The 541,819-nt window shown below is 42.7% G+C and overlaps 86 protein-coding genes, 5 long non-coding RNA genes and 3 pseudogenes across 154 annotated transcripts in view; 54 read left to right on the top strand and 40 right to left on the bottom strand.

The window, feature by feature from the left end:
- LOC135625206 (protein PEROXIN-4) overlaps positions 1-2,835 on the bottom strand; it is a 6,121-nt gene extending 3,286 nt beyond the window's left edge. The window contains exons 1-3 of one of the 2 annotated variants that reach the window (XM_065129643.1): positions 2,748-2,835; positions 1,806-1,872; positions 25-144 (exon numbers count right to left, since the gene is read on the bottom strand). In XM_065129643.1, coding sequence (XP_064985715.1) covers positions 25-144; positions 1,806-1,811 — 126 coding nt within the window. In that variant the 5' untranslated portion in view covers positions 1,812-1,872; positions 2,748-2,835. Of the gene's footprint in view, positions 1-24; positions 145-1,805; positions 1,873-2,418; positions 2,685-2,747 lie in introns of those variants that run through there. The other variant, XM_065129642.1, reaches the window with a different exon arrangement.
- Positions 2,836-5,934: 3,099 nt separating this feature from the next.
- LOC103968923 (proteinaceous RNase P 1, chloroplastic/mitochondrial-like) lies at positions 5,935-10,760 on the top strand. The gene is made up of 7 exons (XM_009382285.3): positions 5,935-7,573; positions 7,733-7,822; positions 7,921-8,102; positions 8,313-8,433; positions 8,769-8,837; positions 9,368-9,491; positions 10,166-10,760. Exons 1-7 carry the CDS (start codon positions 6,014-6,016, stop codon positions 10,372-10,374), a joined length of 2,355 nt encoding a protein of 784 aa, XP_009380560.2. The 5' UTR covers positions 5,935-6,013; the 3' UTR covers positions 10,375-10,760.
- Positions 8,430-12,189, bottom strand: LOC103968924 (uncharacterized). Of its 2 annotated transcripts, XR_670520.3 has the most exons (3): positions 11,619-12,189; positions 11,309-11,529; positions 8,430-8,851 (listed from the first exon to the last, which is right to left on the bottom strand). XR_670520.3 is itself a non-coding variant. In XM_009382286.3 (2 exons), exons 1-2 carry the CDS (start codon positions 11,754-11,756, stop codon positions 11,386-11,388), a joined length of 282 nt encoding a protein of 93 aa, XP_009380561.1. In that variant the 5' UTR covers positions 11,757-12,182; the 3' UTR covers positions 11,109-11,385. The 2 variants fall into 2 exon arrangements, 1 of the variants encoding a protein (XP_009380561.1); XM_009382286.3 differs by lacking the exon at positions 8,430-8,851 and having other exon boundaries at positions 11,109-11,529; positions 11,619-12,182.
- A 952-nt stretch (positions 12,190-13,141) lies between these two features.
- Positions 13,142-19,060, top strand: LOC108951485 (uncharacterized). 2 transcript variants are annotated; one of them, XR_010492225.1, is made up of 6 exons: positions 13,142-13,675; positions 17,426-17,545; positions 17,628-17,786; positions 17,871-18,111; positions 18,280-18,341; positions 18,502-19,060. It is a non-coding gene; the product is annotated as an uncharacterized LOC108951485 (long non-coding RNA). The 2 variants fall into 2 exon arrangements; XR_001975903.2 differs by having other exon boundaries at positions 17,628-18,111.
- Positions 14,193-17,714, bottom strand: LOC103968922 (uncharacterized). Its single transcript, XM_009382284.3, has 5 exons — positions 17,583-17,714; positions 16,239-16,504; positions 15,706-15,883; positions 15,529-15,610; positions 14,193-14,543 (listed from the first exon to the last, which is right to left on the bottom strand). Exons 2-5 carry the CDS (start codon positions 16,471-16,473, stop codon positions 14,208-14,210), a joined length of 831 nt encoding a protein of 276 aa, XP_009380559.2. The 5' UTR covers positions 16,474-16,504; positions 17,583-17,714; the 3' UTR covers positions 14,193-14,207.
- A 771-nt stretch (positions 19,061-19,831) lies between the features above and the next one.
- On the top strand, positions 19,832-23,325 carry LOC103968920 (uncharacterized). 4 transcript variants are annotated; one of them, XM_009382282.3, is made up of 4 exons: positions 19,832-20,039; positions 20,301-20,810; positions 21,667-21,852; positions 22,793-23,325. In XM_009382282.3, the coding sequence occupies exons 2-4, from the start codon at positions 20,343-20,345 to the stop codon at positions 23,069-23,071; spliced, it is 933 nt and encodes a 310-aa protein (XP_009380557.2). In that variant the 5' UTR covers positions 19,832-20,039; positions 20,301-20,342; the 3' UTR covers positions 23,072-23,325. The 4 variants fall into 4 exon arrangements, with proteins under 4 accessions (XP_009380557.2, XP_009380553.2, XP_009380554.2 ...); XM_009382278.3 differs by having other exon boundaries at positions 19,883-20,039; positions 20,128-20,810; XM_009382279.3 differs by having other exon boundaries at positions 19,906-20,039; positions 20,107-20,810.
- Positions 23,326-24,618: 1,293 nt separating this feature from the next.
- LOC103968919 (proline-rich receptor-like protein kinase PERK1) lies at positions 24,619-28,489 on the bottom strand. The gene is made up of 8 exons (XM_009382277.3): positions 27,853-28,489; positions 26,990-27,550; positions 26,728-26,814; positions 26,576-26,646; positions 26,254-26,330; positions 25,816-25,963; positions 25,551-25,712; positions 24,619-25,061 (listed from the first exon to the last, which is right to left on the bottom strand). The coding sequence occupies exons 1-8, from the start codon at positions 28,373-28,375 to the stop codon at positions 24,759-24,761; spliced, it is 1,932 nt and encodes a 643-aa protein (XP_009380552.2). The 5' UTR covers positions 28,376-28,489; the 3' UTR covers positions 24,619-24,758.
- A 4,445-nt stretch (positions 28,490-32,934) lies between these two features.
- On the bottom strand, positions 32,935-35,172 carry LOC103969851 (indole-3-pyruvate monooxygenase YUCCA2). The gene is made up of 4 exons (XM_009383492.3): positions 34,185-35,172; positions 33,535-33,783; positions 33,324-33,446; positions 32,935-33,239 (listed from the first exon to the last, which is right to left on the bottom strand). Exons 1-4 carry the CDS (start codon positions 34,923-34,925, stop codon positions 33,054-33,056), a joined length of 1,299 nt encoding a protein of 432 aa, XP_009381767.2. The 5' UTR covers positions 34,926-35,172; the 3' UTR covers positions 32,935-33,053.
- Positions 35,173-44,586: 9,414 nt separating this feature from the next.
- LOC135625205 (mitochondrial import inner membrane translocase subunit TIM17-2-like) lies at positions 44,587-45,713 on the bottom strand. Its single transcript, XM_065129639.1, has one exon. It carries the CDS (start codon positions 45,505-45,507, stop codon positions 44,791-44,793), a length of 717 nt encoding a protein of 238 aa, XP_064985711.1. The 5' UTR covers positions 45,508-45,713; the 3' UTR covers positions 44,587-44,790.
- A 737-nt stretch (positions 45,714-46,450) lies between these two features.
- On the bottom strand, positions 46,451-53,055 carry LOC103968917 (uncharacterized). The gene is made up of 9 exons (XM_018819353.2): positions 52,501-53,055; positions 52,188-52,412; positions 51,837-52,093; positions 49,865-50,082; positions 48,814-48,939; positions 47,953-48,138; positions 47,533-47,670; positions 46,905-47,251; positions 46,451-46,783 (listed from the first exon to the last, which is right to left on the bottom strand). The coding sequence occupies exons 1-8, from the start codon at positions 52,896-52,898 to the stop codon at positions 46,937-46,939; spliced, it is 1,863 nt and encodes a 620-aa protein (XP_018674898.2). The 5' UTR covers positions 52,899-53,055; the 3' UTR covers positions 46,451-46,783; positions 46,905-46,936.
- Positions 53,056-53,227: 172 nt separating this feature from the next.
- Positions 53,228-60,046, top strand: LOC103968916 (uncharacterized). Of its 5 annotated transcripts, XR_670519.3 has the most exons (11): positions 53,228-53,833; positions 54,706-54,800; positions 54,913-54,992; positions 56,824-56,865; positions 56,942-57,069; positions 57,483-57,663; positions 57,794-57,972; positions 58,922-59,176; positions 59,256-59,520; positions 59,607-59,675; positions 59,774-60,046. XR_670519.3 is itself a non-coding variant. In XM_018819354.2 (10 exons), exons 1-9 carry the CDS (start codon positions 53,370-53,372, stop codon positions 59,494-59,496), a joined length of 1,665 nt encoding a protein of 554 aa, XP_018674899.2. In that variant the 5' UTR covers positions 53,228-53,369; the 3' UTR covers positions 59,497-59,520; positions 59,676-60,046. The 5 variants fall into 5 exon arrangements, 3 of the variants coding, with proteins under 3 accessions (XP_018674899.2, XP_064985710.1, XP_009380547.2); XR_670518.3 differs by having other exon boundaries at positions 59,256-59,675; XM_018819354.2 differs by lacking the exon at positions 59,607-59,675 and having other exon boundaries at positions 59,676-60,046.
- A 1,057-nt stretch (positions 60,047-61,103) lies between these two features.
- LOC103969850 (probable WRKY transcription factor 27) lies at positions 61,104-62,665 on the top strand. Its single transcript, XM_009383491.3, has 3 exons — positions 61,104-61,591; positions 61,671-61,784; positions 61,866-62,665. The coding sequence occupies exons 1-3, from the start codon at positions 61,263-61,265 to the stop codon at positions 62,329-62,331; spliced, it is 909 nt and encodes a 302-aa protein (XP_009381766.2). The 5' UTR covers positions 61,104-61,262; the 3' UTR covers positions 62,332-62,665.
- A 3,801-nt stretch (positions 62,666-66,466) lies between these two features.
- On the bottom strand, positions 66,467-68,628 carry LOC135625868 (probable membrane-associated kinase regulator 2). Its single transcript, XM_065130982.1, has 2 exons — positions 67,092-68,628; positions 66,467-67,002 (listed from the first exon to the last, which is right to left on the bottom strand). The coding sequence occupies exons 1-2, from the start codon at positions 68,506-68,508 to the stop codon at positions 66,926-66,928; spliced, it is 1,494 nt and encodes a 497-aa protein (XP_064987054.1). The 5' UTR covers positions 68,509-68,628; the 3' UTR covers positions 66,467-66,925.
- Positions 68,629-70,692: 2,064 nt separating this feature from the next.
- On the top strand, positions 70,693-72,778 carry LOC135625204 (reticulon-like protein B2). Its single transcript, XM_065129636.1, has 5 exons — positions 70,693-70,941; positions 71,641-71,821; positions 71,895-72,036; positions 72,113-72,182; positions 72,276-72,778. The coding sequence occupies exons 1-5, from the start codon at positions 70,740-70,742 to the stop codon at positions 72,440-72,442; spliced, it is 762 nt and encodes a 253-aa protein (XP_064985708.1). The 5' UTR covers positions 70,693-70,739; the 3' UTR covers positions 72,443-72,778.
- A 2,004-nt stretch (positions 72,779-74,782) lies between these two features.
- LOC135625203 (uncharacterized) lies at positions 74,783-77,332 on the top strand. Of its 2 annotated transcripts, XM_065129634.1 has the most exons (3): positions 74,783-74,875; positions 74,967-75,312; positions 76,656-77,332. In XM_065129634.1, exons 1-3 carry the CDS (start codon positions 74,791-74,793, stop codon positions 77,143-77,145), a joined length of 921 nt encoding a protein of 306 aa, XP_064985706.1. In that variant the 5' UTR covers positions 74,783-74,790; the 3' UTR covers positions 77,146-77,332. The 2 variants fall into 2 exon arrangements, with proteins under 2 accessions (XP_064985706.1, XP_064985707.1); XM_065129635.1 differs by lacking the exon at positions 74,783-74,875 and having other exon boundaries at positions 74,882-75,312.
- A 2,196-nt stretch (positions 77,333-79,528) lies between these two features.
- Positions 79,529-85,635, top strand: LOC135625202 (uncharacterized protein At5g41620-like). Its single transcript, XM_065129633.1, has 3 exons — positions 79,529-80,208; positions 82,798-82,923; positions 83,609-85,635. The coding sequence occupies exons 1-3, from the start codon at positions 79,858-79,860 to the stop codon at positions 85,229-85,231; spliced, it is 2,100 nt and encodes a 699-aa protein (XP_064985705.1). The 5' UTR covers positions 79,529-79,857; the 3' UTR covers positions 85,232-85,635.
- A 3,687-nt stretch (positions 85,636-89,322) lies between these two features.
- LOC103968909 (BTB/POZ domain-containing protein POB1) lies at positions 89,323-96,332 on the top strand. 2 transcript variants are annotated; one of them, XM_009382264.3, is made up of 6 exons: positions 89,323-89,770; positions 91,127-91,264; positions 94,243-94,358; positions 94,446-94,509; positions 95,029-95,308; positions 95,391-96,332. In XM_009382264.3, exons 1-6 carry the CDS (start codon positions 89,482-89,484, stop codon positions 96,217-96,219), a joined length of 1,716 nt encoding a protein of 571 aa, XP_009380539.2. In that variant the 5' UTR covers positions 89,323-89,481; the 3' UTR covers positions 96,220-96,332. The 2 variants fall into 2 exon arrangements, with proteins under 2 accessions (XP_009380539.2, XP_009380541.2); XM_009382266.3 differs by having other exon boundaries at positions 89,325-89,719.
- A 3,160-nt stretch (positions 96,333-99,492) lies between these two features.
- LOC103968908 (probable inactive receptor kinase At4g23740) lies at positions 99,493-103,156 on the top strand. The gene is made up of 3 exons (XM_009382262.3): positions 99,493-99,650; positions 99,801-101,430; positions 102,287-103,156. Exons 2-3 carry the CDS (start codon positions 100,173-100,175, stop codon positions 102,946-102,948), a joined length of 1,920 nt encoding a protein of 639 aa, XP_009380537.2. The 5' UTR covers positions 99,493-99,650; positions 99,801-100,172; the 3' UTR covers positions 102,949-103,156.
- Positions 103,157-110,549: 7,393 nt separating this feature from the next.
- On the top strand, positions 110,550-112,616 carry LOC135625952 (pathogenesis-related genes transcriptional activator PTI6-like). 2 transcript variants are annotated; one of them, XM_065131109.1, is made up of 3 exons: positions 110,550-110,898; positions 111,027-111,092; positions 111,245-112,616. In XM_065131109.1, the coding sequence occupies exon 3, from the start codon at positions 111,285-111,287 to the stop codon at positions 112,341-112,343; it is 1,059 nt and encodes a 352-aa protein (XP_064987181.1). In that variant the 5' UTR covers positions 110,550-110,898; positions 111,027-111,092; positions 111,245-111,284; the 3' UTR covers positions 112,344-112,616. The 2 variants fall into 2 exon arrangements, with proteins under 2 accessions (XP_064987181.1, XP_064987180.1); XM_065131108.1 differs by lacking the exon at positions 111,027-111,092.
- A 7,956-nt stretch (positions 112,617-120,572) lies between these two features.
- Positions 120,573-123,723, bottom strand: LOC103968906 (plastid division protein PDV1). Of its 2 annotated transcripts, XR_010491932.1 has the most exons (3): positions 123,288-123,723; positions 121,207-121,789; positions 120,573-121,041 (listed from the first exon to the last, which is right to left on the bottom strand). XR_010491932.1 is itself a non-coding variant. In XM_009382257.3 (2 exons), the coding sequence occupies exons 1-2, from the start codon at positions 123,612-123,614 to the stop codon at positions 121,265-121,267; spliced, it is 852 nt and encodes a 283-aa protein (XP_009380532.2). In that variant the 5' UTR covers positions 123,615-123,723; the 3' UTR covers positions 121,056-121,264. The 2 variants fall into 2 exon arrangements, 1 of the variants encoding a protein (XP_009380532.2); XM_009382257.3 differs by lacking the exon at positions 120,573-121,041 and having other exon boundaries at positions 121,056-121,789.
- Positions 123,724-124,393: 670 nt separating this feature from the next.
- On the top strand, positions 124,394-131,657 carry LOC103968905 (mitochondrial carrier protein MTM1). 2 transcript variants are annotated; one of them, XM_009382255.3, is made up of 10 exons: positions 124,394-124,779; positions 125,557-125,610; positions 126,444-126,572; positions 126,711-126,770; positions 127,942-128,112; positions 130,206-130,305; positions 130,559-130,650; positions 130,757-130,906; positions 131,058-131,116; positions 131,284-131,657. In XM_009382255.3, the coding sequence occupies exons 1-10, from the start codon at positions 124,609-124,611 to the stop codon at positions 131,399-131,401; spliced, it is 1,104 nt and encodes a 367-aa protein (XP_009380530.2). In that variant the 5' UTR covers positions 124,394-124,608; the 3' UTR covers positions 131,402-131,657. The 2 variants fall into 2 exon arrangements, with proteins under 2 accessions (XP_009380530.2, XP_018675556.2); XM_018820011.2 differs by lacking the exon at positions 127,942-128,112 and having other exon boundaries at positions 124,407-124,779.
- A 4,588-nt stretch (positions 131,658-136,245) lies between these two features.
- LOC135625200 (uncharacterized) lies at positions 136,246-143,052 on the top strand. Of its 2 annotated transcripts, XR_010491931.1 has the most exons (6): positions 136,246-137,698; positions 137,899-140,005; positions 140,789-140,849; positions 140,950-141,173; positions 142,214-142,414; positions 142,758-143,052. XR_010491931.1 is itself a non-coding variant. In XM_065129631.1 (5 exons), exons 1-5 carry the CDS (start codon positions 137,575-137,577, stop codon positions 142,266-142,268), a joined length of 2,571 nt encoding a protein of 856 aa, XP_064985703.1. In that variant the 5' UTR covers positions 136,246-137,574; the 3' UTR covers positions 142,269-142,558. The 2 variants fall into 2 exon arrangements, 1 of the variants encoding a protein (XP_064985703.1); XM_065129631.1 differs by lacking the exon at positions 142,758-143,052 and having other exon boundaries at positions 142,214-142,558.
- A 2,191-nt stretch (positions 143,053-145,243) lies between these two features.
- On the top strand, positions 145,244-148,728 carry LOC135625199 (protein trichome birefringence-like 25). The gene is made up of 4 exons (XM_065129629.1): positions 145,244-145,654; positions 146,599-146,670; positions 147,311-147,606; positions 147,684-148,728. Exons 1-4 carry the CDS (start codon positions 145,432-145,434, stop codon positions 148,458-148,460), a joined length of 1,368 nt encoding a protein of 455 aa, XP_064985701.1. The 5' UTR covers positions 145,244-145,431; the 3' UTR covers positions 148,461-148,728.
- A 529-nt stretch (positions 148,729-149,257) lies between these two features.
- LOC135584740 (uncharacterized) lies at positions 149,258-151,734 on the bottom strand. The gene is made up of 2 exons (XM_065129630.1): positions 151,355-151,734; positions 149,258-149,583 (listed from the first exon to the last, which is right to left on the bottom strand). Exons 1-2 carry the CDS (start codon positions 151,684-151,686, stop codon positions 149,580-149,582), a joined length of 336 nt encoding a protein of 111 aa, XP_064985702.1. The 5' UTR covers positions 151,687-151,734; the 3' UTR covers positions 149,258-149,579.
- Positions 151,735-152,164: 430 nt separating this feature from the next.
- On the bottom strand, positions 152,165-153,319 carry LOC135625778 (transcription factor WRKY19-like). The gene is made up of 3 exons (XM_065130868.1): positions 153,006-153,319; positions 152,799-152,924; positions 152,165-152,678 (listed from the first exon to the last, which is right to left on the bottom strand). Exons 1-3 carry the CDS (start codon positions 153,317-153,319, stop codon positions 152,165-152,167), a joined length of 954 nt encoding a protein of 317 aa, XP_064986940.1.
- A 1,959-nt stretch (positions 153,320-155,278) lies between these two features.
- Positions 155,279-155,782, top strand: LOC135625957 (uncharacterized). The gene is made up of 3 exons (XM_065131117.1): positions 155,279-155,361; positions 155,466-155,607; positions 155,720-155,782. Exons 1-3 carry the CDS (start codon positions 155,279-155,281, stop codon positions 155,780-155,782), a joined length of 288 nt encoding a protein of 95 aa, XP_064987189.1.
- Positions 155,783-155,843: 61 nt separating this feature from the next.
- LOC103968899 (probable polygalacturonase) lies at positions 155,844-158,647 on the bottom strand. Its single transcript, XM_009382250.3, has 5 exons — positions 157,962-158,647; positions 157,715-157,835; positions 157,138-157,312; positions 156,763-156,833; positions 155,844-156,665 (listed from the first exon to the last, which is right to left on the bottom strand). Exons 1-5 carry the CDS (start codon positions 158,292-158,294, stop codon positions 156,025-156,027), a joined length of 1,341 nt encoding a protein of 446 aa, XP_009380525.1. The 5' UTR covers positions 158,295-158,647; the 3' UTR covers positions 155,844-156,024.
- Positions 158,648-160,308: 1,661 nt separating this feature from the next.
- On the bottom strand, positions 160,309-162,955 carry LOC103968898 (abscisic acid receptor PYL3). Its single transcript, XM_009382249.3, has 3 exons — positions 162,579-162,955; positions 161,878-162,093; positions 160,309-161,003 (listed from the first exon to the last, which is right to left on the bottom strand). Exons 1-3 carry the CDS (start codon positions 162,759-162,761, stop codon positions 160,788-160,790), a joined length of 615 nt encoding a protein of 204 aa, XP_009380524.1. The 5' UTR covers positions 162,762-162,955; the 3' UTR covers positions 160,309-160,787.
- A 5,680-nt stretch (positions 162,956-168,635) lies between these two features.
- Positions 168,636-170,292, bottom strand: LOC135625198 (F-box/kelch-repeat protein At1g15670-like). The gene has a single exon (XM_065129627.1). It carries the CDS (start codon positions 169,968-169,970, stop codon positions 168,873-168,875), a length of 1,098 nt encoding a protein of 365 aa, XP_064985699.1. The 5' UTR covers positions 169,971-170,292; the 3' UTR covers positions 168,636-168,872.
- A 2,727-nt stretch (positions 170,293-173,019) lies between these two features.
- Positions 173,020-179,084, top strand: LOC135625197 (uncharacterized). 7 transcript variants are annotated; one of them, XM_065129620.1, is made up of 9 exons: positions 173,020-173,188; positions 174,434-174,560; positions 175,666-175,848; positions 175,986-176,091; positions 176,378-176,560; positions 177,086-177,248; positions 177,895-178,187; positions 178,480-178,569; positions 178,751-179,084. In XM_065129620.1, the coding sequence occupies exons 2-9, from the start codon at positions 174,546-174,548 to the stop codon at positions 178,816-178,818; spliced, it is 1,101 nt and encodes a 366-aa protein (XP_064985692.1). In that variant the 5' UTR covers positions 173,020-173,188; positions 174,434-174,545; the 3' UTR covers positions 178,819-179,084. The 7 variants fall into 7 exon arrangements, with proteins under 7 accessions (XP_064985692.1, XP_064985694.1, XP_064985693.1 ...); XM_065129622.1 differs by having other exon boundaries at positions 174,355-174,560; XM_065129621.1 differs by having other exon boundaries at positions 174,289-174,560.
- Positions 179,085-181,755: 2,671 nt separating this feature from the next.
- Positions 181,756-186,228, bottom strand: LOC103968894 (uncharacterized). The gene is made up of 6 exons (XM_009382241.3): positions 186,021-186,228; positions 185,874-185,927; positions 184,421-184,494; positions 184,192-184,309; positions 184,023-184,081; positions 181,756-182,186 (listed from the first exon to the last, which is right to left on the bottom strand). Exons 1-6 carry the CDS (start codon positions 186,129-186,131, stop codon positions 182,108-182,110), a joined length of 495 nt encoding a protein of 164 aa, XP_009380516.2. The 5' UTR covers positions 186,132-186,228; the 3' UTR covers positions 181,756-182,107.
- Positions 186,229-186,532: 304 nt separating this feature from the next.
- LOC135625196 (histone-lysine N-methyltransferase ATX4-like) lies at positions 186,533-199,275 on the bottom strand. Of its 2 annotated transcripts, none has more exons than XM_065129616.1 (24): positions 198,006-199,275; positions 197,840-197,895; positions 197,521-197,731; positions 196,146-196,259; positions 195,952-196,020; positions 195,801-195,866; positions 195,590-195,681; positions 195,409-195,501; positions 194,332-194,467; positions 193,918-194,005; positions 193,708-193,807; positions 193,425-193,549; positions 192,994-193,142; positions 192,758-192,862; positions 192,120-192,184; positions 191,665-191,866; positions 191,309-191,395; positions 191,147-191,203; positions 190,978-191,067; positions 190,057-190,143; positions 188,737-188,811; positions 188,534-188,634; positions 187,689-187,779; positions 186,533-187,042 (listed from the first exon to the last, which is right to left on the bottom strand). In XM_065129616.1, the coding sequence occupies exons 1-23, from the start codon at positions 198,954-198,956 to the stop codon at positions 187,689-187,691; spliced, it is 3,210 nt and encodes a 1,069-aa protein (XP_064985688.1). In that variant the 5' UTR covers positions 198,957-199,275; the 3' UTR covers positions 186,533-187,042. The 2 variants fall into 2 exon arrangements, with proteins under 2 accessions (XP_064985688.1, XP_064985691.1); XM_065129619.1 differs by having other exon boundaries at positions 186,533-187,038.
- An 883-nt stretch (positions 199,276-200,158) lies between these two features.
- On the top strand, positions 200,159-204,161 carry LOC135625192 (uncharacterized). The gene is made up of 2 exons (XM_065129612.1): positions 200,159-201,047; positions 203,958-204,161. Exon 1 carries the CDS (start codon positions 200,261-200,263, stop codon positions 201,038-201,040), a length of 780 nt encoding a protein of 259 aa, XP_064985684.1. The 5' UTR covers positions 200,159-200,260; the 3' UTR covers positions 201,041-201,047; positions 203,958-204,161.
- A 273-nt stretch (positions 204,162-204,434) lies between these two features.
- LOC135625193 (protein VERNALIZATION 3-like) lies at positions 204,435-205,668 on the bottom strand. Its single transcript, XM_065129613.1, has 4 exons — positions 205,279-205,668; positions 205,094-205,155; positions 204,902-204,942; positions 204,435-204,797 (listed from the first exon to the last, which is right to left on the bottom strand). Exons 1-4 carry the CDS (start codon positions 205,468-205,470, stop codon positions 204,568-204,570), a joined length of 525 nt encoding a protein of 174 aa, XP_064985685.1. The 5' UTR covers positions 205,471-205,668; the 3' UTR covers positions 204,435-204,567.
- A 1,630-nt stretch (positions 205,669-207,298) lies between these two features.
- Positions 207,299-208,339, bottom strand: LOC135624159 (protein VERNALIZATION 3-like). Its single transcript, XM_065127565.1, has 4 exons — positions 208,078-208,339; positions 207,934-207,995; positions 207,816-207,856; positions 207,299-207,718 (listed from the first exon to the last, which is right to left on the bottom strand). Exons 1-4 carry the CDS (start codon positions 208,273-208,275, stop codon positions 207,486-207,488), a joined length of 534 nt encoding a protein of 177 aa, XP_064983637.1. The 5' UTR covers positions 208,276-208,339; the 3' UTR covers positions 207,299-207,485.
- Positions 208,340-209,160: 821 nt separating this feature from the next.
- On the bottom strand, positions 209,161-210,984 carry LOC135624250 (NAC domain-containing protein 76-like). 2 transcript variants are annotated; one of them, XM_065127674.1, is made up of 4 exons: positions 210,777-210,984; positions 210,503-210,682; positions 210,118-210,389; positions 209,161-209,908 (listed from the first exon to the last, which is right to left on the bottom strand). In XM_065127674.1, exons 2-4 carry the CDS (start codon positions 210,669-210,671, stop codon positions 209,528-209,530), a joined length of 822 nt encoding a protein of 273 aa, XP_064983746.1. In that variant the 5' UTR covers positions 210,672-210,682; positions 210,777-210,984; the 3' UTR covers positions 209,161-209,527. The 2 variants fall into 2 exon arrangements, with proteins under 2 accessions (XP_064983746.1, XP_064983745.1); XM_065127673.1 differs by having other exon boundaries at positions 210,503-210,983.
- A 2,859-nt stretch (positions 210,985-213,843) lies between these two features.
- Positions 213,844-216,400, top strand: LOC135625191 (glucan endo-1,3-beta-glucosidase 11-like). Of its 5 annotated transcripts, XR_010491930.1 has the most exons (5): positions 213,844-214,090; positions 214,303-215,339; positions 215,552-215,580; positions 215,697-215,796; positions 216,033-216,167. XR_010491930.1 is itself a non-coding variant. In XM_065129611.1 (4 exons), the coding sequence occupies exons 1-4, from the start codon at positions 214,021-214,023 to the stop codon at positions 215,713-215,715; spliced, it is 1,155 nt and encodes a 384-aa protein (XP_064985683.1). In that variant the 5' UTR covers positions 213,844-214,020; the 3' UTR covers positions 215,716-215,797. The 5 variants fall into 5 exon arrangements, 3 of the variants coding, with proteins under 3 accessions (XP_064985683.1, XP_064985681.1, XP_064985682.1); XM_065129611.1 differs by lacking the exon at positions 216,033-216,167 and having other exon boundaries at positions 215,697-215,797; XM_065129609.1 differs by lacking the exon at positions 215,552-215,580 and having other exon boundaries at positions 213,875-214,090; positions 216,033-216,400.
- A 131-nt stretch (positions 216,401-216,531) lies between these two features.
- Positions 216,532-221,047, bottom strand: LOC103968886 (inactive TPR repeat-containing thioredoxin TTL3-like). The gene is made up of 7 exons (XM_009382232.3): positions 219,723-221,047; positions 218,932-219,127; positions 218,662-218,846; positions 218,247-218,580; positions 217,949-218,153; positions 217,288-217,394; positions 216,532-217,185 (listed from the first exon to the last, which is right to left on the bottom strand). Exons 1-7 carry the CDS (start codon positions 220,652-220,654, stop codon positions 217,033-217,035), a joined length of 2,112 nt encoding a protein of 703 aa, XP_009380507.2. The 5' UTR covers positions 220,655-221,047; the 3' UTR covers positions 216,532-217,032.
- A 3,939-nt stretch (positions 221,048-224,986) lies between these two features.
- On the top strand, positions 224,987-228,907 carry LOC103968885 (probable beta-1,3-galactosyltransferase 13). 3 transcript variants are annotated; one of them, XR_010491601.1, is made up of 8 exons: positions 224,987-225,530; positions 225,751-225,903; positions 225,988-226,070; positions 226,147-226,246; positions 227,381-227,494; positions 227,722-227,864; positions 228,431-228,613; positions 228,747-228,907. XR_010491601.1 is itself a non-coding variant. In XM_065127561.1 (7 exons), the coding sequence occupies exons 1-7, from the start codon at positions 225,193-225,195 to the stop codon at positions 228,511-228,513; spliced, it is 1,014 nt and encodes a 337-aa protein (XP_064983633.1). In that variant the 5' UTR covers positions 224,987-225,192; the 3' UTR covers positions 228,514-228,907. The 3 variants fall into 3 exon arrangements, 1 of the variants encoding a protein (XP_064983633.1); XR_010491600.1 differs by having other exon boundaries at positions 228,706-228,907; XM_065127561.1 differs by having other exon boundaries at positions 228,431-228,907.
- Positions 228,908-229,157: 250 nt separating this feature from the next.
- Positions 229,158-231,582, top strand: LOC135625846 (embryonic protein DC-8-like). The gene is made up of 3 exons (XM_065130947.1): positions 229,158-230,721; positions 230,795-230,929; positions 231,059-231,582. Exons 1-3 carry the CDS (start codon positions 229,555-229,557, stop codon positions 231,275-231,277), a joined length of 1,521 nt encoding a protein of 506 aa, XP_064987019.1. The 5' UTR covers positions 229,158-229,554; the 3' UTR covers positions 231,278-231,582.
- LOC135625845 (protein INCREASED PETAL GROWTH ANISOTROPY 1-like) lies at positions 230,994-235,191 on the bottom strand. 2 transcript variants are annotated; one of them, XM_065130945.1, is made up of 7 exons: positions 233,681-235,191; positions 233,275-233,406; positions 233,009-233,190; positions 232,809-232,920; positions 231,678-231,812; positions 231,436-231,548; positions 230,994-231,230 (listed from the first exon to the last, which is right to left on the bottom strand). In XM_065130945.1, exons 1-7 carry the CDS (start codon positions 234,953-234,955, stop codon positions 231,182-231,184), a joined length of 1,998 nt encoding a protein of 665 aa, XP_064987017.1. In that variant the 5' UTR covers positions 234,956-235,191; the 3' UTR covers positions 230,994-231,181. The 2 variants fall into 2 exon arrangements, with proteins under 2 accessions (XP_064987017.1, XP_064987018.1); XM_065130946.1 differs by having other exon boundaries at positions 230,994-231,224.
- Positions 235,192-237,225: 2,034 nt separating this feature from the next.
- On the bottom strand, positions 237,226-240,232 carry LOC135625189 (GDSL esterase/lipase At1g28600-like). The gene is made up of 5 exons (XM_065129607.1): positions 239,880-240,232; positions 239,574-239,789; positions 239,347-239,495; positions 238,979-239,255; positions 237,226-237,692 (listed from the first exon to the last, which is right to left on the bottom strand). Exons 1-5 carry the CDS (start codon positions 240,082-240,084, stop codon positions 237,460-237,462), a joined length of 1,080 nt encoding a protein of 359 aa, XP_064985679.1. The 5' UTR covers positions 240,085-240,232; the 3' UTR covers positions 237,226-237,459.
- Positions 240,189-243,977, bottom strand: LOC135625188 (uncharacterized). 3 transcript variants are annotated; one of them, XR_010491928.1, is made up of 8 exons: positions 243,523-243,977; positions 243,204-243,445; positions 242,084-242,180; positions 241,704-241,887; positions 241,506-241,587; positions 241,381-241,426; positions 241,154-241,210; positions 240,189-240,269 (listed from the first exon to the last, which is right to left on the bottom strand). XR_010491928.1 is itself a non-coding variant. In XM_065129605.1 (7 exons), the coding sequence occupies exons 1-7, from the start codon at positions 243,949-243,951 to the stop codon at positions 241,239-241,241; spliced, it is 1,143 nt and encodes a 380-aa protein (XP_064985677.1). In that variant the 5' UTR covers positions 243,952-243,977; the 3' UTR covers positions 240,853-241,238. The 3 variants fall into 3 exon arrangements, 2 of the variants coding, with proteins under 2 accessions (XP_064985677.1, XP_064985678.1); XM_065129605.1 differs by lacking the exon at positions 240,189-240,269 and having other exon boundaries at positions 240,853-241,301; XM_065129606.1 differs by lacking the exon at positions 240,189-240,269 and having other exon boundaries at positions 240,853-241,210.
- Positions 243,978-244,271: 294 nt separating this feature from the next.
- On the bottom strand, positions 244,272-245,753 carry LOC135625190 (PLASMODESMATA CALLOSE-BINDING PROTEIN 5-like). Its single transcript, XM_065129608.1, has 3 exons — positions 245,152-245,753; positions 245,019-245,046; positions 244,272-244,749 (listed from the first exon to the last, which is right to left on the bottom strand). The coding sequence occupies exons 1-3, from the start codon at positions 245,489-245,491 to the stop codon at positions 244,584-244,586; spliced, it is 534 nt and encodes a 177-aa protein (XP_064985680.1). The 5' UTR covers positions 245,492-245,753; the 3' UTR covers positions 244,272-244,583.
- A 641-nt stretch (positions 245,754-246,394) lies between these two features.
- Positions 246,395-254,207, top strand: LOC135625187 (sodium/calcium exchanger NCL1-like). Of its 2 annotated transcripts, XM_065129604.1 has the most exons (7): positions 246,395-246,871; positions 250,406-250,594; positions 251,875-252,056; positions 252,925-253,070; positions 253,152-253,416; positions 253,488-253,790; positions 253,866-254,207. In XM_065129604.1, the coding sequence occupies exons 1-7, from the start codon at positions 246,436-246,438 to the stop codon at positions 254,112-254,114; spliced, it is 1,770 nt and encodes a 589-aa protein (XP_064985676.1). In that variant the 5' UTR covers positions 246,395-246,435; the 3' UTR covers positions 254,115-254,207. The 2 variants fall into 2 exon arrangements, with proteins under 2 accessions (XP_064985676.1, XP_064985675.1); XM_065129603.1 differs by having other exon boundaries at positions 252,925-253,416.
- Positions 254,208-259,319: 5,112 nt separating this feature from the next.
- On the top strand, positions 259,320-260,031 carry LOC135625185 (uncharacterized). Its single transcript, XM_065129601.1, has one exon. It carries the CDS (start codon positions 259,374-259,376, stop codon positions 259,833-259,835), a length of 462 nt encoding a protein of 153 aa, XP_064985673.1. The 5' UTR covers positions 259,320-259,373; the 3' UTR covers positions 259,836-260,031.
- Positions 260,032-260,434: 403 nt separating this feature from the next.
- On the bottom strand, positions 260,435-262,221 carry LOC103969844 (pentatricopeptide repeat-containing protein DOT4, chloroplastic-like; annotated as a pseudogene).
- Positions 262,222-264,211: 1,990 nt separating this feature from the next.
- LOC103968878 (gibberellin 2-beta-dioxygenase 1) lies at positions 264,212-266,488 on the top strand. Of its 2 annotated transcripts, none has more exons than XM_065129600.1 (3): positions 264,212-264,889; positions 264,963-265,338; positions 265,947-266,488. In XM_065129600.1, exons 1-3 carry the CDS (start codon positions 264,486-264,488, stop codon positions 266,184-266,186), a joined length of 1,020 nt encoding a protein of 339 aa, XP_064985672.1. In that variant the 5' UTR covers positions 264,212-264,485; the 3' UTR covers positions 266,187-266,488. The 2 variants fall into 2 exon arrangements, with proteins under 2 accessions (XP_064985672.1, XP_009380496.2); XM_009382221.3 differs by having other exon boundaries at positions 264,219-264,889; positions 264,993-265,338.
- A 3,027-nt stretch (positions 266,489-269,515) lies between these two features.
- On the top strand, positions 269,516-272,695 carry LOC103968876 (uncharacterized). The gene is made up of 11 exons (XM_009382220.3): positions 269,516-269,670; positions 269,771-269,911; positions 269,986-270,035; positions 270,395-270,460; positions 270,547-270,654; positions 270,916-270,982; positions 271,262-271,346; positions 271,505-271,665; positions 271,771-271,872; positions 272,028-272,268; positions 272,360-272,695. The coding sequence occupies exons 1-11, from the start codon at positions 269,599-269,601 to the stop codon at positions 272,491-272,493; spliced, it is 1,227 nt and encodes a 408-aa protein (XP_009380495.3). The 5' UTR covers positions 269,516-269,598; the 3' UTR covers positions 272,494-272,695.
- A 251-nt stretch (positions 272,696-272,946) lies between these two features.
- On the bottom strand, positions 272,947-278,072 carry LOC135625184 (E3 ubiquitin-protein ligase GW2-like). The gene is made up of 9 exons (XM_065129599.1): positions 277,874-278,072; positions 277,065-277,576; positions 276,859-276,910; positions 276,709-276,754; positions 276,551-276,632; positions 276,281-276,440; positions 276,077-276,179; positions 275,290-275,356; positions 272,947-273,596 (listed from the first exon to the last, which is right to left on the bottom strand). Exons 2-9 carry the CDS (start codon positions 277,254-277,256, stop codon positions 273,126-273,128), a joined length of 1,173 nt encoding a protein of 390 aa, XP_064985671.1. The 5' UTR covers positions 277,257-277,576; positions 277,874-278,072; the 3' UTR covers positions 272,947-273,125.
- Positions 278,073-280,143: 2,071 nt separating this feature from the next.
- LOC135625183 (polyadenylate-binding protein-interacting protein 9-like) lies at positions 280,144-284,347 on the top strand. The gene is made up of 10 exons (XM_065129598.1): positions 280,144-280,761; positions 281,071-281,181; positions 281,314-281,358; positions 282,265-282,337; positions 282,422-282,534; positions 282,678-282,737; positions 282,905-282,952; positions 283,059-283,127; positions 283,821-283,875; positions 283,954-284,347. Exons 1-10 carry the CDS (start codon positions 280,420-280,422, stop codon positions 284,016-284,018), a joined length of 981 nt encoding a protein of 326 aa, XP_064985670.1. The 5' UTR covers positions 280,144-280,419; the 3' UTR covers positions 284,019-284,347.
- A 319-nt stretch (positions 284,348-284,666) lies between these two features.
- On the bottom strand, positions 284,667-289,070 carry LOC103968873 (lipid droplet phospholipase 1). 8 transcript variants are annotated; one of them, XM_018819669.2, is made up of 12 exons: positions 288,784-289,070; positions 288,588-288,700; positions 287,875-288,019; positions 287,476-287,543; positions 287,320-287,390; positions 286,971-287,231; positions 286,134-286,297; positions 285,991-286,046; positions 285,810-285,862; positions 285,309-285,480; positions 285,124-285,221; positions 284,667-285,036 (listed from the first exon to the last, which is right to left on the bottom strand). In XM_018819669.2, exons 3-12 carry the CDS (start codon positions 287,973-287,975, stop codon positions 284,929-284,931), a joined length of 1,152 nt encoding a protein of 383 aa, XP_018675214.2. In that variant the 5' UTR covers positions 287,976-288,019; positions 288,588-288,700; positions 288,784-289,070; the 3' UTR covers positions 284,667-284,928. The 8 variants fall into 8 exon arrangements, with proteins under 8 accessions (XP_018675214.2, XP_009380489.2, XP_064985667.1 ...); XM_009382214.3 differs by lacking the exons at positions 288,588-288,700; positions 288,784-289,070 and adding exons at positions 288,152-288,261; positions 288,357-288,581; XM_065129595.1 differs by lacking the exons at positions 288,588-288,700; positions 288,784-289,070 and adding exons at positions 288,185-288,261; positions 288,357-288,581.
- A 2,202-nt stretch (positions 289,071-291,272) lies between these two features.
- On the bottom strand, positions 291,273-295,555 carry LOC135625181 (tubby-like F-box protein 1). The gene is made up of 4 exons (XM_065129593.1): positions 295,161-295,555; positions 294,855-294,942; positions 293,285-293,414; positions 291,273-292,024 (listed from the first exon to the last, which is right to left on the bottom strand). Exons 1-4 carry the CDS (start codon positions 295,518-295,520, stop codon positions 291,484-291,486), a joined length of 1,119 nt encoding a protein of 372 aa, XP_064985665.1. The 5' UTR covers positions 295,521-295,555; the 3' UTR covers positions 291,273-291,483.
- A 1,689-nt stretch (positions 295,556-297,244) lies between these two features.
- Positions 297,245-298,871, top strand: LOC103969843 (CBL-interacting protein kinase 5-like). The gene has a single exon (XM_009383483.3). It carries the CDS (start codon positions 297,379-297,381, stop codon positions 298,735-298,737), a length of 1,359 nt encoding a protein of 452 aa, XP_009381758.2. The 5' UTR covers positions 297,245-297,378; the 3' UTR covers positions 298,738-298,871.
- Positions 298,872-302,715: 3,844 nt separating this feature from the next.
- LOC135584688 (shaggy-related protein kinase eta-like) lies at positions 302,716-307,552 on the top strand. Of its 3 annotated transcripts, none has more exons than XM_065129589.1 (12): positions 302,716-302,908; positions 303,717-303,806; positions 303,897-303,956; positions 304,045-304,317; positions 304,397-304,471; positions 304,554-304,610; positions 304,989-305,129; positions 305,242-305,292; positions 305,367-305,462; positions 305,944-306,027; positions 306,654-306,758; positions 307,196-307,552. In XM_065129589.1, exons 1-12 carry the CDS (start codon positions 302,816-302,818, stop codon positions 307,289-307,291), a joined length of 1,221 nt encoding a protein of 406 aa, XP_064985661.1. In that variant the 5' UTR covers positions 302,716-302,815; the 3' UTR covers positions 307,292-307,552. The 3 variants fall into 3 exon arrangements, with proteins under 3 accessions (XP_064985661.1, XP_064985663.1, XP_064985664.1); XM_065129592.1 differs by having other exon boundaries at positions 302,769-302,908; positions 303,693-303,792; positions 307,196-307,435; XM_065129591.1 differs by lacking the exon at positions 303,717-303,806 and having other exon boundaries at positions 307,196-307,435.
- An 81-nt stretch (positions 307,553-307,633) lies between these two features.
- Positions 307,634-309,895, top strand: LOC135625777 (pentatricopeptide repeat-containing protein At5g16860-like). The gene has a single exon (XM_065130867.1). The coding sequence runs from the start codon at positions 307,634-307,636 to the stop codon at positions 309,893-309,895; it is 2,262 nt and encodes a 753-aa protein (XP_064986939.1).
- A 118-nt stretch (positions 309,896-310,013) lies between these two features.
- On the bottom strand, positions 310,014-311,635 carry LOC135625180 (putative pentatricopeptide repeat-containing protein At1g53330). Its single transcript, XM_065129588.1, has one exon. The coding sequence runs from the start codon at positions 311,618-311,620 to the stop codon at positions 310,172-310,174; it is 1,449 nt and encodes a 482-aa protein (XP_064985660.1). The 5' UTR covers positions 311,621-311,635; the 3' UTR covers positions 310,014-310,171.
- A 2,425-nt stretch (positions 311,636-314,060) lies between these two features.
- LOC135625179 (protein GRAVITROPIC IN THE LIGHT 1-like) lies at positions 314,061-317,560 on the top strand. Of its 2 annotated transcripts, none has more exons than XM_065129586.1 (2): positions 314,061-314,269; positions 315,881-317,560. In XM_065129586.1, exon 2 carries the CDS (start codon positions 315,889-315,891, stop codon positions 317,329-317,331), a length of 1,443 nt encoding a protein of 480 aa, XP_064985658.1. In that variant the 5' UTR covers positions 314,061-314,269; positions 315,881-315,888; the 3' UTR covers positions 317,332-317,560. The 2 variants fall into 2 exon arrangements, with proteins under 2 accessions (XP_064985658.1, XP_064985659.1); XM_065129587.1 differs by lacking the exon at positions 314,061-314,269 and adding an exon at positions 315,364-315,475.
- A 2,233-nt stretch (positions 317,561-319,793) lies between these two features.
- LOC103968867 (uncharacterized) lies at positions 319,794-329,014 on the top strand. The gene is made up of 4 exons (XM_065129584.1): positions 319,794-319,948; positions 320,029-320,659; positions 324,234-327,350; positions 328,489-329,014. Exons 1-3 carry the CDS (start codon positions 319,917-319,919, stop codon positions 327,246-327,248), a joined length of 3,678 nt encoding a protein of 1,225 aa, XP_064985656.1. The 5' UTR covers positions 319,794-319,916; the 3' UTR covers positions 327,249-327,350; positions 328,489-329,014.
- A 3,745-nt stretch (positions 329,015-332,759) lies between these two features.
- On the top strand, positions 332,760-341,703 carry LOC135625633 (MADS-box transcription factor 3-like). 2 transcript variants are annotated; one of them, XM_065130687.1, is made up of 9 exons: positions 332,762-333,162; positions 333,226-333,445; positions 336,426-336,507; positions 340,590-340,651; positions 340,731-340,830; positions 340,910-340,951; positions 341,052-341,093; positions 341,164-341,330; positions 341,444-341,703. In XM_065130687.1, exons 2-9 carry the CDS (start codon positions 333,264-333,266, stop codon positions 341,445-341,447), a joined length of 681 nt encoding a protein of 226 aa, XP_064986759.1. In that variant the 5' UTR covers positions 332,762-333,162; positions 333,226-333,263; the 3' UTR covers positions 341,448-341,703. The 2 variants fall into 2 exon arrangements, with proteins under 2 accessions (XP_064986758.1, XP_064986759.1); XM_065130686.1 differs by having other exon boundaries at positions 332,760-333,162; positions 341,164-341,703.
- Positions 341,704-342,235: 532 nt separating this feature from the next.
- LOC135625177 (uncharacterized) lies at positions 342,236-348,948 on the bottom strand. Its single transcript, XR_010491927.1, has 3 exons — positions 348,716-348,948; positions 344,900-348,559; positions 342,236-342,710 (listed from the first exon to the last, which is right to left on the bottom strand). It is a non-coding gene; the product is annotated as an uncharacterized LOC135625177 (long non-coding RNA).
- LOC103968865 (VQ motif-containing protein 4) lies at positions 343,640-344,683 on the top strand. The gene has a single exon (XM_009382201.3). It carries the CDS (start codon positions 343,750-343,752, stop codon positions 344,497-344,499), a length of 750 nt encoding a protein of 249 aa, XP_009380476.2. The 5' UTR covers positions 343,640-343,749; the 3' UTR covers positions 344,500-344,683.
- Positions 348,949-350,864: 1,916 nt separating the features above from the next.
- LOC135625972 (ethylene-responsive transcription factor TINY-like) lies at positions 350,865-352,670 on the top strand. Of its 2 annotated transcripts, none has more exons than XM_065131143.1 (2): positions 350,865-352,352; positions 352,419-352,670. In XM_065131143.1, exon 1 carries the CDS (start codon positions 351,616-351,618, stop codon positions 352,330-352,332), a length of 717 nt encoding a protein of 238 aa, XP_064987215.1. In that variant the 5' UTR covers positions 350,865-351,615; the 3' UTR covers positions 352,333-352,352; positions 352,419-352,670. The 2 variants fall into 2 exon arrangements, with proteins under 2 accessions (XP_064987215.1, XP_064987214.1); XM_065131142.1 differs by having other exon boundaries at positions 350,872-351,192; positions 351,264-352,670.
- Positions 352,671-358,031: 5,361 nt separating this feature from the next.
- Positions 358,032-359,206, bottom strand: LOC135624288 (uncharacterized). Its single transcript, XM_065127740.1, has one exon. It carries the CDS (start codon positions 359,063-359,065, stop codon positions 358,355-358,357), a length of 711 nt encoding a protein of 236 aa, XP_064983812.1. The 5' UTR covers positions 359,066-359,206; the 3' UTR covers positions 358,032-358,354.
- A 452-nt stretch (positions 359,207-359,658) lies between these two features.
- LOC135584673 (uncharacterized) lies at positions 359,659-369,261 on the top strand. 5 transcript variants are annotated; one of them, XM_065129582.1, is made up of 13 exons: positions 359,660-359,745; positions 359,934-359,996; positions 360,093-360,321; positions 360,481-360,771; positions 360,922-360,966; positions 362,046-362,102; positions 362,325-362,394; positions 364,181-364,222; positions 365,693-365,766; positions 367,074-367,144; positions 367,496-367,581; positions 367,905-368,002; positions 368,634-369,261. In XM_065129582.1, the coding sequence occupies exons 4-13, from the start codon at positions 360,589-360,591 to the stop codon at positions 368,640-368,642; spliced, it is 735 nt and encodes a 244-aa protein (XP_064985654.1). In that variant the 5' UTR covers positions 359,660-359,745; positions 359,934-359,996; positions 360,093-360,321; positions 360,481-360,588; the 3' UTR covers positions 368,643-369,261. The 5 variants fall into 5 exon arrangements, with proteins under 5 accessions (XP_064985653.1, XP_064985655.1, XP_064985654.1 ...); XM_065129579.1 differs by lacking the exon at positions 368,634-369,261 and adding an exon at positions 368,320-368,557 and having other exon boundaries at positions 359,661-359,745; XM_065129581.1 differs by lacking the exons at positions 360,922-360,966; positions 368,634-369,261 and adding an exon at positions 368,320-368,557 and having other exon boundaries at positions 359,659-359,745.
- A 1,109-nt stretch (positions 369,262-370,370) lies between these two features.
- On the top strand, positions 370,371-373,987 carry LOC135625176 (uncharacterized). The gene is made up of 7 exons (XM_065129578.1): positions 370,371-370,870; positions 371,786-371,824; positions 372,116-372,186; positions 372,749-372,813; positions 372,915-373,004; positions 373,100-373,192; positions 373,375-373,987. Exons 1-7 carry the CDS (start codon positions 370,449-370,451, stop codon positions 373,789-373,791), a joined length of 1,197 nt encoding a protein of 398 aa, XP_064985650.1. The 5' UTR covers positions 370,371-370,448; the 3' UTR covers positions 373,792-373,987.
- Positions 373,988-374,248: 261 nt separating this feature from the next.
- On the bottom strand, positions 374,249-377,920 carry LOC103968859 (uncharacterized). The gene is made up of 2 exons (XM_009382193.3): positions 377,650-377,920; positions 374,249-376,221 (listed from the first exon to the last, which is right to left on the bottom strand). The coding sequence occupies exon 2, from the start codon at positions 376,199-376,201 to the stop codon at positions 374,522-374,524; it is 1,680 nt and encodes a 559-aa protein (XP_009380468.2). The 5' UTR covers positions 376,202-376,221; positions 377,650-377,920; the 3' UTR covers positions 374,249-374,521.
- A 3,167-nt stretch (positions 377,921-381,087) lies between these two features.
- On the top strand, positions 381,088-382,275 carry LOC135625175 (uncharacterized). The gene has a single exon (XM_065129577.1). It carries the CDS (start codon positions 381,314-381,316, stop codon positions 381,977-381,979), a length of 666 nt encoding a protein of 221 aa, XP_064985649.1. The 5' UTR covers positions 381,088-381,313; the 3' UTR covers positions 381,980-382,275.
- Positions 382,276-382,489: 214 nt separating this feature from the next.
- Positions 382,490-388,516, bottom strand: LOC103968857 (NADP-dependent malic enzyme). Of its 3 annotated transcripts, XM_018819517.2 has the most exons (21): positions 388,264-388,516; positions 388,088-388,184; positions 387,455-387,666; positions 387,004-387,124; positions 386,842-386,916; positions 386,554-386,705; positions 386,373-386,478; positions 386,222-386,287; positions 385,953-386,048; positions 385,791-385,862; positions 385,603-385,686; positions 385,380-385,478; positions 384,897-384,944; positions 384,740-384,793; positions 384,530-384,628; positions 383,972-384,061; positions 383,794-383,871; positions 383,635-383,709; positions 383,423-383,513; positions 382,887-383,015; positions 382,490-382,805 (listed from the first exon to the last, which is right to left on the bottom strand). In XM_018819517.2, exons 1-21 carry the CDS (start codon positions 388,287-388,289, stop codon positions 382,717-382,719), a joined length of 1,959 nt encoding a protein of 652 aa, XP_018675062.2. In that variant the 5' UTR covers positions 388,290-388,516; the 3' UTR covers positions 382,490-382,716. The 3 variants fall into 3 exon arrangements, with proteins under 3 accessions (XP_018675062.2, XP_064985647.1, XP_064985648.1); XM_065129575.1 differs by lacking the exons at positions 387,004-387,124; positions 387,455-387,666 and having other exon boundaries at positions 388,264-388,503; XM_065129576.1 differs by lacking the exon at positions 387,455-387,666 and having other exon boundaries at positions 388,088-388,476.
- A 281-nt stretch (positions 388,517-388,797) lies between these two features.
- On the top strand, positions 388,798-390,473 carry LOC135625776 (auxin-responsive protein IAA6-like; annotated as a pseudogene).
- A 441-nt stretch (positions 390,474-390,914) lies between these two features.
- Positions 390,915-396,418, top strand: LOC135625174 (elongation factor 2-like). Its single transcript, XM_065129574.1, has 3 exons — positions 390,915-391,046; positions 392,694-392,829; positions 393,743-396,418. The coding sequence occupies exons 2-3, from the start codon at positions 392,739-392,741 to the stop codon at positions 396,181-396,183; spliced, it is 2,532 nt and encodes an 843-aa protein (XP_064985646.1). The 5' UTR covers positions 390,915-391,046; positions 392,694-392,738; the 3' UTR covers positions 396,184-396,418.
- Positions 396,419-399,965: 3,547 nt separating this feature from the next.
- Positions 399,966-402,089, top strand: LOC135586666 (protein IQ-domain 26-like; annotated as a pseudogene). Its single transcript, XR_010491962.1, has 3 exons — positions 399,966-400,627; positions 400,970-401,179; positions 401,261-402,089. The product of XR_010491962.1 is annotated as a protein IQ-domain 26-like (transcript).
- Positions 402,090-404,323: 2,234 nt separating this feature from the next.
- LOC135626049 (protein OXIDATIVE STRESS 3-like) lies at positions 404,324-405,548 on the top strand. The gene is made up of 2 exons (XM_065131237.1): positions 404,324-404,829; positions 405,110-405,548. The coding sequence occupies exons 1-2, from the start codon at positions 404,555-404,557 to the stop codon at positions 405,390-405,392; spliced, it is 558 nt and encodes a 185-aa protein (XP_064987309.1). The 5' UTR covers positions 404,324-404,554; the 3' UTR covers positions 405,393-405,548.
- Positions 405,549-407,995: 2,447 nt separating this feature from the next.
- LOC103968852 (nudix hydrolase 8) lies at positions 407,996-410,379 on the top strand. The gene is made up of 9 exons (XM_009382186.3): positions 407,996-408,124; positions 408,325-408,584; positions 408,672-408,737; positions 409,003-409,140; positions 409,290-409,367; positions 409,446-409,496; positions 409,600-409,634; positions 409,810-409,918; positions 410,007-410,379. Exons 1-9 carry the CDS (start codon positions 408,019-408,021, stop codon positions 410,211-410,213), a joined length of 1,050 nt encoding a protein of 349 aa, XP_009380461.3. The 5' UTR covers positions 407,996-408,018; the 3' UTR covers positions 410,214-410,379.
- Positions 410,380-412,041: 1,662 nt separating this feature from the next.
- On the bottom strand, positions 412,042-413,620 carry LOC135625173 (zinc finger CCCH domain-containing protein 2-like). The gene has a single exon (XM_065129573.1). The coding sequence runs from the start codon at positions 413,562-413,564 to the stop codon at positions 412,452-412,454; it is 1,113 nt and encodes a 370-aa protein (XP_064985645.1). The 5' UTR covers positions 413,565-413,620; the 3' UTR covers positions 412,042-412,451.
- A 995-nt stretch (positions 413,621-414,615) lies between these two features.
- Positions 414,616-420,588, bottom strand: LOC135625171 (serine hydroxymethyltransferase 3, chloroplastic-like). The gene is made up of 12 exons (XM_065129571.1): positions 420,431-420,588; positions 419,454-419,696; positions 418,669-418,864; positions 418,400-418,574; positions 418,178-418,295; positions 417,965-418,077; positions 417,748-417,870; positions 416,805-416,909; positions 416,528-416,614; positions 416,259-416,366; positions 415,177-415,249; positions 414,616-415,088 (listed from the first exon to the last, which is right to left on the bottom strand). The coding sequence occupies exons 2-12, from the start codon at positions 419,665-419,667 to the stop codon at positions 414,814-414,816; spliced, it is 1,587 nt and encodes a 528-aa protein (XP_064985643.1). The 5' UTR covers positions 419,668-419,696; positions 420,431-420,588; the 3' UTR covers positions 414,616-414,813.
- A 466-nt stretch (positions 420,589-421,054) lies between these two features.
- On the bottom strand, positions 421,055-425,069 carry LOC135625172 (uncharacterized). The gene is made up of 3 exons (XM_065129572.1): positions 424,733-425,069; positions 422,687-422,848; positions 421,055-421,525 (listed from the first exon to the last, which is right to left on the bottom strand). Exons 1-3 carry the CDS (start codon positions 425,012-425,014, stop codon positions 421,166-421,168), a joined length of 804 nt encoding a protein of 267 aa, XP_064985644.1. The 5' UTR covers positions 425,015-425,069; the 3' UTR covers positions 421,055-421,165.
- A 7,457-nt stretch (positions 425,070-432,526) lies between these two features.
- LOC135625169 (diacylglycerol O-acyltransferase 1-2-like) lies at positions 432,527-444,045 on the top strand. The gene is made up of 16 exons (XM_065129569.1): positions 432,527-433,124; positions 434,408-434,488; positions 434,682-434,755; positions 434,832-434,907; positions 435,058-435,125; positions 435,634-435,757; positions 437,115-437,213; positions 438,565-438,666; positions 438,752-438,888; positions 439,199-439,280; positions 439,406-439,426; positions 440,204-440,266; positions 440,850-440,897; positions 442,255-442,317; positions 443,484-443,537; positions 443,721-444,045. Exons 1-16 carry the CDS (start codon positions 432,699-432,701, stop codon positions 443,820-443,822), a joined length of 1,620 nt encoding a protein of 539 aa, XP_064985641.1. The 5' UTR covers positions 432,527-432,698; the 3' UTR covers positions 443,823-444,045.
- Positions 444,046-444,412: 367 nt separating this feature from the next.
- On the top strand, positions 444,413-446,863 carry LOC135625170 (cytochrome P450 711A1-like). Its single transcript, XM_065129570.1, has 5 exons — positions 444,413-444,899; positions 445,064-445,216; positions 445,295-446,060; positions 446,207-446,302; positions 446,442-446,863. Exons 1-5 carry the CDS (start codon positions 444,676-444,678, stop codon positions 446,790-446,792), a joined length of 1,590 nt encoding a protein of 529 aa, XP_064985642.1. The 5' UTR covers positions 444,413-444,675; the 3' UTR covers positions 446,793-446,863.
- Positions 446,864-448,483: 1,620 nt separating this feature from the next.
- On the top strand, positions 448,484-449,199 carry LOC135624184 (monothiol glutaredoxin-S2-like). Its single transcript, XM_065127589.1, has one exon. It carries the CDS (start codon positions 448,552-448,554, stop codon positions 448,927-448,929), a length of 378 nt encoding a protein of 125 aa, XP_064983661.1. The 5' UTR covers positions 448,484-448,551; the 3' UTR covers positions 448,930-449,199.
- Positions 449,200-452,392: 3,193 nt separating this feature from the next.
- Positions 452,393-458,291, top strand: LOC103968844 (probable phospholipid-transporting ATPase 4). 2 transcript variants are annotated; one of them, XM_009382176.3, is made up of 11 exons: positions 452,393-452,630; positions 452,775-455,115; positions 455,219-455,329; positions 455,531-455,807; positions 455,881-455,969; positions 456,069-456,156; positions 456,263-456,472; positions 456,574-456,699; positions 456,831-456,929; positions 457,005-457,196; positions 457,433-458,291. In XM_009382176.3, the coding sequence occupies exons 2-11, from the start codon at positions 453,299-453,301 to the stop codon at positions 458,093-458,095; spliced, it is 3,672 nt and encodes a 1,223-aa protein (XP_009380451.2). In that variant the 5' UTR covers positions 452,393-452,630; positions 452,775-453,298; the 3' UTR covers positions 458,096-458,291. The 2 variants fall into 2 exon arrangements, with proteins under 2 accessions (XP_009380451.2, XP_009380450.2); XM_009382175.3 differs by having other exon boundaries at positions 452,393-452,948; positions 453,130-455,115.
- Positions 458,292-459,761: 1,470 nt separating this feature from the next.
- Positions 459,762-462,970, top strand: LOC135625168 (protein indeterminate-domain 7-like). 3 transcript variants are annotated; one of them, XM_065129567.1, is made up of 4 exons: positions 459,762-460,302; positions 460,400-460,903; positions 461,022-461,418; positions 461,746-462,970. In XM_065129567.1, exons 2-4 carry the CDS (start codon positions 460,708-460,710, stop codon positions 462,785-462,787), a joined length of 1,635 nt encoding a protein of 544 aa, XP_064985639.1. In that variant the 5' UTR covers positions 459,762-460,302; positions 460,400-460,707; the 3' UTR covers positions 462,788-462,970. The 3 variants fall into 3 exon arrangements, with proteins under 3 accessions (XP_064985639.1, XP_064985638.1, XP_064985640.1); XM_065129566.1 differs by having other exon boundaries at positions 459,762-460,903; XM_065129568.1 differs by having other exon boundaries at positions 459,771-460,861.
- A 3,850-nt stretch (positions 462,971-466,820) lies between these two features.
- On the top strand, positions 466,821-471,636 carry LOC135625167 (uncharacterized). Of its 2 annotated transcripts, XR_010491926.1 has the most exons (8): positions 466,821-467,018; positions 467,105-467,410; positions 467,607-467,647; positions 469,916-470,079; positions 470,184-470,286; positions 470,358-470,527; positions 470,864-471,389; positions 471,500-471,636. XR_010491926.1 is itself a non-coding variant. In XM_065129565.1 (7 exons), exons 2-7 carry the CDS (start codon positions 467,136-467,138, stop codon positions 471,233-471,235), a joined length of 1,125 nt encoding a protein of 374 aa, XP_064985637.1. In that variant the 5' UTR covers positions 466,822-467,018; positions 467,105-467,135; the 3' UTR covers positions 471,236-471,412. The 2 variants fall into 2 exon arrangements, 1 of the variants encoding a protein (XP_064985637.1); XM_065129565.1 differs by lacking the exon at positions 471,500-471,636 and having other exon boundaries at positions 466,822-467,018; positions 470,864-471,412.
- Positions 471,637-476,370: 4,734 nt separating this feature from the next.
- LOC135625634 (pathogen-associated molecular patterns-induced protein A70-like) lies at positions 476,371-477,399 on the top strand. The gene has a single exon (XM_065130688.1). It carries the CDS (start codon positions 476,471-476,473, stop codon positions 477,119-477,121), a length of 651 nt encoding a protein of 216 aa, XP_064986760.1. The 5' UTR covers positions 476,371-476,470; the 3' UTR covers positions 477,122-477,399.
- A 1,201-nt stretch (positions 477,400-478,600) lies between these two features.
- Positions 478,601-481,746, top strand: LOC135625891 (uncharacterized). The gene is made up of 3 exons (XR_010492194.1): positions 478,601-478,655; positions 478,724-478,860; positions 481,492-481,746. It is a non-coding gene; the product is annotated as an uncharacterized LOC135625891 (long non-coding RNA).
- Positions 481,747-483,160: 1,414 nt separating this feature from the next.
- Positions 483,161-486,699, bottom strand: LOC135625620 (uncharacterized). Its single transcript, XR_010492138.1, has 2 exons — positions 486,540-486,699; positions 483,161-486,465 (listed from the first exon to the last, which is right to left on the bottom strand). It is a non-coding gene; the product is annotated as an uncharacterized LOC135625620 (long non-coding RNA).
- Positions 486,700-488,088: 1,389 nt separating this feature from the next.
- Positions 488,089-491,880, top strand: LOC103969839 (putative transcription factor bHLH041). Of its 3 annotated transcripts, none has more exons than XM_065131059.1 (8): positions 488,089-488,509; positions 488,582-488,707; positions 488,811-488,916; positions 489,018-489,032; positions 489,124-489,186; positions 489,292-490,002; positions 490,401-490,772; positions 491,597-491,880. In XM_065131059.1, the coding sequence occupies exons 1-8, from the start codon at positions 488,376-488,378 to the stop codon at positions 491,711-491,713; spliced, it is 1,644 nt and encodes a 547-aa protein (XP_064987131.1). In that variant the 5' UTR covers positions 488,089-488,375; the 3' UTR covers positions 491,714-491,880. The 3 variants fall into 3 exon arrangements, with proteins under 3 accessions (XP_064987131.1, XP_064987130.1, XP_064987129.1); XM_065131058.1 differs by having other exon boundaries at positions 489,124-489,424; positions 489,509-490,002; XM_065131057.1 differs by having other exon boundaries at positions 489,124-490,002.
- Positions 491,881-492,293: 413 nt separating this feature from the next.
- Positions 492,294-496,326, top strand: LOC135625916 (uncharacterized). Its single transcript, XR_010492204.1, has 6 exons — positions 492,294-492,865; positions 492,956-493,082; positions 493,191-493,403; positions 494,267-494,420; positions 495,448-495,679; positions 496,029-496,326. It is a non-coding gene; the product is annotated as an uncharacterized LOC135625916 (long non-coding RNA).
- A 1,213-nt stretch (positions 496,327-497,539) lies between these two features.
- On the top strand, positions 497,540-499,335 carry LOC135625165 (uncharacterized). The gene has a single exon (XM_065129563.1). The coding sequence runs from the start codon at positions 497,734-497,736 to the stop codon at positions 499,231-499,233; it is 1,500 nt and encodes a 499-aa protein (XP_064985635.1). The 5' UTR covers positions 497,540-497,733; the 3' UTR covers positions 499,234-499,335.
- Positions 499,336-500,056: 721 nt separating this feature from the next.
- On the bottom strand, positions 500,057-506,136 carry LOC135625166 (DEAD-box ATP-dependent RNA helicase 20-like). The gene is made up of 10 exons (XM_065129564.1): positions 505,878-506,136; positions 505,522-505,775; positions 503,139-503,318; positions 502,876-503,037; positions 502,235-502,389; positions 501,635-501,727; positions 501,451-501,536; positions 501,146-501,372; positions 500,772-501,002; positions 500,057-500,362 (listed from the first exon to the last, which is right to left on the bottom strand). The coding sequence occupies exons 1-10, from the start codon at positions 505,931-505,933 to the stop codon at positions 500,313-500,315; spliced, it is 1,494 nt and encodes a 497-aa protein (XP_064985636.1). The 5' UTR covers positions 505,934-506,136; the 3' UTR covers positions 500,057-500,312.
- A 2,336-nt stretch (positions 506,137-508,472) lies between these two features.
- On the bottom strand, positions 508,473-509,906 carry LOC103968837 (tetraspanin-2). Its single transcript, XM_009382167.3, has 2 exons — positions 509,227-509,906; positions 508,473-508,935 (listed from the first exon to the last, which is right to left on the bottom strand). Exons 1-2 carry the CDS (start codon positions 509,722-509,724, stop codon positions 508,624-508,626), a joined length of 810 nt encoding a protein of 269 aa, XP_009380442.2. The 5' UTR covers positions 509,725-509,906; the 3' UTR covers positions 508,473-508,623.
- Positions 509,907-519,094: 9,188 nt separating this feature from the next.
- On the top strand, positions 519,095-521,904 carry LOC103968835 (mitogen-activated protein kinase kinase SIPKK). Of its 3 annotated transcripts, XM_009382166.3 has the most exons (8): positions 519,096-519,505; positions 519,640-519,724; positions 520,251-520,385; positions 520,607-520,831; positions 520,903-521,085; positions 521,226-521,431; positions 521,519-521,564; positions 521,658-521,904. In XM_009382166.3, exons 1-8 carry the CDS (start codon positions 519,228-519,230, stop codon positions 521,754-521,756), a joined length of 1,257 nt encoding a protein of 418 aa, XP_009380441.2. In that variant the 5' UTR covers positions 519,096-519,227; the 3' UTR covers positions 521,757-521,904. The 3 variants fall into 3 exon arrangements, with proteins under 3 accessions (XP_064985634.1, XP_009380441.2, XP_018674556.2); XM_065129562.1 differs by having other exon boundaries at positions 519,095-519,505; positions 521,519-521,904; XM_018819011.2 differs by lacking the exon at positions 521,519-521,564 and having other exon boundaries at positions 521,612-521,743.
- A 7,648-nt stretch (positions 521,905-529,552) lies between these two features.
- LOC103968834 (DEAD-box ATP-dependent RNA helicase 42) lies at positions 529,553-534,856 on the bottom strand. 2 transcript variants are annotated; one of them, XM_018819643.2, is made up of 3 exons: positions 531,347-534,856; positions 529,954-530,049; positions 529,553-529,854 (listed from the first exon to the last, which is right to left on the bottom strand). In XM_018819643.2, the coding sequence occupies exons 1-3, from the start codon at positions 534,714-534,716 to the stop codon at positions 529,799-529,801; spliced, it is 3,522 nt and encodes a 1,173-aa protein (XP_018675188.2). In that variant the 5' UTR covers positions 534,717-534,856; the 3' UTR covers positions 529,553-529,798. The 2 variants fall into 2 exon arrangements, with proteins under 2 accessions (XP_018675188.2, XP_018675189.2); XM_018819644.2 differs by lacking the exon at positions 529,954-530,049 and having other exon boundaries at positions 531,347-534,853.
- Positions 534,857-535,405: 549 nt separating this feature from the next.
- Positions 535,406-536,213, top strand: LOC103968833 (17.0 kDa class II heat shock protein). Its single transcript, XM_009382164.3, has one exon. The coding sequence runs from the start codon at positions 535,473-535,475 to the stop codon at positions 535,956-535,958; it is 486 nt and encodes a 161-aa protein (XP_009380439.2). The 5' UTR covers positions 535,406-535,472; the 3' UTR covers positions 535,959-536,213.
- The last annotated feature ends 5,606 nt before the right edge of the window (positions 536,214-541,819 follow it).

Genomic DNA, 541,819 nt, shown 5'->3' with positions numbered 1-541,819 from the left:
GAATTTATGCTGTTACATGCTTACCTTAATAAGAGCAGTCCACTTGTATATGTTAGAATCATCACAGACCAATTGAATATCTGGGTCCACTGCTTTCTCCCTCTGTACCTCTTTGTACTCCTTGAAAAGCCTAGCCCTTGATGCCTGTGGCCAACAAAAAAATCAGCCACATAAACTATAAAGAAAAAGCATCGTAGATCCAGATGATGACATGAAGAACAATAACTAACAAATCTAGATGAAAGATGAAGCTCGATGATTATAGATCTCTTAAGACTTTATGCCATAGGACACTGGCAAAGTTACAAATCAGCCATATTTGCTAGCTGTCCAGAAGGATGTCAGACAAGACTTAAATACAAAAATGGACTGAAGCTTTAGATTTGGGTCACTGGATTCTTTATCACCTATATCTCAATATTAGACATTACCATCGGCAAACTTGGTAGTTATCATAACTGGGGAGCACACTTCTTATTTCAAGAGTTCCATAATGAACACGACTTCCATATCACAGAAAAAATTAGCTAAAGTCTTTAGGTTTAGGGCCTCAATAATGCCAACAGTTGAGTTAATGATGGCAATTAAAGCAAGTTGTCATGATGTTCATGCCATTTGTAAACTATAAACTATACAAACCCAGAAAAGACAAACAGAAGGATGAAGTAGATGAACATTCAATTAGTTGAATGAGAAGCCAAAGAGATTGATTAACTGGAAGAGCCAGAATCAAATAAAACAGCAACAGACCAAAGACTGTTAAAAGGGGGAAGAACCAATTTCAGAATACCTAAAGATTGACAAGCCTGATAAAAACTAAAGGGAGAAACTAATGCTTAAAGAGACATCAGTAGGACATCAAATGGATCCAACTGCAGGAAAAAAGATGTAGTCTCTGATGGTTTTGTTCAAAGCAATTTATGGCTTTGTTTCTTCATGTTATTTCCAGGCACATTGATGTCAGTTTAAATATGCTTCAGAGCAATTTAAAGTACATCAAAAGAGAGCCCTTTCTGATTGTGAATAAAAATATTTTCTAATGGAAGAAAGTAATTCTTCGCAGAGGACATTAAACTAAAAATCTCAATTACTTGGATATGATAAACACTATATTTCCAATATCCAAAATGGTAAGAGATTGGGGTAGCACAGCAGGGCAACCATCGCAAAGATACAATTGGCATAGATGAAGCAACGGATGAATTCTGTATGGTCATTTGGCTGGATTGGGCCAAATGGAGCTTAAGTTTTATACAAATAAGTTTAAGCTGAGATTTGTTCAATTCAGTTCTTTTGTGGATTTTGTTTGAACAAAAAGAAACATGCAAATAACAAAGTGTTTTGCAATGTCTCAACAACACTTGTATCAGAAAGTCTAAACTAGCCAGTGCCATAGGCCTGACTAATAGTTCTAGTTAAACTAGGCTACAATAAGAAGCGAGTGACTAACTTGTTCCTAAGGGAAAAAAACATAGATAATTATTCATGTGGAGCCACATAGAATTTCATTTTTCTTCCTTTCCTATACTATTCTTCTGTGCTGCTTTTATCTATCACTTCTCAAATTTAACATATGCTTTTACAATTTATGTTCTGCAAAAGTAAACTTCTTTTTGCTGCTTACAAATTGGAATATGTCCCTTTCTGTCATTAGGTCCCAATAATTTGGCATAATATCCAGAAACTACAACCAACAACCTTCTTAAAATCAAAAGCTTATGATCTTAATATCAGTCATGATTTAAAATGATTAGTAAGATAACAAGATGGCACAGCAACACGGCAATAAGAGAATAACCACTAACCTGCATGATCTTTGAAGAGGAGGCACCTGAAAACTCAAAGTGCACAGAGACCAAAACAGGCTTGCAACTGCATAAAAATATTGTTAGGAGATTTGGTAAACCAATAAAGACTTCTAATAAATAAATTTCATGAAAAAATCATGCAATAAAAAAAATGATCTGAAATGCAACAAAAGAGCCATGAAATTATTTATAAATTGTTACAACATTTACAACAATTCCATGCTAACTAGACCGCAATCAAGACAACTGACACCACAAATGACTCACATTTCAAAATATAACTATCGCTCAATTGTTCAAACACAAGAATTCCTGACCTTTTTTGTTAAGCATTCATCCTGAAGAACATAAAACTGACATCTCCAAATCATAGAAAGGTGACAATCAGTGTAGTCATATGGCTAGGGGTTAAAAGGCGCCGCCAAAACGCTGGATACGCTCCCAGATATTAAAATTTAAAAATAAATAAATCGTTAATTATAAATTAATAGGTTATATAAACAAAATAATCAACATAGGAGTAGGAGGAGGAGGCGGGAGGCATAGAGGGGGGCTGTCGGGGTATGGGGAGGGGGTTTTCTGTCGGCAAGGCCAGGGGGAGGAGAGCTACCGGGGCAGTGGGGGGCGCCGGGGGAGGAGGAGGAGGAGGCTGTGGCGATCCGGAGAAGCTTGGCGCGGGAAACGGCATAAAAGCAGACCGGAGGGAGACGCTGCCGCCGTTCGTCGATGGAGAGGAAGATGCCGCCGCCGTTCGCCGATGGAGAGGAAGACGCGGTCGCCGATGATTAGGTTTCCAAGGGGCAGGGTCTCGTTAAAGAAAAGGGCATGAAATAAAGAAGATTCCAACATCGAGAAATTCGATCAAACAACCAACCATTCGAAAAATTCAATCATCGGAAAGATGATCGGCAAGTAAAAGAGAGGAAGTTTCGCCGTTACCTGCTGATCGGAAACCTCCGGCTTCGGTTTGGTCGATGGAAATATTATTCCATCCGCATTTTAAATAGCCGGAGAAACAGTGAGAGTACGGCACATCGAAGACTCGTATAGGAACGCCTTCCGGAACATCTAATTCGTCCATTACGATCGAGATCATAGATTCGACGGGTACGATTCTACCTTGAATTCTACTGTAAACCCACAGTAATCAAATTATGTAACGCTAGAGTATTATTATTATCAAAACAATAACGAACTCAACCATCACGTAATTTTTGTTTTTTATGGTTTTGCTTTATTTTATTAAAAAATGAATTAAGATGCTTCGAAAATCAAATAAAATATTTTTTACTTTATTAAACAATGTATTATTCTTGATTTGATATTATATATATATATATATATATATAAATGAATACTATCAATATCGATTACCAGTTCAGATAAAAAAGATAGTATCACGTTACGTTACGTTTTTGACAATCAATATAAAACTATGTCATATTTCATGAATATAAATATTAATCAATTTCAGTATAAAACTATATTGTCACTAAGAAATGACATAAAACAATTCATAATATTTAAATAATTTCATACAATGGATTAGAACTGATACAGACTATGGATTAAAATTCATGCAATAGGTTAGCATTTATTTGCTTACAAGAAACTTAATAGGTAGGACAAAATTAAAGAAATTGATAGTACTAGATTTAAAATTTTGGTATATTTGAAAAGTTAAACATAGAAATAATATAGAAATTATTGTTGATAAGAATTAAAAAAAATATTATAAATATAAAAAGATTTGGAGGTAGAATTATAGTTTTAAAATTTATTAAATGATAGTATGCTTTATATATCATTAATACTCATGCCCTTCAAGTTAAATTAGATGATCAAACTAAAAAATAATTTTAATAAAGCTTAGATGATATCATTTAAGAAATGTCTATAATAAAAAAATTTTAATTAGAAAATATTTTAATGATATATAGGGAAATCATATGATAAATATAAGGGGTGCATCGGGACTTTGGTTATAAGGAGAGGAATAGTATGAATTAACTTCGTATGATCTTATAATTATAAATATTTATTTTAAGAATATAGTTAGATTTTTTTATTACTTATAAGAATGGTCACAACTATAGTTAAATAATTTTTTTTTACTAGAAAGGTAAATAAAGTTATTTGTAAGAAATGTAAAGGTTATACCTAGCAAAAGTTTGACAAATCAATATAAATTGATGATCATAGATATTTATTATAAAAAAATAAAAAAAATAAAAGAAAAATATAATAGAAAAAAAATACTCGGACAACATGGTAAAATTTTAAAGATGATAATGTAAATAATTTTAAAAATAAGATAGAAAGGAAGATCACTTAAAACTTATATGTAATCATGGATGATCTTTCTCTCTTAACATAAATTAAATTATCATAAATAATGTGTTACTTTATTTAAATTATTAATTTTTTTATTTATGTAATATGATTAAGAAAATGATTAAAATAATTTTTAAATCATATGGATTAGTTAAAAATTATATTAATTAAAAAGTATTAATTGATTTATTTTTTAATGAATGATATGATTTTTAGATCAAATTTCATTTTTGCATGCGTGTGAAAGTAAATAAAAATAAATTTAAAACGTGACTATATTAAGTGATCAATATTAGGAGCTAGGACCCATTAGCCACCTAGTTTAACAAGTTTTACATCAAATATGATTCTTCATAATATCTTATTATATTATTATTTTTTATTATTGATTATGTATCCGAAGGTAAGTAAGATAATTCCCTTCGAAAAATTATATGATCCATCCATTTATTATTAGGAGGAATATGTCATAACTTAGGTAGGTAAGCGATACCACTTTATCGACTATTAGGAGTATAATATGAGTTTTCTCTATTTGCTATTGGGAGAAATATATTCGGTAGATGCGATAGATATCTTTGTTATTAGGAGAGTGTGTCATTAGATGCGATAGATATCTTTGTTATTTGATTATTATATATGTCATCGAGATATATTATATATGACTAATACATGATTTTATTTACTACATAAGAATTAGCATTATTTTTCTGATACACAAGTTCTATAATAAATTAAAATATTATCATTTTATATTAAATTATTAATATTAGTATATGTTTCACGAGTATTAAAATTTATTTTTATGGTTATTGATGTATTTTTATTCTATATTTATTTTTAGAGTAACATATTGCTTGGCAATAAATTCAAGAGTTGTCCACTAGTCTTTATTATATGTGTTTTTCATGGACTCTATGTTTTAAAAAAAAATTTGAGTAAAGAGAATCAATTTTTTTAACGAGGGGGAAGTCATAACTTCCTCGACCCCTAGGCTATCCAAGGATGAAGCATCGATCTCTTTAGCCATTTAGTAATCATAAAATCGGAAAGAGCTTGTGCGAGAGAGGAAAGACACATCTACTTACAAAGGTGGATAAATAAGATGCTGAAAGAATGAAGTGTTAAAGAGCTCAGATGCATAGAGGGCGAGATGCCTAGGAACCGACCTACCTTCAATAAGAGGACCGATGACTTACTCATCTTATAGGGGAGAATTGAAGTTAAGAAAAGAAAGCTCTTGATGGAGCTGTAGTGGTTCAAATTAAAGAATGAAACTCACCCCATGGTTAACGAGGGTTTATAGGGAGGGGATCAATCTCTCGATATGTGAGGACGATCTCGAAAAGTACAAAAATAATCGATGTCTGAAGATTACCTTCAAAAGCATAATAGTGAGATGAAAACTATCTGGGAGAGCTCAAAAGTGAGTCATATACAAAAATCACATCAGAAAACTTAAAAATGATAAATGTACAAAGATTATCTCGAAAAGCAAGGGTTATTAACTTAGGTATCAGATGAATCAAGCTGAAAATTTTTTCACTACCTTGGTCTTCGTACGAGGCATTTTAGAGGTTTGATGTTTTCACCTTACGAGTTTGGACAATCTAACGCACATACGTTTAGACCATATCGGATTGATCAGACGCCAATATTTTTTTTTTATAATAGATACTAAAAGATCCGTATTGCTGATTTCAAATAATTAAGTTTTATAATTATTGTTATTGAATATATTTTCAAAAATAAGCTTTCAATGCTATTTGTGTGAAGAAATCTTATCCTCTCGGCCTCTCGGCCTATCCATTACCTCCTCTTGGACTCTCTTTACCCGCCATGGAAGTCTCTTCATCGCTGGCCATCCCTGCATGGCTTCCGTCCTCTCCATACCCTTCCCAAGAGAACTCCTTGCTTCCTTCACCTCTCGCCCGAAGTACCAGTCTCCTTTTGCCCTCAAATCTCACTCCTTTAGTCACTTCCTCACGCTCTCACCCCTCGGTCGCACGATCGTCGATGATTTCTCCAAGATCTCCGCGGCCAGGACCCCCGCGACCAACGTCGATGAGAGAATTGCCCTCGGAGAACAGACCCATGACAGGCGAGCCAAGCATCAGAGAACCCAGGGAGACGAAAGGGTTGGCAGAAATGGTGGGCGAGATGAGGGTGGAACAGCGAGTGAGGTAAAGAATGTTGAGCTTGGCGTCGCCAAACAGAGGCCGGCTTTCCTGAGGTCCAGAGGCGAAGGCACGGCTCGGAAGTCAAAAAAGATGACACCTTGGGTGAGAAGAGACGAGGAAAAGGAGGAAGAGAGAAGGATGAAGAAGAAGAGTAAGAAACCCAAGCTTCGCGAAGATGAAATCGATCTTAGAGTGAAGCTGGATATGTGCTCGAAGACGGGGGATGTGATGGGCGCCATTGCCCTATATGACTCCGCCGTGAAAGAAGGCATCAAGCTGAAGCAGTACCACTACAACGTGCTGCTCTATTTGTGTTCTGCTGCGGCCATCGGGGTCATTCACCCAGCAAAAAGTGGTTCTTCTGGTTCCAATCCACATTACTCGAGCGACGAGTCTTCGTCGAAGCACTCGGCCGAAGCAGGTGAAGAAGATGGGGAATTGGTACACGAGGAGACCGCCCAACATACTTCCGAGTCGAATGGAGCCCTAATTAAAGATGCAAGCCAAGGAGCCCGGAAAGATGGAGTTCCAATTCAAGTCAGCGAAGACATCAGAAACTACGCTCGAACCAGGGGACTGGAGATATACGAAAAGATGTGCTTGGAGAAGATTCCCATGAGCGAGGCAGCTCTAACATCGGTGGCCCGAGTAGCAATGTCAATGGGCAACGGCGATATGGCCTTTGAGATTGTAAAGCAACTGAAGCCTCTGGGCGTGACTCCAAAGTTGCGCTCCTATGGTCCTGCATTGCTGACCTTCTGCAACGATGGCGACGTCGACAAAGCTTTCGAGGTCGAAGCACACATGTCGCAGAACGGCGTCCACCCCGAAGAGCCTGAGCTGGAGGCGCTCATGAGAGCTAGCGTTGCAGCTCGTAGAGGAGAAAAGGTTTACTATCTACTGCACAAGCTTAGAACCAATGTTAGGCAGGTGTCTCCATCTACAGCAGCAGTACTCGAGGCTTGGTTTAGGAGCGCAGCTGCATCTAGGCTGGGGAAAAGGAAATGGGATGTGCAGGCGGTGGCAGAAGCCATTGAGAATGGTGGAGGGGGATGGCATGGGCAGGGATGGCTGGGCAAAGGAAAGTGGAATGTGTCACATACTGGTGTTAGCACAGACGGCGTTTGCATGGCTTGTGGTGACAAATTGGTGACCATAGACCTTGATCCAATCGAGACAGAAAACTTTGCCAACTCTGTAGCATCACTGGCCAACAAAAGAGAAAGGAACTCAAATTTTCACAAGTTTCAAGTATGAGATCCCCCAGTTCTTAAGCTACTTATTCTATCAGCTTGCACCTACTCATCTGTGGTTTCATGCTTGTGATCCCTGCATGCAAATCTTCTGCTTTCGTGTTTTCTTTCAAACAAAGTTATGCAGGGCATCGATGATGAATGGTTTTTCTTGCAGAAATGGTTAGATTATTATGGTCCATTTGAAGCTGTCGTTGATGCTGCAAATATTGGTCTTTTTAGTCAGCGGCGGTTCTCCATTAATAAGGCGTGTATCAAGAAACTGAGATGGAACTTATGTACTAAGATTTGATTTGACTATTTATTGGAGTTCCTGTTGACTTAATCTTCCTTTTGAACGTATAGGTCAATGCAGTTGTTAATGCCATACGGCAGAAGCTTCCCATGAAGAGATGGCCACTGATCATTGTACATAACAAACGCCTCACCGGAGGCAAGATGAATGCGCCTCTCAACATGAAGCTTTTAGAGAAATGGAAATATGCAGATGCTATTTATGAGACCCCTACCGGATCTAATGATGATTGGTGAGGCTTTTTGTGCTCTTCTTGTGTTTTATTGGCTTAACTAACCTCATGGTAACAGTGTTTCAACATATGTCATGCCTTGGTGATAAGAGACTATGATTTGGAAGAAGTATTTGGCTTCTCAGTTTTTCTTTCATGTTTATTTTTGAGATGTTACTGATCTTTTGTTCTTCTGAAACAAATCATCATAGGTAATAACATATCGTTCAGGTACTGGTTATATGCAGCTATAAAATGTAAGTGCTTAATCGTGACGAATGATGAGATGAGAGACCATATATTCCAGGTTTTAGGGAATGATTTCTTCCCCAGATGGAAAGAAAGGCATCAGGTAAGCAAAGAGCTTTCCAACATTTGGAGCTTTGCATTTCTTAGATAAGCCTCATTGTATCTGTTAATCTGTGATAGAGACAAATAGCAAAGACCACATTGAATGCCAAATACATGAGTTGCATGTGATGCCAAGTTATAGACTCACAATTAACACTGCATGGTTGGTGGATGTCTGATCTTAAAATTCCTGCAGTTTGCATGTACACATCTTATTAGCTTCTCTCCACCAGTTCTAGCCATGGAGGACTGGAACATCCCTTGTTTTGATAGCTTGTTGATGTGGTGAGACTCTGGTGATCGATCTAACGACATGATCACTTTACCCTGTGATAGGTACATTTCAGTTTTCACGAAGGAAGCTTTGAGTTTGATATGCCACCTCCGTGTTCCATTGTTATTCAGGTTTGATCCCCTAACTGAATGAAGGGATAAAAAAGAGAATTAAGAGAAATAAACAGTCAAATGTGCTACATCTGTTAAAATGCAAGTTGTAGGAGCTCAAATTTTTTTTGTTAGCATTCAACTTAGCACAAGGATCTTTTCTAGTCTTATAGATCGTCTTCTGCTTATTTGGTAACTATATTTACATGATACTGGAAGAGGAATGTAACCCTAATATTGCAAGCCTCAAACGTATTTAACAGTTCAGATATGATTCTAAAGATGCATTCTCCAATTAATGAAATAAAGTATTGTCTAGAGTTGCGGTACATTTTTACTTGGAAAAAATTGGCAGACGTAAAAGAGGCCATCAAAAAACATTTCCTTGTTACTTGAATGCAAATCTGTATGACGACTCAAAATTACAAATGGAATTAGTTAAGAGTAATGATCAAGATTTTACTTGAATGCAAATCCATACGATGACTCAAAATTACAGATGGAACGAGTTACGAGTACTGATCAAGATTTTTTTTTTCTGAAACAATCAGGAAAATGAGAGAGGCCATTGGCATATTCCCATCTCAACCGTCCAAGAGCAGGAGAGGGAACGAACCTGGTTGTGTGTAACACGTGCCCACAAGGCGATAGAAGAATCAACAAATCCTCCTAGAGGTAATAAGCATTTTGTTTCTTCCTTGGTTTCATGGATACTTTGGTACTATCATGCCAAGTTCTGCAGTGATTCTATATCTGCATTTTGCCTAAAACAGTATTCTATATCTAGAGTATGATAAGTATGTCTTAATATAGTGAGTTCTAGGAGTACTAGTCATAAGACAATTCCAAACGAAGAATATGAAAAAATGCTCAAAGACCGTGAAGCAAGGGTCAGGCCTCAAAGTATGATCGGATTAAAAAAGGATGACACGGAAAAGAATTGTTGTTGCTTTTGGTTTAGAGGTTCAAGCAATCCCAGGAAATGGAGTACAGGAACTATTACACTGAAGGGTCATAACCTAGGAGACATTGTTGTTAGAATGTGATTGAACAGCTTAGGTGAACTGGTAATTTGTATGCAAGAAAGATTAGGTGAATAGGGAAAATGATACTGAAGTTCCACCTAAGACTTCGTTTTTTTTGCATGGAAGTTTCTGCCCGTAGTCTGGATTTTCCCTGTAGTGAAAGATTTCAGTTAAACTTAAGCTTCACCACCATGTAACCTGTTGTTTTCCAAATAAATATCCAATCTACTATTGGAAAGTAGCAGATATAGCAAATCTATCAAACAATGAGCATAACCAGAGAAGCTATCATCTATTGACATAAGAAGATATTTTCTTAAACAGAATCATGTGTTCCGAACATAAGTAGCAATCCTGCTGCTTCATATGTTGAAGCAAAGAATTGTGTCGCATCCAAAGAACACTCGAAGAAGACATCTAGAAGTTCCCTCAGATGTAAAGCTGACTGCAAAGCTAACGAATTGCATACAGTCATCTCTGACATCGAAGCTGCGGAGAAGCTACATAACTGTGTAATTGATTTCCAAATTTAAGGAGAAGCAAGAGATCCTAACCTCCACACTACTTAAAGGTTTTCAGTACCATATGCCAGCGGCAATTTGCTGCTTCAGCCAAGTGCTAATTAGTGATTCTTGTTTGTATGTTGATGCCAATTTTGTCCTCTAAAGATGTCTATGTGCCGGGTCCATAATATTCATATGTTACCAGTGATCTTTTCTTCCCTCTTTTCTTACCTTCAATAGAAGCCCATGCTGGTCGGTAAAGTTTCCCTCATTTTATCTGAATTTTTCTCTGTTATCTTATGTGTTTGGCTGCATGCCCTTACTTTGATCAGACTTGTTGTGGCAGTTTTTGCTCTAGTAAGCCCTGAAACTGTAAATATTTTCTGGAAGCAAATCATTTGTTCAAGTTTCTTATAGTTCTAGTTGTGCACTTTTACCGATTGTCTTGTGAGCCTACGAATTGTCGGAGGCTGTCTTCCATTTTGCCTGTTTTATGCGATAGGTTGGTGGGATGTCTGATGGCTTAGATGAACATTTTCATACTCTTGCTACTCTTTCTTTAAGATATGAATGGGATCAGCACAGACAATACAAAATATGAATAGATTGATCTGATTTTGGTTAAACAGAGTTTATCTTAGTCATTCAGAGATCGAAAGAACTCGATCGATGACTCGGGCATGAAACTTGGTATTGACTGTGATCTCATGTCTTCAACAAATGTATGAAAAATTAGTGCCCGAGACTGGGCAACCCACAAGATAGAAAAGAGGATCTGGATTGTCTTAACATTAAGACTAAAGTGCAAATTTGTTGGAGAATACAGAACATCACTGATACCAAATTGGAGTAAGCTGGTTCTGAACTGGATAAGAACTTTACTGATCATAACCCTGATTACATGTTTGGATGACCTAAGTCATGAAATCCTAAACTGGGATGTGAGGTACAGTAAGAAGAGTACCTCCAGTATGGAATAGGATTCAAGGCTTCCAAAAGCTCCTCTGGATTCCAAAGTAGTGATGTACATGGTTAGATAGCTCAAGCAGCAGCACCTTTGAAGATGAGGAAATAGAGTGTCTCCAAGCAGAAGTAAATGAAGGTGCCCTTTTTGTGAGTGAAGAAGCACCCAAAGTTGGAACCCACCACACACTGCCATCCAGGGCCATACCTAAGATCAAACTCCTACCACATGAACAACCAAAACAGTTGATGCTGGAGGAACAAGAGAGAGGCAGAGATGATGATGGTGGACTGCACAAAGAGACAGATACCTTTTTGATGTAGGCAGCCATGCTCTTGCAGTCGAGGACATCAAAGAGGTCAAGGGCTTCTGAGGCACAGGACATGGCTTGGAGCTGCATCTTCACAGGCATGTCTGTCTCCTGAATCATTGCCTTGCCTTCCAACATCTTGGCTTCCCTTCTTCCTCCGAGTGAAGATGAAGTGATGGCTTTCCAGGCTTGACACAAAACTCCAACTCACCTTCCAAAAGATGCAAGCACAAAGCAGGACAACCTGTGAGGTCCCACCGCCACCAGATTCCACACTGCAACATGATTTTGTGGAGATTCCTTAGAGCAGAAGATAATGTTTTGTTTCCACCTGTGCAGGAACAGATGTTATTCCACAAGAGCTTTTGTTTAATGGTATTTATGTGACAGAGAACATGTCTCCACCTGTATGCATGACATAAAAGTAGCTCCGAAGTGTGCTTTTGTGGCACTGACAGTGTATGTTGGGACAACAACATGCAACCTCGAAGCATTAAATTTTTTTGTTGACACATTTGGATGCAGAGATTCTACACTTAAGCGGAGAACATTGATGATAAGGATTACTACTATTTTGATCGAAAAATTTATTGGATCTCTAATGACCTATGAAATGACGTGTAATGCACTTAAAAAACTTGAGAATCACTTTCAAAAAACAGGAAAGGTTTCAGACATCGAACAAAAAAAAAGACCATTCGAACGTTAACGTGATAGTGAACTTGAACTTATTATTATAAAATTTAAAAAATTCATAAAATAAAAATAAAAAAAATAAAAAGAACGTAACTATTTGCTTTACTATGAACATAAGAAGAGGGAATAACTTTGGGATGAATTAAACTCCTCCCCTTCAATCTTCTCCTTCTTCCTCCATTATTCCATCGATTATCCTCTCGAATAAATTGGTGATCCCTCTTGAAACACTAAATGGTGGTAAAGTGGTTGTCACATTTTCCGTTTGATACTAATCAAAATTGAATTGATCAATAGTTTGATAGTTCTAAATCAAAGTCACACTTAGATAGTTTAGTTCAGGTTCAATTCTGAATCAACTAAAAAGAAACATAGACTATCAAATGCCTTTTCAAATAATGAATATATCCATTTCAATGACTTCATAAATAAGTAGGGACATTTTATGAAAATTAAAATCGAAAAATAAACTAGCCAAAAAAAAGCATCCCCATTGCTTTGATGGAACCAATGCAATTGCCTTTTAGCATGAAATCAAGCAACAAAACTTGCATTATAAAAGGAACTTGCTTTTATTATTCGTTGACTATCGTTGACTACTCCGGAATTGCTGCGCGTCTTACAATAGAAGCCCAAAAATAACCATCAACGCATACCGCTGGATGAACTTTAAATATTAAGGAATATAAGGGGGTTACATGAAACATTCCCAGTACTTCGCTCTACCAAATGTCATCTATTATGAGCTGTAGGGGGTTATATGTTAAATTCCCAATTTCTTTGCCTAATCAAATCTCTCTCTCTCTCTTTCTCTCATCTCCCAAAAACCCCATGAGATCTCCCGCCTATCCGCGGGCCGTTCTCCGCTTCCAACCTCCGAAATCCCTGCTCATCCAATCCCTCGCTTCCGCTGGTCGCCCGAAGGACGGAATCCGATTGCTGGTTCTCTGCCGATCGGTTCACCCGGATTGCTTCATCGCCGTTCTCGAACACTGCGCCGCCACGGAGACCCTAATCACCGCGCGGCGGCTCCACGCCCGAATGATCGTCGCCACGTGCTCTGATCAGGATTCCTTCACCTGCAACCATCTTATCGATGTATATGGTTAATGCTTCTTATTGGACGAGGCGCATAGGGTTTGTAGGAGGTCGGGGAAGAAGAAGCTTCATCTCTGGAACATCCTAGTTACGGAATACTGCGAGTCTGGATTTTTAAACGAGGGGAGACCTTTGTTCGATGAAATGCCTAGGCGGTATGCATTTTCGTGGGGTACTATGATCATTGGGGTATGACGAATTGTCAAGTGGACAATCCTGCTCTTTAGAGTGGATCTTACATGAACTTCCTAAGCTCTTAGGATGTAAGTTTCCCTTATACATGGTCTTCTTTCTCGATCAGTTTCTTTTGCAGCAACAAATGCTAGAGTAGTATCTGTTTAGTTGAATTACATTATATACTTTGATAGAATGTGCTAAAAGGTGTCACACTGGTTCGTATCGTCTTCTGAACTGACAGAACAAACTTGGAGATTGTCTTAGGCTTGTAAGCATAAACAATTAACTGTCATATGTTTCTTTCTATTCTTAAATTAAAGGAGACACTAATTCTAAATATTTAACTGCTTCAAATCAAATCCTAACATGGTATATATGAGGTATAGTCCATTGACAGTAGTACACTCATCAGATCTTTGTAAGCCAATCTTATTCTTGTCCACTTCCGATGCAGGACTAATGGAGATATTACATTTGACATATGAAGTTAAACCAGTTTTTTTGGTAAAACTTGGTTTGTTCTGTTTGTTGCATAGACATTCTCTACTTTCTCTAGCATATTTGAAGTTCCGCATTGGTTCAAGTTGCTAATTTGCATAATATAGATAGTGTACATATTTACACCAAGATAGATGAGCTGTTCAATCTGCTCAAGTCAAATTTCATATAAAGAGTGAAGGAAGATTCACAAGCTAATTGCCTTTCGATTGTACAGATGAAGTGCCCTAGGCATGTGCAGTTTCTACTCAATTGCTGATATTTCAGAAGCAGAAGCATGTATGAGGAACTTTCCCTGTGGATCGCATCTTTTTTTGCCTTCTCCATTGTTGTTGATTCACCATTTCTTTTCCTTTCTTCTGCAAGGGCTCTTGCTCCATCAGCCATTTTGTCAATCCTTGATACCTCAATTCGATGCTCTCGTAATGCTCTTTCGTGTCTGAGTTCCAGATCCCTCTGCACTTTTCACATTAAACAGTCAGCTACTTTTTTTCTCACTTAAGGCATCATAAATCCTTCCTGTTTATAGTTCTTTTACGTATCAACAATTAGCTTATCACATGCACAGTTCATTGACGTCAGAAACTTGCCATAATGATCTTCTAGGAAAGATTAAAAAACTGGGAGGGTCTTCTCAGAGAAGAGATGCATGCGAAACATATTGGAGCTTGGTTCAAGAATGTCCTCATGGCCAATTTTTTTTTTTTTTTGCAACAAGATTTCCTTAAAAGTATAAAATAAGCTTAGATAGTAGGATTCCATGTTGCAGTGGCATATCATTGTCTACATGTCTATGTTGGGATGTAAGACTGACATTTGCCTTTTTTAGTGAAAAGAAATATTTAGTAAATTGCCTGGGTAAGATTTTTTTACAAATTTGATTTCAAATATAAGTTGTGACAGGGTAATTGCAATTAACAAATCCTTTGATGGAAAAGCAGTTCTTAGCTTTCAAATAAAGTAATGAGCTAACTTTTCGAGGATATGAAGTGCTGAATTTTTTCTGTTGCCTTTTGCTGTATATAAAATGCAACAGGATGCTAGTTGATTGATTATAAGAGATGTCAAGAGAGTTGTGCTTATTTGAATGTGTAATTAGTTAGTCGGGAGCATACTGCCAATGCTGCTTTAGAAGCTGGTGATGTGCAAACTGGAGCTTTGCCTACCTGATATAGGGGCTGAATTACTCAAGTGTTTCAGAATCTTCTGATCTAAGTTTCCAATTGACTTGTAAGAGTTGCTTGTTTTGGATTGAGGAACTGCATTTGATGGCAGTTTCTATTGCTTCTTGCAGTTCAGAGGCCTTAGCAAGATTATGTTTCCAACAGAGAGGTTGGTTTTAAGTTGGGGTGGCCAAGGCTCTAAATAGGACAAAATAAAAAAAAAGGAGAAAATTGAAACTAGTGCATCATCATGTCTACGAGAGTCGGTTATTGTACACCTCTTTTTGTTCCATTCGGCGTTTGGCTTTTAGCTTCTTCTCATTCTGCCATTCCAGAATAATGGACTTCATCTTGTCATATCTGAAAAATGTTTCAGTTTGGTAGAAGTAGATTAAGCAGAAAAACTTGCTGCTGCGGAAACCTTTTGATACATCAGATGGCTAAGCTATAATTACCTTTTTCTTATTTTATCCATCTTTGCTCTTTCCCATGCATCCACTTTTGTTTCCATCCTAGTGGAGTCAGTTGTTCTCTTGCCTCCGTTTTCCTTTTTGGAAAACGATGCTGTAGGTTTGGTTGTGGATGGGTTTTGTCGGCCTGTCTGCCTTTGTCCACGTTCAAATCTACTACTACCTGCATCATTTGATACTTATCAGAGAAAGTTGTTGATTTTAATGGGAAGATTGATGACCTTTGCATTTCGTGATTGTCTGTCATCAGGACCAGATTCTTCCAGCATCTTCTGTTTGATTATTACTGCCATTTTGATTTAAGTATCATCTACAACTAAGTGTGTTCTTATTTCCTTTATAAACTCTTTTGGGTGTTGGATCTGATGCTTGAAGGTGTTCCTGTATCGTTGATCATACGAAAAGTGATGCAAAAGCATATTAAACTTTCTTATCTATCTGTAATTGATGATGACCTCAATGATTCGGCTTTTTTTGGTAATTTAGGAACTACAGAAGGGAATATAACAGAAATGTACCTGATTGTCTTCCAGCTTTTGCCTCAAACCATCTGGATAATCTGCTGGAATCAGTTGGCTTGTTCATGCTATGTTCTCTTTCGCTTTTAACTTTGGCTGTCGGGTGCATCAATTGATCAATTGTCTTGTTTTGGTTCAATAAATCTTCTTCTTCCTCCTGTAAAGTAACAGCATGTGCAGCTGCTCCAACTGCAGTCACAAACTCAATATTGCTGGCATCTTTGATATCACTCATTTAGCTCTGGAACCAGTTAGCTTTTTCCTTTCTACAACAGAAAGCTGGTTATTATCTTCTTCAATAAATTGTTTCAAATGAAACACAAGTTGCAGTAACCAACTAGCTGAAAATCCAATATGTTTTTAGAAAATGCTTCTTAACTTCTTGATATAATGCTTATTGGGAATTTAAATAAACTTTCCACGTTTCAAGAACAAGGATTAGCATGCTATGCTGTGGGTCTTGCTTATAGCCCCTTAAGCTCTATACTACAACTAGCCTCAGATTAGAACAAAATGATGGATTAGTTTGGTATATGAGAATAGATGGACCTGCTACTACTAACCTAGGCCAATATATTGACCGTATCAGTTCATGACATTGGCATGGCATATGCTGAGCCATATCACATTGTCATAAGCCATAACTTGGTGTAATAATCTTAAACCGGAATATCTCACCCCATGAATGAGATTGAAGGAATTCAACTGCAACCATTTAAACAAAATTTGCGAATATGAAGCTGTTCTTATTGAATTGTTACATAAATTTAGAAGCAGTTGCATGTCATTATTGAAATCTTTGTTTTTATTCTTTGATCATACCAACAGACAACAGCGACAATATTTTGAAACCATGTCTAGGTTATGAATACAAGTATTTTATTCAAACAAATGCTTGTGTCATTAATTCAGTCAACTCATCTTTTTTGGTTTACTTTTTTTCCCTACCATAGTGCAGGCAGTTAGCATATACTGCTTTTTTCTTAAAAAAAATTGTAAAAAGTTAATTTTATACTTGAATGTGCAATCAGATCTATGCTTTCTGTCAATTAGCTTTTCGTGTTGAGTTTTTTAGGTTACAAGAGATGTCCAGTACATTGTTATCCTTGATAAAGCACAAAGTTGCAATGACATTGGTGAGACCATTTCGAAAAACTACTAATTATTGTCATTTACTGCTCATGCAGATGAAAATTTTACTCAGAAGAGGCTAAAAGAGAGGAGCAGTTTAGTTGGATATTGTCTAAAAAATATCCAATCTTTGATAGAGAAGAAGCAGCTCAAGGAGGGAACTAATTTTATAGAAAGTGGGATAGATGTATATCATGATATGAAAGAGTATACCTTATTTGTTTGAACAGATTGTTAATCATGGACCTTCTGGTGCAGATGTTGGTGTTTCTCTGGAACTTGAAATTGTTGTAAGCAGAAGGAAGATATCCATAATGACTTTTATCAGAAACCAAGTTTGGAAACAAAGCCAGGCTGGGTAATTTACTTGAGAATAACCAGACTGACGAGCCAGAGTCCAGGAACAAGAAAAATAAGGTATTGATTTGGCATGGAAGTTCTGATTAGTATCTGCAAATTTGGTTGAAGAAGAAAGGGATCACTTGTCTCCATTCTTCCCAGGTTCCAGCTTCTACCTGTACTCTTTCTGACCTTTTTGCCTGCAAAAGATCAAAACATGGCTTTCAGGCCGAAGGAATGCTCTTTGCTCATCGTTAGGGCTCATAATGTGCCTGGGCTGCCCATCAAACAAATATATATGCCAGCCAGGCAAGGGACTATTATGGGCTTCCTTTGGATAATGGGCCTTAACCCCTAAGACTGGTTTGTGCTACCCTCAGTCAGACACAGAAGAAATTCTATGGTGAGTGAAACATTTACTCAGGATTGTAGGTTTGCAAAGACTATATGTTGTTTCCAGTACCAGGAAATTTGCTGCACTTGCTGTCATATATTTGTATAAGGCCTGTTTATTGTGGTGGTGACTATTGTTTGCATATCATGCATTTAAATGAGCCTACAATTCTTACAGGTATATGCATCTCAGGTGGTCCCGAGTAAAATCCGGGTACAATTCCTCGTATTTCATGGAAGGTAGTGTGTCATGGTCAGTGCCTGCTATAAGCCTTCATCATTTGAAGGCAGTAGTTGACATGTCCTCTTTGAACACCCTGTTCCTTGTCTCCAGCTTACTGATCTCCCAGTGGTCCACGTAAAAATATTGACATCTGTTTCCTTCCTTCTTGTTTCTCAGGTCAAGTGCACATGGGCAGGAACTGCATCATCTGTGAACTCCCCCAAATTGATCTGGCAAACTATCCATGTAGCAATGTTATTGCCATCTAAGAATGCTGGTTCTCGATACGCCAAGTAATAAGGACTTCTTCACCGAGTGGTTGCGGTGTCCTTTTCATCTCAGCTACCACTTTTGGCTTGATAATTCATGGTAATTCTTCTGCTCTCTCAGTTGGCATGATATTGAAAATATTGGTGAATCTATTCTGCTTTGGTTCCTGATTTCACTCTAATCCTTATCAGAATGATATTTGAAACAATAAGAAACCTATTGTCTTAAGTAAACTCTTGCCGTCGGAGGTAACAATCATGTTAGGCATTTACATCTTTAATCTTAATTTCTTCCAAGGTTTTGCTTGTGTCCTTGTACCTGTGAGAAAAATGAACTGAGTCGGTTAAACATAGACCATTGCTGACATTTCTGTACCATTGGCATAATGGATATAAAATCCATAGCAGATACTTGTAATCTTCTTCTTCTGATTAATTGAGCAGATATGGGCTCATATTTCTTGCCACGCAAAGATCACGATGCCATCTAGAAATTTAACCTCAGTTGTCAATGCCGTCTGCAGCAGTTGGCACATTGCAAGGTACTAATGAGAAGAACTTTTCAGCTTTACAAAACCATTGGAGGCCTTCACCACCAGCATAGCTAACTAACCTCATTAAACGTTTTAGGTCCACCAAAAGAGTCTGGTGGATGGTTCCATAACAGTGTCAAGCAGAGCAAACTTGATCAACTTCAACTTTCAGCTGCTTACAGTAGTAACCTGCACAGTAACATCTTCATTAGCAAATCATAATTTTCAATTATTTAAGATCAGCTACATCAACTTTTTCTTGTTATCAACCATTAACTTTATTCAAATCTCTTGATTGGCACATCCATAGCATAAATGTTAACCGTAGAGATTAATTTCATTATGTAAATTGATAATTAGTTAAGCATTTTAGATTCATATTCTATATTAAATTACATCCACAGCGCTTAAATGAACATATTATTACACCGTTCACGATGTCCCAATGATCACCTACTTTCCACCAAATCCACACATGCATCTATTTGGACTCATCATTGAAGCTGCCTGGTCCATTAAATTATCATATTTGGTAGAAGAAGCCAATGAAGGGGCAGCAGAAGGAAACACAAGCAAAGAGAGTATTCTGCCGACACTTGTTATTCTCAACCACTGCCTGCTTCAAGAATCAGCTATCTCACATTAACAGCAAATCACGTTATAATCTGATGTGTCATGATGTCGATGGATGGCTTTGGGTCCCATCTGTAACATTGTCCGCTAGATTGTTCTGCGTGTGGTCGAGGGCAAACTCCGGATCTTTCGGCAGCTAAGCCTCTGCCTTCACTCGTCGGTTGCTCTCTTTTAGTAGCAGTAGTAGCGAGAGAGCCCTTTACTTTGGTCGCTTGCAGCTTTCCCTTCTCAACCCTCGTTTCTCGTACGTTCGCGTCCTCGAGCGGATTTCCCAAATTGCGTAAGAAATCAGCGTTTTCCTTATCATTTTCTCCTTCCTTTTCCGGTTTGTTCTCACGAAAGTTCAGAAAAATGTGATTTTTCTGTAGGTTTTTTTAGTCAACCAGAAGTGCTAGATGATTTATCTGCTGCTCTGACGAATTTATCAGCAGTTCTTGAGTGTTTCTCATTTTCGAGTCAACACTTTGTGGAGACTGTGTTTGATTGTACTGTTAATATTTCCTCGGCTCATCAATTCATCAGTTCTTGCGATTTCGATCAGAATATTGGCTAGTTTCGCCGGATTCAGTAATTCTTGATCAAGATGATGCACGCCAAGTCCGAATCAGATGTTACCAGCTTGGCCCCATCGTCGCCGCCTCGATCGCCAAAGAGGGCGACCTACTACGTGCAGAGCCCCTCCCGGGACTCTCACGATGGCGACAAGTCATCGTCGATGCAGGCAACCCCCGTGTACAACAGCCCCATGGAGTCCCCTTCTCACCCTTCCTTGGGGCGCCACTCGCGGACCTCGTCGGCGAGCCGGTTCTCCGGGCCCTTCCGGTCCTCGTCGGGCCGAAAGGGGTATAGGAAGAGAGTGAACGAGAAGGGTTGGCCCGAGTGCGATGTGATACAGGAAGAAGGGTCGTATGATGACCTCGATGACGACAAGGGACTGTCACGCCGTTGCCAGATCATCCTTGCGCTCCTCAGCTTCATCCTGCTGTTCACTGTCTTTTCTCTCATCATTTGGGGAGCTGCACGGCCCTACAAACCAGACGTCATCGTGAAGGTATACTTCATTGACTTCTCTCAACTGACAATTCGTTTGTTGCTTCACTTTTTACTGCAATTTGAACCCATTTCATCACACACAGAAATGACTTCCAAAGAGTTTGTTGGTTTTGTCGGGGATATGTTGAAGCTATTGTGTTACTCAGTGAATTGGAAACATACTGCAACTTGACGTTTCTTAATTTTGTGTTAAATTTTGACTCATAGTTGACATTAGCTAGGGAATCGAGGTCGCCACAGAAGTTATTGTTATGCTATAATACAAGAATCTAAGGATTTATGATTTTGTATGAGTTGGTACTGTTAGGGAATGAAGCTTATTTGGAAATTAAATGTACAAAGGTTGTCGCTAATGATCAATGGGTCGGAATGGATCTGTGACTGGATGCTCTCCAGAAAGGATTAGCTCTTGAAGAAACTAACTATGATTTCGAGCTTAATGCTTTGATAACTTAGTTCCGCAAGGATAAGTAATGTTTATTGTGAAACCATTTATATGAGAATTCTGTTATCCAGTTAAGGCTTTAATTATTGTATTGTATATGAGGCTAAGGATATTTGTTGTGGAGGTACAAATTATTTGATTGGTGTTGTTATATGTGATTTTACTTGGAAATATATGGCTTTTACGTGTTCAGCAACAAAATCTCATTCATGGTTATTTATTTGTTTCCAATGACAACATATTCTTCTTCCTTTGAATGTATTAATTCTTTTTAAGAAATATTATTGCATGTTATGATGCTCATATCGATAACTTTCAAATGCCATGTTATAAATATTATCTAAGAAGTAGCCACTTTGAGCCTGCTGCACGATGAAATGTTCGCTTTTAATTACTCTCTTGATACCAGAGCTTGTCGATGGATGACTTTTATGCTGGAGAGGGTACCGATACCACTGGTGTCCCAACTAAGATGGTCACAGTGAACTGTTCATTGAAGATAAGTGTGTACAATACTGCTACAATGTTTGGCATTCATGTAACGTCAAGCCCCATCCAGCTCATGTTCTCAGAAATCACAATTGCTACCGGTGAGGTAAGTCTGTTCCTGTATTGTGTTTGTTAATGGTAAACTAAGGAGAAATTAATCTACGAGTGTGCCTGATGCCTTGGATCCTATTGTGTGATGCTTTAGTTGTTCCCCTAGCTGCTAGTGCCATTATTAAAGCCACCAGCCGGAGGGACATAACCACTTAAAGTTGATGCATGTATCGTCTAAGTCGGATTATCAAGTTCATATTGCTTTGTTTAACCTATCGCATCACAAAAAGCAGACCAGTGCACTAAAGCCAAGTATTTGCGTACTTGGAAAAAAAAAGAATCATTTTTTTGGCTGGTCATTTTGTCATTTGAAATGTCTGAATTTTGTAAAACAACCTTAAGCAAAATCTCTTTCAATAATGTCCTTTTGTTGCATGTTAGTTCCTCAAATCATTTTCTTTTTTGTGGGTGATTCACATGAATCAATCCATCAATCGTTTATGCTTTATCAATTTTGTTGCTTAAATCTGTTAAACCTAAATCGCTAAACTTGTTCGAAGCGATGAATCTTTTATGGTCATGCTAAAACCATGAGTTGCCATAGGTTGGTTTTTTGTTCTAAAAGCCAAATTCAATGGTGCTTACCATTGTGACTTGCCTAGCCTCATCCTTGTTGCTAGCATATAATGGTAGGCTTTGTTATAACTTGTGCAATGAACTGTTTATGGTCAACTAGCAACAAAGGATGTAGTGAAACTTTCCTTCATGTCCTGCCTAGCCTCGTTGTTTTCCATAGCTGATCCGCATCCGCTGCAATGTATATATCATGACTGGTTTCTGGCTATGCATATATGTTTTGTGACACTTTTCCAAAGAACAAATCCATGTACAATGCTGTGAACCAATACATACATCATGGAAGGGACAGAAACTTGATTCTAACAAGTGTAATACTTGGAGAAACTTATTGTCACTTTTTTTGTATCTAATTGCAGGTGCAGAAATATTACCAGCCTAGAAAGAGCCGTAGAACAGTATCAGCCGTCTTGCATGGAGAAAAGGTGCCATTATACGGCGCCGGGGCAGGCATGGCTTTATCCAGCACTGGTGGACAGGTCCCTTTAACTCTGGATTTTGAGATCATATCACGGGGAGATGTGATCGGAAAGCTGGTGCGGGTGAAGCATCGAAAGCATGTCTCATGTCAGCTCGTGGTGGATTCCAGCAAGAACAAGCCTATAAAGTTTGCCCGTAATTCATGCACCTACGTGTGAGGAATGTTCCTGTTTCTTATGGTATGGGAAGCAGCAGAAATATCTATGTTTGCGGTCATAGAAAATGAAAAGAAGTGTTTTCTGGTGATTATATTTGTAAGTACAAGATAATAATATTTGATTGCTTGGAGTTGTGCCTGGTGCTATGATGTATTTGACATTTTGTTTCCTTTAGGCTGTATACACTTCTTATATTTGGACAACAACAAGGGAAATAATATCAGAGAACCTCATGCACTGTTCTATTTTTTTTATTTTAATTGATTTGTGTATTTGTATTTCATTATTATAAAAATAATTATGGAAAAGGATGTTTTCATTATTTTAATTGATTTATGTATTTTTATAATTATTATAAAAATAATTATAATTGATTTATGTATTTGTATTTCATTCTTATATTATCCTTCTTCTGCCTTCTTGTCATGAACAGGAAGATTTGTCACGTGCCTTACCGACGTTTGAACTCTATATGTCACATTGGATGATGATGATGATGATGATGATAACGCTACAAGTCATTTGATCGTTTACGGGCTTTGCAAAGTCATCCAAACCAATCGTTATTATTCGATCACGGCCGGTCCGCTACAAGCCTCGAGCATCAATCAATAAAGCGCAACCACGCCGAAGCCCTCCTACCGGCAGCCGCTGCGTGGGAGGGAATCGACCATCTCCGAGCGGCGGCAGCTTCCCCTCTCGCCGAAAGGTGGCTCTTTTCGGCCCCGGACGGGGCCCTTCCTGTTGCAGAACGAAAACATCAGGTCTGATTCGATCATATCTCTGCTGCTACGAAGGTCATTCATGAAGCGTCGCATCAGTTTGTTTGCTGGGGTTCGGAAGGTACGCGTCTGTCTTTCATGGTCCGTTTTGGTTCTATTCGATCACGTTTGCTTTCCTGTTGTTTCTATACCCATACCGCATCTCTATGTTCTTGTTCTTTGACCCACATTCTGCTTAGTTCTTTCTCTCTCTCTCATATATATTTTACTGCGAAATTAGATGTGTTTGCAGATGATATGATAAGATAGATAGATATCCTCAATTTGGTTCAATAGTTCATGGCAATACATTGGAAAGCAGCTTCTACATTGAATCCTTTCTTCAGCTAACGTCTCAAAATAGGGAATGTTGTGTTCCCCTTTGATAGCACACCATGACTAGTTTTTAGAACTGCAGGAAAGAAGCCTCATTAACCTTTTTTAGTTTGACTTGATTGCAACATATCTGAAATCATTTGAGAGAGCCTTCTTTGTATCTTTAGGATGCTATAGAAGTGGATGTTGGGCAGGCCATTCATCCATGAGAAAGCCTCAATTCAACACACAATGTCAATAGATATTAGCTTATTTGGCAGACTTAGTGCAGAATTAGAGCACAAAAACTCACCTGGGAACCATCAGCATTGTCTTCATTGCCAGCTGAGGGTTCCCAGACTTGCATTCTTAGTATGCTTATGAACCTTGTTATAGAGAGATTAATTGGCAACATTAGATAAGAAAAAAATATAAATATATGTATACAAGAAACAATAGGAAATTACACCATACAAAGAATCGGTTAGCTGTTCACCATTCATTATTAGAACAAAAAAGACAGACAAACTATAGTTGAACCATGAATATAGTCTCAGGAAGAGGTATGGAACATGAAATTTAGGCTTTACAAAACAGACTGCAAAATATTCTCACAAACTGCTGCCGTATTCGTAGCTGTCTTTCTTCTTCCCCATCTCTACCTCCTGCGTCTGTGCACCTTCGCTGCTCGATGCAGATGGATTCCGACCATACTCGCTCGTCGGTGCACTGTACTCGCTGCTGGCATACTCTTGAGTGGTCAGTGCCATTTTTCTAAACTTCTTCATGTCCTCATTATATTGGCCGGAATCGTAATCTGAGCTGCCATATGAGCTGTAGAACCTGCTATGACCGGGTCTGATGCCTTCATGTAAATCTTCAAGAGATACATCTCCTTCTAATGCTCGAAGAATCTGCTTGTTGGTTTCACTCGTTAGGGTTAGTAAAAGCTGGATGTATTAGATAGATAGTAAGCTATTAGAGGCTGACAAAAGAAGAAAAAATCAGAGTCTCATCAAAACCACCTGAAACTTAAGTGTGATATGAGTTCGAAAGTTTACAGACTTCTGGAAAACAAGATGCAGATTTGTGCATAGAAAACACTTCAAAGAACAAATGACAATGCAAGACGATAAAACCAGTTTAACAATTGAAGGAGAAAAAGGGTGTACAAGGCTTATGAGCATATAGTTAATAGCGTACGCAATCTTATCCCACAAGTAGAGATGTTATTTATATGATTCAAATCCTAATCATCCAACTTGTAAACGAGCAGTCTTACCTGCCATACATTGTATCAAGACTCACTCATACTTGTGCAAAAAAAATCACTTAAAATTCATTCAAAATAACACAAACACTGATGAAAGACACTTGGAGAAAACATGGAAAGGAAAGAGTACCTGACTCATCCTTGGCCGTCGCCTTGACGAGTGACGCACACATGCTGCAGCACAGGCAATCATGCGAGCCATCTCATTAGGGTTATAGTTCATTCCCAACTTTGGATCAACAAGGGCATCGTAATTGCCATCCTCGAGAGCTCGAGTAAGCAATGGCCTTGCCTGAAGTCACAAGAAAATTGAAGAATTAAATGTGGGAAGGTAAAATCAGAAGCAACACATCAAGATGATACACACACAAAAAAAAGTTAGGAAAAATACTAACCCAGTCGACTAAGCTATCATCCATGAAAGTTTGGGACGAATCAACAGGGCGTCGTCCGGTGATTAGCTCCAGAAGCATGATACCAAATGAAAAGACATCTGATTTGTCAGTGAGTTTGCCTGAAGATGCATACTCAGGTGCCAGATAACTGCAAGAATGCAGGGGCTACAGATTAGAAAAAACTGACCAAGAAATCAAGAGAATGACAACCTCACACCAACATCTTTGTAGCCAAATTGCAACGAGGAAATTGTCGATAGTAGATCCGTTTCCAGATGCAGAAGATATAGCAGAAAATGCATCAAAGTGCAAAGACTAATAATAAAGAAACTTACTCCCAAGAAGTAGGTCTTTAGAAGGAGGAATAATTTATTAATCTTGTTCAATAATGATGAGTCCAAACCAAAGCAAAGTGTAAATCTTAGAAATGAAGCATACCCGAATGTTCCCATAACTCTCGTAGAAACATGGGTGTTATTATCAGAAGCAAACTTCGCTAGCCCGAAATCTGCAACCTGCAAACAGAACACACAGGTTGAATTAATCAAAGCTACACTGATAATAAAAGTAAAAAATGGTGATTGATTCAGAAGATTTTATGGCACACAATTGTTCTTAAAGATCTATGCTGTTTGGTCTACTCTACCAAGAAGCCAAAGCTGAAATGTTCATTGCAGATTCAAGCTTGGCTGAGAACATATGGTAGATGGTCTGGTGTGTAACATAAAATGTGATATACCTACAGGATATGTGTCCTTACCTTTGCCACAAACTTATAATCTAGAAGAATGTTGGCTGCCTTGATGTCGCGGTGAATAATCTTAGGATGACCTGGAAATTGAAAATACTAGTGGTTAGGACCGAAACAGGAATCGACGACAATAAGCCTTCAAAAAAGAAGAGATAACTCACAGTCCTCATGAAGATATGCCAATCCTTTTGCAGAACCCAACGCAATTCTTAGTCGTGTAGGCCATTCCATAGTTGGTCGACCTCTTCCTGGAACACAAAAACTACCTTAGATGAAAGGATCCATTGGAATTAGAACACATCATCTATCCGTCTAATATATGTGCATCACTTTTTCATGTGCAAGTCCTCCGGAATTGCACTGTCATAATCCAAAGAAACGCATACATCAAACATGTATATTGAAACAAGCTTAAATTCTTACCGTGCAAATGGAACTCCAATGTGTTATTAGGAACATATTCGTAAACGAGCAGCCTCTTGCCTCCAGAAATGCAATACCCAACCAACGAAACGAGGTGCTTGTGATGAACTCGACTGATGGTCTCAACCTCTGCCTGGAACTCACGCTCGCCCTGTCCGCTCCCTGTTTTCAGCTGCTTGACGGCGACTTCCTTGCCGTTTGGAAGCACTCCTCTGTGCACGTAACCGAAGCCACCTTGTCCGAGGAGATTAGCATCAGAGAAGCCATCGGTTGCCATGGCGAGTTCTTCGTAAGTGAAGGTGCTTTTTGAGAAGCCAAAGGCGACACCAGGAGAAGGTGGAGGCGGTGGGAACTCTGAGCCGGAGTAGTTGGATCCAGAACCACCGCTGCTGTGTATCATAGGTGGAGGTGGCGGTGGAGGCAAATCGCCTGCAGACTGTGGAGGACGCGAAGCAAATGGTGGCGGTGGAAGTGGCGGAGGAGGAGGTCCTGAAGGCAGTTTGACAACATGATCTGCTGCGGGTGGAGCACTCTGTTGCCAGTATTCACCGTATCTGTCAGCTGAAAACACGTTCTACATTAGTTGGATATGAGATTTATTGTCGATTTGGAAGTCCAAAAAATCTAATTGAAAAGACAAGCAAAATGCAATTATAATAAATTTATTTTTTCTTTGACATGAAATATATATATATATTTCTTTCTCACTGTACAAACATTCTGAGCAGTAAGCCACAGAATGAGATGTCTTCGTCTCTCTGTGTCCGATAACCAAACTCGTCTTTGAGAAAAGACACCGAAGAAGAACGAAAGATACATAAATATATTTCCAGAAATAGTTACGAAAGGAGGGTAGATCTAACCTTTCGTTCCCGGTGGGGGCGGCGGGGGAGCTCCGAAGTAATATGGCGGCGGCGATGGCAGCCGGCGCTTCTTTTTCCAACAACAGACGCATATAAAGCTTAGCAGCAACAAGATCACCACCCCGCCAACCGCTACCCCGACCACAAGCGAAGTCGAGATCGAGCTCGACGAAGATGGTGAGGACGAAGAGGGCGGCGACCGCGTAGACGGGGTCTTGGGTGGCGTAGGAGAAGGCGGTGAGGGTGGCGATCGACCCGATGGTGGCGGCGGCGGCGGCGACGAGGACGAACCGGAAGGGGTCACTGGTGGGGGAGGGGAGGAGCCGGACGGGCTGGAGGGAGGCGGCGAGGCTGAGGGCGGAGACGGGGAGGGGTTGGCGGGGGAGGGAGGGGGCGAGGTCGGCGGTGGGGCGGACGGGGTGGCCGGCGGCGGAGGAGAGGTCGAAGGAGGCGTGGCGGGGGTGGCAGGGGGAGGGGCACTGGCGGGGGCCGGAGGCGGGGACGTCGGCGACGGGGTCGACATTGTCGCCAAGCACCGGGGTTGTCTTGTTGCTTGCTTTCCTCTCCAGTCTTATTGAGATCGACCAAAAAGATGTCTCTGTTCTTGCTGTTGCGTTAGGTTTGGGTTGGGGAGTGACCGAAGGAAAAGGTGGCAGTGCGGGTAATAAATGTTCGGCAGCACGCCGCTGTGGGTCCCGCCCCTCTCTCTCTCTCTCTCTCTCTCTTTGGGGGAACAAGGAGGGAGAGACGCAAAAGAATGTATTTTATTGTTTTCACATATTTATCAGTAAAAAATTCAAAATTATCATGTTTGATATCATATCCATTGATATATATATATATATATATATATAAGAAATGTATATTTGATCACATGTATCATCATTCTCTAAAGTTTCATCCACTTAAAAAAATTTATGATTAATTCACCTAAAACACTTATCTAACATACCAAAAAAAAATACTTATCTAACTTCCATTTTTATTTTTCCATATGTCTTCCTTATAAAATTATGATAAAAAAATATTATCTTTTACTCATGGTAAAAATTATGAACATAAGATGTGAGTGAAAATAATAATCAAAAGCAGTACAGACAGAGACAGACGGTCAGATACTCCAAAATAAATGTATTGAGTAGGCACCTAAAAGAAGTACTCAGAAAAAAAAATAATACACAAGTACTGTTACTTGAATGAGATTGACCAAACTCCATGTGATGTGACTTCAGGAAGGGATCAAAACAGCTTGGCAGAGTCCCCCCATCTTCCATCGACACTTGACTTTGACCTTCATACTGTTTTGAACTGTAGTTGGGTGTTTTTTCCAGATGGACTTCTGGAAGAGTTTCTTTCCCAGAAGCTGCATCATGAATATGAAGAAGAATATAAAAAGAAGGTTAGGATTTGCCCAACCTTTTTCTTCCTTGCTGACAGATGAAAAGAACTCGAAGCCATGTCAAAAAGTTACTGAAACTGATTACAAAACTCATCTACTTCAATCCCTCCAACCATGATTCTCAATAAATAGTGGGACAGACACAATAGACCATTCAACAGCCAGTGTAGTGTTTGATAATGCAAATGACACCAACCAGTAGATAAGATGGAGTATTAATATCAATGATTGCCAGTATTAAGCAGATAATATCTTGAACCAAGTGTGCAGCCAATGAACCAAGTATTAATAATATCCAGCACACTCGAGCTTTAGAATCTCCCATGGCAAAACCTCACTGATGAGATGAGGTGCAAGAAAGATCCAACAAGCTTACAAGTTCAACCAAAGGTTGGGAGGAATCGAATGATGAGAGAGAGAGAGAGAGGTGAGACGTGTGTGAGAATTAAAAGTCTGACAGCAATGATTGCTAGGCAATGGTTGGAGACACACAAATATATTCTGTGAGATGGGTTGGTGAGCGCGGTGGTTCCGGTCGTAGGTGTAAGAGCAGGCCGACGCGCGATGAGATGAAGCTACAAAGAACAGACGAAAGGTTGAGGTCAAATCATCGAACACTTACACGGCATGGCATGTGATGTTTGCTTCGATTCCGCGAATCGCTCCGACGAACAAGCACGCATGTGACTGCCCAACTCATATGCTTGTCCGCGTATCAACGACTTCTTGTCCATCAAAGCTGCATTTAAATGTCTAAAATACCTCTAATGTTATTATAATTCTAATAAGTTTTTAAATGATATAATATCATGTAACTATCAAATGGTCGGTAGTCAATAAAGATTACTTATCATGACACATAAATATATATATATATAATAAATCAAAAAAAGAAAATCGCGGAAAATTATTTATGTAGAGGGATAATATGTACATGTAATTATGGCAGGTAAGTCTCTTATGGGTCTTTTGCCTCAGCCAGTTATGGATCGGAAAGCCCAACATTGTACGTATTGGACTTGAGAGCCGGTGTGGAGCAGCTCAAATTGGGCTTTAATTGGGCCCAATGTCGAGAACTCTCCTGTCAAGGAAACACAGTCGACAAGGCGCAGAGGAGGAGCGAGGGCAGTGATTCCAGCAGTTTGCTGACGGAGCGCATCGTTTACTTCAGTTGATCCGTGGGGCGTCACGATCCAACTGTGTTTCTTTCTGTCACTGCAGTGATTAGGTGATTCACCATGATGAGATTGAATCCTTTGGCGGGGGGGAGAGAGAGAGAGAGAGAGAGTTGGGAATGGCGACATCCTCAGCTATGAAAAGCTCCCTTCCACCTCCTAAAAGCTCACAGGAAGAGGATCGGCATGTCCGAGCACCAAGAACCGTCGTCAATCATCGCCCATGGGGTCATTCACAGAGGACAATCTCAACGCCCTGCCCACATGGGAAGGAATTAGACTATTTCTCGTGGTATATCTCGGGGATCCCCAGACATGGCCAGTGGAGCTCCCGAGGGCAGCGAAGATTCCGTCGCCACTAGCACTAGCAGATGTGGTAGGACTCCATGCTGGGGGTGGCTGCAGGAGATGGAAGCGCAGTGAAGCTGGGGGAGGCTCTGTCTCCGCTGGGCTGCACTGCACATGTGGGCAGAGACAAGGCTACAGTCCATGGCAACTCGGAACGGATGTGCTCCCACCTTCTCCAACAATGATGAACTCCAGTGGACTTGGCAATACTCATGTAACTCAAGGACAGATGTTTACCTAGGGTTTGCAGTACTACCCAAAGGATCAAACCAGCTGTGTAAAGATCAGGCTTGTTCGATTGCCATACAGGAAATCCTGCGATGCATATTCCCACAGAACACAGCGATTTTTCTTCGTTTACTTGTCATGTTGATCCAAGAGAATGCGAGCAACTTGGAACTAATCAAGCCTCGAATTGGAACGAGCAAATCTCGATCTCTCACACGTTCCAGGAAATATGAACTGCTTGATTCGGAGTTGATGTGCGAAGAAATGAAAGAGTGGTGCAAGATATTTCCGATCCTCCAATGTTCAAACACGCATGCACATGAGACTTCTTGACCTGCTGCCGATCATGTCGCACTAAACTTGGTTGACGCTTGACAGTACCGCACGCAGATGCATCGAAATGCACGCTGCAACGAGTTCTCAGTTGCCTGAAAGGAAGTTTCAGAATCCTCGACCACTATGAAGTCGTGACAACACAGATCTGCGAATCGAGTAGGCATTGGAATCGAATGGGTTCGTGTTCTGACATTAGACAGTGATTGATCGAGCTAAAGGAGAGGAGGAAGTTGATTCACCGTCGGAAACAGATCCCTGATTCCTGAGAGAATCTATCTCCAATTCCTGAGGGTGGCGACAGATCCAGTGAAACGGTCAACGGCAGAAGTTGCTTAATGCATGCCTTCCCTTGCTCTTTCCACATAGCCATCTAAGTATCTCCTCTCTCTCTCTCTCTCTCTGTACTTGTATTACTGTGGAAGCCCCCAAGCATGGGCGAGCTATTACTTCTGAGACAAATTCTTTGATACCACGTAGCAACATGAATCCTTGGCGAGTATTAATCTCGTGTGATCATAAATATGCATGCAAGCATGGGTTGACTTCCAGCTTGCAGAGGAACACACACACAACAGTGATGGAGACCATCACAAGGCACTGCCTTCCCTGGTTGTTTATGTATATATAGACCATCACTCCTTTGGTCACATGCGCCATCATCCATCCCGCCACCCACCCATTCTAATGGGGTGCTTCGTCGGAGCTCCATCAGGCACCCCATCCTGCGGAGAATTTACTTGTGGTGTGCGTCGGGTTGTGTAGTGTACTTGGGACCGCCACTGACAACTTGCCCATGCATGCCTTGTTTGCTCAATCATTCAGCCTCTGATTCCCACATGGTACCGAGATTCCACAGTGGATGCAGCAGGTCAAGATCCTGTTCTCTTCTCTCTCTCGCTCGCTCACTCACTCTCGGTGCAAACTTGCCTGATGAGATGATGAGAATAGTTGAAAGTTGTTTAGGAGGCTTCTCACTGTCTCTTTCTATCACATCCTTACCTAGCTTGCTCCCATGCTACAACTGCTGTTTTCTTGAATTTTGAGTGTGTTTGGTGGGCAGCCAAAATATGACCCAGGAATAGTGAGCGATCTGAAGCTATCTTTTGGTCTTTCAGTAGGTCATAGGATCTGTTTATCTTGGCCTTCTCCGTCAATGAAGTATGGTGATGTGGGAAGGAGAAAACGCTTGTAGACCATTAATTACTACACCCTGTAAAAAGAAAACGCTTCCCTGAATTGTGGGCAACAGATCCTTGAATCATCATCAAGTAGTATTTGTGGCCCTACTTACTACTTGTCTAGGATCTAAGAATAACATCATGGTTGATCTGCTACCTGTCCTTGTGGTGCAACGTCTCTCATGTACCACTGCTCATTGGTTTAGCTATCAACAAGCAAATGCATGAATATTGATTTCACTTAAAACTGTAACAATCCTTGTCATTTAACACAGAAATCAAACTAGTGTATGCCTATCCAAACCAAGTTAATACATGGAAACTAGGAAAAGAAAAGATGGTAGGCATCTCTCTCTCTCTCTCTCTCTCTCTCTCTAAAGAAATATGAGTCAGTCAGCAAGGAAAAGAAAAAGAAAAGCATATACATATAAACATATTGCCAGTGAAACCATGAAAACCCCTTCCTTTTCGATCTCTTACCTTCTTGTTCATCGATCCAAACACCACTGTATCATGTTGGTAGGCGAGAGGAGGCCATTAGCGACAGTTCTCGTCGGTCTTGCAGCATAGCTCGACATCTTGAGCAATCCTCAATGCATCCAGTGATGCTCCAAGCAAGCCTCGTTTGGTGAAGCCGACCGCGTAGAGTCCGTTCCGCCCTTTCCATCCGTTTGGGAATGGCCTCCTCGGCAACCCATCCTTCTCCGAGAAGAACTCCCTCTCCTAAAACAATGGCAGGAAACCCTCCGTGTCAGAGATATATAATGCACCATGGGTACGGAGTAGATGGAACAAGACGATGAGTACTTGTAGCCAACGAGGTACGTTGCTCTGGTAGCCGGTTGCCAAGATTACCATGTCGAATTCTTCCACCGTGCCATCGGCGAATTCTGCTCCATGTTCCATGATCCGCCTTACGGCAGGGCGCACCTGAATTCCATGGAATAAGATGCAATGATAAGAGGCATGGAAGCACTTTGTCGATCGAGCGAGGTGGAGTATGTCCTACTCGACGAACCTTAATGTCCCCAGACTTGATCTTTGCTAGGGTGCCGACGTCGAGGACCGGGGTCTTGCCGGAGTGGGATTTCAACTCGAGGGGGCCGAGCTGGGGCCGGCGGAGGCCAAATTTTGATGTGTCACCGAGCACGAGGCGTGCGACGAGCAGCAGGAATCGATCCACCGTCTTCACGGAGAGCCACTTGAGGAGCCACATGGACAGCCCGAACGTGGAGCGGCCGAGCATCTCCCGGGGCAGGATGTGCACCTGTACGACGTAAAGTAACCCCACAAAGCGATCAGAAGGCGAGCGTAGATGAGCTGTTTCCTATAATCTTTGGCCATCATATGGTTTATCGTGGCCGAAATAGGAACAGATATGCATATGATGATCGCCTGATGTTTAGCGTTGGAATTGAAAGATCGAGGAGGTTGGTTTGGCGGCGGCGATTGGGATTCATGCATTTGTTGATGATGATACTTTGGTTATGGTAGCAGCCAGAATGAAGGAAAAGCTCAAAAAGGAGATGAACGGATGGAGAATCCATCAGTCTTGGCATGCCAAGAACTCGATTCTGTAGTGATATGATTCCTCGAAAGTGGAAAACGCACGTGAATTGGGTTTTGATGACACAACGATGATAAGGAGCAAAGCCATGGATGACTCACCGAGTCTCTTACGACCATGGAAGGGTGCGCATTGTGGTTGCAGAGATCCAAGGAGACCTCCATCCCCGAGTTGCCGCAGCCGACGACGAGCACTCTCTTGTTGCGGTACACGTCGCCCCTCCTGTACAAGCTTGTGTGCACGACGGGCCCCTTGAATTCTTCCAACCCGGCGATCTCCGGCACTACGGCCTCGGCGTTCTCGCCAGTAGCCACCACCACCCACCGGCACACGTACTCGGTCCTCTCCTTCTCGCTTCCTCCTCCCGACGACACCGTCCTCACCCTCCAGAAGCCGGCGGCGGCGTCGTACTCGGCAGCCACCACCGAGGCGTTGAACACGGGCTGGATGTCGAATTGCCGCACGTAGGCCTCGAGGTAGGCGACGAACTGCTGCTTGGTGGGGTACGTCGGGAACCACGAGGGGAACGGCAACAGGGGGAGCTCGCAGAACCGCTTCGGGAGGTGGAGGCGGAGGCGGTCGTACGTCCGGAGTTGCCACAGCGATGCGATGCAGTTGGATCGTTCGAAGATCAAGCTGGGAATGCCTCTGTCCTTGAGGCAGGCGGCGACCGCCAACCCCGACGGCCCAGCCCCGACGACGATAGGCCCCGGGAAAAGCACGCGCCGCTCCGCCTTGGCGCCGATCATCGCAGGCTTCATCGACATGAAATGGCGGCTGAAGTTGCCTCGTTGGTGATGACAGTAGAACGGATCGTGGACACTCTTGCATTCAGCCTCCATCCGACAGTCATCCACAGAGGCCCACTCCCGATCAGCTTTCGGCACGAGGACTAACCAGTCTCTAGCAGTCCTGGAGGTTACCGCGAGCACCTTGGCGTCGGACTCCAGGAGGAGAAGGGAAGGCAAGGGAAGGTGAATGAAGAAGGAGGAGAGAGACGAGATTTGGCGAGCATGGGATATTCTTCCTGAGCTGTTGGTAGTTAATGGATCAGAGGGATTCTATCGCTCTTATCCAAACACAGATTAGAGTGAGAGAAAAATGGGGGACTTCGTATCCAGCCTTATCCGTTCGTGGAGCTCCGGCGGAGGAAGCGGAAGGGTGCGAGCCGAGCCCAAGCGAAGCAAAAGGGAGGAGGAGGAGGAGAGAGAGAGAGAGTAGTGGTGCGGTAAGTGTTGCAGTCGGGCTATTTATGCTTGCCACGGGGGAAACTTGGACATGTAGACGTGACACATGGGTAACTTGGCATAACCATTATTACTGGGGCATAATAATAGATGCAGTGCATATGAGCGAACTATTGCTTTTGGGGGGATGCAGTGGAAGCGCGAGGGCTAAGATCTCCTTCTGGCCCTCATTGACTTATATCTTTATATGATCTGTGAGGAAATGGTGTCCTCAGGTTACAAGAGCACATGCAGCAAGGCTTGTGCGCCCTGAGGCTACGACAAATTTATGCTGCTCCCCTCATCTTTGGAAATTAGTATGGTTATGCAGTCACATCCCCACTATTTATCTGATCCCATGAAAGAAAAATTAGAAGACTTATTATCAGTGTGATATGACATAATATCTGCATCAACCAACAGTGTGCACTGCAGTCCCAGTTAAGAAGCGTACGAGACAGCTTTGAGAGAGAGAGAGAGAGAGAGAGAGAGAGACGTGGCCAGGGAAACCACAAAGTTCCAAAGCTGAGAGACTGAAATCTAGGATGAGCGACCCATCACAAAAAAAGCTGTCACCCCAAGCACGAGCAGATTCAATTCAAGTACTCGTCATGATGAATGAACTAACCGGATGCATGTGTCTTCTTCCCAACGATCGTCTTCTCCATCCTTGTTACCTTCATCACCCAACGCAAGACAAGCACAAGTCCAAGGGAATAAGGCTCAGACCTAGCTAAGGCCCTGTGAGGCTCCCCCACCCTACGTTGCCGTGCGGAGGAGTGGCTTGCATGCGGTGCTAAAGACCAAGCATTACAATCCACTCGAGGCATCCCTTTTCTCTCCCGCTGTCACAGCACGACAGTTGAGATCTGTCCTCAGCTGATGAGGAATCAAAGAGATCGATCTCTCTCTCTTTGCGGACTGATTCAGGTTTCTGAAGCTCTATTCTGAGTTATACCAGCAGATACTGTGAAGGAGGAATTCCTACGAGCTGCATTCTTCCAAGGCTCAAAAGAGACTTGCAGGTGGACCACTGGTAAATGGTGACCGGAGGAAGACGAAGATAAGAGGGACAGCATGTTATTCCACATGATAGGTGTCTAGATCAAGCAAACAGTAAGGCAAAGGCAACATACTGTTCCTGTAACCCACTTCATCTTTGCAGAATCAAAGTAAAATTGGCATAATGCAACAAAGACATCATTCTACCCAACTATTAAATTCCATACTTCACCATTAAATTCTCCATCTCCCACACTGTCAGATTAGCAAAATCCCTAGAGGTCCATAGTCTTTACCAAATGTAGAACGCTCACAGATACAGAAATAGGCTTGCGCCGCCATTTCTTATACCATGGAATGGCTCTCAATCAAATGCTGAGGTCCAGTACTGATTTAAGTAGTCTTGCTGGATCAAACTGTGGCCCCACCACCTCACAAAAGCTCACTGTGTGCTGCAGTTTTGTGTTCTTTCCTCTGGTTGGTCAAGGACTCTCTCTCTCTCTCTCTCTCTCTCTCTCTCTCTCTCTCTCTGTGGGAGTCCTTGCGGAACTAATCCGCTAGTCTCCTCCTTGTCCAACCTTAAAAGTAAAATAAGCTCTCTCATCATTTCAATGATTGCGACTGCTTTTTCCACAAGCTATATGCTCGATGTCGTCTGGGTCTCTGCGAAACCCTCTAGACCGACAAGATCAGCTTCGGAATCATCGTGTTGGAAAATCCATCGATTCATCGAAAGCTTGGCAGTAGAAGAAAAAATGAGTGGCTCAATCCACCACCATGTGGAACGGGAAGAGATCCCAGGTTTGATAATGATGATACTAAAGAAAGACTCCCCGATTCCCACCATTCCAATAAGATAGCAATCCGCTGCCTTTGTCGGATCGAAGAACTTCCGCTATACCGATAGGATCATTACACCACCCACAAGATCAAAGTACCATCTCAAAGATATCAGTCGCCGCTCAACATTGTAACCGAAGAGGTTAAGAGATGAATATGGTTTTATGAAGAGTCCGTAACCCAATTCCATATTGAAAAAGCCAACACTAACCAAAACGCTTTGGTTTTAGGAACTCGAAGATTAAAACCCCCAATAGATCATCAATTCGTCCACTCCACCGTGAGCTTTTTACAGCGAGGGAGGTGAGGAATATACCCCATACGCTTTGAGTAGTGATTAGACAATGGGGTTTGCATCTCACGAGTGCGTCCGCTTTGCGGTAGTAGCACATTTCATGATGCAGGATCCTGGAAAGTTGTGGCATCACAAACATTTTGTACTTCCACCTTGAAAGAGAGAGAGAGAGAGAGAGACAGAGAGCAATTCCACTGGTCATAGGATGACAGGAGAGAACCTATCAGAGTTGGGCAGGTCAGTATGAAGACTGGTGTTGTTAGGTAGATGGGAGTCTGCTGACTTTTAGAGACAAAGAGGAGAGCAAAGTTGATGTTGGTGGGAGATTTTAGCATCGGAGTCGGCTTCACTCGAAGAATAATGTTGCAAAAAGGGATGGTTTGGATTGGTACGCACAGCTTCGGTGTGAAGGGAATGAGTCAGTGAACATTTGTGGGCTATTAGAGAACTCCTAATGAGGAAGAGAAAGAGGCACTAAAAGTTATGCTGCTGCTGCTGCAAGAGTCAAGATGTCTGAGACACAAAAGCAACGAATTGATTCCGGCATATCCTTTAGCTTCCAAGTGTAGATTAATGCCAAACATGATACTAGTGAGCATTACCAATCCAAATGGACTGTCACTAGGCAGAAGATTTTGAGAATGCTTGGTGATTATGGAGGTGATCTAGACAAATACTTAATGCTATCCATCTCCTCTTCATTCAAATGCATTTTTATAATCTGACGTATACAAAGAGTGTTCTACCTCACTTTGACGAACAACCAAAATTTATTTTTATCTATTATATCAGACGAAATTAATGAAGAATAAATTCAGGACGAAAGAAGGGTCATGATTTACCTACCACCCACCCAATCTTCTCTAACTTGAGAGAACGGCTGAATGATTACCACTAGTGCCTGTCAGCCTAAGCAGAGTTACTATCAATAACAAGATAACCCTCATTTGTTATGGAATATCAATATCGTCTATATCTCATATTTCATTGTTATGCATAACAAGTTATCCATAATATCAAACAACCATGGAGCAAATCTTCGTTTTCCTTCAATATGTACTTTCAAGATCTCCAATCAAAAAAGTTGATTCAAATCTATTATCATATCAGTTTAAACACCCTGATGATAACTATAAGATCTAGTGTCTCTCATGAACAGAAAGATTAATATTCTAGGAGTATTGTTGTCGCAAGTGGGGTACCTACCTACCTACTTACCTACCAACCCCATGGTGACCAGGGTTAAGGAAGAAAGAAAAGGCCTACAAGGCACCCTTACACCAACTTGTATGTTGAGGACTACTGTTTCAAGATCTTTGAAATCACAAAAGCCATTTCTTCATATCCCCTCCATTCTGTCGACATAATATTTGACACTACAAAAGCAATTCTATGATTTGCTTTTGTCAGCCAGAACACCAAATAACTTTGCAGTAGAAATCATATAGGAAGGCTCAAGGGTAGAGAGTATCAACTCAGCTGGATAGCATCATGGTACTGCAGAGTGATGTGTCGATCCCTCGTCACACCAGGAGCTCCTCAAGTACAGCAGTGAACAATCACCACCATGACCTTGATAAGAAAGGCATCATGAAAAGAAAAGACTAGGGAGGATAATCTGAGATTCCACATCCAGTGAGATACCCCTCGTCATATGTCACCATCAAAGATCTGGTTTTGGTCCTCCCTGAAAGCTATCATATCGGTTATACTGGGATCCCACCACCTCTGTACATCCCAAATTTTAGACCTTACAACCTGCTGACAAAAACAACCACTCCATCCCTGCGTGGTCTTCATGTACCAAACAGGCCCTGATCCACCTGCTTCGTGCAGGAAACTTTTAAAAGTGAAGACAGATCATCCAGCAACCAATCACAGGATTAATTTTCCTAATTCATACCTCAGCCCTTCAACTTGATACTCTTAAGTAGGAAATTTAAGCCTATAGATACAAAGATGAAACTTGAAGTTCCAGTTGTGCCATCAGTGTTTCCTTAGCAGCAACATAACATAATACTAGTGTAGATAAAACTTGCAGGAACCTTAAAAGCAACATACTTGTCAAAAACCAAAAACTACCAACGGATACAGATCTAATATTAGCACTTCCATATCTTAATCCATGAATAGCAAACTAAACATAGACATATATATAAGTGGTTCACTTGTTAAGTCAAATAATATTGGATGAAGCTTGTAAGAACCTTAAACATGTCAAAAACCAAAAACTACCGAGGGATACAAATCTAATATTAGTACTTCCACATCCTAATCGATGAATAGAAAACTGGACATGGACATATATACAAGTGGTTCACTTGTTAAGCCAAATAATATATACACACACACAAATAGAAGAAGACAAGAAGGATTGATTTGCTTTCTCCAAGAAAGATATATGATAAAGTTCTAAAGTAGTATGGTATATAACTAGTTCTGCTCGTATAGGATGGACCAATGACAAATATTGTTTATGTATTTGATTGTATTAATTGATTAGAGTAGAGCATAAATTGCACTGTATACTGGAGCTATCAACACAATAAAACCATGAGTTCTATAAGATGCATCTTTAGTAAGACAAAAAAGAGCGTTTAAGGCATAATTCAAAAAAAAAAAAAAAAAAAGGACTCAAAAGCTTTAGACATTTTAAATCTCTTACTAAGAGAGAGGAGAAGAGAGAGAGAGATCTCGAAACAATATTTGCTTGGAAATAAAAGCAGGTTGCTTATGGTGAAAAGTTTCAGGTGCACCTTAAATTAAGAGAACAAATTTATAACACATTCTCAGGTGAGTCCGTGCTCTTTCGGTGGAAGTTAGTGTTATAGAGATCAAACTGCTTAGATGGATAAAAAGTTGTTAAACGAAATCAACTAATAAATGTTTTCAATAGTTAAAAATTAGGGACAGTACCAACCGATGAATTAAGGATAGCACCACCTACCCAATCAATGACAAAACAAGAAATACTAGTTTAAGGTGATTTTGATGTCTAAAAGAGCTACAAATACAAAACATTTGAAAAACAAGACAACAACCATAAAAAAGCCTGCTAGCAGTGTTACAAGAAAGGGAAGACCAAAGAACCTAAAATATAAAAATAAAAAATGGTGATCCTGAATTTATTTCTTTAATTTCAACTGGATTAGTTTGGTTTCTTATATCAACCAGCTACACTGAGTTTTGTGTTTTGATATTTTTTTGCTGAAAATCAAGTACACCAATCCTTGAATAATTAATAGGCATTACAGTTGTTGTAATGGTTACCTAACATTACAGATAGTCTTTTTAAATTTTTATATTTGAAAATGATAACTAGTATACTACAGTGACCTATTATTACTAGACAGTGGACATTACATAATGACAATGATGACTACAAGTATCAGCGTCAAGCAAAATGTAAGTTTATGAACAAGATTTAGACAGATCTGAAATTAATTCTTTTGTTAGTTGCAAAGATCACTTGGTCAATAACAGCCATAATTCATTATTACAATCAGTTATAGCAAACAATTAAGTGGTGTATATTGTAATTCAGTCAAACATTAACTGAGGATAGCAGCTAAAATACATTATAACAAGTTTGAACGGTATCCTCAAGTCCCTATCAACATGTTATTGCTGAAACTTAAAATTGATATAGAATGTTAATTATGTAGCATCAGACTGGATAAGATGACACCACTTTTATACTTTACTATTAGCCATGATACTAGAACACCCTGCTAGCTGCACAATTCTTCACATCTCAGTTTAACTTGGTTTGGCTTGAATTCGGCCTCTACAGCAAGCTAATTGATCGCACCTCCCTGACCTGAAACTGATGGCGTATTCCACTGAGATTGGTCATGGTCATACCAGCTTGATCCAATTCAGTTGGTAATAAGTAAGAAAAGGGGGGAGGGGAGAGGACTAGGTGATCCCCAACTAAGAGATTTACCTAGCACAATATTTTGAGCATGGTGTCACAAGTATTCAAACTTTGAATCATTTCAAGTCAAACAGAGCAAGTAGACTGATTTTGAACACACTGGAACCATTGAAATTGATTTTTTAGGAATGGTACTCAGATCTACCAATAATGAACTGCCGGTGCAGAGTTCAAGTAAAAGAATAACAAGAAACAGAACATTATAGTAACTAAAAAGTGGCTTCTTGCAGAGGAAATAGCAACTAGCAAAAAAATTGGTTATACGCAAACTAGAGAGGAAGTAGACGGAATAGAGAAGAGGATAAAGATAAGGTAGAAGCAAGAAACAGAGGCCTGGAGAAAAAAGAGGAGAAAGACAAAAGAATAGTGAACATAAGAGCCTACCAAACTGATAAAGTATACAAAAAAAATTGATACCACAAATTTAAAATCCTGCTGCACCATTTTCTTATCAGTCAATATTCAAGGACCTACACAAACCTTAATACAACTTCTTCATAACAAACATATGGTTTATCTTCAATCCAATCATCTGCAACTATATATAAACATCCTATTCTCCTATATATTATCATTACAAAAGCATAACTTGATTAAAAAAGCCTAAATTGGTTAAAGAAAGTGACGATCAAGATGTAAAATAGAAGATGATTACACAAGCTAACATTGCAAAAGCCCTAGTTTTACTCTAGCATGATTAACTTGTTAGTATACTGAAATCTGAACAGCAAAAGGGGACAAAGAAATTAGCCAAAGACTCAAAGCTGACACAAAAGTAAAACAAGAGGAACCCAACTAGGACTTGCCTTGGAATTAGATTTTAGACTCATGTTAAGTAAAACTAACTGGGCCTTTATGAATTCTGCTTAACTCAACTACTATATCATGCAAATTACTGGATTTTTTTTTTGGAACTAGAATATAAACAGATCCAAAGGTCATAGATTAATCTCCATCTCATCAAGATGATGAAGAGTAATTGTTGTACAAAGTTCAAACCATCATGTTCCTCTTTTCTATAACACACTCGTGGTCATTTTAAAACTAATGTTGTCATTCACGACATAAAACCCTAAAAGTGAATCCTAATAGCTACGAATAAATAATAAATTGATCAGGAAAATCAGATAGCCTTCTCATAATCATTGAGATATGCAAGTCTATAGAACTTCTCATTAAGTTATAAAATCATATTTATCTTTGTGACCATCTACATAAAACACCATTTTTTCATGTAGTCTTGTTCTATGCATTTTGAGAAATATGCTTTATCATGCACGTGACCAGTGATTTAAAAAGCGCTAGGCGCCAAGGTCCAAAAACGCCCGAGGCGCTAGGCGCTCGCCCGAGCGAAGCGAGACGCTAAAATATAAAAATATATAATATAATTAATAAATATAATTATTTAAAATTTTAAATAAAAATATGCTATTAGATTAAAAAAATCTAAGATACAAAATCACAAAATTAATAACATTAAAATCAAAATAATATATTATTAATCTATTAATGAAAATTAATCATTTCAAAATTCAAATAAACTTAATATTAAGATTTAAGAGTATACTGAGCAGTCTGAGCTTGACGGAGAAAGGAAGCAGCGTCGGCAGCGGCGAGCGGCGGGGGGAAAAGGAAAGGGAGCGGGAGGCGCGAGTAGCGGGAGGGCTCGCGGGAGTCGCGAGCAGAGGGAGGGCTCGCGGCAGCTGGGAGGGCTCGCGGGAGGCGCGAGCAGAGGGAAGGCTCGTGGGAGGGCTCGAGGGAGGCGCGAGCAGCGGGAAGGCTCGCGAGAGGGCTCGCAGGAGACGCGAGCAGCGAGAGGGCTCGCGGGAGGGCTCACAGGAGGCGCGAGCAACGAGAGGGCTTGCAGGAGGCGCGAGCAGCGGGAAGGCTCGCGGGAGGCGCGAGCAACGTCAGCGGGAGCAGCGGCAGCGAGCGACGAGATCGCGATCGCGATCGAGAGCGGCAGCGGCAGCAGGTTAGTGTTGGGTTAGGGTTAGGGTTGGGGTTATATCGGTTTAGTTGGTTCGATTGAACCAACTAACAACCGAACCAGCACCGAACCAGACCTAAGATTCTGGTTCGGTCGCCTTGGTTTACCCAGGTGCTCGCCCGAAGCGCCCAGCGCCTGGGCTCGGGCGAGCGCCCAGGCGGCACCTGTTTAAAGCGCGCCGCCTGGGACATTAGCGAGGCGCTCGGGCCTCGCCTCGCCTCGCCCGAGTGCCTGGGCGAGCGCCCGAGCGCCTTTTGCAATCACTGCACGTGACAATCTCTAAAACAAAATTCATTTTCTACTCTATATTTTTCTTGTTCTGTACTTCACTGATCTTCGCTTGAATAAGGAGACTGTCCTTCAACACCAACTGATATAGAAAGTTTATCAAAGTGGAAGAGTTTGTTTTTCTTTTTGTTTCTTTACTTGATCTTTTAAGTTTATCAATTCCTTGCATATTCACTATACTCACTGGGTTAGAATTTTGTACATCAATATTGATCCACGGACTACACCATGAATGCTCAAATCCTTGGTTTCAAAATCGCATAAGCTGAAATTTTATTAAATAAGAGAAGCTTGCTTCCTAGGCTATAAAATCCATAAGCATGTCGAATTATATAGCATAAACAGATCATTCCCCCTTGGTGTGGCCAGAAATGCCAAGATTCACACAAAGGACAGGATTGTTGTCCTTCATTCTTTTGGCACCATTTTTGTCTGTTTTCCAATATAAAAGCCTAAAAACTGAGAAAGCAACGAACAAGAAACACAATTTTAGCCCCAGTTTAGCGCCAATGTGAAGGATAACAGTAACTGACACATGTGCTAGGGCATAATTTCATAAACATTCAATCACTGTCACCAATCAAACACCATTGGCAAAACTTATACTCTGGGAGAACCTACACAGCACAATGACAAACTAGCATAAAACAGCTAATATCAATGCAATAGGGAAGTTGTGAACTAACTTGAATATTAAATATTCTATTCTCTTCAACTAGCTATATGAAAATCTAAATGTTTCCCTTCTTTGATGGATATTTAGGACACACAGGGACTCGTACACAGGAATGCAAGAACCATATTGAGATTTTACCAACAATCAAAGATCTGACGAATCTAGAAAACCAAAAAAATCTAAGGCAATTATCAATTACAGGTATAAACCATCTTTAAAAATTAAAAAAAACTTCTTCCAGAGGGCAAATGAAGCAGAAAATAAATCAACTGGATAAACAATGGTAAGTAGAGACATAGCAAACCATTGATGGAAAGCTCCAAAATGATTACATTATCTTGTATCAATTGTCAAAGGCAATGAGTCCAACTGCAACCAAAAGCACAGTGACAAAATTATTTGCACAAAGCTTCCAAACATACCTCGTACCTAAAGAAAATTCCTTATCATTGGTTACTTGTACTCAAAGCTTGGAATTGGTGTACTGGGCGTATCGAAACTCTCCAACGCCTCAGTCTTGCTGCCACCACCCTGCAAATCATCACCTTGCTTCTTCCCACCTCCAAAGAAACCTCCAAACCAGGAGGAAGAAGATGACGAGGAGGTGGCACCGACAGACTCATTTGGTTGATACCCCACCTGTGAAAACCCCCCAGTCGCGGCTGACGAGGTTCCGGCCGCCCCAGTCATCGCTGCAATGTTGGGCGGCAACCCGGCCGGGATGGGATCTTCCATCGGTGGGAGGTTCTGGGGGGCGCTGAGGACGCGGTTAAGCATGATGCCGGCACCCTCTATAAGAGCGAGAAGGATGCCGCCAAAGAGAGCGGAACGGGCGGCGGGGCCAGCGCCCTGGCGCATCTGGAGGAAGCCGCCAGTGGCGGCGCCGGCGACGATGGAGTTCCAGGGGTCCTCCTTCTGGCGGAGGTAGACCATGGAGCAATCGAAGGCAGAGAAGAGACCGCCCCAGACGGCGAAGCTGCCGCCGACGCGGGGAGCGTTCATGCGGACGGCCTGCACTCCGCCCGCCAGACGCTCCCCGTTGGGAGAGTTGTAGAGGCCCTTGATGAAGTGGAAGGCGGATCCACCCACGGCGCCCATGCCGAAGGCCCCGCCAACGTCGTCCAGGATGCGATCCGGGCACGGCTCCCGCGAGGTCTCCGGCGTCCCCATCGCTGCTCGCCGCTGCTATTCCTCTCCGATCGATCGCCAAGAAGACGAATGCGAACGCGAGCGAGCGAGCGACCGACCGACCGACCGAGAGAGAGAAGGAAGCCCTAACCCTAATACAAGACGAAGCGAGACAACAGAGTTGGGCGGCGGCGGTGTTGGCGAGTCAAAAGAATCCGAGTTTTGCTGGTCGCGATCGCGGTTCGACAACGGATCCAACGGTGCGTGATGCATTAGTGGTTCGGATGTATTATAAGCCCATTCCAAGCTCTCCAAATGGGAAGAAATTGAACTAATATTATTTTACATATTTACCCTTGCGTAGCTTGAAAACCTCACATTTGTCCTCTAAATATTAGTAAACAGATACATACATCAACTTCTCCTGTTAATATCCATACAAAACTTAGTTTAATCTTTATTATCCATAATCACCAGTAGCTAATTTATACATTGAAATTAAAATTATGAACATCTTAAATTTCCTTTACCACCATTTAAATGTATATACTGAATATATATATATATATATATATATATAGAGAGAGAGAGAGAGAGAGAGAGAGAGGTAAATGTAAAATAAATAACCAATTAGCAGCAGTATAATTGCAGATTTCATTTGCATTCAGGACAATTTCCTTAAAGAATTCTCTTATTTATGTTTTTTTTTCTCACAGAGCATCCTTCATTTCTGTTTTTTTGGCATAATTTTCTTTTTTCTGTTAAGTGATCAAAAACACTTTTGCGAAGATACTTTGTATTTCATTAATAAAAATCACAAAACTTATAGCCATCAGTATAAACCAAACTGAATCTTTGCAACATCATTCATATAGATTAAAATCTCCATAAACAGCAAAACAGTAAAATCTTGGGCATCCTTTCTGACATCAGAAAGGATATTATAAAAACTCACAAAGATTACAGACATCCATATAAACCAAACTGAATCTTTGCAACATCAGCTATATAGATTAAAATCTCCATAAACAGCAAGACAGTAAAATTTTGGGCATCCTTTCTGATATCAGAAAGTATACTACTTTCATCTGTGTGCATAGAATAACATCCAAAGAAGGCTCCACAGAATGCAAGTGCCTATGCACCACCAGTCTAAGAATGATGGTATTACCTAAATACTTATGATTCAGGTTTACCTGAATTCCTAGAAACACTTGAAGTCAGTCCATATACCTTGTTGTGACATTAAGAATCAGTTCGTCTTGGACTTCAAAAGCATCCGGCCCTTTCTTAGAGCTTGAAGATCCTGGAAGGAAGCCTAGGCAACGCAACACCAGATGGTCAGTCATCTATGGATTCTTTTGATCACAAAAATGCTAGACAAAGCACTGATATTATCTCTCTTGCTAAGAATCACACGTTGTCCATGAGTGGCAGACCTGTTCCATTTGGTGACTTTGAAGAAAGCCCATCAAGAAGAAACAAGTTCTGTCGAAGCAACTCTTTTTTCTGATAAAATTCTCGCATTCATCCTTGTGGATGGCTTCTTGCTCTTCTTGCTGAGTTCTGCTTTTCTGGGGACTGAATGTTGTGTGATGCGTATTGGAATCCCACCAAGATCAAAATCCTCCTTCAGAGACTTGGTCAAAAATCTAATATCTGTGTCTGCGAGGTGTGTTTTCCCACTCAAAAATGCAACAAATGTTGGTGGGCGAGCCTTGACCTGAGTGAAGTACTTGATCTTAGGTTGGGTTGCTTGATCTTTCCAGGAGTGCCGACTCATCACCTATACATGTAAATAACACATCTTAGACCAGAAACACAAAAATAAAACTAGAAATTAACATCTTTCCTTCTTAACTACCAGTAAATAATTTTTTAATGTGCATGATCGGAAAATAAATGTGCTTGGGGATTAACATGGAGACTTGCAGAACAAATTTCAAGGTGATTACTGAATACAGTTACAGTTATAATAGTGAAATACCAACCAAGAGTATTTCAAAAACCAGACGATGGAGATCTTAGTTCCACAACTATATCATACAGGAGGTGACACTGTTTTACCTTACGCAACCAGCGATTAAGGCGTGCTGTGGGTAATCTTAAACACCACTTTTGATATGTGTCCACTACCTGATGCATGACAGCCACCCTTCCCCTTCCCTCCAGTGCTGAAACAAAGACCACTGGTATTCCCGTAACCTGTGACATAACAAAGAAGAATTATTGGTTACATAGGTTGCTTAAGCGTTCTTTTTCTTTACGGTTTTTCTTAACACAACAGAAATAGGTATACAAACAAAAAAGCCGAAGGCATTAGGAACCAGGTTAAGGTAAAAAGTTGAGATACATATGGTTTAAGATAAATAAAGTTAGAAGTAAGCTAGCTGCACTGTTCCAACTGCAAGAATCAGAACTGAGGCAAATAAACTGCCATCTCTTATAGTCACCTCCATACATAATTGAAACATATGATAGGCAAACCTGTGGTAGGACTGTCTGGATTTCTTGTGGAACAGCCTTTATGACTTTCTCACGCAATATTGAGTTGTGTTTCCCCCTAAGCAAGTCCATCTTGTTAACAATCACAACCAGAGCACGGCCTTCTTCTACTGCTTGGCGGGCAATAACAACTTCAGAATGTTTCATGCTGGTCTTAGCTTTTGCAATCTGCATATTAACAGATAAAAAAGTAAAAAAACAAGCTACCAGATAAACTATTTACAGAAATTACCAGATGAGTTTAGATTATGGAACTGAAGCAAATATATTAGGTATCTAAAAAAGTCATGGACTACTTTAATTTTTCTTTTTCTTGAGACCACACGTTTTCAAACCCACAGGAATTGCAATTGGGTTTCTTGGTCACAAATTCTCAACTTACCAACTACATACGACTCCAGCATCTGCTAACAAGTCTTATTTTGGCATATTTTCTTTACCTCTTTTCCATATATATGACTACAGCTGAGCAGAATTGGTCCAAAATGAATGTTCCTTGGTATTGCCATTACAGACATTATCTAATTCAGAGAGATGGCAGCTTTTATCTTCCAATGAAGAACTAAAATTTCAACATATCAGCATGCCTACAGACATTTTTTCACCCAGATAAATGAAACACTTGCTTATCCGCACAACGAAAAAATTAAACTTCAGGTTTTTTCTTCAATAATATATTTTTTTATATTGCATTATCAGGATATTACAGAAAATAACTTTCAACTGATACAGATAATGATCTAGAAGTTACAGGTAGAAGACTCACTCACTGTACAACTCCAGCACATTAGTAAATTATAGATCTCTAGGCATCTGAAGTTGTAAACCTTAAATGTGGCATACCTCCTCTGCATCTAGTACTACAGCTATTACATGAGCCCTCATAAGATTTTTTCTTGTTTGCATAACGCTCAAGGAGGCAGGTCCCTTTTCTTTCCCTGATCTCTGTAACCAACCAGCAGTGTCAACCTGAAAAACAAACCACAATGGTTATGTAGCCTATAAAGCATGTGCCACATACATGGATTAATCCCGAATGATGATATGAATCAATAATGATGAATGGTAATAAGACGCACATGGCCATAATAATATAAATGCAATATTGCAGTTCCAAAACAAGCAGGGGGTGTACAACACCTTATGAATATTCCTATAACTGTCTTTCTTATCTGTGGTTAAGAATCAAAATGGAGAAACACCATCATCAACAATGATGCCATATTCACAATAATTTGTGGATGACAATATGGATTCTTTCATGCCATTCAGCTCTAGTTAATGTCATTTCATTGGATAATCCATGTGATAGGATGTCCCATTTTATTGTTTGTTCTATTTAGCCAGTGTTTCATGTCTTCTTCTACCTCCTCCAACACATAATTTATATGCATCCACCTCATCTTGCGGGTGCATTTAAAGGTCCTTTTTGGACACTCTCAAACGACCTTAAATGACTTTTCACTTGTTTTATCTTTGATTTGCACTATATCAAAGTCTTCAAACATAGAATTATTTGCATTTTCCATCTTTTATAGTGGCATAGGCATTTGTCTCAAAACATAGACATTTCTCAACTCAGTTATGCAACTACTGGATTTATTGTTTTCTAACATGGAATCCTTAAAGCACAGATGACATTGTGCATGCCCTATAAAACTTTCCATAATCAATGAAATGGCATTCATAGGATATTGTATTATCAAAGCAAAGTTAGGCAACGATTATGTTGATAACCACTTATTATAATTAGAATCAAATATCCAATTTCAACTAAACAAACAAATCACAAAAATGACTTGTCGCGAGAAATGGTCAAAAAGCGAACTACAACAGGAAATAAACTGTTAGAACGAAGATGCTACAGAAGTAAATAGGAAACCTGTTAATTTACCAAAAATACAGTTCGCTCTTCAAATCTGAAATGAGCTCTGATTGAATCCCTTGTCAAACCAGCCTCTGGTCCAACCAAAACTCTCTCTTCTTGTAACAATGCATTTAGCAGGGTAGACTTTCCAACATTGGGCCGTCCAACAATTGCAAGTTGCAAAGGTGACTTGCAGTCCCCGTTATCCTCTGCGTCTGATGAAATAACATCTCGGGCATGATTATCTGAAGCCACAACTTATTAGTGGAGCTGACAATGGTGGAAACCCAAGCCATCAAAAAGAGGATTTGAATCAAAGCATTAATCACATCCAAATAGTAAACTAAAACCAAAATTACTGCAGGTTTTGCCTAAACAATACAACCAATAATTCTTATACAAAACAAGCCTGGATTAACAAAAGATAAACACAACACGGCCATCATAAGAGCCCTGAAAAGTCAAACTAAATAGACGAATGTTAACTGCATCAAAAAGGAGACAAATATATAGAATCTGGGTTTACTCCAAACAACATGAATCTCAGTGAAAGGTATGAGTTCAAATTTATGCACCTGAAGTGGCACCTTAGTATATAAATTCAAATAGATAATTGCATCGTTTCTTCATGAATTATTGACGACATAAATTATTAAAAATACAGAAACATAATTAAACAATGGGAACATAAAGGACCATAAATAAGGGAAATGTTAGCTGATGCATATGAATCACCTAGCTTCACACCTTCTCAATTTATCTTCGACAAGAGAATTCAACATATATCACTAATTTTTTCTCAATTTAAACTGTTGCTGCTGAAAATTTTGGATGTTAGAGCTCATAACATCATCCAAGCATTTATTTTTACAAGGTTTTTAGCTGATGCACAACTCAAGAAAAGAAGACTTTAAAGAAAGTAGGGAAAAAAACTATAACTATATAATTGTGCACAAACTGTTGTCAATCCTCTGAAGTAGTAGGCAAATGCCAAACCATGGCAACTTTAGAAAAGAGATGGATTTGAATAAAATCCTAAACTGCTAGCCTACAAGCACAAATGCTTGTTAGTCACATTTTAAGCTCATGCTACCACAAAGCAACAGTTACTCCTTTTTAAAGTTTGCCTTAACTGAAATTTTCTAAGAGAGTATAGCATAAAACAGTAACCTATGAGGCTATGACTTGCCAAATTTATAGATCCATCTGCAAAATGTCTGATATATCTCATGCAGTCTTGTCATGCACAGATTCACTTGATAATGACCATCAATTAGGTAAACAAAATAGAGTATAGATGAACTTCAAAGTCTCAACTTTATTTGCTTGTTATTATCCATTAATTGAAAAAGCAACATAGAGCATAGACAACCTTTAAAGGTCTCAATTATGTAAAATACGTTAGCTGTGTCTGATTCCAAGGTGCTGGTGAAAGACATGCAAAAAAGTTGCTTTTTTTGTCCTATTGCAACTTCATATGATTATCCTACTGCTAATCTGGAATCTGCTAGGTGATATGAGAAAGAATTGTCAAGCTGCACTAATAAACAACAAATTTTCTCCATTTCCCACAAAACACAATCCATGGAGGATCTTTGAAAGATTTCAAACAAGTTATATTTGTCACCGATAGTTTTTCATCCAAAGCTATGACTACTAAATATTAGCAATTCAAATTTTGCAACCAACCTAAATATAATGGCATGATAACGTTTAAACATCTAAATTATCATAGTTCAACATAATATTATCACATATTAGCACAATTAGCTAGAGATGAATAAATTCATATTACTAAAGGAATGTGAATAAAGTACAGATGATGTGTCCTTGTTTTTTGTATTCTTTTATGACTACTGGCAGATCCGAGGAATAATCATGTAAAGCTTAAGCTTGCAAACTAACAAAGAACACTAATGGGCAATTTGAGCATTTGTACATGCACCAAGGAAACAAAATATATTTGTTGACACCAAAAGCTAAATCAGAATCAACACACCGCTGGGAAGTTGAAGCATATAATCCTCCAACAATGGACAGAGAGTTTCATATAGCTCAGCCATCCCGAAACCTGTCTCCGCAGATATGGCAATTGGATCACCAAAGCCTAAAGTGTATGCTTGACCGGCCTCTGCAGTAAGCAATCCTTGGTCATCAAGTGACTCGGATTTATTCATGGCCACAATGGTATGAATACCATGCCCATGCTTCCGCAACCACTTTCCTACTTCCATATCAAGCGGCTGCAATCCATCCCTGAAAAGCAACAGTTCCACTAAGTAAATTCGTCCGCTAAGAGCTACTGGAGATAGACAGAACTGAGGAATCAAAACAAATTCAAGACACTAACCTCACATCTATCAAAAAGATTGCGATTTTTGTCCTCGCGAGTACGTTCCCAGTCATCTCAGTCGTCCTATGAAGAATACTACCTGAAGTCGCTGCCGTCTCCAACCCAGCCGAATCCAACACACGGAATCTCAAATCCCCCAACTTGGCTATGCCCTCTCTTATGTCTCGGGTGACATGATCATCGGGAGTGTTGTAAACAAGGGCCTCCCTCCTCCGAATCAAGCTACAAGAGCGACGAAGCAGAGCAAAACCAATTCAAAAAACCCCAGGTCACCATATGAACCCGAATCCATGACAAAGATCCCGCTCACCGGTTGAAGAGGGCGGACTTGCCGACGTTGGGCCGGCCGACGAGCATCACAGTTGGGAGCAGCGTCGGATCGACCTTGGTGAAATCCACCCTGGATTTCTTCTTCGCGCTCTTGCCCTTTTTCTTCGGCGGGTCACCCGGGGGCACCAAGGGAGCGACTTTGAGGTCATCGTTAGAGCGCGGTATTCCACATAGACCACGGTGCGGGCAGCGAAGACACGGCGCCGGAGGTCGGAGGAATCCGCAGAAGGGGGCAAAGGCAGGTCCTGAATAGTTCTTCGGGGTCAGCGCGATGGGAGAAGCCGGGGGAAAAGGTCGAGGATTCGAGAGGTGGAAACTGAGAGAAAGAATAGATCTGCGGCTTCTTCTCGAGATGGTTCGGACGAAGGCGACCGCCATGCGTAGGAAGAAACGAGGAGGTATCTTTTCCTCCTCCTTAGGGCCGCGATGGGGATGCGTCCGCGTCCGCGTCCATGGGAGGGACACCAGCTCGAGCGGCGACGAGGAGGGTTTAGGAATCACATAGAACCAGGGAATGGTGACCTCGACTCACGGATCTCAACGCATCAAGCGCCACATCGTAGCCGTTCAAACAACGTGCGGACTCCATGTACTTCCAAAGGAGCTCATCATACGGTCCATAAGGCTCACAATGTATTCATCAATGTGGACTCTAAAAGAGGACATCACACCGCCCATAACGCCCACTATTACAAAGACCATAGCCCAATTAATCCGAGTAGAGTAAGACTTGAGGTCGCGTCAAAGAATCTCATCCACGCACCGCCCCTTCCCTCCCCTCCCCCCGCTGTGCCACGCGACGACGGCACGAGCTCATCGCCGCCTCTCTCGCCGCTGTTGACGGCAGTGATGGCCCCATCCTCCGCCTCGGAGAGACCACGCCGCGGCGACGGACTCCCCTTCTTGTGCTCCGCCGGCCGCTCCATGCAGTCTCTCACCACCAACATCCTCTCCCACCTCCCCTTCTCTCCCTTCAACCCTAGCCGCACCACCCCCACTACCAAATCTCCCATGGCCACTCCACCGGGCGGATCTGCCTCCGTTACCTTGCCCCTTCTCCTTCCCCCTTCATCCCTCTCCTCCTCCGCCGGTTCCTCCTCTCACCCTGGCATGAGCCAGGGCGCGGCGTCGCCGTCGCCGTCGTCGGCTATCAAGAGCTTTACCTCGGGGGTGAGGATAGAGGGGCTCGTCTCGAGCTCCAAGGCCGGAGGTGGCCCTGCTTTCGTCGGGCAGGTCTTCAGCATGCTTGATCCCTCCGGCAATGGGCTCATGACTGTCACCACCCGATTCGACATCCCTTTCCTCTCAAAGAGGTTGAACCATTCCTTTTTCTATGAATTGGATAAGGTTATCAATTTCAGTCTTGTTCAAATCTCATGGGATATTGATGAGATGAAACAAGACCTATCTAATTTCGTTTTATTAGTATGATTTTGTGTCAGTGTGACTCGTATAACAGGACGTCAGATGACCAGGAACTGCTAATATATTGTCAAGATCCTGATAGTCTAGATTTCATTATGGTCTGTGTTTCCTATTCTTTAACATTAGCAATCTGTGTGATCCCCATTAGGTTTCCAATAATGGGGTGTTCATAGAGCTGTTATACAGCATGGGTTTCAGGATCTGTAGCATAGATTTTTGTATATTGAGGTTATACAAGTTGCCCTCTTGTAGTGTCGCAACACTCAGATTCATCTTTTGAATGACTGATAAAATTTTAGCTTTCGTATAATTAACAAATTATATAATTGTTTCTAAGTTGTTCTCTACAATTTTTTCTGATGTTTGATCAAGTGTAGTAGTGTGAATAGGTTTTCTTTGCTCTTCTTATTCCAATTGGAAGATCCTGTTATATGATCATGCTGCTTAAGCAACTTGTTAAAGTCACACTTAGGTAAGGAGATTGTTTATTTCATTTGGCATAGGTTGGTGTGGTAATAGGCTTAGGTATTTTAATTTTTATGTGTGCTGTAAAGATTATCTAGAGTTGCATATCTTTGTGGTTTCATTTTCTGGCATTTAGCATCTTTGTTCCTATCATCCATACTTCCTTGCTGATATCCTGCGATGACATCCACAGAACAACCGCTTTTGCTCAGTAACATGAAGGAAAAATATCATATCGTATGAATGTGTTTTCTAGTCATCGTATTGAGTCTAAAGACTATACTTTTTCATATAGGGCACCAGTGTGGATCAAGAAAATACTTGCAACAGTTTCAAACAACGAACAGAAAGGCCCTGTTTTTCGATTTTTCATGGATTTAGGTGATGCAGGTAAATTTTACAATTTTTGGCAAGTTTCTTTCAGACCCCATTTCCTACAAACACTTTTTTTAGTTTAATTTCAAGGAAGCATTATCTGACCTTGGTTCTTCTTTTCTTCCAGTTTCATATGTTAAACGCCTTAATATTCCAACTGGTATGGTGGGTGCTTGCCGCCTTGATGTAGCATATGAACATTTCAAGGTATGGTTAAGTTGATCTGCAACCTGTTCTTTTTTTTTTTTTGAACTTTTCTACTTTTAATTTCATCGCAAAAGATCATGTGATACTTGCATGCCATTCGTTGCATGCATTATCGTTATTGCTCTAGTGATAGTTCTGAGTTGGTAAATTGATACTGTTATAAGTGCTATTACATAGCTAAGGACAAGCTAGTCCTTTTAGTTGTAGCAGATATTAAAAAATTGAACTTGTAGTCTAATAAAAAGAAGCATAAATTTGGAAAATGGACTGTATTTTAGTATTTTAGGTTTGATATTTTGGAATTATCTTTTCTAGGTCAATATGGAGCCCTAAATGCTCAGATCAACACCAAAATCAGCCTAAGGCTTATGGTTACAGTTTTTTAAGTTTTTCACTCCACCTCATAGATTTCTGTCTTTTTCTAGCTAGCCAATGATGGTATGCAGTCTAAACTAGTGTAAATTAAATAATGGGTTACTTTTTTGTTTTTCTTTGGCAGTCAATGTTCTTTTACTAATATCCAAATTTGAATTTATCTGGATTTTTTAAATCAGATTTGAATTTTAACCATCATTTGAATCTGTCTGTCTGAGTACCTGGGAAAAACCTATGAATTCAATCAAATCCAATATGGAATGTCTGAACAATAATCTGTCTTTATTTGGATTTGAATCTGGTTATGATTAGATATTATCTGATCCAATTTTTACCCTTTGCTATGCATGTATTTTGTCCAAATTTAGGTTTGTTTGATGTAGTTTCACAGCAACTACTTTTGAGGAGTTGAATTGAAATCCCATCGAGAGGGTTGAGGCCTCCATCTTAACATCTCAAAATCAGACATGGATGCTCCAACTTGAAGATTACATATGTTGAACATGATCTATAACACACAAAATATTTGTAAAGCAAAATTTCTATGATTTAAAAATATTTTGGATGTTTATTGAATTAACAAAAATCGAACAGTCTAAGAAGTATTGATGCATCAAAATATGATGTAGAGTATTTCAACTGAAGATCCAAGCAATTTATCATGATTTAAATATTGTTGGATGAATGATGAATCCATCATAGAATTCTTAACTTATTTTGGTATTTTATTTTTAGTCAAATTTAGAAAAAGTTCCATTTGATGCTTAAATTATTTTGTTATATGTTTTATGGCCATTAAAATAACAAAAAATGAACAATCTAAAGAAAGTATTGATGCATGGTTGTATGATCTAGGTTATTTAAAATAATGGTACAAACAATTGATCATGATCTAAGTACTGTTAGATCAATGCATATAAGAGTTTAACTTATTTAATCTGATTCCATTGATTAAATTAGATATTTTAGTGTTGTTAAAAGTTAAAACTACCTGTTTTTTATTTCTCTCTATGCATATGCTAGAATATTTTAAAAAACATGAATATTCAGTTTTAGGGTTTTTTAGATGTAAACCATATTCAATGGAGTTTACCTTCCAATTGGAGCCCTGTTGATTGATTTTGAGGTGATAGAATGATGACAATCCATCAACAGATCTTAATCTCAACTCAGTTATGAGATTCTTTAGTCTCATGTTAACTTGTAAGAAGGTATATAAATTTTTTTGAGAGGTTCAATCACAAATAACTACTTTTAAGTTTCGAACTAACTTTAATGTAAATTAGCATTTGGTTGTATGTATCAACCACACTGTGCCTATATTTTCAGCTATTTGGGCATATCTTCATTTCTTGGTATATCTGGAGTTATTTTCTGTCTTATACCATCTGAGATGTTATTTTGAAAAACCTTGCTTTTATTTGCATTTAAAATTCTGCTACTCTTTTTTTTGCAGGAAAAGCCCCATATGTTCCAATTTGTTCCAAATAAAAAACAGGTAAACTGAAAATATCTTCTTATATTCTTTACTATTATGATTACACATTTCAATGACATATTTGCTGTTTATACAGGTAAAGGCAGCCAATAAGCTTCTTAAGCAAATCCCTATGAAACATGGGAAAAGAAGGGTTGATGGTGTTCCTGTCTTTACAGCCCAGAATTTGAATATTGCTATAGCAACAAGTGATGGACTAAAGTGGTAAGAACTAAGAAGTATATAGAGTTCATCTAATATCACCGTCATGGTATTTTGGAACAATAATGATTGTTTTATCTCAACAGAACCTTCTATTTCTCTTATTTTTGCTGGTCAATTTGTAATTAGATTGTATGCCTGCTTCGGTATAATCTTCATTTTTTCAATTAAAAAAGAGAATGTTGATTTATTTCAAATGCTACCTGGGATCCATGGTGGCCACCATGACAGTGGGTATCTGTAATCACTTTGAACACCTTGAGTCACTATGTTCTGGTCCAAGTGCCTTGTACAACATTTTTTTTCTTCTCAATGTTTCCGTTAATTGGGAAATCATTTTACTTTTTCTTCATGTTGATATCTGTGCTGAGACAAATCTGACATCCAATGATCCTCTGTATACTCATAATTTTCAGGTATACACCATACTTTTTTGATAAAAGATTGCTGGACAATATTCTCGATACATCAATCGATCAACACTTTCACACTTTGATGCAAAACCGACACATACAACGACGGCGGGATGTTATCGATGATAATTTAACAGCAGATGTAGTTGAGGAATACAGTGACAGCTTGTTTGAGCCTCCAGAGGTTCTTCTGCTTCTACACATCATATCTGATCTTTACTTGGAAATATTCTTTATCCTTCTTTGACTATGCTTGCAATATATAATTGAACATACAGCATACCAACATCAACCTTGCTGTTTCTGAAGTACAGGTTCAAGAAATGATGGATGAAATGGGACAATATGGAATACCACTTAGCGTCATATCAAAGGCTGCAGAGATTCAGCTCCTTGATGTTGTTGACAAAGTACTTCTCGGGAACAAGTGGTTGAGAAGAGCCACTGGTATTCAACCCAAGTTCCCTTATCTGGTTGACTCATTTGAAGAACGGTATGTAAGTTGCTTTCTAATAGGCTCTATAAGTTCAGCTTGCAAATTAGTTGGTTGCATATTAACTGATGCCGTTCCTCAATTGATATAGTTGAAATATTTCTCATGTTCTTGGGTAACTAGCATATTGGTTCACATATTTGTTTCTGAAGGACAAGAAATTGTTCCAAGTTCTAGCGCTCTTTACAGCCTATTCGAATGTAAGAGGTCAGTCATAAATGCTTGCTTCTGAAATGTAAGGGTAAAGCAAGGGGTTGATATTTGGTGATTTTTATTATAATATATTATATACTCATGGTTTATACTGGACTAATATATTGTAAAGAAACAATAACCAACTAAACATTCTTTCATAATTTACTTTTGAATCTAATTCCCATTCCTTGTTGATCTACCATGGATCAAGATTTTGCAAGTGGTATTGCATGGAAGCCTGTTGGTCATCATGGTCTTAGTTACGTTGACATACAACAGAGTTAAGTGAGGAATCTTGCTGGAGATGCTTTGCTTAGGTATCATGATGGCAATTGACTTTTTAGGGTTAAAAGGGACATCTAGCTGGAGCTGCAGAGCTAGATTAATTCAATGTCTTGCTTAGGTATTATGACAACAATTGATATTTTAGGATCTGGTTTGTAATTTGCTAGGGTGCTTGGAGAAGATGCACTTTAGGATTGTAAAGTCTTGTATTAGATCTATGAAAAAAACCCTCTCTTGTTGCCTTTCCTGCTGCTACATGTCAAATATAAATCCTATACCTCTACAATGACTCTGAGATGCTCCATCTGATTCCATCATGTTGTATGCAAGAAAGCCTTGTTTGATTATTGATCTATTATCATTTATTTTGTCCTGGTCATGACACTCTCCCGACTGCATGTTAAGATAGTTTTTGGTTTGGCTTCATTATGGTATGTGGTTATTATCATCTCCTTGGTGCTCTTTTCAGGAGTGCCACTTCATCGCTGAGGTCTTCTTTATTGGCCACCACAGCTCCTAATACAGAAGGCTCTGATAGCGAGCAACCTGATGTGCAATTTGATGCTTCAAGGTGCGGTTCAGACGATAACCTACAAGGATGCCAGGCTCAGTCATCACGTCAAACTGGTTTTCAATTTCCATTTTCAAACTTGTTTCAAAATCCCTGGTCAAGACAACAACAAAAACAGCAAAATTTCGACAACCAGATGAAGTTAAATGCTAGGTTTTGCATTGTTCTTGCTTTTGATTCTTAATTTTGTCTTAGTTTGTGCATTTCATTATTAGTTTGACTGTGTGCCTAGGTCTGAAAGTGGTGCTATGAATGAATTATTGCTGAATCCCCTTCTTCCAAAGATCACGATGGTTGGCATCTCAATGGGCGACGGCCAGATGAACAAAGCAAACTTGAAGAAAACAATGGAAGACTTGACAAAGGAGTTAGAGCAAGCAAGTCACAGGTCCAAACTGATCGAAGACATGGATCCCCTTTTCATAGCAAACGTGGGTGATTACTCTGGCGTCACAAGGCTGAGTTCTTCGTGATGCAGAAACCACGATCAAACTATGGTGATCATTATCCATTTTTGTTTCATGCTTTATGAGTATACTCAGAAAAGGGTTTCACTCAGGAGGCTAAGCAATAGATCTTGCAGAAGTAGGGGCCAGCTCGGATTGATTACTGATCCAACTCAACTCCTTGATATCTGGATGTGTCCTAACAGGTGCGAGCTAACCATGAGCACACATGCGGTGGATATCGATTGTTCTCAGTCAATTTTGGATTGGCACCTATCGTTTCCATTGGTTTACTGTGTTGTAGCTTGGCAATATCCGTTGCGATGTACAGTCCCTGGAAGATCACACTGGAGGTTTGATGTTAGAACGCATGCCTGATGGAATCAACACCAAAATCATCTACAGGATAGTTGAGTAGCCCATACTGAAGTGTGTCCTGTGCCATCCCAGAATCCATTTCTGCAGAAGAACCTCCTTCTATGTTGTAATAATTGGAGCCAAATGTTGGCAACAGTTGTTTGCACTACTCAAATGCTCTTACCTGTAATGCAAAATAATGGAACAACTCTTTTTTTTTTTTTTGCATCATTTGATTACACCAGCTGGAATTCTCTTTTGGGTAGAACTATTGGCAGGAATTGATGGACAACAAATAATAATTAGATTCGGAGAGGCTCTGGTTCTACATTGCCACTGATTTTGTGAGCACAAAAGGCTCATCAAAGTTATGGAGACACTGTTGGATGCTTTGCTCATAGATAGATACTATTGCTGGTGTGCAGGGCATATCCTTCTTTCTCTGGTCATTGGAATGCCGCATCTCCAGCAGAAAGTGGTGTGAACTTTTGATGGACGAACGAGTATTGACCTTCGCATTGGGAGGAAAAGGATCGTTTGTGGTTGTGAATTGATGGCAGAGTGAAGCATTTTGGGTTTTTATTGGAAGTTTAATTTCCTTGCCGCAGGTTTTTTATCCTAGTCAGATAAACCGATATCTTCTTTATGATTGGTGAGATGTGGATTACTTTTAAATCTATTGTGTATTTACTTCCAAATCTAAATACGCTCCTTTAAATTGTTTGAATTTACTTTAAATGGGGGAAACTCAAGAATGGAATTCTAAATCATTAATTTTCTCTTCCAATAATCATATGTATATGTATAATAGTACAATAATATTGATGTATAGGAGACAGCGAGGACGCTTGCAATTGGAGCTAACCGTGGGCCCCAATATCTCCTCCAATCACGGCCAGCCGAGTCTGAAATGACAAAAATAATATGGAATTAGCACGACACCAAAACACGTCCCGTGTCGCTGTGCGTCATCGCATTTATGTTACTCACGACTTCTTCTTCTTGTCACCATCCTGACTCACTGAGTGCCTTTGGATTCTCCTTCCATCCCCTTCTTTTCTCTCGCTCTCTCTCTACCTCTTTCTGCTTTATCCTCACCCCTTTGACTTGGGCTCGACGGTCAAGCGCAGGAAAAGTGAAGCCGGTTTCTCAAAACCACTCTGGTTTTGTGCAGACCTGCAGGGAGATGTGTCTCCCAACAAAACGCCTACCTTCTCCTTTTGCCACATCTCGACCCTTTATATATATATCTGTGTGTGTATATATATATATATATATATACGTTCCCATGTTTCCTCGGCACTCTCGGCTCCTCTTCCTCAAGCAAAAGTCAGCGCAGCTAGCATCTCTCTGCCTCCTTGGTCAACGCCGCCGTCTCGCTTTGCGGTGGGGGTAGGTAGGCGGTTTGCGGAGGTCAGTGGTCGGCGTGGACGCGAATGGCCGATGACGACTGGGACCTGGGCGCTGTAGTGAGGAGCTGCAGGATGGCGGCGGCGCCGAGACAGCCTTTGTCTTCGTCTCCTCTGCACACGGCGCCGGTTGAGGCGGAAGCCGAGGGAGGGAAAGGCGGCTCCTTTTTGGGGTTTCCTGATCTGTTCCGTGGCCGGGATGGTGTCTGGGAGTTGGAGGAGCTCTGCAAGCCCTTCTTCCCCAAAGTCCGGCAGCAGCTGCCGCGGGCTGCTGTCGCTGTGGCGGGGCCGCATCAACCGCCTCCGTCGAGGCAATCTCACCGGCCTGTCTCTCAAATCCCCCGTTCCAAACGAAAGTAAGGAGATATGTCATCATCCTTGTCGATCTTTTGTGGGTCAGATTGAAAGATTGGTCCTTTGGTTGAGCGATTCCAGGAAGAACCAGCAGAAGAAGGTGGTGTGCCACGTCCCGGCCGCTGGGCTCTCCTCCGACGTGTGGGCGTGGCGGAAGTACGGCCAGAAACCCATCAAGGGCTCTCCTTATCCGCGGTAAGCCAAGCTTGTCTACCTCCTTCCGCCCTCTGTGGCCTCATAGAAGCGAGAAAGGAGCTAAATTTGGCTGGGAAACAGGGGATACTACAGGTGTAGCAGCTCGAAGGGGTGCCTTGCCCGTAAGCAGGTGGAGCGCAGCCGGGCGGACCCGGCCATCTTCATCATCACCTACACCGCCGAGCACAACCACCCTGCGCCGACGCACCGCAACTCCCTCGCCGGCAGCACCCGCCACAAGTTACCCTCCCTTGAAGGAGACCACCCGCCCCCGGGCAACCCGTCCTCCAGTCCCCCGTCGTCGTCTACTGCCACCGGACTCTCCCCCACCACCCCGCTCACGAACTCCATGGAGGACGAGCTCCTCCGTCGTCGGCCAATGGAGGCGAAGGACGAGGACGTGGACGTGGACGTGGACGAAGAGGAGGGAATGATATTGGCGGACGACATGGAGGTCATGGGCGAGGACGACTTGCTCTTGGTGGGCGGCGTGGAGGAAGGTGCTAGCCCTGCAGCCAGCGGCGGCGGAGGCGTTCCTCGGCGATGACAGTGAATTGTGAGACTGCCTTTTCTCTCCGTCGCCATGCGCCATGGCTGTCTACAAGTAACCACGCGCCTGCCGCTGCTGATGCCTCCTCTTCTGTTCGTTCTTTTGCCGGCAGAGAGCAGAGAGAAACAAGAGACAGAGACAGAGGAGAGATAGAAAGGACTACCTATCACTGTTGAGGAAAAAGATTAACCTCTCTCTCTCTGTCGATTGCTAGCGGTTGAAAAGATAGAAAGTCTTCAACTCTATACACAATTTTGCTTCTTTTTAGTGTTTCCTTGTATTATATGAGGTATTTTTCCTGATGTGATCTTTGCAAACCTGCTTCTTTGCATCTTTGTCTCATCATCTCCTCAGTATACAGTCTTGGACTACCCGTGTCATCTAATCTCCTCCTCGACATCTTGGACAAGCTTTCATATGGGGAGAAAGGATAAGATTGGAGAAGCAGTCTTACTCTTCTAATATGATGTATTGTTTTCTTTTGATTAGACTTAAGTTACTGTAGTTAATGATCGCAGCATGGGATTGGCGAGTCCTAAATGAAGAGTTGTTCTTCCAATATCTTGGCAACATGAAGCATTATCTTTGTCATTAATAACTCAAACAAAAATGCTGGATTCCAAATGTCGACACTGATAAGATCCTTTGAGCAATCGATAGATAAACTAGAAGTATGTGATTCTATATGCCGAGAGACATGGCCGTGGGCTATAGGATAAAAGGTCCATAGCACACCCAGACAAAGATGAAGTGTCTTTGGATTGAGCATGCCACCAGGGTTTGCTGACGTCAAGTCATCAATGGCAATTTGCATATGGGTGTGTTCTTCAATCACAATTTATTTGGCTCTTCATAATTTGATGCATTTGGGTGTATTCACAACCTCTTCTTTCTAGCTTTGTTGTTTCTCCCAATGGTGTCATGTTTAGGTTGTCTTCTTCTGATGCAAGAGACAGAATCATACCTGAAAACTTAGGCTGTTTTAGTTGACTCAATAAATTTAGATGTCTTGCTTCTTCTTCTTCTTCGTCTTCGTCTTCTTCTAAAACTATCTCACTGACCATTAAAACATCATCAAGATGTTGTTAAAGGATCGAGAATACAGCATCCACAACTTGAAGCATTTGGATCTTAAATTCATGGCAATCTGTAGTCGAATAAGTGAAAACTAGCTTGCAAAGCTCCTTTCAGTTTTCGAGGTAATCTATCATGATAGAGAGAGCCTCTCACCACCTCATAAGAAGGCATCCAAGCTTGCGTGTGTGTGTAGGTTGTCTTCTTCTATTTAAGGATGATGGGTGTGCATGAAAGCTGCAAGTTCATATCCCCATCAAGTTGAGGTCTTTCACAAACTTCTCCAGACTCTAAATGCCCATCTCATCTCTGGTCCTGCATGCCCATATCAGTCCACATCAAAAGATTAGTCTTGCTAATGCACATGATCAGATTAGTTTTTCCTCTGTTCTCCAGTCACAGCTGCTGTATTGTGCATGTTGTTCTTGATCTTTGCAGAAAAATAAATGCTCTGAATATTATGGTTCATCCTCTCAGAAGAATCCATTGTCCATCTCTGAGACATGTCATCAGGGGATTATGAATGTGAGGACAATCTGCCAAGGGATTATGAATATGAAGGGAACACCTTAAGGGGTAATGGATACTTTTTGATATCATCTCCTTGCATCCAAAGAATGGACTCAATACACCAAGAGAACCATGCTTCTATTTCAATGACAAGTCAAGTTATTGCCTCAAAACAAGTTCAGAAACATTTGAAGCATCAGTTTTCTGGGCAAAAGTAAGTTTTTTTTTCTTATGTTACTTTAAATTTCAGATTTGATCATTAGTTTGACCTAACAAAAATGATTCGATTCATTTTTTTAGTACTATTCTATTCAAAAGAAGAGATTCGTTGAGTATTGAGAATACGAAAAAAAAAAAAATTATACTTGCGTCTTATATCTGACTTATACACATATTACTTTTTTTTTTTTTGACAAAAAGTAATGCTCAAGATTTATTTGGTAAAACTTTGAAAATAATATAATTGATTTTAAAGGAAAATATACTTTAGAAAATTACTATATTTATATAGTATTATATTTATAATAATCAATTTCATAGAAGAATATACCATTTAGAAAATAAATATAGATAGGGCGATTAATCTATCCAGTAAAGAGTTTGTTCTTGAAACTCTTTTAAACTTGAAGCACAAGTGTAGGTACACAAATTGACATGACATAAAAAGGACTGCAGAGCGGCATCTCCATGCATTGGATTTAGGTTTATGTTGGTGTCAACGAAGGCCCCCCCACGAAGAACACATCCATTTTGACCTGTCCCTCAAGTCAGCAACACGCCATGAGTCCTCCGGGTCACCTCATGCTTGGGATTTGAGGCACAGAGGCGCTGCCCAGGCACCTTGCCTCGCGACTGGGCGCACGACTTGGGTCGCGACCCGTAGGCGTCTCCTGTCATCGCCCCCACCTGCTGCGAATGAGACAGTATGCGTTCATGGCGTTGATGGAGGCGGTGGACGAACGATGACAGTGCGAGTTGTTGAGCCATCAATTCAACTTCTTTGGGGTGGATCGGTTGAATGTGAAGTGACAATGCAGCGAGATTTTGTTCTTCCAAGTTGCTGTTCTCAGGTTCGCGATCATTCTTTGTTTAGATTTTTCCTGTTATTTTATGATGTATAGATGAAATATCATCTTCTCATTTTGTATCCAAGAAATAAGAAATCAAGAAATATTTGTACTAATAAAACAAAAAGATTTTAACCTCTCAAATGGTACAAGGATCTGTCAAAATGAATCGAGAGTAACCAAGAACACTCCCCACCGCTTTCTACTCTGAGTCATCTCCAGTTTCCTGAGACTGATTTGGTGGTTTCCTCAGCGACGGAAGGGGAAGGTGGCAGTGGCATGTGCGCTCATTCAAAGCTCTTCACATGCCCCGACCGCGCTCCCCGCCTCCGTAGCGCCACCACCAGCCTACGTGACAAGCTCTCTGCAGCCGATATCATGCCCATCGTCTTCCCCGCTGCTCTTCGATGAATGGTTCTGGTGATCCCACCCCGGGACACGACCAGTTCTCCCTGGCCATGTCCATCGTCTCCCCCACTGTTCTGTAGCCTAAGGTTTTGGTGCCACAGCCCCACACTCAATAATGCTGGCATTAATAACACAGCATTCACAGTCCATCCTGTGTGCTCTGTTCTTAATGGAAACTGCAGATGTTTGACACGGCTTAACTCTTAGCTTCATAGCATAATAATCATTGGTGACCCACATGAACAGTGCTTCCATGGTGTGTGGTGTGGTGCTGATGGCGTCGTCCATTCCCAACGGCAGGACAAGAAACACACATCTGCATCATGCAAATCTGGTCCACCATTTACTGTACTGTATTAATAATCTCCCGTAAAGACAAGCTCATATGCTTCTTTGATTCAAGAATCATGGTCACCGTCATCCCATTCCTTGGAGGTGCCCATGGTCGAAGTTGAGTTCATTGCGATCTTTACTGCTGCACGCTCACCAACTCCCCACCCGAAACGCCACGGTGCTCGAGAGTGCCACCAAGCTCAGCTCCAAGACGGACGCACTGCGCATTAGTTGAGGGTAGGAGGAGCGAGGAAGGTGGCGGTGTAACTTTGGAGCATTGGATTCGCTTAGGGTTAACTACGGATGAGATCAGAAGGCTGACACCTTGGTCGAGATTCCGGGCTTCAGCTACAATGTTAGGTCTTAATGCAGAGGCCGTGCAGTCCCATGCAAGCATGGAAGCAGACAAACTGCATCCCTAACGTGTCAAACTTGCAGCATCGAGAGCGTAAAGAAAGGCAGCAGCAGCAAAGTGTTTCGCGAGGAACGAGGTGTCATTTCGGCATGGAGAAGCCCTGCCATCAACCTAGCCTAAACCTAGAAGCAAGAAAAAGAGGGAGGGGAAGGAGAGCTCGCGCTTTCACCCCCCCTTCCTTTCCCACCTTCTTCTGCGGGACTCAGGCGCTTTGCTTTTTCTCTTCCAAGAACATAAAAAGCAGCGGGCTTTCAGGTAGCTGTGACCACCCACGCCAGGAAAGTAGTGAATGGGAAAGAGAGCAGAAAGCTAAAGAGACGGCAAAGATACAAGGCGTAGTACATTGATTGGTACAGAAGCAGTTGCACTGCGTGGCAGAGCCTATCAGTGCTCAATATATTACAATGAGATTGGGGAAAGATGATGGCAGCTTTCCCGATGCCATGGGAGAGATTTTTCACATCTCTGTCTCTTTTGTTCTCCTCCTCACGCATGGCATGGGAATAACCGAGAGAAAGTCCCCTCTTTACCATCCCCTCTTCACCCCCATCGGCACTCTTCACACTGCATGTTCTACCACCTGAAATCTATACTGTTCGGGAGGAGGAGGCGGCGGCTTTGTTCTTCAGGGAGAACGGACATGAACTTTATGATCACGAGGCTAACTTACTAACTATTGAAAAGAGACGATGGAATATAATTGTAACGCATAGTTTTTTTTCTGCTTCTTCTACATGCGCACTCTCAGGGGATGGGGGAATTGGCTGCGGTGGAGAACCGATGCTTAGGGCGACGCGGTGGTCGTTTCTGATCTCCCGTCGCCGGGATCGCTCATCGATCTCACCAGCGGCGACTCGGAACCTGCAGAGGAAGCATATAGTAGTAAACTTGCTTGGTATAAGCGAAACAAACGATGATGGGGACAGCGTTATGTCTCGCCAGAGACATACCTTGCTCCGCGGCGGTGAAGGACCGCTTGCAGTGCGCGATGGCGCTCTGGATACCGTCCTGCTGCTGGAGGAGCGAGTCGTCTCGCCGACTCGGCGGCGGCGACGGGATAGCCTCCACGGCCGACGACGCAGACCTGCTCTTCCCCAGCCGCTTGCACGCCACTCTCAGCCCCGCCACCAGGCTCTTGCCCCCGCCCGCCGCCGCAACCGCTGCAGTTGCTGGCCGCGGCTGCGGCACTGCGACTTCTGCCTCCGCGTCCGTTTCCTCCCCTTCGCCGGTAGTCGCCTCCGCCGCCATCGCTTCGGCGGGAGGGAGCTGCCCGGCCAGCCTCAACCTTTCTGCGTACCTCCTCGAAACCCGAACATAGAGCGGCTTGATCTTGTTTAGATACTTCTGGACCACTTCCTTTACCAACTTCTTCTCCTCTGCCTCCGCAGCCGCCGCGCATGCAACGGCAGACTCCTCCGTCGGAGGCGGCGGTAGCCGCGGTTTGATCTTGTTGAGATATTTCTGGAGCACTTCCTTTAGCAACTTCTTCTCCTCTGCCTCCGTCGCCGCCACACCGGCAACGGTGGATTCATCCGCGGGAGGCAGAGGTTTCGCGGCGCTGCTGCCGCCGCCTCCGTTGCGAGAGCTGCTGTCTCGGGCGAAGAACGAAACGATCGGAGCTTCCACCACTTTGAACTTGATAAAGAACTTTTTCTGATGAGGTAGCTGCTTCTTAGGAGACGCCGCCGCCTCCGTGGCCGCGGGGGCAGGGGCTTCGGCGGGGACGGGAGCGGAAGCGGGAGCTTCAGCGTCGGCGACGACGGCGGCGGCATTGGGCTCTGCCGGCGTTGGTTTGGGTTTGCGGAGCCCAAGCAAGAAGACGCGGAACTTGGTGGCGGTTCTGAGAAAGGAGGCGGGGAACTGGGGCTTGGGATCGGCCTCGGAAGCGGCGGCTGCGGCGGCGATGACGATGGAAGAAGCGTCGAAGGGGACGAGCTTCCCCTTGAAGAAGAGATCGTCATGGGAGGGAGAAAAGGTGTCGAACCCGTGCCCATCTCCGCCGTCGCCTCCTCCGCTTCCGTCGGAGCTCACCGCAAAGTTAAACTCCCTCTCCTCCTCCTCTCCTTCCGCCTCCGCACCGTCGAGGTCAACCTCCGAGCCGTTCTTCTCGTCCTCCCCCTCGCAGCCGCCGTCGTCTGTCACGGCCGCGAACTCGAGGTCGAAGAAAGGACCTTCGTCCTGGTCGTGGTCGTCGTCGTCGTCCTCCTCAGTATCGTCGGAGGGTAAGAGTACGGAGGTGGCGATGGTGGCGCCGGCGTCGTGCGGCTCCACGGCGGCTGCCGCGTCGTCCATGGCCGGGCTAGTGGCGTTGCCACCGCTGCGCAGGTATTTGAGGAAGCCGAACGAGTCCATGGCCGGGGGACTCATACACACCGGGGGGTCTCTTTCCCACCTTTTAAATCCTTTTACGCTTCTTCCTGGAGTCGTCTCTTTCGTCGCTCCTCTTCTGCTACAGCTGCTGCTGTCAGTACGTCTCAGCGTCCCCTCCCCCGCTCTCTCTCTCTCTCTCTCTCTCTCTAACCACGAAAACCAAGTTAAATACGCGTGGGCCCGTCCGCCCGGGTCCCACAGCATCACACTAACAAACACATCGGCCCGGGAAATCGCTCCGGGGTGATTCAGTCGACCTAAGGAGCGGGCGACTTAGAACGCGACCATGACCGTCGCCCGACCACCTTTCGTAATGGGTTTTAATGAATCGAGTCAACATTTCTATTAAAAGCAAAATTTGGGTCAATACACCACATTTCAATTTCCAGATCAATACCGGCTTGCACGGGAAATATTGCCTTATGTGGAACCCGGTCCAACCTCCGCTTCCATATGTCCCAAACCATCAACCCGTACACCTTATTACCGTAGTATTTTTAGTTTATCTTAGCTTCAAAATAATATAAATATATTTTTTTTTGCAGATTTTAAACGAGGTTTTATGCGAACTGTGTAGTCACTCATTACGACGGGAGATAAAGGACCAATTCCCAGAAAATAGACACTGGCTGCTCTGTGGGTCCCAGTTAAGCGGCACAATTATTAAGGGTTCCACACCCAAAACCAGAATTGATTTTTTTTATTTTATTTTTTTTCATTTATTTAGTTGCCGAATAGGAAAATTAAGAAGTTTTCTTTTTTTTCTTTCAGTGAAGGACAAGACTGCGTCTGAGATGGAGGGACGAGAAGAACAGAGGGGGACCGTCCGGATTCTGTACACATAGTACGGAACCGGTATCCCCATCAGACGGTCCAGACCGCTTGGGGTCCACTTGCCTGGACGTGGACCCCCGTCAGTCCGCGGTCGTCGTGTGCGCGTTTCAAAATTGGAACTGAAAGGAGGGTTGCAGTGGATCCCTGCCCACTCCCTCTCGTCTTCTTCCTCTGCCTTGGTGATGATGGTGTTGATGACTGTGAACCATGCGACTGCGGCGTGATGGCGATCAACTGTTCATCTCCTCGTTGGTAGAGAGAGAGAGAGAGAGAGAGAGAGAGAGAGAGGGGGGGAGGGGAAGAGGAGGTCGAGAGCGAGGGACAGAGCGGAATATGATACGGTACGGCGAGAGGACGAGTCGGGGCGCTGACGAGCCTCATCAATGGTGGTGGTGAGCCCGTGCGCTACGTCCGATCAGCATCAGATGTTACGTGGGGAGCACTGTCGGAGTGCGAGCGAGATGCGCCTTTTCCTCCCCCTCTAAAGCTGCCCTCCCCTGCTTCGCGTCGCGTGCGCGCTCTCGATTCGGTTTGATGCTGTTGGGGGGAAGCGGCTGTGGCGGTGGCAGAGTCTTCTGCGCCGGCTTGGCTCGACGTATTGCTCACATGACTCTGTTTTCTAGTAGCCAAACAGGGCTGTGCAGTCCACCATCGTCCTGCTCAAATAATTTCCTCTTCCTGGTTGATCCCAGAGAATAAACCCTTCTCAAGATAAATTTTCTCGGGGGTTGGAACTGGTTCTGATATCACATCCACCTGCATCCATTTCCATGCAAACGCATCTCTTTCATCTTCCTTCTCTCTCTCTCTCCTCTTTCTTCCACGCTTCAGTGCTTCGGTTATCCAGCGGCAGACTGGGCTGTGGAGATCATACTGCACAATTGGATGGCCCATTTCAGCCCAATCTGGTATTGGCGCACTACGTGGCGTTCCACGTGCATCCCATCATCATTTCCCAGGACGTGACACTATGTATGGCAGGATACAACCATATGCACGTGTCGCATTTGTTGTGCCGAACACCCCTCTGCTCGCCACATATTAGATGATTTAGGATAGCGTTGTTCCTCATTAACGGAGCCAAAGCAGGCAATGGCCGACCTGTTTCTATCTGTCAGTCAATCATAGTGGACCGTGGATCAAATGTTGATTGACCCGAACCCATCGAGGACCGGATCGAAAATTGAGTCGACTCGGCTTGACTCTTTTGGAAACGCCAACGCACCTCGAGCAGCGCTCGGCTGCGTCTTACACGAGTCATCATCGGACGGCTCTGATCCCTTCTCTTCGCCATTCTCTGATTTGTGTTGCCATAAAAGGAAACGCCTCGAAGCCGATGACTCATCTCTCACGGTAGAAGATAGGAAAGGAGGAGCGGAGTCGAGGAGCGGTTCATGGCGGAGCATTCTGAGGAGTCGACCGTGACGGAGAAGATCGAGGAGGAGCCACGCAAACCTGCTGGCTCCTCCTCCTCCTCCTCCTCCGATTCCGATTCCGACGGCGAGGAGCCGGTGCAGTCTTCCTCCGTCAAAGCCAAAGTCTACCGCCTCTTCGGCAGGGAGAAGCCCGTCCACCAAGTGCTCGGTGGCGGCAAATGTAGCGATCGGACAAACTTTCTTCCTTCTTTTTCTTTTCTGTGATCTGCTTTTTTGTTTTTTGAAAATATTGGATCGGTTTTTGATCGCATCTTGGGTAAAGTTTGAATCTTTTTGTGTGGTGACTTTGTTTGGAATCGTGTAGATCGGATCAATCGTGCTTTGGTGTCTGTATTTTACTTGATTCGAAGTGTAGTAGTGCTCCCCTAGTGATATAATAACAGTTTAATTTCTTCTTCCGGAAAGTTGCTGGGATTATCGATTTTTTGGGGAAAGAGTAGGAAACAGATGTGATGCCAATTAGAGTATTGCGTAGTTCTTCTTTCCGGTTATGAACTCTAGACTGGCTTAATTATTGGTTCCTTCGAGGCAAAGTTATTTCTCATTTTCTTTGTGTAAAAAATGTTTGTATTCTACAGAAAAAAGTTTTTTTTTTCGATTTTTAGCCAAAAATACTCAATCTTTACATGACCAACTAGATCGAGAATCAACGTTTTCTTCTTCGGTTACAATTAGGGCAAAGATGTTCGTGTTGCTTTTCTTGAGGATAATCAATAAAAAAAAAGCTATTTTTTGTTGGGTTTTAATTAAAGAAATCTATCTTTGCGTGGTATGTAAAGAACGAAAGATTTTGCTTCTTGATTATGTCATCTATTTGTTATTTAATTGCTTCCTCTGCTTCTTTTTTCTTCGCTTTTAGCTGCTGATGTGATGCTGTGGAAGGACAAGAAGATCTCAGCTGGAGCTCTCAGCGCTGCTACCGCTATTTGGGTTCTGTTCGAGTTAGTCGGCTACCATCTGTTGACTTTTGTGTGCCATGGCCTCGTACTCTCTTTGGTGACCCTCTTCTTGTGGTCCAAAGCTTGCACCTTTATCAACAAGTAGGGCTTTTCTGATCTTCTAGTCTTCATCTTGAAGTGAATGAACGACTGAAAGAGCCTCTTTGCATTTCAGATCTCCGCCACGAATTCCAGAGGTGAGCATTCCTGAAGACCAAGCTGTGCAAGTTGCGCGCACGCTTAGGTATGAGATGAACAGGGCCTTTGCTGTTCTCAGGGAGGTTGCACTGGGACGGGATGTAAAGAAGTTTCTTACTGTACGTTGACTTTCTCGATGACATCCCTACAAGCCTTTCCTTTTCCTTGTTTGGTACTTGACATTTGGAGTTTTAGGTGATTGCTGGGCTCTGGTTGCTGTCGATGGTCGGAAGCTCGGTCAATTTCTTGACCTTGGTATACATATGTAAGTGAGCTTTTGTAATGTGTAACTTACTGCGAGTTGTGTTCGACATGCATCTGCTGAATTTTTCCGGTTGCTTGTTCTCCTGGAAATCAGTGTTCGTGACACTGCACACAGTGCCAGTTCTCTACGAGAAGTACGAGGATAAGGTCGATGCTGCAGCGGAAAAGGCGATGGCAGAGATCAAGAAGCAGTGTGCTGTGCTTGATGACAAGGTTCTTAGTAAGATCCCTAGGGGTCCGTTGAAGGACAAGAAGCACTAGACTGTAGAAGGTACTCCGTTATGTATTAGGTTTTGCTTGGCAGTGGATACATGTGGCTTTCTTAGTATTGTCATGGCTTATCTGTGGTTAGATCAGAACACTTATTTTCAACTTGTTTAGACAGTACTTAGCTTTATAACTTGGATGGATCTAGGTTTGTGATTTGAAGTTTTCGTCTCTAGGTCAATCTCTATTATCATCAATGTGCTCGCATCATCTTGATGCAAGTAGTTTCAATGTCTGTAGATCTAATATGCACAAACTACAATGCTCTCAAACACTGTATTAGCATTCTGATGTATGCTATGTTCAATCTGAATCTGGTTTCAGCTGTAACTTCTGTGATCAGATAGAAACTTATAATTATTGGCAGAGGAGGCGGCTTGTCAGCATTTTAGGCTTCAAGAGGAATTATACTTTTGCATGAAAAAAAAAGTACAAGGAATTATGACTTTATTATGCATTTTGGAATAGAAAGTAAAAGGTTGAGAGGGTCTTTCATGTTCTATCTTATTTGGGCATGGTTCGATTTTCTTGGATATACCATTTGTCTTTCTGGAAACATCTTGTGTGACCTGTGAAGCAGTGATTTCTAACATGACATCAAGTTCTTTCTAGGGAATTAGAAGATGTGTCTTGGTGTAATGTTTCATGAGACAATTCATGGTTTTGAGATTTTGAAGGTTATGCTCTCTAGGGTGGGAGGTCCGTGTCTCTACATTTTGTCCTATCAGTGACACTGGGTTGGTTCAATGATCTTTGTATGTACGTGAGAGAGAGCTGAGGCTTCCTGTGGTTGATTGGATTCTCACTTTGTTGTCAGTGAAGCTTGTAATGTTATAGCGAGAGCTTGTCTTATATCATTTGGTCTAAAGATCAAGCGACATGTAAAATGTAGTGCATGAAAGCCAGCACCTGGAAATGTTGTCGTCAAGTTGACCAGTGTGATTCACCTCTCCACGGGTTTATTACATATATATTTTTTTATAATTAATTAATTTTAATATTTTAATTTTTTATATTTTAAAAAATTATATTGAGATTTATATACTTATAAAAGTAAAATATTTGATCTTATTTCTTTTCAAATCATCGATTTTGTTGATAAAAATATTATAAAATTTATTACTGGTTGCATATTGATTTTGTTTTATTTTGGTTTACCATGATATTTTCATCAATAGAATCAATATAAAATTAAATATTTTTTTTATAAATATAAATATATTAATATAATTTTTAAAATATAATAATTAAGATATTAAAGATAATAATTAGTCTCCTATTCATTTTTTTTTTCATTGTTGTGTTGTTATTGTTTTTTTTTTTTTTTTTTACCTTATCCAGATCAATATTTTCTACATATTTGAGGAGTACCGCTAGAAGAATGTTCTTACCGTAGCCACTGGTTTGTGAAACTCTGCTATATCATAGCCACTGGTTTCTGATTCCGAACAACAATGCCAACCTCTTCTAAAAAACAAATATTTAGATTTCTGACCTTTGGAGCTTTAACTACTTTGGTATGCACAACCAATTACGAAAAAAATTAGGATTTAGGTTTGTTATAAGTTTATTATGCAGTCATACGTCGTGGTTGAGGAGTCAGCATGATTTGATTTGATCTTGAGACGTAATGCCATTCACGTGGAAGTTTGGAATCACCTTGTGGATCGACCCCAGGTAGGACTTGAGCTAGTGTCTCCGTTGCTTCCATGACAAGAATGATAAGAAAATGTTAAATGTTGAGAGAGAGATTCTCGACTCGATCCTTTTATAAAACGAAATGGATTTATGATGATTTTGGTCAGGGAATCGACTTTTATACATATCGTTGAGAATCGATCATATGAGATTCGTTGATGGCTATTGATTCCTTAGACGATCGACTCATGCGCTCCGTATGATATTGACCGTCTTCTAAGATTATGTATCATGTGACATTGTCTTGTAACATCATAGGCGATGTCGCTTGTACAATCTCGAGCGATGCTAGTATGGCTTTCCACAAGCTGGATGTGCCACGTCGATACATGTATTGGTCACTGTCACATAGGTGACGCTGAAATACGGTCAATCAAGATTTATTTGTATTCTTATGAAACTTAAAATTTGAATATGTGTATATATTAAAAAAAGGATTATAGTAAAGTCAGTTTCTCTTAGACGAGGACATCGGCGACGCTATGATACTTCAACACTACAAAGAAACATACCAGAGATATAAGAAATAGAATATTACTTTTATTTTTATATATCTTTTTATCACCCTGATGACGACGGTGATAACCTGATGATCTGTCATGGTCAGGACAGGACCCGCCCAGTCCCACCAACCGATCCTTTACATGTTATGTCGGACGGAATATCTCGAATCTTATTCCTATCTCTTCGCTGACAAAATCTGTCCGCCGCCCTCGATCCGACCTTCATGTAAGCCTCTCTCTCTCTTTCCCTCGATCGAAAGTTTCCATGGCTTTCCTCCTCCCTCTCACCGAGATCACCCTCACCCAAAATCGTGCAGCCAAAACCCTAAACTTCCGTCGGCCGAGCTGCAGCGGTGGCGGTGATCCCAACAAGAACCCCTCCAGGGTTTGCGCCTATGGCCGGGTCGAGGACGAGGCGCAGGAGAGGGTGATTAGGGTTTCCGATCCCTTGCGGGATGAAGGTTTGCCCCCTCTCTTTTTCGTTCCCCTCCTCAACGGCGCTTCGTCTTCTCCTCTGTCCCCTTCTGTGAGCCCGCAGCAGCAGCAGACGGATGGCGGCGACGAGAAGCAAGATTACTATGTCAACATGGGATACGCGATTCGTACCTTGAGGGAAGAGTTTCCTGATATCTTCCAGCGCGAACCCAACTATGATATATACAGGTTTGTTGTTCCTCTTTGTATGATGCCTTCACTTTTCTTAGAAAAGTTGGAATTTTTTTCCCGTTGATTAATGGTTTATTTGTTGGAATAGTTTATCTTATCGTGATTGAATATTGCAATCAAAAGTTCGTTTTTCTTGGATTTAGTAGACTTCAATGTATCAATTTACTGTCAAAGTTATATGAATCTGTAGAAATTTATTTAGAGCTTTGAAGTAGCTTGCTTGCTCTTTCTCGGCTCTGCCACCTGCAAAATCTTATCATGCAATTAGTTAGTCCAGAGATTAAACTAAGTGCAAAATATAAAAAAGGAATTTTTAGTACTGCTTTGTCCTCACTGGCAATAGTTCGATTGGCTCTACGGCTATCGACTCATCAGCCGGAATGGAACTAGGAATGAATCAAATGAGTATTGAACTCCAGTAGCTATGCTATTGAGAAAATGCAAGAAGTAGCTTTATCTTCGGTATGCATCATGTTGCTGAGGATTTTATGTTTTTGAGAATTTGGGACCAGACTTCAAAGCCAAAGTATGAAACTGGCTTATAGTTAGGAATAATTCATAGATGTCTACTGTTTCAGTTATGTGGGTTTGATGGGTGTTTTGATTCCCATTGTTGTTCCCGTATCGTGTTTGATACAATTGTTTTGAGCATTTATGACTTTTGCAAAGTAATTATTAAGTGCAACCCTGAAGTTGGGGACTTTTTCTTATTTTGAATTTCCATCTCTCTGCCAGCAGGGTAGTCCCTTATAAGCATTGTCATCGGGATTGTGGTTCTCAAGACTTGAAAATCGATTTGGTTCTTTAGAAAAAATTATGCCCGCTATGACATTATAATCCGTTACTATATCTCCTAAATTTGACATCAAGCCCCTTGAAGCTATAAACTTTTCAACATTTCTACCCACTTCATACATCATTCTAGATATTTTCAGATGCTGGTCAATCTATATATGTTAAAAATTTATTTAGTGCCTTTGAATATTTATGATCTTCACAGGCTTTCCAGTTATGAAAATACTTCCGCCCATATTTGGCTTACCCATCTTGCTTACCTGCCTTCCGATTGAGGGCGGCAATGGCGCCATACTTTCTCTCTTTTGCTTGTGCATGATAAATCTAATGAAATTTATATTTGTTTTGTGCTATATCCTTAAAAGTTATAGTTGTGAAGATATGATGTGAAGATATGTCGGCCTTCATCGTCTTGCATTGCATAATTTTACCATGTTTTACCTTCCCTTTTAAATGCATTACTTGTTTGTACACTATTTAGTATGACAATGTTATTAGAACCATATGCTTGTTATGATTAATATATTTATATTGCTATCGACCAGGGATGATATTGTCTTCAAAGACCCTCTCAACACCTTTGTTGGTATTAACAACTATAAACGGATATTCTGGGCTCTGAGACTCAATGGTCGTGTTTTCTTCAAGGCTATATGGATCAACATCGTGAGCATATGGCAGCCTGGAGAGAATGTTATTATGATTCGTTGGATTGTTCATGGCATTCCTCGGGTGCCTTGGGAGATTCATGGCCGCTTCGATGGAACCTCTGAGTACAAACTTGATAAGACCGGAAAGATATATGAACACCGTGTAGACAATGTTGCCCTTAACACACCGACCAAGTTTCGGGTATTGCTTGTGGAAGAGTTGATCCAATCACTTGGCTGCCCGTCCAATCCAAAGCCCACCTATTTTGAAACATCATTGTTAAGTGTCATTTCTTGCCTGCCATCTTTGTTGAGATTCTCATGGATCCGATGCTACATGGCATTTTACATAGTTCTTGCTTTTAGATGCAACGGAAAAGACTGACCGAAGCTTCTGCTTCAAAGTTTTGTCAACAGCAAGGTGGGAGTTACTCATGGTCGTGTATAGTGTACAGCAAGTTGTATTATCGATCTTATCGAATTCTTGTTCCCTGTAGTTCAAGAGCCATTAAATAATCATATGCTGTAAAAACCTGATATTGATCCAATTTGCTTATATACTTTTGTCTTCATCATTTTTACCAAAAGTATGATGCAAGTAATGGCTTGCATACAATCTGCATTTAAGCTGAGCTGGTAACTTCTCAGTTAGATTATGGGCACACAAATATCTGAGTTCTTGATATTGTAGTTGTGATGTTTACAGTGGGATATGATAGCTGAATCAGATATGCAAGTTTGGAGACAAATATTCCTCAGAACAGAGATTATATGAGTCAAAACTTGGGCTTTTATCTTCTTATGGATCAATAGTCAACTGTAATATCACGATCATGTGCCACACCATCCTTCATCATGCATCAGAATCACTGAATATCAAGTGCTACATCCTGGAATGCTTTTCTGGCTGGTGAAATGGCATCTTGTCAGGAGATGCTGCCCTAGTGACAACTAAAGAATGATGATGATGAACACATGGATCAACATACAGCATGATCCATCGTTAATGGTGGCCAACATGCTCTATTCTTGGTCAAACAGGATTGCAGCAAGACCAACATGCTCTATTCATCTTCTATGGGTAGCATTGGATCCAAGAGAGTCTGGAACCCTAGAGTGCCATATTCCAGAGCAGCTCACATGCCCTGGGTATGCAGAAATCGATAAACTACTTCTGGTCCAAATCCAGGAACGGCTTTGGATCTATCTTTACATCCAAGCCAGTCTTCCCATGCCTTTGAGTAGAACGAGAGCAACACGTGGGGATCATCATTGTAGGCTCAAGGTCTCCGCACTTGTGGGTTGTCCTGTCTCTGCGGAGACAAGGAACATGGGATCCCCTCACGGAAGTGATAGGATCCACTGTTTAGGTTGACATCATGGAGCTCCATTCTGGCTCAAGCATGGCCTCTGCTCCGTGTTCCCCATCTCGGGCGAGGCAGGTGAGTCTCGCCCTTTGCATCGGGGAATTCGTAGTCAAAAGTCCCATGAAACTTGTTGGCTTTTGGGAGTACGAGGGCTCCCGTAGATTTCCGTGCTGTAGCCCATGATTCCACCCTGCCGTCGTTCTTTCGAGAGCTAAAGACTACGATGCATGCAGCTCATAAGATTTGCGCTATGCTACTGCCCGTTCATTGCTTGGCCATGGCTACTGTGTGCAGCTTGTGATTCCGGGAAAGAGATCGAGGAAAGATAGCGTGGAAGACAGTTGGCAATGCATCTGCTTCAAAAAATCTGGGGCGAGGCAGAACTGTAGTCCTGCAATATTGTAAGGCCATAAGAAAAGGAAACGGTGGCGGTGAGAGGTCTTCAGGGTTTAGAGGTATAAGCTTCTTCGTCGGACAGCGAGGCGTTGGCTGCAGGACCACAGTGAATCCTTACCTTGCGATGCACGCTTCTTCGTCGGACAGCGAGTCCGATGGCAGGGAGTGAGTGTAAGTGTAGCTGATCCAAGTTGTATGAACATCCTTTCTTTCATTTCCATGGCAGCAGCAGAACTCCTGCAACCGGCGGCAGAGAGCTGCAGCTGTTCCACATCACTGGGACACCAACGAGTAAACAATGGCTTCGATCAGCGTCTGTCCCCACCTCCTACGAGTGCAAGGACTAGAAGTTTAATGGAGATTTCCATCGGTGGGAGACGAAAATGTAATGTTGTGGATGCCGTGTGGTAGGCGTAGCGTCCATCACATCCGTCAGCTCCGGTGTTGATAGAGCCAGCAGCCCGTCCATTCAAGAATGAAACTTGGAGTGAACTGTTCACGATCTTAGCAAACGATTATTGATAATAGAACAAATACAAGCTCAATTAACGATCATCTGATTATGGACTTCGTAAGTTGGTCCTTCACCTGAATTCTTAACAATATCTACTGGAGTTAATTTGATTCTAATAAATTTGTCGATTACTTTTGATGAATTATTATCATCTTGGTATTGTTTGAATTTATGGCACCGTTTTGCCATTTATTTGCTGGCAAACATATGTTCTCCCCTCTCAACAATCCTCCCATGGAACCATTAGTTGTTAGGATCATTCTCCTGATTCCAAGGGATCAGTTGCAATGATGTGAGAGAGAGAGAGAGAGAGAGAGAGAGAAATGATGTGAGAGAGAGAGCTAGAGAGAGAGAGAGAGAGAGAAGAACGAAGGTTGGTCCCAGACCACATCCTTTGACGTGTGGCCTCAAGGACTACATGGCAAGGCTACAAATCCCTCCAAAGCTGGGCCACCCACTCAATTTGCACACCAAATCATGCCAACCCTGAAAGACTTTTCCTTTATGATCCTTGGAAGCCATCCTCCCCATTGAATTTGCAGCTTGATCACTTCTCCCTAGTATTCCCATGAGAGAGAGAGGAAGAGCAGCAGCCTGTTGCCGGGGAACTCTCAGGCCCTTTTCGCTATGAAGGGTCCATTGTCACAGTACTACTAGTAGCAAACAAGCTGCTGCACCAGAAGCAGCAGATCAGTAGGAAAAGTCAGCAATATGGACGCATGAGGCAGGGGGGAATGGGCAAGGGCAAATCGTATGGCTGCTGATGGTAAAAAGATTTGATCTTTAAGGAAAAGAGAGACAGGGAGAGGTGTAAGGGACCATGGAAGGGGGGAAAGGGGTGGCAATTGATGATGAGGAGGGGAGTGCTGGTGTAAAAGAGGACGCTTTGGGCTTAAAGCTGAGGAGAGGGGTTACTGTGGGGAAAAAGGGCGGTCTTTGCACGCCGGTGCCCACCTGGAAGCTGGGGGACGCCGGTTCTGCGGACGCCGACGCGAGCGAACCCAAGAGGAGCTCGGTGTCCGCTCGAAAGCTCGGCGCGAACCTCTGGGAGATCCAGGACCTGATGCCCGTCTCCGTGATGAGCCGGAGGGGCGCCAAGATCCGACGCCATGGCGATGGGAAGGCGCTCGATGACGGTCCCGATCGCTTGGCCGTTCGTCATGAGGACCTGGTAAGGTTCTTGGTTCTTGTGGCTAGCTTTGATGTTCTTGTACTTGTTTGTCTTTTCCTGTAGTGTTCAAGTGTTTGATTAAATGTCTTACCTGACGATGTCTCTTCCTTGATTACGTGATCCCTTGTTTCATCTCACATAAAGCTCGTTGAGATAAAGATATGAATGTTTTCTGAAAAGAAAGATTCGAAATCCTGCCAAGAATTGCCTTGACTGATGAACTTGTCGCTACTGGACCTTTTTGACTTGAAAAAGAACAAAAGTGTTGAATTTGTATTAAATCGATTCCTTGTTCTCTCCATGTTGATGTAGATGTAGATGTAGATGTAGATGTTAACCACTTAATCGATATTGGGGAGTCGATGTGATTTTAGAATGGAACTAGAAGAGAAAACTGGACTTGTTGCAAGTATGTGCTTATTTATATTATTTGCACAAAGACATCCACCCATATATGCTTCTCAAGGTGTAGGCTATGTCATAATCAGAAAAGTTGAGGAAACATTTCCGTATGTGAAATAAGCATACATTTCAAATCTTCAAATTTGGTCCACTTAAGTAAGCATTACATCAAGAATTTTAGCTGTTGAAACAACTCAAAGATAACTCCAGGCCTTTACTGTTGGAGCACTTGTTCTTATTGAGTTTCTTGTTTCCTGGTAAAAGCCACTTATATATGTTCTTTGCTACATATATGATCATAATCAACCTGGTCCATCGATTTGTGGTCCTTCTCTGGCTCTTTCATCAACGCAAAAACTTGGCCTTTTCTTTCTCCAGTTGGTAATTTGAACCGGTATGGCTTATGTCATAATGATGTACTCATGGATTCATTTGGGATGACCATTTCGGGCACCATCAGAGTGAAGTTAGCGTGTGTATCCAAGAACTACAATGCAGACACCTTTTCATACCAGATAATTGCCAGCATGGTACATTTTGCATGTTGTGCTGTGCCTTTGCATGAAACCAACTTGCAAACCTTGCCACCTCTGAACTGTCATAAGTTATTTTTAGGTTATTTATGATTATGGTACTACCTTTTATAGTTTAGATTCTTTTTCTATATGTGGCAAGTTATATATGCCATCTGTGGTTGCTGATTGTTCTATAGTTTGATGGCTCCAAGAGATTAACTCCACTCTGTCTCCATCAGCCGTAGATTGATGCAGCATTAATCTAGGTTAATTTTCTGTTCTCTAGATACCATTGTAAGATCATCCTATGATTTTTATATGTTCTATGTCTATTTGTGAATTTAGATAGGACTCCCATTGATGAGATGTTTGTTGTTATTAAATTTGTTTTAGGAATCTGAATGGTTTATCGATATGGTTAGGTGGGCAGATGCTTTCTTATGGTTGAAACAAGGGCAGCTGCTTATTCTTAGCTTTCAACAGTGGTCTTATTAGAAAAGCACAGAAATCTAAAAATATTCCCTTCGTCTATTTCTTCCCTCTTATCATATTCATTTCCATCTTATATCTTCCTCACTACCTTTTTGTGAGACTGATCTTGAGTGCTTCTTCCTGTGGAATTTAATTTAACTATTATCTTTTTGCATCTTTCACTTAGTTTTCTGCTGTTCTTTTCTAATCATTTCAAAAATACAATATTTTTTCTTGTCTAGTTTAAAATCCTACGGCCCAAAGATGAATTGTCAGTCAATTATATGGAAACTGAAATGAAAATTTTAATCCACATTGTAGATACACACATAAAGCTTCAAATTTGGATGCCATGCAATCTACTTATCATAATTTTACCATGACATGAAATATTCATGTCATATGTAACAAATCCACTTTTTGTTGCAGCAAAATATATTAGGCCTGTCTGTTCTCATAATAAGTTCTGAGCCTTTCTTCATGTGTAAGTAGAATCAGGTGCGTGCAAAATTAGTATGAATTGTAAGAACATCTTAGTTATTTGCTCAAGTTTTAGCAAATTATGCATTATGTATAAATTTCATTCCTATAATCAAATCTTAAAGAATACCTCGACCACCAAAATATTGTCTCTATAGCCCTCATTCTGTGACAGACAAAAATCATGACAATTAATACGTAAAGGAAGCCAACCCGATCCTTTAATAATACATTGATACACACCATTGACTTGTTAGTGTTTGTGCAATTATCAAACAGCCCTAATTTCGTGCTTTACTTGGAAATAAGTATGATATTATTTGTGATATAAACTGAAAGATTCAATTGCCACTCAAAAAATAGTTGTAGGGAGACTCCAGGAGCAGTCATGTAACGTGGAAACTCTAAATCCCAACCCAATATGGTAACAAGATTAGAAAAATGATATACATGTGATGTAGGATGATATAAGTTGTGACTTCCTTGTCATAATTAAAGAAACAATTTCGTACACCAAAAGCTGTGTGTGCTGCATGCAACCTTGTTTACTTTCTCATAATGTTGCATGCGCATACTTCCATCTTGCAGTTTAGTCCTGAAATCTTGGTTACTAGTTTTTTGGACAATGAATTATTGAAATGAACATTAATTTGTTAGATAGAATTTACATACTGAATTATTGGGACTCTGTACTATCAATGATCTCCATTTTTTGTGACAGCCTCAAAGTGCAGGAAGTTTAAGGAGGCAAGTTGCAGCTTCATTGGTCAAGCATTACAAGTTGAATGAGAGAAATAGTCGAGCCCTACAACCTGTATCTCCTGCAAGTTATAGTAGTTCTATGGAGGTAATCATGTTGATTTCATTTTAATTACTTGGATTAGTCACTCATTATTCAGGCCTTAGCCCACTGTTACTGAAGAGGTTCTCAGCTTGGGTCCTCTTAATATTTTAACCTAGGTTAGTTTTTTGGGTGCCCCTTCTGTTATCATCGGGGAAACAAAAGAATGAATTGTCCACTTAATATATGGGTCTCTGTTTGAAGCCTTGTAACTTTCTACGTTCAACAATTGAGTTGTAATGGTTGATTTCAGGCAGATTTAGTTTTATCATGAGATATTGTGCAATAAAACTTGTAAAAGCAAATGATTTTGACTTTTTGTTCAGGCATTTGACTCTCAGTTCCTCGCATGGCACGTTTAGGTCTTGGCATTGTACATATAGTGAACTTCTCATGCATGACTGCACCAGGCATTTCATTAGTTTTAGATACTAGCATGCCATGTAATAGACACCTGTGTGCTGCAATGCTTGTGCTGTAGCATCTACAATACAAGTTTAGGTTAACCAATGGTACAAGCAATGGTCTTACATTGGCAGATTATGTCTTAATATCAAATTGCTGGAACCATATGGTCTTTGTTTTAGTGAAAACTTATTTTGCTTCTTATATGAAAAAATTAAAGAAAGGAACATGTATTTGCAGATGTATTAACATTTTTGTTGTGTGTTCATGTATCTGCACCTTGCAGATTGCTGCTATTAGTGAAGCCATCACTCCTAGCAGTTCTGTCAATCTTAAGGGAAAGCTTGGGGAGGCAGGATATAGTCTTCAAACATCGACAGAACTATTGAAAGTACTGAATCGCATTTGGAGCCTGGAAGAACAACATGCTTGCAATGTCTCATTGGTGAAAGCATTGAAGGTTGAGTTAGAACATGCGCAGGCACGCATTCAGGAGCTGATGCAAGAGCAGCATGTTTATCGGCATGAAATGGATGATCTAATGAAGCAAGTTGCCGAAGACAAACTGATTAGAAAGAACAAGGAGCAACAAAAGATCAAAGCAGCAGTGCAGTCGATACGGGATGAGCTTGAAGATGAGAGGCGTCTCCGAAGACGCTCTGAAAGTCTTCACCGGAAACTTGGGAAAGAGTTGTCCGAAGTGAATGCAGCATACATGAAGGCTGTGAAAGATCTAGAAAGAGAGAGAAAAATAAGTAGCCCTTTGGAGGACCTATGCGATGAATTTGCTAAGGCTGTTACAGATTATGAGCAGGAAGTAAGGGAGTTGAAGCAAAAATCTCAAGTAGCTTGCGACCATAAGGTAGATCGGTTAGTACTTCATATATCAGAAGCATGGCTAGATGAGCGGGTTCAGATGAACATTGCAGAAGACCAAGGGGATTTGGCTGAAAAAACAACAATTACAGACAGGCTAAGCAGTGAAATTGAATCCTTTCTTCGAGCTAGAAGGTCCAGGGCCTTTGGGAATGATCGTCTGTACCGAAAGGATGAAAAGAAAGACACTAATATGCGGCGCCAATCTCTCGAGTCCGTCCACTTAAATGGGACTACCAGTGCGCCTCATGATGCTGACGATGATGATGATGATGATGATGATTCTGTTGCGAGTGAGATGCACTGCTTCGAGCTTAACATGGCAACTCGCGGAAATGGAAGTCGTGACCAGCCGAAACAAAATACTCAAAATGGGATAGAAAAACTGGATTCCAAGAGAACATCTACTTTACCAGGAGAAAAGATAGGATGCTCTGAAAGCAAAGATGATTCGTCCGAATATGGCGAACAAATGGACAAGACAAAGTTACGTGGAAGCAAAGTGCAGCTTTTAGACAGGGTGCAGGGAGTACACTCTCCTACTGATGCGGAAAGTGACAAAGTGGCAGTGGATCATATTGAACTATCTAGAGCGAAGAAATCTGATTACCGTTGCTCTCAGGAACATGGGCACGATACAAAACTGACGTGGGCTCGCTGGCGTGGTTCGAGGCACCTGACTGCTAATTCACTAAGATATCTTTCAGAAATTTCTGAGTGCTATCCAGAGGATCATGGTAATCATCATAGAGAAAGCTCTCACAATCATTTATTGTGGAGGACTCAGCTTGGTTCAGCTGGTGGCGGAGACACTGATTCAGGAGACGTTCACCAGATCACTAGTCCAGTTCGACAATGGAAGTACCAGATCAGCTCTCCCAACCAGGTTGTTGCACCTGAATCCTCGTCGAAATCAGCACAAGGATCAAAAGAGGGCACTCTGAAGGCAAAGCTGCTTGAGGCAAGATTAGAGGGGAAGCATACTCGTCTGAAATCCTTGAGACGTTCCTCGGTGGCTAGAGCTAGACAGTGAGGAAGAACGAAGAAGTCACCTCAATCTCATCCATGGTACTTCGTGAAGTGGAAGGGGTAGCTCGGTTTTGTTCTCATCGTATGCAGCGAGTTGTTTTGCAGAGTGGATGACGATCTGTTCATGGTTTGGGTTTCCTTTATGGCATTTCCTCTAGCAAGATGACTGCAATAAGGGTCTCCTTTTGGTATTCGGATGGTGTTATGCTGCATTGCCTACTTCAGTGCTCATGCCGGTCTTCTCTGAAGCAAAGAGACATCAAAGCAAAGACTACAATAGTGACAGTGATCCTTAATGCAGTTGTAATTGCTATTATTGATATGCAGCTTAATCATCAGACATGTAATCTACTACATCTCAACCCAAGTAATGGTGAATTGGTGGTAATGAGAAGACTCTTATGAGAACTCGATAGTACAACTACCAGTGGGATAAAATCTTCTATCTACATTTTGAGATTTTGTGCTTCCTAAAATCTCCGGATTATAATAAATTTATTAAGGGTTTATCAAGGCATTCATAGCTAACATCAACATTTAGGTAGTAAAGCCTAATGTGATCAAAATAACAAAGCATTTGTTCCCACAGCGTTTGAGACAATGACTTGGATTCTCCTCTTGAGATAAAGAGAATCGTTTCTTTTAAGAGTTGGAAGCATCAAAACATGAGATATTATATTGAAGCTTTGTGGTTGATAGATCACATATGTCTCAACCAAATGCATGTTAATTAAGTACTCTGAGCTATCAACTTCAATTCCCGGTCACGAATTTTGCATTCGATTGGTTTGCCCAAACCAGTATTTCTTGCCTACCTATGCTGGCGATGCGTGTCTTCTCCTCGATGCCCGAGAACAATTCTTGTTTGGTGATTGCTTCTATGCTAAGAATGACTTTTCGTTGGCAGTCACCTCCTCACATTCCATCTTTCCATGATTCCATAAAGCAAATTATCTGTATGCTTGCCTTGGAACTCTCTGTCTGTTCTTTCATGGCGTTTACAGGTTGTGATCGGGCAAGATTAATCTTCAGCTACAGTGAAGCTTCTTCGTGAAGAGGACTGCAAGATACCGAAGAGCCACCCAACGACGACAGCGTCATCATCGTCACCGGAAGAACAGTTCTCGGCTGTAAGAAACGACATGAGTGACATCTGTCGTCAATTCAGCTATGATGGATCGGAGACATCATGCTTATCACGCAAGAAAGGTAATGTGAGATCTACTTACCGAAGCATGCATCGACATAGACATTGAGGGATCGATTCTCCCTCTCCGAAAGCTCCCACCGGTAAAAGCTCACGACACTGCCATCGTGCCGACCAAAGCTCGAACAAAGATGGTGCAGCTGCAGGAGGGAGATGCCAAAGCAATCGCTGAATGCATTGTCTCCGGTGGCGCATGAGATTCCCATAATTAGATGACAAAGACAAGCTACGGAAAGAGATCTACAGCAAAGATGCCCTCTCGCTTTCCTCCCTATATGAATCCAAATTCACGTGAACAAGCGCTCGGCGATCGAGAGAAATCTACCCTCCTCCTACAGTCAGCATTAGATCAGCGTCTGTCACCATCTTCCCAATTTGGAGCCTATTTAAGGCCATCACCACACACCTCGTTTCTTCGTGTTTCTCGTGCTACAGCTCTCGGGTATAGATAGATAGAGAAGGGGGATCTAAAGAGCTCTCTTCAGTCCAATCTACGAGGGGAAGAGAGTATCTCCCTCTGCTGGTTCATGAATACCTTTGGGGTGCAACCCCATGCAGTCGCAGGGTGCACTCCACTGGTGGGCATGCATCAGGAGACGACCTTGCTCCCCTTCTTCTCATGCTTGGATTGAAGGGAGCTCCTCTCTCTCTCTCTCTCTCTCTATGTAGATCAGTCGTAGACGGAGTTCATTTATGTTGATTTCCTTCGGCATTAATTATCTCACACACGCAGAACATCACATGTTTCATGCAGATTGTTGGGAGAGAGATCTGAAGAAACATAGAGTTTGTAGCTTGCTCGAATGACTGATGAGGTAGAAATCAAACACAGACGAACAGTGGAACGTTGTGCACTATAAATGATGCAAACATCCGTGTAGAGGTTTTAGCTGATACTTTTTGGAACCTTCAGAGATCAAAGGAGACTTTAATGCTCATTACGACTGCACTAACCATTGCGAATTTGCTGCAGTGTTTCCTGCTCGACTCATCAGAACAAATCCTGTATAGTAGACAAGATTAGCTTCACCCATTTCTTGGCCGCAGTTTCAACTGCATCAAGAACTATTCAAGACGGAGATTGATGATCTCTTTTGTGCGTCATGTAGACAATATCTATGATTCGAAGTGTATGCGTCACCAAAAGAAGATATATTTCTTATTTGTTCTCCTACAGTGATTTATATTCTCTCATGATTCGTGTCCAAAAAACTGCAGGCGCTTCTCCTTCTTCGGAGAAAAGTAAGCATGATATTGATCGAGCACAGATCGATACGACCACATTACAAGCCTCCAATGAAACAGTAACCTCCACAGACAAGAAATGGGATGAATGATTTCGAATGTATCTATCTATATGACACCCTCTCATTTGCATATGGAATACGAATTCCATATGAGCATTGATTTCCCACCTTGTTAGACCTACGACACAGTCTTGGATGCAACAACATCATGAATTCAAAGTTGGATGCCCATCAGTTGAATCCACAGTGGAATTTGCATGACCACAAGAAGCCATGAGGACATTCAAATGTGGTACGTCATCATCAAGTGGAACCGGTCATTAGCAGCCGGCAAACTCATTCCACCACATGATCTGTATATAATAATAATACCTTACAACCAATACATTTCTCATATCTCAACTCTTCCTTAAAACAAACAACTCGCAATTAATTGCATATGGACGATTGGGATGTAAAATTAGGACCAAAACAATCTCCAATTTTGACTTTTTTCGTTCAAAGATGTGTTCTAAATCTTGTTGCAAATTACAGAACCGCAATTTCCCGCGATCATTTCATAGATTTTATAGGTAAATCGCAGATTATTCGTGCAAGATAATGCATTAATTAATTAGATTTATTTCTTTGTTCATGAAGATTTATCTCGTGCGATCGCAAAAAACTCTTTCTTTTCCCAAATCAAACAATCGTGAACGACGTAACTATGTGGAGCTGCCATCGATGTTTGACACCGTCCATCGAACGAAAAGGTTTTGTTTGACTTGCATAATACAAGACGATTTTGCTTCTTCCAAGATAAAGATTGGTGGAAGATGCGATGGACTTCCATCCCATGACATGGCTTTTCATTACCAAAGCTTGATTTCGTTTGACTTGTTTTCTAATTAGCTTGACTTGACTCCTTGCGTCCGATTGCATTTTCCCTTTTTTATCCTAATCACCCACTCATGCAAATAATCTTTTTTTCCTTTATGAAAAATATAAATATTAGTTGACATCTCATCCGATCATCACTATTTTACCAATAAATTTACATGCTAATATTTATTAGATAAAGTTTTGAATTTTCAATCATAAACATTCTACATTTACATCACAATTAAATTTATTTTTTCTTTTTCTTTAGAAATTATGAATTACATGTTTGAATTCTTGATGTCTATTTGAAGTTCATCATTGTTTGCATCTGATCAAATTGGACAAGAAGACAATTTTCCTCTACGTATAAAAATTAACGAGATTAAACAAAACTAGAATGAGGAGACATGAATAATATTTTCTGTCTTCACCCTTTGCATGGATCTCATAGGGGTCAAAAAAGTAGAAACTCGAAATTGACTGCAAAAAATATACGTTTCTACTACACCGACGCAAGTCATAAGTCGAAGGCTCTTGCGGGTCCCATATCTCTCTCTGATCACGAGTTGGTAAGCTGGGTCGGGTAAACGTCGGCGGGCCAAAAAAGTAAAAGAAATACCACCTGTTATGTTATCTATAATCTATATATTCTATGTATATAATATAACATAAATGTGATAACAATACATTTGTTATATTTGAAGTACGAATTATTATTATTATATATTTTATAGTTCGTATAAATCTCTCTCGTTCTGAGACTCTTTCTCTCTCTGCTTTTTGATTTCCATCGCTTCTGTCGGCGTTGAAACCTGAAACCCTCCGCCATCTCTTTGTTCTCTCTCGTCGTCTCATCGGCTCTTTCACGGGGGAGCGCAGCAGATTAGGGTTAGGTTTAGGGCTTGGGCTTTGGGCGTCAGGGGGGGTGGAGGGGCCGGGATGAGAGATTCGAGAAACACGACGACGACGACGACGACGATGGCGGCGGCGGCGGCGATGGATCCCGGACCCTCGATCACCGGCGGCGACCAGAACTTCGAGTTCGCCTTCAACTCCAGCAACTTCTCCGACCGCGTGCTCCGGATCGAAGTCGTGGCGGAGCCGGACGAGGGCGGCGCGGATGCCGGGTGGGCCGGGTACCGTAAGCGGAGGAGGGATGACGGCGCCAAGGAGAAAGGTGAGCGAGAGCGCCTCCCCGAATCCAGGCACCCGTTCCCTGCGTCTCTTTGTTAGTTACCTTAAATGGCCGATTCCGTTTCTTGCTTGCCTTGTTTTGTTGATTCCTTTTCTTGGTTCTATTGAACAATCGACGCATGATTCTTATTCTCCCGATCTATTTCTAATTGAATCAATATGTTTAGGTAAATTCCTGGCCTTTTGATAGAGAACGAAAATGAAAGGGCTTTCAGTTTTTAGGTGTTCTTTTGCTCCCCCATTAGCGAAGTCTATGGATTGTCCGCAGAACTTAAACATGAACTACCACTAATGCAAACTTCTGTTGCAGAAAAGTCTTCTTACTATCTCACACGGGAAAATCATGATGAGAATTGAAATTTGGCCATAGTTAAACGTCGAAATGACATAAATTTATTGCTTTTATGCATGATATACTTGTTTTATCCTTTTCTTGTATGATAATCAAGGCACCAATATCTGTCGTCAACCTTGACTTGTTGGCACAGCTGAGTGGTAAGGGTAGTCCGTTTCCTTTTGTTGATTGTTGGTTTCATTTTAGTTTTAGGTTGGTCTTTCTTACCTAAACCAAATTCTGAGGTCATAGAGCACTTTCAAGTGGTTAGGTGACAGTGACATGTTGCATGGTCTAGAGCATTCTGCCCATCAGGGTACAAAATCGAGTCGATTAGATTTGTTCTAACTTAGTAAATGGTTACTGATACTAATTTTTAGATAGTTTTAGCTTTTTACATGGAGGATTCATGCCTATTTTGTATCCATAAATGCTTCTACTCATCACCTGGTTTCCTTCTCTTCAACTCATCATCAACCACTTGGTTTAAGTCAATTAAGGTCACAGGGAACTCAATTGGAGAGGATGACCGCAGAGAATCTTGGGAGGAGATAAAACAACTATATTCCTTTTCTAGCGAACGACTTGGTGATTCAAGAGATAAATGGTGTGTGACGATCTTCATAGCTAACCTCAAATAATTAGGTCAAAGATCTCATTCTTTTGGACAATCTTAAAAGTGACTAAATTTCCAGTCATACCATGAACGTAGGGTTGTGTAATATCTCATGCTTCTCTGTGTGTGCCATAACATGTTAGTCCTTGACACTCTATATGGCCTGCTCAGACCACATCTGGCATGCTGACTTTCCCATGTTAACATGGTTCATCATGATATTTTGGGTCACCTTGCCTATTCATGATTAGCACAATCTTAGAATGAAGGGTGTTAACCATTTTCTTTTCAATGGAGGAACATTAAGTTCTAACTTTTAAGTTTGTGGATTTTCTTTTGTTGGTTGAATTGTGTTGCTGACTATAATGTATTTATCATTTGATAAGAAATTTGTAGCTCCTCATGATCAACAATTATATTCTTTTTTTTTTGGCTTTTAGCATCAGAATCTGCAAAATACTCATTGGAGCTTATATCGAGTTGTGAACCTGACACTGAGGAATGTATGGAATATGAGAATCATGATGAAGAGGATGAACCAATGCTTGAAGAATTAGCACCAGGCGTGGGTCGAGCTGGTACATGTCTGATATCTCTAACTCTTTTTAATATCATCGTATTATTAGGTGTTAAGATTACTACTGCAATAATGCATCTTTGTAGCTTAAAGTTTCTCCTGTGGATTCCTGTTGATACCTAATCTGATTCCCCAGCTTCGTGATATGCTTGTTTTAGTTTTCTGATAATACTTGTCTGTGGCATTAACTTTGGTAGTTTGAAATGTATTTAGTACAGACCTAGCCCAATCCAACTGTAACTTAACTGAACCCAACTTTGGGTCGTAATTTTTAATCCCTAACTTATCTGACTTTGGAGTGGGCAAAAGTCAGGTTTGATTGTTCTTCCATGTGTCAGATTGGTCTACAGATGTAGCCGCAAAAATGGGGCAATAATTGTAATAAATGAAATGTGCTTAACATGGTCTCTGGCTATGTATGCACTCTAGATTGTAGGATGTTGAATCAAGGTGATTTCAAATTTGTTGCTGTCTAGGTTGGGTGGATTAGCTGTTTCTGGATAACATTTGTTTCAAAAGGAACCTGAACAAGCCTTGGGTCAGGTTTGAGATATTTCAACCCAAATTTTTAACATAACCCTACCAAATTGTCCCTGAACACAATTATTCAACCATATAAATCATTCTGGTTGAGTATCTGCCACAATGCTCTAAGGTTTCTTTTGTATTTATTGGTTTGACCTATTTCATTCTCGCCAGCGATTTAGTGTCTTTTAGACTTGGGAAGTTTGAAAATTAAGCAATATTTTGATATAGATCAATCTTTGATAGTTGCAGATATGATCTTGCCCCTGTAAAATCTGATTTTCTTCATTCTTTCCAACTATAAATATAATATCCTGAGCTTGCTATTAGTGCCTGGCCCAACTAAACGGTTCAAACCCATAGTTAAGTACCTGTGTTGTAAAAAATGCCTGAACAATAACCTAAACAAAAATGCATAGAGAATTTTACATGACAAAGGCAAGTACAAGCATCTTTACTAGAGAGTCGTATTCCAAGATGTTACTGTCAATATTGACTGTCAACATGTGGCTGGTGTAACTGATTTGAAAATCAAGTGCTGACCTTCTGTATACCAATTTTTTTCTTTGTCAATAATGTATTGGTTATAGAACACCAATATATCCAAAAATGGCCTTGTGGAGCATAATTATAGTATGAACAACTTTCCTATCAAATGTATAAGAACCTATCTTATTTTCCTAGTTAAGACAAATTTATGCAAAGAACTCTTTGATCATTTCACCTACAGGTTATTTCATGGGGGTGTTATCTTGGCTCAGTATCTCCTAGACTGAAAAGAGAGAGTCGATCAGAATAGTAACTCTGTCTGGGAAGTTATGTTTCTCTCTGAGATAAAGACAAATTCAAGAAATTAACAAAACATGTCCGTTGGAGACAAAATATAAAATTAAACAGCCAGATGTATGTTGTATATCTCAATTTTATTATGAATGTCTAGATGATGTCAGCAGCCCCCCTATCTCGCAGTCACAGTCAACCAAGATTTGGTTCACCTATATGATCTTGGAGAATTATTCCATGCTCTCAACGTGCTCGATATCATTCAGAAACACGACTCATTTGCCTGCTAGGTTAATATCGGCCAGATAGTTCTTAATGCCCCATTTTGATGTTACATTTGTTCTTACCTGTAATATCCTGATCTAATTAGTCTGGGCTAGGCTTTAATTAGTATATTTGTCATTACCTGAGCCAGAAACACATGGGTTATGCCTCTAAGAGAGTATTCACAGGATGGGGGGTGAGAAACGCCAGGTCAATTTGATGTGAGACTTATCAAATTGGGTATTACATTACTAACTATGGTAGTGTGATGATTCAGATTGCTCTGATTGATGAGGAAACTTGTTTGTTAAATGAATGTAGACTTGCCTATGTGCTACTTCAAATGCTAAAACTTATTCTAAAGAGATTCACTGAAAAAAAGAAGAAAAAGAAGCATAAACTGACTTGAAACTAATGGCATTGGTCAAAAAAAAATACAAACCCAAAATCATATACATCTTTAATTGTATTTATGATTAACTATTTAAGTATTGCCTAGATTTAATAAAATAAAAGTTGTAATTGTTTGGGATTCAGGATTTTACTTGATTTCAATTCAATTGATAAATTAGTCTATAGGATTTCTTAAGATAGTAAGAAGTGGATGAAAAAGGGGCACGAGGGGATTGCTCATATATCCTCTCACTGGTAACCAGTCCCAATCCACTATTAGGCCAGTTCTGGACCTAATGGGCTGAACCTCTGTGTTTTAGTTGAGACTGGGCCACAACTGTGTTTTCAGTCTGGTTTCTGTTTCGGCTTCTTCTTTCCAAGCAAATGCCTAGCTGAAGATGATCCAAAACAGATCATTTCAAGCATCGAATTATGGTTGGTGGAAAACCAAAGTTTGTATTTATGCCTTTCGGAAGATAATTTTCAGAAATGAGTAGCACGGTAAAGCATTATCTTGCCTCGACTGTGCTTGATCTCTGACACTGTAAAATTTGTTGCCCACAGATGAAATTTTGACATGATGGTACCCAGAGCTGTGGACTGAATTATAATAACTCTCAATCAATTGGCTTCATAGCTTGCAACTTCCCATTAATTTATTATATTTTATCTTGAAGTAGTAATATAACTGATTAGCTGATACCATGATTCTAGATGGTTCAAGAGATTTTAAGAAACAGTCTACTTCTTATAGGAAGTTCCACTGAAGAATTTTTTGACTGTAAACAATATAGTTGTCATTGTATACTTGACTGAAGCCTGAAGAATCATCCTTGTTTTGGATTTTTTTTTTTTTTGTTGAAAATGACAGTGGTGACCTGAATAAGTCTTATACATGCTAATGTTCGATCCAATCTTGATAAATCATTTTTTTGATAGACTTGCATCTTCCATTGTTATAGTTATGCTATTTGTTTCCATTTTTGTGATTGGATTGTCCTTATTAATCTACAGGTGCTGATACAGAAAATGATTCATCAAATGTGGGTGGTTCTCCTCATGTCCTCCGAGTTAAATCCATTTACATTAGTTCTGCTATACTGGCTGCGAAAAGCCCATTTTTCTTCAAGGTTAGAAATACCACCTACCATCTTGCTTGCTCTTTTTTTGCTGACAGTTACTAAATCCTATTTTTCTTTTTGTATTTTCATTATCAGCTTTTCTCGAATGGCATGAAAGAATCTGATCAGCGGCATGCAACCTTAAGAATCAACGAATCAGGTAATTGTGGAACAGATCATGCTAACTGCCAAGTGTTATTATGTGCAAACATATCTGCAGTTTATGACTATAGAAAAGAATATATAACTCCTCCACTTGGTCTTTTTTATCATTTAGTACTTAAGATTTTAGCATTGAAAATTTTCGTATTTCTTTCTTCAAAGTTAGTTTTTATTTTTTAAGATAAAAGTGTCTTCAGGATTTGACATAATTAACATAGTTGGGTAATATAATGTGAACTATGGTATGATTTTTCTTTAGTGAGCAATGGCTTATCGATATGATCGGTATTATTCGCATACGTCTTATGGACATGTTTGTTTTCTATATTGTTAATTGGTAAAATTTGTTTCTGCATTCCACATTGACTGTGTTTTTTAAATACATCTTTTGAGAGAGGGGTTCCGGTGCAACAACCACCCCAGGGTTGTGGAGGTATCTTCATCAACCCAGTTTGCATGCCTTGCAGGACAAGCAACTTCATATATATATATTTCCTTTTCTTTGCCCCTTTAACAGAGGAAGCTGCTCTCATGGAGCTCCTAAGTTTTATGTACAGCGGAAAGTTGTCAACTACCTCTCCATCTCTCCTTTTGGATGTGCTGATGGCTGCTGATAAGTTTGAGGTTGTTTCATGCATGCGGCACTGTAGTCAGTTGCTTAGAAGCTTGCCTATGACTACGGAATCTGCACTACTCTATCTGGATCTTCCTTGTAGTGTTTCAATGGCCTCAGCAGTCCAACCTTTGACCGATGCAGCTAAGGATTACCTTGCCAATAGCTACAGGGATATAACCAAGTGAGTCGACATTGGCAGGTGATGATCTAATACTTGTTACATATTTTTCTAACATTAGACTTTGGGAAATTTTTTGCTTCAGGTTCCAAGATGAAATGTTGGGCCTTCCTCTTTCTGGCATCGAGGCCATACTCTCCAGTGATGACCTTCAAGTGGCATCAGAAGATGCAATCTACGACTTTGTGCTCAAGTGGGCCCGTGCTCAGTACCCAGTGTTGGAGGAACGGCGTGAGATATTGAGTTCTCGTCTTATCCGCCATATCCGTTTTGCTCATATGACTTGCAGGAAACTGAGAAAAGTTCTCACATGCAATGATTTAGACCACGAGATTGCTTCCAAGTTAGTGACTGATGCGCTCTTCTTCAAGGCAGAGGCCCCACACCGGCAGCGTGCCCTTTCTGCCGACGAGTCGAGCCACAAGCGGTTTACAGAGAGGGCTTACAAATACCGTCCGCTGAAGGTGGTGGAATTTGAAAGGCCTCACCCACAATGCATCGTCTACCTGGACCTGACCAGGGACGAGTGTGCCAAGTTGTTCCCTTCTGGCCGGGTCTACTCCCAGGCATTTCACTTGGGCGGGCAGGGATTCTTCCTCTCGGCTCACTGCAACCTGGATCAACACAGTTTATTCCACTGCTTTGGCCTTTTCTTAGGGATGCAAGAGAAAGGTTCGATCAGCTTTACGGTGGAGTACGAGTTTGCTGCAAGAACCAAGCCGTCAGGAGAGTTTGTGAGCAAGTACAAAGGCTTCTACACTTTCACAGGCGGGAAGGCGGTGGGCTACCGAAACCTGTTTGGCATACCATGGACTTCATTTATAGCCGAGGATAGCCTCTTCTTCATCAATGGCACCCTTCACTTGCGGGCTGAATTGACCATCAAACAGCCGCAACCACCTTCACTGCAGTAGTATTACACTGGTTCGTCTGTGTTACCAGTCAACATTTTACATATCATGGAAGTGTCCACGTTGTAATTTTGTTGTCTTCTCACCTGCCAAAATGCTATTGGAAATTGATGATACGGTGCTGTGTGATGCTGTGCTTACAGACAGCTGCAAAAGGCTTGATGAGTGACCCATCCATGGTGATATGTACGCTCACTAATTCTGCTCCCAACTTAAGAGCATTCTGATTGGCGTCTGCCGTTATTTGTTCATAAGCTGTGATTCATAGGGTCTTTCACTTTGATTGATGTCTCAACATGACCCATTTTTCATCTTGCTGGATTCCCATCAGCCAAAGCCAACAACACACCTGCTTTGTTTCCTTATCTTGTGGACTCTGGTCTTTCCATGCGGTTATCGTTCCCCCCCCCTCCGGTGCATGGTGATGCATCGTGTAATAATACTTCATGAACAACTTGTATTATTGGCATCCAAGCATCCATCCAATGGTGCCGTCCCCTTTCTTTTGTTTTGCTCTCTGCAATATGCTGACGCATACGTAGATGAACAGATGGGAGGAAAACTCACGATCATCATATCAATGCATCTGTCTGCATTTGGCTGTGTCCACTGTCATCAGCCTCTCATTCAACAGCAATCGAGTATGGTCGTCCAATTGGGAGCTTCTCCTTATGTTAAACTAACAATCGACTTGTCCATCTCGGGCATCTCCTCGCGGTGAAAAATAAATCCTTGCCATCAAGAATGCTGTCGACTGGTCATTTTCACAGAGCTCAGGGCATCCCAGCACTAGCGGAGTCTTCTACAGAGACAGACACGTCTGCTCTTCGACCTTCTATTCCAAGCCCTTGCCTTCGGAGACTGCAGTCTGACATGGATAAAAACTGTTCACTGTACCTTCCCCTCCTGCTTGCATATATACAATGCCCAAACATGTACAACACCATTGACATGATGCAACGAGGTGTTGGATTGTGTGTGTGTTTTTGACTTCTCCTCCTTTGATGCAGTCATCATCTGCCGTGGGGGACTGTCCTACCAATGAGATGAGCCTCCAAATGGATGTGTCCGGAGCAAAGCAATAATGGAGTCAAATGGACCAATACCATCAATCACAGTGCCCACAGGTAAACTAAAATTTAACCTTGTATGTGTCATCTACATATAAGAATGAGCATGAATTGGGTTAGAATTAATAATCCTCGGTTTATGTCAGCCTGAGATATGCTTGAGGTCAGTACTCTCATCATGTCTCTATCGTCCCTTTCTTCCCACATGTTTTGGATGTCATGGTGTAAATTAATAGAACACACAGAATTAATTACTATTTATGTAGTGGCTGAAAATAATAATAATGTGAACTTCAAACCAGATTAGTAATAATAATGTGATGACCAAACAAATCGAATGGCGAGAGACGGAGAAGGAGGAGAGAAGACACAACGCAGGAATCTACTCCATGATGCGCAGCAGAAGAGAAAAAGAGAGAGAGAGTGTGTGTGTGTGGTTGTGTGTGAGTGCGTGAGGGGAAAGCCGAAGCCCCCCATTTTCCCATCCCCTCTCCGTTCGAGTCAATCTCGGCTCCATGGACAACCACACAAGCCAACCTACCGAGACTGCAACAAGGCCACCATGCCAGCTTGTCTGCATTAAGGTCTCTGTTGTCCTCGTGAGACTGGGCTCACGAGCAGAGCATGGCTTATGCGTGCGTGGAGGTGGCCCCTAAGAGACAATGGTGTTATCGGTTGTACAGTGACAGTGGGAGGCAGATGTTGGGAACGAAGACAGGAGAGAGAGGCAGGGAAACGACGCACGTTGTGGGTGTAGCGGTGTGTTCTACTGTTTTGGTTTGTGAGGCACACCGACCGATCCTCTGTTTCCGACCACCGGAGATGGAAACCGGACGTCGAAGATATCATGCAACGTTTCCGTCGAACAACCCAAATTTTCAATCTATTAATTTTGACTTATTTTATAAAAAGAATTTGGACTTTAAAATATCATGATAAATGATATCGAAGCCTATTGAGCTAAATAGGAAAATACTATGGTGGGTAAAGGTGAATGAACATCACGTCATTGAGTTATCATTGGATTACATGTAGCATATATAATACGTATTGACTGACTAGAATGTCGAAAGTCAAATATATAATAATTTAATAAAACATCGATTGATTTTTAATTTTATAAGAGAATAAAAAAATAATTACATTAAATAATATATTAATTTAAAATATAATATTTATTACTTCAACATATTGATTTTTCTAAATAAAAGAGTAAAACTTTCTTATGAGAAAATCTTGTTTGCTATCATTAACTATTGAATGTCTCAACGGTAGAAAATCTTGTTTGAAAATATTTTATGAATGATCACAAAAGCTTAAACTATTCGGAAAAGATGTAATATATTTATAATCTTTAACGAAGATGAAAGAGAATCCATAGCATCAACTCATATCATTACCGAATCGTTGGTTAACATTTATTCTCTGGATTTTACAGGATAAGATAAACCAACACTAACCTGACAGGATCACCATGAACAAACATCAAGTACTGGCAAGTGTATGTGATGATAAGGGAACAGTGTTCCTGTGTTCATTTCCTGATCTCCGCATGCTGTTTGGGGGACCATCGCTCTATCTCTCTCTCTCTGCCCTTTTCTTTTTGTTCTTCTTCTGCTTCTCTCATCTCTCTCTCTCTCTCTCTCTCTCTCTCTCTCTCTCTCTGATACATGAGAAGGAAGAAGAAAGCTCAGAAATGGGACAGCCTGCACTGCCAAAAGTCACCTCCATCCTCTCTTTTTCCTCAGCTTTTTCTTCCTCTTTTCTTTCTTTTTTTTGAACTATGTTCAAATCCCAAACACCCTAAAAGACCGCCATCTCAAGAACCCTAAGTATCATCTGATCATCAATTTACCCTCATTTTATTTCCCTTCTCTTCTCTAATTACATATATATATATATATATATATATGTATATGTATATATATATATGAAAGAACAATTTTATTCCTCTTCCTTCTTCTCATGCGATCTTGAATCATTTTGGAAATGACTATCCAAAGATTTCTATAAATATTAGCATATATATATATTAATGTTTGATTTAGTGATGTTAATCACGAAGAACGGATATTGATTTTAATTAAATGTATATAAATAAAAAGGTAATATGAATTCCGAAATAAAGCAACTTTTTTCTTGTACGCTTCTATGGTTACTCAGCGGTTTACCTGCCCTCGTGACTCCACAGAGAGATGTTAAACTGAGACGTCCCGGCAGTGGTCCGCGTTTCCTTCCGCCTTCCGTCTATTTCTTTACCGCCATAGTAACGTCGATAAAGGAACGAAGAGCCGATGGCTTCCCATTTGCTGCTGCTTCTTCTTGTGCAGGGCAATGGCGGATCTCCAGAGAAATTTCCCCGAGGTTTGCCCCACTTCCCCCTCTCTCTGCCGCGTTTCGCTCTGCTCTCACATGGCGGCGACTCGTCAAAATTTCTTCTTTGGCCCGTCTTTTATGAGAAATAATGGCATTAACGCTCGCGTCCTCCTCTCTGCCTTCGTTTCTGCCTTGCAGTTGAGTGAGGAAATGATTGCATTCGGTACCTGCCGCGGTGGGCGAGCGCTTCGGACGCCCTTCGTTTAAGCAAAATCCAGGCAGACGCACTTGGCACCTTCCGTCTCCGCCACGCCTTCTCCTCTCCTCTCGTCTCTTCCCTGTTTGTTAACGGTCGTCGCGTCCTCTCCTTTCCCTCCCCTGCCTTATTCTCAGATCTTCCACTCCGATTGAAGTTCTTCGAGTCAAACACTGTGTCGAACAGTTAAAGCTTGCTTCTTTTGTATGTTGTGCGCTTCTTTAGTGGCGAAGTTGGGTTCTTGAAGAGGAAAATGCCAAAGTTTTGAGATTCTTGTCGTGCTGTCGAGTGGATTTCTGAATCTACGGCAAGAAATGAGTCTGAATCGAGTGTTGTTGGCGATTTCTACCCTCTGGTTGGCGATTTCTTCCGCGGGAGTCGGCGCCGGCAGCCTGGCGAAGGACAAGCAAGCGTTGCTCGACTTCCTGGCCGCCGCCCCCCACGGACGCGGCCTCAATTGGAGCCGAGCCACCGCCATCTGCGGCCTCTGGACCGGCATCACCTGCAGCGCCGACGGCTCTCGCGTCGTCGCTGTTCGCCTCCCGGGTATCGGGTTCAGGGGCCCTGTCCCGCCCAACACCCTCAGCCGCCTCTCCGCTCTTCGGATCCTGAGCCTCCGCGCCAACATCCTCTCTGGCCCCTTCCCGGCTGACTTCGCCAACCTCACCGCTCTCACCGGCCTCCACCTGCAGCTCAACAGATTCTCCGGTCCGCTGCCGTCGGATTTCTCGAGGTGGAAGAACCTCACCGTCCTCGACCTCTCCTTCAATGACTTTAACGGGAGCATCCCGGCTTCCATCTCCAATCTAACTCATCTCACTGCTCTGAACCTCTCTAACAACTCCTTCTCTGGCCAAATTCCAGATCTTGATCTCCCAAATCTTCTATTTCTTAACCTCTCCGGTAACCACCTGAACGGCACAATTCCCAAATCCATCCAAGGATTTCCAAATTCGTCATTTTCGGGCAATGATTTGTCGCCAGTATACCCTCTGACTCCAGCATCACTGCCGGCACCGACGCCACTGCCTGCTCCTTCTCCTTCACCAGTTTCGAGCTCGATAACCACGAGGAAGTTGAGTGAATCAGCAATCCTTGGAATTATAGTTGGCGGATGTGCTCTGCTGTTTGTGATGCTTGCGTTATTTCTCTATCTTTGCTGCTCAAGGGGGAAAGAAGAGAATTTTGTCTCAGGAAAAGCATCAAAGGGGGACCTGTCGCCGGAGAAGTCTGTCAGTAGAAACCAGGGCATGAACAACCGGCTTGTGTTCTTCGAGGGCTGTACCTTTGATTTTGACTTGGAGGATTTGCTGAGGGCGTCTGCTGAGGTCTTGGGGAAGGGAACATTTGGGACTGCATACAAAGCCGTGTTGGAGGATGCTACCACGGTGGTGGTGAAGCGGCTGAAGGAGGCCGGTGTCGGGAAAAAAGAGTTTGAGCAGCAGATGGAGGTGGTAGGGAGGATCAAGCACGAGAATGTGGCGGAGCTGAGGGCGTATTACTACTCCAAGGATGAGAAGCTGATGGTGTATGACTATTACACCCAGGGGAGTCTCTCTTCCCTGTTACATGGTATATCTCTCTTCACCTTATATACATTACTAAGTTGCTATACCTGTTTCTTTGAATTGTCTGCTATGAGTTTATGGATCCTTAGACTTCAGAGTTTGCATCATTTCTAAGTTTACGTAGTGTTTTTAGCTTGAATGGTTGTCAGTCTTCCTTGGTTTAGTCAGATAATAGTCAACCACCTGATCTTTTATCCTTTTCGTCTTATGGTAGTCCATTGTGAAGGCTTGCCCTCGGGCACTAAGTTCTGTAATCAAATTTAAGTTGTTTTTTTATCCACTTAATTATAAATTTATTCGTTTTCTACATCGTTTTGGGTTTTATAGTAATCGTATTCTGCTTTAGTTGTTGAGGACAAGCTAGACGTGAGCATTCTGGAGGTGCTACATACACTTCGTGCACTGCTTTTTCCATGACTTAGGATAATGTTATGGTCTTCAAAGTCCAAAATGTTATGAACTGCTTTTCTAAGATGGTTTCTAAACTGATTTATTTTATTTTCAGTTTATCTCACCTATGAAGGTCCATTGTTATTTGGATCAAATTCCCAACTTAGTGTATGCATTACGTGGTTTCTATTTGGAGCGATCGTAGAAGTGGACCATTGAATCTTTTAAAACATCAACCGACAAGACTTCAACCATCGCTTTTAGTCTGAAATTTTGGTTTCTCTTAAATATTATTCTTCATTATGCAAAACTTGTGAAGGAGCTCATGTCAAATTTTTTTTCTTCATTTCAGTCAGCTTTATATTTTAATTATAATGAGCTTCAAAATATACACTTGTGTTGGTTTTTTACAACGAACGATGTCTAATCGTGGTGTTTTTATGCGATAATATCATTATTTTACATTGCAGGGAAAAGAGGGCAGGACAGGACACCTCTAGACTGGGAAACGAGGCTTAAGATAGCGCTTGGAGCTGCAAGAGGAATTGCACGCATTCACATCGAGAACAATGGGAAGCTTGTCCATGGCAACATCAAATCGTCCAATGTTTTTCTCAACAACCAGCAATATGGTTGTGTCTCTGACCTGGGTTTACCATCCATCATCAACCCAATGGTTCCACCGGTGTCTCGCTCAGCAGGTTACCGTGCACCCGAGGTGGTCGATACAAGGAAAGCATCACAAGCTTCTGATGCCTACAGTTTTGGTGTTCTACTGCTCGAGCTGCTCACAGGGAAATCCCCCATTCAGATAGTGGGAGGTGGTGATGAGGTCATCCACCTAGTCCGCTGGGTTCATTCTGTTGTCCGCGAAGAGTGGACTGCGGAGGTGTTTGACGTGGAGCTGATGAGATATCCTAATATCGAAGAGGAGATGGTGGAGATGCTTCAAATTGCAATGAGCTGTGTAGTGAGAATGCCAGACCGGAGGCCTAAGATGCCAGAGGTGGTGAGAATGATTGAAGGAATGAGGAGGTTTGATAGTGGGAACCTGCCTTCAACAGAAGGCAGATCAGAGGGATCAACATCGACACCAGTACAGGATACACAAGCCATATCAACTCCCCAGTGAAGCTAAGTTTCTTTACGCTAAGCCCGTCGTGTACTTTTTAGCTTCCCGCACGATGCTTCTTGTTAGTGTGGTTCATTGTTGTAGCATTATCCTGTTCAGATTCTTTGGGCTTGTCCACCATGTTTCACCTGTTTTAGGATAAAATTACCGCAGATGTTGTAGGTCAGAATACTGTGTGACCTGAATGAGGCAAATTAGTAGTTTGGCATGGGTGTTTGTTTCCTTGCCTATTTGGTTGCAGGAAGTACAAACACTATTGGTTGCTGGAGAAACTCGAACTATTATCAAGTCTGAATGGCCTTGAATGATCAAAATATCCATCTGTCGGTCACGATTGGCATAAAATATGTTCATAGATCAGAGAGGATGATTAAAGTAAATGCTGCTCGGCTCTGGCGTATCTCCTTAGTGAACTTCAGAATTGGTACAGGATTCTGTGGTAGTCTCTTTTCGTGAGGAAGAAATAAAACTGGTGGCAGCTGATGTTATTCGATCGAGCAATGTCTAGATTACTTAGCTTCTTTTCATTTTTCTTTCCTTCAATTCTGGTTTAAGGGGTGTAGTAGGGTTTCAGCACTTTGGAAAATGATGTTTAATCTGCAATGGCTACTGTGTAGGTGATGGATAACAAAGAAGGCCCCATGAGTTGATGTTTACCACTACATTCTGGGTTTGGTTCATCCTCACTAGAGGCACTTGAATCGGAACTTTCTCCAGGTTAATCAAGGCCTCAACTGTTGACATGATTGCATGAAGTTGTCAAGCCTATCGAGAGTGAGGATGTGAAGGTGTTTAATTACTGATACATGCAGAAGCACAGATCATCCTCAGAACATATGCATTGGGAACTCCTCCATATGTGCTCCATGGTTTTAGATATGATCTCTCTGGTGTGGGAGAAGAATTCAATTGGTCATAGTGAGAATTTCGAATCAGAATCAGTGGTTTAGGCTCATCAAGTCCTAACATTGGACATTCGGACATTTAGAACCAGTGGCTTCGGATTGATGATTCAGACTCATCAAGTTATCATTACATTTCGATGTTTATTAGTCACCGGGTTGAGCCAACTGAATAATCAACTCACTGCCAGTCGCAAGCTTTTTAGATAGGAGGGGGGATTACATTATGACTACTTGTTCATCGATTCCTACCATCATATCATCAATCACGACAAGATGATTAAATATAGAAGTTAGACCACTTGACTATAGATCAATTGATGCATATATAGGAAAGATTTGTTTTGTGCTCCATCTGATGTGGTTGGAAAGATCATGATGCAATAATTTAATCACCTATGTAGCTTTGACGAAGTAAAAAACATTATGCTGAAGTCAATCTCACAAGGAGGGAATTATCAAGAGTTTGACTTGTAATCGCTAATACTCTAATCTTTTAGCTTAGTGATCGACTAACTAATTCCCCTGATTTCTTAGAGCGAAATCGTGTCGTGGTGCTCCACAATCTGTGTGTAATGCTAGTTAATTACGATCTCCCCTGTTTCATTAGCATCAAAACATGAGGATTAAGGTTGTGTGGTGCAGTGAGTTGTAGGGTTGACTTTTAGCTCACCTGCAGATGTTCTATGCTTTGGTTCTTAATTTTTATTAGTCTTGTGTGGTCTCTTAACCCATTAAGCCAGATTGAGCTGCAAACCTATTCTTCGTTGACTCTTGTTGGCCCATGTTCTTCAGTGTCTTCAGGCTTCAATGGTTGAAGAAGCAGACCGATGCAAGCCATTGTATTATGGCTTGAGCTCGAGATTACCCCAAAGAAATCTTGATCGAGAAATGTAAGTTTGTGCATTCGTTGTGGCTGGTTCCTGCAAAGGAACGGATCATGACTCTGGGAATCATTGAGAAGAGGGAAAATTTTCTCATAAGATACTCCTTTGTGTTCTTTGGTGAAGGGCAAGAGGTGCTATTAACCTTTGGAAGCTTCATCATTCCATCTCTTGGAGTGGTGTTTCCGTTCCTCAATAGACCTGACTACACTTATTGTTTATACACAGCATGAGAGAGAGAGAGAGAGAGAGAGGCATGTGCAGAACTCCACATGTCGACCCTGCCATTTATTGAAGCTTAACCTTCGGTGTTTCAACGCCTTGGGGATAGGTTTCGGGTGCAATTATTGCACTGCTGCGAACTTATATTATGGTCAAAGGTAAACATTTGTTTCGACCATTCACTGCCACGATCTCCTTAAGAGCAAACTCACCGATAGCTCCACATACTGATGACAAGACATAATCTAACATTCTGGTGGTCAGTGAGATGACTTCAAACTAAGAGAAATAGAATGCAATGTGACATTACTCGTTCCTCATGAAAGAACAACTCTGCAAGAGAAATGGGCTATTCATTATGCATCCAATTAATGTATACTTTGCACGCATGTAGAACTTGAAGCAGCCAATAGTGCAGACAACTGATGCAAATGTCATGCACCAAAACAATCCTATGTATATATACGTGTGTGTGTTTGAAGGTCTTATACATGCTCGAAACTATCTTGTTCCCCAGGTAGATTAAGACTAAGCTTTCAACACAAGCTATAGGTAAGTTAGAATCAGTGGGAGAGGTCTCTTTAGGTGTGATACATGATATATAAAGGCCTGGCTATAATGAAGCATTTTAATATGCAACAAGGGTTGCAATTCATGAAAGGGAGGGTATGAGCACATGAGTGGACGACCTAAACCCTGGAAACCAGGTGTGGTGCAGCATGCACTTCGTGGAAGAAAGAGATCAGTTCACTTGTGGTGTTTGTCCTGAGTCGAAGACAAGAGCAGCAAAGTTGCATACATGCACCTCTCCCCCACCCAAATGATCTCAGTGAGTGGAGTCTGATTCGGCCATTGATGTGCGATGCTGCTTTCATCTTCTCGCTTTTGGGGAAGCTTTGACCTGGGAAAGAATGGAGAGGTGGTGTGCAGCACGTTGATGAGCAGTCCTCTTGGAGTTCAGAGGAGCTGCAACAATGAATACCCACCTGCAGATGTTAATAGTAAGAAAATAAATTAAATAATAATAATAACAATAATAATAAGAGAACGTGTGCATGCCTTTGCATGGGTGTTATTACAGCTCGTTCAAGATTTATTTCTCTATCTTCTCGTGTCTTGAGTCGTTGGTGGGATCGTTTACGTGGAGATTCCATCACGTGGTCATCACGGGGGAGAAGAGAGGGTGCGTGACCGGCGCCGGTCGGCCGCCGACAGTTGCCCGCCTTCTCCGTTACATGTCCATTTGTGGCCTTCACTTGGCTCTCTTGTTCTTCTGCCTTTGCTCGTTAAAGAAAGCCCAGTAGTCACGATAGAACACACGGTTGACCTATCACAATGGGACCGTTAGTTTTGACTCCGGTGGCTTCGGTCGTCTCGTCCGTCCAACACTGAAAGGCCGGAGTCCCTTTTCTCGAGCTTCATTAGCGCTACAGACTCGAGAGAACTTGCACCGGTGATCTCGTAGCATGGTACGCATCAGAAATTCTAAAATCCCAAAAATGATGAAATAAATTCGAACAATATTAGGCTAATGAAAAGAAAACTTCGGTCATATAATAAAATAGTATAAATTAAAATGTAAGCAAAGAATTAATGGAGAGAGAAGAATCAAAGCAAAACGGACGGTGCAGATCTAATTGGATGACGGCTACGTTTCACCTGTAAAATATGTTGGCGTTCACGACACACATAAATGCGAGAGAGAGAGAGACAGAGGTGTGTGCCAAAATTAAAAGACGTGAGACGAGCGTATGCCGTTGTTTTTCTAACATAAACAAACATGCGTCGGCATCAATACATGTCGGGCGGTGGGGCCGACGATCGAGGCATCACACGCTCGAGCCACGCAATGGAACTCGAATCCGTGTCGACTACCACGTGAGCCCTAATTAATCGCCCCCCCACCCCCCCTCCCTCACTTCGTCATCACCCATGCGACTTGGTGCCATTAATTTCCGGTGACTTCCACGCGTATCGTACTTCGATTCATTATACGTAACGTTGTAAATGGCTACGTACTGAATGGCTTGCGATGCATTCTGTAGGTAGTATTAATCACATCGATCATTATGCGCATAACAAAAAGACGAGTACGAACATGACTGCGTTCGTTTCTTGAGATCATCAATCAGCATTAATGGCAGCTGACTGTTTTGTTCTCAGAATCTACAACCGGGAAGACGCGACTCCCACTCGCCATTGCATGACAATTTCTATTTGAGAATTTAGAGAAAACCATGGCTATTGATAAGGAGTGATGGGTCTCTTTCTCGTTCATCGGTTTGAACTGATGTGAATGAATATTAAGTATGCGAGGTGGTCTTTATAATGCGTGGTCGGAGAGGAACTCTGTGCACCTTCCATGATGGTCGAGGATACCCTAATAATCAAATCGACGCTGGACAAGGAGACTAATGTATGATGGAGCTGTTGTTGCACCATTGACACAATGTTTTCTTTCTCGTCATGTGTTTATTTTTTAATCACAAGAGAATAATTTTACTGTCATCAAATCTAGTCCTTAGGTATTCTATTTGAATGTTTATGCTTATACATGAATGTAATGATCGTATTAAGTGAAAAAAATAGATATTTTATTTTTCTTCATGACGATACTTTGGGACTTGCACGGAGCTCAGAGTATTGTTTTCCCCCTTATATATAAGAAAAAAAAATCATATTAATAATAATAATGATAAAGGATGAATTAAGTACCCCTTCTTGTCGAACTTGGTGATCTTTCCCAAATGAATCTGTCCATTATGTTCCATTTTATGCACCCTCCATTTCCTTTCTCTTCCTTGGATTGCTCACATTGGCTTTATCTACTCCACCGGCCTCTTTCCTTGCTCCTCCTACGGTGTGATTTATCCATCTACTCTATATCTTGCCTTCCCGAGAATTGAAATCTCGAGAGAAGGTTTTACTAGTCCTTGTGACTTGGAAGTTCAGTGAACACCTTACATATTTTACTAGATTCGAGATGATATAGATCTTTTTCTTATTAATTGTTTGATTATTGAGTATCCCTAAGCATTTTTCGCAAGTCCATAATCCGTTATGAAGCTATAAATTCCAAATCCTCTTAATAAAGAATCGTTTGCCTCCTAGTATAAATTAATGTGTGGCTTATTTTATGGTAGGGGTTAGGTTGTTTTGTCATCTACCTTCTCACGAAGTAGGACACCTGATTTAGTCATCTGAGGTAGAAGATAAGAAGTAGAGGAAGAATTTTGATGACGAGAAAAGATTATCATCATTGTAGATATCGGATTGGATGGCTGTGATTGACCAACTTGATCGGCAAAAGCTACTAATAATGCCTCATTCATGCTTCCTGGCTTAATAATGTATATATTTCTTGACCTCTTGAGGGACGACTAATGGAGAAGACCTATAAAATTAAGAAGCATGATTTTTTTTGTGGTGTTTTTGTAAAATTTGGTTGTCGGATATTCATTCGGAGTCAACTAAAATTCTATTCCATCTTTGACTTGTGTTCGGAATTATCAGATCCTCTCTAATCATAAGATATAAAATTTTTACAAAATTATATCAAGAGTATGTTCGACATTGTCCCTCTAATATTCAAGTTAGTTTTGATGGTGAGATCTTGATCGAGTGTCAAGTCTTTTAGGGTCGAATGTACTTGAGAGGCCTTTTATAGTGAGATCTTAGGATCATTATGTTATAATATCATGTTATAATACATAAGTAATGTTCCGAATTCGGATAATATGCATGGTTATGGTTATGGATGTAGTTGTGATGGCTAAAGAATAACATTGATGCCGAGGAGTCCATAATATAGTAACGTGACATTAAAGTGAGGGCCATACGACATTGGGGTGAGGATCGCATCATCATCCTGATACCAGATAGAGTGGTGGATTATTAGAAGACAATGATAAGTAATGTCATTGGCATGTTTTGCACAGCAAAGGAATTGGATTGGTTAACTTAGACACGTCGCCCGTGCTTGAGATCTTTGAGGTGACATCCATCAGAACAAGCGAAGGATCTCCTTTGTACTGAACGAGAAGCCAAATCCTCCCTCGACAACCACTTTAGCGACGTTGGTTTGAGCTTGATCTCATTAGCTTTCTACTACTCCCTGTTGGCGACTCGTAGTTATCGTCAATGAAGGTTGACACTGAAGCAATTAAGAACACTTATTTTGATCGATTTAACGTTCTTTTAACTCTCATTCATCAGTTCAGGCGTGTTGCATGCGTGCGTACGTGATCTCAAGTGAGAAGACTCAAAGAAATGGAGAAAGAGAGAGCGAGCGAGCGAGAGAGAGAGAGAGAGAGAGAGAGAGAGAGAGAGGGAATGTTTGCTTTCGCCTTACTCAAAGGATGAGGGTGGGACACGAGTCCACGCCCGTGGTGGACGAAACAGGAGCAAGTCCACGGCGCACCACTGCAGCACTGCCATTCCTACTCTCTTGCGACGCATTTACCGTGTATCGCAGGACATGAACGAGGGCTGACACGAAGGCGGTGCAAGTCGCTGCTGCATGTGATCCAAACACGGCGGAGTTGTGGGTTCGCGTTCGACGAGTCCGCCCCAAGCAGAGCTCAGACGGCCGTGATCCGAGGCGAGGGGCAGAAACCTCGTATCGGACGGCGGAGATCCGCTTCCGAGACCACTCGGGGGGCGTCACCTGGACGGACGCCCAGCAGGCGGAGGGTAGCAGCTCCTCCGCATGCGGTCCAATCACCGCCGGCACGTCTTCCGGCGAGAGCCACCAACGCGTGACACGCACCCCTCCCACTTAAAAGCTTCTTTTCTCTCGCTTCCCATGTGATGTCGCCCTTTTCTTCCTCTCCTTTTAATTGCGTGTAGAAATACTCGGCGAAGTGACCCAACTACCCCTTTCCCGGCGAAGCGAGGCGGTGATGAGAGAGAGGGGAGGGAAAGAAGGGCGAGGACCAGCAGACACACACTGGGCGTGGTAAAAAAGTCGGGTGCGGAACACGACGCTGCAGTAAAACATTAAACTGTGCGGTGGTGCAGTGGAGTGCGCAGTGCAGCGTGGAGAGGTGTAAGCTTTTTTGGTTACAAAATACATGTGGTGGCTCTGCTCGTCCAACAACAGCTGTGGTAATTATTTTTAGGCTTCGCTTCACATGTTGGTGATGGTCTTCAGTGCGTCTCGCTGTAAATTTAGACGACACAAATGACGACGACGACAACATCACTGGCCACTAAACCACAAAAGAGGAAGGGTAAAAAAGAGGGAGAGGCAGTGCATGCACTTCATGAAGTCCGACGTAATTTGGGAGGGTATTTAAACTCGATTGCTGGTAATATACAGCTAACGCTGGGATTGGCCTCGGTCAAACGCCACCCGGTCGTCGCTTAACCCGAGGAGGATTTGACGGTAATTAGACTTACCCCACCGTCACCCACCCCACGTGTGGGACGGTCTGAGTCAGCAACCGAGTAGGTCTACTATTGGACCACGTGTCAGGACCCACTTTTCGTCTGACAACTTGGGGGGGGGGGGGTTTGTGGGTCTTAATTTTCAGGTTTAATAGAAATAATTATGGAGATATTTAGAGAAGAAATTAGAAATGAGAGAAGGAGGAGAAGGGGAGTCTCGACTCGGGTGCCGTGTTTCCGATTTCGGCTGTTGAGGATCCTATAAAACTGCGAGTCCCGGTGCTCTTCTTCCTCCTCCCACAGTCCAAAGCACCACCAATGCATCTCCATTCGGCTTATCTCTCTCCGTGGGTGCGACTCTTCTTCTGACTTTTCTACCTTCTTGTGCTGCTGCTCTCTTCTTTTCTGTCTCGTTTTCGCGCTGATGTTGATGGTGGTGGTCTGCTGTCGGTGTGATACGGAGGGTTGGGGTTTCCCAAAACCAGAAGCTTGTCCTAGCTCTTGTGCCTCTGGGATTTAAGTACCCTGTGCTCGCTTGGTGGAGTTTCGCCTTGGTAAGTTTGACTCTGTCCTCTGTTCTCCCTCTCGAGCTCTGTCTTTTCCTTGGAATCTCTCTTCTTTCCTCTTTTGAAGTCTCCTGGGATTCTGAATCCATGAAGATTTGGTGGTGTGTTTATCGTAGAAGGTCACAGTTTTGGTGGATGCTTCGTTCATCGGAGGAAATGACGACTTTTGCGCTCTTATATATGTATGTATACATTGGTGAGGGTGTGAATGGGAAGGGATGCGTTCTTTTGCGGTCTGCCGTTTGTGCTTTTGGTTCGGCTTTTCGTTGGAGCTTTTGAGATGGGAAAGATTATATTTTTATGGTTGGCCTCTTGTTTGTGTTGTTGGAAGCAGGGGAGGAGGAGAGCAAATGCGAGCAGATTAGAGTCGTGGAATGAATCTGATGGATACTACGTTTCTGGTGCCGATAAAGCGGACGGAGCACATCGTCGTGACGCCGAAGCCCTTCTCGCAGCAGCCGAAGCGCCGCCCGAGTGACGTCCCCGTCGCCGCGCCGCTGCCGCGCACGGTGCGCATCTTCTGCGACGACTACGACGCCACCGACTCCTCCGGCGATGAGAGCGGGTGCTGCCACTCCCGCCGCCGCGTCCGGCGGTACGTCCAGGAGGTCCGGTTCGAGGCCCGGTCTGCACGCGGCGGACCCCATGCCGTTGGGGAGGCCGGGAAGAGCAAGGCCGCGAAGGGGGGCGGCGCCGGGAAGAAGCGGAAGGCCGGCCCTGTTGTGGCAACAAGCGGCGATGGGAGCGTCCAGAGGTTCCGCGGCGTCAGGCGGCGGCCGTGGGGGAAGTACGCGGCGGAGATTCGGGACCCCTGGCGACGCGTCCGGGTGTGGCTCGGTACGTACAACACCGCCGAGGAGGCTGCCAAGGTCTACGACTCGGCCGCCATTAAGCTCCGAGGACCCGATGCCACCACCAACTTCGCTCGTCCCCCGGCGGACGCCGCGACCGTCACCCACCCCCCTCCGCCACTACAACCGCCGAAGAAGAACATCTCGGAGAACAACCTCCCCTCCGTCTCCGGCGGGTACGACTCCGCCGAGGAGTCGCACAACCTCTCCTCCCCGACATCCGTCCTCCACGGCTTCTCCTGCTCTTCCTCCTCCAAGCCCGGCGACCAGGCGGAGAAGCCGAAACAGCCAGGTACAGTTGGCGACGAGAAGGACGTGGCGGCCGGCTCTTCGGTGGAGCCCGGCGGGTTCCTGCCCTTGGAGAAGGACGAAGTGCTCTTCGACGACTTACTCGGCTTCGGGGTGTTCGACGACGACGACTCCGCCCCCATCGGCTTCCTGGCCGAGGAGTTGAGCGACGCCGTCCTTAACGGCTCGGGGCTCGACGTCGACCTCGGCCCAACGTCGACGTGGCAAGGGGTGGACGATTTTTTCGATGGCATCGGCGACCTATTCCCGATCGAACCCCTGCCCGCCATCTGAGCACGAGTCTTTAGTGACGTTTCCGTCGCCGGACGCCGATTCCTCGGCCGATTTTGCTGCTGCGGAGGGAAACAAATTCCGCTTGTTTTTCTTTTCGTTTTTTCGAAACCTCCCTCAGTGTTCGTATTTATTAGCTTTTTTTTTTTTCTCGTATGTGGCAATGACGCTCGAAAAATATCTCCGTCTATTAACGGCGACGGAACGGCTCAGGTAACTTTTTCCTCTCTCTTTTAATTAGTATATAACAATAAGAATCCGGAAGAAATTTGAGCCTATCGGTCTTGAACGCGTGGATGTGTCTCGTAGTGGATGCTGTACATTTTGGCATCTCAATGTCGAACGCGTGGCGGTGTTTGACGGGTATCGCTCATGGCCCCTTTACGCTGTGACTTCCGCCCGCTGGGCTCGGCCGCCCGGTGGACCGGTTCGGATAACACACAAGACCGACCCAACGTGGTTGGAGTCGTGGACTAAATCATGCATAATCAATCACATGATCATGGGATCTCTTCCTTCGGCTTCTAAAATCTACCCGCAGAACAGCAAAAGGTCATCATGTCTTCTGTAGGGAACAAGTTGTTGCTCCATCGTGATCTAATCGAAAGAAGAAATGCAAGAGGAAGACCAAGTGTGGAGTCTAGTCGATGCATGGAAAGGCATCGAGCTTTCTATGAGGTCCATGCATGTTTCGTGACGCGTTCCTCACGATTACGCTGTGGAATTTGACGTTGACGTGGAAGAGATGAGGAGGATAAAGTTCCCGTTCCTGAAAGAGACCAGATATGGTGGTTGGTTTCCATTGTCCACCACCTACCTGCTTCTATGACTGTGTGTGAGAGATGGAGGATGCTGGCCTTCTTCCCCTGTCAGGGACTTGATGCTTCTTTGTGCGAGTCTTTTCGTGGCAAACTGATCATGAGATTACGCCATTCCGAGGGTGAGAAGCACGGGGCATGTGACCGTCTCACTTCTTCCTACCAAGAGCAGTACATTTGTGTTGGTTCGGGATCAGGAGACAATGGTTTCTGTGGCGTAATCTCCAACTCCGAATCCTTTGTACGCATTGGGTGAAGATGAACTGTTCATTTGTTCCCAAAAGGAGTAGCCATGCTTGCTGCTGCTGAATGATACGAGCATAGTCCTCGTGGATGGAGTTGTCTGCTCCAGACAGCTCGGAATTGCTGAAAGTACTTCTAAGGCAAGTTTTGGATGCTTGTTTCAGTGATCTATTTAGTGCCACTCAATCAAAGGAGTGGCACCAAATGTTGTTCTTGATTTCTATGTGGACTGTCCTTGATCATAGATCTACCAAAAGGAATCTATCTGGGACATTAATAATGCTTGAGTTGGAGGTCACAACACAGATAAGAAGGCGAGTTTTGGATGCTTGTGTGGCCAATGGAAGAGGAAACCAAGTCGGCTGCTGTTTGTGATACGCCATCCCCGACATCTGTAGGGTTCCTTTCCTTGACTTCCTCATGGCTAACATACGGTCAAATGTCCTAATCTTTCCTTTCTTGGGTTTGTCATCACCTTCCCGTCCACCTTCCCCCTTCCCCCCCTGCATCCATTTCTTTCAACGGGTTATATATGATCAGCACTGTAGAAGGCTCTCTACTGTACAATGCAGGCCTTCCTTTCTTGCTGGTCTCTCTCTCTCTCTCTCTCTCTCTCTCTCTCTCTCTCTTTCTCAAACACACCCTGCAGAAACACACACCTCCATATTTCACAAAGTGGAGGTTGTTGTTGCTTTGTGGGTGGAAGGATTGGTGAGGAAGGAGATGAGGAGGTAGAACAAAAGGCTCTCACCTGCCCACATTGTCCCGTGAACGGAGATACGAATGCCATCCCCATCTCACGCTGAAATCTTTGGCACTATTCATGGAGGTTGTACCCTACCATCATCCCCCATGTAGTGGATTTCTTAGTCCAACTAATGTAATTCCTACATCACTCACATAAATCTCTCATCCTTGATTAGGTTTAAAGAATTTGGATCGTGATCTAACTCATACGACTTGGATTCGATTGGTTTTTGAATCGATTAGATTGACAATTAGTACAAGGAAATCACATTCGACCTGTCCTTTCTCTAATTAACAAAGACAAAATCCAAGGTTTTTCTTACCCAACGTTCAATGGCCACTTCAACCAAAAAGTCCAAGCTTACTTGAAATGGGTCTCTTTTTGTCGTCTCCACCTCCCTCTTTGAAGTCACATCCAACGCCCTATGCTTTCTCGATGCTCGTCTTTGGCTATGGCTCTATTTCATCGACGGATGAGGTTCTCTTTTTTCCTACTCCCACAAGCCATCGGACCCCGACTTCACACTATCTTTATGCAATCTAATTTATTGCATTTACGTAATTTTTTATGGGCTTAAGTTGTGAGTTTAAAATTTAATGACATTCCATGATGTATCTGCAAAGATTATAATATTATTTACAATATGAATGAAAAGGCTGTCTACCGACTTTTTACGTTAAGCAAATCAATTTTTACATTTTGGGATTTTATAACTAGAAATAAGGTATCTGATCTTAGTTTTTATGGATTTTCTTTTACTTTTACTTGGAGTAACAATCGTGTGGGTTCTTCATGCATTTGTGCTTAACTACGTGGAGAAACAGAGTTTTGATTTGATCAAAAAAAAGAAAAAAAAGAGGTCTATGACTTAACTACTTGTGACGAAATGCTTATGATTTTATAAAAGCTAAATTGTTTGAGAGAGGCTCTCTTGCATTGAAAAACAAAGGGTGGGGGTAACCTATCTGATAAGGGATAATTTGGTCGGTCGATCATTGGTGCGATCAGGTCAGTAGACTCGCAAGAAATTGTTCGGGTGATGGGCGTACCCGTATGGTTTTGTCATTTCGAAACATATGAGCTCCAAAAAATGTATCTAAGGATAAGGGAGACCTTGCAGACTTATAAACCCTTGGTTCCTATACTTCTCAATCAATGTAGAACTAAATGATTATAAATAACTCCCAACAAATCCAACTCTAATAAAGGCTGAGGTGAACAAGTCTTTATTGACAGTTGAATACAACTACTTACAAATATTGCATAACAAATTTTTGGTGATTTAAACTAAATCCAAATACTTTTATAAAATTATCCGAAAATGATCGATCTTATTTATATGATTCACAACCAGGGAGAGACACACCCTTTTAGATTGTCATGCCATTATGAATAACTTGGCTCACCACCATACTAGCCTTAAGAAAAACCAGCTCTTGACAAGAGGGTCAACTATTTTAAGATTTAGAACTATAGATCTATAGTTTTGTATAATATCCTTTATAAGATTTTAGTGAAAGTATTGGCCAATAGAATGAAACCTTTTCTTAATTCACTAATATATTAAAATCAATCAGCATTTGTTCTCGACCGTAGCATACATGATAATATTATCATTACTAGTGAGCTTACTCACAGTATGACCAAGAGTGAGGGCAAGAATCTGTAAATCCTTTCAAAACTTGATATATCTAAGGCCTACGATTATGTTATTTGATCGGCCATTAAGGAAGTTCTTATAAAAATATATTTTTCATGCTTGTTTGTGGATTAGATTATGTGTTGTATGATCTCCTCTAGATTCACATGTAAGGAAAATGTGATAGGGGCATCGTGATCCTATCTCTCCCTACTTATTTGGCATGGTTCAATAACTTTTCTTTAATCTTTTAAAATATTTTATTCAGCAGAAGCTTATCACACCTTTCAGTTTTAGATGGTCTACGGTGTCACACCTGATTTTTTTTTTCAATAATATCCTAATTGCTTTTAGAACCAATATGAAATCTCACGCTTCTATTATAGAACTTCTTGATCTATATTCATCCTTACCAACCTATGAACAGACCTAAATATGTATTATTCTTGTACAGGGTGTGTTAGTGAACAAAAATATCATGGGTGATGAGTCAGTACGGTTAGGTCGGCGGGTCGATGTCGGGAGTTTCTTGCAGAGTGAGTAGGATGATGAGGTGGTCGCACTCTCGGAAAGGAATGTTGGTCGACGCTAGTCGGGATCCGGGTCAGCTCACTGCTCTCCCTTGTGTGATGGAAGGTATTTCTTGGGTCGAGACGCTCGCCGCTCAGGGGTATCCGCCTTCCTGCGAAATGGCCTTCGTCGGGTGTTTCCTGACTTTGGCCCCTTCGACGAGCAAGTCAATAGAGTATTTTTATATCAAGTTCTTTTTTCTCCCCTGATCGGGCGTCAGCCAGGGGTTTATATACTATTGTGCGAGGATTGGTTGTGCCTCGGTTCGATGTGGCCACTAACCTTTATAGGATGGGATGACTTTTCTGACTAGCTGGCATCTTAGGGGATGCTTGAGCGGCATGACGGCACCGTCCTGAGCCCTCAGGATAGTCGTATCGTATAGTGTCTCAGTACGGAATCTGGCTTGACATGTGTCTCGGGGTTCTAATGACGTGCGGTGTCGGATTCTGACACTGGTTAGGATGTGGTGTGTGACATCGGTGATGACTCATCTGGGGACCAAAATATGCCTTATCAGGGTATATGATTTTCTAGATATTAAGAAGGATACACCATCATTGAAAATAAGATATAAGGGGCCTTGGAATTCTAAGACATTAGGATTTCAAAAGATTCCATTTGTATTAGAAGATTCACACATGAATAGAGTAGACAACCTATGGGTTAAAGTCCTAGATGCTAAGTACGGACTGCTTGAACCTAGAAACATAATTAACAAACCAAAAGCTTTATGGGATGGAAAAGAATCATTTTAGCTCTTCATAACTTGAGGGGGGGTTTTATAAGGGTCTAGGAGGACTCTTGATTTGATAACATTCCTATTTTTTTTTAGCCTACATAAGTAGACATTAGATTTCTATAGTATTTTAAAATAATTACTTATTTTATTAAAAATTCTTCATAGAAACGTAATTTACAACTAAAGTATTTTCACTTATTATTGGTATATCGTATTCTCGATATTTATATTTCTAGTTACCTTAACGAGGATTCTTGAATTTGGTCTTTCACTCCAAACGATATTATCTCTTCGAGTAGTGCATATCATCTGTTAAGGAAGGAAGATCACAAAAAGAAGTTGGTCAGGCCGAAGGATGATGTGGGATTTATACATCCAACCAAAAATTAAAGTATTTCTTAAGAAATTATTTTGACATAGCCTTCCTACTTCTTCATACTTGATACGGAAAGTAACAACACTAGTATGATACTACCAAACCCGATCAGGAACTATCATTTAGGCAATGACATGGTCAAAAGAGCATATGCCCTTCCCTTGTAGCCATCAGTAGGAGTACGATCCACTAGCCCCTGCCCAACCGAATCTCTGTTAGGGTTGCACAAGTCCACTATAGGATGCATTAATCTACGATAATAAATCTCATCCCTCTTTTCCCCTTCCTGGGATCATCTACCGTAAGTAACCTGACACACCCTACAAAACCACAATTTCAAGAAGGCCCGCATGCCTAGCAGCAAAAGACATTAATTCCAAGTGGCGTGGCCCAGTTTTCCTTCCCTCTCTTTTCGGACGCTCGACATAGGGGGCCATTCTTGCTTGTCTCAAACAGGCCCCAGCCCTAGCAAATGGTACCCCCGTTATCGTCCTTCCCTGACGCCACCCATAAGTCAGTATGCCCATTAGTCGTCGACATTAATGAATCTCAAGACGATGTAAGGGGCACTCCAGTCAGCCACCGACCTCATGCCATCGACAGCTTCGATATAAAAGGCAACCTCTAACGCTCAAAGGAGACAACGAAATTATTTTTCACATATACCTCAACGAGACTAAGACGCACCTTGAGACGACATAGAATTTGCCATAACAAACAAATAGCATCTTGAGATCGTACTAACCAGGTTCGACCCTAACAAACAAATTTCTATAACATTTTGAAATAGTTACTGATTTTATTAAAAATCCTTCTTAGAAATATAATTTACTACTAAAGTATTTTAGCCTCATTATAATTTTCACTTGGGCAAATTCTTATTCGTCCAAAGGTTTTAGCCTCATTAGTTGGTACACAATCATTGAACATAAAGAGTATAGGGGGCCTTAGAATTTATGACATTAAGATTTCAAAAAAAATTATTTATGTTAGAAGACTCACACCTCTCTTAAATAGGATAGACAACCTATGATTTAAAATTTTAAATACTGAGTACGAATTATTTGAACTTAAAAACATAATCAATAAACTGAAACTTTCTAGGGATGGAAAAGAATCACTTCAGCTCTTCACAAGTTGAGGGAGGATTTTAGGAAATTGATAGGTAAAAGATTTAGTACAAGGATTTGAGAGGACCGTAACATTCCTATTTTTTTTTAGCCTACATAAGTAAACATTGGATTTCTATAGCATTTTAAAATAATTACTGATTTTATTAAAAATTCTTCATAGAAACATAATTTACTACTAAAGTATTTTCACTTATTATTGATACATCATATTCTTGGCATTTATATTTCTAGTTACCTTAACGAGGATTCTTGAATTTGGTCTTTCACTACAAACGATATTGTCTCTTCGAGTAGTGCATATCATAGAAAATCACAAAAAGAAGTTGGTCAGGCCGAAGGATGATGTGAAATCTACACATCCAATAAAAAATTAAAGTATTTCTTAAGAAATTATTTTGACATAGCCTTCCTACTTCTTCATACTTGATACAGAAAGTAACAACACTAGCGTGAAACTATCAAACCCAGTCAGAAACTACCATCTAGGCAATGACATGGTCAAAAAGCATATGCCCTTCCCTTATAGCCATTAGTAGGAGTACGATCCACTAGCCCCTGCCCAACTGAATCTCTGTTGGGGTTGCACGAGCCCACTACAAGATGCATTAATCTACGATAATAAAGCTCATCCCTCTTTTCCCCTTCCTTGGATCATCTGTCGTAAGTAACCTGACACACCCTGCCAAACCACAATTTCAAGAAGGCTCACATGCCTAATAGCAAAAGACATTAATTCCAAGTGTCGTAAGTATCCTAGTTTCACTTTCCTCTCTTTTCGGACGCTCGACATAGGGGGCCATTCTTGCTTATCCCAAATAGGCCCTGACCCTAGCAAATGACACCCTCGTTGTCATCATTCTCTCACGCTACCCATAAGTCAATACATTCGTCAACCGTTGATATTAATGAATCCCAGGACACTTCAACCAGCCACTGGCCTCATGCCATCGACCGCTTGGGTATAAAAGCCAGCCTCCAATGTTCAAAAGAGGTAGCGAGATTATTTTTCTCTTCTTTGTTAACTTAATGATCTAAGAGATCGGGTTGGAAACATCTCCCTCCCCCCCCCCCCCCCCCCCATTAGATCGCCCTCACGTAAACCCCCACGGGGTCCTTGAACGAGTTTGCACTTTCAAGATCGAACCAAACCGTATCGATTCTCCATCGACAATATCAAAATAACATCACTACCTTTCTAATTTTCGGCATTGTCAAACTAATTCATGTCCTAGGTGTCAGCTATTGTCAGATTCGATCTCTCATGTTTTATTTGAGTACAGGGTTCAGGCTCATTTGGGGGACTCCTTTCATCTTTTTTTGCAAAACAGGCAAAATGGGGCATGGTTAGAGAAGGAAAAGACTTCATCACCTCGAACCGCTGCTCACATTAGATGCCTCTGTGCAGTTTCGCAATCGTCAGGTCAACAGTGAATCTATCTGGCGGAGGATTATTAATAAGAAGACTGAGCGGACTCCGATAAGAGTGCATGTAGTTAGAAATGTTGAAAGTTGGGAGGGGTTCTCTGTAGACAATGATGGCTCATTTTGTGGTTGTGTAGGCATAGAATTTTCCCACGAGGAAGGAATAGACATATGCGAGCTTATTGTTGATGATATGAAGTTGTGAACTGTTAAGTCTGTCTTAAGTTGAGTTCATGTGCCTTTTTGTCTTTGTGCACAACTTGGCCAATGTTGCTGCTGTGTGGGAGGCATCTACTGCTGCTTTGTGACCTTTTGTTTTGTTTGCAAACTGGTTAGCTAATTAAAGGTTTTTCTATTCATTTTTTTTTCAAAAAAAAACCCATATATGCAAATGGTTTCGACTTGAATTGCTTTGTACGATGCATAATTGCACAGCACAGTAGCATCTCTCTCTCTCTCTCTCTCTCCCCCCGTTATGTGAAGTTCTGCAGCAATCTACACACGGCAAGAATAAAGGCACCAACTATAGTGGACAGTATACTTGGGCTGATTGAGTGATCACCATGAAAAGATATGATCTCTTTTGATTTCATCATCGACAGAGGGGCAATGACGAGCACTTACATCACATCATGATGATGGGGCACATCTTGTCGTTTGCCCCAACCAAAAAGAGCCATAGGCGGCACCTTTATTCCCTCAAATCACATCACATGGGGGACCCATTGAACTAAATATATGGACTCTCCTTGGTTGGCTGCCTTCATCCTTGAGGTACCTGAACATGACTTGCGAACGAGGCAAACACCATTCCATTGCAAGATAACTCTCAGGGGGAGTGTTCTAACTTTTTCTCTCGGAATTTTAGGCAACACAAGGGCCTGCAGTAACCCCAAAAGGGAATCAAACACGAAACACGCAGAAATATCTTCTTCGTGGTTGGAGTTTAACCCCATGCATCCATAGCAGTTATAGTTCACAATACATGACTCTTAGCTCTAGTGCATGTCCTGAAGAGGGGAGGGAAAATAATCAGACTCAAGTCTGTCTTTATCTATGAACAAACAGGTTATACAACCATATACATGACTCTCCGAAAATTACCAGGGAAAAATATTTAATAAAAAAACAATAAAGCATATTATGAAGTGACAAAATTTTTTGGGAAAATTCACCTTCCTAATGACTGCAAGCAAAATGTACAGGCATTACTCTGGGATCAATGTCTCAATCTTATCCTCTAGCCCACAGAACATCAAGTCGCTTCAATTGGCCACTATGTGAAGAATTATCCATCCGAGAGAATCTATCTTCATTTCTCCTCCTGTAGAACGTCTGATCTCGTGCGGGTGCAGTTTCACCCTTAAAAGCAACTTGATTGAGATGCACAAGAGCAAGCATACTTACAGCGAACATCGCGGCATTCCCTAAAATTCCTTGGACGCCCACCAATCCGAATGACCTTTTGGCCACAGCGAAGCTTGATATGAACATTTGCATCAACATACTAGGCCCTTTGCTCTCATGGTCTTCCAGATTCTTACCTGACCGACTCCTCGTCATCTCATTCTCATAGAGGGTCTCTGGCATGACAAAATGGCCCATGTTGTGCACATCACCAACAAATGCTAAAGCTTCTTCGATGACTTTGTACTTCTTTCCCCGATGCTCAGCCAACCTAATGGCTAGAATGATACGACTTTGTTCCAACCGCGCTATAGCAGCATCTCGTTCAGCTCGCTGTTGTGATTGCACAGTCTGTAGATCAAACATGCTTGCCAAACTGTTATTTAGCACAATCATATCATAAAAGGCGACCCTTAAGATGTAAATGTAAGGTCAAGTGGAAAAGCTAACGAGATTAAATAAACTACAAATATTAGTCAATCAAAGATGTTCATGTACGATCACCGAATCCTGCAGATTGTTTTAAGGCTGACATGCTCTGCTCATGCATTGATAACAACAAGTCAACAAGCCCCTGTAGTCACTTATTAAATATGTAAAGACACCTGAAATTTAATTGTGATTGCCTATAGTAGATTCATTAGAAAAAGGAACCAACTAGGGTCTAGCAAACCAAAATTAAGTTTCTTTCCGCTGTTTTATGACATTTATTACTGCTGCTTCACATATACATATGTGTGACATCTGCTGCAAATCAAACCAAGTGGCTTAAAGAATAATCAACAGATCATTTAACCCAGATACAGAACCAAAAACAAAATTGACAAAAAGGAGAAGTATACAACCTAATTTCACAAGTAGAAATATCTCCCGTGTTCTGTTGTTCAAACTGATACAAACAAGGAGCAACCCAGACATATTCGTTAAGTCTAAAATATGGGTCAATGGAAAAGCTCTGCAGTTGTTCAAGACACAAAAAAAATCTGACCATGTACACTTAGAATAGAGCAAGCTACCACAACCTTTAGAAAAGTTCTGCACAATGCAGAAGTGGCAGCTTTTGCCGATATAAACATGACTCATCTCCAAGTGAAGCACCTCAAATCCAAGACTCTTCTGCACAATGCAATTTCTTCTAACACTGTTTAAAGTTTCTTTTCCTTTGTTGACTAACAAGTTTGAAGAGTCGTTCAGGATTTATGCTATCAGAGTTCATTTGAAGAGGAAGCTCAATGGGACACCAGAACTACCTTCTTTGATTATTGAACTTGACATCCCATTAAAACTGTGGTGACAATTGAGATGCCCCTAGACCAGTCTAGCCAATCAAAACTCTCCTTTATCCATAAAAATAGCTGATAATGTATCACCAGAAAAAAAAAAAGATGGGAAAAAAACATTAGATAGAAGTTTAAAGTGCAAAGAAGGGTTTCCCTGCAAAAACTTGAATGGTTGATACACAGAGAAGCAAAAAAAAAAAAGGAGTAATTTTTAACAAGTCAGAAACAACATGGACGGAACTGATTCGAAGAAAAAATAAACATTAAACAAAATCCTACAATCCAGAAGTATAAAAGAATAATCTTGTTTTAGTGAACATTCTTGAGGGAAAATTTGCTGCAAAAAAGCACAATTTTATCCAGCCTTCCGAAACCCAAATGAGAAAAAAATTTGAAAAAGTACAAACTTCCCGCATATATAAATCGATTAAAATCATACCATATGTTATCGATCATATTGTTTAAGGATAAATGATCTGACTTATTTGGTTTCATCGACAATATCAATTGGATCGACAAAGAAGAAAGGGGAAAAGACAGAATTCAATCGCCAAGGTAGCGGAACTCACATGGAAGAACTCGAGCTGGTCCTCGAGGTTCTCCAGCGCGGAGCGGATGTCGTTGAGGCTCCTGGCCTCCGCCATCGCCGCGCCGTCCTCCTCCACCCTGAAATCCTTCACGAAGACAAACCCACCCTTGCCCTCACCTCCTTCCCCGCCGCCTTTCGCCGGCGCCGGCGCCGCCACCGGAGGCTGTCGTCCGCTGCGGAGACCCTTGACGGAGCTGAGGAAATGGGCGCGGGAGATGGCGTGGATGGCGTCGCTGATCTTGTCATGGAGGTCCCAGATCCTCTCCAGCACCGCCTCCACCTCCTCCATCTCCATCTCCCATCTCATCGAGGAGGAGAAGACGGAGGAAGGGTTAGGGTTAGGGTTGGAATCCCCGTTTCCGTCCCCCCACCGCTTTCTCGGGGTGCTTCCGAAGGGAGCAGACTGAGAGAGAAAACGATACAAAGTAGTTAGTTAAGGTGCTAACCACAACGTGGACGACGTGATCTAGGCCGTCCTTTTCTTGGCAAATGGTTGATTCCCCGCTTGCGTGGACCATGATGCGGTGCGTCCCTTTTGACAAGAAGGACATCCCCTCTCGTTTCCGAACAGGGAACACATCTTTACAGCACAAAATTGGAGGAGAGTGGTCGGTCCCAGAGATGGGCCCTGGTCCATGTCAAGGGATCTGCGTGTTCCCCGTCTCGGCTGGGGGTAACCCGCCTTGATCGTGTGGTGAGGGAGCCCTTTACGTGCGAGGGCCAAACGACGAGACACCCGAGTGGGCCTTCCCATTGGCTTCGACGAGCGTGGGCCCCCCACGACTCCTCCCTATCTCCTGCGCCTTCGAGACGCCGGACGCCGAAGCAGACGAGATGTCGTGAGGTGAGTCGTGGCCGTAGTTCTTCATCCGAGCCAATTAAGGTAGCCAAACGCAAGGTGTCATGAACATGTTGACATGCATGCCATTTATTTTTCGTTTTTTTTTATTGATTAATGGGCCATCAGGAAAAAGGTCATTTATTACACACAAAGAAATAAAAATATTTAATTATTATTATTATTATTATTAAAAGAATTTAATTTTGAAGGGAAAATGTAACGTAGAGAGCTGTACACACCCACACGCCTCCACTTCCTTCCTCGGTCGCTTATTGTATCTGCGGTTCATTTCCAACGCGAACCGAGTCGACCCACCGCCATCTGAGTCCGTGGACGTTACGAATGGGAGGGAGGAAGAAAGGAATCACAAGATAAAGATTTAGAGAAACCCCTTGAAATTGATCGCCAATTGATCCTTTTGTTCTTCCTCTTTGTGCGTACGATCCCAGCGACCGCTATCATGTCGGCCTCCGAGAAGGCCACGTCCTCCCCTTCCCCCTCCACTTCTCCCTCTCCTCCTTTCCACCTGTCTTCCTCCGACTCCAAGATGGGCTTCGCCGAGCGAGCCATCTCCGCCGCCGGCGCCGCCCTCGTTTCCTCCATCATCGTCAATCCCCTCGACGTCGCAAAGGTGATGTGCCCACGTGTCCTCTTCGTTGTTCCGAATCTTTGGCTTGTTTTTTTCATCTTGACCAGAATTTAAGAAGTGTTTCGTTCTTGCGGTTCGTCCGAGCAATTTGGTGGCTTTCTGGGGTTTGCTTGCTTCGGCAATCGATTGTTTTAGGTCGTGGCAATATCCTGAGTTGACTCGATCGTTCGAATTAAGCATCGTTCGTGAGGGATGAAGCAGCGATGTACATCGTTGTAAACGTTTGTGACGCAACCCTCATGGTTTCTATATTATACAGGTTGAGGAAAGAAAGGGTTCTTTATTCTTGGTGTAGAACTTGTGTTAATCAGAATAAGTTGATGTCAAGAATTATATTCCTTTTTGTAGGAAATTTTCGTTGTGTAGGACAATGAAAGGCCTTCTTGCCGTAGATTTATCGTAATTCTGCTACGCTTACAGAGTTCATTGTGATGTGCATTTTCTTTATTTTGCTGTAGATTGAAGTATATTTCTTGCTATAGATTTATGGTAAGCGTAATTTATCTTCTTGAACCAACCAATTGTGGGATCAGCTTCTATTCATGCGTTATTATGTTATTCTTTTCATGCGTTATTTCTTCCGGTTGATTGGAGGTAAGCTTCTATTCTCTTTTAAGAGGCTCATTCTTTTGTGTTGTGCTTCATGCAAATATTTTCGCCATTTGATTCTTCAACTCTTCAATGTTCTGTTTTCTCTAATTTTGTGATGCACAGATACTTTGTAGACATTAATGTGTTTCTTTGCTCTGTTCTTTACAGACAAGGTTGCAAGCACAAGCAGCTGGAGTACCATATAACACTTCGCAGCATCAGGTTGCCTTATAGCACTTACAACATCAGGGTGAAAGGCTTATGGTTCTATTTTATGATATGCGGTGTGCCCGTATTGTTTCTTCTCTACTTGAATTTCCTCTGTTCGACAAAGATTCTTGAACCCTGTTCTGGGTGCCGTGCTGAATGGAAAGGACCACATAATGGTTAAGTAATATATTACTGTTCAAAGAATAAAAGCAAAGTAAATGAGACTTTCAATTGGTTGCATCGGCTGTTCTTCATGTACTGACATTTCTATCCAAATTTTCTGCCATCCACATTCTTATCGTATATGCATATTAAAATGGATTCGGATCTAACTGTATCTTGATATTTGAATATAACTCCAAGCTTTTGATTTACTACTATTAATCTAAATAGTGCTTTCTATATGAAACATACCTTTGGTCTGTCTCCTCAATCAGAGCATGGTTTTGTTCCTCATGCTCAATTAAATGGGTTGCAGTGGATTGCTCACACAAAACTCAGTTATGTTTATGCATGTCAATGCTTTTGTTTGAAAGTAGATAATATCTGAAAATAGATAATCTGTTTCTTTTTTGTCCCAGCTAATGTTTTCTGGCATTATGAATTCGGCCTTTTCCCCTTTTATAATTATCATTATTAAATGTTGTATGCTTCTGTTTCTCTTTATTTATAGCATCTTTAACCTTATTTTTATTTATCATGCAGGAAGTTTTGGAAATTTAAATAATCAAGTTGACTCCTACTTTTTTCCTTTGTATATTTCACTTGAGCAACAAAAGTGTTAGCGTCTTTGCTTTAATGTACTTTATTTGGATTCTTGAGCTTAATATATTTCTATTTCACAGATTTGCATGGATGTTAGGTGTTACCCATCATATATCTTTGGTGAAAGATACTGTGCAAGCACATGTTGTCCTTCTGATCATTCCCGGTACAAGGGAACACTGGATGTTTTCTACAAGGTGATTAAGCAGGTAATAGGCATTCCTTTAGTATTGGAACTTATTCTCTTTCTTGATGTAGTTCATGTATTTGTGTATCATTTCACTAAGTTTTTATGTTAGGAATGAGTTGTCAATTTTTTCTTGCTATGTGATGAAGAAATTTTATAGGAAGGATTTGTTAGATTGTGGAGGGGTACTAATGCGAGCTTAGTATTGGCTGTACCAACTGTAAGTTTCTCTTTCTTTAACAGAACACCAGCATTGTTTCACTTTCAAGTATTCAATCACGTCTTTCGCTATGGTTGTACTTGAGTTTATGGCTGTATCATTCCGGAAAAATTACTGGTAATGTATTTTTCTGTTGGAACTTGATAAACCACAGCCTTTGTACTGACTACCAATAACTTTTGTTGCAATTTTCACAAGGTTCTTTTTATTCCTTGTAGTAACTATGCTATGAAAGGGATTCTTGACACATTTACACAAGGAAAAGAACCAAATATTAATTATGAATTTCTGCATATAAGCCCATAAGTTGGCTTTCTTTATGAACGTTAAAACATATGGATGTTTTACATTGTCCACCACAATGATATAAATTTAACTTGCATTGAGCTAAATTATTTATAAAAAGAAAACCTAACAGGGTGAAACCCAGCTTGGATCTGCAACTTCAAATTGGCTAATTACTTCTATTGACTAATGACACACTTGGTTTATTAGGTTCTATTGTCTCCTGTCTTCCTCTTTTTGTATCTTCCTGTGTACATTTCAGCTACATCTATAAATGTTTTTTCACCTATTTACATCCCTTTGGAAGGCAAAATGATAAATGATTTGTCATGTTCAAGAGATCAAATCTTGTTGAAAAAATATTCACTGACCGTTGTCTCGAAAAGACATCTCTTTAACAAGAGTCTAGAGGTGGACTTCAAATTTCTTGATGAATAATTTTCGTCCTGTATGCTTGATAATAGTTTCCAATTTCCATGGATTTGGGGTGAATATTGCTGATAAATGTGATGCTTTCTCGTCATTTCTAGAATTAAACAATATAAAATGCATCATATTGGCTCTGTTTTTTATTGCAATCAGAGGACAACCAAGTTCCTTTCAGGTATAAGTTTCTTGTAACAACTTGCAGTGACTGTCCGCTTACCTTCACTTGCAATAGGTATTTGTCAACGTTTCTTGTGCTTATTATTACTAGTGAGATACTGACTTCTCAGTAAACCACCTCCATTGTCTTACCATTTTCCACTCAAAAGAAGGAGATAAAAGTTGGTTAGCTGTTGCAATGTTTCATAACTTCTGTGATTTCACCGTGTGGATTTTTGGTCTCTATGTTTTACTTCACAAGTTTCTTTATGGAGATCTGCTGCAAATTTTTTGCTGACAGGTGGGGATATATTTACCTTGCTATGACATGTTGCGCAATTGGATGGACGGTATCGCTGTCAATAGTTACCCTAATCTAACACCTTATGTTCCCCTACTTGCTGGTTCAGCTGCACGCACATTAGCTTGTCTAGCTTGCTCTCCTATTGAGTTGGCAAGAACACGTATGCAGGTAGCTTACATTTAATGATACAATTTTTTGGCCATCTGGAAAGTTTTGCAAGACTTTATCCCTTCAGCAAAAAATCATCATCTTTTCTTGATATCTGTGACACTTGAAAATTTTGCTATGCTTAGGTAGTCACACTGAAGTTTGAGTATTTATATAGTGAAAGAGATATACTAAAATTTTACTTGAATGTGTATACACGCATCAAACATGAGAACCATCAACTACGTGTAAGTAGGAAGATATATGTACAGTGTCATACCATTGAATATTTTTTGTTCAACAAACTCAAAATTTGATCGTGTGAATAATACATTTGTTATACTATTTTTATAACATGAAAGTTTTGTTTCGTGAATCATTTTCCATTTTTGTTTTTTTTTCTGGTATCAGTTTTTCCTGAATATCAAATGTTTGTAATAGACCACAAAGAAACCATGTTTAGTCATGTTTTCAAGTGTTCTTACCTGTTAGTAGTCTCATGCACCGTAGAGGGGCTCCATATGTGTTGAATTCATTCTCTTCCTTATTTGTATGTGTAGGTTGATGGAGTGTAATTGTCCAATAGATTGACATGGTCCTGCAAATTAAGTAGTGAGTTCTGGTATGCCTACCTCAATTTCAAGTATTGCTAAATACTTGAGTAGCTTGATGTGTGGTGATCCAGTCTATTGAGATAACTAACTCATTAGTTTGGTAGGCTTGAACCAGAGGTCCAAAACGTTCAGACTCAAGCTAATAATGCTAAATTTGTCTATCTCTATAAACTGACTTGGTTTAGTCCCTTTGTTACGACATTTCCTACTTAAATTTTTGTTAAGTTTTAACACGGCTCAGCTGGACCCAAAATCAAACCCTTGTATAGAAGACGTAATGCACAAGCAATGATGACTCTTTGTTCTGGTATGTCTTCATAAGTAGTCAGTTTCTATTTGGGTCCTAACGGTGTCCAAAATTAAGTTCGTTTTGAAACCATTTGTCGTTAACCTGATTTGTTGTGACGTGAACCATTAGTCCAATGTGCTTAAACCCAGGTTAATAATAGTTGATCCATTTAGTCATGTAAAATGACTCAATTCTCCTGTTACATCAGATCCAATGTAGGACTAAATTGTGGCGTTGCACGTTGACTAGGCACTGCCTAAATCCCTTTTGTATTTTTCCTGTTGCTTCATTATACATGTTAATTTCTATGCAGTTATTTGTGGAACATCTAGGACAGAATTATTTTTCGCACATTTAGGCCAATTTGGCTACCATAGTTGGCTTCCTTGGTCTAGTTGTGCAACCTTGATTTGCAAAATCTTGCAATGATCAAGAAGTTTTCTGACTAGCCTGACCCTGTTACTATAACAAAAAAGAAACTCATTAGTCAGGGTTGATCAACCAAGGTTTTTCCTAGTCTTAGTTGACCCTCCCAAGCAGGATTTTTGTTTTTGGCAGTCTCAACAATCATGGTAGTTTCAGTTGTTCCACTTGTTTTAGTTATGTTCATGATGGTCTGAGTCATTCTATGTTTAGTTTCAATGGTTTTGACCACTTAAGGTTCAAGTTTTTGGTGGTTGTAGTTCCAAAATTAAATAAGAGAAGGTTTATAAATATTTTTTTAACTGTGTTTTTGTCAGGTGATGTCTCAGATCCTTTTCGTCAATTCAGTTGATCCTTATCTTTTTTTTTTTTTTCACAAATCACAAAAACTTGTCGATCCTTGACCAATAAAATGTAGACACAATCAGAGGGTGTTTTTAAGCCTGACTGCTCATCGTTGGATTGATGGAGACAGTAAACGCAAGCCTTCCCATGTTCTGTTGAAGGTTAAGAGAGAGTGAAGGTTTTTATAAGTGAGTTTTGGGGTCATCACTAGGTATAAAAAATTGCTCAATCATCCCCTTTTGTCTAGAGATTGTCTATCTATGACAAACCTATGTTTTGATCCAAGTACGGAGAAAGAGAGATCTCATTAATTTTAAACGAAATGTGAGGGGTTAGTGCTGCTACAAATTGCAACAATTATATGTGCAATTTTTTTTTTTTTTTCTTCTGAACATGATCCGATGTTATTAGAGGATGTAGAAAACTGCTATACTGATCAACAGGCGTTCAAAGCATCTCGAGCTGGAGGTAAGCCACCAGGAATACGGACGACTCTACTCGGCGTTCTCTCACCAAGCAGGAGTAACAATCACCTTGAGAAAAGTATGTTCATATACCTCTACCCATTAATCACTATTCATATGTATCTTCGGAGTAGATAGTGTTGGAGGAGGAAACATAATGGTCACCATACCAAACTTCAAATTCCAGCTCTTAAATTGCACATTGCCACTAGATAGAAGGAAAATTACCTTTTGCAGCTTGTGCAGTAAAAATACATGTTTATTATATCTGTAAATTTTTTGATGGTCGGTTCCTGCTGTCGCTTTAACTTGTTAGCCTACTACTCTTACAGTTGAAGGGTACCGTGTGCTGTGGATGGGTGCAGGAGCACAGCTTGCTCGAGATGTTCCTTTTTCTGCCATTTGCTGGTCGACTCTTGAGCCAGTGAGATTCTCTCTTGGTCCACATCAAATTCATTGCCGTCACCTCATGAAGCCTGTGTTTGTGTGCTATGTTACTGACGTGTGTTTCTGACCACTGGCATCCGCAGATTAGAAGGCGCCTACTTGGGCTAGTCGGTGAGGATGGCAATGCGGCTGGTGTTCTTGGGGCGAACTTTTTAGCGGGTTATGTTGCGGGCAGTCTTGCTGCTGCCGTGACATGCCCTCTGGATGTTGCAAAAACTCGGAGACAGATAGAGGTAAAAGAGTTCTTCCTCTGGTTTTTTTTTTTTGGGGGTTTCACTTAACACTTGTGCGGTTATTCGATTTGGGAGACCTTTGTTATTGCATGCATGGCAAGTGCGACTCATGCACTGCTCTCTAACATGGAATTTGGGATGGTTGTTTCAGAAGGATCCGGAGAGAATGCTGAAAACAACCACAAGGCAAACCATCGTACAAGTTTGGAGGTACGTTGCTGCATCTACTCTCGATTGAGTACTGACCGTAATTTGGAAGTGTTGTTACATGAAAGTCAAACTCACTGTTTGGTGGTGGCATGGCATGCTCTGTGGATGGAGCGAAGATTTATTATTGTTGCATGAGGGTGAATGCGTTGTTGACAAAATGCGTGCAGGAGCGAAGGAGCGAAGGGGCTTTTCACGGGCGTTGGACCGCGCGTGGGACGTGCAGGGCCTTCCGTGGGAATCGTGGTTTCCTTTTATGAGGTCGTCAAGTATTTTCTGCATAGATAGAGGGCAGATGGCCGCCACATGAGCTCATCTGGGCCGTCAAGATTTTTTTGGTCATCCCAATGGTTCGTTTCCCTCGGGAAAGCGTGCTCGGCGATAAGACAAAAAAGAGAGAGAGAGATATCTCTAGCCTTAAAATGTGTCCAAACTAGTCCGTAGATGGGTGCTTGTTTCCCCTATCTGCTGCAGATGTCCTCAGATAATACGTTCTTTCACCTTTTCTGGTGATATTTTAAATTCTATCTTTCTCTTTTTTTAATATCATCACCGGAAGATATATCTTGCCGCAAAGTTAGTCTTAGCAACTTGGAACAGACCAAATGTCTCTAGGTGTTACGTCGTACTCATGATCAAGCTACCTCCTCTATTGACGAGCGAAAAAAGGTGCACGTAAAGAAGTTTTACTCTTTTGATCCATCCCGGTGCTTAAAGGCGAAGAAGAAGATAATGAAGCTGCCATTGCATCATCACACCTTGTTAAGCAAGCTAACCTTAGTCTGACACTTGATAGAAGATGACTATTCTCCTCCCTTTCCAGATTCCAGGGGAAGAGCATGGATGTCGATAATGACATGCATTGATTGTCGCTGCAAGATGAAGAGCAGCGGGAGAGCCCTCTACTTGACAGTGAATCGAAATCAATCCAACACTCCAAGGAAACAATCTCATCTACATGATGGTTTGTGTCAAACAACCAAATCGCTGTTTCGTCGAGGAGATTTGCTGCTCGAAAGATGATATCCTCCTCCTGTCATCCTCATCGCATGACGTTCCTCTGAATTCCCTTGGAGAGCGAGCTTATCCAATGGAGTAAGTCCATTATGAACTCGTCACTCGATAACTCAACCACATCAAGGCAGACATTGGAATTAATACTCCAAATATGTCCATTATGAACTCTGTTCTACAGGCAATAACAACATACAGCACCTCCCACATCTTACATAGCAGTTTATTCTCCATAGACAGCTAGCCTTATGTATGTATTATACATGTATTAAATATATATATATAATATCTGGTTCAGAGAGCAGGCCAGAGGAAGGCGCCCATGGCAAACCTCCTCTTATCGTCGATGTCACCGGTCACCGGGAGGCCGTACTCTCGGAGGATGCAGTTGAGCTTCCACTCGGGCATCGCCTCATAGTCGGCTTGGGTGTACGTAGGGTAGCGCACCGGCATCTGGAAGCAGCCTCGTCCATCCCTCAGTTGCTGATGCTGCTGTCCCTCCCCGTCGGCCATGAGGTTCATAGTGGCCATGCCTCGCCCAACCGAGCTCATGCTGCTGCTCCTTTCTCTGTCTCTCAAGAACAGCAGTGTAAGCCAAGGAGGCCTTTTTATAACAGATGAGGATGGTATTGTGCTTACCAGAGATGAAAGCTTTCGGTCCATGGAATCTGTTCCGGAAAAAGGATAGCTCTCTAAATTAACCTTGTTATCATTCCATCTGTAACCAGCACACATTTTGGGGCCACTAGAGTACACATGTAACTAAACGATATCTGCACAGAGCATCAACTAAACAAATACCGACTCAAACACAAGTGTCTGTCTGTGTTCTACATGATTCATCTGGACAGAGAGGATCCAGAAGGACAGGACAGAGCCATTTACCATAGAGTTTGATGAAGCATCAAATCATGACGGGAGATGATCTACAAAGATGGAAGTGACCGTCAAACGGTATCATTTGCATGAACACAGAGTCACTGCAATCGAACTAAGATCACCTGCACTATGACAAACCGCTATAGCTGATTAGTAGAAATAGCATATCGCACGACAAACCATTTATTTCCAACTAACAAGGCTTTTCTTAAGGAAGCACGGACCAGGTTGCGGTCGATGCTGGGGCAAAACAACTGAGCCGCAGCATCAGTTTCGATGGATGAAAGAAGGGCTCTTGTTTGTCTGGTAGATTGTAAACTGCTTAGTGTATCAACTAACAAGCTTACATCGGTAATCAAGCACTTATGGATCATAATTCTCCAAATCATGGGCAGAGTTCATTGGTAGGCCATAGGGATCACCGTTTGTAAGAAAATCTGCGACCATAGTGTTGATGAACGAGTGTACCGTGGTTGATGTGTCAGCACGGTTTGGTTTTGGGATCGATGTCGGGAGTACGCGATCGGTTGGGCGAGGCGTCGAGGTTGATTACATCCGCAAGTCGAGATGCCAACGCCATACGTGGGAAAGCACCTCTCGGTCGGCACACTAGCGTCGTCAGGGGGGAGGCGTTCTCTTGATCGGGGCGCTGACACCGTCTTCAGGGAGGGCGTCTCTCGGTCGGGGTAGTCGCACTTCTGGGGGTGACAGCACTCCTGCATAGAAGGCCCTCATTGGGAAGTTCCCGACTTTGGCCCCTCGATGACTAAGTTAGTGAATGATTTCTCTTTTTTTCTTCCGTCTCCCCCAGCCAGATGCCGATCATAGGCTTTTATACTATTATGCGAGGACCGGTTGTACGCGGGTTTGGCGTGACGATCGATCCCCGAGGAGCGAGGTGGTACTTTTGTGCGGCCGTCGTCCCGGAATGTGCGGAACGACACCAGGTGGCGTCGTCCCGAGCTTTCCGAGACAAGACGGGGTGTACCGAGAGGTGCCTCGGCATGGCTTCTATCTTGGCACGTGGAAGTCCCCCCTCGTGTTGATGTGGCAGGGCCGCGGGTGATGACGTGGTTGGAATCCAAAATATGCCTTGTCACGTAGATCCCCCAAAACAAGATTAGCCAATTAAGCTACAACATGAATTCTCAATTTCAACATGATTTATGATAGAATAATCCCGTATATGAAGCTTGTCAATTTGTTCACTTCTAGGATGACAAAATCAAAAACTACATCAAACAGCTCCTACTTTTTTGGACTGCTAAAAATTTTTGATCCATAAAGCATTGATGTTCTTATGACTATCTTATAAAATATTCTTATTAAACAAAGTGACACATGAGATGAACAAACAACCATTACGTGCATACAAATTAAAATATGTTTTCACTTAGAATCAAAAGTGATAATATTAGCAACAGTGAAGATGTTAGCCATCAAATACGCTGGATCGGTAAGAGCATAATATCAAGAAGATCAACTAATGCATGATCTTCCTGAATCCCTGCCCATCGATAAGAAGTGTTTCCTTCACAGATAGATGTAATCTTATCATTCTTTTTCAGATGTATACCAGCAAAGACATCATCAATATCTAACTCACTATCCACTCTTTCAGAAGAATTTTCTGAAATAGGTTCTCTTTGAGGACTATCTGATCACTTACGAAACTTTCAACCCCTCACTCTGTGAGACTGATGCCATCAACCTCTTCCCTCCCATTTACTTGATCCTTCATCATCTTCACTGTCTGGATATCCAAGCTTCCCGTATGCTGCTGCCTTGTTTCTCGAAGTCATGCTCGCCACCAAGAGTTGGTGAACTCTCACGACAACCTTCCTTTCACTGCACTACGTGATTCCCTTGAGTTTGGCAATCTGAACATTATCATCATCACCATTCTCATGGTCACTGCCAACTACTCCGCAGACAAGTCGTCGAAATTAAAGAACCCATCCATATGGCTGTTATCATCTTCCTACACCAACTTAGTACTCTTTCCAGCATATGATTCATTCTTGTAATCCAAGCTCCCTCTATTACGTCTTCCTCCTTCACGATGTGATCCTTAGCATTTGATTTGTCCTCACTTCTTCTGATCTCAATGACTCTCCCCCAATATAGAACTTCCCTTGTCCTTTGTAGGTGGATTCCCTGTTACAATGGAAGCAACTTCAACTTGCTGCACAACCCAAGCTTTAACATTTTCCTTCTCTTCCTCCCTCTTCATCTTCCTGGTTCTTATCCTCCAGTAATGAGACCGTGGCCTCCACCACGTTACACTGCCTCCTCCAGCTGCCAACATTACCCTGCTTCCTCTGCAGCTCAAGCAAAGCTGCAACCTTCTATTGAACCCTCTGTTCCCTCTCGTTCGTAGCCTTGCAAGCTTCCTTTAATCGCGATCTCCTCCTCGAGGTCGACGCCTCCTACGCTTCTCGATTTCTTTATCAGCACCAAGCTTTCCACCATCAATATCCCGAATCCTCGCCTCCAAGAAAGAGCGCGTTTCCTCCTCCTCCTCCCCCTCTTCCTCCCTCACTTTCGCCTTTCTCGACTCACTGCTCCACGTCCGTACACCTGCTTCTCGAAATCTCCAAATCCCGCTCGACGCCTCAAGTTCGATCATTTCCGCCGCCTTCACGGTCAACTGCTCCGAGAGACTCCCTCTTGATCCCAACCATCAGCAATGCCTCCCTGAAACGAGGACCGGAGGAACTCTATCAGTCGCGGGACGCTCACGGACTCCCCTCTCCAGCGGATCATCGCCGGAGGAGAAGCCCTCACCCTAGCGAGCACCGGACCATTCAGTGACCGTCGCAGTAGCTACGGGCTGGGTGATGGCGGGCCATTGCTCTGCTTTGCTTCGCTGTGGATTCGGTCGTCGTGGTTCGCACCAGACAGGCAAGAGTAAAGCACAAGCTTGTCCGAGGTCGTGCCGAAGACACCTGCCTTGCCCACTTTGGATTCTTTCTGCCGACGACCACCTCGTGACGCGCGTGACGTACCGCTCACCCTCCGCTTGAATCCCACAAATACCCCTCCCTATTGGATCAGCTCTCCCCTCACGCTATGTCTAATTCCGTCATTTCACGTGCAGTCGTACACGCATACACATCAGGAACTAAGCGGTCATAGAAGTGACACCGCTCGGTCTCGTTTCCCCTCCGCCGTACCTGACACACCTATAGCTGCCCCCTCAGTGGGCCCCTTCCTTTTTCTCTCTCCTGTGGTGGAATAAGAAGCAGAAGCGCGAACGGGTACTCCCGTAAGACAACAGATGCTGAGCTGGTTGCTTGTCGAGCTCTCTCCCTGCCTTCGTCGATCCCTCTCCATGGATCCATTTGGGGAAGGAATCGAATTCAACCTTCAAATTGACCTCGGACGAATAACAGACCTGAAGAATCATTAGATCGAGGGAGACTGACGGCCTCTGTTTTGCATAAAAGAACCATTCTGCAATGCCTCTCTACAAGCAGACAACCATCACAGATCATAAACATGTGTTTACGTCAGAAGTCTGGGATGATAGATAGGTAGATGGATGGATGAATGGAAGATATGTTCGAAGGAAGACCTTTGTTGTCGCCAATTACAGCGTGTCAGACTGTCTTCCTCGTCCCGTTTCGTGCAGGGCCACCAGCTATGGCTGTCTGCTTGTGGAGGCATGCGGACGTAGATGGTAGCAGCAGCGGCACATGGGGGGCCATGTTGAAGCTACGATGGAGGGTGGCGTACGGGGGTTTGGAAGACAGCCTTGAGGAGGAGGCAGAAGGAAACGCCTCCCCACATACAGAGACATGGGTTAGTCATTTCAACCTGTGTCCTCCTCGTCTGGATATGAACTCTTGAGGCGATGGCAGTCATGGCCGCCGGGGGGAAATCAGCGTGGTTTTGCGGCGGCGCAAGAGTCAACGACGGTCGGATCCAACAGTCTCATTACTTCAGGATTCGTGAATCACGAAATAAACGACCAGAATCTCCGTTGCTGTTTCTCTAGATCAGCCAAATTGATTCATGGATTCCATTGACTCGGAGAACGAGACTAATTCGTGGCGAAGACAAGAATTTGACACGGGACTCGGGAGACCGTATCAAACTTGAGCTCGATAAATCGCGAGTCCAGCAGCTGTAGCGGATTAAATAAAGAGGCCAATTGCCCTTCGTTCCTCCTCTCTCTGTCGCTCATGATTACTCCTGCCAAAACCCCGCCTTTCGCCTGTTCTTCTTTTGCTTTTGAATCCCTCTTTTTCTCTCACTCACATGGCGGAGGCGCGATGGGTTAAAGTGGGGAGGAAGAAGTGCCGGAATGCTTTCCCAGTTCCCGAGAAAGGAGCGATTTTGATCTCGGCCCGGTGGAGAAGTTCGCGGAAATGACGTCCAACTCCTTTTTCTGAGCTGCAATTTTTCTGGAAGCCGCCAGGGCGACGCCCTTTTTGGTCCATCGTCTTGCTTGGTGGTATAAAGGAGTGATCTTGCTCGAATATTTAAGGTGGTGGAAATAGGTCGGAGGTTGATAGGGTTTTGAAGGGTTTAAGGCGTTTCGTACCGTGTGTCTCGTGACAACGATGGCAGAAGAGGGATTTGGAGCGAAGGTTCGTGTGGTGCGGTGCCCCAAATGCGAGAAACTTCTCCCAGAGCTCGCCGACTTCTTGGTGTACCGTTGCGGTGGATGCGGCACTACCCTGCAAGGTGAGCCTCCAAGCTCCGCTTATGTCTGCTCCTCGAGTTCTTCCCTCGGTGATTAATATCGATGGTTATAGATTTTCGCAAGAAAAGAAATTGTTTCTTAGTTGACAAATCTTCTATTTTTGTCTGGTTTGTTCTTGCTAAACATTAGGATAGTCATTTACATAGGATTACAAGCCCTTTTGTCTTTGGAAATCATGCAGCCAAGAAAGCTGTTCCAGGCATGGGGATTTCGCCCGAGAAATCTGATGGGGAAAACATCAAATACCTTGAGGTGTTGGAGCATAATACAGAGAAGAAGGGGATCGCTTCAAACGCAAGCACTGAGACCGATCACGAGGTCGGTAGAGCTGAGAGCAGGATAAGGGAGTCACTACCGCATGGTAAATCCATGACTGAAGGTGAAGATAGTGGTCTGATGAATAAACTCATCACCTCAAAGTTGGACAGTATTCCCATGGAAAATGGAACCGACACCCGAAATGTGACTGCATTTGGTAAACCAGAGATAGAGAGTGGAAGAGACACCAAACTACATGTAGACGAACCTCGTTTACCTCAGCCAACACTAGCCCGGAGAGCCGAAGAGAGGGATCAAGCACCGAGAGATACCACGGTAGATGTTCAGCCTGTTCCTCTTCTTGATGAAGGCCCAACTGATCGTCATCGGAATCCAAGCCATGTTTACTGCAATGGTGAGGGTCGAAGTAGGCAGACCATGGATGATGCTAGCAAAGTAGGCTACCTTGAACAAGACAGAGCAAAGCTTCTGAGAATGCTTGATGAGCTGAGAGATCAAGTACAGCAAACTTGTGAGGCCTCAGACAAGAAGAAGGCAAGTGCTCCTGTGGATAGGATGGCAGGTTCGTCGAGTTGCTATGGCCAACATGACCATGCTACATGGTTTCCTGAGAGCTCATCATCATCATACCTGAATCAATCTCGTTGTTTCCCAATACCGCATGATCATAATACAGCCATGCTAAATTTTTATTCTAATGTGCCAATTCAGAGTGACATAGCTGGTTATGGGGATCCATTTGTTCATAAGAGAGTTCCCTTCCACCTATCCAGTGAGTATCCACAGAGACAAGTGGACAGTTTCCTTTATGGACAGTTTGAACCTGATCCTGTTATGCCTTACTATCATGATGGTTTCTGTCATCAGCCCGCGTGCTCATGTTTGCATTGCTACCAGAGACCATTTTCGCTTCCTGCAAGAGCCCCACCGACAGTCTTGGGTCATCAGAGGACTCCATATCCTGTCAATAATCATGAGTTCTATGCAGTTGATGGTCCCTCAATTTTTGGTACCAGAAGCTCTAATTTAAGGGTCGGTAATGCCCCCTTGCATAGACTAGAGCCAAGATCACACTGTAGAATCAAGTTCAGCAAGAATAATGCACGATCCTGTCGACCCATTGATGGTGCTGCCCCATTTACTATTTGTTCTAGTTGTTTTGAACTGCTGCAACTACCTGAAAAATCCTTGCCGCTGAAAAAGAATAAGTTTAAGCTGCGTTGTGGATCTTGCTTTAAGTTAATGACAATCCAGTATGATGGAAGCAGGATCGTTATATCTGCCCCCACTCCAGACTCGCATATGTCTTCTGTGAATAATAACTCCTCCCTTAATAGCCCAGTCAATGGTGCCCTGTCGACTGATGAAAAACTAGTTCTGCCTTACATTTTCACAATTAATGATCATGAGATGATTGAAAAGGGACACGGTCAACACTTGAGTGAATCAGAAAAAATGCATGGTTTCTCCTTGTCATCTAGTACATCTGGACATGCTGACAGCCCAGAAAGTGTGATTTCGCAGAAGGATGTTCCTACCTCACCTGGGGTCCCTTTAGAAGCTCAGGTGATTTCTCGAGTTTCAAGTTTGCCACTTCGTGAACATTTTGGCTACTCACTGTCTGATGAAGCAGCTGATGGATCTGGAAATGGAAGCGGGAGTAAACGTTCTGATCATGTGAGAAATCTATCATTAAGTGGAAACTTCAGGCAAAATTCAACAAAAGATGTACTAGTGGCTACTGAGAGGGGCTTGTCAGAGGATGAGGATTTACCTGCTGGTTTGTCTCAAGATTCATGGGATATGGCAAGTAAAGATGAAACTCAACCTAGGATCATCAAGGCTGGTGATTCATTCTTTGCTGGCCTTATAAAGAAGAGCTTTCGGCCTTTTAACCAATCAGTAGGTCATGGTAGATTTAAAGTTTCAATTAACAATCACCAAATCCCTGATCGTCTAGTTAAAAAGGCTGAAAAGCAAGCCGGTCCAATCTATCATGGTGATTATTGGTAAGGTTCTTCATAAATGAATTATATTTTGTAAAGTTCATTTACATGCATGTTTTAGACACAACAACAGAACAAAGTTTTCATGTTAGTGGTTGGTAAAGTGTAGGTTAATAGCCAACAACTTGGTGAGTATTTCCCAGGAAAATGCACCTCGTTAGTTTCATGTTATTCAGGAACTCCTTTCCCTGCATTGAGCTAGTAGTTCCAATATTTGGGCAATTTTTTTGTACCTAAAAGGAATTGTTTAAGTTTTCTTGACACATTTATGCTCTTTGCACGTTAAGTGATGCCTGCCCTCACACATGCACTGGTAGTGGCTGGCATGCTATAGTTATGTTGCTAGATTGCACTGCAATGATGATATTTTAAGAGTATGTATTCACTCTACTGTGTTCCAGTTGTCTAAATCCAGTTTGATGACTCTTTGTGTTGTAGATCCTAGTGTTGTACAGATTGCTAGATTGCTTGGCAAGCTGTGATTATGCCACAAGCACCCGATCACCATGTCTTCTGCCATCACAAGGCCCAGACATGCTGAGGCCTTAGTGCACAGACATTAGCTCTTGGCAATGGGAAAATACCCTACCTAGTAGTGTACAGTGATTTAACAGCCGTTCAGTTGTGCAGCTTCAGTTTGATGTACTATTTGTCTGTGCATGTTATAAATCCTGTGTACTGGGTTCTAAAATCTAGATCTTGTTCCTTGATGTTGGCTTTTGCTCACATTGGATTATATATTGTCATCAATGGATGTCATTACTAACGATTTGCTTGTTCATTCAGGTATGACTACCGTGCTGGATTTTGGGGTGTGATGGGGCATCCATGTCTTGGGATAATTCCTGTAAGTGCAAACTTGTTATACATAAATCTATAAGCAATATAATTTAGTAGTAAATCTTGTGATACAGGTCAAGAAAATGTACTAATATTTCCTTTTGCAGCCATTTATTGAAGAATTCAATTATCCTATGCCCAAGAACTGTGCCGGGGGAAATACTGGTGTTCTTGTGAATGGGAGAGAACTTCATCAGAAGGATTTGGATTTGCTCATTGGTCGAGGATTGCCAGTGACCAGAGATTGTTCCTATATAATTGAGATTTCTGGTAAAGTCTGGGATGAGTCATCTGGTGAAGAGATAGATAGTCTTGGCAAACTTGCTCCAACGTGAGCTCCTGCAAACTTCTCTTGATTCTATGAAGTTACATCTTCTGTAAAATTATTGCATAATAGGTTCACTGAAGCACGGGGATGTAGGTTTGTGTGTTTTCATGTGATGATTTGTTCATTTGAAGGTCCTTTCGTGCTCGAACTTATTTCATGATTGTCCAGCAATTTGTTCAGTTTCTCGAAGCATTCTTAGATGGCAGATGCTTTAAGTAAATTAGGATGACTTTGACAAACATTTTTTTGTTTCCTGTTAACTAAAGTATACACTCATTTGCTGTTAGAAATGCAGAATGATGACAAGCTTTCAATTTATTGTATGCAATGTTATTATATTTCTAAGATACCTAAATGGCCTATCTCGGTGCTTAATCAAGGCTTAAAAACTTGGCAATGATCACCTATCTATTAGGAAAGCCAATAGCAGCTTCCAAATTTTTAAGATGGTGGCTAGGAGGTTAGCTTACCACTTAAACACTATAGAATTATAAGTGGCTCAGAAAAGTATGAGAATGGCCATGGTAGTTACTTTAGCTATCCTTAGATTTTAGCAAACTTATCTGATAGCAGCTTCCAAATTTGTTTGTTACCGAGGCATTTCACTATGTGTTTTATATGTTATTCCTTCCCTGTGCGTATGTACTTGACATTGGCTGTGCTTGCTGCCTGTATTCATAGGGTGGGCCAGTAAAACTAATTCAAGTATCCTCCAGAGGCCCTGTTTAAGCTTGTTATTGATAATGCATACTTTCTGGTAAAATCCTGTGCGGGCAACTTTTGTAGATGAATAAATGAACATATGAACCTTGATAGATATAACTTATATTTGGGTTTCTTGGAATCTTCCAATGGTTTAATTCATTACCTGGCATACTCCAACTGTTTCTTAGTAGCTTTTCTTAAATGTATATGATGTCTCCTGGCTATCATTAATACTCTAACAGTAGGCCTATCTGCTTTGAAATTCCATGAAAGTCTTGCTGCTCCATCTTGCATCAGATTGTGTGTAACTTTTTGCTAATTTCTGATGATTTCAACAGAATTGAGAAGGTGAAGCATGGTTTTGGCATGCGTGTCCCCAAAGTGTTTGCTTAAGTGATGAGCTTAATGGTTGATGTTGATGGCACCAAAGTATCTGAAGGAGATTTCAATTCCATGGATGCAAAGGACATCATGTTTGAGAGGAACGCATATAGCTGGTGTGCTTCAGTTGTCGCCTGCACTCTCTTGTATCTTTAAAGGTTCTTTTTTACCCCTTTTTGTCATTTTTTTATTTTTTCTGTCTTAGAAGGCTTCAGCTGTGATACATTGAGATCAAAGTAGTTTGCTTGTAGAAGTATCATCTTACAAATATACTGTTGATCATTTCTATTGCCTGTTTTCAATTTGTCGAGTCGCACCCAGGTTACGCCTAATGAGATCGAAGCTATCTAATTCAGAACAAATCTTTTTTACAAGTGATGCCATTTGAGCTGTGCAATTATGCAGGATGCAACTTGATCTGTTGTTTTTAGAAGTCTTTTTTCTGACTACTTTAGAATCCTACAATGCCTCTCGGATGTGACTTGTTGGGTCCTTTCTTAGGAATACACGTAGGATCTGATATGCAGCCCAAGGCCAATGCTTACTGGTTGTAATATTGAATCAGCTCATGGATGTAAGAGCAACCTGATGATCTGGGTGGAATATTGTCCCTGTAAAATAGATTCATCGGCTATCGAGTTGGCTGCACTGAGGGATCTAAATTATCTCACTCATGTTGGTGCTATCAATGTAAGATTGTAACTCTCCTTAGATCTTGTGTGGGAATTTGAGTTTGACTAAGTCTCTAATAACATACAAGAAGTCTGTATGAGATCTGCATGCCAAATGGAACCTGAAAGATTTGATCTAGTTTAGTCAAAATGCTAATCTAATCATGAAGCACAAATAAACCATATTGAAAAATACAGAACTCTGTTTTTTAGATAATTTTACATGAAAGTTGCTTACATTTTCACAATTTCGTAGTGCAGTCACTCTCAGTTTGAAGTTTTAATTTCAATACTGGAAATGCAAAGTTCTTCCTGAGGTTGACAAGCACCTCACAAGGAAGTGTCTTGTTTTTTTGGCATCTTGAACTTTCAAATCGGTACTTGATCGATCTTTTTGGCGTTCAGTATGGCTGAAGGATAGGTCCAAGAGACCACTACTCCTTTAGACTAAGCATTAGATGTTCCCTTTCAACTGGTATGCACTGCTGTGGCACTTGGGTTTTAACTTCGTGTGGCATTACAATCAAGAAAACACTCTTGCATCATTGTTTCAGAACTGTGTCTTCTTTCTCAGCTGCTTTAGTTCCATTTGATTTATGCTGTCAGCTAGCAGGCCTCTGTTTCTGATTCAGATATGGAGTCTTGTGTATATGTTTTCATGCTCAGTAGGATGTAGCTTGATGCATTAATTTTAGCTAATTTTTCATGTTGGATCATAAACTCATGCTTATATAGGGGCTGTGTAGTGATTAAATCTGCTGCATCTGCTGTAATTTTGTGCCTTGGATACTAATTCTGATGCCAAGTTGGTGATTAGTTCTTGCTCTTGTGAAGGACTGAAGTGTTCATTGGTTTCAGCATTCAGACATTTCCTTCAGTAGAATATATGAAAACCATGTGCCACATGACTCCACCTATCTTTGCCTGTTGCAGTTTGATAGATGCCACACTGGAAAATTGTTGATGTTGACACACAACTGTTGTGTATAAAGCATCACCATCACCATCACCATGAATAGATTAGTGTCCCATCTTTTCTTAGTGACATTTCTTGGAGCAGTTCATACACAGTATCATTTCTGGATCTGCTAATATGAGGTGAAACTTTTGCCAGCCAAGTCGTGCCACAGAGATTAGATGCTGGTCACCATTTCATCAAGGAAATCGGTACGAGTATACAGTTCCCCTCAGTGATTTGATGAATGAATAGGATCGACACACTCGTTGATGTTATGAGATTTTACTTGGTGCAAGTTTTACCAACGATTATCCTGGTTCTTGTCGGGCCATTTTTTCTGTCACTGTGACACTGCCACAAGAAATACACATTCTTCTTGTTGAGTGTCACAGATCGGTGATGTGAGGCAGCTCACTGTCTGTCGCTTGTGGAAGAGGAGGATTTCTCGTCCGAGTTCTTCCCTGCTTTGTGTTCCTGAGCTTCTGTTCCTTTGGAGAAAGAGAAAAGAAGGCCATTTTGATCAACGGTGGCCAATCGAGTCAAGCTTTTTCCTGTCGGCGTGAGAGCAAATTAAGGCGCTAATCCGGTGGAGTTGCTAATTATATATATATAATAGTTTATTGGATATTTTTCTTGGCACAACATTGGGTGATCGTGATGTCAATTACAATCACGTGGATCGTCGTCTTCCCCACAGAATACGGCATGCAGCGTTGCATCCACATGACTTGCCGCTGAATCCCTCGACATTCCCTGACCTACTTAATTCAATAATTATACATTTTTGTTCGGAAATAATTCGATAATTACAAATTACCAGTCTCTGGTGAAGAAGAACATGAATCTCCAGATCAACAGACATTGGTTGGTAATCGGAAAGGTGTGTGGTTTAGTCATTGATTAGGCGCTGTAAGCAACGACGGTGGCGTCCAAGTCTTGTGTTCCGCCACGATGACGACTCCTCAAGAAGAAACCTTTTTCCTCGTCTCTCTTTGCCAAAAGCAGACAGCAGAGGAACAGGAACAACATGGAGTGACCAAGCTTCCTTCTTTGGGATCCTATACGTGATCATTGGCAGCAAAATAACAGCGGTGACAATCGTCGGTGTTCTATGAACTGCAATGCGCCGCCTCAAGAACGCTTGTCACTCGTCGGTCTTGCATGAAAGCAGAGAAGCATACTTCCAAGGAAGTCGTGTTCTTCTAATCTACTCGGTATTGTCGCAAAAGTTGTCCTTTTACTCTGTTCCTGGTAAAAAAGTCGTTCGTTTCACCAGTTGCGAAATCATTCCTACCAGCAGTAACAAGACAAAACAGGGATATGCTTTACCTTGCCCTAGCTGCTTTCCATTCTTCTTCCTTTTCTTCTTCCCCTCTTCTTTACTCTGACCTGTGGGTTGCGTTTTACCTGTGGTTCACACCGCCACCTCCCGCCCTCTTCTTTGTCTCATTACGTCCGCTGCGTCGGTTCCTTTCTCTTTATCTGTCTCTCTTGTCGTTTCTCTGCTCTTCTTTGGTTGCCGGAAGAGGTAGATGTTGTAAGGGGAATGGGGATGGATTGGGAACCGTGGCCGCCGTTGCAGCGCAAGAGCAACCACGTTTTCGTCAAGCTTCTCGTCCTCGTGCTTCTCCTCGGCCTCTCCTTCCGCCTCCTCTTCTCCCGCTCCGCCGTGTTCCTCCCCGTGTCGGAGTCACCCGCCGCCGTGGCCGAGACAGCATCCTCCACGGCGGTGGTTGTCGGCGTCGTCGGGGATGCAGAGCCGCGCGAAGGTGCGGGGTCTTTTGCTCGAAAGATTTAGTCTTTGGGGGTTGGGGTTGGACGAATTGCTTGATCCGCGGCTACGGAATTGAACAAGGAACCTAAAGAAGAGGTTTCTTTTTGGTGTCATCTATCGTGTTTTCTCTTGATAGAACGGCCAAAGAATCGATCGTGGAGGCTTTCGATGTTGGATATCTTGAAAGAAAACAAATCTGCATTTTTTGCAGTGGAAAGATCTGATCTTTAGAAAACAAGAAGCCGTGTTTTCTTCTAAATTTTGTCGCGGAGAAAACGATTTTCCAATTGTTGTGATTTAGCTTATAGAACCAAGATTTAGATCGGTTTTATTGATAAAGACATGTCTTTTCTTTTCTTTTTCATAAGCCAAGATTTAGAGTGTTTGGTTTTCTTGAGAAAGACTTGAGTTTTGTTGGTGGGGTTGAGATCTCGAGAATTAGGTTAATCGCTTGCAACTTGTCAATTAGTTTAGGAGAATCAAGGAAAGAGATCTTTGAGAAATCACTGTTGTCAAGGCCATATATTTGTTAGCCATAGGATCTTCATCTTATGAAATAGAGGTTAATTTATGTGATGATGTTTGACAGATATCGTTGTTTAGGGCTTCTGGTATAGTTCTTGTGGTTTATCTCTTGGTGGTTAGATCTGGGGATCCCATCAGGATGAGCTGCGATATCATCATCATATATCAGTGAAGTGCATACAAAAAAAGTCAAATATGTAAAATACTGAATCAAATTAAGAAAGGTCTATATCAGAAACCTTATTCTCTGTCCTGGAGAAACCAATTGTTGATTGGTTGATAAGAGAGTCATGCTTTGAATTTTTTGGAGTGGTAAAATTTAGAAAAAAATGCTTGCCATTTATTTATGAATCTTAGATTTCATGTCACTGATATTATCTATCTCATCTTGTTCCATATATTTTCCTGTTACAGGCTCACCATTAACAGACTCAGCTGCTCCAGTTACAGAAGAGGTCTTCGATGATGGAAAGGCTTCTCAACAAGGTAGTGAGACTTGGAGATTTTAACTTTAGATTCTAAGGAAATTAAAGGAATAAGAGAAATAATCGTTATTTTGGTAAGTTTAGACAACTTATTGCTGTGCCATATCAAGCAGCTGAGCTTGGTCTTCTACTTCATAGTTCATAGTTCATAGTATTCGTGCTTGTTGGATTTCAGATAAGAAATTATAATTTTTTGGTTTCGAGCCTTTGTGGTTAAATGAGTTTTTATGTGATATACATATAAAATATTATAAAATTATGGAGGCATATGAATTTGGAAGCACTAGAAATTAATTGGAGCTGAAGTAAAATTAGATATCATTCTCAATGTGATTTGCCAAAGGACAGAATGAGGCAAAACGGGAAGATTGATGTTTCTAAAGACAGTCGGTGTTGTCTGCTTCTTTTTAAACTCTCTATTTGCGATGCAGTAGATGGTCTTTGCTAGTAATGACATATTTACTGGTTTCAAGGGTTCGGGATTTTGAAATACTTGTCTACTTTCCACAGTATCCTGATTTTTAATGTAATGTGGTTCAAGTATTTTTCATGCTGACTCTCATAGAGTTCCTTCTTTTTTTTTTCCCCTTGCCATTTTCTTTGTTATATAAATTTACTATGCTATCATTTGACTGGGACAGGCACCATAAGCAATGCAGATAAATGTGATCTTTTTACTGGGGAATGGATCCCGAATCCTTCGGGACCGGCATACACCAATGCAAGCTGCAGATTTATAGAATATCCTCAGAACTGTTTGAAGAATGGGCGTCCTGATACAGGATACCTCTTCTGGAGATGGAAACCACATGGTTGTGATGTTCCTCCATTCAATGCCGAGAAATTTCTGAATGCTATGCGGAACAAGAGTTGGGGACTGATTGGTGATTCAATTCTTCGCAACCATGCACAGTCATTGATCTGTCTTCTTTCTAAGGTGAATTTTAATTATGCTATCTAGTCTAACATGTACGATCTCTCAAGCCGATAACTGATCAGACTAATTCATACCAGGCTGAAGAAGCTGTCGAGGTCTACCATGCTGATCAATACAAATCAAGAAGATGGCTCTTCCCCTCTCACAACTTCACTCTCTCACTTATCTGGACCCCTTTCCTGATTAAAGCAGAGATCTTTGAAAATGATGATGGTGAGTCAAAATCTGAAAATAGGCTCCACATCGACACCCTCGATAAAAAGTGGACAAGTCAGTATAACAACTTCGACTATGTGGTAATATCTGGTGGTCAGTGGTTTTTGAAAACCGCAATCTACATGGAGAATAACAAAGTCATCGGCTGCCACTATTGCCCTAAGCTGAACATGTCAGAAGTCAGTTTGGAGTATGCGTATAGTAAAATCCTTAATTCTGTATATAATTTCGTCACTACTTCTGGGCACAAACCCGTTGTCATTTATAGGACATGGACACCAGACCACTTTGAATATGGGGAGTGGTTTAGCGGCGGGGTCTGTAACAGGACCGTGCCATATAAGATAGGGGAGTTCAACGGCAGTAATGTCGACCATGTGATGAGAAAAATCGAGGTGGAGGAGTTCAGAAGGGCGGTGGTGGTCGAAGGTTCAGAGACGGGGGTGCGCCTGAAACTCCTGGACACTTACGAACTCTCCTGGCTACGGCCTGATGCTCATTCGGGTCCCTACAGGAAATTCCATCCATTCGACAAGGATAAGAACGCGAAGGTTCAGAATGACTGCCTGCACTGGTGCTTGCCTGGCGCAATCGATACTTGGAATGATCTAATTATGGAGCTCATACTGGGTGAGTGAAGCTTTGTTTCTTTGCATCCTCCATACGTGTCGAGATAGAATCATTCGAAAACCAACACCAGGATTCTAAGATCGAGTTCTGCAGCAGATGATTGGTATGTAGTTCTCGTCCGTACGAGTGCAATTGGATTTAGCTTGTAAATTTTGGGACTTGAGAATCCTCAGTTGGGTTGCTACAGATGTCTGGCATTCTTTTGATGGTGGAAGAGACGCTTATTCTTGTACTATGGAATGTGGCATTGTAGTCCAAAGTTTCTTTGCTGTGCAATCTCTCAGTATTCTCTCGTCTTTTGCATTCAAATGATCACAGCAAGTTTACGAGACGGTTTTATATTTCTATGGATGGACAAGTCGATCTGACTGCCACAAAATCATCTTAAGTTAGCTACCTAATTATATAGAGAATGTAGAATTGAATTAATGATTCTGATTCAATAAAATTGTTTAAATATGTTAATTACATCATTCGATCATGATAAATGATTTCATGATTTAGTAATATATATTATCCGAAAAGGACTCCAGTAGGAAATAACTTATGCGTGAATGACATATATTCATAGAACCATCATATTGCAAACCCTAAAATCTGATTGAGAGTTGTTCCACCAACAAGAAAAGATGCACCTCGAAGCTTGTCATCACAGAGCTGTCCATAATCCTACCATTCTTCTGCAGCCCCGTTGACTGCAAATTCTTGCACATCGACGAGTCTCTCTTTTTTATCAGCAAGCAGCAATAGATTAAACGGGAACCCTTTGCTGTTCTAGTCAGTAAGTGAAGATTTATGCGACAAATTCTCATGGAAATATTTCTCTCTTATTCAGAATCAGTGAAAAGGGTACAAGAAGGCAGATGACATTTCTCTCTTATTCATAATCGGCGCAAAAGGTACAAGAAGGCAGATGACGGACCATCATCCACAGACTGGAGAACTCGTAAACAAAAAACACCATAGAAACCAAACTGGAAACAGACTTGTGAGTCCAAGCAATCCTCTCAGATTGCAGCATGCGCAACTATATTACAGCATATGGCACAGTCCTATTTCTTGGACCTCCTCTGGCTCCATGTTTTCCGAGTTGCTTCACCTGCAGCTTGTGATTCTTATAGCAAAAGTCACCTGATAGAAAGAAGTGCAGATGATAAGAAACAAATATGGTTATCCATAACCAACTGCAAGAATAGCAAACAGGAAGTATTTTTCCTCGCTCTAAGATCATATATCGCTTGTGGTCAGATTTGGTATATGCAACACAAGATTGGCCTCTGGTACTTACAGATTGAATCTACACTCGAACAGCATATGTTTTACCCATCCATAAAAAGATGCTGAATATATACATGCCTGCACATGAGTGCAAGGAACCAAGACTGGTACCCTGAATAATGTACCCAAATGATGGCAGATGCCAATCATGTCAAATCTATACAAGATAAATTGGACAGATTGTATAAACAATGGATTTATTAAAATTCCATATATTTTCTCCCTAAGAAGTAGCATATATTTGTTAAAACACTGTCATTTACAACTATCATAGGCACAGAGGAACTGATTTGGGTTCAAAAGTAAATGTGTTCTAAAATTTGAGCTCAGGAGACTGAATTGATGTAATGGTTTTAATGGTCTTTTCATATACTCCTTGTTTCTTGATTGTAACATTGCTTCAGTGCACCTCATAAAAAGGCCTTTCTTATGAATCTTCTCACATGCAAAAATTGGAAAATAAAGATAGCAATCATCAAAGAAAAGCCTTTAGCTTATGTTTTCCTGTTTCTTGATCATGAGGTGCTTATGTGTGAGTGGATTATATAAGAATTTCCTCATTTATATACATGGGAGCATGGGATATGTGTGAGTGCTTATCGATGGTCTATGTATGATTCTAAGCTTGTGTCTGGAAGCAAGAGGATTCTACATAAAATGCTCAAAGAGACAGCAGAGTGGAGATTGATCAAATACTAGGAATAATTGTATTTGAATTCTATCTTTCCTTACTCTCTGATTTACTTGTATGTTAGCTCTATTATTATAAATTGGTTGTAAGCTTGTAGGTGTTTGTGCCTGTGCTTAATCAACAATGCAAACACTATTCTGACCATACTAATATATACTTTATTTGATTGTTTTTCAAGACTGAGACATCATGAATATTAGATTGAAGTGCTCTGAGAATTTAAGCTTTATTTGATTAATTCAACTTTAAATGTAGCCTATTGTGAATGATATTTTGGTTCTTATGTACTTAATGCAACAGCATACTCTTGCAGAGCACAACAAAAAAGAAAAGAAAAAAAAAAAAACGATGCCATCCTCCTCTGATCACATAATGAGGAGGACATATCATTCACTACACATTTTCCTCCTCAATGTCAACCTCCTACTGTTCTTTCTCTGGTAAAGAATCTCTTGCATCCAACCCAAGAAAAAAGATTGGCAACCATGTGAACAGCCATCTTATAGACAAGAACATTAACATTCATCATCAATTGAACCAAAACGACCAGCTAGATCAGTTTGATGATTTCATTTACCATGTTCTTTATCGACGAATGATGCTTCCTGAAGCAAAATACTCGTGAATGGTTACCCTAGTCTCATTCATTTCTAGCTATGAAGAAGTTACGTGCAAATGATACGAATCAAGAAACAAATATCGATGCTCAACCCAAAGGAAGGGAAAAAGAAAAGAAGCTTCATTTGGTCCATCCATTCAAGATCGCATCTTTCTTGGATCCAGCCCTAAATCCTTTTCCATCTTTAATTTGTCTCTAACATTTTCTTTCCTCTAATTCACCCAAGAACACATCTTTTTCGTGTAGAAGTCATTTAATTCCAAAAACACCAGCAACAACAACAATAGAAACCCTAGGAAAACAAGAAGACTCACCTCTCGGTGCTGGTCGCCTCTCGCGACGGCCGGTCGTCAGCGTGTTCGGGCGCCCGCGAAGGGAGAGGGTTGGAGCCCTTGATCAGCCACCCGATGGCGAAGAAGGAGACGCCGGCGAGGATGGCGGTGCCCCAGGCGTGGGAGTACCACCGACTGTACTGCCGGATGGCGAAGCGCCACTGGTCCCTCAGCGTCGCGACGTCGGGGTTCACTGGGTCCGGCGGGTTCGGGTAGCGCGCCCCCTTCCACCCCGCAGCCTCCTCGCCGCCGCGAACCGGCACAGACGGGGGCGAAGGCTCCACCACCGACTTGGGCTTGGGCAGCTCCACCATCGCTCACACTTGCCCTTCGTGGCCGTTCTTAGAACGCTGCCCGATTAAGAGGGTGGTAAGTGGGTTTACGGAGCGGTAACTTTAGTCGTGAGAAGTGCCCCCGCACGGTACGCACGGTTCTCCTCGCGGTGGTGGCGGTGAGTGACGGTAACGTTACCGGGAAAATTGCAAAAGGTTGAAGCGCTGCAGCAGTAATTTCAAGAAACATTTCTTCGAGTGAATTCTGGCAGGTAAATGTAATCTTTTGGAACTTTTTTGTCTCCAATAATTGTGCAATGGCTTAACATTGTTTCCTATAAGCCAAACAAATTGCAACATCAATCGCCAATTACATTAACCTTTGGTGCAGGTGGATTCCTACTGAGGTTAACAGAACAATGTTCTATGTTGATAGACCTGAAGTATTCTTTTATCTTGATCGAACAACAAGGTTATATTAACAGTCGTTTGCAGTGATGGATTCTATTTTATGAGCACATCAGAAGAATTTCGAAGTATCAATGGAGAAAATTGGATCAAACTCCACATGAGGGGGCTTGAAAGCTGCATCAGCAGTTCCCCCTCCATAGCTGCTCGTCTGGCATGGAGACACTGCGAAGTAGTTCGATTCTGAGGTAGGTGGCGACATGAATGGGGAAGAGAAGCTGCTTGAATGGTCATTCTCCATGGGGTTTGTGTACGAGAAGATCTGGTTCTTAGGCTCAAAGCTACTGAGTGGTGTGGAAGGAAAAGAGAAGGAAGAAACTAGGTTGTGATCTTGCATCTCCATGAAACTTGTTTTAGGACACAGAGGCAACTGCTGGTCTTGGAGATGATGCCGTGCTTCAAGTATCGTTGGAGCTTCATTATGGAGACGCGCTTGCAGGTTGTCCAGGCAAGTGTGTTCCCCTCGGTAATTAACGTGGAAGACGCAGGGGTCTCGATCGGATCTCTGCACTTGCTTCGATGCAAGACATCCGACGCTGTTGCTGCGAGTGCATCTGTAGTAGCCTCTGCAGAAGCCAGAAGTGGTGCAATGATCTCGCATGAGAACCATGAGACATGCGAGTGCCTAAACAGAGCAACAGAGTAAGAAGAAGGAGAGCTTTCTTAGTGTGCGTGTGTGCGCTCACCTTCGATGCCTGGTTCCAAGGATCTCCTTCTGGCCGTATTTCCTCCAGCTATAGCCGTCTTCTGGTACTCCGCCCGCTTGGCTGCCGGAGACCTGAACTTGGATCGTCCATTTGGGTAGAGTTTTCCTGCGATCCAAAGATTACAACCGTAAGGAAGCCTTGTCTCACAAAGATTCTGCTGAAGGAAAATCTCTATATAATGTGCACCTCTTCTTGCACATCTCCCTGCGTTCTTGTTCTTTGAGGACCGTCTCCGAGTTCTCGCTCCACAGGCCTTCGCTGCTCCATCGAGGCAAGTCTACTGCTGCGTTACCGTGCCATGCCGGCTGCTGCGGCCCTTCGGAGTCCATCAGTCTAGCCATGGAAACGGCTTCCTTCAAAGCAGAACTTATCTGTTGCACCAATGATCTGCAATGATCGGCAGCGGAAGCATCTCCCAGATCAGCTTCCAGCTGCCTCGTTTGCTCCTCAGCCTGAGCCAGCAACCTCAGCAGCAAACTGAGATCCCACGCGCTACACATGGATTCAAGTAGACAGAGAATAATGAATTGGATATCAGAAGCTACAACACAAAGCAGCTAAAAGAAACACACGTCCTCTGCAACTTTTTGCTGCTTTCATGTTTAGAGAAAGATGCGAGGAGAAACAAGCACATGGGACGTAGATTTAAATCGGAAGACGGGGGAGGATGGACTCTGAGTTCGTACTATGACGGAACGGCAAAAGTTGGACCGAGTACGCCGAGTTCTCCGGCTGTCATTTCTTGCTTCTGCCCGGTGTTTTGGTTGGTCGATGACTGGTCTTCGGTCAGAGGGGCGAAGCACGGGAGAATGCTCTTCGCTGACCTATTCAAAGCATGATTTTCTCGTTGTAGAAAGAAGAAATCGTCGAGACTCGAGACCGAGGAGTTCAACGGGAAGAAAGCCCGAAGTGATCGAGAATCCTGCGACCGGCTTCTTCTTCGCTCGCGTCGGGGAGAGGTCGGTGATGGTGGTGATGGGTTTTCTGGTTTGTGCTTAGGATCCCGTGTTTGGGCGGAGCCTTCGACCAACAAACACTTGGGGTTTCGAGCCGACCACGATGGGACTCATATCGGGGCCCAATGGGAACTCACACTCTATTCATGTACGACGGTTTGGCTGAGACAGCAAAAATATAAATTAGATCATACATGGCAGATGCAAGACAACGTGCGCGTGTCCCTCCTCGAGCAGTCTGATGCATCGCAAGCCAAGAGGGCAATGGTGAGCTTGTCGTCACGAGGGCGGCGAGCTTGTCATTCGAAACCATCATGGAGCCGATAATGTCTGTCTTCCATCCTGCGTTTTATCTCGATAAGCATGGCAGTGCACTGAACCCGATGAGATTCCTATGTTTGAGGAGCCTACCTGTGACATTTCACTGATGAAACTCGTCGACTGAAGGCTCATACATTCTTGTGCCGGCGTTGCTCACAACACCATGAACTGCTTAAGCTAATCAAGGTTTAACAAAAGGTGCTATGGATCTCCTTTAACAGTAAACCATCCGAGGTAGGGGTTAGATCATTAGAAGAATGAAGTCGCAGAACACTGTCCGAGGATAGCCCAAGGATTAGATAGTTTGTCCTCAAAGCTTTCCGGTGATGTAGATAGCTGATAAGGGTAATAATGATGACATGATGCGCCACGATGTCAGCCACGCTTGGATGATACTCTGCCCCAAAGAGAGCAATAATGCCGACGCAATGTGCGCTGACGTCACCCGCACTCAGACAACGACTTCATTGTTGCTTGACCCAATATGCTTGGCCGAGGCAAAGGAGAACGATGACCAAAACTCGCTCATGCCCTGCGGCAGTTCGGTTCTCCACGCAACGCCAATGACGATGTCAAACGCCATCAGAGGTACGATCCTGCTCCTACGGGCGGGCACATCAAGTAACATTAAACTTACCTATAAGTACCCTCGAGTGCAAAACAAGTAGAGGATGAGCACTTCTTCACCTGAAACCCCTTCCACATCCACTAACTTGATCGTCGGAGGGGTTGGGCCGAGCCCTCGACTCGACCTGTGTGCAGGTACCAAGACAGGATCGCTTCTTCCCGGCGTTGTGGTAAAGCTTTCCTCCCGACGCAACGTCCTGACTAGACCACCGTAATCGACTATCAGGACGATCTTGAGGGATGCCGTACAAGATCTCCGTCGTTCGGACCCCCAACCAAGCCACGTCGACCCCGAGACTACGGCATAAAGTTGCTTTCACTAACAATAGCCATGCCCTACGCCGATCCTTCGGCGCATGTATCCGTTTCTACGCCATTGGCAGGTCTTCCGAGTTTGTTCATCTTTTGGTTGATGGATTCCAGATGAATGGGCAATGCGTTCGTGGTAGCATAAATATACCACGGAAATGGGAAAGAAGGAAGCCAGTTGCTCTGCTTTCATATGTTTGGCAACCGCAGAGAGAGAAGCGAAAGAAAGCGAAGTAGGTTGATGCGATGGGAGATCAGAGAACTGATCTTTACTTCGTCTTCATGAGTTTTGATCCCAACGACGAGCGCCTGCGTGCGGATCGGTGGGTGTAAGATCATCGTCTTCTTCTTCTTCTTGTTCTGATATGTCCCTAATTAGTTTTCATGCGCGTTGCTGCTTCCTTCTCCTCGTGATGGGAATCGTAGATCAAAGGAAGGAATGGAGGCGGCTTGATGCCTACCTGTGCAAGAAGCACGGCCGGTTGCTGGCAAAGCTTCTCCAGCCAAACACCTACAAGAAGAAATCTTCCCTCGCCATCGTCGATGGCTGCACAGTGGAGATCTCCAAAGAGCAGGTCAACTTCCTCGGTTCGTAGTAGTACTTCTCGGTCATGTTTCATGTCACAGCTAACGAAATCCCCGTCTTCGTCGTCTTCTTCTTCTTCTTGTTTGTCATCGATTCCTCAGGCAGCCATTCTTGGATCTGCCAAGGAAGTGAGGGTGGTCGAGAAGAACCAAGAGCTGGCTTGATCCCCTGAGATGTCTTCAAGCTTAGAAGCGATGGCATATTTGATGATGTAAAATGCTCATGTAATATAGCCTTGCCGAATGCAAGATTTGCATGAGTAGTTAGTTAATACACATTGATCACGTGAAATCGACTACAAACGCAGCAGTGGTAAGAGGGCATAACATCACCCTGTTGAGCTGACCCAAATCCAAGCTCGGAAGCAGCTCCTCGAATGGCAGACAGCCGAAAGAATGGACAAGCTTTAGAAAGCACTCGAACAAAACCCTGCGCTAAAGGTGCCGGTGAGCTGTGAGCACGGCCATGGCTGGACCCCGAGAGCAGCTCCGCTAACGTCCATGCACTTCCATGGCTGCTCGTAATGCATCAAAGCACCCCAGAGCTTGACATTGGACAGGCATATTCGAGTAAAGGGCGAACTCCTGATGCCTTCTATCGATCCAGGCTGCTGGATGTCGACGCCCCACACGTTCTTGATCGTCACACCGTCCACCGTCGGCATCGCGTATCGATTGAAGTACTCGTCGGGATGGTCACCAACATCCCCTGCAATTCTGATCCCCTTGCGGACCTTGTTCATGCTCACATTGACGACTGTCACGTTTCTTATGTACCCTCCCCTGCCTGCGTTGGTCTTGATGTGGATGCCGAATCCGGTGTTGTAGAGGTTGATGTTCTCCACCAAGACGTTCTCCACCCCGCCTGAGGTTTCACTTCCGATGGCGATCCCAGAAAACGGTGAAGATCCTTGGAGCCTTCGGATCGTGATGCCAGAACTGGGACGGCCATAAGCGATTCCATACTCATCCCACCCGCTCTTTATGGCCACCAAATCATCTCCGGTTGCAATATGAGCATCCTCAATGCAGACATTTGAGCTGGAATCTAAATCATACACGAATTTGAATTTTAATCAGATCCGACACAAAGCAAACAAGTTCTTTCTATGATGCAGTGTCATCGGAAAGAAGAAATATTTTACCTGGATCTATTCCATCAGTGTTAGGAGAGTCATACGGAGCCAACACTGTCACATACTTTATCACCACATTGCTGCAAGAAAGATGTAGAGTTAGATACAGATGCTGGAAAAGGAAATGCAGCTCGGCATTGCTCTGTTTGGGTGAAACTCTGAAGCTTGATCAGTCCATTTGTTCAGAATATATACATTTTTCGACAGTGGTTCCAAATTTGTTTCCGAAAGATGCATGTTGCAGTAGAGAAGACATTTATGTTCTCGATCTCTCATGAGATAAAATTCAATTAAAAGAAATCTACTTCCTGAAACAGCGGTGTAAGAGATTGGCACCTCCAACATATAGTAGAAGGGAAAGAACAGGAAGAAGCTTGCAGTTACCTGCAATATACAGGGTGGATATTCCAAAATGGAGAGTTTTGAAAGACCACATTGGAGATGATAACATCTCTGGAGTTCTTGAACTCCAAGAGATTTGGTCTGGTGAAATGGAGAGATCTTTGTCTCCACATGTTCCACCACACATCACCTTGACCATCAATCGTCCCATTCTCACCTGCGAAAGGAAAAACATGTCACAAAGGGAACAAACTGTAAATAATCTAAGCAGATGTGGATAGCTAAATTGAAGTTAATTTGCATTGCATATGAATACTAACACATCACATTTCTGATTGCTTGTTTCTTATCACAAACTTCTGCAGAGGAAACTATTCAGACATCCCTGGTTATGTGATGGAGGGCAAAAATGAAAACTGTTCTAGTCTTTGGAGCTTATCACTTTGCTGCTGCTATTAGAGTTCTCCAGGAAACAATGCATTTGCTGGAATTTGATTGTTTTGACAGAAAATGCAGAGAATGAAGGAGCATACATCAAACAACTTGGGTGCATTACATGCAGGACCTTAGAACAAAGCAGTGCAGCGAACATAGCAAGAGCAAATTGATTGCAGTTCACCTGTAATTATCACGTCGCTGATTCCATCTCCTTGAATGAAGCTCACGTATCTCCTGCCGGGCAACTCTCTCCCTCTTCCATATGATGGTAAAGGGTCTACCAGAGGCCAGTTCCATGTATCCTGCATTTGAAGAGCTGTGAGTCCAAAGATAGACTTTCTTGAGGAAGACGCTCTTCGGTAGCTGCTGTAATGCCAAAAATCCAATGATGCTTGCGAGAGAAGGCTGAATGCAACAAGGAGCAACACCTGGGTAGCCTTGATGACAGCTCCTCGGGCCAGGTAAAGGGTCATGTGGCTGGTTAGGCTGAAGCTCCCTGTGAGCCAAACACCGGGAGGGATGTAGAGAAGGGTTCCTCCCCTGCTCCGAAGGTGCTGGATTCTGTATATGGCCTTCTTGAAGGGCCAAGTGTTGAGCGTCCTCCCGTCGCCCACCGCTCCGAAGTCGGTGATCGATATCACCTCCCTTCGCCACTTCATCGGCACTATGTCGGAGCACGACACTTCCGTCACCGCCACGCTGCATTGCAGCAGCAGAGGCAGTAGGGCTGCCACCCCCACCAAGGCTCGAAAAGGAGCCATCCGTTTCAGTAAACCACGAGAACCGGTGCCGATGAGCTTCTTCGTAAGGATCGAATTTGGGTGGAGTCCAAAGGCGAGAGCTTTGAGAAGGAAATGGATTTTGGAGGCAGAGCGGTCCAAGATGAGCTTTTTACAGACCAAGATCTGAATTTGGATCCCCAGAGACCTCAATCCGTAATACAAAGTTGCTCCGAGAGAAAGAATCCAAAGCACCCAGACATGTCGAGAGAGAGTCCAAGCAGAAAGCTACAGTTTTTGGCCTCTCGCAGAAGCAGACAGCTTCTTCAACAGTTCAGAATGTTTAGTTAACACGACTTCATGGATTTAAAGAGAGAAGAAGAGATGGTGGTGAGGAGTTGGGAATCTCTTTTGCTGTTGCTTGTTCTATTCATCTCTTGGACGGAGGGGGACATCACCATCTTTGGTACACACAAGGCGCTTGCACCAAAGCTCGTGCATGCTTCTTTATCTCTTAGGAACTTTAGCGAGGCCATTTGGAGTTATCATTTGTGTGAGCCATAGATAGATTGACAATGAAAGTAAACTGTCCATAGATTGAGCAGATGTGTGTATCAGTCGACGGGTGGTGAGCAGAAACAATGAGATAATGAGGAGCCAAAGATGTTGTGATGGCCGAAGGCTGACAAAGGTGCCCTCTCTTGGCATCCATCGAGTACTGTGACCACACAGCAAATGCTGATCAGGAAATAGGAAGTAGTCTCCCTACTAACGAGGATGTTCTAAAAGCCATTTCATCCATCACTGGAGCATGAGAAGCTTTTTGACGCCATGACAAGAGCTCGTGAACTCGCGTGCCTCCAAAGCAGAGCTCGACTGACACCAACGCATCACATGCACCATTGGTGGAAAGCATGCAGCCAACACTGACCATCCAAGCAGTGGCTTTGATCCGTCACGAAATAAGACATGGACCAGTTCTGGATCACTGAGTTTTTGCTGAGAGCACGAGCTCTGTTCTTCAGCTCATGCTCTCCCTCCGTTTCTCTCTCGTGAGGAGAACAACTATCATGGGGATGGTTGAAGGGGCTCATTTCTTCCCGTCTTACCTCCTCCAGTGAATGCGATGAAAGTTGCTTCAAGACGTTTAGGTATGTTTCCTTTTCCTGCTTTCGAAAGCGCATCTTTTAGCATTATGTTCACGACTTCTTTCTCTTTTCTGAGAAATAAACGCTACAATTATTGCCATATGATCCGATGGCATAATTGGGTGATAATAATAATAAAAATAATAATAATGGATTAAAAAATTCTTCATGCCTTCAGAATTTGAGGCCGCCATTATTACATGTTGTGCTTGTGCTGTGGAATGATGAGCTCATTGATTCCTCATCATCAACGACAAACCAAACCAAACCACGTACGGCGTCCCTCTGTCAAAACAAGCGGCCGTAGCTGACACCATTTCTTATTTGAATATTCTCGAGCTCATCACCATCATAAGCCATAATGTTTCAACCATTTGATGGGCACAGGCAATCTGCCATTGTTGTAGCCAGCCAAAGAAACATCACATCTCATTTCTCTCTGCATCTACCCAACGACTTAAGGGTGCCTGAATGAATGCAAGAATCCACCATTGCTGGAATGGTCATAAAGACCTGCAGCAGATGTGGAGTGTGTGATGGGCATTAATTAGGCTGTCTCCTGATGGGGAAACTTGTTCGGTGGAGCAGCTCCTGCTGTGTACTTTTTCCTTGTGACTTCAATTGCATCATTGGAGAGAAAAGACAGGGAAGCTACCCCAATTCAGCCCCAAGAACAGGAGTAAAGATTGACATGAAAATACAACCAAGCAGAACAAAAAATGAATGATGCATCTTATCAGCCCCTGAATTAAGATATGTCCGAAAGATCCAGAACAGAACCTGGCCTTCTCCATCTTCCCCAACTCAATTCAGTCTTGATTCATTTCAATGATCATGTGGCGTAGAAAATGCCACAAGCCTGAGAACTCGCCATCAAGTGGAGCACAGGGACTTTGAAAGATGCACCATACAAGTAATCATAGCAATTAAAATTAATTCCACGACAAAATTTATGACATCTCCGAGCTGTTTATAGAACACACTTTCTACCTGTTTTTGTCATTCTATCTTGAAAACAAGAAGACAATTGATGCATTTACAGGAACTCCAAAGTACACCAAAGTTTATAGGTACGAGACAACTGTCGTCAATCTTTACGACCCACCTTCATTTGACTTTGATGTAGCTGCTGCTCCAACGTTGCTGTCACCAGCAAACAATACAACCAGATATTTTCCCATAGCTTCACTGATCTCAGGAAATCGAACTATATCACCTGAGAACCATGGCGCAGGCATCGGATGCCAAAAACATTCATTTTCATTCTGAATGGGGTATGGCATGGTTGCAGTCAGAGAAAACAAAAAGGCAAAAGAGACTAGTGGACTATGTCAAAAACTTGGATGGTCTGAAGCTCTGCGTGTTCTACCCCTGGCTAGTCCGTGCATTAGATGTTAATGGGCTCTGTCAATTCTTGAACTGCCAATCGCTCCGATATTACGGCTAATGATTTGAGGTTGCACTTGATAAGGGCCTCCACGAAGAAACAGGTGTCATCTTTGGTGTTCCCTTCCGGCACGTCGACCACAAACGATTCTATCACCAATGTCCCCGGTCTGCCATCAATAACCTCAGGATGGGCAGTCACAACCGATGAGTAGTTCTGAAGAGAAAGAATAATGAAGATTGATGAGCCACAAGTCAGCCGAAGGCAGAGCAAACATAATTAAAACATATGCTCAAATATAGATCCATCATTGTTGATTCAAATGAGTAACACAACATCATTACTCTGTTCTCATCCAGTAGAGTAAAGCAGGACCAAAAGAAACATCAGAAAAATCAAGATGTTAATATCATGCAAGCTTTGTCGAATTCACAAAAACAGAATATACAACTCGACTAAAGGTCAAAGGAAAACTAATCACATAATGATGAAGCTGCATGTAAATCTGATGCGACATGAATCGTTGCCACCTCAATGGATAACCCAATCAAGCACAAATGTTAAACTACCAAGACTTGGTGTTTCTCCGAGAGACTGTTAATAATATCTCCGGTGATCAAACTCCTGTAAGGCATGCTATAACTTCTATTCTTTTATAAAAATGATTGGGTTCTACTATGATAAAATTCGATGAAATTTAGAAAGCCAAAGAACCACTCTCATCCTTGATAGAGTAAAGAAGAGAATTTTCCATTATAATTGTTCCAGAAAAGAACATGAATATGTGAATGATAATTCCAATACTATATCCATTAGAAAGTGAAAGACACTTCATGTATGTCTACACAAGCAAGAGGAAATCACAAGATCATTCCAAGGTAATATTATCCCCATCGTACGGATTGCCATCACGCACGCTTTACCTTCAGAAGGAATATTCAAGTCTACCCTACTACCATCAAGCATCAATATCTTCTCAACCTTGCATATCTCGAACAATCGATCAAGATCCAGGTGGATGGAAGAGCAGAGAAACAAGAAAGAATCTTTTAACAAGAGAAGAGCATTGGGGATGGCAAGAACAAAAAACCTGAAGCCTGTGGTCCCCTCCGACAATCTTGATGCTCAAGATGTGCTCGTTGTCATCGAGCTGTTCGAGCCTTTCGGTGCTGGTAGTGGCGGGCAGGCCGGACTTGATGTTCACTTCCCTCAAGCACCCTACTGCAAAATCCCCCTGCAAGATGCATCTGCTCACAAACGGCTTGTACCTCTCTGGCTGATCGAATCGCCTCACCAAAGACCAAACCTATACCATAAGCACGGCATCATCAACGGTTACAAGCTTCGCAGGTTCTAATCGCAAGTTTAGAGAAAATATCTGACGAGCAAAAGCGAGCGATCATTTTCTCATCACCAAAGAAACTAAAAGTGAAAGCTTTTTCACCATTAAACGTTTGCTAAATCAACAAAATGCACGATCCGATCACCCATATTTATACACTTGCTGGTTTGCTGTATCAGCAAGGCAGCCTCTTCCATCGAAAATCCCAAATTACAAAATCCTTCAAATCGCACTGAAGCAAAAATTAACTCTTTGAAACTATTCATATTTTCGCATTAGCTAAACTAACCGCAAAAATCAGTTTTTTTACACCTCAAGGGGAAAAAATAAAAAAAAATCCTATTTCTTCGCATTTGCGGAAAATAAAACCCTAAAAAGGATAAAAGAAGCGAAAGAAACACCAGCAGACCGCCTATTTCGAAACCAAAGAAGGAAGAAAGCGAGATTACGAGGTGGACGGGGGCTTTGATGTGCTTGACGACGGAGGAGCTGCACTGGTTTTCCTTGGGCTCATGGCGGTGGAATCTGCGGACGCACTCCGCCTCCATGGCCCTGCACCCGACCTCCGGCGGGTTCATCTCGTCGGCGAGGCGCCACAGCCCCCCTCCCCCGTTGCTGCTCCTCCCCACCATATTCCGCCTCCTCCTGTCTAACGCAGCCGATCGAAGCCAAGAACAGGAAAGGAATCGATCCACAGTAATCGCCGCGGCGTCTGGATCACCCCAGTTCCCTCTTGATCGAACGTAATGGATGCAAAGCCTTTTGTCCTCCCTCGTTAGTATTATCGCCTCCTACTTGTCTCTCCTCTCCCCTCTGCCTCGCTTCGCAACAAAAAGGTGTTATCCTATTATAATGACTTGCTTTCGCTCTGTAACAACACCAAAGAACCTTGACCTGTGGATTGTATAACAGAATTGCCACTGCGGGCCTCTTGCGCCCGTCCCGAACCGGGTTTAGATGTGGGGCCCTTAACACCCCCAGCCAATAAGAGGTCAGGACACCCTGTTCGTAGGCGTGGCCACAGCATGTCGGCGGTGGGCAGAAGCGTAAATACCTGTCAATGGTGGGGGTGTTCGACCATAACCAACAGTGGTTAAAGACCTTTTTAACAAGAATGTTGGCCTCACCCGAGGGTGACTCACCGGCGCGAAGCAGGAAAGTGGGTCCCACGGATGCCCCGACACACAAAGCAGGTAGTCGGGGCGCGTAGACGGCCGATGGGTGCAGAAGCACTGCTGCGGTCGTTTTGTGACGCTGGCCCTCCGGTGATACGGAGAGACACTCGCCCGAGGCAACCGTACGATGCGTGCCACTTGAAACTAGTGGCCAGAGAGGAGACGCGTGCCAGAAAATAACACGACCGTCGCTGGACGGTCAGTTTTAATGTGCCTTTGCGTTTCCCCCTCCGGTCTTCTTTTCGTTGTTTCAAGATCCGTCGAGACAAAGAGGAGGAATCCATCACCGTACGCAGGCACACAGCGGCTGGTGAGTATTATCGAGGAGCGTGCCACCGCACGTGCCGACCAGTCCACTGGCACGAGATGTGAGTGCGGTCGTGAATCGAACGCTCTTTAAGAATGGTCTCGATTTATCTCACGATTATCTTTCTTTTTCTGGATTTGACCACTTAAAAAGCAAAAGTATAGATGGGACTTAAAAAGGCAATCATACTAATATTTTCTTGCTGAGGAAAAAAAGTTAAATTTCAAGTAGATTGTTATCATTTTTGTAGTGCTCGTGGGCCCAGGCATGAGCCCGTCTCGAGAGAGACTGGAGCGACAAGCGTCCCATTCTAAATCAATACATCTGGTGGAACCAAACACGACAATCTGTGGTGGTGGAGATAAAAAAAAATAAAAAAAGTTAGGGATTCAATGAACCGAGACCCAAGCTCAGATGCCAACCACAGAAAGCGTGCAGGACAAGAAGAAAGATATACCTGTAAAAGCCCGGCAAATCCGACCAAGGATGATGCAATGCATCATCAGGAGCAGCACGAAGCTCCACCGTGTAAAGCAACATCGTAAGCACTCCCGAGGAAGAATGCCGCCGCATCGTCCATGCCACGGACGCTAATCCAAGTCTGAAAGAAAAAAACGTAGGTTCAGCGTATCCTCGAAAGATTGGCGGCACACGATAAACATCAAACGCAGGTTTCATCACCTGGCTTTCTTGGTGGTATAGCCTGGGCCATCTCAAGAGATCGGATGCCAATACATTACCAGAATACCTAGCTGTCTCCAAAAGAAAAAGTTCATAGCCGATTTATTTCGATCTAAAATATTAACAAGAACAAAAAGTATTGTCTGTGCTCACCTGATAAACAAGTTGCCAACAGGTTGTCGAACAGCCACCATTGCACGTTTTGGTTGCTCAGAGTTGCTGATTCCTACATGCATTGTCTTCCTGAATACTCTTTGTTTGACCTCCCAACATCAGATGGTATCATGGCATTCACAACCATACAACACGCAGCCACTGAAAACAACTACAATCACCAAACCGTATGCTACAGGATCTGGTGACAGAATTACACCCCTTCTACAGTCAACCGAGATACCTGAAGGCTGTCACATCAGCACCTAACCAAAGTAAAAATAACAAGTTCAACTAAAAGCAGCATGTGTACCAAACAAGTGTTGCATCTTAGGGGGATTCAGAGTCAGAACCAACTCCTTTCACAGAGGATGACTAGATATTCCACATTGGTACTCAAGCCATATGCTGATTCTATTTACAAAGGATATTGCCAGATAGGTGATGTCACACTCGGTAGAGGATAAACTAGTCATCCAATGAAAAACTCCAACTATTTTGCATCAGCAGAGCACACAGATGCTTTATTTATTGCAAGCTACTACTATCTCAGGACTATCTCACCAATGAACCCAACCTTCTCCTGCCTAATTCCTTTGCAGATGAGCAGTGGGCTCTCAAATCTTCCAAAGTAACAGATGTCATTTCAATAACAACTAACAATATGCATGCAACAACAAAATCAGCTCACATGTCTATATCCTCTTACTTGTGATGTCATGATCAAAATAAACAAGACGAATATGACATGAGATATTCAGCCATACAAGACAAGCACTAACTACAAGGAAAAAAAAAAGAAAGATAGAGAGAGAGAAAAGCACATAAACCACAACGAATAAAATATCGCAGAACATTATGCTCACACATCCTCTTTTTCATCCAATTATGTTAAAAAGATGGAAAAACATAGGTAAATATGCTACTGTTAGCAAGTTACTTTTAATTTTATAGTTTTTTAATCAGGATGTCTGATGTCAACTTAGAATTTTGTAAAACCTTTGCAACATCTTGTATTATTTTCATTGGATTTCTCATGGATGTTATTAACTTATTATATAATATTTAGTATACAACAAAATGTAATTGTTCAAACAAAATCAAGACCTTCAATCAGCTAACCCACCTACCAATAACCAAATCTCAGTGTATTTGTGCATTTTTATAGAAGGTCAAACGTTGATGATTTATTCTCAGACACTTTTATGTTTAGCTCGTCACTTAGATTGACATTTTAATAACTATGCATGTTTCCTTATATGCATTCATCATTCACATATAAAAGAAAGAGATAAACTAAAATTTAGTCTAAAGCCACTTACAAATTACAATATAAAGGACTGCTCATTCAAAAAGCTCACTTTAATCTGTAACCATAATTAATCATCAACCAGGAATAACATAATGAGTCCTGTTTCTGTGATGAAGGACAGAACTGAGTGTCAGCTATGCGTAATAATCATTGCATGCAAATAAGAATGGCAAGGAAGAACTAAGATCCATTTGTAAAGTTTGGCATTTGCATATAAATCAGTAGCATGTCTTAAGAGTTGAGAAAATAACATGGTTCTAAGTCATTCATAAATAACATTTTTGGAAAACAGAGCATGTACTTTATGTCAAACACTTAACTATGGGTCAAAGAGTGCACAACAAAAACAAGCCTTAATATTCCAACTATATTGAATCGGCCAGAGGTCAAAGAGTGTACTGCAAAAAAAAAAAAACATAAAACTATTGAATCTGGAGGCAGAAAAGAGGGGTTACAGTGAGAAAGGGAAACAAACAAAGTACCCAAAGTAGCCCTTGTATCAATCGTGCCATCTTTTTGCATATCTCATGAGCTCAAGTGAAGATGCCAGGTGAAATTATTGCATAGAAAAGCACATCTTCTTAATCTTTGCATGATACTGTCAACATAAAAAGCACATCAACAGATAATCCTATTGTCGGAATGAATTTAAGTAACAAAACGTATCTTATATGCTAGAGGATGAAGCATAAATATGGCCAACAAGTTAAGGTTTAAGCATCAATATGAAGAGACATTAAATAAAGAGAAATCCCTCAATCAGCTTACTAATTAAGAACAGTAAAAGTTTCGAAACCAGAATTTGAATTAGTGCTTTGGCACACCATAATCTGTGACGAAGTTGTAATTGTTCTGACAATTAGCACATCCTAAATCTAAAAAATATTCAGTTTCAAATAAAATGAAGCACGGACTTGAAATACATTCCTGCGGTCACAATATTCCACAACCTCCTTTTAAGAAGTTGCTTTCATATTCCTCAGAAATAGTACAAAAACATAGCCAATTATTTCAGTGATACAGGAAAGAAGCAAAGGCATTGTTGCAATCTCCAGAGTACCTGCAAATGAGTCAGTGTGCAAAACTTATTTTGGACAAGCTTTGTTTGTAACTCGTGCTAGAAGTTTTAGCTGCAGTGATGGTCATATCTAGTAAAATGGTGTCATGAAGTGGGGTGTGGACTTTTCCTGGGGGAAAAAACAGCCTAGTAGATCAAGTGTTATTATCAACTAAGCATCATCATCTTCAAGTAGACTCTCATAAAGGACTAAGAAATTTTGAATCGGTCTTCCATTTACATTGGATTAAATAAGTTTCTAAAGGTCAACTTGGAATTATAGTAATGTCTGTGACCCTTTCTAATTTATGCCTTGCATAGTTCCATGACTCGCCAAACTTCTCAGGAGGCAAAATCGGTAACAACAACCACCTCTAACATTTACTCATGCCTTCATGATTCACAGTCTGAAATTATAAGGTATGGCCTGAGCGTTTTGGTTGGAAAAAGTTCTGTAACATGATCAAACCATTTTATCTATTTGAAAATATTTATTAACAATATTCACAATTTGAGTTATTGAAACAGTAATTTGTAACATTTCAACATTTTTTTATGAATCCAACTCTCCATCCACTGCCAGTCAACCGTACCCGGACATGCCTTCCATTATCTTAGCAATAAATTATAAGCAAAAAGAGTATTTGGATTCCAAAGCGCAATTTCTATACTATGCCCTTTTGATGCTTCCACCTACAAAAAAAACCATAAGAATTTGATGCTTATTTCACCTTTCAATGACAAAAATGCTTATTCAATATAAACCAAAACCTTCTGTTTCCTAATATCAGATGTAAGCTCCAAAAGGCCTGGAAGAATATCCTTCCTTGAATTACTATTTTCTAGCTCTATAATGGCAGAACAACAAACTGCTAACACCTTTCACTTGTTTCAAACACTAACGAGATGTCTCTATCTGACTATCATTGGCACACTGCAGACCCAAATAACAGCCTAAATTTCCGGGGCTATCTTTTCCTAAGAGGAAAAAGACAACATCAAATTAAAAGCAGCAAGACATGAAGTAGAAAATTTCCAGGATGCTGATGAATATATGTTGGACAAGCACATAGGCATCATGCACAAAATGAGATGTCATGAGAAACTTCACTTGGATTAAGAACCATATAAGCTCAAAGCATTCACGTTTTACAGAAAAGCAAATAAAGGATGGATGAAGAGAACGTATACCTTTAGGGCGCGGCGCGCTGCTCACAAAAATAGTGCTCGCACTTGGTCTGGGACGCGCTCGCGGATGGCCCGGGTGTCCTGGGAGACCCTCGTCTCCGTATCGGGGGCTGGCGTGGCCCGGCTATCGTGCTGGACTCAGATCCCCTTGGATGACTCGAACTGGAAGAGGGCACCCGCTGGCGATGCGCCCAACGGTGACGTCATCCGCGCGCGCAGGGGCACCCTCCGCGAAGGGCTTGGACGAGGGTTTAGACGAGGAGGAGAACAGGAGCTCTTCGTCGGCTTTAGAGGCGGAGGATGGAGCTATCACCGGCGGTGGCATCTTTTCGTCCTCGGAATCTTCAGTCTTGCGTTTGCGAATGTTCCTATTTCTGGTGGGATTGCAGAAGAAGCTACAGGCCTTGCAGGTCCGCCGTTAATGGCTGTGTTGGGTCGTAAGGGTTCGAGGTGTAACAAGAAATCGGCGATCCAAGGGTTCTCCATTGGAGGGGATTACCAGTCTCCTCCACGAACGACCTTGCCTTCAAAGAGATTGGGGCCCACTCAGGATCCCATGTGGGACTCCGGTTTCGGGCCTAAGGCCACACCAATCACAACACAGGTAACGAGGCAGGTGGAAGAGAAAGCGTATAAAGGCGTTTATCTTGAAAAAGGTCAAGTCGATTAGAGCGGCGGCCTCTCCGAAGCCGAAGCCGAAGCCACTCGAGGATGTTCGCATATCGTTCGACGGAATGGCTCAAAGAGAACTAGTGTTACATTCCTTGTGAAATGCTTTCGAGTCACATCGATTATGCTTTCACATTCCTTGTTTCTTCCTCGTGACTTTTGTTAATTAAATATGAAGCATTACGAGATATTGCTTGGGAATTACATCTCGAAGCAGCAGGCTGTTTGGGCGTAACCGGAGAATCGCTTCGGCATCTCCACCTTCCGCCACATGAGACCCTTCCCTTCTCCTCCTTTGAGGTCCATGATGTAGGCCACTTGGGCCCTGCTGTTGTCCCCGGCGCCCCACAGCATGAGACCCCCTTCCCACGCCACCATCTGCAGCGACGCCTTCACGTCGCCAGGCAGGTGCGCCAGCGGCCGCCACGCCCCGTCGCCCTCCTCCAGCAGCACCTCCATCTTCTCCTCCTCCTGCCGGCACATGCACATCCTCCCGTCCCCGCTGACCACGCATGTGCGCTGGTACCCGGCCTCCGCCAGCTTCCCCTCCTCCACGTCGCCCCACCTCCAGGAGGCCACGTCGAAGGCCTCCGCGGTCCGCGAGAACTGCGCCTGCGCCGCCGTGGGGAAGCCACCGAGGACGCGGAACGCGCCGCGCGCGAACAACCCGCGGCACTCGTCGCGCTCCCGCGCCATGTCGGGTAGGCGGACCCACGCGTCGGCCGCAACGTCGTAGGCTAGCGTGGACCGCAGCGCGTTCTTTCTCTCGTCGTGCCCACCGGCCACGAACACCATCCGGCGCTCCTCCGACCCGGCGCACGCGAAGGAGGAGCGCCGCGGGCCGGGCATGGGGGCCCCACGGCGCCAGACTCGGGACACCACGTCAAAGACATGGACGTCGTCGGTGAAGGCCCAGGAGCGGCGGTCCAATCCGCCGACCACCACCAGCTCCCTCCCGACGGCGGCCAACCGGCAGGAGAGCGGGAGGCCGTGGGAGCGGCCGGGGGTCGGTGGCAGCGAGGTCCAGGCACCGGTGGCAGGCTCGAAGAGCGAGAGACGGAAAATTGGGGGGGCAAGAGAGGGTTGCTGCTGGGGAGGGATGGACTCGGACTGGACGAGGGCGACAACGGGCCGGGCGAGGCCGGCGGACCTTCTGAGGCGGTGGAAGCAGGGCGACTCGAGGTGGTGCATCCAAGTCTTGCAGACGGCCCGGACGGTGGGGAAGGCGTGGAAGGGGACGCGGATGAGGCACTCGCAAGCGATCTCCTGCGGCAACCTCGGAAGCAGCTCGTCTTCCATGACGCAGCAAAATCTCTAATCAACGGAGACGATGAGGTTGCTCTTACGATGAAGCGACAGGAAGGGAGCTTCCCTGCGAAATCGATAAGAGTCGGAATCTGGCGAAGAAATAGTAACGCGGTGTGCCTTTATTGTCGAGATCCCTGTGGATATGCTTCATTACAAAATCGACGGCACACTGCCGTGGATGCATTTGCACCAAAATATGGCTGGCTCCCGGTCAGCAAACCGCGGCGCCTAGCCATGCAGGGACAAGTCGCTCGATCGACAGGTGCCGCATACCTGTTCTGCCACCGAGCCAGTAACCCACAACTGACCTGGGAGCTACCTCACCGCCTACGCAAATCCTCATTGAGACTTCAGGCCTTTTATTGCAATACATGGGGTATTGCACCATTAGATTACCTTCTCCATCCTAAGGAGGTGCTTATGAATTTAGATTATTGTATCATGGACATGAGAGAGAGAGAGAGAGAGAGAGAGAGAGAGAGAGAGATGGCATATGTATATTGACTTCCATGTACGATCTCAAGCATGTATTGAGATGGCATATGCGTGATTGGACATAAAAGGGGGCGGGGGGCCCAAAGCATGGGGATTCCTTCTGAGGGCCCAGCTCCACGTCCCGCCACCGCGAAAACGTCCGCGCTGTCGCGGTGGACCTGCGCCGCGTGACGGAGCAACCGCAGGCCAAATCCGTCGTCGCTCTGAGCCAAGCTTTGTGTTCCCCAAAATCTTCCGCCACCCGCTCACGCCTACTCCAGTAACTTGGTTTTGGCTGGGGAGGTGAAAGCACAAGAGAAAGCATCGTTACAAGATTGGAGGCATGAACTGAAGGTAAACTTGAATCATTGTTTGCTTCTTTGTTCTCAGATTTATCAGATCAGACAGGATCCACTGTTAGACCCGTCGTTTGCCCGATCCCTCCATGTCGCATCAGCTCCGGTCCAGGTTCTCCATGCTCTCTTTTGTTCCATTACCATGTGGTCCGGTAAGGAGGATTACAACTCTCGACGTAAATGTGAGGAAGGTGGTGGGTGGAAGCAGTAGGACCATTGCTCTGCTTTCAGCAGTTGTCATCGACGACTCGTTGTCCATCGCAAGCACTTTAATTCCAAAGCTGACTTAGATTCCATAAACCTTTTCCCAAGTGTCCATTTGCATGCGATCCACTGAGCAGTGCTTTGGCCACCCACGCTCTGACCCTTCCCATGAAAGTTCACTCAAATCAGGGGATGATGATATGACTTAACATGTCACTCAACTCCTTTAGTGACTTCTCAGACACTCTGGAAGTCCCAACTCATGAGTAGCCAACATCTCCCGGTTCCTGAACTTACTTACCTTTGACCAAAACACTGAACGGTGTTGTTATCCTTTTCCGAGTATGACATAACTGTTATTCAAATGAAGAAGGCTGAGCATCAAGGGAAGGAGAAGATCACAAACATCCAATGTGAGATTTTTCTTTAGTCGATGACCATTGTGATATACAATACGAGTGTGTGGCTGAGAGACAAAGAATACAGTAGTTCTATGTAATGATATACACTGACTGAGAAGCACCATTATTCCGTTTAGCCTGTGGAGGAGAAAGCTCCACAACCTGTCCCACTGTGTTCCTGCACAGCCAGTAAACCTGCCTTCTTTCCAACAGCCATCGCATGCCTCGATAATATCTCATGTCCATTCCGTTTGCACAAAAATTAAAGGATGGATGAGTTGAACACATCCTCTTGAGAAAGCCAAGTGCTTGGCTGCCTCAAACTTTTTGTGTTAGCCCCCCTCCCACAGAAAGAGCTGAAGTCTTGAATTCCTCTCTCCTCAACTTAGTCCTACGAGGAGATCCAAACAATCTATCTTCTTTGTTCTTTAGTTATCCGTGGGGTTGTGGGGCTGAGCAATACGCATAAGATCTCTGCCTTTGTGCAGCAATAAATGTGAGGCAAGGAGAGAGTTCGGTATCAGCATCGGATTGAGACGGTGAGCAACAGCCAGACTTTGGCCTGGTGGAGAGATGCTGGATCAGTTCCATGATTGCCACCAACAGCCAATAAATATATTCCGAGTAGCCAGTCGCGTGGATGTCGATGAAGCGCAAGATGGAGCATCATTTTGTACTGTTTCCATGCATAGTTTTCCTAGAAGCAGGACTTTGAGATGACAACTGACCGAGGCTTTCATCCGTTCATGAATAGTCCTCTTAGGTGAATCCGTCGAATCGACTGTTGACTGATCTTGTGGTATTATTCTTGTTGCCCAGATCTATTCCACAGCGGAAGGGACGAAGCTGCACTGTTCATTGATAAGTGGCAAATTCAACTTTCTCTCTTCTTTTAGGTAGACATGCGAGACGATCCATCGTCAACATGGGTTTGGAAAGTTGATGAACATGTGCTGACTGGCACTCACTATGCTTCAATGATGATTAGTCTTATCAAATATTCTGGAATCCTATGGCCATGCTCTTCTTGCACAACAAGAATCTAAATATTTAGTTCCTGTGTCTTCAGGATGAAACTTAGATCCTCTTGCACTTACTAGGAAGAGCCACAGTAAAAGTTTCTCTTTTCAGCACATGTCACCATGGGGTCCACAGACCAAACAATCCAAATAATGGCCTCCACTTCTGAAGGCCATGCCTAAAAAAGCAAAGGTTGCCTTGCATGCATCTCTTCGGGAACTCCAAGGCAGTAGATCCAGAGTGAAACCATTCATGGTGACATGGGATTTAAAGGAGGAGGAGGAGGAATTCAATATGGGTAAAAATGCATATTTGTCAAGTACAATTCAAATATTCAAATTTACTAGAAACTAAGTAATTGTTGTTTTAGTAATTTTCTATGCAATCATTTTGGATTGTTACTTAATCTATGTAATTTTAATATATATACATATATATATATATATATATATTTATATATATATATGTATTTGTGTATGTGTGTATATATACATAAGTAACTTTAGGCAATTAATTTGTAGGGATGTGCGCATAAAGATAACCTATGCGCCTTCTCAAGTAATATAATGAGGACGAGATGGGAAGGGAGCGGCGGTGCCACTACGACTCCTCCCTTCTCTCCCGTCTTAGGCTCGTTCTCCCTCAAGTCAGTCTCTTCCTGTGGGCGGCGAGAGAGAGAGAGAGAGAGGGAGAGAGAGAATTGGGCCTTGGAAACCCTAAAAGCCTCTTCACGCTTTTACCTCTTTGCTTAACGGTAAACTCGCATAGCCTGATATCTCTGGAATCTGTGTTCTCTAGTAGCGAATCGCAAAAGGATCTTTTTCCCCTTTTATCGGGTTTCCATCTTGGTAGAATTCCTTCAACCATCTTAAAATGTCAATGTGCGATGAACCGCTAATCGCGGCTGAAGGTTTTTCTTTCTTTCCATATCTATTTGAATACTTTTCCTTCTTTTTTGTTCTTGATTTTGGGTAAAAACTCCTAAAGTTTGCGCCTTTTCGAACTGATACCACTGGTGCCTTTTTTTTTTTTTTTTTCCTGGTCCCAATTCGTATTCTTGTCTTCCGGAAACTTGAAGAGAATCAGTGGAATTAGAGCCATGAAAGGCTTGTATGGTTGGACGATTCATCTGTCAGTAGGTCGTAGAAGGTGAAGATTAAAATTGATGCTTGAGATAAAACCTGTTTGACTCTGCTATGTTAATATATGTGGACTTCATCTCTGTTCATCTTCCAGAGGGGAAAATTTATATGTTCTTGATAGATTGTGTCAAGTTGTCTTAAGTGCTTCGTGTTGAGGGAGCTTGTAAATTACCGACATATTTGTCCTCAAGGGAATGACTTACAGGGAATGTAAAGATATTCTTGGCCAACTGATTGGCAACCACACGTTATCGAGGAAAACACCTCTTGAAATATGATATTATTTATATGTCGGCATAATCAAGCTCGTTGATTTATAGTTTTCTACAGGAGTTGTCCTTTTATGACAAAGCACAGTTTGTCCTCCTGTCATGTATGAGCAAAATTGTTCTTCCTTTTCACTTGTAAAAGTTGTTTTTGGAGAGAACCGATTTGCTTAAAAGAATATAAACATGTTTAGCTTTGTGTATGGAGTTATCTTCCTTCTAAAATGTTAGTGCTGGCGTTCCAGAGACCTTTTGATCCCCCTTTGGTTGTTTACTGCACTTGTAAAATGTTTAGCTGTTTCTTTTTTTAGTTGTGGCAGCGTGAGTGGAGCATTTAAGAATTTTTGGTATGTTTTTTTTTTTTTTCTTTTTTTAGTTTTGTGGCAGTGAGAGTGGGACCTAATATATTGCTTACTAACTTACTATGTTCCTTTATTTTGTCATAGATCCCTAGCTATATGTGGAATATAATGTTGTGGCACGGATGCCTGACTTTTGCAATTTCTTCCTAGCTTTCTGCTACCAATGTACCAGTGTGATCCGTGGATCCCGGGATGAGTCTGTTCATGTAGTTATGTTGGCTACTTGCAGATACAATGGCAAAAGAGTATGTTAAATCCTGAAACTTCTACCAAGTGGCAGACATCACTTGCGTCTACTGTCTTGATAAGTCAGACGAGGATAGCTGGTAAGCTGTGCTGAAATGAAGACCTCACAGGTGAAGATTTTATCACAATTCTAAGTCTTGCCGAATGTTTCATTTAATTGCATAAATTATGTTGCTCCCTTTTAATTTATTTTTATCTATACTAATGACAATGATCCTGTGGTGTTCTCAAAATCTGTACTTGACAAAATTATGATTACCTCCCTCAAGTTTCTTCTTTTTTAATTGAATGGTTGAAGAAGCACCTGACAGAGATATGAACTTGAACCCTCTTGTTGAGGGGAGAAGTATGAAGTACCAGGCCAAGACCTGGTTGTTCACATCGATGTGATAAATTATCTCTTATTCCAAAGTTGAAGGTTTATTGAAAGATGCACCAATTGATCTCTTTATGTATCAGAAAACTTTAAAGAAAAAGATAAATTTCCATCAGAATCACGAGTATATCAAGTTCTAAAGCTGTCTGAATCATTCATATTTCACTTGTACGGTAGAACCCTGGAACTTCAACAAAATCTGGCATCTAAATTTGCAGCATGTAATAACTTTTTCGAGTCAAGTCACAATCCATTTTAAATATTGTTAATGTATAACCTACCCTCGATGAGCCTTCCTGATCAGGGCTGCTCTCCGTCCTAGGACAATTTGACCAGCTCCTGTAATTGGCCGAAAGGACTTTTTCTAATCTCAGCACAGGTGGTTCATGGTTAGACCATTCTGTAACAAACCTTCAATAACCTTAATTCCATATGTTGTTTATCCCTTACTTTCGAAGGTCAATGTTTTGGCTTAAGCTGATGATCATAGGCACATGCCAACCGCCAAGCATTGATGTTGGGTCATGCTAAGAAGGTATTGCCAGGAGAAAGAAAAGGGCAAGACCTTGAAGAAAATATGGCGATAATTACCATAGTCATTGACTTCATAGATTAATACTTCTGGTTACTTTGTAGGAATACAACGGGTTAGTTTGATTTTATAACCTAACAAGGGGAATTGTGATTGCTCAGTTTTTGCCCTTGTTCCACATACATTGCTAAAGCTTTGAGATTCATGTTATTGTCAAAGAATCTTGGTTAATTGCTTATATTAACTTTTATAGAATCTGCCACAGTAACCAGCTGGTTATTTCATTGTTTGACATATGTTTCTTAAGGAAGGGAATTTTACACAGGATCCTCAGTGTACAACAGAAGTACAACCATCATCAGAAGCTTCACATGTTTTTCAAGGCGACCATCAAAATTCCCCGGTTGTTGAAACTCCTAAGGTAGATTCAGGTTCGGTGTCCATTGCAAGCAGTAATTCTAGGAAGGTTTCTCGTGACGACATTGAACTTGTAAGATGACCAACTGCTGATTCATTTACTACCACCGTTTGCTTCTAATTGAGGAATATTTGGTGAAGATAGCATGAATGCAGTCTGTGTTTCTGGTTATTTTCCGTATCTTCTTTTCACTGGACATAGTGTTGCAGGTGCAGAACTTGATAGAACGATGTCTACAATTGTATATGAATAGAGGGGAGGTGGTTCAGACTCTCTCTAACCGTGCTAGGATAGAACCTGGTTTCACAACACTAGGTTGGTATTTTATATTTCCAAACTTTTAACTTTCATAAAAACAAACACCCACCAGCACATGCAATCTGCATCTTATCCCACTTGTATGAAATTAAAATTATGTGGTGCATATCAAAAGCATTTCTTGAAGAGTTGCCCAAAAATATTTTTTTTTCCTTTTTCATCCACTCAAGTATTTGGTGCACATGTATTTTCTTGTTTAGAACAAAAATATATGTGATGGCTTTGCCAATTGCTGCACTCAATGTTGCACTTGTCTACAACTTAAGATGCCTTTTCTTTACAGTATGGCAGAAACTGGAAGAAGAAAACTCGGAATTTTTTAGAGCTTATTATATAAGGTTGAAACTGAAGAAACAGATCATTTTGTTCAATCATTTGCTGGAGCACCAGTACCATCTGATGAAGTATCCCATCCAGCCTAAGGTTCCATTGCCTCCAATTCAAAATGGGATTCACCCTGTGCCTGGTAATTTATTTGGTTCATGCCTCTGCTTCTATTAACATGTGGTTCATGCCTGGTGATGTAGGTATCCGCTAGAAATTAATTACCTGAATGATTATCAACTACACCCTTTTCTGGAGCAAACAACTGATTTCTGAAACTGCGTAAATGTTGTTTTTTTAGCTGCTGCCTCTCTGATTCAATCTTTGTAGGAATTTTAATGGGTTTGTGTAAGCTTAGCTGAGACTTCAAATTGTTCTCGTTTTACTTATTTTGGAATTCAGAAATTTCCTATATCCATAAAATTGGTAGTCCAATATATCAATGAACTGCAAAGTTTGCTAATCAATCAAACTCTTATATATTTCTGCTGAAATAATATGCAGTAACTAGAAGGCAAACAATTATTTGTCATAGGATCCAATGAATATACTTCATGTATATAATTGCTTTCTTCTTTCCTTAGGAATTATGTATGCTTTTCTCATAGTTATGCTGCCTCAGCTCATAATTATCATTCTTATTTAGTGTAATTTATATGCAGTGCAGTTAGTTTGCCCATGGGGTATCCGATTCTTCCACAGCACCTAATGCCCGCTACAGGTCAGCCTCATGTTGACCCCATGAGTTGTGGACTCTCCAGCTGTCATGTGGTCAATGGTATTCCTGCTCCAGGCAGCTTTCATCCCATTCGCATGAATTCTGGAACCAAGTAAGAGATTGATTTTTCATTTGTAGAATCCTTTATATAGGGTCATAGATGTGTAGCTATTCTGCATATATTTCCATTATCCAATCATTGAATAGTAAAATGGGCTGGAATTATACCAAATTGCAAACTATGCTATTCAAATGCTTGTCAAGTACTAATTTGTGTTGTTTCTATCCTTATTTGAGAAAGGAGACTCTATAGAGACCTAACCTAGATCTTTTAAGAAGAGAGACCATTTTGATTGCACATTTTTGAATCATTACATAAATGCATCCCTCATGTATGTCTCATTCCAACAATGGGAGGTAATAACAATCAACACAAGTCCTTGCTGCTGATCAATCTGGCTTCAGCCCTGAGATTCTTAATATTCTTGGGTTGCAGAGCTAATCAGGTTTTACATTATATTTGCACAAGAAATATGAGAGCATATCCTTGCACATTTTTCTCTGTTCCTTACAATTAGTGCAAGATATTTGCTCAGCTAATAACCTTTCGTGTCCACTTTCCAACTTATATCAATCTGCTAAATAAAACTTGTACTAGAAGCAAATCACAACTCCATATTCTATATGAAATTTTTTGTTTTGCTTGTTTCTAATTTTATGAAACATTTTAAATTTTATTGAATCATTGTGATTGACAGTGGCACAACTGAAGCAGCTCATACAGCCCCTCCAGCCATTTCATCTATGTCAGAGATGGCTGTGAGTCCTGCTTCGGCGGCGTCAAGCAATCATTTTCCTTTTACTTCTGAGATATCTGGGATAGGTTTGGATGTGACAGCGCTTGATACAACCTTCCCACCTGATGTGGTGAATTCGGGACTGCAATTAGGTTCTGATTGTGTGGGATCATCAAGAGACTCAATCAGATCATCAGGACAGCTTTGGAATTTCAGTCTTTCAGACCTAACAGCAGATTTAACAAATTTAGGAGGTAAAGTTGCTCGCGGAATATGTTAAATCACATTTACTATCTTATTAAAGTGATGTTAATGAGGTAGGACCTTACAAATAGTTGCAAATTTGACTTCCAATATAAGGTTGACTTGCATATGGTATACGTGTTTTATCATTCAAATTTGTATATAGATTACTGCTGCATAAATTAGAACATAATAATATGATTAATGGATGTGACTAATCAGTAATATGATTATCCTATTTCATTATTTTATATAGCTTACTGTCTTTCCTGATTCGGTTGACATCACAATGCTGATTTGTAGATCTTGGAGTTCTAGGAGACTACGATGGTTCTCCTTTCTTGCCATCAGACTCGGATATTTTGCTCGACTCCCCAGAACCGGACGATATAGGTAAATCTAAACCTTTTTTCTATTTTCTAGTCTTATGCAGTGCAACACAAGGGTTTTACCTAATGACAAAAGGGGTGACATGGAACATTTCTCTGCCCAAGCTTTGTCGAATGCTAATGATTGGCCTCACAACACTTGAGGAATGTTTTTGACAGTCCTTTTTCGGTACTTGCTGTTTCAGTTGAAGAATACTTTGCCGATGTTGCCACTGGATCATGCCCTCATCAATCAGATGAAGAGAAATCTTAGAGACACGAGCGAAGCCAAATTTTTGCATCTGCACTCCATTGGTAGACTGTACGAGCAATATGCTGCCTCTCCAAATATCACAAGTTAATAAAGCTGTTGTGTCATTTACAGCAGTCAGAGATGTGAGTAGCTGATGAGGGCTGGTCCCATTTACTGCTGATTGAAATTGAAGACAGAATATTATTCATATTTGGTAGATTGTTTATGCTACAACATTAAAGAAAAACAAAACTGCAGTGTGAGGGGCAGTTTTGTTGCCAGCTTTAGTTATTTGGCAGCATTGGCAATTTGCATGAGTGACCAAACTGACATATGATTCTGGATTTAGTCAACTGAAAGCTACAGCTTTAATAGTGTAGGAGCTGCTGCTTGGCTTGGCTCTAACTGTGCTGCATTTGGCATTTCTACAAGCTAAAAGTAATAATCTTTTCCATATATTGAGGCAGATTCCATCCTTTCATACTTGTGTTGCCTTGCAAACCTTTGGCATCTCCACAAGAATGAGTGGGTGATGCTCTGTTTCTTAGTAGACCACAATCTCCCCCTCTTCATCCTTTATTCAAAATTTTTAACATTTTTAAATATATTGAATTATGATATTTTGAAACGTCAATTTTCGATAAGTTATTCTGATACTTAAGGTGTTATTTATTCGATTTGATGCTATCGGCTAATCTTTCTCTCTCTAATCTGTGTCAAAACCACCCTACACTTCAAAGGCATTAAATCATCGGTACCCATAATCTACATGTTTAATTAGCTAAAAAAAACTTAAAGATATTAAATCATTGGTACCCATAATCTACATGTTTAATTAGCTAAAAAGACACTTAAGATGTCCAAAGCTCACCTAAGATGGGTCCTCACCACTAAAATCATAGTGTCGTGATCCTTCTAAGGGTTGCTTCCTCTTCTCGGATAGCATGGAGACACCCTTAAGAGGGTATTAATAAATATATTTTCTTTTTTTATGTAAAAGTTCTCTCTAATAAATCTCTATATTCTTCCCCACCCAAACAAAACAAAAATGGTAGTATTATGTTCCCGAGAAATATATGGAAACGGATTTGATCAAAGCATACGCCAAAGCGTGTGATGAAGATGAAGAATCAAACATGAAAGTGTTGATGCATCATCTTAGCTTTGTTCTCGAACTGCTCGCTCTCTACGTGAAGGTGATGTTTCTGCAGCTGACTGGTCTCTCGTCAGAAGAGGAGATTGATCGCCTGCAGTGCTTTGGAGAGGAGTCACCGAGTTTGGATTGCATTCCTTCTTATTACATGATCGAGAAAGAGAAAGAGATAAGAGTAGTTCTTTCTATCTTTGTAATCCAAGACACAAAACGACTTGCTTTCTGCGTTCCATGTCGACCATCAAGCTTCGGCTTCAGGGATGCTCTCCAGCATCGGTCTCCATGCACCGCCACGGCTTGATCCATTGAGTGGAGCCTCTGTCCTTGAGTTGAGCTCCTCTACGATCTCGGCCACCATCGCCTCTTCGCCTCGGATGAACATAGCCAACAACCGAGCTGCCTCCTTCTTGGTCATCACCACCTTCAATGTGACAGCTCCCTTCTTCTCGCAGAGACTCGTCTGCCGCCCAGCTGAAGTCTTCGGCTTCTTCGACTTGCGAAGCCAGCCTTGTAGGATGCCGAAAGCATGGAGCTTTCCGATCTCTGCACCCTTGGCCCGAACCAAACAACCAAACAACTTCCTCATCGAGAGAGAGAAGGGGGGGGGCACAAAGATGGAACGGATGGAGGCACACTTTAAATAGGAGATCGCTGATGATGAGAATTAAGAGTCCAACAGTCAACAGGGAGAGCATGCGAGGGAAGGAGGGACAGCCCGCCAAGGATGGAAGTTTGAAGGATTCGCAGCTATTGCGATCTAAATGTGACGCACGCCTTTTTCCTTGAAACAGAGGCAGGCCAACAACCCTGTAGCCTCACAGCGTGAAGCTCGAAGAATCTTCAAGCATGCGCTCGAGGCATCAGCTCGTTCTTCTTTTGGAGAAGAGGACATGACAGCCAACCCAAGAAACCTCAATTTTCTTCTCCAAGAGGATATGTGCTTCGCCTTTATAAGATGGACAGATTCTTTTCATCTCCCGACCGTGTATTGTTCTTAAGAAAAAGAATAAATCATGTTTAAATTTGCAGGGGAAGGTTGAACGGAGGAACTCATTCGTGAGCATTAAACATCCGTTTCAGGTTTAATTGGCCGCCGTACAGGACACACAGCAGTGCCAGTTGGATGACTACACATGTAGAGAGAGAGAAGCAAACGAGGAATGCAGCAGTATGTGGGTTCTGCTTACAGAATCAAAAGTGGTCAACGCGGTAGGAAGGCGTCGCTTGCAGATGGTAGGTGTCCCCATTGACTTGAGAGTATGGGATTTGCGGTGTTTTGTCTCCTACAGCCGATTAATTATTTCTGCTCGTGGATGAAAACCACGAAGAAAACGTGGGTGACATGTGATGCGTCGTTGACGTCGGCGGAGGCCATACAGATGATCCTCACACAAACTGCTCAGACATTGTTGACCTTTCTCATCGTCAACACTGCTCAGACATCACAAAGAAGTATTGTCTCTAAGAAACCCTTTGAATCTGTCTCTTCTCAGTTACATTCGCTAACAGAGGTTTTCAGCGACAAATACCAAACATGCTAATGATGCTTTCTGAGAGGCCTCTCATGCAGATGACAACAAGCAGCAAAGATGGACAAAACCACACGATTACGCGAGAGAGAGAGAGAGAGAGACATAGTTGATGTAAATATAGGAGAATGACATAACGTAGATAGTGAACTGCTCCATTACAATATAGGAGAATGACATGATGTAGATGAGCAGAGATAGTTGCCGTCAAATTTGGACAACATGAAAATTATAATGTTGTTTGACATTGTAGCCATTAGGAAAGAAAGAAAACAGTTAGATAAATGTTGAAGCATCTCAACTATAAATGATTTGAATTCATGACCGTCACAACACAATGTTGTAAACACCCATCCGACCCCTCCTGAAACTTACAAAACATCACTTAAATGTCATGGGATACACACAAAAGAGAAACTTGCAAAACATCACTTGAATTCCAAGGGATACCCACAAAAAAAGAAACATATGGCATTGGTTCAACAAGAAGCTGAAAGATCAGCAACTCGATGAAAAAGTATGATGAACCGGTGCATTGAAGTTTTTGAGGTTGCATTAAATCATCAGAAAATTAAATACCAACATCTCCAGAGGACAGGATTTAGCAATAATCACAGGGCCAGCACCTTCAAATCTCCGTGTCGCAGCAACTTATAAGTAGTTCAGAAACCATTCGCCGAGCAAAAGGAACATAACTCAAGCTGTACCTGCAACGAGCACGATGTTTCAGATTTGGTAAGACCCAGCAGGTACTATTTATGAGATACCAAGCGTTGACTTTTTGCTAAACAAATTCTGAGTAAAGTGGTTTCAGTTTGTTATTGTTTTCTTCAGAAATCATTGGGGCCTAGTGACAAGAACTAAACTTTAAAAGCTAGATCAAAATTACTGTGGTAGCATTCTTTCATGATTGGGCTCAGGTCGTTTCCAAAGTTATGGAACAAATCTATAAGAAAAAAATACATTCCTTAGTAAGAAGTGGCAATCAAGATTGTTCATCGAACATTAAATTTTTAAAACAGAGGTAGATGCTCCAGAAGCTGCATAAAACAACTATATTCAATATAATTTTATCAAGATCTGTTGCCCACTTTCCCAAGAAACAATGAGAAAAAAGATTGATCGCTTGTGGTCATGGATTTGACTTCTAAATGACAGAAAATATTCTTAGATTTGACCTACAAATTAGAAACTTATAGGTAAACTAAAATAATTTGGAGACTACAGCTATGACAGTTTCCACACTTTCTTTTTATTATGACAAAAAAAAAATCAAAATTCCTGAGTTTTTTCATCAGTTGCTTCCACAATATGGTAAGTCAGTGATAAATGGTGATTCCTCATCTTACCGTCTATAAGAGAGCATTGGGTGTATCTTCCAAGGCAAAGTTTGGATACAATGCCAATCTATAAAGATTTAATTATGTCTAGACTTTAAGAATAGCAATTGATTAGCTTCGAGGATAAGAGTGTACAGCAATTAGCCAAGCACAAAAACATGTATCAGTATCATCCAGTGAAAGAAAGGCTGGTGAAAAAAGGCATACAGCATAGTTATCTTCGTCTCACCTTATTGAAGTGCAGCTAAACACTTAGGCAAGTCAGCTCATTTTTATGATTGGAAGTTGCGTAGGAACCATGAGAATTCTACAATTTGTAGATACCTTTTCCTTTATTTAGTTGCCAATACAACAAGTAATGAAGTGCAGCTAAACACTTAGGCAAGTCAGCTCATTTTTATGATTGGAAGTTGCATGGGAACCATGAGAATTCTACAATTTGTAGATACCTTTTCCTTTAGTTGCCAATACAAAAATTGGCAAGCAGAAGTATGGAAATTGTTATGCATTGGTAACGATTAAAATCATTAACTTACGATAAGATTATAAGAATCTCATCTTTTGGCTACTACAGCTTCTAAATTTAGTGCTTAATACTTAATTTGCTATCTAGATGTAGGTCCCACTCTTTTTGACAGGTGACATTGACTATCCCATATGGCTAAGAAGATGCTTCAACCAATTTTCACCAAAAATTGAAAAAGGGAAACTGCTCCCTAGATCGACAAGGTTCTAATTTCCACCATATCTTTTTAATTTCAACTCCAAAAGCACTAAAATTCTATTAATACAGCCACAGATGTATGCCTAAAAAACGTATACAGCCATATAGTTATATTATACATCCATATGTATGTATGAGTGTTTAACCTGTAAAGCCATGTATAGCCATCGGCCAGGGAATGGAAGTGTGTGTAATCACATGTCTCCAGAAAACAGGGAGCAGGCGTAAAATTTTTGGACTACAGGAGTCAGAAACTGGTCAAACAAGAGACTGTTCATCAATAACCCAGATAAAAGATCTTTTTATAAATCATTTGCAATGTTGACATGTTATTATATTAAACACAAAAACAAAGGAAATATATAACATTATCAATGACCCGTCTTTCCCCTCACATACTGATCTAAAGGATGTATGAATTATATGTACAAAAATCAAAGTGACATGTACCAGGAAATATTGACAGAAACAAAACTTACCAAACAAGAGCACAGATCTCACTTATAATCGCGATTAATGTCAGCACCTTGCTATGTATCTGCAGAACATGACAGCGAGCAAGTAGAACGTGTTCAGAAGTAAGCTGAAGCAACAGGGCTAAAACTATGAAACTTGAATTCTTTAATTAAGATGGCATAAACAACTTACCCAGAGTGCACAAATGAGAGCAAGAATGACGCTGCCAACATATACAGCCGTTGCGTAAATGCGTACTGGATCAAGCATCATTCTTGCTTGTTGTACTGGCCCAATTAGGAAGGCTGTGCTGCCACACGATGGTGTTTGGCATGAAATTTGAGGTGAATGAACAATGAAAAAGAAAGGGAGGAAGAGTAACACTAAAATAGAATTAGAAATCCCATATTTGTAAACCCACCTCCCTACTGCCAGTAAATTTCCAAAAGTGAACATTATGGCAAATTTGATGGGCTTGTAGAAAACAATAAGTGACTGCAAAAGAAGACAAATAGATTATCAGCATATGTCAACGAGCAAGATTCTCATTATCGCATTAAAAGGAAGCATCGAGCTCTATCTTTTTCATGTTAACGTGTATCAAGAACCACATTGTAAAGACCAGATATCAAGTCGTGCACTTTCTATACAACACCAAAATTATCTTTGGACGAAACCACGTAAAACAAAATTCTTGAAGTGCGATATCCAAAATGCTTTTTTTTTCTCCTTTCTTGGTTCCAAGTACAGAGAGAGTTCACAATCAAAAGGTTATATCTCTAGTACAAACAAGATCTTCACAATCTAAAGGAGAACAATCAAGAAACAGTGATCGAAAGGATATCGTTGACCAATCACCATCCGACAAGTGTCCTTCGAGTGGCATCCAAGCTAGAAGAATGTGACAAAAGTTGCCCCTCATTAGTTTGCTAACGTGGACGTGGATCCAAAGCAGGAAATTATAGGTTGTCTCTATCCTTGTCGCCTACGTGGACAAAAGGCTAGATTGAGATTGTTAAAGGTTGTTAAAGGGTGCCCCTCAGAGAATATTCTAAAAAATATTTCGTCCATTCACTACCAGATATAAAAGCTCACATTTAATATAATAATGGGTGGGGAGGATCACTTTTTAATGGGGGCTATGACACTCACCTATATCATGTTACTAACTTGGGTGTCGGAGAGACCGGGTCGGGAAATTTCTTCTGACCTCAATCTTCATATAGGTGGCACTTTGGGAGCTCGACATTTCCACCACGAAGGCAACTCGACCATACTTCGGACATCTCTACGCACGTACGCACACAGGTCAGAGCCACTTTGGGCTGACCAAGATATCAACGACAACTTCTCATAACAAACAGTAGCATGCAGGATATTTTAATAACGATAAGGTCCTGCCAAGAAATCTCTGCGCTAGTTTAGAACAAAATGTCACTGTCCTTCACAATCACAAGGATGCTGATATGTGGAAAGAAAACCGTTTCAGAACATTCAAAATTTCTCTGTTCTTCACAACCACAAGGATGACGATATGAGGAAAGAAAACCTTTCAAGAACATGTTTAATACTCATAGGGTTGCAAGTATGGAGTAAATTGACATCAACATAAGATGTGATTCTTTTCGAACAAATGGCTCGTGTGGTTTGGAATACAAGAACTTCTAAACGTTAAATAAACATAAAACGGAGCGACGAATGTTTGCATTCTTGATTGACCAAACAACATTAGGCTTATCAAAACCCCAGCAAATCACAAGACACTGAGAAATAAGATGAAATGAAAAGAAGAAAGAAACATCCTTTTATATCAAGAACGAAAATGCCACACAAGAACTGGAAAGATTGACAAGAAAGAAATGCTCGCATCATACCAGGAGCATAAAAGCGAGGCCGACGACCAGAGACGCCGCGAACCCATACAACCTCTGGCGCAACGAAGCAAGAAGACCGAATCAACATCAAGAACAAAGAAAGCATCCGCGATTGATTAACAAAAAATGGTCAAAAGAATGGAGGACCTGCAGAGGAGAGAGCGAGCAGGAGCCATCATCAAATTCGCCCAACGGGTCCTCTTCCTGGTCTTGGCCGCCACCGAGAAAGGATTGTGGGAGCCATTTGAACCTCTCCATCCTCCGATGGCTACCTCTGCGAGAAGAGAGATCGGGCGAACTATCATTCCATCCTCCCCCGAACGATCGGATAGAAAGAAGAGGGAGGGTTTTTCCTGTTTCCTTTAGGCGGTCCCCTATCTCGCGGAAGAATTTGAGGTTAGCGTGTGCCGCCGCCGCAGAAGAAAATTTGTTATCGGACCAGAATATTTTTTTATTAGTGGGTGAGATCCGCAAAGGATCCGAATCCAATAATCTTATGAATCCAAAAATAAAGAACCCACATCTGAAATTTTGGAATAAACCAATTAACACTGTTTATTATTATCATTAATAATCACAAATCACAATCATATATATATTTTTGTTAAAGGAAGCTTTTAGGAATCACCTCCTTCCGGTTTTCAACAGAGATGCCAAGCTGAGAGCACTATGCCAAAGTAAATCCCTTAGAAAACGAAATATACACTATAGTTTGCTTCGGATTACATGAGAGTCGACACATATAATTAAAAAAAACAACAAAAGAGAGATCTTGCTTTGTGCAAGGAAAAAAAAAATTGACAGAAAAAGATCTTGCTCTCAGAACAACTCTTTCTTATTACAGTTGCTTGGGAGCTCCTGTTGTATTGTCGTGGTGCCAACTCTTTTTAACTTTGTTGGCCGTCCTTGAATATGTTTTGCATGGTTCCAACACCATCAATCATGAGCAAGACGTTGATCCTAAAGCTTCAATTTCTAGGCATCATCGCATTCTGTCGTCGTCTGTTGCTTCCACTTCTGTGTTCCAAGATTTGCACTGCCACGCTTGTTGAACCAACTATTATTATCTCATGCCAGCTCTGGTGAAGAAAAGTTGATGATCCTAAACGCTTGTTCAACATGCATGTTTCTTCTTCTCATGAAGGCTGAGAGATCAAACTATTGCCTTTCTTTCAACAGAAACCCATAAAAAGAGTGATCGATTAGTTCTCAGACAAGAATCTATCATAGTAAAATATCTAATAACACTAGAGGTGTCGATTCATAGCTGGTGAGATAGTGAAAGCCTATCATAATCAAAGGTTATGTACCTATATTTGTCAGAATGAGGAATGTGCTATATTAGCACACCATATTTACCTTTATTAAAGTGACAAATATACATCTCAAATAGCCAAAACATATGAACTTGATTACAAGGTTTCTTCTAACGATAAAAGTAGTTGGTTAGCCATTTACTAATATCGGATGAAGGGTTTGGATGACAAATTATACCCACTTCCCAATAGCATAACTGTTGAATACCTTTTGACATATAGATAGTGGAGCCAATAATGGCGATTGATACACATTTTATCATTATTTTATCCATTTTTTGTTTTCTACACAAATATACATGTCTAGAAGCAGAGTACATAATCTGTATGCTTAAAGTTAATATTGCTGAATACTTCAATGATTCAATGATAAAGACCCCCATACTTCAATGATAAGCTCTAATTAAACTGAAAAGAACAAGAAAAAAGGTGGAAACAAAATATAAATCCAAGGATTCCTAACATGGAAAAGATAATCAAAATCATGATATACAATTACCTAATTCATAAATCCCCGACAGTTTGGAGCTTCGCAGAGGCAGGGAACTTTACATTCCTCAGCTTCATCAGGATCAAACAAATAATCATACCTAGAAAAGAAGGACGTGTGGTCAACTTAATTTGCCCATGAACAAGTTCAATAATCTGCTTGAAAATATAAGAATCAAAACCTTTCTTGTAGAATTAACAATGTAAAGCATTTGATGAACATAACAAATCCAGAATTCAGATTTACAATGAGAAAGGCAATGCAAATATGTGCTAATAAAAGACATGACAATCAAAGTGAATACAAATGTATGGTAACGATGCCAAGTCTCCCAAGGTGTGAATCAAAACTTGCAAAGGTTCATGTTTTCTCAAAGATCATCACAGTGCACAAGGCTTGATCTCCCACCAATGAGGTATATGGAGAGCAAATGCATGCAGCCTTTCGCTCACAAGCAAAGATACATTTTGTGACTCAAAACCTGATCATTTAAACTGCAAAAGGAGCAACCCTACTAAAAGACCAAGGCTTGTCTTCTGTAAATGATCATACAATTTCTACCGGCCAAGTGATATGTACAAGGAAAAAGCGGATATACTGAAGATGTGATTCGCTTTTTCATGTTTAACTGTGTTGGGACATTACCGCTCTTTAGTGGTGTTGTTATTTATCCATAACCATTTTTTCTAGAAACCAAAACTGAAAGGACATGGAACCATTTTAAAAAATTACAATTAAACTTTATTAAGTTCCATTGCTTCAGGATTCAGTGTAAACCAACATTACAGTGGATGAAACAGTAGAAGAAAATTTTCAAAATTAAAATTAAAGATAGAAGTGTTAAATGGAAGTACGTTAACTCCTCTCCTGCAGAAACATTCCTCTTAGCTATAAGAACGACTCGACTCTGATCGTCACCAACATTCATTATCCTTGCATAGCAGTTAGGCATGCACTGCATCAACAGCCATTAAGATTTCAGAATAGCGGCAAACACTAACCAGTGGTCTGTTCTACTATGACGGCTAATATAGAAAAGAGAATGTTGATGGCTTACAGAGTGGTTTATGAGGCGAGCTATATTTCCTTTATCTGTAGCATCAACCACTACTTCTTCACTTATTTTGAACAGCTGCAGACAAAATTTAACAAAGTAAATCACTTAAAGACAACTTCAGTGTTGACAAAGAAAAACATGAGAAAAGAAAGATCCATCACGGTAACTGACAAATAGACAATTGACGATAGAAAAGAAAGGATCCAGTTAACATTCATTGATCCTAAGATGCTGCTGGACGACAAAATAATCATTCACCACAAGAATGAGATTACTATTAAAGTGTATTAAACATCAGCACAAAATCGAGGTTCTTTGCTAAGGATACTGTTGTACAGGATACAAAATAATTCTGCATCTCAACTGCAAAACTACCATTTCAAACTACACTCAACTATGTAACTAAATTTGTCAATCAGATATCTGTAATTCCAAACAAGGTTTGGAATACTGCCTAGTATAATTCGGTAAAGGTATTTACCGGTCCGATAGTCCACCAGCATGTGGACCAAGGAACACCAGACAATAAGTCTGGTACAAGACCTGTATTGCCTATTACACCCAGTACAGGACCTGTATCAGATGGTAACTTTTTTGTTTTAACATTTCCAGAACTTGATATGTACCAGTAATACCAACACATTTTCAGTCAAAACCAGGGCTGATATGAGTCCAATACGTGAAACTAAAAACCTTGATTCCAAATGATACTTTTTGTTAAATATATATATAGCACTAGATTATCTTCAAGGATACTTAAAAATGATATAAAGTCAGGGAGCATGTTATGAACTCACATAAAGATTAAATGCTTTGAAATAAGAGTGATCCATTATGCTTGTCTAGTCATTACGATATACTCATAACTTGAAAGAAGAGCAATCCATTAAAGTACTCACCTTTCAGTGATATACTAGACAGACAGGAAAAAAGACCTTTTCTCGTGATAAATAAACTATAAAGATGCTAATGCCATCACCTGAGAATACCTAACATAGCACACTGATACCTATAATGAATCCTAGACTTGTCAAGTCCTATTTTCCTATTTCAATATTCATGTTGACATACACACGGCCATATTCTTAGCTTGCCTCGTACCCATTAGTCAAGAAATCCAAATTTAATCTTCAGTCACCTGAACAAAAATATGCCCCTTCTCCAAAGGAACTACCAACTTCTGCTCTTTATTTCAGAAATCACAGCAAACAAATTTACTTAGTTTACAGGTATAAGCAAACTATACAAATAACTTTGGTTCTCTTGAATATCTGAAACATTATACTATATTTAAAGAGAACAAGTAAGAATAGGAATTACATAGCAATCCTTTTTTTCCACTTGATAACGTGCTTCTCGTAGATCTGCGACACTGCGTCTGACCTGCTCCCCACGGTACTCTATAACCTGAATAAAAGTTCAGGATTGTCAGTTCAAACTCTGAAAACCAAAGGCCCAAACACAATATAATATAATATAATATAGCACATTGACCACCAAGTGATAATATAATATAAGTGCCACTTATGGTCTCCCAAGAGATATTGACCCTCGAGTTCGACTTAATGTTTTTCATACAAGTCAATGCTACTTCAAAAAAAAAAAAGAACTTATGAACACGATGAAATGGTACTTCACGAAATTTCAAAACCTTTATCACTCCTAGAGGAACTGTAAGGTTATGCCAAATTGTACAAAGGAATATCATGGTGGTCATGACAACATAACTACACAAGAAACACACGATTTTGCCTTCTATGACATTAGTCATACTTTGCATAAACTACTTATGCTCGGAAACTACCTAAATTGAATCAGCAAACTTGACTTTTGTTTTAGGAACTCAAAAGGTGTGTTTTGATTAACGATAACAAAACTCAAATACATAACAAGGTAGAATGTGAAATGCGCAAGTTGATGAAATCATCCACACAAAATCAACCTACAAGTTTACCCAAAGGCGTTTGCAAGCACTATGAAGCTAGAGCATTCAAACAATCGAGTCACCCGAGACATCCCCCTTCCAGACTATATTACAACCATTTCCCACCGCTAATTTTGAATTCCAGCAGTGATCACGAAAGCTTCAGAATTGAAGCTAACATCATTTTGAACTATTAATTGAGCCTGAATGATAAGTCAAAAATGCAAACAAGCAGTATAACAAATTGCATGTCATAATCTTACAATTATTGTATTATAAAATCCACTCCATAAGTACATTGTAGCAAGGAATAGTACCATTTCTCCTTCTTGAAGGTTTTTATGAGCAAAGAGGCCCCATCCATGTATTCCGGATTTACCAAAACAGACCCTACTTTTTTCGGTTGACTGGATACAGAGTCAAGTAAAACTGATGAGTTACAGAAGAGCAGAAATATGCAAAAAGGCTACCGGGACAGCAAATAACCTGTAAGTAACGAAGACGCTCTCTAAATGTAGAAAACGATCTCTGATTCTTCTCTTCCTGTTTCAAATGCAGAGCAAAAGAAACTAAATCACCTGTTGAGTATGGTCTGGAGGCTTTATAAGAAAAAAAACAACAAAATAAGCTTTTAAAAAAGATAATTACCATAGGTGCATTTAAACTTTCAATAGAATCCCAAGAATGATGACAAGGCCCCATAATTCGATGTGCAATGCCATTTTCTCTTTGATGCTACAAAAAATTTTACGTGTCTAAGAATAACAACAGTAGGATTAAGGATGATTCTGCAGTCATATGCCATAAATTGATCTTTTTTTTCAACATTGCAGAAGAAACTAAATAGTGCACAAATGATAGCAAGTCGAGAACATGCTATTATATCTGTGTTAGCATACTCATCAGAGATCATGATGATAGATTCTACCTCCATTTCTCAAATTAAACAAGTATCTAAAACCAAAGGCATGACCCTGCAGCAAAAAATGAGGATCCTGCCATACCTTTGTTGTTTTTCTGTAGTAAATTAAACATCTTGCAGCAGATAAAGATTGAATAGGCAGAGAAGGCATGGTTATCTCCTGAGGTATATCTGTCCTAATTAGTCTCGAACCACTCTGCTTTTTCATCTTTTGCAGCAAACTGTTGGTAGAGAAAACCCCTGAAGGGGTCTGCATAATTAGCACAGTATCAGGATCTGGAGACCTACAAAGAAACCAAGGTCAATTATCTTTCTGAATTTCCTATTCCATGCAACTAGGAGGCAGAGCTAATGTGCAAGCCCATACATATGACAGAAGAAACACAACATTACAAGTGCTGCAATGTTAAAAGTAAAAGAAAGCATCCAAATAGGTGGCTTAACACCATGTCAATCAATAGAATGGAAAAACATCAACTAGAAAAAATTTACAGGATTATAAGAAAGCTATTACAGGTTAATAAAAACAACTTTTACCTGTGATGTGCACAATAAGAAACCATTTTTATTATTTGTCTCCCATTCTTTTCCAAGCAATGCAACTGCAAATGGAAAAGGATGTTAAGTTGTATAATAATATTTCCCCAACTTAGTACACTAAAGAGCATTAAGGATGAATGAGAATATCTGTTTATACCACCAGCACCAAGCATGATATAAGTCTTTCAAATAACCCAAAAGAAGAACAATGTTGCTGATGCAAATTTATGATGAAACACTACCAGAAAGCCACACAAAAATGTTTTTGCAAAGCCATTTCATAAGCAACAAATACTTATGCAACTTGTAAAATGGCAACTGAAGCAAAAAATGTAAGTAGTTCCTGAAGCTTTTTTTATCCCTTCACAAAGTGGGTAAACAATACAAACGTCACTCCAAATCATATAATACATGTTCGTCAAGCACAAGATTATAAAAGAATAAACAAAAAAAATTAGCAACTACTCTGTGTTCATGGCATGGCTATCTTTCCAGATCACATGATTCATCACAGTTTCATAGATTGAACACAGATCAAGGAGACAAAGTATAAGTCCAAATAATATGACCTTCAATTTAATATTCAAAACACTGTTCAACTTTTACAACATAAAGCCTAGCATAAAACCATTTACCTCCATTCTGTATCCAGCTCTTGATGCACACATTGCATGATAATAAGTGGAACATGTGTAGCATTGTGTGCAGGCACCATGCATCTGCTTACATATCACACAAACCTGATGGCACATTGAACACAAATCAGCAATTTAATGGTTAAAATACTATGTATTTTACCAAAAATGTACAACTGCTATATTGTAACATATAAATTGACCAACAGGTAAAACCATTCACAGTTCAGCATGACCTTCATAAAAGATAGAGGTGGTATATCCAATATGCCAGTAGCAGGCTCCATTGTTTCATCACTGGCAAAAGATACCTTTGGCTGAAACCAAGCACACGTGACATGAACCCATAATGAATCATCAACATTTGTTGGCTTTAGAGCACCACCTGTGGGAAAAACTAGTGACGTTACAAACATCCTGTTTACCAAAAGCATAAGGATGCAGCATCATCATGTGCATTTAAATTGAAGGTTAATCAGGTGAATGAACAATAAACACAACCATCTTAAATGAGGTTTGTAACAGTTTAAATTGACGGGTTAGACAAAATGCCAAATGTATCCAATATCTAGTGTCACCCAGGTTGCAGTGCTACTGGAATTAAAAAAACATAATATGCAAAATAACTAAAGAGACAAGTGGTTATTCCAGGACGCATTCATTTTACCTTCTACAGGGCAAAGGCAGCATTCCCTTTTAAGCAGGGGTGTTTCACAAGCTCTGCAAACCCACGAGGTAAAATTTTGTACATCAAGTGCTCCATAACATTCCTGGTGCACAGCTATTTGACATCTGTAGAATACGAGGATTAACTGTAAACTATCTGCAAGTATCAAAGTTGACAATTATTCTTTGTAAAAATGAACCAGAACTTGTTCCTTAGCCCCTTCGGATCTTTACTCCAAAAAAATCACTAGGATGCGGACCAGATGGAAGAAAAGATACCAGACCTGTTGCATATGATGATTTTATTGTAATCCCAATCTTCGATCCATCTGCAAATTGCACATCGCTCTGTTGTCCATTTAACAAGAACCGGTTCATATGGTTCTGACACAAAAAAACAAAAAAACATTTCCATCAGTTCTGCTAAGATCAATAAGGGGACATAAAAGAGCTGCCAAATCAGATGATAAATAGCATTCAGAAAAATAGTGTACCTTGCAACAAACTAAGAATCTTTTCTTTTCTATTACCCGCTGATGAGTGTTTAGCTTGGTCACCAAAAGATGGATTATATAATTCTAGCTGCATTCACCAAAGGAAAAGTTATAAATCAAAGCCGATAATTAATTTAAAATTACATAAGCAGGTGTCATCAGATGTTACATATTTGTATGAGGACATACTGAAAATTAATCATAGATTTATCAGAAGAATGGATCAATGTGCAACGGTTGAGCATATGAATGAATAAATACTACTAAGTTTAGGCATTAAACATGTTTTCAGAATATTTTACTATCATATTATATCCAATTACTATTATCATGGATCCAGATTAGCTAAGCAAGCAAAAGGATAATAATTTAAATATGCGTGTACAATATAGTTTATAATACATAGTTACAGACCCATTTCCCCAATGGCTGCCTTGTACTCTTGACTTTAACACTAGTCTTCCAGTATTTCTTTCTAGAACCCGTATGTCGCTCCCACTCATTAAGTGTTAGTTTCCGTGCCTTACAGGAGCTGCACTGACATAAAACCCTGTAATATAAAAAGGATTGTTAATAACTGATCAATTAAACTAGTAAAATTAAAATAGATTGCATATCAATTTTAAAAAAATATTCAAAAGATTCATCCAACTCATCTTTATCACCTAACACATACACTAATCAGTAAGAGAAAAGCCATAGCTACTACCATGCATGTGTCATCTCTGTCTTATAGATCCATTTTTGCAGTTCAACAACAATTTGCCAAAGGAAGCACATAACCATCTCTTATGACTACTTTTATCTAATTCTAATTTGCCTATTCATCCACTTCTTCAGCACAAGTTAGGGCTCTGCCAACTTCAAGGATGAATAACAAATTTATCTTTTAAGCAATAAATTTAAATCTAGCCTATTCAGTTCTAATGTTAATGATCCTCTAGAGATGTGTAACGAGTCAGACTATTGCAGATATTTGGGTGGAAAGCAGCCAAAATGTTGTAAAAGGATCAGCATGTAATATGTAGCAGAAGTTCATAATCAGTTAATCCTACTTAAACTCATAGTCCTGTTCCACTAGGCTAACAAACAGCTCAGCATCAAGGCCATGCCACTGGATAACTCAAGAGTCCAGACTGACTTTCGTGAACTGCATCAACATCCAAGCTCTTGCCAATGTTCAAACATCCCCCATTAGAAATGGTTCTTTAGTAGTTCAAAGCATATAATAGCAAATGAACAACGAAGAAATATGAATTTCATGTCAGTTTACCAACTAAAACCTCAAGTTCTCAAAACAATCAGAAAATAATTGTTTCTAAAACTCAAAATAAACAAAATCACCAAGCATTAGAAGTTCAAAAAAATTTAATAAACAGGTATCAAATTAGTAAATAGATGGAAGGTGCAAGGTGAAATAAAAGATGTGTCAATTAGTTAAGTCACACATAATACATCATTCTACCACAACATAAAAGACAAAATGCTTACATATGTTCGTTTGGTAAATATATTCCTTCCATATCACAACATATCACAGTTATCTTGTCAGGCTGCTTGTCTTGGGAAATGCCACCATCATACCTACAGAGAAAATTACAATTTATGCTGCAGGCAAAGCAAGTCTGCAAAATCACATGTTTTGGAATATATAAGAAAATTAATAGATTACCTAACTGGGGCATGTTTCTTAATTGTATCTTGTGGTCCAAAATTACGCCTAGACTTGCAATCAGGGCAGAAATAATCAGTGTTCTCCAGATCCTTGATAATGAAAGAATGTCAGTAAGTTAAAATCAATCTTGACAAAAAGTGTGCAACACACCTTATACTGTTATTAATCTAATGATATTTGAGAAACCAAATTTGAAAGAAAAACATACCTTTAAGTTGCCACAATTCTTGTCACATTCAACATGAACCCAAACTTGACACCCATCACAACAAACCTAGTTTGAAAGTTCAGATAATTGACAACATATTCAACTATGGCGAATGATCAAATATTGTAATTTATGAGGTGGATATTCATACCCAATTCCCACCATCCGTGTGATGCCATATCTTCTTGCATATGCCACAATATTGTTTTGACTTTAAAAGCTGTGGAAAACCAATGCAACTCTAAAAAACCTACTAATTGTTCAAAGAAAACACCACACATAAACTATAAAAAAAACATAGTGAATTTCAAACAGCAGTTGTCATTCATCAGAAATAATACAAACCTTAGCACAATGTTTACAAAGCAACTGCTGTGAAATGTGCTTCATCTTCTTTGCACTTCCATATGGAAGTTTTAACCCACAACTTTCACAAAGCAGGCCTGATTTGTCTACAGCCTGAAAATCATATCAGAACAAGTTTAGCCCTCAGAACACAAGCTAGAACTCAGTACACGCCACATGTATGTTACAGTTGTCACTTTATTATTTTTAGGAAAATAAAACAGAATGCTACAGAGAGCATCAGAGATGAATAAAATTAGGCATTGACACTTCAGGCAGTAAAACAGGGACTCAAATATAGCTAATTTAGAAAAGCTGAAAGAGCAACTTATAAGGTGTCTGGAAAAATCAACTTAAAAGGGAAATTAATTCGATTTTTCTGAATCAAAGCCACAAATCAAATATTCACACAAAATAAGAAGTTCTCAATAGTTAATAACAAGATCACCTCTTAACTGTATTTATAAACTAAACATTAACCATTGAAATAACCAAATATGATAGCAGCAATACAACAGGATCTTGAACTGAAGCAACTGAAGCAAGGTGGCAATACAGAAAATTTGCAAATATACATTGTTTTAGCTATTGAAACCTTTCAAAGAAATTTTAGTCTCATGGTTCAACAATATACATGATTGAACTGGTACATAATGGGCAATACACTAAATATACCAACAATAGCAACAAGCCATAATGTCCCAACTATTTGGGGTAGGCAATGCACCCAATATACAGCAACATAAATATACATACATACATACATACATACATACATACATACATGCATTGCCTACCCCAAATAATTGGGACATTATGGCAATGCATTGCCTACCCCATACATACATACATACATACATACATACATACATGCATCATGCATGCATGCATACATACATACATACATACATGCATACATACATACATACATACATTCATGCATGCATGCATACATACATACATGCATGCATGCAAAATATGACAGAATGTCCTAGAATGTTCCACATGGTCACTATAGTTTTAAGTTTTAACCCTTGCAGGTTAAATAAGTTCATTAGCTAAACCAAACTCAAATTAAGATCCAAACCATTTGGTTGTGAGCTAAGCAGACAAGATAATAAGCTAAAAGTTCAAAATTTTCCCTATCCAATTTAACAAATATGCTTAATACAAAATCACACATATGTCATCATAAGGCTCACAACCATGAAAGTTTTTAAATAAATTAAAAAAAACTTTACAGAAAAAAAGAATAATTGCTGCAGTAAACAATCAAAGTATGATTTCTAAAACTCATCAATAAACTATGGTACTATTATAGTTAACAAAAGTATATATGCATAGAACCATACGGCCTCGATGATTTTGGTCTTACCTGAAATTTCGATTGGCATTCTTGGTCATGATTTGAATCGGTAACCTCACTGGATATTTTAGCAACAGGTTGATCAAAAGCAACACGACCACAAGTATTAACTGAATCCAACTGAACTCCAAAGAATCCATGCTCAGCTAAAAATGCCTCCTCAATTGCCATCCAGAAATTGCTAGGTTTGTTCTTATATAACTGAGTTTGGCCTTGAAATCTGAAGAAAGAGCCATATCAAGTATCAAGAGAAAGTCATTCCAAAAATTTCCTCAAAGAAACATCGTTCAAGAAAAGAAATTCTTCGTTAATTTTCCATAGTTTAGACCTGTCTAGATAGTCTATGAATGGAAAAATCATCCCCTGCTTCACCCATGAATATGCCTGCCAGCATAAAGTGATTAATATGATTCAGAACCAGTTACAGAACAAATAGAGAAAAACACTAGCAATGAAACAAAAATATGGAAGGTGAGAACACTAAGATCATTTACCCTTCCATTTCTGGAGTATCCAAAAAACATAACACAAAGAGCTCCAGGGACACATGAATTTAGAACATTTTCAGGAGCTTGCTGCAGAGGATCAATCACCATTGCGGGCCAAGCAGGATTCTTCTTTCCACACTTTGCCCAAACTATATCACCTAAAACAAAATCCTCTGGACAGTAACAGTCCTCCCTCCTCTCCACAGTATCCCTTAGCGAATTTGACTCAGCAACTGCTGAAATAGAATAACGAACCACTGATTCCTCCATATTGGGAGTCTGTTGCAGATACTTGTCTTCCGCTTCCACCATGCTGTCATCGAGGGATGTAAGAGTACTTCGTGAGGTAGAACAGTTGGTCGTGCTGAAATTTCTGCAAGATCGATAGCACTCCGCCCCTAACAATGTGAATGAATTGGTCACTGCTGCGCTAATTGCAGCACTTTTATAGTTAAGATTCTTCTTTTTATCCTCTCGAAGATTACCCTCGAAAAAGAATTCAGAATCCGACGCCTTGGACTTAGATTTCTCTTTCTTCCAGGGGTCAATGAGAACCGAGTTCCTGAACCGGGAAGGAAGCGCCTGCGAGCGCCCCCTGGAGGTCCGCACAACCGGAGCTGGCGTGACTGCAAGCTTCACTGACCCGTCCCTTCCCTTCTGCCGTTCCTCCAACACCACTTCGCTGGCACCGGAAAAAGACACCTCGGTGCACCAAGAGGGGGCCGCAGCGGCGGCGCCAAGAACCCTGTGCCTTAAGCCATCGGGAAGGTAGGGAATTCCGGCGCCGGAGAGATCCCCCAGCACCTCGAGCGGAAACGACCCGCCCCCATCCCTCTGCCGCTTCCGACGGCTCTCCTCCGCCGCCTCTCCGCCACCGTCGTCGGAAAAGGACGGCTCCTCTGCCTTGCAGCGCTTCAGGCTCGGCATTTGGCCCCTCAAACTCCGTTTAATGATCATCTCCCTTCGATCCCCAAAAACCGAAACCCTAATTCCGCAGTCAACCAACCCGAATCAAAGAAAGAAACCCTAATCCCCCAGAATTGATGACAAGTTCCCCAAAATAATCGGAGAAGAAACAAGACCCCAAGAATTGGGAAAGAAATATATCACGATGGACTCGAGACGCTCCCGAACTCTCCCCCTGTTCGATTGCCTCTCGATTCGAGACTTTGCGAAGCCTTTATTGGCCTCCAAACCGAATCCGAAGGGAAGAAGGAAACTTCGAAAGCGGAGATAGGAGGCGAGGCGAGGGTGCTCTTAACGACGCCACCAAGGCTACAACATATCTATATATCTTTTAACCGCAACGGAAAGATGACGGTCTCGATTGGATTCGTGCCGGTATAATGGATGGGCTTCGAGGAACTGGCAATTGGTATTTTGGATTATACCGCCATGGGGGCCTTTCGTTCCCCGTTACGGGCGGGAAAGCGAAAAGTGAGAGGGAGGGAGGGAGGGAGGGAAGGGGGAACAAATGGTGGAGGGAAGAGTCGATGGCGAAGTGGCTTCTATTTGGTGTTCGTTGACTCTTTGTATTTGTTGGCAATAGGGTAACCAAATCCACCTGAGAGCTATTATAACTGTTGATTCGGGAAGAGATGTGCTGATCCACACCGTGATGTACTTGCATCGGCCTTGTAGTCGAGTTCGTAGACCGTAATAGAAAGTAAAATCTTTCTAAGTTTCATTTAATTCTTAGAGTAGTTTTATTCTCATTTCACTTTCCCAAAATTAATTGTCTAATTTAATGTTGAGTAACAGATTGACAAGTGTGTTTCTTTTTTTTTCGCTTACTCCAGTCGGTATTTTTAGGACAAGAAATCTATACTGTTTAATTGAGATAAAAAGGAAAAGAAAAAAAGATCTGCCGTGGGTTGGCCCACGAGGCCCACCTGAAGCATATGACCGGGCTCGAAACCAGCTCGGCTGGCAGGCGTGACACAGAGGAAAATAAAAAGCGGAAAGGAAGAGGAAGAGGAGGAAAATAGAAAAATGAAAGAAAAAAAAAGGGGAGGAAAAAAGAGAAAATAATGATAATAATAAATATCAGACGTTTTTCAGCAGTCATATTTATAAGCATTGCGATATTCCTATTTAGTGATAATTTCTGTATAAATGCCACTTTATAAATGTTTTTTTTATAAAGAAAAGAACGCTTCGAGTCTTGACTTGTCGCGCAAACAAGCAGAATGCGGTGAGTATACCTCGACGGTTCGGAAGAAGAAGAGGCCCAACGAGTAGTAGCGTCGACCGGAAAAGAGATGGAGGACGTCGTCACCGAGTCGCCGCCGCCCTCGAGGTTCTTCCAGGAAGACCTCGACAACTTCGCCGCTCCACCGCCGCCTCTGCCCCCGCCGCTCCTCCTCCTGGACCCCAAACTCGGGCCGGACCACATCCGCCCTCCCCTCCTCATCGTCGCCCTCTCCGCCCCCTCCCTCGCCATCCTTCATCGGATCCCTCACAAGATTCTCATCGGAACTCTAATCCTGCCGGAGACCTCCCTCGCCGGCAACTCCCTCGAGCCCTGCCCCCGCGACCGCTCTTGCTACATCTACGCTGTCGACCATCGGCCGGCGTCGGCGGTCCTCGTCGCCGTTCAGTTCCCGGTCGCCGCCGAGAGGGCCCGCGCCGTCGCGAAGTCGTTGCTTGGTGCGATCCAGGCGGAGAGGGTCTTGATCTTTGGTTCGATCGGGAGCCAGAACTACAGGGGGCGGTTGGCAGTGGACGAAACCCTAGCTTTTAAGCTGGAGACGGTGGAGGAGAGAAGCGGTGGGCAGCCGCTGGTGCAGGGAGTGGATTACTTGCCGTCGGGAAGTGTGATGGATGGCCTCGGGGCGGCAGTTATCGCAGAGTGCCAGATGCGGAGGGCAAAGGGGACGCTGGTGGCAACATGGCCGGCGAATGGTCGATCTACTGTGGTGCCGATCATTAGGTCATTGTTGCAGGGCTTGAGCATTGATGTCGGTGCGTCTGATGCTGATGATGAGTTTGATGCTGGATGCTCGTTTTCTTCTCGATATGTGTCAGATTTGTATACCTGATGACGAGGTACCTGTTTCAGTTCATTGATCATAATTCCCTGTTTTTGAATTTCAAATTTTGCGCCTGTTTAGCTTCACACTTATATGTTTCAACCTACATTAATGTTAAAAGTGATCTTGAAACTGAACAAACAAGCAATTTCAACTTTGTAGTGTAGTGCCATATCATACTCCAAAAGGTCCATTTGAATATTCCAGGTCGATCAGTTACATGCATTAGCTGCTAAGGTAGGAGTGACGGTAAACTGACAGCTGGCTTATGTAAAACTGTATATATATTTGTTCTTTCACTTGACAAACAATAATGGAATATCACAATGTTGAACGACAAGATGTTGCATACTGAAGTTCCATCGGCCTGGAGTAGCTATAACTTCAGAATCTTATGCCGTTTGAGGCTTACACAGGCATGCTTTGAGCATATCAGCTTGTTTCATGCTAGTAATTTGTTTATATTTGGATCACAGGTTATCAGCTTTTTTTTTGTTAGTAATTTGTTTATATAAGAATAACTGGGAGAGGTACAAAAGAAAACTCTTATGTAACCTCATGAGCACATTATAAAATAGGAAACATCGGTTTACACAAACAAATTTCTGTTCCCATCAACACAAGTCTATGACAAAAGTCATACACATGGTGGAACTGCTGTGCTGCTCCAATCTGTTGACATCCAATATTAGTGTGGATTCAATTCCATCTGTTGACCATCAATATAGTATTGTTGCTTTGGTATCTGTTAAATACATCAGCTGCCTGGTCTGTACGGGAAATTTTGTAACCTTGAAATTCCTGCGATCGGGAGATGTCATCTTTCTTCATATCATCTTGAAATTTTCAATCTTAAATGTTGAGGTTTCTGGCTTTACCGGATGAGGCGGTGTTCTCTGGTTGTTCTAACTGAAAGAGTAAACACTGGTGAAGCCAACATATGCTGATCCTCTTCTACAGAGTGATGGTTGGTCCAACGAGCTAGAGTCATGAGAATTTTTTAGTTACATATTTTTGTAATAGTCTTAAGCCCTAAAAAACTACCTTGGCAGTGGTTTTCCACTACAATCGCACATCATCTTCTGCAATAGTTCAATCTACAAAACTTTTTTTATTGGGGAATAATTGTCCCTCACTTTTTTACTGCCACCTATTGTGTCAGATACATTACTCCTGCCCAGCAAGTTTTTTTTTTGTTGCTTTTCTATACTTTCAACTGTTAAACAAACCAGAATTCATCATCTTGTTTTAGAATATATCTATTAACTCATTGTCTTCTCGGTCACTATACGTAACTTGTTGTCTTAGTTTGACAGATGCCTTTATGACATGTTTGGATAATGTGTTGTCCCACTTTCTCACATCATCAACATCTGATGCCTGATTTTGTGGCCATTCTTGCTTTTCATTACATGTTCATAGTACTTTGCTTTCAATTTAAAGTTCTGCACTATACATGTTATTTACTGACCAGAGATTGACACATGAAATCCTTTATTCGTAGTCATCAACTCAAACCTATATTTCACTTTTTTGGAACCCTTTATTTAATCAAACAAATTCATCCTTAATGCAAGTTCATCATTTTTTTTCCTTGCACAAATTAAACTCTTTGAATTAACAAAGCATCATATCATCACGTTACTGCACAAGACATGTCGACCAGTTGAAGATACCATTTTGCCGGGAACAATTTTGTGCTTGAAGTATTATGCCTACTTTATTTGGTATAATTTGGAATCAAATCACATTAATTACAGATGAAACTTTTTAAATCCTTGCTTAGTTTAGTTAGGGCTAGAACTAGATCAAATTAAATTCAGTTCTACGGCTGCTTTTTGTAGTCTGATTTTAAAGAATATATCATATGTTATGTGTTCTACTAAAAATATAGACTTTTTTTAAGAATATTTATTTATGAGTTATCACAAGAGGGCACCTAAATATTTACATTAACAGCATTGGACTTATGCTGTGGCATGTATAACGTGTTAAGTATCTAATGGCATGCTGCTGTGTAACCCATGATATTACGTTGGAGCTTGTTGGCAATCATGCATGAGTAGCTTTTATGGTTTTTTTCCCTTTTGTATACCCTTGAAAGGCTTTAATCTTTTTTCTTTTTCGCAAGTTCACATTAATGTTAACTCATGTTTGGCAACTGTCATGGTTTCTATGGCAAGTGGTAACTTTTATGGTTTCTAGAATGGAATATAGATCTGGATGGGATTCTTAGGATAGGTACGTTTGGCCTGTTGTCTTATGGAACTGTTTGTTGGAAGTTAGCTTTGTATAAACTAGACTTCTGGCAACTCAGGACCTTTGTCAGTAAAGTATCTGGAGCTTGCATGTTAGTTATCTGAAGCACAATAGTATTGTAATATAGTCTCATAGAAGTAACTGTGTTTTTTGTTTATCATTGGTGAGTGAATTTTAGGCACTTGGTTAGAAAAACACTTGGCTGAAAGTCAACATAATGAGTCCGAGGTGGTTGACATAACTTCTGGTTCATATCATTTAAGCGCTAAGCTCCATGATCAAATGTCATTGTAGAGAAAGACATCCTTATTAACCCTGATACAATTAACTGCTTAATTTCTTTTTATTTGTTTAAATGGAGAGAGTAGTGACCTTGCTGTTTTGCTTTGTCATTTTCCCTTTTTGTGCAGCTTTGTTTGTATAATTGTATATCCCAGTAGTAGCAGGACATGGTACTTTTTTTTTTTTTCTGAACTAGAGATAATTAATTCTGCGCCTTGTTACATTGACTTGTTATGTACGCAAGAATGTTAGTGTAATTAATTCTTTTGAGGTCGATGTTTTCAACTGGAAAGAAGCAAGAATGTGCCACTATTATTGCCATTTGCATTGTTTCAAAGCTACATCTAGTGGATATTCTTAACTTCTACTTTTGGTCTTTGTTTAGGCTGGGGGTTGATGCGGCTACAATCAATAGATTGCATGGTGTCATTGTAGCCTATTAGAAGATGGATCTGGAAGCATGCTGCAAGTACTATTGATTACATATAATCGAATGTATTAGTTTTTCTCGACATCTAAACTTAAGATCCTTATACATATTTTAAAACTTTTTTTCTTAATTCGAGGGAATTTATAAGTCGAAACTTCAGTGGTTCTTTTGAAAGCAGTTTGGATATCGTATACTGACTGTTGGGGTTGATTGATTTTTGAAAGTGCTTTTGAACGGCAGTCAGTATGTCAGCTGCCGTGAGAGTTCCATCATTCTGGACCTCCAAGAAAAGCTTTTGCAAATGCTAGCAGTGGTTGGCTTGTTCTCCTACTGTTGTTATCAAAAGCCTTGTGGTTCAACGATCCTTGATGATGCTTTGTTTATCTTTGCTAGAAATCAAGATGGACACAACTAGGAATTGCACAAGGCAAGAGAACAAACATCATCATCGGCCATGGATGAGGTGGGAATGCAAGAATCATATATGGTACAACATTTGTTTTCTGCTTTTTGCTTTTCCTGTTGCTAGAGAGGGAAGGGAGAAGAAGTGTGAGAGTTGCAGGCCTCACCATAGCATCCTCCTGCCACCAGAACCGGACTCTCTTTGGCAGTTGAAGTAGAGAGCGGCGACGGGGGAACCCAAATTGTAGAGCTCGGCGAAGTCCCTGGTGTTGAAGTTTTGGCGCCACCCAGGGGCGTACACCGTCTCCCGCCCCAGCTGCTGGAACAGCACCACCACGTATCGGTGAATCCCTAGCTGCGGCCGTGGCCTCTCATAGCACACGATCTCCTGCCCTGCACCCCATAAAAAAATATCCTTCCTTTCATGCATCCGTCTCATTAATTATTACATTTCTTCTAGTGATTAGATTGGTCTCTTCTGGTTGACCACATCTTACCAAAGCTTGCTTCGGTCGTTGCAGGGATATCTGTGACCAACCTACAGTAGCAGCGACCCACATAACGATAGTGATGGAAGGCAAGTTAGCTTAAGCAGATATACTGGAGAGAGAAATAGATAGATAGATAGATAGATAGATAAAAGATACAGAAATAGAGCAGCAGCGGCAGGGCATGGAAGATGTGCTTACCAGTGCAAATATTCTCTAAGGGTTGGCTCGCTTGGACTAGGAGCATCTGGGTCTACCATGATCTGAAGAATACATGTGTAAACCGTAAAGATCTCTAGTCCAAAGATGAGCAGATAGCAATGAAACAACTAGCGACTTCGCTGGGTACATGGTTTTGCATCTTTTAGATGAGAGAGGTAACTTACAAGCGTGTAGAAGATCCTGAGGTCAGTTCCTCCGACCTCTACTCTGGGCTGCTCAACCACAGCTGATGGCTTAAACTCGCATCCATTGGTGACCTCCCTGGAGTTGTATGTCACCCTGAGAGGTACGCTTCTCGTGAAGGGATCCAGAACATCCCCAATCACTCTACCAACAGTCAAAGAATCTCTTTGCATGACCTCTCTCTCTCTCTCTCGAGGTGCAAATGGTCAGAGAGAGAGAGGGAAGGAAGGATGAGAAGGAGAAGAGGGGTAAATTCTGAGCTCAAAAGTTCCAAGAAGCCAATATATAGCAGCTCTTTTACAGGAATATTTCATAAGACTCATTCAATCTTTCTACACTCACAAAGGAGCATCCTGGAGTGATCAAGAGGTGACAAACCTGAGAGAGAGAGAGAGAGAGAGATTATTGGTTTGTGATACTATGAGCTTTAGACCTCCTGTAGGCACTGCGCCATGGACGTCTTCATCATTTCTTGTCTCCAGTGACCTTATGGTTGATGTGCGCAGATAGATGAAAAGAAGGGAACCATGGGAATCTTCAACCAATCGTACTGTCATTATCTCAGTGGCTGTCGAGTTCTCATTGGCCAAGTGGAGATTCATTTGAAGGATCAAAGGCCCACCTTGGCCGATGAAAATAAACAGACTTGTAAGCCGTGTAGTTGTCATTGGCCAGCACAAAATTTACTGTCGGGACAAGGCCAGACCAACCATGAGAAAGTCAAGAACCATATATGTGCTTCATTCACTTTCGACCGATACCACTGTTCCAACAGCTCACACGGTACATGTTCTAATTCTGATTTATTTAGTTTCATATTCTTTCGATTCATATTTCATTTATATGTATGGTTACAACAAAAACTCATCATTTCCATATTCATTTATCTCCTTGTTTACGCATGCACAATTTCTCCTTTCGTTTGATCTTTTGTCGTCCATGCTTGATGGGCAAGAGACTTAATTGAATCCATGATTCAGTTTATGATAGATCAGAATCATGCATAAAGTATAGCATGTGTAACATAGAAATCTCTCTCATGACGCATAGGGCTTACGGTCTTATAGATAATGTGCACGCACAAAAAAATTGGTTTTAATTCCTCCTTTCAATTGAGTGTCCAAAACGCTACCAATTAATTCGTACTAATCCAGATAATGTATGATAAATCTGCTACTGTTTTCTCAGATGAGGGTTGATCGAGGGGATTCGCTCTGTCTGCTGTCTATATTTAATCAGACCAAGGGTGGCATCTGATTACGATTGCTGGGTGCGTTTTGCTCTCGTATATAAAACACCATCTTGACGAGGATATCAAATTCCTTGCTGTTGTTCTACAAAGGGATCTGCTTTTATCTAATCCTTTCTTGACGCCCCATAATGTGGGTATCTGTAGCGGCCATGATTTGATCGGTCTAAAGAAGCCATGGAATAATAGCTGTTCAAGTAGAGGTATCAAATCAGATTGTTCTTCCACGTTTCCTTTATTTTTCTTTTTTTTATCCGTGCATTTATTATCGTGTCACCATTAGACTCCTATCTGTCTTGATTCTTTTGGTTGGTAAAAATAATATGTACATACGAATTATCCATCTCAAAAATAATAAGCTAACCCAATATAGTGATGAATGTATATATGCATGCTGTCTTGATCCTCCTCATTTTCTTCATGCAATATTATTTTTTTTTCATAAATTTAAACATCAATCTTGGATTCGTAAACCCTATCCAAATTTTTAACAATTTTAATATATCTTTATATACACTAAATTTTTTTATTTATAAACAATTAGATATCATTTCCATAGAAGATAAGATAAAAAAAAATTATTTATGATAATATGGATGTGTTAAGAAGACCTCGGAATATTAGTATTATGAGTAGATGAGAGATAAAAGAATATCTAAAATCCTTAATATAAGTTATAAATAAAAAATATAAACACTTTAAATATGACTAAATATATAATTTTTTACAGCTATGATAAAATGCATATAGTTTACTTTAAATAACCACAACTTACCATTTTGTTATTATTGTATAAAGGTGCGTCTCCATTTATGGGATGTCACCACCTATCATCAGCTATGATGTGGGCATGTAGTCAGATACATATGCATGTCTGTTGTTCCCAGCTAAATCAAGATGGATAGAGTGATAGAGTAGTGTTCAAGTGGCGAGTAGCAGCTACATGGGATACATCCTCCTCCCACCTGAGCCGGCCTCTCTCTGACAGTTGAAGTAGACGGCAGCCACAGGCGAGCCGAGGTTGTAGAGCTCGGCGAAGTCCCTGGTGTTGAAGTTTTGCCGCCAGCCCGGGGTGTACACCGTCTGCCGACCCAACTGCAGGAAGAGGACGAACACGAAGCGATGGATCCCCAGAGTTGGCCTTGGACTTTCGTAGCTGATCACCTCCTGTCCTGCACAACAGAACCAGGGAAATATCTATATACACTTACGATCAAACATTATGACTGCGAGATTTGAGAACAGTCCTCTGTTCGATGCGCATCTCACCGAAGGTTGCTCCTGTAGTACCAGGAATATCCGTCACTAACCTGCACGAATCATGATCACTACAAGCGTCGCATACATGGAGCTGCTCGACGAAGAAGACAAGTAGGTTAATTATTACCATTGGAGGTATTCCCTAAGGTTTGGTTCACTCGGACTCGGAGCATCTGGGTCAACCATCACCTGCATTGCGTAGACCGTGAGAAACCCTAGAAACAAGGAGCACGAGGCTTTTGACTTTGGTCGCATGTACCGACGGTCTTACGAGGGTGTAAAGGCTTCTGAGGTCATGTCCTCCGACCTCAACCCTGGGTTGGTTGACCACCTGGGAGGGCTTGAACTCGCGGCCATTGGTGACCTCCCTAGATCCGTAGCTAACACCAAGTGTGGTGGTTCTGACGAAGGGGTCGATAACATCACCGATCACCCTGCCCACCACCAAAGGATCCCTTTCCCTGCTCATTAGCACGCAGAAGAACTCAAGTAGGATAGAGAGCCGAGGTTTTCTGGTGTCATGGGGATGTACTCCACTTACCACCCCTATATATAGTCTTTCCGCCTTGGGCGGCTTGCGTGTTCGACGTGGTAGAATCTATATCCATCGACAGACGTTTGTGGTCATGTTGTAGTAACTGTGTGGCTGCGTAATTATCGGTATCTTCTCCGGTCTCTTGAATTGTCCTGTCCGGTAGAATCGGATGGAAGCACCAATGCGACTCGAGATCATATTCTGTTCGACGATTTCTCATCTCATTTGCCCGTAGGATTAGAGATGGCGACGAACACGAACCGATCCTTCTGTCGAGGGAAGTTGGACGACATGCATTCCCTGGCTTTGAAGAATCTGCTTGCCTGTTACGATGGAAAAAGGTGGAGAGGATAAGAACGCCGAGTGAGAAGGCGAAAAATCCTTTTGCGTTAGTGGTGTCAAAGGAGGCACATTGTGGTCGGAAAGAACGAAGAAGGTGGTGTTGTCGTGAAACCACAAGAAGGTGGCAAAGCATATATGCACTTGCCCGGTTAGGAATATGGAGTTCCCGGAGTTATCACAAACGAATCATGCGCTAGTAATATCTGGTACTACTCTTTCGAGCACGCGTTTCCGATTCAACATGTCGAATTGCGAGACACATCTTCCTGTCGCTCTGCACTCGGACGTATTCATACCCCCTGCATTACATATGCGAAACCGATGTTTGTCTGGTTTTTCGGTTTATGTATAGGTCGTCAATTAGTGCTTTAACTTTTAGATGAGTACAGCCATTAATGATGGAGATGACGGAGCTCAAAATGGTTGACGAGGCTGCGAGGAAACTTGCAGAGAAGACAAGAAAATGAGTTATCCGTACTGAATAGATTCACACCACCACCACCACCACCTCACGACCTGCAACCAAACTATCGACTTGGAGAGAACGAGCACAACACGCTCCGCGAATTGGCTCGGTCGAGCAAGAATTGGGCTGTCTCTTGCACTCTCTCGAAGCCTGGACAGGGCTCGCTGCTCTGTACTGAGCATGGACTGCGGAGAAATACAATAAACAAACAGTACATGTCCATTTCCAGCAGCGGATATGCAGGTGAGACCAAGCAAACCCATGAAATGATCGTAGACTAAACAACACCCGATCTATGTACATTCGAATCCCGGACATGGTAGGCTTAATGGCAATCCTACTCGATCGAAGGAGCGTCATTAACCTTGGAAAAATACTTCACCGGAACTGGGTTGGGGGATTGCTCTTGCTTTGTAAGATCTGATCCAGGTTTTGGTGGGAAGCGAGGAGCTTGTCCAAGATGGACCAATCCCAATTCAACCTCTCCTGTGGAAGAGTTACTCCTCCGCCCAACGTCGATCTCATGGAAACAGGAGGCACTGGGGGAGAGACAAAAGGTTCAGAGCTTAGTAGCTGGGGAAGATGCATCGAGACATTGAAGGAGAACTCGGATGGTGGATGAAAGGCTTGCTTCCTCTCCATCGTACGGGAGCTTCTTGCACTGGAATCGAATTGGTCTTCCTCGACCACTGTTTCAGGTAGGATGTGCGTCGGATGGCTCTTTTTCTGGAAAACCTTGCAGACAACCCATGCATCTTCCTGCACGATACAAAACCAGAATCCTCTGAGTTCATAATTTACCAGCTGAATATAGGAATTTCTGTTCGTCGATTGATGCAGAGTTTAAAGAGAATAACAAAGTAGAGGATGTCAAATGAGCATTGAGCATGTCACGGATGAGAGGGTTTGGACCCTAAATCTCATGATCAGACTAATATTTAAGGTGTAAAAGACGAATGCTTCTGCACCTGAACCTCTGAGGTCTCTCGGTCGAGGCGATACTCATGCATGATCCAATCTGTCTTCCGGCCATGAGGAGCTCGTCCGGTGTAGAATACTAGGGTTTTCCTCATGCCAATCCTCTTTGAGTTGCCAAGATGTATGGCCTTGTCCCTCCCAGTAGCCTTCCAGAAGCCGGCAGCCGTCGCTCGGTTGGTTCGTGTACCGGTTGGGTATTTCTTATCCTTACGGCAGAAGAAGTACCACTCATTTTGAGGCCCCGATTCGATTCTACACTTGTCTGCATGGCATCAAACTCCACAGTAGTTTCATGTTCTTCGTATGTCATGCATGCTCTGAAAAGAAAGGTAGCCTCCGTGATTTGGTAGACAAAGCTTAAGGAAAAGGAGTGACCTTTGAGGTCCCATGGTTCGAGTTTGTTGAGGTCGACGTCCCCTATGATGTCGAGATCGATGGCTTCGTAGGCTAGCTTCTTCCTCAGGTAATAGTAGAGGAGCTCCTCATCGGTCGGGTGAAACCGGAAGCCAGGAGGCACCATCAGCTGCCGGTTGCTGGTAATCATACTCGATCGTTCTGATATCCGAGAAATACACGAAGACGAAGAGAAGGCTTATGCTCACACGGAAGCGCACAAAAGAGGAAGAACATCTCCATCATAAGAACTCACCTCGAGCAAGAACGAGGGTTCGTTGATCTCTCGGCGGAATAGCGGCAAAGGACAAGAACGAAAGCCAAGAGCGAGAGGGTTTGATCTGCTAAATAGTACTTCGACCAGCCAACAGTCAAAGCGTATGCAGGTGGAAACAATGTACGGTGTCTAATGCGACAGTCAAAGATGATCGAGTTAATGGACAGTTCTTGGAGTGTAATGAGAGAAAAGGGAGATGGCTGTTGAATAGGGGACCTGTCAAAAGATGGCCTCACGAGGAGTGTGGAGTTGTCCAGACCAGTCAAGGGGAAGAGATCGCAGAAGCAATGGCCTTTTCATGTGACAGAGATAGAGACAATAAGAGAATATGTGGCTCTCATGCCACATTCCATTCCTATTCTCCCAACTCCTATCCCATACCCACGCATCATCTCTCTCTCTCTCTTTCTCTCATGCAACTTTGACCCCTTTTCTTTAATTATGGTTATTTCATCATGTGAAGTATTCAAGCTTGTCTTATGAAACGCCTTGGAAGCAAAATCTGCAAGTTAAGGTCACATTGTTTTACGCGAGATTAATCGAGGAGGCTGCCTGGAGTTGCGTTGGACGTGAATCCAAGAAATCAAGGGAGCCAGCAGAACCCTCGAATTCCGCAGGGCGAGGAAGGAGTTGCACGTGCAACAAGGTCCGGCAGCGGCACTCCGCCGCACCACTCGGTTCGAGATTGACTCCGATGCAGTATCTGCCGAACGTAAAAGGGAGGCTGTGGGCGTACATCCGTTGCTGACTTTAGCACTTCATACGCCATTACTTCACACCATCCGGTCAAAAGCATAGGAGGACGATACTTGATTCATCTGGTTTGGTGTGTCCAGCTGTGATCCCTCGTTCCTGTTTCTGGACTGGGAAGACAGACTCTTACGGGCGGAATTGATCGGTCCATGATCGGAACTGTCTTAGTTTTCAGACCTTGGAAACAGAGAGGGAGAGAAGGGTAGGTGAAGTGAGGAGGAGGAACGAGGGATGTGGAAGTCCAACCTTCCTTGTTCTTCGCCTACATTTCCGTGCTCTGTCCCTCGGCATCCCTGAAGAGGGTGTCGGCGTCTTTCTAATTTCCTCGATATCCTAACATGAAACGCGTTGTTCTGTGTGCACGCACCGTCTTGCTGTCTGCCTGATAGCAAAAGAAGAGCTCGTGGTTGAAGACAGGATGGGCTGAGAGGAAGAAGCCAAATATTACGTCAAACATCCCATTATTTCCTCTCACGTTGTGTTGTGCACAACAAGTATTGGGTTCCACCTTAATCTAACTCGAATTAATTTTGCTATTTACATTAGAGGATATATATATATATATATATATATATATATATATATATATATAAGATAGAATAGACATATGCTAAGGAGTTGTATGAATAGGTAAAATAATTAATGTGAGTTTTAAAGAAAGAGATAAAAGAATATCTAAAAAATCTTGATAGAAACTATAAATAAAAATTTAAATATTATGAACTATATAATAAATTTCAAATAATTAAAATTTATGATTTTGTTTTTATTGTTATTTACAGTAAGTAGATTTGATCGGTTTTGGTTAATTAGATAAGAGACGGTTTGGGCTGAGGCGGCCCACTCGCAGGCCTCCCTGTAAGACTAATCATGATCACCTTCTCCTATAGACTCTCCTCCTCCGATGTCAATGCGAAGGAGCGCCGGCGGTCACAGACGCAGTTGGTAAAATTGATAGAAAGGAAACCCCCACGAAAAGAGCGTGCATTCATGCAGATGACCGGAAGACGACAAGTAGCACAGGGTGGTAGACAATGCGAAAAGCTACAGGGCGGGCGCCTAACTTGGACCTCAGCTGCCGCAGGGGCAAGGACACGAGGCGGCGGCGGCCTGTCTTTCTTGCCGCCGTTACCTGTTCAGGTATCGAAGAGGTGAGGAAGAAGGAGCACAAAAGAGGAAGCGGAAGGGGATGACGATGAGGTGGTACCGCGAGTCGTGTCCCCGTCACCACGTACTCAGTCCGTCATCCATGAATCGGTTTCTAGCTTTTGTCCCCCTCCAAGTCATCAGCTACCTATCATGTGTTGCTCGCTTTATCTTCTCCATATCCCGATGCACAACACCCTCTCTTTTCTCGATTGATTCCCCCACAAGAGCAAGCATCACTTGGAAAACAAACATGTAGACGACGGAGCGTTCGATGGGATTGGGACGACCTTAATCAGCTGACATGATCGTCGAATAGGATTTGGCTTTGGTCGGAAGTTGTATAGAAAGAAAAAGGCAATCGTAATCAAATGGAATTTGACCTGTCACTGCTCGATATAAATGATCATCGATTATATATCGACAGCAACAGTATACTCTCGTGGGCCTTTCGGCTAATGGGTGTTGACAAGAGAGAGACGCTTGTGAGTAAGACTGCACTATGTGCGTAAGACTTTAAAGAGCAATCATGATTGTTTCCCGATACATATAGATTCACATATACATAGATATGATGATGATGATGATGATGCAGCAGAATATTAAGTGGACCATGCTCGAACATTATTAGCATGGAGAAACCTCATCTCAACCTGCTTATTGCTGTTCAGTTCCTTCCTTATACCGCAAACGGGCTTCGGTGTTATCAGCATACATGGAAAGGCACAGGAAAGGCAGGTTTCCATGAACGACGGGAACTGAGTGCTTCATGCAACATTGCGTCGCAGAACATACCGACGTCTGCTATTCTAGAATGAGATGGATCGGTTTGCATTGTTTTATATGAATGCATTATGTTTCATCCACCTGAGTTGGTGAAGCAGAATCCTTTCGATGTCCGTCCAACTCGGTGGAGAAACCTTAAGAGCAGTGTGTTGTGATTTCTTTGGTCTAAAGTAAACGGCAGGGTTGGGGCAATTCTTTCATCTGGGAAGAATGGGACGGAAGATGGCGTCGTTGTAAAGATATGCAAGGCTTACTAGAAAGTAGTCATGGCACGAGTCAAGCACCAAAGACATGCAGACTTTAAAGCCATATAAATTCTCTCTCTAGGACAACTTGTGCAAGGCAAGGCAAGGCAAGGCAAGAGGGCAAACCTCTCTCTTCCTAAATCGCATGCAAGCAAAGAAAGGAATTGGAAAGAGATTGCCCTCATCGCCTTCTCTTCCCACCTCCCCCACTCCTTGTCTCTTTTTTAAGTCTCTCCCCCATCCTTCTTCTTCCCCTCTCTCTCTCTCTCTCTCTCTCTCTCTCTCCCCTTCTGATGGCTGTCTCCATCTTGCTCAGGTCAAGGATAGTTTCGATGTTCCTTCTGTTTAACCTTTTATCCTCAGGTGCATTCTCTTCTCTGTTTCTCTCATGCCTGTATACGACCGATACATCTCTAATGAAACGTTGTTGTCATCTACATCTTGCTATGACCAATTTCATTTCTTTGGATGTATCGTCTAAAACTAGACTCGGCAATCGGCAATATGTTTCCATAAGATAAGAAGCGAAGAAATATTTGTGGAGTAAAAGCAGTGGTGGTGGTGTTCTTTTGCAGAGTTTGGCTTCCTTCGACTTGGTTCTTCGCTAGGCATCAACTACGGGCAGGTAGCCAACAATCTACCATCGCCGGAACAAGTGCGCCTCCTCTTGACCTCCCTCAGGATCACCAAGACGAGGATTTACGACACCAACCCTCGAGTCCTCACAGCATTCGCCAACACCGGCATCGACCTCATCGTGACGGTGCCGAACGAGGCCGTGGGCGTGATGATGGACCCTCGACAAGCTCTGCAATGGGTCATGACCAACGTACAACCCTACTTTCCGGCCACGAAGATTACCGGCATCTCCGTCGGCAACGAAGTGTACACGAGCGACGACCCGACCTTGATGTCGAACCTCGTCCCGGCGCTGCTCAGCATCCACTCCGCCCTCGTCCAACTCGGCCTCGACTCGTACATTCACGTGTCGACGGCGAATTCGCTGGCGGTGCTGGAGAACTCGTACCCGCCGTCGATGGGGTCATTCAAGCCGGAGATGGCGAACCTGTTGGTGCCGTTCCTTCAGTTCCTGGCCGCGACGAAATCGCCCTTCTGGATCAATGCGTACCCCTACTTCGCCTACAAGGATAGCCCTGCGAAGGTCTCGCTAGACTACGTTCTGTTCAACCCGAACGCAGGGATGGTGGATCCTTACACCAAGCTTCGCTACGACAACATGCTGTACGCTCAAGTGGACGCCGTCATCTTCGCCATTGCCCGGTTGGGCTACGGCGCCGTGGACGTCAGGGTGTCGGAGACCGGATGGCCATCGAAAGGCGACCCCAACGAGGTCGGCGCCACCGTGGAGAACGCCAGGGCTTACAACAGGAACCTGCTCCTGAGGCAGATCAGGAGCGAGGGGACTCCGGTGAGGCCAAACCAGAGATTGGAGGTCTACTTGTTTGCCCTGTTCAACGAGGACATGAAGCCCGGGCCGACCTCGGAGCGGAACTACGGACTGTATCAACCCGACGGGACCATGGTCTATAACGTCGGCCTGGCCGCATTGACATCTTCTGCATCCGTTTCTCTCACATCTTCCGCGACAAGGGTATGTTCTCGTCTCCCTTTACTATTACAATGCGGATCAGTATCCTGCATCTTCCAACTAGAAGAAGATTTCAATCATGGCTCGCAACGCAGTAATGTGAGATAAATGAGGGAACAAAGTTAGCTGTAATCTATGCATATATTTACCAAAGAAGGAGGGTGGAAAACAGGGGAGGAGAGTTTTGGATTAACTTGCTATCGTGAATGATGCAGGACATGAGGAAGGAAGTTGGCAGCTTGTGGTACTGGATTCTCATGTTCTCGTTGACTTTCCAAGCTTTTATGAGAATGGCAATCTAACGAAAGAGGAATGGCTTCACACGTGATGACTCTTCTCTTTGGTTTTCTCTTTTACAAGGAAAATGGAGAGACCATGAACCGCATTCATGTCATGGGACTTCCTCTTTGCCCAAACACCACCAAGAAGAAGAAGCAGCAGCGGCAGTACACCAGTGGAGGTATTCCCCCTTCCACTATCCTCTTTATCTAATCTACTACAACCACTTCTCTCTGCTTCCAAATCTAACCACGGAAGCTGCTCGGATTCCCTTCCCTTTCACTGAAAGGTATGGCAAAGTAGGTCTCGGTAATCGAATTGGCGAAAAGGCCAAAGGGGTCCGTCCCATTTTTTTGTCATGTGGTATGAGAATTTGAGACCTTTTGCTTTTTTTTTTCTTGGCTTTGAGTGCTGCAGGAACAAAAGCAATCGAAAGCTTTGCGACGTGGAACGAACTCCGGTGGCTGTATAATATGATGTTCCCATTCTCACTTTGTTTCTTTGATTCGTTATTAAAGTGTAATCATAAGCTAAATAAAGAAAGAGTGCCATTATTTGGAGGAGAGCTAATTGCTTTCTGCTGCCTAGCTTTTACGATTCCCTGAGCAGAAGACATGGCAGGGAGTGTTTCCATGCCATGTGAGCTCGGATCTCTGTTTGCTCCCCTCACTCTCGTGGAGCCATTTACCCAAGCCGCAAATATATTACTCCCGTATGCGCACGAAGAAGAAGAAGAAGAAGAAGAAGAAGAAGTGCCGTGGCCTGATGACCAGCCCACGCACTCGATAAAGATCACCTCTACTGCATGATTCTCTTCGAGCCACTTGTGCGTTCATACTCAATGATCCAACCATCTTTCCCCACCTCATGATATAGCCGAATCCCCACCACAGTTCATAATATGTGTGCCACAAACTTTAGTAGTCAAATGTAATGGATATATGATGAGAAAAAAATATTTTCCGAGTGCTTATACAAATAAAATGACGAGAACAAGCATCGTCGCCAGCATGAATGAGATCCTTCCTTTCTCTCATCCAGTAGTACGATCACCAATTAAGCATCTGCTTTCCCTGATGGCTTTCATTGCTCGGTGTATGATATATACATATAATCTTCGCTATCGGCCATGCTCGAGCTTCAAAAGAAGGAAAATAATAGTGTTGAGTGAAATGCAACCAAGCCTGTGGATGGAAATGGTCTAAATGAGACCTTGGAAAGAATGTTAATGGTAGATGGGGAACAAACAAGTAGTATAGACAAAGAAAAAGATACAAAAGATTGGACTTTCCCTCGCAGTCTAGTCATGCTTGCTTCTCGGTGTCATATTCCTCCTACATGATTGGTGCTTGCATGTGAGATTTCTCAGGAATTCGGAGATAAAAGTTCTGCGTCGAAGAAACATTTGATTCTTCGACTATAAACCGTAGTGTCTTAAAGAGTATTCCAATGCTTGCTGATTGGGGCAAATCAACTCCTTTACTTTTGCCCCATTCTTGTAGATCTTAAAGGTCGGTACCATCCTCACATTCTCAGCTTCGCCGACTGCAGGGATTGCATTCACATCGACCTAAGTCGAAATACAAGATGAGATCAGTGAGATGAAGTATATGTGCACAAACAAAAGTGAGGTTACCCTCTAGAGTGCAAGGTCAAAAAGATACAAAGTTACCTTCAGAAAGTTCACTGATGGATACCTCGTACAGAGTGCATTCACAAACGGGGTGATCTGATTGCAATTGTGGTTGAATGCCACCATGAAATGGACAACAGAAACTCCTGAACATGTTCAGTTTTATTATTCTTAGAGTGAAGAAACGAGTATAAATCCAAGCACAGATGAACAAGATCATAAAAGAATATAACTGGACATCTGTAGCTCACTCTACCAAATAAGGACCAGCTCTGTTGCCATCATAGTTTATAGAATCAAAAGAGTGCAGGAATTAACTTTTCGAATGTTGAACGTAAGTGCTTTAGTTTAACCTCAACTAGAGTAGAATTAAGCTGTGAAATATGGAAATAATATTTTAATTAGGTTAACAGAAGTGAAAATGAAAAGGATAGATCATCAAGTTGGGCTTTATTATGGAAAACGCTCCTGCTAAAGTGCAGACAAATATCACTCGTCGACGTTGAAGCAGACATTGCTCCAATTCACATGTTGCTTGGCTGACAGTAATGGTCCTTTTCAGGACATCAAGACTAATCACTTGAATGCAATTAAAAATTCATATGGTAAGGCCAAGGTGGGCAAGAAAAATTTTTCGAGCAACGAAGGACGAGATAAATGGTAGATATATATAGAAATTAAAACACAAGTAAAATCTCACCAGGTAAAGTTATGGCTGCTTGGAATTGTTCAAACCCTTTGATCTCCTCGACCTCCCCACCAAACTTCAGATTGGAGACCTCCTCACCTCGAGAGGTTTTCAGTGCCACCTGGGCATGAAAGAGGGCCTCAGCCACCTCCGTATCTCCCGGAAGTTCCTTCCTGAGAACCTCATAGTCTCTCACAGCTTCCGTCCATCGCTCAAGCTGATCGTCACGGAGAACAACACAAACTTCTTCCATTGTAAGCATAATCATATAGAATCCGTGTTCAACAAAACGAAAGAAAAGTATATACACCTTGGTATATGAGGCAGCACGTCTAAGAAGAGCCTTGGCGTAGTCGGGTTGAATCACGAGGGCTTGATTGCAGTCCTCGATAGTCTTCTCCCATTGTCCAAGCTTGGATCTGCAAGCAGCTCTATTGCAGTACAGGACAGGGTTTGAGGGGTCATACTTGAGCCCTTCCCCATAAGCTAAGCTTGCTTCCACAAATTTTCCAGAATTGAAAAGTTCATTGCCTAACACTCGTGATCGGGATACTGATCTAACATTGTTCAGCATCATGGACACCTCTACATTTCCAGGATCCACCTGCCTGGCTTTCTCAGCTGCAGCAACTGCGTTTTCAAACCTGAAAATAGTTCGCTGGCCATTCTCATTGATCCAGAACTTTGAAATTGCATCTCTAGCTAGTGTAAAATTTTGAGCTCACCTTCCACGGACCATTTCAACTTGAGCACGGACAACATACATGTACGAATCGGACAACATACCAAAGAACTTTGAGTTTGAGGATGATGAGGATAAGCTCTCGAGTTTGGATGCAGCAGATATAGCTAAATCAGCTTCCTCTAGCTGATGGAGCCGGAGATGTGCTTCTGCTTTTGAAGCCATGAGCTGCAAATTCTTACTTTGTGAGGCTACAAGCCAGCTTTAGTGAGCCATCTGCGCTAAAAAATTTACGCACACGTTGGGAATTTACCAATAGTGAAGAGTCTGCTCCTTCGGCAATGGCAGCAACGGTCTCCTTTAACGCAGTTTTCCAATCTCCAAACTTTCGGGCATCCGCATATCTGTTCAAATGCCTCTCCACAGCTTGCAGCTTCTGCAACTCAACAGGATCCGGATGTGGACCAGCTGAGACGAGATGCCTCCGAGCATTCTCGACCTGTCCTAATCTGTAATTCAAAATCAGATGTAGCAAACACGGAAATGATATTTCTTTCGGAAGCCTAGCTCGATTAAAAGTGCTAAAAAGTTGTTACAGGTTAACTTGAAGTGGAAGCTGCGGATCTCACGATCATCAAGAATTCATTAAGATGAATAAAAAAAATAGGGATCTCTATTGGGACTCAAAAGGAGCAACAAAAATAAATAGTCGACTAAATACGAAAAAGCGTTGAGCAGAGCAAAACTGGAAGCTCTTCAATCTTAACAAAAGCCATTAATTGGACAGGAGATCAAGGGAAGTTCATAATTGTGTTACTGATAGCTACCAAGAAAAATGTCCGGAACAATCTATAAATCATATTAAATGACAGATGTAGCTGACCAAAGCTAAATGAACTACTAATAATCCAACAATACTGGTGGACGAGAATATGGGTTGATGGCCAGCATTCACTGCACCAAAGAACGATCTGTTACCAACAAAATCGAGATTCACACAAACTAAAAGCATTTAACGTAAGCTTGAGCGATAAGAAAGAACAGAATAGGTATGATGTCCAATTCGCAGTTATAAGTTTTGTAGATAATGGCACCATAACTGACCTTAAAAGCAAGGATGCCAGCCTCTGGTGAGCACGCCCAAATGCCGGATCCAGAAGCAAGGCCTCTTCGCACTCCTTCACCGCCTCCCCTAATCTCCGAAGACCTGTAAGTGCCGCCGCCCGGTTGCTGCGGCAGACGGCGCTGTCGGGGCACAACGCGATCGCCCTGTCGTAAAGTTTCAAAGCCTCTGCAAACTGCCCTTTCCGATATTGTTCATTCCCTACCCTCTTCACCTCCTCCGGATCCATACTGACCATCGCCCTTCTCAGTGCAGAATCCACTCCATTGCTCGCCACCACTTCAGGTGGCTTTCCTCCACCAGCAGCGTTAGTCCCGCCCCTCACTATATTCCCGTGGCCGTAATTCCCAGTTCCAGATCCAAGCACGTCGGCCCTCACTGCACTCCGGCTCATCATGCCCGTCTTGACAATCTTTCCCGACGGACATATGTTCCCTGCCGGGAGCACATTGGTCACCGGAGAGCTCGCGGAGCTGCTACCGGAACCGGAACCGGAGGTGGAGCCGGACGAGAAGCTGCCACCGGTGTAGATAAGTGGAACGGAGCCGGAACGACGGTGCCCGGGTTTGGAGCTCCTGGTTTCCATGGCACCGGGGATGGGCTCATTGGGGGCCAGAAGGAGCTCGCCGGAGTGAGAACGCCTCCCGGAGAGGCCAAGATCGGATCTTTTGGAGTCGGCATGAGAGGCGGGCTTACCGGAGATGGAACCGGAGGAGCCGGAGCTGCTGGTGGTGGCGGCGGGGCGAGTCGGGAGGGGCGAAACAGGAGAGCTGAGGTCGGGGAAGTCCTTGGAGTCGGGCTTGTTGGCCTCGAAGCTTAAAGCAGTGCGGAGACGATCCGAAACGGAGTCCAGCGCCGGTTCGCTGCTCGACTTGTGGGTTCTGGCGCCGGAGGCGTCGACAAGATGCGACATTTGGGCTGCAGATCTCGTCCGAAAGCTGCAACCTTGGGAACACTAGAGGAAGGAGTGGAGTGCGCGGAGGGGGACAGGGAGCGAGAAAGATTGGATCTTGGGAGGTGAGGGAGAGGTAGCCATGAGAAGAAGCTGGGAAAGGTGGGATTTTTTTTTATTTTTTTTATTTTTTTGGGGTGGGGTGTAGAGAGAAAGGACTGAAATGGGGAGATGGGGATCCCGTGATGGGAAAGGAGGAAGCAAGGAATGAATGAGGGTAGATTTGGAGACGTAGAATAGAAGAATAAAAGCGAGGCGAGGAGGAGAGAACAAATCAGTAGACTTCTTTCTCTCTCTCTCTCTCTTTTTTTTTTTTCTTTCTTCTTTTTGTTTTCTTTTGTTGTCTTTCTCCTCTTCCCCAGTCAGCGTTCTTCTCTTTCTCTACACTGCCATCTCCATCTCATTACCATCCTGCTGCTGCTTCACGAGACACCCTGAGCTCTCTCTCTCTCTCTCTCTCTCGTGGAAGAAGAAGAAGCGCACGTTTAAGGTAAGTTGACGTCTATCCACCTTCGTCTCAATTAAATGGAGGCTAAAAACCAAAGTTATCGTTCTTTTATCTGTTTTCTTGTATGTTTCTCTGAAGATTAAAGACGAAATGGACGAGGCAATGGAATATACTCGGCACATGTCGATATTCCACACCATTTATTGATGCATAAACACACTGCCTTATTTTTAATATATATATATATATATATATATATATATATATTGTAGATTTTGTACTGTAAATGTTTTTGTTTGTTTTGTGATTTGATTTCTGTAATAAAATTATCTCGTTGGAGACAACAGTACTTTCACTGTGTCATCTCGCATGCAAGCTGGAAAGGAAAGGAAAGGCTTGCAGATCCAGAGACCTCGGAATACCGAGAACGCCCCTGTTTATAGTGGAGAATCACGTGGCCTGCCCCCGTCTCTTTGTCGAATCCCTACGGTACCCTCGCCCCTCGCCCCCCCCACCCCCGGGGAGAGACAACGCGATGCGGCGTGGGGGATTCCGGAGAAGGTGAAGGGTATTCGCGTCAATGTGTGCTGCCTCCCGACAGGGGCAGCTGGCCATGTGATTGGTGCTTTGCCAGCTGGCCCACTGGAGGAACCAGATGGTCGCCAGCTAAGCAGCGACTGCGCCACCCGGTCATCACACGGCGAGTCATCGGACACCGGTCCAAACATGTTCTGTGGCAGTAAAGCCTTTTTCCACATTACAAATTAATCCTTTTTTCCCTCCTAAAAAATCGATTTTTCTTATTTAATTTTGTTGATAATCAATGTGCCCAATCGCTCAGACGACTGTCTCACTCGGTATCGAGACGATCCAGCTGGCCATTTCTTGCATGTATCTGCAATAATAATTTAGCTTGGAATTATGTCCCACGAGCATGCGTGCAGCCTCTCCTCGTTCTTCTCGTTGGTGTTGGCTACTTGTTGATCTCGATCTTGCTCGGTAAAAGATTCCATCATCATGGAGCTGGACACTTCCATCCGGTGGCGGTGGTGGTGGTGGTGATGGGAAATAATGTTTAGGTGGTGGATTAAGACAATAACCATTTACGTGACATGGCCCATGCACGCAACACATTGCGTCCGGGACTACTACTTGCCCCGTTTGCTAGGTCAAAAGTGTGGCTGTGCATGCGACGAGGCAGCGCCTTCCATTGGCTCCGAAGCTTTCCGATGAGAGCGAGTGGAAGGTTGATTAAACTAGGAACAACAAGAGGGGTGAACGAACGCTTAAACAAATGGATTCACGGTCCTCGGATGCTTTCATCTGCCATTGTTTAATGCAGCCAGCGGCCTTCGATTATTTTACGGCACAGCTTTTTCTGATTCTTTTGCAATATTTTTGTTCTTCTCATGATGTCACCTGATGCTGGGGTTGTACTCGGTGCAAAGTGGGCTTCCTCTTTTAGGCGTCTTCGTCACGAGCATAAGGTCCCCATATTGGGTGTGCAAACAACTGGGAGCCCTCGAAATGATCATATTCCTTTCACCACCTGCCCCCACTGTGAAGTACTGCGTCATCGATCTGCTCTCCGCTGCCTTCTGCTATCCTCGTCACCGTAATAAGCGAACCCTGGATTGCGGATATTGGCTCCTTTTTTATTTTCTTTGTTATTTTCTCGTGCTCAAGCGAATGAGTCCGCTTGATTGGATAACGAGGATGCATAAACAACAGATCCATGCAGAGTAAGCTTTGCAAAGATGCAGTGTAGGTTAAGAAAACTAGCGTCGCTTTGATATCCATGAGTCGTTTCGAACAGTGAAAAGGCTCCTGCAGTGATAGTTCCATATTCGATGTTGTCCTTCACAGAAGCATGCATGATGGTTTCTCTCTCCTCACCGACTAAAGGAAAATACAGACAACGACGGGATGAGCGATGTATAGAACTCGCTATAATGGAAGAAGCATGGCCATGCCGATGTTCTACTAGTGTGGTCGTTGTCACCCGGAAAAGAAGAAAACCATGGGTGTTGCCACGCTCCGAGAGCAGCTGCAACCATTTAGCTTGCTTGGAATAAGTGGTGTCTCTTTATGGCTTAGCTGGAAAAGCTTTTGCTTGTTCGTGTAGAACCTGTGTGTGTGTGTGTGTGTGTCATAGCTGAGTGGGCCAAACACGGCACCGTCTTTCCAGGTGTTGTTGTAGCTTTAGCTCGGGCTCCAATGTAGGACAACAAAGTGGCTCTACCTGTGGCCTGGAGACTGAACCAGGTAGTGCCACCAGGCATTTAAATCATTGTGTACCTACCACTTGGATCACCAGGGTGGAGCTTTGAATTCCTTGCAGCCCAGCAGAAGGATGGAAGCTGTTTATGGCCATCGACATCTTTGACCGGTCATCGGCGTTATACCTTTGGCTCGTTGTTCCAGAATCCCAGCTTGTTGCTTTGAATGATGGAGATGGGCCATCAGTTCCTCTGCTGCTGCTGCAAGAAGCATTTTCCTGTGTTCATCTGGAATGATTAAATGAGACATGACTTCAGACTTGGGGCATGAATTCCGATTGGATATCATTGTAGAAATATCAAATGCTCTGCCGAGGGGGTGAAAGAAGCACTACAGGAAAACCGATGAATCCAATTCACTGTTCACTGTACTTGTACGGATACAGATGAATGGCACTGTGTTGTGTTCCGAGGGGGCTTTATTAGAGAGAATTGAGATTGGTATAGAATTCAAGGATACTACTGCAAGCAATATCCCACCGATGGAATTCGATATGGAGGAGAGACCTTTTCTGTTCATTTCTCATAGCCAGTTCTATTTGTTTCTCCTGGATTGACCCATCCACCAATGTCACTGTGCTCAGTACTCTCTCTCTCATTTGCCTGATCACATATAGACAAGAACGACAGGTGATCTAAATTCTTTGTCGCTCTTCGTTCTTCAATCCTGTTTCTCCATGTTGTGAGTGTGGCCTTTAGCTATAAGATTTTGTCCTCTGTGGCCGTGGCCTATGCTTGGAAGTGCAGCCAGAAAAGGGATGGCGTGGCTTGAGATATAGTGTTGCAATGGCTCACTCGGCTGTCATCCACCTTCTCGACTTGCTCACAGCTAGGTGGACAGAACTTACAGCGACATGCTTCCAGACAACCTTCCTGCTTTGGGATAGACGAAGTAGTGAGGGAGAGCAGGGAGCTCCGAGACGGATTAGAAACAACAAGTGTCGATCTAAATGACTCATTCGCTTTCTTTGCACGGCTACAGTTATCTATGTAGAACGTTGGATATGCTCGTAACAATATGGAAGAACAACTTCGATGATCCCCTAAAACATGAATCCGTTGAAAGCTAAAGCTTATGCAGTGATCTCAGGGCTACACAAAGTGTTTCTGTTATCTTAGTATTAATTTTAATATAGGATTAAAATTGATTTATAGGGATCTAATGAATATCATTATTAATTTTAATTTACATATTTTAATTAATTATTTAAATCAAACGAAATTGATAGATTAATTAATCCATTAGACTCGAGTCGTAACAATTGATACGAAAGATTTATCACGATCTTAAGTACTATCATCAATATATTATTATCAAAAACTTATGACTCACAATATTATTAATATATTATTATCAATTTCAGTTTAAGTATTTAATTAAATTAATAAACAGTTACTATTGAGAGCGTTTCTTAACTAAAATTCTCAATATTATACATAATAAAATACACATGCATTTAATGTTCAAGTAATTATGAATAGTAAAATATTTATTTTTAATTTAAAAAATATATAAATAATAAGAGGATTGTGAATGATAAGAAGAAGACTCTAAATTGAACATTTCTTTTCGTCCCACTAATCTTTCTTCCCAGCGGAACACCACCTGAAACCGTCGACCGTTTCATTTCGTTGGGGATGGGGGGTTTCATTTCCTTGGGACGACGTCACGGCGCCATGAACTAAAAGGATTTCTGTTTCCCTCGTAGAGATCTCTTTCTCTTGCTCAAGAAAGAACCAAGTCGTGGTAGGGTTATGAGTCGAAGCAACCGATGCCGAAGTCGCCCAGGGTCTTCCACACTAGCCCGCTCTCCCGCTTTCGGCACCTCGCCTCCACCTCCGCTTTCTCCCTCGTTTGCCTCGTCTTTGCCATCACCGGAATCCTCTTCGGCGTCATCTCCGTCTCGCTGCCCGTCCGAAGGTGCCTCGATTTGGAGCCCAGGTCGGTCTCCGTGGTGTGGGACCACGGCGGCGGCACCGGTGGCGGCGGGACGGCGGAACGGCGCAAGGTGATGGCCTTCGTCGGGATCCAGACGGGGTTCGGATCCGTCGGCCGGCGGAGATCCATCAGGCGGACGTGGTTGCCCTCCCATCGCCAAGGACTCCTTCGGTTAGTCTTCATCTCGACTCGTTCGCTTTTCACCATTGTTGTAGTTGTGCCCTGAACAATTTTACCCCCCATGTTGTCGAGATCTGATTCTGGTTGGGTCTTCGAATTGTTTTCTGCTATTTTACGGATCGAATCTTGTGATTGCTGATGACGTATGTTCTGTAATCGAGGCGTACTCGTGTTGCGTTCTTGCCCTATTTCTTAATCGATGGTTTTGCAGCTTGGAAGAAGCGACCGGTTTGGCTTTCAGATTTGTTGTCGGGAAGACTAAGGATAAATCGAAAATGGCGGCGCTTCAACTGGAGGTGAAGGAATACGACGATTTCATGCTTCTAGATATCGAGGAAGAGTACAGCAATCTCCCACATAAGACGTATGAAATGCACCGTATATTCCAATACCTATAGACAAGTTGGTATTTGGTTTGTCCAAATCTTCATCTAATCTTGTGTTTTAGGTTAGCATTCTTCAAAGCAGCCTTTGCATTGTATGATTCCGATTTCTATGTTAAAGCTGATGATGACATCTATTTGAGGCCAGGTTATGTATCTTTGGCATCCTGTCAAATTGTTTCTCCAGAATTTTGCATGTTGACGGTTTCATTATATTGTTTCAGACCGTCTCTCGCTGCTTTTGGCTAAAGAACGGCAGAATCCTCAAACTTATCTTGGATGCATGAAGAAGGGACCTGTATTTACTGACCCAAAACTCAAATGGTTAGTATCGTCTGTAAACTTCATGATTATGTGGTGCTTTGATTGTTTAGTCTGTTCATGTTTCTGGACCAAAGAAATGCTCTATATGATGAGAATATAGGATAGCATAAATATGGAAACATGCAACAAATTTTAGAAAAACCTAATATCGCGGTTCATAGATAGGAAAGGAAAAAAAGAAGGGAAAATTTGTACCAGAAAGTACCTGCATGAATAAATTGTACTGCCTTTTTGACATACAAGCAAAGAGAAAAATGCATATTATATACATTTCAGAATGCTATCTGGTAAGATGTTCCATTACTGTAACTTTGACGCTGCTCTTGCTAAGCTCAGTACAGTTTGGACAGTTTTTCTTTTAAAAGCCTAGTTTGCTATAGGTGTTTACATCTGCAAGCTTGGCTTGTTCAACCTTGACTTATCTACAGCCAAGAGTCATATACATCAAGAGCTCATACTATAGGGGAAATGGTTGTGTTTAATTCAAGCCCTTACTGTACTGAACCCAAGCTGTTTGCAAAGAGCTCGTTTTAGTAAAAGGCTAGGCAATCTGGAAGTCTCAAGGACAAATTATTGCCTTCTTTCTGCAATTGTAGCATCTGTGTCTATATCTATTTAGATTTATGCTCCATGCTAAGAAATTAGTTGCAAAAGTGGGTCTTGAGTTGAACATTCGTCAAAGAAATTTAGAGACTGTTGAATCTTCATTTTGGTGGCGTATGTGACAACTACTTTGTTCGTAAAAAGGTTTTTGCACATCATTTTGCTTTATTATTTGTATATGCATGTTGAACTTTTTAGTGAGTTTCAGGAAAATATGTATACTTTGGTCTGCAGACCATGTACTTGCCTGTCTGTTTCCTTGGAACTTCCTTATCATTTGTGTTAAGCAATTCTTTTCACTGTTAGAATTAGTTTTTTCTTCTCTCCATGGCCATGCCCTGTATGAATGATTGGCCCTGTAAGATTCTTACTTTGGTTTTCTGGCACAACTTTGAACATTTTCTTGTTGCTGTTTGTTTCAGCTTTGCGCTCCTGTAATACATATCTCCCATACAACTCTCGTATGGTCAAATCTAATATCTCCACAGACACAGTAATAGTCTGGCTAATACTTATTTGGGAATTCTGTAGGTATGAGCCACTAGCATACTTGCTCGGAGAGGAATATTTCCTTCATGCTTATGGTCCTATATATGCACTTTCAGCAGATGTGGTCTCGAGCTTGGTTGCACTGAGAAACAACAGGCAAGTTAAAAGTTATTGGATGCTTACTGTAATCCTACTGTTGTTAGGTGTGCTGTCCAAACCACTAAGAGTGATGTCTCTTTTCCATTTGTTTTTACTGTTTGCTGTAGTTGTTGCTATGCGCAATAGCTTTACTTATTTTGTGTTGAATTGCTGGTCTTACAACTTCATTAACAAGTTGATATACTGGAACCATGAGATGCAAGTATGACTTTGTACATTTGCAGTATCCGAATGTTCAGCAACGAGGATGTGACAGTAGGAGCTTGGATGCTTGGAATGAATGTCAACCACGAGAACGTCCATTCTCTTTGTGAGCCTGACTGCACGTCATCATCGATTGCCGTTTGGGATATTCCAAATTGCTCAGGTTTGTTTTAATAAAAAAAGTGTTTTGATTATCTTCCTTCCTTTACATCGATGAAATGATACCTTTTCAACCAATCAGAGAAATCTCCACATAGGGATGATGTTTCTATGGTTAGTGGGGTTATATGCCTAGTGACCAGGAAATATCAATGCTGGAATAATCGTCCCTCACAACCAGTTGCATGGTCATATGATCTTGCCGTGCACTGACTTCATCATCTTAGGCTGCTTTAGAAGATATGAGTTCAACAGAAATGGCTTAAACTTTTATGTAAATTCGATGCCCAGTCTAATTTCTTTGGAAAAAATACTGTTTCATCAAAGAGCCATGAAGTTGGGTTGGGAGACGGATAAGAATATCATCGACAAAGGTTTCTTTTATGGATTATCCGAATGGTGAAGTGAAGGTCGGCTAAAGGAAAAGTTTATGTTGTTAATGAAAATTTTCTAGAATTAAATGTGATTCCTCTACGTGGTATTTCCTTTTATTGAACCAGTAGATAGTTTGTTCAAAAGAAAAAGAAAAGAGTGAAAAAGCCGCTAAAACGAAGCCTACCATCATTTCAGGTCTCTGCAATCCAGAAGTGAAGATGTTAGAGCTCCACAAAAGGGAGATTTGTTCGGGTGGTTCAACAACTTCGAATGGATGACATGATATGATGAGGCTTAGTTATCTAAAACGACGAAGGACCATCGCCTTAAATGGGAGCAGGACTTGTGTGGCAAAACGAAGTCACTCCTCAGATCAGCGTATGGAGTTTCTCTCCCTTGGGCTTTTTTTTTTTACTTCTTTTGTACAATTTGATTTGAAATAATTCTTTATCGTCATTCAATTTTTACAGTGTCAAAATTTGAGAAGGAGACTTATATTTCCATCTGTCAGTGTAGGATGCTGTATTGTTTCAAGTAGAACGCCTAAACGCCCAGGACATCCGAAACATTTCGACACCCACTGCCTGTTTTTTCTCTTTTTGAATATTATCTCAGTTTATTGACGATCTTAAATTTGAGGAAATCATACATTTGAGGGATGATGTTTTTTTTAATATCTAAAGTTCCTTTTTTGTTATTTTTAAATAAAATTTTCTTACACGTCGATTGTCTCTTTTAAAAAAACTAAATCTGTAAACAGTTGAATTTTTTTTAATTATTTTGGAGATGACATAAAACCTCACGTGCATATGTTTTTTTTTTTTTTGAGATTTATCCATTAGCTACAGAAGAAAAAAAAACTACAAAAATCAAAAGAAAAAGGCCACGCGTCACCTCTTCCTTTTTCCGCTTGCGCGTCGTTTACATATGGTTTCAACGGAGAAGGCATCGACGAAATCGTGGCGGAATGTGTTGGCCCCGTAAGCTGAAGTGTGTTTTTCTCTTTGCATATATCTCAATTATGCAGGTGAAGACAAACATCCTCGTACGTGTAAGTTCCACCTCAGCCCACGTCGTACACGTGGCGGGCTGCGGCCAGACCTCTACGAGACGGTCATCATCCTTCTTATGCCCGCCCACTTCCTCCACCCTACGTGCCCTCTCCTCTGCTCCTCACCCACGACGTGTCACACCAGGTGTCCCCTCTTACCTTCTGCCACGACACCAACTGCCGCCCTCGCTTCCCTTTTAAGCGTCCTCACCATCTTTCCATCGCAAAATTCACTCTTTGGCGAAGAGAAGAGATCGTGGCACGCATAATGGCTTCAGGGCAACAAGTCAACAGGGAGGAGGAGGTTTCCAGAGAAGAGGAACGAGCCAAGAGGGAGGCCATGTCGCTGGAGGAGATCGGCCACTACCGCGCCACCGCTCAGCAGAACTCCATCGAGTCCATCAGGGCCGCGGAGGAGCGGTACGAGAAGGCCAAGCATGCTGGCTTGGCGACGGTCCACCACGCCAAAGAAACCGTCGTCCACGGCCTCGGCGCCGCGGGGGCTTATGCCGCCGCCAAAGGCACCGAGGCGAAGGATTATGCGGGCGAGAAAGCCCGCGGTGCAGCTGAAGTTGCTGCGCAGAAGGCTGCCGCAGCAAAGGATGTCACCATCGAAAAGGGCCGACAGGGGCTCGAAGTCGCAAAGGATACCGCGGCCCAGGCGGCGGCGAAGTCGAAGGATGTCGCCGTGAGCGCAGGTGAGACTGCGGCAGATTATGCAAAACAGGCGGCGGTGAAGGCCAAGGACGTGACTGTTGGCACTGGTGAGACCGCAATGGAGTATGCAAAGGAAACGGCCGCGAAGACGAAGGATGTGACTGTGTACACGGGCCAGACCGCAGCGGACTACGTGAAGCAGGCAGCCATGAAGACGAAGGATGTCACGGCCGGTGCGGGCGAGACAGCCATAGATTACGCCAAGCAGGCAGTGGAGAAGGCAAAGGATGTGACGATAAGCACCGGGCAGACTGCTGCTGAGTTCGCGCAGCTAGCAGCTGCAAAGACAAAGGATGCGACGCTGAGTGCAGCAGATTACGCGCGCGAGAAGGCCGTGGGAGCGAAGGATACAGCTGCTGAGACAACGCAGAGAACCACAGAGGAGGTAAAGGAGACCGCGAAGGCCATGGGTCACGGAGCTATGGAGAAGGCGGAAGAGGCCAAGGAAGCAGCAAAGGACACAGGCGGAAGAGCCATGGGATACACAAGTAACAAGGCAGAGGATGCAATGGAGGCCGCTAGGGCTATGGCTCGGAAAGCCGTGGAGAAAGCTCGGGAAGCCAGGGAAGCAGCGAAAGGCACGGGCGAAGAAGCCATGAGGAAAGCAAGAGCGAAGGCAGAGGAGGCAATAGAGGCAGCCAAGAGAGCCCTGGAGTACGCAGCGTTCAAGGGAGGGGAAGAACAGGAGTACACTGACGAGAAAGCATCCGAAGCAAAGGTATACGATTAGTTCGTCATATGTTTGTCACATGGAATCCGAAATATTCGAAAAGATTGCATGGCCGGTGCAGGAAAAACGAGGAGAGAAGACCGAAGAGGCCAAGAGAATCATGGAGGGAGCAAAACAGGAAGCAGGAGGAGGAGAAGCCATGGAGACCGGAGATGAAGCTAAACACTACAAGGAAGAGAAAGCTACCGAACCACAGGTTATATCTTGTTAGGAAACTCTTATACGGACCTCTAATTTGATCACAAAGAGCGCACACTCTGTCAAAAACCTTTCTCTAAAATGTCCTTTTCATGTCTTCCCAACAACAACTTAATTCTTGTCACAGAAAGTAGAGGCAGGGGAAGGAGGAGGAGGAGGAGGAGAAGAAACCAAGCCAGCGAAGATCCCTGCGGCGGTAATAGAGGTCACAATGCAAGAGGCGATTGATTCCACTGCTGCTGCCGGGGAGCTACTGGAAACCATTGGCGTGGCAGTCACCGAAATTGCCATGTCTACAGCTGATATGATCATCGGATTAGAGGCAGAAGAGAAGAGAGGTGAATGAATGCATTAGACAGCAGTTCCAAATAATTAGGCCTTTCACTTGTGTGCTGTGTCCAGAGATAAAAATAGAATGGTGGAGTTGTATGTGGATCAAATGGCGTCGCGCCATCTTTACATGAGTAGTAATAGTAGATCATGCTTGCCTAGCGAGATGTAGACCTGCAATAGAGCTTGTGGTGGTGGTGGTGTGGGCTCTGTAACCGGAGACTGTGAGCTTTGTCCTTCAGTTCCTGGAATGCTCGCATGGTTTCTACATCGAAACCTCCTGCAAACTGGCGATGATGGAAGAAGAAAAATTGATGATAAGCCCCACTGTTTGTTTACATTTTAGGCGAGCATGCATGCAGCATGAAACGAGGAGGGATTTGTTTGATGAAAGCAAGAGGTTGGTCGGTATGTACCTGGTGCACTCTGAAGGCAAATCGGACACCCTGAAGCATGAGCTCCTCCTCTTCAGGGCTGCCTGCTATGTTCTCGAGTTCTGAGGAAACTCTTTTCATGTACTTCATTGCCAACTTCACTGATGCCAACTTGATCTGCAGTTAATAGAGTCGGATTAAATTATAGCTGGCTTCAGGAGGAAAACCACAGGACTATCTCAGCAAAAGAGCTACAAAAGAACAGCTGCGACTACATTTACCGAGGAGGCCATCAAGATCACACAGGGTAAAGATAAAACATAAAATAATAGCAACCTCTCTCTCTCTCTCTCTCTCACACACACACACACACACACAACATGATTTGACCGAGTCAGGGTCAAGAAATCTTGATTCATTGGTTGGTCAGGTCAGGTGTGGGATCTGTCGAACATGCACACTCTGCCCTGTGGTGGTGCATCTGAATGCTTTTCTCCACCATCATAAATTGATAGAAGAGAAAAGATGAGCTTTATCTAATAGTCTACCACATATCATAAATTGATTGATTAACAACACCAGCCACCTTGATGGTAAAGATGGCATAAGAAGAAACCATCCTCCTCCTCAGCCTCGAGCCAAGTGAAAGGAAACTAAAACATCAAACTGAGAAAGATCCCAAGCCGCGACTTCACGACACCATAGTAAGGATGATTCGAGAAATCAGTACAACTGCCTCGCTGGAAAGCAGGTTAGTAGTATTCACAAGCTTGATTTACTTGAAGAACAGAGCATAAGTCAGCAGACGAGTCCCGACTTTGCTCACCGTGTCATCTCAACTTGCGGGCCCTTAAACACTGCCCCTATCTGTCCTCTTTTCGATGGCATCCTTTTAATGGTCCCATCAATGATTCCCGCAGCAATGGGGAAAGAACACACACACTATAATTCTTCTTAGTCGAAGAAACAAGATTGTGCAGTGTGTGTCAACCCCCGATTCACGTGCTCGCGTGCATCGAGAATCCCTAAGATCTAAGTTTGTCTTTTGCCATCTAGCAGGCATCAGCCGTCCCCTTCCCCTTCTCTACTCCTTTCTTTATCAAAAGTGGTAACACCATGCTGCTTTACTACTGCAGCACACTTCCAAAGCAAAAAGACAAAGAACAGAGGTACCTGATTAACGTATCCGCTCTCCAGCATCCATTCCCAAGGAATACCAAACCCCCTGTACCGCTTCGTCGCGCCCTCGCGCACGCGTGACAGGTTGAACACCCCTTGCTCCAGTCTACGGAGTCATGCCAATGCCATCAGTTGATGGTTTACTTGCTACACAAGCAGAAAGGGCGACGCGCGCAGAAAGAGAGAGAAAGTACTTTTCTAAGAGCGCCTGCATCTTCTTGAGGGCCGAAGCGCAGGGTTGGCGAGGGTCGTCGCGGAACGACGACGCCTCGGACACCAGCTTCTTCAGGTCGCAGTAGCCGAAGGCCGCCTCGCGCATGGCGTCCGCCTTGTGCTCCGGCCACTCGAAGTGCTTCAGCACCGCCCTCTCGTCCACCTGCGGCCATCACCCGACATCGATCTCAAGAAACTGCATCAATCTATGGAGGAGATTAAAAAAAAAGAAAAAAACAAAGAATACCAGGAAGGAGAGCTCGTCGTCCAGCCATTTGACGAAGGCGACCACGTCTTCGACGTTGGTGAAGGCCGCGTGCTCCACTTCCTTGATTAAGAACCCAATGAAGTCGCCCTGCGTCTCCACGTCTGTCTTTATCTGCGATTAATTAATGGTGTCATTAAGACCACAATTAAAGGAAGTAGAACTATCATGAAGCACCATATCTGGGAAGTGGGATCCGATGTTTCTTCAGCAACAACGACGAGTCAAGAAGCACCCGACCAATTCCTCCCACGTACGCATGTTAGTACAGCAGAACGCATGCCCAACGGTCGTTTTTTTAGGGGGGCGTGGGGGCAATCGTGTAAATTAGAAAGAAAGAAAAAACACACACAGAGGAGAAGTCGGACAGAACGAAAGGGGGTCTTACGGCCAGGAGGTGAGCGGAGCGGTTCTCGATCTCGCCAATCATGTCGCGCGCGTTGGCGGCCGCCGCAGAAGACGCAGGGGCCACGTCCGGCGCTACGCTGCCCGGCTCCCTCTTGGAGTCACGCCGCATCAGGGAGTGGTAGAACTCCACCACTTCCGGCACCCGCCTCACGCTCGCCGCCACCAATCTCAACCCCTTCGATGGCGGCGGGGGAGGCGGAGGCGGCGGAGGGGGCCTGGGGCAACCGGTCACCGGGGATCCGACCGCAGGGGCAGGCGGCGGGATCGGCGGCAGGCTCGCCAAGCTAGTGCCTCTGCTCGTGGGGACGCCGGACGTGGTTTCGGAGGTTGTAGACGACGACGAAGAAGAAGATGAGGTGGAGGAGTTACAGGAGACGGACGGCGTCGGAGGGGGTTTCGGAACCCTAGGAGCTCGGGGTTTCAATGCATCTTCTTTCTCGCCGCCCCGAGCTGGTCGAGACGCCGCTTCTCCTTCGCCTTCTTCCGTTCTGGGATCTCTGCTCTCCTGCTTCTGGAGCTCTTGACCCGGACCAATGTCCGTGGATCTGGGGGCTTTTCTCATGCTCTTGGAAAGATTTGATCTCGCCGACACATCGATGAGGTTTTGGAACCTCTGCGACGACGAGCAGTCGTCCATCTCCCCCGTCCGCGCGCAGAGTCGCCGCGATTCGCCATTGCTCTGCTCCGTGGACGCCTTCTTCAGCTCCCCCAACTCCGTCTCCAGATCCCTGATCCTTTTCTCCCTGCGCCGGCTCTCCTCCTCGCCGCTCCGTATCTTGGAGCTCAAGGTCTCGACTTCGTCCCGCAGCGCCCGGTTCTCCGCCTCGAGGCGCTCGATCTTTTCGGCGGCGCGCGCAAGCTCCTCGCCCCTGGCGGCGATCTCCTTCTCGAGGAAAGGGACGATGGCGACGGTCTCCTTGAGGAGCTTCTGCTCCAGGAGCTGGGTGCGGAGGCGGGACTCCTTCTCCTGGAGCTCCTCCACGAGGCGGAGCAGCTCGGCAACGTCGGGCGGTCGGGGCTGGACCTGGGCGGAGGCGCGGGGGAAGTAGACGCCGAAGGAACGGGCGAAGGAGGCGGAGGCCTTGCCGTTCGAGGAGGGTGGCGGCGGGGGAGGCGGCTGGTGTCCCCCGGCCGACGCCGCCGACGGCTTGTGGTGGGAAGCCGGGGAGGAAGACGACCGCCGGGGCGTCTCCGCCTTGGGGGTAGCGGGGCTGCGCTGGAATCCCATGGCGGCCTTCACCTTGCCCGCGACCATCTTGACGAATCCGGTAGTCTCTCTCGCGCTCTACCTACGAACGCTTTCTTAAAGCCTTGTAATCCAAATCTCGCATCGCTTTGAGCTGTTCGCTGGGAGCAGCAGAGTCGAGAGCGTGCGAGCGCGGACTCGTCGACCGCTGCGTTTCGTCCGACGGGAGTCGGGGTTTGGTTGGGTTTTATGTGTGGGGTGGGGAACACAGCGATCGAGGAACGGTCCGATTTCCTGGTTTGGATCGGAAGTTTGAAATGAAGGATTAAAAGAAACGGGGAAAGTGGGAAAAGTACGGCGGTCTGGTGTCTCTTATGCATGCCGTTCGACTTAACGTGATCCACGCCCTCGTTATCGTGTGTGGATGGTATGTTGTGTGAGCTTTTGGATCGAGTGTGGGGTCCGGCGACCAAATACGATAGCAGAATAAATTTGAAAGCAGGGAAAAGAAGTGACCAAAGATGACTGCAACGGCAGGCTTTGTAAGGCTTTGTAAGAGGAGGAGGAGGAGGAGAAGGTGTCTCTCTGCCTGCTTCCACCTGGGAATCAAGTCCATTTCAAATGGCCTGTCATCACCCTTGATGTGGCACGTTGCTTCGAGTCAGACCGGTACGCGGAAGTGATGCAGAAGCTCCGCTGGCTCGCCCGAGTCAGGGAACACGGCGTGAGGGCCCCGGCCCCACGGTTACGGTGGACGACCGATTAGAGACGGAGTCGGTCGACCGCATCCGCTTCTTCGCTGCCGTGTCGGAAGCGGAGACGTTACCGCATCAGTTAATTAGTGGACCCCGCCCGACCTGACCTTTTTGTTCGTGCCTCGCGTGGAAGAGAGAGAGAGAGGGAGTAAACGTATCGCATGTGTATCGAATATTAACTGGGTTGGATTTATGTCATGATCGTGTGTTGTGCCCTCTCGTAGCATCCATCGGCTTCTGATCTCACAGGTCGTGCAAACGTTGACGCACGTCTTCAAACAGCCGATGGTGGCGCGTCTTAAGAGTCCCACCGAGCGGTGGTAACTTCGCCTGTAGATGGCGGCAGAAGTGGGAGGATCTGTGGTCACCGGTAGCTGGCCCTTCTCTCACGGGCAGGAATCTTCGGATCGACGTAATCTCGGGTCCAAGGCAGCATCGGCAACAGCTGCGGTTGATCACGGCGGGCACCAAACCATATCTCTGTTTCTCCGCATTGCCTTCCCTAGAGTTCTCGATTCGCTGCTGCATGCGTAATCCATTAGGTAAAGTACCGTTTAAAGTCGATGATGGCATCATGGAATACGGAGAAGGTTCCGGCGGGCGGTTGGCACCACCGCTCGGTCCCCGGCAAAGCAAAGCTAGAGAGGTCCTCGTGATCTGGAGTCAAATCGGCGGTGGGCTTTACTTGGAGCACAAGGATGAAGAAGATGCCGTTCATGAGGATAATGATGACTCCGAGAGGAAGGGAGCTGATGCCACTAATTATGGACGTACATGTGGCTTACCGAGCGGACGCACTCGGTGGGGAGCCGATTTGGGCTTTCCGCAGTCACGCTAAGAGTGTGATCGTCTGAGGTGGGGGCCGTGGAAAGGGAAGATCTTGTCGATTAAAGGGCAGGAGGAGATGGGGGCGGGGGGAGACCACCAGCAAAATGGTTGCTTCTGCGATGATGATACTTCCTGTCCTATCAAGCCATCGTGATGGAGTTTTTCTTGTCTTTTATTCTCTCTTGTTTTTTTTTTTTATTTCTTGCGGAATATGTTGATTTGTTTGGTGATGCAAAGTAGTTCGATTGCTGCTGTCAGTGTGATGGAGAAACACGAACGAAAAGCATTTGCCGTGGCGCTTTCCATTCCATCCGTGCAGAGTAGTGCAATTAGCAATCACCATGGAATGAGAAAAGAGAATACGGTCGGTCTGCACCTGTCTATACTTGTCGTCCTTTTGTGCCTCCGCTTCACTTCCAGAGCGTGGCCAACATGTGAATCTCCATTACTAGAATTTGTGGGCTTGGCCTCGATCACGTCATGGACTGGGCCTTTTAAGAATTGATGTCAGGACCGTGTCATCTCCCTGCAACGCTCGATGAGAAGAATCTCCTTGGTCGCATGCAGAGGAGGAAGGAGTTTGTTGTTGTGACGATCGACTTGTGTAACGAAGGAGACGGATTTACATGAGGAAAAAATGATTCTGCGGCTCCATTCCATGTTCTCACACCGAGAAGCTCAGAGGAACCTTTCACCCCATCGATCGCACGTCCGCCGGACAAAGCCGAAAACACGACAACAATGGACCACATCGAATTAAGCAAAAGGCGACATTACTGGGTTTTTCTTCTTTTTTTTTTTGCTTCATCAATTGTGATTTCTAAACAAACATCTGTGGTCATCATACAACTCGCTAATCTTTGATAACCAAAGAATGGAGCAGAGTGTTCCATAGACCTCGACGGGAACAAAATAAATTTCAAGCACGGGTGTCTCTGTCTGTCTTCCTCCGCTTCTTCTGCTTCAATCTTGGATGGGGATGGGTGTGTCTTAACTGTTGCTGGATCTCAGAATGGGTGGGTCGACGTAGGGGCCGTGCAGCCAACCTCGGGCGATGATGTTGTGGGCGGCTTCCGTCATGTGGATTCCGTCCCAACTCACGTGAGTCGCGGGATCTGGGCACACGGTCGACCCATTCTGGTCGCACTTGGCGTGCAGGTTGAAGTTGTATTTGCTCATTCCGGGGGCCCCGCAACAAGTTCTCAAGGCTCCATCTTTGAATCCTGCGGATCACACACACCACACGAAGAAGGCCCAAACGCGTCTCCGGTTAGCACATTTAGAAACCTATACTTTATATGCGATTAAAATATTAAAAAAAAAATTAAAAAGCAAAGATAACACATGAAATTTAAGATCACACACATTAGTAAAGGATGAAAAATGGGGCTCTTTATCTTTTGTCTTGAAACTACTACTTTTTGTGGCTACGAATCTGATTCCCATTGTCGAGCGCCACCCCTGTCACCACGTAGCTTTTCTTGGTAATGAGTCACATTCTAATGAATGGTATTGCCACTGTTACCATACTGTGTTGTGGACCATTCATGTTCCCTCGCAAAGAATCTTCAGCACATTATGTATGTTCCGTCAAACGATACCGGCGCACTAATTGCGGTGCCCGTATTCCTTATTTAATTCACCTCCAGCGATGGTTAATTAAAGGTGGCCGCATTCCCATGTGACCATTATTGTATGACACTAGGTGTTTTCCAGCCATGCAATACAAAAGAGAGATGTGGCAATCAATAACGTAGATGTAAACCATCTTAATGGGAGGGCGACAACTGATCCAACAACACCTTCTCTGCCACTCCTACTATGAAAACGAGTAACTTATTTGTGGTCAGCAGCAAATGGATGCGTCGGCTATTTTGCCGGCCAGAGCAGACAAGAGGTAGCAAGCGTTGTGGGCCTGTTCAAATCACAGGTTCCGTGCACGTTCTGCCAACATGGGGACGGTCCAATGAACTGCCTGCCGCCTATGGGCTTATGACCACAACTACGGATCCTCTCCAACTAAGCTTCTAATCGAGAACCTCCAATCGTCTCATATCGGACCCGTCCTACCGACACAACCACAATTCCATCTTGATGTGAGTGGTCCGATCATTACATAGATGCGTCCAATAATTGTAGAGGATCCTTTAACCCCATGTGGACCACGGTATGCCGTACACGGTACCTGGCTCGGTGAAGTCATGTAGCACAACGGTGGAGGGGGAGTCCGACCTAACCTATTATTGACCTCCAATTGAAAATGATTCACAAGACAGCCACCATCTTGTCCAGCGAATTAAAACTTCCTATTTCAGCTAGACATATGATCGAACATCTTAGGGGCGGTGGGGAGCAAGACAGAGTGACCGGTTGGATCAAAACCGAGAGAAACGATCTATCTACTGAAGCACTTGCAATCAGCACAAAATTATGATCCTATGATTACTTCTTGGGTCAGAAGACGAACATAATCATATATGACGATGGAAGAGAAGAGCAGGAGACTCACCATATTTGAGAGGATTGATGGCGAAGTCGAAGCCCTGTGCGTAGTAGTCGGCGTACCGGATGGAAACGGCTGGGAATTTCTGCCGGAGCCTATGAATCTGCCGGCGGAGAAGAGTGTTGTGGTACCACGACAGGGCGTTGAACTTCCTCGCGCACCCGGTCTTGGGGCCGTAGTCTTCCGGATTGGAGGAGTTGTAGAGCGTCAGATACAGCGGGAAGCAGCCGACCGGCAGCACCGACGGCACGATAAGATCCACAGCACCGAGGCCGATCAATCTCTGTCCATACCGACGGCGCTCATCAATTTCACCATACGAATCTTTAGATCAGTTGCAATTCAAGGTGAGGTAGATGTCTTTCTGGACTTACTTCGACGCCCTCGGCGACGGCCTGGGTGACGTGGGGCGCGAAGGTGCTCACTTCTATTATGGACCGGCCGCCGAAGATCCCGGTGTTGTAATCGTTCCCGCCGAATTCGCCGACGACGAGAAGGGATTTGCTCAGGAAGTCCTTGCACTCTGCATCCAAGAGAAACAACTTTATGGATGTTGAAGACGATGGAATCGGGGGGAAGAGGCAATCGCGTCGGTTGCGACCTTGCGGCGCGCCGCAGATGGAAGGAAGCAGCTTCTCGAATCGATCCACCTGTTCGTGGACGGAGGCGTTCACCCAGAGGCCCTTGCTGAGGCCTCGCTGGTGGAAGAAGTCAAACGGTAGAGCCGGGGCCGCGATGAAGGCGAAGTTGGCGCCCTGGTGGAAGCTGGCGTTCTTGGCGGTGTTGGGCAGCAGATGCGGCAGCCCGATCCCCTCGGCTGCGACAACCAGATCGTCGATTGAGAAGACACTCGTCGGACGAATGAGTACCCACAAATTGCGGAAAGGGCGGAGGGAGTGATGCGTACCGATAAAGTCGATGACGAGGCGGCCGTCGGAGCAGCGGCCCGTGTGGTGGCCAAAGTAGGTCATGCCGTAGGGGAGACCGGCGATGACGACGTTGCCGGTGTCGGAGAGCGAGTCGCCGAAGTTGAACAAGGCATTGTAGCGCTGGGATAAGGAGAGGTGGAAGGAGGAGATGAGGAACAAGAGAAGGACGATCGAGAGCTTCATCGCTAGTCGTAGGAGGAGGGAGGGGAAAGCATGCGTTGACAAGTCTTTCGCTCTCTCTCTCTCTCTCGCTCACACAGCTCCTCCTCTGTCTTATATTATTGCCTACTTCGCTTGATTTCTATTTTCTTCCCCCTCGAGGCGTCATGTCCGATAGCCGGCGACTGTCTTTACCGAACCATTATGACCTGGTATCACATGATCACCCAATTACAAATATATGTATATATATAAACCTCACATTAATCTTCACGTTTTTCTTTTAAATTTATTTCTGGAAGAAAGTAGAAGCCATAGAAAAGAAAAGTTTCCCACGAGTGGGCATGTGTTTTGGTTTCTTGACTTGTTCTAGGCAGAGTCGGCATATTTGGCTGTGTTCGGTGGATAAGTGCTGACTGCATTAAGTGCTTTGGTTGGCTGTACCTAACCACCATCGAGACATGGCAGCACATGACCATGACTTTATTTAGAAAGACGAGCTCAAATTTGAGTTTGGCGAGATCCCAAGGTGGAGTTGGAATCCCAAATTCGCAGCGAAGAAGTAATTGTTGAGTCCTGCTGTTAGGTTCATGTCACCGGAGGAGTTGTGCAGATGGAAAGGAGAAAAATAATGGAGGGGTCCTTTTCTATACAGCTGGACGGAGAAAGCTCAGGCGATCTACCATTCGATTTGATTCTCTATTCTCGTGCATAAAAATTAAAATGAAGAGACTGCATAACAAGGACGATGAATGACAAAAGAGACCATTAAAGAGGATATGCGGTGCAGGGTAAAAATGGCGGAGAGATGCCGATTATTGCAAAAATGAAATTGTTTGCTGTTTATATTTCTAAATGCATGCACTTTTTAAAATCTACAAGACAGAAGAAGAAAAGTGTTTCCCTTTTTTTCTCTGCTTCGTAAACATTTCTACCATGAATACAACAATCAGTTATCTTGTGCTTGAATGCTGTGGTGCTTGCAATGTCAGAAGAACTCAAAAACCAAGTCATTCAGGGTAAAAGAAAACAACCTATCACGAGGTCAAAGCAAAACTAAATACGGGCCAGTAGTTGCTGAAGGAATAATAACCTGTCACCCAATCAATCAGGAGGGCAGCAACTTGACTGGTTGTACCCTAATTCATCACTGCACAAGACAATTAATGGCAAAGAGATTAGCTGTTCGATTCTGAATTCTCTCTCTCCATAGCTACGATGCAAGCCAGCCTATCATGCACCTGCAAACAAGAGCGACATTGTTATTTATGCACATAATTGAAGCATACAAGTACAAGAGGTTCTGTCGAATTGTCTTGCCTCTGAAAGTTCACTCTTTGCCTCCTGTTCAGATTCACCATCATACCTGGAACAGGATTGGTTTCGATAATACAACTCACAAAGTAAACTTCAAATTCTACATAAGAAAGATAGATATATCCAACCAATCACGAGGAATGCCAGCTTCATCACGAGCTGCATAATTGAATGGACCTTTCAACTCCACACCGTACTCCTCCAACAAGTCTTTAGGGTGCCAAATAAGTCAGCAGAAAACAACTTAGAAATAAAAATAATAATTTTAAAGTAGGTTCATTATAGACACTAGTGTCATGCCAGTTGACAAAGAAGCTTTTAGTTACCCTTAAAAATAGCACGAGGGATACGGCCCATTTTTTTGCAAACTTGGAGAAACCAGTACAATCCAACCGCAACATGTGCCAGTTCTTCCTCGGCAATCTTAGCCACTATGTGTGATGTCCTGTGATCTCCGAAACCGACCAACTTCTGGGCAAGCCTTGGTCCAGCATCTAGACCTCTAGCTTCCTGAAATGTATTTTACTCCGGATCATTCGTTAAATGAAATAATGAATTTGCCTCTCAAGTCATTAGAGGAACATGGATCAAACCAAGTTCTCATGAAGACTAAATAAAAAGCAAAAGGGAAAGCCTGCCACACCCAAAATTTGGACACTCCTACAAAGTGAAAGATATATACCCAACATCAGAAACCTGGAAACACCTGAACTAGTGGAATTACTGCCAAGCGAGCAGCAACATCTTCGGAGGATTTCTCACACTCCCTCCACAAAAAATTGTGGGCAGGCATGTCCCCATATCTGTTGATATTGATAGTAAGTAGCACGCAAATCTTATTAATTTGGCAACTACAAAATTAAAGCATCAAAATATCGGCTGTCCATGAAGAAAGATTGTTTGGTGGGGTGCCCTCCTGAATCTTACCAATTTATAACATATCAAAAGACTAAAGAAGTTATAGGATGAACCAAACAACAGGATATAAGAGCAAATTGCAGGATGGATCAAAGGAAAAGAAATCACAGGCTGAAAGAATCAGAAGGCAGGTTTTCCTGCCAAAATTTAGTGCCATAGTTCACTGGTTTTCCAATAAGTTGTGTGCATAGTGAATTTGCTTCTTGTCGTAGTTAATTAACAACAGAAGCACTATGTTTTCAGATACATCATTATTGTACATCGACTAGGTTTTCAAATAGCTATCTTTGACTCTTTCGACATTTATTTGATACGTAACAATCCACTTCTACTTTAAATACATTTTTTACGGCAATCTACATCATCATGATTCTAAAACAAGTAATGAAAAGCTTCATGAGGTCAGTTCCCTCAAGTTCTTTTGCTTCTCAAGTGTATTAAAAACTTAGTTGTATGGTACAAAAAGCACACAAAAAGTAATATCGTTCAACAGGCAGTAGAGTATGCAGTTAAGCACATATTTCCAAAATTCACATGTATGCTATGGTTGAACTCATCTCATCTATATATCATCTGCAGACGAGTAAGATGATTTACTAAGAATAAGATGGTCATAGTGTTTAGAGAATGAATTCAAACGCACTATTAAACTCTCCATCCTACCTAATCTTTATCCTTTACAATGAAGTTAAACTAAAAAGGAATGATATTTTGTTCATGAATTCAGATTATATCAGAATACAATAAAATCATACAGGTGATAAAGCAGTGGAAAAGAAAATCATCAGGAACTGCAAAAGGAAAATCCAGATCCTGTGTGTGATTATGTTGTCCTCGCTAGGATCAACCGAACATGTACCACTCGCAAAATGTATCATGATCAAGATAGTTGATGAGTTAGTCGATACCTGAAGCCGAGCTCATTGAGCCTCTGAGAGCACCAAGCAAAATGTCGGCTCTCGTCGTCGGCCACGCGAGCGAAGTCCGCGAAGAACTCGTCACCGAGCTCGTCCCTCAAATGTGAGAAGCGAACCACAGTGTCCCATGCCAGGTCTATGGCGTTCAGCTCCACGTGAGCCAAATTATGGAGCATATAAGCATTGAGAGGCAATCCCGAACTTTTGTGCGAGGGCACCTCTTTCGGTGGTACCTACAAATCCGAGCACGAAATCCGTTCGACGAAATACCGCATCCAAAATAAGTAGCGCATACTAGGACTGCGCATACCAGGAGGGGCCTATCGGGTCGGGCTGGACGATTGGGGGTCGAGGCTGTGCCGACGAGGATCTCGCGGCGGCACCACCGTGTGTAGGCCAGGTGGGAGAGGGTGGACTTTGCGAGGGGGTCGGAGGAGGAGAGGACCAAGACGGCGCACTCGGCGAGCGAGGCGGCGGTCATGGTGGTGAGATCCGGTTCGAGAGGAGGGGTCGGGGGAGGCGACGGGCCGTGGGGTCCCCAGACGCGGTCCTCGTTGGCCGGGGCCTCGCGCCAAGACTGGAGGCCGGTCCACGGGTGCGGCTGGCCGCTGGCAGATAGGACGGTCGCGCTGCTGAAGGCGACTCTGTGATCGTGGCAAGGGCGGACGAAGGGCATTAGGGCTGTGGAGAAGGGGCAAGAACGGAGCAGCGGTTGAACGCTCCGTACTGCAAGCAGCATTTTGGCGTCCGTGCCGGTCCTCGATGGGAATATATATATATATATATGTGTGTGTGTGTGTGTGAAGAGTACTATTGTGGCACCCATTGAATAGAGTCCTGTTCATGAAATCTCGTTTATTTTTCGCTTCATATATAATTTCATAAAGCAAGTGGACTTGCTGTGACATCAATTGCGGGATCAGATTCAGGTCTAAGCCCTTGGGAATTCATGTTGGACATGGATGTAGGCCATGCTTCTAGATCTCGCACATGCATTTCTTGATACTTGTGTGCAGACGTGACAAGGATGGGTTGTAGAACACTATAGATCCGTGATCATCTGATAATATTAGAGAACGTATATTAAAAGGCATATCATGGTACACCTTCATCAAATTGATGTCATGATTGATCTCATGGGCAGCCTTCAGTGCCATCGTCAAATCGATACCTCAAGTAAACGACATACTCCATCACATTCTCTATCGTTACAGCTAAGCGAATCAGGAAGGAAAGCAGAGCGCATGAATTGGCTTGGAAATAGTCTATACACTCAACAGCGTCATTGACATACAAATCACTGCCCCCGTCTGCGCAACCGTTCCGCCAGCAACACGTCGCCCGACTCCATTTAATCTCGCACAGGTTGCACTACCAGAGGACCATGCCACCGGCAGTAGCTAAAGCCAGGCTCACTACTGTCGACGCCAGACTCCATGTTCTCAGCCGCAGAGGAGAAACTCCGCTCATGTCGGCCGCTGCTGGACCTAAGCTGGATGTCGCCGATCCACTGAAGCTCCCATTTCTTGATGATGAGCTGCAAAAATGGAAAGAAGAAGCCTTTTATCTCCGGCACTAAAAGTGCATCGCGTCCAGCCGAGCCGATTTCTTCATTAAAGTGGGGTTGGGAACCATCGTTTTCACCGAAAGTTTCAAGATCAGAAACAACAATGATGCTTCGATTCTAAAGAGGTAAACAGAAACAGTGTCTTCGAACAGGATTGCCCAAAACCAAGATCGCAGCTTTCCTTTTCCCCTCTTTCTCAGAGAAAAATGTTGCGGATATTAGCAGACAAGAGTACCAACCTTGAAGGAAAGACGCAGCTACCCTGACCTGTTGTCGAGATCAAGAAAGAACAAGGACAGACCGCACGTTAAGGTCAATAGTCTAAAGAAGATGGACGAAATGGAAACATGTTCCTTTTAACGGCATACGTACTGGGGTTGAGGGAGGTGAGGGCGGCGGTGCCGGAGAAATCGCAGGCGGAGGCGGCGAGGCCGTTGCGGAGGAAGTAGTCGTTGAAGGCGAAGGAGGCGTGGGACTGGATGTCCTCGGGCTGGTAGCAGGCGCCGCCCTGCTGGATGGGGCGGCAGTCGGCCCCGCCGGGCCCGCAAGCCCAGTCCAGCGCCGACTGCAACGCCGAGTCCTCCGCGTTGTTCTTCGCCACGCACCACAGCTCCCCACCGGTGGCCACCGCGTCCTTCGCCTGCTCCCTCAGACCATCGCCCCGTGGAGACCAAATAAGGAGAATAAGAAGAAAGAAGGACGCATTTGCCATTAAATGCGGGCGAAGAGGAACGAAGAGAAGCGTTATTAGTGACTGTCACAGCTGCTATCCGCTAAAAAGTCGATGGTCTGAGCTGCTTTTGAAAGAGGAAAGGGGGCTCCGAGAGCCGAGAGCGTTAAATAAAGCAGGCGGTTTCCTTTGTTGGAAGTAAAGAAATATATCTGTACGTATATGTATGCGTACGAGAGAGAAGGATATCTCGAAGCGGATGTTATGTGACCGTTGGAGCAACAGCGAGGAGGCTGGGGAATTGGCCGTTGCTGGGGTGGCGACATAGAACCCCGAAAACCAGAGGGGAAAGAGAAGAGAGAGTGGAAGACTACACACTGACAGACCAGCGTGGAGCGGCGTGGGCGAAGGACTGCGGCTACTGGTGGTGGGGGAGGCGCCACCAGTTCTCTTATGATTCCACGTGTCTGCGGCTGATCAAGTGCCCATGGATCATTTGCTTGGGCTTAACTGGATGCACGTCGGCTCGGCCCATGGCAACTACGAACTCTTCCCTCGTGGGTCGCCAAAGGAGACAAAGGTCGCTCTACGTATCACGATGATGCATCTCATCTGTGTCCCATCGACGTATGTATCAACCCCGTCATGCACGGGTGACAGAAAACGATGTGCCTCTGCAGTCATCTCCCACCGGCATAATTTGCAGTGACACTACGAAAAGATATAGCAAACATCTCGATCACATCGCACTTTACAGTGTCAGAATAAAGTGGTTTGATATGTAAACGCTTCAAATTTGAAATATGTTCGGCTTGAGCTCAAACACATTGGGATTGGGTCATCGGTTCGAACCAATTGATTGATACATGGAAACCAATTATTGACACGTCATGGACTTATTCGCAAAAGATATTCTCGTTTACTAATAGCCGTCTCTTTATTGCATCCAACGTGTGCACCTTCTTTTGTTCGTTCTCGAGGGCCAGATGGCGCGAAAGCCTGTTACCTTTCCTCTCCCTCTCCTCATCGCCTTCATCTTCCCCTCCCTTCTCCTCCTCATCGCCGGCCGATGCGCCGATGGCCGCCCGATATCGCCGCTGGCAGAGGAAGAAGCGTTCGATCTGCCCATCTCCGACGGATTCTCTGGCCGCACCGACGCGGCTTACGAGTATGGCCCTTTTCTTGTCCTCCCTCGGGGGAGCGCCACGGAGTCGTGTGAGCCCACGTACGGGTTCCTTCCTTGCACCACCACGGTCGTCGGAAACTTGTTCCTCGTGTTGGTGTACGGGTTCTTGATGTTTAAGGCGGCGACGTACCTCTCGTCCGGGAGCGAGCTGCTGCTTCAGATCTTGGGCCCTGGGATCGTGGGCGGTCTCTTCCTCCCGATTCTTGGGGCTCTCCCCGACGCCATGCTTATTCTTGGTAGGTCTTTCTTTTCTCTTTATTGATTTTGGTCGCCGATCTCTCTGCCACAGCTCGGGTTCTCGTCAAGATTAAACAGATCTGCTTCTCGCTTAGCTTGATATCAGTGGTCTGAATTCGTTGGATTCGATCTTGCGGTGGGCGGGTTCCTTTTTCTATTTCTTGATTTCTCTTGGTCGTTGTTATCGTGATGACAAAACATTTATAATTTAGTGTTCGAATCCTTTATGTTGTGTGCGAGATTGCCACCAAGAAACTAATCAAACAAAAAGTAGCTTAGGAGGAATCAGAAATATGCTAGCAGAATCGTGAGTCGTACTACCACCATATCCCGCAGGGACGATCAAGAATCCACCCAGATATGGCCGGACCTTCTCCTTCTTTCCGCGAGAATGTCAAGGGGTGATGGAGGCGAACACATCCCTTACGCCGACAGAAAGAAATGGAACTGTCAAAAAGAAAAGTGGAAAAAAATCCTCCAACACTGTTGGCTACAAAATAGGTGTCGGATTGGTGAGAGAGTTAGGGCTACCAGAGCAAGCTACCTTTCCTCTATAGCGAAAGACCCTTACGAAATTATATTGTTCCCCAAATTATTTAGTGGTGCGTTGTTATCGAGGTATTGGCACAAGTATCTGAAGGGTGATCATCTAATTTGCATATAATATTCTGTAACCGTGTTTCACGTCAAAGAAACTTGACGTTTGATATGGGTTTTAGTTGTAGATATATTCTCGTGTTAAATGTTTGGTTCGATAATTTGATCTGGCGAGAAGGAACCCAAAAGCCAGCTAGTTTAGGCACACCACACCTGTTTATTGGTCAAATATCTTGTCAATCGTTTTCATGGTGATGTGTTGAACATCAAGATCTGTATATGGAGAATAAAAACTGTCATCAATTATGTGATCGATTATGTTGTTCGCATGATGGACCATAATTATTTTAGCCATATATGATGGTGCCAAGCATAGACTCAGGTTGATGCTTATCGTAGATGACATGTGAAGATTGCTTATAGAGTCAGCGATGGAAAGAACAACTCCACTGTTTTATGTACACTGTGTAACGTGAGTGCCAATGTAGCCAAGTTTACCATGTTGTGTTCAGAACATAGAAAAGCTTAAAATCTTGGCTCAAGTTTCATCTGAAAATCTTGGAAAGATCTGGAACTTCATGAATTCTTATAGTCATAGGTTCTATCTAAGTTTTTAGTTGTCTTTTGCTGAAATCACTGTGAAAAGAATTGAATTGCTTTAAATTTTATTTCTTGCTTTTGCTTGGTTAATTTGCTCCTTGCTCATTCTAGTGCTTGAACTGCCTTAAGATCGAGTCCTGTGGAGCTTTGTTTTTGAGTGAACATCTCCATCATCTGGCTGTAGAAATAAGGGACTTAATGCAATCAATTTGTGGTTCTACCCATGGATTTAAATCTTTGGTTTTAATATTGGTTTCGGCGAACTATCCAACCAGCACACTGGCAGTATATCAACTTGTACCACCTAGTATCACCGAATTTAACAACAAAAAATAAAAGTCACTCATATTGTATTAGTATCGACCTATTTGTTTTGATGCTGATACTTGGTTGGATCGGTAAAAATCAATATGTATAGACTAATATCAAGAATTAACACATTGGTTCCTTATCCTGAGTTTGTACATTGCTTGTGTCTCCAAAGTCGAATAAAAGTGAAAAACATGTCAATGTTCACATATCTTCTTAGCAGAACTTTTTGTTGTTCCAAAATGTTTCATGCCAATGAAACATGTGTTGTTGTTAATGCAATATTTGAAGTGCTTCAATTCATATTTTTCCTTTTCTAAAATATATCGTCATTGTTACTATTATTCTGAGGTCTAAAGCTTCAGTTTCTTCTGAGCTACGTGCAATATTTCATGTAGTCTTTTGACATTTTCATCTCTGTCTCATCTTTTTTAAACATTATGCATACTTTGGCCAAAATTCTTAAGTTTGAAACTAACACATCAGAACTGTGATAGGACTGTTGGAATTTGCACGTCTTTGACTCACCTAATTTTAAGGAGCGATCTAAGTGTTAGACTTTGCTGCTGATACATCAAAGGCCACATTGGCAAATGAATTAATTGATTGGTTTAGTGTTTCTTCTTGTAATGATTGGTTTGTCATTTTTGAACCTTGACAAACTGCTTCATAAGAATCATCTATTGCTCAAAAGATTTTGTATTATTGAAGGCTTCATTTATGATTGGTGCCATGCCCCTTCAAGAGAGGTGCTTATAATTGTGGCCCTACAAGATCACGTATGTGGATCATGTGACATAGATCTACTTATCTAGTTTTAGTTTAACTTATGATACATCATCAAATCTGTTTACCAACGTTCGATTGAACTTATGTTGGTCCTCCAATGGAAATGCAGTATAATTCTCTAAAACTTCTAGCACCAATATTTTCCTCTAATGGGTGCCAGAGTGATATGAGCGCTTTGGTGGCTTTACTAATGTCTAGGTAATCCATGTATTAATGTTTGAGATACAATAAACAATGATGATTGGATGTGCTAATAATGATCGTGTTAGCATGCATAAGTGATACATATTAAGGGGAAGTTACATGCATGTATATTTCTACTTTCTAGCAAGGTTACTATAACACCCCAATTTAGTAGAAGTGTGCTAAGATTTAGATTGACTTATAAGAGACTGATAGTGTTAACCTAATTTAAGTATTTTAGGTCAGTGGTTGTGGGAGTTGGTATCAAAGCAAATATAGTATTGGAGCATGGAAAGAGGCCCAAGTAGGAATGAACTATCCGTTGATGGGGTCAGAGGGCAGATTACATTATGGAACCACTACTAGGTCTTACATACACCATGCTAGAGTTTAGTTTTTGGCTACGCTAAGTCTTGACAAGGACATCAAGCCCTTAAGCAGAGGGGAATATAGGACCCTAATTTAGTCCCACATTGGAAGCTTATGCTTCCTAATTTAGTCTCACATTAGAAACTTGTGCCTACCATTCTGAGCCGGTGGTTCAGGCTCAATAACTTCACGAATCAGTTATCCCATCACAGATGACCCATCACCCTGGAACGTGACAGGTACAAACTGGTTGTTTGGTTGATATTAAGATGGATGAATTTTGCTACTGTAACAGTGCATTTGAATGTCTCTCTTTCGTCTGGTGAATTGTGATAATACCTTGTGTTACGAGCTGGATATGGACCATCAAAGCTAAGTTTTGGACAAGAACTCATGCTTTTTCTTAAGTACAAAATGTGTTTCATGAGATGGTAATTTATAACTAAGCCAAATCTATGTCCTGTATCAAATCTAGGTAATTTAGAGAATAGTACTTTGTTCAATAGACTCTTGAATGAATTATAGTTGATGTGTTTTTGCTGATACATACTTTACGCAATGAAATTTGCAGTACTTGGTCTATCTGGGAGCAAAGAAACTTCTCAAAATTTAAGCCATTTAATAGAATCTCGAAAGACTTGCAGTTGATGAACTTTTGCTGATCCTTTACGTAACAAATTTTGCAGTATCTGGTCTATCTGGGAGCAAAGAAACCGCTCAAAGTCAAGTCTTGATTGGAATGGGTTTGCTTGCTGGATCAACTGTGATGCTTTTAACCTTACTCTGGGGTTCTTGTGTTGTTGTTGGGAAATGCGATCTTTCTGATAGTTCTACTTCGGTAGATTTACAAGATACCAGAGGTTTCAGTCTGTTTGGTATGCACCTTCTTGAACTTTTTGCAGAATTATTCAAGTGTTTGTACAGATTGCAGAAGTTTCTTTTCTATTTTTCTCTGTGAAATAATTATAAGATCTGCTATAAGCATATATTTGCTTTGGTTCCAGTCTATTTGATATGCCCCTTTCAGAGTTTTCTGCAGAGTTGCTTGTTAGTTTTTGTGCAAAATTCTCTTCATTTTGCTCTGTGAAAAATTCCTACCTTTAGTTCTAACATATGCTACACACACACACACACACACACACACTTCATTCTGCTTATTTTTCTGCTCAGAATATGCTATTCTAGAAAATATTCCATGGCCTTAGCCCCATTTTTATTGGCCAGCTACATTGGGCCAATACTTTGGGTTTATTAATCAGCATGGTTTTAGTTAGTGAGACTATGATGAAGTCAAGAGCTGATTAGAATTTGGAGAATGATAGATCTATTGCCTCTTTTAGAGCTTAAACAAGCAACCTGCAAATTTCAATTTAGCTTCCATGTTCGTTTTAGCCCAACCTTGTATTGTTCTCTCCTTTTATATTCTATATGGGAGAGCTACTAAAAAACTTAGAAAGCTGTGTGCGAACTAGTGCTTACTTGAAGAGCTGTGTGGTTGTCTGTTGGAGTATATCATCTAAAAAATTGTTCTGTAACAAGAGGTTTTAGGATGCAGTCCAGGATGGAGTTTGTCATGGACGTCATTGCTGTAAGATTCCTAGAATGACTGGATTGAGGTTTTGCAATTGCAAGAAATCAGCTTGATCACATGGTGTATGGTGGTTTTGATCCTGGTGCTAGAACAGGCAGAAAATTCTCAATGAAAGTCATAATCACAATTATGACCTCAATTTGGAAAGGTTGAAAAAGAAAAGAAATCATCTTGATCAATCAAAAATCGAGTTTCTCTTTTTATGGTAGATTTTGAATTTTAATCGCATGTTAATTACTTGGATGAAGTAATACTAGATTGTGCATGATGATAATGTCATCGACTTTTGCTAGTTATAGATCCAGTTAATTACATCTGCTGAATATGGACAAAGCAGAGAATTTAAGATTAGACTGTTTAATCTGTTTCGAATTATTTAGTGGTCATTGCTGGATATAATCCTTTAGTGGTGATATAGTAACTATATAGATTGTTCTTACACATTTGTCAAAGGAAATGTATGTAATAATCTTGCATATTCTAGTTCCTCAAACTAGTACGAGATTATTGTTTTATTTATCTGGTTGAACTGTGATTATGTAATTTTTTTTTTGATCTTTGAAGCATCTGGTATTTCTACTGATGTTCAAACGAGCTATGCTGCAAGGATCATGGCTATATCTGTTGTTCCATTTATTATTGTTCAACTACCAAGAGTTTTCAAGTTTCCTTCTGGACAACGTTTAGCAGTCTTGGTTGCACTCATTGTTGCAATTGCACTTTTGCTGTCTTACTGCTTGTATCAGGTAATTTGTTATGGTTGATGACATGTTAATTCAAATCTAATTAGTTTTTTTATATCTTAGTATCAGTCTTATGTTATTAGCCAAGGCCTTATAATTAATGGGGTTGAGTATCAAACTGGGTCGGGTAGACCATTCTATCGGTTATCATCCAAAAATAATTCAAAATATTTCTAAAATATGTAAGAAAGGAAAAAAAAATCAGATAAAATAATTTAAAAACCCGTCATAAAATAGTCAAATGACATTAATGTACTTTTCTTAACCATTAATTATTTTAGAAATTTTAACTCAAATCCCTTTTATTGTCTCTTTTGTCTAGTTTTATCATGTAATTTTTTTTCCTGTTTTTTTCATCATATGGATTTATTTTCACGCTTGTGAGTTGATATTGTAGAATACAGAAATTAGAATGCTATAAGTTACATATTAAAACAACTTTGTAGAGATTTTGAAGCCAGGACATTTGCTCATGCTGTTTTGAAGAATGACATTTTTTTCGTTGTGTTTGTTTTTCCCTTGAAGCCATTAGCAAACCAAACCAGCTATGAGTGACTGAATTACTGATCAAACCGGTAGAGACTAATGCTGTCTGATTCCACTAGAGATCAGTCTTATTTAAATATGATTGTCTTGTGGCGTCAGCAACACCAATCAGGTTTAATAACCACACGATAACACCATAATAATTACATGGTATATGGTTTTATGATTTAATGGTCTTAGTTGCTCCATAGTGATAATTTTGATAACACCAAGCAGGCTTCATTTTGATTGCAAAATGATGATTAAGCATACATTTGCATACTAATTATGAAACTTGGCTGATTGATATTGTTTACTACTCTATGCATCCATCCCAATGGACCAGGTCTTGCAGCCATGGATTCAGAGGAGAAGACTGGAGTTTGCTAAGCATAGGCTTGTGATGTCAGGAATTCTAAAACATGTTCATACGCAATCCCTTGGACATCTGATGGATGACTATGGAAAGCCGAATTTACATGTCATCAAAAAGTTAGTTCTTTTATCTAGCATTTGTCACGTTTCCAAGATCTCTACATCTTTGAGCTATCATTTCAATATGTTTTTATGCAGGCTGTTCCATAAGGTAGATCTGGATAAAAATCAATCAATATCACGTTCTGAGTTGAGAGCACTTATCATAGGACTTAAGATGGGTGAAATAGATTTGGATAAGGACGGCGCTGTAGATAAAGTGATGAATGAGTTTGATACATCACGCGATGACAATATTCAAGAAGAAGAGTTTATTGAGGGTATCTCGAAATGGATTGATGAGGCATACCGGTCTGTCGCATTTTCTGGTTCTTACTCACAGAAGTTGCATCATTTCCACATGGTAAGTTCATTTTTTGACAATGCGCTACTTGGTGGAGGCATTAAGTTACAAAAGTCTTTTATATCATGCAGAAAGCAAGGAATGAACACAATATGCTTCATGATCAGAGTGAGGAAGCTGCGGATGGTACTGGAAGTCCAGCATGGATATGCTTTAAAGCAATTCTGCTTTTGGTTCTTGGAACTTTTATTGCAGCTGTTTTCGCAGATCCTCTTGTAGATGCTGTTGATAATTTCTCAAGTGCTACGAAGATACCTTCCTTTTTCATATCTTTCATTGCCATGCCATTGGCGACCAACTCTAGCGAGGCTGTCTCAGCAATTATTTTTGCCAGCCGAAAGAAGCAAAGAACTGCCTCACTCACATTTTCCGAGGTTTGTCCTCCAAGCTGTATTCTACTAGAACTTTTATCAACTAAATCTACTGATGCGTGTTCTCAAATGCTGCAGATATATGGTGGGGCGACGATGAACAACGTTCTGTGTCTGGCCGTGTTTCTGTCCCTCGTCTACGTGAGACACTTGACGTGGGACTTCTCGGCTGAGGTGCTGGTCATTCTCGTTGTTTGCATTGTGATGGGCATCTTCACCAGCCTACGTACCACATTCCCCCTGTGGACGTGCTTTGTTGCCTTCTTGTTGTATCCGCTCTCGCTGGTTCTCGTTTATGTGCTGGACTTCGTCTTTGGGTGGTCATAGATTTTCATATTTATTACCTAAGTAAGGCCTGGCATATACCGGTGTTTGTATTTGGTTAAAATCTGGCAGATATTACCGAGTGTTTTATTTTTATTTTTTTCTTGTTACTAAATTATTGTCCTGTGCGGCGGCACCAGTAAATGATGTATCCTTTCTCCTCCCCCTCATCTCCCTCTCTGCCTTCTCGCACACCTCCTCCCTCTCCCTCTCTTACCTTCTTCTCAACCTTTCCATCCGTCACCTTCTCCATCTCCCTCTCCCACCCCTTCCTTTCCCCCTTCATCATCCCTTCCCCTCTATCTCTCTCTAGCTCCTTTGCCTCCTTGTCCCCTCCCTCCATCTCCTCCTTCCTCCTCTCTAGCTCTCCAACCATCGCCGCCTTCTGCATCGCTCCCCCCAAATCTCCTTTGCGTCACCTCTGGATGAGTTTTACTCTCAAAATCAAACCACACTGTTGAATAGTTTGGTTTTAAAATAATTTAATTTCATCAACAAAAATATCACTAGAAAATAACATTACTATCGTGTATACAATTAGTAAGCAATAGAGAAAACTTGATATATACAGACCATAAAATCCTGGTGGCTAATTAATATAAGTAGTCAGCAATAGAAAACTTGATAATTTAATATAATAAATCTCTAAAAAAAAGTTCTTTTAATATTTTTAAGTCTTTTTAGATCTTACCGAAAAAAAAAAAGAGAGTAAAATCAGATACTAGTTCAACTAGTAACATAATCTGTCACATTTAAAGAGATTACTATTGGATGGCTTAACAGCTCAACACAGCAAATTACAAATTACTAACAGATCGTACAAGCTCTGAATAGTTACACAATGTCAAAATGGTCCACTATATATCGAAAATCTTTCATAAGTGTCCACGTGATACAATCTTTATTTACAAGCCTAAAGCGGCCACCGACCCAACTAAAATGGGACTATTAAGCCTTCCGCTATCCCTCTACATGTTGTACAAAGCATGAACATACCAAAAGACACGGACATATATAAGCATTACATCAAACATCCTATTTCGAAGTTTGTCCGTGACACCAAGGCATCCTATTACAGCTCACCAAGCAGCATCACTCGTTTCGGAAAAAAGAACGGATACATGTGTTCTACATGTTCCTCAGAACAAAACTATACCATGCAATGATTATAGAGTCACCTAAAGCATGAACACGAGTAAAAGATATGCTGAACAATTTATAAGGTGAAACTAAATAACCTGCTCGAGCCTTTTAAACTGTGGCGCGTGCCTTGTCAGAAGCATGAAAGTAACCTGTTCACAGAATATATTATGAACAAGATACGATGTCAAATATAAACCAATGATCTTGGATTTCTTATTCTTGTATACATTCTAAATAGATCATGAACTTTTATCATTTCTTGATTCAAAAAACTTCATTGCACAGAGATCCTAGTACGTTCTTGATAATCGAACTTGATGTCGTCCTACAGAAGGTCATATGAATCGTATATCATTCCAGTTGCATCATTCCCGATTCACTTTCCTAGATGCATTTATCAGAAGAACACAGGAATACTAGTTCAGGTCATGGAAAACAGAACAAAGGAGGCAGGACCGATAATCTCTAAACTCCAATTACATTTCTCCCTGGCAACCCTAGAATTGGGAAATTTTCAAGAACTACTTATCTAGGAAGAGAAGTAGATTAATAATCATCAAACCATAATTCCGAGTCTCACTGAACCGCCACGAAAAATTCAAGAAACGGAAAAAAAAAAAAAAAAAAGATTAAGAAGCCTAAAGATCAGTTAGGAAGGATTTTTTTCTTACCGAGGTAGGCGGCGGGAGGGAACTCGCTCCGTCGATCTGGTTGGCCATCCGGAGCTAGCGGCGTGTCATTCTCCCACTCTCAAGGGCCCCGGCAGGTAGAAAACGCCGGCATGGAGGAGCCCTGGCGTCCGAGGGACCCTAGCGGGGACGATCCCATCCGCCATCCTCAAGGAGGCCGAAGCCGAGTGTGACGAAGACGAGAAGGTTCCACGAAAGCAGACCTCGATGGGAACGGTCATGTCCGTCATCCAAGCGATCGAAGGCGGAGGAGAAGGACAACGACGAAGAAGTTTCCCGAAATTTCAACTCTCGATGGAGACGATCTTGTGCGCAACACAAGCGGTCGTAGACGATGGCGAGAAGGATTACGCAATCGACGACGACGACGAAGCCGGAGGAGCTTTCTTGAATGATTCTTGAACGAGGGGAGAGGGGAGAGGGGAGAAGACGGTTTCTCGAAGCGAAGGGTTCTTCTGTCGCAAGACGAGACAGAGGGATTGGGTCGTTTGGACGGCGGTCGAAATGCTGGTCATTTAAACGAGACAATGTCAACGAATCATTTGTAATGGCGGACCCCACACCTCCGCAGGCTATAGTCTTCTGATGGCACACATCGAAGTATACTAATCATTACGGTGGTAAATACGTCATTTTCTAAAATGTATAAGAATACACATGTAGTATCACTTTTCCTTTTCTTTCAGAGCTTCTCAGTATTAGAAGCCTATATGAAGAGGCGATCTGATATAATATATAGCGGCACACTACATTGGTTTATCTGCATCTCCATTCATATATATATATATATATATATATATATATATATATATATATATATATATATACACACACGTATAAACCACACCCCACACGGCTAATAAGTCATATCGGATTAGAATACGAACTAAACATCCCAATCCATAAACCAATCGCTCACGGCAACGCCGGCCAAGTCAGGCTCGACACCGACGTCGACGCAGTCGAACAGCTCCTCCTCTACACGCGTTGTTGTATCGTCGCCATCGACAGCCGAGAGCAACTCCTCCCATCCGCCATCATCACTCGCTTCCTCGGCACCTGCGCTCGATCCACGCTCGTCCCCTGTTGTTACGGCGTTCATGTTGCTGATCTCCGCCTCCAGAGATCGAATCACGTAGCTTAAACGATCGTCGTCCTCCGCCTCCTCCGCGCACGGCTCTTCCAGCAACTCCGAGAGAAGAGCTTCGTCGATCTCTGCCATCCGGTCGATGAAAGAGGCACGAGGAGGAGGAGGAGAGTGGGAGTGGCAAGAATCTGGGGAGCAGTGGTGCTGTTGGAGTGAGATGCACCTGATGGTTCGTGTATATATACAGTGGAAAAGAGGAAAGAAAAGAAGGGGTCAATAATTGTAGAATGGCAGACAAGATATGAGGATGAGGAGACAGTGGAGGTAACTAGGAGAGTAAAAGGAGAAGTGGAGATGCCACTGTGGGAGGATGGCATTGAGACAAAAAGGAAGTGTTGATTCTAAAAGAGAGTCAAGCGTTTGGAGAGAGAGAGAGAGAGAGAGAGAGAGAGAGGGACGGTGGTTTGGGTTGAAGATTTGGCCTGCGTGGCTCGCCATGGTTTGACCGGGAGCAGATCCCAGGTGTTCTGCTGGACGTCAAACACATGCATGCAGCATGGTGGCGTGTTAGATGTGCATTTGGACTGAAACACGGTGACCGTAGCACATCTGCTCCGAGTTGCCATGGATGGTGGAGTTTCCACCACCGATAACGAGTCTGTGGACGGTGCTGCTGTCGAATCGATTCCCTTGTAATTGCTCTGTGGGCTTATTTCATTCGTCAGTGTTATCCTTTCACACGAGGGGTGGTCAGTCTTTTCGATCGTTCATCCGTCGTTTGACATGGAAACATTGAGCCTCTTCGTATGACTGGTGTTGCAATCGTCACCTGAAGTTGCCATCAATCATCATTTTACATGTGGTGACTAACGTGAAATGCCACATTGATCCCGACAAGAGTTTGACCACTGCAACATCCACAGTCGCGTATCCTCCCCACCCCACGACGAAGTGGGGGCCTTTCTTGCGGAGGTAGCACGCACAGTTGCTCGCCCGGTGGCAGCAAGATGGCTACGGCGGAGACGAGGCGAGGGCTAGAAGCCGCGACGGCACGGCCTGACGGAGTGCGTCTCCGGAGCCGGCGGCAGTAATCCATGGATGGTGTCCTCGGACTCTTCGCTGCACTCATCTCTGGCAGTAGTGAAGCTTTTAACTCCAAGGTGGAGTTTCGTCCTATACTTCGGCTTAAGATAGGATCCTCATCGATGCCACTTGGGCCACGCAACATCGAGGCAGGCTTTCCGGCAGAGGAATCACTGTCGTGGTTTACGGGCTTGTGAGATGATTGATTACCGTTGCTGGTTTGCATTCTTCTCTAGTTCATCGATGTCCATGCTTTTGTTGTGGTTGGGTTTCATCAGCAACCTCTACGGAATCTCCACCCGTATCATGCAGACGATATGCTACCATGGTGGCTCATAGTTTACCCAAGAGGCCTTTTCTGATACCATGTAATGATTGATACGGTGCATGCATGTATGTGTGTATTCGCCTTTTCTTCTGAAATAAAATACAATTAAAATTCACCTTTTTTTTAAGGTAATGAAAAAAGAAAAATGAAGTGTTCAAAGTGATATCCAAAATTTAGTATATATAAATACAATTAAAAGAACATTAAAAGAATAGATGATTAATGGATAACTTTCTTACATGAAGGCATCGATCAATAGTTGGAAGTGTACAAGTTTCCAAGTAGAAAATTTATATTCTAGAAATCATGGAAAGTTTCCTCGGATACTTCCAGTCATACCAAGCTTGATTTAGTTCCCCACATTTGAAATTAAATTGCACCTCTTGATGAAGCTATCTCAAAAAAATAAAAATAAAAATCATTCTATATCTAAGTATCACCACAAGGATATTTAGTAATTTTAAGAGCCAAATTAGTAGGACTGATAGGGGCAATTTCAATTGAAAACATGACAAGCGTCGGTGGGGAAAAAATTAAAGATAAGATTAATGTTTTTTCATAAAAAAAGAAAAACGATTGTCGAAATTAGTATGATTGATAGGTGCCATTTCAATTGAAAATATGAAAAATGTAAAATTAAAGGCACGATTAATCATTTTCATAAAAAAGAAAAAAAAATTGCCCAAATTAAGACGACTGGTAGGGGCAATTTCAATTGAAAACAGGGAGAGGGTTCCTCAAACTGTGCAATTTCAATATCCCCCAACTACTTTCCACGTACAGCGACGACTGGTAGGGGCAATTGCATTCCCGGGGGTGTTTCCGTAAATCCACATAACACACTCTCCCCCCTCATTATTTAAACCTGGCTCTGAACCCCACCCCTTCAACCCCACAATTCCGCCTCCCTTTCATCGGCCGTTGCGGAGGCGATGTCGACGCAGGCGATGATCGATAGCCAACGCGAGGGCGCGGAGGTCTACCACGGCGCCGGACTCTGCAAGGAGCAGTCGATGAAGCTACTGGACGAGATCCACCTGCCCAGGGGCCTCCTCCCGCTGCCGGCCTTGGAGGAGGTCGGCTACAACCGGGCCACCGGGTTCGTGTGGCTGAAGCAGAAGAAGGCCGCCACCCACGTCTTCAAGGCGATCGGAAAAACAGTGTCGTACGCGCCGCAGGTCACGGCCTTCGTGGAGGACCGGCGGATGAAGCGATTGTGCGGGGTCAAGAGCCGGGAGCTCCTCATCTGGGTCTCCCTCTCGGACATGTGCATCGACGACCCCGAGTCGAAGCGGATCACCTTCAAGACCCAAGCCGGTATCGGTCTCTCCTTCCCCGTCTCCGCCTTCCAGACCGAGGAGGAGGAGGAGAAATCCAAGGAGGATGGTAAGTAGTCCCCCCCAACTTCCATTCATCAAATAAATGAACCTTTATATATATATATATTATGCGACAGTTAGACTTCACGTTAGAAGCGAGGTTGATATGAGCTCCTTCTACCTCTATAAATATCTATCTATCCATCTATCCAAATATGTTTCAGCTATATCAGAATAAATATATAAGAGGCATCGAGCGTGCTTCATTCCAGGGATGTGTTGTTTGGGTCTTGGTACTGTGAAACGTATCACACTCTCTGTGGGATGTGGAACATCGCATGATAACATGTCGACCTCCAAATTGATAATATGACGAGATCGAAGTACCTCCAAATAGATGATTCGGTGTTATCAAAGTCAGAAAAAGGTGAACGTGATTTTGAAAGTAAAGCATCGTTGATTTAGTCCTACATCACAAGAGTTTGATGATGTGTATTAATGTGCGTAGTACCTCAGCTTTATTTTTTATTTGGGACATATGATTCAGACACAATATGTAACCAAAATGAAAAATAGAAAAAAAAAACACGTAAAATTATAATAAAATATTTTCTCCAAGTCAGCAGAATTGAAAGAAAACACACACAGGGAATGAAACTAGGTGGCCATGAATGTCGGCAAAACGTATGCAAATTAGCATGTGCACCCAATTTGGAGATGTTTAACATGTGCAAATCTGGCTGCCTTCTTCTTTAACATCTACAAAAAAAAATGTAGTCGTAAATTAATACGAGCAATATCCTTTGGAATTTGGGTTCTGAGGAATAGTGAAGTCTGGTTCAAATAGAGTGGTTAAAAGAAGAGTTCCAGCGATGCAAAGAACTGATGCGGTCCTTGGTCGGCTCGATGAGGAGATGGGAGGCGGGTGGCATCCATATTGGCAGTGCAAGGAGAAGAAGAAAATGAACGATAAGCTAGCACAACAGACGCCGAGTATACGAGGTGTTTGATTGCAGGGGTATACGCACGCGTGCTTGTGTGTGTCTGTGTATCCGTGCCGTATGCGAGCATAAAAGAATGGCAGGCAAACAGATTACCGCAGGTGGTGGCTGCCAACATGCAATCTTCCTGCAGGTCACGGTGAACGTGAGAAAGCCACAGATTTGACCGAACCATCGATGGGCCTCTATCTCCGGCGCTTTCCCGGCAGCGATCTCAGCATAGCTCACCTTACCGTGAACCTTGCAAGCCCCTAAGAAAGCTTCCCGTAAACCAGTGTCACCTCTCGTGGCCATACCTTCTATCGCTGCGCGTGCTTGTTCTAACTTACCATCCTTTTGTCTGCAAGCCCTCGACACAAGCATTATGCTCCTCGCTTGGTCTGATTCCATGATCTACAACCATAGAATCAAAGTGCCTCAACCCTTCAACCAACGATCCAGAGGAGCTACAAGCAGAGAGGATTGCAGCAGATGCAACCGAGTCTGGCAAAACACCGGCCGCTCGCATGTCCCTCTCCGCAACGTCCGTAGGCCATCACCATGGCGGTCCATGACACCACTTCTTTAAGAAGCATTTGGTCGAACAGCCGCTGGGAGCACCGCAAAGACAGACCATATGAATCAAGCAGCTCAAAAGGTGATCGCCCAAGTCAAACTGCATCTTCATTTCGTACCCATGAATCTGAGCCCCAAGCCTAATGAAACCCGTTCCTGAAACGGCCCTGATAGCACCGCTGATGGTCTTTTCAGTCGGCTCCATCCCTGAATCGACGATCTTCCGATATACCATCGACGCGCCATGCATATCATCCATGCGAAGATGGCCCGTCATCGGTGCGGTCATTTCCACGACATTCTTCTCCACTCTACCGTCGGCAATCCGAGTCGCGTAGTCCATCCGCCCGAGCTTAGCGTACAAGTTCACAAGAGAACTCGCGGTGGCTCTATGTAGTTTTGAGACGCAGCTGACCGGATCGCACCGCCGCCGACAAGATGCTAACCAGCGCGGCTTCATCCGGGGCGATGCCCTGCATCATCAATCGGAAATAGGTCAATGCCTCGTCGAATCGCCCGCTCTTACTACAGCAGGATACGAGGACGGTCCACCAGACGACGTCCTCGTGAGCCATTCTATCAAACGACTGGTGGGCCGATCGGTGCGCTCCGCATCGGTGGTATGCATCGATCGGGGCAGCAGCGATGGGGGCGTGGTACTCCATCTTGAGACGAAGGATGTCGTTGGGAAGGAGCCCGAGGGTCACAAGGTCGGAGGAAGAGGAGCAGGTTGGGCTCGGGAGTCGTGGGTTGTTTGTGGGCGTCGAGTCGTGGGAGAGTGGGGAGGTGGTACGGCCAGAAGATAAGGGTGGGTGGGGCAGGGATGGGTTTGGTGGGAGAGGTAGGGGTAGTAGTGAACCGGGGGCAGCTGTGGAGGTCGGAGACCGAGTATCCTGATCTGTTATGATCGACGTGATGTGTCAGGTCATAGTGGTGCAGTATTAAATTCATCCTGCACGAAATGAGCCATCTTTGCCTATGGATTCTCGACGCAGACGCTCCGACGAATCGAATCTGAATGAGGAGGTGAACACTGCACATCAGAATCAAACTGCGGGAGAGCTGTAAACAATGTGACCGATGGCCAGCCGATCGATGGCAAGGAATATGGCATCGAAATCAGATGATAGGTGGCAGGGATGGAGGCTACCCCAGGCCCCGATGGCACCTTTAGCCATGAGCCAATGGGCTTCAGCTCTTTTTCCCGACGCACCTGGTGTCATTGCCGGGACTCCACCCCCCCCCCCCCCCCCCCCCCCCCCCCCCCTTCACTAATAATTGCACGGGACAGTACTCTGGAAGAGAGACTTTAGCCCATAATTGCCAAGTCATTGAGGGGTTGGGATTGGGCAAATACAACCCACACATCCATCCATCTGTATCGTTGAATGGATGCCTTCCGTGTGCACCCAATAATGAGCCGACAAGCGGGGAAGGGCACGCAGGCGGCAAACGTCGGCCGGCCTCAGGATCACGAGACGTCGATGGCGGGACTACGTGTCGAGTCCTGACCGCCGGAATCGGCTCGCGCGGTCGTTGGACCACCGTGGGCGGCCCTTTTCGGGCGGGCCGTCCTCGATCCACCGGGTCCCACTCGGGTCTATTTGGACCAGCGGTCCCCCCCGGACTAGGTTTCACACGATGCTGCTGGATGTCGTTACGCGCGTGAATGAGGCCGCGACACGTCTCCCCCGCGGACCTTTTTTGTGGGTGATATGGACTCGATCCATCTCCTCCTCTCTCTCTCTCTCTCTCTCCCTCGGACTTTTTTGGGTGATATGGACTCGATCCATCTCCTCGTCTTCTCTCTCTCTCTCTCTCTTTCTCTCTCACAAACACACACGCCCTCGTATGGCCGGAATCCCGAGAATTGCACATTGCTGTCACTCATTTCTCTTTTCTTTCTTTCTCCCGGCACAAAGTGATTCCACATCGCAAGGTACGTACCGCCGATGGCTAGCTTACTTTACTGACATCAGTAGATCATCCGAGGGGGACGGACGCTTACATGCCATGATTATGAAATGGATTAGCCCAGTGTCTAATCCTCACAGGTTCACTGCACTTGATTAATCCGGAGTCAAACATCACGAGCATCGCAGTACGCTTTGGCATCTAAAAGAATCTCCCAGCCCGAGCCAGCAAACGTGTGGGACGAGAAAGATATGTCAGAGTTGCGGTGGCCCAGCCTGCCATCATAGAGGCAAAAAATAAAAAGAAGAAGAAGAAGAAGAATGCGTCGAGGGACCATGATCGACGCGTCACAAAAGACGGTCAACTCCTACGAGCACAGTTGTTTAGTGACGTGAACAATCACTCGATCCTTTTGATCCAACTAATTAGAATCTAACATCCAAGGCTACAACACTGAACGGATCAAAGTCCTCTGGCAGTAGTGATCCAGTCATGCAAACAAGGGACGGGCGAACCACTCGACAGTGAGATTCGAGCACATCGTCAAACGCAGTAGCTTCACACTGCTGTCCGCCATCATCCTGCGTATTCAAGATCTCTGCGGTCGTCATGAACAAAAAAGCACACGCGATTTAATGCGCCTAATATACTAAGAGATCTGCAGACGCGAACTTGTCGCGGATACCCGATCGAAATCCGGCACGGCAGCGGGGAAGTAAAAGAATGGGACGCTTTCTAATTAAGAACGGAATTGTTGTTTATTATTATTATTATTTCAAAAAGAGTGAGACGGAAGAACGATGGGGGAGGGGCGGCGAGGACGTCGGCGAAGATTTCGCAAACATGGACTCGGTCGTTGGCCTTGTGGCGTCACGGTGGGAGAGATATTATTTGGGCCATGACCAATGTAACCATAACATGGAAGGAAGCACGAGAGATGTGAGCATGTCATGATTACGTTATAAAAAATCGAGGGGAGGGTGGTGGTGTACACGAAAGCCGAGTCACACATTCCGTCCTTATCAGCGGCACAACGCGCATCGGAGAAAAAGAGGGAGAGAGCTACTGATACATACGCCCCCCTACTCTGCTATCGAAGCCTCAACCACCGTCTTCGATCGTTGCCCTCTTTTATAGGCGTAGGCCGGTGGCCTCTGTCCTCTATATAAGTGAACCCATCTCTTACGCCTCTGCCATACCCATCGCCCCTCGCACTCCCGTAGAGAAGGCCCTTCCTTGCTCTGTTCCGAAAGCCATGGTGGTCTTGACCAAACCGTCTCTCGGGCAGGTCTCTCTCACGAGGCCACAGAAACCAAACCACAACCACTCCGGTATTCCTGTTATCAACCTGTCCCAACCGGGCTCCGAGGCTCTCGTCGTGAGAGCCTGTGAGGAGCTCGGGTTTTTCAAGGTCACCGACCATGGCATCCCCATGGATCTCATTGCGAAGCTGGAAGAAGAGGCGGTGAAGTTCTTTGCTTTGCCGCAGACAGACAAGGAGCGTGTCGGTCCGGCGAGTCCTTTCGGCTACGGGAGTAAGAATATCGGGTGTAATGGTGATACAGGCTGGGTGGAGTACCTCCTGATGGAGATCACCTCCAAGCCCATGTCACATGCTTCGCTGGCCGTCCTCACGGAGCCCTCCGCCAGCTCTTTCCGGTAAGACTAGCTTGCTTTGTTGGTTCGCAATTGAGGATGAGATGAATTATATGTCGTCTTTAGCTACCGACAGCCGCTTTGCTGATGGCGGGTCGTCTCGCAGCTCTGCTTTGAACGAGTACATATCGGCGGTGAGGAAGCTGGCATGTGAGGTTTTGGAGTCGATGGCGGAAGGGCTGAAGATCGAGCCGAGGAATATATTCAGTAAGATGGTGATGGACGAGGAGAGTGATTCGGTGTTGAGGTTCAACCATTACCCTCCGTGCCCAATGCCTCAGGCGTCGGAGGGTGTCGTGACGGGGTTCGGAGAGCACACCGACCCGCAGATAATATCGGTGTTGAGGTCGAACGACACCGCGGGGCTGCAGATCTCCTTGCGAGACGGGAGCTGGGTCTCTGTCCTTCCTGACCGAGCTGCCTTCTTCATCAACGTCGGTGATTCCTTACAGGTAGCTAGCTCATGGACCATCCGAACTTGACAATTCAGTGTGATATTCGTGTTTAGCTCTGAGCTTGATGTTGCCACGCCACAGTCGACTTGTCACCCCACCCCTCTCCTCTGCCGTAGGAAAAGGAAATCTACAGTCAATAATGTACTAGAACCAAAGTTAATCTGCAGAGGATGCTGATGTCGTGTAGCAGAGTGGGTTATCCTACGTGTACTACGGAGGGAGAGATATGAGACAGCAGCTTAGGTATAGATCGATAGATCTCGCCCTACTTTTACTGATCGGAAACATAGATGACTTGACGGATGAAGATATGAGACACCCGTATGCATTATTCCGCGAAAGATAGGTGATGGAACCCGAGCGTTAGACGCCCATTTCCCCGAGTAGGTGAATTCCCAAGGTGTGGGGTTTCTGAATTCCCAAGGTGTGGGGTTTCTTCTGGCTGGCTATCGCATTGCTGCATGATGTGACTCCCCGATGAAGCAGCATCGGTACTTCTTTTCATACATGTAGGCGAAAACTAGGTTGCTCATGCTGCATGCCCTGTGTTGCTGTGGGCTTGTTCATGTTTGTGTGACAGGGAGCTGATGGTCGTGTTCTCTCAGGTTCTGACAAATGGGAGATTCAGGAGCGTGAGGCACAGGGTTCTAGCCAATGGTCTCAAGTCTCGAGTGTCGATGATCTACTTCGGGGGGCCACCTTCCGGAGAGAGATTGGCACCGCTATCGCTGCTGTTGCGCGAAGGCGAGGAGAGCCACTACAGGGAGTTCACATGGTGCGAGTACAAAAGGTGTGCCTACAAAACCATGCTGGCAGACAACCGGCTCGGGCAGTTCGAGAAGTAGGAGCGGAGGTCGCGGTGAATCCTTGTAATGCCTCGATCCGCCTACGTCCTGAGGTCAAAAGCATGCAATGAAAAGGTCACTCCTGTTTAGCTGTTAACCAAAGATGGAAACACAAAAAGGTTCTACCTCTTCCTCTGTCCGCCCCACCCGTCTTTATCTTCCTTCTCCCTTCTTCTTCTTCTTCTTCTTCTTCTTTTATCCACATCACACACAGGCCCTTGATGTGCTGCTGCTGATGGTGATGATCGTGTACTGATGAGAAGTCAATGTTGATGAATCAGTCCATATCTGCTTTCTCTTCCCTTGATGAATGTGTATACATGCGAGACGGAGTCTGGACTGTGAAAAGTTCCAAAAAGATCTAATCACCAACAGTGCAATTAAATGATATAGGAAGGTGGTGACTGTGGCGCCACTGCTGCTTCATGCTTCAAACTAGAAACGTCTCCCCCACAAAACATTGGGACGGCGATGCCTTGAGCACTCTCTCTCTCTCTCTCTCTCTCTTCCACAAACACTCCGCGGGCTAACATTGTTAGGTCGCAGGTCTCATTCGAGTTAACCAACAACTGCTCTCTCTAGTTAATATATATATATGCACTACTTATTGGACCTATAGATATTGCTTGGTGGCTCGAGCAAGTGTGTGCGCGCGGTGTTTTATGTGTCACGGGTTTCGTGTCTATGGACTATGATCATGCCACGATATATATATATATATATATATATATATATATATATATATAGAGAGAGAGAGAGAGAGAGAGAGAGAGAGAGAGAGAGAGAGAGAAAGAAGAGGTGAGAAATGAACACATGCATGTTTGATAGCACAGCTTTTCCTTTACGATGCAATATTACGTTCGATCAACAGTAAAAAGAAAACGTAAAACAATATATGAAGGATTAAATCATAGCATAGGTCTCCTGTCGTTACAATAATGCATCTCTACACCTGACAAGACGGAAGATAATGTTCATCGAATCAGTGGTGTCATTTACATACACAAAATATTTGCAAGGGTGCATTGACGTACCGGTGCCATCATACAATAATCCACCAACTGATGGGTTCAGTGACTCGTTTAAAACGAAAGCATCGTCTTAAAATGGTTGTACTAAGTAAGCATAATGACATGCTCGCAGTAATAGAGGGTTTAGACAACATAATCAATGTACCGAAAAGAAATATATAATCCATCCCGAGAGACCCACCTGGAGAGATAAACTAAGATGTTCGTCCGTGTAATGATTCGCGTGTTTAAAAAGCTCGGGTGATGTGATTAAGATTGTTCGGTGCAGTCTATGCGTCATTATGTGGGTTTATGTGGGTCATCACTGTACTTCCCGACATGACTACATCTTCCATCCACCTACCACGCACTGCATGTTCGTGAGATTGACATCTTTAACTTCCCCTAATCACGCCGAAAGGATACTTCGTCGTTGTAAGGTTCATGGTATGATTTATGGGTGCAACATTCATCGATACATGCAACCCGTACACGAAGGGTGGGTTCGATGTCTGGCCGGTCAGTAGATACATACACACAAAAGAAGAAGGTTGACAGATGGAGGGTGGGACCAGAGGCGGTCGCCAGCTCCCTTCTAGGGATGGTTGGGGTCAAACACAAATGTCATGACGTGGGCTCACAATGCTGCCTTTTGAGCACGTCGGCCTTGACCACGGGGGCCCACCCCCACAATAATTAGGCGCGTCCATGGAATCTTGTGTGCGCATGTGGTCGAGTCGCGCAGACCCGTTAGTTGATGACAACCATTTGCGGAAGCATAGGTCGCCGAGGGGGGGACCCGAACCCAACGCTCGCCCGCCTCCTGCACCGCATGCTTCATGTGCAATCCAGCTCGTTCGCGCTCTCTCTCTCTCTCTCTCTTCCTCGAAGAGCGTCTCCCTAATCATATCCCACCGCAGCGCCGGGGACCGCATTCATTGTGCCTTGAACCCTCGAGAAGGTGATGTTACAATGAACGGGTCCGATGCTCACCGCTCGGGTCGTTTGAAGTGATGCACCGAGAGAGGGAATGGCGCTATGATTAGACGGAGATCAATCATCAACCGTTATAATTATTGCAACGACCGTCATAATAAATTTCGAAAGGGATCCGACTATGTTATATATATATATATATATAAATGATGGACTACTAATTAAAAGCAATCCCAATACAGCGACCGCTCTATCATGATGGGTTGGAATAAACTTGCTGGGTTCCTATGAATCATTGAACATTGATGTCACGTTGCATGATTTGAAGTCGATTCCTCATTTTTTTATCGCTGTTACTGTCGCTTTTGAGAGGAAAAAACTTCGTTTGTTAGAGCTACCAATCATGATTCGAGAATTGTGGGGCCTCTTGCTGCATGCTATCATTAGAGCCTAAAGATATGCAAGTCAAGGAGAGATTTAATTTGGTGGGGGGCGACATCCGCCAGAAACATTTTCCGGGGTGATTCAGTCTGCATTGCCCGGGGTGCAGCAATTCAAATCGAGGCTCTCCGTGATCTCGGTCATCGCACGTGATGATTCACGGCGCATTCCGGATCCAGTCGACCTTGAGATTCGCGCAAAGCCGCCCTCCGGACGGCCAGATCCCTGCCTCCTACATCCTGCACCACCACCAACTCGTTTTGCCGACCGCATGTACGATGATCACCCTTCTCGCAACGACGGGTGGACGATCGCGATCCAAGGATGGCAAACATTTGGGATCCATTAATCTGAAAACTACAGCTTTATCATGTGTTGCGCGCACGAGGAAAAATGGAGATGGTGATATAAGCACGCGGCAATGCTAATTTATTGGGCTCGGCAGGGACAATCCAAAAGCCCGGTCCGTGCTCAAGTGGATGATCTCCGAACGAGGGAGGAGGCACATGCGCGCATGGGGTGGGGTGGGGTGGGGTGGGAAACCCAAGAAGCACCCAAGTCACATGGCGTCGCCTGGGTCGACGCGAAGGCTGCCTGCCCTGCCCTGCCCTGCCCTGCCATCCATGCGTTGCTTCCCCACCAACATCGTTCGATCGAGGGCGAGATCCCTCACCGACCTCCCCCACGTGATCTGGATTCAGATCCCCTACCGCTTCGGCCGTGCAGAAATCTATCACCGTATCTCGCACTAGATTCAATAGAATAGAGTTGATGCTTAAAGCTGAGATCGGCTGCTGCTCCATCCAATTGTAACCATCCAAAAATAACGAGATCAATCTTTCCTTCCTAACCATCAAGAAGGTTGAGGTCGAGAGAAGCATGATCGATCCACGAGAGAGGAGCCACGTGAAACATGCATGCAAGCTTATTTAAATGATTATTTTCTGCCTTCCTTTCCCAGATCGATTTTGTTTCGCCTGCACATCACACCGCCCACTTCCCGTACTATATTACCCTTCCCACAGATGCTGTTTCTCATCTTTCTCGCTTCCACTATCCTCGTGGCCTTCCTGTCGTCGGCCGGATCCCATCTCCCGGTGTGTCTCTGCTCGCGTCCCTCCCTCGCTTCCATGTTGGTCTCGTTGTTTCCGCCGTCGATGACAGCACCCTGAGTTTACTCTCGACTTGATGCCGCAGGAGGTCAAGATGTTCTTCGGATGGGGGAAGGAGACGAAGAAAGACAACGCGGTGGTGGAATCGACGCCGGCGCACACCAACGGGGGTTTTGCGAACGGGAGGAAGGCCGATCTGGCTGTTTACGAGCAGTTCGAGCAACAGGTGGGATTCGTGGTTTCCAATCCTCTGCCTGCTGAAGCAGGGCATGACCTCACAGCGACGATGACAAATTGCAGGAACGAGCGACTGGGGCACGGCCGGGAGTCATTTCGGACGCAGAGAGACCGTAAGACTCCCTTGGTTTCTTCGCCTTCTTCTGTTGGTGTCGGATTGCTTGCATTCGTTAAGTGTCTTCCTAGCCTAACCAAGATGTGGAAATCTGGTTCAGCGTCATACAGATGTTGAAATCTTTCTCGTTTTCATCGGTGGTCGGAGGAGTTTCATTGCAACGTTCACTGAGGGATTTACGTTGAGAGTGTATTTGCGCAAAATATGAACAGATCTTGTTCTTCTTTCTTTCTTTCTTTCCTTCTTTTGCTCTCATTTTGATCGATTACTGGATCTCTTGCTGTACACAACCATGGACGCATGAGAATGCTCTCTCTCTCTCTCTGAGAAACTGCTTGTGGAAACGATGTTTTGCAGGCAAAGGCCGCTGCTTCCACCTTTTGAATCTGCAGAAGTTCGAACATTAGCAGAGACTTTGTGCAGGTAGGTTGCTCGCTCGCTTGCTGTTCTGAGAAATCTCTGACGGCATAAAAATTTGCAGGTGATCTAACTATTTGTTTCACTCACAGAGATATTATCCGCGGAAGCCCGGATGTGAAATGGGAAAGCATCAAAGGGTTGGACAATGCCAAGCGCCTCCTCAAGGAAGCAGTCGTCATGCCCATCAAGTATCCCAAGTACGTATCAGCACATATAAGCTCGGTTCTATCTCGATCATGTTCGTTTGATGCATTTGCTTCACGACTTGCTTTCGTTCAAATAGCTGTTCTGTATTTACTCTGTTCGATCGCTTATTTGTGATTTCATTTATGGCTCAACATTCCGGCGTTGTCAGAAAAACAAAAAACCATATATTTATCGTTCGCTTGCTGTGGTTATGTTTCTTTGGGTAAGATTAGGAAAATTCAATGATCCTCTTCGTTCATTTGTAATTGAAGGTACTTCACCGGCCTTCTTTCGCCATGGAAAGGCATTTTGCTGTTTGGCCCCCCGGGAACAGGAAAGGTACTCTCTCATTGTGCTGTTCCAATGGAGATAGTCTTATATTATGATACATCATGATTCACCATCACGCGTAGAAAGGAACTAACCATATACACTTGCCTGAAGCTTTTTCCTTTGGACATGGTCTCGAGTTTGTGCACCGTCTCTCGTCTTTTAGCTATTCTGGATGGAGTTTGCTCTTTCCTGAGCGTTCGCTGATGGGATGTTTTCACGGCACGGCATGAAGTTTTTGTGCATCGACGTATGAACTTTTGCTTTTTTGATCTTCCTTCTTACCAGACGATGCTTGCAAAAGCTGTAGCCACCGAATGCAAGACCACCTTCTTCAATATTTCCGCATCATCAATCGTCAGCAAATGGCGTGGTATGGGGCTTTGACGTGCATCTTCTTACCAGCTTCCGCCCTTGTTTTAGTTGCTCTCCCATGCTTTCTAGTGTAGTCGCTCACCTATGTAGGATGGTTTCTTATACGACCGATCGAAGAACAGACGGACGACTGACTTGTCGATTGGGATCTCACAGGTGACTCGGAGAAGCTGGTGAGGGTCTTGTTTGAGCTTGCCAGGCACCACGCACCGGCTACTATTTTTCTGGATGAGATCGATGCAATCATCAGCCAACGCGGGGAAGCTCGCAGCGAGCACGAAGCCAGTCGACGTTTGAAGACCGAGCTCCTTATACAGGTAATCGATCGATGGATCCCTTGATGTCAGCTGGAGTCGCGAGATGCGCCGGTGGTCTCATGATCTTGATGTTGTTCTGGAACTCGACTCGGATGATCGATGCAGATGGATGGTTTGACGAAGACGAATGAGCTGGTTTTCGTTCTCGCTGCGACAAATCTACCGTGGGAGTTGGACGCAGCGATGCTCCGACGTCTCGAGAAAAGGGTATCCTTTTGATGGCACTCATCGATGAGATGAGATCAAATCTCCGCTTGCATGTCTGCCGCTTTTGTGGTCTTGAAATCTATGCTATACGAGAGAGGAGTTGTTTGGTGGGTGTCCATCTCGCTTCTTCTCCTTGACCGACCGGGTTGAATTAGATTCTCGTACCGCTTCCCGAACCGGAAGCAAGACGAGCAATGTTTGAGGAACTGCTACCATCGGTGCCTGCAAAGGCAGAGGTCCCGTATGACTGCCTGGTGGAGAAGACAGAGGGCTATTCGGGCTCCGACATCCGTTTGGTGTGCAAGGAGGCAGCCATGCAGCCGCTGAGGAGGTTGATGTCATACTTGGAAGACCAACAGCAACGACAACAACAAGATGAGAAGATCGACGACGATGGTATGTATTATGTCGGAATTCTTGGCTGCTTCTTTCATGTATGTGGCCTTGGACGGCACGACAAATTACTTGGTCTTTCTCGTGCACGCAGAGCTGCCTCCTGTTGGTCCGGTAACGCCGGAAGATATCGAGGTGGCACTGAAGAACACAAGACCGTCGGCCCACCTCCATGCTCATCGCTACCACAAGTTCAACGAAGACTATGGCAGCCATGTCCTTCATTAGAGAGCTCCTCCGGTTCTCCTTGAACGATTAACTGCATTCCTTCCTCTGAACTTTTTTAAGGACTGTCTGGATTTGAATTTACTTACGAGAGAGCAAGATAGAATAATCGCAAACGAGATCTATCTCCTGTGCTGATGCCATGCTTTATTTGCTCTGTTCATCGTACATTTTGGTGACAACAACGTTGGCTGCATCTATTTAAGATGGTGGGTTTCGTGGGCACGAGTCGATCTTCGAATTAAGAACAAAAGGTCATGCAGATGTTGCCACTGCTTCGCTGTAAACAGCTTGTGTATCGCCTACGACGATTAGTGGCGTATCTATGCTAAGATATTCCAATATGCATCCACCAAACGAAAGGTTAGAGATAAGTCGCCCCATCGCGTCACAGCTTGCTGTTGTCCATCTCCAGTGACAAATAACACCCGCCATTTGAACACCATCACATTTAGATTGGATTCCACAAAAGTGACACTACCATATTTTCCTCCTTTTTTTCTCCATTACTTCCTTTTTCGAGCATACACATATAGGAGACCAACTAACAATCAAGGAACGAGAACAGCTATCACAAGAAAAAACAAATGGCCAAGTGGAACAGGATGCAGATCGTCAAAGCCAATCACCAGTGTTTACTGCCAGCTGACTCCATGGCTACTCGTCCTCGCTTGAGCCTCTGCTAGTGAAACAGCCATGGCCAGCATCATCTGTTCATCGAAGCTCTCCGGAACAGAAAGTCCTGAAGCCATGTTCGTACCTTCCGAGAGTGATATCGCTGCTGCCCCTGCTTCCACCATCCCATCGGAGCCTGCATAGCTGGTTCCTGCTTCGGCCACCTCTGACCACTGGTCCGTCGAACACTCCCCAAACTCCTCCCTCGGCAGTTCGCTCCCGCCGTCTCGTAAAACGGCGGCAGCATTAGTAGCAGCAGCATCACCATTCATATGTTGACGCTCGGCTAAGGCTGCAGCTGCACAAGCCAGCCCACCGGAAGAAGATAATTTCGCAGGAGCTGTTCTATGGAGATTGTACCATTCACCGGAGGTTGATGGTCCAGGCAAAGAGCTGCCACCACAACCTGGATTGCCTTGAGATCCCTGCTCCTGTTCAAAATAATAATGATAGTAATAGTAAGCAGTTAGAATTAAGACTGACAATAAAGGATAGGAGAAGATGATAGACGCAATTTATCCTTGCATGGCTAACAAGAAAGCACCAGCAATATCATGATCCATGTTCCGATGTCCGTATAGAGCTTATGTAACCCAGAAGCTATAAATGCAAACAGCAGATGCCTTCTCCGAGTGCTGAGAAAGAACACAACATCATGGAACAATTTTATAACTGCCTGTGCAAAGGCATAAAACATGGAGGGCCACATGCTTCCGCATAAAGATATACGCAACATGGTTCCCAAACATACAAAGGGCTCATGCTATGAAACTTAGAGAATGGATATTTGAATCCAGTTGAGTACTCCGAAAAAGGGCATGCCCAGTGCTCAAGGCTCCATGAATGCAGGGTGGTCAATGAATGCAGTCTTTCCCCTCCATACAGGAAGGTTGTTTCCATGATTCTCAATTGCATTTTCGACCATCTTAATGCTTCACAGAAACTTTGGTAGTTTTGACAGGGAGTGACAGAACACATTGTTACCAAGTTTCTCACACACTAATGTCTGATGGACTAGGTCATGCACAAACCTGATAGTTTCTGTTCATAAACAATCAATAGACAGAAGCAATAAGCTTAGTCTAAAAGAATCCTTGAGAACTTAGATATATGTAAAGTCACTGATGAACGACAACAACATGAATTAGCCATAATTTCAAATTTTATACCATATGCTACAAGAATGTACAATTCAGTCATATGATAATATATTCTTCAGAATGGCAGCTTCATATTACACGATCACAAGGTGATCACATGCACTGCACAGATTGTCATATGTACCCAAGCCTAGAGCCCTCAGTTCAACTTTTTGGTCTGTCTTGTTCCAAGTGTTGTGAGTTTGTATATTGATACGTAAAGAGAACTTCAGTAAGCTACTAAAAATCAAAAGCATCCACCAAAACTTATGGACTTTGTTGTTTCAAGATGTGTTGACAGAAAAGATTAGAAATCACAAGAAGAAAATCAACAACTTTTACAATTATACATTTATCTGCTACCAATGGATCAGCATACAGTACATCAGTGTTGGAACTGGCAACATAGCCACACAAAGTTTTGATCCAAATACTAACTGGGTGCCATTCGATGAATAATACAAGCTCGGCATATTTGCATGAATAATTAGTCCAGTGGGACTAAATTTAGCAAAAAGTCCTCAGACAACTGTTAAGCAATACATGCTCATGTTATTGAATTATGGGACCTAATAAAAGTAGTACGAAACTAGTAACAGCACAATTTTGGTGCCGGATTGTGTCTTTATTAGGATGTTAGCAATGATTGCAAGAATATCAGTCTGAATAGGATAAAGGTGCTTAAAAGTAAACAGAGCAGACTGGCATAGGGAATGAACAAGCAATAAAGAGTACACCGACATAAAGACGGGGCATTTAGCATGTCATTCATGTGGGCCTAACACATAGGATCTCAGAATCATAGAGTTAATGAGCCTTTTGAATAATCTACAGAAAAAGGATCTTTAAGATAGCACAAAGAATCATTCAGTCACTTCACTGACATACATAAAATTTGCATTTGTCAAATTTGCAGCATAGTTACTATAATCAGCACTACTTCAGCTTATGTTTCATTGTATTCAATATATCATGATCGTATTACCTGAATCGAGAGCCAGATTGCTTCCATGACCATTATGTCTTCAAGATCTAGGTCAAAATTATCATCCCTACATTTTACAGTGTGTTGGAATGAGAGATGATATAAAAAGATAACATCCAATATCATAAACGGTTTCATAGTGTAGATGTAGCAGGAGATATAAAAAAAGAAGTCCAAAAAATAGAATACACATCTGAAATAGAAGTCATAGATCATCCAATTTTATCTTGAGATCTTATGTCACTTCTGAAGCAAGAATTTCACATTTTCGAAATGACTCCCACCACAGACCCCCTTTTCCCTCTTTCTCGCCTTTTGTTGGGTCTTCTTACTCGCAGACAAATTTAATTATCTCACAAGTTCCATGTCATCAAGATCATCCTTATAAAGAAAATTAACATTTCTTGTTTCTTATATTTTGAAATTTTTAGATAACTTGATTTTGTATCTATTAACCTAAATGAGATCAGTAAGCAAACTGAGCAAGAAATAGGCTAATAATAGTGAGAAAATGATGCTAAAGTTGACCTATGGTTCGTGGAGTAACATAAGCAATCAAGTCTAGTATGGGGAAGCATTCATCTTCAAGACCAGACAAAAGAAAAGCAAAACTTTAGACAACAAAAAGAAAGGCCCCTTAAGCACGAATACCAAATGCCACAGATCAAACCCATGAACTATTGGATGCTAGACCAAAAATTTTCTTCATCATAAATGTTCAATCTCTATATTATCAGGATCAATCCACCTATCACTGATCAAAACATGCAACAGCATTTTTTCCTACCTATTCTGTCTCAATTGTGAAAACCTTGTGGTTGCGGGTGCAGAGCATGAGGCTTGAGATGAACCAAAGTCAATTGATTGTCTTGTGCATTTCAAAGGTGGCACTGTTCAGTAAACAATAAAAAAATAAAAAGGTCGCTATTTAGTGCTAAACAAATTAATTACAGGCAACGATGTAAAAGCACAAATCTCCCCCGTTACAGACCTGAGATAGAGGTATCGTATGTATCATGATATCTCACATCTGTTGGAGTCATTATTCTGCTGGATGAACTTATACTTTGTCTCTTGTTCATCCTTTCTTCTTCATCCTGTATTTCTTTCTGCCGAATCCTTATCTGGGCTTCTATAACCTTCTGCTCCTCCTGCATTTACACAGAGAACTCTCTGGCAAATAAAAACCCATCTCTCATGCAGCAATAGAACATTGACAATTCCAAGAAAGCAGGCATGCCAAGTTCAGTGAAGAACTTACAACTTGTTCCATGCCCTTCTCCTCTTTTGTCTTTGCACCACGGTATTCCACGGCATAGTTTGAAGTTTTACAGAAGGGGCACCTTTGAAGTCAAGGAGACGACCTTTTACGTGATGAAAATTAGAACCAGCTGCATCAGCATCTGAGAAAAAGGATACTGTGTCGGGCGAGTTGAATGTGGTGGTTTCATCTGAAGAAAACACTCTGCACAAGAATCCAACTTGAGAAATGAAACCAACGATCCGTATACAGTAACTGGAAATCTGGTGATAATTCCTTTAAATGTTTAACAAAAGTTTCTGTAGTACCTGTGCAGATGCCCTTCATGCAACACCTTGACCGGTTAAGGCTCGGATAATACTGAACCCAAAATGTTTTCCATGTTATAAAATCATCATATATTCCATCAAACAACAAAAGATGAGGCATCCCGGATCAAAAATCTTGAACCCACAGCAATCAAGAAACGGAAACAGAACAGCGTAGATACAAAACAATGAGAAGAAAATCGGACCAGGAAGCAGATGGGACACTCTTCGAGAGTGAAAGAGTAGTCCTCGAGGCCTGGATAGCAAGGCGCCAGCTTGGACTCGAGAATGAGCTTCCTCAGCTTCTTGTGATCAATGTCCTTAAGCACGTACAGACCCTGCGGCCGCGTATACTTCTCATCCACCACCTGCCGCCTCCTTCCCATCTTATTCCCCATCAATCCTCCCCACCAACGTAAGAGATATCCCAAAGCAATTAAAGAAGCCTACCAAAAGAAATCCCCTTTTCCTTCCACTTATTTCCCAGATCACTCCCCCAACATCTCAAATAAATTAAAAAGAAAAAAGAAACAACAAGATAGTCAAGGAATCGAAATCTAATTCCCCACCAACAATCCACCTTTCCTGTCCATCTGCCAAATCACGACACTTGAATTTGCCAAACCCTCCCTCCTCACTCTGAATCGCGGAAAGGAACTCCGCCGAGCCTCCCTCTTATTTCCAAGATCCGAATCGCCATCACGAACCCCCCCAGTACCTGCACACCGAAAGAATAATTTTCGTGTAAGATCAAATAAGAAATTCATAATCCACACGAGAATAACAAAATTAAAACCTAATTTGCCTCTCCTGGCTTCAGAAAAGGCAAGAAGACCACAACAAATCCTCCCCGTCTCGCCAATCGACCATGAGGTCAGAAAGGAGAAGAGCGAAACGGAGCACCGCCCAACAAAATCACACCTTCCCCCTCCGCTCCCCTCGGAGGCCATCTCCCAGCTTCCCAATCTCTTCCAACGATTCCGAAATTAACAGAAAAGGGGGAGAAAGAAGGTACCTTTGAAGTCGGGGGAGAGAGAGAGAGAGAGCGAGAGGTGGTGGGGAGTGCGGAAGAGAGCTAGGGGAGCCGAGAGGCGCAAGGATGGAGGGGGAGGAAGCGCAACAGGACCGGTCCAAGGCGTTCGGCTCGTACGAACCTCCTCGGGAGCACGAGAAAGACTACGGGAATGAATGGACGCGCAGAGAGAGATTTGAATCGGTACATTATCAGGTAATAACAACGAGAACATCAAATACTATAACATTACCACCGGAGCAAGGATCATGCGTCCAGCTCAGCTGTCTCGGTTCCGACAGGGAACACATTCTCACGCGACCAAACGCGACCGGCAACTCTCCTGCGAGAGTGAAATCCCGTTCCGTGGCTGGGCCAAGACACCCGATCTCCACCATAAATGTATACGTATATTATCTCACCTCCTCCCGTGTGTCTTCTTGTGCTTTCTCATCCTCCGCAACCTGTTTGACAGAATGCCTCCCGTCCGTCAGCCGCTTGTGTTATTATTATTAGTCTCTCTCTCTCTCTACCTGCTTTGGAATCAGGTTATTAATTGAAGGAGCGACTTGACTTTGTCCGAAATCATGTCAGAATCAGGTCCCTCGTCCTTAGACAAATTGCAAAGCTGCTTTGATGATATCGTAGCTAAAAACACAATCTAATCGTCACTCGTCGTCGATGTCCAGTTGTTGATCCGCCGAGCATACTTTTTCGCCTTTTGTATTCATCTTTCCATCCTCCCATCCTGACATCGAAGAACAAGACACAGCAGTCAGTGTGCATTCTTTGAAGTATCAGAAGGTGGTAGCAACGGCGGATCTCTTGTCTGTAACTACACATCCACATCGATCGACGCCATCGATAGAGCAAACTAGCTCACCAAACAAGACAAGCACCGGCAACCACCAGCCTGCACAGAGACTCGGATCTTCCTTGTACACATCATCCAAGGCGCCGAATTCCCGGTCAGAGAAGCTGCACCCACCACCAAGTCGCCCTCGAAACACTGACAGTCATAGGGACTCGGGCGTTGCTTCGGTCAACAAAAGTATCTTCTTCTGAGGTTTCGGGAAGCAGCAGCGCGACCTAAATTTGCTCTCGAGTCTGAAATCAGCGTACCACCAGTGGTGCTCTATCGTCCTCGTCTGTCTATGGTGCTCGTAAACCTCACCTTTCCTGTTGAATCCGAATCCCTCGATGATCAAATGGATCGCTCGAGCCTGACGAGATCATACTACGATGTCTCTCAAAGCCGAGACTCGGCAGATTCATAGGACAGTGGATGCTGATTCATGTGACTCTGTCAAACTCCAGTAAATGCTTGGCATATTACATATATATATATAGCTGGCTCGGTGATCAACTTGATGTTTCATTGCTGCTCGCACCCCCCTCGCTTTCAATCAGATAGAAACTAAATTGGAAAGTCGTGGTATGAGAAGGTCAGCACGTAAGATGGATGGGCTTCGACGTGCATGCAATGAGATTGCCTTTTCTAGTAGGATATTATTTCTCACTCGAATGGTACCTTTTCTACCGGGAGCTATTCATTACCTTCTATCTATCGTGTTACTTACCATCACGGTAAAATACACGACGACGAGATCATGGAGTGAGTGGTTCATTATTGCCTGTGATCTTAACGTGAATCGTTCCAAATATCGCGTCACTAAAGACTCTCTAAAACTGGAGTTCGAAGAACAATTACGTTCCTTTGGTCAAACATTTCCTTTGACCGTAAAGATGTCAAGTCAAAATCATCACATCCATGTCGATAACCTGTAGAAAGAAATAAACGGCACCAACACACGTACGTACACGGCATTCCAACTGGAGCGCAGGACGGGTCTCTCCTCCTCGGCCCAACAACATTCCTGGCTTCGAGCAATGGGTGGGTGGGTTAGCCATGTTGGATCGACTCCACAATAATTCATGGGAATTCCGTTGTGACGATTAACAACATCGTATCAGTTAATAACAGAATCGAGATAATTATGTACCCGAATCTGTGGAAAAGGCTTAACTAACCTAACAAATTAACAAAAGGCTTGCTTGCTTAATTCCTAAATTAAGTCATCGATAAACCGATCTAATATAATCTAATCCAATACAGTACACAATACGTTGGTCTCCTTCCTATTTCTTCCAATATAATATGGTATTGGTATTATTAAATATTCCTCATCTCTCGCACTGTCGATGAGGATTAATAAGAAATAGAAAGAAAACGAATTAGGCGAATAATCCCTTCTATATATAGCAAGACGCAGCAGCTGCTCCATCTCTCTTGGGTTCATCGCATCTTTTTCCTCTCGCCCCTCCCTCGTCTTTCTCTCCTCGGATTGCCATCTCACTCCGCCAATTGCACAAAAGAAGCAGTGGGACAGCCGGCGATGGCGAAAATGATCGCGTCTTGCTGATGTTTTCCGCTTGATCGCCTCGTTGCGTCCGCTATCTCGATCGTATCGTCCAGCTCGATCGGGTCTTGATTTGTTCTCGGTAGTGTTTGTGTGTTTATTTTACCTTTTTCTGTAAGGGGAAATAAAATGGCTGCGGTGGCTGAGAAGGCGATCGGGGCGGACAATCAGGTCATCCACCGCCAGTCACCGGCGGCGGAGACGGAGAGGGAGTACCAGAGGGATGTGAAGAATCTGGTGGATTTGCTCTCCAAATTGAATCCGTCCGCCAAGGAGTTCTTCCCTTCTTCTTATGCTGCCCCCGGCGGTGGCGCCGGTGGCCACCGGGTTTCAGACGGCCGGATGTCGGCCGATGCGCCCATCTTCGTGTCGTTGAATGATTTCTATCACAATCATCTACTGATGACTAACAATGGTACTAGTAAGGATTCCAGCAGCGATGGATCATCGAATAATCAGCCCAATCCCAGAGTAATTGCATCGATTCCTTACTCGACTTTCAACTGCGTTACGTCTCTCGTTGCTTTTTCGAAATTAAGCTTTGGATCATGTGAATTTTAGCTTTAAGGGATTCTGGGTTTCTGTTTCTCGTTCAAAATGTCAATCTTTTTCGGGCTTTGTCTATGCATTTTCGAGAAAATGCAACCTTATCAGAGGAAGACGGCATGATTTGGAATTGGAGTATGAACAAGATCTGTTAAAACGTGTCCAGAACTAGGAAAAAAATGTTAATTTTATAAGTGTTTTCCTCGATCGCTGATACTGCTCCTTCTTTGGCAGAGAAGAAATGGTTATAACCAGGCGAGGAGGAGGACGAATTATAGACTTCGAGGAGCTGAGAGGGAGGATAGCATTAGGCGAACTGTATATGTGTCTGACATCGATCAGCTTGTGAGTCTATCTTGTGATTTCTTCTTATTCGTTGCTGTTTTATATTTCAATCATTCTTGAAAAGATGGCTCGGTCCTTATCCAGTACTGTTGTCTGTCGTGCTGATATGGATAGTTGTTTGATGAATGTCAGGTAACTGAAGAAAAGCTTGCTGAAGTATTTGCGAATTGTGGGCCAGTAAGTTCGCAACTTCACATACTATAAAGTATTTAGAAATTTTCCTTCTGTCTTTTACAAAGCCTATGATAATCATATTTTTGCCAAATGTTATGCATTGCACAAAGAAAAGCTAAACAGGGCTGGGAATCTCATAGTTTTGCTTTACATTTGTGATTTTCTTCTGATTTACCAAGCAATGAACATGTTTATCACTTTCATGACCTCAGCATAGTCAGTTTCTTCTTTTGTGATCTATGCTCTTTATTGTCCATTTTAGCATATGAAAAGGGGATGTTCAAGATAGAATGACAGTAATAGCACTTTTACAAGTGTGAAACAACCACTCATGAGCTAATCTGCAACCAATCTTGTTTAATACCACTTCCCTGTCAGCTCGTCAATGCTTGTGAACGTGGAGATCCATGAAATTAATTGGAAACCTCTCACTATTGCAGTCCTAGGTTCTGCAGTAGCATTCTCCAAAGTTTCAAATTCCAGTCTGAGATGATAATCACACGTAACACCCTCTCTACTATAACCATTTCATTCTTGTGTGATCAACAATGTCTAACCTTTATTTTTTTGTTGAACAATAGATCCAAGATAAGATATCAAAAAAAATTTATTTTCAGGAATTTCTTAATAATTTAACTCAAAACAATAATTAAGCTAACTAAATTATTAGCAATCCTGGGAGAAGGTTACACATCTGTGTTTTGGAGGTTAATAAATGAATTGGCTAATCCCACATGGGGGAGGAAGGAATTTCTTGTTTTTATCCCATTTTATTGCTGTCGTGTAAGATATTTTTTGCTTATCCATCAATTTTTGATCTCATTGTAAAAGCACAAATACAATGAACTTATCATGTTTTTCATTTTTCTCTTCTGATTATCATGTTACATTTTAAATTTCATACTGAAGGTAGTAGATTGCCGAATTTGTGGTGATCCCCATTCAGTCCTACGATTTGCATTCATAGAGTTCTCTGACGAGGGTAAGTATATATGATTAGCATTTCTTTCTTGGATATGCATGAATCACAAATGTCATACTAGCAAGTATGCTGTTTTGCTCATAGATGGTGCGAGGGCAGCATTAAATCTTGGTGGGACAATGCTAGGTTATTATCCTCTCAGAGTCCTACCTTCAAAAACTGCAATTCTGCCAGTGAATCCAAAATTTCTTCCTAGGGTAAGTATTTTTCATCGTTTCATGTACAGTTTTACTTGTAGAGACTGTTTAGGAATAAGAAAAAAAGTAAGGGCAGATTGTCCGATGCTTCGTCACTTTATAATTTTTTTGCTGGAGTACTGACTGCCAAGATTTTGATGCAGTCTGAAGATGAAAAGGAAATGGTTGTAAGGACAGTTTATTGTACAAATATTGATAAGAAGGTAAATGCATCTCTGCCTCCTGCATTATGATCCTTCTTTTTCCCTAATTACTAAGTGGTATGTGTTAAAATATAACTATGAAGTCTAATTTGTGATGGTTATTATGAATATTATTGTAAATGCATCATGTTTATAATATGTCATGGCCTTAACTTGTCCTGTTGCAGGTTACTCAAACAGATGTCAAAGTTTTCTTTGAACGATTTTGTGGTGAGGTTAGCTAACTACCCACTATATGATCAATTTGTTGAATGCTTTTCATTATTAAGCTTGTAACGGTGCCTTATTTGTTAGTGACTCAGTTTGAATAGTGTTTCACAGGTTTCTCGTTTGAGGCTGCTTGGTGATAATGTGCACTCAACATGTATTGCATTTGTAGAGTTTGTTCAGGTAATTAATTGTGAACTTATATTTTAATTGCTGTTTGACCGATACATTGACAAATTTTCATTCTTTTTCACTAGAAATGGATTAGTTAAGATTGCCCAGAATTGAAGCAGAGGTTATTCAATAGTTGATGTCTAACATTATGTCAACAAGATATCTTTAATTACCATGGCAATTTGAAGAATACTGAATTACATATTGTTAATAATAAAGTAGTATGTTGCAAGAAACTTGCTATTAGTGTAGAGTTGTTAAACTTATGGCTTATATATGGGTCAAATATCAATTGATGGTGTAAGATATGGTTGGACTTGTGTGTTTCTGCTTAAATAACTTTAAAAGCCTAGACGTAATATATCAGACTCTTGCCAAGCTTGTGCATATCACATCATCTTATGGTTATAGGGTTTATACATTTTTTGGACCAGTTATGCTGTAAAGAAGCTGAAAGATCTTAGGTTTAGTCTTGGTAAAATTGCATGGGTACAAGGATATTACACATGAATCTACCTCTTGAAAGCACAAGAACCTTGAAGGGGAAGATAGGATAATACACATCTTTTATCGATCTTACAGCTTAATTTTGGTAATTGCTTGGTACATACAAAATATAGCAGAAGTGGTATTATTGCATCCATCAGTCTGTTTCTACACTGGTGATTAAAGGTTTTCCACTTTGCATTTCGATTAATGCAGGCTGAAAGTGCAATCATGGCTTTGAATTGTAGTGGCACAATTTTGGGAGCCCTACCTATCAGGCAAGATCCTGACTACCATTCAGCTGATGTTTTGTAGAGTTTGTGCAAACTAAAATAGCTTTCAATCCCACATCTCAGGGTGAGTCCTTCAAAGACACCAGTGAGGCCACGCGTACAACGAGCTGCTTCAAACTGACCAGGGTTCGTTAATAGCGGAACATTACTAGCATTCCACCTAGTGAGACCTTATTGCAAGGTTGTGCTGTATCGGCATGCATTATCAGCTAAGAAGATATATTCATCTCCATATGATTTATCGTCGACTGGGTATATCACTCGAGTGGGAACTCATTGTTGCTTGTAACCAGAACCTTCTTTTATTTGTTTTTTTTTTCCTTTCGGTGGGAGGAGTCGAGGAACCTTGATGGCTAATCTTATTCATCTGACCGATCTACATGTGTATGCAGCTACACTATGTTCTAGTACCAATTGACCATCGGCTGATCTCTAGCCCTATTTATATTATATGTTCAACCTCTGCTGGATTCCGGATGTCCTTTTTGTTTTTCTCTAGTGTATTCTAAGCTGTGAATCCCATTCGTGGTTGATTCATTGTGCAAAGTTGTTTTTCTCTAGTGTATTCTACGCTGTGAATCCCATTCGTGGTTGATTCATTGTGCAAAGTCAGCGTTTTACAAAGATTCATGTGACGGTATGTTTAAAATGTTAGCGTGTTGGGGTAATTTTCAGGCTTGTGAAATCAGGAAAATGTACAAAATAAGAAAAATATTATGTGGGAATGCCTCTGTTTATTGTAGTATTCACAGATCAAAACAATGACAGATCCTTGGAATATTTGCTGTTGTTCTATCAACAACATCTCAAATTGATCTGATGATGGTCCGAGTTAGGTTTGGGTCAGTCACAGAGCTGCAGTCTGAGCTCAATCAACAATACAACAGATCTAAGGCGGCCTACGCCATTAAATGTATACATACATGGCACTGCAACCACAGAAAACTCATCCAACAAGCTACGGATTCGATGCCTTGGTCTTCTTCTCCACAACTTTTTATTTCACACGAGGTTGCAAAAGGAAGCAATGGCTACAGATTTGCGGCAATAAGCGTGCGAGACAACTCTTGTTGCTTGAGGCTGTCTGCAACGTGAGCTATGACGCCGGCACCAGCACCGTTTAGCCACTCCCTCTTCACCTGAGTCACAACGCATCATCCATTCATCCATCCAAACACACCAAATAAACCAACAGGAAATGGAATCGGAGTTACACCCGTACGTACGTGGAGGTTGTTGTGGGCGAAGAAGGGCCAAGTTGCTGCATGGAAACTGACGTCAACTTTCCTCCATCCGACCCTTTGTAAGCTGCGTATCATCTCCTCTGCTTCCAATTTCACCATGTCAAAAAACAACACAATCCATCAAAAAGCAGCACCGAGATAAGGAAATTGTCACCCGATAAACATGCCTTCCATCGATCCGTAGTATTCTGCCGTTTTCTGTGTGTTTGAGACAGTTTGGGCAGCTGCCTTTGCCGTTGCTGCTTCTGAAGGAAAACGAGGAGGGCCTTCGGATAAGACAGGGGAGCAGTATTCCACATTCACAACATGCATGTAGCCATCCACAGACTCGCGAGAGGGCTGCAATGTGAATCACCAAGCAACATCCTCATAATAAATAGTTTGAGAGAAAATTTATTATTTTTTCTTTTCTGAGGAAAACCTCCACTAAAAAAATGTACAAAATCCTGTCTTGAAAACGTTGCTTTTAGCCGACAAATGCCAATCCGTTGCCTGTTTATACTCCAACTATGTGCAACTTAGATACACAAAAGTTAGTTTAAGACATATGATGAACATTATCGTGTGACCCACTGCCTAAAATTGTATTCGGTGTCGGGTTTTGAAACTAAGAATACTCATCCACAAAGACTTGCTGCAGTTTGTACACTAAATATCGATCGAGGTACCTTAGCAAGCTCGTACTCTCTCCTGATTGAAGATGTTCGCCAGCCGACCAAATCTGGATGAAGCTCAAGAAAACTGTTGCTGCAAGGAAAAATATGATATTCTATGATAGGGAATATCATATAAATAAATCCATGTTATGGTACTGCAGTTACTAGAGAAACTAGTAGTATCAAAGGATACGATCATACGAAACATTGGCATAAAGAATACGAATCCTAAATGCAGCCAGAGAAGATCTGCAAAGTAAAATACAAATAACAGTGTGTCAAAAACCTCGAGAAAGAAGACAAATCTGTTTTAAGTATCTGATTACTTCAACTTACATAAATTTCAATTCTTCAGAATCAGATGTCATCCTTAAAAGGAGGGGTGGACTGTTAGGTTCATCATCTGTAAGAAACAGCTGACTACCAGTTCGGCCAACAAATATGGCGGCCACTGGTGGAACAAGCTTTTCGAGAATGGGTGATCCCAGAAGAAGCGGAAACTGTAAATTGAAATTCAACAGTGTCATATACTTCTTTTTAACATTAGGATAGACAGAAAAAACCATAAAATCGACTAAAAGAGCTTCCCGTGTGTTGATCTACAAAGTTGTGAAACCATGCCTATTAGTAGTGAAACATAGGAGGAATCTGTATCCTTGATAGCGGCCCATAGCTGAAACCTCTGTGTGATAGAGGACATATGACTGTGAATATGCTTCTTGTTCCCAGCACAACTTCCCCAGATGTTAAAAATCTAGTTTTTTTTTTTCCCCCTTGATAAGAAATACCATATCCCAGTGAAGCTCCATTAATTACACAAAATTACCATAATAAGTCAGAATCAATAAAAACCTGGAGTTAATTAATCGAGTCACTCTGTAAATAATAAAATTTCTTCTATTTGTGTTTAGGTACTCTCTCCCCACATTAATTTCTTCCCAGAATCAATGGTTGAAAATAAATATAGTACAGAAAGCAGAAATCATAATAGATGAGAAACACAATACTAAGAAATATTCTTCAAAATTTAAGTATTATAGCAAAAATCTTATATCCTTGAATCTAAAAACACCATCAAGTCGGACAAGGAAGGGAAAAAAGGGCAACGGTGAGCTAGAATGAATTGACCACTATGATGGCCTTAGATGAATGAATTGGTACAGAAGAATTTACCTGCCTTTTCCCTATAAACCCGAGATGTGGAGTTCCCAAGGTAATAAAATTTATTGGTTCCAATCCACCAATACTGCCTAGTTTTGATGAACGTTCTAAATTTTCTGGATTTCCAGTTTTATAACCATCATTCAGATCCTTCTGCAAGGTATCTGAAGAATAAAGAACAGCAATTGTGTATCTTGCAATTAGACCACCTAAGGAGTGTGCTGTGAAAGAGATCTTTTTCAAGCTTCCTGTCTTATGAATCACACTCGAGACCTGTTCCAAAAGTTCGTCAGTATAGCAGTAACAGCAGATATTGGTAAAAGAGAATTGCATTCATTCGGCAGTAAAAATTGACCAACACCTCATCTGCGAGTCGCTTTCCAGCTCTGTCAATTCCATCTAATGTTTTTATATAACTGTTGCACGAACTTGCTGTGAGGAAAAATACATTTCATAAGTAACTCACAATGCCCTCTGATAAATGTAGCCCATGATAATAACACAAGAAATAGCATACCATAAATTAAAAAATTGCTTCCTAAACGCTTTTTTAACACTGCCTTTGAGTATGTCCAGTCACTAGAGCTGCATATTGCATACTGTGTTAGTGCATAATTTGGTCAGAAACATAACTAATGTTTCACAATTGTCATTTGACAACTCCAACTTAAAATAAGAGAAGAGACATCAATCCCATTTCACTAACTGACAACCATGGCACGGCTTAGTTCATCAACCATGCTGGAGATGGAATGGTGATGTTCAACATTAGCATTTCAATGATGAGATATGATAACCGATTTTCCAAAGGAACCAAGCAGCCATCTATTTACAAATAGTCATCGACCAAAAGTGTCATCACTCTGCAGAATTCAAAGTCCCATTGCAACATAATGAAAAAGAAAAATACTTTTACCTAGCCCCGATGCCATGAACTAGGACGAGGAGATGATCAGGTCCTTGTTTGAACTTGTGAACGTCCTCAGATGTTATACTACCTACGGCACCGCTGCTCATCTTATGCGATCTAAAGTTTAGGTCACCCCTTACTGTGGTCAGTCCTGCAAAGACAAAACAAGTTGCATGTTGAGACCTGCAGTATCAATGATGCAATCAAGAAATGGTTCCAAAATGTGCAATTTCCCCAAAACCAGACGTCTTCTCTAACATGGTTCAGTTTGGATGCTCATGACCTAGTTATAGATATGAAGAGATCGAATAGCTACACGAGTCTTGATAGCCAATCAAGAAAAAGCTCCCCAAACGGCGAACGGTAGCATGCCACATGCCAATCCAACAAAATCTAAAATGAAAATCCAAAATTCAGATGCCAAGAGAGAGAGAGAGAGAGAGAAAGAGATAAAAGAGAAAACGAAAACGAAATAAAATCACCAAAACCTAGCAGCTCCTTGTCTGGCGATCAGAAAAGAAGATCAACACAAGGCTAGAAGAGTAGTTTTTAGTAGACAATCAAGAACAAGAATTTGCGAAGGAGAACCAAATCTTGCCGAATCGAGACATTTCAGAGTCCAAGCAAAACAAAAAATCGAATATTCTCTACGTTCGTAGACCAAAATCCATCCTCCAAGATCAAAAGTCGATGAAAGGAAAAGGGACCAAAGCGAAAACCTGAGAAAATAGCGGAGGATGGAGTCCCAAATAAATCGGACGGCGGATGGGGCGACGCCGCGTGTCATTGATCTTCCACAACGAAACTTGTACCGAGGGTGATCGTTGCGGTGCTGAGGGAGATGGAGCCACGGGATCGGGGATGGGGCGCACGATATCTCCAATTTATTTATAAAGGCAAAAGAAAAGGGCGTACTTTGGAGCGAGATGGAGCTCCGCGTCGCGTTCGGATAGGGTGTCGTGACATCACCGCGGGCGCCATCGCCTCGTGTTCCGTGAGCGGCGGGGAAGAGTCGGGTGGAGAGGACGGACGTGGGAGATCCTTACCCGCCGTGCGCCGTGGTCCGGGAAGAAGCCTGAGGGGACCAAATCTTTCGTGAAACACTCCGAGAGCGAGCGAGAATCGTCGGTGAGACGGGAAACGAACTGCCAGTCTCTGTTGCGGCCTTCGTCTCAGCGTTGCTGGAATCACCTTTGACTTAATCGAAATGATTCTTTGTTTGGTAATCATTTGGATAGACAGTTATCGATATGGGGCAAAGGCTATAATTTTCACATTCATAATTCATGCTAGTATGTGTAGGTAATTTCTACATTCATAATCCACATCACATACGTACAAATATTGGTACATTCATAATTCATAGTAGTAGTAGACAAGACATGGGTTAGAAATGTATCAAGTTTAGTTTAATCAGAATTAACATACATATTTATCAATATAAAATTATTATTATTATTATTATTTAGTCTTTTTCTCACGTATGAAATATCCATCCAATAACATGTAAGTATCCATATCCAAATTGAGTATGGACATACGTGAGTGACCATAAGAACAATAAAAAGCCATTTCTACGTAACTAAATGACAATATACCACACATCTCATCTCATCTCATTCAGCTGCAGTAGCATTTGCATCAGCCGCGGCCCCGACACTGCTGCTGCTCCTGTCGAACTTCTTCCAGCACTGATGCTTCCCACACTGGCACTGCCCTCCCCTCCTCCCAAGCCCTCCCTCTCCTTCGTCCCCTCCTCCTCCTCCTCCTCCCCTCCTCACCACGCTCATGGATGGCGACAGTTTGCTCCTCAACCACAACTCCTTCATCCTCCTCCTGACCTCGCACCCTCTCTCCTCATGATCCCCATCACAGAACCCACACTTCACCTCACCACCACCATCGATGTTCCCTCTCCTTGCCTCTCGAACACTCCTTGCCTGCTCCCAACTCAGCGCCAGCCTCACCGCGTCGGCCAGCGTCTCCGGCCGCTGCGGCAGAATCCAATCCTGATAGTCCTCTTTTAACCCATCGATGAATAAGCCCTTGAGCAGCGCGTCGGGGAAGCCGTGGTCGGGCCACTTCCTGAGTATCCACTGCAGGCGGAGGTGGTAGCTGTTGACGCCCTCCCCGTCCCTCTGCCGCATGGACATGAGTTCAGAGCGCGCTCGGTCGGCGAAGTCAGGCCGGGTGAAGGCCTGGAGGAAGGCAGAGCGGATGTCGGGCCACAGCATGGCCGGGCGGCAGCGCTCGACCGCGAGGTCGTACCAGAGGGCGGCATCGCCGTCGAGGGTGACGGGGAAGATGCGGACGAGAGTGTCGACGGAGATGGCGTTGTTGGCGCGGCAGACGCGATCGAACCGAGCGAGGTGGGCGACCGGGCACTCCGACGGCTCGCCGCGAAAGACGGGAAGCGGCGCCACGTTGATATAGGAGGGCTGGATCGAGTCGGACGCGTACAAGGAGCGGGAATCCGAGCAGGATCCGAATTCGGACTCATATACGGCGTCGGGGTCCTCCCCACCATCGGTGCCGGAGCGGGACGGCAGGGAATAAGGAGGGGAGGACTGGTCCTGCGGGTCCCGGGAGATGGTGGAAGGCGTAGGAGGGGCACGGCGGCGGTGCTTCCGGCGGCGGTTAGGTGGAGTCGGCGGTGACTCGGAGACGTCAGGGGAGGCGATCCTCATCGCGGAGACTCAGTTGGGAAATGGGATGCAGGGAAAAGCGAGAGGAGCGGCGTCCGAATCAACAGTATCTATGTTACAGTTGAGGTCGACAACTGACCGTCTACGGAACGAGTCGCGTCGTTTGGTTTCCATACGGAAAGGTGCGATTATTAAGCAGGACTTCACTTGCAGGTCTCTGAATCCAATATTATTGTCGAAGATATATCTATAGTGTAAGACAAAAAAAGTATATTTAATGAGACAAACATGTGGTTAGATCACTTGTAGATTTATAAGGGCAGGACATGCTGATTTATATTATGGTTCTGACTTTGAATACTCTTCATCAGCTGGTTCATCCACTCAAATCAATAAAAGAGTATCCGAATGACATGTAATCAATCTACTAGAGAGCAACTTGGCTGTAACCAAATTGGAGATCATATACTATTCTTCTCCTTCCACTTGGAAATAGAGCTGGAGAGTATCCAACACATGGTTAATGACGTCGCCTGAACAGTATCACAGTAGATATGCGTTGATCCATACGTTCTTAGGTTCTGCTATCAACTTGCATTTCCTACGGTATCTTAAACTTAAAGAGTTGACGTGAGAGATTTTTTAGTCAGAGTCTCTCAGGCTAAGACATTTTTTTAAGGTTTTGTATTAGTTTAATACACGGAGACATCAACTTGTTAGATCGCAGGCTTTCTTTGGTAAAGCTTAATTTCCATGACATTTGAGATAAATTTTGAGCCATCACATTAAAAGGAAAATGGGTCCATTACAGGCCTTACTACAGCGTGAGCCCATTACAGGCCCACTAATTGGACTGTCAGCGTCCGTCCTCCATCGCCGCACCCGCCTCGGCTAAATTACCAATTTCATTAGACACTCAGGCATCCAAGTCCAGAAGTACATGACCGCTTGAGCATCAAGAGAAGGCTTTCTATTCACAAGCAAACTTTGTGCCGAAGCTGGTGAGGCAGATGGCAAATGCCTGGAAGGCCGACAGCGGCTCCCTGTAGTCCATGGTGAACATGTCGTCCCCTACCTTCCCAAACTGGAGTAGCACAGGGTCGTCGCCATCGTCATCAGCGCCCCCTGCTCGGTTGGGGGCATCCGATGATGCCACCAGCTGGAAGTTCTTCACCGAGGCAACCGTGACGCGACCATGGAAGTTCAGGCACCAGCACTGCAAGTTCTCGTGCCACCTTGGAGCTTTGTTTTTTAGGACCATGGTTCCGGCATCCGATGCCGAGGGCACCATTGCAGGGCACTTCAGAGTGCACAGCATTCTTCTCGGCCCTCTTGTTTTAAGAAGATTGAATTTGTAGGATACCTGACTAATCACGAAATTGCCCGCTGGGACCTGTGGGCTTATTTGATTGCTGGCAAAACGGCGGCTCGATGGACAGCTCGATGCCTTGGCACCACCGGGTGGCGGTCGGCTATCATAGATCTTAAACTTGGTGCCGAAAAAATCAGATCTGCATAGGACAACAAAAATTTCAAATCAGGAAACATAAGTCATCGGGAAATGTTCGTTCTAAATCCTCCTTGCACATAAAATCATTATAATTCTCATCCATTTAAGAGAGTGTGATGATAGAACATACTCCGCTAAATGGATCAGCAGCATCAAAATGTTTGGGTTTTGTGGTTATACAAGACAAGGCAGATAAAACAGTCTACCAAAACAGATTCTGCAGATGGTTAATCAAAGGATAGATGGAGCATGGTGATCATTAAGATTTAACTTGCAGTTGGGCTATAAACTAGGTAACAAAGCAATAATAAACCGGATGCGAGCCGAATTAAAGCAAACCCATATTGAAACATCTAGAGCTGGCAAAGTTTGTTGAAATGGGACAATTTTCATGTTAACTTTACTCGATACGTTTAGAAATAGATTATTATTAGTTGCAAATTGCAAGCCATGCAGAGATCAATCAGAAGACTTTTCCCCGTAGTTTGTGGTTATATTCTTGTACCCATCATGCTAGCTAGTTCAATTAAAATATAGCTAAAGGCCCTTAAGATGCAGCTGAATTGTGGCCGAGTATTCTACAGTCATCAAGATTATACAGAAGTGTTGACTGCAGAATCTCTGTGCGGTAAGATGTTATCATATATGATACCTATGCACAAGGTCATTAAGTAAAAAAGGAGAGAAAAAAGAGGTAACGGACATTGGATAAGGTTCAGTTTGGGTACTCAAGCAAGAATGGACGCGATATAAAAAATGTATGTAACCCACAAACCACTAACCAATTCTATGAAAACCAAGATGAAGAAGAGAAAAGATGCAACATATATTGTTCTCCAGCAGCCATTTCATTCCACACAGCTTGCTTTTTGAGGGTGGAATAAAACTTTCACCTCCTTGATCTGAGAGCGAAGACTGAAAGAAGTAAGAAAATCAAGTATTGTCTATTTCCATTGAATTTTCATCTAGTGTGTTACCCATTCATAAAAGTGTTTTTAGAACAAGTGATTCAAGTCATTTGCACTTTGCAATTTTCCAAGTGAAAGTGACGTTGCCATGTAAGTTAACATTGGCAAAGCTAGTCAAACAAAAATGACAAATTAGTAGGCTTTGGTTCAGAATAAACACATATATAACATCTCAGGACAATTTGCACTCCAACGACATAATACTTAGGGCTTTATGAGTGTGTTATCTGGACTAATATTAGCATGCTTAACATGGGTAACCATCGACAACAAAAGCTTAGCTAATGGCATACCTCAATTTTCCCACATATGCATTGCTGCCTTGTGATAGATCATCAGCATTAAGAGAGATTATGTACTCTACATGGGCACCATGCCTAAATCTTTGAGCCGCCAATAGAAATTTTCCCTTATCCACGAATGCTGAAAGTTACATAACAAAATATGTAACTGAAGTCCAAAAGTACCAAAATTTCTTGATGCGGTAGTGAAAGAAAAAAAGAAGCATGCGAACTCATATTTTGAAAACATACACATGCCATTAAAGCAATAGGTTCAATATTTTTTACTTAAAAGTTCGTAATACTCTGAACAACAGAAAGACCAAGCAATTAAAAATTATATTATGCAAACCTAAATGAAGACGCAATCATGAGATTTGATGGAAATTGCAAGCAGACATTTACAAAGCCAAACTTGGAGTATAATCAATTAAAATAATCAAAATAAACATTTTTAATTTTTCTTCAAGAAAATAACTGAGAATCTCTAAAAAGTTGAACACAAAGAAGTTGCATGTGAAGTATGGAACAATGGCATCTGGTGTCAAAATCAAGGAAAGAAGTTTGAAGTAACATAGTCTTTATAATTTTGTCTTGCCATTTTAGACCACCTAGCAGCAAGTGAAGAATCTTTTTTGTATCTCAGAACACTTGAATAAAATGCAGATCATCACTCAAGAGATCACAAGTCACAGATCCACATCATTCATCGCCTTCACATGAACTGGGCTTAGTCAACCCACAGAGTACAGATGAACAATATAAAGTTACTGGGAATCCATCCTTAAGCCACATATCTTACAAGAGAAAGTACAACTCCAGTTCAGGGGTGAAAACATAATTGGTCCTTGAGATGATGACAAGGTTTGGCAACATATTTTCATGAATCACTAGTGGTCTGATATGTGACAAGTTTAACATATTTTCTCATCTCAATCACCTCAATGGCACTGAATCGTTGCATGATTTTTGCCTACTCAAAGTTGTTCAAAGGCACACAACACCAAGGTTTTCATATCTATCCTTCCCTTTCGACATTTACTTCCATAGCAAGTTTATCTCTCGCTGGGTGAGTGAAAGACGGCTTATCGGAATCATTGCATGCCAAAAAAGCCCAAGACTTGATTCAGGTAAGAAACGGAACAGCCTCATATTAGTCAGACTTATGTTCCTAGAATCAAAACATGACCAAACTAGACAATACTTTACAACAGCACGTTGAAACAAATTGCTGGAGAAATCCTTTAACATGTATGTGATTGACGATAAATAAAAGCATGATTTTTGGACAATATGAAGTAAGAGATTGCAGAGAACATCTCAAACGATTTAATGATCGGTTTTTTTAGTTTCTAACCTCTGGACAATGGTGGCGAGTAAAATAACTGAACCAGAAGAAAGTGTTGAACAGAAAGTGTTCTACCAAACCCTAAACAAGGACTTGCAGAGAAGTTAGCAATCAGAATTAGCAACTTAACAAGAAGTCAATGCAGGATGGTGCACTATCAAACTTCAATCACCCAATCAAAGAACAAACCATGCTAGAAAATACATCTTTGATAGTCTTTTGAAGATCACTCACTCTGGGTCAAGCTGAGATACAGATAGAACGTGGAGTTCTTCTTGTTCCTCCTAATAAAGCACTGAATTGGAAGGTCCCTCGGGCCAGGCTGCCATCCACAGTCCACAATCACATATTATCAATCATCTTCTTTTGGAGGAAAAAATTCACATGATAAACAATGTCAAACATTTCTCTAAAAAGAGTACAATTTTGGACTTCAGTAGCTGGATGATTATAACTACAACAGCGACCCCAATTATTGCAGAGTTGGAAAAAGGAGGAATTTGGTGCGGAAAAAGGGGGATCTTGAAATAACAAACCGACCTGTTTTAGGGAAGCAGGGAAGGTTATCTTTCCGGTTTCGGTGGGCGGCCTGACGACGCCGGTGGTGACCTCGCGCCACCTACGGCAGACGCAGGCGCAAGACACCACGCTCTTCCGCAGCGGCCACCGCCCGTCGCTCGACTCCACCCTCCTCACGATCTCTCCCAGCAGCTCCGGCAGCATCCTCGACCATCGCTCCTCCTCCTTCGCGCCCGCCCCCGCGTCCACCTCCGCTCCTCCCCTCCGATCGCCGCCTTCCTCCTCCTCCTCCTCCTCCTCTCCCTCCGCTCTCTCCAAAGGCGGGGGATTCCTCACCGATGAGCCGCTCGATGGGAAGAGGAACCCCCTCTGCCGCCTCATGGCCTCCCTCCTTCGCTCGCTGGGTGTTGTCGAGACGATGCCTCTCTCTCTCTCTCTTTGGGCTCACTGCTCACTGGCTTGATGTAACGTTACACAGGAAAGGACGAAAGATGATACTTTCACACCCCCTCATCAATATTTGAACCCCTCAGGCTTCTCACTGCCACCAATTAATTGTTCGGTATATTAATAATTCTATTATTAAGAATTATTTTTTCGGTGTAAATGGAGACCTCATTCAATCTAAACGCCTCCTGTCGTCTACTTTCCAACTTCACCTCACATTTATCCTCATGCATTACTTACGTTCTATGATTCGAATTTAATTTATCCATCCCTTTATATCATATATGTATGTTGTTGATTTGTTTAATGGGTTTGATAAATCACATTTAATGCGTCTAGGGATGGAAGAAGGGTGAAGGTATCGATAGAGGATAGGATAAGAACGGATGGCATTGTCATTATACCTTAAGATTGTTAATTGTGAATTAAATTACGCTTAAGTTTGTGGCCTTTGACTTTTAACGTTGAAAGATGAGCTATCTGATAACCCGTGATTCGGGCATTAATCATGTAGGTGACATTAATTTAGTAGCAAATTTGGAGGGGAAAATTAGTACGACTTTTTCTGGTGATGGGATTTGGTCAACGTCTGTAGCTCCTCTAAGATTTCAAAAGTGCCTTTAAGAAACGCATCGAGAGAATATATATATCGAGGACTAATGAACATTTCAAATATGAATTAATATTTGGTAATTTTTTAAAAAATCATAATTGATCTGAATGTTACATTGAAAATACTTAAATGTTGATATTATTAACATTTCAGAATTAATGAGATCCTAATGTAATTTTTAAAATTTTGATTGTAATTTTATCTAAAATTTTAAAATTATCAAAATGATTTAGTAATAAACCAACGATTTTATATATTTTATAACATAAAATTATATTTATTTATTTATTTGAGTATATTTTTATTTATTATATATTTAGGCGATACAAAATATTTATAAGATTACATACATTTATTTATTTACTTAATAATCTAAATAATATTTTTTTTAATAAATAATAAAATAAAAAAATATATATATTTTGTTGGTGAACCTTATGCCTTGGCTGCAGAGTCGGTACGGCTTGGTCCGACTGACGATGTCCAGGATCGTCTCGAGGTTTTTGTCGGAACGGGTCGGGCTCGAATTTGGTTGGGATTCGCCTCCTAAGCACGTCCGTCCACCTTTGTCGTCGTTGGATTCCTGCACACTAGCCTATGTCAGGATAGGGACGAGGATCCCGATTTAGGCCCTCAAGTTGATGAAGTTCCAGTATTCTTATCGAAGTGCATGCAGTCGACCGTAATTTCAAAACACACACCTATGTTATATCACCATGCAATTTAAAGCTCTTTACTGTAGCTGCCGATTTAAAGTTCCAGTATTCTCTCAGGATAAGAAGCATTTCTCCCGCAACCACCTACCTATTGACCGTCTTGCCAAGAATATAGCATCTAAGAAGATGACACCCACAACCTTTGCCCGGAGAATTAAGACCGTGGAAGCATCCCACTTGGCTGGCTATCTTTAGACGAGCAAATTGCTCCACCACCACCGTTGGGAAGGAGGTCGACAATCCATAACCTTTCATTTTAAAGCAAAATGAGGTTTTCTGTACCTTTTTATTTCTTCTGTCTCTGCAGGTCCCGATTGCACCTGCCAAGAGGCATGGTTTTCAGTCCCTCCATCCTCTCTTTCTCGTGCGACGTTCCATGGAGGGAATAAATATTTGGAGTGATGCACCTGGAATACCAAAAATATAATCACATCGCTCTAGTTTTCCTTGGAGGCAGGAAGATATGGAGAAGAAAGGAGTGATCCTGATGCACCGCTACGAGCTAGGAAGGTTGCTTGGGCAGGGGACCTTTGCCAAGGTATACCATGCGAGGAGCATTGCCTCGGGCCAGAATGTTGCCATTAAGGTCATTGATAAGGAGAAGGTGATGCGTGTTGGAATGATCGAACAGATAAAGAGGGAGATCTCAATTATGCACCTCGTTCGCCATCCAAACGTCGTGCAGCTTTATGAGGTCATGGCCAGCAAGAGCAAGATCTACTTCGTGATGGAATACGTCAAAGGCGGCGAGCTCTTCAACAAGATTGCAAAAGGGAGCCTCGGAGAGGATGACGCAAGGAAGTATTTCCAGCAACTGATCGGGGCAGTTGATTTCTGTCACAGCCGTGGTGTCTACCACCGGGATCTCAAGCCGGAAAACCTCCTCATCGATGAGAATGGGAACCTTAAGGTGTCGGACTTCGGCCTGAGTGCCCTCAAAGAGTCAGAGAGGCAAGATGGTCTACTCCACACGCTATGCGGTACGCCGGCCTATGTTGCCCCGGAAATCATCAACAAAAAGGGTTACGATGGAGCAAAGGCAGACATATGGTCCTGCGGAGTCATCCTTTACGTTCTATTGGCAGGCTGCCTACCGTTCCATGACTCCAACCTGATCGACATGTACAAAAAGATAACCAAAGGAGATTTCAGATGCCCTCATCGGTTCCCTTCCGACGTCCGAAAGCTCCTAGCCAGACTCCTCGAACCCAACCCCGATGCTCGAATCACGATCGAGCTGTTGGTAGAGAGTCCGTGGTTTCAGAAAGGATTTAAGCCGGTGGAAGCACGAGCCCGATCACAAAGTTTGCCCAACCTGAAAGATGTGACATCGGCTTTCAATGTCGAGAACACTTTCGATGATGAGAGCGATAAAAAAGCAGAGATGTCAGAACCCGTGAAACCGACCAGTCTAAATGCATTTGACATCATCGCCCTATCCCCAGGATTAGATCTTTCGGGGCTCTTCGAAAGGGGAAGTGGCGAAAAGCAGGAGGCCAGATTTACAACCCAGAGGCCGGCTTCAACGATAGTGTCAAAGCTCGAAGAGATTGCTGAAATGGAGCATTTCAAGGTAAAGAAGAAGGCTGGATTGGTCAAGTTAGAGGGAAGCAAAGAAGGAAGGAAAGGACAACTTGCGATCGAAGCACAGATTTTTGAGGTCACACCTGCATTCCATGTAGTCGAGGTGAAAAAATCATATGGAGACACAATGGAGTACCAGAAGTTTTGTGACCATGATCTTAAGCCTTGCCTCAAGGACATTGTGTGGACTTGGCAAGGAGTAGCAGATCAGCACCAGCAGCACCTCAACCAAACTTGATGTCTTGTAGCCCCATCTTCTGAGACTTAGATCCAATTCAACCCTCTTTTCTTGCCTCTGATTTTGGAACTCCCCAGTAAAAGATAGTATGTTTCTCTTGGGTGTCATGCTCTGGGATCCTAGTTCATTGTGCACACACTAGACAGAAACAATAGCTACCACTAGAGACTCTCTTCTCATGACTTTAAAGAGAGAGGTATATGGTGCATCATCCGATGGTCTATTGCATAGCAAGTACAGACCAATCTCTATGTACTTTTTTTTCTTTCTTCTTCTTATAATGAAGAGCAAGTGCAGATAAATCTCTCAGTTGTGCTTCAGATATTACAGTGCTGAATGCTATAATTTTTTCTGATGTATGCAATCAAATAGAATGTTTTAATTAGTCTATGAAAGAAGCAGAACATACGAGTGCAACTTGAAAGAAGATGCCTAGAGCTGACGGTAGTAACAAGCAACTCCCAGCTCCGAAGACTCTTGCTCAAGACCAACTGGAAGTCACCGAGGACCTTGATCGCATGATTGCAATTACGAACGACGAGCTAATCAACGCGACCATTGTGGCGACGAGTGGGAAGAGATGGAAGAAATGAATAGCGACTAGGGCAAAGGAGTTGAGCTAACCTTCTCAGGCATCTTTGAACTTTACGGACCACTCGTGGTCATGCTGTGGGGAAGAAGAGACAGTGATGGTAGTAACCACGAATCACAAGGAGAAGCTGGACCCCTCGTAGTTGAGGCCTGGGAGGTCGGGAGGTCCACATAAATCTATCTTACCGTAGAGCAGAGCAGAGCAGAGGTGTTGAGGACGTTGATCACCAACTATTTGGGCCTCGACGATAAGAGACAAGAGTGCGAAGTCTAGGGTGACACAGACAACGTTGGCGGAGGTGCTCGTTGTTGGGAATAAAAACTCAATAATAAAAGTTAAAACGAGAAGCAACATGGATAATCAGAAGTCAACTGGATGGAATCGCGTTTGACATTGTTGTAAGGAATGATCTCATCCCTTGGTGCATATTTGTGATTGAATCCATTCCCTAATAATAAGATGGAGATTCCTCGTAACAAGATTAATGTAGTATCATAGAAACAAGTAGCAAAATCAAAGAAGATGTTATAATGAAAAGATACTAAGGATTGAGAAGAGAAGAACATCCTCTCTTTATATAGTTGAGAAAAATCTATAACCGGATGGAATCGCGTTTGACATTGTTGTAAGGAATGATCTCATCCCTTGGTGCATATTTGTGATTGAATCCATTCCCTAATAATAAGATGGAGATTCCTCGTAAAAAGATTAATGTAGTATCATAGAAATAAGTAGCAAAATCAAAGAAGATGTTATAATGAAAAGATACTAAGGATTGAGAAGAGAAGAACATCCTCTCTTTATATAGTTGAGAAAAATCTATAACCGGATGGAATCGCGTTTGACATTGTTGTAAGGAATGATCTCATCCCTTGGTGCATATTTGTGATTGAATCCATTCCCTAATAATAAGATGGAGATTCCTCGTAAAAAGATTAATGTAGTATCATAGAAACAAGTAGCAAAATCAAAGAAGATGTTATAATGAAAAGATACTAAGGATTGAGAAGAGAAGAACATCCTCTCTTTATATAGTTGAGAAAAATCTATAACCGGATGGAATCGCGTTTGACATTGTTGTAAGGAATGATCTCATCCCTTGGTGCATATTTGTGATTGAATCCATTCCCTAATAATAAGATGGAGATTCCTCGTAAAAAGATTAATGTAGTATCATAGAAACAAGTAGCAAAATCAAAGAAGATGTTATAATGAAAAGATACTAAGGATTGAGAAGAGAAGAACATCCTCTCTTTATATAGTTGAGAAAAATCTATAACCGGATGGAATCGCGTTTGACATTGTTGTAAGGAATGATCTCATCCCTTGGTGCATATTTGTGATTGAATCCATTCCCTAATAATAAGATGGAGATTCCTCGTAAAAAGATTAATGTAGTATCATAGAAACAAGTAGCAAAATCAAAGAAGATGTTATAATGAAAAGATACTAAGGATTGAGAAGAGAAGAACATCCTCTCTTTATATAGTTGAGAAAAATCTATAACCGGATGGAATCGCATTTGACATTGTTGTAAGGAATGATCTCATCCCTTGGTGCATATTTGTGATTGAATCCATTCCCTAATAATAAGATGGAGATTCCTCGTAAAAAGATTAATGTAGTATCATAGAAACAAGTAGCAAAATCAAAGAAGATGTTATAATGAAAAGATACTAAGGATTGAGAAGAGAAGAACATCCTCTCTTTATATAGTTGAGAAAAATCTATAACCGGATGGAATCGCGTTTGACATTGTTGTAAGGAATGATCTCATCCCTTGGTGCATATTTGTGATTGAATCCATTCCCTAATAATAAGATGGAGATTCCTCGTAAAAAGATTAATGTAGTATCATAGAAACAAGTAGCAAAATCAAAGAAGATGTTATAATGAAAAGATACTAAGGATTGAGAAGAGAAGAACATCCTCTCTTTATATAGTTGAGAAAAATCTATAACCGGATGGAATCGCGTTTGACATTGTTGTAAGGAATGATCTCATCCCTTGGTGCATATTTGTGATTGAATCCATTCCCTAATAATAAGATGGAGATTCCTCGTAAAAAGATTAATGTAGTATCATAGAAACAAGTAGCAAAATCAAAGAAGATGTTATAATGAAAAGATACTAAGGATTGAGAAGAGAAGAACATCCTCTCTTTATATAGTTGAGAAAAATCTATAACCGGATGGAATCGCGTTTGACATTGTTGTAAGGAATGATCTCATCCCTTGGTGCATATTTGTGATTGAATCCATTCCCTAATAATAAGATGGAGATTCCTCGTAAAAAGATTAATGTAGTATCATAGAAACAAGTAGCAAAATCAAAGAAGATGTTATAATGAAAAGATACTAAGGATTGAGAAGAGAAGAACATCCTCTCTTTATATAGTTGAGAAAAATCTATAACCGGATGGAATCGCGTTTGACATTGTTGTAAGGAATGATCTCATCCCTTGGTGCATATTTGTGATTGAATCCATTCCCTAATAATAAGATGGAGATTCCTCGTAAAAAGATTAATGTAGTATCATAGAAACAAGTAGCAAAATCAAAGAAGATGTTATAATGAAAAGATACTAAGGATTGAGAAGAGAAGAACATCCTCTCTTTATATAGTTGAGAAAAATCTATAACCGTTAAGGTAACAATGATCACAGCGATCATATAATAATTATGTATAATCATAACCAATAAATACCATTCAGATACCAATTAAGTTGTAAAGCAATCAATGACTCAATTAAATAAATAATGAACACAATAAATAAATAAATAAATTAACGATAGCCAATGAATACCACAGAACATACCGATCAAGTCATAAAAAAAATAATAAACATAATAAGTTAATAAATAAGAAAATTTTGATATTATTATTTTAAAAATAAAATATTCAGTATAATTTTTTATATTAGAATCTACTATAAGAATGAATATCTACATTTCATGATATAAATCATAATCAAATATCGATCATAAATATGTCAATAAAAATATACACCGAGAAAGTAGGTCATAACAAATAAATTCTCATAAGAGGATATTGATATTACACAAGTAATTGTAAAGTTCCTCATATTAAAAAAAGAATATCATGTAAAATTTTCCTAATGATATTGCATATATAGACATAATGATAAATTTTGTTATGACAATAAACTTTGCTAGCAATTTTAAATATGTTTGGCACCAAATTTATCATATATACAAGATATTTGCTCCCACATTTCAAATGTTATTATTATTATTATTAGTAATAATAATAATAATAATATTGTCGCATTGGTGTCCCAAATGTATTATTATTATTATTATTATCGCATTTAGGAAAATTAGAAATCTTCAACGGTCGGCTTCCCACACGTAGATGAGGGCAGGGGTATCTCCGGAATGCAGCTGCGGAGAAAGGACGAGTGGAAGAGAGAGAAAGAGAGAGAGGGGAGGGGGAGAGCAGCGAGAGGTGTCGTTGGCTATCAACATGGCGTCGTTGCCGACGGGACCTCCTCATGCGCCCGCGAGCGAGACGTTGGTGATGGATCCTCCCCGGCCGGAGATGGTGGACGCGGATAAGGTATTCCATCACTCCCGACCATCTCTTCCCTTTTCCGTACGATCTCTGTCTTGCCGCCTTCGTCCCGATTCGTTACTTTTTTTGAGTATATGTTATTTCAGGGCATCTCTCGTTGACAATTCGTTGTTTTGCTTCTTTCGTAGAGGCGGATTGGAAATTGTCTCTCGTGCTATCTTTTTCCGTTCTTCAGCGATGAATCCCGTTTGTTCCGTCTTTCCATGGGTGATCCGGTTCATTTGCGAATCTTTGCCTTCGGCTCTGGAATTCCTTCTTTTACGTTACGTTGGTAAAGTTGATTCGTCTCGAACGATGGTCTTGTAGTGCACCGAGCTTCCTTTTGTTTCTTGATCCTTCTTTTTATTTTATTTTATTTTATTTTTTGGGTTGTCTCCCACATCTTCTTCTTTGGGTACTTGTTGCATCATCTTGGAAAGTTTCGGCTACGGTTTCCTGCAGCTAACCAATATTTGGTTTTGGGAACAGCTCCACTCTGGATCTTTCTATCAGTTTCTTGTAATTTTTCTTGTTCAAACCTTCCTTTTAGGAATCAAACATTACTATCCCCTGTCGCTAATTTTCCTGCAAGTATTTTCGTTTTATCCTCTGTACTATTTTGATCTTCATAAAGAATTTTCTCTTCTTGTTGTTTCGGCAACTTGTATTGGCGATTATAGAATGTGACGATCCTACCTATCGTCGAGTTAGGGGTTTTTGATAGGTTAAGAAATATGGGTTCCGGGTTTTTTCTTCTGTCGCATTTCTTACTAGTTTTTCATGTTGAAAGCTGGGATTTTGAGTGACCTTTCAGCAAGAAGCATCCGTCATCCAGGGGAATCAGCCACTGACTGGCCACATTATCTCAACCACCATTGGAGGAAAGAATGGTGAACCCAAGCATGCGAGTTCCAGAGAATTACTTCTTTAACGCGAATAATCCTAGTGTTCAATTCGTCCATTCAACTAAGTTACTTCTAATTCTTTTGTTTAGACCATCAGCTACATGGCAGAACGTGTCGTCGGCACTGGGTCATTTGGAATCGTCTTCCAGGTGTGACTGCCTCTTTGTCTATAGATGTAACTTAGATCATGTGGCCATTTACATATTTTGGTGTTGTCCCTTGGTTACTTGTAAGCAGGCCAAATGCCTGGAGACAGGGGAGACCGTGGCCATAAAGAAGGTCTTGCAGGATATAAGATACAAAAACCGTGAGCTTCAGTTGATGCGCTTGATGGGTCATCCCAATGTGATATCCCTTAAGCACTGTTTTTTCTCCACGACGAACAAAGATGAACTGTTTCTTAACCTGGTCATGGACTTTGTCCCTGAAACGCTATACCGTGTCTCGAAACATTATAGCAATGTGAACCGGGGGATGCCACTAATCTATGTGAAGCTTTACATGTATCAGGTTTGTGTGGCTAACTTTACATTTTCTGGTACTTTTAGAAGATCAGTCACTGAAGTAACTACCTGATTGTCTTCCGCAGATATTTAGAGGGCTAGCATACATCCATAATGTTCTGAGAGTTTGTCATAGAGATGTGAAGCCACAGAATGTACTGGTATGCTTTTATGTTCATAGAGGGCCTTGAGTTTTTTATTCCAGAAATAATTCTTTGCTCTTCTTTGGTACAAATCATGCAGGTCGATCCTCTTACCCACCAAGTAAAGCTTTGTGATTTTGGAAGTGCCAAAGTATTGGTAAGGCAATAGTTTCGAAAGATCATGTTTTTCTCTCTGGCCATCAAATGATAGACAATTTAGGAAGACTAAGATCAACCTGTAAGGCTGCAAACTTGTTATGCAATGTCAATGTCCAGTGAAACAAACCAACCCCAATTGTTCATGTGTGTACTAATTGAGTCCATGAAGTCATTACAAGGATGAATAAAGCTAACTGTTTTGTCGTGCAATTTTTCTGGGGTTTTCCTAGTAAAAGATCCATTTACCTGTAGACACTTCCATCTCAGTCTGATTATTTGAAGTGATGTCATTCATTTCACTTGCTATGTCTGTGTGTTCCACTTTTAATCTGAGGACTTTGTGTGTTCTCATGTGGCCTTCCGTAACGTGAACCAGGTCAAGGGTGAAGCAAATATATCATACATCTGTTCTCGCTATTATCGTGCTCCGGAGCTCATATTTGGTGCTACAGAATATACAACATCGATTGACATTTGGTCAGCAGGATGTGTTCTTGCGGAATTACTTCTTGGTCATGTAATCATGCTTTTATTATTTGAGACATCCAATTGTTCTAATAATATTTTCAAGCTAACACAAATACGATTGTTACCCTCTTACTTGTGTTTTAATTTTGCTATGTCATAAGCCACTATTTCCTGGAGAGAGTGCTGTTGATCAGCTAGTTGAGATAATCAAGGTAAAACTGAAGTCAAATTTCTGTTAAAGATTCTTTTCTCCTTCACAAAGTTAATATAAACTTGATGCTTATAGATTCTTGGTACTCCAACCCGAGAGGAAATTCGATGCATGAATCCTAACTACACTGAATTCAGGTTTCCGCAGATAAAAGCACATCCTTGGCACAAGGTAAGCATCAGTCCCAGTGACATTTAATTAATGTAGCATCTGCTTTTCTTGATGTAGATTGCTTGTATGGTTTCATCGACGTCTTAGATTGCATGTCTAGCACATTTGGTACACTGACACATTGGCTGATCTGATACGATCCAACTAATCAAAAACAGAATTAGCCAGTTCAAACCCCAAAGTCTTAATTATGTTGTTCGTAACTGTCAGAAATAGGCCAAAATTTTGTTGTTTCTGTCCGACTCCAGCACACACAGCACTGCAGAGGAAAGTAGATACCTTAACTTACTTAGTTTGTGGGTTCATGTTTTGAGGAAAAGAGAGGCTTATTTTGATGGAATAAGTCATGAATTTTCAAATCTTGTTAATAAACTATTGGCTTTGTGTGATACATATCTATATGAACAATATCTTAACATTTTTCCTTCTCTTCTTTTGGTAAGATGGTTATAATTTATAATCCTTCATAACTAATTTGCAGGTTTTTAACAAACGAATGCCTCTCGAAGCAGTAGATCTTGCATCACGTCTTCTTCAGTATTCGCCAAATCTTCGCTGCAGTGCTGTGAGATTAATCATCTATTTTATCTTGCAGACCAAAAGATTGTTACTCTTTTATTACATTTAAGAATAAGTAACTAAATCTAGAGTTTCTATGTTATCCTTGTCAATTATTCATCAATCTTTTGTTTCTTGGTCAAAAGATTTAGTCTCCATTTCATGAACATTGGTTAGTTTTATTCTCTAGAATGATATAAATGAAGAAGAAAAGAGAACAGAGTGCATGGTCTTGGACATTTGGAGAGTTTGTAGATCTTTCGGCTATAGAGATGGCGAGCGATATATGAAAAAAACAATCTCATATATTCTTTACCAAAGTTCTCCTTGGTGGACAACAGTCGATAATCTTGCTACTGCCTAAAATTAGTGGCTACACTCATCTTAAGATGAGTAGTTACATCATTGTAGGAGGAGCTTAGCAGACTTTTCTAACTTAAATAAAAAAAATGAAATGACTGATGGATGGATGGTTTTGTGTTGGCTAGTGGGAATGGCAAGTTGTTCTGCATCGGATCCACTTTGTGTGATCATTTCTGTTGCTTAGTCGAGTATTTCAATGTGCAGGGTAATCGATAGGGCATTCTCAATTACATGCTTTATTACTTCTAATATGGACTGTTCCTATTGCAGCTCGAGGCATGCGCACATCCATTATTTGATGAATTACGTGAACGTAATGCACGACTGCCAAATGGCCGGCCATTTCCTCTCCTTTTCGACTTCAACAAACAAGAAGTAGGTTTCAGCTACCCTGGTATTTTCTTTCCTTTGACTAAGGTTGACTTGTTACCATTCAGTCCATATTCATTTTGCGGTGAAGGGTGAGACGATTGTCGATCCAGTTACTTTTTGTCTTGCTTCTTTATCTAAATGATGTTCGAGTTTATCACACAAGAAGCCAACACAGCAAAGCAGATCATCTGATGCTTGTGCTTTCCATTCCAACATCCATTTTGTCCTCAGATTTGTGGTGGTTAATCTTACCTTGTTTACTGGAACTTTTCTTAGTTGTGATCTTCTTCACCGAGAAGACGTTTAGCGAAAATGTTCATGAGTGCATGATTGGTGTTATGTTAAATCAGGGCTGCTAGTCATCCGTGATTCTTGTTGTAGCACAACGCTGTTTTTACTCCCTGTCATCACTTTGGTGTTGCCCTGTTTTTCTTTTGCAGCTTTTGGGTGCTTCACCCGCGCTTATCGACAAGCTGGTACCCGAGCATGCGAGGCGACAATGTGGCCTTGACTTTGTTCAAGTGGCGGGGACGTAGGCGGAGTACAAGTGCTTCATCAACATACATCTTGATAAATGGAAGCATGATCACGAGCTCATCTCCCAATCCTGCCGCCTCGTATCATATCAGACCCTTTCGGGACACGAGGCCTGGGCTGCTGCTGTTGCAGTGCAGGGCCGATAGAGAGGACGTATCATCTCTTCTTGTTTGTTTGTTTTGGTCTTATCAGGAGCGGTGGTTTGTGCGTCTGTTGACTGAATCCCCAGTGATATATGTGAAGTACTTGTCTTAAGCCCACCCACTTTGCCATGTCACGAGGGTCTATATACTCTATAGCATTGAGCCCCCCGTGCCATTCTCATAAATCTTTTGGGTGCTATGAAACCTTTCTTATCGCTCGTCAACCTCCTCAGAGTTGCCGTCTCTTTCTCCAGATTACTAAGCTCTTCCTCTGTCTCCTTGCCCGTCCTCTCCAAGGACTTCCATTCCGTGAAGGATCACTGCCGCCACTTGCTCGAACTTGGCATCCTCCACGATAACCCAGCTCTGGGTTCGCGTGCCCACGCCAGGATCGTCGTCTTCGGACTAGAGCGCGATTCTTTCCTCTCCACGAAGCTCATCACCTTGTACTCCCTCTGCGGACGGCTCCACAACGCCGATGCAATCTTCGCCCGTGTCCCGCGTTGTGATGCCTTCATCCTTAACGCCATTCTCAGAGGATACTGCGCCAATGGGTTGCACCAGGAAGCCATCGATTTGTTCCACCGGAAGAGGAAAGATGGTGTGCGACCGGATTCCTACACCTTCTCCTGCATCTTCAAGGCGTGCGCTTCTCTCTCGGACCTTCGCCAAGGCAAGGAGTTGCACCATCTGGCCGCCGCGGGCGGGTTCCAGTCGGACGTCTTTGTCGGCAACTCCCTGATGTGCGTGTATGCAAAATGCGGAAGCATCGAGGACGTCGTCAGAGTATTCGACGGAATGCCCCAGCAGGACACCGTGTCATGGACTTCGATCATTTCAGCTTACGCGCTCGATGGACGTAATCTGGAAGCCGCGGAGAAAGTAAGGCAGATGATCGAGTGTGGATTTAGGCCTGACCAGGTGACGATGCTCACCGTTCTTACGATGAGCGGTGACACGCCTGAGGTCGTCGGCCAAGTCCATGGTTACATGTTGAGAAGTGGGTTTGAACTGACATCCATGATCCAGAACTCGCTCATTTCAGCTTATGGCAAGTGTGGCAGAGCGGAGGAGGCGCGGAAGGTTTTCGATAGCTGCGCCCGAGTCAATAGAGTTACTTGGAACGCTTTGATCTCTAGTTACGCTCAGAATGGGCTGTTCGATGAAAGCATGCAGCTCCTTAGGGACATGAAGCATTCTGGATGTGACCTCGACGTGGTTACTTACAGTGGCGTCATATCTTCCTTCTCTCAGAACGATCTGTTCGGCTCGGCCATGGCAGTTTTCGAGGAATTGGTGAGTGTGGGGTTGAAACCGGACGTTGTTGCCGTTGCAAGTATACTACCAGCAATCTCGGGTCTTCAGTGCTCAAATTACTGCAAGGAAATCCATGCTTTTTCTTACAGACACTGGCTGGAGTCAGACAGGCGGATTAGGAACGCTCTGGTGTCAGTATATAGCAAATTTGGACTGCTCCAATGTGCCGAACGAGTCTTCGGGGCCATTGGCGAAAGAGATGTCATATCCTGGAGCTCGATGGTCATGGGGTATGCGCAGAACCAGTACTTTGCGGAAGCGTTGGACACTTTCCGGCAGATGATCGGAACGCGGACGAAACCGAATCCCATCACCATCACCAGCGTCCTTTCGTCGTGTGCAGGCGTCTCTGGACTGAGACAAGGGAAAGAGCTCCACGCGTGGGCGGTGAAGAACTCGGTCGACGACCAGCCCTTCGTCGGAAGTGCCTTGGTGGACATGTATGCAAAGTGCGGAAGGCTCGGCGACTCGAGAAAGGTGTTCGATCCGATGGAGGATAAGAACTTGGTCACCTACAACGTGATGATGGGGGGTTACGCGGTACACGGGCTGACGGAGAATGCTCTTGAGATTTTTCGCATGGTGGACGAACCCGACCAGGTGAGCTTCATCGCGGCCTTGTCGGCCTGTAGCCATGGAGGAAAAGTCGAAGAAGGGATCGAAATCTTCAACAGCATGAAGGACCTGAAGGTGAGCCCCAGAGAGGGGCACTACGCTCTCATGGTAGACTTGTTAGCCAGGTCGGGAAGATTGCAAGAAGCTCTCGATCTCATAGCCACGATGCCGACCAAGGCGAGCTCGGAAATCTGGGGAGCCATGCTCGGAGCATGCAGGATACACTCTGATCTGGAGATTGGCATCTACACGGGGAACCGAATCATCGAGTCGGGGAGCGGTAATTCGGGCTATTATGTGCTGCTGTCGAACATATTAGCCGACTTCGGCAGGTGGGAGGACGTGGAGGTGATCAGGGAGTTGATGAAGGAGAAGGAGGTCAAGAAATGTGCTGGGTGCAGTTGGATAGAGGTGAACAAGAGGGTGCGCTCCTTTGTTGCCAAGGAACGAGCACAGCAACCGGAATGGAAGAGCATGTTCCAGGTGCTGAGTGCGTTGAATGAGCAAACCAGGGGAATGAGCTGCTAGTGGAAGTTTTGTCAAACACCCGATGATGTTCTCTGGCAGATAGACTGAGCAAATGCCATTCATCGATGCTGGCAGAAATCTGCAATCCCTGCCAAACGACAATCTACGATGAGGTATGTGTACTTCCAAATCCTTGCATCGTGCTTTTATGTTAATCATTCTGAGTAGTAGTAAGCTTATGCTATACAGGGCAGTGAAAAAAATGTCCAGTTTTCTTCTTCATCCATCTTTTGCTATGTTGCTAATAATTGACTTTTACCACCTGCACTGCACTCTTCAGTTATTATGTGCAACTAACGCAGCTGCCGATTTGGTCCCAGTTGCCACCACTGATCTCATTGACAAACAAGCTAGAAGCTTTGCAACCTTCAGCTTCTCAGGCTCCGTCACTATGTTTCCTACCACAGTCTCCCAATCTTCCAAGCCCATACCATTTGCCTTCGCTACACTAAACAAAGTCGAATCCACCAGAATCCGATCCTTCTCTCCGCTCAACAATCCCTCCAAAAGCTTTCGCATGTTCACTGCACCGAGCTTATACCCTTTGAACATCATCTCATCCAAAACCATCCTCGCCTTTCTGAATTCGCCTGCATCACACAGTCCCTCGAACAATATCCGGTGGGACACCACGTCCGGGCAGCACTCCCTCCTCGGCAGGTCGTCGAACAGCTCGCTCGCATCGCTCCACCTCCCTGCCTTGCAAAGCCCAGCGATGATCGTGTTGTAACTTACCACGTCCGGCTTGCATCTCTGCCGCACCATCTCATTCAAAGTCTCGAAGGCCGCATCGAAGTCCTTCTCGTCCTCGCAGAATCCACTGATCATCGCATTGTAAGTCACGACGTCTGGCTTTATCCCGATTCGTTTCATTTCCTCCAGAATCCCAACCACCTCTCCTTTCCTGTTCACTCTGAAGAGAGCTCGAATCAGAGTGGAATACACGGCGGAGTCCATTACCAAGTCTTTGTCTGACAGCATCTCTTCTTTTAGCTGAAGCGCAAGGTCCAATTCGCCACTTTTGCAGAGGCCTTTGATCAGAGGGGTGTATATGTAAGCGTTGGGCTTTACCTTGTACTCTGTCAGCATCGTTTCTTTTAGCCTAAAGGCCTCATCCAACATGGAATTAGCACAGAGAGCGGAGACTAGAGTGCCGAAAGTAGAAACGGTCGGAGCAATCCCTTTACTTCGCATTTCGTCGAACAACTCCCACGCGCCTTCTATACAGCCTGCCAAAACCTGGGCGCGAATGAGCACGTTGTAGGTGCACGCGTCCGGGGTTAGCCCGTAGTCGTCGAGATCACGGCACATCGACCTGACGCCCTCGAGGTCGCCGCATCCGAGCGTAACGTGGAGAAGGGAGTTGAAGGACCGGATGGTCCGGCGGCATCGAAAAGAGGGAATGCGATCGAACGTGCGGCGCGCGGCGGCTGGCATGCGGGTTCGGCCATAGAAGGAGATGACGCGGCAGAAGAGGGCTTCCTTGGCAGCAAAACGAGTCTCGCGGTTCATCTCGTGTAGGACGTTCTCCATCTCCGCGAACATGCGCGCCTTCCCGAGCTTGCAGACGATGAGATCGTAGGACCGCGCGCTGCGGCGGAAGGGCCTCGAAGGGTTTGGGGTCGGGGTTGGATTGCGGAAGAGTTGGAGGGCGATCTGAGGGTTTGTCTCGAGGCGAAGAAGGGTGGAGAGGCGGAAAGGCGAGATCTTGGTGGCCTTTTCCATCGAGGTGCGGGGGTGAGGCGCAGCAACGGAAGCGTGAAAGAAGAATATATATATATATATATATATATATATATATATATATATATATATATATAATATATATGCACGATAAAAGTATCAATGGCGATTTTCCCTCAACAAGTTTTTCTTTTTATTTTTCTTAAAAAGCATAGTGTTGGTTCTGATTTTTCCCATTGATATCTTTAAATTTTTTTAATCCTATAAATACCTGATGACAAATAATAGGGTGAAAGAAGAGAAAAAAAATAAATAAATAAAAATAATGAGCAAATAATAACAATAATAATAACAACGAACAAAGGAGAAGCGAACGACAAATGTAACAATAGCGACAACTAAGGAGTGCCTGAGGTGATGATGGGAAGAATATAAATATTTAAAAGATTATAAAAAACAGCATATATTAATTTGAAAAAATCAAAACATGAGCATCTTTTGAGAAAAAATAAAAAAATATTTTTTTTTTGGGAGAGAAATCGTGCAAGTATCAATGCCGAATAAATTTTTTATGCATTTACACTACTAGTCAAACGAAAATTGTAGATGATAATATTATAATTTTGATTTTTATAGTGATATTAACTTTAGAAGAATAAATAAGAAAATTTCTAACCTCAATGGATCCATACATCATAAAACATTAGGTGGAGTATGGGCGGGAAAGCGTCGTTGGGTCCCTTTGGGTAACGCCAAGTATGTGCAGAGAACGGTGAAACGTTGTCGGAGCATTGGATGCTGAGCCATCTTTCGATTGGATGTTGGTGCTTGTGTGTCCGTGCACGCGTGCGGGAGTCCTCCTCCCGAAAAGAGGGACGAGCACAGGAAGCGAAGACGATAAAGTAGGAGAGAGGCGACTGCCTCGTTGAATCGCCAGCGAAACTTTTGACGGACGAAGAGAGTGAAGAGGGCGGAGGGAGGAGAAGCGGGAGAGTCAGAGTCCTTCGCTGAAACCACAGGCATTTCATCGAACGGTAACAGGGCTTGCATGGAAGCAAGAGTTGGTTCATCGAGAGTGGAGCGCCAGCCGAACCAGAAGGGTACTGACATCCACGCTCAAGCAGAAGCACTACATATCAGGTCGTCTTTTCCTGAGATGCGGGCCATATCGCGCAGCAGATGATCCCAACTCCATGTCTGAAACGATGGTGTTATCATCCAGTGGCTCATATGAATTGGAATTATGTGAGATGAGGACCCCCCACCATCTCTACCACTACAACGCAAGAGGAAGAAGGTGAACACCATCCCCTACCTTAAACCAAATCTGAATCATCTGATTCTTGGAAACAACTCGGTGTCTTCAATTGCAAAGCAACTATTGGCTCCATTCGAACTATATATACACATACGTGTAATGCAATATTATATATTATAATTGGGTGCCAACGACAGCATTTAGAAGTCATCCAATTATTTGATAAGTCTTTTTTGGTTCGCTAAATCAAAGCATATTCATGAGTGAATTTTTGAAAAAGAATCATTAATTTCGAAAAAAATTCATATAACATCTTAACTTTAAAATTTTTTATAAAATATTTTTTTAAAAAATAATTACTTTGCTTTTGTGGCCTATTGTCTTTCGTCCCATCGATCATTCTCCCCTGTTCAAGTTGTTCGATAACAAAAACATTCCATTGGATCTTGTTAAACTAGTGTTAAAGGCACAACCCTCGAAGCTTCTGAGGTCGTAGGCAAGCGAGTCATTCTTTTTTCTTTTTTATTTACGTTAAACAATAATAATTAGGAAGATTATATCTTTGTTGTTGGAGTACTAATTCTAATTCAAATGGAGGAGATGATGCAACGAAATATGAGTAAAATGATTTTTTTCATATGTTCGAGGATACTTAATAAGATATCTTTAAAATTAAAGCAAAAATTCTCAAACTTAAAATTTTTTACAATAATTCACAAATCATATTTTTTATTATATTATATTATATTTATTTGGTGCTTGTGTAAATTTTGTTTGTTTGTGTCTGACCATTTCCTCTAAGGAAAGCAGACAATTATTTTTTTCACCAAAATAAAAAAAACACCAATACAATTATAAATTTAAAATACCTCGCAGAAAACAACTATATTTCCATGTTTGCCCTTCTTTTCTTTCAAAATACCACCATTCATGCAGATAATTACCAATAAGACCAACGCATTCATCCATTTTAGTACTTTAGTGATGATACTGTAAAGGCCTTTTCGGTACTACGATCAACAGATACAAGCACCTGTCTTTATCTCCACGCTTCCCTGGTCACAGCTCTCTGCCGCCTCTTCCTCTTCCCGCCTTGCCGTCTCTCTCGCCCTCCGATCTTGACCTTTCGCCCGTTGTTGCTCTTCCCGAGAGCAGTATCCGCTCTCTGCCCCTGTGCAAGCAAGTTCGGATTAGAAAGAGAGGAGGAACACGACGCAGACGGCCTCTCCAAAGGTTCCGTTTTGTGGTCGTTTTCGCCATTGACATTCTCGCTCGAGGTCGGAAGTGGGCGGCTGCCTACTTGAGGTTATTCTTTTCCAATGATCGTTCTAGGTATGATCTGATCGCATCCGATGGGGACGGGCACGGTTAGAGAGCGATAGGAGAAGACGAGCTTATTCCGGTCGTGCCGGCCCCCAATCCTAGGGTTTCTGGTACGTGCCCATCTCTTCGCTTCACATATCCTTCTCAGGACCCCAAATAAGGTTTTTGTTTTTCCCTCATAAGACCTTTTTGTGTTGCAAAAATCAGATTTTGCATACATATCTGCAGCGTCATTAAACGATATCCGTGTTAGCTCGAACCCCATTCTCTTCACCCCCAACCATAGTCAATGCATACGCATGCTTCTACCTATTTGTGCGCAGATTCATGCTTATTCGATCCACATAAAACTTGCATGACGGTAGCTGTTCAATAAAAAGAGGCGATCGGAAGAGTACAGAGCACAAAGAACACTTGTTTAGAGTTACACAGATCGATTGAGGCAACAGTTTTACACACACACACACAACAGTTCCATTACAATACTACTTAGGCCATGCTTCTTCCTAACCGGTACGAATGTTTTCTCGCACAGGTCAACCTTTAGACTCTGCTTTGTTGACAGCTTTGTTGACAGCGAAACCCAATAAAAACACGTCTTTTCGTTTGCATTCGATCATCATGTATGCTTTCGCGTGAGAATAACTCGAAAAAGACTAGACTTGGTCAGGTTGATTCGTATGTTTGAGGTGAATATTCCGAGCCTGATCTTAAGATTTAATCTTGTCCTGAGGAGTTGTCCTCCAAGTCGACAATTTGGCTATGGCAAACTTGTACTCGATTGATTGGTTTTGTTGGCACATCACTGTGACTCTGTGTCAGATCTCATATTTATTTTTCTGTCGATTGGATCGATTTTCCAGGTATGCTTGGACCTGTGGATCTCTTACCGACTCTGTTCCTGAGTTTTCTTTGTGTTGGACTAAACTCTATTATTTGCTAAATCTCTCTCCTTGCATTAAATTGGGTTATTACCCCCTTTGTTGTATCCTCCTCATTCAGATGTAACCAACGCAGCATATCCTAAATGGTCTTCTGCCAATTACTTGCCCGAATCTTCTTCTTCTGTGCTCCTTGACATTGATTGATTGATTGATCGATCTTATTCTCCCTCTCTCTCTCTCTCTCTCTCTCTCTCTCTCTCCTCTATTATGCCGACATCCATAACTGGACTGATCTTGATAGGTTGGGAATGAGGTGGTTGAGATATTCTGAGCCATTATTGGCTCACTGCCATCAGACCTCAAAAGCTGTGATCCAAATCGTGTAGACTCCGGCAACCGGGCAAGGCCTTTGATTCCTATTCCACCGCTTCTGTATGAGCCAAAGCTTTTCTCCCGATTATTCTGATTTTGTTCTTCTTCTTCTTCTTCTTATGTTGTCGTCCGCCTTCGTGGATTTGCCCCACCATGAGGGATATGCTTGGTGTTCCCATCAAGTCCACGAATCTGATGTCCCGGAACAATCAATCATAATTCTTTTGTGCAAAGATTTGGTTGGGCTCCCTACTGTCGTCAACCAGCGATCGTGATTCTTGCTGTTTCATTTCTCTTTCTTCCTCCTATCTGTCTTTGATTAGATGCATATTCTCCTCAAAGCAGACCACTTTCTAGGAAGAACCCTTTGTTCTGAATCAAGCATCTAACTCTCACTTCCATTTCTGCGGTCGTTTCTGCACTGATTTTGGTGGATTTCCTTGATCCTCTCGGATCCTGAAACAGAAGAAGAAATGGAGTGGAGCAGCGCGACGCGGTCACCGACGTTGGAAACGTTGTCTCGGACCTTCAGCAAGCTCCTTCGCCTCCGCTGCTCCGCCAGCGATGCCGACGTTGCCCCCGGCGAAGATGACTGCTCGATCCATAAACCGAAGGCGGCCCAGAACTTGAGCGACTGTTCCCCCATCCTCCTGTCTGATTGCAGCGGCAGCGACTCGTGCCAAGTGGCGTATGAGAAGCAGCAACACCGGCTCTCCTCGAACGTCAAAGAAGCCATGGAGTCTCTCCTCGCCAACCTCTTCGCCAGTATATCTGCTGTCGAAGCTGCCTACGTCCAGCTCCAAATGGCGCAGTCACCGTATGATCCCGACTCGATACAGTCTTGTGACTTGGCCATCGTCTCTGAGCTCAAGCGCGTCTCCGAGCTGAAGCAATCCTACTTGAGGAACCATTCCATCATTCCGTATACCGATGCTGACGGAATGATGGGCCCGGGCCCGGCACTTGCTGCCCGGATCGCAGAGCAGCACAATCTAATCAAGACCTCTCAGATCACCACGAGCAAGCTCCAAGCTCACCTCGAGCTCAGGGATTTCGAGATATCCTCGCTCCAGGCCGAGCTGCTTGCGTGCGAGAAGGTCAACCAAGCGTTGGAGTCGAAGCTTCATCCTGGCCGCTCGCTCTGTGTCCTGGATGGCCTACCCCTCTCCGACCTAAGCCCCATCCATTTCCTCGCCGTTCTTCGATGGACCTTCAACTCCATCAGATCCTTCGTCAAATTCATGGTGAAGGAAATGGAGTCAGCCGGGTGGGACCTCGATGCTGCCGCTGGTGCAATCCAGCCGGACTTACTCCGCCGTAAAAAGCCCGGCCATCGGACCTTCGCCTTCCAGTCCTACGTCTGCCAGGGGATGTTCTCGGATTTCCACCACAGAAGTTACAACGTGGCCGCCCTGAAAGATCGATCGGCATGGGGTCGGCGCCGGTGGTTCGATGAATTCACGGAGCTGTCACGCGTCGGATCGAACCAAAAGCTCAGCCAACGCTCGGCGATCGCGAAGTTCGCCACGGCGAAGTATCAGGCGCTGGTGCATCCGAAGATGGAATCGTCGTTCTTCGGCAGTCGTGATCGGGAAAGGTCTCCTGCAGGAAGCACGGGCCGGGACTTCCCGGACTCGGCGTTCTTCAGTGGGTTCGCGGAGATGGCGAGGCGAGTGTATCTCCTCCACTGCTTGTTCTTCTCGTTCGATGACAGGTTCATTTTCCAGGTGCGACGTGGCACCCGGTTCTCCCAAGTGTACATGGAGAACGTGGTGGAGGACGAGGACGACGACGATGACGCTGCAGCCGAGCTCACGCCGCCCACGGTTGGGTTCACCGTCGTCCCTGGGTTCAGGGTGGGTCGGACACTGATCCAAAGCAAGGTCTACCCCTCGTCAACCATGGACGGAGCATGACGGCCATGAACGTCCTTTCCAAGGTTGTCATGTGACGTTAATTAGCGTTCTCTTGTTGAGAAAGCAACAAAAATATAGTGCACTACTACTTTAAGTTGGTCTAAAGACTTGGCCTACTACACTCTTTATATTAGAACATCATCTATTTCAACTAGAAATTAAACTATATTTCATGTAAGAAGGTGTCTCCTTTCCAAGGATCTACTGCCATTCGAATTTATTCTGTGTACACGGTGAATTAATTTTGTGAGTTGGTGGTGGTATACGAGAGAAGCTTTCATGAAGACGAAGCCTCCGAAAAAACAAATAAAGAGAGTACTGTTGCTTTATTCTTCCTAAACCCTCCGAAAACCATCGAGTATTGATTAAAAGAATGCGAATTAAGATTGTATATTGCAACGCCATGTGTTCTATACCATTGAACACTAATGGAAGAGGAAACAATTTGTGGATTTCTCACCCCCAATCTTTTCGAGTTGCTTCTTTATTTCTAGATATAAAATGATTTCTCGCGTGCACTGGTTGTATCATTACTTTAGTAACTCCATTACATATGACATGAACAATTAAACTGACCTCATTTAGAGCACTTTGGATTTATATCTTACACCAAGTTTATGAGTTATATCAACCACTGTTAGCCTCCATCTTATTCTTTAGTACAAAAGTACTTTATAGAACATAATTAATTGCTGGTGGTTCCTTTTACTAATCCTCGTTTGAATTCTAAATTCCGATGGCCTAAATGAAATCTTTTATAGGGATGATTAACTCGATCGTGATTGCCATGCTGAAACCTAGTTTTACTAGTTTCTCTTGACCTCTCTCGTCGATGCATTTTAAGGTTTAGAAAGAAAATATTCGCAAAACCTTTTTTATTTTCATGTTCTCAGGAGAGCATATGTTGTGTGAGATGACAAGTTTTGATTGCAACAACGTTGTTTTTGTCACGTAATTCCATTTCTCTTCTTATTCCATCCATAATGAGCCACTCGGAGAGGCGATAGCGTACCGCACCGGGCATCACAGTCCCGTGGCTGCAGGATGACATCTCCCCCTCGGCGCTTCGTCATCGCCGAGTACACCCGCAGCCGACGAGGAAGAGTGCGTGCGAGACGCAGGAGCCTTCTCTTTCTCTCAGGAGAAAACGGCGACTACGTCACGGCCTCGCCGGTGTCGACCGCAAACACCACCCTTTCGGGTGCTCACACCGGCCCATTCGGTTCTCCCAGCTGGAAATGGACCTCGACTCGGCAGGTCCTCTCTCTCAGCCCTTGCGACGCAGCTCACATACGTAACATTTACCCTCATACATTTTGAGGTGTCTGAGGCAGCGAGTTCTTTGATGCTGGTCTTCGTCAGCCCTCCTTTAATTTATGTCAAGTCCACATCTCAAGGACGCACGTAGAAGCAGTGGCTCTGAGCACCGACCCCACTAAGGATGCTGTCCAACCACGAATGAAGCAGGTGACGAGCGGCCGTGTATGGTCTTCCGTGGCATCTGGCAATCAAGTGTTTTCCTGGCTCTCCTCCTGTCACCGCTCCGCACCTAGCGGCGGCGCCCCATCTCATCACCTCCCTCCATATATCCGATTCATTCATTTCCGGAACCCACTCGCGACGTTAAATTTACTGCAGAAATCTTAAGAAAACGAAAGAGAAAAAGGAGAAGATCGGCGGCGTCCGTCTCGCTCTCGCGACCTCCACCGCCATTCTGGGCGGCTGCTGCCTTCTTCGCCTTCTCCTCCCGATGGCGTCACCCGTGAAGCTCTTGTACTCTCTTTTTCGCCTCCAATTCCCGCCAGGCTCCACCGTGTTGCGTCTGCAGGGGAGGGTGGGCCCCCGGAAGGTGTACGCGAGATCAGATCTCGACCGTCGGTTGGTGGTCGCGGGCGATGAGACAGGACCACCGAAGCGCGGGCCCCCACCGTCCGTGCCTACGGTCGCCTGGCGCCGTCCTTACCGAGACGAGAAAAAGAAACGAAACGCGGATGCACAACAACCCTCTCGTGTCTACGAGCCTTCCGATAGAAAGCACGCGGGACCCCACGTCTATGCAGCCACAGCACAGGTAGTCAGGTGGGTACCGTGGCAGAGGGTGAGAACGATATCTCCAGGGAGCGGACGGACCCATGTGCGCCCAACCGCCACGGAGCGTGTCACAGCGGCGCCCATCATCATGACAGTGGGCACATCACGCTTGATCACGACGCACATGGACGGCCGCGGCCATGTCCACGTCGTCCCGAATAAAAATTAAATCTGCCGTGCCCTAGCACAGGTCGCTTTCGGTAGTAAATGGTAGTTGGACGCATTCCGAGGTGGAGAGCGGGAAAGCGAAAAGTAGAAATAAATAAAATAAAAAAAAATACAATAACAAGCGAGCGGTTGGGGCCTTTCAGCCAATCTCTCTGTCTCCTCGTCATTTATTTGTATTATTTTTCTATTTATTATTATTATTATTATTATTATTTTCTTTTCTAGCTTTCAGGTGTCCCCCACTACCATCCTCTCCGCCTCAGCCCTTTCGAGAATAATAAGATTCTTTCTGCCCTTACTCCAACCCCTTGCTTCCGATCGCTACCATGGCGGCGGCCATGGAGAGCTTCTCGATTCGGTGAGTATTTCCCGGCCGGTCTTTTCTTGATTTGTTTTCTTTTGCCAACAACATCTTGACGAGTGTTTGGGTGTTGGAAGAGAGTACGCGGCGAGGATGAGGAACGTCGACTACGAGAGGTGCTGGCCGTTCGCCGAGGAGAGAGCAGAGCGGTCTCTCCCTCCCATGCCGGTTAGGAAGTTCCGGTGGTGGGTGGAGGAGCTACGGGCGGTGCCATCCGGCGGCAAGAAGGACGGAGAGGCCGACGATGTGGTCGAATCGGAAGAGAAAGCTGCCGTGGACGTTGCTACCGGCGTACCAGTTGTCGAATCCACCGGTGTTGGCCGGGCCGGAGGCGGGAATGTTCCGGCGGAGCAGAGGCAGGCGAAGAATCTTCCCTCCAAGCCGAAGCCGAGAACGCCCAAGAAAAGGTCGATCCTCGAGCTTTTCGCGGTGGCCCCGCCGGTCAGTGGCGGCGTGCAAGAACAAGACCTCCGGGATGGGGCCGGCGGCAAACTGCAACCGCAAGGAGAGGAAGCAGCCGGTGCGAAGACCAATTTGGGGGTTGAGGACGGTGGGGTTTTGGTCGAGATGCGAAAAAGAAAGAAGCGGGTTAAAGACGGTGAGAAGATGCCGAGGGAAAAGATTGGGGCAAACAAAAAGTGGAAGACCAAGGCGAAGATGACGAATAAAAAGAAGAAGCTCAATGTGGAGATCCGTCCTGCGAAAAAGGTACGTGGCAATTTGTTGGATGCAGCACACTTTACCCTCGCGCTTTCTGTTTGGCAATAATTCCACTTGCTCACTCTCGCACTAGGCACAGTGTCTGCCTGTAGCTGTCAGCTCTCCGTGGATATTGCATCTTTTTATCATCATTAATTCTCGTTATGTTTCATGCGCATCTGAAATGCTTAATCGTGTAATGAGGTCAGAATAGGAAAACCATGTGAGCATTTGGGAAATATCGATCTTTGCTGGATTCGGGTGAATAGTGCTGCTGATATTTCATGTAGGAACCGATTCTATTTGGGGACGCCAGTGGCTGGAATCGTCTAGGACTATGGTTAGTGAGTGATGTCCGGCAACCCATTGACATGGATCGTTGTTTGCATTCCAGATTTGCACATACCGTTAATCGACGTTTTGGGTCTAGGAAGTAACCTGAAGGTAGTGCGAGACCATTTCTCGTCCTCTCCTCTTGTCCTTTCATCCGTCGAGGGTGATGACCTGAAGAGAGCTTTTAGGTTTTGTACTTGGTCCAACGTTGCGGTCTGGTGACTTTCATGGAAACAACTTCTTGCTTTATTTTGGACTGTTTCAGATATACTTGTCCAGCATGTAGTTGTGAAGGGTTCAATTGAAATCATTTACCCATCTGATAGGGTTCAGTTTGATGGTTTAAATGTAGTAAAATTAAGACTGAATAAGCAAGACATAGATTTATCAATTCTAAGAGAAAAACTGGAGGATGTAGTCAGGTGTATTGGATCTACTTTCCAATGTTCTGGTGAGGTTGACATAAAAAAATATTCATAAAATCCAAGCTGGTTGATTCAGGTGGAGTTGAATGTTGGAAGTTTTCTTTGATCATCAGGTGTCAAATAACAACACCACTGTTTAACCAATCATACTTTATAAACCTTTGTGTTGGATGGTTAAAAAATGATATATATAGATAGTTTTTGTTTCCGGGATGAGAACATTGAAGTGAGGGTGTAGAAATATTAGAAAAGATATTAAAACACTCATTAGTGACATTCTCTGAAAATAAGGGCAAATTATCTGTCTTTTAATTTTGGAGACTGTTTCCCTTGGTTTGAGAAAAATATGGGTAAATCTCCCAGAGTTGAGGTGTGGTGAAAACTACTAGCTGTTGGGGGCTCCACATGTTAGTTAGTGGTTTCCCTAGTAATCTGATGTTGCTTATTGCATCTGCTATTACTCATCCTACATTACTCCATGCTTGAAGCTCAATATAGACCCGATGTGTTCTGAAACTGCATAGTTGTTTAAGACATTGTCGAACACCAACAACCAACAGCCATAGGGATAACTGTTTGATTTGCTTGTGAATTGGTTGTATTAAATCCAAGTGATAAATTGTGGCTCAATCAAATTGGTGCTGACCTAAAGTATTGTTGCTCAATGTTCTTCAAGATTTCATGGAAGCTTTCTGGATGCAGCTGTAGTGATCATCCATCAGCTACATATGAAAATATCAGGTTTTCGACACTGATATGAACAAAAAAAGAGAAGATAGTTTAGTACTTTTGTTACCCTACCTCATGGTTCTTATGAGTCAAAACATAATGGGAACACTATTTAGACACCAACATATAAGTTCCTCAAGATCAGCCCTTTGCTTTAAGATATGCCATCATTGATATATTATAATTTTAGAAAAGCTGCGGTATAAGATCTTAGACAATCTATGAAGTTGCTTGTGCAAACTAGCATTTATAATATATTACCAAATATACCTCTAAGGTGATAGCTAATTGTCCCACCTCCAAGCATTTATGGGCATCTACCAGGCTCTCCAAACAGAAAACTTTGCAACCTGATTTATAGTTATATAGCACATCATGCTTCATTTTGAATTTTTTACATACAGTTGTCCACATTTGAACAGTGGCTCTCTATTTGCACGACCCTTTCTAAATCCAAGGCAATTCATAGGCCCTCTGGATCCTATCTGATGGTTGATGGGTCTGGGCTGCTTGACTACAACTTGTTTCCTTGCACTATGGTTTCAGGCTATTGAGTCAGAGATCTAGTTTCTCTTTTCTTCTTGGCTGTTAAAAACTGTATCACAGGTCGATTTAGGTTGTACTTGATAGGAACTGAAGATCCTTCTCTAAGGAAGGTTTACATATTACCATAGTCTTCATAGTCTCCGAGTCATCTACTATCTTCTGCTGAGGAACAAAGTTTAGACTGTTGTACAACACTGCCGCTCCTAGTGATTGGAATTCATCTTTGTTTTTAGTTTGCTGATCTGGCTCAGTATTGGCTTACTTTTTCATATATATTATGGACTTGAATATGTTTCATCAAAGAAGTTTAGGCTCAAGGGGAATGGAGGTTTGTGTTATTAGTATTTAGTTAAGTATTATATGCAACCCCTTAATGTAAAAGAAAAAATGAAATAAATTCAAGAAAAAAACCTTTCAGAAAAATCATTGCACAGCAAAAAAACTCGTATCGAATCATCTTTCTCTAGTCCATACAACTGCCTAGGATTTTTGTCATCAAACCGGAGGCTTACAAATGTTATGAAGCTGAACATGTTTAGCACCAGACAGGTGAAAGACAGTATTTCCCTAGTTGTTCAAAGAGTTAACGTGAGAAACTGAAGAAAGAAGAGGGAATATTTCTCATCGTGGTTGTACTGGTGACCAGCTCTCCACACTGCAATATGTATCTAAAATAATTGATTTTCTGCTATCTCAGTCCTTGAGAGAGGAAGACACTGCCCAATGAGATATCGTTGTTCCACTGAAATACTGAATGGGTTTGTGAATGTCATATGAGTAGACTTTTAGATACAAAAATATTAATTTAAAATTTGAAAATGTACAATTTTTAATGTCAGTTAATATTCAAGAATACATTTCTGGCAAGATATAAAAATTCAGATTGATATCTCATCCAGTATTGTTAAAGTGTGATCGTGTTCCATCTTGCTGTTGGCCACCCGATTAGACCACTGTGATAACCACTATTTCACACCATTGATGAATAAAACTCCGCACAAATTATGTGGTTGGAGATGTTACTTAACTGAAATCTTAATTATAGTTTTCTTATCTCATTTTAGATGTAGTGCCATGTGAGAAGAATCTTGTTTTTGCTAATTTTCCTCCATGATATATTTGAGTTGACAGAGTTGATCAGTTTGTTTAGTTGATATGTCTTCATGACACAATATATTGATTTGTCAATGTAATTTGTGGTAAACCTAATTGATATATTTTCAGAGCATTGTTAAATTTTTGGTATACCCTGATACCTGATCCTTATCTTTATAGGATGAGTATATCTAAGCTATTTGATTATTGTCTAGAAGGGTTAATTTTAAAACTTGCCTTTTTGCTTTAAAACCTAAATGCAATTCAGGAATTAATACTAAGATTCTCCTAAGGGAAAAGATGTAATCCAATAATTGATTGCTTCCTGTCTATTGTAGAACCAGAAGTGTGCACTTACTTTTTTTTAGTATCCTCAACTTTGCCTCTCCTGCTTAATGGCTCGAGTGTCCAGAAGCATTAGATTGAACTACCTCTGTCATTGTCTTCTCTCCCAGGAGAACTGTAAGCTCAAAATGTCGTCTCTAGTTGATATGAGCAAAATCCTCAAGAGCAAAAGGTACGAGAAGAAGTTTGGAAAGATGCATAATAGGCTTGTTTGTAACCAGGCAAAGCCAGCAACAATCAGAACTTTGCTAAAGAAACATATATTCAGATTTGTTCAGACGTCGAAACTGATATCCAGGAACCAGGAGGCAGCAAGGGCATCTCCTGTACATAGTATTTTCAAGAAACAAAAACGAGGCACTTCCACCAAGAAGAGAAAGGCAATAGAAAATAAAAAGGGCAGTGATCTTGTAGAACATTGTTGTGAATCAGCCAAACAACTGAGTTTCTCTGGTAAGAATGGTAAACTTGTGCATGGCAGAAGTTGTTTGCCTTTAAAGCTGCCACACTTGCAAACCCTTTGCAAAATGGTTTCTGATGTCTTGGCTGCATCTTCAACTATGGATAATTTGAATAAATGTCCATCTGTCACTGAGGGAGTTCACTGGAACTTGAATGACACAGAAGGTCAGCTGAACTTAAATGACAATGGAGTTGTTGCAAGTAATGGGGAGACAAGTGAAACTTCCTCAGAAGAGCAACTCGATGGTACTTTTGACCATCCTACTCCTTCGAACTTGTCAGTAACAAAGAGATTCCCTTTGGCTGAACTCGTGGACTTAAACCATCCAGTGAAGGATCATGTTGATTTAAATGGCGTTGGTTTGGATGGATCCACTATGACACCTACTCCCATGTACTCAGGTGACCTGAAGGTTCCTGGGCCCATGAATAAGTGTGCGCTTGCTTCAGATCCTGGAACCTCTCAAATACACAGTTTTTCTCCGATATTCAATCATACAAACCATCTGCATAATGCCGGAAATGCTGTTTCAGTTTCTGATACAAAAAGTGCACTGAGCCTTACCAGAAAACAAGACCAGCACCATTGGGTTTCTTGTCTGGATCAAAGCTACTTGGATTCAATTTACATGCAAACTCGTATGATGGATCCAAGAAACAACACATGTATTGGCTTTCCAGAATATCGATCAATGTATCATATACCGAAAGATATGTTAATTAGCAATCATTCTTCGGTTGGATCAAAAGCTATTGTGGAGCCATCGCCAGGGCTGGGGCCTGTTTGGAGGGTCAATGACACCGAGGAGGGTTTTATTGGATTGCCTCTTAATTCACAGGGAGAGCTTATCGAATTGAACCCAGGCACGAGGTATGGATTTTGTGAGGTCGATGAAATGGCAAACTCAGCCTTGAATTCACTTCAGATTCTTCCATCTTCCACTCATGTTCAGCCCCAGTCTAGCCATGTTAGGATGAAAGGCAAATATCCGTTTGTGTCATCATACCATGACGATGAACAAAATTGGTTCTTGAAACAGCACTATCCTGCCAGAAAACTAGTAATATCTGAATCGGGTTCTGTTGCATTGCAAGGTGTTGAGAAAGTGAGGTGTCAATCCCATGGCGGAAGACCTCAATTGTACCACTGCGATGCAAGACAAGTGGAATTATTTTGTTCTGGGTGCAAAGATCATTTGGTAACAGAAAATTGCTTTGATAGGATGAGGCTTTATTCAGAGAAGGATATGGAGCTAGGGTCTCATCCTGCAATCCAACCTACTATGCGCTTGATGGGTAAAACTGTCACAGTTGGTAGCTGCAGCAAAGAACACCAAGGATGTAATGATAAGGATTGGACTGACAAGGAAATGGTAACTACAAGCAACCCCACTATAAGGGAGCATGACAGACCTATTTTGAAGCGGTGGCATGAAGAGGAATGCATTAGGCAAGAAGAATACGAGGCATCAAGGAATATCCCTTTTAGTTCATTGGACGCCCCTTCAGACAATTGTCATGCATCAGCAGATAAGCTTACATCTAACCATATGCATCATGGTTTTGGACCTAACTGGATGTTGAATTATGGAAATCCTTCAAGTCGTGGAGAACACGGTTTTCATATTGATTTTTCTCAAAGTCCAGTTCCATGCCAATCTTTTCAGAACAGAGCATCCCACTCTGCAGTCCATAGTACCACACAAGCTCAATCTGTTGATATGGGACGAAGTAAAACACTTCGGGCATCCCACCCCCGAAACTTTTGCCCGCATATGCTTATAAATTCAACCCATTGCAAGCACAGTCAAAATGTGTCTTACGGTATTCCATCAACTACCCATCCTTATATTAATCATGTGCCTGTCCAGACATCAAGTGGTCATTCTTTACAAAGATTCCCCCATTGGCTGTTAAATGCAACCAATCAGCATCCTTTTGTTCCTTATCATCCATCTGCTGCATGTCAGTCCTGCATGATACCAGCAAATAGAGGTTTCCCTCATTCTTCTCCATATACAAAGAGTGTAATAGCTTTCCCTTCAGGTAATAACAACAGTTCTCAAACTTATGGCTCATACACTCCCATGTCTGTAGTTTACCCTTCTTCTACTGCAACCTTAACAAATAATTTCAGTTCAGCATCCTCAACCTATGGAGACAATAGCAAAACCACAGATGGCATGCGATTCAACTTTGCTCATGTTAAGAGTCAGGATCATTCCAAAAGATTTAGAAAAAGATCTGCAGCCAAAGATGACAAAATTGTGGAAAGAGTGAAGAGGCCTAACCTCAAACTGCAAGAAGACTTAAATGCTCCTACATCATTGAGAAGAGAAGGATTGAATGGAGACCAAAAAGATAATATAAGAGAACCAGAAGTCAATGTTTGTGTGAGTAGAACAGTAGATGTCTGTCTTCCAGTTATTGATGATGGGAGGGATAGTGTGGCAATTTCAGATGGGTCCTTGCCCTTAAAATCTAGTCATCTGAGGCCAGGACCTGTCAAACTTAGTGCAGGAGCAAAGCATATACTGAGGCCCAATGGAAGTATAGATCAGGAAAACTTCCGACCAATTCACTCGACTGTACCTTTTACTCAAGAAGCTAGTGCTGCCAAAGATGGTTCACAGGAGAAAGCAGCAAAAGTCTACAGGTTTTAGACTTGAATTGGGGATTCACTACCAGGCAAAGAGATCTTGATGACATTAAAAACCATGTAAGATGGAACTTTCTTTGGCTAGCAAGGATATCTTTGATGATTGGTAGGTACTGTTTTCTTTTGCCACTTTCTTATGATATGGAAGAAATTTTTTTAATAATCCTCTTTTTTAACTTAATCACATGCAATATAGTGTCCAAAATATCACTTTATTATTTTCTCAAGTATCGTTGACAATGTTGTACTATTTTTTGGTTAGTCTGCTTGTGAGTTTCTCCTAATTTTCAGTATTCTGTAGTCATGTATTCCAAGTTTTGATGTTTGATTGTGCTCTCAGAACTATCCACATTAAATACGATCGATTATCTTGTGCCTAAAGAAAATACCATTTAATTTTGCTTGCTTTATGTGCTAATATAGTGCTTTTCAATATTCGTAGTGAAAATTTACTTGGTTCGTATTTGCCATGAACAGAAAGATCATGTGGCCTATGTGTTCTGGCTTACTTGTGCTGTTGACAATTATGTGGTTGATATGAAAGCTTTTGGTGTCTCTTGTTTGTTGTCTGTTATCTTTTTAAGGTTTAATAGGTCGGAGTCATGCTTCTCTTGATCTGTTTGGTTATCTCCAAATGATGATTGATGTCCACATCCACATGGTTCCACAGCCTAACACAGAGAATCTACTTAACTAACATACACATTTTATTTTTGCAGGAGTGTCTCATCTTCATACTTGAGAGCATGGATCAACTTTTTTTTTTTTTTTTTTTATGGATCTTAACACATTTTTCATTGTTCTTAACACATTTTTCATTGTCCCAAAGCATTGAACGAAAACATAAATAAGAGAAAAAGAATGGGAAAAGGCAATTTTGTGTTTCATGTATTTTGACTTGGATTATGTTGGAAGATGCAAATTTCTGTGCTTGCTTGATTAAAGTTGTCAGGTAGTATTGCTAATGAACCAAATCATATAGTAGCTCTTGTTCATATTTATCATATCATATTAGAGTGATGGCAAAAATGTTTGGGAATGACCAGGTTGAGGATGTTCTCTGCTCTGTTTTTCTCTATACGCATGGTTGCCAATGTAATTTCTTTTCCATTTGTGGATTTTTTTTAATGAATATTAGAAAAAGGTTTTGGCATCATATTAGATTAAGAAGTCATACTCCTGTCCGGTATTGTGAAGAATCAGTTTCATGTTCGACAAGTTGAACCATGATTCTCTGTGCCCAGGATCTTAAATTCTCAAGAACAGTTAGCAACAGCTGTTCCTTACCGGTGCTGGTTTTACATATCTACACAAACGGATGGAGAAGCTCCCTTGGATGTCATAGGGCCACTGCACCTGGTAATCTGATGTCTACCGTCCTTATCGGAGAGCTTGTGTGAGGAAGAAACTATTGGCAAAGCTTAGAGTTGGCTCCTTTGTGTGGAGAACCGAATCATTCAAACCAAGTAATGACTGATTTCCTGAGATGATGATGCGGTGTGCACAGGAGCAGAGAGAGGGGCGGCATCATCATCGGGAGGATGCGCTTTGTGGATCCGGTCGGGGCGTTTATTTGTCACTTATGTGGAGACATGAATCATTTCTGTTTGTTTTCAGATATTAAGGAAGGAGGAGGGGATGTTTAGGAACAAGGTAGAGCGAGAATGTGCTTTCTATGCTTTGGTTGCTGTTCTTTCATTGTGTATCCTTGTTAGTTTACGAATTACCAATTCTCCCTATGAGCAGAGGGAAAAGAGTTGGTTTCATTCATGAGGACAATCTCCACCGTTTGGTGATTATTCGAGAACAACTTTTGGCACCGGAGAACTTGACACTTTCCTTGGTGCGATGCATCTGTACTTGGTGCCAAGCAGGGTGGGCACGGTGCAGGTTGAAGTATGGAGCCAACAAGCGGCGCAGGTATCGCTCCTGCTTGCCCTCCCTTCCACATCGATGCCTCTCGTATGTTCTACCCCAGGGGTGGGTGCTTCGTCGGTGGTCTCGGTCTCGGTCTCGGGCTACACCGACATCACACGCGCAACCAAGGTAACTTACTTACGGTGCCAACCGTGGGCCAGAGGTCTCTCAACGCTCCTCCATATGTTCTTGCAATCGGATTCGCCGCCTGCTGCCTTCGGTCAATTCCCTCTCTCATCGAGCCCTCGGAATCATTTGCGATCCGTGACTACTGCCGGACACCTTACATCCTTCGAACCACTCGTGCCGTCATGGCGCCACCTTTTGCTTCCGGGGAGAGAGAGAGAGAGAGAGAGAAACAGAGACAGAGCTTCCTGACGCCATTGATGCGATCTGCACGGCCAGCCCCCGCACGACCCTCGACTTTCATGTTATGCTCTCTGCCGCCCGTCCTTTGTCTCCTCCTGTCCACTTCCATTCTCCAGTCATCGTAGTACGCTGCTTCGTACCGTCGTATAATAAATCTGGTGGGGCCCTCCATTCTGGGTTTATTCGAACGACTGTCCTGCTGATGTATGAGGATATGCCTTGCGGTGCTGCAATACAATATTCGTTCGCCGTCTCGCTGGTTTCCCTTCCTCACACAAGTACGTGTGCGCTGTGGACTTCTCCGCGTCCATCAGGCTCTCCAGGATGGCCCATTCCGGTCCTCGACTCGGTTAACTGCGTCCTCGGTGAAGCAAGCATCCATCCTTGTCGATCCGGCCGCCTACTCAATGAGAGGGAGCTGTCCTGCCAGACTGGGACCATCGGAGTCGGTCAGCATGTGCAGTGACAGATTGTAATGGTGGGAAAGCAACCGGACGCACAAGTCGTCGCCGGGCTCGCACTCACTGCCGTGGAAGGTATGCGCTTATGAATGCTTTCGCAGCACCGTCTTCAGATGCGCTGGTGCGGGTTAAGATCGATGGCGACGGCACCGAGGAGAAGTAGGCGAGGAAGAGAAGGGGGGAGAACCCACGCACGTGGTCGAGTGCGTGCTTGTCGTCCGTTTCCTTTCTCTTTCGACGTGGGGCCGCGGCCAAGAGTGCCCTCCGATGTCTTCTCCTACTTTCCACTTCCAAGTTCCACCACCTCCTCCTCCTCCTCCTCCTCCTCCTCAGCATTTGGCATGCACCTGTGCCGTAGCTATCATGGCCAAGGAATAAAAGGTGAAGATGGCATTCGTATACTCGTTGCAACCCCAATAGATATCACTACTGCTTTTTCTTCTTTACATATCCCACCTAGCCATCTAATTAAGACATCTATGGGCTCCTCCTTTAAGGGGTTTGATTTAGTTTCTTGATTTGATCTAGCAGCTCTTGCTCTCGCTTAATCTGGTCTATCAGCCGGCTGAAGGAATTCATCATGTATGCCGGTCCTCCGTCATTCTTAACCTTTTGCTTTGCCGCATGCCGGAACTTGGTTGTCGGAACAACACATCCACTCAAGAGTTCCTTCTTCCGATATAAGAAAAAGAACTGCCTGCACCAAATCAGAAAACATCTATGATCATATGAGAGCAAAAATATCACTTCTTTCGCCAAACGAAAGCAAGTTCTTTCCAAAGAGGTCGTAATTACGATCATTGCACTTGCAGGTTTCAGACGTTTCATGTGTTTATCACCGACTTGGAGATCTCATTCGATCATCGTTTCGTTTTAGATCGAAAATGATGGTAGTTGGAAGAACAACATCGTGAGATTCTGAATTACTTTCTTCGTCGGAGAGCACAAGTTATACATTGAGAGAAATCCTTAAAGACTGCCATTAAATGCATGACACTCGTTTCAAAATTTTCTTTCAACAGAGAGCAGATCCTATAGGTCCATAATCAAACTCTAAATCTTCTAATTCCTAAAACTTACCTTCGTTACCAGCAAAAGCTAATGCTAAAATGAAGTGTAAGAATGAGTTCTTAAAAACGAGTGCAAACTTTTCTTTTCTTTCCTTAAATACAATTATTGCTTATTTTCTATTACACAAATATCATCACTCTTAAGGTTACAGAGACACAAAAGTTGATGCAGAATAGCTCATGGGATCAGCAAAAATGGCTGGTGGAATAAGAGCAGAGTATGTTTGTTGCATGCAACACGGATGACTGGTCGCTACATTTTCTTTATTTCTGATATTTTAGGTACAGAATGTCTGTAAGTTCTTTTGATTAGAATACATGACTTTCTAATGGAATCATGATAAAGTTTATTTGGCTTACAAATAAGAACACTTGTAATGTAACCGATCAATACAAGAGCATTGACTCTTTATCAGTAGCAAAAGAATGACATGGATGAAGATTTTACTCTGTTCGAATGCTGCCATGACTCGACACTCGTGTTCTGACAATTTACAAGCATTATTCTTTCTCGGTTGCTTTCCAATTAGATACATGATTATGTTGGCAAAACTATGCATCGATGATCTATGGAGATACCTCTGCTGATCACCTTTGTATATGCACTCACCGTCTGCGGAAAAGGCTTCTAGTTTTGGTCTCAGTTTGATCCTCAGACAGCGATGGGGATATCTTCATCGATCCTCGGTTTATCCTCGATCAAAGGATTTGCCTCTAAGAATATTCATGGACGAATGTGTTCTCATCATCACATGCAGTCGTTCTACGAGAAGCTTTCCTATCGATCAGTGACCGGTTTGGAACACCCCGCAGATCTTTTCCAACAGCTTGCAGCACTGCTGAAACATGCACTCACCTTCCTTGGGAGATCGAGGCCCACAGGTATCCGGTGTCGTGCCTTTCCCGGTGTTGTGGTGCTGAACATGTCGGCCGAATCTACCAGCTGATCGGCGGAGGAAAATTTTAGGTGCGATCGAGGCTACGGTAGGAGAAGATTTTTATGGTGGGACAAAGTTGTAATAACATGAAGCTCTTATCTAGATTTCGATTGCCGATGGGACAAAGTTGGCGTGCGTCATCGATTCGCATCTCTTAGCGGATGGGAGGTTTGGTCTCATCTGAGAGAGTATTTTGGTTAGGGTAAGCTGGATTTCTATGAACTGTAATTTGTTTGGGTCACTCGTCAGACAACGAACGATCCTTGTAGGAAAACCGGATAAGAGCTAAGCGTAATTGTAGCTTAAGAGAGGGCTTAGTGTCGAAGTGATGCTTATTTTTGCAACAGAGATAGCATTGGACCAGAATTGAACGCCTAATCCTTGACTAAGCCCTTCGAGATCGAAATCGAGGCTAGATTTTGGGAGATGGAAGACAGGATTGGCATCGGAGTTGCCTTCTTTTGTCTCGGAAATGGAAGAGGAGTGCACAAAAGTAAACAGGGAAGGAGGGAGGCTAGTGCTTGAAGTTAGATGTCATGTTCCTAATTAATTTCCCACTGCTAGAGATCAAAGGTGCATGCATATCTTCGATGATGGAGAGAGGAGGGAGGGAGGGAGGGAGGGAGGGAGTGGGGAAGAGAAGAGACCAAACGCAAGAGCCAAAAGGACAATGGAGCCCCCTCTCCCTCTTCTCCCTCCATGTCGTGCGTCCTTGTTTTCTGGGTGCAACTCAGTCCCAAGTCCGATTCACACCCCTCCCCCACCCCGTCGAATAGGAGCTTTCGCCATGTCCCTTTCCCCTTTCTCTCTCCAGCGCCCATCCATCACGCAGTCCATGAAAGCTGAAACCGATGCCGATGGATGCCACACTCAATAACCAGTCCTTGGTCATTCATTTGCTGGGACGCTGTATAGGACCCATGGATTGAGATAAAAAGAGTTCATTGTGAGGGGGGAGAGGAGTAGAAGGAAGGAAAGGTTGGTTTGTGAAGTCCATAAATTCCCTCCTTCAGATCCAAAAGTACTTCCCTCTCACCATTATAAACGTCTCTCTGAATACCCAGGAAAGAGGGATAGCAGAGCTTCTAGTTACGATCGCCGTTCCCTTCTCTCCTCAAACTTTCTTCTTTGCCTCCGCCTCCGCTTTCCTCCTTTTACTACTGGTAAGTGAAGAAAGCGCTGGTCTGCTCCCGGTTGATGCTTATATTCCCGTTGCCTTGTCTCAGAACAGCGAAGAGGAGCCACACTGGAGCCACCGGCGAGGATGGGTCGAGGAAAGATCGAGATCAAGAGGATCGAGAACACGACTAACCGGCAGGTGACCTTCTGCAAGCGCCGCAACGGGCTCCTCAAGAAGGCCTACGAATTGTCGGTTCTGTGCGACGCCGACGTCGCTCTCATCGTCTTCTCCAGCCGCGGCCGTCTCTACGAGTACGCCACCAACAGGTGACCCATACGCCTTGATCTCCTTTTGGATCCACGAGTGTCAGCTTCTTCCTCGACTCTCAAGCATCATCAACTCTTGGATCTTCTTCTTTTGCCATGTTATTCTTTGCCAGTCCGTATCTGGCTTCTCCTTTGATCTACCTTTGCTTCGCCCTAATGGCACCAAAAGCCTCCTCTTTTATCTATCTACCTTCAATTCTTTGTCTTTCTCTCGTGTGTAAAAGAATAGAAAGACAGCAAACTTGGGAAACTGGTGGATATTTCTTGCCCTGGGCTGCTGGATTGCAGCTTCTTTCCACTATCTTGAAAGGAGGAGGACATTTTAGCCTCTTAGATCTTCATTTCTTTTTTGGTTTCGGTCTCCGAAGATGAGATCCCAACTGGTTCTAACAGTGGGAAAGCCATGTTCTGTGCAGGTGAGATGTGTAGATAGATTTAGTACAGCCGAGCTCATATTTGCTTGGCTGGTGGTCCTCTTCTTTCTGTATTTGTGATCTTTGCTTTCTCTAAGGGTTGGTGGTATTATATGGTGTATCGGCTTCTGTTATAAAGGTTCTGTTTCCTTTCATTGCTTTGTTGGGTGGAGGCATCGATCTGAGGAAGCCACAGCAGTTGGGAGTTGCAGTAGGAATAGCAAAGGGAGAGGCCTTAGTATTGGCTGTGTGTTTGTGTTGGGGCATATGTGACCTCCTCCCACCCCTTTTAGATCTAAGCTTTGCCACTTCCTCTCCCTTTTCCTCCCTTTTAACCCTTTCCTTACTCTCCTGCTGCTGCTTCTGCCGCTGCTGCTCCACCTCCTCCCCCATCTCTCATCTCTCTCTCTCTCTCTCTCTCTCTTTGCGTATCATCAACCATGAGTGCTCGAAAGCCTGATGTAAGAGCTGTCATGCTCTCATTAGCCCATGCCTCAACCGGTAGTAGCGCAAGCCTTGCCACACGTCACAGCGCTCTTTAGGGTTCCTCTTCAGTGAGTTAGGGTTCTTGTTTCATTTCTTTCCCCATTCTACCCTCTCTGAGCACAGATTTAGATTAGGTTTCAGGGAACAGTAAACAAAAGACCGATACTAAGACAGTTTTAGAGTAAGAGAGAGAGAGAGATACAGAGATGGTGTACGGAGGACTGAGCAACCAATGGGGTGAATGTACTGTGTGTTGGGTTTGCATGGGAAGTATAAAAAGCAGGTCAGAAGAATGCTCACAAGAAGACCAGAGAGAGAGAGAGAGAGGGAGGGTGTGTGTTGCAGGATGGAGAGTACCGAGGTGTGCGGATAAAAGAGGGGACGGCGGTATTTACACGGGGAGTAAAGGGACCGAACACCCAATGGAGCTGAGGGAAACGAAGCGGCCAATCATGTCGTGGGATCGCGAGCAAACGTGGCAGAGAAGGACCAATGGGATCCTCGAGGAAACTAAGGTTGGAGGAAAGGTAGGTGTAAGAAGACAGGAGCAAAGATGGGGCTTTGGAAATCGGAGCAGCCTCTGTTGCTCTTCGGTTTGCCTGTCTTCTGCAATGTAGTAGTTTATATGGGTTTGCTTTTTACGTTTGAAAAGATGGGGGAATGAGTTGGAACATTTACATTGAAAAGACACACATGGAATAATATATTCGTTCTGATATCTGCTGACTTGTACATCTTGTGTAGTCTTTGTTGCACGAAAGATGCTCAAATTTATGGCTTCTTGGGTTCTTTTCAGATGAAAAGATCGGAATGAACAATATTAGATCATTCATAAAGCTTATACTTTTGTTATTTTACACAATTGTTTGCTGAACTTGCTTTTCTTCAAGACCTGCTTAGGGTTTTTGAATTCAGCAATAGGCCTCACAAATTATTCTAGGAACTTCTGTTCACCAAATGTTTAATGCCCTCAATACATGTGATGTTTGTCATATCATATGATCATTATTTGCAATTCAAATATGTGGTGGGAAATGAGAGAAAATATGTTTCAAACAGAATACTTTCTCATCAGAGCACATTTTTCAACATCAGATTGATTTCTTGTTTATGAAGCTTAAATGTATGCTATGTTTCTTTTATATGCTTATAGCAATTTTTGGTCCCTTTTATTGATTGGAGGCAGGTGGTTTCTCAACTTTCTTGGTCTTGGAATGTGTTGCATTCTCTTGAGGATTGTGCAAGTTCAAGTAAAAGGAAGTTTTTTCATCTAGTCTTATGCCTATTTGATGAATTAGCTTTCAGTTCCCTTCCTGAATATATTTGGGAACTGCGCAATCCATTTTTCTTTCCCTGAGTAGACTAGCAGATGTATGTCAACAACCTCTAGCAGTTCCAAAATGTGTGAGCACCCTGGTTGAAGGTTTGGAGAAGTAGTTGTAGTTAAAGATGTCTTCATAAAAATATGAGTGACAAAGTGGCTCTGCAAATGGTTTAAGAGTTTCAGATAGCTGGAAAGAATGAGGTAGGATTCATAGAAGGAAATCAGGAAAAAGAAACTCCAGTTTAGAATGATAGCTTGAAAGAAAATAGATTTTCTGATAAATAACTTTTAAAAAAATATGTTTCCGATTTCTCTTTCGAACAATAGTACCATAAGGCATATCTTACTCGATCGCTTGTTCCTGGTCATTCTAGCTATCTCTTGCATTATCAAGAATTATTATGCAAACATGCTTTAGATTTTATAAAACCTCCTCTCATTTTTCCAAGACTTACTGCTTGTTCATGACATGAAGCAGCATGACAACATGTTTTGTTATGAAACATGCACATCTTTCTGAATCAAGATCTGGATCTTCAAAGTGATGCATGCATACCTTTTGTAATCAATCAAAATTCTGCAGCAGCCATTTGAATTCTTGTCTATTCACTATCAAGATATAGGTATTCATTGCAAGTTTTCTGGGTAGCAGTTATTGCTTATCGAATAATCCTTGAAAGGATTTTATGTGAATTAGCATCCTGTTTATACAAAATTTATCATCCTTGTTAAAAGCAAAGTTGTCGTTTGAGTGCAGTGTGAAGGCAACTATCGATAGGTACAAGAAGGCATGCAATGGTACCACCAACACTGGATTTGCTTCGGAAGACAATGCTCAGGTAATTCTTCCTTGTTAACATCATCAATTGCAGCACACAATTCCTCACCATTATAAGATTGGAATAGTACTGTATCAACAAATCCTAGATTTTAAAAACCAAAATCTTAATTGCTAGCATGCAACAGATGCAATACTTCTTGAGAGTTAAATTACTTACTTCATTGTTACCTAATTAATTCATTGGTGCCAGCTTAATTCGTCACTAGCTCTTTATGCATTCCCTCCATAGTCAAAACCACTAAGAAATGGTTAATATTGTCTTACCCTGCCATTACCATGACTATCTATCATGCATTCTATCAGCAAATCCTTCTGTCAAATTGATCGAGTTCATTTATTAGCATTATTAATGAGCATCCTGCATAGCAGGATAGCTGTGTTTTGTGTCTCTAAATTGTTTTTGTGTGATATTTTATCTTCTCGTAGTTGTATATACACAAAATGACATGATTTATGTACGCTTATTATCTATTCACAGAAGGAATAAAAGATTAATGGAGTTGGCTAATATTATTTTTCTTCCAAAGGTGCTGGAATCACAATCTTAAGCATTCTGTCATGATCAAGTAACAAGAAATCAATAGAATATTCAAACCCAAAAAGAGCCAAATATTGGAAAATGATAATCATAATCATTTGAACTATGTTATTTTCATTTCATAGACCGATTCTGAAAAAAAAATTGTTCGAAATTCTTTTTACATCTTTTCCCCAGGTTGGAAACTTTATTTTCCTTCATCAAGGCTTGTAGTACTTGAATAGGATTTCCACAAGTTGAAGATAAGCTGACTAATTTAAGCAAATGTGTCCACATGAATTCAACATCCTATTTTACTACCATCATAAAATCTTGCACAATCTCTACTGTCTTGCAAAATCTATAGGCAGTGTAGTTGAATTGGCATTAGGAGTGTATGCACATTCTGAGGTATAACTTCTTCCGAAAAGAATGATATATATGACTACAATAAAACCTGCCCATGTATATGAAGTTGCTTGTGTTCCATTAAACTATAGGCGTTGACACTTGACATGGGTCTGAGTCCTATAATTTGTGCTATATTTACTCATTCAGGGAACTCTCTTCGAGCTATATCATGCAATATCCTGTATTATTTTATGCTCCATGCTGCATCATGTAGCCAAACAATTCATCTGATGCACGATAGAAGAGAGATTACATTTATTTTCATCTCTTAGGCCACGATAACTTGAGATGCGTTTGCTCATGTCGCCTTTTCTGATTCCTATTATCTTTGTTACCACAATGTTTGTAGATAATGCACAAGCAGCTCTTGTCTCATGAACAACAACTCTACCCTCTTGAAATTTTTGACAAATTACTAGGAGAGTCTGCTTCTTGGTGCATTAAAGAATCTCGTTGTGCTTAATTCTTGTCGGTTTGGTATCACCGTCGTCTTACTTATGCATACAAAAGTAGAAGTGGCAACTGAAGTATTAGTTATAAAAACTACAAACTATCCCTTAGCCTAATTAGCTACATTGACAAGTTGATAGTCTAAGAAGTTCAATGTCTGGTAAGAGTATGACTAATCTATTAAAATTTTTCTATGGTCTTTAGGAACAAACAATGTTTACAGTTAAGTGTTCTCTTCCTGCATGCCTTTTTCCATCAGTGCTTCATGATAACAAAAGAAATAGTTCACTCCAAAACCATGTAAAAGCTAAAACTTTTTTGTTCCTGTTTACTGTGAAGGTTTATTGTTCTTTCGAGTGTTTAGTGAATGGTTTTACTTGCAAATCTCTCACTAGTCTAAAACAAAATTTCTTTAAACTAACATGAATATAAAGATTACTTAATTGAAATGATCATGTGCTGATAATAATTCAACTAATCTGATCCAAGATTTTTCTCTCAAGTGCATATCTGACCAAACACAAATCTAAGTGGAAGCGAACCTGCCTTGGGATATGTTGGCCATGGTTAAGAACTGCAAACCTAGGAAAGAATTAAGCATGTACTGAATTTCTCATCCTCACAATGTATACAAAAATTACAAACAAATCGAATCCAAGTTTATATTCCCTCCTAGGACAAAACAACACCTTTTCCCTTTATTAAACTAAAAGCCTGTAAATCTTCAAATTGCTTCTCTTGGTGAGAAAATTACTGTATACAATGTTTAGGGATGTTTAGCGTCCTGCGTAAATCAGTGTAGTATTATTATAGAACCTTTGATGTATTATTTCTTCCTTCTGGGAGGTTTAGAGTGGATCAGTGCCTTTAGGGAGCTCAACTTTTGATCTTGAATAAGGCTTCCTGACATGTAGCTCTGTAAGTATATATTCCAAGAAGAATCTAAGGAAACAAATTAATCATGATAAATACCATGATTGGATTATTACTGCTCAAAACAAATTATTTTGGGAGGTGCATGAGAGATGTTGCATTCTAAGAAGAGGATATCGATAGAGCACTTAGCTTTACAGCTAGACGGATACTCGTCCTGAAAGTTGAGGAACAAGGAAAATACTTAGTCTGGCAAATTTCCAAGGACACATGTTAAAGAATGATTACAGTATGGGAGCACTAAATAAAGGAGCTCACAAGAATCTTACACCTCATTGAAATATAAGGATCATAGATAGCGTCGTCCGTGATCTGTGTCTAGGATATTCTTTCTTAATTTGGAACATGAAGAAACAGTAGGACTTGTCAATGAAGCACCTCATAATTAGAGTTTCATTTGTAGATTGATGAATCACCCAATATGTGGTGTCGAAACAATTAAAGCATTGTGTTAATACCCTAGAGGATAGATTGAATGAACAAGCAGGGTATGTATGGCAAGGTGACAAATCATCCCTTTTTTGTTCCACATTCTAATGGTTGGAGCAAAAAAAAAAAGAGTTGGATATGTGTAAATTTTGAAATTGGTTGAAAATTGAGAAGTTCAAGAGTTAAGATAGTGGGGATAAGATAGGTCAAATTTGGATATGCTCATGATATGCTGCTATTATATAGTCTTTTGAGGTGCAGATGGTTAGTATCTTAAAATGGATTCCTTGTTCTCTCTTTGAAACTCATGTTCTAAAATCAATCTATACTGGAGTGTAGTTATTGTACCAATGGACCAGGATGACAACAACTAGAGGGATTTCATTAAGATAAGGAGAAGAATCTCCAGGCTAAGCAGTTGAATTCATTGTGATCTTCTCATGAGTGGAGAAGGAATGTCTTTGTGAAGACCTTCGAAACCTTTGGTAATGATGAAACATGTGGATTGCTTCTAAGAGATGGAAGGTTGAGAAAGGCTTCTTGGTTGGTGTTGTTGATAAAATAGGGATGACATCTTTTCGGTTGGAAGTATAAGCTGCTATCACTTGGTGATGACATCTTTGGTGAAATTGATAAGCACATGTATCACTCTTTCTTAAATGCCTTCATCTTTCTGTTCCTTGTTTACTTCAAGAGATGGGTGAGGAGAAAAAGAGATTTGTTAGAATGTATATATTGCCAGTTCTCTAGATATGGGAAGAGTGTTTTATCTGCAAATGCAAAGTGTTTTTTGCTTAGAAGCTAAGTATCCTAAGCTAATCTAAAATGCCTGATAGATTTCCAGGATCAGATGGAGAAGGAACAATTATCATTAGCTCCCCATTTTGATAAAGTTCCGAATGATTTGTTCCAACAAGGAGTATGTATATCTCTCTAGATCTTCATAGTCCAATGCCATTATCAAACAACATTGGCACCAAATATACATTCAAAAAGGGGGTTGTCAAGATGTGGTTGGTTGAATTCCTGGCAAAGCCTGCAGCAACAAAGTTCATGTTGCTTTACCTGTAAAATTGGAGGCTCCTCTGCTGCACTAACTTCTTGTTAGGGATTCAAATCTAAGCTATGCCATTTGCCCATATATTTTCTTGGAAAAGAACATGGATGCATTGTTCAACTGTAAGAGATGAGAACAAAATCTAACACGGTTTATCTTGGAAATTTTTTTACGACTGTCTTTGTTGATAATCTCAGTTGGCTTGTGTGATATGTGTACGTACATACGATTATACTGTAGCTCAGGATCTCAGACCTCTGCTATGTTTTTTTTTTCTTTTCAGTACTACCAGCAAGAAGCATCGAAACTCCGTCAGCAGATCAACAACTTACAGAGTACGAACAGGTAATAACTCGAACATAAGCTTCGATTACCTTCTCAGCATCAGGTGGCTGTGAAAATAGTACATATGCTCATTTACCAGGAGCCTGATGGGGGAGTCGCTCGGCTCCATGAGCTTACGGGACATGAAGCAACTCGAGACTAGATTGGAGAAAGGCATAAACAAAATCAGAAATAAGAAGGTAAATGTGTTGAATCTTTTGAATTGGCGACTTATTTTCTATGGCATGGTTGCTTACTCCTCGTGGCTGATTGTTTCAGAACGAGCTGTTGTTTGCTGAAATCGAGTACATGCAGAAAAGGGTAATGAGCACAGATTCTAACTCCACTGATGCTATTTCTCACATGCTCTCTTCGAATCACGTATTGACAGACATACATGCTCTGCAATTCTTATTCTCAGGAGATGGAGCTGCAAAATGACAACATGTACCTGAGGAACAAGGTTCTCTCTCTCTCTCTCTCTCATTCTTTCTGTGGTTTCGACAAGTTGAAATGGTTCCAACTCCCAACAGATTGCTGAAAACGAGAGAGCACAACAGCAGATGAGCATGCTGCCTTCAGCGAGGACCACCGAATACGAGATCATGCCTCCGTATGATTCCAGGAACTTTCTGCAAGTGAACGCAGTGCAGCCTACTCAACACTACACTCACCAGCAGCGGACCGCCCTCCAGCTGGGGTATGGACCGACCTTCTCTTAGCTTCCTTCTCCTGACGCTCTCCCTCTCCCGTGTGAGGGAGGAGAACTCCTTGCACGAGATGGGTGATGTGTTCTTGTTGCCATTTCTGTAGATGAGTTGATAAGATGGAACCACGGATATGCTTCTGCACATCTAGTGCAACTTGGGTACTGCAGTGCAGCTAGTGCTATAAATCAAGTAGAATGATCTAAGCGAAAATTATGGCAACTATTTGTTTGATATGGAGTCTTTTTAAGTGTGGGCAGACCATTAGGTAGATAGATGCAAAGTCTCCACTACGTTGTATGCTTTGCTATAATTATCGACACTCGTGTGACATGCATGTCCTATGTATCTAAGACTTTTCAACTACTTGTTCTGATATGGTGGGTTAATTTATTTGCATTTAACTAGCTTGATTGAATCTTTCACGGTCTTGTAGACATGAACTGTGTTCTCTTTTCCGGTTTGGCAAGAATAGGACAACGGGTTGACCTAATCATGCCGAGTAAGCTGAGTCGACTTGTTCTTCGCCTCTCTTCGTTTCCCAGATCGCTTTGCTTAAACGTCACAAGTCTTTCTCCGGCCAATCCGAGACTTTTGAGGTTACAAGAAAAGTGCACAACCATCACTGCGAATGAAATGTTAACGCGAGCAGATACCATTTCAACTTGAATTCGATAAAAGAAGGCCCCATTTGCAGGAGCAGCTTCGGCTCTGAACTGATCAAACGTAAGACCAGTGCATATATATAAATTGTATGCATGTATCTATCTATCTATCTATCTACGAAAGGGAGTAAAAGCTATTGAAAGCAGTGTTTTGGCCTAAGGGTCGTATTCCCAAATATGTGCATGAACTTTCAGATCCTCAGACATAATGTTGTCTCAGGTTCTGCCACTACTTTTTATATTTTATCTCAATGGCTTTACCAAAAAGTTAATAAAGTAAAAGGCAGCAACACAAAAGATGAGCAACTCGGTTGCAAAAGTGCCTCTTTGCTTTGCATTGAATCATCATGAGATTACATATCTGCTTATGTTCCACCATTATGAAATTTATGTCATGCCAAGCGATCACAAACCACAACCGGAGAGAGAGAGAGAGAGAGAGAGAGAGAAAAGATGCAAACAGGAAGGTTCACATATCAGCAATTACTTGGCTTTCTTTCTTGTATGTCTCTCGTGTCTGTGTCGAACATGTGTTTCAGCTCCACAAGCAAGCAAAGGTCACGCTTCCGATGGTCTCTCCACCCGTCAAAACATGTATGATGCGTTCGTTGTCTTCGTCTTCTTCCCCCTACAAAAGTAGTGGGGACTAGGCATTGCTCACATGAGATGGCGTGCGGAGAAGATGGGTTGATCCATATAAACCTTGACCTACATAAACAAAGAGAAATGAATGACGACTGCTTAGTGTAAGAAACAGAGAAAGAAAGAAAAGAAACAGGTGCACTTGATACAGCCATCGGCAATCCCTAGGAGTCCTCAAGAGTTGTGATGGCCTTATTAGTTTATATAGTCCCTGCCGGTTTCCGACTCTTGAGCTCTTGCGAGCTATCCTCGTGTCCATCGGATAGATCATCACAATGTGTTTTTGCACAGGGCTTGAGGTGGACAGAGGCTCTCCACCCCCACCCCCCAAGAATCTCTCTCACACAAACACAACCTCAGCAGTACAGGTGATTGATGGGATGCATGGTCCCCAGGAAAAAGTCACATGACCGCCATTAATGAGAATTGGATGCCCTCTCCTTCAACGCCTCCTCGCTCTTTGTTCCAAGGGCAATCAATTCCTCTTCAGCTTTCTCCCTCCACAGGCCGAACCCAAAGCTATGATCGAATCGTGAGAAGATACAGAGCACATTGAGGGAGGATGGATGACTCTGTGTTACACCAATCCATAAATCTGCAACACCCCACCACACCACGTAAAGAAGTCCAGCAGCCTGTTGGTATCCAAGGAGAGGAGGCTGCGCCGAGTCTCCAGGTAGAAATAAGTGGAGGGCTGTGCGAAGTCAATGGGCCATCAATTCAACTTGAATCTTGGTAGCTGCTCATAGAATAGAGGACCAAGGGAACTCAATGAGGAGAGGTGGACCAATGGCCATCCATGGCATCATGTTCTTCAATAAAAGAACACCTCTCTCTCTCTCTCTCTCTCTCTCTCTCTTATCAGCCAATCGACAGAACAGACAAATCCATGGTAGCTTTATTTCAAAAAGGAGAAGCCAACTGAGAGATCTCAAGTCTCTTATTTAACTTTCTTCCCCTACCTCTCAGTCTGTTCTACTCTTTCACCCCCTTCCCCTCCCCATTCCCCCCTGCATACTCGATTTTGCTGTATTTTCGCTGCCTATCTATCATTCCTTCATCCCTCTTAGCTTGCTTATTCTTCCAAAAAGAAGGATTTTTGCCCATGGATCGAATGGAGCACCATGCAAGACCCCAAGAAACCATTGGCAGTAGCAGCGGTAATTACAGCTGCAACGATGGAACACCACCACCACCACCAGCAGCTCCGCCGGCATCGTCACCATCACCGGTTCCGCCACCTCTGATTTCCAAACCCAATCCGAAGCCTTGCGATGCGAATCCGTGCCCGACGACCTTCGTCCACGCCGACACCACCTCCTTCAAGCAAGTCGTCCAAATGCTCACGGGCTCTGCCGAGACCGCCGCCGCTGCAGCCGCCGCGAACCCCACAGCCCCGAAAGTACCGGTGGCTCCGGCAGCCAAGGCTACCGGCCCCAAAAGGCCTGTTTTTAAGCTCTACGAGCGGCGGAACAGCCTCAAAAACCTCAAGAGTCTGAACCCTCTTATTCCGACATTCCTCAACTCCAGCACCAATTCCCCTGTTGGCGCCGCCGGCTTCTCTCCCCGGAAGCAGCCGGAGATCTTGTCGCCCAGCATGCTGGACTTCCCTTCGCTCGTGCTTAGTCCGGTGACGCCTCTGATCCCCGACCCTTTCAACCGGCCGCCGCACCCGAGTTCAGAGGCTGCTAAGTGGGCGGAAGACCGGGCGATCGCCGGAAAGGGATTCTACCTGCATCCATCGCCGCGGGCCACTGCCGAAACAGAGACACCACGGCTGCTGCCGTTGTTCCCGGTGACGTCTCCCAAGGTCTCTTCTGACCTGTCTCTAGCGACACCTCAATCTTCTTCTTGAGAGATGCCAACTCTAGGATGATGTTCCATTCCTGTTCTTTCCTTGTATGGTTTGGCCTTTCTTCTCTCTGCGCTGCAAGTTAACCAAGACAGAACGATTGCCTCTTTTAATTTCTCTTCCTCATCTTTAGCTGATGTAATTGAGCGACTGACTGGAGTAAAGATTATGGGAAAGCCTTTTCTCCTTTCTCGATGCCAATGGATGGCTTGCAATACTAAGATCATCTCTTCCAACTCAGTGGCTACAACTGTTCATGCACTATCTTTGACACTGCTTCTCCATGGGTTACTGCTGCTGATGGGAGTGGAATAATATAAATGATGGGCTTGATGAAGAAGGTGGACCCAAACAGCTTGCCTTTCAAGAAAAGATTGCAAATTTATAGAGGAAAAATCCATACCTCAGTCTTCCTTGGTTTGATTGGAGCTTGCTGACAGGAGGTGTTTGGATTGAGAGGCAATAAAATCCGAGGCCCACCTTCCTTTCGCCATCTCTCTCACATGATTCATGAGCCAAACCAGGGTGTCTTTTTTTTTTTGGATCTCCATGCACATGAATCTGAAAACAATTAGCAGATGACAAGTGAGAGCTCATTTGATAAGGCTAAGCAGTAAGATCATAGAATCTTGTTTCAGCCATCTTTACAATAACTGTGGCAATATCTGGAACTAGGGAGGAGAGAACTGCAGCTTTTAAGTGTCTGCAGCACCAACCTTCTGCTCAACCCATTATGGACCATTCTGACAAATGGGCAGGGAGATCTTTTAGTAACAGATAAAAAGTGTTTTCTCCCTAACCCAGTCAGGTTTAGCATTGATGAATCTCATCAACCTGGGAATTGTATGGAGACAGCATCTCATGATGCAGACATACAAAACTGGGGGAAATAAAAGTCAATTATAGCTGCAATCAGTCTCTGTTCACGCCCACTGATTGATAGGTGCTGAGGATATTGCCAAAGTGATTTAGTCTAGCATCACTTGGAGCAAACAAATCATCCATCATATTTCAATTCAGGCTCAAACAAGATCTATCAGTATAGATGTTTCTGCAATCTCAACCCTAGAGTTGCCAGCAACATAGTATTAGCAAAAAAAAATGTGAAAGAAAGAAAGGATGCCAAATAACAAACAATAAAGTTCAAAACCTGCAAATATTCATTTTTTAAGTTGTCAACTGGTAATCGAAGTATCTTACTTCTATTTTGCATTGTCAAATGGAGCGAACAGAACAGAAAAGATATCCAACTGTTGATGTTTAACAGATGGATCATCTTTCTGAAATCTATGTTTCAAGCACCGTTAGAGGGTTTGTCGGGTCTAAAGATTCAACAGTTTGTCGAATCAGAAATCAGCACATTCCATGTTCATATCCTATCATCTACATAGATAGCTAACCGATGTTGATGTGAGTTGCATGTATATGCATATTCTGAGTCAGTGATAAGAAGGATCCTGCAGACCTGCACTCTACTTGTTTCAGCAAAGCTCAAATTAAAGCAAAAAAGTAGCACTACTATTTTATTAACATGGGAAAAAAAGTAGCACAAGCAAGAACTTTAACGTGACATGGACCTCAACTCAGATGTGTACAAAATTCTATAGTGGCTAAATCAAGAAAGAATAAGTAGGTCCACTCCCAAATCCTGATTAGTCATGGAAATATATTGCTTCAGCATCAGATCCATGTTTCCACGAAACCAAAGAAAGTTTCTTCAGAACAATAAAAATCCTCCACTAGAGATAATGAAAGCATGCCATCATATGAAAATGGTCTTCTTTTCAAAGTCTTGTCATCTTATGAAAAGAAAAAGTCTACCTACTAATCTAAATTAGTAAATCAATGCTGCCGCTGTTGTTTTCAGTGAAAGATGTCGATGAGCCAGCTAGTTACTTCTGACCTTTGGACCATTATCAAACAAATTCAAAGATCTTGGAATTAAACAAGAAGTTTGAAGGGTATCATGGTGTTTCCATTTGACTTTTTGGATCCAATAAGTGAATGTGGTCATAAGAGTTTAATTTTTATCGTGAATGTTAATTTTCTGGAAATCAGATTATAAAAGAAACTAGCAAATAAACCAGGTTCACCGTACTGGAAATCATTAAGATTTCTGGTCCCATGTGATATGGACAATTCAAGGTCTGGATTCTTGATAGGGGAGCTGGTGAAGATGCAGACCCTTCAAAACCAATTATTCATTTGGCTACCATGTTTGATTTCACAAAGTACAGCAGATATGTACCCGAAAAAATACACATGTCAGGCCTACTTCCTACATCAGATGTGGAAGCTATCAAAGGATTAATGAAACAATGGTTGATGCATCGATTCAAGTTTCTAAAACTATATGAGTGATGAAAGCTAAAGCAAACTTCAGAATGAATCTAGTAAGATAAATCAATCTATACCTTATAAAAAAAAAGGCAGGAATAACAAGTCCATAAATCAATAAAATCAAATAACAAAATGTATGTTGCTGATATTTCTATTCTCGTTTTTAAGGAACGACAAAAAGACATGATAACAAGTATATTAATTTAGCCACAAATGTGTGTCCTGATTGATTCTTGTGGAGTTGGTCTCTTATGAATCAATCAGAACAATTTTTTTTAAAAAGGAATATATCACTGATTTCAGTGACCATGATATAGTACAAAAAAATAAAAAAAATAAAAAGGAAAAAAGAAACAATAAAACATGACTAGTAACAGTAAGAAGCCAGCAACCAGAATACAACAAGAATATTCTTTACTGTAGGTTTTTGACACTTCTCAAGTAAGGCTGGTTGTGCATGTCACCTCCATGTACTCCTTTGATGTAGCATATAAGAAAGACACTGGCGTATTGATAATTGAAGCACTGTAAGTGAGAAGCAACTACTAGAATTTTCAGCCATCTCCTAACACACAACCAAATTTCATGGTCGCAATCCATTGTAAATATAACAAAAGCATCATTGCAACTGAAGTGAAAAAGCATCCCTGGAAAGTGAACTCTGCAGAACTAGTCATCGTATCAACATTGTGGACTTAGCATAGGCTCCTTAGACTTTAGCTCCCTATCATGCACTGGTTTCCTACAAGGCATCAATATTCCCAGCCTTTTATATTGCAATGAAATCAAATGGCCATCACGCTTAACTGTGGACTGCACCAAACAACTTAAGGTCAGTGTTTCCCACACGATGTAGAAGAGAAATGCTTCTCGAAAGTAGCTTAAAGTGAAAGATAAATCCTACTTTTAACATTCAGATGGATGTGGACCACATTCTGTCAGTAGCTGACTGGAAAGTGGTTCAGACAAGACCTGAGAGTATGAAGACATATGCAAGTACTGTATAGCATTAATCAATCAGTGATAGTCCAGCTGCAAGCCTCCAAGAAAATCATTGGAATTGCATCTATCTAGCAGGTGCACTGAACCAAGTAAATCAGACCCTATACAATTCATAGTCCATTTCAATTTTACATCAGGACGGTCACATATTTTGGCCAAAGAATTGCTCTTTTACACCACAACAGCTCCAAGCAGAGGTGGAAATTATATCAGAGAAAGCAATTTATCTGCATCCCTGAGCCTTTTCTTGTCCAATATCACAGAGAGAAGCCAACTAGGAAACACAGCGACGGCATACGAACTTACTGAACCAAAATCTATGTAGATATGGCATTTTGTGACATCACTCGAGTCCTTAACAAGAACAATGAATGGATCGCAAACATCGGAGTGGAAAGTATTCATAGCAGTACGGTAAACCTATTGCTTCCAAAAACAGGTTTAAACTTTCATATCAAACAACCTGATACAAGGATACGAAGAAGGCCCGAATAGATGATGACATGCAATGGACCGGGCTGGGTACTTGTATCTGCTATAGTTTATGCTCAAGACAGAACAGTCCACTATTCTGCAATCGGCAAAATCTCAATTCCATTGACTTCGTCTGGTCAAGAATTGTCTTTTGCCCGGACATCGGCACTCAAATCAATGAAGAATGGGAGCATTTTGTTCACTCTACAACCAAAAAGATTGTTTCTGTATATTAAGTTACCATCACCTACAGCAAACCAATCATTGTTGAACAAGACAATTAATAGCTCAAAGATTTCTTGCACTGGAATCAGCAAAGAATCGAGGAAAACCCAAAAAATCGAATCAAGAAAGAGAGAGCCCAAAAGGAAATTTAAAGGGCGACGGCGCCGGAGTCGCGCACCAGAAACGAGGGCGTCGCTCGATCGCGGAATCGGAGCATCACAGAAGGGCGACGCGCGTGTTGGTGCCCACTGGCGACTCTGACGTCCAACGCCGACGAAGGGGACAGAATGCTAATCACCGACATCAGTGGGGTCAAATTAGGGCTCACTCGGGACTGAGGACCGACACCAGTGGCGTCAAATTGGGGCTCGCTCGGGACCGAGCACCGATTAGGAGGGCGAGAACGTTCCGTTATTTGGGTATTGTAACGCCACATTTCGGTGGTGCTACTTCGATAATAACGGGATGAAGTATCCTAAGACCTCGCACTTTTAATGTTTTCAGAATAAAAAACACCATAAATCTTTTATTTTAATTTTGTTTTCTGTAACTTGTTTCAAAACACAATTCGAAACAGTCAAAGCTTGTTCTGTTATCAAGTTTCCTCTTCTGAAACAGAGTGTACAACACATAACAGAGCTCCGTAGGTTCCAAATCTTTCCGTCATTTGATAGTTCTTTCTTTCCACTACAAGTACCGAATATAAATGATTAAATCATGTCTCAGATGCTAACTCGGCAGGGATTAAAAGTTCAGTGCTCCCTTCGATAGTTGTGGAGGAACACACAGAGAGCCACTGAAGTGGCAGGCTTGTTTTGCCCCGTCCACCCACCAATATAGGTTTGAACAAGAGTTTTCACCAAGATCACAGGACAAAATTGATTTCAGTTCATGCGTGATGAGTGCGCTGCAGAGTGGTCCAAATGGTTCGGAGAGCCTGCAGGAACCAATGTACGATCTTAAGGTCGAAAGAGTTCGTGGCATATATGCATGTATTCTCTTTGTTGCTCGAAGAAAACAGAGCATAGCTTTGATGCTCGATGGGAAGAAAACAGACAGGCTGTCCATTTTTCTCTGCATTTGGTCTCTGTTTCTTTGGATTTATTTGTGATCCATAATGCCGAAGTAGACGAAGGCTAGAGAAGACAAAGTTGCAGACTAGCTTTCGGCACTGTGTAGTATCTATCAATGGAACAGGGTGTCTGTACAAGAGCTATGACGAAAACCGCACGTCGGCATCGTCGTCCTCATGCACGATCTGCGTGCGTGTCAGGGATGATTCACCACAAGAGAGAAGGATTCCTACTGTGCGGGAGTCGGTTAACGCCACCATTTTTTCCTGCATGCGTTGATATTGACCGCACTGGAATCCTGAGATCGGTGTGCTTATAGACAGCTCCATCCCAACGAGGTACCAACACAACTTTTGATGTCGTCTTAAGCTTCTCATCGATGCAGCTTTAACGTGTAAATTTCCACCACAAGCTTTCTTCCTGTACTGCGACGTCATGAACTTCTTGTGAATGAGATCATGGGAGGTACACTGATAGAACTGTCCTTGATTCTTTTGCCTTTATGATGACCCATGGTTAGATTTAGTGGCACAAAACATGGATCTCACACAATTTCTCATATGCAGGAAACATCATGGTGTACACTGGAGCCCTACATTGTATCAATGATGGCATCCTGATAACATCTCTCTCTCTCTCTCTCTCTCTCTAACACGCACAGACACACACACACAATTCTCCTTAGTAACATGGCTCAGTTCATGGCTATATTCACCAAAGCTGTGGAGCAGCTTCGCTACTGAGATATGACTACATCTACCAAAGCTGAGCTTGCCCTTCTTTTGTTGGTCTCCCATGTGATCAAATCACCATCAGAAAAGATGACCGAAGACGACAACGCTACCGTCCTCTCCGCGAGCATTAAATGAGCGTACTAGATTTTGATCCAATTGCAGAATCACCAACCTAAATAGAGCTTATATTACACATAGGATCCTGAGAGGACCCCTCCCAACAAGCTATTGGCTCTCCTCCTCTGATCTCCAGAGGATTCCTACTGCAATTAACAATCCTAATAGAAGGCATCAGAAACATCATCAGAGTGCACAAAAAGTCATGAAAAGAAGACTCATGAGCTCCTCATATATCAAACGATCGAGGTAACTCAAGCTGGCTAAATGGTCCTTCTTACAGGAACCATCATACATGGAGACAATTGGGAGGGTGGGTTCCAGAATAGTACATAGCAAGGAGAGAGAGAGAGGAGATCTGATTCTGAGGTGTGGAGGGGGGCGGGAGCTGAAAGAAGAGAGGAAGACGGAGGAGCAGTGGATTACTGGGAATGGCTCATCGTTATTATTATTACTATGTACGAGAGGCGGAGTGGGGGCCGTTCTCATTAGGAAATAATGACACAAGAAGTCTTTGTGGGTCGCCTTTGCACCATTCCATCATCATCTCCTCCTCTACTAAATCCCCTTCCCTTCACCTCTCCCTCCCATCTCCCTCTCTCTATTCCTCTTTCTCTGAAGCTTTCTTTTCCACAAAACTCTAATGCTCTAGTTTTATGTTGTTCTCTCTTTCACACCTGACCACCAGACCAGCTCATGTCTTCTTCTTCTTCCTCTTGTAGCCGATTTCGGTATTTGTTGCGAGTTTCTCTGTGATGAAGTTTGAACCTTTATTCTCTTCTCAGTCTGAACATGTACGCAGGTGCTCGTACAACTCTTCCATCGAAGCAAAATAGAATGTTCAAAGCATTTCCCTGTTCTCTCATGAAAGACTTCGGATCGTCTATCGAAGCCGCCAATGTCAGTATCCCATTGCTCTGTTTCTTCGCATGCAAGTTACATGCAGCTAAACAAGGCCAGAAAACAGCTAATTTTACTTGTGTGCGGTGAATGGTCTTCCCATGCTTGATGGTCCCTCTCTGTTCTTAGCTTCTTCTGTCCACCAATTAGGAACTGCGGTGTCTGTATCCATCAGTTAGCTAGCTTTTTGGCCTCGAGCATCAGAGTGGGACGAGGAGCGGAAGGAAAATAAAAAAGAAAGTTTTTTGGCGTCAATGGCAGATCCTACGAACAATTCTGTGCCGGAAAGCAGTGTCAGTTCAGTGTCCTCCCTCTCCTCGGCTTCCTCGTCTTCGTCCCTTACTCTTTCCCAAACTCTTCAAGAGCGGAAAATGGGCACATGTAACCTGACCGCGACGGCCTCGAGAAACGAGGAAAGTAGCGGCGGCGGCTCCGCAAAGCGGCTGCGGGACCAGAGCAAGCACCCCGTGTACCGCGGCGTCCGGATGCGGAACTGGGGCAAGTGGGTCTCGGAGATCCGAGAGCCGCGCAAGAAGTCACGCATCTGGCTGGGGACGTTCACGACGCCGGAGATGGCGGCGCGCGCCCACGACGTGGCTGCCCTCAGCATCAAGGGCGCCGCCGCGGTGCTCAACTTCCCGGAGCTCGCCGGCTCCCTTCCCCGCCCGGCCACCCTCTCGCCCCGCGACGTCCAGGCCGCGGCAGCCAAGGCCGCCGCGATGGACCCGGAAGCCCAGACGGAGCTCCCAGCGGCGGCCCCGGGGGACTCCGACGAGCTCGAGGAGATCGTGGAGCTGCCGCGGCTGGACGACGTGTGCTGCTTCCTCGACTCGGACGAAACCCGGAGCGAGTTCCTGTTCGACGACCCAGTTGACTCGTGGGCGCACCCGTTGCCGTGGGTGGAGAGCGCGGATCTGCTGTGGGCCGGGTCGGACGCAATTTTTCCGACCAGCTTCGGAACTCTTCTCTAAGACTAAGAACGAAGTTCAAGGTTCTCTTCTTCTAATCCATATTAATCTCCCTCCTTTCTTTCTCATGCCCTTCAATTTTTCATCAGGGCTCAAGGGCTTCCTTCTCTTCTCTATTCTGGCTTGCACCCTTCCCTCCCTTCTTCTTCAGCGTGTGTGCTGTTTCTCGGGGTTGCCTCCCATTGTACATTGAAGTCGACAGAACAGAATCCTCATGACTCCAAATCTCCCCAGTCAATGTTGTACAGTTTTCTGGGGAAGTGCCGGAGAAGAAGAGCATGAGTCTCTTGCATGGTTTGTGTGCATGTAATAACTTTGTGCTATCTATGTCGTTGTGATCACTGGATGGAATTCTTCTTTGATCATTGGATGAGGCCTGAGCTCAGCTTCAACTTGCCTGTTGCTTCCCGCTGCTCACCAGGAAAAGGACAGAGGGTGATGCCCTCCATCTGAACCACTTCTGTGTCACCCTCTTGTTCTGTACTTTGAAGAAAGAAAGAAAGAAAGAAAGAGAAAATGTTTCTTTTTCTTCTAAAAACTCAACACTTCTTTTAATGTATATACATTACATTCAGAAGATAAGTTTGATTAGCTTCAGGAAAGCCAGGAGGTATGGGAGATAATTAAATGAGGCCGACAACGACGATGTTATCTTCACCACTGCTCTGGCCAAAGATGCCAACCATTGATTGAGATAATTAGGACCAAACCAATCTAAGTCGCATTGGTCACATTACATCAACCTTTCTTACTCGTTCAAGCCCGTTTGTGGCGTGAAGTATTAGACCGCACCATCTGCATTTGCCACGAAGGTAAGTTTCACCTAACTGGATAACACTCGAATCTGAGTCATCCTGCGTGCGGTGACATACTACTAATTCTGCAGCATACATACTTTACGTACATGAATTGACCGGTTGTCCTTTCGATCCTCGCTCACCAACATGTACCGTATGATGAAAGTACATGACACGATGATTTTATACCCAGGATAATCTTCGTGTGCGGTTTCCTTTTCCGGAGAAGAATGATGCGTGAAACAACGAAAATACCTAGTTCAGAGAATTCTCCGATCAGAAAAGCTGGACTTGCACAACAGTAAACCGGTCTTCTCTTGCATGGATCAGCTGCGTACAGCACCGCAAAAGAAGTTACCGAGTGGGGGCTTTTACCCATTGGAGAGGGCGGAAACCATGCTGTCAGCTTTTGGAGCGCCCGGAAACAGGCAAAACAGTGTGTTTGCATCACAACAGCGACAGCTTACTCGCTGTCCCTCGGAAAAATCTTCCCACTCCACCTCATCGCAACCTTTGTCATCTTTGTCAAGTGTAGAAGGGCATGACCAAAGACGAAGGATACGGTGTAGGCTAGTATGACAATTGCTTCCGTAATATCCTCTTGCGTCACGCATGTTCGCATCCAAATTTGAGGAGGTTTCATGGAGATCGCCGGAGCTGCTAGGAGTGGCTTGTTCCTGGGAATGGCCAAACTTCCGCATGCGTCTCTTATAATTTACTTGTTGGATATGGAATACTAGGCACTCGCATGAGGAGCCATTTTGTCGCCAAGAGAATCTTTCTATCTTCTCTCTGTTGACTCTTATGGTATCGAGATCCATGCTGGCCACCAGTGATGATGCTAAGAAAATTAGGGTTTCCATCTTCTTCTTCTAGCTAGCTTTATGTTTCTCATGGGAAAGGCAGGATTAGAACCTCCATTAATTGCAGCACCTCCTCCTTATGCCGGAGAACAGAATGAATACAATTATCTGTTAGTATGCATTACGCTATAGAATCTCATCTCTGATCATAATATTCGATCAAAAATTAAAATAATATTTTGTTGAATTTTGAATGACAACGATATGTGACGTGATGGAAATGATTGGTTTTCCAGTATTACGTACAATGCCGACCGATTGCCTTTTGTTTCTTTTATGTTATCGTGTATTGTAGCAATCCATTATGACAACATGACAATTTGGAGGGTCAACACCGACCCAACGTAATAACAATATTGTACTATAATGCTTCCAAGGGATGTCCATTGGTGTGACTCACAAGCCGACTCTACGAATTGGCGTGTCTCAATACGTAACCTAAGTAGAAGGGGAAAACAAAAAGAAAATATAATTAATAATGAGATGATAATACACGAGACTCCTTTGTGTTCTCTATATTATGCTTTCCTAAGATATAAAGGAGAAAATTGTGATCGGCGGTCGCGTGTTACTGTTACTTTGGATGCAGCTTCGTTTACCGCCGCATTTAGTTGGCATGGTTTGTGTCGGAGTGTTCATATCAGCTGCCTTCTCCGTCCTTTAAATTCCAGCTCAATCTGTTCCCCGCTGCTCCTATCTCCGTAGCCCATCACATCAGCTTTCTCACTCATATATCTGCATCAATGTATTATTGATCGAGTTCCGATGGGTTCCAGTGTTTGTGTTCGTTCTAAATCGAATCCACCAACAATTTACGGCCGCCGAGTCGAAAGGCTTTGCCTACTAAGAAATAAAGCTCAGGGAAAACGCTGCTCCTGACCATTAATGTGAGCTGCCGAGTTGTTTGCACTCTTTTACTCCGATGCTTAGCGCTGGATCTGGCTGGGTGAAGAAAAACAGGAGACTGATATCAAGCTTCAAGTTTCGTGCGATCTTTCCATCGTCAACTTGACAGGCTGATGCTGCTTGTCTCACCCCTCCTCGCTAGCCTCGACAGTGAAGTCCTGAGGCCACGCACAACTATTACAGGGTGGATCTACCTATATCTTTAACCCTTAACTCTTGCTTGTAATCGGATGAAGCCAACACATTCCTGATCGAGAAAGACGGAGAAAAGGAGAGTGTCAAAAGCTGGAAGAGACCCTACAAAGATCTCTCAGATTTTGCCTCAATGATGGGATCCTGTGAGATTGCGACATTTCCCTTTGTTAATAGGAAACTGTTACTTCCGTGTAGGCCATACACTGTGCCGATCGGGTTGAGATAGAATAGTGCGGATGTATGAGTCTGATCCGAATCCAATCTTTCATCCTTACGTGCTCGCCCACATATCCAATTTTACATTGATCGGTAGTACGACGTTGGACAAGAGACGAGTTAACAATGATGACATCAAATTCCGAGCCGAAATCATCGGTCGTCGATAAATACGTGGCTCGATCGAGACGGAACCATTGATGGGTTCCAACCTTGAAACTAACCGGACTCGAATTCTTAAAGCCTTCCCACCAACCTCGAGTTGGATTCGAAAGGATTGCTCGAGGATTGATTGCTTCCACAACGAAATTTGGATGGCGACTATCGCTACACGTCCTCGGCGTTTGTACGTGGCGCTCATTGAACGTTGATAAACGACCGGAGAGGAGGAGATGGTGTGCGGAGTCGGGGAAGATCCGTCGGCTGTCCGACGGAGAAGGCCCGGCCGAGGGACATCGAACCTGGACTCGAAAGCGACTGTCGGCACACCCACCGCGTTACACGTGTCGGCCGGTGGTCAATCTGAGGGGAGTCGGTGGCTGGACCCACCTTGCCTCCCTCGAAAAAGTTAACCTTCGCTTTTTCTAGATTCTCCGCGGGAGTGGTCGATCGATGACGCAGCCACTGCGAGGGACGAGATGAGGCGCTCACCAACCTTCGCCTCCTCTTCCTCTTCCACTTGGGATCCCACTATCTTAGCTCTTACCACATCTCACGGATCATTAATGGATGCAGGGATTGAACTCCGTAGATTGCATTGCAGTTGCGAAGATGGTAGTAATATTTCTTCTGCATTGTCTTCTGCTTGCAGATACTGTCACTCTCCTCCGTCGTTCACTCTGTTCCTTTTCTCTTCCCACAGATATCACCTGAAGTGTAGGTATATCATCGTTGCATTCCCTTCGTACATTCTTCTTCTCCTCTACTAATCCTGGAAAGATCCACGGCATAGTCAAATCAAGAAAGTGGAGTCTTAGTCATTGTCTTTTTCTCGGAAAAGATTCTTAATCATTGTCTTGTAAAGTTTCCTCGATGAAAAGATGCGGGTAGCCACTCGTCGATTTCAACATCGAGAATCAGAATCACGTACCTTATGCTACATAATTAATCGAGGTCATCCACAGGATCATGTACGTGATATCACGTAGGAAACAAATGTATGGTGTATTGAGGACCCACCAAAGCAAATATAGGTTCATCAACATATTTCATATTCGTGCCACGTTTAACATCAGGAGAGAAGAAATAGGGCATGAGTTCTCACTCGTTATGGGTTTCCATGGACAACATAGACGGATAACTTGTGGTGCGACCAACAGTGTGGTACAAGTCGAAAGGGCCCCCTTCATCTGTCATCTCTGTGATTGAATGAATCACGACCTAAAGCTACGGACTCAAAAGCTTTTCTTGACGTTTAGATCAGTCAGTGCACAAGTATGGTTTTCCTACGTACGTTGCTCGTCCAACGAAGGCACGTCACTTGCTGTCTTTTTTCGTGCATAGCAACTGGAGAAGACAAACCCCACCACCGGCCGAGCTAGCTTGTGCTGTCTTGTATGTTTAAGCAGATCATGCTCCTCGAGCTTCCTATTCCTTCAATAGGAAAAACTAGTCAAGCATCGTTATCAGAGGTGATATCCATGTTTTAGAAGATCCTCACAAGATTGATTTTGTTTAACGAGGATATTTTCATAAACAAATCAATGCTAGAAGAAACATATTTATGACTTACAATGAGCAGAATCGATTTGCCTACTGGAAAGCAAAGACACCGACGAAGCTGCTGAGGCTTCTCTACTGATTAAAAACCGCAAGTTGGCTTCAAAGGATGGCAGGAAGATCTTCGCCATCGATATATAAATCCATGTACCAAAAGTAAGATCAACCTAAGGATGTCAAACTCCATGGTGGTTTACTAGAAAGGTTTTGGTCCCATCAAGCCATTTCTTCTATCCATGGAACAGTGATGGCATTGGAGTTATCTTACGTAGTGGACAAACCAAGGAGGGCGGTAGTCAACAACGCATGGGTTGCTGCTGATGGCAGTAATCTATTTGGACATAGACAGCATCTAGGCCTTCTCGACCCACAATCTTCGGTGGATCCCAATCGAAATCCGCCCATCAAAATCAAAGCTTTATCCATTAGCTGTCTGGGTCTGGGTGGACATGGAATGAACAGAATAGGTTGATAGCAAACACTTGAAGGCGAGAGAAGAACTGACCTGACCTGTGATTTTGTTATCCAATGGTCTGTGCTGCTCATGAAGTTGGTTGTCTCATCATCGTTCTCACAGTATAGTGGATATGGACAGAGAAGCAGGAAGACAGCAAAGATCATCCACGGAAAACGCTGCTGTTGTAACGCGCAAAAGAGAGAATACATCCATCGTCTCTACTATTATTACGCGTTTAGCTGCAAGCGAAGGCTGTGCGGTTGATGTGCGAAAACATATGAATGCTTTCAGATATACACTTCCTTATGTAGTGCAGCCCAATTCAAAAGCCCAATTTTAATCCCTCTGTGATTTGGGTTTGTAGAGGCTTTGCAATCTTGAATCTGTTCCTTCATAAATGGGAATATATTTGATACGTATAAATTGGATTTGACTTGATTTGATTCCCTTTGGTTGAATTTAAATGGATGAAACTTGACATTACAAGTTAAAGATATTACATGAAACCTATCATTTTGCTTAATGAATTAATATATTTTAATCTTAAGATTGTAATAAAAATTGAAATGTAAAGTATAGATGAAACTAAGAGTAAGGTGTTACGATATCAGATCTGCTTAAATTGGATGACATTCGAATGAAATTTGGAGATAGATTCTTGGTTGCCAACTCTGACAGGCATTGGATCATCCATTTGATTATTTTGATTTAGTATTTGTCTTTTGCTGGCTAAATATTATCATCCGTACACTAACTAGATCATGTAATGCCATGGCCATATTGTCGTCAATAAGCTGCTGCCACACAATACAATGGCCTGCGGACGAAGGTAGTGATGGACAACCATGGGAGCCCCTTCGGGAACCCGTAGCTTAACCTCCGTTGCATGACGCCCCGGAATCCTCCACCATGTCGTCCTCACCGACGTAGGCTGCCAGGTTCACGTACAGCTCCCGCTCCCTCCTCTTCCTCCACCGCGCCCTGCACATCACGCACCTCACTCCCCTCCTCCCTCGGCTCCTCTTCCACCTCGCCAGGCACTCCTCATGCAGCGAGTTCCCGCACGCGCCGCAGGTCGCCAGTCCCGCTTCGCCTTCCATCTCCTCCAAGCATATCGGGCACACGGCCCCGTCGTCCTCCCTCCCGATGGCCGTCTGATGGTCCGTCCCGTTGGCGCCCGGCAACAGCTGGTAAAACCTCTCGCGCGCCCGGGCGCCGGCCAAGACGTCCGGGGCCATCGGCGTGCTCAGGAGGCGCGCGAGCTGGCACGGCCTCAGCGTCCGCCTCCAGACGCATGCGTCGTCCAAGGAGCAACCGAGGACACGGAGGATGACGAACAGGACGTGCTTGCAGGGCACGGTGCGGTCGGGGCAGGAGCAGGATGGGATGGCTGCGAGGGTCACCTTGTACACATTGCCGGTGGAACCCAAGACGAAGAAGTCGGCATCGGAGCGGTGGATGAGGCGGAGAGGGTGGCGCAGGGCACGGATGATCCGGTCGGCTACATGTTGGGCCAGGTTATATCGGTCAGCGTAAACAGAATGGGGATCGGCTGGTGGGGAGTTGGAACCTACGGACTCCATTGACAGGGTGTTTGGGTTGGTCGCTGCTTTGTAGGGAAGAAGGATGTATGATATGATACGTTGAGTGAGCTACAGTTTTGGACAAAGGATGGCGGCTTATAGGGGAGAGTGATGGCGCTACGTAACTTTGGTCGAAAGACAAGTTTGGGCTCGGTTACAAAGCATCATATTAGTACTCAGAAAACCAAGACCTGCGAGAATTCTGCAAACCAACACTTCAAAAACAAGCTCAGAAAGCTGAAGCTCAAAGCATAACACTTAAAAGGTTGCTGCAAGGAAAATGGTGCTGTCGAAGAAAAGAAAGAGAGAATTTTAAAGAAAAGCAATTATATCCATAAATCTAAAACGCATAGATTTTAGATTGGTGGAATATATATATATCCTTATATGTAGGTCTAACTAGGTTCGATATAATCCAGCAACTCATGTTTGACTTTTGGGGAGCTAGTCAATTAATGCTGTCACGGGAAGGAAACAAGGATCACCACTCTTTGTGCTCGACTATCTCCTCCCGCTCCTTTTACCGGAGAGAGTCAAGCGTGTCCCGTGATCGCTTCTCTATGTATGAACAGAGTTTGCAATCTGTGACTTCTCAGGGACATCCACAGATGGATCGGCTTGGTTGCCCGATTGAAATGGAACCCAAGACGCTCAACGAAGGAGAACTGAGCAATGCCCGGGTAAATATACCTATGTTTTCTCTCGTGTCTTCGTTTTGTTTCCGATTTGGTTCTACTCGTCAGTCACTATCTTTATTAGCTCGAGTATACGAGAACAAAGACCTCAATGGGGTTTCTGTTCTCGAGAGCACTGTCGAGTCGAGCCACGGAGGAAGATGATCAGTTCCTAACGTGAGAATTGTTGTCAGGAAGCAGCAGTTGAAATAATCCAAACCAAGGTCGCAAAGGAAGCTTCGACTATCTTCACCCAGGTGAATCTCGTGGAGGCCAACTGCAGCTCCTGGTCATTCCACAGCATGCATGCTGATAGAAACGAAGTTCCACTAAATAGCCTCTTCATCTTGTAGGGCAAGAAGGCTGTGAAGACAGCAGAGCAAATGAGGAAGGAGATCGAAAAGAGAGACCAACTCGAGAAGCTTGTGGGAGAAGGCGAGGGAAGTGGAGTTCGCAGTGGATCATGGGATCTTCCTTGCACTGATGATGAGATTTCCGATGTTATCACATCAACGGAGCCTCTCTCGTCTCCGTTTTGAACTGTAATTTTCCAATCACAAGATCTTACAGTCCACGTGTAAGGTGCTGACCATATCTTTAAAATAAAGACTTGTAATATATCAATATGCGCCATGAATATAATAATAGTATATTGTTATATATTATCAACGATTTATATTCGTTCAGTAAATAATGCACGGGAGTCAAATTTACGGAAATATAAAAATATATGTAAAATAGACGACGGGCGATGGAGGCCGATTAAGTGCGCCCCGAAACGCAAGGGATTGTGTCTTCGTGCCATTTCTTGGATCTCCGGCGACTCTGCAGCGGGAGGGGGAGGGAGACATGGAGGCGGCGAGCGCGGCGCCGGCGGCGGACAAGAGACGCCACCCGTTCCCATGGCTGAATCTGATGGCGACGGAGCCCTTCTACCTACTCCACTTCCTTCTCTTCTTTTCCTACCTCGGGGCCCGCAGCTCCGCCTCCCAAACCCTCTCCGCCGATCTCGTCGATCGCCTCTTCCGTCGGGTACCTTCCCTCGTTTTAGGTTTAATTTTCTTCCCGGATTCTTTCATGTTCTCATTTTCGTTGGTGTGGATCTCGTGAGCTTATCGCGTTCTTGTGATTTAATTGTTGTGATCCTTTTTCTTTTCGTCCTTTTGGGTTTTGGATCTGCAGGAGATTCAGGCGATTCTTGCGTTCTTGGTGCTGGTGGCAGTAAAGGTTTGATGCCATGGGACTCCTTACTTGGTTTCCTTTTCGAGAACTTTGATCTTTTATGGGTTTCGTGCAGTTTAAACACGAATCTTACTCTGATGAAATAGCTCTATGAGCAATGTACGAGTAGATTAGAAATATTTATGCAGACAAGCATAATAGATTATTTGATGCTGTATGGTATAGGTCATTCCAAACAAATAGAGATTGTTGAATTTTCCAATTGCTGATGTTTCTGAGAATAAGAAAAAGGGTTGCATGAATAGATTAGGCCCTTGGAGCTGGTTCCTTAAAAGAACTGCAGGTAGTAGAATATGATTTGAGCTATATTTTTCTCTGGGGGGCATAATGAGACTCAGAAGGTATAGTTCTATCAAGTGAAACCCTCTGTTGTGTATATTTTAGGTCTGTCACTTCTGTGAAATTTTTAGTCAGCATGATCTGATGAGACTGTTGTGTGTATTGACTATTTGTTTAGTTGAAATGACTTTAGATTAAGAAGACACACTATTACATCGAGAGAAGATAATAAATATCTTAAATATGCCATCAGCACCCTTGGTAACTGATCTCCACCATGTTCTTAGAAAACTATGCTCTACTCTGACGTGTTTAATATTTGGAACTTTGGAACCACAGTTTAATATCAAGATACTCGTCAATACATGGCTAATGGTTTGTCAAAAAGTGCACACACTGAGGAAGTAACATCAAGTGGGTTGAGTTCTTGTTAAATTATTTGCTGATGCTGTTGCAGACTACTGACAGTTTTGTAAGGTAATTGGTTTAAAACTTCAAACATTTTATACATACGTGACAGACCTGGCTTATTACCCAATGATTTGCCACTGCATTTAGAGCACTCCATCTTTTACATGGGGGTAAATGATATTTAAGGTAACCACATTGCCTGTTAACTTCTCTTCTTTGACAACAGCTGTAATAAATAGTTGATCAAGGCCAACATCCATGGATAAGAATTTTATCTTCAAATGATTCTCCCTTCTGTCGAACAATTTAAATCATTGTTTTATTGATGAATGAGGTATTTAGCTACTGAACCAGATCAATGGATTTTGCAACAGATGGTGAAAGAGGAAACCTGGGAGGCATTCATTGCTAATACTCTGCTTTATGCCAAGGTAGTTAAAAGTTAAAACCATAATTTTCTAAATTAACTTGCTAAATATATTTAATTCTGGTTCTGGCTTCAAAACCTTTTTATTCTATTATAGCTAACTTGAAATATATTATGAACCAACAGTGTCATAGAATGGAACCTTTGCTAAAAGTTCACGTCTGTGCTTCAGTTTTCCATTTATCAGCAGATATAACCTTTCAGCTCCTTTTTCTTTCCTTTCCAGGGATTCCTATTTGCAATCGCCTTAGTAATTGATTATCACTTGGCTCTTTGTTACTTATTGGGGTTCCTAGGTAACCAATCTTCATACTTGGCTTTTTGGCATGAAAGTTAATAAATTCTGATATGTGAACTGTTAGACATAAGAGAGAAATGACAATTGGTATCTGTGGAACATAATTATGCTTATGCATTAGCCAGTTGCTTTTCACTTGGTTTATCTCAGGGTGCTTTCAGTATTGGGAAAAGACATTTGTAAACTTATGCTATGTTTTCTTTTAACGACTACATAAAGTCAATATTGTTTAGAAATACTGGGGAAGTCATTTTTTATCTTTTGAAATTCTAATGACATCCTGCATAGAGTACAGAATGTTGATGTTATTTGCTGCTACTATTAGGTTCGAGACTGCAATGAATTTCATTACTGAGAAGAAAGCATTTGCCAATTAGCCATCAAAATGCTTATGCACGCCAACTCTTTTTTTTGCATTTTGTCTTTTAGTTGGTTCTCAGAAGGTCGCTTGACCCAAATAGCTTTCTTTAGACGGCTATTGCACTATTGATGCTATAATTATTAGGATCCATGAAATTTGCAGGTTTAAAACACATGTTCTAGTTCAGTAGTTTATTGTCCATTCTTGAGTTTAGTTATGAGTCTTATGACAACGAACAAAACCATGTAGAGAAAGAATTAACTCCAGATACCAACTTATGTAACCAAAATGTTGGGAGTTTCAGAAAAGCTACATATCTTTGATATAATATGCCTGACATTCTGACCTCCTTAATTCTCCATGAGGAGGTTAAGAACTTACCAAAAATATGTTGCTGTCCAGAGGATTTGCACCCTAATTGATCATTTTATATAATTATCTTCCTTGTTAATGTTCAAGCTTTAAAATGGTCAAAAGCTGAGGCATGGCAACTCTAGATGGAAGCCACTTGCATGAGCAGTGATCCCTCTTAAAGATCCTTTTAAAGATCCATGATTAGCTTGTGATAAAAGTACTTACCTTTTCCTTGATCCCTTTATAGCTTTTTATGGTGTCATGAATATATGGAGGTGTCATTTTTTCATCATATTCAGAGATATTTTGTTTTCTAATTTCAACATAAATATGTATTATAAGAAATTTAAGAATGCTTTTACCTTTTTTATGTTCTTGGGCTCAAGAACCTTTTATCTGCTTATAAATGGGTTACTACTAATTTCTATAAATCATTTTCTTATAGCTTTATCTGTTTGGCTGATGTAAACTTCATATCAACTTATGCCGATAGCAACATGAGAACCAAGTTGTTTTTTATGATGTGTAACATGCAATGTTGAAGAGAAATAAGACAAATAAAGATTAAAAAAGATTGAATCATTTTCTGGATTTTGTTACATCCATTTTATATTATGTACACTAGTAACTGATTAACCTTTTTATAAGGATGATTTTGAGAATATGCAGCAAAGAATTTTTTTTCTAAAAAATTATTGTCATAATTCTTCTATAAAAAAGAGGACAAGTTGTCAAGTTCTGGCATCTAAAGTGCTGAAGACTTTGAAGACCTGGAAAACACAGATTACCTTGGATCACTAAGGCATGATTAGATATGGATTTTGCGTGGAAAGTTGTTTCATTTATCTAGTTAGGCCTGGTCATTACTTCTTTTTTTTTTTTTTTCTAAACTCTAATTTTTTATCTACCTACTTTCAGATGTTAGGCAACGATAAATTAGGTACTTGTACGGTTGTACCATGTTGGTGATATCAAAACTGTTGGTTCTTTTAGTTTTATATTTATGTCACTTTTATTTTCTGGAAACTTTCTCACTTATTTTCCCTGCCATTTTTGTTATCGCTTGCAGTAATATCCATTATAACTCAGCAACCACCTTATGATGGCCTAGGTAGACCTTTCTCTTTTATGCTTCATTCTATATTGTATATAACAGCTTCAATTCATGTTATAGTTCTGCTACATGGGGTGCAAACTTTTTGCTACAGGCTCCATAAAAGATAAAATGAATGAATTCTTTTTTTTAATAATGTTTTTTAAGTATTACTTGCAATGCAAGGCTACCTTTTTTCTGCTTCCTTTGATGAGGTTATTATGTTGGTTCATGAATTGCAGATGTTGTCCTTCTTATCCCCATGCCAACTAGTTGTTATAACTAGCATCTTGTAGTTTTTATTTTAATTTTGCTTATCTTTGTGTTAAAAATGTAATTGTGTCCATTAAAATTAAAAAGACAAACATGATGAGTGGTTATAGCATTATGGGGATGACAGTTATGATGTATGGTTGATGAGTTAGTGATTTAAGAGGAGTGCTCCACCTTCTCATCTTCATTCTCTGAAATAATTATGTGATGATAGAGAGCAATGCTGAAGGAGGAGAAGAAGATGTAAGGAGGAGAACATTGCCTAAAGAATATTGGCAGGAGGTTTTATCCCTATCCTTTTAGGATTTAGCATGATTTAGATAGAGCTTCTTACCATACTCAAATAAAAAGATAGAGATAGAGCCTCCTATCTCAATCCTTTGGGAGATTATCTCCAACTTGAATCTTTTCATTCCCTCCAGCATTATATTTTTATCATCACATAATAGGATCTTAGAGAAAGAAGATGAGAAGACAGGATGTTCCTTTTAGATCACCGATTCCTCAATGGTATGCTAAAGCCACCACTTCCCATTATGCTATGACTGCTCATCATGTTTGTTTTTTTGATTGTACACGATTATATTCTTACCTCTAAAAATAAGTAAATTAAATTAAAAATTACAGCATATAACACTGATAATGAGTACCATGTATTTTTTAGCAGTACCTTCTTATGCTAGCTGGCACACCTTCCATGCTGATCTGAGCTTATTGGTATGCAATGTGTTGACAAGATATCAGCAAATGATATACCATAATACTGCAACTATTATTTGGTTCTATAACCATATATCATGAAAGTTAACTTTCAACTAATTAGTTACAGTGTAAATACAATGTTATTAATAAGATTAATAAGAAGAGATTGGAAGATTGTTAATGGATTTAATTAATTATGATCTTATTGCTGTCAAACTATAACATGCATGCTTGTTATTAGTTTTAATCTATCCTAAAAAGGCATATACAGATGCATGCTTAAACTAGATAACCAATGGTCAAATAGCTGAAGTAATTTAAGTTCGTTCTTGGATAAACCAGTTTTCGTAGCTATTTATGTCTGATATTTATAAGTAACAGGTCACTTTTTCTGGCACATATATTAGCTATGAGAATATATACTTTTTCATCAATGAAACTGTTGCATCGGTTATTTAGAATATTATCAGACAATGATGCAGTTTTTTTTTTTTTTTTGCTTTTTGTGTTTAGGTGATTGTAGTCAATTAACCCCTTTGCAATTGGAAAGCTTACTAACTGAAGGAAGCACCTCAAGGTTTTGGCTGGTCAGTTGTTCATGATTATTCTCGCATTTGTTATTTTATAATTTATAATGGTGGATGCCCTGATTTATTTTTAATGCAAAGGATAATTGCATAAATACAAGTGTGCAATCATAAATCTTCTGGTCTAAGTTGTTAATAATACACTGATCTTAATTTGATCTGCACCAGTGATACATATTCTCAATTTTCAAAAAGTTTGGTGAATAGGTTTATGTCCAAATGTAAGATGGATTGGCTGATTCAAAAGAAACAAATACATGCCAGCCAATCTGGCCATTCCAAGTTGATCCAGCTGTCTGATTGGCTTGGTCTGAGCAATCTAAATGATCTAGGTTGATGCATATATCTTTTGGTTGTTTCCATGTGCGTGCATGTTTGCTTAGAGGATTTCAGCTATAAAGCCCTCCAATCATAGGAAAACTTGACTACTGCTTTACTGGGCCTCAAGCCCTATATTTGTGGGGGTACTTTGCTTTTGCGTTTGCTGTTATTATACTCTAAATATAATCTACATATCTAAATATCTACATGGATGATATTCTTTTTTCTAGCTCATGTGATATAAACTTCTTACCACTATATGGCCTAGGGATGACAGTGGGTCAGTTTTTTTTAGATACCCATGCTATCCAACCTGCTTAAACCAAAGTAGAAAACCTGGGATGGGTAAAAGAATTATTTGGGATGAGTTTGGATACTTGGGTAGTTAGTTGGGTATTGAAATGGATAGGCTAATGATCATGAATATCCTAATCCTTGACATTCGTGCCATAGACTAGATTATTTTTGTCTCAATGAGTCCTTAATTTTGTTTAACTTGTTCTTTTATTTACTGCTCTTCCCTTTTTTTTTTCAAAATGCTTTTGGCTGAAATGCCATTTTGGTGATATAGTCCAGCTATGAGGTTTGACTGACGTCAAAAATAATCTCACTAACATCCATATATTGCCTATAAATGAGCATCAAATCATCAATGCTTCCACGTTCTTGTTACTTCCAAACAGCCATCCTAATAAAGTGTTGATAGACTAGCTTGTGATGCTTCTTCTGGAAACCCAATCACCGATCACTAAAGCTGGATGTAGCTAATATTTGGCAACTACTATTATTCATGTGGTGTCATTTAAAAGAGAGTATCCGACTTCTTAACTTCAGTCTCATCCCAACTTTTGCTGTAATATCTTTTCCGTTTGGACAATAAATTGATCTCATTTTCTGACCTGAGCATAGCAAAATTCTTTAATTGACGATGTCTGTTTTATTTTTTTGATTAAAAATTCCATGGTGATGAGCGTTGTGTTTGGCAGGTTGAGTTTCGGGCTTTATGCTCTTCAACATGCGTGCAAAAATGTCGTATTTTCCCTGATCTCTCCGTAATGTGAGTTTTCTATCCTGTAATACGGGCCTAACAATTGATGTGTCAAACTGTATGGCAGCTTCGACTTTTTTCTGTAAGATACTTGCCATCATGGTTTTCTCATGTGGCAATTTTTGGAGAAAATATTAGTCCTCTGATGTCTCCCTGACATACGTAAGCAGAGTGCAGGGTGGTTCTCAAGGGTCATTCTGCATAATAATCTAGCCAAAAATTGCCACTTCATTGTCTTTATTTCTTTTGGATGTTGATGACACATGAATGTCGGAGTACATATATCAAGCTATTTTTATATTTACTAATTTTATTCTCTCAGCTTATCATTGGGAATGTTTTTTTAATTTATTTTGGCAGATACTCAAACAAAAATATTTCTTTTGGAGTAGTTGATATTGGGCACTTCCCAAATGCTGCAGAAAAGTTTGGAATATCTTTACCTGGTAGATATTTATCTATTTTAAAAGATATATTGCTTAACTAAAATTTGTTTTCCTGATCTCGTCTGGTGGTAATGGATTCTCATATCTGCAATTAATCATGTTGGATATTTCAGATTCTAGATCGTAGAAATGGACCTTGTTGGGGTTCTCACACACCCTTTTTTGTTTACTGGCCAAATACTGTTAAATACATACGGGATGATACCATTCCTGTATCCATATTCGAACACATTTTCTAATTTCCACATGGAATGATGACTTTGTTATTAGTTTATTGACTGTATTCATCTTGTTTTGGTTTGTTTTGTTGTTTGGATGTACAGGTCAAATTCCGACATATATTTTGTTTGAAAATGCGGTGGAAGTTGCTAGACTACCTGAATTCAGCTATACAGAAGCTTCTGTCCCAACAATTAGCAAGGTATTATTCTCTTTTCATGTTTCATGATGGATATACTGGAGAGCATATTATTTTGGACATTTAATAAGAAAAGTAAGACCTTTAGATAAATAATTTGTTGATTTTCAGAGAAACTAATTTCAAATAAACTGCAAGGAATGAAGTAACAATGAACATTATGATACACTCCTGGAAAGTAGAATATCTCCGTTTTGTCATCCTATGCAACAAACAAGCTGTAGCAATAGCATTGATCTCCTAAAAGTTCTTGAGCCCCCGGTTTACTTTTAGGTGCAGAGAAATATTGATTTTTGTTTCCTATTTATTTCCAATTGCAGAAACTTCTTTGCCAACATTTTGAGCTTGATAGACGGCTGATCCAATACGTGTCGGAATAACATGTTATGCAACAAATTTTGAAACTTGTATCAGATAATGAATTTTGTTACTCTAGCGTGCATCCTCAGTGATAGTCGATGTATCTTTCCATGTATATTTTGACTACGTAACACTAGAATTCTTTTATAAAGATTTTTTTTTTGCTTGAAATAATATTCTCTGGGTCGTTTTTTTTTTTCTTTTCCTTTATTACGAAAGAAGAAAGCTGTGATAGTGTATATTAATTATCCTTCAAGACGCCCATTTTGAACAGCACCTTTGAAGTGACCGACGCCTTTCTGCACGCTGCGACGTCGACGAGCATATTATTCCCACGGCAACTACAACTCGTGCAATGCATTGTCTGCCGCGTCAAAGTAGATGCAAGCAGTTGACCTATCCAACCGACCCCGCTAGATCTCTTCGTTATATGTCCAGAAAACCAGGAACTTAATGGTGATGCCAACGCTCTCGGCTCCTTTCTCGGTATGACTCACTCCGAATTATGGCACTTGCTCTTTCTCTGCCATCCGCAGGGTAAGAAAAAGCTGCATACAGTAGTCCACAGCGTGGACTACGTCTTGGTTGAAGCGGCGGGCAGGGCAAAGCCATTGGACCGGGTCTGAGCCCACCGTCCGACGGAGAGCCGGTCAAAATTTATGGTCAATCCATATCGTAATTTTGGATGGGAGCGTGTCTCTACTTATGCTAAAATTGTCACCTAATGTTTATTATTCTTTATGATGCTACGGTGTTAGCCTTATCAGAAACCTCATCCATGACCACGAGACTGTAACAGGCTTTCCCAGAAAGTTGGTACGTAGCACAGGGAGGCTTGAACGATCTGTATTCTAAAGCTTTTTGTTTGTGTTTTTTTAATGGGCCTTGAGATGCCTTCTCTCGTGGCGAGACTTATCCACAATTTCAAGTGGCGTCAAACTGAATCTTTTCCACTGGGATTGGATAGATATGCACTTTTGGGACAGCGAAGACATGAATATATTCGTGCAACCAACCCACCCATCCTTTTGGTAACGGAATAAAGAAGCGCTCGGTTACCATATTCCTATCATCCATTCCCCCAGTTTCATTTTTGACCGAAGCCTTCGGTTATAACATGCTTGACTTGTTGTTAGAAAAGGAAGGATGTGACGACTGTGGGGCCAGTGCTCAATGTTCGCCACGATAACCTGCAGGCCGCAACCGAGTCAAAAATCTAATCCTTTCAGATCACCACCGGACGAGTTCCTATCAGCGGCTCAGGACGATTCGACGCCTTTGCCTCTCGGTTGGAAACCAACCCACCCAGTTTGACGCTTGTTGGTTGACCACCGGCATTGCAGTGGCAACTACTCTTAAAGAACGCCGCGCAATACGCGCCACGAGATCGGGCAACGGAAACGCCGGCCTAGTCTCACCTACGTGGCATCCGATGCCATCATCGTCCAGTGGTGGAACCCTGTCCCCCCGCTACGTAATAACAGCGCACCGTATGATGTGGCTTTTTGCATATTATTAGGCCATCGTAAAATTAACGAATTACAGATAGCAAATCGAACTGTTGTTTCTTTCCGAAATCATTGAATTCTTAAAACATCTGTCATTTTGGGAAACCATTATTCTATGCCTATAATTTTGTGAGATATTTTTACGTAAAACAATGTAAAAGTATTATTATAATCATTGATTAGATCCAATGATCAACGCAATGATTTATGCCCGCCCACCCTCTTTGGGGCAATCTTGCAAGGGTATTTTTGTTATTGTCTGTCGGGCAGGTATACAAACACAAATGTATGCGAAAACCCCTGCAAGGGTGGTTTTGTTTAGTTGGTGACGGTATCGATCGTATCGAATACGTAAGAAGCGAACATAACGGACCATCCAAACCTTGCGTATGATGGACGTCGGTGTATTTAATTAATTAATGGTTTTGGTGAAAAACCCCGAAAAGGTCAAAGACAAAGAAGCCGATCCTTCCTTCCTCTTTATATACGAACAATGGAAATCCCGCAGGGGGAGAGAGAGAGAGAGAGAGAGAGAGAGAGAGAGAGAGAGGAGAAAAAGAAGGGAGCAGACGCGGTGAGAAATGGAGAGGGGTGTGCCGGTGGAGGAGCTGACCTCCGGTGCGAGCGGCCGGATCATCCCGGTCTTCAGGAACATACGGAGGTCCGTGCCGTCGCCGGCGTCGCTCCTCCGCCTTCTTCTCTTCCTGCATGCCCTCGCCATGTGGTTCCTCCTCTTCATCCGCCGCCGCAGCCCGATTTCCTGGAGATCGATGGCGGCTTCGGCTTCCTCGCGACGGAGGACGGGTGTAGGGACATGGTCGGCGGCCGCGGAGGAGGAGGACGTGCTGCGGCGTAGGGCCCTCGCCGAGCGGGTGGAGATGGTACCTTTGTCGGAGGAAGGCGGAGGGGAAGTGGCATGCCGCTGCGGGACCTTTTTGTTTCTGGGACCAAGGAGGACGGCACTCTACTGCCGGTCGTGGTTGCCGGCATCGGGAGATCTAAGGTGAGGATTCGATCCGATGCTGCGGTTAAGAATTAGGGGTTTGTTTCCTTTAATTCTTGCAAGGCGAGGGTTTTATTTGGTTCAGAGAATCAGTATTCTTTTATCGTTCCTTTGTCTTCTGCATCAAAAATTGAATCTTTTTTCGTTTGGATATATTTAGATTATAAGGACAGTATTTTATCGTTGGATTATATCCTTGTCGAAGGTCAATATAACATGATATCATTTGCCAATTCGGATGGGTGCCGTTCCTACTTATAAGGAACTGTCATTTTTAACTTGACATCACCTTTTGTTGACGGAGATCCTTCGCGTGATGATCGAATCACTGATTCTTTGATCTTACTACGCTTTGGTCTGCATCGAGGGGTCAGACCGAAGCATACTGGTCCTTCTTTCCTATTCGGCTTTCAAGTCAGAATCTGTCTTCTCTTTCCCCTGGTTTTAGGAAGATAGGACAGGGTGATTACAGTCTCTTGAGTCAGTTATTGACTCAATGTTTGGATTGGCTTGATCTGCAGATGGAGGAGCTGCGAGATCAACCGCTACTACTACTACTACTACTACTACTACTACTACTACTACTACTACTACTACTACTTCTACTACTACAACAAAAGTTAGAAATCGTTCCCCATCTAGGTGAGTTAGATGCAAGTTTCCTTCCCATGATTTAGTTCTATTGAGGACATCGACGAAATATATCCTAGAGGCTAAACTAGTTGAATCAACTTTTATACTTGAAAGGTTAAGCCTCAATCCTCAAAAGACTTGAAAATTCAAGAACACGTATTATATGCCAGATTTTATACTCCTAACATGCCCTTTTTTAATTCAAGGGGTACGATATTTGAATTGTTGTTTCCTTTGTGATTTGATGGTGTCTAATAAGAGTTGTTTTTCTGCAACTTGCAGGGGTATCCTGGTGATAATACATGGGCTCAATGAACACAGGTAAGTGGAGCCTAATTGGTTTGTCTTTTACTTGCAGTTATATACATATACATATGGATACATGTAATATATGTGTGTATGTGTGTATTGTAACTTATTCCATCTGTGAGATGGAATGTTTGATGGTGGTGTCCTGGTGGATTCTCTACCGTTGATCAACAAAGATAGCTATCAAGTTGATGGCTGTGTTCTAATCACATTACTAGCCAATGGCTAAATATGCACATATTGTATTACATAATATATGTAGAGTCTTTTTATGATAACATTGCTGTCTTATTTTTATCTCAGCGGAAGATATTCGCACTTTGCTAAGCAGCTGATGGCATGCAACTTTGGAGTATATGCGATGGATTGGATAGGTGTGTATGTGTTTGTGCTGGTCTTTTTGTTTGTTACAGTTGTTTTTCCGTAAACGGATGGACATTCTTGTGCCCTACTTTTGGTAAATTTAAGTGGTCTATATGCCAAGAGGATGAAATGCAGCATGAATAGGGATAAGTAAGTAACATATTCTTTTCAACATCTTGAAATTATTGCATTTGACTAATTCTCTAATGGCGTCTCATGACCTTAAGATTGCTGCAATCTGATCAAATGCTGCTTAGTGCAAGGACTGAAGGACCTCTCAAAAACACTTGTTGCATTTGTTCCTTTGCATTGTCATGCCTGATGCAATCATAAGTATTTAGTAACTAGCTCAAATAATGCAAGTGTACATGTGTTAAATATGCTAGCAGAGTTCACCTAATGCTTTCCATCTTTTGGTTCCTGTTGGATCTTTGAGAAATGACTAGGCAATGCATAATAGGTGCCCTAGTAATGTTTGAGATACTTAAGATCCAGGTAGCTTTCAAAGTGTTTTTGAAAAAACCAAGTTGAATAAAGCTAATGTATAGCAAATTATTTGTGATTTTTTGACAGGGCATGGTGGTAGTGATGGACTGCATGGGTATGTACCTTCATTGGACTATGTTGTGGAGGACACTGTGAGTGGATTCTGTTGTTATTTTTTCTTTGAACTTGTGTATACCGTATCCAAGTAATTCTAGTCTTAAGTATATTCGAATTTTCATTTACGTGTATGCAGGGAAAATTTCTGGAGAAAATTAAATCTGATAATCCTGGTGTGCCTTGTTTCCTTTTCGGTCACTCCACCGGTGGAGCTGTGGTTTTAAAGGTGATGTCATTATATAAAAATTGGAAAAACCTTTACCATCTTGATTATTCAGATTGGTCTATTCTGATCTCATCGATAAATTTGTTGCCTAACAGGCAGCTTCATATCCTCATATCAAAGCCATGGTAGAAGGGATCATACTAACATCTCCAGCACTGCGTGTAAAGCCAGCTCATCCAATAGTTGGGGTAATTCTTCTCTTGTGATCTCTTATGACGTGCTATAAAGTCAGACTGTTGCATACAGAAAGAAAAGTACTTTTAAGGGAGAACAATTACTGATCATTCCTGTGCTTGGTCAGGCTATCATTGATGCATAAGTTCCCTACTTGCTAAAATTACAAGAGCACTCAAGTCGTTTGGTTGTGCAGGCTGTGGCTCCAATTTTTTCACTGGTACTGCCAAAGTTACAATTCAAGGGAGCTAATAAAAGGGGCATTCCTGTGTCAAGAGACCCAGCTGCTATGTCGGCAAAGTACTCAGATCCACTGGTTTACACTAGACCTATAAGAGTTCGCACAGGCCATGAGATCCTACGCATCTCTTCTTACCTGCTGCAGAATATGAAGTCCATCACTGTACCTTTCTTCGTACTGCATGGGACTGCTGACAGGGTCACTGATCCATTGGCGTCGCAAGATCTGTACAATGTTGCTGCCTCGAGACACAAGGATATAAAGCTCTATGAAGGCTTCTTACACGACCTTCTATTTGAACCTGAGCGCGATGAAGTTGGAGGTGATATAATCAATTGGATGCTGAAGATGTTGCAGCTTCAAAATATGTGAATGTACACATCCATTGAAGAAAGCTATTGATTACGGAGAATTGGCCAAAAGATTGCTTGGTCAACTGTAGTCTGAAATTAGATCTGCATGTTTGATTTCCTTGTTTATAAAGATGACGAACTGAGTTCTGTTTTAGCTAATTAATGTTGTGTAAGTTTTCACATAAATCAATCTAATTGCAAAGTTTAAATAGCTATTCTCATCTACTACTCGATCTTCAGTTCTCTACTATAAATATATTATTTTATAGTTTATGATTCCTAGTTATATTTGTTGTCTGTTTGATTGACTGAGTACTGTAATTTCTTATCATTTGATATTGGATGTTGATAAATACTATTTAGGTGTCTTTGACAAACCATTCCTGCGACAGTTTGAAGTGTTGCAATTAACGCAAAAAGGTAGTGCTGATAAAAAAACATGAAATGCTTAACACATACAAAGTACCCACCCACCATGAGGATCAATCATTTTCTAATTATAAGCACAATCACACACATTTTTCTCAAGTTTCAACCTTTTCGCAGGAAACAAAAGTAGTAGGAAGAGTACCTCCTCAAAGGCGTAGCTACAAGAACTTACAAACTAAAAGGCTGTATAATTGCAGCAAAAGAGAGCAGATTCATACCCATATCTTTCTAATGAACGTTGCTCTCCACTCTAATCGTACATAAGCAAGCATTCTGTGGATCTTCAAACTCATCCTTATCACGATCCGAACACAGAAATTTTATTCTGAATCTTTACCACCCTCCTTCCATGAATCTGCATTGTCGCCGCCACCAGATGAGGCATCGTTGTTACCCGATTCTGAGTTGGTTTCTTCTTTGGGATTTGGTTCGGTCGTGTCTTCAATATTACGAGAGTTTTCTTCTCCCTTAGCGAAGTCATCTACTTGGGAATTTTCTGCATCAGCTTTCGGAACCTCGTTGGTAGGAATCTGTAAAATGTTCTCATTGGTATGGGATGAGTTTCCAGCTTCACTTGCTGAGCTTGTCTCAGAGTTTGTTCCTAAGCTGAAACTGTCCCCAGCATTTTGAGGCTCAGATGTGGCGTCTTCTTTATTAGATTCCAAATCCATCTTTTCTTCTTTAAAATCATTTCTGCCAGAATCTGAAGCATTATCTCCACTGGAATCAGCCGCATCCCTCTCCAGAGCCTTATCAAAGACCGGCAATTCCACATTCTCTGCATGATCAGCTACAGATGTGACCGGGAGCTTGTCATCCGACTCTGTATTAGTCTCCTCTACCGAAGGGTCATCATCATCGGTTACTTCAGCTTTTGTAACGCTGGTGTCTTGAAATTCAACTGCTTCCCTCTTTGGAACTTCACTATCAGTTGGTATCACTGGTACTTTTTCTTCGGTGGTATTGGGTAGACCGGTAGCTTCATCCACGGTTCTTGCATCAGAGCTTACATTTTGCATAGTATGGTGCTCGGTAGCCTCAGAATGAGTACTACTAATGTCTCCTTGAGAATCAAGAGTAATCTTATCAGAAGGCTCATTGTTGATAGACACCTCATTGTTCTCATTGTTAGGGAGAGAGAAGCTGGCATCATCTGAACTTGGATTGGCCGTGGTATCTTCCAAACTATCACTACCGTCAGCCTGGAATTTGCCTCCTCCATTGGTCTCAGTTGTTTCCTTTTCAACTTCAAAACTATTTTCACTACTGATTTCATTCTCTGATTCGACTCCTCCATTGGAATCAATTGTCTTGTTTTCAATTTCATCAACTTTTCCATCACCTTCTAATTGATTCTGGGAGCCGAAGATCCTCTCTTCGTCAAAAGTTATTTCTTCTTCGGTATCATTTTTTGATTGACCCAATGTGACTAGCTTATTTCGTTGAAGGGAGTCATCTCCAAGGTTTTCCCCCTCATTTGGATCCTGTGAGTTTTCGCTGTCCCTCTGACTGGGAAGCCGTAAAGCATCCATTTCGCTGGTACTCATTTCATTGCCCACTGTAACATCTCTGTTGCTGATGCTTGAGTCGTCGTTCCCATCCTTATTGCCGAGTTGTTCTTCTTGAGTTTCTGTTTGGTCAGTATCTGAGATATTTTTATGAGACTCCTCTTGTTCTTTACCAAAAGACTCGTCTTCATTCTTCTCTTCGGAGTGCTGACCAAAAGCCTCAGCTTGACCTCCAGCTTCATTTGTTTCGGAGATGTCATCGAAATCTATCGTCTGCCCATTTATGACAACAACATTCTCGGATCCTGCTTTCCCTTTCCGACCAAAATCTACATATTCCTGATCGATGTTGATTTGGTCTCCAGCATATTCATTCTTGTTGATACGGTTTAGCAACCAGACAACAACAGCCAAAAGCAATGCTATCTGGAGTACTCTCTTAACCATGGACCCTTTATCTAGCGAGTTGCGATTGCTTGATTGCCGAAACATCACTTCCTTTTCAGCAACTTCTGCAAAGGTAACAGCCAATCTGTAGGTTAGACAACTGACCATGTCTAGTCAAAGCTGGAGCAGTACAAGGTTCATATGCCACGATAAATGTTACATGGACAAACAGAGCCTGTCTATCTATCAGATTAATCACAAGGCAAAATGGAAAGTTTTGTCTCCCTTCGTCATTCTGACATATGTTCTGGTAATAAAGAACATATGCTCACACATCACCAGGAGTTGGAGGAATCATGTAGAACATGTTTCATTTGATCCATACTGTGGTTATAAACTCAAAAATAAAAAAGAGTTATTTGTTCCTTACAGAAATCAATATGTCAAGCGACAAACAACTTTTTACTTGCCAATGATTCCGAGTAAGAAATTACCGAAAGCTAGAATATATGAACTATTTTAGATCGAGCTTATCTTTCGAGCCTGATTTATCATTCACTTCAGAAAAATTCAAGTCGGAATGGATCAAATGCTTTACCATAACTACAAATTATTACTTTTGCTGGAAAAGAAAAATTAGTGTTTCTTCCACACGGGCAGTTAACATTGCAACTACACCCTGCAACACATGAATTACATTGCGCATGAAGAACAAGTGATACATCAAATGACATACATCACGCTCACACGTGGACTCGAACCGGAGACCTATCAGTGCGCAACAATGTACTACACTTTTTTGAACGTTGCCAATTCATCAAGAATAAGCATAGAAAAATTTCGTGCCTTCATTTGGTTTTCAAGTCATAGTATCTAACTAAACACCAGAAACACACTGATTTCCTTTTCAAGAAGCAATGGCATAACAAGATTGAGAAATCCCCAGTCATCAGATGTCTACCATAGTGTTTGTTGTTAGCTGAGATCTATTTGAGAAGCATATCCAGATCCCACAAATTTACCAATGAAAAGTAATCCTTGAGCTATTTCTTCCATAAGATCCTCAAAAGAACAATGTATTCTTTCAGTATGCTCTTCATACGGCTTCACAAATAAAATTGTCTCGCATTCAAAAACAATCAATCTAGGTAGCACAGTTTCCACTTGAAAACCACTCACTCACTCAGGAATAAAAGCATATACATTAAGAAAAAGTCGAAATGCAGCTCAAATCTGTCAAATTGAAATGTCGAGATCAAATTATGATGATTCACAAAGGCAGTCTGATTCTTTCCCCAAATTATGATGGTTCAGAACAAGCATCATCAAGAACTGACTATTTGAATCCAGATCCGACGAGATTTATCCTATCAAGAACGGTTCTTTTGATGAAAAAGAAACCATCTTTCGAAAAGCAAACCCAAACCCTTTTAAAAGAGATCAGATACCTCAAAACCCACAAAATAAGGAAAAAAGAACAGAAATTTTCAGGAATTGAAGATATTCGCTATGACAAAAGAAGCCGAAATGGAGAAGAACAGCGGGGATCGAACCTTAGGGCGCAGTAGATCGGACTGGGAATCGGATACCGCTGGCTCCACGACGAAAAAGGTCACTCCAACTACCAATTTTCGGAAGCAAAACTCCAATTAAGATCGAGATTGGTTACGAGACCGCCGCCAGTGTCCTGTCGGTCGATTTCAAATCACCGACGGGATGGAATTGATGCTCGTCCGAGGATTCTGCGATTTACTGCATCATCGGCCGTTGGATTCTCCCATTTCTCGACTCCGGAAGATCCGACGGGGGGGATGCTTCGAGAACTCCGAAAGGACCCTTCAATTGGAGACGCTGGAGGTTGTCGTAGGAAGCCGCTACGCGTTGATATCCGTTCGTTACATAGATCCAACGGCGGAAGAGCCCCCACATCACGTGATGGAATTTGACGATTCACACTATTCCGTGACAGGTGGAACCCACAAGCTATCTGCAATTAAATGAGAGGCGGATGGCGGTGTCGAACGTCCTTGTTTGCTTCGATGAAGCCGGAGATGATTGTGGATACTAGATCTGGACCCGGACCCGACCCGTTCGTATGTTCGCTAGTATTAACGGATCGTGTTGGGCTAAATGGGCCAGGTCACGTGATTAAAATACAGGCCCGGCAGAACCCAAAGTGAAACCTCTTCGCGTGGTGAATCTAATAACCTTCTGGTACACTTGTCACGGTGCACTTCTCATTTACCAAAACCCCCATCCTCAGAGGTACGTGTTAATACTTAGCATGTTCTATTGGTTTTATCCAGTAAGAATCCATGAGACTATTGTTGACATTTTGACTGATTCGAAATGCTAAGCTAGTCGAGCTTCATACATCATATGCTTTGGATCGCCACTGGATTCTGGCTCTTCAGCGCAACCTGTTCGATTGGCTTCCCTTGTACTTTCTTCACTAGCTTTCTTCCACGGGATTTCACTATATGCATACTACGCACCTCGAAGGACGCTTCCGATGTTTTCTTGTAGAGTGACCTACTTTCAGAAAGATCAGCTGTAAATGTTAGGGCATGACCACTGTCACCGTAGCCTATGTTTAGTACATCAGCCTGCAACTTCACTGCGAGCTTTCATGAAATGTATGTAGCCTTTGTAGTGACGCCATGGCTTTGTTCGTGCTTGCTTCGCTGGAGATCACGTTGTGAACTCACCAACCTTTGGCCAGATAAGAGTCATCAGTGCAGTGATACAGTACAGCGTAGAGTGAACTCGAGACATTCTGGCAAATGAGGACAAATGAACTAAGAATGGGAAGAGAAGAGAGAAATCTTTGCTTTGTAATGAAAACATGAAAAGATAAATACTCATGTACGTCTAACTTATCTGTCCACAAGTACAAAGATTAGAGAAAGATAGAATCAAATGTCTATAATAATTGAGCTGATCTCTGAATGGGGGATGCAGTGGTGCAAGATGGAGGAGGGACCAACAAGCCTGGCCTCATTAAAGACAGTTCACTTTAGTCACTTTTATGTTGCTCAACTGCCCTAAGCGATGCCTGCAATGCCAGGATTCAATATATTTATCTACAATCACACAGCAGGATTCAAATTTAATGTTGTTTCTTTCCCAGAGTAATATAGTCTCATATGACCCTCTGCGTCTCTGTGTGTGTGTTCTGGACAAAGCACTACTGCACGATGGTTACAGAAAAATATTGCTAGTGGCGAACTCAAAAGGATGGAGCCCTGCCGTGGATTGGGATTCTATTCGGAAATGAAATCCACACCAGTGTAGAGTATGTTATCGAATCTGATACAACAGTTCCTGCGAATAGTAGATTGGAGTTTTGGAGAAAAGCAAGACAGGAGGTTTGCTGGGCCTATCATCCTAGAATTATTAAATAGAAATAATTTCATGTGATATGCGAGAGTGCTTCTTGATGCTGACTCGGGCAGCTTTTCTTGTTCTACAGCTATACCAGACATCTTTGGTTGGGGGTAAAATGAAGTTTATTTGCTTTAAGACGCATTATGAGATTGGTTATGTAAAGAACCCTATTCCAGTGACCCTTGTTTGATATATAGATTTGATGCAGTTACCTTTAGCGACCCTTGTTCTTCAACTCCTCTTCATTGTCGGTAATGTGATTCATAGCATATGTTATTAACACTTCAGAAGAAAACAAGGATTATATCTACATTTATGACCTACATCTGGTTATATTTCTGTTCGCTAAGTAGTAATGAGGAGGATCAAAAGAGTTGTTTGGACCCGTGATTTAAGATAACAATGCACTTGAAATGATTTGTACTCCGAAGGTTTGATAAAGGTTTCTAATGTTCTAAATTTAGCATTTAAGAGAAGAAAATTGATCTGTTGTGGCAATCAACCTCCTAAAGTGAGAGATTATGATCAACCTATCCTCTAAAACATGGCGCTATCAAGGTATAGAGGCTCCATGGCCAAGTCCTAAAAGAGAGCTCTCCGGTGCACTTTGGTACCAGTTCGGGTACGCTAACGTGTTCTTTTCCTTTTCCTTTGCCTTTGTTCAGAAAAAGAGAAGGGATCATACAGTGCATAGGGTCCTTCGTTTCTGGTTTGGCATTCTTCATGGATAAGATTGCAGCGATGGAGCAGATTCCTACAGCACAGATTAGCTAGCATTTAGAGTTTCTTGTGAGTAGCGCGTGAAGAGAGCCGAAGGAAGAAGGCCCGCACCAAGTCTATCGGTATCTCTTCTCCCTTGGCAAGAAAATAGATCTGTGTGCACGGTGGATCTCATACGAGCATTGAGGTTGCTTGCTGAGAATCCATGTACTGAGAAGTACAACCTGTAGGACTGGAAGGGAGGAAGAAGATGCGGGATTGTGTCAAAAAGAGAACGACCTGTGGACTGTGGTGTGCGCCTTTTGTTTCGCTTTTGCTTTCTACTGCCACCGGTGGGGCCACATGTTCCGTGCACCGACCCACTTGCTCACAACTGTGCTCCACCAGCAACTTAGGTTGATTCAGTCCCTTGTCGGATGTCGAAACCTTAATACCATTGCAACATCTGGCGCATACAAAAATATCACTGAATCCACACTGCCAAGTGTGAAGAGAGTAGAATGAGCCTCCATTCGAAGTTTCTGAAGAGGTACGGAGAGGTGCTCGAGAAGGAGTTTTAACTCTCGTTCACGGTTACCCACATGAATCATGTTGGGCATCCCGTCAACTCAGCCATGGCCGCCATCTGTTTGGTGAACAACAGCCTTTGGAAAGCTCAACAAACGCAGGTGGGAAAAAGGGGACAAAGTTCTTGGCCACTAAGTTACAACAAAGTGGATGGACACTTGTGTCTTCTTCTTTCCTCAAAAGTTTGATTAGTATAGTAAAAGCATTACAATGTCGGAAAAAAGTAAAAGCTAATCGGAGCGTTTTAAGCCAAGTTTGCATATCTAAACTTGAATGCCAAGTTTATACGTAATGCTTTCTTGAAAGTGAAGTCCAATTGCCACCAAAACCTCATGCTTTCTTTGGCTACAATCATGGGAGTCAGGTCAGGCCATTTACACTTATTTTGGTGCAAGTTTCCCTTCGCTCGGTGTTTCTTTCTATAAATACCACCGCTTGCTTCCCCCTCTCTCGATCGTGCAGACCCTAAACACAAGCAGAGCGCTCTGGTTTCCACCATCTTCCCTTCGCTTCTCCAAGAATAGCTCCCTCGAGTACACCCAAATGGATCCTTCCCTGGCCAAGCGGCTGTGGCACATGATCAGAGCTGCTTGCTACATGCTACGTAAGGGTTTCTGCAGGCACAAGCTCATGATGGATCTCCACCTCCTCCTCAAGCGCGGCAAGCTCGCCGGGAAAGCCATCGGAAACTTCGTCACCTTCCATCACCACCATGACCGCCACACTGGCTCCGATGCGTACCCGGCCTGCTCGTGCCGGTCCATGGACCCCGACTTCTCCTTCTACAACAACAAGGAGATAGAGTTCAGCTGCAGCAACACCCCCTCCTACCCATCCTTCTTCCTCACTGCCAAGCGGAAGAACCGCCAACGCCACGGCTGCTACGACATCGACGTCACCGCACTAGCCCAGCAGCTTGAAATGCTGAGCACGGAGATATCTGAAGCCGAGTCGTCGGCCATGGCGTCGGCGTCGGCGTCGCCGTCGCCTGCGCCGATGTGGAGCGTCGGTAAGAGCCCGGCAGCGGTGCGGCAGCTGAGGGTAACAGACTCGCCGTTCCCGATGATGGATGGGGACGGGGAGGCCGATGGCCGCGTCGACCGGGAGGCAGAGGAGTTCATCAAGAGGTTCTACGAGAAGCTTCGTCTCCAGCAGAGCGTCCCGGCGACACCGGAGTACCAGTACCGCAGCCGCCGCAAGCCGGCCTGATGTGGCTCTCATGGAGCTTGGCCGCTGCGAATAATGAGATCCTGTAGAGAGAGAAGCACGTGAGCCTACCTTGTTCGGAGCTTCTCTGCTGCTTTCAGTCTGCTTTGGTTGCTGAAGCTGAGGGATGCAGCTGTTCATGAAATATTTTGATTATTCCATGTGTTCCTAAAATATTGAAGATCGAGTTACTGTTGGACATACTGAAGGAAAATTTGTAATGTTGATTAATCGAATGACAAGAATGTTTATGTTCGTCAGATCTTCCAGTTTATTGTAATGCGACCATATTTGGGGTGTCTGGGGTAATGCTTTGTCTTGTTACTTGGAGCTGAGATCCAGCAGATGCAGTTGTTATCAGTCCCTCATGTCCATTGGTTCAAAGGATGACTAAAGAACATTAGAACAATAAAAAGAAAAGAATAAGGTGACACAAATTTAGAACAACAAAAAAGAAAAATAATGGGTCGATCACTCTGTGCCAATATTCAGTCTATCAACACACACAAGATAAGTAACATAACACAGATGTGAAGCTTCTATATAAGAAAGAACAATGAGTGCAGATTACGTTGCTTCCATGGCAACATTTATTTCCATCCACCTAAACTACTAATTTATTGTCGATAGCCCGGGAACTAAAAACACTTTTGAGACAACAATCATAGAAGGAACAATAGTTTTCAAATGTGTAATGACCATGCGACTGCTACAAAATTGATAGATTCTGTTTTGCCTATTCAACGGTAATTGCGATATGCCGGGGTGTACATGCAACTCTCTGCATATTTCACCAGGTTGTCCGGGCGAGGAAAACGAGTAGCCAAACCTACAAAAACAGAAAGGTCGTAAATTGATTGAACAAGGAAGCATGATATAATATTATGGCATTGACGATCAGAGAACGAACCAAGTTCATATACTTTTGCAGCCACATTAGCGGCAATATGCGCAGATATCTTTCGGATATTTTTGAAGGGAGGATAGATCAGTCCTTTGTCAAAATTCTCTTGTGTCACTTGCTGGGCTAAAGCTTCCGCTGTTCCAAACACCAATGTAAACCCTCAAACTAAAGCAATTGCGTAGTGAACAATTTAAAAAAGAACGGAGTAGAGAACATTTTTTTATCCTTTTATGTTTGTAATAATTTTTAGAATAGTTAATTGAACTTGCTACATGATGAACATTTAATTCATACCTAAATAAATGCAATCTGGAACAAAAGAACAGTAACCAAGTAATTTCTGGTCCCAACCATGTTGAGACCATCTTCGTCATGCTGCAACAGTATATATACTTCTAATAACATCATTCAGTCTTTCAGAATGGTATTTGGCTGATGCTTATATGCTTTGCAATTTTGCCAACTGACACATGAAAATCTATTATATAAAGCTACAAGCAATTCCTGGATAGATGCAGAAGCTACATTTAACTTCTACTTACAGGCTGCAAGAAGCATTTCATCGTGCACACGTATGGCACCAGATATCACCAAGCCAAGACCGAAACCAGGAAATATGTAAGCATTATTTGCCTGAAAATGTACAAAATGAGTTCAGTTATCGCATGCTTTTGTAAACCCATCATCAATCAGTTCAGTTCTCGCTAAGAGTCATGTCAAATTCTTGATGATAGGGGAGGACCAAGTTCAAGACCTGGCCAGGTACAAAAATCTTCCCCTCATATTCAACAGGATCAAATGGGCTCCCGCTCGCAAAAATTGCACAACCCTACAAATTAAAGATAATTATAGAACTTACAGATATGATAAAACGATTACGGGTTGAGCGAGCACATGGCAAACAGGTTCTCACCTTACTCCAAGTATATGTTTCCTCGGCAGTACATTCTGATTGTGTTGTGGGATTTGACAGAGCAAGAATGACAGGTTTCTGCATTTTATTTTTTGCAATGTAAGTAGTGTTAGTTTTCATCCTTGAACGCAACGAGTAGAACAACCTAAGAAATGGAGATATGGAGAACATGATGTACCTCATTAAATGAAGCCATGGCCTCAACTACATCTTGTGTAAAAGTCTTCCCTACTCCAGAGGTTCCTATCAACACAGTTGGCTTGATGGCCTAGGAGAAACCAAAAAACATTCACTTAATTAACATTCAATTGGCAGAAATAAAATTTATTCAGCAAAGAGGGAAAGCGAGAATGACAACATATAAAAAAAAGAGGTCATTTGTGACATATAGGAAAATTGATTCTTCATAAAAGAAAAAAGAAAACACAGCAACTTCCTCTATTGGCAAGTGATTTTGACTCAAATAGGAACCTAAATATATGTACCAACAATGAGGATTAGCAATCATACAAGTGAAAAAAGTAGATCTATTATAATATCCAGTTAGAACTCAATTATCCCAAATCTAATAGACTCCAAAAGAGATTAACCCCCCAACTATTTGTAGGTTACGATTCTAATATCCTGCATAAGAATGGACTACTACCACTAATGAAAAAAAAGAAGCAAACAAATGATTGCAGGCTTTACAGATGAAAGGGTTGAATTACAAAATCAATCTTGAGAAGTTTCACACCTTCACAGCATCTAAAAGGTTGTTAACAGGTTCATGGTCATGTGCCCAAGGTTTCTTGAAGTGTTGTAGAGATTCCATCCGGGAACTAACAATCAATCCCTGTACATTTAAGGAGCACAGCAAGTTCACAAGGATGTATGATAACAAATAAAATACCACAAACTACTATCAGTATAAAACAGCAAGAGATCTACTCATGCACTTCCCTACCTTTGAGTCAACAAGCCAAATCTTTTCACGATTATTTTCGATTGGGGTACCCATCTGAGATACTTGCAGAAAAAGAAAACCAATGTTGTGAGAAAAGGATGATAGTTAGTCTCAACAGCAGAAAGAAAGTAAAGACGTTGAATCTGAATATGTGTACCTGTCTTGACATCTCAAGAGCAATGAGCTCAGCAATACCAGTGCCAGCCTGTCAATACCATATTTGATGTTGGAAAGTGGCTCAGAGTCTGGAGGAAAAAATGATATAGAGCAAGTTGATATAAAGTGTATCAAAAGACCTTCAACTTGCAAGAACCAAATACTTCCGCATCGATCTCTATATCGATAATCACATTTACCATATGAATGCATCTTAAGTTGGCTTTGTTTCACCAAAGATTGAAACCCTTGTCAGTCTAAACCATCTGTTTGTATATAATTGATCTAGAGGATTAATTAACAACATGGATCTAGTTTTATATGAATGTATTAGCAAAAAGTTTGTCTGCACTCGTCCTCTGAAAAATAAAACAAGCATGGTGCTTTTCTCACAGATCCATTGATGAGATATAATGAATCAAGTTTGTGATTTGAGCAGTAGGCACGAGACCAATGAAATAGTAGAAAATCACTAGGTAATTACCTCACCAGCACCAAGGAACAAGTAAGTATGGTCCGCTAAGGTCCCTCCAACCAACTTCAGTGCAGCAACAAGTCCAGCAAGGACCACGGAAGCTGTTCCCTGCAGTTATTACAAATTATTAACTTAAAGAATCAACACGTTGCAACTAAGTTAGATGCAAATAATAGACTAGACAAAAACAATTGATGCATAAGCTGCACAGGAAAAGCATCAATTAATTTACCTGGATGTCATCATTAAAGACAAGATGTGTCTTGCTATATTTTGCAAGCAAATCGAATGCATGATGATTGGCAAAGTCTTCGAACTGGAACCAAATGAAAATAGAACTATGATATAACTTTAAATATTAAATAACAGGGGATTTTCAATTCATGTCTATCACCAATAGATTTCCACATGTTCACAGACCTGAATTAGGACTTTCTCACCATATTGTTGCTTGACAGCACACATGAACTCATGGAGAAGATCCTCATATTCCTAACACAGCACATGCGTGATAAAGGTCAGCATTAAGCAGTAAGTAGTCTGTAAAAGCTTTCTGTACAATTTCCAATAGATAAAAAGTACCTGGCCTCTAGCTCGTTTTTGTCTTAGACCAATATAAAAGTCATCATTCAGCAATTGCTCATTGTTTGTGCCCACATCAATTGTTATGGGTAAGCACTGTAAGCAAATTAATAGCTGTTTAGACAACCCTTACAACTAAAAGGAAGTAGCAGCACGAAAGATAGAAGCACTAATTAATTATATCATCAAATTTGAAAACAAAAATGACGCAAGCCTAGATCCTAGAAAGACAATATATGTGCACAGCATCATTAGTAAAAAGTGCTTACTGCAGATGGACGGAGTCCTCCAAGGGCTGTATAAAGAGCAAGTTTGCCAACAGGAATTCCCATTCCCTAAGCCAAATGACAATTAACTGTTATCAATCATGAGACAGATATAACACACTTAATTGTGCTCAAACATTTATAACAGTTTTACCTGACACCCAAGGTCTCCTAGACCCAAAATGCGCTCACCATCAGTGACCACGATAACTTGAATGGTCTTCTCAGGCCAGTTCTTTAGCACCTCAAGAATTTTCCCTCTGGCAAAGATGATAATCCTTGAGTTTATATAGTAAATAATAATAGTAGATAATGCAACAAACCAAATAACATACTTCTCTTTCAGACTGATATATAGACCCTGTGGACGCCGAAAGATGCTCCCATACTTTTGGCAGGCCTCGCCAACTGTTGGTGTGTATACAACCGGAAGTAATTCCTCAACATTGTCAATCAGAAGCTTGTAGAAAAGCCTCTCGTTCCTCTCCTGAAGATCAATGAAGTATAAATGTTAATGCAATGATTGTTACGTACGTTACTCAAAGCTCTGAAATCCAAAGATAAAAACTATGAGAAAATCGTGAGAATGAAAAAAATGAGGAAAAGATAGTAAGACAGTTTACCTGCAGGTCCATCATTGACATGTAACGCTGCAGGGGAACTTCATATTTGCGAAGATTGTGCAGCAGCTTTTTCTCCTGAGGAATGGCGATAAGCATAACAAGACACAGAATGAGCTCACCACAGAGTGACCAGAATACTTCAGATTAGAAATGAATACTAACCTGCAGCTCTTGAGTTAGGACAACTGGAGGCAATAGGCCTCGCAAGTAGTGAGCATCTCTCTCAATTTCAGTAAAGGCGAGCCCTTTGTTGTGGTGTGGATCTCTTAGTAGACTATACCCACTGAGGATCAAGGAAAGTTTATCACAAAAAGAAGAAGAAAATGCACATTTTGCTTGTGAGAGGTGAGTTGAAAGGACTTTGCCAGAGGAGATGTGATTCCCCTTTGCAAGTTATAATCAACCATGGACTTATCTCCAAAGTACAAGTTGTTCATAGAATGTCAATTAATCATTGTGCAATATGAATGAACGCGATAGGGATCTGATCGAAAAACACAAGGTGATCAGAAATGATGTAAAAAAGTTGACATTTTTAAGGGAAAAAACAAGAAAAAATGTCGTTCTACGAGCAGGAAAGGAAGGCAGAGATGAAAAGGCGACGAAATTGGACCTAGCGACGGAGAAGGTCCAGGGAGTGACGAGCTGCTCCTCGGTAGCGCGATCCTCGCCGTAGGCGTCCTCGGCTCCACCGCCCACCGTCGCCGTGGGGTCCATGTACGCCTCCACCTGGCGCGCGTTCTCCATCACCGCCCTCCCCTCTCTTCCTCCTCTCGCTATAACCACCCTTCTACTCCCTCCGAACTGCACCGCTGCCGCTCTCCTCTGCGACCAGCACAACCCGCGGCAGTAAAGCTAGTGATAGATACAGACACTCGTTCTTGTGAAGCAACGCAACGAATACCTCCTCAACCGGCCCTTTTATGCCCAACCATCGCAAAGGGAAGATGGTTTTGGGGCTAAACTATTCGTAGGAATATGTGAGCAAGGAAAGGTTCGCGGGGGTCAACGTTGATGATAAAACTATGAGTCTAATTTGTGATGGTCTAATCTACGCATCGAAGGCGGCCGATCGAGGAGACCCACGCGGTCACACGCGAAGGTGCAGGCAGCTATGAAACCAGTGGCATGTCAAACCAGTGTGAACCAAATCACAGAAAAAATTTAAAAGGAGAGTTCTTTTTCTTGTTTCTTGATTCTAGAGAGGGGGCTGGTGTGGCGGCGGCAGGAAAGGAAGGATTTGTACCAGAACGTTGAAGCTGCTGCTGTTGACGAAGAGGGAGAGCATGACGAAGCAGAGAGTAGGACGGTGGACTGCTTCGTTCCCAAGCCTTTCTCCTCCCCTGTAGAGCGGAATTAGGAGGTGAAGACACGGTGCTCCTTGGGGACTGGCTCATAAGCCAATTAAAAATGACGTTGTACCAAAAGAAGTCGTTGCTTGGTTGCATGAGACCGAATAAAGGGAGGAGACATAGATGAACAGCTTTCTCTTCCTCAAGCGAAGAATTTGGACGTCAGAAGGCCATGGCACGCACAATTTTCGTTAGGTGGGAAAGGGAGAAACGATGGGATCGAACGAACGCCTGCTTTTGACTCGTTTGCAGCAACCAAATCCCTACGTTTCAGCTGTTCTCATCGAGCAGGAAGAAGATGTATCCATGGGCTCCCTACCTCCCTATTGTCAATTAATGATGAATGTGGTTTCCACGAATTGCATCCTAATAGATTTGATTCAAAGGCATCTAAATCCAAGCAGTAAATCTAGACAAGTGGGCCAACCAAGCAACATTTGCCAACCCAATCACGGGGCCAGAGGCAGAGGTAAGAGAGATGGAGGGCGGGAGAGTGCGTTTGCAAGACGACGCTTTCTATCTTGAGCTTTGACAAGCGTGCTGTTGTCATCTGAGCACGCCTTTCTCCCGATGTTTGACGCTTTGCGCGAGCGACTCTCCTTCCCCTTTTCCGGCCTTGTTTCAGCCATGGATACCATGCGGTTCCTGTGTTCTCATTCCCTTTCTGATCACAAACTCTGTGGAGGGGAAGGAGTCCACGGTGAACACAGTCCTAAGCAGAGAGATCGAAAAGTAGAAGGCCTTTCTTCTCTCCCCTGTCACTGGCATCTCATCTTGAGGATTCTGATGGTCACTAGCGGTGGTTCCACATGTGAGATCAAGATTGAGCAAGCTTTGGTTTGTGGGAAAGCAAAAGAACGATACTTGTCCCTGCTTTGGTTCAGTGCCCTTTTTTTTGTCGTTTTGGAGGGTCTCTCTTGCATCAAGTCGTTGTTTGAGAAGGCTCCTGCCCCTCTCTTGAAGCTGAAGACTTTCTCAGAATTCTTGCTGCTTCAGTAGCGTTTGCGGTCTTTCTGGATATTTTGCTGTAGTATTATTGCTGAATTGCGTGTTCTTCCTTCCTCTTTGGAGGGTGCACGAGGAGAAAGATGCCATCTTGTTCTTCTACTTTGAACCAAAGCTGAGCTACTACAGGTCGCGTTTTTCTCCTTTAACTTCCTTTCCCGTTCAAGACATGGCGGAGGAATCTAGAGGATGCAAAGGTCGGCCTCAGTTGCTCGATCAATGGAGCGTTCAGGAAAGTAGCAGTGGGAAAAGTAACTACGAAACTACGGAGGAGAGAAATCTGGAACTTAAGGTTTGACTCCCAGGAGGAGAAGATTGGTCAGCAGCGCAGGAGAAGAGAGAACACCGTGCTGAGTCTGCCCTGTCTCTTCGGAACATCCCTAAGGCTCCTGAAACCACCAACGTTAATGGTTCCTCTGGATCCAAAAAAGGGTTCTCGGGTGCCGATGAGTCGAAAACAGATGGAACACAAACAGATAAAACGAGTTATACCTGTTCGATTTTTTGTTTCTTTCATCCGGAGCTTTCCATAATACGTACCTTCTTCACCATCAATCTGTCGCTTCTTTCAGCTTTCCAGCAACAGCAACAGCAGCAATTTGGGTTCCTCCAGTTGCAGGCAAAAGGATAGGACTGCTTACAGAGGACAGGTGGCAGCGCTGAGCGGCAGAGCCTCGAGGAGAACGGCTGTGGGCTGTGAGCTTCATGCAGCTGTAGCAGCAGCGGCTCCCAGTCAAGGTAGTGGTCGTAGTAGTCCTGCTGCAATCCATGCTGAACTCGTAGATTGTGAAGAGAATTTATGTTCGTCTCTGTCTTGTTCTATGTACTCAAAGATGTCAGAGGAACAATTATGCTGGCTCAACGTGTAATGTTAGGAAGTTCTTGATGTTAAGAGGAACAATTATGTTCCTCGCTGTCCTTCCGGAGGTTCTTGAACTCTCATTACTTGTGTTTATGAAAGCAGAGCTGCCTCTGCGCCTGCTGTTGGCTGGCCTCCTATCCGATCTTTCAGAAAGAATCTTGCTGGTGTTGTCAAAGCCTCTGCTGAATCTCCCGGTGGGAGCTCAGAGGCTTAAAAAGCTTGAGAATGACAAGAAGAGCTCGTTTGTGACGATTAACATGAACGGCATTCCAGTAGGAAGAAAAATAGACCCTAAAGCTTATGATAGCTATGAGAGGCTCTCTTTGGCTGTAGATGAACTGTTCCGAGGCCTCATAACAGGTACTCTACAAACTAGTTTATTTGATATGCGTAAGTATGGACTAATTTCATGACTTCTCTTTCGACATAATCTGACATGAGACATTTCACTATCATTTCCATTTTGTTCAATAACATGATGTATCATATATATATATATATATATATATATATATATATATATATATATATGAATAAAAAGAATATATTGTGGTTAAATATCTGGGCTAAATTAAAATTTATTGGATCCAATTTAATGGCTATTCGACGCCACCCGAGCCTGACCCAAGTGATTGGTGGGCCGTGTGAAAGCCCATTTGTAGAGAATGAGCATCTTGGCGGAAGCACAGAATATGCCGTGCCCCGAACCCAATTTTGGACAACGATAGACACCGTTTTAGTAAATTTAGCATGTATAACCAAAATATCTTGGATCGAGGCCCGAATGGGCCCGTCGTATTTACCGCCATAATTACATCATAGCGTAAAATTCTTCGATCACAGCCGTTCGCTCATTATTGAGGGCACGTTTTATATCGTTGACGGCGTGATTAATCCCACATAGCCACGCCTCTTCTTCTATATAAATGGAGAGAGGATTAGGGTTTCAGGAGCATCGCTTGCCGCCGTGCTTCTCTCATCCGGAGGTAAAGACCTTTGCCTCCGGCTCCGTCTGTGCCCTCTAGATTTCTTCGTTGTCTAGGTTTTAATTCATCGTCTTCCATGCGGTTTGTTGCTGTATATTTCGTTCTTGTTGTTCGATCTAGTTCTGTCGACTCGAAAGATGGTTTCGTGCTGGATCTTTCGTTCTTGTTATCCGATATAGTTCTATCGACTCGAAAGATGGTTTCTGAGGTCCATGATTCTGTATATTTGAATTGTTGATCTGATTTCATGTTCTGATCTATGAAGTGTCTTCTAAATTTCGTATAGCGTTTATCTTAGTTGCTTTTTGTCATGTAGTGAGTTTACACGGTCGAAATATTGCTGATCGTTATCAGATACACGATATGTGATGTGTAGAGGGGCGAAGAATGAGATCTAGAGAGGAAGGAAGAAGTCTGAGCGATTTCACTGGATTTTTGTCCTTTTAAATAATTTTAGTAAGAATACTTTGTTCGGAACGGTTGGATATAGGGATTGGTATAGGCATAAGCTTTTTGGAAAGAGTATTGTGGTTCCAGATCTGTTCAGATCTCCCATGTTCGTTGCTTTAGTCTGCAAGATCAACTAAATTGCTAGTTATTTCTAGAATAAGTCTTTCTATTTCTAGCTGTAGTTTGTAGAGTTTTAAGCTTTAGTCACATAAATGCGTGATGTGTTTTAATTGTTATACCATGATGACTTATGCCAATACTGACAATATAAGCTTAGTAGCTTCATTTATAAGACCTACTGACCCATACAAGGAACCTTCACTAGACAAGTTGCTTGCCCAGTCCTTATTTTAATGTCTTGATTCCTTGTTCTCTATTTAAAATCTCAAAGTGTACTTTATTAGATCTCTGTAATTCTGTACCATCGTGATTGAGTGCATTATAAATATTGCCTTTGTTTCATGTTATTATAGTGCTGCACGTTAATATGTTGGTCTAGAGCTCAATAAGGGTTGCATTAAATGAACGTTTTCTTTAATAAACCTCTTTAATTTTGTAACTAAATGATTGAGTGCATCATAAATATTGGCTTGCTTATAATGTTTTTATTCCCTTGGATGTTAATATATTGGTTAAGATCCAAAAAAGGTTAGTATTCAATGAAAGTTACCATAAGCCATATTTTAGGAGACATCTTTGAGTCAATTATTGAAGATTAATCACAAGAAATATATGTTCGGGGACAATTTATATCTTAATATTTATTACTTTATTAGGATTCTCATGTTAATTGTTGCTGTGTTTTTATGCACTCATGTTGCAAAAGTTATGTTTAGTTGCAGTGTGTATGTATTGCTTGATGCTCGACTACAGAGAGTTGTGTCTCATTATAATGACTGCACTATTCAAATATTTTAATATTAAGTTGTATATTTTTGGGTGCAATTGCAATACACAATGATTTCTGATGTTACAACTTGTATCATCTCCAATTTATACCTGAAGAATATGTTTCCAGCCTTGTTGGCGTGCATGCATGATCATCAAGCAGTGTTTGATATTAATTTGTATTGCTGCTTTAGCCCTTGTTACTGCACAAGGTAGCTGTCCGTGTGGGAGCAACTTATTGTTGTGCTTTTTACATTATTCTGGAATGGTGTTATTGGTGTTTTGTAATTAATATGATTGCTTCTGCAGGTCCGAACCAGAATACTTATTGCTTGATCTTTAAGAGCAGTCAGGATGGTGAAGTTCACGGCGGAAGAGCTCCGCAAGATTATGGACCTGAAGCATAACATCCGAAATATGTCTGTCATTGCACATGTGGATCATGGTGGAGACTTTTTTTTGTTTATGTCATCAACTTCCTTTATTATTTACTTCTCTAGCTTTTCCTTACGTGGAGAGCAATCTCCATTGAGCCATTGGTTTATTTACTTATGATGATAGTTCATTTATGCATGCATGCTAATGTCATTGAAATGCTGCGATGCTTTGATTTTCGAGAACATGAACTTTGATATGGTATTCATAATTTTTTTATTTATTGATCATTGATTTGAATATCCTATCTGAGCATTGGAATCAAGGTCGGCAATATCGAATGATGTCGCTCGGTACGGGCGGCATGTATTGGTCTGACGGCATACCGGTACATGGATCGCTCGCTATCGGGCGGAACGAAAAAAAAAAATATATATTTAAATATTTAAATAAACTCGGCGACGGCGCCCCGCGTGGGGAAGGAAAATGTGACGTCGTCGAGGCGATGCGACGTTATCTTATATATATATATATATATATATATAATATAATATAATATATATATCGAATGGTATATAGTTTTGTACCGTACCGAGCGAACGTCGAAACTCCGGTACTGTACGAAATTGCATACCTTGATTGGAATACTCTTCTGCAACATGGTTTTAGGCAGCAATTAGTTCTGTCATTGAATGATTCTTCTGAATTCTATGATCTTAGTTTACATAGTTCATAATATAATTCAACAGCTACAGTACATGTTATCTTTGTACTTCATAAAGAAACACAAAACCTGTTTTTATCATTACTTACATCCTAATTAAGCCATTCATTTTCTTCATTATAGTTTAGGTGACTTGATTTTATCCTATTGACAGCACTATTGCATGATATGCATGTTGCATTTAATAACATGTCCTTGTAATTTTCTTGCTTTGCGGAGTCCAATGAAATGCATTTAAACTAATTCTATGGATTTGCAGGGAAGTCTACTCTGACAGATTCTCTAGTGGCAGCTGCTGGCATTATTGCACAGGAAGTTGCAGGAGATGTTAGGATGACAGACACCCGACAAGATGAAGCCGAACGTGGTATCACTATTAAATCCACTGGGATTTCCCTTTATTATGAGATGACTGATGAATCTTTGAAGAACTACAAAGGTGAAAGGGTTGGGAATGAATACCTAATTAATCTGATTGACTCACCTGGGCATGTGGATTTTTCGTCTGAGGTCACAGCTGCTTTACGTATTACTGATGGTGCTTTGGTTGTTGTTGACTGTGTCGAGGGTGTATGTGTGCAGACCGAAACAGTCCTTCGACAAGCCTTGGGAGAAAGAATCAGGCCTGTCTTGACTGTTAATAAGATGGACCGCTGCTTTCTGGAGCTTCAAGTTGATGGAGAAGAGGCATATCAGACTTTTCAGAGAGTCATTGAGAATGCAAATGTGATCATGGCTACTTATGAGGATGTCCTTCTTGGAGATGTTCAAGTTTACCCGGAGAAAGGAACTGTTGCCTTTTCTGCTGGTTTGCATGGTTGGGCTTTCACATTGACCAACTTTGCTAAGATGTATGCTGCTAAATTTGGAGTTGATGAGGCAAAGATGATGGAGAGGCTGTGGGGTGAGAATTACTTCGACCCTGCTACAAAGAAATGGACTACCAAGAGTACTGGTTCGCCAACTTGCAAACGTGGCTTTGTCCAGTTTTGTTATGAACCAATAAGGCAGATCATAAGCACATGTATGAATGACCAAAAGGACAAGTTGTGGCCCATGCTCCAGAAACTTGGTGTGACCATGAAATCTGATGAGAAGGAGCTGATTGGGAAAGCCTTGATGAAAAGGGTTATGCAGACTTGGTTGCCTGCTAGCAGTGCCCTTCTTGAGATGATGATCTTCCACCTTCCATCGCCTGCCAAGGCGCAGAAGTATCGTGTGGAGAACCTGTATGAAGGTCCTCTTGATGATATTTATGCAAATGCCATTAGAAATTGTGATCCAGAGGGCCCCCTTATGTTGTACGTGTCAAAAATGATTCCAGCTTCTGACAAGGGTAGGTTTTTTGCATTTGGTCGAGTTTTCTCTGGTAAGGTTTCCACAGGTTTGAAGGTTCGAATTATGGGGCCAAACTATGTCCCTGGCCAAAAGAAGGATTTGTATGTCAAGAGTGTGCAGAGAACTGTTATTTGGATGGGTAAGAAACAAGAGTCTGTGGAGGATGTGCCTTGTGGAAATACGGTTGCTATGGTTGGTTTAGACCAGTTTATTACCAAGAATGCAACCTTAACTTATGAGAAGGAAACAGATGCCCATCCTATTAGAGCGATGAAGTTTTCAGTGTCCCCTGTTGTTCGTGTTGCTGTGCAATGCAAGGTTGCTTCTGATCTTCCAAAACTTGTAGAAGGCTTGAAACGATTAGCAAAATCAGATCCCATGGTGGTGTGTACAATAGAGGAATCTGGTGAGCACATTGTTGCTGGTGCAGGTGAACTACACCTTGAAATATGCTTGAAAGATTTGCAGGAAGATTTCATGGGAGGAGCAGAGATTATAGTCTCTGATCCTGTGGTTTCTTTCCGTGAAACTGTGTTGGAGAAATCATGTAGGACTGTCATGAGCAAGTCTCCAAACAAGCATAATAGGCTTTACATGGAAGCACGGCCCATGGAAGAAGGACTTGCTGAGGCGATTGATGATGGACGTATTGGCCCAAGGGATGATCCCAAAGCTCGTTCGAAGATTCTCTCTGAAGAGTTTGGGTGGGACAAGGATCTTGCCAAGAAGATCTGGTGCTTTGGGCCTGAGACGACAGGTCCAAACATGGTGGTTGATATGTGCAAGGGAGTTCAGTATCTTAATGAGATCAAGGATTCTGTTGTGGCTGGTTTCCAGTGGGCTTCAAAGGAAGGAGCAGTGTCTGAGGAAAACATGCGTGCTATATGTTTTGAGGTGTGTGATGTTGTCCTGCATGCTGATGCTATTCACAGAGGTGGTGGACAGATTATTCCAACAGCCAGGAGGGTCATATATGCAGCTCAATTGACAGCTAAGCCAAGACTCCTTGAACCAGTGTACTTGGTCGAGATCCAGGCTCCAGAGCAGGCACTGGGTGGCATCTATGGTGTCCTCAACCAGAAGAGAGGCCATGTCTTTGAGGAGATGCAGAGGCCAGGAACTCCCCTGTACAACATCAAGGCATATCTTCCAGTTATCGAGTCTTTTGGATTCTCAAGCACTCTGAGGGCGGCAACATCGGGGCAGGCATTCCCTCAGTGTGTTTTTGATCACTGGGACATGATGTCGTCTGACCCGTTGGAGCCAGGTTCTCAGGCTGGGCAGCTTGTGAGTGATATCAGAAAGCGCAAGGGCCTCAAGGAACAGATGACCCCTCTCTCTGAATTTGAAGACAAGCTTTAAGGTGTCCTAGTATTAAGAAAATGTCAGGTTGCTCTTTGTTGTTGCATCAGTTGCCTTGGAACCTCTCTGCAGGACTTTCCAGCCTGCATCCCATTTTTCTTGTGGTTACTTTAGAACTTTTATCTATTTTAAAGTCATGCACTTAATGTTTTTTAGATGCTTAACATATTGTCACGTTTGTGCTTTTTAAGACAATGTTTGCAATAAATATTTAGGTTGAGTTTTTGTCTCCTAATTATGTTTTAACTGACGATGTGAGCGCCTTTGTTACCTGCACATGTTGTATATCTAATGTCGGCCTTCTCTGCTGGATGGGTTTTCGGTATTATGTTCATTTTATTTTGTGCACCGTATTCATTTGTATTTATAAGCGAGATTTTTCTATTGTCATTTATTAAGGGTTTGCATTTCAATTTTTATGTCGTATCATACAAAAAAAAAAAAAAAGAATCGATTCGTTGAAATTGTGAGCAGTTTTTTCTATATATGTACCATATTCTATTATGGTCATTTCGTGATGGGAACATTCACTTTACTCAGTATGCTTTCACTCCCAGAAGTTTCCTTGAACCTACAAAATGAGGCTGGAGCTCACCATGGGAAACTGACTTCTTGGTAACCATGAGAAGAGAGAAAGATTGGTGGGTCTTGTTCTTTCTCTCTTGAGGGAGGGATAATGGCAGAGATCCGTCATGAATGTGAAGGAATCAAAGCTTACAGAAGAGACTATATATTAGTACATCCGAGGCTAAATGTTGGGAATGCTGAAACTCCAGTTCAAAAAATCCATTTGATCAGTAGTAATACAAGAACAATAGTCATGGAAGACCAACATCGGATAGCACCGATCATACTTGTGCATATGATTTAAATCATAAAAAATACAAATGATAGATAAAAATGACTCCTAATTTCCAAAAGAACACCAATCAGACTCCTACAAACAAATATACTAAACGAAAGATTTCTTATTTCCAATCGAACAACGGCCACACACTCGCATCAGCCAAACCCACATAGCATCATATTGAAATTACCAACCAAATACTCAAATATCTTAACCAGAAAATCAATACATCATCGAGAATAATCTTTCGAAAACGAAGCATGAGATGGGCGACAGAGAAGAAAATATAGTTGCAAGTGTTTAAGACTTCCGCAAAGAATTATTGCGTTGTTTGCCTGGCTTCAACCCTGCGTGCCATGTATATATAGAGATGAGAGCCTTTACGACGACGAAGAAGGGGACCCTTCCATGGGATCAGAGATCATCTGCTGTTAGAGACAGTGGCAGCAGCCTCCGGCGCATCGGGCGGAGGCCGGAGGCTGCCGTCGCCATTCGTGCAGGGGAATGCGAAGAGGGAAGACGGGAAGGTGGCAGTTTTGGAGACGACGTGGGAAAAGAGTCCGGCTTGTCTATTTATTGTGTTCTCTCGTTCTTGTTTCTACTCCCTCTCCTTTTAATGAGTGGCGTACACTGGTGAGACTCTTTGCCCCACTGCACAGATATATATTATGATGCTTATTATTGCAAGCCTTGCAGGGCTGGCACTTGTTGCCATGATCAATCAAGGCGAACTTCGGTACACAATTTTGACTTGTTTGGGTGACATGGAAGTTGGCACAATCAATCGACCAAATAAACAAGACAAATGCATATCTATCAGCTTCACTTGGTTGACCCGAATCCTCCTGAGCAGTGCATATTGTGTATCTGGATCACCATGGAAGCTGCACTGCTATTAATTGCTGGGTGAATGTGCCAGTAATACAAGATGGTAATTGTTTGCATCAGTAAACGACTCACCTCCAAATCAATGGTGATATTGAAGCTGGCGGAGACACCAATGGATGATAGGACATCTTCCTCCTCCTCCTCCTCCTCCTGCTCCTGCTCCGCTGCGTTGGCATAGCTTGCTGCACATGCAATGTCCATCTTCGCCAGTGCCGTTTGCTCTGATGGGTCATCTCAACCCAGCAAATGAATGCAGCATCGACACAAACCGTGATAGCTTATGATGGTCGTGGAACCTGTATGATCAGTCCGAGAGAGTTCAGTATCCCTTCTACGATGGGAACTCTAACACATGCACGTCGATAAGTGGAGCTGAAACACCAGCCGGAATGTTTGGCCAGCCGTCGCATGCATCAGTAGCAACTCCGAGAGATCTCCTTATTTGTTGATTTACGACAAACCATGTCCGGCTTACGTCCATAATCTAGATCTTGAGACTTCTCCGTATGCACGTCTGTGTGGCCACCTACTGAAGCTTCTTGAAGGTGCACGAATGCTGCAGTTATGGTCGCAATGAACAGGCGCACAGTGTGCGGCAGCGGAAACACTGTTGATGAGTCGAGAGGGCCTCCTGGTGATACAGATCTCACATACCTGACTTCGAATAATAATAATAATAACCAACCTGTTTATAGCAGCTATTTTATCGAACAGATAATATATTTCCTTTTTCATTTCAAATCCATGCAGTAAGAGCAAAACGGGGAGAATTATTCGTCGACTCCTATCCAGTCAAAATCATCCGTTACCTTAAGACGTGGTGTAGTACTTCGAAAAGATTCGTATTTTAGCGCTATGATCTCTTAATTATGGTAAGGTTTTTTTTTCTTTTCTTTTTCGGTTCATATATACATATAATTATATACTTTTAATCTTGGTGACGTCATCCATCGATTCGATCCGCTTCAAATTTCCGATACGCCCCTGCGGCTAAGCTTTGCCTTAAGCGGTTTGGTTTGTAAATAAATGATCTTTCGGGGCCTATTAGGTAGCAAAAAGGACACGTGTAACCCAGCCATTTTACGCCGCAGCTCAAGCAGACGCATATTATAAGTATAATATCCGCCGTAAATGTCGGATTTCAGTTAAGGAGACTTGAAGAACAGCGAATCGTGGCAACTTTCACCCAAAAGATTCGCTTTTCAAATCTGCGAACCCGTCTGCTTGTTGTGCTCGTTAACATTCTCATGTCGCCGATCGATTGACTCCATTATGAAGTCGTACTGCCAGGCTGCAATCATCAGTGGTGGAGAAAGCATCGATCCAGCGAGCAGCGAGAAAAGAGTAAGCTTCGTTAGTGTTGTTTTCTTCTCAGTGAATCAAAGGCGTGGCGCCGTGTGCCACAGCAGAGAAGGCTGAGCCCATCTCTTTGCTTCTTTAATGGAGTTCATCTAAGAATTCGTCGGACGGAGGTCTTGCGAGCTGTAGCAGCAGCGTATACCGAAGCAAAAGTTAATGGGGGAGTATCTGCATGTACGATCGATGTAGAGTTCAGGGTTGATACACGAGACCGCCAGCTTCCATAGATGAGACATGGAAACGTAATTGTGAGGTTGGGATGTTCGGCATTGGTTTTTGAAGGTTTTGTCGGATAAAGATGTGAGCTTTTTGAACTATCGAGGTCTGCAGGCAGTTCCCTTTGTTCTGTGTGTATCCCGTCTCTTTCCTTCTTCATCGTGTGACGGCCGTGGTTTTGGGGTATGTCACGTAGTATAGGCTTATAGAGAGCGTGGAGATCATCTCCCTCTCGCTGCCTTTTTGTCCTGTTGGTGCGTTACAAACGAGAGCAGGAAAAATCCGCCTTTCGCCAATGTTTGACATGGTTTCTTTTCTTCTTTGATTTCTCCCTGTCGTTTGGTTGAGGATATTTGGAAATGTCGGCAGTTTCTTTTCCTGCGTCGCCTTCTTTTGTTACTTCTGAATCAGCTGCATATAACAAATGAATGGCCAAACTCTAATCCACTTCTATCTTCGTTATAGTGTAGAGATCATTCACCTATCACTTCCTATTCCTATTGACCTCTTCCCTCTCCGTTCTTCGCACTTGCTTTTCTTCATCACGAATTCCAGTTCCTTTTGTCTCTATATCTTCTCTGCTTCTGAACTTTTACCATGTCAATTTTGTTTCTTTCTCTACTTCATTAAGCATTTCATTCACGCCCCCATTCCCCCTTGTTGTTCTGTCTTTGTAGGACCTGAAGGCTGTAAGCTTCGTCGAGGAATTGATTAGATTCAGGTGACCAGGATATGGGTCGGGCAACGCGGTGGCTGTGGAAGCTGTGGGGTGGTAACAAGGAGAAACAGGAGCGGAAGGACTCTTCCGGTTACGGCGGCGAGGAGAGGATGGAGAAGAAAAGGAGGAGCTTTTGGAAGTCAAGGAACTCCAGCGACGCAGTGTTGGGGCAGAATGCATCCACGGCGGCCGCCATGGAGGCAGCGTGGTTCAGGTCCTTCTACGCCGTAAGCGAGAGGGAACAGAGCAAGCATGCCATCGCCGTGGCGACGGCCACGGCTGCTGCGGCCGACGCGGCGGTCGCAGCTGCGCAGGCAGCGGTAGCGGCCGTGCGTCTCACTGGCCAGAGAAGGGGCAGCTGCGCCGAGGAGTGGCTGGCGGCAGTGAAGATCCAAGCAGCATACAGGGGTCACTTGGTAACCAAGCTCCCATTTGCTCCTCTGTTGCTTGCTTGCTTTTTTCTTCTACTTTCTTCAACTTTCCTTGTTGGTTCGGTCGATGTTTTGCATCAGTATATGTCTTCTTCGAGGCGGTAATGGCGGCGAAAGATCCATATGATCGATCCTCGATAATTGAGACTTATGATTTTATTATTATTATAGATGTTTTCGAGAGGGGAACGACGAGCATTTGTCCTGTTTTAATTCTGTATGATCTTTCTGGTTTTCTCGACACTTGGTCTTTTGATTCTTCATTCCTTGTATGGAAAAGTCCTCCTGTTCTTGTTGGTTTCGCTGAAGCTGTAGTATTCTCTGAAGGCAAGGAAAGCACTGCGAGCTCTGAGAGCATTGGTGAAAACACAAGCTTTGGTTAAAGGGTTCCTCGTTCGTAAGCGAGCCGCCGCAACTTTTCGCAGCATGCAAGCCCTGGTAAGAGCTCAGGCCACTGTTCGAGCTCATCAAAGATCTGGCTGCCTTTCCCGTGGTGATGGAAATCCTCAACCAGAAGTCCGCCATCGCAGATCATTCGTACGTTACATATCCTAATAAGATATTCAGAGGTTGATGGTTCTTCGACCCAGCTTCCATTTCTCTGTTGGTTGATCGCAGGAGCGGTTCGGCGATACTCGAAGCGAGCACATATCAGGGTTCTCAAGACGGAGAAGCTCAACAAGTCTTGCTGGTGCTACCATCGACGGGAGCCCAAAGATCGTGGAGATCGATACGTGCCAACCGATCAAGTCGAGATCTTTTCGTCGAACCAGTGCCTCTGCTTTGGATCCAGCGCACGACTTGCCACTGCATGCGTTCTCCTCTCCGATTGTGTACCAAGTTCCAGCACGGATCTCCATTCCCGGCCGCGGGAACTTGCTCGAGGACGACCGGTGCATCAATGGCGAGAAATGCTGGCTCTCAGCCACCGCACACGGCACGCCCAGACACACAAACTCATCCGGCAACATGGCCGTGACTCCAGCAAAGAGCGCGTGGGATGCCGAGGGAGTTCTCGGGCAACATGTGAACCAATGGAGCTCCTCAAACTATATCGCAAACGCGCAGTCATCCAAGGCAAGACTGCGGCCTCGATGTGCATCGAAGCACCAATAAAGAGGCAACCTCTGGGCGGAGCGAATTTAGTTGGTGTTGGACTGCACGAGTCCTGCTTCCAAGTTCGAGATGATTTCAACTTGAATAGAGCGGAGGACCGGCAGGTTGTCAGGAAGCAGAGCGGGAAGTCCGTTTGCAGAGGAGGAGGTAACGCAATGGAGTAAGCACCAATAAATCTCTGAATAAGAGGGAGGAACATGGAGATCATCTCTTCTTCCTGTTTGTGTTTCTTCTATCATGGACCGTGTTCCATGTTCTTTGCATCAAGGCTAACACCTGACGACCTCCTTTTTCTTCAACTGGGATCTAATAATTTACTAAACGAAACATATTGGTTCTCTTAGTGATGGATGGATAGTTACCTACCATGAACTAACGTCTATCGGGGAGTACCTGGCATCACGACCGAGTCAGTAATCATCATCGTCTTCTTGGCCAAGTTTGAAGTTGGCGACAGAGAGATCGAGCTGGTACGGAGTTCGACGTCGAATAGTTCTGGTTCCATCTAGGTAATTAAAATCTTCTTGTCATGAGTCCCAGTCCCAGTGAGCACCAGGTGAAGGTGTCGATCCTCCTCAAGTTTTTGCATGAACAGTGGCATTCCGGAGTATGATCTAATGGGCTTTCCCGACTCTCAGCCGAATACTGATCTGTACATATCATTCCGATCAGTCTTTATAATTTGTGAAGATCAATACTGCTTTTCCTTTTAAAAGTAAATTATTTTATTATTTATAATTTATAAAAAAAAATTTTAATATTCTTAGTAGGATTAAAAGTAACAAAAAAGTCTACCTCTTCCGAGACTAAGATTCCTTACAAAATAGTATATTATTCTAAAAATAAATGTAACATAAAAACATATTAACAATCACATATGCTAATAAAAATATCTGAAAAAATATAAAAATAATCTTTAATACTTATGAAAGATATATAAATACATGTAATTAATATGAAATGATAACATATCAATATATATATATATATATATATATATATATATATATATATATATATATATGTATGTATATATATATGTATGTATATATATATGTATGTATGTATATATATATATATATATATATGTATGTATATATATATATGTATGTATATATATATATATGTATGTATATATATATATGTATGTATATATATATATGTATGTATATATATATGTATGTATATATATATATATATATATATATATATATATATATATATATATATATATATATAATTTTCTTAAGTTTCTCTGGAAAAATTTAAACCTCAGCTCAAATATTAGTAAAGCAGAGGATGGTTGGGGCATTTTACATGATAAGAGATTCATATGTGCATAAAGCAGTCAACTCGGTTGCTTAGTTAAGAAGTACTCGGACTCAAAACCAGACACGAGACCAATTTTGCTGATGTTCTCTACATGGAAAAGCTGAGTTTTCAATATCAAGAAAGAAGAGGGTCATAGAAGTTACAATGAGATGGGCACTAAAATGCAAAGCTAAATTGTTTCCGAGTGAAATTATTGTAGACTTCTTAGCTGCCTTGCATCCGATCATTCTTTTTCTTTTTCTCTTTTTTCCTTTGTCTTTGCTTGTGATTGCAACTCGGGATAAGGATTGTCACCTTAAGTATGCTGGTTGTTCAGTGAGCATCCGAGGAACATCTCAAATAGTGATGAGGATGATGACCACCTCAATCATGCAGAATGTTCAGTAACAATCAGAGGAAGAGTTGAAACAACAGATAAGGATGATCATCTTGTCGATGCTAAACGTTAACTGACGATTCACAGAAGAAAAGCTAGGACTTCTTTGGCACCATCAAGCTCCTTGTCTTTCCTCTCTCTGTGAACCGGTTTTCATGTGAGAGTTGCATGTGTGTTGTCAATGTTCAAGAACAAGGTGTCTAATTCAGAATGGCCTATGAGCTCAGGTGGAGCCATGAGTTAGGCCACTCAGAGAGTGACTTGTGCGGCTATCAGCTTCTGCTGAGACCAAAAGTACTATAGGAAGAGCAAACCATCAACTTTTGCAGAAAACCATGGAAAAACAAGGATAAAAAATAATGATTTCATTCATACTGGTGCTAAAACATCAGATCATCACATCATCTTTTCGTTTTCCATGACCAGGAGACTGATGTGGGGAATGCTCCAGCATCGTTCACATAACATGGACATACCACACCACTTGGGAACATTTACCATGGAGGCATGTCTGTGTACAAATTAATAATCTTTTTTTAACCAAATTAAAACTAATTAGATGTTCTTTCTTTTTCTTGAATATATCCCCTCTGGCCAAAAACAGTAAAGAGTCGGTCCCAATCACTGCATCTCGCAAAGCTAGAAAGAAGGATCACACGACCGATCCACCAAGGTCGTCTCCGAGGCTTGGGCATACCTTCCCCTCCACAAAACCATGGCCTCGGGATTTGCCTCTGCCCATGGATTCCTCGAGTCCATTGAATTATTTGATCCAACTGTTGGAAAAGTGCGTTGGTCGTGGTGGAAAAAGTTGGCAAGTACTAAATAGGATATGATATGGATGACCGACGTGAGCCTTATCCCATGTCTCCACCCCCCCCGTATCCCATCCCTTCCTTCCTCGTCCTTCCTTACCACCATATGTGGAGCCATTTCATGCAAATCCACTAAATTGAGCTGGATGATTGGAGACCAAGTTGTCGCTGCTTGGTGTTCAGAGCATCTTAACGCACTAAAATACCCAGCCGCCCACGGAAATGTGCCTCGAGCATCAGGTTGGATGGATGTGTCACTGTATTTAGCCATCCATGCAAGGACCAGTGGAGTCCGGTGGAGCTGCCTTCACTCCTGAAGTCATGGATGAAGGTCTCAGGGACAGGTCTCATGGAGCCACATTGCCCAGAGTCTCGGACGATGGCAACGACCTATGTGAATCTTCATCCTTCTGTGGTGATTCTGATGACTCCGTGTCGTCGAATGCTGTCGATGATGCTACTTCTTCAGCATCATCCGGTGCCCTGCGGCTGGATTCACAAGGGCCTCTGTTCGAACTGTCTTCTCTCATGACTCAGCTCCCTATTAAGTGAGTACCCAACTAAGCCTTCGATAGCTCTGTTCTCTGGTTTTAGACGGTGATGAAGTATGTGAAGTAGACAATAGGATGACTTGGTTCATACATCACAAGCACATCACTCTGGTTATCACGTAGCACTTGATCTCTCTGTCCAGATACAAATTGTTGGCAGAATATACAAAGATTTGCCGTGTACACTTTTGATTACGTGATTTGCTCATTTGCAATCTGCAATTCCAATCAATCGTTTCTGGGGTTAACTGCAGTGTGTGTGTGTGTGTGTCTGTAGAAGAGGGCTGTCAAGGTACTTTCAAGGGAAGTCCCAGTCTTTCACATCCCTGTCTGATGTCAGATGCATAGAGGATCTTGCCAAAAAGGAGACTCCTTACGGAAAGAGGATGAAGACATGCAGGAGCTATGCGGCAGGTCTGGATGCAGCACAGAGGTCATGCTTCACACCGGGGCCTCGTCGCAAGGCTCTAGCAAAGAAAGCTTCCAGGGGTCCATGCGCCTCCTTGCTAGCAAGGAGCAGTAGCAGTAACCTTTTACGTAGCAGAAAACCTCCGACATGAGAACCACCGACAAGGCACTCCTCTCTCACATGTTCAGGATGAGAACCCATGTATTTTACTGGATTAGGTTCCTTGTGATCAGCTCGAAGATATGTTATTTTTCTCTCTTCTTTTGCTCCTTTGGAGAATATGAGTTTGGTGCCTGATTGATATCAAGCTCTTTTGACAAACTCTGACATTATTTGGGGCTACTCCTTTATAATCCCTGGAGGTGCTGAAAATAGAGAAGCCGCCCATGGAGAAAGTTAATTTTAACTAATAACTTGGCAATCAAATGTAGCCAGAATGCCTTGATAACCAATTGCTCAACCATCACTGACATGTTTGTTGTTGGCAGAAAAACAAAGTCTGCATCTATAATATGTCATGGCCATTCATTCTCATTCTTTTTATTCATCCATTCAACCATCAATATCATTAATCTTAATCTCAAATATTTAAAATTATTAATTATTTTTAAATCATAAATTCGAATAATTTTTTTTAACTAAATTGGACACTAATCTATAATTAATTATCCTAACCTGATCTAATTGGATTTTGTTGAATCTTATATAGATCAGACAGGATTGAACCGGTCAACATCGGTTCACCGGCCTGAACGGATCTGGACCGCCGGCCTGAACCGACACAGGAGTTGAGCCCCGGCGGTCCGCTGGCCTGGCTCAAATTGAGCTATTACAGTATCAATTCAATCGGATCTGGGCCGCGTCCCGGGGGGGCTAGGGCCAGAGTCACCTGCTTCGCACGTGCGGCACAAAGGAGCGGTGTGCTGGGCTCCGGTCCATCGCGCAGTAATGAGCCAGGTGAGACGCACGTGCCACGTGATCGATGAGGAGGCGCACTGGGCTGTAAGACGGGCCATCATGGGCAAGGCTGGCCTGCTAATGGGACACACGGGAATCCGAGGACAACTTTGCCTGGCCCCAGTTCGACACAGGCGACGTGAGCTGGATTTAGACTAGGCCACAGCGGCTTGATGAGCCAGGACCTTGCTCACGTGCGGTGCACGTGTTAAGATGACTCTGGGCTGCGGACCGGTCTTTGCAGCCGGGCGGTAACTGGCCCTCACTGGTTGGGCTTTACCGTCCGCTGTGACGATGAAGAAGGTCCGGGCTGGACCCGTAAGTGCTAGCCCGCTCCAGTCCCATGGGTCGAAGCCTTGGAGGCCTCAGGCTGCATCCATCCTCCACTGGTCTGCCGAGTTGGGCCCTCCCTTCTGCGCCGCAGGCTCGCCGTCCCCGCCGGACCCAGCCGCGGACTGAGCAGACCTGGACTCGGACCGGACCCAAGCGCATGCGGTTGGGCTGACCAAGTCCAACGCAACCCGACATCAAGAAATCAGATTTTAATTAATTTCTTAATCATATAACACAAACAAGGAAATAAATAATTAAAATAAAGTAAAACATTAATTATAGTAATTTAATTTTTTAAAAGAGGAATTCATACTTCAAACACGGCAACTTGTGATACTAATCGGTCTATTTCAGTTCCTATCATCAGTCTCTAATAATGCACTCAATAGACCTGCAAATTTTGATTTACCATGCTAGTTAACTGATCATTGTGATTCCTCAAGTCAAGATTATCTCAAGCCATACAAGTGAGTGGAGAATGATGTAATGTTCCTTATTCCATTGTGATTGAATCAGAACAGAAGAAAGCATATCCTGCCTGAGGTTCTGCAAGTGTTGCAGGATCCGGAGCTTCTAACAAACAAGGGGTCGAAATTAGACGAACCAAGAAGATAAAGAACCTCTCCTTTGGTGGATGCAATGGGATGCTTGATGCTGTTTAAAGCTACAGGACATGCATTCAAGTTGGCAGGATCTTATCAAGAATGTTTCTGCATGTGGCTCAACTGTTTGTGCTTGCAAATCTGTGAAAGGAATCCTGCATGTTGCCCTTCGAACTGGAAGGCCAAAACGCACCAAAAAAAGAGGAAAATATGCTGAAGATGAGCATCCCTGCATTAATGTATTTAGGGACTATTAAGATCTCAAAATTCACAAACATATTTCCACTTTGATTTAGTTGTAGCAACTTTTTTTGCAATCAAACCCAGCAGGCTGCATTTGGTCAAGTAAAAAATTTAGTGCAAACTCATCTTTAGTAGTGTCGAAGGGCAAGAGACAAAGGTTTGATGGTAAAAGGTCTTTATGGCCTGGCTTCCAACAAGAACAGGCAGAATATATTTTCACATTTGGAAGAATTAGATGCTACAGGGCATGATGCTAAAGAGATAGTTACTTGGATCCAAACAAAAGAACATTCCGACAGTATAATCGCATGTCAGAATGCTGGAAGAACAAAAATGTATAATGTAAGGCCTCAAAATCGACGACAACATTCTCAACTTGAATGGTTCTTGACATTCTCCTTTATCAGACAGGAACATGATGAGATTTCTTGTGATGGTGGGGAAACTTGTAGTCCCAATACGAACCACATGCCTGCGAGTTCATGTAACTTGGCCATTAGAAGCTTCTACTTGCAATAGGAATGGCATATGAGATGCTTCTCCATTTGTAAGGCCACATGCAGCTTCATGGAGAGGTATATATTTGAAGCGAGGCTCCTCATTGATGCCTACTCATAGCTTGCGGCATCGAAAACACACATAATGGCTCTGATCAAAGCTCACATTTCATATCCCATTTGCAACCACGCGTTTCTCGAGAACAGATCTTTGAGAATGACCCATCTTTATGTCAGCAGGAAGGCAGAAGGTAAGAAAATTTTCAGCATCAATCTTTTAAGGGTCTAATTTCCCAGCTTATTTTGCAACGAGGATCCAAAAGTATACGTCAGACATGATGTTCGGAATTGCAAGAATTATGCATATTCCAAGTTTTGAGTTTCTTCAGAAGCATACATATGAAATCTTACCATAAGCCTTGTTTTTTTGTAATCCTAATACGAATTGCAGATTTGGCATTCAAGCCACAATGCTTGAACATTCCAAACGGAAGACCGAAGTTGGATTCATTACTTAACATTGGCTACGGAAACAAGAGGAAAATGATCAACCATGCCACCCTGAGCACGACACAGAGCAAAACTGTTGATTCGTTGGATGCCTGCGAAGATGATTACGATGGGGTCATCATCAACCCACAGTGCTTGCCGACCAGTGCGAACGCATTTGCAGCCATCCTTCGCTCCTCGCTTTCTTATTGGAAGCTAAAGGTTAACGACGCATTCCATCTCTGCAGATGATCCGCTACATGATGATACTTCAAGTTTCAGACATTGCTCATTGTGTATCCAATACAGGGAAAGAAAGGGATTTGGCTGAAGATACTAGAAGAGCAAGCAGAACTTGTGCCGATTGCGCTGAAGGTTAGCCTTTTTTTCCTATTGGGAGTAAGAACGAACGAATTTATAGTCACAATCATGTTTATTTATCCTTGTTAGAACTGACATATGCAAGAATTCAATCTTTTAACATGCTGAAGTTTGTGGAAGTCACTCCATTTTGTAGTGACGAAAAAGAAGTAGTCTTCAGGCTAAAAGTGCTGTTTTACGATCTGCAAAATGAGACGATGCAATTGCAGATTACCTGGCATTCTTACGTCTGCTATCAATTGTCCATATTATTTGGCAGGAAGGTTTCGGATACCACCATGCAGATCCAGGATATGTGATGTTAACATACTGGATTCCTGAGGAGCCTTGCATGCTTCCATCCACAGCAACTCATCAGATTGGCGTAGGAGGATTTGTCATCAATGATAACAGAGAGGTGATTATTTCTTACAAGTTTGGAATTACCAAGAAGCTAGGGATATGTGCTTCTTATCGTCATTATGCAGTAGTCGCGTTCTTCTTCAGCTTTTGGTCTGGGGAACTCACTCTCCGAAATCTCTGGTTGCCCTGTCTTCCATTGTTTAGGTGCTTGTCGTGAAAGAAAAGAAGTGTCCTTTGAGGTGCTCAGGCATATGGAAATTGCCGACTGGTTTCATCAATAAGGTATGCATCCTTCTGTATATATGCTGTTGGATTCCGTAATCAGTCAATGATCAATGTGATCTTATTTTAATTGCTCAGTCTGAAGAAATATTTTCTGGAGCAGTAAGAGAAGTCAAAGAAGAAACTGGGGTAAGGAGATTCGTATGTTGTCATATGGCAGTTCAGCTTGCTCAATGATTTCTAGATTCATGGTCATCTTCTGGTTTACATGATCTATTCTGTTTCCTTGCAGATAGAGACTACCTTCTTAGAAGTGCTTGCCTTCAGGTACCACGAATCTTACTTTCTACTGGTGCCATGCACCGATATATCCATTGTGAACATCGATGAATATAATATATATATATATATATATAAGCAAGTCTATATATTGAGTTCCTTTTCTTCTCTTTAAGTCTAACCCAATATGGTTTGACATTTCGTTCCACTCTGCAATCCACAGGCATGCTCACCGAGTCACCTTCGAGAAATCCGACTTGTTCTTCATATGCATGCTCAAGCCATTGACATCTGAGATCACCATTGATGAGCGTGAGATAGCAGCAGCCAAGGTAACAACAATCCTCTCTCCTGTAAGTAGTTTAGTATGTAAAGTCGACCTCCATTCTTGATGAGCTACTGGTGATGCTTATGCTACAGTGGATGCCGCTTGACGAATTCCTAGCGCAGCCATATCATCAGGGGGACAGAATGTCAAAGAACGTCGTCGACATCTGCGTCTCGTCATATGAAAACAAGTACCGCGGTTTCACAGCACTGCAGATGATGTCAAAGCTCGATGATAGATTGTCCTATCTCTACTGTGGAGATCTGTACAAATGGAAGAAATGCCTGGCAGAAAAATAGTCTCTCGCGCTCTCTTTTGTGGTTGTGTACAGGAATTATGAACCTACAGAACTGTCTCATGTACGACCTTCTGCTGGTAGCCTAAGAATTGCCATTCGAACCTTCTCGTTTGGCTTGTGATGCGATCTTCTGCTTCATAACCAAAGGCTTCGACCTTGTTCGAGATTGTGTTGCTGTCAGGCTCCAACGTAAGATTTTGGTGCATGAATACGTTCCTCTTAACTTTGATCTGCAAAATATTCAGAAACTTAATGAATATATGCCCCTTCAAGATGAAGTACCAAATCACCCCAATTCCTCATCCGAGTCTGCCAATCGGCAAGCAGGTCGATTCACAAAGTTCGACTTTTTCCTGCTCGCTTCTGTCGACTTTTTGACTGCTTCGCTGAACGTGATCGTGAATTTGGACATCCAGAGGAGGACACTGGTGCCCTGTCATCTCAAGATAGATAGCGACTAGTGGATGAATCTTGCGCCGCTCCTGTTAGAGATAAGATCCTAAGAATTGACAGACAAGTTTTAGATTAATCTCCGCCACCCTGAAATTAAAGTATAATAAATGACTGGGGCACCGATACTCTGTGTTTCTGAGACGCTCTGCATCTGCCTGCTTTCACCACGTCTACCTCCGCACACCGCCAGCAGCAACGACAAACCATAAGAATCTCTCCGCTGTTCGTTTCAGGCAACATCTAGGCATTATGAATCCCAGGGCTGCCGCTTGCCGCTTGCCGCAGTGTCACCTGTTCGACATAGGACATACAAGGATCTGCTTTGATATACGTGAATCTACGACCCATGTTATAATATTTTAGCTTCGAACTTTGGATTCGTTGACTCGGCGGTGTGGATAAGCTTGTCGGAAAGCAGAGATAACGGTGCCCACCACCTGGTATAGAAACTACTGCCGGGAGAAATGGATCCGAGCATTGGCCCGTATAACCACAACAATAGTATTCTACCCTACCGCCGCCGACGGACTTGGGGATAATGTCGAGTACGACACAGGGACGTTCCACGTCGGGGTGGATAATGTCGACATGATCGACAGCGATGTCCCAATAATAAAATAGTCAGATGGACCGAATCGATCTGGGATATCGTTTTCTAGCTCCAGGAGTGAAGCTGACTCTTATCCTATCCTTATTTTCCCCACCACCCGTTTCCATCCGTGAAGACGACGCCAGAAATCTGCATGGTTGATCTGCAGCCAGGAATAGCCGTTAATCCACATAAATGAGTCTGCAATTTTGATTATGCTAAACCGCGAACATTTTTTATGGCAGACAACCAAACGCATCATGAGGTGACACGATTTGGCTCTGCCCTCGAAAGAAGGGATGAAAGAGGGAATAAGAGAAGATCTCCTGTGTGTCTCTTTGACTAGACATCACCACTTGACAGTGAGACATTGCATGATATGGTTACCTCGAAACACCGTGTATCCACTGCTCCTATTTCCACAGGATGGCACTCAGCTTTATCACATGCCTGTCCTTCCATCGGTGCAGAAAAAGAAGAACCTTCTCTCTCTCTCGGCCAAGCAAGCGACTTGAAACTGGAGTACAATAAGCGAGCGCACCAAGCGTGTATCATAGACAGCGACAACGGGGAGGATTTATTCCTGCGCACTTCAGAGATTAATTCATGTCACCATCTAATCTCCTCGGCATCGACTGGCAAAATTATGAACTGCAAAACTGGAAGCAAAGGTCATTATCTGATGTCCCAGTCGTGAGGTGCGCAATAATCCGACCCCATCTCGGAACCTATCTCATACTTACAAAGCACGCAAACAACAGTTTGTGAAGGAAAAAAGGGTGAGATCTTTGCTAAGCATCAGAAATATATTGGATGGCAAGTTGACGTTTTTACAATGTCGACATGACAAAAGGAATACGCTAACATGGATAAATACAGGTCCAACGTTTCGATTGGACATCCAGCATTAACCACGGAAAAGGATGATGGGATGAACAATGGAAGAGAATCCAACTCAGTCGTTTGCAGAGACTGCTGCTTCCTCTGGTAGACTTCAGTTGCCTTCTGACACTTCTTCGGACAGTGTTGATGGCTTCTACATGGAACAACAAAGAACTTTTTATTTGGCGTCGCGACTGCAAGATTCACAACCGCACAAGAAACAATGAGACGATGGCATTTATAATCCACCCTTTTTATTCCTTCAATTTCTTCATCGCTTTCTATCCTTCGTTTCTCGCCGTCTGAAGATTTTTGCTATTTTAGCAAGTCAGAAACCCACCCAACGTCCGGCGTCGCTTCTGCCTTGTCAAAAACGCTGTCTTTGCTCAGCCTCTCGAACATCTTCGCCCTCAGCGCCCTCCCGGACTCCACCCTCTCCGCCGGCTCCACTTCCTCCAGCCAGCCGGCAGTAGCGACCGTTGGAGTCGACGGCAGGCTACAGAAAGCAGTGTTGAACCCACCAAGAGTCCCCCTTGGCGACGCAAACCCACCATTTACAGTTTGCAAACTCCACGAACTTGGCACCGACTTTCCCCTGGTAAGCTGCAGCTGCCTCAGCGACGCTACGATTTCGTTCACCGAGGAGCTTTGCTGCCAAGAATCCCGCCGCAGCTTCGCGCCGTTGGGTGAAATCGGCGGAGACTTCGCTGGCGAGGACGTGGGAGGGGAGATCAGCGTCGAAGCCGGCGGGGAGACGAGATTCTTGGAAAGATAAGACTGCGAGGCGGGCTGCTGGCGAAGAGGCGACCCGTCGTAGGACTCGGCGGAGGCAGCAACCGGGGATGTAGAGCTCTGCTGGGGTTGCGGTGGCACTAAGCGGAGCTGGTCGGGTGTGTGGGCAAAGAAGCAGACGCGGCGACGGCACGTGGTGCCGTCCTTGCAAGGCTGGGTGCGGTAGCGCTCCGGATGGAGCCAGCACTCGAACACACCGTGCGCGAGATCGCAGGCGTCGCCGCGCTTGCACCCACCGGCCTTGCGGAAGTCCGGACATGGTGCGCCGGAGTAGCGGTTCTTCCGCGGGTCACGGCGGCGGGCCTTCTCCCCCGGGTGCGCGAAGGGGCACTCGGTCCAGTCGTGAGCGCGACCTCGGGAGCACCGCCGAACCTTGAACTCGTACATCCGGAACTCATCCGACGCGTACGCGTCCACCACAGGTGGCGCGTCCTCCCCAGCGCCCTCCTGGAGGCCGAGATAGAGCTGCATCGCCGCGACCGTGTCCTCGTCCAGAACGCCGTCGCCGGTGGCGATGCCGCAGACGGGGTAGTGGGACGATGAGGTGGTCACTGCCGTTGGATCATCGAAAGGGGGCCATGGCGGGACGTGCACCGTGGGATTGAGATGGCTGATATCTCGTCCGATCATCATCATCGTCTCTCCTACCGTAGCTATTCTTCTTCGCTTTCCTTCCGCAGTGGCTTCCTCGGCGCAGCATGGCACATAAATGGGAATGGGTGACCGGGGTTGGGTTATAAGCAAACCGCGGTTTCCAAATATCTGTCTGTAACTGACGGCGTTTCGGCATGTTGAGGCGGTGACCGAACGAAACGTCAAATCCTTTGGTTTTCCTGGCGTAGCAAGCGTCGGGGATAACGGAGCGGAGCGTGAATGAGATGGCTGAGGACACGTGGAGGAATCAGGTGACTCCGACAGACGTTCGTTCGCGTGTCCAGTCAAGGACACGTTCTTCCTCTTACTCATGACAAAAGATCATACCGACGGAATCCTACCCGAACACATTACCGACAAGTACTTATATGTGGGCCCCAGATTCTAGTCCAATAAAAAGGTAGCTAAACGCGTGAGTTTGGTCGACAGAGAAAGTAATTAATGAAGTCCGTATTGGAATTGAGACAGTGTGATTACTATTAAGATAAGTCGGTGGCACACAGTAGAAGCATGTTCCTACTTACTTTAATAGCCTTATGACTAAAGATTTTGAACTCTTAATTATGGTATCACATGATCCTCGCTTTATTGTTCGACTAAGATCATACGGGTAGCCAGCGTCCATCGAGACCGTATGATTAAGATCATACGGGCAGCCAGTGTCGTCCCCGTGACCTCGGGTTAAGCGGGACGGAGGTCCACCAGGGATGGTACACGGCAGTGGTGTGTACTGTGCCCCTCTGTCGTTGCTTCACCAGCACGGCCAACCTCATCGACATCGACAATGTACAGGGGGAGAGGGATCGAAAATGATGGTAAGAGCCCATCAACATGCAGGTGAGATGGAGAGATAGTGAGATGATGTTACGTTCGTGGGTCCGATCTAATCCGGTGACACGGCACAGCTCGCACGCGTGACACGAATTCTTAGTGGTCCATCCCCGTGTCTGACATGTGGCCCTCTCACGCATGTCATCATTGCATTTCTGGAGATAATGGCAAAAACAAAAGTATTATCAGCAAAAAAAAAAAGGACCACAATTCTTTTCCATACAACTCCCCGCAATTACATATTTAATTTTTGGGGGAATAATAATGTAACAATGTTTGCTTTGTTTTATTCTCCAAATTTCAGATTACATTTACGAAAACTCTTTTTCCAATAAGGTCTACACCTCATTGTAAGGTGGCTAGGCATTCTGATATGATGGTCAGATCCGAAGGCCAATTTTTATACTCCAGGCATGGGAAACTGGTTTGTGAGAGCTTCAACCTTTTTCTTGAGTTCTGATACAGATTCCTTGAGGGAGAAATCCGGAGATTCCACGTAGTCGATGAAGTCTTTGAGCTTCGTTCCCTTCATGCACGCCTTGGCTTTCAGCGCAATTTGGACCCCCTCGTGGATGAAGTCTGCGACAGCCTCGAAATCCTTCTCCTTGAGGCCTCTGGTAGTCATTGCAGGTGTTCCGATGCGGATACCCCCCGGGACCAGAGCACTTTTATCACCTTCACAGCATCAGGATTCAAACAAGAATGAGAGTGAGCATTACAGATGAGCCCGCAAGCTACGAGTTCGAACGGATAATGGACTGACCTGGCACAGAGTTCTTGTTGAGTGTGATTGAACTGATGTCCAGGATTTTCTCAACCCGAGCTCCATCGATGCCCTGTTGTAGAACACATTATAACAGAATTAGAAATAAAAAGAGATATGGAATGGTGACTCTCAGCGAATTTACGGCATCAGAAACAATTCATAAGTTTTCAGTTATAATTTTTGAAAAAAGTAAAACAGGATGAATCGACATGATTTTCTATCATCACCAGATGAATATATAAGACAAGATGGGGTATTGAAAGGATTTTTTATATATCCACTTCATTGTAACCACCAAAATATTAATCAGACAAACTAACTGCATTGGACCCATTTCAGAAAATGTATCAGAATCATTTGAGAAAAGGCTTAGTTGCTCCTAGATAAATGCAGAAGGGCCAATAATCAACCATGAATCATCTCAAACTGGCAACAGAATCCATTCATGCAATGTGTCCTCAGAAAAACACAATGCAACTGACCTATTGATCTGCTTTGAGTACATCCCTAATCATCATGATAAACTTCTTCACAAGGTACGACAAAATAAGCCCACAAATCAAAAGCCAAAAAACAACAATATTTGCATCTTAGTGTCCCATTTAAAACAAATACCTTTCTCTAAATTGTCCTAGTTGTGTTTTAGATATGTCTTACTTCTATAATCTCTAATACAAATGAATAGAAGCTCTGATACTCGAGTAAAAAAGACGCATGAAACATGAAATGTTCCTACACACTGGTTTAACAATAGCATCATCTTAAAGTGTGGTATCTTGATCCACATAATTACATCTTAACTCACACATCTGTCCTGCAAGCTACCTGGTTGGACATTTATCATATGCCACAGTAGCAGAGTTAACAAAGGGGAGGAGGCCATAGAGACGATGAATTGAAGACCAACAGTTACCGATAACCACTTTACTTTGCACGCAGAGTGGCATTTCAGAAAAACATGTTCTAGGAGATCAATTCTGGTCCAGAATGATTGAATACCCAAACAGTCAGACATAGACTGAAGAAGATTCAAATAGGCAAGTAAGAAGAGGCAAAGCAACGAGCGACCATGAACATACCTGTGGTCGCAAATCCACCAGAACAAGGTGGTTATCGGTTCCTCCAGAAACCAGCTTGTAACCCAGTTCCACCAGTCCGGTGGCAAGAGTTTTGCAATTAGATATAACCTATAAAAACCAGCAAATCAGGCACAAACGGAGAAAAATGATATGCCTTATATTTGAATCATTTAAAAACACAGCAAGAGCAGCAAGTGAATGATAATGAGGATCACACTGCCGAATCTTTACTGGTTAAATTCCAGTAAGTTTCAAATTTTGGATTTTACCTGAGACTGATAAGCCTTAAACTCAGGTGATTGAGCATGCTTTAAACACACAGCAAGAGCAGCAATTGTATGGTTATGAGGGCCACCCTACAGAAACTTCACTCGTTATATTCCAATAACTATAACTTGCATAAACATTGTGAATCAGAAAATAAACGTAAAAATTGTATCAGTTAATTTGGCTACAATTCAACAGTAGAAACAGCAAGGTTCAGATTAGATACATCACATTGTCTTTTCTTTTTGGAAAATAAAAAAGATTAGATACATCACATACCTGCAAGCCTGGAAATACAGCATTACTTATAGCAGATTCTAGATCAACACCTAAAACCAGATCCTTCTTGTAAAAGATCATGCCACCTCGAGGACCTCGCAAGGACTGACAAGTTGTTATGAAGTAAAAAAAACAAAGCCTACAGAATAAAAAATTCAAATACAAAATAAGAGTTCTGATATGACATTGTAGAAAAATATAACATGAAACACTGAGAACAAACAGAAAATATTTCAATGACAAAATTGAGAAGACTTTTCAGTTTTGTTTTTCATGCGACTGCAGTATACAGTAGTCGGAGAAATTACATGATATGACACAAGCTTCATAACAGCTGAGAGAAGACTTTTCAGTTTTATTCTTAATATTGATCAAAATTTAACATAACCAAGAATATCTCAGATATACAACACAAGTTCCTTAAGAGAAACTATTCTTTGGGGAAGTACCCTCTCGCATAAGAAAGTGGCGGTACATGTCAAGCAAAAAAAGCTGCAGCGAGAGCGCACACACCCTTATTTAGATTTTATAAAAAGAATTTCAAAAGAAGAAATCTGTCAGTATGTTCTCTTGTTAGGATCAGGTTTGTTTGGCCCCTGTTGACAGGAAAAATGTGAACTTCCTGAGGATTGCTTCTACTTTTATTGTGGTAGGTGACTTAGTTCATCTTGCCAGTTAAATTTCCTTCACATTGGAGCAGTGGTTTCACATCCTAGGATTTAATCTTGTTTACAGCTATAACATAAGTTGGACAATCTTAGATCTGTCTGATAATATGTCTCCCTTCACCAGTCACCCAATAGGGAAGCAGCTACATTTAGTGTATTTATTGTAGCAATAGAGGAGCAGTAACTATGGATGTCAAAACAATTGTCGGAACCTTAGCAAGTAAGAGAGACGAGAACATGGCAGTAGACAACGGAAAATATTAATTAATGCACACCTTGTGTGTGGTGGTGGTAACCACATCACAATACTCAAAGGGATCAGCAGCTACTTCAGCAGCAACAAGTCCACTGATGTGAGCCATGTCCATCATAAGAAATGCACCAACAGCATCTGCTATCTAAAATTCCAGAATAAGATAGAACCAAATAGCATTAAGAATTTTGCAACAATCTTTCTCTGGAAGCATGCAAAAGATTTGTCAAAATAATTACCTTCCTCATGCAAGGGTAATCAAAGTCTCTAGGGTATGCACTTGCACCAGCAATTATGAGCTTTGGTCGGAAGAGAAGTGCTGTTTTCTCAAGCATATCATAATCCACAAAGCCTGTTGGAGAAACTAAAAGGCTTAATAGCATGAAGAAACTTGCTTATATAATTTCATGAAGATGTCATCTTTAGCTTAAGAAAAAAAGAGAATGTTTAACCTGTGGATTCATCAAGCCGGTAAGGCATAGATTCAAAAAATATAGAGGTGCCTGAAACTCGTCTTTTAGGTGTCATAAAACCATGAGACAGGTGGCCTCCATGAGGAAGGTCTAGCCCCTAATTCAGTGGCAATACAATCAAACTCACAAGATATAATATTAACATGGCAAGAATACAACCAAATAAAAAGCTAAAATTATCCAATAATGACATGAAGTTACCATTATTCGGTCATGAGGGCTAAGAAGAGCAGTATAAACTTCAAAATTAGCAGGAGATCCAGAAAGTGGTTGCACATTTACACCCCACTTATGTTTATCTAAGTGAAATGCTTCAAGAGCTCTTTGTTGACAAAGTGTCTCAACCTGATCAATATACTCATTACCTCCATAGTATCTGAATTGGAAACAGATCAAGGACACCTCAAGTTTTACAATCCTTGGAAGCAAATTAAGCATCATGTTCTTTCATTTAGATTTCTAAAAATCACCTTTTACCAGGTAAACCTTCTGAATACTTGTTTGTTAGACAGGAACCAGATGCTTCCATCACAGCCCGAGATGTAAAGTTTTCAGAAGCTATGAGCTCCAAGCAGTTGAATTGACGCTGCTTCTCTTTTTCAATAAGAGCATGGAGCTCAGGATCTGCTACTTTCAGTGAGTAGTCCTTTAAAGTGTCTATGCTTCCTGATGAAGAACATGTGCAATTTTAAGCAAAAAAGTAAGCACTGTGCAAGAACTATCTATTTACCAGTCAGCTCTAATGAATAAAACATTAGTCATTATACATGACTTAGCTACAAGTACTCGTGAAGAAAACAATCTAAAATATACAAGCTGTGAACAATGAGAAAAAGCGAACAATCTACTTGGTGGTTGATAATTAAAAGACACTACATAACAGCATCTTAAAAGGATGACTTCAACTGCATAAGCAAAACCTCTAAGCAACTTATTCAGAACTTTCTGTTTTACTTTTGTTTCAAGCTGTTGTTTCTTGTTGAATACTGATGGTCATGAAGTATTTGCTCAGAACCCAATTAGTCCAAGAATACCAAATGCAGTGAGTGTGCCTTACTGATGGCATTCCATGAGGATACAAAAATCTTTTTGTCCAACAAGGACTGAATGTAGAAAACCTCCAGAGAATATTCACCAAGAACAAACTAGAAAGAGTTCAAGGGAATGATCACAAAACTAGAACTTGTTGTTTAAGCTACAAAGACTAATCCATCCTCTTTATAATCATCTGTCAAAAGAATAAAAATAAGCATACCTCCCATCTCAGCATCGGAGACAGATACAGATGAAGATGGTCTTCCAGTAACTAGGCTTCCTTGGATACTAAAAGCCTTGCAAGATCTCCTATTGGTGAACCTAGTATTATCCGGATATCTGTTTGCCACATGGTGCTTAAGATATAAGCTAGAACCCTTGATCCCAAGGGTCTGATGAAAAGAGCCTGATACAACTCCACTGGAAGCAGACATCTTCCTTTACAGCACTATACAATTTTTCCCTAACAAAAAATATAAATTTGGGTCAGTTACCATGAATCACTAACTGGATAAAAATTAACAGTTCTTATGAAAAATTGTTCATAGTTCCTAGTAAAATTCATTTGTTTGACAAGTATATCCCTAAAAAAAAGAAAATGATTGGAGTAAGCAATGTTTACATGCAAAAGAAGTATTCTTCTAACGTGATTGAATTAAATACCCAAGATATGTGTTTTTTCCATAAAGTTACAGTTTAGGGGCTTTTCTCAGCCTTAACATAAATGGGTTGATTCAAACAATATTTTGGTAGGAAGAAGAACGAATTATCTAGCGATGTGTGATGACCATAATACTTCGTCGGGGAACCGTATCTGCTTCCTTTCTCCCGTTAAACGAGCAATATTGTTCTTTCAAGAACAACACGAAACACCAAAGGAACAGGTATAATCCAAGAGCCCAATTAAAAAGGCAATTTTTATCTCTTAAGAACAAAACTTTATATATCCCGTGCCACGACAAGCATCAAAAAGAAAGATTGCTAATTCCAGAAAGAATTTAGTACCAAAATACAACCAAGTAAAAGAAACACGCGACAACAATGAAATTGTTCCAAAGCAAATCTCGAAATGAAAACCAAGTGAAGCACAACAGGTCCCAATATCGCCGACGGGGCAAACTATCGTGAATGAGTGAGAACCACACTAGGATCACATCAGTATAACAGTGGAATAGAATAAAGAGAAGAAGAACGTACCTAGAACACGCGCCCTCTATTGCCCCGCCTCCCTTCCCCCTTTTGCTTTCCAACTTCGATATATATAGCGCGGCTTCGATCAATTCGTCCACCGTCCCCCTTCCACCAAAACCCTAAACAGCGGATGATGGTGGACACAATCCCGCCTTTTCTATCGAGCGGGTGATGAATGAGCGACGTGGTGCAATACCCTGGACCGGAATCTTGGATTGAGCCGGCTAAAATTGCCGAACCGTGTCCCATCGGTCTCACTCCCCCCCGCTTCGATTCAAAGTCAAAAAGTTTAAAACGTCTTGCTTTTTTATTAATCAAATTAATAATAATAATTCGTGTAAAAGCTGAGAGTCTCTCGCAAACAAATGAAGTTTAGAATATCCGAGTTGCAAATAACCCCATGCGATTCATCTTAAGTTCCACTAAAGATCACGACTTCTTCTCTGCAATGATCAAAACATATAATTTTTCACTACATGTCGAGCATTTCGAAATGCAAACAATATGACATCGTAATCTAACGAATCTCAAGTTTGACATCAATGCGTTCACAAGTATGAGCATGAATATTTAGTAAATTCAATTACCATGAGAGAGAGAGAGAGAGAGAGAGAGAGAGAGAGAGAGAGATTGCACATCCCAAAGATTTGTTTAAGAATCCAGGAAGTTATGTTTTACATGTTTCCAATTGCACTCCACCCTACAGTTGCATCTAACAAACCATTAGCCTAAACGATTGTTCTACTGGCTGGAGACGGGCATGCTATCTTCACTTACTGCAGCATCGGTTTGAGGTGGCGACTTCCTCACAAGGGACTTGGGAAAGTCGAGATCATCTTGCACGCACCTTTGCTGGGGGTGCGCAAGGAGCATACACATCTGCCGGAAGAGGACGCGAGTGAGGCCCTGCCCGCTCTCGAAGATGTAGCCTTCATATTCACTTACGTGTTCAAGGGCATCGACTAAGGCATCATATACCTTCTGTGGACAGTTCTCGGAGCTAGGCTTGTCATGGAGATAAAGAACATCCATGGTGAAAAGCTTCTGGCTAACAGGCCATTGATGCTGGGGACAAGCCGATGATCTGCAGTAAATGAGTATCTGCGATTCAAAAAACAAAGATCATAGACATGAAGCTCAGATTGGAGAGTTGGTGACCAAGAGAATACCTGCATGAAGAAACACAATTTCTGTACAGAAAAGAAAATCTTATCTTCTTGGATAACTATACAAGAATTATTTATTGTATTTTATACCAAACAGTTTAAGGAAAAATGAATATGTAATTTAAAGAAAATCAACAACATAAATTAAATTATAACAAGCAATAAATTTGTTATTTGAACACAACCTGACGCTGAGGTATGTAAAATAAAGTAGATTAAAATGAGATATCACTGTGAAGGAAGAAAAAAAAAACAATTACACATGACTTAGTTGTTGGCAGTATAGGGAAGAGTCTGATGGATTGACACAGAAAATGGAGGTACAAAGTGACCTGAATACATTTAGATGATACAGAGACACTTCAGAAGGACTTGGAAAGGATATAATGATAAAGTAGAATTTTTTTAAGAAAAAGCACAAACATGAACAACTGCTTTCATGGCTACAAGCATATGAATGCATGAACATGTATGGTTGCATATAAGTGGGATAGCAATGCCAAAACTGATCCCAACATGAATGACCATGTTTAGTTCCTATTCAAATACTAAGAACTTGGCTTGGAACACTGCTGAAATAAATATGTGCAGAAAATGTGCAGAAACACTGCTGAAATAAATATTCTTCATCCCTTGGCTTGGAACTGTATATTAATTATTAAGTAACATAATTCAGCAGTACACAGTATATCTCTTAAGTAGAAAGTTGGCATATGCATAGAGCCAGATTCTTGTTAAAATAATAACATCACAAATGATGTGAAGCTAAGAAGCATCACCAAGAAACTGAGAAGCGATAGACGTATCTGATGGATTCTATATATTACTTCTCTTAAAAAATAAACTCGACAAATTGATAATAATATAGGAGTTAAATATGCATTCTCATATGAACTCTTGTCCTTAAAGGTTACGCTGAAAGCCTGGAGACATCAAGAAGAAACTCAGAGGCATATAAAATAACCTGAGAGAGAGAGAGAGAGAGATTTAAAACCAAATACCACAAAATAGAGATCATCAATTCGTGTAACACATGCTATGACAATAAGCTTATGCATATATGTAAAAACAACAGACTTTAGAAAATCAGATTTACCACTCTGAAGAGACGACCCTGGGCACGAGATTTTTTAGCTTCATGGGCTGCTATGCGAAAAAGTTGTGTGATATCAGCAAGGCCATATGATGAGTCAGCCGCAGTTATTGCTCGAACTGCTGACAGAGCAGAATCAACCTCACTGCTAAATTCCTTTCGGAGCTTTCAAACATCACAAAACAGTCAAGATTTAGTATCAGTAATTCACTGCACAATCCAACAATGATAATTCATGATTTATTGATGGAAATGAGTAACTCTTCTATACAATATAATCCTCCTAACCATAGCAAGCAACAATTTCACCAACCTGCTTATTAATTAATGATACATTGAATCCTAACAAAATGTAAAGTTGTAAAGAAAACTCAAGTAGAATCATAGCATTCTTCCATGAAGCAAAAAAAAAGAGGCAACGTTTTCTCAAACAAAACTTACTCTATGATATTCTATTGCAAAATCTGCACTAACTTGAGGAAAATTTTACTGATTTATGGCCAAATGAAAAGGAAGAGAATTTCCTCCTGAGCATTCTATAATATAAGTTGAACATAAAGAAAGTTATCACCTAATGCACTCTTTATATCAATAACTTTTCCTTGTTCAAAAGGAAGACAAGAAAAATCGCATCAGCAGTCAAAGAGAACAGTGAAGAGAAATCAGGATAGGCCCATGGAAGGGAAGGAGTGGACCTTTAACACAATCAGGATTCAGAAACCATCAATTTCCTATCATTAAGGTAATATTTATTTAAATGATAATCACACAAAGCAAATCAAGTAATCCAAACTTTCCAACCACCATATAGTAAACCATGCATAAAGTTTCCAACAAGTCTCATCTGTTTCCTCCACTTTAATTTTTGAGAAATTCTTATATTGTATATAAATGAATTAATTACTCCCTTCTCTACCTTTCTTAAGGCAATAAAAAATGGGCGACTGTCTGAAAGAAAGGTGTGGAGTAGCAAGAGGAAAAAATATAATACATGGCCAGTAGCAATGAGGTCCTTAGTAGCAATGACAATCTGAAAGAAAGGTGTGGATTAGCAAGAGGAAAAGATATAAAATAAGGCCAGTTTCTGCTTCTCGGTGATAGAAAATCAATGGTAACAGATTCCACTTTACCCTGGCATACAGAATAACTTGTCATTTCTCCAAACAATTGGGTCACATCATTTTCCATGAACAACACGAAAGTTCTTGATCTTCACATAGGTCCATGAATTTTTTCCAAGTCATAAATTGAATATGCAAAGGAGAATATATCATTGATCCAAGTGAAGCAATAAAGAGAAAAGAAGAGTTGTAAGCAAGAGATATAGGAACACGTCATAATGTCGGTATCAAAATATGAACTGTAATTCACGATATTCATTCGCAAAGAGAAAATGGAGGTCCATAATTGCATCTAGCAAACCGAAGGAAAGATTTTGGAGCATGATATATTAAACTATCAACTGAAAAAGTAGAGTTTGATCATGTATCTTAGTAAAACTCACATACTTAAACAGAAGAAATAAGGGTACATACAATTCCGACAAGGAATCAGTAGAAAATAGGGCATAAGTGATTCCTCTGACAAAATTGGTAGACCTTGTCAGCACCTAGTGGTTGATTATCCTCTCTGTTCTCCAGTAGTTGATTATCTTCATGACGTCAAGAACGGTTCCAATTATCCATTTAAAGTACATTGTTCATGCATCGGGAAGTTTCATTTATAATAGTTGTGCTTGCTTTAACTGCAAAAAAAAGATCCCACTCTTGCCTAAATTTGCCTTGTCGATCACGAAACTGTGGCCAATCTTCACTCTCCCTCTCCAAAATAATCATTTTCCTCCATCAATTACTCCCCCCACCCCGACCAAAAAATAAGTCATAATTCCCATGATCTTACACCAAATCGGCGCCAATAATCAAAAATTACGAACACAGACACATACAAGAGAGTCGTCCCCGTAAACGGAAGGGAAAAGAAACATCGGCATCAACCAAACAAAGAGAAAGGGGAAAAGGGCAAAGTGGGAGGAGGAGAGAAAGGACGAACCCAGGAGACGGACTGGGCGAGGATGGAGAAAGCGAAGCGGTGGTCAGGGTTCATGGAGAGCTTGGTATGGACGAAGAGGAGAAGGGCCTGCTTGATGGCGTCGAGGCGGGTGATGGCGCGGCCCTTCGCCATCTCGGCCTTGGACTCCACGTCCACGTCCACGCAGAAGAGCACGTCCTCGCCGTAGAACCGACATGGCGGCAGCGAATACCGAGGAGGAGCAACCGTTGCGGTGGATCGTAGAGGTATTGCGGCAGTCGCCGGCCCGCCCTCCATAAGCATCGACCCCCCCACAACCTTCCGCTCACGCTCGCTCACCGTCTTGGGTCCTCGGATGGAACCAGCAGCGAGAAGGAAAAGGTCCGGGGTCCGAACACGGGTCCAAATCCGAATCCGAATCCGGATCCGGTTTCGGTTCCCGGCCTAATTCGTCACCCGAATAAGAAACCGATTTGGGTGACCTAATCCCGAATGGAAAATTTCATTTTTTTTTTCCTTTTTTTTTCATATTTCCGCTCCCGTTTAATTGTAATTCCTGAAATGTCTCTCAGACAATTGAAGTAGTAATGTAGAAAGAGAATAAAATATAACTATCAGAATTGTAGAAATACTCTTATTGTGATAAAGGTCTCGCATCTTACAGACTTTAGCTCGCCCTACTAATAGACAATGTGAGAAAATAAATTTTATCTATTTATTTATTTATTTTTTCGATATATTACCATATTCTAATCCTTCTTTATAGGTTAAAATAGTAAAAAATACATAATTATATCAATTTAATAATATATATTATGTCTTCGAATAATATTATGAATTAATAAGCTTTCATCTTAGAGGTTAATCTTTCTAAAATCTTCTATGAGGATTATTTATTAAATAGTAATTCATATTTTTTTATTTTTTTTTCTTTTTATGCTCCTTCAGTAAAGCATAAAACTGACAAGAAACTCAGTCAATTCCAATTAAATCCATTTTATTATGTGACAATTTATGACATATGTAAAGTAACTTATAAATCAATCAAATTTATTTTAAATATATGATAGAAGATTCATCCCACAATAAATGTCATTACCAAAAACATCATAAGCGTATTGAAAAATAATATAAGTTTTTATATTTGGTATGATAACCCAATGAAGATATACTTTTGAAAGGGATCTGACTCCCATCTAAATTCCTATTTTTTTTTTAGTATGAGATAGTTTCTATTACATTTTAAGTTTATTTGTTTGAAGGCATATTTTGGTCCCTCGGATGAGTCACCATCGACGTCACACGTCACATCCCAACTAATGTTAGAATTCGAAACCGCACACCATCAGAACCTTGTGACGCACTGTCACGACCTTAGCTGGTTTTGCCTAAGGCGTGCGGCACCCTCGCGCGTCCGTCCGCAAAGGTCAGCCTCCCCGAAGCCTCTCATTGTCCCTTAGGACCAACAAAAGAGAGAACGGGTTAAAGAGAACGCCTCAATCGGGATCGACAAGCAAACATGTCCGAAAAACACTTCATAGACAATGCAAATTACAAACAGACTTTACAAGCTCTGAATAGTTGCACAACAAAGGGTAAAATGGTCCATTACAGACCGAAAAGCTCTCGAACGTGTCCACATGACACAACCTTTATTTACAAGCCTAAAGAGGCCACCAACCCAACTAAAATGGGACTTATAAGCCTTCGACCGCCCCTCTACCTGCTATACAAGGCATGAACATGCCAAAAGACAACGGACAGACATAAGCATTACATCCAACATCTTGTTTAGAAGTTTGTCCGTTACATTCTCCCCCACTTATCCCTTCGACGTCCTCGTCGAAGCCTTTGTGAACACTGCAACTCTTTGCCTTTGCTGAGTCTTCAATCTTCCGCTCCAGCTGCAATGCGCCTCCTGGCTCCCAGCTGCTCTACGCTGCTGTTTTTTAGTAGTCGACCCTTTAATCCGCCATGCTGCTACAACTCACCAATGACTCTGACTCTATTGGGGGGGGTTGGCTGAGTTGTGTTGATCCTTGTCGATTCTTGCGGATCCACCAAATGAAGGAAAAGACCATCTTTTCTGCGCCAGTCTCTCAAAATTTCCACATGCTGCTTGAACTGGGTGGATGCTTGTTGGAGCTTTAACGAGCATCGCCTCGCAAACTTCTGAAGTTTTGGGTCCTTCCTCCACAAAATTTGCTCATTGACTCTTCTTTCAGTTAGTTGTCACATCCAAGTAGGTTCGCATCACTTCCGCTTTCGATTGGCATTTCGTTGGGAAATGAAGCGGACGATCTACTCTCAGTAGCACTGATCACCGTTGGTGAGGATTTGACAACTATTGTCTTCCATTATCTTCGAAGGGTCTTTGAACTTGTGCAGAGCTCCTCTGCTGGATAGATAAGAGAACTGGGGTACTCGGTTTCGCCCATTCTCTTAAGAGTTGAGAAGGCACAGGTTACTTTGACTTCGCCCGCCTCCTCGAGGTTGTACTTCATGCATCGAGCTGGTTACTAGTCTTCGCCTGCTCTTTGCTCACACTTCTGAAGCACTTGAAGTGTTTGCACTCCTTGCGTTGAGTTGGCTACTGTGATTCACCTTCTCAATGCCATCGAACTTCTGGAATGCGGGAAGTTTTCACCCCAACTTGGAGTAATTCTCTGATAGATGAGGTCGCCTCTGGGATTGTACCGTCTTCTCCATCAACCCTGCCGCCTACTCCACTGAGTAGCAAAGGTACAGCACCGTATACTGCCTGCTTCGTTCCTTGGTCGTGCACTCTTGCGTGACCCGAAGTCCTTCACTTACGGCTATTTTGATGAGAAACTTGTTGACACCGGTCTTACGAAGTTTCTTGGCCTCTGCCCTTCAGCCTTGTCTCGGTACTTGGAGATTGCCTCTGCATGCTCCACCTCCTCGGCCCCTTTCATGACCAAGCGCTCTCCCTCCATGAGAGCAAGGGATCAATGACTTGCACGGAAGTCCCGCCTCTGCGGTACCATGGCGCTGCCATGCCCATGGCCCTACTATCCGTCGCCTCGCCTCTGTATCCCTTTTCTTCACAATCAGTAGAGATGTCTCCGTGGCACTCCTCTGAGTCCACCTCCATTCTAACTGATGCTTGATTTTGGGTAGCTAAGTCCCTCTGGACTCGTCGTCGCTTCCTCGCCCCTTTCGACCCCCTGCTTCAACACCTCTGTGTTCTCCAAGCAGTCTGTTTGGTCGATGGAAAGACAGACTGCAACTCCCATGCATGGCCTCTGCCATCACGTTGTAGAGTTTGCACCGATTCTGTTCTCCTTAGCTTCCTTGGTAGCAACGTTCGCTTACTCGACCTTGTCCTCTGACTTGTCGGGCTCCCTTAAGCGAATATGAGCTCTAGAGCAGTCCAACTCTCCAGCTGCTTCGATCATACCTCTGTATGATCAAGTCCCTCCCATGGAACTCACTGGTACTTGCATTCGAACTTTTCCCTTGGTGGAACACAGCCCCCATATGCTGATGACCAAGGCTTTCATTTGATGCAAAATTCGATGCACGCCCGGAAGACCCGCCTCTGCGGTACCATGGCCTTCACTCCTTGAATCCATAGCCCTTCTTGCCGTCGTGTTGTTCATCGAAGTGGAGCTTCCAGTAACTCCCGATCATACCTCCATATGATCTCATCCCTCACGGGACGGATTATGTGTATCGCATTGCCACGAACTGTTCCACTACGATCCGCTGCACCATGTCGCCTCCTGGTGACATCTCCATTGCATTCTGATCCTTGTGGAATAAACTCGAATTGTGAACCCTCCATGTGTGGCCTCTGCCAATACATCGCAGGGTCCCTTCCACCTTCGATTTTGTTCGCTCCTCTGGCAATCGATCTTCATCCACCCACTCCTGGGTCACACCTAGATGAAGCACCGCTCTAGGACAGTCCGTCGCCTAGTAGCTCTCGAAGTCCACCGACTTCACTGATCTGTGCACCATTGTCTGGATCCTGGGCCTCTGCCCCTACCAGCACAATCTCCGCTGCGCACTGCTTCCTTCATAGCAACTTGAATGGCAACACTGTGGCCTATTCTTCAAGAGTACCCGCCTCTGCGTCCTCTTGCCCCGTGCTAAGGCCTTCTGAACCCAACTTCGCCTCCGCAAGTTGAGTCACCTTAGTTCCTCCATCAAATGCTCTTCCGAGTTAAGGTGCATGTGCCGCGAAGCTCCCTTCGTCTTTGGCACCATGCAAGATGAGTCCGCTCCGTCAGGATGAAGGACCCATGGAACAACATGATCCTACCCTTGCCTCTACAAGAGTTCATGTCTTTGACCTCTGTCTAAGGAAAGCACTGTGCTTCTGCTCCATGTTCCAACTTCTCTACTAGCTCCCTTCGGGCGGCTTGGGTACTTCGCCAAGTTACACCCAAGTTGCTCCGCTCCTCGTTTTTGCATTGAGTCGATGGTGGCCCTCGCACCCACCATTTCACGGGTCAGCCCTACCTTGAGTCCGATCTCCACATCGACTCCAAGTGTACCTTCATAAGTTGCTTTAGGTCGCTCCCCCACTTGATCTCGCAATGCATCCACCAATGCATTCTCTCAAGCGAGATCATGCGACAACTCCTCGCCGCTTGCTCAGTCCATCGAGCTTCATGAAGTTGTTGTTTGTGAGGTACTCCTCCTCAACATGTGAAGTCCGTCTCACATGATTCTCCCTCTGGAGAGCCGAGACTTATCCCTCCTGGATAACTGTCCCGTTGGAGCAACATCTCTCTTCGTTTTGGAGACCACCATCCCCTTGGACTACTCCGATATACTGAACAAACTGTGCATTGTTCTGCCTCTTGCAAACGCACTTGCTAGATTGCGCCTCCACGTCAATACAGCCACCGCTGCACCCCTCAAGGCCTAGCAACATGCTGAACTCGTTGCACACTTCAGCCTCCTCCGGACGTATCCTTTGCATGCCGAAGAGAAAGTTTTTAATGCTCCATTGGCGCCGAGTCTCGGCCGCCTTGGGATGGCCACGAACATTCCATCGTCCGCATACAAGCCCATGCATGAGTACCAAATTCTTCGAGTTAGCAATTCCCCTCACCTTTGTGAGCTTTGCATAACTCTTTTGGTCGTTGAACAACTCATTCCACCTTGGATGGTCTCATTCTTGTCAAGCGCCTCGCTTGCCTAGAGCACCATCAAGTATGGTTGTCAACGTTGAGCCGTAGCTCAAACTCAGCCATCCCATCCTTTGTGCGCTCCAAATTCTTCCAAGCTTGCCTGTTCTCGTGGTGCCTCTTGCGCGAAGGGTTGGCCATTCCACTGAATGCCAATGTTAGATGCCCGCTCCTCTGAGCGACTCTTTTCCCTACATCTCCATGCCCGTTTTCCCTCAAACGGTCGCGCGTGTGCTGACTGCCCTCAACGCAGCCCCGCTAGGTCCCCCACGTTTGCATGTCAAGTGTTTCTATGAGTGCTTGTCCCGCTCTGATACCATATTGTCACGACCTTAGCTGGTTTTGCCTAAGGCGTGCGGCACCCTCGCGCGTCCGTCCGCAAAGGTCAGCCTCCCCGAAGCCTCCCATTGTCCCTTAGGACCAACAAAAGAGAGAACGGGTTAAAGAGAACGCCTCAATCGGGATCGACAAGCAAACATGTCCGAAAAACACTTCATAGACAATGCAAATTACAAACAGACTTTACAAGCTCTGAATAGTTACACAACAAAGGGTAAAATGGTCCATTACAGACCGAAAAGCTCTCGAACGTGTCCACATGACACAACCTTTATTTACAAGCCTAAAGAGGCCACCAACCCAACTAAATTGGGACTTATAAGCCTTCGGCCGCCCCTCTGCCTGCTATACAAGGCATGAACATGCCAAAAGACAACGGACAGACATAAGCATTACATCCAACATCTTGTTTAGAAGTTTGTCCGTTACAGCACGTCAAGCCAGGTTTCGTACCGAGACACTATGCGACACAACTATCCTTAGGGCTCAGGGCAGTGTTGTCTGACGTCGCTCAGGCATCCCCTAAAACACCAACTCATCAGAAAAGTCGTCCCGTCCCACAAGGGTCAGCGACCACATCGAACCGATGCACAACCAATCATCACACAATAGTATATAAACCCTTGGTCGACGCCCTACCAGGGGGAGAGAAAAAAACTCGATATAAAAATACTCCAGTGACTTGCTCGTCGAATGGGCCAAAATCAGGAAACACCCGACAAAGACCATTTTGCAGGAAGGCAGACACCCCGGAATGACGAGCGTCTCAACCCCGGAATTGCCATCCATATACGAGGACGCATTGCCATTCATCCCGGAGTTGGAGAGACGTGTCCCACCACAAACGGTGCCTGGGTCGGCAAACCGAGAGACATTGATCAACATCTTCTCACGAGGGCCCAGTCGACTCCGCCAACCCGACTCTTGCCCGAGTCGCTCCGAAACAGTCAACCCCGTGTGATGAGTGTCTCGACCCAAAAGATACCTTCCATTGCACAAGGGAGAGCAGTGAGTCGGCCCGAATCCCGACCAATGCTGACCAACATTCCGTCCCAAGGGTGTGGCCATCTCATCATCCTACTCACTCCACAAGAAGCTTCCAACATCGATCCGCGGACTTAACCGTGTTGACTCATCAGCCACGGTACTTTTATTCACTAACATATAATATTTTTGAATTTATTTACACGTATTTAAATAGACTTATATTATTTTATTGGAGGTGCCAATAAAATATATAAATAACAATATAAATCTTATACAATGTAGAATTGATATTTTAGGATTATGCGGAACATGAGATATCTTTTTGACCAAAAATAGAGATGGAGATATCTCCCAATTCACCCAACAAAATATACCGTCGTCCACTATCTCGACGACGGTTGACTGATATTACGATTAAATAATTACTTGCAAAAAGACTGCGATCAAAAGTATATAGTAAACAATTACTTACCAAAATATTGCTTCGAGGTGAAAGGTTTCAGATACTCCAACAGACATCCCCATTTCTACAACACCGAACAATGACACCTGGGCCCACAACATCGCAAAAACCCATATTGATTTCTGGACTCTTCAATAAATCGTTCCCACTCCACGATAAAAGCACACAAAAATATGTTGGGACTTTGCGACTCCAGTGGATTCGAAAGTCCTGATGTGAATTGCATCAAAGTACGTGCAAATAACCCCATCTCAAACGACTCCCATCAATCAGATGGATCTCGATCCCACGCCACGGAACACAATTGTACACCCACCGATACATCAATTTTATGGTTACGCGTGGGGAGGGGTGGGTTGAATTCTTCGTACGTGATCGTAGGTAGGTGGTGGAATGACTTCATTTTGATCGATCGATCATGTAACATTCATATAAAGATTTAATTATTTTAATAATAATAATAATTTAAATTTAATATATTTAATAAATTAATTATCCCCATCAAAACAGGTCGCGGCCACGTCTCCGTCCGAAGTCGACGGGTCACCGGTCGATAGCCTCGTCACGGGCGCTCAACATGAGAGTCGGCGTCACATCCTCGGAATTCTACCGCGACGCGTCAACGAAAAATCTCTGGCAGGGGACCCACACGGTAGTCTCTGGAGGGAAATTTTTGGTATGCGAAGATTTCATCGTATTTCCGAAAATTCATATATACCCCTCTCAAGTCCGTGAATTTTATATCTACCCCTATGCACGGACGCTACCTATTCTCAATGGTAAATTAAGCATTATACTTCAATATTTTATATTTTGACTAGAAATGTAATTCTATTTAATCTTTCGATTCTGAGCCACCGAGTTTTCGTCACGTACTAATCTACCAAATCGGGGGGGACGACGTAATGCAATAATCTATTTCCGTTTCCGGGGATCTTCCATCCTCTCTCTCGCGCCCTCCCTCCATATGTTCTAAACCCTGCGAAGGCCATCGGCAAGAGAGGGACGTGTAAGCCGATTCCTCTTTCTATCCCCGATGGCGATTTCAGGGGATGGAGAAACCCAAACCTTCGGCCGATCGAGCGAGCCCTCGCCGCCATCCTCGGACCTCCGCCGCCGCCGCCGCACCTCCTCCCCCGCCCCCGCCCCTGCCACCGCCGACTACTCCTCGACGACGAGCTTTCCCGCCTTCGAGGCCTCGACCGTCGATTCCGGAGAGGAGTCCGGCGTCGAGACCAGTTCCGATGCGGATGAGTACCACCGGGTGACTGGTGGCGAGGACGGAGAGGAGAACGTGAGGCCAGCGATGTCGACGGGCAAAAAGGACGTGGATGGGGGTCGCAGGAGCGAGGGGCTGGGAGTGGGAGGTACGGTTCCGCCGCAGTTCTTGTATCGGGCGTCCTCGCCGGCGCACGTAAAAGTGAAGGAGAGTCCTTTGAGTTCGGATGCGATCTTCAGGCAGGTAAGCCTTGTTCTTGATTGGGTTTCCGTTGGATTTGGCCGCGATCAAGTCCTTGGCGCCGATTCGAGAAAGTTGGGTAGACGTGTGTTATTAGCTTTTCGTTCAAGATCCAGTCTCCGGCATTCATGTTGTCATGTAGTCGCAACATTATGTTTTGCTATTAACAATTCTTGCGTGTTTTTGTTTGTGTGCTTTTGAACTTCTGGTTCTGAGTTTTCGTTCATTCTTTACCTTTTCGAAAGCTTTTCATTTGAAGATTTGGTTGTTCTGGACTTCCAACCCTAGCGCGTTGTGTATGACATAATTTTTCTGAGAATGAATCCGAGGTGCCATCTGTAAAATTTTTTAGAGTGCGGATATATGATGCAGTTGAGTGGCTGGTGTCTGTACCGCGGAATATTAATTGTAGGTTAATTCTTACAAGCAATAGAGAGTCCCACACCTTTCACGTTTCATGGTATCTATGTGAGCTCTTTTACCATACGATCAAGCTGAAAAATAAAAGGTGGATTATCTCGATACTCGTTGATACCAACAGCTTTAGATTCAGGTATATAATTTAAAGAAACAATTTATATACAACTGTAGTTCCATGCTCTGTGTAGTCCTTTTGCTTACTTTTTTACTTAGATAATTTATTTAATACTTCTTTATCACATAGTATTTGATATTATCTGATTATTCATCTAAACTTGGCCCCTCTTCAGCTATGGTTTTGGTTCCGTCCTAGTTTGTTGGGAAGCTGAGCATTCTTCCAAATCATTATTTTGCAAAATTACTTGTTAGTGATTTAAATCATAAAAGAAACTCTACAATCTAGAATGTCAGTAGTATCCATGAAGCACCTTTTCTGAAATTAGTTATGTAGTTATTCCTTTTTTAGCTCAAATTTCAGTGTATAGGTTCATATGCAATCTAAAAAGAGCACAACTGACAAATTTTAGAACTACCTTGTACTTTAGTCCTTCCTTTAGTAGGGATATCTTGTATTAAATTATGTCTGATATCTTGTTCTGCGGTCTATTTCACCATGCTTATTGTGTCCAAGTCTCACATGAATCCACATCTTTTACAGAATGATGTGTTATTGATTATACATATATTGTGGTTCATGTTGCATGCTGGCATACTGTGATCTTTTTAGTAATTTGAATGAATTTGACTCGATGATTTCTGAATATGGAAATAGATCTTGTCTTTTTGTGGCGCTTGATGAGATTATATTCTTAATTTGCATTGTTACGCTCGGCTTTTATTCAAAATATGTCTCTGTTTCATGACAGAGCCATGCAGGTCTTTTTAACCTCTGTATAGTAGTGCTGATCGCAGTTAATGGAAGGCTTATCATTGAGAACTTGATGAAGGTTGGTTCTTGTTCTACCTTTTAGCTTAATAGAACCACTATTCAACTTATTCTCTTTTTTCTAGATTTTATACTTGCAGCTATGATCTTATTGTGTGTGCTTTCATGTGTTTTTCCCCTTTTTGTGAGAATATCTATATTTGTACAAGATCCAAGAGTTCATAGAAAGTTATGATGTAATTCTCCTTTTGCAGTATGGTCTTCTTATAAGGGCTGGGTTTTGGTTCAGTTCGAAATCACTGAGAGATTGGCCACTTTTGATGTGCTGGTAATTCTTTTAACTAGCCACCGCTACTACTTCCTAGTACAACTGTAAATTGTATCTGACGTCATTAAATTTCCAGCCTTACACTGCCCCTTTTCTCTCTTGGTGCATTCCTGATTGAAAAACTAGCATGGCACAAGTTTATTACAGAACCAGTAAGTAGGTTCTGATATGACTCCCCTTTTTTTATTTGCTTTATCAGGATCAATTGTTGGACCTTTGAAATTGAAGTGTGATCAAGTTTATGTATTTCAATGTGTATTTCCGTTTGTTTTTCTTATTATCCTCTCCTTGATTATATGCAGTTAGCTATCTCTCTTCATGTGATGTGCACAACCACTGCAATTTCTTATCCAGTTTATGTAATTCTTAGGTAAGGGTTCTCACCTTCCCATTCTCTTGTGCAAATTATTTTTGTTTTTAAGTCATCTTGCAAGGTTCTGAAGCTAATTTTTGAGGAGTGAAGAAAGCATGCTCATATATCTGCTATTGATATGATAATCTGCAAGCCAGGCAACTTTGTTTTACAAAACAAATATTATGTATTCTATGTAAAACTTACAAACCACATGCTACCTGTAGATGCAATACCTCTACTTTGATAGTTTAATATTGTTGACTTGTTGTATTTTTTTTAATTTTTCAATATTGTATTGTTTGCTCTTTTACATATAGTCCCTTGAGCATTATATATTATGTGGTTGTAGTAGTTCTATACTTCTTTTAGTCTGATTTGATTTTTTCAGAAATTTCAAAATATCTATACATATATCTTAATATATCAGCAAAGTAATTAAATAGTCATAGTATTGTTAACTGTTTCCTAGTTCATCAAAGATTTGTCTGATTTTTTTCTTATACCTGATGCGAATAATCTGCAGGTGTGATTCTGCAGTTTTATCTGGCTTCACATTGATGTTCTTTGCATGCATAGTTTGGTTAAAGCTTGTGTCCTTCGCGCATACAAATTATGATATGCGAACAATTGTCAAATCTTCTGATAAGGTAACTTATCATCTTTAAACATAAAATTGCATTTCAGTTGTTAAATTAGCAAGTACTCTTAAGTCTTATTGCTGCTTAATGCAGCTGATTGTTAGTTCATGTTATTAGCTATGGTGTTCTTGTGAGAGAACATGCGAAGTAATCATCTTGAAGGACAACTTGATTTGGGCGTTTCATTTGTATTTTGGACAAAACAATTTTGTTTGAATAACTACAAGAACTTAACAAGTATTTCGTTGTGATGCAATACCTCTTACATCCAGTATGAGTCTAGCCTATGGTTCAGCCGTTCAGGTTTATTAATTTTGCTCAAAGTAAAATACTAATCAGAGGGTTAAACTGATGTAACTTATTTACATTAGGAAGGAGATCCTATTCAGAGAATATTTGTTTCCCTGATAATGATCGTTCTAATTACATTTCTAAAATAATTTCCTATAGTATAAAAGAAAGGCCATTTTGAGATGGCAATTTTCTTGCGATATAGTTCCTTTAGTGCCTTTTGTTGCTTTGTTTTACCTTGGCTTGTGGATTTGGCACTAATTTTGATGGGCTGATGTCAGGTTGTTAGCTGGTAATACAAATTTACCAAATCTTCCATATGCTTTCTCAGTTTTGAGTGTCGACAGCCAGTTGTACATTATGCTAAATCTTCCAGAATGCCTTCTTGATTATGGTTTGTCCTTGTTTGGTAACCTTATTTGATGAGAAAATATTTAGATAATCATCGTGAAGGTTCTAGAATTGTTTTGCTGTATGTGTGGGGAAGGACCAGAGGAAGAGGTTACATGGGATGGCGGAGCAGAGCTTGTTGGTGAGGGAAGAGGGTGTGTGTGAATAAGAGCTGTAAATCGAGGGATCAAACTTCCTTGGTAATAATATGGAGTTCAGTTGATGGATCAATGACTTGTGAGACCAAAATATGACTTCCTGTTGTTGGTGAGGATATTTGCTTATGCTACTTGGTGATAATATGAAGCTCCATTGCGACACTCATCTTAGTTTTCTTTGTGCAAGCTTTTCTTGATCTTACCGGTATGAAAAGATCTATGTTGCAAGAGTCCAAAATTTGTGGGAGTGAGGTACATTTTTATTGTTGTATATTATTTTGATTTACTCTTTCCTGGGTTGATTAGGCTGCCTCTACTCTTAGTTAAGAATATGTATCTTTTTTTATTTTTGAGAAATGATATGGTTCCTTTTTTCTCTGTTTCTTGGTTTGAATTAATGTTCAGCATTTTCTTTTTGTTGTTTTTGTTTTCTTGCTGCATCTTTATTTGATAGCATGTGATGAAACACGGGCTCAGCTTGTTAACATTTCCCTTGGTGCATCTCAAGAATTTTCTCTTATTTTTAGGAGGATGCATCTTTCAACTTCTCAGGCCATGATTTTGAGAAAGGTGTTAGCTTCAAACAATTAGTGGACTTCATGGTAGCTCCCACACTTTGCTATCAGGTATTCCAATTGGGCACTTTTTCTGCTTTGTTAATCTGGTTACTAGTTCTATTTTGGGTACAACTAGTTCTATTTTCCCTTTTCCATGAGATCTATATTGTTTATTCTTTTGTGCAAACTTTGAATTAGTCACCTATTTTCTGTTTCCTTAAAAATCTGGTATAACTGTTTTATATCGTACAAGTGGAAGCATGTGATGAAAATAAACCAAATTGTGATTCATAATTTCATACCATATCAAGAACCTTATTTCGACGAAGAATCTTTATATGGATATAAGTAGAAGAAAAAGGCAAAACATTTCCTTTTCTCATCAGAATGAGACTGAGATAGTGATCATGGATTATGATTTATCTGTGGAAGATACTCTTTCACATTGATCATGTGTTCTTAGTTTTGTAAGCAAATGATTGGTTGGATAGTCAGAAAATTTAGACTGATGATGGCCATAGCTAAACAAACCACATATAATGAGTGGGTACTTAAGGTGTAAGTCTTGCAACAGGAAATCAAAGAGAATGGGATACTTTAGATGAGAGTTTCCTTCTCTTTTAGTTATAAGTCTGAATGACCGGAAAAGAAGATATCAGTCTCCTAAGAATAGAAGTTCCTTCAAGAGTAATCCCATATTACATATTATTTGATAAGAATTGAACCTGCACTTTATTTTACCTCCTAATTTTCTGAATATCTACTTGATTGATTTTTTCCAGAATTTAATTTACAGTTTGTGCTATGCTTAGCTTGATCCTACAACAATACAACTGAAAAGGGTTTCCGTAGATTATTTGGTGTTTTCATTATAGTGATTGATGTATGTTATATTAGGGATATATACACTGCATACATGCCTTAAGCAAATTTTCTTTCAGAATAATTGCATTTGCAATATGTTAGAGGTGGCTTCCATTAAGCATAAATTTAGGATCATAGGTAGATCGAAGTACTATGTACTTGGATAAGAAAGGTGAATTACTTCAGATTAGAGACCTTAGAAGAGGAAGAAAAAGAAGAGAGGATCTTATGTGACCCCAGATTGTTGGGAATTAGATTTTTAGTTGTTGTATACATACAATATTTCATCCTATATGTCTCAAATTTCATTACTTGGTCAACATTATTTGAGCAGTCCAGATAGATTCCCAAAATTTTCTTGTTTGCTTTCTATCTGTATGATAGTATTTCCTGACTTTTTTGTTTAAGCTTGCTTGCTACTAGATCAGTATTATGTCGTCTGCATATACATCTGACAGGCAATCTTTTGGGTTGATCTATTAATTCCATTGAGCACAAAGCTTGATTAGTAAGCAGCTCCTCTGATACAGAATTTGATAATTCGCATATTATGTAGCAAAATTATCCTCGTACAATGTGCATTAGAAAGGGTTGGGTGATCCGTCAGCTTGTTAAATTGGTGATCTGTACAGGTTTAATGGGCTTCATTATCGAGCAAGTAAGTGTTCTTATATATATTTATTCTACATAATTTCTTCTAATACATTACATTCGATGAGTAGATTTTTCTTTTCCTTTTGCAGTACATCAACCCAATTGTCAAGAATTCTGAACACCCTTTGAAAGGGAATCTTCTGTCTGCTATAGAAAGAGTGTTGAAGTTGTCGGTGCCAACTTTGTACGTGTGGCTTTGCATGTTCTATTGCTTTTTTCATCTATGGTAAGTTGGATTTTATGATATTATAAAATATTTTTCTTACTTTTCAAATAAAATTTCCTTAGAAAAAATGTTGACAGATAAAACATGAAAAATCTACTTTATGAACATGTTTCTTATTTAATGTAAAATCTCCTTGTTTTTGTAATTGATTGTGGACCAATGGACAAAACATTCAGATAAATCTTATAAATTACTAATGAATTCATTTTTTAGTGTGTGTGTTTTTTTTTCTATATAGAAACTGTTCAAGATTACATGAGTTGAAATAGTTACATCTTGAACTAGAAAAAGGGCTATCTTCCCTATGCAGGCTAAATATTCTTGCTGAGCTCCTCTGTTTTGGTGATCGTGAGTTCTACAAAGATTGGTGGAATGCAAAAACAGTTGAAGAGGTACGTTATGACGTGTACTAATTTTACCCTTTTACATATCGTAGAGTAGAATAAACTAGTATCAACAATTTTTAATCCCTTCTTTTTGTCTGTTATTTGCATGCACTTTATTGGGACTGCACCAGTATTGGAGAATGTGGAACATGGTACATCTCTTGCCTTTAAGTTACATACATGCTAGTTAATACCTTAGCTACAAATAAATTGAAAAAATGTTTCTTTTGAGAGCATAATTTTACTTGTCCTTCATGATAGAAGACAGACTTTGCATTTTAAGAGTTACATTGTTATTTGTTTTGTGTCTACGGACAATAGGGCCTTCTGCTAGGTTACATACTGGCTTCCTATGTTCTCATCTTTCATGCAGACATGTTGAAATTTTTTTGGCTTTATTTTAATCACATTTGTTGAAGACCTACAGAATAAGTTCCAATAGCAATTCTGTAGTTCCATGAAACAATTCAATTGAAGACATCATGTTACTGTTACTAAAATAAAATAATAGAATTTTCTTTATTCTTGTTACAGTTACTACATGTATAAAATTAAACAGACACTTCTTATAGTATTCATCTTGTGTGCAGTGTTGTCCTTTGAGACAATAATGAACAACTTGTCATATTATTGTTAATGAGGTTTGCCAAGTTCAAAGCTTATCTATGAGGTGGTTTTCCATCAATTACAGTGGACAGTTATTGTTTGTATTCACCTTTTTTTTGTAGTGGTTTTTGAATTTAGATATATTGACTAGAAAAAGCAATCAGATATTATAAGGTGATTTTCTTATTCACAGGCATATTTTTTACTTTTTGGTATTGTCTGGAATTTGATGCCTTTATGTTGCTTATATCTTTCATAAACATGATACTTGCTAGTATTTGTAGTAATGCTGCTCTAAAGAATCATTTTCTGATCATATACAGCCTGTCCATAAATGGATGATTCGCCATATATACCTTCCCTGCGTACGCAATGGCTTACCAAAGGTAATGTTTCTGATGTTGCTTTCAGATAATGACCTCTAGTCTTGGTTTAGTTGCCTTATTTTCTCTATTATGATCCATCAACACATGCTTGCTTAATTCTTGTGAAGGAAATTTAATAAACATAGATTAATTATGCTTCTAGTGTAGCTACTGTTTTTTTTGTCTTGTTTGAGACTATCTTTTGGCAAATGGAGATCATATCTGAAAATTATACCAAAATCCTAGGAGATTGGTTAAGAACACTTCCCCCCTCCCATCTCTCTACTATGATTCCTGTCCCTCTATATCTAAAGTATCGACAGATAATTGGCTACATGGCTTATATTCAACTGACATACAGTAAGTGAAATTGTTAAATTATTTTTCCTCTAAAAGGACTGATGATGTGAAAATTTGACTTGCATTGGATCTTGCTTGTGGATAACTTTTTTGAGGAATTGATGCCTTAATGCAGAATATGTGGAGTAGTTATATTCTTTATTGTCTTCAGCTATCAAGTTTGATCTGGTACAAGATTTGTTGAAACCAAGTCATTCTTTTCTTTTTAATTTGTGATTTTTGTATTTGTAATATTTCATCACAGGGAGTTGCTGTTTTCATTTCCTTCTTCGTCTCTGCTGTATTTCATGAGGTACTGCATTTGCTTTTCTGAACTACTGAGTGAATTTTCTTCTTTCGTTTTATTTGTTCTTTAATATATTTCACTGTTTTATGATTAGATATCCTAGTGGTGAAAGCTTTTAGCTCAACAAGTTCAGTTTATTCTGTTATGTTTTTACCCAAGTTCAGTTCAAAATTCACACGTCTTTATTGCTGCAGAAACATCTTTGAATTGACACACGAATGTGCACTTGATTCTTGAAATTAGTAAATGTCTCCATATAGGTTGGAGAACTATAGATGGCTATGGTCAGCGTCAATACTAGCATGCCGTATGTGTTTCTTGTCAGATCTCCAGAATTGAGATCTGACTTCAGTAAATTTAGGGTTGGACCCATAAGTAAATTTATTCAGTATGCTTGCACAGATTCTATTATCGGATAAAATGGTGTTTATGTGTTGAACTACATTTGACCTGGGAATGTAAGATATCTGGTCTTTGCCTGAAGGGCAAGCTAAGAGAAGGAACTGCCAATATTGAGCTGTTTGCCAGTTTATTTGGTTCTTTTGAAATCAGTATAAAAACAGTGGAAAAAGGAAGGATGAATTAGACTTCATTCATAAAATTGCTCCGACATGGTTCATTTAACATTGGACATTAAGATTTTGTATGGTTTCCCATTGGTATTGTAATTTTAACTTTTTGAAGCATTTGTTTATTAGTGTTGAGTTGTCATGGCACATCATCCATTCTGTCATCTAATCGCATATATGGTAGTGCCTAGATAATACACTATAAAAATGCACTATCATATATGCGATCAAATTGTATCCATATGGGTTCAACCAGCTTTGAAGGATGATGTTGCGGCGATGCTACAGCATCAAGCATTTAGTTTTTCAGAAAATTTACTCATTCACTGTGTCCGGTGTCATGTTTGGTCAGCTGCTTCATGATTTCATGTGGAATCCTCAGCCCTAGGCCTATCCACGATAGAGGATTGCCTTCTCATGGCAGGGAAGGTTAAGTACTGTATTGTGCTAGTCAACAAAGGTCAAAAGTTTGCCTAACCATGCATGGCATAATATCACCATTCAACATGTGACGTGGTTTGGCAGATGCTGATTGGTATGGCAATCCTCGCGTAGCACCTAGACTGTGCTCTTATTTAGCACATGTCTCTTATTGAGTGTTTTGAGCAGTGTTCTGATGTTTAATTGTTATCTCACCTCTATGGTTGTGCAGTAGCATCTTTTTGAGAAATCTTATCTTTTGCTTTTGCTTTTGCCACTATCTCCTGCTTAAATTGTCTTGAAAGTTTCAGAGTTGATCAGTTATTTGCTCTACCATTATCTTAATTATCTGCGAAACAATTTGACTTTTGCAGCTGTGTGGTTCTGTTCCATGCCACATATTCAAGTTTTGGGCATTTATAGGAATAATGTTTCAGGTACAAAATTATCAAAATGGTGTTTACTTATCCTAGAAATCTATTAAACTTGTGCTTTATTTGTGAGTGATTTTTTGTGGTTACTAATGCATTATTGGAATCCAATTTAGCTCAGTGACAAAACTTTCATGTAGCCAACCAAATAGTTGGGACATTACGGCTTCTTCTTGATGTTGTTGCACTGTTGCAATCTGATTTCCTGTTTGATAATGAAATCATGACGTAAAAAAGTCATGGAAATTATTTGCCTTTAGTGTTGAGATGAATTCCGATTCTGTTATAATAGGGTGAACTACAATTAGCACGCTCTCCATCTTTCAAAACCAAGTGCAGTGATTCCATGCTTTTGCATAATATTAAATCTGAAAAATTGTGCAAGATAAGATTATTTACAGGCTGTCATTGAGATGCTTTAGCAAAAAAAATATCTTTATCAAGCCCCAGCAGGGATGGATATATGGTTTACTGTGGCAATAATCTGATAACCATTATAAGTTTATCTTTGAGTATTTGTATTTGTTTCCACTTTTTTTAAGTTCATTCCTAAAATGTTTTTTAGCATTAGCAACACTCACACAGTGGCTTCCACATAAAGGTTGAGGCAATTGGCATATAGTAGAAGGTAGCTTCTTAGTCTTGTCATTTGCTCTCAGTACAACACTATTGTAGAACAATGCTGAAGGAAAGTCACTTTGTACAAGGATTGCCTTGTCGAGCCATGTTGGTTAGAACAAGGGTGTATCGACCGGTACAGCACAATTTGTCCATGGCACCAATAGCAATCTATGGTGGGTTTAGAGTAATGACTTGGCCCTTTCATGTGCGCATCCTTGTTCCTTTTTCACTTGTTTTATTCTTATTTTTAGATAAAAATAAAAACAATGAATTAAATAAATGCATCTAGTGAAAGAGGGGCAATGTATTAACTCTTTTATTATCTTGACCCAATATTGATGATTTAGGTTCTGTTTCTCTAATGTGACACTATATATCGCCCCTCACACACAAACCGGAAGAGTATAGTACTTGCTTTTTTCTATAGAAATCATCCAACAAACTGCTTGTTATGGCTGGTCAAATATGGGTGACTTTTGCCTAATACTTGAAGAATGAATGATGCTATCTTTCACTAAATGCTTTCTATTGTTTTTTTTTCTTTTGGGCAGATCCCGTTAGTCATCCTGACAAACTACCTCCAGAATAAATTCAAGAGTACAATGGTACGTTTACTTTCATGGTTTTTCATCATGTGTTTCCGCTTTAAAATCTTAGAGATGATCCGTGCCATTTTCTCGTTTTTGTTTGAATCTTTTTTTGCAAACAAAGGTAAGAAGAACAGAAGAAAAGAAGGGAAAGAAAAAAAAAAAAGACTGACTACTTTTACATATATCGAAAATTGGCAGGTTGGGAACATGATATTTTGGTTCTTCTTCTGCATTCTTGGACAACCAATGTGTGTCCTCTTGTACTACCATGACGTGATGAACAGGAAAGTGAACACGTAGAGTTCTTCGAAGAAAAGTTTATACCTGACTCGGCACATGTAGTTTTACTAGATATCCTTTGCGAAGGCGGTCGTTTTAAAGATCTTATACCCTTTTGTATAGAACATTATTGAAAGTGTTAGACACATACTCCACTGTTGACATGATTTTTGTGAAACCCAAGCTCTTGTGCTGCACATGGCAAAGGGTGATCGATCGGTAGTTATTGTGCTGCTCTTTTTTATCACGCCCTCTTAACCTTCGATGCAATGTTATCATTTATCAGTGGGCGATCGCCTGTTACTCGGTCAATGGTTAGGGAAGCACCCAAGTCAACGGGTAGGTTGTCGGTTGGTGTTCGATGGGTCACCACCCCGGCCGACCCCGATGTCCTCTCAGAAACAATCTTACGAAACATTTAGCATACGTCGCGTGATATTAATAATGTTTAACATCAAGAATTTTTTATGGCCGCACGCAGATGCAAGTTGAAAGCTACTCCTCGGTGGATGCTGCCACTACACGACATATTATATCTTAAACATTTGTCTAAGAAAGTGATCCGAGGTGAATGACGACAGAATCGATGCCAAGGTATCTTCTGCTTTCGATGATACCCAGCATCTTCCCCCCTATTAATTTCAACGGAGAACATCATCTCGGTACAAGACGATGACTAGTGGTGCTTCTAACCTTTTCTCGGTTTCCATGTCGTGATGATTTCTCCACTTCCATGTTTGGGATCCTGGTGCTGCATTGCGGTGCACCAGTCAGTCTTGATGAACAACTCGATGTTCTGAGAGCTAGAGCTTGTTTGTGACGCCAGAGAGCATCGTGTAAGAGAGTTCTCTCCAGCTCGGTTGTCGATTGTGACATGGAGATGGGTAGTACTACTATTACGCTTGGATGGGCGGGATACGCCTTCGCCTTGGTGGCCTTTCTGGTTGGGTTCTTGATGTACTTGTATGCACCGTCCTGGGGAGTGAGGAAGGTGCCCGGGCCTCCGACGATCCCCCTCCTCGGCCACCTTCCCTTGCTCGCAAAGCATGGACCGGACGTGTTCAGCGTTCTTGCTCAGACCTACGGTCCCGTCTTCAGGTGTGTGGGCTGCTCCTCTGTCGTTGTTTTGTGATTTTACTACGTTTCGGAGATCCATATATGCTTGCGGGAGTAGATGATGAGGTCCTATGCGAGTTAAGATCGGAGTTGTGGAATGGCGCCTAATCCGATCGAACTCTCTCACATGTTTTGCTTTGTGAAAGGTTCCATATGGGGAGGCAGCCGATGGTGATCGTTGCTGACCCAGAACTGTGCAAACAGGTTGGCATCAAAAAGTTCAAGAGCGTCCCCAATCGAAGCCTGCCTACTCCCATCTCTGGATCGCCTCTCCACCAGAAGGGCCTTTTCTTCACAAGGTAGTAGGCAGCAGCCACCATCCAAGCTATTCCGCCACCACCGAGCCACTCAAAATAGTTGAACTGCCTTGACTGCAGGGATTCAAGGTGGTCTGCTATGAGAAACACCATCATCTCCCTCTACCAACCCACGCACCTGGCCGGCCTGATCCCCACCATGCAATCCTACATCGACTCCGCAACACGACACCTTTCCTCGACCCAAAAAGACGACGTGACCTTCTCCGACCTGTCCCTCAGACTCGCCACCGATGTCATCGGTGAAGCCGCCTTTGGCGTCGACTTTGGCCTCTCCGGAGGAAGCCCACCTGATGGCGAGCGTAGCAAAGATGGCGAAGTCTCTGAGTTCATCAAAGAGCATATATACTCCACCACCTCCCTCAAGATGGATCTATCCGGCTCCTTCTCCATCGTGCTGGGCCTCCTCGTTCCTGTACTCCAAGAGCCAGTCCGGCAGCTCCTGAAAAGAATTCCTGGCACAGCCGACTGGAAGATACACCAGACGAACCTAAAGCTGAGCAAGAGACTGGAGGAGATCGTCGCCAAGAGGGCATCCGAGCGGGCCAGAGGCTCCAAGGACTTCTTGTCGGCTATCCTGAACGCCAGGGACTCCGATGGAGCATCGAGGAAGCTCTTCACGTCCGATTACATCAGCGCGCTCGCTTACGAGCACCTCCTCGCCGGCTCAGCCACCACTTCCTTCACGCTGTCGTCGGTCCTTTACCTCGTCTCTGAGCATCCGGAAGTCGAGCAAAAACTGCTACGGGAGATCGATGGATTCGGCCCGAGTGATCTGATTCCGACTTTTGATGACCTGCAGCACGAGTTCCCCTACCTCGATCAGGTTTCACCTCCGCAAACTGGGACCTTTTTCTCACCCACTCCTTCATGTTGGATCAGCTTAGAAACTTGCATTTACTCTGCCTGCGAGCTTACTACGATGCTCCTTAATTATACTCGTGAAAGTGCGCTTCAATCTTTCGGTTGCAGATCATAAAAGAGGCGATGAGATTCTACACGGTGTCTCCGCTCGTCGCGAGAGAAACATCTCAGCCTGTCGAGGTCGGAGGCTTTCTCCTCCCCAAGGTATGGTATGGTGCGAGCGACGCACGATTGCTCAGAACCGAAGATTCACGACTGCGATGCTGTTTCTTTTCCCTAATCCAAAACATCAGAGGAATATATGCATAGGATCGATCTATATATATCTGTGAAACGATTGCAGGGTACATGGGTTTGGCTGGCACCGGGAGTCTTGGCCAAGGACCCAAAGCACTTCCCGGAGCCCCACTTGTTCCGGCCCGAGAGGTTTGATCCGGCGTGCGACGAAGAGAAGCAGAGGCATCCGTATGCGCACATCCCCTTCGGAATCGGACCCAGGGCATGCATCGGGCAGAAGTTCTCGTTGCAGGAGATCAAGTTGGCGGTCATACATCTCTACCGCCGTTATGTATTCAGACACTCCCCAAGCATGGAATCTCCCTTGGAATTCCAATATGGCGTCGTCCTCAACTTCAAGCATGGCGTCAAGCTTCGTGTCATTCGCAGATCCGAAGCCTTCCATGTGATAATCTAACCAATGTATTATGGGTAAAAACTTAAATTCATGCACAAATAAAAAGATTATCGTGCATAATATAAAACTTATATTTTGATCCATCGATAGATGGCTTAAGGGATCTTTAAAAAAACCATAAATAAAATTCTAGTTTCTCTTCCTTATTTTTTTTCTTTTTTTTGACATAGATTATCAATGAAAATATGGTAATGGTGGAGAGTAGATAGAAACGATTACTTCCATTAAAACATTGATTCAAAGTATCGATCCATTATAAAAGCATACGATAATTCAAATCAGATTTAAATATTTATTAATTCAGAACTAATATCTAAACATCTATGGAAGAGTCGCATCTTTACAATTGTTTGTCTTCCTAATCATTTATTAAATCATCATTAAAATCATAGTATGGGCCTCATTACATTCTATGTTTATGAAATTAAATTCTCTCAAATCTTGGCTTGAATGTAGTTAGATTTGATGTAGATGTCTTGATCCACCAACATCACATAAAGGGAATTGGTCGATGATGCATGTCTGCAGTTGCATCGCCTTGACCACCACCTACTTCTTTTTCTACTGATCGATACCCGAGAAATATTAGAGACAAGAGGGAAGTATCTTTGCTTCCAACAATCAAACAGTTTTATTGAAAATTTTTTAGTTTAAATATATTAATATGTTTCTCTTCTATTTATACGAGGATAAATATTATCGATATTGGATGTGTCCATGGCCATCCTACCAAACATCGAACTCCGATCATCAACTCTCTTCGTTCTCGAAACAACTTTTCTTTTAGAAAAGAATACTATACTGGTTTTGTCTCTGGAATTCAGTGCACATAACCTAGTCAGAGACACGAGACACAACATCATTTGCTGTGTGGGCTGTGAACCACGATCTCTCTCCATTTCGTTGACAAGCTTTCCGATTTGACTCCCTCACTGGAAGCCATTAGTCCTTCTGGCACCGGATTTGTGCACCTCAATTCTCGCACGCACTTTGGGAGGAGCTGCAGAGCTCTCTTACCCAATGGCTTCGTTGGCAGACACCGCTTTAGCACTCTTACCCAATGGTTTCGTTGCATCCGAGTCAACGCACGTCATCCATCACATGCGCCATCTTCTGCCTCTCTCTCTCTCTCTCTCTCTCGGTACGTTACCTGTGGGATCACTGTGACAGTACCAACTTCTTCCTTTTGCTTCTTCTGATTCACGCTTTGGGTGCAGAATTATATATGTAACCCGCGTGGTGGAGAAGCAGAGGCGAGGTGGGTGAGATGATAACCGGGTGGAGAAGCACGCGGTGCTCCGCATCAACGCGACCCATAAGATCGTAGCCGTCGCTGAGAGTGGGCCTCCGTCGAGAAATCGCCTTCTCGCGAGGAGGTGACGTCCCGCCCATAAAAAGTGGCCTTATCTTCGGCGGCCACTGACTTCCCTCATCTCAGTGCACCGATTCGCGTCTGCGGCAACTGAGGCGTCCACGTGCAGCCGGCTACCGGGCCCACCCAATTTTACGACGAGCGATCGCTATCCGATGAGGTTATGACGTCAGCTGCCGGTTCACCGTGGCCGTGTGCCGAGTAACATCGGGCGCGAGTTGGTGTGGGGGTGCTGACGACAGCGTTACGATCGCCGTTTCGATGACGTCAGCCTCTCCAAGCGTTGTTTGCTTTATAAATACGCGATGTTTGTGTCTTTTGCATTGATCGATTCGTCGATCTCCGAGAACGAAAAACCAAAAGGGGAGGACGAAGAAAGGCGATCTGATGGCTGCGGTGGCGGCAGCGGTGGCGAGGGGGAAGAAGAGGGGGACAGCTGTGCTGTCCATCGACGGGGCGGATGAGGCGCCGGAGGAGCGGGTGGCGCGGCTGATCAGGGAGAACCCCGCGGTCATCTTCAACCGGCGGGAGTGCTGCATGAGCCACGTCATGAAGCGGCTGCTGGCGGTGGTGGGCGCCCACCCAGCGGCCATCGAGCTGCAGGAGGCCGACGAAGAGGCTGCCGCTGCCGCGGCCGGGGACGGCGGGCTTCCCGCCCTCTTCGTCGGCGGCGTTGCCGTGGGCGGCCTCGAGGGCCTCATGGGCCTCCACCTCCGCGGTGGTCTCGTCCCCATGCTCCGCGAAGCCGGCGCCCTCCGCATCTGACGCGTGTCCCAGTCCGATGGTGGACCCGACGCAGGGTAATGCTGTAGTTCTCCTCGCATCTCTTTGTTTCTCCCTTCTCTGTAACTTTCTAAAAGTAATCTGTGGGGATCGAGGAAGAGTTCTTCTTCATCCTTGCCGCCCGGGGAAGGGTGCATGCCTCTACCGTAAATAGGGAGCGTATCAGGAATGAGGAAACCAAAATGGCTAAAAGAGAAGAAGCACGGGTCCTTTGTACTGCATGGTGATGAGTGGATCTTTGTTCTATGCGTTTTAACCCTTCCTTCCACTGGTCTTGGTTGTCTTCTACTGCAACCCTCACGAGCGAGCGAAAGCCATGGCCGGTTGGAATTGGGTGGAGGATAAGAACGCGGGAAACGCCTTGTCTGATGTCGTAAGAAGCGGGCGTAGGCCGTAGCGTTTACGTCAATGGTGGTGGTGTTTGTAATTAAGAATTGGTTTGGTTGGTGTAATCATTGACTTGTTTATAGTGTAATTGATGGTTTGATTCGCTAACTTCGAGTCGGACGAGAGTCCTTTGTCGCATTCATATCCGGTGGTGTTGATTTGCTGCTTTGTGTGACTTCGGTTGTCCTCAGTCGTGAGATGTTTGCTGCGTGCTTTGGATTCACATAACACATACTTTTTCGTCTGGTGGTTGAGTCCACGAAAGCAAGTTAGCAGCGGCCACAGTTCACCGACTTCTCTTCCTACGAGTTGTTCTAATAAGAGTTTCATTGAGCTCATCTCACTCCATGTTGTACACCTCATATTAATTCGACTGAAGGCCTCTGTATGAACTTGTTGCCTTTATTGGTAAAACAATCATCCTCTTTCTTAAATAGAAAATAGATTTCGTAAAACCATGTTGATAAAAGACATGCAAAATTAATTCTTCACCAACATTATGCAAACACCATACAGACGTTTGCTTTCGTTTTCTTTGCAATGAAAGAGGACAGATATTCTTACATGATTTTGAGTAGCATCAACCTTCGCGTGTGCTTAAAGTGCAGTGCGGAGGTAAAGTGATGCTTTGATATGGCCCTCCCCAGTGGGGAGATATTTTCTGTATAGCGGATTTGCGTCTTGTCATACAGTCTTGTCCACCGCACCGCATTTGACCCTTCCAGTGAGGAGATATTTTCTGTATTACGATGTCTTCTTAGGAATAATCAATCTCTCTCTTTAACATAAACCATCTCAAGTTTCTCCAAAATAATCAAGCATCAGTGATGTTCTCAGCCATCTACCATGCTTTCTCAGGTTGTGATTGCATTGTTTATAGAGAACGTATTCGTTTTACATATTCTTCTGCAACTTTTAGATGTGGAACTCCATTATGCAGCAGGTGTACTTCCTGAACATATGGCAATCGCTATGGGAATATACAACTCAGAAAAGTAACATGAACCATGGTTAGCTATTCTCAGAACGGAGTAAATCGTGCATGGTTGTACCAGCCAATGTTACGTATGACAACATGATTGATAAGGCCGAAGGACTGACACCCAGAGGTGACATTAATGCTTTGACATCATGCATCGGTGTTTTCTGCCCTAGCCCAACCCAATTGACTCCAGGCAAATACCAATCACCCCTCCCAACTTTTCAGAACATCCCTTGCTTTATTTAGCACTTAAAATTTGTTTTAAATTTATATTTCTTAATTGTTTTTTAAGTCTATTCGCGTCTATGCTTCTCTTTTAGGATTTGTATGTTCTTGTCATATTAACCATTTTGTTTATTAAGTCTATACTTGATCCTTCATCTTGACTCAGCTGATTCATATTTAAGCTTCACCTTTTCTGTCAGATGTTACTGCATGCCTGTGCTTACTGTATGTACCCAAGGCTGTAAAAGAACTCCACCCATGTTTGCAATCACAGTACAGCATTTAAATATGTCACGAGCAAATGCGACTCGCACTAAATGCCTAGTCTATCCTGTGTAGTTTGATCTCATGGTTCCTTTTGTCTCCTCTTAGAAAGAGATGCTTCTTTCTCGTGGGGATTAAAGTGGCGCGGGAATCTGACTTCACTCATGAAGAGTACGACAGGAAGACTTGAGCCACCTTTGTCTGCATTGATGCTCTTAGACACCCAATGTTCAAGCTCGTAATGATGATGTCGCCCGGTAGGACCATTCACTTTCCGAGACCTAAGCAAGCCGAGACTGGAGCTTTAGTTTCCAGTCATTTCGGTACACAAGACACGCACCCGATGTGCATGCATGGTTTCAGTCTTCCCGTTGCTTCTGCAACCCTTTCCACTGTTCAAAAGATCTACCGGGGGAATCCGTAAACAACAAAAAGGCATGGGCGGCCGAGGTTCGAAAGCAACAGCCATGCTTGCAAAAGGCGTACAGGTATATTGGAAATCACTCGAGCCATAAGTTCCTTCTTCTCTGTTCTTTTCTTCTGACGCACTCATCTCAATGCATCTGTGACAGTATGTATTTATTTCCGAGTCGTATGCTGGAATAGCAATCTCGTCATCATAGCAAGTAATACAAATAAAATTAACGAGGACCGTCACCTTCGTGCGATTACTTGTAGCGGAATGGCACTCTCTCGTATTTATCGTAGACGGCAAAAGCAATATGGCGAGGGAGGTAGCGAGTGGCCATGACGCCATCATAATGGACAAGGTTGGGATGTCATTTCATATGGTCCATGACTGGTATTGCTGATTTGATTCCACACCAACCCCGACGATTGAGGTAATCTATTCACACAGCCTCCCTTTTTCGCCTTTAACTCGAAGTAAACAAAGCCTCCCTCCCTCCCTCCGACGTAACATTGCCAAGGCCTAAGCCAGCAGGTAACTCGTTGCTACTTTGGATTCGAACACACAATTAGAATGTTGCCATGTGAGAGCTGCGTTAATCATTATTTATCGTACTATGTTTTCCTCGACCTGCCATCCTTGAGAAACATTCTGATGGGAAGAGACCATTGGCCAAAATTTGGTGCAAGTACATTTATTTATCGTCTTCGGATGAAGCGAGGAAGCGAACACGGCAAGAAGAAATCATAGATTCTTCGATAAGCTTTTTATAAGCCTCACCAGGTAAATGAGATTGCACGTGCATCACAAAGCACCAAAGCCAGATGGACGTGGAGTACGCATGGGGAATGAGGACGGGGCTTCCGTACCTGCAGAGGATCCGGTTCCGTTCGCACCGGCGGTGGACCAGTCTTTGACTCCCACATGAAGTCGGATCGGATACTTGCCTCAAAACATCGTCACGATTAAGTGTCCGCTGACACGGAAACACCTGGCTCGGCGAATTGAAATGCGAGGCCACGGGGCCTGGATCATGTCTGGGCTCGGAAAGGCGCCTCGCGAGATCCAGCTCACCCACCGCGTAATTATCTCCTCACCCCGTCAGTCGGATTCGCAATTAAACTTTAAAATTAGGGGGCCTCCTCCTCACGATATCTCATTTTATTTGTTTTATGTGCACGATAAAAAAAAATGCAGAGAAAAGCCAAGAATTAACCGCGATCAGCGAGGCCGTCAACTCTCTAGCCCTTGGCGTCGGCGGTCGTGCGCTCTGAGGGTGCGCGGGAGGAACCCTCGCTCGACTCCGATCTCTACCTTCGTGTCCCTATTCTCATTGTGAGACCCTGGGGCAGATTCCTTGGCGAACGGTCCTTCTCCTCGAGTCTTTCGTTTCCGGAGTCTGGCGCTCCATTCCTGGTGCGGTTTCCTCTCCCTTTCCGCCGGAGCTGAATCCGGATATTTTTGATCGGTTCCGTTCGTTGTGGTATTGATTTGGTTCGTGAACCCTTTTGCCCTTTCTCTACTGCTTGCTCTTTTCTTTGCTTTGTTATCTGGGTTCAGTGGGAAACTCTTGATGCGGAGCGGAAGCCTTTGTGTCTCTTCTGCCTGAGATCTCGATCTGTTTCCGTCGGAAGTGCTATGACCCGACCCAACCTACGGATGGGGAGTTAATTCTTAGGAATTTCTGCGGAATCCCCTGTCTTCAGATCAAAAAATTTAAATTCGAGCTGCAAGGTTTGGTTAATTTCCCTTTTTTTCCCCTAATCATTGAGCCCAGAATTAGTTTTGCACTACGTCGGCGTTCCTGGAAGCCTTCCTGTGTTTTCCATTGTATCGAAAGCATTTGGCTCATTATATCCGCCATTGGTCATCTTCTATATCCATAATGAATGCCTTCTTTACCGAGAAATTTCAGATGAATCTCTGCATCCCGTCGGTACAATATTGAAGTGCTTGTTATTGATTTCCTCAATCACTTTGCAAAGTGAATCACTGCTCGTTCTTGTGGGAAATAGTTTGAGAAAAAAGATCCAATTCCAAATGATGAGGAACAGTGGTGTTTGATTTGAGCTACCCAGGAACAGATGGCACGTGGAGGAGGTAGTCAGGAGCGGCTCCGATGGAGCAAGCTCTACACTTTTGCATGCACCCGCCCCACTGTGTTGTTAGACGACGAGCAACCGCATACCCTCCAAGGTCCCGGATACTCCCGCATCGTCCATTGCAACCAGCCCGGATTACACCGCAAGAAGCCCCTCAATTACCCCACCAACTTTGTCAGCACCACCAAGTACAACATCATTACTTTCCTCCCGAAAGCCATCTTTGAGCAATTCCGCCGTGTCGCCAATCTATACTTTCTTCTTGCCGCTTCCCTCTCCCTCACTCCTGTGGCTCCGTTCTCCGCTATGAGCATGATTGCCCCTCTCGCATTTGTTGTTGGACTAAGTATGGCTAAGGAGGCACTGGAAGATTGGCAGAGGTTCATGCAGGATGTGAAGGTTAATAGCCGTAAGGTTAGCGTCCATAAGGGAGAGGGGTGCTTTGGTTATAAACATTGGCAGAAGATTCGTGTTGGGGACATTGTGAAGGTGGAGAAGGATCAGTTCTTCCCTGCTGACTTGCTTCTGTTGTCCTCGAGTTATGAGGATGGCATATGCTATGTTGAGACTATGAATTTGGATGGAGAAACGAATTTGAAGGTCAAGAGATCTTTGGAGGTAACTTTAACACTGGATGATGATGTAGCTTTCAGGAACTTCACAGCCACCATTCGATGTGAGGACCCGAACCCTAATCTCTACAGTTTCATAGGTAACTTTGAGTATGAACAGCAGGTTTATGCACTTGACCCAAGTCAGATTCTACTTAGAGATTCAAAGCTTAGGAATACTACATATGTATACGGAGTGGTTATCTTCACTGGTCATGACACCAAAGTCATGCAGAATGCTACCCAGTCACCATCTAAGAGAAGTCGAATTGAGAAGAAGATGGATAAGATTATATACATTCTTTTTACCTTTCTCTTATTGATTTCATTAATCAGCTCGATAGGCTATGCTGTGATGACAAAGTTTGGGATGCCACACTGGTGGTATTTGCACCCTGATGAGACTTCATACATCTACAATGCCTCAAATCCTACTTTATCTGGTTTCTTCCATCTTGTCACTGCTCTTATTCTTTATGGATACCTGATACCCATTTCACTTTATGTTTCAATTGAGGTTGTCAAAGTCTTGCAAGCAACATTCATAAACCAAGATCTTCACATGTGCGATGGGGAGACAGGGAATCCAGCACAAGCACGGACATCAAATTTGAATGAGGAGCTTGGGCAAGTTGATACGATATTGTCAGATAAAACTGGCACCTTAACTTGCAACGAAATGGATTTTTTGAAGTGTTCAATTGCTGGTGTTTCATATGGTGTTGGTTCTAGTGAAGTTGAAATTGCCGCTGTGAAGCATTTTGCATCAGAAGCATCAGGCACATCTGAGCAGCATAGCAGCACTCAAGATTTTTGGGAGGATAGCGGGGGTCGTTTTGTCTCATCAGAAATTGAATTTGAAAATGGGAATGCTTGCATGGTCGAGAAGCCACAAAAGCCTGCAAAAAAGAATTTCAGCTTTGAGGATGATCGCCTTACGCATGGAAATTGGAAAAAAGAACCTAATGCAGGTACCATTCTTCTGTTCTTCAGGACACTTGCTCTCTGTCATGCTGCGATACCTGAGCCAAATGAAAAAACTGGTGGTTTCACATATGAAGCGGAATCACCGGATGAAGGAGCATTTCTTATTGCAGCCAGAGAATTTGGGTTTGAGTTCTGTAAGAGGACTCAATCAAGTGTCTTCATCAGAGAGAGATATTCTCCTTTTGAGGATCCTCTAGAAAGGTTAGAGCTGAATCTTAATGGTTTGATCAGTCTAATGATCGTCGATTCTTGCAATGTTTTTCAGTGAGTTTTTCCCCTCTTTTTTTGTCTTTTTTTCTTTTAGGGAGTTCAAGGTTCTGAGTCTCTTGGAGTTCAACAGCAAAAGGAAGAGAATGTCGGTTATCGTGCGTGATGAGACTGGGCAGATTCTTCTTTTATGCAAAGGTGCTGACAGGTAAAATCAAATAACTCTTGTAATGTCATCAACTACTTTTGACGTTTGGGATATCTTACCTATTGTTTTAAGTTCATTTATCTTAAAATCATGTCATGCATATCATAGTGCACATAAGACCCATTTTATCAAGTTTATATCTATAGGAGTTCATAGCTTCAGTGCCTAAAGAAACCTTTCTTTATTTTTCATACCGAGCAGCATCATTTTGGATAAACTATCAAAAAACGGCAGAATATATGAGAGAGAGACAATTAAACATCTAAATGAATATGGGGAAGCAGGCTTGCGGACTATGGCACTGGCTTACAGGGTACTTGGAGAATCAGAGTATTCTGATTGGAACACCAAGTTTCTTAAAGCAAAAACTACAATTGGACCTGACAGAGAAACAGAGCTTGAGCAAGTCTCTGACATGATCGAGAGGGATTTGATTCTTGTTGGTGCAACTGCCGTAGAAGACAAATTACAAAAAGGCGTATGCGTTGTTATTTACTTTTACTACCAACTTTTGCTTCTTTATGCTCTTTGACCATACTCTCTCTTAACAGGTTTCTCAATGCATAGATAAGTTAGCACAAGCTGGTCTCAAGATCTGGGTTCTTACAGGTGATAAGATGGAGACTGCAATAAATATAGGGTATGTGTCTCTAGTAACTCACATATAAAGAAAACGATCGCTAGAAATGGTGTCAATATCTTTCCCAGGCCTCCAATAAAGCTCCAATATCTATTGCAGATTTGCTTGCAGTTTATTGAGACAAGGCATGAGACACATTTGTTTATCCATCGAGAGCACTGGCATATTGTCACAAGACACAAAAAAGGTTCATGATTTCACCAACCATATCTTTCCAATTACTGCACTGAGTCTGGTTCGCTGCTATATGTTGATTTCATGCATCTTTGTGTTTGTGTTTAATAACTGCTCAGGTTGCAAAGGACAATATCTTGACGCAAATAACTAATGCCTCTCAAATGATCAAGCTAGAGAAAGATCCTAATGCAGCATTTGCTTTGATAATTGATGGTAAAACTTTAACATATGCTCTGGAGGATGACTTGAAGAATCAATTTTTGAGTCTAGCAGTTGATTGTTCTTCTGTCATATGCTGCCGGGTCTCCCCAAAACAGAAAGCATTGGTAGTATTTAATATTTTACATGTTTTTTCTTTCATAATAATCAAAGAGTAATGTTAAATGAAAATATTAGTTTTAGTTAGTGATGCTTATTCTTGGTTTAGGTGACTCGGTTGGTGAAAGAAGGAACAGGTAAGACTACTTTGGCGATTGGCGATGGTGCTAATGATGTGGGCATGATTCAGGAGGCAGATGTTGGTGTTGGAATTAGTGGGGTAGAGGGCATGCAGGTTTGTTGTGTTATATCGGGATGCCTTCTGCACCTTAAAAGCCTACTCTTCCATAGGAATTCAGAATCATCTAAGGCGGATGGGAGCAGACATAAGTTGCTAACATGCTCGTAATTATTGAACTTCTGCAGGCTGTGATGGCTAGTGATTTCTCCATTTCCCAGTTCCGTTTCCTTGAACGGCTCCTTGTTGTCCATGGCCACTGGTGCTATAAGAGGATAGCACAGATGGTGAGTGTTGGTAACAATTTCACGACATCTTTGCATTCATGTCATTATCTGAATCAATTTCACTACTGCATTCAGGTCTGTTATTTCTTCTACAAAAACATAGCCTTTGGCCTCACGATTTTCTATTTTGAGGCATATACTGGTTTCTCTGGGCAGTCGGTGTATGATGACTGGTACATGCTACTATTCAATGTCATTCTAACCTCATTACCCGTGATATCGTTGGGAGTCTTCGAACAAGATGTTTCTTCTGAAGTATGCTTACAGGTATGCTTGTCATACAGCAGTGTATAAGTGACAGTGTGTTCTTTGTGAGACCTCCATTCAGATCCATAAGTTTCTGATATCCAAAATATTTGTTGCTCTTTTTCACAAGCAATTTATCATCTGTAATCCATATTATGCCTCCTGTTACATTCTTTCAGGACAATTATCACAATTTCTAGTTATGCGAATTCATTTTCAATTTCAAACCTTCATTGTCATGACTGTTTCATCTGCAGTTCCCAGCATTATACCAGCAAGGGCCGAGGAATCTTTTCTTCGATTGGTATAGGATTTTTGGTTGGATGGGCAATGGTCTCTACTCATCCCTTGTCATATATTTCCTAAACATCCACATTTTCTACAATCAGGCATTTCGCACTGAGGGTCAGACGGCAGACATGGCTGCTGTTGGAACAACCATGTTCACCTGCATTATTTGGGCTGTGAACTTGCAAATTGCCTTAACAATGAGCCACTTAACATGGATCCAGCACCTCTTTGTCTGGGGCAGTGTGGCCACATGGTACCTCTTTCTGGTCGCTTATGGAATATCCTCGCCGTTGATATCTGGAAATGCCTACCAGATACTCTTGGAAGCCCTCGGCCCTGCTCCTGTATATTGGGCTGCAACACTTTTAGTGACTCTTGCCTGCAACATTCCTTATCTGGCACATATCTCCTTCCAGAGAGCCTTAAATCCACTTGATCATCATGTGATTCAAGAGATCAAATACTATAAGAAGGATGTGGAGGACCAGCATATGTGGAAGAGGGAGAGGTCCAAAGCAAGGCAGAAGACCAAAATTGGTTTTACAGCAAGAGTGGACGCCAAGATCAGACAGCTAAGAGAAAAGTTTCAGAGGAAAGTCTCATCAGTGAATGTCCAAGCTCAGTCATAAGATGTTTGAAGCCCTAGCCAGTGGACTTTCTTCTGCTTTGTAATTTTTTTGGTTCTTGATTTTTCTTCTTCACTAATTCATCTGTTGTTGTTCTTCAAGAATGATTCATAGGCTATCATCTGTATCATAAATAAACATTTTTGACTCAAAGCGCCATGGAAATAATCGAAGTATATACATACATTTCTTGTCCTCAGTGAAGCATTTCATTTTTTTTAAAGTGTTTCCTTGTAATGCACTTACATTTGCTTTGTCATATGGAAGTGACTGTGTTCCCGAGTTAATAAGCTCCTATATGCTGATTTGTTTGGTTGTGGTATGCATGGTATGTGTGTGAATTGGAGAAAATTATCAAATCAATTGGTTTGCGGGCTAATTCATCTTGATACAACTGCTGATGTGGGTGTGTGCTTTGTGTCTTGGAATGGTTGTGTGCCTTGTGCATCCCTGAGATTGTGAGCCTGTTTTACCTTCTGCATCCCTGCTGAGGATGAAGAATTTGATCGAGAAACATAGGCGTGCGTTAGTTGAACGAGACTTAGGATGTCTGTTCATTAAGACTTGTGGATATGCATATTTAAGGCAACAAGTTTAGTTGATTTATTAATAAAATAAATTTAAAGATGTTTTGCATATATAATAAGTTGTCACGTGACAAAATTTATTCAATGATATATATATATATATATATATATATATATATATATATATATATATATATATATATATAATCAAGGGTGAAAGATTAATTTTCAAATCGAATCAGAATTATTACTTTCTTCGGAGGAAATATACTATACATTTGATTTGATACGATTATAATTTGATACTTAAATCTATAAAAAGGATCCAAAACATTGTAATACATTATTATTATTATCATTGTATATACATTGTACATTAATTTCAAGTGCTACTTCTCATTCATTGCACGTCTCATCACACAAAAGAAATTTCGTCTTTGGATTCCGAAAAGCTTCTTCCCAAGAAACAGTACTAAGTTGGTTCTTTCCTGCATGAACATCAATAGGTCGATCGTATATATTATGGAGTTTTATTGTGTACCGTATTCGCCAAAGGATTCGGCTGAGCTGTGATCGCAAATTGCCAGGCATATTATGGCGTTAAATTATAGGAAATCCAACAAGAAGGTGGCAGATAATGACAAAAGAACACGTAAAATTACTTTATTCTTCCCTTCGATTACAAGGCAACGACATTTCTGTCTCATCGTCGTTCCATACGATTTATTCGTTTAGGTGTTTGATTGACATCGACAATTCTCTTTCTTCTTTCTTTCAGAGGAAGCTTTGAAATATCAATTTATTTGCATTGAGCAAAAAAGAAAAGAAAAAGGCACAGAAATAATATAATAAATGATGGGTTGCAGGGGGATGAGGAGAAGGGTAGAAAGGACATGAGGCATGGCAGTGTAAATTCCAATCAATGCTCCAATCATTCTAGCGGCATAGTATAAAAAGCTGGCGCATGACTTGCTTTCTTTCCCACACTCCTCGCAACCCTTTCGCAGTGACAAATAATAAATCAATCACCCATCATTCTTCTGAAATCATACTCGCCTTTCTTCTCGCTTTTTCCCTTTTGAGGACAGATATATTGGCACTAATCTAATACCCACCCAAAAGCCGGTACGTTCGTGGAGACACCGAAACCAAATCACCAAGGAATCTGGTCCAATACAACGTATGGGGGGTTTGTGGCCTACCACTTTGATCTGTGTGTAATGCAGATGAAAAGATGAGCAGTACTGAGACTCCACCAGACGAGTGACTCACACTCACTGCAATATTCTTCCCATGCTACTGTGCACACGCTGATCACCGCAGAGGCGAGATGATAAAAGACCACAGCTTTTACTGCGCACACGAGATTAAATAGGTGGAAGGAATTTGTAGATATGCGTAGGAGCAAAGGAAAAGACAGGGAGTAGGACGTCAGGGTTGGCTCCATGTTGTGGGTATTCAAGGGTTGCACATTCGCTGCCTTCCCTCAGGCCTCATCTCATCATCTGCGATAGATCTCTCTCTCTCTCTGAAGGACTGCTTTCCTTTTCTTCTTCCCTCGGCGTTTGTCCGTCTTTTTCAATTTTGTGTATCGGTTAGCTTTTGGATTTACCTCGAATTTTTTACTAGGTTTTTGTGGCTTTGTCTTTCTCTTGACAAGCAATTCTGTATAGTCCTTTGCAGGTGACATCTTGTTCTTATCCTTTCCACTTGAATTGCTCCCTTGTTTTTATTTTCCTGGTTTCGATCTCAAGGATCTGAAATCTTCCTCAATATCCAGGTTTTCCTGCACACAAAAATCCCAGAGATGTGTTGTTGCATCAGGACCACCTGTTTTTTTGTGCGTATGTTTTTGTGGGATATCCCTTGCAGTTGCGTGTCAGGACATGGAGTGATGATGTCTCTTTTCCCATAGCTTCGCCATCCTCAGTGCTTTCTTTTTGCAGATGTGCTACGCATCTATAGATCTGCTAGCTTTCTTCGGACTGATCGGTGCTGTGTCATCAGCCCTAGCTAGCCTTTGATCGTTTCCTCTCGTTCCAGAACAAACCAACGCACTGTACAGCATCTTGGGAGACGATCGAAGGGATGCTAATACACCAACACCAACTGGTGGATGAGAACATGTCGAATCTTACCTCTGCCTCCAGGGAAGCAAGCGTCTCTTCCAACCACCAGTCTACCTTCGCCTCCCCAAACCCAAATCCACCAAAGAAAAAGAGGAACCTGCCGGGAAATCCAGGTTTTGCATTCAGATCAGCATCGCCTTCTCTTCCAAATTATGGTTTCTTGCTATGCTTTCTTCTGATCTTTGCTGTTGTCTGCTCAATACTTGTGTTGTCCTGAGGAGATCGTCTTTTACTTGTTGTTTCGTTGATTCTGGTCTCGTGCACCTTGATTAGACCCGGATGCCGAGGTGATAGCATTGTCCCCCAAGACGCTGATGGCGACCAATAGGTTTGCGTGCGAGATCTGCAACAAGGGATTCCAGAGAGACCAGAACCTGCAGCTCCACCGGAGGGGCCACAACCTCCCATGGAAGCTGAAGCAAAGAAGCAGCAAGGAGGTGAGGAAGAAGGTTTACGTATGCCCAGAGGCGACGTGTGTGCATCATGACCCTTCAAGGGCACTCGGCGACCTTACTGGGATCAAGAAGCACTTCAGCAGGAAGCATGGAGAGAAGAAGTGGAAGTGCGACAAGTGTTCCAAGAAGTATGCTGTTCAATCCGACTGGAAAGCCCACTCCAAAATCTGCGGCACCAGGGAATACAGATGCGATTGTGGCACGCTATTCTCGAGGTAGCACCACCACTCATTCGATTATCCAATTCCAGACGATATTAGCATCAGAATAGACGAAGAATGTTATCGGAACTAGGCTCCATTAAGATAACACCGGCCGAAACCCATCTGCCATTTATGCGAGTCTCAAAGAAGAGAGAGAGAGAGAGAGAGAGATTCAGAAATCATAATGCATATAACCCTTGGCTTTATGTTGTTTTCATCGTTCATCTTTTTTCCTCTCCTGTGTTTCCTGATGGAAGTTTAGTGCCTTTCTTAGTTATTGCTGTCCGGTCTCCGTGTAAGTTTGTTCTTCTGTGTTCTCATGTTGGCTGCTGATCGCAGGAGGGATAGCTTTATCACACACAGAGCCTTTTGTGACGCATTGGCGGAAGAAAGTGCGAGGGCTATGGCAGCAAACCCGTTTGCCAATCACCTATTCTCACAACCTACAGCTTCCTGTGAGACCTCCACTGTCCAAGTCCAACCAACCATACTCCGGAGCCAGTTCCCTCACATGATGAGAACCAATGAGGCCAACACCAGCATCGTCAGCGGCCATGGGATGCAAGGGGAGCTCTCACCGGAAAGAGAACACCAGCCTCGACAGTTCGACATGAGATCGAATATCCCGCCATGGCTAACTTGCCAGGGACCCATAACCACCTCCCTGAACCACTTGGACCTCCCTTCTTCTTCTTCTTCTTCTGTCTACTCCGTAAGGTTGCAACAGGAGTACTCACGTGGGAACCCCCAAGTTCACCGGCTTCCTATTCCTCCAGCCTTCCAAGCCTCGGCCTCGTCTCCTCACATGTCAGCTACGGCATTACTCCAGAAAGCAGCCGAGATGGGTGCAACCATGAGTAGACCTAAACACCTAGGTCTGATGGCAGCTCATGCTACGAGTTCCGCTGTTCCGCCCAACAACACTGCCAGCTTTGCTTTAGGCTTGTCTTCGCACCAAGAAATGGGTAATTGTTCCGGCGATGGTGATGCTAGTGGAGGGAGGGGAGGCGGTGTAATTGGTGGCTTTGGGCAAGAATCGCCTCCTCTCCTTCTTCATGACATGGTTACGCCCTCTCTCTCCTCGACTCCAGGTTTCGATGGGCCTTTCGAGGATGCATTCAGGGGGATGCTGGAATCAAAGGGGGAAGCAAGTAATAACAGCATGGGGGGTTTTGCAAGAAGCCACGGAATGGTTGAGGAAGGAGGTGGTGGCAGCGGTGGGAACGATGGGATGACCAGAGACTTCTTGGGACTGAAACCCTTTCCCGAAAGGGACATACTCGACTTGACAGCGTTTGATCCTTGCTTGGGCTCCTCCTCCTATGAGCAGCACCGACAAAGCAAGAAGCCATGCCACGGACAGCTACTCCCGGAAATGTAGAATGGTAATTCTATCTATTGTTCATCCAGTCTCCGCCTTCTGTCAATATCTGTGGTCAATTCTCCTAAGATTAGAATTGCACTGCCTCTCTTGATTTGTTGTGTCATATCCAAGTTTCGACCTTTAGCTCTGTAATAATCTCTGTTATGTACTCCTTTTGAAATAATTAGAATTCTCCTCCAACTGAAAAAATGTTATATACATATATATATATATATATATATATATATATATATATATATATATATATATATATATATATATATATATTTATATTTATACACACACGCACACGCACAATTGACTAGAAAGTTTATCTAAGAGTGAAAAGTCAATCGAAGAATGGGTAAAGGTGCCTTTTCATTTTTCTTTGGTTTTGTGTTCCGACTATTTTTGTTCCTATCATTTATTTCATGCAGTGCAGCGCTGAGAAACATGCATGTGATAAATGAATCATCAGAATATGCGTCTGATATGATGCTATGGTCATGGAAAAATAAATTTTACAGCACCTGGAAATGATGTCGGTAATCCGAGAGGTGATCGTTAATAATCCAAAGTACTCACGAATTAATAATATTACTTTGTTGTCGAATGACAAATCGTCTCTCATATTTTTCTTTCGGTTACCTACAATAACAAGCATGCATGCCTTGATATCCCACAACTATATTGTGCAAATATTAATTAATCTTTAATTTTTTTTCTTCTTGAATCATATTTAAGGTGATAACATACTGGTTTTACTTGTGTAGTTATTTATTTTGAGAGACAAATTAATCCACCTAAAATTCTGCCGGTCCTCGTCGGAGCTCCAAGTAAAACTTGCAACGCCAAACACAAGCAACAACGGCAAGACACAGGACGTGATCCTTGGATCAAAGCAGTGCACATCGCGTGCACAGTTGGAGAGGGACAGAGATAGGTTGCAATAAGTGTGAAAGACAAATGACCATTCCTACAGGCTCCTTTCGAGGACAATGTCCTTCACCTTTCGGCATGCCATACACTTTACTTTCTCCCTTTATTTTAGGGTTTTTCCTTTTTCGTGTAAACTCCTGCCATTTTTATTTACCGTGGAACTGTTTCGCCTCATTCACATTTACTATTCAACTCCAAAAGGACAAGAATCATCTCAGATCGTGAGGGAACTGCGAACAAGTTTAATCCAAAACGACTAAACCATCTTTCTTCCTCATCCCTCTCCACCACTTTTCACCAACCTGCCACCGCTGTTTCAGCCTCTCTCCATCGAGTTGTTATGTGAGATGCGATTTTAGCTCCTTGCTTGCCATCGTGTAAGATAACAAAGACGATTCATGAGGTGGAGATCGAGGTTTCCATCATAAATGGCCGGACGTATTCCGGAGGCTAAAAGTTTATGTATATTCATATATATGTATATATATAGAACGTTTCTTTATATTTGTCAACGGCCCCGGAGACAAAGACGAGAGCACTTTTTGGTCAAAGCCTGCAGAGGCGGGCACGCATGCAAGCGCACTGTTAAGACACATGCATCGAGGGAGGGCGAAAGGAAGCACGGAGTTTCACCAAGAGCTGTAAGGGAATTAAACGACGCCAAGGAATCTCTTACGCTATGAGGCGCAGGTTTCTATATATCTTTTATTTTGCGAGCTTGTCACCTCGACCCGTGCGTGGGTGGTGGTGGCCATGGTGTCGTTATTTAGGATGCCGAGGCGCGAAGTGCAGCAGCACCGGCAGTAGCAGCTATCACGAGGTGGCGAAGCAGCACTGTTTCCACCCCATTTTCCACTTTCTCTCTCTCTCTCTCTATATATATATATAGATCTCTCGCTCTCACACACACAGGCACACATTTCTTGCTTTCTTGTGAGTTCATTATCTTTTGTTGAAAAGCTGTTGTACGAGTATTCGAATTTTTAGACTTGTAACGTAGAAGCAGTGGTTGACACGAGGCCTCTCTCTGCATGACTTTAGTAACAGGAGAAGGCGATTGTATAGTGTAGGCCGAAAGGACTATCATTGCGTCTCCGTATGGTTTCGAAGCACTGGACTTGGCGTTAGGTTTTGGACCAGTTGCTGGTCGACGTAAGGCGCGTAGGGAATCATTGCGTAGCATGATGTCTATGTCCTGCATGTGACATTTAATTGGATGGGGTTGACCATGACTTACCTAGTTGATTCGCTGGGGAAGACGAAGTTTTCCGCTTGAATATAAAGATGAAGCCATAAACAGATGAGTGGGGATTTCGAAGTCATTCGTCCACAGTGGCTCCACGTGTGAGTTGGCTCTCCGTGGAGGGCACGTAAGAGAAGAGAGCCGGCGTCAGCTGAGGCGGCCATGACCTCGAGTAGGGTCTATCACGTAACAGTGCATGTGGGATGGGGAAGACAGGAGCCCATGCAAAAGGTTGCTGCTACTGCTTCTGCTCGACACGGATTTTAATGCATCGATGAGCTGGCTTTGCTGTGGATTCATCCGGTGGAAACAGTCCACGCTCCCCACCAATGAGCCATCAGTACCTCACCATCGACGGTGTTGATAGTAGCATAAATCCACGGACAAGTGTCCTTTGATCGAGAACAGTAGCCTCAGCAAACACGAATCTTGATTTTAACGACAAAAGTAGATAGGAAAACAAATAAAAACAAATAAATATATTACCGTAATTTCGCAAACCAGTAAATGTAAGATTTACCCAGCAAATGAAAGGCCACTGTGCATCAAATGAAAGGGCAAATTCAGATAAGTAATTGAAAAAAAATTATTGAAATTACAAAACCTGTCAAAAGGAGAATGTTTTATTGAACATGCATAATTCATCGATACTGATAAGTAATCTTGAGATGGGATGATTCGACGACATTTTGCCCACAAATTTCATAGTCAAATAATGATTTATAGTTGAGAAATTAAAGCAATGGAGAAAACGACACAAATTACCAGTCCCAGGCATTCATATAATGGAACGAGGGTCCTCCATAGGCATAGGCTTCAGAAAGGTGCCAAACTCCATGCTTTTCACAAAGGTTTAAAATGACGAATCTGATAAATTTCTTAGTCTCGTAGAGCACTCAAATTCCTTTGGAACATCATGACCACCATCACACTCGGATGCGACGAATGATCTCATGCATCGGTCCAGCGATCAGCCGTACTGGCGATCTTATTGAATGATTAGACTGAAACTAAGAAAAATTCGTTGGGAGAATTCACAAATTCGTCCGGATTAATTTTGCTTAAACTTTCGTCAACTACAATAAACGATATCAAAGAAATATATAATGTGAGAGGTTGTTGATAATTAGTAATTAACTCATCCATCATCATCAAGAAGAAGTAATTAATTAAAATTAATTACTGATTCAATCTTATAACAGGTAGCTCTATTCCTCTAACCATTTTTAACGCTGGCGATTACATTAATATAAATAATATATATGTCTATACATTTGGACGAGTTCTCGAAAAAACAAAAAAGGTTGGGTTTAGCTATTTTTTACTTTTATTTTATCTCTATCACTCCTTTATTTTCCTTGCCGTCTTTTTACACCCGGTTCTTTTTGGTCCGGTTCAAAGCATTAAGAACCGGACCAATGAATTAAACCAAACCAAATTAATAACATTAAAAATATATCTATCATCACACAAAAAAAATAAAAAAAAATAAGAAAATATTTTGGAGAGCAAGAACTTATGCCTTTGGGGAGAAAAAAAAATTCCAAGACTTATTTTCCGGAATTCGTCGTATATATTTTTTATACATATATTTAAAACAAATACGCATGATTTATCTCATCGCCCCTCTAAAACGGATCGGGGACGGTGGCGAAGCCCCAAGCTTAATAATGAAAGAAAAGATAGGCACTCGTGATACACTTACCCACGCCAATGTGGCTTGTACGCCGGTGTGCCAACCGCATAGTTGGAGGCAGGAACGGCTGAGGAGATGGGCGCAATCGGGGGTGAACGTTGGTGGGTAGCAAAAGCATATCACGTCCTTATTCAAGAACCCGTTCCGTTGAATTGAGCCGTGGCAAGAACGTCTGTTTACCGCGGTCTAATCGTAGCCTGCGCCACAACGTGCTCACCGTCTCCGAGCCGAGGGCGAGAGCGGCGCCTGAACCTCGCTAGGGTTTACATTTGGTCATCTCGTTTCTCCTTCCCGTCTCTTCATTTCAAGCCCGGGCTATTTAATCTTCTCTCTCTCCCGGTCTCTCGCTTAAACGAGGCCTTAAACCCTAGGTACGAATTAGGGTTTCGATCCCTTTTCTGCAGGTTCTGATCGGTAGCGGAGAGATTTAGCTCGGTAAATCTCTGATTCTTTGCAGGTCCCCTAGGAGGAGGAAGCGGTCTCTCGCCATGGATCTCGCTGAGGAGATCCCGAACGCCGTGGGCGGGGAGTCCGAGGTCGAGGAGGAGGTGGTGGTGGAAGAAGAGGTCGAGGAGGAGATCGAAGAAGAGGTGGAGGAAGAGGAAGACGAAATGGGAGGCGGCGGAGGAGGAAGCGGTGGTGATGGAGGAGGAGGAGAAGGGGATGAGGATGGAGATGGGAGTGCGGAGTCTAAGGGAAAGATGAAAGATAATAGTGGTGGCGAGGAGATGAGGCAAGCCGATGCCGGTTCGTCGTCAGCAGGGTTAGTATCGAAGACCTGAAGATTTTGGTGTATTTCTATTTACGTTATACTGCATGAGCTTGTCTCGGATATCTCGGTGCTTGTGGGTTGTTTCTCAAATGTCGATTGCGTTAGCATAGCACGATATATTGCCACTTGTTGGTTTGAGGAAAATAATATTAACCATGTTTTTATTTTCTTCTCTTCATTGTGGTAGAAAAATCTTTGTGGGTGGTGTTGCTTGGGATACTACAGAAGGTATGTGCTATTTCTTATTTCTTCAAGTCGCTTCAATACATATTTAGTAGCAACTTCTTGATTCTTGATTGGTAATTGCTTTTGGTGACTTTATTACCTAAGGTATATTATTTAAGGCCAAGTGAATCATTTTAATTGTGGTAATCCCTCTGGAAGATTGAGCTACTTCTGGATGATGCCAAATTAGCTGTTGGCAAGGATATGTCAATTACTCGTTGAGATGAATTCTTCACCAGCTGACACTGTGATAAGATATGCAAATGATGCAATACAAAGTAAAGTTTTCATCACTTATTCGTTAACATTATGTAATCTCGTAGTAGGCACAGTTACTTCTAGTGAAAAAGGGGAGTCCTTGCATCTTGTTGCAGATACTGCTTAAGAATCTCACTTTTATGTTTTTTGAGCATGGTCATATTCATAATTTGGTCGTTTAAACATAAACTTATTCTCTAAAGAATTGCTCGATGAATATGTTTCTTTGAAACCATCATTTTTGGTTGGATCAGGTTTGATGCTTAAGGATATCCTACACCTGCATGCACTTTCCAAGTCTTTAGCAGAACAGATGATTTTGATATATCATAGAACTAGATCTATAAGGCAGTTATAGAATTATAAATACGAGGAAGGAACAATTAACCAATCCTCTGCTAGTTTTGCAAGTATGAAATTCTTAACCAGGGACCTCAGTCCAGTCTGTTTTTCTGTTAGGTTATTTTACAGACTGTGTAATTTTTTATAGTAATTGGTCATTGATGACACAAAAAATATTATCTTTTTTTTTTTCCCAAAGTTGTCTTAATGACTAGATATGAAATCCAACTGAACAGATACCTGAGGTCCCGACTCTCGAGTGCAAAATTAAATTACCATAACATACAGTCTTTTTCAGTTGCATCACCGTTATGAGAGGCACACATTTTTTTAATCTGTTGGTTCAGTTGGAACTGCCTTGCATTAGACCACGATCTATATCTTTGCATTTGAGTTGGTTTTCACTTCTTGCAATGCATATCCCAAACAATCCCCACCAAGAAAAAAGAGAAAAATGTATTTCAGTAATTTGGACTACTTTGACTTTTTATTGGTAATCTTCTTGACATCCTGTTGCTAAGTTAGCTGTTAAATGGTATTCTGTAACTCAAATTTCATGTTTATGTATACCGTCATTTTTCATAGCTTTTTATGACATTAGAGGATAAGATAGTTTTCTTGGATAGCTGAAAATTGGAGCAATTTATGAAAGCAAAGTTGAACCTGGATCATTGGTTTGGATTGGTTATTGCTTATAGATGAAAGCAACTTGGTCAGAATCAAGCTTCACATTATTAATAACTTAATGTTAGTTTAAGTATGACATGCAATTTTTGGATTCCAAAAGAAGCTAGATTGATGAAATCAGATGTTGGATTAGATTGTTTGAAATAAACCAAATGTTTGATGGAATTGACTCGGAATCTCTTGGATCCATCTGGAACTAACTGGCAGTGAATTGATTTTTGAAACTAGTTGAAACTCACCGAAATCAAACTCTGATGAATTCAAGCAGGAACCACGAAGAATCAACTGAAGCACTAAAGTGAATCTGGACCAACAGAACTGACATATCTTGACATGGTTCTATTAATTTTCTAGAGGTTATATCACATTTTATCAACTTGTTAGTGGATTTGGTGTGGCTAAACTCGATTCGAATTGACATCAAGATTGTTAATCCTGCAACAGTTGTCCAAAGTGGAGGCTAGCCTTTTAGGTGTAAGATGTTGTAAGAGAGATATATAACCAATTTATTTGCTATTTTTTTGTACCATCAGAAAGCAACTTATGAAAAGTTTTACTTCTCATATTGCAGAATATCATTCGCGCGAGATTAAGGGTCGGAGACTCAAAATCATGTTAGGCGATTCAGAAATGTCCATAGAAACTGTAAATACATCAATAAACAAAATTGAGTTAATTGGTTATTCATTCATGGAATGTTACTTGGTGATATTTTTTTTTCCTTGCAAAGATTTTGATTTTTTTTTTGTCTTCTTGACATGGTATTCGGGTACTATTTTATGAGGTAGTCCATGTCTTTTACAGAGACCAGCACGATTTGTTTGTTGTGGATTTGTATCTTAAACGGGTATTTTTAATCCAGTTTGCTTACGGTAAGAACCTTTTTGAATTGATCATCTAGCACCTTCCTGTGTAAGCTTTTTTTCCTGGTCTGTATGTTACAAATAAAATGCTGGTCATTTACATGCTATTTTGTTGTTCCAGATACCTTCAATAAACATTTCAGCAAGTATGGGGAGATCATTGATTCTGTGATAATGAAGGACAAGAACACACACATGCCAAGAGGATTTGGGTTTGTGACATTTGCTGACCCATCAGTAATTGACAGGGTTTGGGAGGATGAGCATGTTATAGATGGGAGGACGGTGGGAATTTATATGAAACTTTTTCAGCATAACTTTCTTCTTTTTGAACAACCTCCTTTGATTAGTATTTACTGATTGATTCTGCGAATCGACGGCATGTTCAGGTCGAAGTTAAGAGAACGGTTCCAAGAGAAGATATGCCTTCAAAAGCAGGCATCAAGACGAAAAAAATCTTTGTGGGTGGAATTCCCACTGCTTTAACCGAAGGTAGGAACTACCTTCTTTGTGGTGATCATGTTCTTAATTTTGGTAATTAATGTTATCATTAACATTTGCAGATGAGTTGAAGGAACACTTCTCCTCGTATGGTGAAGTGATTGAACACCAAATAATGCTTGACCATAGTACCCGGCGGTCAAGAGGCTTTGGTTTTGTCACTTTCAAAGATGAGGAAGCTGTTGACAAGATTATCTCGGAGGGTAGGATGCATGATCTTGCAGGGAAACAAGTGAGTCAACTCATTTCGTGGTTCTGCTCACTTGGTTTTATCGAACAAGTTTAGAAACTCTAATCCTGTCAAAAGAAAAATATGAAAAAGGCAAGATAGGTTTTTGAACACCTGGAACCGTGAAGCCTCAGAATGATGCACCACCCAGCCCCCATATTGAAATACCCGTTGCCGGTCTAGTTTCTTTTGGCGTCCGTGCTCAGTGTCTTTTCCCCCTCGATATCTGTTCTGTTAATTGAGCAGTTAGTGATAGAAAATACCATCCTTCGTAGAGCAGACATTGGGAATTCTGCTCTAGGATTTTAAGAAGCATGACTTGACTGCTCTTCTCTGCAGGTTGAAATCAAGAAGGCCGAGCCGAAGAGATCAGGTGGCAGTTCCAGGATGAATGAGAGGGTTAGTCACGGTGGTAGTAACCGAAGTGCACGTGGATACCGAGGAAACTCTTATGGCTATGGAAGTGATCATCCATACGGTGATGCCTATTACGGTGGAGGCTCAGGCTATGGTTATGGCAGAGGCTATAGCTACGGTGGTGTCCCAGGCTATGGTGCAGCCTATGGATCCAACTACGGTGGGCCTATGTATGGAGTTGGCGGCTACGGTGGTGACATGTACGGTGGCCCAGGTGGATATGGTGGGTGGTATGATGGTGGCCACGGCAGTGGACGAGGTTACGGGAACAGGTACCACCCGTATGGCAAATGAGAGCCGTATCACCGACCACCATCAAGGATATTTATTCAATCACTAGTGTAGTCATACTGTTGACTTCTAACAGTTGGACTCCTCGCGGCCGTTTCGTGGCCTTGGAGAACAGATTGTCGCCCATACATCTTTGCAACCACATATCACTAAAAAGGTTCATATTGTTTCTTCCCCTTAGATTTTTTTTCTTTTTTTTTAGCCTCCCCACGTTACAAATGTTGGCTGTTCTTCTTCATGTGATGTGCTTGCCCTTCTACGTTGTAGGGAGCTTGGCTTTCGGGTCAGAGATTTCATGTGATGATTTAAGTGAGCAGCTTGTGACAAAAAATGTGCTCGGTTTCCGTCAGTGTATTTATCGGCACCGTGCCGCAATGCTTTTGGCGTTAAGCCACTACATGGTATGGTACGTAAGTGTTGAAAACGGCCTCTGCTGCTGGGATGGTATGGTGTAACTAACGGACTCGATGGATGGCGGAGCTTCTGTCCCGTATTGACGGTTCAGCTCTCGGTAGTCTAGGAGAGGGAGGGGGGTGGATTTCGGTATTTACATGAAACCCAATTGCTATGGCTCTCTCTGTTCGATAACTAACTAAAACTCACGATTTATGAAATAAATAATAAAAAAATTAGGGGACCGATGTGAGATGGTGAATCCACATTTTCATAAATTTTGACTCCGCTCTTCGGATTTTAAAAAATAAAAAAACATAGCATCACCGTGCTAATTTACTAGTACTCCTTATGGTCGAAGACAATGCTTTCCAGTGGGATAGTACCACCAAAGCTCAAATCTCACGTCCACGGGGGAAGGAGAAAGCTGAGCTGGTGAGGTTTCTTTAGGAATAAAAACAAACTCTTTCCCCCCACCCCCCACACCTTTTCTTCTGCTACTTCAGCAACAAATCCTTCCACTGTCTCATTTCACATTCCAATGCAGGAGACAATAAAGAGTAACAAACACCCCTCCCTATACAAAGACAAAACCCTCTCTCTCTCTTCCTCCTTTAGTCTCTCTCTCTTTCGCTCTCTACACCCGGCTCTCCTCCACCTTGAGCGCTGCACCGACCCCGAGGACTTGCGCCACCCACTCCGACTCGTCATCCTCGACAGCGGCGGCGCCGTACCCGTCCGCCGCTTCCGCGACGGGCTTTGCCGCCGATCTTTCGGCCAGGGTCCAGATTAATGGTGCGGCGGGCGGCCACGCGGCGCGGTCGGAGGGGCACCCGACGAAGTAGGGCACGTAATCGGCGCCGCTGGTGTCCACGCTGGCCATGACGGTGGACGCGGAGCTGGAGAATGAGGGCCCGCAGCTCTCCTCGTTGCCGTTGATGGTGACGAAGGACGTCTCCTGGCGGTAGGATGGCGACGAAGGAGACGGGGGGAGTGCGGCGGAGTCCATTTCCTCCTCCAGCCATTTCATCACTTCCGCCACAGCCGCCTCTTCCATCTCCACCATCCCCTCCGCTTCGGGCACTTCCGCGATGAACTTGGCTGCCTTCGCCGCCTCTGCCCCGCCGCCGTCGTTCTCCTTCCGCTTCCGGTTTCCCGCCTCTTCCTCCATGACTTGCTCGTTCGCGGCGGAGAAAAAGATTTGGGTGATATGTACGTATATATAGTGGGGGATCAGGGCTCCTCTGTCTGGAGCCAAGCAGGGAACAGATACTTATCGAAGTTCGCTCCCGCCACGGTGGCGTCAGGAGAGAGGCAGATGAGGTTATTCCGGTATGCGTCCTCCCTGTTCCCTGTGTTGGGCTATATATGGGAGCCGCAGACAAAGGAGGATGAGAGTGGGCCAGCGTCGAAAGCAAGGAGATAACGTGCAGGATGATACGACGTGGCAGTAGGAGAGGAGAGACTTATGAAACTGTTGCGTGTTGGACGCAGAGACGGGATCGGCAGATACGTGGTTCGCGGGTGGGAAAGCACCGAGCATGACGAGATGAAGCGAGAGAGGTATTGCACCTAAAACACATAACGCTTGATGTCATATGCCTTTGTTAAGTTTCGGATGTACACCCAGTTGGGCATTTATGTGGTATGAGACGGATATTAATGTCTTTTTGTCGTTTACGAAGTTTTCTATTTGGATGACTGGTCGGCTACTACTTTTGACCGCGATGCCTTTTTTTGTGTAATAGAGTGAGTCTGGGGCCAACACCTACTCCCTCTCCCCACCCTTTTTTGCCTCTGCTCCGTTTTGTTTTTTTCGCCGTCTTTTGCCAAGTGCTAACTACGTTTTCTTCTGCTTAATTTCCTTCCTCGTGATTAAGTACGATACATCAATTCTTTGCCATCAGATTTGCCTGATGATAGAAAAAGGCATTGCATCTGTCTCCTATTTCGAGCTAGTCGGTACACCGAATGCAAATGCCTGAAAGCTCCATGCATCCATCTTCTTGGAGATGGAGGACTCCGCTGTCGTGGATCAAACTCAAATTAAAGAAACTGAAATGGGAGTGTAGGTCACCACCCCAAAGGCCTGATCGCATGGGATGTGCGTCACGCACGAGTGCCTGCCTGTATCCTGGAGGGTTTTGGGTGTGATTTAATCCTTGCTTAGATAACATGGTGCATTAACCATCCAAACCCTTTTTTTTAATCGGCAGGTTTTGGAACCTGTGCTCGGAATTGTGGTTTAGGGGTGGCAGAGAAGAAACAAGACCGAGCAAACAAGCAACTTGTGAGGCACGGTAACAGTGACGGGAGTTTGGTGTGAGGACGAGCAGGCAGCAGGCGGACAGGGGCGCGCAGACGCAGACTGCCAGCGAGGGGATAAGGACAAGGCGTATCCGCGTGGGGGTGCGCGCTTCAGTCCTCCTTGTCGTCTTCCGCCGACGTGGCTGTCCGCAGGTGCCACTTGGTAGCTCCGCCCACTCGTACTCTACGCTCCGCCCCCCGCCCTCGGAGATGTTGGCGCCTCGCCGACAACTGGTGGTGGGAGTAGCGACGACGGTGGATAGCAGAAATGGCTCCGCAACCGACGGCAGCAGCTGCTCGCCGCGGAACACGGCCCTCGCTGGAGCCTCCGCCTGCCGTTGTCTTGAGAACGAACCATTTTTATCCGTCCAACTCGTCAACGGGTGTGGGAAACTAAGATTTTATGGAGGATACATAACATAAAACCCCAGCTCGTCGGTTTGGTAATGCCCTTTGCTTGCTTAGACCCGTTACATCGGCCCACTTGAGCCCAAAACAACATCTCTACGCCCTATCACAAGTCAGGTTATCGAGCAGACGTATCAGGCGAAGGCTTGATTATGAAATAGTTGTTGACATGTGGAATCTACTGATGTTCACCAAATGCTTTTCTGTTCAAGATGGCACGACTAACAACTCCTCGATCTCTCTGATTGGCTGCTTAGGTAAGTGGAGCTCCGCGTCAGCCTACGTCGACTGCATCCATCATCATCGACATTTTCTACTGTAGCACGTCGCGTAAGTGGAGCTCCGCGTCAACTACGTCGACTGCATCATCATGATCGACATTTTCTATTGCCATGCCAGACAATACGCGACATGCTACAGTTCCATTAGTCGACACAATATTCAGCGTACCTCGCATCAATACAACATGCAATTATTATTCCACCTAAACTAGCCGACACACTGCGATGATTAGACTGAGTCCAACCTCTAAAACATAAAGCACCGTGAGATGACAGCCGTTTCGTTTGCACGTATGCTCGGTTAACTGTTGGTTTCTTTTTTGAGAAAATTCCTCCAATAGTTTATGCCGACATATATCATCGGTTCTCTATTCCTTGGAGCTTCCAGAACAAAATAGTTATAATTGCTTAATGGTAAAAAGGAAACCCAAAAACTAACGGAGAAGCGAGATTGAAATACGTACCCAACCAATGAAGTAGCTTTCCTCGAATCTTTTAAAAGAAAGGAGAGCGAATTATTGAGATGTGAATAGCAGTAGCAAAAGACCAAGTCACTATAAGATTCCTGGTCAGCTGAAGGTTAGTGAGAAGACCAAACGTTAGCGAAGACCAGCAAATCTCTCTCTCTAACTAAATTATGCCGACCATGTGATGTGTGGTACCAAACCTCAGGCCAGACAGTGTCACAAATTTAATGATCTGTTGGTGAATTGATTGTCGTGGTTGATGAGTCACGTCTAGTGCACAGGTTGATGTTATGAGTATTCGATCAACTAAACTGATCGATAAGATTGATCATGCCCTTAGGACGGGTGTTAATTGATGTTTCTCGACCAGGATATCGGACCTGCTTTGAAGAAGACATCTCTTGATCGGGATGATCGTGCCTCGAGGGTGATTGTTTTCCTGAATGCACTTGTCAAGTGGTTACTGACTTTAACCCCTCAACGAGTAAGTTAGTGTTCATTCTCTCCTTTTTTTTTTCTCCCCCAATCAGATACCAACAAGAGGTTCTTATACTACCATACGACGATCGATCCCAAGAGGGAAGAGGGTGAAAAGTGTACCGAGAAATGTTTTGATAGGCTCGACGCATGGAAGAGCTTCTCCTGCTGATCTGACGGTGGCGTGACGAGACATCCATGGTGACATGACCCGAGCTTAAAGGAAGAAAGCTCCTGCACGATTGTGCGTATCCAAATAGTTGGAAGTAGGAGCCTCTTTGTGCATTGACTCCAACCCAAGAGAAATGACGCGAACTCCAGCAACCGAGAATCTTCCTTAACCTTAGACACGTCACAAGTATGATTATCCTACATTAACTTTCACATCGTCACTCGGTAACCCACAGTCCCCCCTTTGACTGGGTTTAATCTGATGTAACATGGAACGCGCAACAACATCCATGGCAGATTAAAGAAGCGGCAAAAGCACATGAAACATAAACTAAAGACCGAACAAGTCTTCCATGCCCAGAAACGCTCCCCTTCCTTCCATGAAAAATAATAGAAAAAGACCGAACGACTTCCAAGCACCGGTCAATTCAGTGAGCAGCCTGAGCAGATCGCGTACCATCTAATCTCATCTCTTGTGTGCGCTTATCACCTTCGAATCCGCTTTGATCTCAAACCATCCTGTCTCGTACCATCGCATGTCATGTGTGCGCTCATCACCCTAATCTCCGTTTTGATCTTAATCTATTCCGTCGCCTGCCATCGCCATGTGAGCCGCATGCTTCCGTCACGTGCACGTCGCTCTTCCCAATATAAACCGCCCTCCCTCTCACCTTCAACCCTCACGCACGCCTCCTTTCCCCTCCGCCGCCCAGTCCAACCTACCACCAAATAAAATGCTGGGAGAAACGCTGGCGTCGGTCTTGGCCTCGGTGTACGGCTGGTTCACGCCGACCGTCCTGTTCGTCCTCCTCAACGTCGTCATCGGCAGCATCGCCATCGCCTCCAAGTCCTACCACCACCACCACCAGCAAGGCACCGCGGCGGACGACGATGGCGGAGCCTATCCTGGTCGTTTCCTTACCCGCTCCCTCTCACGCTCCTCCTCTGTTGTTCTCGACCGCCTTCGCTCCTTCAACTTCCACCACTACCGCTTCGGCGAGATCCCCCCTCCCTTCGAGTCCACGCCCGCCCCCGCGGCTGAGATCGTGGACGAGGCCCCCCACCCCGCGCCCCAGGCGGAGGGCGAGCACCAGCACGGCGAACATTTAGGCCGGAGCCAGTCGGACACGCAACCAACGGCGGGGGAGATGCCGCCGAAGCTGGCGGTGCGGATGAAGAAGTCGGCCAGCGAGAAGTCTGCCTTCTCGCACTTCGAGGAGGCGGTGACGGCAGCGACGGAGACCGTGGATCCAGCCGTAGGAGACGGCGGCGAGGAGGTGGACGCGCGGGCGGACGACTTCATCAATCGGTTCCGGCATCAGCTGAAGCTGCAGCGCTTAGCGTCCATCATGAGGTACAAGGAGATGCTCAACCGTGGATCTTAGAAAACAAAAAGTGAAAGGTTTTCTTAGCTATTGTCTTAGAAATAACATGATTGCATTAGGGATGTGTTATCGTGTACAAGTACTGTATTTCTTCTTCTTCAGCTTCTATCTAGCGAGGTGAGGGTATGTTTTTTTGGCATCTCTATTAGTTTGTGTTGTTTCTTTCGGGACATCTCTTTGGATGCGATATATTCTGTAGCAATGTGATGGACGCATGCCCCAATTTTATATGTAGACGGTCATCGATCAAGTATACGACGACGTCTTTTTAAGATCAAGCAGATGTCGTTGTCAATCTTGTTGTTAATGACTATTTGCTTCTCTGAGCCGTCCAACGACTCTCGGCTGACGAGGAAATTATGTGATTTATAAATGTTTTTTACTTTATAAATTTCTTCTGGTGTGGCTGTGGCAATTATAAATTAATGTAGTTTGTGAACCAACAAATTATGATGTAAATGGTGCGTAAGCTATTAATTAATGCTACTAGTTGTCCATCTACTTTTTGTGACTTGCATGTGCTCTTAAAACATTCATGCGGAACCATGAAATATGACAATGACCTTGGGAATACTTTCGTCTTCGTATGAACTCCATCTATAGCCGAGTGCTTTCGTCCCTCATCGCCGCGCATCTCGTCGTTACATGTCACCGCATCGCTGGTTGCGCTTCTACCTGCATCCGGCTCACGTGCCCTGAGCAGTGCCACAAGACATTACCGCTTTCGTCCCTCATTAGAGAGTCGCTTTCTGCTTTTTCGCGGAGCGGCAGCCACTCTGCTTTATGATTGACGCCAGAGTCTGACACAAACACGGCCTGCGTTCTACGAATTCCGAGGCATTACCACCGACCGCGCCTCCACCTTCCTTCCCATTTCTATGTCGATCAGCTGAGTGCTTTTTTATTCACCGGTAATACATACGTATTCTGCAATTCCCAACCTCATGTCTCAGAGGCGTTTACCTGAAATCGACCGTTGACGAACGGTCTTGATTTAGCCAGCTATGATCGATTTAGGGATTATTATTATTTTTTTACCCTCATTACTTTTATACTTTGAAAGATACATTACGTTCGATTTAGGCATTGGATTTGATTAAGACGCCCACGGCAAACGTGAAGAAAGATGAATATAGCATTTCTCGAGTGAGACAAATGTGACATGGAGACTAATAACGTTCAATTCACCAGTGTGTCTGTTTCCTAATCGCTTTCGACACCCAAACGCAAGAAAAGCCAAAAAGAATACGGACGACAGTGCTAATTCATCTGATTACTGCTACAGGATTTGCCTACCAGGATGGATGATTTCTTTTCGTGTCCACCGTGGTTGTCCGAAGCATAGTGGGACCCACCATTCATCACTCGTATCGTGCCTCAAAGCATTGACGTGAGGATTTCCAATCTCACGTGCCTGACACGTGTTGAGGTCTGGGTATATGGATCGCTGGGTCGGAAGTCCCAAACCCGACGAAGATTCTTGGAGGAGCCAAACGGCGGAAGAAGAAGGACCTGCTCCTCCCTCAGTCGGATGGTAAGACGATATGCTTCTCTGTTGATCCTTCGTTCTTCTCTTTTGATATTTCTTGTCTTCGTTTCTAGAATCTTCGATCATGTTGTACTCCGTCATGTTTCTTAGAAGATGATGGAATGGGAGTTCTAAAGCCGATCGAAATCCTTTGGAAGAACCAAAAGAAGGGCGAAGTAGGATCTCTTCCACTTTCCTCTTCAACCAGATTGTAAGTCTACATGATTCTCTACTGATCCTTTGTCGTTCTCTATCGATCTTTCTTGAATGCTTTTCCAGAGTTGCCGACGATGTTGAGATCTATCGTGTTTCTTATTCGTTTGTTCGCTTGAAATTTTGTGGTATCATCTTCTTCTAGCGTTTTTGATGGTTTTGAGATCTGTGATCTTTTTTGGTCATCTGTTTTCTTGGATATTTCTCGCATTCTCTTGATCTAGATCTAGGGATCTCGAGGGTTTTGAGATCTGTCATTGTCTTCTTGTTCGTTTGTTTTGTTGGATCCGACTGGAGGCTTCAGGCTCGTGACGAGCCCCGTCCCGAACTCGAGGCATCCGACCCTCGCTGTGATGATGCTCTGACGAGCTCTTCTTCGCTGTATACTTCTCTGTGTAAGCGATCTTCTCTAGCCCTTTGTCTCCGATATTTCCTTGGCGTTCCTGATTCTTTTCTCGTTCGCGTTTCACAACCAGTGTTGGTTCCTCGTAGATGTTTTTGTCGATAGTTGAAAGATTAAGGGCAGAAGTTTTCTCTCCGATCTTTTCTTGGCGTTCTTGATTCTTTTGTAATGTTGACGACCTGTGGATGTGTTTCTTGATAGTTATGGGCTTTGGGATCGTAATATTCATTTTGTGTTTAAATTTTTACTACCGTGAATCTTTTTGTTCTTTTAGTCTTCGATGATTTATCTTGTAGTTCTCTTCTGTTGAGTTCTGTTTGCATGTATTATTTCAAGCTTATCATTCGATCGTGTAGATTTATAATTATATTATATGTTTGTGGAGCATGAAAATTATTCAAAATCATGAATGTGTTTGTGGATCGTCAATGCAAACTGCGGGGGAAAAGATGTTCTGCCATAGTGATTATAGCGGACCTTGGGGCTCGTTTTGCTCACAATCATAAACTTTTTCATTATTTCTTTAATGATCTGTCATAATGGCCCATTATGCAGTGAATATCTAAGCGTAGAAGGTGTTCGAACGGGTAGAGTTTTATTAAATACTCATCATGACCAGTATAAAGAATCAGAACAGTTTTGAACAGCAAACGGACAAGTAACATATAAACCAAAATTTTTAAAATGTATTTACGTGACATTAACAATAACAAAACTGCCAACAAAGTCAACAAATGAAGACGAAATATTCTTAAATGACAGATGTAAGCTGATCTCAGATAAATACCTCCCCGTAATGGACAGCAGATGATGGCTTTCAAGGAGGGCAGGGAATGAGGAATGTGTGTTGGGGCATGTCATAGGATTAGCTCTTTTATCATCCTTGGTTCTTGAACCAGAGTCTAAGTTGGTCTCAATTACAAAAAACAAAGAAACCTCCCAATCTTTGATTGAAACTTCAAGTAGATGTATATACATTAATTTATTTACATCTGTCATAATGGCGCATGTGATGAATCACACTGCTCTATATGATATTTCTGTGTAAATGAGATATGAGGAAATGCCTAACCTAATATGATGTGCCGACTTATGGTTCTAGAAGTTTGCCTAAGCTTGAATAGTTACAGATTGATATATTTATGTACCAGTGACGATTGGTATTTGAAGAGCAATTAGTTTCGCTTGCAATTTTGGGTTTTAAGGTTAGTGTCCACACTAACATAATATTATAATGAATAAATGAAATGCTATTAGAGTGAGATGCCGATCGAGACAGTCCTTAATTCTTTAAATGTCTTCTCCTTGCTGTTTGACAATGGTTCATTTCATTCAACCAATGGCTGCCTTCATAACTTATTTCATTCAGGGATTTTGCATATATTTGAAGGTGTGTATGAACTCTAGTATCGAACTTTGTCATGCAATACAGCAATTGACATCATCTCCATAATAAATATTGTGACGAATATAGATACTAAAGTTTCATAGTTATAATTGCAAACCTGCAATTTGAAATCTTAAATAGATAGGAGAATGAACTCTTTAGATATTGTAATTGTGTTGTTGCCATTGCTTAACAATAGTTGGAGAATGAACTCTTTAGATTTGAAAGTTTTACAGCAGTATTTTAAAAAGTTTTAAGAAATAGATGCTATGTCTGACCTTGAGGTAATCACGTGCAATATTAAAAAGTGACCATTTATGAAATATTTGCAAACTTATTATCTAACAATGTTACATGGATTTAATTGAGCATTGTGAACCTCAGAAAATCAGTTTTAGTTAGTCTTCTCTTCTTGTAATGTGATGGGAACAACTCTTCTTGGCATAATACATCAGGTTTTAAAAGATTCATTTAGAACCATTAAGATGCTTAAGACATGATTGTTATTTTTCTTCGTGATGAGGGAGAGGGACAGGAAGGTGGGGCACTGGTGGCATGGAAAGGGAGGAATTATCTCATTTCCAGTAAGAACTCGTCGCTTGTCAGTGTATATATGTATACAGTGTATATATATATACATACATATATATATACACATATATATACATACATATGTATGTATGTATAAATACACACAAATATATACATACATACATATATATATATGTATATATATATACATATACATATATATATATACACATATATATATATATACATATATAGCTCTTATCTATCTACTTATCATAATACTTGTATGATATGTTGAACCGTGTCAGATTAATTTTGCATGAGTTTCTGTCACTGGAGGGAGGCCGCTGCATTTTGACTCACTGGAGGCCGCATTTCAAATGAGTAAAGAATTTCTCGTTAAGCCGAAGGAAAATGAAGCGAGAATGCATTCGGAGATTTTACATGTATTCTGCAAGACCTTGCTGAGATACCCGTTAGCCGGAGATGAAATTTTCTTAGTGTTAAACAATTGTCTACAGTGGTTGTAGCCAGAGAATGAATGCGATTTCTAATTTACACAATCATTTCTATTGTCCATTTTTTTAAGGTAGGATCTCTACATGTCCTAACTTCGGGTGAGTGGATGGGCGGTGACAGAGGGTTAAATTTTTAGAAAAACATTTTAAGTTTTAATACGAGAGAGGACCATATAAATATTTTACGGGCATGTAAAAGATTGCCAATGGCGTGTTGCCAATAGTAACTACGTTACTATTTTTCCAGAAAATTGAAAACGTTTGCGTTTCAAATTTTCTTCTTTAGAAATAAATTACTCTCCACTTACTTTCCCTAAACCCGAAATTGATTTTCTCTATCCTGAAAATTGCTTCGAGTTTCAAGGTAGAGTTTATATGGATACAATCTCTACTGCCTCACTTGTGATAATGAGGAATTTTATCACTCTAGCTTCAGTTAGAGAATATCGCTCAGCTAACTAAGGAAAAAGATTAGTGTGCACTCGCTTCATTTTGTAAGTCCATTAGCATTATGTGAACGTGAGAAGTAATCTGACAACTAGTTTAACATGCGTAGTCTTAGTAGGCACTTCAAATGCGTAGTCTTAATTCCCCTTGAACTGAAACATTAGTGGCTCTGCAATATATATATATATATATATATATACATATATATATATATATATATATATACATATATATATATATATATATATATATATATAATATTAGACTGTGAACATTCCAACTAAACTAATATTTCTCTCACTGAACTAATAATTCAAGCCCCACAAACAGAACTCAGTAGAACAGAACTATACAGATAAATCATCAAAAACTAAAAGAACAAACGAGATTCACGGTAGTAAAAATTTAAACACAGAATGAATATTACCATCCTTAACCCTACATCAAGAAACACATTCATAGGCCGTCAACATTATAAAATCACCAACTTTCAACAATTAACAAAATCACCTACAGGAAACCAACACTTCTGCCCTTAGTCTTTGAACTATTAACAAAGAATCAAGAACGCCAAAAAAAAGTCGTAGAGAATACTTCTGCCCTTAGTCTTTGAACTATTAACAAAAACACTCACAAAGAAACCAACAATGTTTGTGAAACACGAATAAGAAAAGAATCAAGAACGCCAAGAAAAAATAGGAGACAAAGGGTTAGAAAAGATTACTTACACAGAGAGCACAAGTTGAGGAAGAGCCTGTCAAAGCATCATCACAGTGAGGTCGGATACCTCGAGTTCAGGATGGGACGGGCCTCGTCACGGGCTTCGTCGCCTCCAATTGGATGCAACAAAACAAATGAACAAGAATACAAGGACAGATCTCAAGAACCCCTAAGAAAATGCGAGAAAGATCCAAGAAACTAGACGAGCAAGAAGCGAAGGCCAGATCTCAAAACCCCCAACGACCCCAGAAGAATAGAATACCAAAAAATCCAAAGAGAAAAAACGAACAAGAAACAGAACAGATCTCGACATCTTCGGCAATTCTGAAGAAGCATTCAAGAAAGATTGACAGGTGACAACAAAGGATCAGTAGAGAATCACGTAGTCTAATAATATTGTTGAAGAGGAAAGTAGCGGAGATACTTCTTCGCACTTCGTTTGGCTCTTCCAAGAATTTCGATCGGCTATACAAGTCCCATTGAAACATGACGGATCTCAACATCATCGGCGATTCTAGAAAAGAATACAAGAAGGATTGAAAGAGAAGAACGAAGGTTGAGTAGAGAAACATGTCGCCTTACCATCTGGTTAAGAGAGGGGAGGAGCAGATCCTTCTTCGCAGTCCATTTGGCTCCTCATAGACCTCCTCAGCCACGTGAGATTGAAAAACCATCATTCTGATGCGGATCACGTGATATCTTCTGGCTATATCAAAGCTTCAAATCACTAATTAAGTTACTTTACCCCACCTGGTTCACACAACTTTTCGTCTTACTTCCTAATTCTTCGTCCCACCTCTACCTCGCTTGCTACGCTCTCTCCCTGTCTCTTTCACACTCCCTTTCTCTATACACAGAACGATTAGTTATTCAAGTGGAAGATGGAAAGCTGTATAAAACGGAAACAGATCAAAGAGGCAAACAGATAAAGAAACTCATAGTTCAAAATTCCAAAATCACAAACTACACAGAGATACAGAAATATCAAAGAAACAAACCCTATTCGTTCAAGATCTAGAGAGAAAAAAAGGACAAAGCAGATCAAGTCATTTTAAGTTCCAATATCAAAAGCAAAGCTAATAAAAAGAGGCAAAATCAAATGGTAACCAAGAAACAAATAAGTAAACGGATAAAAAACTCTCAAAAATCAAGAAAATAATAGACAAAGCAGATAAAGAACTATATCGTCTTAAGATCTAAGATCAAGAACAAAGCTGAAAAGAAGAGGCAAAATCAAATAGAAATAGAGAAACGAAGCGGCAAACAGATCACAGAATCCATCAGTTCGAGATTCATAATCAAGAAAATAATAGACAAAGCGGATCGTGAACTATATCGTATAAAGATCCAAGATCAATAACAAAACTGAAAATAAGAGGCAAAATCAAATAGAAATTGAGAAACAAAGAGGCAAACAGATGAAAAACTCCATTAGTTCAAGATCCAATTTCGAGAAAATAATAGATAAAACAGATCAAGAACTATATCGTTTTAAGATCCAAGATAAAAAACAAAACCGAAAAGAATAGGCACAATGGATTGAAAGCGCCGAAGATTACATAAGAGAAACATCTCACATTAATGAGTCATGGGCATCAACCGAAAACCAAGAACTACGGTGGCGGACCGGCAATCGCCCCAGGCGAACATGATTTGGACCCTAGATACGTGGTCTCTCAATAGTTGTTAGGATCGTCTGACTGCAGCGGAAGAAGATAGCGGCTTAGGGCCACGGTGGCGATCGCACTACACGTAACACCATCGCCGTTGAGAGCGACGGTGGCGAATCGACAGTGAGGAAGCGGGCAGAGGAGGTGGAGATGAGAGGGGAGGTCGGGGTGGAATGATGGCTTCGAGGTTTCTTGCTCTCGTCTCCCTTACCAAAAGAACGATCGAGGAAGCCAACTCATGAAGCTGTAAGTAGAGGGAAGGGGGTGGGTCGACAGGCTTCTCCTACTATCTGTAGTCATGTGCGAGTCACGAATCTTGAGGACCACTCACTGGGGTTTGGCGGTTGGGTGAGGGTGTTCACCAGTCAGACCGAGTGAATCAACACCGACATTTCTGAGGCATGGGGTCAATATGTTAACAGCAGCAGAGACAGATGGATAAAAGACGAGCGTGCTAGCCGTTAGGTAGGAAGATATTCGTAAAGAAAAAAAAAGGGGTAAAATGTGGATAATAGTTCCAGTGCTTATCACTGGCATCCACTATAATGATCGTGACGATGGCAACAATGGTGAAAATAATAGGACAAATCAGTATTGGTACAGTATCAATGGTTGGGATCCAACCACATTAACCAAAGTGGAGTCTCATTCCAAGCTCAGACAACTCAGAAAATAGGAAAAAAAAAAGTATATTCAACTTAAGTTAGAAAATGTGTCTCTATTGCCAAAAAAAATCTTCTTAAGAGTAACAGATTGGAATATATATATATATATATATATATATATGTGTGTGTGTGTGTGTGTGTGTGTGTGTGTGTGTGTGTGTGTGTGTGTGTGTATAGTTATACAATTAAAGAACAATTGGTTCGAAGCATCAGAGACTTCATGAGCGTGTGCCCAAACGGACCTTGTGACGCAAAAGTTCCAAGTCAACCAAAAAAAAATCAGCAATTTAATGTGCACATCATGCTGGACCAAAACATTCAGGACATGATTAATGCGGTCAATGCATAGCATATATGCATTTGATTTAGCACAAATCTCAATAATAAGTGGACAACCAACGAAAAATGTAATTGCTATAATGCATGAATCCTCCAACAATTAAACCAAGAAAAAAAAACAAAATCAAAGAAAACATGTAGAACCAGAAAAGCTTGACAAAAAGGGAGAAAGACGACCTTGCTGCTGCAACTACGCAAAGAAGGAAGAGTGATATATGGGTTTGGGCAACCATCCGGGCAGATGGAATTTACACTGGCAATTGACGAGTCTCTTTATACGCCAGAATAACCCAAGAGAATCTTCGACAAGTTTACAACATTGGTGGTAGCTCCTCAACCACCACATTGTAAAATGTCTGGATGTCAAAAAACATCCTGGTAAAAAGGTTGATTGCAACATCCTTTCTCCCAAAAGGGCCACTTTGTCCGATATGGTGAAGATAGTTCAATGCCACAAGCAAGGAGATCAGACACATAACAGACACATAATCCTTTCACCAACAATGTTGCTTTTATAAACCTCCCCATGTTGATACAAATCTCCATTTTCTTTAATCTGAAATCCGGGATCTTGCTCCTATTACTCATTGGAATCCCAAAGAAGAGATGGATATCCGATCGGATCAAAATTCACAACCCCCATAAACTGTCGGCCTCGGAAGAAAATAACGCGTACTCTTAAAAATTGACCAAACCCCCAAATGAATCAGAGAGAGAGAGAGAGAGAGAGAGAGAGAGAGAGAAATATAAACCCTAATTCAAAGAGTCAGATGACAAGAAGACCTGAACAACAACCGAACTCTATGCCCTCGGTTAGATTATACTGAAACAGAAAAAGAAAAGAAAAACAAAGCTAAATCGATCGGACTTCCGAACGATAAAACGTAACCATCCTTCACCTCGGGCCTAAATCGTTCCACCTTCTAATAAAACATTCCAGATGAAGAACACATTAGAAGACATTTAGAAAAGAATAGAACAGAGATACGATCATTACCTCGGTTCTTTGAAAGAGCAATGAAGATTTGGGAGCAGATAGAGTGACGGAGGTGGAAAGGAGCCAAAGCAGATCTTTCTCTCAGGAGAGAGGGGGACAAGGGCAAGGATCGCCTTTCTTTTCTCGATCGCTCAACCGTCGCCTTTTCGTCTTGTAATGTTAAAAGGCAAACCGAATGATGCTATGTATTAGTCGCACCGGCATTAAGGAATGCTTACTAATCATAATTTGTTAGTAAGGTCTAATAAAGATTATGACTTCTTTCCTAAACAGATATTTAAGGACAAATATAAAAATATTAATTAATGACTGAAACCAAGTCGTTCCCAAAATGTGAACAATGGGCCACCTACATTATGTACACGTCAATGACGGACAGCTACGGTGCGTGAGAACGGAGGCCCATTGTGAAACCATCCATGTGAGTGAGGGGTTGGGCTTACGGCTTCGATGACACAGCGGAGGCCCATCGGTGCTTTCATCATCGCATCGGCGGGGGAATGTCGTTGTCATCCGTCCATCTCAAGTTATCGTCAGGACACTGATATGTACACCTAATTAGGAACGAGTGTGGTTTGAATATCCCATGTGGATGCATGCAGACTTAGGACCGTTTAAGGAACATGCGTTTAGATTGTTGCTTCGCTATTTATTAGCCACAGTCCTCCCTGCAACTAGAAATTCTGGTCACAAATAAGTCAAATCACATCATGTTGACAGGCGCCACGGGAATTTTCAAAGCGCACTGAGTTTTAAATCCGCATGCTATCGTACCATAAATATATTTGACTTACACTTGTCTTTTGAGCAGATGTCTTCGTTTCACAGGAGACTTGTCAATGCTGCAGGTTTCGCAACACAATCGATCGGGAGGGAATCGACTATTGTGACAACCACACGACACATCTGCAATCAACCAGAAGCTACGGGATGATGTCCCGAGTTACGTGTTTGCAGCGATAAGCGACGACAATGGTAGATTGATTACCTGTAAGTTTCACCAAGTCCAAATCCGACGCACGACCTGTACTCAGTTTTCCAAATCATCCTAAATTTAATTACGAATCTATAATGAAGAGAGACAAGATGTCGTTCCAAGTCTAATGACCACGGGATCAAATCCAGTCGGATGACTTGAGCCAGCTTTTACGTCTACTCTCGCTGGTCAAGCAGTCAGGTGGCATATCGGTATCTCAGCCTTCACCGATAATCGATCAAGTTTCATTCATACGCATTGAGCTTTTAGGGAATTTTAAACCTTCAGATATCGACATCATCTTTAGCATCAATATGAAAATTCTAAACTTTCTACCTTTCACCGAGGCCATGTCTAACTTCTCTTCTTCCATGGACAAGGTAAGCAATTCATGAATACAAGCCACGCAGTCAAAGGATCTCCACGCCAAGTAACATACAGATCAGTAGCTCCACGCCCGGCTCCCCTCCATACAAGCACATCAGTGCTCTACTGCCTCCTATCTTGACTCTTTCTAAATACTTGGACTTTCCAAGGACTACTTTTCTTTCTGAAGGCTGGTCCGGCTGCGCAAGTCCTACTATTCAGCGCCTTTCTCCTTCCGGTCTCGACTTGCTTCCTCTTCCCTGTTACAACAAACAGAACACATGGATTAGCGTCACCAGGTACGATTCATGGAGACCGACTCTCGTAAACTTCGATCCAGAAATAGGTCATCCATGAGCTACTTCCTCGTCGTCTGCTCAGGTCTTTCTGCTCCATCCACCCGCTTCTCCTTGCTCTCCGAGATAGAAAACATAAACCATTAGCCTTCCGAATAGAATATGGATCATGGCCACCTAATCGCTTAGCTCCAGTCGATGCGTATGTCTGCCATGGACTCCTTCTTCCTCCTTGGGGCAGAAGCTCGAGGGAGGTTCCTCCAGATCGCCGGCCGCACTCTGGGTTGCACGTATATCTGCACATGGACTCCTCTCTCCCATCCGCCGATTAAGTATGTCATTTTCTATTCATGCTGCAACTTGTTCTTGCACGGGAAACAACTGGTGATTTCCTTCTCGACCAGCCTTTTGATCTCCACAGATGGATGGCACCGTGAGGAAGACGGCGATCTCCCGAGCTCCTCGTCGGGAAGCATCTCCCTGAGGCTCTTTAAAGCCTACCACGGATCCCTTTGCAGTATTCAGAATGGGTATGTTTTCCTCAAAAAGGATAAGATCAATCAGTAAGTTCTGGAGATCGGTATATCATTCTGCTTATCGAGTTGTGTTGACGTATAGTCTTTCCGTTCCTAGTTGTATTCCCGGGTTGGCCTACAAAGGTGCGCCTGCATACATCGAGTTAAGGGATGCAGATCTAATGACCTTGGCATGGATGAACGTACAACGGGAATTCTACCAGGTGATTAAATTCAGCTATTATTTTATGAATTAGAATGTTCTTCAAAGTGCTACCTTTAGAAATTCACGATGCTTATTTTGGATGCGTTTTCACTGTTTCAGGAAGCCGGAATAAAGGTTTGCTGTTGTCAGAACCCGTTGTTCCTATTAGTCTAGTGAATCTCAACCGATTTTATTTAAGAGCAACGATGCTGCTTCTTTGTGACAGACTGCAGTATTCGTGGGATGCCGGAACGGAGAAATTGAATTAGGAATGACGATGTCACCGGATGTAATCTATCTGACGGCAATTACATGCGTTACGAATATTATTATTCATTTCGTTGTATACTCTTTCTCATCATCATCATCATCATCTTCTGGGTTTCGTTTGCAGACAAACCTGCATGTGATTATCCAGCAAGTGTTCGGTGAAGACTTCGTTCAACGGTACCAGTTAGGAGGCGGAGGAGGAAGAGACTTCATGCGGCACTCCCAATCAGGAAACCTCATACTGCCACCTGAACTGGGTTGGCCCTCACCGTCCTCCTCGTCACTTCGATCTTCATCAGCGGGAAGTCCCCAGAGCTCACATCTTCTTCTAACTAAACCAGGTGCTCCTTTTGTTCCTGAGGCGATCACAGAGCAACCACTGGCTCCGTCACACCAAATGCCCATGCAAGCCTACAACCCGAACCGAAATGTTCAATTCCCAGCCGCTACAGGTGATGATGAGGCAATGAGGAGAGCCATGCTTGCTGTTAACTGGTTGCCATCCTCGTCTTCTTCTCCACTTAGTCACCAGCTAGATCGGCAACAACACCAAATCTATCAGGGACGTATCGACCATCAAATTGGAGCTTTTAAAGCTTACGATCCAGCTCTTGCTCCAAAACCGGAGGCAAATCAGAACTTACCTGGCCAAAGAATGATTAAGATGGGCATCAACATCTTGACAGAAATTAACAGGATGAGGATGGAAGCTCGAGCGCAGGAACATCGGCCAACAAGTAACCAGTTGCACCACATCATATCGGAGCGCAGGCGTCGGAAGAAGATTAATGACTACTTTCATGCTCTCAGAGTGCTACTTCCGCCAGGATCTAAGGTACAAAGCTGGAACCAGATTTATAGAGAACGCACGATTAACATGTGGACTTCGCATCTATTCTAGAATGGCACAAGACTGCTTTCATTTAATCAACCAATTTTGACGTTCGATTATTCTCCCGACTACGCTTTTGGCCTCAAAATAAAACGTGTTTCTTTACTTCCGGTTTCAAATTATTAGATGGACTCAGCAATGGGAGTCCAGAATCAGCATTCATGATCATCATCACACCAGTAGATTAGAGATTTCGGCTCATCATTCTCGCACATGCCATGCGTTAGAGAGATGGTAGTAAAAACTGTGTGTGGAAGTTAGAAAGTACTACTGTGTTAGCTAGTTGCTTCCTTCACAACGATTTCGATAATTCCTTCTCTTTTCCAAATTCCATATCACAGAAGGACAACGTATCGGTGCTGGCAAACACGAAGACCTACTTGAATTCCTTGAAAGCTCGACTCTCTGAGCTTGAGGAGAGGAATCAAATGCTAGAACGTCAACTGAAGTCTGCCGACGACGCTGATGAAGTTAGTGATCGAAGCGAAAGAGTCGAAGTTCAGATAAGCCGATCCTCCGAGTTCAAATCAGAGGCGCAACAAATCAACCTCAGCCTCATCGTAAGGGAGGAATGTGATATGATAGATCTGGTTCTCCATGCGCTTCGACTCCTGAAAGAGATGAGAGACGTAATATTGATATCCATGGATGCAAGCACGAGATCGCCATCGAGAAATATATTCGCAAGGGCCAATCTTAAGCTACAAGTGAAGGTACGAGCCTTAACTAATCCGTCTTTATTTTGATAGTGTGAAGGTCTTGGTACTTGTACGTTCTTATATTTATTCTGTTTGGTTGGGGAAACCTTTTATTTCATGTCACGTGAAAGAACTTCTGATATAGGATAAATCTGGACGATACACCGATGCATGCATTTATCCTATCAATTGTTTTGACCTAGCAGTGGGATGATTTCGGCTTTCGCGTGTTCGATTTCACTCCGTCAACACATTAGTAAAGATTTCATCGAATAAAGATAGCTCCTACATTTCTTTATATTTTTGCTTGTGCATTGCGACTTAATGCTTCCACTAAACTTACTATGTGGCAGGTTTAAATGCAAATGGTAGTATCGGGAGATACTACCATTCATCTTCATGTGGATCACGTAATGATAGGCGTCCTGCCTTTATCGGATGAGTAAAAGGTTTAGTTGGCTGGTTGTGTTATCGACCAACAAATATAACTAGTATAATAACAATAATAATAATAATAATAATTAATAAGATTGTTCTAACAAAGAAATTAGCCATGTAGCGAAAGCTGAACAGCGATGCAACGCAATCTAAGGGCCTACCAAGCTTCCTACATTTGACAATCTTGTGGTCATTTCAATCGTACTTGTTCGTTTGTCAGCTCAATAAGCATGATGACCTACAACTCCTCCTCTGGCTGCTGCTTAGGAAGTTGAAGCCAATGATGGATCCAGTTGTGAGCAAGCTGGGGGAAACTCTCGGCTGACACCTCCTGTTCTTATCTCGGGGATCAAAGGTCTTATCTAAATCCTATTAACAATGAAATGTCTCTGGTGCAACAGGATAGTGATTGGGACGAGGGCAGGTTCGAGGAAGCCGTGACCAAAGCCGTCGTCGATGCGTTGGCACAAGGAAAAACGAAGACTCCATCACATTCTTCACCGGCCCATCAATCTTGACCATCTCTATTTTTCAGTTCGATGGCTCGAGAGACAAACAAGAAGCAGCAACATGGGGTGGTCAAATGAGGTAAATAAGGCAACGTAAAGGTGCCCATAAAGCATATCCAAAGGTGCAAGCTATCATGGAGGAGGGAGTATATATTTCTTCGGTGCCACACCGTAGAATGAAAAGCTCAAAGCTGGGGGGGAATGAGGAGGGGGGGGTACATTTTTTTTCTATTTAAACAGCGAGTTGTTTAGTGAGGATAACATGCGATGGTGGCCGGGTTTGACTGGCCAATTAGATCGATGGACTTTTGGTGTGTCACATTTTTCTTTTAGCTCTCCTTTTTCCTTTTTCATTCTGCATTTCCTCGCTCCTTCTCTAGTCGACATCATGGTCCATGTACTTGAGACATCTGAAAGGTACATACCTCAATAGGAATTTGCAAACGTGCGGCTGCAAAGGCATGTACAGCTTATGGATTACGGAGAAACGCCTTTGTTGACGATCGATGAGTGAGCTGCTGCATGCGAAAGCCAGTTTGGCCAAGATTGGCTGGCTGGCTGGCTGGCTGATGAATTGCATTTGTGCATTGCGTGGGGGAAAGTGGAAACTTCCGAGCATCTCCTCTCGTCTTGGATGTCGTTCAGCATTATTTCCACGTCTTCATTTTAACGGGGCGGCAAGCATGTGGTTCAACATATTGTCTTTGGATCCAACCGTCCTATCACATATCTGATGAATACTGATGGCGAGATAGAGAGTATAATTATCGTGTAGGGTTTACTCGCGTCATAGTATATCACAACCGTCAATCTCTTGGCAGCCTTGCGACCAGACTATCTTGGAGTGCTGATAGCCATGTCTCGAACAGCCCGTGTCTTTGCGGTCGGCACCCGACCCAATTCGACATGATTCGAAGCCCATTACGGCCCATTTTTGTATATGGAAAGACGAATGCCCAACTCGTGAGAACTGAATCCACCCACTTAAGCAAGCTCGCTGACGTGTACGGCGTCCTCACAGATCTGTCGATCCTCTCACTATAGCGAGCGCGCGCGCAGCCGTGTGAATCGATCAGCCGATGGGGATCTGCAGAAGGTGGAGGAGCCCTCTTTTCTTCTCCCTTCTCCCTCTCGTCCTCTTCCTTCCTCTGATCCTCTCAGGTCTGTTTCCCATCATCAATCCTCGCTCTCTCTCTCTCTCTCTCGCTATAACCCGTCGTGCTCTGATACTTGTTATTTGCTGATTTCCAGTCTCAAAATTGCATAGTAGTAATCCGATCCCACAAGTTTCGAAGAGAAGTCGCCACCAATAAATCAGATCACCTCGTTCTCGGGCCTGCCGCTGGGCAGGGACTGCCCGACCGCCTCCAATGCCAAGGCATGTCTTCCAAACCTCTTGCTTATGTGTTCTGCTGATTTTGCAATTAAAACTCTCGCCATTAGATGAGTCTATCTTAGTTTCCTCCTTATGTATCTCTTGTCACAGGCCTCAGTGCTGTCAATAAGATCCATGCTTCAAGTTCACAACAGAACCTTCAAACTAGGGATGACATTTCGTTTGCAACAGATTATACAATCTACAACAACTCCATTAGATCGGATTCTTCTAGGATACGTGATGGTAACTGTTGCAAACAGTACGTATAGCAAAGCTGAAAGGTCCATTGGCATTCTGAATGTGCTCGTCGATTTCATTCAGGTAATTAATTACATGTTTAAAAATTAAACTAGATGCCCAAATTTTGCCATAAAGGCTGTTACCATGTTTTCGCTATATCAGAGGTATTTTACTCTAAAAGTTTCGTTTTTGTTCAATAGTTTCTGACTTGGTCAGATATCTCTTAACTTTTTTCAAAGTAACTATTGTGAGATGCAGTTAACTTAATGCTAGTCATTGTTTCTTCCTTAATCGGATGTTATGAAATTTCAGGGAAACGGTTCATATATAAGCATCACATACCTTTCGAATTATACAATAAGATACAGTTAGTCTCTAGATGGAACAAATTCACTCTTTTTTTTAGTCTCTTAAAGGTTGCTGCATCTTTGTGCTCATTAAAAATTTTTATTTGGTGAAGTTATACAATAAATTGAAGTATTTATTATTCCATGAAGCCTATATTTGATGGCTGGTGCTGCAACTTTCCTTTAGAAGTAATAAAAGGCAATAAAATATCTGAACTGATTTTTTCTACTCCTTTCATGGAATCTCATCATATAATCATGACTTATTCCAGATCAAAGGTATTTATAATAAATCCCTGATTATGTTGTCTTTTTAGTGGCTGAGAAGTTTTGTGATTTTATTTCAGTAGTTTGCTATTGTTATTCAGTTTAACTTTCATCTATTAATTTCGTAAATTCATTCACTAAGGTCCTTTTTCTGCCCTTATTAATTGGAGAAGCTCTAGATTATAATCTTGAAGCTCCATATTTTGATCCTAATACCTCATATTGGAACCACAGATGATGTTTTAGTCTAGTTTTACCTTTGTTCAGTTGCTGAGCTAGAAGATTGTATGAGCACTTGATGTTTGTTTAACTTGGCTTTCTTATCTTTAGAACTCTGCGGGTGTCAATACCAAGAAGCAGCATAATTGTATTGACTGATCCTGCTTCTGACTTTACCATAAACAGAAGTAACACAACAGTATTACCAATACTGGGAGATTATTCACAAGGAAATTTGTTGCTTCAGAGAATCAGCTCCTACATTGTAAGATCCTGTTCAAATAATTTATAACGAGCTTCAGTTGTTTTTATTCACATATTTTAAGCGATTATACATTGTTTTCTTAATTTACTGCATGAAATTATACTATTATCCATGTTCAGTTAGGTTGCTGGCTTACGAACAAACATACATAGGACTTTTGCACGAGGTTTTATTCCTTGTTTTCTTTTGTTTTATCCCTTTTTTTGGGTGAAGAGGAATCTAGCATCCAATTGTAATTAAACTGCCTATACATTTTTCACTCTTTTGATGTGTATATTAGTCATGATGCATCATGTTATTTCACTAATTATAAATGAACCTTTTGTTTAATATGAGGGAGCCAGAAGTTGTAGGTAAACCCTAGAAGTTTGGTATAACCAAGTTATTCAAATTTGCCATTTTTGTCATACTTATAAGATTCAGAAGTTTATGTGAATCATATGTTGATAATAAATATTTTAGTTGTGATGCAAATTGAAATGTTTAGCCACCAAGGTAGAAAGATTCAGAACAAGTAAATTGTCCAACTCTGTTTGTATAATCAAAAACTATAATATTTAAAAAGTTACTGTGGGTATTACTGGGAGATATAACAATTTCATTTAAACTATAATATGGAACTCTGTTTGTATAATCATAAACTATAATATTTAAAAAGTTACTGTGGGTATTACTGGGAGATATAACAATTTCATTTAAACTATAATATGAAACTCTGTTTGTATAAATGAATAATTTCATTTATATAATAATAATGTGAGGAAGAAAGCAAAGAGAAAGTAATGGGCTAGATGGACTGGACGGTTCTTCCATTCATATTGGTCAACATACCAATTACAGGTCACTGAGAATAGTCTTTTCCATGTAGCTGAAAGTAGTATAGCCTTTGGATCAACTGATTGTTAACTGCTTGTGCATGGTGCTTGTGAAGTTGAAATTATCAAAGGCACATGTTATATGGTTTTACAACTAATGAATTCCATCTTTTTTAGCTTATTGTTTTTTTTTCTTTTTTTTTATGCTGTAGTGCAAAAATCTTCTTAGAAGAAGTCCTCAACGTCTACAGCTTGAAATTTATGAAGGCCTCCCGCATCCTTGGAGATCAGTTGGCCCTTCCATGGGTTGTTGAGTCTCATCTTCCATTTTCTCTGAGGAAGTGCACCATGCATGAAGCCTTTTCTGGTGAAATAAATGGCGTTTATAATTGGACCCCACCAGAAGGCGCTGGGCAGTTTCATGGCATGCCCTTGGATGTACAGGTAAAGCTTATTGCGGTTTTGAAGTGATGTTCCTTGTTTTGTTGGTTCCATCTTGATGAGGTCGTTTTTGGTAGTCCCATCACCCAATTTCAAGGATGACCAAAACTAACCTCCTAACATGTTGAATTTTTCATCGATATTGTTTCCCTTTTTGATAAGTTTATCTAGCTAGACTTTTGATTCTTGTTAGTTGTCAGAGAATTAAATTGCTCGTCTAATAGTTTGAGATTCTTTATGCGGAGGAGGTCTCGATGCGTCTTTAGTAACCTTTAAGTTTAGACTGTGATGTGAGGCATTAAATCTACATTAGCAAGATATTTTAATTGGAACGCCTTGTGCAATCTATCAGGTTAGTCACTTCAAAGGCTCAAGGAAGCGATTGATGTTGCCGTCTTGATATGCTGTGTCTCATTTTGAGGAGCGGAAGAACAAAATATGATATTTGAAATCTGGTTTCCTACGCACACTAATGCTATTATGTAATTGGATTTTGTAAAATTAAATTTCTTTCTTTCTTTCTCAATCCCTGCATTTTGAGAGGACAATTGTTGGTCAAAACTGGGGAGATCTTGATTTCATGTACTAATATTGAAATATGTTCTTTTGTCATGATGCCCATCTGAAAAATGACGACAAAGTATTCATTATGATTTGTACCTCCGATGGTACTTATATGTTGGTTCACTCCCGTGGCCAATGTGTTTGTCATTGTGTCACTGCTGCGGGTGTGTTCATTGGTGGCGTATGGTGGTGAGAGAATTGCAACAAATCATAGAGATACAGTGTACATCACCTTCCCGGTAAGATTGGCCCTTCAGTCGGAGGTCGAGCGTTGAAGATGTATGCATCGGCATGGTTTAGATCTTGGATGATGAGCCCTGGCCATCGCCAAATTGAGTTGGCCTAGTGTATCCTGAACGCCGATGCGTTACCAAAAGAATATTATGGTACCTTATGCAGGCTGACGATGAGAGAGCCGGATTCGCCGGCAAAGGTCGATTGGTCCATCGGCCGTGTGAACGGAAATGCTCCATGTGGCTATTGAATGACACAGATCAGATACAGAGGTGACACAATTAGTGCAACCTTATTAAAAACGATAAGTGGTTGAGCCGTCGCGGCTAATCTATTCAATGCATGACAGACAGCTAAAAGCAAACCACTCGCATCCACGCGCGTGCTGCATAATGATGTACCCATCGATCACATATTTAGACGGACGGATTTGAGTGGAGTTACGGTCTCTCACGGAGGCGGCCGGCAATTATTTACCACCCTGGCAAGAAGTTCCGAAACAACTAACTGGTGGGACGCGACATGGGAGCTGCAGCCATAAGCAGTAACAATTGCATGCCTTTCGTCCACCACACCTCGGCCTTCGCTTTTACCTGACGTGAGAAGCCTTTCTTTCTTTTGATAATTCTTGTTTTTCTTCGTGAGAAGCCTTTCGTTCACCGGTTGGGAATTCTAATCAACAACATGTGCTCTTTAAGTTGACGAGGAGGGAGGGGCGTCCTATCGAGGACGTGCACCGGAACTTACTTTCTTTTGCATTATCAATATTGTTCATCGGAGTCCACTCCACGAATCGACCACCAGCCAACGTTGAACCAAACATTCTCCGATCGATACGTGGATTCCACTTCGGTTTCCAGAAACAACTCAGAAAACACTACTCGGCGTCAAACCTGTCCATGTGCTCGAAAGCAGATGCGGGTCCCACAGGTACGTGTATCTGCACCGTAGCTCCTCTGCCACGAGCGCCACTATTCTGCTGCCAAAATCCACTCGCGCCTACGGTCAGCGCCGTCATAATCCAGAACACCAACTCTTCCCCGTCTCCATTAATCCGTCCTCGCACAATGCAACGACACCATCCTGCCGGTCAACCGTTCCTATCGCAACAACCCGATGCACCCTCCTCTCCCCCCGCGTCCCCACCATTCAGTATACAGGCCATATAGCAAACCTAGGATGATTGGTTGTAACGGGGGGGAAAGGACAGAGGAGGGAGGGAGAGATAGAGAGAAGGCAGAATTCTGATTAAGAAACCGATGACTTCTGTTCCCTTCAACATTTCCGGCCCTCCTCCTCCTCCTGCTGCTGCCATTAGAGAACCCATCCTCGCTCGCCCGGAAGACGACCCACCCAACACAACCACCGCTCTCCTCTCCGCCTACTCCACCCCCGACGACGCCTCCCCTTCGGGCCTCCGCCGGCCCCACACCGCCTTCCTGTTTTCAGCCCTCGTCATCACCACCTGCACGGCTGTCGCCGCCGCTGCCGCCTTCGCCTTCCTCTTCTTTACCTCCTCTGCTGCCGCCAAAGATCCCATCTTTGATCATCGGAGTCAGGCGAGGCCCCTCTCCAGGCTCTCCCGCCCCGTGCTCCTCCTCATCTCCTCCGACGGGTTCCGCTTCGGCTACCAGTTCAAAACCGCTGCGCCCAACATCCATCGCCTGATCGCCAATGGCACCGAAGCGGAGACCGGGCTTATCCCTGTTTTCCCGTCCCTCACCTTCCCCAACCACTATTCTATCGTCACCGGACTCTATCCGGCCCACCACGGTATCATCAACAACCACTTCGTCGACCCGGTGTCCGGCGCCGCCTTCAATATGGGCAGCCACGAGCCGGAGTGGTGGCTGGGAGAGCCGCTCTGGGAGACCGCCGTCAACCAGGGGTTCAATGCCGCCACCGTCTTCTGGCGCGGATCCGAGGTCAAGAAGGGATCTTGGGACTGCCCTCCCAGGTTTTGCCGCCACTACGACGGTTCGTTGCCCTTCGAGGAGCGCGTCGACGCCATTCTGAGCTACTTCGATCTCCCGAGCAGCGAGATCCCTGTGTTCATGACTCTCTACTTCGAGGACCCAGATGAGCAGGGCCACAAGGTCGGTGCCGACGATCCGGAGATCACCGCCGCGGTGGCTCGGATCGATGACATGATCGGGAGATTGATCGCCGGGCTGGAGAAAAGAGGGATCTTTGAGGACGTGACCATAATTCTATTAGGTGACCACGGAATGGTGGGCACTTGCGATAAAAAGCTCATATTTCTGGATGACCTATCTCCGTGGATCAAGATCCCGCGGGACTGGGTCCAGTCCACGAGTCCTCTGCTCGCGATTCGCCCGCCCGCCGGCGTTGCCCCGTCGGACGTGGTAGCGAAGATGAATGAAGGGCTGGGGTCGGGAAAGGTCGAGCATGGGAACTATCTGAAGATGTATCTGAAAGAGGATTTACCGGAGCGACTGCATTACCGGGAGAGCCACAGGATTCCGCCCGTCATCGGGCTGTTGGAAGAAGGGTACAAGGTGGAGCAGAAGAGAACGAAGAGGAACGAGTGCGGAGGAGCGCATGGATACGACAATGCATTTTTCTCGATGAGGAGCATTTTCGTAGGTCACGGCCCTCGGTTCCAGAGGGGACGCAAGGTGCCATCTTTCGAGAATGTGGAGATATACAACGTGATCGCCTCCATCCTGAACCTGAAGGGAGCACCCAACGACGGATCCGCCTCGTTTCCCAGCTCCGTTCTTCTCTCGCTTGCTTGAGGCGTGTTCATTCGGGTCTTAGGAAAGAGACACGTTTTACACAGTATGATTGTTTTCAAAACGCAACACCATGAGATCAGTGGGAAAAAACTTTCCAGTGCAGCGACGAACCATTGGCACGGCTGTCGTCCTTGGTGGACTCGGTGCGTCAAGCTAGTTGAACTCTTTCAGGTTATCTGATCCCAGGTGAGCACGGTGTGGAGCCCCACTTCGCATCGGAGCCGTGGGCATGGATCGACCCTCTCTCTCTCTCTCTCTCTGTTGAGGACTGCGGAGTTGTCTAGTTAGGAGTTCTCGAAAACTCCGTTGCTTTGTTTGGACTTTCAACTTTTGAGCCAAATCGATACCACACTGTCGAAATCCGAAGGGAAAGTCCCCCAAAAAAAAAAAGGGTTGCTTTTAAAGACGATAATACGAGAGCAGTGAAGATAAGTAGGCAATCGACTCGTCCGTCATCCCTGGTGTCTGCCGCTTAGCCAGTAGCCATGGTCGAAAAGAACAAATGGGTGGAGTACGACTCTGCGTCGGACCACGGTTTGCAAGGCGGACTCTTTCACCATCTCACGACATGTGAAAGCAAGCCATAACCTAGTGGCGATCGGAATTTAGAGCTCCTCATCGTCGGTCAGGTCGTCGTGATATTTCTCCTGGTGTTTTCCGTGGTCTAAATGCAAACCATGCGACAAGACTCGCTCACTTATACGATAATAGCCGCTTGTCGTCAAGGACCCCATTATGTGGATGCCATCGCATGAGCCACACAAAATATTGTTTGATACGACCAGCTACCAAACACATGGTAGAGTAAAGATACTGGCATCAGTGCTGAAAATACTCGGCCAAGTCCTCTTTAAAAGAAGCAAATTACATATAGGTCGAATATTACATGTATTGCTGTCTAAACAAATATTCAGCCATTCATCAAAACAAAAATGGGTGTCCAAACATGCATCATACACACTGTCTTTCGCTTGCCGCAGCTCCACCTCAGCCACTCGAAGATGGATGCGTTACCTTGGTGGAAAGATGATCTATCCTATTTAGTGACATTTGAACAACAGAACATTTATCTCCGTACGTCAGCTCCACTGGCGACTGCTGCCATATCGATCTCGGAATCCACCATGACCTATCCAAAAGAAAAACGGTCAAATCGTATAGCCTGAAACCCAGTGAATCCGGATATTATCATCTAAACAGAACCACCAAATAAGAGGCATCCCCAAGTTGAAAAATCATTCTATGGATAGGGAAAGATATTTAACTAGGTAACTATCCACTCAAGTTGAGAGTACTTTTCCCAACAGCAGTGTAATGAGCTCATCAAGTAATGAGGCATCTGCTTAAGCAACTAGCAACAGCTTTGATCTTAATAAGAGTATGCAGATTAAAGTGCATGAGATAATATCCACCAGTGCCAGTGAACATAGTCAGCTTGAGTTACACAATACAGTAATAAGAGGACTGCAAGAGCCCCAACTTGCTTAGGTAGCAAACTTGAAATTTGTTGGAAAGTTAAAAGCGTGAAAGACACTAACCTGCTGGGGGAGGGGGTCCGCGACCCATTTTAGCCAGCTCGGGATTAACTTTCTGCCCAGCTTCTTCTAATATTTTAATAAGATCTTTCGCAAATCTTGCATTAGCTGCAGTGAAGAAGGTATATGCAGTTCCCTTGGCCCCAGCTCTTCCCGTTCGCCCAATACGATGCACATAATCCTCCAAGGATCCAGGAAAGTCATAGTTGATCACATATTTCACGTCCTTCACATCTGTAATCAGAAATAAAAAAAAAACACACACACATGAAAAGAGGTAAATGCTCAGCTGATAGATACCTAGAATATCCCCTATAAAATCAGAAATTGAATATTGCACTAAAAGCTAACTAGAATATCTTATAACAAAGTCATACCCAAACCACGAGCAGCAACATCAGTAGCAGTCATTATAGGACTCTTCCCTGATTTAAATTCAGAAAGGACCCAGTCCCTTTCAGCTTGACTTTTATCACCATGAATAGACAGAGCAGGCCAGCCATCAGTTCGTAGCTGTCTTGTGATCTGGTCACAACCCTTCTTGGTGTCCATGAATATCAGAATTCGGCTACCATCCATGATATCCTCCAGCAGTTTGACCAATCTGACAAAGAAAAAGTTAGTTCTCATCACATGCCAAAATTGCTCTCACACTGGACCACCAATATAAATGATATCCTACTTGTTATATTTCTGATTCTCTGAAACAATCTCTACACGCTGGTGTATTGCATGATTAGCTTTCAAGTCTATGGAACCGATAATCACCTGAACCATGAGAATAGCTGATTCCGTCAGATTGTGGTAAAGAAGATATAGTGCAGCGAACCCACCTGTGAACTGCCTTGTTTGGCCATAAACATTACCTTGTATGGGTTATACAGAAACTGCCTTGCAAGTTGTTCGACCTCCTTGGGCCAAGTAGCACTCCAGTAAAGGGTCTGACGATCTGGGCGAATCTATTGCGGAGCAAAAATAGAATAAAAATCAGCCTTCAAGATTGATAAGCCTAAACCTATACCCTTGTATCACTTAGGGTCTAAACTACCACTAACTAATGTAATATTTTTCAAATTCATATTAATCAAGCAATGCAGTAATTGGATAATAAAAAAACACAAGGTCATATGCTGGAGTCACAATGACAGAAAATGATAAAACTGGGGACGATAACAGAAAATCATGGTGATGACCTGAGATACAGTCTCAAATAACCAAATAAAACCTATAAACAGATGAAATTAATACAATATTTTCCAAAGGGACTTATAATTAACTTCTGGCGTTTTGCAAATTAAAAGTAAAAGATTCGGGAAACCATAAAATTACAATATCTACATAGAAGATCCAGACTTAATAGAGCAATTTCTGAAGTAAAATAGAAAAGAAGTATACAAAACCAAAATGACAACTGATACATGAAGAGGAAAAATCAACAAAAGCACAAATTTTAAAAAACAAAATACCTGGGAAATAATTTTCCGCATCTGAGGTTCAAAGCCCATGTCTAGCATTCGATCAGCCTCATCCAAAACAAGATATGTGACCCTCCTTAAGTTTGTATGGTGTGACTCCAACATATCGATAAGACGTCCAGGTGTAGCAATAACAATCTCAACACCTGATAGAAGGAAGCAGTATATTAATATATTGCATAATGCGGAAATAGGTAATGGTTTCATAGCTTAATAAGATAAAGAATTTGCGTTTGACAAATTTAATTCATGTAAGAGAATCATATATTCATCTTTGTCCATACAAAAATATAAAATTTCTTCAGAAAATAATAGATAAATAACAAAAAGGGCTTTCACACTCCAAATTCCAAATCAGATATTATTATGAAATCCCAATCTGTCCAATCAACTCTTTATATATCTTTTAAGAGAAGACTGATGTCCATGTATAATTTTCTATCAACAATGGTTCCCCAACTTTTTTAAGGGGAAAATGGTTAAACGGATTTCAATCAAATAATGGGACATTTTTTCTAAAGAACAAAAAGGAAGTAACAAGACATCAGTGCACCTTTTAATGGATTTCAATCGAACAATGGGACTTTTTTTTTCCTAAAGAACAAAAAGGAAATAGCATGACATCAGTGCACCTTTTTGAAGATCTCGAACTTGAGGACCCTTTGGAACCCCACCATATATACAAGTGTTCTTTATCTTTGAGGATGCTCCAAACTTAGTCGCTTCTTGTTGTATCTGAACAGCAAGTTCACGAGTTGGAGCCAAAACCAGAACAATTGGACCATCACCAGGAGCTTAAAAAAAAATCACATACAGGAAACAAATTGATTAGTGCATGCACTGACAACAAGCATATCTAATGCATGTTCAAGCAAAAAATGCTGGATCTGTATACCTAAAACTGGTTGAGCATTAACATGGATAATGGCAGGTAACAAATAAGCTAGCGTCTTTCCAGATCCAGTTTCAGCAATACCAATGAGGTCACGACCCTTCAAAGCCATTGGCCACCCTTGTGCTTGTATAGGAGTAGGCTCTACAAATCCAGCCTTTTCAATTTCTTGCATAACATATTCTGGAAAGTCAACAATAAAACAACAAAAAATTTAGTCACCAACAAACAAGAACTTTCTTGGACCAGCTAGATCTCAGACCATGTCGTACAGGATGGGACTCAAAGAAATACGAAGATAATTCCATTTACAAGAGCATGTCCAGTAAAAAAAAGGAGCAAACAAATTCTAGTATAAGCACATATTTATGGAACTACTCAGAAAGCTTCTGATTTGATGCTATAGTGTCCTGGGCAAATATATAAGAGTGGATAAAAAAGGCACATAATGTGAGGGCCTTGCATCACAGGAAGATTGCTCCTACTCGACATGAGTGTCAGATTCACAAAAACAAAATCTTTGTAAGCAAAGGCTCTTCTCAAACCTCAAATTTGTAGGAATCTCGTGCATTGACTAATTTCATAAAACCCACATTATAGGATAAATCCACAAAAGCTTGTATACCATGTAAAAGCCAAACGAGAGGGATCACTGAAAATATTGTAATTGGATGCTTGTAGCTAAATAAATAATTGAATATGGCCAGAGTAAGGAAGAAAAAGATGAATAGGGTCAACAACCTAGAATTTCACCAGAATAGTTCCCCTAATTTTGAACACAGGCACAAGTCCATCCACAAGCTATATCCTCTCATAACCTGTTTAGTAATGACACAATTATTCAGACTAAACTTTGTCGTTAGGTCATCATGGTTTGGGCTTCCAAATTTAAACTAATGTAAAACTGATAACCTGAAGAACTTCTGTTAATGGAAATGAGTTTATATGAATAGAATTTGCACATCTTGTATAAGAAGATGCTAACATTTTGTCTGGTGCATAAACTTAAGCAAAAATAGCCATATTGATAATTGATTACACTAGACAGATAGCAACTTGATCAATAGCTTCCCTGTGTTTGAAACTGTTACTACCAAACTGACAAATATTTTCATGCTTGGAGTAATAAACAAATGCTATGGATGAAATATAAAATAGACCCAATAAAAGTCCAAAATATTGTCAGTTAGGCTAATGTAACTATGAATAACAGGTTAAGATAAAGGCAATAGAAGTCTAAACTAAGAAAACGAACAATGAGGTTTTATGGGCCCCAAACAATAAATGTCAAATGCATGGTAATATAAGACATTATGGTTGAAGCAAGGTGAAAGAGTCACTTCAAACTTATTTAATGGAACTATAAACAAAGGACCTTATTTGATGATGTATAACCAAGTTTTGAAGCCAAAGTAACAATACAAAAAGAAATCATGAGAAAACAATGTGCAGGAATTTTGATGATACATATTGTGGAATTTTTTGCTGGTAAGGGTTTGAATAGCGAACTATTTTACTGAATTAATATTTAAAAAAAAATGACCAAAAGAAGATGAATATTTCAAAATATATATAGAAGAATAACACTCCAAATAATTGGGACATCACAACTTATCTAAAAAGAAATACAATTTTAAAAGAAAAGTTCGATAACCCAGCTTAGCTTTATGTCAAGTAGATACATCATAGAAGTTATTTACTTAGAAAAACTATTGGACATATTCTAAAGAGAAGAAAAATTAATCCAACAAAGGTGGGGCCGTGGGACAACTAAGTGGATATCTAGTACCATGAAACATGAACAAAAATGATTGTTCTTGCAGAGAGTCGTTGGTCGATTAGGTGAAAAAATATAAGAGGATACCAAGTTTTGTTTACTTGGTGAGAATACCACAGTGGCAAATGATCCATGTGGCTAGCCGACTTGTTTCTACAGACAGGCCTAAAATCATGTAAGAGAAATAGTTAAGACAAATGAAAAACTACCAGTGGTGAAGGTTTAGACTACCTAGAGTGGAGCCTCAGTCTGCGGCACCACACGCACGAAGGTCACATCTTGATGTGGTGTTACTTCTCAGAAAATATGTGAAATCAACATATTCTTGAAAATTTAGTATGACCAAACCATGTGATAGAACTGACAGCACAACCTATACATCTTGCTACCTAAGATTACAACACATCAGGTATACTCGGTGCAGGGGCAGAAGGCAGCATGGAATAAATTCTCTAAATCCTAATCTGACTAGAGGAGAAACATCCCCTTTCGGTGCAGGCGTGAACGATCATACCAAATCTTTGCTACGAAGCAGAAAGATACGAACACGGGATCCAAGTACAATCCTAGGCACGGAATCTTGCAACATGGTAGAATAGCAATAAGAACCTGGGAAACCGATGTCCTGGAACTCTCTGACGGGTTTTGGCACATCACGGCCCTCGACGGTGATCTCCCTCTTCCGGCGGTACGCCTCCACCTCCTCCTCGGTCATAGCAGCCACGGAGGGGGCCTCTACGTAGAAGTTCTTCTCGAAGGGAGTGAGCAGCCCATCCAGGTCGCCGGTGGCCCCCGCGTCTCGCTTGCCGGAGGGCTCGAATCCCCTGCTGTAGCTCTGTGAACTCCCGCCGAATCCTGCATCGCTGATTTGAGATCGAAAAATAGATGAATCCCTAATCTTCAATGTGTCCTTGGGTTAGGGTTAGGGTTAGGGTTAGGGGTTAGGTGCAGAGCTTTAGGATTACCTTCTCCGGTCGCGGTAGGAGCCGGGGTCGGCGGCGCGGCTGTCGTAGCGGCTCATCGATTGGAGTTCCCTCCCCCCAAAAAATGCCGATTTATGATATTAAAATCTGGTGTTCGCCTTCAATTCGAGGAGAGAGCAGGAAGGAAAGAGGCCGAGGTGGGCACTGCGGCTAATGGTAGTGAGGAGAGAAGAGGGCCTCCGAATCGAGGGAGGCAGGCTGATTGATGGACCGACGATATAAGAGATGCTTAGTCGGTCATCGACACTTCGTGGGCTGGGGAAGCTATTATGTGCGACAAACGGTTGATCGCTTTTAGCATCGGGATTTCTGAATTTTTAAATATTATATTTGGGTCTCTATAATTTTAAAATTACTATAATTTATTTTATTTTTAATCACGCGGTTTGTATCCTTAATCACATGCGGAATTAATTTCCAAATTAAAGGTAAAATGGTCAATATAAGAACGAGTTGACTTTTACCCAACTTAATATCAATCTCCCATTCAGTAGATCCTCCTCCCACTTGAGCTGATACACCATCACATCGTCGCCGCACCACGAGATCCCCGTAATGAGCTGTCCGGAACTCTTAGCGATCAATTTTGCCATCGAACTGTTACGGTCGTCTGGGTTAGGCACGAGGGTTATCCAATATGTACTCGACTCCTCCATCGGAGCCTTTTATTTCGATGGAATCCCTTGAGAATCGTAGAGGAGCTATCATTCCCAGTCGTTGGCAGGGTGGCTTGGATTCAAGTCTCGCTCGACCGCGAGGGCCCTGTATCGTCGGGAGGCTCGGTGCTATTGACAGAGACGATGTGGGAGGCAGAAATCTCGCCGCCTGATCGGCATCGGAAGGTGATTTTATCGTGGCTCCTCAGAGGTGCGAGAGCAGAAGCGAAGAGCTTGACTATGCGCAGAGGTATAAGGTGGCCGTGAACCTCGACGGACAAGGTGTTTAAAAGTTTGAGCTTTTGCACCACGTTGTGACTGGCGGAGCCCTCGGTGGCGGAGGTGGTGATCACTCCCTTTCATCACAGCCCTTTCCACTCCCTCGCACCCCAGTGGAAGTCAACGTTCTTGGCAGTGTTGGGTGGTAGATGCGGCAGCTCGATTCCCTCAACAATGAAATGAGACTGCCATCGGAGCAGCGATCGGTGCAAACTCCACTTCCCGAGGGCAGTGGAGGAGATGATTGAGCCCAACACCACTACCGGCGGTTCCGATCATCTTCGCCAAGATCGCTTCTTGGGCTGCTATGGTCAAGAAGATCCGCTTTCATAGTCGAGTCATTATCCACCTCCTTCTACTCTTCCTCTTATTCTGCCTCTGTGTCATACACCACATCAAGCCCAACTAGAAGTCAAAGATGAAGGAAAGGTTCGCTAGGTACGAGGGAGAAGGTCTTGAGCACCGAGCTCGACGGTGGCGGTCGATGAGGTGGAAGATGGTGTCGGGGATGCAGAGGATGGTCTCCTCAACAAGAGGAAGCAGGTTGGGGTTTACGACCTTTGCGTCGTCCTCACTTGGGGTTTTAATTCGAGTAAAAATCAATGCTCCGTCTTCTTGTATTGACCATTTTACCCTTAATTTTGGTATCAATTCTATAAGTGTTATAGATTTTCGTAAAAAAACTGACGGCATGATTAAAAAAATAAAATAAAATATATTAATTTTAAAGTTATAGGGACCAAATATGATTTTTAAAAGTCCAAAATTTTGGATGCTAAAAAGGGTCAACCACGGAAATGGTAGGTAATTAGTCTGGATTAAGGCGTAAGAGTTTTGTTTTCCTTTAACCCTAATCTTATGTTTGACATTACTTTGTGATTGATCGAATTAACAAGAAAGAAGAATAAAAAATTATATAATTGTGACGTGGACCCTTTTACTTTATGTTATCGTAATCGTCCTAATCAGTTTACTTTGACAAATAGCAACAGGAATCGTGTATTCTTTTGATACACGAATGGTCAAGGTTTATGGGAACAACGGGGCCCACCCGAAACTGCCGTGTGACCATTTAAATTTTAAATCAAAGATAGTACGACATAATAAAAATAGTCCGATCCCGTTCCCCTCTCTCTCTCTCTCTCTCTCTCTCTCTCTCGCTCTCTTCACTCCACTACCGTTTAATCTGGTGAGAGATGACTTATATGGGTCGGTTCGCCGTGCGTTGACTGGTTTGTCTCTGTTCCAGTGAGTGTTCTGCTTCTCTCCCTCCCTCTCCCTCTCCCTCTCCCTCTCGTCTCCTCCGATGGACGAAGCTTTGGGACACAATGAGTGGAAGCTAAATAACCCGGACCTTTTGGGCATTGAGTTGACTTCACGGAAACAAGTGCAGCCCAAAACCATTGTCAGAATTAGACCCAAGTGGTGGAGGCCAAGAGAAGGGCAGACTGTGGAGGGCAGCAGACGCGATGTGGCTTTGACATGGGCAAAAGCCTTCTATGGTAGAGTGGATTTGTTTTCACTGGCAACGACGCTTTCTCTGCGGAGGCCAAACGCGATAGCAGAGACCGTCCGCCCAGCGTGTGTTCTGAGCAGTACTATTCTCTTCTATCGACAGCGTCATTTCATCGCCACCACCATATATCCATTCAAAAGGGGGATTTAACACGAAAGAGGATACCATCCAACTTCATACGAGTCGCAATGCACTTGCTACAAATTTACAGTGAGATGGGGAACTGATGACAGAGCGGCGGAACTTGAAGCAATGCGGCCGTCAACGACGGAATAAGTCAGACGAAGCCCTGCTTGTAGCGGCGGAAGAGATCCTGGGCCTGCGCATTCTTGAAAGCGCTGCAGCCGATGATGTAGACCCAGATGAGCACGACGGCGGCGATGATGAGCGCGACATTGGCCTTGCGCCATTCTTTCCGCAGGTTGCCCAGCAGCCCGGCCTCGCACGAGCTGCAGTCGTAGCAGAGCTGGCTCTGGTCGTTGCTCCAGATAGCGCAGTCCACGTCCGCCATGGGGTTACTGGGATTGTTCCACATTGTCGGGTTCACGTACCCATATCCACACACCGTCGGTGGTTTACAGCATCCTGACTGCAAGTAGAGTTGGATTCCAAAACGATGGCATGCAGGTATTAGCACGACAGAATCATCGAATTTTGTAGCAGTGGCACATGTTCTTGATTGTGATGGCAAAGGCATCAAATGAATTCTTTCGTGTTGATATGGTGTCGGCGAAAGGCGACTGAGATTGTTTTGGAATTCTTGCAAGCATCTTTAGATCCGTAATTATTGTTTATAACCGGACAACCTGATCCTACTGACAAGTAGACTACTGCATACCGTAAGAACTAAGAGGAATGAGGAAAGAAAAATAGTACTGGCCTGGAGAGGCGTGAGGTCGGTCCGAAAGAACTGATCGGCGGTGAGATAGGGCTGATTCCTGCCAAGATTCTGGCAAACATTGGAAGAGCTGAGGCAGGTGCGGATCTGAGGCCAGTGGTCGGCGACGTAATGGCGGAGCCAAACGGAGAAGCCGCCGAGGCGGTACTCGCGGTAGGCGCGGCCCGGGACCGGGTAGGAGCCGTCGGGGCGAGTGACGGCGAAGGCGAAGATGAGGAGGGCGAGGAGGAGGACGATGAGGGCGGCCATGCAGAAGAGGTAGGCGGCGAGCAGGCCCTGCTTGTTCCAGTAGGCGCCGACAAAGCCGGCAAGGGAGACGAGCATGAGGAGCACGCCGAGGATGATGACGGGCCACCGGGCGAGACGGACGCACTCGTTGTCCTGTTTGGAGGCCAGCCAAATGCCCGCGCCGATCACGGGCACGGAGCACAGCAGGCCCACGAAGTTGAGCAAGGCCGTGATGTTGTTGCTCACGCCCATGGCGACTTGCAAAAGCTTGAGACGAGATGGTGGAGACGAGACGGAGGTGCAAGACGATGTGTAGAGTTGGATGGACTTGGAGAGCGTTTGTGGGGAACTCCCTGCTTTATTGTATGCCTTTTCCACACAACACAGTGGTTAACGTGCCTGATTTTATGGGAAAGAGGTCAGCAGTAGCGGAAGTGAACTGTTTGAGTCGCAACTAAGAACGCATTTTGAGGAGATGGAATAATGTCGCTATACTAACACACCTACGACTTTGGCCGGTCGAGAATATATATGTTCTCCCTCAAAGCAAGCGCGGTGGCTTGGTTTGCTGCGACTTGTTGCGATGGGGCACTTGTAATTGGTATCGTTTCTTGGAGCCGCCTTCTCCGACCCTCGAGGCTTTTTGGAGTTGAAACCTGCATGTCGCTGAGCAATAGAATCAAGGGACACCCAAAACAACTGCCACCTCTCCGACCACTCGACCACATTATTATTATTAACCATCTCCTCTCTCGACACATATCGATGCCCTGTATGATTCGAAGAACTCAAAACAACAGCCACCTCTCCCTCCAACCAATCATTTCGCAATACGTACACAGGCGTGAGAACTTTTTTTTGTATATGTTCATCTTCTTAAGCTACAATGGATAACGGACCAGTTGCACCAAAGGACATCTGCCTTTGTAAGAAACTGAAGGAGATGGCGAACCAACAGAGCAAGATAATCTAGATGTACACATTAGGATCTGACGTGATCATGACGATTTCTTCTTCTTTCTTCTCAGAGAACCATTAACCACGCTGCTGGTTGTTCAATTAGGTGAAGATGGGGCAGAGGAAAGGGCTTTGGCACCACTTTTTTGGTTTAGTAAGCTGAAGATTTCCATTATTGGAGTAGGCACCAAGGAAGGTGATTCGGTTCTCTTTTTTCTGTAGGCTAGCTGCAGTCAAAGGATGTTCTAGTGGTGGGGGTGGTAATTCTTTGATTCTTAGAACTGTTTGTGCGATCCACTGGATCAAGAAGCACGGCTCCCAATTAAAGGTGCGTCATGTCTATACGTAGATTCATTTGTATTATTCGCTCTGGTTGGTACAGGGTGCTGTTCTCTTCCTATACAGTATCTGGTATTTTCCAGAGTTACCGCAATGAAAAATGATAGTTGGGAACACGAGGAGCGCGAAGCGGGCAAAGGCGATGTGGTATTTTCCATTCTTATATTGGAGGCTGTAGCGCATTCGTAAGCATCTTGTCATCACTGGCGTCATTGCAATTAAGCCATTCGTCAAACTTCTTTGGGGGGGGGTCATCAGGCCGAACAGCGCCGTTGGATATGGTGGTGGGAATTGCGCGCTAATCTTGTGTCCTTGATAAAGCCTGTCCGGATAATTACCACCACAGGTGAAGAGGTGAAGACCGGGGAAAAGGAGACCCACCCGATGGCTTAAACACGTTGTGAGGTCAGACTTTGCGTTTATATTTATTGACTACGCGGGCTACAATAGTTTAGGAGCTGAAATAAAGCATTCTCACGTCTTATTGGAGAAAGAAATGAGAAGCAACAGTGGGAAAGGTCCGCGGTCGATGTCAAGTCCTGCTTCGGAGTAACTCATGGCTTGGCAGAGCTGGTCTTCCGTCGACTTGGAGTCGTCCAATCCTCGGAAAAATCCGAGGTCGATGCCAAGTCTTGCTTGGGAGCAACTCATGGCTTGGTAGAGCTGGTCTTCCGTTGACTTGAAATCATCCAATCCGATAGAAGATATGTTTTTCGTATATGTTCTCCCTGTTTATATAGTTTAGAAGAAATATTTTTCCAAACAAAACAATGAGATTTTCTTATGCATTTAAAAAAATCTTATCTGCTATCATGCCCCCACAAAATGATCTCTTATTTAGGATATCGATCTTGGATCGATGCATTGAAAAAAGTTTATGGGCTACAGACTTCATGAGTGAGTTTGCTAGTTGATCAACCATATATACGTGAGAAACACGTGATTGATATCGGATAACTTAATCTCACACAAAGTGAAAATCGATTGCGACATATTTCATGCGAGAGTGGAATACTAGATTGACGTATAGATAAATAGTTCTTACATTATCACAATAGATTATATAGGTAAGAGTGGAGTCGATGTTGTGTTCCTCGAACAGATTCGTGACCCAATTGAGTTCTGTAGCAACGGTAGCGATGACACAGTATTCAATTTCAGTTGTAGACCATGTGTTTGTCTTTTGTTTCTTAGAACTCCAACTGATTCGATTAGCTCTCTTCCTGTTCAATCAGCATGGCAAAAGCATAGAGATGAAATGTAGAATATTTATGGAGAAAGAGACCATGATTGACGGTTCCTTTAAGATGTCGTACAATTTGTTTAACTACATACCAATGCGTAATAGATGGTCGATTCATAATTTGTAATAATTTATTAATCACAAATGAGATGTTTGGACAGGTGAGAACTAAGTATTGTAAAGAGCCAACTACTTGTTAGTATTGAGTGAGTTCCGTAGCAGGACTTTCACCACATAATTTGAGTGATTCATCAGTAGAGAGGGTAGTTATAACATCTTTTGTGTCCTACATTTTATCTTTGATAATAAATTTTGAATATACTTTTTTTGGTGATAGGAAGAAACTTGAAAATGTATATGTTGCTTGCACCTCAAAAAAGTAGCTCAAGGTTCCTAAATCTTTAAGGGAGAATCAATTTGTCAATTGTTTGATGAATGCCTAGATTTTTATAGGATTATTACCCGTAATAATAATGTCATCCATATACACCAGAAAATATTTTGTGCCTCCATTTTGTCATCGTAGGAATAATGAGGTATCAGACCTAAAGTTGATAAAGCTAGTTGAAGTAAAAAATGAGTCAAGTTCAGTGTATCAAGCTCTTAGAGCATGACAAAATTCATAAATAACTTTTTGTAGTTTACAAATATGCATTGAATATTAAGGATAAATAAAAACGCGTTTAGTTAGAGTTCATTGTAGAAAGTCATTGTTAATGTCTAATTATTGTAACAGTCAGTCTTTTAGTGGTGGTCAAACTCAGGATAAGTCAAATTATTGTAGGTTTAACAATGGAGTTGAATGTCTTAGTGAAATCAATACCAGGTTGTTGATGAAACCCTTTGATAATTAGTCATGCTTTATATATAACAACGAATCCATTTAGGTTCCGTTTAATTCGAAAAATCAACTTACACCCAATAATATTTTATGTGTAATGAAAGGGTACAATGATATATAGAGAAGAACTTATAGAAAGCTTAAAATGCTTACAGAAGTCTGGATAGCTTACAGAAGGTTTGGACACATCAACAGTTTCTTTCTCAAGTAGGACTCTGGTGTTCGACCGATGCCCTTCAAGAGACTAAACGAGAGAATATATAGATAGAAAGGATAGAACCGGGTGCTCATTGGGCCCCATCGCATTCTTATCCATTCAACTCATATTTCTCAAGTTTCTATAAGAAAAGCAGATGCTCCAGCTGTTACCAGCTGTTTGTCAATTATTGACGACACTACGAGTGGCTCCCCGGGGCTCAACTCGTCTTTACTTGGCGGCTAAGGGAAAGCAGACACTTCAGCTGTTGCCAGCTGTTTGTCAATTATTGACGACACTACGAGTGGCTCCCCGAGGCTCAACTCGTCTTTACTTGGCGGCTAAGGAAAGCAGATGCTCCAGCTGTTGCCAATGGTTCACCATCCTTCTAGAGGCTGAAGCTAGTTGTCCTTTGTGAGACGTCCTTTACTAGTGATAAAGCCGTCTCCAGTTGTTGTTGTTGCTTAAGGACAACTGGCAACCAGTCCTTGTACCAGTTGTCCTTTCCTCCACTTCTTCTTTGGTACTCCTCCACTTTGATTAGGTGGATGTCCCTGAATTGCTGTAGCGCTTCACATGCTTGTCGGGCGGCTTCCTTTTGGATTGCTCCGAGTTTTCTTTCGGACAATCCCATTTCGTCCAATAGGAGTCCTCCTTGTGTTCTGGCTCTAAGCTTACCCAGCTCTTGTTGGTATTGTGTGAGGAGGTCACCTGGTTTATTAATTGACTCAGATGTACCACTGCCTTGGGGTTTGGTTTGGCTTGAACTTCCTGAGTTGCTTCTATGAGTAACAGTAACGATTCGCTCGGCCATCCTGCAACCAGAACATTTATTAGTAGAGATAAAGAGTCGGCCAGAATATTACTGTTTCCTTCAATATGCTCGAATTTGACTTCCACGCCGCACCCAGTGATATAGTCTACGAAAGCCATCCATCTGACCCTAGATGGTTTGTTTTGAGTGGACTTATTGAAGAAGCTTATTATTGCCTGACAGTCAGTTCTGATGATGATCTCCTTTTTATCAAGAAAATAAATTTTCAATGCCTCCAGAGTTTTCATGACTGCGTGCATCTCAGCATCTATAGTGGATTTGATTGGGCTATACTTTCCACTAGCGTAGGCGCATATTTTTTCAGTGCTCCTGGGATCATACTTTTGTTTTTTCCATTTGCAGATACCTCCCCACCCTTCCATGCATCCATCCGTTTCAAGTATTATAAAGCAGTCTTCTGGGGGTACCTCTAGATCTGGGAGGTTTTGCACTAGTTTTTTGATCTCCTTGATTAGCTTCCAATCTTGCTCATTCAGCCTTTTCTCCCCAGTCGGGCTTGTCTTTGAATATAATTGGCCTAAGAGTCTGCCCATGTTAGGTATGTAACTCCTTGCATAATTTAGAAGTCCCAGCCAAGATCTAAGGCCCCTTTTGGTCGTGAGGTCTTCCTCCTGATAGTCCGTGATCCTTTTAATAGCATGGGGTTGCAGCTTGATCTTGGAGTTTCCCAAAACTGCCCCAAGGAATTCAATTTCCTTTACTGCGATTTTCATCTTTGTTGGGCTTAGGACCAGGCCATTTTCTTGGCATATTTTTAACATCTTGGCCAAGTGTTGCCCATGATCCTTTTCATTTTCTGAGAAGATAAGAATGTCATCAATGTATACTACAATAAATTGTTCAGTACCTTTGAAGCAATTATCCATCTTTCTTTGGAACACAGCGGGGGCATTCTTGAGACCGAATGGCATCGCAAGCCATTCATATAATCCTTCAGGGACCCAGAATGCGGTCCATTTAATGGAGTCGGGGTGCATAGCAACCTGATGGAAACCAGACTTTAAGTCGAATTTTGAGTAGATTTTACTATTGCTGACCTTTTTGAGGATGGTATTGATGCCGGGAAGGCTATATTGATCCTTTTCGGTGATGTCATTAAGCCTCTTGTAGTTGAAAACCATCCTTTCCTTCCCTTTCTTCTCAGCTCCTGTTATAGGATCAACAGTAGTTCCTGAATTAACAATTATAGCAGTAGTTCGGTGCTTACTCTTGCTTGGTCTGATAACCCCTATGTCCAATAGTGCTTTTACATGTTTGGAAAAGGCTTCCTTTGCTTGTGGTGTTAAATGTCTTAAGGGTTTGTCTTCTACCACGAAGTCTTGGTTTTTGATTTCCAATTTGCAGGTTATCTTGTTCTTTTCCCAATGTTTAAGGGGATCTTCTCCAATGTAGCCTTGGGCTTTCAGTTGATCTAACAGGCTTCCGAACTTGGCCTTTATATTTCTGTCACTTTGCTGTGCTTCTGCTAAATAGAGTACTGCCTCTTGGATTTGGATATAATCTTCTTCTTCTAAATCCAATTCCTCTATAGCTGCGGCTGTTGAGATGTAGGGCAAGGTATTGATGGTCGTTAAGTTTTTGTAGAATGTCACCGTATTACCTTCAATCCTGACTCCTCCTTGCATTGCCCTTATAAAATTACATCCGATGATCATTTGGATGTCATCCCCGAGTTTCATTGTGAACGCATAAGTGTAGGGGATTCTGAAAGTATTATTCCCAATAGTCATTTTTCCTCCCTTTAATTTTTTGTTTGCTGTCGTCTTGGAGGTAATTCCACTGAAATGTACTATGTAAGGGTTTTCTTCCATTGCAGCGCTTGGAACAGCCCTTTCATCTATGCAGCAAGTAGTGGCGCCTGTGTCTAGGATAGCGTTAACCTCAAAAGTGGGAATATTCAAAATTTCCATATGTACCTTTAAGTTGAAGAGCATATTCTTGGCCCTCCTCATTCCCCCTATTTCCTTTGTTTCCATTGACAGAATTTTCTGAGTTTCTTCTTCTAGGAGGACAAGGGCTTCCTCACTTCCTTCCTCCTCACTTTCTTCAGTTTTCCTCTTTCCTAGCCTTTGTATTTCTCTCAGGAGATCAGTCTTTTCTAGTCTTAGCTGATCTACTTATAGTATTTCTTCTTTCAACTTGTCATATTTTGCTTTTAGCTCTACCACCTCGTTCTTTAGATGGAGATTTTCTTGGGCTATGGCTATAGACTGGACATGCATTTCTTCCAGCTCCCTAGCCTTTTGTTGCTCGGATTCCACTGCTCCTTTTAGCCTCCTTATCTCTGCTTCACAATGGTTAATAAAATCTTGTTGTTGTTGAAGCAAATTTCTAGGTTCATACCTTGGAGGTTCTTCCATCATGACGGGGGTTCTTTTGTCGAAATAATATATGCTGCACATTCCACATGAAGTAATCTTGCATAATGGACAATGCCTTCTGTGCCTTCTTTGAGAAATTTTTTTGCAGCATTTGCATTTTTCCCACTCTGGTGGAAGTTCGGTGTTGATTTCCCATATATGTCTGCACTCAGCTTGTGTTTATGAAACTTGTATTCTTTTCCGGTAACCTGTCTCCGGACCTATCCACCAAGTTCTACTGTCTTCTATTAGGGCGAATATTTTATGAGTAAAGGAGTGAATACCGTACTATAAATCTTCCATGTCCTCTCCTTCAGAAATTGAATAGCATGCATCGCTTTGGTTTTCTCCTTCTTGAACGGATAGTATCTCATATTCATCCGGAATGTCTAGTTGCTCGAACATAGCAACTCTCTTGATGTTTTTCTTGTCATTGGGGCATTCTCTTGCGAAGTGTCCTTCTTCCCCGTAGAGATAGCACTTACACCTTTTGTTCCTTATTAAGTGCTTTCTTTTCTCAATCGTGGCATGAGATGAGTGGGGTTTACCTTTGTAAGTTGTTGACCTTCTTACCCCATATTTTCTTTCCGGTTTGTTGTAGTATCCTGGAATAGGAATTTCACTGCAGAAAGATAGGTCTTTTAACGCTCTTCTGAATGCAGCATCCTTGCATTCGACTTCCAGGTATTTGTAGGAGAAAAGTATTCTTGGGATTACTCCTATAGTATTTCCTCTATATTTTGCTTCAAATGCCTCTTTGATTCTCTTTCCCAATTCTCCTGGCATTTTGGACCATAATTTTTCAGATAGCTCTGGGCCTATGAATAGCCTTCCTGTCTTTGATGCCAATCTCATATAATCATTTAAGAATTGAATGATGTTTTTGAGATTAGTGCAGGATAACCTTTCAAGGTCTCTGTAGGCTTCTTCCTGTGCTGTTGTGGATCCCTGAAATGGGTCTTCCAGTATGAAAATCGTCCGCAGTTGTGAGAGGATATTTTGTGTTCCTCCTGTCCCATCTGCATTGGCTATTAATAGTTGATACTCTTCTGGGTAGGTCATTCGCCACTGGATCCATGCTAGTTTTTCTGCTTCTCCAAGCAGATTTTCTATAAACTCCATTTTTGCTAGGGGATCAGTAAATCCTTGTAAGGATACCAAGTTTTTTGTTACTGATTCCCATCTCATGAAAACTTCATCAAACATTCCCAATTGGGATGGGATTATGAACATAGCTCCTTGCTGTTGGAAAGCCGAAGGGAGGTTCTAGGCTTCCGAGAAGTTCTTTGCCTTGAACCTTGGCTGTCTTGAGTGTCCTTCGTATTCTGGTCTCTGACTTGTGGACTCTATGTTTACAGCTGTGGGATAGTTTACAGGTCCCATGGTTGAGTCCGCCGGTGGCCTGTAATTTGATATAGCAGATGATGAATATACCTGTTGAGATAGCCTTGCTAACTGTGGGTATTCCATTATCAGTTCCTCCTCTAGTCCTGCTGCAATTAATTCCTTTTGATGCCTCCGAGGATACGGCATCTCTACTTCCTCTTCTGTGATGTGGGTGTCTCGGAAGTAGGAATTAAGGTTCTCCCTTAGCTCCTCAGCCTCGTCCTCGCTGTTGTCTAATTGAATGTTGACAGCTATTGTGTGGCTTCGGATCTCCTCTTCATTGCTGAATGTTTCGTCATCCGCGTTGTTGTAATGGATCCTGCTGGATGTTGATGCTGCTTTATAATTGTCGAAGCTAATTGAAATTCTTCCGTCAATTAGATTTCGACTTCTGAGTTCGGCAGGTTGCATGGGAATTGAGACCTGTGTGGGTCTGATCATCCAGTCTCTTCCTCTGATTTCTGCTGTGGAATACCTTCTTCCTGGCAAAGCCCTTACGCCATGGCTTGTTAAGTAATCCACCACCCCTGAAATTTCATATGCGAAGGCGACATTCGGGGTATTTGAAAGGCGCCCAACCATTCCCCTGGTGATTAGCAGATTTGCTTCTCCATTCTGCCATGTGTCATATCCACGGGTCAGTATAGAAAGTTGTATATTACGGTAAAAATCTCCTATCGTCATCATGGTGTCTGGTACAACGTAGACCAGTTGACTTCCTCTAGTCAGGTCTACTTCCATTGTGGCAATGATGGACCTATCATCAGCCCATCTGTTGTCCCGGAACACTAATAGTGCCAGTGTTCCCTCTTCCTGTCTATGGAGTGTTTGAACCCTTGTTTGTAGGATTCCGAGATGAATATACCTCATCCCGCTCCTGATTAGTTGGTCAAAACTTGGCTCCTGAATGAAAGCCCTGTCTTCTTGATTGTTGGTGACCAATGTAAAGATTTTTAGACTTGAGTGAAAATGATGAGTTCAATGGTTTTAGGTAAGGATTTTATGATAACATATAGGTCAAAGATTTTACGTTACTTAAAAATACCACTCATGAAGCATTTTGTTATTGAATGTCCAAAGACTATGAGATTATAAAGTTGTATCGTTGGTATAGGCAATAGAGTCACTAACACGGGCCTGGTCAAATTAAGATATATTTTTCATTAAAATTTATTGATATATTTTCTTATTTATGAGAGAATTTTTCTCGATAAAATAATAAAATTTTCTATCTACAGTACGAACAAGCTATGAGCGTGAATGACTAAGCTTGGAGCCGACTGACTTCGAGCATTGGAGTGCATCCTGTTGGTGTTGTCTCACGAAAACACGTCACTAATATTTGACACCATTTGATTCATGGCTAACACATTTTCCTTGCTTGCCATCCACTTCCACAGTCGGTTGGGGTCAATCTTCCAACCATAAAGGCCTCTGCAAGAAATAAAATAAGAGAGAGAGAGAGAGAGAGAGACCTCTGCAAGTGGAAATCCACGACCCAGCAGCCGCCTCCTCGTGCGAAAATTAAGATTTTTCTTGCAGCCCGCAATCGAAGTCATCCAGCACGGGTACAATCGCAGCCGTCCATTTAGATATCCATGGTCATATTTTCCGTCGAGAAATTTTGTGCCAGTTCTTTCGACCTCCGACGCCCCCATCAGTTCACCCACGCATCAGTTCCTCTTTGCTCCTCCTCGCTCCCTCCGCGTGATCGCCACCTTCCCTCGGTCGCCTTCGTTGGGAGCCGTGTTCGGACAAAAGGAAAACAAAATAAAAGTAAATCAGTGCTGCCGTGCTTCCCGATGAGGAGGGGCGGCCTCAATCCCGACCTCAGGCTGTCTCTCCCGAGCCACGAGGCCTCCATTAGCCAGTTCCTGTAACGTTACCCTCTCTCTCTCTCTCTCTCTCTCTCTCCATCTACGTGTGCATACATTTCTTCGTCTCCCTTGTCCGTCCAGCTTGCCGCCTTCTTCCTTGTTCTGTTTGAAAGCCTTCGTTCGGTGGTTGCAGGACTCAGAGTGGAACGTTCAAGGACGGGGATCTTCTCGTGAATAAGGACGGGCTTCGGATCCTCTCTCACAGCGAAGAAGACGGGGTAATTATGAAGCTCGCTTGCAAAAGCGAATCTTTGCTCTTTTTCATCTTTCTTTCTTTTGGGTATCTGTTCATCTATCTATCTGTTATCTCTTGATGTGGGATATGGAACTGGGACTGGGAGTTTAGAATTCATGATATGCAACCTCCAATTTAGAAGACCATAGATCGGAGAGACCATACAGCCTCGGTTAGCTAAGAAAATGGAATAAGGAATTAAGTATCCGATGAAGAAATAAATCTATTTGAGAGTTGAATTAGGTTTGAAGGTTCGATGGAAATTTCGAGCATCGAGTACATGAAAGATAAGACATTAGAAATTATCTACAACGTTTAGGTGAAAGATAAATCAAGTGGTTTAGTTCGGTCATATTTTTTAAGATAATGCTATTATGACATGTGCGACCATTGTTGACCTTATCATTCCGACAAACGTGGCAACTTTATTCTCTCATCAATATGTGCGGCACTTGTGGTATGTGTTATTCTGACTTCTTATTACGATGTTGTGCGTCGATTGTGTGCAGCAATCTCTCATAAACCCGATAGTTAATCAGTTGAGTTTAGATGATGTAGACACGGTTAAAGTGATCGGGAAAGGTAGCGGTGGAATTGTGCAGCTGGTCCGCCACAAATGGACGGGCCAATTTTTTGCTCTCAAGGTATGTATGCCTTATAGGAAGGCCTGTTATCAATCTGTTCAATATTATTGTGATCCAACACTCTTGATCTGTGGTTTTTCTTTTTCATCTGGTAACTCCAAGGAGTATTAGCAGTAGGAATCGCACATGAAACTGTAGTATTATTATTGCCATCGAGAAGCTTTTCATCCACTTTTCTAATGTATAAGCTCGAGATGGCTCACGTAGAAGCTAATATTCAGGTTATAGAACTGAACATTCAAGACAGCGTACGCAAGCAAATTGCTCAGGAACTCAGGATAAGCCTGTCGACCCAGTGCCCATGCGTCGTTGCATGCTACCAGTGCTTCTACTACAATGGTGCCATCTCTATAGTGTTGGAGTACATGGATGGAGGCTCCCTTGCTGATTTTTTGAACAGCGTGAAAACCATTCCAGAGCCGTATCTTGCGGCAATCTGTAAGCAGGTCAGTGTTGAGTGGGGCACGCAGTTATTTTCTTTCGAATTAAAAGAAACGTGTGCATGTTTTTCTTGTAGGTTCTTCAAGGATTGATCTATTTACACCATGAAAAGCGCATCATACACCGAGACCTGAAGCCGTCAAACATTCTGATCAATCACAGAGGGGAGGTTAAGATATCTGACTTTGGTGTCAGTGCTATAATCGCAAGCTCGTCTGGTCAACGAGATACCTTTATCGGCACTTACAATTACATGTCTGTGAGTCGTCGTCGTTGGAATCAAATTTCCTTTTCATCTTGCGTTGCTTTCGTTTTGGAAATTCCTCTAAAAATCGAGTAGTCTCGTAATCTTAGAACCTGCCCTCATCGTTTCCCTTTTTTCTTCCATTTCTTTGATAGCCAGAAAGAATAGCTTCACAGACACATGGCTACATAAGTGATATTTGGAGCTTTGGTCTGGTTGTGTTGGAATGCGCTACGGGCCAGTTTCCTTATCCACGTTGTGATAGTTTCTACGAGCTTTTGGATATGATAGTCGAACAGCCACCGCCCTGTGCTCCTCCAGAACACTTCTCCGAGGAGTTTTGCTCATTCATTTCTGAATGGTAAACATGCTGCTCCATATCGACTCCGTAATGTGCTTGCGAATTCTTCGTCATCTACCGAGAATTTGAGATAGTTTTTGGTTTCAGTTTACAGAAAAAGCCCAAGGATAGAAAAACTGCACGGCTGCTTCTGGTAAGTGGCGTATCTGATTTGCTCAATTCACGTATATTCCTTTGCAGAGGACGCTACTATTCTTCCTCTCACATGGTGCATTTGTGGAGCCAGAAACATCCCTTCCTGAGCATGTACGATGACCTGCAAGTGGATCTTGCTTCTTACTTCACCATGTCCGGATTGCCGCTCAGCCAGTTTTTGAAGGAATGAGCTGTACGTGGAGTTTCTTTCCTACTCGAAGGCTGCTGCTGCTTTGTTTTCTTTTGCCCAATTTTTGGGGGTTGTTTCCAGTGTTGTTGCATGACGTGATGAATGAGAAGAAAACACAAAAAAAGCGCAGCATCCTTGACTCGGTGAATCGCGTAGGGTTGATCTTGCTGGATGGTATTTGTACAGGTCGGATCTTTGGGATGGATGGCTCGAAGATGATCCTTTTTCGGAAACAAGAATGAAATTAATGTTCGAGGATCCAAAATGTTTGGGTGGCCGCCGATAAATTTAACCATGCAGCTTCTGTTGCTTGCGCTTTCCTTTTTTGTCCCAACCGCATACATTCGTTCCACGCGGTTGGTGCTTTCGATGTGGTTCCGGAGGATCAAGAATAGCGGCGATGAGACATGCAATGCCGTATCGTTGACTCTGTGTGGTTCTTATTTCATGTTCGTTACTCCGTATCTTCTTCTTCTTCTTCTTCTTCTTCTTATCTTCATCGTGGGCCGATGACCCGTGTGATGTCTTTCTCGGGCCTTAGGGTGATGAGCTCTTAATTATCATAACCAGGATTTCGATTAGACTAACAACTGGTTTGGCTGTGATGATCCCATAGCAGCAGCGCATCGCATCGCTTGATAGAATAAGTGATAAGATTAATTCAAATAGAAAACTTTTATTATAAATAGATGATGGTGAAAATATTTATCGGGATATGATTTATTTATTTATTATTATTTTTTAAATATATATATATATATTTTTTATTTTTGACTAATATAAATAGGTGTTCTTAGATCAATCCAAAGGATTATAGATCAAAAGTATTCTTAATTACTTCTATTATTATGTTTCCTTTTTCCCTAAATATCAACGATAAGCCAACGAGTGTGATATGAAGTACATTGATTAAAAACAAATGGAAAGACTAGATATTTAAAGGGAAAAAAAAGATGGCAAGGATTATAAAATAAAAAGTTCTTTCTATCTTCAATGGTGAAAATTATCAACATTAGATAATTAAAATAAAAAGTTCATTTATTTCACAAGGATTATAAAATTTGACAGAGAATGATTTTGTTGAGTATGATATACAGGATCATAATATTATTAAAAATTAAAATATAAATAAATGAGAATAATTAGAAAGATGTAAGAGCCCTTTACATATTACAACAAGCGATAGATGAACCTTTATTTTCCCAAATCATGATAACATTAACAATAATAAAAACTTAAAAAATATGAAAATATATATTTAAAGGCACGGATAAGGTAATTTTAAGGCTTTAAATTATTTGACATGAATTCAAAATTTATGAAAGATTTTCAATCTATCATTGATTTTTTTTCTCAAAAGTCTCTTTTATTGTGAATCAAATGAGGTTATATAGTGAAAATATAAAGGATCAAACTATAGTAGAAAAAGTTCTAGTAAATTTATCTCAAAATTTGATATGATTTCTATTGCTATAGAAGAAGCTAAAGAAACAAGTATATTGTCAATTGATAAATTAATAGGCTTATTTTTAGTTCATAAATAAAAAGTGAACAGATCTTTAAATAAAATTTTAAAACATATTTTTCAAATAAATATTAATAAAAAAGATCAAAAAAAATTTTACAAACCAAATCTTAATTGAGAGTCAATATGGTAGAGATCATAAATGATATGATGCTCGAGGCTGGGGGAGACTAATCAAATGAGGGTCAGAGGAACTCTAATGAAGATAATAAAGAAACTCGTCAATAATTTTATTATAAAAAAATGATATATTAAGAAAATTACTAGTATAAAAAAAATCTAAATATTCATCTCTATTCTCATTGGACAAAATATGATCATCTTGAAAAAAATTATTGAAATAAAAATCAAGCAAATTTTCAATAAAAAAATATTGAAAAGAGTATGAAGAATTTTTTTAAAAAAAAGTATCTAATGAAGAATATTTTAAAACTATTTGGTTTTTGAATAGTGGATACGATAATTATATAACTTAGGATAAAAGTTTATTTTAAAGACTTAATGATTTAATCAGGTCTATAGTATAGATAGAAAATAATATCAAGATTCAAGCGGAAGGAAAAGGAATCATTATTGTGAACACTAAATCTAATAAAGATTTTATTGATGAAATGATGTTATTATTGTATTAAAATTAAATCTCATTAATATATGGCAACGTATGATAAAAAGATATTACACTTTATTGTAATAAAAAAAATATTTGATTTATAATAAAAAAAATTAAAAATTTGATAGCAACTATGAGGATAACATAAAACAAAATGTTCCTTTGTTATTTTCGAATTTCTCCATAAATGCATTCACTTTTATTATTACTGATGAATCGATATTATAACATAAAAACTATAATCATTTGAATTTTATGGATCTATACAAAGTATCTCACATGATAACTATGAGATGAAATATCATAGTATAAGTCATGATAATTAAGAAATTGTACCTAATAAGATGCATGTACGGGAAAAGGATGATGTCCTAAACTCCGATGATAACAAGCTTGCAGTTGAAAAGTCATAAGAACAGAAAAAGTCAAACAATCCTATCTTCGTTAAGTTGGGTTTTGACAAGGATTGATGGAAAAAAAAAATATTGATCTCGATGAATGAAGCAAAAAATCATGATAAGTTTCTAAAGGTACCTAAAAGAGTTTTAGATATATATCAAGGAAACTCGATTATGACATTCGTTATAAAGAGGTAATTGGACTGGTTGTACAAATTATAGAAAACACTTCAATTTTTTTTCTTTCTCAGGTGTGATTTCATGGATAACAAAAAGACATAAATGTGTTGCTATCTCAAGCTCAGTATATTACTACTATAAGTAGTGGCATGTCAAATAATTTGACTTTGAAATATTCTAACAGATATTCAAGAAGAATTATACTATGACAACAAATCTACTATTACAATGATGAGAAATCCTGTTTTTAACAGGTGTACTAAACATATGATATTATTTTATTTGTAAACTGATTGATAAATGAGAAATTCAAATAGACTAGTGCTCAGTTTGTTGATATTTTTACAAAAGTTGTAGTAAAACATATTCTTTAAAAAAAATAATTTTAAGTCATAATTATTTTGAATTAAGAATATATGATAATAATATTTTAAATAGTTAAAAGTAGATAAAAATTTAGATAACACTGTAGATTCCAAATACTCTTTTTTTCTTCTTTCTTTCCGGATAAGTCATGCAAAAAGCCAACAAGAAAAACATGCATCAATCATCATGCCCTTTGACATGTTCAGCTCCCCCATATTTTAGATTAAAAAGCACGCAGTCTTGACTTGCAAGTCGTCGAGGCTGGACCATCCCACTCGGCTTTCATGTATGTTTCCATCCGCATGATCAAAATATGCCACACCTGGAGGTTGGAAACTCGCCCACGCTGAATTGGTGTCCATGGGCAAGGTACGGGGAAAGCATCGGCGGCACTTGGATCTCTTCTTCCGAGCGGGGCTCCCACCCACTGACCCTGTTTCTAATCGATCGTCTTCGATCCAGAAGGGTGATCTCTACTTCCAAGCAAACATCCGGATCACCGAGGGACAAGAGATCCAAGGACGAATATAGCTCGGTGATCAGAAGACTTTGTTAACTGTCCATGTGCATGTGTGATGCCTGCCAATATGTAGGACTTCCTGCGATGTGTGTATAACTCGCTGGACATGGATCTAGAAGGGGGATAACATTTCAGCGGAAGAGGCAAAGGGTATCACGGAAGCGTACTTTGTCGTCCTGCTCCTGGCCAATAATGGCATTCATCATCATGTTTCTGATGGGGCAGACTTAATAGAGTCGGAACCGATTTGGACGCTTCGTCGGGGACACGAAATAGATTGTGTCTTGAGAGTACTGCTACCATCTTGCACACGCTAGGCGAGCTAGCCGGAGAAGGTGACCACCTCCCAGTTGGAGATCAAACGATATTGTCGTCGACACATTTTCCAGGTTGCTTGACAGCCAAGGCAGGAGACGGATTCCACATGAATTTTCTACATCAGAACTCGCGAAGACTAGGGAAATGGAGTAGTAGTAGGTGCATGGCCATACGCACAACTTCCTCTTACGATCATCATGTGTTGCAGAACTTTGTCATGTACATTTTGGCCTTTATGTTCATAAATTATTATTTTCCAGACTTATAAATCCTCGTTCTTTTTCACTAATAAAATTCTATATTTATTTTCAGCTTATTACGTCCACCGAACCCTTTATATTTCCATGTTTCTTTTTTTATTTTGCCCGTGATGACCAAACTGGTCTCTGAACCTCTAGAAGCGTCTAGCTTTTCTTCTCCAGAGGTATCCAAAACCAAGTGGGGCTTCCCCGAATCATGATCGTGCTACTTAGTAAAATCTGTGTTTAATTATTGTTTTTAGCTGCTGATCCACCGAGTTGGTGAGAATCTACACCCCCTTTGCCGTATTCTTCTTCTTCGTCTCGTTCCACGGACCATGAGAGCGTGCTGTGTTGCGACCGTCATACTATTCGATGAATGACGGACGTGGTATAAGTGTGGACCTATACAACTTTGGTCTCGTCAACGCATGCATGCTTCAAAATGGAAGCAACGATGCCAAATTTATCGGCGTAGCACCGGCCAATCTTCCATCTGGGTCCCACCTGTCGAGCCCCGTTGACCTGGAGGTAGAATTGATGACAGATTGCAGGAGAGATGGGCAGATCGAGAGTTGTGAGCACCCGGTAGGGTGGTGTATGTTGGATCTGATACATGAACAGAAGAAGCTAAGATCGATGGTCTCTACCGTAGTGCGCTGGAGTCGATTATGTACATCATTTTCCTGAGCTGGAAACAGCTACTGGCGACGTTGCGCCTGGGCAAGTTGGTCGAGACAAATGATAATTAAGATGAGAGTGTTGACTCTAAGAAGCATGAGACGGAAGAATAGGGATTGAAAAGACGGGCTTGCTTGCTTGCTTGTTCGCCAAGGTTCTCTGCTCTCTCTCTCTCTCTCTCTCTCTCTCTCTCTCTCTCTCTGAACAAAACGGATTGAGGTTGTGTACAAAATAGATAGATTAAAGCGAAGCCCATCGTTCGAAAGCTACCGGATGCAATATTAGTTGGGCATAATCGAGCGACCTTTTCTCCTCGTGATTACCCTAATCATATTCGAGGACAACATAAAATGTGTTTGTACCCTTTCTATTTCCTCGGTATCTTAAGGAGAATTGGTATTAAATTAAAGCCAGTGCAGCGAAGTCTTAACGAAATGATCACGTCGGAACACTTTAACACTCTGAGATCTAAGACTACGATCGAGATCCAAGAACGTCATCACCACCGGCCTCTCCGTGAGGTCACCATATACATCAATCCATCAGCCCAGGATCTGGTGTCCCGAAAAGCGTCTGAAGAGCCGCCCCGTTGTGGTCCACGATCGTACGCAGCCTGGGAATATTCTCCCCTGGTATTTTAGTGCAAGCCAATAAAAAGGGCAAAAAAAGAAATGGAAGGATTAAAGCAAACATCAATCGCTGCTACTATAAATGAGTACCCGCTAGCCTTGTTGTTGGCCTCTCTCCTCGATCATTATTATTGGTTGCCTTCCCCTCCATCTACGAGGCATGGCCGTTGGCCGCAAATTCATCGATGCTGTCCTCGGCCTGGCTCTCGTGAAATCCTATATATGCTCCAATCCCCGAGTTCAACGCCTGCTAAGCTTTGGGTCACCTAATGAGCCCACCCAAGCGCTGCCCGTCTCCTCCCCGCAGCCTCCCGTGGTGGGAACAGCCGGTGATGCCACTGTCACGGCGTTGCAGATGGACTCTGGCTTACCCGTCGGGGCTGATGAAAAGCGAGAGTCGAGGTCGGTAGCGGAACTGGCGGTTCCCGCGGCCTTATGCGTGGGCATCTACGGCAGCATCCCGGCGGACGTCCAGCTGGACCACCACGACCTCCCCATCTACGACCCCCTCGTCGCTTTCATTTGCTTAGGGGTGTTTGCCAGCCTGTCCATCGTCATCTACGCCCTCGTCAAGCCAGGCGGCGGGTCCGACGTGGAGTCCACTAAGCAGAAGGTGATGGGAGCCGCCGTTGGATTCTTGATGATGGCATTCCTGCTAAGGATCCTGCTGCTCTTTCCAGTAACCTCTTTAGGGTTATTTGGACTTGTCTTCTTCCTGGGAGCTGCGGTAGTGGTCCTGGTCTTTTTCCTCTCCTGGAGGAAAGAGAGCCACAAACTTGCAGCCACAGCTCCAGATCATGGTGCTGTGGATAACCTGGTCTAGCTGTATCGTACTTGCCGGATGAGGAGATTCTGAGAACTCATCTTAGATGTCCGATACATGTGCGTCACCGGATAAGGGAGAGGAACTCTAAGAACTTTTTTATTGGTTTCTTAGTGGTTCCAGCCCATCGGGAATCCTATTTCCCGGGTAGTAACATTCCTTTTCTTCGATCTTTCGCTTTGCTAAAGTGGGGTTGTGCAATGATCTGTATCTATATATGTATATATTTATCACTCAGCAATAATAGCAGTAGATTTGTTATAATCGTAATTAATTAGACTCAGAAGTTCCTCTTTTTGGGTTTGAGGCAGCGTTGACTGACTGACGCTGCAGAAGAAGTTGTCATAAGCATTGATTCATGTGGTGACTGCTTAGTTTAGCACAGCGGCCTCACAGGAGATGGAGGCGAAATTGGACATCTACGGAGAATTCTGAAGTCACGAGGGTGTCCGGAAAGGGCAGATGCCAAATATCTTTCATCCCTGCTTGATCAACGACAGCTCTTGAACGAAAAAATAACCACTTTTCGTCTTCAAATATAAGAGTTTAGACTGGTCTGCTGCAGGCCGGCCAAGCTCGCATCCAGCTGTCTGTCCAAGAAAGACTAAGATTCCAATAAAGTACAACAACCTTTACAGCCGCCCCCCATTGTACATAAACCCATGCTTGTTCAAGATCTCATCCAACATGATATGTCTGTTTCAGAATCAGTAGGATGCTTATAAAAGAATCAATTGTCTGATGTAATGCCCGTCGCTGGAATCAAACGTGATGTTTGTTTTCGAATCAGTAAAACAACATCATGATATTTCTTTTAGAACCAGGTCTGTTTTGGAATTAGATGTAATATCTATTTTGGGGATCTCATCCGAGACGGTGCCTGTTTCATACATAGTGGCGCACCTGTAAAAAAATCAGACGTGATGTCTGTTTTAGAATTAATAAAAGAACATGATATCTGTTTTAGGATCAGTAAAAGAATCAGTAAATAAAACAACATGATGCGTGTTTTACAAGCACCCCATCGATAGTTTTTACTGATTCTAAAACAGGCATCACATTGTTTTACTGATCCTAAAACAAATATCACATTCACTAATAATTCTAAACCAGACATCAAGTTCTTTTACTGATTCTAAAACAGACATCATTATATATAAAACAATCATCACATCGGATGAGATCATCACTATATAAAACAAACATCACATCTAATTCTAAAACAGACAAGATTCTAAAACAGTCATCATGTTGTTTTACTGATTCTAAAATAGACATCATGTCTGATTCTTCTACAGGCACCCCCTATATCTAAACCCATGACTGTTTAGGATCTCATCCGGCATGATGTTTGTTTTAGAATCAGTAAAACAACTATATCATTTCATGAGGGCAAATTTTCGAGCTTAACATCCAGCCAAAACATCTGTCGGACGTTCAAAAGATTGGAGATAAAAATGAGAACAGAATGCTATTTAGATAACACGAAAATTTGAACGGATTAGAGTGAAGATAGAAGCCCTGAGACAATTATTTGCCAGTGGCGCTGGAAATCAAGACTGACACAAACCAATGAGATCCGTGGATGTCAAAGTCCCGAAAACACAAAAAGGGGACGTATGTCTAGTCTTACAAGCTGCTACATTTCTAACTCTAAGCAAGTAAGTCTCACCCAACCAACTTATAAGGTCAATTTGGTGTATCTCACAGATAATGACCACAGACAATGACAATATCGTGAAAAACACAGAGATCAACAATAAAGCTGGACCTGGAGAATGAGAAACTTTCCGTAATTGCCATACGGACCTACAAAAACAGATCATATAATATCAGAAACCTGTACGCAAGAAAGAAAAGAAAGACAGGAGAAGGCAATATTTTAATAGAAGAACTGTGTCCTGTCACATGTGATGCCATTGTTAACCACCACGACCGACTCCCTGAATGCCAGTGCAGGATCATCCGCGAACAACATGCGCAAGCAGAAGCACAGGCCACATCCTCATGCCAAAAAAAGGAAGAGAGCACACAATCAAAGAAGGAACACTCATCCAAATCAATCAAGATCACATACATGCCAGCTGACCAATGCATGCATCATAATTGAGTTATAGAAACCTTCTTTATGTTACTTGAGCACACAATATCACCGAAAAACCACCCCAAAAAAGAAAAGCAAAAAAAAAAAATCATATTTCTCAAAAGTTTTTCCCTGCACTACAATCACTGACAAAGTACTCCGCTGATGAAAGCTCAAATAGAGTGGACAGTCGCAACAACAAACACAGGTCCAAAAATTGCTACAGATATGAACTTTAGATGATCAAGTCATAACAACCAGGCACATAAAATCGATTATTTATAACTGTTTGAAAAAAAGCAAAGCATCCAGAATAAAGGCAATCAGCAGCTACAACAAAAAGGTTAAGAATCTTTGCCAATCAATTCTCATCCTAGTACCTGGCCCTTCTTTATATCACACCATGAACTAATCAGATCTACCCCAGATCAACATTTCTGGCCATGATTTTTTTTATTTTCCTTGAGATGAAAACATGTTCCTACAGAATGATAGGTAAATACAGCATATGCAACTTCATCTTAATGAAGAAATCCATTCATAAGTCTTTTTCTTTTTTAAATGTGAGAATAAAAGAATTAAAAATATAGAAAAGAGATGCTCTGGGGGAACCGAAGAGTTCACCGAAAAAACCCACTGAAGAGAGAACTTAAACAAGGGGGTAATTACCATCTGTTTGATGGTGGCACAAGCCACCACATAGGTCTAGAAAGAAGAATTTGTTGTCATAGTATATTTGTGATCACCTCTAGCCAAGGAATACAATGGCTGTTATTATGATCTAATGACGGCACAAAAAGCAACACTCAATCGCCCACTAAACCACAGCCAGTCAAGAAGATTCCATAAGGTTCAAATGAAAGACTCCAGGAAAACAAGGTTCCTTTTATCTTACACTCAACATTCAATGTCTTAGTAAACCAGCACTTCCACGAAGTATAGCAACTTGAACATCCAAGAAAGCATACCCCACAACAATATACAAACTTAGGTCTCTAGCATAAAAAATTTGGTACTGTTAGAATATAGCAAATCGCAATAAGCAGAACCTGAGTAGATCAGACATTGACGATGAATATAGGAAACATCGGTTAAAGAAGAAAAATTGAGTAAGTCAGTGATCCAAGATAATGACAGAATGCTGAGCATGATCCATCCACCAAAAGTCATTCCAGATACTCGGGAACGAACATGGTCTTTAAATAACAGAATACTTGCCTGGTTGGGAAGCACTAGGAAGATTCAAAGCCTGAGCTGTGTAATCCTCCAGGACTCTTTTCACCTCAGCTTTAGCTTTCTTAACAGAAGACTCAGTAGGGCCCTCAATATATAGGTAAAGTTTGCGTTCTCCTGGACCAGCAATCTTGCCTGGTGGAAAGTATTGGCCCCTAGTAGTAATAGCAGCTCCCGTCCACTCTGAAATTGGACCTAACGTCTCTTTGTGGGTGACCTTCCAACGAGCATTCTGTGGGAAGTCATTGATCTCCAACTCAGCTTCATAGTGTTGAGGCATAGCTTCAGCTTGTATCTTTGCCAAATTGTGCTGCAAATTCAATGCAGCAGCTATTGCAGCTGCTCTAGCAGCAGCCTCTCCAGGCAAAGCAGTGCCAGGAGTGGAAGCTAGAGCAGCTACACTAGAAAGGTTCCCAGAGGGTAGGGCGCCAGCGAAAGGCAATTGGGTGGCAACCTGAACTGGCATTGAAGTATTAGCTACCTTCGAAACTGCAGCTAATGCTGCGACTTGGGCAGCGATTGCTGCAGCCTGCGACAGATCACCACCAGCCTTTCGCACCCCTTCATCCTCAGAATCTGAATCTGATTTATCTTCCTCAAACCCATATTCTCTTGCCTGAGCTTTCTTTGCAGCTTTCCTTGCTTCATCCTCTTCTTCATTAAACTTAAAACCGCTTCCGCCATAGCCAGTTCCATGAGCATGCTCAGTTCCCTGGTTAACCTTTGCCATGAAGCCATCAGCTAATGCCTTCAGATCTGCAGGAACAGCTTGTTCAGAAAGTTCCAAGGCTTTCACTAGATCGGGTGCATAACGCTCATCTTCCTGTGAAATAAATGTGATAGCACAGCCTTTTCTGCCTGCTCGACCAGTTCTGCCAACACGATGAACATAATCTTCATAGTGGTTCGGGACATCAAAGTTCACCACAAGCTCAAGCTCTTTCACATCTAAACCTCTTGCGGCAATGCTAGTGGCAATTAAAAGGTTGCAGATATTACTCTTGAAATCAGATATTGTAGATTCACGGTCAGTCTGATCCTTAGCACCATGAAGGGACAGGCACGGATAACCATGCTTCAGTAAATCCCTAAAGAGAGCATCACATTTATCTTGTGAATGAACAAAAATAAGAATCTTTCCCTTCTCATACCATTCGCCTAGGAGTTCCAATAGCCTCAAGAACCTCTCACTTTCTGGTCTAACCTCAACCAATTGAGTGATATCTTTGTTAACTACACTTCTACCACCAACTTGGATCTCGACAGGCTTGTTCAACACCTTGCGAGCTAATATTTCCACTTGCCGAGGAAATGTAGCTGAAAACAGAACTGTCTGGCGATCCGGCCGTGTATTCTGGATTATCCTGGTGATCTGAGGCTCAAAGCCCATGTCAAACATTCTATCAGCTTCATCCATGACCAAGAAGGTTACCCTGCGAAGATTAGTGATTTTTCCACCACTTGTGCAGAGAATATCTATCATCCGACCAGGAGTGCAAACCACAATCTCAGTACCCCGCTTTAGCTCACTGATCTGCTGAGCAACACCTGAGCCTCCATACACTGGCACACAGTTGATGTTTAATGGCTTTGCAAACTTCTTGATGTCACTATAAATCTGTTGAACAAGCTCCCTGGTAGGAGCCATGACAAGTCCAATAGGACCCTCACCAGACACCACCTCAGGCTGGTCTTTAATATGTCTGAGCATTGGTAAAACAAAAGCTAGCGTCTTACCTGAACCAGTCTTTGCAATTCCGATGCAGTCCCGTCCACTCATGATGATGGGGAGTGCCTGAGCTTGAATGGGCATAGGCTTTTCAAAGTTAAGCTTCTTAATTGTATCCAGTATTTTGGTACCCAGTCCAGCCTGACTCCATGTCCTAATCGGCTTAGGCACATCCTTCCCGTGTATCTTCAGTTCAAGCTGCTTGCGGTAGGCTGAAACCTCCTCGGCTGACATCCTTGAGATCTCCTTCAATTCAATGTACAAATTTTTCCTGAAAGGTAAGTACTGGATCTTTGAGTGGTCCACAATTGACAGCTTTTCAGCCTTCGTCTTCTTGACCCTTTTCATGAACTCTTCATCATCTTCATCCTCCACAGCAACCTCCTCATTCTCCAGATCCTCATAGTCAGGATCAGAATCTTCACCTGGAATTATCCTCCCCATTGCATTCTTCTCACCTTTTCTCTGCCGACCACCATTACTAACAACTTCCTTAGAAGCCTTTCCAGGGGAGGCTTTCTTTTCATCAGGCATGGCCGCAAGCTCAGCACTCTGCAACCTCTCAACTTCAGGAAATACCGTGGACATCATGAAGGCATCGAGTGGGTCAATTTCTTCCTCACCATTATCATTTCCTTCTTCAGAGTCCTGAGGAACAACATCTTCATCCACAGGATCCACAGCCATAGCTTCCCCATCTCCATCTATCGGCTTGGGACTTTCTCCATCAACAGACATGCCCTTGTCAGACTTCGAGGAAGCTGCAGTTTCCTCATCATCAGACTCCCCTTCCAAAGTCCAATTCTTGCCAGACTTGGCTTCCTCCTCCTTGCCATTGCCGTCACCCATCTTCTCTCTCTCCTCCTCTTCCTTCTTCCTCCGCATCTCCTGCCACTCCTGGACCCTACGTCGCCGCTTGTCGATTTCTTCATCCAACTTCCGCTGCTCCTCTTCCAGGACCTCCTCACGAGTCTTAGTTTCCTTATTATCCATCTCCTCCTCAACGGCCCGGCTCTTCCTGTTATCCTCACTCCCTTCCCGGTGTCTGTCGACCCGGCTGCTCTGCTCACGATCACGGTCACGGTGGTCATCCCTCCTTCGGCGCTTCCTGTCATGGCCCTCCTCGTCACTTTCCAGCCCCCGCCGCTTCTCCTTTGCCCTCTCCCTCTCTCTTTCTCTTTCCCTCTCTCTATCCTCCTTCTCTCGTTCCTTCTCCTCCCTTTTTCTAGCCCTCTCCCTCTCCTTTTCTCTATCCTCCCTGGCTTTCTCCTTTTCCCTCTCCTTCTCCCTCTCCCTCGCCCTCTCCTCTCTGTCCCTATCCCTGTCTTCTCTATCCCTATCCCTCTCCTTCTCCCGATCTCTGGCCCTCTCTTTGGTGCGCTCCTTATCCTTCTCCTTCTCCCTCTCCCTCTCTCTCTCCCTCTCCTTTTTGTGGCGAGAATCACGGTGATGCTTGCCCTCGACGCTGTGCTCCCGCTCGGACCGCCGGCTCTCGCGATCGCCGCGCTCAGAGTCCCGGTCCCGGTGCTTGTCCCTATCGCGGTGGCGGTCGCCGCTCCTCTCCTCTTTAGCCCTTTCCCGATCGCTCCGCCTCGACTCCTCCTTCCTCGGCTTACCGTCGTCCATCTCGTCGACGAAACCCTAACGATGGCAAAAACGACGTTGGGAAACCACTCCCTACTCTCCACCAGATGAGGCCGAACCAAAACAACAAAGAATAATCGGACGAAACGAAGAAATGCCTCTCTATAAACCCGACTCCGCGTGGTGTCTACTCTGAGGTATGGTCAAACCGAGATCGATCGATGGGTCGAGCCAAACCCAAAGCATACCAACGCGTTGATCGTAAATTTTCCTGTTGCCTCTTCAATTCCAATACCACTTTTCAGCATATAACTCCAGACAACAATACAGCATATGAAAAGAGGATCGTCTCGCCTTTCGATTTTTGCCGTCCCACTAATTGATTTCTCTCGTGTCCTATCGACCATGACGCATAACGAATTAAGACATTAAAGTGCACTAATTATGATAACGTGTTCACCATTTAATTAAACTTCAGGTTCACCCAAATCCATACGACCCACCATAAGGAAGCTTCGGGAATCAACAGCCCATCATCGGCCCACCAGCCCAGAGAAATTTCTACCTAAGTAGAGCCGAAGGTTCCGGTCCACGCCCGATGCGCTTCCGGAGCCTTCCAGACCCACGCTCCGAAGCTTCCTTCTCCTTCTCGACGATTCCCGAGCGATCTCTCCCCCCCCTCTCTCTCTCTCTCTCGCTCGCACTTGTATATATGGGGGCAACCTCCTTTCCCACGGCAGAGAAAGCGAGGAAGGAGCACAGCAGAGAAGAAGCGACTGAAGCCACTAGCTAACGGAGATGGATGTGAGAATGGTCGGTCTGGATGGTCCTTTGTTGTCGACGCTGCAGCACCTGATGGACATGCCTGACGAGATGGAGAAGACCTTCGGCGGGCCCAGCCACACCTACGTCCGCGACGCCAAGGCCATGGCCACCACCCCGGCCGACGTCAAGGAGCTCCCCGGCGCCTACGTCTTCGTCGTGGACATGCCGGGACTCAAGGGGGGCGAGATCAAGGTCCAGGTCGAGGACGGCCGCGTCCTCGTCGTCAGCGGCGAGCGCAAGCGAGGCCCCGACGGGGAGGATGGCAAGGACGGCGGGGTCAAGTACCTGCGGATGGAGCGCCGCGTCGGCAAGTTCATGCGCAAGTTCTCCCTCCCCGATAACGCCGACGTCGACGCTATTTCGGCGGTGTGCCAGGACGGTGTGCTCACCGTCACCGTCCAGAAGGTGCCGCCGCCGGAGCCCAAGAAGCCCAAAACCATCGAGGTCAAGGTCGCCTGATTACTAACTAAATCATCGTTACTACTTTGCTATGGAGTGACGCAGTTACTACTACTCTTTACTTTCCATGTCTGCTTTCGACGTCTTCTTTGTGGTGTTTGGGGGTGTGGTTCGCAACCCCGTTTGGTAGCTCGATGTGAGCAAATCGTATTATGAATCAATCTATGGTGTTTGTGGAAGTGTTTGTTCCTTTGTGCCGCGTTTGATGCAAGCATTCAGAAATGAAATGGTTCATCAGCGCCTATTCTAAATCTACATCTGCGTGACCAATTTTGGTGTTGTGCATCATCAGTAGCAATCTGATAGTGGTGCCTTATGAATGGCGTCCGACGACAATTTAGGTCGACACATTTCCTCCCAGTGTCGAGGCTAAGTCTCCAACATGATTGGTAGTTAAATGTGACGCTTTTCGACGGCGTCGGAGCGGCCACATCCACAGCCCCAGGGTTTGGATATTTGGGCTGCGCATCCATCTCCAATGGGTCAGATTGGTTCCGCTTGAGACGGGACCAAAACAGGGAATCGGCCCCAAACTTGCACATCGACGTGAATGATATCAAACTAATTTATGAAAAGGCTCCTTCCTGTATAGTTTACTGTTCCCAAAGTGTTTCAAACAGGAGCGATAAAAAGTTTTGAAACATATCAAACGTTCCGATTCAATGTCTCACGAATTATAATTATGTATTTACTTTCAATTTTTTGTTTCAGCATCTGATATATGTTATCAATTTTTTATTTTCTTTCTAATAATAATAATAATAATAATGAGAAACTCCCATTGATTGTGTGATATGAACGTCATACAAAGACGCGCTGCGATGCAATGAGCTCGCATTGCAGCGGATTCGTTAGTAGTAATCCTATGATGGTTTGATGTTTTATATTGGCTTCGTGTCTGATTGGGATTTTGTGTGGCGCCGACGTCACTTCACTTCACTTCATGTATAATTATATATAATTTTGTATTATTAATTATATAAAAAGATTTTTATTATAGGTGATCGTTTATTACGTAATATCGTTCTTGATAATATCTTACTTTTTTAGTCATTATGAGGTCAACGAAGAGTGTCTCGTATTTCTTGTAGTGTAGGATCTCATCGATATAGCTTGGTTTCTCATCAATCGTGATCACGTTGTGTCCTTGGTTTAAATCGACAATGTCTCAACTATCGGCCATCCTTCATTCGAAGCCCATGTGCTAATCTAATAAGTGCATTAACTTGAGTATTTCTATGTGAGGTACCTGCAACACATTGAGTCAACAGAAGCTTTCGGACGAACCGCTACACCTCAACAAGGCATTTCGTCATGGTCCCATATTGGACTTTGTAACACTCGTCAACTTGGCTCACGATTAATTGTGAATCAATAAAAACCGTCAAGTTCTACACCTTAAACTCTTGAGCGAGTTGAAGCCTCAAGAGAAGTGCTTCGTATTTAGCCTTGTTATTGGAGGTTTTGAACTCGAATTGTATAACTTATTCATATATATACTTGTTCGGATCTTTCACGATAAGTCTAGTGTCGCCCCTTTTCGAAGTGGTGGAACCATCTACGAACAAGGTCCATATCGACGAGGTGTGGTTATCAGCTTCAACCTCGGACAAGGAGGTCAGCTCATATATGAAATCGGTCAATGCTTGAGCTTTAATGGTAACCATCAGTAAATATCAGATGTCAAACTCGCCTAGCTCTATCGACCACCTCAGCATCTGACCTGAGACATCAAATAACGAAAGGATTTATCTGAGTGATTAATTAATGATCACTTATATGAGGTGAACTTAAAAATAGAGGTGAAGTTTCCTTGGCAAAAGCCAACCTCTCGATGCAGGGGGTATCGCTCCTTAGCTCCACTTAGTATATGGCTAATGTCATAGATGAGTCTTTCGACTTTTGAGTCGTCTTGCACTGATACTGAGTTGACAACCTGCTTAATAGTGACGACATAGAGGTTGAGGGCTTTATCCAGAATAAAGAATAGCAACAGCAATTGAGCGAGATGGTACTTCAACTTCTCAAATGACACTTGACATTTCTGATTCCACGAGAAACCCTTTAGATTTTTTAGTGCCCGAAAGAATGGCAAACACTTAACGTCGAACTGGGATAAGAATTTGCTAAGCATTGTTATTTACCTTGTTAACTGTTGTGCTTCCTTCATGAGATGGATGCATCTCTAATATAGTACAAATTTTTTTAGGGTTTGCATATATTCCTCACTAATAAACAATGAATCTAAGAATTTTCTTTTGAGTTAACTCCGGAAGCACACTTGGTTGTATTGATGCATATGTTATATCTTTTCAAAACCTGAAATGTCTAGACCAAGTTCATGAGGTGTAAGTTGGTTTTACTTTTGATTATCATGTCATCCACATATACCTCGACATTCCTCCTCCTGATTGATGTTTGAATATTTTATTCACCATCATTTGACATGTCACTCATATATTTTTCAATTCAAATGACATGACTCTAGATAATATATGTCACGATCGGTGATGAAGAATGTGTGTTCCTGATCCCGTGGCACCATTCTTATTTGGTTGTATCTCGAGAATGGATCCGAGAGCAGTTATCCTTTGGATATGCTTTTTTAAGATTGATGTAATCGATACACATTCTCTAATTTTTATTAAGTTTTTCTTTAACTAATATAATTTTAGCAAGCCATCAAGGATACTGCAATGAATCTTGATTTTAGCAACTTATCCATCTCGTCGATAATCACCTGTTAACTTACAAGGTTTTTGCTTCACAAGTCAAACATCGTGGTAAATTTTCAGGTAGTACTAGGCCATGTCAGGATCTATTCCTGACATATCTCTCGATGACTATACAAACACCTTAGCATTTTACCTCAGGAAGTTAATAAGTTGTACTTGCTTCTCCTCGGAGAGTGTTCTCATGACCTTGATGACTTGAATATGACAGGATCTTCGACCAGAAGCTCCATTAGCTTAGGATGTAGAAGAGGCTTAGTGAATCTTAAGAATCCAATGACAATATCATGGGTTGGACCTTCTTCTTCCATAAGGAGACTACTGTAAAATAGCACTAACGAGACTTTTTCAAATCAATCCTTAACTCCTCGACATCAGTTATTGTTAACAACTTCATTACCACGTAATAGCAGAAACCATCTGAATGGCGTTTTTTCCAGTTTTCTTGTAGAAATAAGTGCCGAAGCCAAGGTTGATCCAAAGTACCCGACAACCTTTCGGTTGGACGGTTCTCGGAGTGTAGCTACCAAGAGTTAGGAACTTGCCCAAGTCGAGACATCTTCAATGCTAAGACCGACAACCGACCATTTGGTTGACAGGAATCAAACATGGTGTCTCCTCTAAACTTGGATGGTGTTGGTGTGAACACCCTTATGTCGCGGCTTGGTTCGGGCCCGATCGACGAGGGGATCTTTTCGAGTCGGGCTTCGACGAACGTCCGGGTCGGGGGCGTGCGGGGTCGTCGGCTCCTCCGAGGGGTGGCCCCTCGTTCAGTGGCCTGACGGGACGTCGTCTTCTTAGTACCTGCAGAGAGGTCAGGTTGGAAGCTCGGCCCGACCCCTCCGACGATCCAGTCAGTGGAAGTGGAGAGGGTTTTAGAGGGAGAAGTAGAAGTTGCAGTCTCAGTCCAAGTCGAAGTCCCCAGTCCCCCTTTCCGTTCAGAAGGTAAGGGTATTTATAGGGAAGCTTATTGTTCCATGATGTGCCCGCTTGCAGGGGCAGGCTGGTAGCGACTGACATTGGTGTTGGCGTGGCGTGAAGAACCGAGCTCGAGTAGGACGTTAATGCGCCTCGGTCGGCGCCCCGGTCTGCGTTGACTTGGGGGTGTGAGGCTTTGTCAGAGGCAGCTAGCGTCACGCGAGTCTTGTCGCCATTTTTGTCCTTATCATATTCTCCCCCGGAAAGAAGCTATGCGTCGGTTCTCGTATTGGGAGCCCGATGCATGGCTTTAGCTTTTAGGCAGGTTGGCCACGCAAGCGTATCTCGAGGAGTATGGAGGCCGAGGAGCACGACGCAGGCGGGTTGAACCGCGCAGGTGTGTCTCGGGAGCAGGGAGCCGAGGAGCACAACACAAGCGGGCTGGCCGCGCAGGTGTGTCCCGGGAGCCGGAGGCCGAGGAGCACGACGCAGGCGGGTGAACCGCACGGGTGTGTCTCGGGAGCAGGGGGCCGAGGAGCATGACGCAGGCGGGCTGGTCGCGTAAGTGTGTCCCGGGAGCCGAAGGACGAGGAGCATGACGCAGGCGGGTGAACCGCGGAGGTGTGTCTCGGGAGCAGGGGGCCGAGGAGCACAACGCAGGCGGGCTGGCCGCGCAGGTGTGTCCCGGGAGCCGGAGGCCGAGGAGCACTTCGCAGGCGGGTGAACCGCGCAGGTGTGTCTCGGGAGTAGGGGGCCGAGGAGCACGACGTCGACGGGCTTGCCGTGCAGGTGTGTCCCGGGAGCCGGAGGCCGAGGAGCACGACGCAGGCGGGTGATCTGCGCAGGTGTGTCTCGAGAGTAGGGGCCAAGGAGCACGACGCAGGCGGGCTGGCCGTGCAGGTGTGTCCCGGGAGCCGAAGGTCGAGGAGCACGACGCAGGCGGGTGAACAGTGCAGGTGTGTCTCGGGAGCAGGGGGCTGAGGAACACGACGCAGGCGGGCTGGCCCCATAGGTGTGTCCCGGGAGCCGGAAACTGAGGAGCACGATGCAGGCGGGCTGGCCGCGTAGGTGTGGTCTCGGGCATCGTGCGACCGAGTAGCACGACGCGGGCGGGCTAACCGCGCAGGTGTGGTCTCGGGCATCGTGCGACCGAGTAGCACGACGCAGGCGGGCAAATCGCGTAGGCGTGGTCTCGGGCGTCACGCGACCGAGGAATGTGGTTCAAGCCGAAGGACACGGCTCGAGGTTGTCTCCCGTCGAGCCGTGTTGGCTCGGAGGAGTTTAGGCCGGGGCTAACAGCGAGTCGAGAGGAGGTAAGGCAGGTGTTGAACCTTCGCTCGGAAAAGTCCGAGGCAGGGCTTTGATTTCTTTCATGAGGACTATATCGGGTAGCCACTGCGAGTGCTTGGCCTCTCTTATGGAGCCCGCGGTCGGAAGTCGTCCCTTCTCCTCCCGGCCGCCCAGGTCTCCGCTGTGATGTACTGGTCAGCCCGCTGGTGCATCTCTAGCACCGTGGTGATAGGTCATGAAGTGGAGCTTGAAGCCATTGACGAGCTGGTCGAAGGACGCGATCATTCCGATCTTTAAGGTGCAATACCATGCGAGGGCCGGCCCCCTCAGGGTGGTGGGGAATGCCCTGCATGTCAAGGCATTAGAGGTCCCGTATAGCGTCATTCGGGCGCGGAAGGCCGCCACATGGTCGGTCGGGTCGGTGGAGCCGTCGTAAGTGTCCAAGGGGGGGAGTCGGAAGTCCGGGGGGACTGTATGATCCTGTATCTCGGGCGTGAAGGGAGACCCTTGGTGAGTGTCCTCCCCAAGCTCTCCCTTGGACATGCGAACCTCTTTCTGCACCTCGTCAAGTCGTTGGATGACGAAGCGCAGTTGGGCCCACAGGGATTCCGAAGAGAGTGCCTCGGGGTCTGGGCAGCCGCTCGGGTTTGCCATCACACGATCCCCGAGTGGTAATGACAGGACCCGAGGCGAATTGAGAAACTCCAGGGGCAGCGTGCGAGCCTGAACGGGTGGCTCCTCTTGCCGTAGCGGTGGAGCGATGGGTGTGTGCAGCGGGATGATGGATTGCACCATGCTGGTTAGAGCTTGGACTTGGTGAGCGAGGGCCTGAAAGGCCTCGGGTGACACGGGCGTTGAGTCGGCTGGGGTACCGTCGTGTCACGACCTTAGCTGGTTTTGCCTAAGGCGTGCGGCACCCTC

This window comes from Musa acuminata, chromosome BXJ2-10, assembly GCF_036884655.1.
Source record: "Musa acuminata AAA Group cultivar baxijiao chromosome BXJ2-10, Cavendish_Baxijiao_AAA, whole genome shotgun sequence".
In the NCBI taxonomy this organism is placed as follows: Eukaryota; Viridiplantae; Streptophyta; class Magnoliopsida; order Zingiberales; family Musaceae; genus Musa; species Musa acuminata.
Note: the sequence above shows the minus strand (reverse complement) of the source record. Positions and strands in the feature narration are given on the sequence as shown.

Bases quoted from the DNA above. Each gene is read 5' to 3' on its own strand.
- LOC103968917 (XM_018819353.2), bottom strand. From the start codon at position 52,898: ATGGCGGTCGCCTTCGTCCGAACCATCTCGAGAAGAAGCCGCAGATCT. The intron at 52,094-52,187 runs GTTAGTGTCTTG...GTTGCTTTTCAG, and splicing joins ATCTTTTTGATAGATGTGAG to GGATGGATTGCAGCCGCTTG. The intron at 50,083-51,836 runs GTGTGTTGATTC...TTGTGGCTTCAG, and splicing joins TATGCTTCAACTTCCCAGCG to ATAATCATGCCCGAGATGTT.
- LOC135625165 (XM_065129563.1), top strand. From the start codon at position 497,734: ATGACTTCTGTTCCCTTCAACATTTCCGGCCCTCCTCCTCCTCCTGCT.
- LOC135625172 (XM_065129572.1), bottom strand. From the start codon at position 425,014: ATGCTTATGGAGGGCGGGCCGGCGACTGCCGCAATACCTCTACGATCC. The intron at 422,849-424,732 runs GTTCGTCCTTTC...GATGTTTGAAAG, and splicing joins TCGCCCAGTCCGTCTCCTGG to CTCCGAAAGGAATTTAGCAG. The intron at 421,526-422,686 runs GTAAATCTGATT...TTTGAATCGCAG, and splicing joins AGGGTCGTCTCTTCAGAGTG to ATACTCATTTACTGCAGATC.
- LOC103968894 (XM_009382241.3), bottom strand. From the start codon at position 186,131: ATGGAGAGGTTCAAATGGCTCCCACAATCCTTTCTCGGTGGCGGCCAA. The intron at 185,928-186,020 runs GTCCTCCATTCT...TCGTTGCGCCAG, and splicing joins GCTCGCTCTCTCCTCTGCAG to AGGTTGTATGGGTTCGCGGC. The intron at 184,082-184,191 runs GTAAGTTGTTTA...CATGTTCTGCAG, and splicing joins CTCTCATTTGTGCACTCTGG to ATACATAGCAAGGTGCTGAC.
- LOC135625846 (XM_065130947.1), top strand. From the start codon at position 229,555: ATGGCTTCAGGGCAACAAGTCAACAGGGAGGAGGAGGTTTCCAGAGAA. The intron at 230,722-230,794 runs GTATACGATTAG...TGGCCGGTGCAG, and splicing joins AGAAAGCATCCGAAGCAAAG to GAAAAACGAGGAGAGAAGAC. The intron at 230,930-231,058 runs GTTATATCTTGT...TTCTTGTCACAG, and splicing joins AGAAAGCTACCGAACCACAG to AAAGTAGAGGCAGGGGAAGG.
- LOC135625196 (XM_065129616.1), bottom strand. From the start codon at position 198,956: ATGATCATTAAACGGAGTTTGAGGGGCCAAATGCCGAGCCTGAAGCGC. The intron at 191,396-191,664 runs GTATGGCAGGAT...AATTTTTTGTAG, and splicing joins ACTACAGAAAAACAACAAAG to CATCAAAGAGAAAATGGCAT. The intron at 190,144-190,977 runs GTACTATTCCTT...ACTTTTATTCAG, and splicing joins ACCTTCAAGAAGGAGAAATG to GTTATAGAGTACCGTGGGGA.
- LOC135625634 (XM_065130688.1), top strand. From the start codon at position 476,471: ATGCTGGGAGAAACGCTGGCGTCGGTCTTGGCCTCGGTGTACGGCTGG.
- LOC103968867 (XM_065129584.1), top strand. From the start codon at position 319,917: ATGGCGGCGGCCATGGAGAGCTTCTCGATTCG. The intron at 319,949-320,028 runs GTGAGTATTTCC...GGGTGTTGGAAG, and splicing joins ATGGAGAGCTTCTCGATTCG to AGAGTACGCGGCGAGGATGA. The intron at 320,660-324,233 runs GTACGTGGCAAT...CTTCTCTCCCAG, and splicing joins AGATCCGTCCTGCGAAAAAG to GAGAACTGTAAGCTCAAAAT.
- LOC135625199 (XM_065129629.1), top strand. From the start codon at position 145,432: ATGGGGATGGATTGGGAACCGTGGCCGCCGTTGCAGCGCAAGAGCAAC. The intron at 145,655-146,598 runs GTGCGGGGTCTT...TTCCTGTTACAG, and splicing joins GGATGCAGAGCCGCGCGAAG to GCTCACCATTAACAGACTCA. The intron at 146,671-147,310 runs GTAGTGAGACTT...TGACTGGGACAG, and splicing joins TGGAAAGGCTTCTCAACAAG to GCACCATAAGCAATGCAGAT.
- LOC103968916 (XM_018819354.2), top strand. From the start codon at position 53,370: ATGGCCCCATCCTCCGCCTCGGAGAGACCACGCCGCGGCGACGGACTC. The intron at 54,801-54,912 runs GTAAATTTTACA...CTTTTCTTCCAG, and splicing joins CATGGATTTAGGTGATGCAG to TTTCATATGTTAAACGCCTT. The intron at 56,866-56,941 runs GTAAACTGAAAA...CTGTTTATACAG, and splicing joins TTGTTCCAAATAAAAAACAG to GTAAAGGCAGCCAATAAGCT.
- LOC135625868 (XM_065130982.1), bottom strand. From the start codon at position 68,508: ATGAGTCCCCCGGCCATGGACTCGTTCGGCTTCCTCAAATACCTGCGC. The intron at 67,003-67,091 runs GTATGTCTCTGG...CTTCCTCTGCAG, and splicing joins CTTCACCGCCGCGGAGCAAG to GTTCCGAGTCGCCGCTGGTG.
- LOC103968908 (XM_009382262.3), top strand. From the start codon at position 100,173: ATGAGTCTGAATCGAGTGTTGTTGGCGATTTCTACCCTCTGGTTGGCG. The intron at 101,431-102,286 runs GTATATCTCTCT...TTTACATTGCAG, and splicing joins TCTCTCTTCCCTGTTACATG to GGAAAAGAGGGCAGGACAGG.
- LOC135584688 (XM_065129589.1), top strand. From the start codon at position 302,816: ATGGCGTCGTTGCCGACGGGACCTCCTCATGCGCCCGCGAGCGAGACG. The intron at 304,611-304,988 runs GTAAGGCAATAG...AACGTGAACCAG, and splicing joins TTGGAAGTGCCAAAGTATTG to GTCAAGGGTGAAGCAAATAT. The intron at 306,028-306,653 runs GTGAGATTAATC...TTCCTATTGCAG, and splicing joins CAAATCTTCGCTGCAGTGCT to CTCGAGGCATGCGCACATCC.
- LOC135625167 (XM_065129565.1), top strand. From the start codon at position 467,136: ATGGATCTCGCTGAGGAGATCCCGAACGCCGTGGGCGGGGAGTCCGAG. The intron at 467,648-469,915 runs GTATGTGCTATT...TTGTTGTTCCAG, and splicing joins TGCTTGGGATACTACAGAAG to ATACCTTCAATAAACATTTC. The intron at 470,080-470,183 runs GTGGGAATTTAT...CGGCATGTTCAG, and splicing joins ATGTTATAGATGGGAGGACG to GTCGAAGTTAAGAGAACGGT.
- LOC135625191 (XM_065129609.1), top strand. From the start codon at position 214,021: ATGGCTGTCTCCATCTTGCTCAGGTCAAGGATAGTTTCGATGTTCCTT. The intron at 214,091-214,302 runs GTGCATTCTCTT...GTTCTTTTGCAG, and splicing joins GTTTAACCTTTTATCCTCAG to AGTTTGGCTTCCTTCGACTT. The intron at 215,340-215,696 runs GTATGTTCTCGT...CTCTTTTACAAG, and splicing joins TCACATCTTCCGCGACAAGG to GAAAATGGAGAGACCATGAA.
- LOC135584740 (XM_065129630.1), bottom strand. From the start codon at position 151,686: ATGGTGGAGCTGCCCAAGCCCAAGTCGGTGGTGGAGCCTTCGCCCCCG.
- LOC135625166 (XM_065129564.1), bottom strand. From the start codon at position 505,933: ATGAGCCGCTACGACAGCCGCGCCGCCGACCCCGGCTCCTACCGCGAC. The intron at 501,728-502,234 runs GTATTTTGTTTT...GCTCCGCAATAG, and splicing joins TGCGGAAAATTATTTCCCAG to ATTCGCCCAGATCGTCAGAC. The intron at 501,373-501,450 runs GTAGGATATCAT...TTTCTTTGTCAG, and splicing joins GAGAATCAGAAATATAACAA to ATTGGTCAAACTGCTGGAGG.
- LOC135624159 (XM_065127565.1), bottom strand. From the start codon at position 208,275: ATGAGCAGGGAAAGGGATCCTTTGGTGGTGGGCAGGGTGATCGGTGAT. The intron at 207,996-208,077 runs GTAAGACCGTCG...TACGCAATGCAG, and splicing joins TCAGAAGCCTTTACACCCTC to GTGATGGTTGACCCAGATGC. The intron at 207,719-207,815 runs GTGAGATGCGCA...TCTGTTGTGCAG, and splicing joins TACTACAGGAGCAACCTTCG to GACAGGAGGTGATCAGCTAC.
- LOC135625185 (XM_065129601.1), top strand. From the start codon at position 259,374: ATGTCGACGCAGGCGATGATCGATAGCCAACGCGAGGGCGCGGAGGTC.
- LOC135584673 (XM_065129579.1), top strand. From the start codon at position 360,589: ATGGAGGCGGCGAGCGCGGCGCCGGCGGCGGACAAGAGACGCCACCCG. The intron at 360,772-360,921 runs GTACCTTCCCTC...TTGGATCTGCAG, and splicing joins TCGATCGCCTCTTCCGTCGG to GAGATTCAGGCGATTCTTGC. The intron at 367,582-367,904 runs GTAGATATTTAT...TTGGATGTACAG, and splicing joins GTTTGGAATATCTTTACCTG to GTCAAATTCCGACATATATT.
- LOC103968909 (XM_009382264.3), top strand. From the start codon at position 89,482: ATGAGAGATTCGAGAAACACGACGACGACGACGACGACGATGGCGGCG. The intron at 89,771-91,126 runs GTTAGTTACCTT...TTTGGCTTTTAG, and splicing joins CCCGTTCCCTGCGTCTCTTT to CATCAGAATCTGCAAAATAC. The intron at 91,265-94,242 runs GTACATGTCTGA...ATTAATCTACAG, and splicing joins ACCAGGCGTGGGTCGAGCTG to GTGCTGATACAGAAAATGAT.
- LOC135625187 (XM_065129603.1), top strand. From the start codon at position 246,436: ATGGCGCGAAAGCCTGTTACCTTTCCTCTCCCTCTCCTCATCGCCTTC. The intron at 250,595-251,874 runs GTATGCACCTTC...TGATCTTTGAAG, and splicing joins CAGAGGTTTCAGTCTGTTTG to CATCTGGTATTTCTACTGAT. The intron at 252,057-252,924 runs GTAATTTGTTAT...CCAATGGACCAG, and splicing joins TGTCTTACTGCTTGTATCAG to GTCTTGCAGCCATGGATTCA.
- LOC135626049 (XM_065131237.1), top strand. From the start codon at position 404,555: ATGCAAGGACCAGTGGAGTCCGGTGGAGCTGCCTTCACTCCTGAAGTC. The intron at 404,830-405,109 runs GTGAGTACCCAA...GTGTGTCTGTAG, and splicing joins ATGACTCAGCTCCCTATTAA to AAGAGGGCTGTCAAGGTACT.
- LOC103968844 (XM_009382176.3), top strand. From the start codon at position 453,299: ATGGCACGTGGAGGAGGTAGTCAGGAGCGGCTCCGATGGAGCAAGCTC. The intron at 456,157-456,262 runs GTTCATGATTTC...ATAACTGCTCAG, and splicing joins TGTCACAAGACACAAAAAAG to GTTGCAAAGGACAATATCTT. The intron at 456,930-457,004 runs GTGAGTGTTGGT...TACTGCATTCAG, and splicing joins ATAAGAGGATAGCACAGATG to GTCTGTTATTTCTTCTACAA.
- LOC135625190 (XM_065129608.1), bottom strand. From the start codon at position 245,491: ATGGCAAATGCGTCCTTCTTTCTTCTTATTCTCCTTATTTGGTCTCCA. The intron at 245,047-245,151 runs GTACGTATGCCG...TCTCGACAACAG, and splicing joins CCTCACCTCCCTCAACCCCA to GTCAGGGTAGCTGCGTCTTT. The intron at 244,750-245,018 runs GTTGGTACTCTT...CCATTTTTGCAG, and splicing joins AGCTGCGTCTTTCCTTCAAG to CTCATCATCAAGAAATGGGA.
- LOC103968924 (XM_009382286.3), bottom strand. From the start codon at position 11,756: ATGTTGGAAGGCAAGGCAATGATTCAGGAGACAGACATGCCTGTGAAG. The intron at 11,530-11,618 runs GTATCTGTCTCT...TTCATGTGGTAG, and splicing joins TGGCTGCCTACATCAAAAAG to GAGTTTGATCTTAGGTATGG.
- LOC103968899 (XM_009382250.3), bottom strand. From the start codon at position 158,294: ATGGCTCCTTTTCGAGCCTTGGTGGGGGTGGCAGCCCTACTGCCTCTG. The intron at 156,834-157,137 runs GTAACTGCAAGC...TCTTTCTTGCAG, and splicing joins ATCCACCCTGTATATTGCAG to CAATGTGGTGATAAAGTATG. The intron at 156,666-156,762 runs GTAAAATATTTC...TGTATGATTTAG, and splicing joins CACTGATGGAATAGATCCAG to ATTCCAGCTCAAATGTCTGC.
- LOC103968857 (XM_018819517.2), bottom strand. From the start codon at position 388,289: ATGCAACCAAGCAACGACTTCTTTTG. The intron at 386,479-386,553 runs GTATGTTATTTG...CATCTTTGCCAG, and splicing joins TATATCAGTCTGAAAGAGAA to AGGGAAAATTCTTGAGGTGC. The intron at 385,687-385,790 runs GTCTGTGAACAT...ATTTGGTTCCAG, and splicing joins GTGAGAAAGTCCTAATTCAG to TTCGAAGACTTTGCCAATCA.
- LOC135625200 (XM_065129631.1), top strand. From the start codon at position 137,575: ATGGCAGAAGAGGGATTTGGAGCGAAGGTTCGTGTGGTGCGGTGCCCC. The intron at 140,006-140,788 runs GTAAGGTTCTTC...TTGTTCATTCAG, and splicing joins ATCTATCATGGTGATTATTG to GTATGACTACCGTGCTGGAT. The intron at 141,174-142,213 runs GTGAGCTCCTGC...TGATTTCAACAG, and splicing joins CTTGGCAAACTTGCTCCAAC to AATTGAGAAGGTGAAGCATG.
- LOC135625778 (XM_065130868.1), bottom strand. From the start codon at position 153,319: ATGTGTAGCGCGTGGGATCTCAGTTTGCTGCTGAGGTTGCTGGCTCAG. The intron at 152,925-153,005 runs GTGCACATTATA...TTTGGATCGCAG, and splicing joins AGGGAGATGTGCAAGAAGAG to GAAAACTCTACCCAAATGGA. The intron at 152,679-152,798 runs GTGAGCGCACAC...TGGCTTCTGCAG, and splicing joins CTTGGAACCAGGCATCGAAG to AGGCTACTACAGATGCACTC.
- LOC103968835 (XM_065129562.1), top strand. From the start codon at position 519,228: ATGGTCATATTTTCCGTCGAGAAATTTTGTGCCAGTTCTTTCGACCTC. The intron at 519,506-519,639 runs GTAACGTTACCC...CGGTGGTTGCAG, and splicing joins GCCTCCATTAGCCAGTTCCT to GACTCAGAGTGGAACGTTCA. The intron at 519,725-520,250 runs GTAATTATGAAG...GATTGTGTGCAG, and splicing joins CTCACAGCGAAGAAGACGGG to CAATCTCTCATAAACCCGAT.
- LOC135625193 (XM_065129613.1), bottom strand. From the start codon at position 205,470: ATGCAAAGAGATTCTTTGACTGTTGGTAGAGTGATTGGGGATGTTCTG. The intron at 205,156-205,278 runs GTAAGTTACCTC...TGTATTCTTCAG, and splicing joins TCAGGATCTTCTACACGCTT to ATCATGGTAGACCCAGATGC. The intron at 204,943-205,093 runs GTAAGCACATCT...CTGCTACTGTAG, and splicing joins CTTAGAGAATATTTGCACTG to GTTGGTCACAGATATCCCTG.
- LOC135625197 (XM_065129620.1), top strand. The intron at 176,561-177,085 runs GTAATTTATTTG...TATGCAGTGCAG, and splicing joins TGGGATTCACCCTGTGCCTG to TTAGTTTGCCCATGGGGTAT. The intron at 178,188-178,479 runs GTAAAGTTGCTC...GCTGATTTGTAG, and splicing joins AGATTTAACAAATTTAGGAG to ATCTTGGAGTTCTAGGAGAC.
- LOC103968873 (XM_018819668.2), bottom strand. The intron at 287,391-287,475 runs GTATGCTATTTC...TTTTCCTCACAG, and splicing joins AAGCAATTTTTTAATTTATG to CAAGTTCGTGCAACAGTTAT. The intron at 285,037-285,123 runs GTACGTACGGGT...GTTGTGACTCAG, and splicing joins TCGCCCACAACAACCTCCAC to GTGAAGAGGGAGTGGCTAAA.
- LOC103969843 (XM_009383483.3), top strand. From the start codon at position 297,379: ATGGAGAAGAAAGGAGTGATCCTGATGCACCGCTACGAGCTAGGAAGG.
- LOC135625168 (XM_065129567.1), top strand. From the start codon at position 460,708: ATGCTAATACACCAACACCAACTGGTGGATGAGAACATGTCGAATCTT. The intron at 460,904-461,021 runs GTTTCTTGCTAT...CACCTTGATTAG, and splicing joins GCCTTCTCTTCCAAATTATG to ACCCGGATGCCGAGGTGATA. The intron at 461,419-461,745 runs GTAGCACCACCA...TGCTGATCGCAG, and splicing joins TGTGGCACGCTATTCTCGAG to GAGGGATAGCTTTATCACAC.
- LOC135625205 (XM_065129639.1), bottom strand. From the start codon at position 45,507: ATGGGGACGCCGGAGACCTCGCGGGAGCCGTGCCCGGATCGCATCCTG.
- LOC135625180 (XM_065129588.1), bottom strand. From the start codon at position 311,620: ATGGAAAAGGCCACCAAGATCTCGCCTTTCCGCCTCTCCACCCTTCTT.
- LOC135624250 (XM_065127674.1), bottom strand. From the start codon at position 210,671: ATGATTACCAGCAACCGGCAGCTGATGGTGCCTCCTGGCTTCCGGTTT. The intron at 210,390-210,502 runs GTCACTCCTTTT...GATGCCATGCAG, and splicing joins CGAACCATGGGACCTCAAAG to ACAAGTGTAGAATCGAATCG. The intron at 209,909-210,117 runs GTGCAGAAGCAT...TGTATCGTGCAG, and splicing joins GAGAGACCTCAGAGGTTCAG to GAAGATGCATGGGTTGTCTG.
- LOC135625192 (XM_065129612.1), top strand. From the start codon at position 200,261: ATGGAGGACGTCGTCACCGAGTCGCCGCCGCCCTCGAGGTTCTTCCAG.
- LOC135625188 (XM_065129605.1), bottom strand. From the start codon at position 243,951: ATGCTGCTTGCAGTACGGAGCGTTCAACCGCTGCTCCGTTCTTGCCCC. The intron at 241,888-242,083 runs GTGTTTCCAGGT...AATACATTTCAG, and splicing joins CAGTAATTCCACTAGTTCAG to GAAGCTAGAGGTCTAGATGC. The intron at 241,427-241,505 runs GTTGGATATATC...ATCCTGTTCCAG, and splicing joins GCTGGCATTCCTCGTGATTG to GTATGATGGTGAATCTGAAC.
- LOC103968834 (XM_018819643.2), bottom strand. From the start codon at position 534,716: ATGGACGACGGTAAGCCGAGGAAGGAGGAGTCGAGGCGGAGCGATCGG. The intron at 530,050-531,346 runs GCAAGTATTCTG...TTTTGGCATGAG, and splicing joins TCCTAGTGCTTCCCAACCAG to GATGTGGCCTGTGCTTCTGC. The intron at 529,855-529,953 runs GTGACAGGACAC...CTGTTTTTGTAG, and splicing joins GGTTAACAATGGCATCACAT to GTCCGTATGGCAATTACGGA.
- LOC135625169 (XM_065129569.1), top strand. From the start codon at position 432,699: ATGGCGATTTCAGGGGATGGAGAAACCCAAACCTTCGGCCGATCGAGC. The intron at 438,667-438,751 runs GTAAGTGTTCTT...TTCCTTTTGCAG, and splicing joins TGGGCTTCATTATCGAGCAA to TACATCAACCCAATTGTCAA. The intron at 442,318-443,483 runs GTACAAAATTAT...TCTTTTGGGCAG, and splicing joins TTATAGGAATAATGTTTCAG to ATCCCGTTAGTCATCCTGAC.
- LOC135625173 (XM_065129573.1), bottom strand. From the start codon at position 413,564: ATGATGATGATCGGACGAGATATCAGCCATCTCAATCCCACGGTGCAC.
- LOC103968878 (XM_065129600.1), top strand. From the start codon at position 264,486: ATGGTGGTCTTGACCAAACCGTCTCTCGGGCAGGTCTCTCTCACGAGG. The intron at 264,890-264,962 runs GTAAGACTAGCT...AGCTACCGACAG, and splicing joins CCCTCCGCCAGCTCTTTCCG to CCGCTTTGCTGATGGCGGGT. The intron at 265,339-265,946 runs GTAGCTAGCTCA...GTGTTCTCTCAG, and splicing joins ACGTCGGTGATTCCTTACAG to GTTCTGACAAATGGGAGATT.
- LOC135625170 (XM_065129570.1), top strand. From the start codon at position 444,676: ATGGAGATGGGTAGTACTACTATTACGCTTGGATGGGCGGGATACGCC. The intron at 446,061-446,206 runs GTTTCACCTCCG...TTTCGGTTGCAG, and splicing joins AGTTCCCCTACCTCGATCAG to ATCATAAAAGAGGCGATGAG. The intron at 446,303-446,441 runs GTATGGTATGGT...AAACGATTGCAG, and splicing joins GAGGCTTTCTCCTCCCCAAG to GGTACATGGGTTTGGCTGGC.
- LOC103968885 (XM_065127561.1), top strand. From the start codon at position 225,193: ATGCCGAAGTCGCCCAGGGTCTTCCACACTAGCCCGCTCTCCCGCTTT. The intron at 225,531-225,750 runs GTTAGTCTTCAT...ATGGTTTTGCAG, and splicing joins CATCGCCAAGGACTCCTTCG to CTTGGAAGAAGCGACCGGTT. The intron at 226,071-226,146 runs GTTATGTATCTT...ATATTGTTTCAG, and splicing joins TGACATCTATTTGAGGCCAG to ACCGTCTCTCGCTGCTTTTG.
- LOC103968876 (XM_009382220.3), top strand. From the start codon at position 269,599: ATGCTGTTTCTCATCTTTCTCGCTTCCACTATCCTCGTGGCCTTCCTG. The intron at 271,666-271,770 runs GTAATCGATCGA...TGATCGATGCAG, and splicing joins AGACCGAGCTCCTTATACAG to ATGGATGGTTTGACGAAGAC. The intron at 272,269-272,359 runs GTATGTATTATG...TCGTGCACGCAG, and splicing joins TGAGAAGATCGACGACGATG to AGCTGCCTCCTGTTGGTCCG.
- LOC103968923 (XM_009382285.3), top strand. From the start codon at position 6,014: ATGGCTTCCGTCCTCTCCATACCCTTCCCAAGAGAACTCCTTGCTTCC. The intron at 7,574-7,732 runs GTATGAGATCCC...TTTTTCTTGCAG, and splicing joins CAAATTTTCACAAGTTTCAA to AAATGGTTAGATTATTATGG. The intron at 8,103-8,312 runs GTGAGGCTTTTT...CATATCGTTCAG, and splicing joins ACCGGATCTAATGATGATTG to GTACTGGTTATATGCAGCTA.
- LOC103969839 (XM_065131057.1), top strand. From the start codon at position 488,376: ATGCGTATGTCTGCCATGGACTCCTTCTTCCTCCTTGGGGCAGAAGCT. The intron at 488,708-488,810 runs GTATGTTTTCCT...TTCCGTTCCTAG, and splicing joins CTTTGCAGTATTCAGAATGG to TTGTATTCCCGGGTTGGCCT. The intron at 490,003-490,400 runs GTACAAAGCTGG...TCCATATCACAG, and splicing joins TACTTCCGCCAGGATCTAAG to AAGGACAACGTATCGGTGCT.
- LOC135625174 (XM_065129574.1), top strand. From the start codon at position 392,739: ATGGTGAAGTTCACGGCGGAAGAGCTCCGCAAGATTATGGACCTGAAG. The intron at 392,830-393,742 runs GTGGAGACTTTT...ATGGATTTGCAG, and splicing joins CATTGCACATGTGGATCATG to GGAAGTCTACTCTGACAGAT.
- LOC103968886 (XM_009382232.3), bottom strand. From the start codon at position 220,654: ATGTCGCATCTTGTCGACGCCTCCGGCGCCAGAACCCACAAGTCGAGC. The intron at 218,847-218,931 runs GTAAATTCCCAA...AAGAATTTGCAG, and splicing joins GAGCAGACTCTTCACTATTG to CTCATGGCTTCAAAAGCAGA. The intron at 218,581-218,661 runs GTGAGCTCAAAA...AACTATTTTCAG, and splicing joins GTTGAAATGGTCCGTGGAAG to GTTTGAAAACGCAGTTGCTG.
- LOC135625181 (XM_065129593.1), bottom strand. From the start codon at position 295,520: ATGAGGCGGCAGAGGGGGTTCCTCTTCCCATCGAGCGGCTCATCGGTG. The intron at 294,943-295,160 runs GTCGGTTTGTTA...TGTGGATGGCAG, and splicing joins TCCCTGCTTCCCTAAAACAG to CCTGGCCCGAGGGACCTTCC. The intron at 293,415-294,854 runs GTGAGTGATCTT...TGTAACTTTCAG, and splicing joins GTATCTCAGCTTGACCCAGA to CATTCGTGGATAAGGGAAAA.
- LOC103968833 (XM_009382164.3), top strand. From the start codon at position 535,473: ATGGATGTGAGAATGGTCGGTCTGGATGGTCCTTTGTTGTCGACGCTG.
- LOC135624184 (XM_065127589.1), top strand. From the start codon at position 448,552: ATGGCTGCGGTGGCGGCAGCGGTGGCGAGGGGGAAGAAGAGGGGGACA.
- LOC135625198 (XM_065129627.1), bottom strand. From the start codon at position 169,970: ATGGAAGACGAGCTGCTTCCGAGGTTGCCGCAGGAGATCGCTTGCGAG.
- LOC103968852 (XM_009382186.3), top strand. From the start codon at position 408,019: ATGGCTCTGATCAAAGCTCACATTTCATATCCCATTTGCAACCACGCG. The intron at 409,497-409,599 runs GTAAGGAGATTC...GTTTCCTTGCAG, and splicing joins AAGTCAAAGAAGAAACTGGG to ATAGAGACTACCTTCTTAGA. The intron at 409,635-409,809 runs GTACCACGAATC...TGCAATCCACAG, and splicing joins TTAGAAGTGCTTGCCTTCAG to GCATGCTCACCGAGTCACCT.
- LOC135625189 (XM_065129607.1), bottom strand. From the start codon at position 240,084: ATGAAGCTCTCGATCGTCCTTCTCTTGTTCCTCATCTCCTCCTTCCAC. The intron at 239,496-239,573 runs GTCGCAACCGAC...TCTTGGATGCAG, and splicing joins CATCTGCGGCGCGCCGCAAG to AGTGCAAGGACTTCCTGAGC. The intron at 239,256-239,346 runs GTAAGTCCAGAA...CGGTATGGACAG, and splicing joins CCGTCGCCGAGGGCGTCGAA to AGATTGATCGGCCTCGGTGC.
- LOC135624288 (XM_065127740.1), bottom strand. From the start codon at position 359,065: ATGGAGTCCGTAGGTTCCAACTCCCCACCAGCCGATCCCCATTCTGTT.
- LOC135625204 (XM_065129636.1), top strand. From the start codon at position 70,740: ATGGCGGAGCATTCTGAGGAGTCGACCGTGACGGAGAAGATCGAGGAG. The intron at 72,037-72,112 runs GTACGTTGACTT...TTGGAGTTTTAG, and splicing joins ATGTAAAGAAGTTTCTTACT to GTGATTGCTGGGCTCTGGTT. The intron at 72,183-72,275 runs GTAAGTGAGCTT...CCTGGAAATCAG, and splicing joins CTTGACCTTGGTATACATAT to TGTTCGTGACACTGCACACA.
- LOC103968906 (XM_009382257.3), bottom strand. From the start codon at position 123,614: ATGAGATGGGAGATGGAGATGGAGGAGGTGGAGGCGGTGCTGGAGAGG. The intron at 121,790-123,287 runs GTGAGTTCCGCT...TTTGATCTACAG, and splicing joins ACCAGCTCGAGTTCTTCCAT to ACTGTGCAATCACAACAGCG.
- LOC135625203 (XM_065129634.1), top strand. From the start codon at position 74,791: ATGTTATGTCGGACGGAATATCTCGAATCTTATTCCTATCTCTTCGCT. The intron at 74,876-74,966 runs GTAAGCCTCTCT...AAAATCGTGCAG, and splicing joins GCCCTCGATCCGACCTTCAT to CCAAAACCCTAAACTTCCGT. The intron at 75,313-76,655 runs GTTTGTTGTTCC...GCTATCGACCAG, and splicing joins CCCAACTATGATATATACAG to GGATGATATTGTCTTCAAAG.
- LOC103968920 (XM_009382282.3), top strand. From the start codon at position 20,343: ATGATGCACGCCAAGTCCGAATCAGATGTTACCAGCTTGGCCCCATCG. The intron at 20,811-21,666 runs GTATACTTCATT...TCTTGATACCAG, and splicing joins AACCAGACGTCATCGTGAAG to AGCTTGTCGATGGATGACTT. The intron at 21,853-22,792 runs GTAAGTCTGTTC...ATCTAATTGCAG, and splicing joins TCACAATTGCTACCGGTGAG to GTGCAGAAATATTACCAGCC.
- LOC103968898 (XM_009382249.3), bottom strand. From the start codon at position 162,761: ATGGTGGGGAGGAGCAGCAACGGGGGAGGGGGGCTGTGGCGCCTCGCC. The intron at 162,094-162,578 runs GTAATCTCGCTT...CTTATGGTATAG, and splicing joins TCAAAGCCCCCGTCCACCTC to GTTTGGTCTTTGGTGAGGCG. The intron at 161,004-161,877 runs GTTTTTTGTTCT...CTTTCTCTTCAG, and splicing joins GAGGGGACCACAGGCTTCAG to AACTACTCATCGGTTGTGAC.
- LOC135625202 (XM_065129633.1), top strand. From the start codon at position 79,858: ATGGAAGGGGGGAAAGGGGTGGCAATTGATGATGAGGAGGGGAGTGCT. The intron at 80,209-82,797 runs GTAAGGTTCTTG...TTTTTGTGACAG, and splicing joins CCGTTCGTCATGAGGACCTG to CCTCAAAGTGCAGGAAGTTT. The intron at 82,924-83,608 runs GTAATCATGTTG...TGCACCTTGCAG, and splicing joins GTTATAGTAGTTCTATGGAG to ATTGCTGCTATTAGTGAAGC.
- LOC135625179 (XM_065129586.1), top strand. From the start codon at position 315,889: ATGGAGTGGAGCAGCGCGACGCGGTCACCGACGTTGGAAACGTTGTCT.
- LOC135625957 (XM_065131117.1), top strand. From the start codon at position 155,279: ATGGGAGATCAGAGAACTGATCTTTACTTCGTCTTCATGAGTTTTGAT. The intron at 155,362-155,465 runs GTAAGATCATCG...CGTAGATCAAAG, and splicing joins CTGCGTGCGGATCGGTGGGT to GAAGGAATGGAGGCGGCTTG. The intron at 155,608-155,719 runs GTCAACTTCCTC...TCGATTCCTCAG, and splicing joins TGGAGATCTCCAAAGAGCAG to GCAGCCATTCTTGGATCTGC.
- LOC103969850 (XM_009383491.3), top strand. From the start codon at position 61,263: ATGGCCGATGACGACTGGGACCTGGGCGCTGTAGTGAGGAGCTGCAGG. The intron at 61,592-61,670 runs GTAAGGAGATAT...GAGCGATTCCAG, and splicing joins ATCCCCCGTTCCAAACGAAA to GAAGAACCAGCAGAAGAAGG. The intron at 61,785-61,865 runs GTAAGCCAAGCT...GCTGGGAAACAG, and splicing joins AAGGGCTCTCCTTATCCGCG to GGGATACTACAGGTGTAGCA.
- LOC135625633 (XM_065130686.1), top strand. From the start codon at position 333,264: ATGGGTCGAGGAAAGATCGAGATCAAGAGGATCGAGAACACGACTAAC. The intron at 336,508-340,589 runs GTAATTCTTCCT...TTTTCTTTTCAG, and splicing joins CTTCGGAAGACAATGCTCAG to TACTACCAGCAAGAAGCATC. The intron at 340,952-341,051 runs GTAATGAGCACA...TCTTATTCTCAG, and splicing joins TCGAGTACATGCAGAAAAGG to GAGATGGAGCTGCAAAATGA.
- LOC135625845 (XM_065130945.1), bottom strand. From the start codon at position 234,955: ATGGTCGCGGGCAAGGTGAAGGCCGCCATGGGATTCCAGCGCAGCCCC. The intron at 231,549-231,677 runs GTACATACCGAC...CATCATCGCCAG, and splicing joins TTGCCTTCAGAGTGCACCAG to TTTGCAGGAGGTTTCGATGT. The intron at 231,231-231,435 runs GTCTACATCTCG...TGATCATATCAG, and splicing joins CACCACAAGCTCTATTGCAG to CTGTAGACATGGCAATTTCG.
- LOC103968865 (XM_009382201.3), top strand. From the start codon at position 343,750: ATGGATCGAATGGAGCACCATGCAAGACCCCAAGAAACCATTGGCAGT.
- LOC135625175 (XM_065129577.1), top strand. From the start codon at position 381,314: ATGGATCCTTCCCTGGCCAAGCGGCTGTGGCACATGATCAGAGCTGCT.
- LOC103968905 (XM_009382255.3), top strand. From the start codon at position 124,609: ATGTCGGCCTCCGAGAAGGCCACGTCCTCCCCTTCCCCCTCCACTTCT. The intron at 126,573-126,710 runs GTAATAGGCATT...GAAATTTTATAG, and splicing joins TCTACAAGGTGATTAAGCAG to GAAGGATTTGTTAGATTGTG. The intron at 130,651-130,756 runs GTGAGATTCTCT...TGGCATCCGCAG, and splicing joins GCTGGTCGACTCTTGAGCCA to ATTAGAAGGCGCCTACTTGG.
- LOC135625777 (XM_065130867.1), top strand. From the start codon at position 307,634: ATGAAACCTTTCTTATCGCTCGTCAACCTCCTCAGAGTTGCCGTCTCT.
- LOC103969851 (XM_009383492.3), bottom strand. From the start codon at position 34,925: ATGGAGGCTGAATGCAAGAGTGTCCACGATCCGTTCTACTGTCATCAC. The intron at 33,784-34,184 runs GTGAGTCATCCA...TACGTCGTACAG, and splicing joins CCATGGTCGTAAGAGACTCG to GTGCACATCCTGCCCCGGGA. The intron at 33,240-33,323 runs GTACTCATCGTC...CCATTGTTTTAG, and splicing joins ACGTACCTCGTTGGCTACAA to GAGAGGGAGTTCTTCTCGGA.
- LOC135625176 (XM_065129578.1), top strand. From the start codon at position 370,449: ATGGAGAGGGGTGTGCCGGTGGAGGAGCTGACCTCCGGTGCGAGCGGC. The intron at 372,187-372,748 runs GTGTGTATGTGT...ATTTTTTGACAG, and splicing joins ATATGCGATGGATTGGATAG to GGCATGGTGGTAGTGATGGA. The intron at 372,814-372,914 runs GTGAGTGGATTC...ACGTGTATGCAG, and splicing joins ACTATGTTGTGGAGGACACT to GGAAAATTTCTGGAGAAAAT.
- LOC135625952 (XM_065131108.1), top strand. From the start codon at position 111,285: ATGAATCTGATGGATACTACGTTTCTGGTGCCGATAAAGCGGACGGAG.
- LOC103968922 (XM_009382284.3), bottom strand. From the start codon at position 16,473: ATGAGTGATATCAAAGATGCCAGCAATATTGAGTTTGTGACTGCAGTT. The intron at 15,884-16,238 runs GTACATTTCTGT...CAAATGATGCAG, and splicing joins AAAAGCTGGAAGACAATCAG to GTAGTAGTAGATTTGAACGT. The intron at 14,544-15,528 runs GTGTACAATAAC...TGAAAAGTGCAG, and splicing joins GCCGAATGGAACAAAAAGAG to AGGGATCTGGAACTCAGACA.
- LOC103968837 (XM_009382167.3), bottom strand. From the start codon at position 509,724: ATGGGCGTGAGCAACAACATCACGGCCTTGCTCAACTTCGTGGGCCTG. The intron at 508,936-509,226 runs GCCAGTACTATT...CTCTACTTGCAG, and splicing joins CCGACCTCACGCCTCTCCAG to TCAGGATGCTGTAAACCACC.
- LOC135625184 (XM_065129599.1), bottom strand. From the start codon at position 277,256: ATGGGGAATAAGATGGGAAGGAGGCGGCAGGTGGTGGATGAGAAGTAT. The intron at 276,755-276,858 runs GTACTACAGAAA...ATTCTTGTGCAG, and splicing joins CATGAAGGGCATCTGCACAG to AGTGTTTTCTTCAGATGAAA. The intron at 276,180-276,280 runs GTCTGTAACGGG...TTTACTGAACAG, and splicing joins ATACGATACCTCTATCTCAG to TGCCACCTTTGAAATGCACA.
- LOC135625171 (XM_065129571.1), bottom strand. From the start codon at position 419,667: ATGTCTGCTTCCAGTGGAGTTGTATCAGGCTCTTTTCATCAGACCCTT. The intron at 418,078-418,177 runs GTTAAACATTCT...TTTCTCCAACAG, and splicing joins CCGGCTTGATGAATCCACAG to GCTTTGTGGATTATGATATG. The intron at 415,250-416,258 runs GTATGTTCATGG...GTTCTACAACAG, and splicing joins TGGTGGATTTGCGACCACAG to GGCATCGATGGAGCTCGGGT.
- LOC135625183 (XM_065129598.1), top strand. From the start codon at position 280,420: ATGGCTGCGGTGGCTGAGAAGGCGATCGGGGCGGACAATCAGGTCATC. The intron at 281,182-281,313 runs GTGAGTCTATCT...GATGAATGTCAG, and splicing joins TGTCTGACATCGATCAGCTT to GTAACTGAAGAAAAGCTTGC. The intron at 281,359-282,264 runs GTAAGTTCGCAA...TTCATACTGAAG, and splicing joins TATTTGCGAATTGTGGGCCA to GTAGTAGATTGCCGAATTTG.
- LOC135625972 (XM_065131143.1), top strand. From the start codon at position 351,616: ATGGCAGATCCTACGAACAATTCTGTGCCGGAAAGCAGTGTCAGTTCA.
- LOC103968859 (XM_009382193.3), bottom strand. From the start codon at position 376,201: ATGTTTCGGCAATCAAGCAATCGCAACTCGCTAGATAAAGGGTCCATG.
- LOC103968919 (XM_009382277.3), bottom strand. From the start codon at position 28,375: ATGTCGACCCCGTCGCCGACGTCCCCGCCTCCGGCCCCCGCCAGTGCC. The intron at 25,713-25,815 runs GTTAGTATTTTT...TTGTGACTTCAG, and splicing joins ATGATAGCTTAGTCGACTGG to GCAAGGCCATTGCTTACTCG. The intron at 25,062-25,550 runs GTACTCTTTCCT...ACCAACAAGCAG, and splicing joins GACGGCCAAGGATGAGTCAG to ATTCTTCGAGCATTAGAAGG.